Genomic DNA, 551471 nt, shown 5'->3' on the forward strand with positions numbered 1-551471 from the left:
ACTTTTTCTTTCCTAACAATATTTGTTTTTGCTCCTGCACAGCCGCTGGAACTAAAATGTATTAGTCCTGTAAACAAGGTCTCATTGTTCTTGCAATCATAGATTTCAAGGTCTTACTCTGAAAAGTTTTAGCACAACACATTGCTGGTGAAATTCCCTTGTACTGTGTTGCTACTTTTGATAACATTGCACAGTCCCATGCTACAGCTTTCATGTTAACATCCTCTAATAGACCATGATGTTAGGATTGAAGCTAACCCTGGAAATAGCTCCATGTTACTGAAGGGGCCAGCTTTGATCCTCCTGTGTGCATTAGCCATGCTCGAGCTGGTTCAGATGAGAGGCTGTAGGCTTGGTTACAGTATCACTCTCCTTCACACTGATATCTCTCACACTTCAGACACCGGGTGGAGTGATAATTACTGTAAACACGACTGTGTACAGAAAATATAAGTACTACCTTGAACAGTATTTCAAGAAAGAGTAGAAAAACATGGGCTGCCGTCATGTTTCGTAACTGTTGTTGTTGTGAATCAAGCATTAAATCCCATAGCAGCTTCCAGTAATGAAAAAATGGTGTCTTTATCAAATCAATTTGGATTTTGTTTTGTCCAAACACGTATGCATCAGGCTTGGACTGAAGCTTTCCACAGAAACCACAGCAATATAAGAAATCAATACCATGAAATGACAGGAGGGATGGAAAACAGACAGACTTTCCTCAGCGCTGTGTGCTTTCAAAGAGACAATGAATAAGACACTGTTGGAGAGAGAGATTGTTGTCTCTTTCTGGGACGCTGCCCCAACCAGGCTAAAAAGTGAGATGATTGTTTTGTTCCTGTTGTTTTTTGTGATGGCCAGAGATTGGTCTGTTTATGACAGTTTGTTATTTTCTAGAATCATAGTCAGGATGAGCTCCTCTCTCTGGATGAGACACAAAAGCAAGGTGAGCTCTTAGGGCTTAGGCTCTTTATAACCTCCGCCAAGGAGGTTATGTTATCGCCCAGTTTGTTTGTTTTTCATCAGGATTATGCAAAAACAACTGAAGAGATTTCCGCAAGACTTGGTGGAAGGATGGGACACGGGGCAAAAAAGGACTCAACCGATTTAGGTATGAATCTAAAGAGACAGATTTCCAAATTATTTTTTACCACTGACATCTGTGAATGTGTACAATTTAGTGTGGCTTGATTGAATTTAAGAGAACTGTTGGACCTTGACCCGTGCTCCATTTAAACAGCAGACAGGACACCATCTTCTCCAAACACCATGATGTCTCATAACCAATTCATACAGTTTATCATAGTTCATTATTGTCCAAGGAAACAGAGGCTGACAAACAAAATAAAAAAATAGGTTGAGTTGAGCTCACATTAGCCATTGTTACATGACAGTATAAAGAGCTGTCATATTAAAAAAGATATAAATGACAGGGATCAGGCTGATCATAAATAGAAATAAGTGTAGACACACTTCAAAAACCAAGTATGGACAAAAACCCATCGACCTCTTCACACACATTAACACAGATGTTGCCCACATATGTCATGCTGTGACACCCCATCATATGGTGATGGTGGTGCAGCCTGCGGCAGGGAGCAGAGAAGCCAAATGCTGAGAGGTGCTGCAAGTATTTCATGTCCGTCTTTAGGCTGTGACATTAACAACCCAGGGTGATTTAACTTCCTAATTCATCCACCTCGTTTATTTATGAGCCAGCAAGGCTTTTTAGCAACAGCTGATGGATCTCTCTTGCTCTTTATTGTCCGCCCCGGAGGACTTGGTAGAAGCATAAAAACCGAGATGGAGAGCGAGGGGAGGGGTAGAAAAGTGAGGAACAAAATAGTGTTGCAGAGGTGTGACACGGTCCTGCTTTGCTGCTAAGTCACCCAGGATAGTAAATTTCATTTCAGAGGAGGACTTTTTTTTCCTTGTTCCAAGCCTTTCCCCACATTTCTGTCATTCTCTGGCTGTGCTCATTCTCCAACATCCATTTTCTCATCATGAAGTGCCATTCTTATCTCAAAGTTATCATCCCCACAAGTAATCTGTCTCTCTACAAGACTTTTCTCAGGCTTGTACACACTACACCTCTGACACATGACATCGACTTACAGATTTACTCTACACTTTACCATAACTACTAAATGTATGATTTATGTTATTGGGATTTTTGTCCCTTAAAAGAACACAAGTCCCCATAATATGACTGTGACACACTTACAGACACAAACAGTGTCATCAGACAGGTGCAAATTCAAAAGACCAAACATCAGCTCCACTGCTCGGGGTCCCTGGGTGTCTGCCCATGGGACTGCTACTAACTGCCCACCACCGATATGGCTCAGTACCCCCCCTGCCAAATTTTCGTCCAGGAAAAACTCTGCATCTGATCCTATAAAAACAGGGTAAAACATCATGACTGACATCTATCCAACGGGACCTCACCACCATGGTTACATCCCCAGTCGTTAGCTCTCAGACTCAAGATTCAAATCCACAAGATAGTGGTGATGTATCTGTGGATTTGTGTCATTCATCTTTATATACTTAGGTTAAAACTGAGCAGAGTCAGAGCCACAGTTACATTAAATGTGCCACAAACTCTGTAAAAACAACTCTTTCTTCAAGCTCCTGTTCATTCAACCAAACCAAGTATAACTCATGATAATATCACGTTGAGAGTGATGCCAATTTTGTTGCACAGCTTTTCAGGTGACGTTTATGTGAATGGGCAGGTTCGTTATCAATATTTTTACAGATGAGTTCATGTTAAAAAAAAGTTCAGCAAAAACTGGAGGACTGGAGGATCTAGTTTTGTGTAAAGTTTTTTCAATGTTAACAAAACTCGCTCCAGGTCTTAAGACATGTGTGCAGATCGTGTATTTTGTAGGTAGATAAATGTGTGGCATTTTCTGCTTGGCCAGGTCGCTCATACCCTGTGGCAATTCTGAAAGAGAAGCTCTGTTCATGCCTTGGGCTTGACTACATTTCCCCAGGCAGACAGTACGGATACTCAGTTCAGTTTACTTTAGTTAAATCACTTTGGTTGGCTAACCTGTGGCACTTTTCAACCTAGACCTGGTTGCCAGTCTGGATAGACATTCCTCATACATCACTGTGAATCAGGATTTCTCTGGGGGTCTCTGTTTCAGCTGGTCATCATTATCCAGAAACTGTAGCTCATCTTCCACTCATGGTCTGTAATCCTGTAATCCAGATCTGCCTCCCTTTCACCGCTCTCTATTAATACACTTCAATTCTGTGTTGTGTCCTCTATTTAGTTTTTGTGCCAGTTTGACTCTCCTGTGCTCCTCTGGACTGGCTGTGATAACCGGGCACTGCCGACCATTTGTAATCCCCCCTTTGCACAACACATCAGACAATGAATTACAAACAAACCGCACAATTCTCCCATGCTCACACTTACAGAAAAGCCCAGATTAAAATAGCAGATCCAACAAGTCTTTAGAATAGTAATAGCCTTGTGGATGAAACCAGCAGTAACCTACAACCAGCAACTCTTAACTTGTGTCTCTCTGTTTACGTTTACATATGTTATGGTCAACCTTAACAACCACAACAGATGGTACATTTCAGAAATAAGGGTATGAAATAAATAGCAATAAATAATTCATTAAACATAATAAAGTGTCACAATGCTAACAAGCTAGCAAATATGAAATACCAAATGTTAATAATGTTAATATCTAAATATTACCTTTTTAAGTCATCAAGTCAGCATCCAAATTTCAGAATGTAAAGTATTAGTGAAATTGCTCAAGTATATACAGTAAATATATACAGTAAACAATAAGAAAACAGAGATAAAACATACTGTGAAATATTCTGTAACAAAAAATATACATACAAATTGTCAAAATTCAGTATATTGTGTTTCTTGACTTGAGTTATGGAACTGTTACTTTTGAGAGCCACGATCAAATTGACAGTGGGAAGTTTGCATTCCATTTCTTTGAATAGATTTTTGGCAATAACCAGGCGGACTGCTGTAAGCATGATGGAATGAATATGTGTAATATTAGATATCTAGAGGCTGCCAAAAGAGCATAGGATACGTTGATATAATAACTGGATAAAATATCATAGATCCCCTGCCAAAAACCATGTCGTTTACTACACTGCCAAGTGCAATGAAATAAAGTATCCGCTAATAGACCACATCTAAAAGAAAGTGCTGAGAGATTGGGATACAAACTGTGCAGCTTGGAAGGGGTAAAATAAATGTAATGCAAAAACATGTCTTAAATTAAGTGTAAATGGGAGATCTGTTACTTCAAAAAATGGTTTTGGCTCAATCCATCTGTCAGATTCTAAATCTGATGTTTAGGGGTAATGCTGGATCCATTAGCCATACAGCCAATGCCTGCTGGCATTGGGCAAGAGGCAGAGTAGACCCTGGACTGGGACAAATGAGCATTCACACCTATAAGCAATTTGGGGAAGCCAATCAACCTGCATTCCTTTGGACTTCAGGAGGATGCTGAAGTACCCAAAGGAAACCCATGAGGGAGAATATGTCAACTCCACTCAGATAAGCAGAAAACCTTGCCGAATTTGGATCCGAACCAGAATCCGAACCAGAATCCCTGTTGCTGTGAACTAGCAGAGCGGTTGACATATGGCAGGCAAGGATGCCAGCATTTTTCTAGCCCTTTTGTTGTGAGATTTGTTTTAGTCCCAATACACCATAGGGTAACTCTGTTTCTGTTGAACTCCTAGTTGTATTTTGTTTTTAATCCGTACATCAAACATTTGCACCTGAAACAAGTGAGAATCCTCTTGGACTATTTATGGAGTATTATGACTTTTAAAATGTGGGGGGATTTCTTGAGGTTTTTACAAGTGAAAATGTGCATACAAATTCAAAATGACCAGCATAAAGCAATGCATTTTCTACATAATGTAAATACATATTAGCTCATATTTAAAACAGAAATATACATGGAACTGGATATATACTTTGTTATGTGTGTGTGTGTGTGTGTGTGTCCGTGGAGGGAGATAAGGGGACAGGCAGCACTGAGGTCAACTTGACTCTATCTTGCAGACAGCCTGACTCGCCTGTGGGTGGTTTAGCCAGACATCTGCTGAAGTCACATCAGATCCTGTAGGGCATGTCTGCTACCATTTCCCTCAGCTGACCCTGGATCCAGAGCAAGTGAGGATTTGCATAGTGTGTGAGGGGGTGAGAGGTGTAGATTTGTGCCTGAGGCTGATATCAGATCAGGTCTTACAAGTTCAGTGTTAATGTTGTCTCATTCATCAGGGGCATGTCCCCTTAAACACAAATGGTGATTGGGGCTTGGGGAGTTTGAACAAGCAACAGCATATCAAACATGCCTGTGTGATGAGTTGCTGGAGGAGCTTTTATTCAGATTAGATCTGTGTAACATTTTGAGTCACACTGGAGTGTTTGGGTTTGAATAACTCTACCTAATTATAATTTTACTTAAATAAGCAAACACAAATAAACTAATACATTCATATTTAATGAAATACAACCTACTATCCATGGTATCAATCTATGGTCACTACTACTACTGACATACATGTGTGACTTACTGCTGCACAACATTTTCAACATGAAGAAACTATGAAGTTCAATTTAATTTATCCAATAAATAAAATACTGGTGTGCTCTCATATTACTTTTGAAAAATTCCAGTGCATTTAATAACCTTTGAAAGGAGCCCTTCAGTCTTTAAAATGAAGAAGCGACGGAGAAGCTAATATTTACTGCAGAACAGTGCACCCGATGGAAGAAAGGACTGGAGTCACTAGAGAACAATTTGAGAATACCAGTAATAACCAAAACTCTTTAATAAAATATGAATGCATGAAAACCCCTCACAGGAGATTCACACAGGCTTTGAGATACAGTCACACAACTTTACAGGTGAGTAGCTGAGATCACAATAAAGGCTGACTTTGAAGATGGGCATGGAGAACTGAGTACTCATGGGTCAGAACTCCTACATGTTAATGGGCATCATGGCTGCAGTGCTCCCCTTAAAATATGGTCTCCAGTTATCTGCTGGACTTAATATGTCAGAAATAATAGAAGGTTCTGGGGTGTACAAGCAGAAAGTTTGTGGAGGAAGAAAAATAAAGCCAGAGGCTAAAAAATGAGGAATTTGTTGCAGCAATGAAGCTGGAAACATTGAATGAACCGGGAGAGAAAAACGAGGGGTTGAAGACGGGAATAGAAATTACGGGAGAACAAAAGAAGAGGAACTATAATGAGGAAAAGAAAATGATGAGTGAGGCCACAGGCTTAATGTAGTGCCCTCTCTGCAACAAAGCCAACCAAACAGATAAGCTTTGTAACTAAGGTACTGCCTGTTTAATAAATGACCTGCCCTGAAAAGAATACTGTACAATGCCAACAACCCTGTTCACATTAACAGAACACTGGTGGGAGGGGGGAAAGGCAATTAAACCTACTGCACAAACGAGGCAGAGACAGATTCTTTAATAAAACAAGCACAGGGGAGCATGTAGAAAAACAGGTCCCCATTTATACCTGAGGTGTTCAAGGTACTATATTGTAAGAGGTAAGATCTTCAGCCGGCCCGAATCAACTGTCCAACATTTGTAAGATTTGGTTTCTCAGACTTTTTGTGTAAAACCTGCTCTCTATAAAGGACCAAGCGTTTTAGCATTTTGTAGTCAACCACCTTACCTTTAATCTTTTTGAAGCTATTCATATACTGATTGTTGAATAACTTATGTTGCTGTTCTAAGTTTCCCATTTATCAAATGCATTCATTTAGGAGTTACACTTGCTTACTCACACTTTAAGGTTAGGGTTTGCAAGTTGTTCCTGAAACATGTTTTATCTTATTTATTGAAATTCTCTCCACGTCCCGAAAGCCATCAATAAATAAAGTCGCCTGAAAAAAAAAGAAAGAAAAAAGGCGCCTTGCAGGACGGTAATAAACAAGACTCTCACGGCGCATGACCAGAGTCTTGACAAGCCAGAGAGATGGAGAGGAATTACACCACTGAAGAAGAGACAATAGTGACAGAAAGTCTGTGCGTTTTGAGGGCTTAGCTTTGGCAAGAGGGCCAATGGGAGAGGACGGGATGTATCTGTTGCACATTTTCAAAGTGAAGCCTGCTCTTGTTACCTTTTCCAGTCTTCCAAAATCTAGCTTTAAGGTATGGTATCCATCTTGTAGAATCAGAGCTCTGAAACAAGGATAAGTTGCATGTGTGGTGTCTGAAATGCTATGTGTTGTCCTCCCTATAAAATAAATGTATCTTTGGGTTTGAGGCCCACAGGTCCTGAGGAATTTGGAGAAAGTCTGAATATATGTTAGGGCATTAGGTCACAGATTTAAGGGTTACCCTAAATTTGAGCTAGTGCTTTTTCTCCCTGTCACCAGACAGATGAGAAGAGCTGGATGAAAGCCAGATGTGTTTTCTTTAGATTCCTGAAAACAACCCTCCTTTATAAACGAGGAGTTGAAGTTGCCCCCTTAGAAGAGATTCACATTGGCCCCGAATCTCTCTCCAAGCAGACTGCAGTGCTTGTATTGATGCTGAACTTTTATGTAATACACTTTTTATACAATCAAGACGGTGTCATCGGAGATTCCTTCATCATCTTCACATCATTGCAACCCCAATATACGACACTTGACGGCTGTGTCTCCGTATCTACAGCCCAGGCAAAGTATACTGTCGCCGTTATTTCTTTTAAATATGCCACAGCTGGCTCACTCCTTCCTCGCTGCCAGCATTTCTTCTGTAGATCCAATCAATCCCATTCAACATTCCACTGGGTCTGGCAGCAACAGAGAAGCAGACTGCTCCTTCTCTTGGTAATCCACTCAGCATTATTCTGCTCACTTCCATCCAAGCAGCCTGATCCCCCACCTCCCTGATGTCCCTGCAGCCCGCCCAATGCTCTCATGGAGGATAACACGTACAGCTCTTGTTCGGTAAATCACAAGTAAACTTTTGCACCTCATTAAGTTGAGGTAAAGCTCAGTGATATATAATTATTCTGACTGCATCTCAAAGCGACTACTTTTCTTTGTCTCATGGTACAATACAACCGGTCATTTTGAGAGACTTCAGGCAATTATATAAATGACAATTACGGCAATCATGGAGGTGTTGCACAGCAATCCAGAACTCACCCCCATTAAAGTGTGTGAGTGTGTACGAGAGGTCAAGAGAAGTTGGAGGAGCCATTATGTACTTGTAATTAACACAAAGGACCGTTGCCATAGTGAGCGGTTATTTCAAAACAAGCAAGCAAGATACTTCACCACACACACACACGCAGGGATTTTATACATAGCAGCTGGATGACGTTTTCACTTGTACAGATGTAAACAGAAGCAACGTGTCATTTCCAAGAACAGTTTAGTAAATGTAAGTGATTAGAGCACATGTGGCATGAAGACCCACTCAAAACTTTATATACTTTACAAATATTTTGTAGATAACTATAATTTATTTTTTTCTCTTCCTATTGATTTTAACGCTATTGTATTTTCAGGCTTGTTGTCTTTGATGTTTTGTTTTGTGTTTGTCTTCTTTGTGAGGCACTTTGTGAAGGCAGTTTTGAAAGGAACTATACTATACAATATTATTATTATATATATTATATATTATAATTATTAATGTCAACATCTTTCAACTTTACCAATGGATCAATGAACATTTCATTCACCTCTACACTTCAAAATGTATTTCTTGTAGCAAATTTGATACGTGTGAATATAATTTCTGAAGGGGAGCAACATGATCAACTTGTAGGAAGTAAAAGCATTAATACTTTTCTTTTAATGATCTGTTTCAGCACACACACAAACACACGCACAGCCTCGCTCAAAGTTCGGATGTTGGTCTCGCTTAAATATTGACAAAGTCAACACAGACATCAATCAGGAGGCAGAACTTGTTGACTCTTTAAAAGTGCAAACACATCTGCAGTCCATAACCTTAAACCATTCACACAGATTTGTCCTGTGTTTTCTTGGTGCACACCAGTTATACAAGGTAAGGAAATCTAAGGTGATTCTAACAGTGGTTTATGTAACACATTGAGACAAGTTGTAAAGTGGTTTCCCTGAAAGGAAATTAGCAGCAGTGATTTATTACACAAATAGTAATAAGTAGAGGATTCAGTCAGTTTCAGTAATTCATCTCAGCTTCACTCTAGAATCAAAATATCCACATCATTCACTGTGATGCATTGGATAAAAAAGGACTACAGACATCCAAGCATGCATTGAAAGATATGCCCACTATGGTACATTAGTCACATACTGAGAGCTCATATATAAGTAGTGTATAGTCTCATACACACGACCAAAATTACTTTCATTCCCTTTGAAAAGAAAAATCCAAACAATTCTCCGTCTGCACGTCCATTTCCTGCTTTTTCAGACATTTAATATTTCCTCTCTTGCTCTCATTATTAAACCAATCGGTCTCTTTCTGCCCTGTGCTTGCAGCTGTATTTTTCCTGAATAACATGAAAACTCCACCAAACAAATGCAGAGCACAAGGTCAGACAAGTAAAATTGATGCTCATCATGTCTTGCCTCCTTCAATCTCAAGTTTAGTAGGAGGGAACTTACTAACAGAGTGATTGACAGAGCCACAGAAACCGAGGTAAAGGGAAAGTTACAGTGACCTGGACGTCAAGCTTGACTGAGCAGAAACTTTTAACAAAATGGGTCATGAGAAGACAAAAATCCCTTATTTTATATCTTAAACACAAACACCAACCTCACCTCTTGCACTCTGGAAACAAAACTGTCTGACGAAAGGATCCCTGCCGGCGATAACCTCACCCGGTAACTTTCTGTCTTCTCATTGTATCTTCATCTCTGGGTTAAACTTTAATTTTCTCTCAGCTTCTCTCCATCTCATTTCCCTCCCCTCTGACTCAGTTAGACTTAATTAACCTTTATGAAAGTGGGGAGTACAATATTATGAAGATATTATAGTCTGATTCAATAATAGTTCCGCCTGACATGTCGCTAAAGTAAGTGCATTACGATTTGAGCAAGTGAAAGCCAATTAGAATATTTAAAACGTGTGGGAGTTGGTTAACTTTGTGAATTTGGCGCAGACAAATTTAATATGAGCTGCTTTATCTAAGATTATCATCATAATGCATAAATAAATGCATTTAAGTGAAGTTTTGGATATTAGCCTGTTTGAGACTTAAAAGGCTTTTGCTCACGTCAATGGAAACATTAATAAATGATATGATATAATAAAAACTGAATTTTGAAGCACTTGAGCAAATACATATACAACGATAAAAAAAAATCAGGAGATGGGTCCCCTGTGTCTTGATCCAATCTTCAATTCGGCTACATCACATCCAATGAAAGACAAAATCAACTTTGAGTTTGAAATACAAACATGAATATATTAAAACAAACGAATAAATGAACTTTATATCGGACTGGAAAGAGGAGGAACTTGTTCTTCTCTGGCTTTAAGATGTGACGTCGTCAACAACACACATTCTGATGTCAGGAGAGAAAAGCTTGCACTGAATGGATACAGGTTTGAAAAATATTTAAAAAGTGCAAATTAATCGCATGAAAAATATCATGTCGACAAAGGCCTAAAGATTTTGATATGTCTGTGGCTAGTACCTGGATCAAATGCATGTTCAGCCTTACATATTACTACTGTGGGCCTATTGGACAGCTGTCCCACTGATTGACGCTGACTCCACTGCTAAAACACATAATTACACTGAGTTTCACTGAACAAGAATATATTTATTATTTTTCCAATTAATAAAGTATGAATTTATTGGATAAATAAAACCATATATACATTAAATTCAAGTCTCCCTGCGCCCATGAGTGTGTATGTCTTCTCTCCGTTGCTCTCCTCATCACAAGATTAATGATTTCTATAGCTGATATTTTTGATTATACACAACAGAAAAAAAAAACAGTTTAATCAAATTATGTGTGGTCAGCTACCTCAGTGCATTTAAATCAGCTACAGCTCTGCAGCAATGCATGCATGATAACATCTCTGCTACGAGAGAAACCTTAGGTCTGGCAGGATCCTGCAGACAATTTTTAATATACTTATCACAGTATAACAGTGGATTAATAACTGCACTTGATTTAAATAATTGTCATGGACAAGGGGGAGATAGATGGAGGGTAATGAAGGGAGGAAAAGAGGGGAAGCTAATGGATAACAGCAGATGTGATGTACATCAGAGGTGATGATCCTCTACCTCAGACAAGAAATTCATTTGACAGCTCAAAGCTTGACCACTGTCTGACACATACAAGCAGAGGAACACACACATGCTCAGTCAGTCACCCCATCACATCATCACATCCGTCTGCTGCACAAGTGACAGATGCTTGTTCGACATGTATGACGTGACAGAGATAAATTCCCTGAAAGAAAAGAGAGAGAAGTGATGGGGAGGACAGCAATCCAGCTTTCTGCATCATTCGGTTTGTCGGTGCAGGAAAGGTTTCAGAGGACAGAAAGGGAGAATCTCCGGAAGAACCCAAAGCAATTATTGCACAAACAGGATATATTGACTCTAATGTTACTCATCCATCCATTATCTATACCAATCCCAGTTGACCCTGTGCAAGAGGCGGGGTACAACCCAAACAGGTTGCCAGCGTTTCACAGGACAAACATATAGAGACAAACAACCAGTCACACTCACATTCACACCATCAATCTGACCCTGATCTGCATGTCTTTGCACTGAGGAAAGAAGAATAGAAAACCCACTCAGACAAGGGGAGAATGCAGATTCCACACAGAAAGATTTGAACCAGGAACCTTCTTTGCTGTGAGGTAACACTGCTAACCACTGCACCACCTACAATATCCATTAAAAATATATAAAAGGTATGTTTGCTTTTTCAAGCTTAACCACATGTAAATGCATTTACTGCCTTCCAGTAAACAAAAATATAAGCTTTTATCCAGTTCAGTTCCTGGAGCAGTCAATCACATGGATTTCATTCAAATTATAGGATTAGAAAAAAATCTACATCAGAAAAAGAAACAAGAAAACCACCAATAAATATTTTTATCAACTTTTGTTTCCCACTGCTTGAAGCTGCATCAATTTAAAACAAACACATTTAAAAAGACTTATTTTCAGTTTTCAGTTCTCGTCCATGTGAAGGCAGCTTATTGAATAGTTGAGTAAGTTTATTAGCATCTCAATATATTTGTACCTGTTAGATGGGGTGGATAGATTTTTAAAATGATAACAGTGTTGTGGGTAGAGGTGATCTGAAACTTTGCAGTAACTTGTCAGTGCGATGGTGCCCCTGCAAAGCGAGTGCTGACCATTTAAAGCAATGGACAGCTTCCAGTGAGAGTCCATTAATCCAGTAAAGGAGCACATCAAACCCAAACAGCCTCAGTCAGCTGAGAGACGCTTAGTTTTTAAAATTTGAAGACATCAAAGTAAAATTACAAAGAAGAGATTCATGTCTTGATTAAAAGCAAACCCACTGGCAGACTCAAAGTCAGAACCTTATTTTGGGTTTAGCACATCTCAGACTTGCATCATGGCGCCTTACATCATGATGAAGTATCTTTGGAAAAGCCTTTTTTCCCAAACTTCCAGACTTACTTTGATTTAGGATTCAACTCTTCAAGATTATAATGATTGTTTGTGTGAATAATGTCTATTGAAGACTGAAGTGTAAAGGAACAAATCTGATGGAAATCTGAGTGATTCAAAGTCAGCAAGAGAGGGAGAATGAAATGGAAGAACAAGGACAGTGTGTAGAAGTTGGGGGAGGGATGGCTGGAGTAAGGGTGAGAAAGAGAAAGGAGAGTTTTAAAGACAGAGAGAGGAAAGAGAGAAGAGAGATGTAAGGTGGAAGTGAACTTGAAATGAAAAAAAACAAAAGAAGATGTGTCCTGTAGTGAAGCTCATCGTGGATTCTACAAAGTAATCTATCTGCAGAATTGGGGTGGACAGTATCTCATCATAGGAACAAACAGCACTAAATATCAGATGTAAATACATAAATGTAATGCAGAGATTAAACAACACAACCACATGAATTTCCATCTTGTCTCCATCTCACACAATACAACCACAAATTCAATATAAATAATCAACAGACATCAACGTGTATATGCACATAAACATATTTAGCTCATTATACAACAGTAGCATCATATTTTGTGAGAAATTAACCCACATTAGCTACATTAACAGTAACTGAATTGATTCATTTGCTCTGGTGAGCTGGAAGGAGGCACTAATGAAAAGAGATGAATGAAAACAGGAGGAAAAAAATCAGTAAATGGGAATCGAGATTTGCAGCAAATGTAATATTTTGACAACATATTACCTTTCTCCTTCTGAATCTATTCCATAGTTAAGCTGTGGTGATGGGACAAGTGTTAAACCAAGAAGGTGCAGACGCTGCGTTGTCTGTCTGCTCCTATTGTGGAAAAAAGTCTCAGGAGGAAGAGGATATATTCACTCTAAACTCTAACTGCATTACTGTACTTCATCACAGCATCATTTTCTCATTTGGACACTTTGTTTTATCCATCTGCTCCATCTCGTCCCCTCAGTTCCCCTCATTTATCCATCATGTACAATACTGTCTCACAACCTGACTTCATTCTCCTCAAATTTCCTTCATCTGTGAATCTATGTGACATTTTGCAGCCCACAAATGAAAAGTACAGAGACTACAGCAATGCTAGCAGCTCCGTACAGCTGCTAACATTCAAACACTGATGTACTGGGTAACTGGCAATTTGCACACGATGGTGGGGCAATGTGAAAAGTCGAGTCATCAAAGTGACAAAAATCCATTATCAACTTAATACCTGTACCAACTTTCAAGCTGTCCATTTAGCTGCCAAGACATTTTCACCAAAGTCTGAGAGCGTGATGACCACCACAGTCAGTAGGATTCATCATCTGGGGACCAAACAGTTTCTGTGCAGAATTTCATGACAATCCATTTCATAGTTGTTAAGACACGTCAGTCAGGACGTGACCATCGCACAGTGAAACAGGGCTAAACACCAACTATACGTACTGTATTATTATATATTGTACTTGTAGATAACAGAGGTACTTTGTTGCAAATTGCATCATTGTACTGTTCTGTAATGTTTCTGACATATAGTGAGAAACAAAGACTGGAAGATGATAATGTGCTTTTTTGTGTGGTCTAGAGAAATTCAATTAAAAATGTAATTAAAGTATACACACTAGTTAATGTACCTTTACATGGGGAATGGGCTCTGTGTGTGTGTGTGTGTGTGTGTGTGTGTGTGTGTGTGTGTGTGTGTGTGTGAATAGCCCTATTTGCTTTAAAGTTTTGGACCGTAGCAAACAAATCAAGGAATGAGGTCTTTTTCTTGTCCTGAGAAAACCCAAGAGAGAGTCTCACCACAGAGGAAGACACTTAAGGCAAGACAACAAAGAAACAAACAAACCGGGTCATGTTTACCATAGTGAATGATACAGGGCCTTGGGCCAAGTGCTAACCAGTTGCATCAGCTCTCCGTTACAGTTTCATCAAAGCTGGGCAACTAATTTTGTTCACTGCACTCAAGCACCAGACTATATAACATCCAGAGGACTTCATTTTTGGTGCCAAAAGAAATTAACTGTGGTAACTCGACACTTTCCATCATTACAAACGTTGGGTGAGATTAGAGTCATTCTCCAGATGGAAAACATTGGAGATGCAGTTTGTTGTCGACTGCATATTGTCTCAGCAGGGGAGTGAGCGCTGCAGCTCAAATTATCACTGATCAAAGAGGGAAGATTTCAAAGAGTAATTCCTCCTCACGAGCTCGGCTCTCAGACACATAACAGCTGTTGTAGAGTAAGTTTGGAACAAAGTTTGGATGGATGGATGGCTAGATGGATAGATGGATGGATAGACCATTGACTGTTGTAAACCTGCCTGTTTGGAGACATTAGTTTGTTTGGTTTGTGTTAATGCTGTTTGCAGCTGAAAACTGTAAAAGTGACCTGCAATGATTTGATGACAGAACCCTGAGCTGCACCACCACTGCCACGACAAACGCTGTTTAGCAACAACAGTCTTGCTTTGAATCCTGGTTTGGCTGAGGTCTCTCTGTGTGAGGTCTGTATTTTCACACCGTGTGTGAGTGGTTGATCAGGGTTAACCCCTCCTCACACCCAATGTCAGCTTTCACTGGCATTCATCCGTTGAACGGATGTATCAGCTTATCAACTATTCACATGTGCTCACAGTATTGGTGGAAAGGCCTTGGCCAAACATTTAAGCAAATAATCACACTTCATAGGATGTTTTACAAAATGATAACAGCATGATGTGATTCCACTGACAGTAATATTGAATTATTGCCGAGCACTAGCTATAAATAATATCTTTTTTTTCCCAAGGAGTGATGCAGCTGCCCCAAAAACCTTTCCAGTCACCCCAACAGCATATAACATCAAATCCAATGTCTCTCAACCAACACTACAAGAAATCTAATGAGCCCTCCTGGGAATCCCCCCGCCTCCTATCCGCAGGATTATCTGCAGTCTGATCGGCTGAGGGGGGCCTGGTCCCCCCTCACGTGTTTGAGGACCCAGAAAATGCCAGTAGTGAGCTGGATGTTGCTCTGTATCAGCTATCACATGGAGAAACCTTTGACTTATTGAAAATGACTTCACAGTCATTTTGAATCAGCAGTTGTTGATGGTGTAGCAAGTGAAAATGTATTTTCCTTTTCTCTGTGCAGATCTGAATCTGTGTCAGTCTCATTCAATTTTGCCTTTGAATCAGGCTCCGGAGAAGATTTATTTTTTCCTATCAACACACATAATCAAAGTGAGACTCCTTCAGAATATTCAACTCAGTCACTGGAGTCAGTTATTTGAGACGCTTGATTTCCATTTTCAATGTTGCATTTGACACCACTGAGGGGATGTCAGTTGAAAACCAAAGACTTAAACTATTCTACAGTGGCATTCCTATAAAATACACGCTTGAAGCTTTTTAATAAATCCCCAGAGTTGAAAAGTTGAGGGTCGCTGGAAGGACTTGCACACTTCACACATTTCTGCTGTACCTACAGGTCGGCAATCCTCTGGGGGCAACAGTGGAGCTTGATAACCTTTTACAAAAGTTGTGCTGTAAATGCTGATTTATCTGGAATGAAGCTCTGCGGGAGGAGCCGCCTGCAGCTGGTGGTTCACCGAAGCTTTAAAAAGCTGATGTGAATAACATCACGCACCAAACGCAGCCTCTGAGACGACAACCAGTGGGCGAATCAATTAATAAATGGCCCTTTCTGTTAAAGGCTGTCAAGTAGGAAATCAACAAGCATCTCAACCATCAACAGCTGTATGATATAACCACACTGCCCCGTGTACTGCAAATAGGACTTTCATTTGATTACATATTTTATATACTATTACCAACTGTTACACTGAACGTTGTGCTTCATTTTCAGTGTTTGCTTCTCTTTTTTCCGATGTGAATGCTGCAATGTCCTTCCTCCCAAATAAATCATTTCTCGAGCAGCAAATATAAATCAATTAATTAATTCAATTAATTATCTCTGTTGCAGCTGATTGATCTCCTGACAACCGACTAATCAGTTAATCAACCCGTCAGCGCTACTGAGCTGATTAAGTCACTGTTGTGTGATATACTTTGACAGCAGTCACGAAACAGGCCGTTACGTCCTTGAAATACAACAAAACTGTGACAGGATTTTCTATATAAACTGATGAGAGCAGCTAAACTGTATTTACTGACACTGTTGACAGTTAACACGATATTGTAAACAGACACACACACAAAAAGACTACACGGGGACAAGATGTAGATGTGATGCAGGGCTGTGTGTGTGCAGTGCAAAATATATTTCACACGTGCAACAATGGAAAAATGTCGAACAAATTTCCTGTTGTAGCACCTCTGCTGTAAAGTTTTTTGTGTGTGTGTTTGAAACACAGCCATATGTGTGTGTGTGTGTGTGTGTGTGTGTGTGTGTGTGTGTGTGGACTGATATGGGCTTTTGTGTACTTGCTTGTTTGTGAGGTGAATTGATGATGCATTGCTATTCTACTTAGTAGTTCTAGGCTGTCGTGCAAGTAAAAAACACATCCCCGTCTGCATAGACTCCAAAAATCAAACACCAAATCCCACAATTCCTGCCGAACTGTATCTTTTATTTCTCAGACAATGACGTTACAGCTTGGTAAATTAACTTTAATGATGGAAGAAGTGGTATTTTCACATTGTAAGTCAAACCACCAGCAAACAAGTCAGCGAGGTCGTTCTCCTAATGCACGCGCGCATGCACGCACGCACACACACACACGTCGTGATTTCCGTACATACTCAACGTATTCTAATCTATAGTTCCTACTTGCCTAACCCTCAACCTTAACCCAACCTTAAAATAACCTTGAAATATGTGTTCACCTTATAATTTACTGAAATGCGTCATGGAGATTTGCTTTTTGGCAAAGTCCTCATAATGTGATTGTTTGAACAAATTTAGCTTCCATAACACAAGAAATACATGGACTACACACACAAAACAAACATACACTCACATAAAAGTCACTTAAACAAGCACAGCGGATTTCTGTGTTCTGTGTGTGCATACTCTTGTATATAAATACACAGGAGATTTGACGCCATGGAAAACAGTGAAAATGCACGTGTCTTTCTTGCAGATTCGTATTTGCTCACTGCGTCATCTTGCAGATTATTGGCACCAGAAGAACCCGAGGATAAATAAAAGCACAGAGTGGTAAATAGGGAGAGAGAATGGGATGAGACAATGCAAACACACAGAGCAACCACTGACAAATATTAATGCGACCAAAACAAATGTGGGGTCGCGTTGCATTTTAATGATCACAAGAAGCTTTTCACGCAAAAAAAAAGAAAGACAAGAAAAAAAATCAATGCTCGCTTTAGCCATTTCTATTGTGCTCCGACTGAAGGCAGCAAGAGCATCTGTGGTATTTTACCCAGATCAATAATAAATAAATAATGCCAGTCACTTCTGTTCTTCAGATTAAGGCGAGGTGTGTGTAAAATACTGAATATGTATTGTCTGGGAGAGAACGCTGCTGGGAAAACAACCACTTCTCTTGAACCCTTATTTTTAAAGATGCTTGTTTTGATGCAACTTGCCCACATTCATACAGAGCAGAGAACATCAGGCTGATCTGTATCACTGATAAATGTAAATCAATGTTTGGGGCCTTTATTTTCAAAAGAGCTATTTTAGCATCTGTTGCAGCTTCGATTCAGCTCTGCCCATTGTCACACCTGCTGCCTCCAAACAGACTGAATAAAAGCCACACGCTGCTGTGTTCAATGAACGATTAGATCATGTAAATATCAGGCATTTAAACCTTTTCGACTGTTCACACATGTATGACACATGGGTTTTCCTCTGTCATGCATTCACAACAAAACTGAAAACAGAACGCTTTGGTGACAGAGCATAAAGATCAGTGACATGTCTCTGCTTCCTCCCATTCTACAAAAATGAAGTTCAAATATTCGGCATACAAGTTTACCGTCCTCTTTCACTTTTGTCGTCATTTGGAGTCTGTGCAGTAGTGATAGTGGTGTTGAGCTGCAGTATTGATTACCCATCAATTAGGAGTTAGTCTTAGCTGTCAATTGTGATGTTTCATGCGTTTTTATAGCATCAAACAACTAACAAAAACTAAACTTACCAAAAAGTTGACAGGATTCCTCTTTGAGAAAAGAATTATTTAACATGTAGGTGGACTTTTTAGTTTGGTCCATGTCCAATCTAATAACATGGAGCCTGCCAACAGGGGGTGATCAAGATGATTTGGTTTCACTTTTGGGACCTGCTGTCATCCATCTTTATATAGAGTCTATGTGACAGAGCCATGTCCAGGGAAATGTCTTGCTGGTAACCCTTCCCTGAAAGGTGCCACCAAGAAATACACACACCTAAGAGAGAGTTCATCACTTTGAAACTGCTTTTCTTTCGAAGAGTTATATGAAATGATTTTCTACTGCTCACATGTCTATAGGATCCTGGGTCACTTTCACTAACAGAAATGTAACATTGACAATTTGTGGTTGGAGGCAGCGTTCTGAGTTGTAATTAAGCATTTTTTACACATTTTGAACTATACAGGGCCAGGCTTTACCTCCGGCTCCAGACTTAATTAACGGACACAAGATTAGTATTGATCCTTTCATCCAACATTCAAGTGAAAGAGATTGAATATATTTTTTTCTGCCCTTAAGAATATATAATTAACATTACAAAGCCAATACCAATAAATTACAGACTGGAGATTATTATGGATCTTCATATCTCACCAAACAAATAAGCTTATTTCATAAAATGTTGATCTCTTACTTCGACTTGTGTCACAAATCTGAGCCAAACTCCAGCTACTCATTGATCTTTGCCTGCCTGTTTTGCATTCCAACACACGCACACACACATGCACACACACACACATATACACACACGCACATAGAAACGCACACACGCGCGCAAATGAGCAGTTTCAGTCAATAAACAGATTAATCAAAAGCTCAACCATCACAGCAGTTGTGATCGCCATAATTCTAGAGCTGACACAAGTGGTGACCAAAGTGCTGATGGAGGAGTTATTGAATTTGACAGGATTGTATTTTTTACTCAGATTCTTCCATTATTCATATTCATCAGTTTTGTGATATGCTGGCTGCATTTCATAGATCATGAAACTTCAGTGAATTAAATGTACCAGATACACCAGAGGCCATTACTGCTCAAACACCAGCTGTTGGTTGACAGCTGGATGACAGGTACAGAAGTACAGAGGTGTATGTAAACTTACTATTTATATAAAACTAGTGCAGTGCCTGTTCTACACCTGCCTGTGTGGAATGGGCTGAATATAATTAGTTGATGAATCGATTAATAGACTATATTGAAGTTAATTTACACTTGGTTATTTTATTTTAAGAAGAAAGATTCCAGCTTCATAACTGTGAATATTTGGTAGTGTTCTTGTCTTATGTGAAAGTATTCTGAATTGTCAGTCAGAAAAAAAATGTTGTTTAAAAAATTTAGAAAAGAAGCAAGAACATCTTTCATGTTCTATAATTTTTAAAGAGAGAAAAATTCATTAATCATTAATCACTTGTTTAACCAGTCATCAGATGAATAACTAAAATAATGGAGGCAGCCTGACATCAAAACTACTTATGAGACTGTTTTGGGGATTTTACTTTTTCTGCTCGGGATATTGTTTCTATTTGCACATATTTGCAAGCAGTTATGCAGCAAACGCTCAAACATGTTACAGCTTCCTGCATATCCCTGACGAGTTTGTAAATGACAATAGATGAAAACAGTCAGAGACCACAGTGCAAAAGATCAATTGTGCAAAACAGATTCAGGGATAAGTGAATGATTTTGACTGTTGCTATGGTGATCAGACAGTCACAGACAAACAGAATGGCATTGTGAATTATAATGAAAGTGAAGAGACGAGAAAAGAGAAGACAAAACAAAAGCTGCCCTCCCAGGAGAGCTCTTGTCAAAACGTAGATAAAACAATACAGACTGCTTTCCCTCTCTAGATGGCAGAGAATTGGTCCAGATTGCAGCGACCTGCAGGCAAACACAACCAGAGCGAGAGGACTGAATGAGAAGGAGGAAAATGACAAGTGATGAGGTTTGTGGCCGTGGAGGTTCAGGTTAATTATAAAAAAGGAAATAACAGGAGTCACGTGTTGGAAACCATCCCGTGTCCCCCCGGCTCTCTGATAACCGAGGATGTGGTTTCTGACCAGAGAGACAAAATCACCACTGACATTCAGGCTGCAGGCCAAAAAGCTAATAGGCTCTACCCTGCTTATCAGTACACTGCACTTTCTGCCAGCCCAGAGGACGCGCACACACGCACACACACACACACACACACATGTGTGGACAGAGCTGCTGTGGATTTTTTTACTGTGACAATTTCCATATTTCAAAACCAACGTCTGTTTGCATGGGGTCAATCTGCAGGTAAGGTTGGATTGTCAGTGTAATTAATATATATATTTAGTATATAAAGTATATCCTATAGTATATATAGAAGGGGGCAATCACACAAAGACGTTTCATAACAGGCACAGCCCCTTAAAACAACCTCGGAAAAGCCAGTGGGGGAAATCGTGGTGAGCGTTGTGCTGCTGTGGATCTGGCCTACGTGTGCAAGTGAGCCGCCAAATGTAGATAAAGGAGCAGACGTCAAGTTCTTGTCTTTGCTTTTTTTTTTTAGATGAGGAGGGGGGAGGCCCATAAAAAGCAGAGGTTTAGAGTTCATGACAGGAGGGTGAATTCCACCATCTCTTCAGCGAGTTGTGTCTGGTTGACCAGCGTTTCCAGGTGATGTGCTGTCGACTGGGAATCAAAGCAGAATGTGGTATTGTGGTAAAGCCCGCTTCCTGGTTGATTTGATTGGCTGCTTGGGCCGAGACTAAAATTGACGAGCGCTGTAACTCCATGTCTTCTGCTGAAAAGTTGATCATATCTAAACTGCACATCTAAAACCACTGGAAAACATGATGAAAGGAGTCAGGTCAGGGGAGGCATGCCATACGAAAACAATGTTTTGTCTGGCAACATATTTCCAGTGACCTCTTAAAAAGTCTAGATTATTGTTATTGAGCACAAAATGAGCCATCAATTCAATATGTCTCATTGTTTTTTTTATTAACTCTGCTAATTTTTGCTTTTCTGCTGATTTCAGCAAACACACACACACACACACACACACACACACACACACACACACCTGGGTGATGCTGTTATCGTCACAAATATTCCTCTAACACTGTTCTGCACGGTCAGTCAAATGCATTCCATTTTATTTCCTGTCACAGTTTCAATAAAGCTCAGTCAGTCAGTGAGAGAGTGAGAGAGGGGGGGAGAGAGATGACCTTAAGGAAGACATGGCTGTGAAACAAAAGAGAAGCAAAAGAATAATCAGGGGAAGATGAGAGGGAGTGTGATGAGCCACGACAGTAATGATGCGAGGAAGACAAGCACGGCGCTACAGACCTTCCCGCTCGTTTCTTCTTTCCTTTCCTTCACTCCATCATTCTCATTTACTCTTTGCTTAAAGCCACGCTTTGCAGCGGCTGCCTCACAGTCTCCACACTCTGCCTCATTATTATGAACAAGACAGGATTCATACATACACTGTGGGAATGACAACAGCAGCTAGATTCTATCAGCTCCTGCAATTAACCATGGAAATCATTCCTCTCCAAATTCATTACCTCTGGACAAGAGCATATAAAATGCACGTCGCAGTAAGTCAACTATTGAGTCAATTAAAGGAATGGTGTGAAGGCTTTAGTGGCATCTAGGGGTGAGTGAGTGTCCCTCCATCCTAAGCAGCTGAAGGAACATGGCGGTGAAGCATGGTGGTAATGGCAGCTTATTATAAAGCAATGAAAACATAATTATAAATATTCCATTCCGTTGCTGCTAACAGATACCACACACACTGGCCCTTCAATAGACTCAGAAAGAAGAGGCAATTGTTTACAAGATTACAATCATTTTTCGGTATTTTTATAAAAACTGTATGAAGTGACGGCATGTCAGTATCAATGGCTGGAAATCAGTATCAATGGCTGGAAATCAGTATGACGGGAAATCGTTTTTTTTCTCTTATGTACATGAGAACCTTTAAGAACAAACACTGCTCCTCGTCAAAATATATTTATGTATATTTACTGTCAATCATGTCCCAGTTTTATCTGGTGGGCCTTTCTAAAGTTAGAGCATTAGTGTTGATTAACTTTTAACTGTATTTCATCTTAAAAGATCATGGTGAATAGAGGTTTCACTTTTAAGACTAAATGTTTTGCAAAAATCCAACTATGTTCTTTCTCTTTTTCCAACCTTGCAGTTTTTCTTCAAGGCAAGAGAATTAAAAAACTGGGACATTTCAAAGTGTCTTTATCTTTGAATAACCGTCTTGCAAGGAGTGAGAGATATTGAGCTTATCCAAGTGCAGAGTCCTCTCTTATCGATTAGTCTTCCAGCTTCTTATCCATTACTGTGCGTCTAACATAATGTAATATGAACAGTCATATCCACAGTGCTAGAAGGAAATCACACACTTGCAAGACTCTCTCTTACACATTAGTCATTTTTGGGTGCATGAAAATCCTCATTATAATTTGCATTTCCAACCTGCGTATTCTCTATGTGAGACAGAGTAAAAAGGCTGTTATGATATGCACAGTGATCAGAAGTCAACAAGTGACTTTGGAAGAATAATGATGAATCGTAGGCCCTGTGACTCGGTGTTGCTTTGTTAGAAAACACTGTTGTGTGGTGCAGCTTTGATGTGACACTTTATTCGCTGGATAAGCACTGACATCAAAGTGCTAAACACTTGTATCTGATTCCGTTTAAAAGCACCATTATAACCTTTAAAAGGTTTTAGTATTCTGCACTATTCGGCCACTGAAATAATAAAAATTATGGTGAAATCAAACTTAACAAGTTCACGAGTAGAAACTTCAAAAGGGAAAAGGAGAGAGAATCTAATAGTCAACCAAACTTCTGAACATCAGTAGGAGCAAAGGTTCAGCCTGTAAACTTACTGATGTGAGAGTCCAGAGTAAAAACTGAAAGGAAGAATCAGCCGACATCAATAAACACACAACTCCAACACATACTCTGGAGCACAACCTTAAATGTGTGTTGCTTTCAGATACAGTACATTTTGAATATGGGGTGTAGGGCGCACAGATGCAGAATGTCAAATACAAACACACGAAAGTGAGGTCAATAAAATTATAGAAATAAATTGAATGCATACAGGCTCTAAAATCAGATCAGATCAAAACATGTTTTCGAGGGGAAAAAGAGTCTAACAAGAGGGAAACTGGTTGGGGGAAACAAACCTTTGGCAGAAGGTCGAGTTATTTTCCAAATTAAATGGAAACAGCACAGCAGAACTAGTCACTAAATTGACATGATGGAGGTTGGTGTTCCCCCTAACAGCAATAAGCCTGCAGCTCCTCATCTAATCAGCTCAGTGAGGCTACAGCTTACTTCACCATTCATCCATGAAATCCTAAAAACTGTACACGCAGTGAAGTCAACATTTTCACTAAGAGGTGACTGTACACACCGACAAGTTGGCAGTTACCGGTGTTGGTTTAGGAGTCTTCTGTGAGCCTCCTGTAGCCCCTTCACATGACAAGTCAAACAATATTAGGCTGGAGGAGACCTCTCATTAGGAGACATGGAAATTACCCAGTCATCAAAGGAGGGGAAGAGGGGAGGGGAGAAGGAGGGGAGGGGAGAAGGAGAGGAGGAGGGGAGGAGAGGAGGAGGGGAAGAGAATCACATCTTGATTTACAGCTTTAATTAGAGGCTGATCTGAGCAAGGGGGGGGGGGATTCTCTGCTGGACTATCACTGATGAAGAGATTCACGAGTCAGGTGCAATCTGAGGATGACTGACCACTGTGTCTGTGTGTGTGTGTGCATGTGCAAGAGAGAGGGAGAAACCCGTAGACCTCATGGGGAAAAAGGTTAGTCCTAATGGCAAACATCATATCTAAGCTTCTGGTTAAGATCAGACTTAAGACTAATTGTAGTTAGGTACATTTAAGGGTTAAGCATAAATCGGTCACTATTTGAGGTATAAGGTTTTGGTGAGGCTGTCCACAATGTATGAGAGTCAATGCAAAGGCCTAAAGCAGAATGAAAAATCAGAAAGCTATGCCCTGTGGACTTGGCACATACCTGTACATGTGCACGCACATGCATACACATCTTCTGTTTGCTGCAACCCACACCAAAGGGAGCTGGAGCAATTTACCTCTCACACAAATAGAGTTTGCAGACTCAGCAACCCACCCCTGCACACACCACCCAATGTTTACACCTCAAGTTCTCTGGCACACTTACAGAGGTAACCGGTACAAAGCAGGAGATATGAGCTCATAGAGGAACCCAATTAAGTTTAGCAACTACATCAGAAAGGAGAGGACACACACACACACACACACACACACACACACACACACACACACACACACACACACACACACCCACACACACCCACCCACCCACACACACACACAGAGAGAGAAAGCAAGAGAGTTTAAAATTATACAATTGAGAGCTGAATGAAAGTGAAATTACATCAAATATGTTTGTTGTTGTCTCATTGTAAAACGTATCAGGAGCCTCCTCATATCTTAAGTCTTCCAGATTAAACCTTATAATAATGAAGCCGATTAAACGTGTGCAGAGAAACATGAGGAGGTCAGAGCCAGGAAATGAAAAAAAAGGAGCTGTCCACGGTGCTGAACTCCAACAGCTTGAACATTACTTTACATTTGGATTACTCTGAGTGATGCTGGTGGTTTTGAAAAACAAAAATCCTGATTAGGATACAATATAATGGGCTTGGCAATTAACTAAAACATTTATCGAAACTGACATTTACATTACCTCTAACCGACTTAATTTTGCTCATGTCGAGTAATTTGGTCAACTTTCCCCAGAGTGTACCTTCACAAACTGTTGGTGGCCCATGCACCGTACTGTATTACCCTGTCGCATGTCCCCCCCCAATCAGAAGTTATCAGGACAGTAGTTTTTTGATTTGGTTTAGTTCATGAGACACAAAAGTGTCATTTTTTGTGCACGCAGTTCAAATGCCAGACGTCATAAAATAATTGCTCATTAATCGTAACCGTGGATAAGGTTTGAAATAATTGTGATATTGATTTGAAGTCATATCGCCCAGCCCTCATATAATGTGATATATAATTTGATAAAACATTTTTTACTGATTTTAATGCTTCGAGGTGTTTTGGAAATGCTGCATGTCATTTATTTTTAATATTTGAAAATAATAAAGTGCAACTGCTACGTGAAGCCAACTTTAGGACAATCCAGCCCTTTTACTCACTCGTTTTACTGCAGAGACCAATCAAGCTGCCAAACACGACGATTTAACCAAAACAATGCTCCCCTCTTTGGAATGTAACACAATAGAGAAACAGAGAGGCCATTAGACGACTGTTAAGGTTGTACTGCTAAAAATATAGTGTTGTTAAGTTACACTTTGCGCTACATAAAACCCAACTCAACAGTGATCTACTTTACAGTCCTGCACATTAGGGTAATCAGCACTGTGTTCACAGTGTCACTCCCAACCTTCTCTCTTTTTTTAACACTGCAGCAGCAAAGCTTAAGAAATTCAAGGACTACAATCGATCTGTCTGTCAATATCCTGTTTTCATCCAACTCTCTTTTTGCTTGCTGTAAGTCAGTCCCTTCTCTTATTCTTCTTTTTCAACACAAACAATAGCAGCCACTTTCCCCAACCTCAGTATCATAACTAAATGTCAAACCCTAACTCCAAAGCAAAATATCCTCACAATGTTTTCGAACCGAATGTTGTCAAAAGCATAGAAAGATATGCGCACACACGCGCGCTTCACCCATCCCATCAGCATAGTGGTGAGTAGATAATGTCAATTTGTCTGTGTACTATGCCTTTAAGACCTTATTCTTTGTGGTAGTGAAATAAATTATTTTATTTCACTGAAGAACTTCTGACTTCATTGAGCCACACAAATATAAAGTTAATACATTCTTCGAACATTGTATTCAACTGTGGTTCATCTCCAATTATAACACTCAGCTCTGACTTCACAGGCTATAAAACATAGATCAAAAGAAGATGGAGTCCACACTGGCATATGGAGAGGAACCAGGAAGCCAACAGGAAAGACATAAAGAAACACAACTCACAAACACAAGCACACAGATGCTGCCTACTTTTCAGCAACCACACACGGTTTCAAATTCATTCATTTGTGGATTAGCTTGTGTAGAAACTGGAGCCTATAAAGCTAACCGTGATGTGTACAATTATGCTTAATCAGTGATTGCAATTTTTTATAATGTGAAAATATCTGAATTTGGCAAGTGCATGTTGCAGAGAAAATGTTTTGAGGATGATCACATAGCAAAAGGTTAATCCTCATCTTAACCTTTTCCCAGAAAGCAAACACACAAACAAAAATCAACCAAGTCACGAGACCTTCATGTGTCACTGTAAACACAGAAAAAGCTTTATCATTGTATTGGTTGGCTGCACAGTCTAGTGGAAGTTGAATATGTTTCATAATCAGCGAGACAAAACCTGCTAGATGCCATCACATCAAGACAAAGCTTTGACAACAACAAGCATTACTTTATATCATGAAAAATTACTATTATTGATGCCAAAGGCAGGTAGAAGGGCACAATACATTACTATTTTTATTATTTATTAATATTCTTTGTGATTCATTTAGATGATAAAGTTAAAAAGGATCAAATTCACTGTTATCGGCTTGCTATTCATCAAAAAACCCAAAATATACTGTACTGTTAAACAGAGTAGAATACGAAGAAATCACTGTGTTATTTGAGGAGATGAAAACAGAGAACATTTAGAATTTTGACTAAATAAATAAGTGCAGCAGTCACTCTATCAAAACAGATGATCCCAGCAGCAGGACTCATCCCCCACCTTTTCTCTTTCATAGTTTAACACAATAATAGATATCTATATGACTCTAATTGGGAAATGACACAGTGTAGTGTATTGATTTTCTTGCCAGTTTTCCGTGTAGGCTACCCCCTTTACATCTGCCATGGTTTTTTACTCAGTGTAACCCTATAGGGGCTCACCGGGCTGCTGCCAATGTTGAATAAATACATGCTGTTAAGTCCATAAGATTTAAAGTGTGAAACCACCTCAGGGAAAGGTTATCTTCAAGATGAGTCAAAATCTGCTTCCAGATATAATCACTAAAAATACAAGAATGGGTGTAAATGTATATTAAAGCCTCTTGTGGCTACAGACACACACACACACAGGCAGGGAGAGAGAAATATGTTAAAGCAAATGGCAGCCCCTAAGAGACAGTAAGAGCTTGGCAAAGAAATGACGGCTGATAAAAGATGACAATATCAAATCCTTATTGAGGGACTCGGCTGGGACAGGCTCTGTTTCTTTTTTATGCACAGAGAGAGCAGACAGAAAGAGCTGTGGAGCCGGTGGGTGACACACAAGTCAGCATCCAGGCATATGAAGCCCTGAAAGAGAACATTATCACACACAGGTAGAGATGTCGATGTAGAAACATTCCTCCCAAACAAAAGGCACCCCCTTTCCTTGACAGCACTTAGGCAGTAAACAGCAGAACTCCTTGTCAGCAGAAAAAGGGGGCGGGGGGGCCAGGTGTCTCTTGTTGAAATACAGTGTCCGTCCAACCAGGCAATAATCCAGCCATTCATCTATAATATGCTGGTTTTCCAGTGAACAGAGCCAAGGTCCTACAGAGCTTCATCCAGTAGCTCCACCTGGGGATCCTACATGTGAGACACTTCCAGGACAGTTAGGACAGATAGATCCAGTCAAAAGCTGCTGATTGCCTATTTTCAACGGATGTAATTAATCAAATAATAACAGCTACACTAGCATGTTAAATAACCAATCCAACAAGAGAGCTATTTTATATAATCGCTATTGTACAAGTTGTAGTAGTCATGTGACCATATAGTGAACAGCCACCATGTACAGTATATAATGTTTTTAGTCTTCACCCATTCACACAGATACAGTATAAATGCAACAATTCTTTATGCAGCACTTTTTATACACGCACACCGTTCACATTAGTGTCTAGCAAAAGGACAGCATGCGAACTAGAGGCGCAGAGGATCTAGTGGATGACCCGCTCCGCTTCCTGAGTCACAGCCACCAAAAGGTCCACAGCTCAGTTCCTGGAGAGGCAGGAGAAGTAGAGGTGAGATCCAGGTGAGAAACGCTCTGCATTTTGAATCCACTGTGGTGCTCTTCACCGAGGCCCTTAACCCTCATCTGCTCCAGTAACATAGCTCTCAGTAAAACTCACTCTATTAAAAAAGGTTGAAAAAAAGTACGAGTGAAAGAAAAATGATGGCTTCATACAGAAGAATGACAAGATTCAAATAGGATCCTGGACGATAGTGAGATGCAGCAGAAGATTTACAACCTCCGTACTGAAATAGATTGAAAAGAGAACGTGCATTTGAAGACACAAGCGCATTAATAGCATAATTTATGATCTTATTGCAACAATTCATGATTGTAACACTTTAAAAGATTACATTAGAATAGGTGATGCAAAGTAGAAGTGTTTGTTTTGTATGGTTTTAAATTTTGGTGACATGTCACCAGCCGGATTCTGCACCGGTCTTTTCATTTCGGAAGAGAACTGACAGCCGTCAATATATCGCTGCATCCATTCTGCATTTGTCTGACACATCCTATCTCTTCATTTACCTGTGTGTGCCAGAGGACGCTGAAAATGTCTAGACATCATGTCGGAGTAGCCTCTCATGTCCTCCCATCTGAGTGATAAGTGACTCTAACAAACAGCATTCATGCTTTTGTTCTTTTTACAAAGGGGGAGCTTGTGAATATACTACTGAGGTAACCTACTTGTCCACAGTACATGGAAAAACATGAGTGCCACAGGAGATGATGCATCTGAATTTCTCAAATTCAAAACTGCACTGGAAATAACAGGAACTACTCGCAAGTGATTTCAAAGTCCATTTCAAAGTGTTCTTTGAATGACTGGATCACTATGTGTTTCACCACTGCAGTACCCATATTATGTTTTCTGAAATGGACGAAAAGAATGTAGTTGAGTCTGGGTACTGGATTCGATCACTTCTCGACAGAGAGAGAGACACAGCCTTGACTTGTGTTTCCACCTGCGACTTTCTCAGAGACCATGAGCATTAACGTCAGCCAAGTTACCACTGATCAATACTTGAAACGCAACGAAACTCAAATTGATGTAGATCTTTGATTTTTCTTGACTCCCCCCCATCACTTTGCCAGCGGGCTATCCCGGCCAACTGCTTGCACACATGGATTTTCTTTGAGAGGCGCCTCCTTGACTGCTGCTGGAGGCTTATTTGGCCGATGCACTTCACTGAATGCAGCTGTGAGGCAAGTTTACAAAAGATGCACAGACATGGACAGCGACAATTTCAGTAAATGTTTCCCCAAACTAACACTGAGTTTAATGATAATGGCGTCATTAAAGTTGTACAGTAAAAGTTCTAATCAACAATAAAAATGCTCACACTGAAAGTATCTCATTTAAAGAATAGTCAGTGGCTGTGACTATTCCTAACTAATGATTAGATGTCCAACAATGACATAATTGCACATTAGATGTCGTATTTTGTGAAGAGGCAGTAACTAATTAAGATTTTCAACACTTCTTGGCACAAAAAAAAAATATACATATATACTGTATATGAATATCACAAGAATCAAAATATGCGTTTTAAGTAGCATCTGCTCTGCATTTGACAAGACACTGAATTTCATCTCAGTATATAGTCCCACACACGCACGCACACACATACACACACATATATCAATATAATGAAGTCTAAGTTTACATGCACTTTAATGTTGAATACGAATTTGGTCTACAGGGAGACTAAGTCTTATTTTCATTATTTTGAATTAAAATTTACTTTTCACAAATTTCAAAAGCCTAAAATAAAAAAATAAAAAAGCTTCATGGTCAAGGATGTTTGTGTGCGTGTGTGTGTGTGTGTGTGTGTGTGTGTGTGTGTGTGTGTGTGTATGTGTGTTGGCAGTGCCTTTGTAACTGTTACAGTCTCAGGCTGGGAATGTGACAGCTGTAATTTTTAACTGTACTTGTCTCAGTTTGTTTAATCAGAGTTGCATATTTACTTGGCCAGTCACCAAAAAGCAAAACCATGGATACAACACTTTAAATCGAATGTGGAGTTCAAAAGGGATGATGATCCCAGAAACTTAAAAAACCTTAGTTGTTACCCAAAAGCTCCATCTGCTGAAATCACTGTATGGCTTTGCTTTGGTTTTATCACAAACAAATATACTGTACAGCAAGTTCCAGTGTTGTTTCCTAATATTGTAGCAGAGGAGCGCACTCCATATTCACACTGTATGAGCAGACACGAAGACTGTCTGACCAACAAGGGGTAGTTAAATCTGTCCTGCTTCGTTCTATCCCACTGTGGATTCCTCTTCCCTGCTCAGCTCTGTGTCTGAACAGTCATCCTGGGATTTATCCCTAGCGTCTGTGTAACAGACATACAGAAACCCAGACAAAGAGAAGCACAAATAGAAGTGGAAGCTGCCTGGGGTTGATATTATTTGTATAACAAACATTTGTGGGGCACATTGGTGCTTTCCCTTCACGTCTCATTACATTGCTGCCTGTGATGCTTGTCACAACGAGAGAATGGCTGTCACCCAGGTACAATGACGGCTGTTATGACAGGAGAGGAGAAGAAAAATACTCCTCCTGAGGCTTTCCAGATGGATGAGAAAAAGTCATCAACCTGGAGCCTGAAGGAAAGAAAAGCAGCGCTGCATCACTTGGTAGCGGCACAATAGGATTTCACTTAATTGCGGGTGCAGTTAATGTGGCCATGGTCACAGGGTGAGGAGATGGTGAATAGCCCACTTGAAATGGCAGATAAAAAGAAGTGCCTGACTAACTGATGGGCTGTCAGTCTAAATGTGCACTGCTGATGTTATTGATTATTCACAGCACCATGCTACACCTCCCAAGTTAAAACATCACAGAGGTGTGTTGCACAGAGGGCTGCAACCAAAACAAATCTGCATTTACAGCCTCTGGAAATGTTATCAGGCTCCTCTGTGACCCCCCATTGAATCACAGAGGAGGGTTTCCAACATCTGAATCAGATATTGTACAAAAAAAAAATCAGGAGAAGATTTTATCATGAGTGTAAAGGCCCCTTCAGTCCTCATCAGGAATTCACTGCTGCAGAAAGAGTTCAGGCTTCATTCTCTCAAAGGGCAGAGAAACACTGTATTTGTGCTGCAACTGCAATGAGCAAGCAAATAAAAAGTAAAGAGTGAGATTTTTAAATGGAAACACCAAAGCTAATCATGACTGAATACTAAAGAAAATGGATACAGGTGCACTCTGGTGTGTACAAGCGTTTTCTAGTTAAAATCTCCTGGGTGTCATTCTAAAGACAGCTGAGACAGTGGCTCACCTTAATTACAATGTTTGGTCTCTTTATGCGCCTACGTGTAATTCGGAGTTGTCCAAAGTAAAGTATCCACTCTAATGGCTTGATAGACGCTTGACTACTGTCACCAGCTTGTTGTTAAGTTTGTCTCTCTTCCATTTGATGCTCATTTTTAAAGAAATGTCTGTCTTCTCTTACTAAAGGGGTTATACTACAGGACATAAGGTATTAGCAACTCGGAAAACTTTGCCTATATGATTTGTCTGAATGTCGATACAGAAAATTTGGTTTCTTGCAGATTCAAAATCTGAAATCAACCGAATTCCTTTTGTTTTGGGTGGAGTCTTTTCCCAGAGAGGTCATTGGAGTTCCTTTGGTGTCGGAGTAATGGTCGGAGAAAAATTTCCTCGGACAAGATAACAGATGGTGAGGATCGTGGTGGAGAGAACATAGTGTTTGTTTTTACCTTGTTAGGTCAAACTGAGGTCTCTGTCTTATTTCGCTCCCATTTTATCTTGGTGCTCATGTGTCTAGTTAAATTTAATATGAATGTCTCAACTAAATGTCTGTGACCGTAACGCTGTGCAGGCACCATTGTGCATTTTCGACTGTGAGTGTGTTTACTGGGGCAGTGTGCTTCACCTGTGAGAGATTTAACAGTCTGCGGCTTTATGGATCCAATTCCAGCAGGCTGCTGTGATCCAGACCACTCTAACAACTACTTTTCACAGGAACAAACAGTCAGAGGGGAGGGCTTTGAAGGTGACACTGGAGGCAAGAAATGGGACCCCACACAGGGCTGAGCAGTAAAAGCCCAACGTGTGTCACCATTGTTTCTCTTTTTATCTATTTTCTACAGTGAAGCAGCAGCTGCTATTCTCCAGAGTTTGGGGCTGTGATCTCTGATAAGCTGCGAAGGCCAAACATCATTTTAGTTCAAATCTGAACCTTAAGGCTGTCTGGTATTTTGTCATCTGAGTTCCACTCCTATACGAGTTATTTTTTGAGAAATCCTTGCATTATGAATATCTGATATCTAGTTTTGCAATAAATGCAATAACTACATCGGTTTAATGAAAACTTGGCATTTAGGTATTCTGAATTATACAAACACTGGTTGAATGATTGTTGTTGCGTCCTTTTCTTCTCAACAAGTTATACATTGAACATCAGTAAAGATTTTCAAGTTGAATAATTCATTCATCAAGATCTGATGTGTGATTTAAGTTTTACCTTGATCTTTTTGAGCAGTGTCTCTTAAAAGCACCATAAGAAATCCGGTGTTATGCTGTTGTTGTTATAATTCTATTAAAAAAATAAAGCTGTAATTGAACAAGGGACTCCATCGGTCGTGACACGAGTGATGAATTTGTCATCTGGAGGGAGGAATCTTGATGATAAGGAGACTGGACCTGAAATGTGAAGTGTTTTTAGTAGTGATGTTTGTTTCTATTTAATAGGCTGGATATATTTGGATGTAAGCGGATGCAAGTTTTGTTATTTAAAAGGTTCATGAGATACAATGACCTTTATCTGTCCTCTGGTGGTTTGTGCGTTTCTTACACTCTCAGGCATTTATTGATTACATCAATGTTCCAATCAAGGCTGTCCGTCAGTACAGATTTAGTAATTGATCACTCTATGGATCGTGTGTGTGTACATGTGTGTGTGTAGCCTTGTATCTTGGGTGCATAATTTCTACAGTGACATTCCTCTCTCCCTCTTTGTTATGCAGCAGCTTCCCATTTTTTCTTAGTGCATATTACTGTTTTCATGAGGCTACAGTGATGTGCACAAACAGATGCACACTTAAACACATACACACACAGTGAGACATTGCTTCATGGGGAAATGTATATTAGCTTCTGTTTGTGCTTGAATTGATTTTCTGTTGTCCAATTTGCAGACCTAACAGAAGCCTAATCTTTCTCTGTCCCTCTTTGTATTAATGACCCTGTTTTCTTTCTCAGCAAGGGTGACAATTACGTGTGTGTGTGTGTGTGTGTGTGTTAGATTAGACAAGTAAATGGAGTGAGAAAAGACAGTCTGTGTAGGCTTTTCTTACCTTTAATGTGCTCACCCTTTTTCTATGAGCGGAGGAAATGTGCAGTTACACACCAACAAACCGACGCTGACGTCCTGGAATCAGCAGATACACACACTGACTGACACACCGGTGGGAATCAGCCGAAGGTCGTTTTAAATGATGACGAGTCAATGTCAGTGTGTTTGGATGTTTCAAGCTGTGGTCCTGGAGAGACATGTGGGGTGGGGGGGGAGACACTGATGAGGAAGATGTGCGATGCAATGAGAGATGAAAGATGTAATGAATCACTTTAATGAATTTAATGTCACCCTGTGAAGTATCTCTGCATCGGGCTATAGAAGCACATTTGTTGACAATACAGTGTGAGGAAAATATCGCCTTTCTGACTTTAAACCGGACTGTAAATATCGTCACTACAGACTCACAGTGAATTTAACATTTGCTGCACACTCCTCTCTGAAAAACACAACACCAGCTACGTAAGAACAAATACCTTCAACAGCATGAGACACCACCAGCACCACCTGCAATCTAACATACATAGCACATTATCTTTATTATCAAAATCTTTAAATAATAAGAAACTGGTTTGAGAAAAGAATAGAAAATAGCACTTGTAAGAATTTTTTGTTGCTGCTTTGTTTTGCTCTTGTTTACTCGCACTGAGTGAGGCTGGTGCATAATCAGCAGCTCATATGCATTTTCTTCCCATTGTTTTTCTTTAAATAAAAAGAGGCATTTTCTGAGCTGCAAGCACAATGTTGCAGTGAACTGTGTCCTCGGGGAACAAAGAACACAATAGCTTAAAATGCCAGGGACAGAGAAGTGGTTTCAATTCTGCCGCTTTTGAAAACTTTGGGTAAAAGTATATATATTCTTAGTTGGATGCACTCGGTCTTTACTGCAGCTCAACAATTAATTAAATGGACTAAATGTGTTGTTTCTGAGGAAATGTGCTTAAACCCAAATCAAGCAGAGGAAGATATTTTCTTGCTTTCTCTATAAACTGGCTGATGGTCCATGCATTTATTTATCGCTCCATAGTGAACCACCCACATAATTAATGCAAATGTATAGATTCAATCACCATTTTATTTCTAACTAGCTCTCCCCATTCAGTTAGCAACATCGCAAACGGATTGAACAGGTCTAGTTGAGTAAGAACATATAGAAAGGAGAGGACAGGAGAGACAAGAAGAAAAGAGAGGAGAGGAGAGGAGGAGAGGAGGACAGATGTGAGGCAGGCTTCTCCCGCAGTGGTTTTCTACTTATCCTAGCTTCTAAATTATTACTCACCCACTAACACACCCATAAAGCTACAGTATAGGGAAAGGTGGACAATTACCAGCTAATAACGTGAGCTCCATACAAAGATATCCTGCTCTGTGCTGACGGGATGAAGACAGAAAAACCGTGAGACACATGTATAAAGTAAAGCCCACAACACCAATGTTCTCCAACGCTCTGCTGCACTGTACGAGCTGATGCAGCAATCACTCAGCAGCTTTAACCCACTGATGCTTCTCCTCCGTGTTTTATTTTATTCCTCGCCTGCTTCCTTTCTGCACCTCTGCCACTTATCATCATGTTTTTCCTTCCTTATTGTCAATCCTCATATTATCCTGGCTCCCATTTGATAATCAGCATCTCTATATAAATTTATACAACCTTGTAACCAGCTCTATGGCCTTGGTAGATAATAAATGTGAGATGATGAATGTGAGTTGAAATTCTGTGGTTCTCGTTACTTTACCCCGACAAGGGACCTTTATCTTTAATTCTTTAATTCATATGTTCGCTTCATTTGCCAGTAACAAATTCACTGTTTCCACTCTTTCATTTACATGCTCCTCACCTCCCTCTCATTATTTCTGCCACTTACACTCGCTACCATCGCGCTCTTGTTCTCTCTCCATCCTTCCCCTTGTTTTTCCATCCAAGCAATGTCACACTGCTCAGCACCCTCTCTTCTTCGTATCACAGTCACTTTCAGCACAGATTTAACAACGACAATATGATTTGCCTGAAGGGAAGCTGCCTCCAATATTCATCATATTGTTGTTTTTTTTTATGGACTGGCAGTATGATCATGCCACGTTTCAGCAAGGCTAACACAGCTTCCTGATAACCACAAAGAAAACTCAAAGCGACAAAGAGACTGCTTAAAAATGTAAATGTTTTTTCTCAATATTATTTATATTCTATTTAGTTTTAGGTAAAGCTTTAATATTTTGGGAAATATGCCTAAGTAAGAGACATTTTAGTTTATATGTTATGTTGATTTTCTTCATTCATGACTGTAAAATGCCAAGCACAATTACATTTCTTTGTCATTCAGGTTGGATAACAACATCTTAGGAATCAGGAGTTTTTATTGGTCAAAATATCGGTGTTGACCTTTTTTTTTTTTATGCCCCAATACCTGTGTCGGCATTATACCCCATAAATCCACATCCTTTAGCAGGTGAGATGATAAAAATATTTTTATTCTGCACAGAGATTTGTCAAAGAAATTTAGTTGCCTACCTTCGCATAAAGACAGAAAACAGGACAAAGAGAATTACACTATTACAAATATCTGAGGTGTGGTAAGTTCAGAGTTACTGGTGTGTTGTGAGCAGCCACTGGAAACAGCTTGGCTCGTTTCCCCTTATCTTTGAGGTAAGATGAAAACACAAAGATAAAACGTATCAGCTCTTTTAATCTATGCTACAATTTTCTGCTTACAACAGCAAACAAAGGCAGTTACCAAAAGGTCAGTGTCTGCAGTTATATTTTTTTATATATTTTTTAATAGTGTACCTTGTTTCTATAACTCTTTTCTGAAACTGTTCTCTTCATCCCCTCTTCACTGTTTCTACATTTCAATCCTTTTATAAAAACTGTCTGACTCTTACATGATTTCTGTCTTACCTCGTCCTCTTTTCATTCTCTTGCTCATACCCCCCAACTCTAAGATTCCTTCCTCATTAACATTTGTTTCAGTGTTATCTGATATTTCCTTTCCTATCCACCTTTTACTTCTTATCCGTCTTGCATAGATTGGCTATTACTGAGACAAAGTGAAACAGGCGGAAGGAGCCTATGTGTCCAGTTAAGAAAGAAGAAAGTCCTCCCTAAGGCAGTGGAGTTAACTAATCTTAAAGACTGCCCAGGCCTTTTACCCTTTTAATACACTACAGAATTCTTGTCAGTATAGGCTACTGTGAACATATCCACATATTCATTCCAACAATAATTCTCCCGGTGTTACAACATGAAAAACGGGAAGAAAACAACCTTCTTGGATTATGATTAAACTTAACGGCTGGCTGAAAGCTAACCATTTGTCTTTTAAGCTGCCCTACCCTGTCTTCTCCTTTGTGGATTAAAGTGTGTTTGCATGTACACAAATTATTAGCATTAATATTAAAATTGGAAAAGTCCTGCTTGAAGTGCTAATGTCAGAGCCATGGGTCCAAATGTTATGGGTTAAACAGCGTTAAATATTTACTGCCTGCTTTACTCATTTTATTCATGGGCCTAGAGACTTGCCCGGCTACACACACAGCTCTGCTTCTAATAATAATGCAAATATTTGCTGTGCCCAATCGCACCTTTAATACAAACTCACTGGCAAAGTTAATTGAAATGAGCAAATTGAGGAATGGGTTTTCGTTACGTATCTCCCTCTGAGAATAACTGCTCAAACTTAAATGATTCCTACTTTAGTGCCAGTGGGAATCAATCTTATTCTGTCTGGCTGTGTCGTTGATTAATACACAGACTGAAATTACTTCTGTTCCATCGTTTAAAGGATGAATTCAGTGTATTCAACAATTGCATTTCTGTCTAATATCCCTGTTTAGTTTGTTGAACAGGAGATAATCTTTCCCAGAAAAGATATTATACAGTGAGGGAGGTGCACTGATTATGGTTGATATCCACAAAGAGTTAAGTAAACCAACAAACAAATCTGCTTTAAAGCTAAACTGTTAAAACTAATATTTGACTTTCATTAGTGTAAACTGGAAAAAAGTGATAGTAATACAGTATAATGAACTTGTTGACTATGTTCCAACCATTGTTTGGATCCAGGTGGCAGAGTGGTGCAGTCGTCCAACATACCAGGTCCCTCCCGCTCTGTTTTTCATGTGTGGCAGTTTGGATTATCGTCTGACAGGATGTCTTACAAAATAGTTCTGACAGACCATAAACCAGGCCTCAGAGTAAGCTGTTTTTTTACGCTGTGATTGACATTGAATGACTCTCAGTTCTAAATTTCAACAACTTTGATCATTTAACTTTTTCGAGCTCAAAATATAATTCTGTGTTTGCAGTGGTGAAGATGTTGTCGTGAAGCTCCTCATTTTAAGCCATGTCAATGACATTACACAAGTTAAATGGTAATAGGATAACATTACTCTGAATGCTTTTAGCTTCAATAGGATTTCACTTCAGCTTTGCAGTAAAAAGCACAAATCACATTTCATACATGCATTCCCATAAAAGTTCAATGGCTTTAGACACTGTATGGACGGACAGGAAGAGATACAAATACAATGGGAGAGGGTGATTGTAGCAAATGAAGATATGCACCTTCAGGGAGTATTTGGGTTTCATCATCCATGTCACACTAATGGATTAGTTAGCACTTTGCAGAGCAGGGACATCTGTTGGTTGTGGAGCTAAATTCTTTTTCCGTAAAGGCCAGAATACTGGCCACTCCAAATTTAGGGATGTCTGTATGTTTGATCATGATGAAGTGTAATAATAAATTGATATCTCTAACTGGTGGTGTGTAGGCTGTGCAGCACAATAATTCCACAGAGCCCCGTTTGCCTTTGCCACACAGCTTCTGTACTTCTTCACCCACATCAGTCCTCAGCAAGTCAAAGAAATCATATTTACTTCAAAAGGAGAATATCACACACTTGAACAAACAACACATATGTACACCATCACATATCATCGCTTCATCAAAAAATAAGGAAATATACAGAGAAATAAGTCTATGCATAGTGGGGAAGCTTATGATTTAATATCCTACTTTAATTGAAACAGATCCAAATGTGGATCCAAACTAAATGATAAAAATAACAACAACATTCATACCAAGTGCCACAGTGCTTAATTACAACGGAGAGAATTCACAGTATCTTTTTCCTAGAATTAGCAGCAACTGTGTATTATAAAAAACTGTTGGGCATGTTGTACTTGTACACAAGTTTTCTCAACATTACAGATCTGCCAACTCCCTCACTGCCATCTGTGCTCACACACTCAGCCATTACATCACCGCAGGGCTGTCAATCACCTAATCAACCTGCTGAAGGACAAGTCAAAAAGCTGATGGTGTGTGTGTGTGTGTGTGTGTGTGTGTGTGTGTGTGTGTGTGTCTGCGTACGTGCGTGGGTGTGTGTGTGCGTAAGCAGCAGACAGTCATACCATTTGACTTTCACACAGACACACACTTTTCAGCCCACATCATTGACACTGTGTTATTTCACCAAAGACTCATCATATTCATTACACATGAACAAATACACAAACATACTCCACTGTTCAATTAAACACCTTGATATCATAGTCGGGGCAACAACAACAGAGAAAACAAGGAGCTATGAAATCATTGGAAAGTAATGAAAATTGATTTTCATTTAGCTGAATAGTGTGTGATTTGAACAAATCATATGTAGGTTATTCTCAGATGTGACATTTGTACAATAGGACATTGTTTTTATCAGCTTGCACTTTAAATTCTACCAGACAAGCATTTATTGACCTTTTTTGAGCAAACTTGAAGAATAACTGTCATAGGTATAGTATAAAAAAAAGTAAAAATGAAAGTAGTTTTAAGAAATGTTCTGGTCATTTTTCTCTTTCAAATAACAATTCCAAAACCTGGACTTTGTGTACTGGCCAATATCAGGTACTGATGTGGTACCAGTGCATTTAAGAAAATAACAACTGATGTATTTTACAGCTGTACGCTACTAATCCTGTAAAGAAGTGGTTCTTCAAATGCTTAATGAGATTACTCGTGTTGTAATATGCAACACTAGTGCTACCCATTGAAACGTAACCTGTGCACATGGTGCATGTTGCTGCTCTACTTGTGAGGCTGCTCAGCACGAATCATTGCCTAACATGCTGACAATTTGTTGAGCTCTGGTGAACGCTGCACTACTGGAAATCACTTCCTGTGTGCTGATCTAAAAACAGTACTTGCCGGTCTTTGTGCAGCACATCTGCCGTTTTAGAGCAGTGAAGAAGAAGTGAATTGCTGCTCTATCTGGGAGAACACTTTAAAGACGTGATGTCAGATCAGTACATAGATTTGTATACTCGCTGATTCCAGACGCTGGGGTCAGTGTTGGAACGTCTCTTGAAGTTTTCACATAAACCAACTGATCAACTCTGATCTCACTGCATGACATTTAAGTCAATGTCACAGATGGTATTCAGTAAATTCCTTCATAACCGCTCTCTGTCAATTATTAAGTGATTAAAAAAATTGTTTAGGCATGACAGATTTTAATCTTCTCTTAATCATGAAAAATATTTAACTTTCATAAAGTTAAATAGTGAAAGTATATTTTCTGACTTAAACTGAAAGTCTAAACCCTAACTTTATATTTCCAACCATGCAGAAGAACTGGCACTTTTCTCTTATTTTAATCAATTTCTCTTGGAAGCTGTTATTATATATGGTGGAGGTCCGTATATGCAATACTTCTTCTTCTTTGTTCGCTTTATTGGCAGTAGGCAACAAACACATAGATGCATTACCGCCATCTACTGTAGCAGATTGCTTTTGTACCAGTATATAGAGGCATAATTAAATTTGACTTTGAGGTTGTTTTTAAACCTTTTATAATAAAGTGTTTAATCTGTGCATGCAGAAAAAAACTTGTTTCCTTCCTTCTCACACATGACTTAGCCCTTGAAAGTAATCCAGCATTCACCGCCTGATGTCTGCTTCATCTCCAGCTCCAATTCTTTTTCATGCTTATATCATCTGAACTAGAAGCTCTATTGTCTTACCCTTACTCTCGAGTTTGTGTTTTCAGCCTCTTGTGAAATGTCACAATGCTCAAAGTCAAAAAGCTGCTTTGAACTCGGTCTCTTTGGATACCTGCCAGTGCCGCGGAGAAAGTAAGTCATTAAGCTGTTCAGACTTAAAAACTGACATCCCCTCCTCTCAGATACTTGTTTCTATGCTCTTTATTGTGTGTGATCGACACAAAAAGTGAACTCTACCGGGAAAAACCAAGAACAATTGGCTTCATCTATAAGTGGAAGCTTATATGACATGTTTACCTTGTGAATGAGAGTAGATGGTCCCTCTCCTGCAGTGTGATATAATAAAGCCCTCCCCATCCTCAGTATTTCATTAAGTGTGACACCGTTTACATGAATGAGCATAGTGTTCAACATAAGGACAGAGAGTTAAGGGAGAAGATGTAAAGTTTTATGGTTGTAAGGACTGACGTTGTTTTTTAGCAGGATTAAGCAAAAAGATTTTAGGGCAGATCCAGGATTTCTATTTATAAACTTTATAAAATTGCGTTGTTTGACATTTTTACCGATTTCCAAAGGAATAATTCATTGGACTTAATGGAAATATGAAGTGATATCAAGAGGACATCTACGAGTGTGTGCAATTTGGTGCAGATCCAATTAAAAAGCTAGTGGATTTAAATGTGGTTTCATAGGAGGACTATTTGACCTTGGCAGATATATGGGCTCTACTGAGTGCAATTATATTTTATAATATCATTTGGGACAAAGACGTCATGATTATTGAGGAATTTTGTTTGTATGCTCTCATTCAGTTATTTGAGGACATTTTTCAGCTGACCGGGTTGCTTGAGCTTTTTAATTTCTTGCTTAGTCTTTTGTGTAATTACTTACAATCTTGTAAATGCATTGATTCAGAACAGATAATTAACATTTTAAATGTTTTTCTTTTGATAATTCAAGTCACAGCTTAATGACTTGTTTATTTTGACATTCATTTAAACTGAGATCTCTCACAAATAAATTATTCACTTGGAAACTTACTTTCCCACCTATATCGCGCAATGAGGCTGAGACTCATTCAGTGAACAATGATTCACTGAATGAGTCTCAGATGGAAGGTTTTATCTAATTAAGCAAATTAATGTAGTAGTATTTTTCTAACCTGATCTTTAAAAATAGTATTTAAAAAAATAGATGTGGGTCAAACAGTGAGTACAGGCTTCAAGTATGCACAACGGACTTACTTAAATACAAGGGTAAAGCCTGTTAAATAATTCTGTTAGAAGATTTCTTTGCTACGCAGTCGAAATAGCCCTTAAATAACCTTACTGTAATATCTGAAGGGACAGTGTGTAGAATTTAGGGGGATCTTTTGGCACAAATAGTATATATTAATAATTACGTTTTCATTCCTGTATAATCACATGAAACTAACAATCAGCCTTTCATATCCACATCATATGTGTACATCTAGAGAGGGACCTGTGATGTGTTTACATCACCTGAAGGCCACTGTAGTTTCTCAAACATATTTGGAAGGAGAGGGTGGGGGGAGGGGTATTCAGTTGGTTGCAATTTCCAACCTCAACACCAGAAGCCAATAAATCCTTCACACTGGTCCATTAATGACCGAGGTCATATCATCCCCGTAGATATGCCTCGCCAGCAACAGCCAGTAGCTGGAGGCATTTGTTGCATATTACTTTGTTTGATTGCTTAATTACAATATGTTTGAAGATCAGGTTCATGATTTTCAGGATCCATTGACACATGCTAAAAGCTGGTGCTCATGGGAAATTTAGGCCATTTTCTGCTCTAGCTAACACCCCCTCCTCATTTTGTCTCAGTGCACAAAGCTCCAACTGCCACTCCTCTGCTGCTGCCCACTAACTTTACCCTGGTGTCATTTTTATTATGATAAAATGGCAGAGGAATCTCAGTCCAACAGTAAAAGTGCCTCCTCTCTTACCAAGACAATTCCTCACATATCTTAACATGACCTCGTCCATTCTGAGAGGAGAGAGTAAAATGCAGTTAATTAAAAACCAATCAATGTCAAGTATAGGTGGTCGCACCCCGTGTAGGTGATGATGACAGAATGTGCGCAAGCCACAAATTCTTATTTGGTCCTTTACATAAATTGCAATGTGAAACCAAAACAGAATTAAATGTAACAAACAAATGAAGCACAGTTTAGACTTTCAGATGTGAAATAGTCTCTTCACTTGTGTTTCCTCATGCTTGTATCTTCTTTAACCTTGGTTTACCATGTCTCTTATCACTGTGGAATTACAGTATTCTCATGGAATCGTCAGTAGGCAAAAGCAGAAGAATAAATAGCACAAGAGGGGTCGAGAGTCTGCCAGTGATAACCAACAAGAAAAGCCTTAATCAATGCAAATCCAATGGAGGGGTTCAGATCCCCTGTATACTAATGAGTCCCTCTGGCCCAGACTAAAATCACTTGTGGACTCACTAGCAAGCTGTTCCTTATGAATTAGTCAAAGACGGACCAAGATTTATTTTAACATCTTTGATTATATACACACATGACCTTGACCCTTTCTGCTCCAGATCTTATTAGCATCAAAGTGCTCCCATCTCATGAGAGTTGATGGACTGGGTCCAGTGCCTTCCTCCTCCTTTTTAACCACCCTTCTCTCCCTCTCCAGTCCTCCTCCCCTTTGTCCTGAACAATTCTACTTTTTATTTGATGTTTTTCCAAACCATTTCGACCGGATCTCTCTCTGGTGCTTCCTCACAAAGTTTATTCTTCAGTCCCAGTCCCCCCCACCCCCATTCTTGCTGTTTCTATCTCTCACATCCTTGCCTCATATTTCATTCGTACTCTGTTTCTCATTAGGGCCTCTCTCTCTCTCTCTCTCTCTCTCTCTCTCTCCCCACCATCTCTTTTCTCCAACCCCCCTCCCCATTTTCTCACTCTCCTCTTCACCCCCTCCTGTTTTCACTGTTTATCCACTGCCTATCCCCAGTGCCCTCTCTCACCCCCCCCCCCCCCCCCCCTTTCACTCTTCCATTTTCATGCAGCATTAAGTCAGTGAGCAGTGCATAGAAACCATATTAACCAAGAAACGAGGGAGGGATGGGGAGAAAAAGATGAGGCAGGGGGACGTTAAGAGGTTGTAAGAAGTTTTCTGTGTGCTGACAGTGACGGGAGGAGGTCATCTATCTCTTGGGTTTTTTCTCTCTCGCCTCCTCCCTCTACAGACAGCTAATTCAATATGTTGAGAACAGGACAGAGCGCTGTTCCTTTGTCAACAAATTTCATTAAGCAACATTAGCAGTGCTATCAGTGAGGTGACAGGGAGGAAATGATGGATTTAGATTAGAATATGGAAAATGAAAGTGTTGGAGAAGCAAAATGGCTAATGTGCGTCTGCGTGCATGTGCACAGCCTCGTACTTGCCACACTTGTCCCCAGCCACTTAACAGGCAGAATTTACATAACCCATTTGAATTTTCATTATTTCTCTTGGAGGGACTTTGTAATTGGATTTTTTTCCAGCAGAATTTCTTAGCCCAAACCCACACACAAGCCATCAGAGAGGAGAGGAACACTATTAAATTACCGTACCTTTTGAAGTAGTTAAAGCTGGGTGTGGTTTTCAAATTCTCAGGCCTGATAGTGGTATTAAAATTTTGTGTGTAACCAATTTGGTAATACTTTCCTTACATTCACTTCTGTAAATTAATTAATCGGGGGGGGGGAAACGTGAAATTGAAATGATTTGCCGCCACATTTGTCTTATGAAAATGTGGATTTACAATCCATTAAACGATTGTTGGAAAAGGCGCGCAGAGGGATGGATATGATGCTGAGTAATGTTTAACATTTTTTATTCCGTATAGAGAAAATACGTTTCTGTCTGAGATGAGTAGTTCAGAATGAGCCATCTCAGCAGGAGATTAATTTTGTATGATTATGCTTGTTCTTTTTTGGGGAAGTGAGCTGACACAGAGGCTCAAAAAGGGAAGAAGCATCAGAAGAAGACGGTTGAGAGGAAACTTAAGAGGAGTTCATCTCAGAAATGGGTTCAATACTCAAAGGCATCATCACAGATTCAGTAAAAATGTCATGAAAGTGCCAACTCAAGAGGAAAACAGATCCACGAACTGTCACGTTGCTGATAATTGAGGACAAAGAGGCACAAACTATAAAAACATATTTTCATTATCTGATTAAATGCAGTCACTGTGAGAGGAGAAAAAAAACAGCAGAACTCATTAGAAGCAGCAACATCTGCTCACAGTTTTCCACCGACTTGGATTAATTATTTGAAACCAACCATTACGTTTATCTGAGTCCAATTTTATAGTCAAGTGGGTGAGGTTTGAATTTTCGAACATTTCTTAGAAATGGTGCTTTTAGACAATCACTCTCTGAATTGGAACCAGAGACTTAGACAATCTTACCGACTCAATTCAACTGTTTGAATAATGAAGGCAGAATAAAGCGTGAATTAAAACAATGCATCTGTTCTGCAACTAAATGCCACTAAATGCTGTATGCACACATTATTTCACAGGCGTAACTCAAACAGCATGTGCACCAAGCAGATGATTCATCTAGAAAGATATATCTCTAAATGCTTTTTGTCATCAGGCTTTATATTAACTTATTTGGACAGCGACTAGTGACAGCATCTATACCAAGTAAACAGTTTCTGTAACAGGCTTCTTCTGTCCATGTCAATCTGAAGGTGTGGGTCTGTTGGGAAACTATTCAACTTATTTCACCGATTCCCTCTCAGTGCATTCTGAGCTACATTTTTCATTCAAAAACCTTAAAGTTTCAGTGTGTAGAATTTAGTGACATGTAGAGGTGAAGTTGCATGTTGCAGCTGAATACCCCTCATCTCACCCTCCCCTCCCCAACATGAGAGAGGACCTGTGGTGAACTTCAGTTGTCATGAAAACTCAAAAGGTTTTCACTTTGTCCAGTTTGAACGACAGTAAAAAACATGGCGACCTCCACAGAGAGCACCCCCTCCATGTAAATATAAAGTTTTTAAATATAAAGGGCATATTCTATGGTAAAGAAAATAACAATTCATACAATTTAGATGAAACACACCAGTGAAAACATCACTAAGATTATTTTATATTCAATGTCTGACATAAATTCCTTTCACCTTAATCTTACACACAGAGGATATGTAACACTTATGAAATAACAACCAAACATGAGAAAATAAACAAGAGAGATTTAGCTGTTAATTATTGTTTATATAACCTCTTAGAATATTTATGAACTGACTTGAAATGTTTACCCCCGATATGCAGTTGTTTGCATACTTGATTAGAACTAATTGAAAGTATCCGCTAAACATGGAGCTCAAGTAAACTTGACCTTTAAAGAGCAGAAGTGTTGGCAGCCTGAGCCACAGGAGTGCTCTACTGCAGCCCTGCGTCTTCTGCTTAACTGTTTCCCAGCCATAGCAACAGAAAGGGACAACAAAAATATATCTGTCTCAATAAGGCTTAGGCCGACATTTTCTGCGGACATTCACCCGACCTGAACCCAACATCTGTTTTTGATTCCAAACTCGATTCAGCAATGTTCTCCTCCAATACAGGCAAACAAAAACAGCCAAGCCAAAATGACCAAACCCAACTATTATATCAGAATTTTAATCCAAGTGGGGCCAAACCTGTCCTGGCCAGTTTTCATTCAAACACAAATAGACAGAAACATATTGACAAAACACAGGAACAATGTGTCTTTGACACTTGCATGTGCACACACGAAGAGTTAGTTACATGGCGGTTTGGGGGATTCTGATCATTTCACCGAATGATCAAATACATTCCACTGTATCAGCAGTAGTAGTAGTAGTAGTAGTAGTAGTAGTTGCAGATCAACATTTGTCATTCAACAGGAGGGTTAGGGTTACACATTCACCACATTCACTCTCACATAAGATGTTCTCCAGGAAGTCTTAACAAGAAGGACACAGGTTTATACTTAGACCGACTAAGCTACTCATACTTGCAGTACCTCAAATTGTCTTGGGATTGAAATGGTGTCTTGTGATATGCAAAGGTTTCCCTCCCCCTCCCTCCTGTCTGAGCTGCAGCTGAGTGGTGATAGAGTGACTGTGCATGTCTCAATGTCCGTCATTAAAATAGAATTTCAGCAGATTCTGGAGGAGAAACACAATTTGAGAGAACGTATGCAAAGACAGAATGGATTGTTATGCTTCTCCTGTGTCTGTGTGTGTGTGTGTGTGTGCGTGTGTGTGTGTGTGTGTGTGTGTGTGTGTGTGTGTGTGTGAGATATGCACAATATGTCAGCAAATGTACTAATATAATCTGTTTGTGTGTGTGTGAGAGAGATTGGTGAAATTGGGTGACAGAATAAATTAATTCCTGTTTTGACAAAGAAAAATTTACCTTAATCTGATATTTGCAATCAAATGCACACTGCTCTGCCTAAACACTAATGCTAATAGGCTATACTTTTTAGTGGATGCAGAACTGATTTGCCTTTTATCGTCTGAATTCAAGATATATAAACTGACTTTCAGTGACAGGCAGAGAATAACAGAGTTTCTTATATTAATGTTCCTCTCCCCTGAGTGATGCAGAGATGACAAGCCAAAGTCCCCCCTGGGGATTATGAACAATTCATTGTATTTTATCTATATTCATATTATTTCATCTTTTCTTATTTTATTTTATGAGTCCATGCATATGGATGATGTTTTGATAGGGATGTTTTATATGAAAAAGGCAAAATCTTCTTTCTATTCGTCTGTACACCCATCCATCTACCTATGGTGGGGTGGACAGACGAATAAGGAGTTCCAGTAATTATTTGCAATAAAGCAAATTACCCAGAAGTTGTGGTGTCACATGTGAGAGATGGATGAGGATTACTTAATTCTGATGTGTCAATACTTATGTTTAGGGAAAGTGAAATTGATTCATAAACACAGCACTTGGGTTATTAAAACCTGTGAATGCTTGTGTGTTTATGTTGTGATGTAGTAATTATAATCCAACACCATGTTTGGCTCAGATTTGAAACACCATACTTATACAAATAATGGCAAACTGCCTACAAAGCTATTTTTCTAATAACTCTCTAAAAGAGTGTTTCTGTGGATCCTGAAGTTTGTCGGATATAGTTAATGCAAAATAAAAGCTTTACAAAAATGAATGAGTGTCTCTTGATCTAATCCACTCCTTCATTAGTTGGAGGCTGATGATGGAAAGTGTTTTACCAACTCGACTGTTGTCTAACAGATTTTCCTGAGCTTTGTTCTACAAAAACCATAATTATGTTTAATGAGAGTTTGACTGTGTGTTAGATAAGAGTAGATAAGTGTGTGTGAGGAAAAGCAAGATCCATTTCAATGCGGTTTCATTTGTAAAGAGACGAATCCCATTACCTCAGGGTTCTCTGTTTTCTATGCAGCCCAGTTCAAAACTACTTCATGAAAATTGGTAGTGTTCATCTTTAAACATTTCCTTTTTGAATCACACAAAGCATTTGATCAAGGAGCAATTTGTGAAACATATTCAAAGCCACAGATGCAGCAGCATTGGCCACAGATGAGACCTGCAGGAATGTGAGAATCAAAACAAACACACACACGAAAAGACAAACTCAAAAAGACACAGACACATGAGAAGTAGAAAGTTGGAGGCAACAGCAACAGAACAATAAAGGATCCACAAATATAATGAAGCTGTAACACGGACAGAGCAGGAAGTATAGAAGCAAGACGGACAACATGGCAGTAAAATGAAGTCAGTGGCTGCTTAGGCTTTGGCTGTCATGCCAGATTTACCCCTAAATGTGGAGTGATAGCTACCAGTATTTGATATGAGATTACAAATACAGCATATACAACCATTAAAGCATATTCAGTGCAGTACACTACCGTGCATGACAAGTTCTGCTGAATAAAAGTGAACTGTCTGAATTATTGCCCGAACTGTCACAAGAACAGCAAAAGAAGGAGAATAACTATAAAACACAACATAAGTCGCTGCCCTGCTGCAACTACGTCTCTATCAAACATCAACTGAACTGCCTGTACAGCCGTCAGGGGCCATTTGGGATTCAGCATCTTGCCCAAGGACACCTCGGTGCACCCTGAATGGAGAGAGTGGGATCGAACCGCCATCACTGTGGTCAGTGGACAACTCTCTCTAACTGAGTGACAGACGCCCCTTCACATCCAGAAGTATCTGTTAGTGGTGATTATTGTTATTTACCCCACAACAATAATTCATTCTCATTATTGTTTTACCAAGCCTTCTTTAAACAGGAACACTGTGAGAAAAGGTGCCCACCCCAAAAACACACAACTGCAGACACACAACTGCTGACACAGCTACAGACGCAGTTACAGACACACAGCTACAGGCACACAGCTACAGGCACACAACTGCTGACACAGCTACAGACACACAACTGCTGACACAGCTACAGACACACAACTGCTGACACAGCTACAGACACAGTTACAGACACACAGCTACAGGCACACAACTGCTGACACAGCTACAGACACAGTTACAGACACACAGCTACAGGCACACAACTGCTGACACAGCTACAGACACACAGCTACAGGCACACAACTGCTGGCACAGCTACAGACACACTTACAGACACACTTACAGACACACAGCTACAGGTACACAACTGATGACACAGCGCTACAGACACACTTACAGACACACAGCTACAGACACACAAACACGTGGATGAGGAGTGATCAGCTCTCACCACGTGTGTCACAGTCAGCCTGTCCGTGGGTAAGCGTCCTTCACCCTTCACACTCCAGCTGCGAGGAACAGACACGCGTCCAGCTGTTGAGGAGCTGAGGCGCTGAGGCGCTGAGGAGCTGGACTCGAACACTGACACCAGGAACCTGTGATGCTGCCACAGTGAACCACAGTCTGCTGTTTGCACTGCGAGGTACGAGTTTATAAACGAAATCCACACTTCGTTACCTCTTCTCCTGCTCGTGTTCTCTTGACTTGTTGACAAAGTAGTTTGTGCTGGATGTTGTGTTGTCTCGAAGTGTGTTTCCACCCGGTGGAGCCTCGTGTTTCTGCAGATGGTTTGTGTGAGTGGTTCGGTTTCCTTGTAGCTAGTTTGTGGACACATTCTGAAGCAGTGCGGCCCTGCAGGCACGGACAAAGTTGTCTGGATGAAGTTTGGATCAGTGAAGGCAACACTCGTCAGCTGCGTTTCCACGTGACTTTTTTATAAATTGCAAAAAATAAAAAGCAAATTATATGCATTTTCATGAAGTGGTGATGAAAAAAAACCTAAATAATAATTATCACCGTATCATTACTTGGAACAAGACAAAGAGATGCTGACAGTTGCATGATGCTATGATTGTCTGGAATTAAAAAAAAAAGCTGATATCTCAGGAGTTTAGGCAAGAAAATGATCCAGGAGCGTTGAATATGCTTCGGACACACTGACAACAGTCAGTTTACGTTGCTCTTAGGGAATGAGACAATTGAACCCAAATGAACTTGACCTCTTCCATCAAACCTCTGTTTTGTCCAATTTATCAGGGCCACAGCTGCACAACTGCTCTTTCCAAAAGGAAACAAAAGGTATCCCCCTAAAACATCTGATTTCAGCTGTTTCAATACGGTAGATTGGTAATATTTTAGATTCATGTACGATGTAATAACTCCTTGTTTGACACCCAGTCAACTATAAAAGTCTACTTTTTTTATGTACGTACAAGTGCACCAACAGTAACTGAAAAATGAATTCTGGGAAATTTTCCAACTTTGCAATGTGGACAACAGATCCAACATCATCTTTCATCCTTATCCTGCAGAGGAACCCTCTTTGAAAATGTAGTTTAAAACTTGAATTTATCTGTATGTTGTGTGCAGTCAGATTGCCTAACACGAGTTAATACAACATAATAGCATAATTGTTTTACCCGTATAACAACAGGTACAATACTCACAGCACAATAGAAATATACACAAAGTACTGTTGCTGTGGTCAAAAGTTGTTGTGCTCCAAGTCCACATAATAGTTAATTGTAATCCAAGGGTTGTTGAGCTGTAACAGTTGTCACATCCTCTCAGCAGAGTTTCCAGGTGACACAGTCTTCATTATTATTCTGTCTGAGAACAAAGCAACATGTCATAATAAATCTGAGTCATACCCAAGCATAATTAGATGCACATCACCTCTGTTGATATCATTATCTCTTCTGTCACTTCATTGTTTTCTGAGTTTCTCTGAAACACTGATGGCAATTTTGTTTTTTACTCTCCTGTCATTTTAAATTGATTTCAGTTAAACATGATCCAGTGTTTGATATTTGATCGATGGCTCGGATCAATAAAGTCTCTCCTGAGCTGTTCCTTGTGAGCACACACACAAAGATAATACACACACACACACACACACACACACACACACACACACACACAGATACGAAGACTTTAGATGTAATTTCGCAGCTTTGCGCTCTGTCTATCACATCAACGATAAAGAATTGACTGAAGAACATATTGTTTTTAAAGTCAGAATTCAACCTCAGCCCCAATCCATTTACACTGACTTGTTCAGTGCCAGCCAATAGATCCACTTTTAATGGTTTACCATGTATTAAAAGTTTGGCCTTGACTGGCTTAGGTGCACCGCCATGGCACATCTAATATTGGTTTAAAAAAGATCAGACTCTATTCTCTCTTGACAAGACCAGAAACAGTTTGATCAAGGATGTCTCAGTTGAAATCCTTCAAGGAGATTTCATCCACACACTGCGGTCTGGACTCCTGCTCAGTGAATTTGAACAGACTCCTGTCATTTTGTAGAACTCTGCTGCACTTTCCCCTGATGCTGCAGCTGGACCCTTTTCCGCAGCAGCAGCAGCCTCCCTGTGAGAAGCTTGTTTTTTGTCCTTGGTGCTAATTGCTTTTTATTACCCACTTTATGGCCACTGCCTCAATGGGTGAAAACAATATTTCACTTGAGTTACAGAAACACCCCCACTGCACGTTGCGATTTAGTTTTTCTTCTAACTTGCCAGTTACCCACTCATTTCTTCAGTTCTTCACATTTATGTTGGAACATCGATTATATTTTAAATTGCAGGTTATACGCTGTTTTACTGCAGTTTGAGCTCTAAAAGGGCGATAAACCCACCTTTAACTTGTGTTGTAACCACAGTGGTTGCAAAAGAGTTGTCATAAAATGACCGGACCCCACTGTGCAGATCATGTCTGAAAATGACTCATGTTAAACCTTGTATCACTCAAGAACTTTATATATTCCCTCTTTCTTGCTTGATGTTTTTTAAGGTTACTAGATTCTGATGAGCTCTCAACATGACACACCTACTGATGTTTCCTTTGTTTTCCAACTTTTTCCTCTTCTAATTCCTCCTTCCTTTGCCAGTGATTAATTTGTTTCTCTGCTGAAAGAGATGAGGACTAGAGGAAGGTGTCTTCGCAGGTGGCTGCTGTGACAGCAGAAGGTGTGGATTACATTTCACACTGTTTGTGTTTGTATGTGTACAGAAAGTTATTTCCAAGTGTGTGACAAGGGAATGAAGTCAGCACCCCAGTTATAGTTCATCACTGCCTGTAAATCTGTCCAGCGCTCTGGATATTCATAGAGCAGCGTCGCAGATTCTGCCAGACTCTGCTCCTCACCTGGTCAATTCTTTTTGTCACAAGCAGAGCAGCCGCGGGGGCAGTGGCTGCGATTACCTCAGGGGCCATGCTCGGTATAGGGGTTCTAATATATTCAGGGTGAAGTAGAGAAGTTGGGTTCGGTGTAGTTTGGAATGTCCTCCCTGCAAAAGATAGAGATGAAGCTGCAGTGTCAGTGGATGCATATGTGAAATCTGTGTACACCGTCAATGCAACCTGCTTTCTTTTTGTTGTTGTCTGACAAAATGGCTTCAGAGTCTTGTTTGGCTTAATAAGCGAAGGGTTGTGGTAAGGATCAGGTGTGCTAGCTATTTTACAGTTGTGATATTTATTTATTTAACCAGAAGGACCCCTCGAGAATCTCCAACTTTGAATAACATATTATACAGGATATTCTATGTTTCATGATCCCACAAGATCCTGTTGTTTTCTCATTTAAAAATAATGAGAAAACTAACACAACTTTTTTGTTATTATTCAGGGATGTTTCAAACACTGACAGCAGCAGGATCAGTGTTTCCCACAGACTGGGGATTTATTTGTGGTGGTGGGTGCCGCAGCGTGTGACGGATGTGCATGCAGGGACTCATGCAGTTAAGAGGGGGAGAGTGTAAACCAGGCTGTTTTTTGCAGCTACATTTCACAGATGTCGCCTCACATGCAGGCTATTGTTAGACACTTGGCAGCAGCCTGTTGTCCCCACGCTGCTGCAACACACACACGACCCAGACAGGTGTGGGGCCGAGGTGAAGTCATTTTACGTGGGTGGGTCTCACCGCTCTGGTTTGATATTAGCCATTGTGCTAGTGCTATCACACAGACCTGGCCACCCTGGGATAATGGGAATTCTTCTGTAACTGTGCAACACATTTAACCTCTCCACTTCCCATAGAAAGGCTTTGATGCTGTTTGTGTACCTGGGTCTAATGTATAAACATGCCTGCCCCTGTCTCAGAGCTCCAGGAGAGATGGTTAACGTCTACGTTGTCTCCTTGTGTTGTATACTCCTAGCTGCGTACTTCTCAGTGCATGACTGAAGCTTTCTGAATCATTGCCCAACAAAAGGACCTCTGGCACAGGGAGATAAGTTTTGTCTGTCCCAAAACAATTTGGAGTGGGGGCACGCTAACACTCATCTTGAGCCACGATGCAAAGTCCACAGAGAGTTGAGGGGCTGCGATTGAGAGACGGGGCAGCAGGGGCGACATAAAGTCAGAGGATGAAGAAGTGCAGGCTACGTTAAGCTGTAGGGGAAGAGAGGAGATTGATGAGAGAGGAAGTGTGCAGTCAGAACTGTTTTAGGTGGCGGGAGCAGGAAAAAAATGAGAAAGACTGACAAAGAGAGAAAAAGCCAAACAAAGTAAAAGAAAAGTGAGAGGGAGGATGACAAGATGGATGATGAGAGTTTCCAGAGAATTGAGTCCCAGTAAGACTGAGTGAGGAGTTTTTAGAAAAACTGATGTTTTCGTGGGAATAGTTCACAGTTATTGATGCTGCAGTCACAATAAACCCGAGACTATCGCTCCTCAATAGATCCACCATGACCCAATGGAGGTTTGAACAAAGAGAAACGACATCTTGTAGGGAATTTTAACCTCAATGCTGTGCATTGTGGGAAATGTATGCAAATAGGCTAACAGTGTTTCTAAATAACTAGAATTGATTGATCTATATGACACATTTGACATCTGAACTTGCTTGTAAGTGATGAACGAGATGAGTTAGCAACTTAAACTTGAAACTCAGTATCTTATCTTTAATATTAATATGGTTTCTTTAATATCTTTCTTTGATAAACCTTAATAAAACAAAAACACAGAGTAAAAATCTCCTGAACGAAAGAACAACATTTTAACTGTTTTCTTTTTGAAATGAATCACAAATTCATCAGTATTGGTTTAATTTGTGGGCAAAATTCTAACTAAACATTTTTTTTCCTCAAAAAAAGGAATGCTGGTAAACTCAGAAGTGAATTAGATCTTTTGTGTCAAATTAAAATACATAAATTCAGCATGTTATTCCGAAGGGCTCGTCTTGAGTTGTTGATGTAAATGGATAAAACATGGAAGATGAGCTTTTTAAACAGAAACTCTCTCTGCAGTTACTCCTGATACCAACCTGTACTAACATACACATTGAAAACAAGTGGAGGTTTACACACAACAGAGGTTGTTTTTCATTCTCATTATTACAAATAGAAATAACAGTGACGAAAGATAGAATATCTCTTATTTATTCATTCTTAAGTCTGAAATAAGAAAGTCCAAATGGAATTTACTTGAAATGAACAAAATAAATTCATATTCAAGTGAAACCAACAAGAAAAGACAAGTTGATTTCTCTAAATCTCCATATGATTTGTTTTTTTCAGTTTTAACAAATTTGAAGACAATCAGTGAAGTATGATAACAGAGTGATTGAGCTTAGCCTAAGTTTAATCATTACGATCCTTCTTTTCCTGCTTCCAACTTAATCAACTGACATTACATGGCTTTCCCATTGCCCTGTAACATGATTCATCAATCATCAAAGAATCCTAACATATCACAGTTCCGACTGTGAACGCGACGTCAGATGGAATAATTTAATTGCCCCCTCTTGGTGTATCCTAATTGATTGTACGGTGTGAAAACTCAAGCCCACAGACTAATTTTCCAGAATTATCTTCAATAAGAAGCTGCTGAGTCGGCAGCGGAGACAACTGAATATCCTGTGGTTAAGATTTATGCAGCAAAACTCAGACATTAATCAATAACGCTAACGCTAACAAGTTTTCTCCTCCCCTGCTCACTGTCTGCAAAATAAAAAAAGGAAGGAAAAGGTCTCTTATCCTTCATACAAAATAACTCATCAATAACGCTCTAATAATTTTATATTTTACAATTTTTACATGCTGAATTTACTGTGTGTGTTGTATTTAGTGTCACTTCTCATTTTATGACCTGGTCAACTACCAAAGGTTTTACAAAGGGATCAATCTTCTCTTTATTAATTCAATTAAATAACTTGCATACTGATTACCTCCCTCTTAGCTTCAGAGCCAATCATTCCTGTTCTGTCATTCTGTGAACATAAAAACCAGTGTGTTCTTTTATTTCCCACGTTTTGTCGATTGATTGATGTGTCAGGCTGCACTCGAACTTTAGGAAGCCGTCATTTGAATGTTAAAGGCCGTCTTGTGGAATGTTAATACATTTTCTATCAGGCGTGTCAAGAATCTCATCCTTGGTATGAGGCGGAACGCGCTCTTGGGGAATTAGTTTGACCTGCCTATGAGAAAATGAAGGAAACACACATGAAGACAGGTTGATAGACAGTGACGGAGAAAAGTCTTCTTAATTGGAAGTCAGATGCTGTCAGAGTCAAATGTTTTTGAAGTGACGAGTGATTTGTTCAGGGGCGAGAGAGATTGATTTGGACTGACAGGATCCACAAATATGAGACAGGTCTGAAGGAGTTGAGGGAGCCGTTTCCGAGCATTAATTTGATCATACAGTAGTAAAGCTGCTCTCTGCAGGGATAATGTGTGGACAAAACTGTCTCGTCACACACTGGGAGCCTCCTTCACCTCCTCATCTTCCTTCAGTCTCCATGGGTGGTAAGATCTCTGAATCCACAATAACACCCCTACATCTTTGGGCCTGTAGCAGAATTTGCAGGGAAGCCATAGTGTGTAGGCTGTCACACAATACAGTTACACAAAAAAAACATGGAACGCCAAGTAAGAATCTGTGCACAAATACCTCACAGCAAAGTTCAGAGATAATAAAATGTGAGGGATCAGTGGGCTTTATTATAGTTGTTCTCCGCGGATCCAGAGTGCAATTAGCTTTCACGGCTGCAACTTTCCTTGGAGAAAACCGTGATAAGGGTAATCTATTTCCTCCCACTCTGAGGCAGCTGCGGGCCCACCACCGTGGTCATTTACAGCATGTCCTTTCTGCTGCGGTGGGTATAGAAGGCCCTTTTTCTTTTCTACTTGGGAAGCAGGAAATTAACAGAGGACATGGTCACGACATTTTTTTCGAGCTCATCCCCTAGAACAAAACATGACATCATTTGTGTCCTCGTCTGTTTGCACAGTCTCATTAGAAAAGGAATGTTGACTCATATAGGCTGGAATTTATTCACGACTGGATGGTGTCAGTGACCCATCATCCTTCCTCATCAGCACCAAAAACTCAGCAGCAAAGACTATGCTTTTTCTTCTCAGACCGTCTGCAGAGTGAAAAAATAAATATTCAAGGCAAAATTTTCTTCCATCACAGACAAGGACAAATTTGAAGGTTCTCTATCACCTTTCATTTGAAGTTTTCACCATTTCTGTTAGAAAAATCAGACAAATTTTCCCAATTTAGTGCTGAACTCAAGTAGCTTGTGTCCCTGTGAAGAACCGGGCCACTGCTGGGTTAGCATCTGAGTATAAATAACATCATCCACAATACGGTTTAAGGACAAACAAAACTCGCCCGGTGAAGACATCCCTTATCTTAGCCCATATCTGGGGTTGTGCATCATTTGGGTTTTTGCTGATACCTGTGAGAAATTGAAATTTTTTAAATGGTACAGGTGCCTCAATAGTGCCAGAACATGTTTTTCTCAAAAACGATGGTCAATGATAAAAACTGCTTCTTTATTGCTAAGGCAAATTTGAAGTAGAAATTTCACACAAATGGACATATATAAGTTAGTGAAAACCATTTAACACTTTTAACAACTAAATCACATAATAGATTAAATCTAATCCAACTACAACAATTTAAAAACAGTTTCAGGGCTTAGTACAGCAAAACGCATGCAGCTCCAAACTCATCAAGCCCAAACAGCCGGCTGACGTGCTCAGCATGGGGTCTCACAAGCAGTCAAAAACAGAGCATCCTCCTGCTTTCAAATGAATCCTGTGCTATTGTTAAGATTGTCATGTCCCTCCCTTCCTCCCTCTTCTTCTCTCAGTTTATTGGCAGATCGCAAAATACAAGGTGCATTCAGCCACCAACGATACATTGAAGCAGCTGGTTCCCAGCTTTTGGCTCCCTGCTCTGAGCTATTGCTCAGACATTTGCTGCATGTCGCGGTGTCTTTTCACGTGAAATACAGCCACACTTTTCACCATTGAGTTTAAGGTAATTTGTTGTCATGTCGACTTGAAGTTGAGGTAACTACTAGGTAATTGTAGACGTTACCTGCTGCCAGACCCATGTAGAGAGTGTGTTGCCACCTGAATTATGTGTATTGTTAACTAGACACACGTGGTGATGTTTATGTTGCCTGTAAGCAGGGAAACTCTTTCAGTACAGAGCTCAGCCATTGAAATATGGAAAACTGCTAGGTACCAGCCGTGGAGGAACTGGAACCTGATTGGCCCTGGATTGTGGTACCCAACCCTACAATTAACCAAGTTTTGCTCATTTATCTCTTACTTTATACCTTCTCTTGTTGTTTCATCATCTGTGACACAAACCACAAACACACAGGAGTATAATCTTATGAAGTAAACTCAAATAGTGTAGTTAGTTATGATGGGAGAAAATAGCCCTCAAAGTTCTGGACATGAGACGCAGGTGAGGCGAAGGGACTCTGCTCTGCTTCATTGCAGATAATGACCCTGACATTGTGTCAAGCATCCCTCCCTGGGTTTCTGTTATTTCTGGTGGAAACTCTGCCTGAGAAAGCCTCTCCTATACCTGCATGAGTCGAGAAACCTCGGCGACCTTGTATGTTGCCTCTTCACTGCCAGCCAGGAGGGAGGCGCAGCAGCTTTCGTTGCTATATGCTGCATTGCAGTGCATTGCCCTTTTTTGTTGTGTGTTCTCTCTAACAGTGGGCTGCTGTAACAAGATAACCTCTCAGTGCTGTTGCTGGTTTATAACAGTGAACTGTTTTCTCCTCTTCTGTGTCCTCTGCTCTTCTTGAATATTGACTCTAACACTTGGGCAGCAGAGTGCAGAGCTGTCAGAGTTCCTGAAATGCTTTCCTGTATTGCTGATCTACACCATCGTGTAGGCTAACTCCTTTTTAAATATATCTATTAACAGCTGTCCTTGGCTGTAACCACGCTGTCTACCTTGCTGTGTCTGTGTCCCATCTATAAAGGAAGAGATTACATCAACTGTATGAAAATATATATTAAACTTAGTTTTACTGCTGACTTTACTTTGTATATTGCTTCCCTATCTTTGTCTTTATTTACAATATTTGTTTAAATGTCAGAGACTGGGCCCGACTGTCTCTTTTGCTTTCTGTACAAAGCTCATATTCTGAATAATGCTCCCTGTGTTTTTCCATCAGAGGTCCAATTTAATCCTGTGTGTTCAATTGCTGTGTTTTTCCCTAGAGCTTTTCAGAGTTTCAAGGTTTAGAGAAGAATGATTGTGCATTTTATACCTTAGATATTTGATGAATTAAAGTAGATGATATTCTAACATATCTGGAAAGTTTTGGTCCTCCCCATTTTTTTTTTCTGGGAGAGGGACGTGAAAGTGGTTTCCTGTTTTCGGGTATGAATGTTCTGTCTCCTCATTTCAAGTCAAAGGTCAGACAAAAGTCACTCTGTTTCTGAGTTGTTAGATTTCTGTTTTTCAGTTTGTGAAATGTGGCAAGTAGCAACACTTTCAGCTCCATGAATAGCTCCTGTGCCTGAAGTGTTTACTTGCTTCATTAAACCTTACAGGCTGCAGGAAAAAAGAAATCCTCATTTGTATATTTTTAAAGCTCAGACACCAAAATACTGACAAAGCTTCTGCTGTGATGCAGGTTAAGAGTAAAAAACAACACATCACTTTGCTGATATTCGAATAGTTTCATTCAAGTGAACACATCACCACTCAAATACACTCTATTAAATACAGCCATTGTGCAAAAGCATCATAGAAGTTTATGCAGCCTTTGTTGTCTTTCAACAGGAAGTATTCATGGCTGAGTAGATATAGCTCAGCTCAGTCAGCATTGAGAAGGTGAATTGCTAAAATCTAAAGATTCATTCAGAGACAATGGTGATTGGATGTACTTCAGGAGGCAGGATATAACATATAAATTACGCTGCAGAAATCACATGTTTTGGTTTTCACGACATTGACTCCGGCCTCAACCCTCAAAGCTCTCAAATCCTGTCTTTCCAAGTTGACATTTTGTCTGTGTTTTCTACATGTTCCTCTTTTTGATCCTGAGATGTTCTTTTTCTCCAGTTTGCCTTCGTCTTGTGTTAGAAATGTCATCAGCACGCCCACTCACATTGGCTCTCTCAGTTCAGTGCATGTCATGTAACATATATATCATTTAAAAATAAATATTGGGCTTATATATCATTTGCTGTTGTGGCTGTAACACCGTCACATACACCGATGATGTCTTGGTGGAAGGATAATCAAAACCTAGTTGACATACTTTGAAAGTAATAATTCATTCCCTTTATATAATTTTATTCATACTTTTGTTTTGTTTGTCTGTTTAATTTTTGATGTTAAAACTTTGTCTTTAGCTTAACAAAGACATGTTATGATGATTTCAAACTTTGACAAACCTGCTTTTTACATAAACATTGAGGAAATAACGGAAAAAATCACCTTCACAATGATAAATGAATGCTGTAATGCCCGAACCAGAGAGAAAACATCAAAACCGATTCGCGTTTGCTTTTAGAGTCAGTTGTGATTTAATGTGTTTACATGCTTAGCATCATCTTGTTATTATCTGGATGCTAAATTTGCCCCTTCTCAGATCGGGCATGTCAACAACATTCTGTTTCCTGCTGCTAAGTCCTTGATGAGGAACTGATTAGGATATGTATCCTGTGTATAAAGCCATCTGTTGGGATGCTGAGACATTTATACACTTTATCCCCTTTGCTGGTGGGTTTCATGCTCTATGACTTTTCTCTTTTCATCCTATGTGGAACGTCAGATGTGTGATTGGATTTGCAAATGCCCCCAAGAGCACCGAGCAGAAATGGGAATTGTTGGGTGATGGAAATGGTACATTTTGCATCATTTTGCAGGAGTGGGACAGCCCGGGCAGATATCATCTCAGATGCTGATGTGGTTTATGCTCATGGTCGGCTCTCAGACAGACTGAGTGAGCTGTTGGAGCTGCTCAAGAGGAACTGAAGTTCTTATGCACAAGTTAAATTGAAGATAAGCTCATTGGGAAACAGTCTAGCACACCCTCGCTGCTCACTTTTAAACATCTCCCTCACACTTCCCCCTTTCTTCCCTCTTTCACAACTGACTCACACACCTACGCGCACACACACACACACACACACACACACACACACAACCTTCATCAGGCTTCATTATTCCTTTTTTCACCTTTCTCTCCCACTTCCCTCTTTTTATTTCTCCATCTGCTCCTGTAATGTGGGGGATGCATGACTGTACATTTACTGCCAAGACACTTCTCCCCTTTGCTTTGTTTCACGTATTTTGATCTTTACTATCCAAAATGGGAGCTCCTGCAGATTTTCTAATACTCTATCTTCCAGAGCCCCCCTGGTGGTTGCTGGGATTAAGAAAGAAGAGGAAATACGGAGAAGAAGCGACTGCTGTATGCCTGGATTTTACCCTTTGAACTCTTGGAGTAGTGAGTCTCTGGCCCAGCTGCTTCAAAAACACAGAAACAATGATGTCTGAAAGCACAGGGGTTCAAAAACCTCTCAGCTGCTCACTGTTATACTCTCATACATCAAACCATGCTGTCTGTACAGTCTTCATTCTGTGACAGATGTGCTACATAATGTTACTGTCTACTCAATATGTTTGTCACATCTTTTTTATCATGGAGATATAACAAAATTAGAACCAGACCAGATTGTAATTCAAGTTCTATATATTTGGTTATAGTTATTTAACAAAAAAAACATTAAGCTTAAATCACATTTATTTATCATACGGTTTTGAAAACTATATCTTAAGAGTCACTGCCAATTTATATATAACTTATTGATTTATATATTTATTTTTTATTATTCCCCTATATCATATTGGTTGGTCTGTGAACAAATTACATAGCCTACAGATATTTGAATAGTCAGCCATAGTGAAAAATATTTTTTATTGAATTCTCCAGTTTGAGCTATTTGATTAATTCATTAACATTTAAAATAATGTTTTAAATTATACTTGAAAGGATATGTTGTTACATCCCACCAGCTGCTTAAAGAAATTAATTTATATAAAATATATATCAGCTGGTGTTTTCCTCATGGATCCCTGTTTAAATGTCATTTTAAATGTAAAGATGTCATTTGACAGCAGCTGAAGGACAAACGCTTGATCTCATTTTCAACTGTCCTAACCTTATCCTGGTTTACTGTAAATGTCAGGGGACCCATTCAACACAGGCTGCAAAACTATTTACATATGCTGCATATAAATGCCATGTCAGCGCTCCTAAATGTCAAAATCAAGTGTCTCATAATCACTCAGAGTATAAGCTGCTCATGAGCTTAATTCCACCACTTACCCAGCACTTACAAGATGGCACAGTGAGAAAAATCCTCATCAGGTCTCATCATCGATGTAAAGTTTTAAGTTGATGTGACCATTGTCTATTTCCAGGATACAACAAGAGAATTGTTCTTTGATTAAATATGTCATGTTGATAAAAACTGCAAACACACACTAAAGTCCAAATGAAACCTAAATCGTTGTCTCATTAAATGACAGATGGGGACATGCAAAGCCAATTCTTAAATAAAAATTAAATTTCAGCAAGTCTAAGTATAACTAAAACTACATCAAATAGCTTTTCATTGGCTTCATTTGTTTGACTCTGAGAAAGAAAATGGGTATTATATGAAAACATATACTATCATCACTGTCAGTGATCATTTCATCAAGTTTAGATGATGAAGGCAGAAAACTAATAATGTGCTTGCTGCAATACCCATAGTTTAAGTACAAGTACAAAGCTAATAATTCTTTTGTTTGGACCCAGTAGATACATTTTTAAAATGTCAGCCATCATGATACTGAAAAGAAAGTGGTGCCTTCTGGGAATCATCAGGAAGAAATTGAGATGTTTTTCACTTAATCTTATATTATTGTTATTTTTACTCAATAAAACCAGGACCTCACATTTTCCCCACTGAAAAAAAACACAGTTAAGAACTAGTGTGTATAACTTGTCTTGTGTTTACCCTGCTACATTATTAATGATATTTGACTCTGGCTTTAAATCTATAGGGTTTAATTTTCTTGCAAGAAATACCAATCAAAAAGCACTGAACTATGGGTGAAAGAAATAATTCAGGTTCATTAAATTATGAGGAAAATATAACTGTACAATAAAATGTTGGCAAAAACAAAAACCAACAGTGCTGAGGCAGTGCAAGCTGTTTTCATATCAGTCCTGGTGAAACTTGCAAAAAGTGTAATCGGTACTAAAGGGAATTGTCTTTATTAGAATAGGGAAGCTTTTTAATGAGAAACTGTGGGAGATGAGGAGCCGTATCGGTCTCCTGGCTGCTTTTGTGCCAAAACAGGTCAATAAAACCGACTTGAACTGTACCGCACAGGCACCAAAGCAGAAACTATCTTCACCACTCCACTCTCGTCCAGACACACACCCTGCAAAGAGAAGGGGGGAGAAAAAGACTGAGACGAGAGTGTTGCCAAAGTGAACAAAAAAAAAAAAAACTGTGAGAGTCAAAGCAGAGAGTCATAGATTAAATATTTAAACACACTGCAAAGTTATATCCCCCCCCCAAAAATGAACGGCCTACTTACAGAGCCCATGGAAATGTGTCTTCATATAAATACAAGAGCAACCTGCCTCTGTCCATGGTGCTGAAACAATCACACAACAGACCAACAACTCACCAGGCACCAAAACAAAGCAGCTCTCATTTCTTTAGAAATACAACTTCATGGTGTTCACTGTGATGGACACACAACTGCAGAGATGTGTGACTAAAATGATTTGTGTTGTGCACCCTGAACAACACGGCTTTCTCTGACACGGCTCCCCAGAGTGTGCACCCTGGTGTGAACGTAAAAAAAACATACATATCCCCACCCCCCCTGCTGAAAATCAATGACACGGTTAGCGCGTTGGTAAAAGAGAGAGAGAGGGAGGGGAAAGAGGGAAAGAGAGAGAGGCGGTGTCTGGTGACCGAGGAGGAGGAGGAGGAGGAGAAAACTCCCGGTCCGCTCTTCGTCCTCTCAGCTCCCTCTCGCCGTCAGTCCTATAAGCAGTCGGGTTCAACCGGACGGAGTGCCCGGGGCCGTGGGTTTATTTTCCCCCGGGAATCGGAACAGGACACCGACGAACTATCCCAGGTAGGTACATGCACTCTTATCAACCGTGCGCGTGCTTTGTCCGAAAAGGGGAAATATTTAGAAATTTGGAAATGAAAGTCAATATTCGACTCTCCCGGTGCTGGTGCTTTTGCTGGACGGGTGGATGGATGGAGAAGAAGCCAGAACAATGCTCCGTCTCACTGGGGGCTTAAATTAGTGCTGACGCCGCTAATTGCTTTTTAAATTGGCGAATGGGAAGCTCGTGAGCTGGTGGTTTCGCCTGCGCCCCATTTGCCGCGGTGACAACTCTCCAATGTTTATAATCCGATTAGAAGATGGATGAGCCGTTTGGTAAAGTGAGCGCGCTCCACACACTCCCAACACAAACAGCGTGTGTTTTGTTTTCGGCTCGTGTTCTGTGGTGACATCCTGACCCGCTCTGCGTCACAGCGCGCAGAGTTCTGTGTTTCTGCAAAGTGCTCACTTCAGCCAACACTTTGCAGCAGCAGCAGCAGCAGCAGCAGCAGCAGCAGCATCGTCCCCTCTGTCCACTCTCACACCCTCTCTCCGTCTTTACTTCCAGAAGATGTTCCTCTCTCTGCTCCTACCTGTCGTGGCTCTCTTGCTGAGCGGAGAAACGGCGGTCTCCGGTGACAGTAACGACAAATGGCTGAGCACCGTGGCTCAGTTCAACAAGGACAGATCCTGGAACAGATTCAGAGACGTGAGTTGCGCTGAGCGACACAACATCCACAGCCAAAAGGGACATTATAATTAGCTTCATAGTGTGTACGTGCGTGCGTGTGTGCGTGCGTGTGTGCGTGTGTGTGTGTGAGACGGTGCGGGAGCGCATTACGCACTTGCTACACCCTGTGAGTACTTGTGCACTTGCCAGCAGGCTTAATCCACCTTGTAGAAACTCAGCAGGTTCAAACCCTGCTAGAAACAAAGTCAGACTCAGAGAGTCAGATCTCTGCATAAGATGGAAAATGATTTTCCTACAATTCGACTGACTGAAGATTTTGCCTATTGTGCCTGTTTCTCTGAGTAGCCATAAAACATTAGGGAGCTTTTTTTCTCTGAGTATTGATTCTGTCTATTTGAGTCAGATTTTTGGTGTTTCTACTTTTAAGCCTGACACAGTGCCTTATCTTTTTGAAAGAATGTTCATCTTTATCTATTTATGAGATACTCTACCTCCTAAGTGTATAGTTCACTGTCAATCCAATGTCGAGATTGACTGAAGCTCATTTGGGCAGTTGACTGTAGACCAGCTGGCTCCATGTGCAGTCAGATGCAAACGATTGCATTTCTGTACGACTCTATATAAATTGTCTCGACTGATTGACCCAGATTTGGTTTATGCTTTGAAAGTCGGGCTTTGAAACTCAGCTTTCCAATGTTTTAACTATTGAATGCTTTTGTGAATCACTTCAAGCCTTGACCAAGGAATGACTTATAGAATAAAGTATGTGCTTTAGAGGATGAACCTCTAATTCAGAAACGCTGCAGTGGTACTGATACACAGAATCAGCCTGTTGCTGCAGCTTCATTGTTCAAACCACACACAGCTGTGAATTTTAGTCGAGATCTGCAGGTTTTCCAAGTCTCACGCTGGGTTTTTGAGGAAAGGTGTTCAAAATGCTGCACAGAGTATTTCTATTTGAAAGAACAGTGCATCGAAAAAAACATTCAGTCTCGGGTTGAATATTTCACTCTGTATAAACATCATAAAGCTTTAATAAAGAGCTGGGGGAACTTTGAGGTGCTGCTTGACGATGTGACCTACTTTAAGAGGTTCTACGGTGTGTCACTACATAAGCGATGTTAGCATTAGCTATTACCATTCTAGCAGAAATATTGCTAGTTCTGTGTCATTCTTGCTAAGAGATGTCTTCTGCCGAGGAAAACATCTGTTTGTTTGTCTGTTTTTCTTCTATTTCCATAATGTTTTGCCTTTACTGTAAACAGCATGCTAACCAGCTAGCTGCGAGTCTTCGTAGGGTCAGTTCCTTATGAAGTAGCATACAGAGGAGGCATAGTATAACCTCTTATAAAGGACAAGATGGAGAATATCCCTTGTATTTTCTGCTGCACTAATGCCTACCACCAGTTGATGTTAGCGGATGTTAGTGACATATCTTCATATAACACATAAAACAACATATTTAATCAACTTTGTGTGATCGTTCACTTCCAAAACTTCTCTCTCTCATCTTCGCAAAGGGAAACAGCCATCTGCTGTTGACTTGTAAATAGGTTAGAATACCTCAAGAGCTCTCTTAAGTATGTTGAGACAAAATGAGACCAAGTCTTGACACCCAAAAACTCTTCATATGTTGAGTATTCTCACCCAGATATCACTCCAGGAGCTATAGTAGCAGAGCTAACACACTTTCTAGCGTGACCAGTTGTTTACAGGCTGATGCTGACATTTGTGTAACCACTGGCATTGGGTTTGATATTGTTCTCCTCACAATATGACGTCTTTTCTTGCCTGCTAACTTATTCGCCAGGGATTTCAGTAGACAGCAGGCTAACGTCGGCCTAATTAGCCAAACTGGCCTTCCCTATACACTACTGAAGCCATGATGTGAGAGCTAGTATTAGTCATCACCCATACACTTGGCCAGGGTTTCAACTACCTGCAGTGTGTGTGTGTGTGTGTGTGTGTGTGTGTGTGTGTGTGTGTGTGTGTGTGTGTGTGTGTGCTGTCCACTCTTTACTCCTCTCAGTGGTCTGCTGTGCAAATGAAACTCATTAACAGGAAACTGTCAGTGGAGGATGGAAGACAGGAGTGGAGGGAGGTAATGGAGGTGAGAGGAGGAGCAATAGATAGAGGGAAAGGTGGTGACATTAATGTTTAATATTTCAAGCCATGCTACCGACCAAACGCAGGTGCTGCTGTTGTGTGTGTGTGTGTATGTGGTTTGCCCTATCACACAGGGAAACCTGCTGGTCATAATTTGTCTGCTGAGACATTTGCTGTCTTTTGTCCCACTGTGTCTTTTTTCCTATGCCACCCTTTCCCTGCTATTTCTTTCCTCATCTCTCTGGCACCACACAGTTTAATAACGCAGATAGCACAATCTTAGATTAGGAAAATGTGGCTCTGTGTCAATATCAAACAGGGAAACTGTTCTTGCAACCAGCTTAATTTGATGAGTCAGGGAAAGCATGATCTTGATGTACTGTCAGTTTGATCATGGTGTGTTCAAAGGCACATTTAAACTGGGCAGTATTTGGTTTTTTACAACTGAAAAAAACTGTGAGGAAGTCATCGGCCAACAGTGAAAAATGGTGGTGGGACCGTTTCAGACTCTTGACAATTTAAGACCCATAAGTTGACTGCTGCTATGATCCACATTAAGTAATTAAGTAGTAGTATCAGTGTCATCATTGCATATGTTGTCACGTAGGGATGAGCAGCATGAGCTGCTAGTGCTCTCTCCATAGCTCACGACTGTTAGCATCCATCGTTCGGTGAATTGCCTGCATTTGACAAACTGATATTTTGTCCTGACTCAAACATTTGGAGACATCAGCACTTAACGAGTTGTCAACCTTTCCTCCTCCGCTCTGCTGGTTTTGTGTTGTTATTTAATGTCTTTCAGCACCTGACATCAGATGTGTTGAAATGTGGTTATATTGTATACTCTGTTTTTATACACGTTTCATTTTATTATTTAAGGTTTAATTTAAACCTGCATCTCATTGTAAAGCAAAAAAGCTTCTTTGGCAAACTAAGGCCTCCCTTCTTCAATGTTAATGTTGCATATTTGATATGGTGCTGGTGCTATATTATTTTTATTGATAGTAAATATACTATTTAAATATACATTTAGTATAATGTGGTACAAAATTTACCCAATCTTTGATCTCTATCGTCAAGTAAATGATTTGATGTCATAGTTTGAATCCTTTATTATCCTTCACAAACGTGTGAAGTACAGTAGCACCATCCCAAAATCAGCCCCACCTCCTCCTGTGTTTCCTGACTGAGTCATGAACTCCACATTTTCCTCTCTCTTTTTTTCCTCTTTCTTATTTTGTTCCTCTGTTGCCGGAGCAGCGAATGACCCTGTGCTTCCTCAACCATGGCCCCTTTCTATCTCCTCCTCCCGCTCCCTCTGCCCTCACCCATGACTCCTCCTCTCTGCCACTCGCCTCTGCCTGCCATGTTTCACTCCGCATCCCTGCTGATGAGCCACTTGCTCCCTCCTGCATAATGTATGAGCTTCCGTATGTTGGCAGGGGAGTGGGTGCAATAGTTTAGCCATCAGAGTTCAGGTGGCCTCATCCAGAAAACATAAGGAAAAATGGGATGTGATTTATATGTTTACCCATATTTTGTACTAAGTGAGCTTTAATGTGTTGGGACATTAGTGCAATGCAGATTGATGCAGTTTCATTCTACTTTGACTGAGGAAGATCTGCAGCAGAACTTGAAACAATCCTCTCAGTTTAAAAAACACAAAGCCAATGTTTTTGTCTGTTCTTGCTTATATATTAACTGCAGCTTAATTCCAGCAGATTTGTGGACACATTTCTCATATTATATGACACAGTATATTGGAATATCACTGAAGTGCATAGACAGGTTTGTTGGCTGAGCTGGTCCAATTCTTTACACACCAGCCGCCGCTGTTTAAATGTCTGAGTATAATTAGCTGAGTTGTCTTTGCAGAAAAGAGGTTTATCTTGGTTTCTAGTGCAGTGCCTTTGTTTCAGTAATGCTTCGGAATGGCTTGGAGTCTGCTCAGCGTGTCTTAGAATATCCTAATGTTTACAACCAATTAAATTGTTTCTTAATCCTGAAAAATTTTGCTACACCACATTTGTATCTCATTTGCCAAATCACTTGTGATTTATGCCAGCTGTATTTCAGTTTTCCTTAGGATGCAATCACCACTTAAACTTTCATGAGCTTTCATGGAAGTAAAATGCAGCTGCAGACACACACACACACACACACACACACACACACACCCATACAGTACACACATTTGTATGCAGCAGTGAGTTTGACAGTGTTTTTGTTTCAAGCAGGGGTCAACTCTTGTTGTGAGCCCGCAGCTGCCTCGTGTTGTCAGCTACATCAACGTATTCTGGTCTGGACAGAAGTGAATATGAGGGCTCCTGCTGGAACAGTGATAGAACCAGCTTCAATGGGAAAATCTTAATAAGAGATTCTAATCTCACAGGGCCCCACACTAGCCCATGTAGCATGAAGGTATCCAGCTCCAGTTCATTGTCTCCAGTTCTCTGAAGACACCTTTTTTAAGTGTTCTTAATAAACACTTTCAGTGGATAATTACGGCCCTCCACTGTTTCTTAATGATGTAGAACGGTCTGTCAGATAGGCCGACCTCAATCCCATATGCCCTCTGCAGCCAGTAGAGGAAACACTATTATGGAACTAAACTATTTTTATCACTGCAGAGTTTAGGAAAGGTAAAGTCATAACATTTGAGGCATGTAACAGTACAACACCAGGATTTATAGTTTCATATCCTGAGTGTATAATTGTGGAAACGCTTTTTCCACTCTTCTTTTTTTTCCTTAAAAGGAGCTTCTCCCTGTTTTCATCCTCCTTCCCCTGCTCTCCCTCTCTTTTCCTTCTTAAATCCCGTCTTCCTTCCTGTTTTCATGCTGTAAATTGAACAAAATCGGATCGCTTCCTCGTGTGTTTTGTGGGAATGCATGTCATCACCAGGGTGTCTATTCATTAGCTGGTGATCCTGTTGGCAGGTCGCAAATCTTAGGAGGATAAAAACTGCCGTGTGTGTTTGTGTGTGTGCAGAGGCCTGTGTTAGCTCTGTCTCATGGTGAAAATTAAAACTTGTCATCTTTTATCAGATGTATTTTTCTTTCAACTGTCTCTCTGTGGCTGCCAGTCACACACACCCCAGATCTCTGAGTGTGAATAATAATAATTGTTTTAGAGGCTACTACTACGTCTTCGGCCAGGGAACCATCTGCAGTGACGCTGTTATTTCCAATTCAAAGTCGCTTGGTCGTTTTGCTTGTACCACATGTTTTCCCATCTATAAAGGAAAGGCTTTCGCTGACGGTGCAGTTCAGCTCGTCTCCACCTCATGTTGTAAGCGTTCACACCTGGGAGCTTCCAACTGCATCCAAATTAACTGGTCGTCTTTTGTTATATCTGTGTGTGTGTGTGTGTGTGTGTGTGTGTGTGTGTGTGTGTGTGTGTGTGTGTGTGTGCTGATTTCTGATTGGTTGGTTGTACAGCCAAGGGGGAAGGGTGGGGTGTGGTTTAGAGAAGCAGCTTAGACAAGATGAACCCCTTGAGTCACCTTCATCTACACACAGACACAGGAGACATACAGTGTACAGTTAAGACTTGGCTTTACAGCCATCAGTCTTACATATCATTCTACTCCTCCATTTCTCTTCTTCCTCTCAAACTCCCTCTATACCTCCTCTTCATCCCTTTTTTATCACCTCTCATTTTATACTTGACTTACACCGAATGAAAAAAGTGCCCTTCAAAATAAACCTCCTCTCTCATGCTTTCATCCCTTTTGTCTTTTGCATGTTCTCCTCCTGCCTGCACATTTCTCACTGGGCTATTGATTTCAAATGGGAAAATGCTGATTCTAATCTCTGTGCTGAAGGATTGTGGTTTTATGTGTGAAGAGGGACAAGTGAATTTTTCTGTGTCAGGTAGTTCTCTTTAAACTGTGTAGTGAAACATTTTCACATCTCTCCGTCTGTAACTGCTGTCTCCCCATGTGTTTATGTTCACACAAGTACACACACACACACACACACACACACACACAGACAGACACACACACAGACAGACACACAGCTGCACATCCACCCAGAGGCTCTTGCAGGGATCGATCGGTAAATTTACAGGCCATGGTAACCCTGATTGGAGCCTTGATATAATCAATGAGAGTGTGAAAAGGCAGGAAGACCCACACCAACACACACACACAAAGGACAATTTGGTTGCCGGGTAGACAAAGGTCAGTGTCTCCTATGGCCAGGATAAATACATTGTGTGTGTGTGCGTGTGTGCGTGTGTGTGTGTGTGTGTGTGTGTGTGTGTGTGTGTGTGTGTGTGTGTGTGTGTGTGTGTGTGTGTGTGTGTGTGTGTGTGTGTGTGTGTGTGTGTGTGTGTATGTGCGCGTGGCAGCCACAGAATTGTAATTTTGGCTGACGATAAGAAACAGTGAAGGGAAAAAAAGAGAGATGCAAGAGAATGGAGGAAGAGGGGGAGCTTTAAAGTGAAGTCCATACACACTGTGAGCAGAACAGACAGATGGAGAAATGTGGACTCCGTCATCAATATGTTTGTGTGTGTGTGTCAGTCAGCTTTGTCCTGGCAGCCCCTGCACACTCCCTGCTCTCTCTGTGGGGGGAGTCTGTCTATTAAATTGTCCTGTAAATAAATTGTCCTGCTAAGCTGTCGATTCTTTTGAAGAGATGCAGTTGGATTTTCTGCTTTTTTCTAAAGATTTGTCAAGACGCAGAAACCAACGATCGTGAGCTCAACACTGAAACTGAAGAATCCACATTTGAACACACAAATCACAAGCAAATTAAGAAAACGCACAGATTGTAATAGCATCAGCCACATTTAGCAAAAAATGCTGCAAAGTTAAACACAATTAAAGTTCATTCACAGAAAACAACTAAATATAGAAACACTAGCTACAGAATCACTGCAGCCTTAACGGCAGACATCAGGAATAACATCTGAATGGTGCAATCACAATGTTTAATCTTCAGGAATCACCATGGCAACAACAAGCATGTATTCTCCCCTGTATTTGGTTGTGTGTCCAGACATGTGCTGTCAAGTTAATGTGGAGTTTTTGTTTGTTTGCTTTTGTTTTGTCTATTTGCAAATTTTTTTCATTTGCAGTGAATATCCGCTCTCTGAGCCACTGTAGAAACAGCATCAGACCACTGGAAAATACTTGAAATACCTCGCCTACCTCTTTACTTATCACCATTTCTGTATTTGGACATCATTGCATTGCAGTAGTTAAACATATTCTTGAGAAAAATGCTTGACTACTATTAGTACTAAAGTGCAACATGACAAATTCTTGTTTGCCCATCATTAATGTCCCTCGCAGGAATAATTCCACTTAAAAGTTGAAGAATCACATGTTAACTTTCGAGTCTTTAATAGATCAAACATTTGTTTTGATTGAAACTTTGATTCATGACCTAACAACATTTCTATCAGACCTCACATGTTCTTTGCATTCCGTGCTAATTAGCAAATGTTAGCATGCTAATATGAAGAGTTACAGTGTGATGAAGGACCTCCTTGTCTATACCACTTACCATTTCCTATTCACAGTATTCTATGTTCATCTATTTAGATATTTTGTTAAAGATAAATCAACAAATACTAAATTCAACATATAATGTACCTACCATGGGACATCAACTTATAATTGATCCATTGTAAATTAAAATGATGACTTTTTTACCAGTAAATTGATTTCATCCACAAAATGTCAACAATAGTGATAAAGAGCTCAGGGTGACATGTGCAGGATTCTTTATTTGTCTCAACAACAGTCTCAAACCAAACATTCATTTTACAATGAAGTTAAACTAAATAAATCAGTACAGTTTAAATTGTGGAAGCTGCATCGAAAGCAAATGTCTGTCAATCATCTTTGATTAAACGACTAATCATTGCAGCAGAGTTGCTGTAAATTTAATTTGCAGGTTTGATGTGCCATTACACTGCACGTGGTTCTGATCCATATGGCTTCAAGCTGTCCTCGCTGTGTTTACACAATATTTCATCTTCATGGATGTCTGCCACCGTTGTTAGAAAATCTATTTATACTAATGACAGGCAGCCAGCTTTCTGCCAACATATGTCAATAATGTAGGATTTTTACTTGTGTCTGTAGCAGCTGGTTTCTCAAGGAAGGGGGAGGAAAATATGTGTGAAGAAAACCGCAAAGTATTCCATTATGCATAGCATGTTATGTGACTTAAAATATAGATGGATGTAATCATTTTGTATGTATTTGTTGTTTTGTATGTATCAGCCGTCCTCCCCACAGTGTGCAGGGTCTTGTGTGTGATCAGATGTTTCCTCTGGGGTTTTGGCTACTTCCACTTCTCTCCATATGCCAGTGCTGGATTTGTCTTCCCCTAATCAGGTTTCTAAGTTGAATCTATGAGTAGAGATGAGCCATAGCAGCCATATCCGCCTGCTTGTTATGCTGCCAAATGTAAAGTCCCTGTTGGCACACACAAAGTATTGTTGTGCTGGGAGTGTGTCTGCTCCCAGCACCCATCTGAAATTAAAGCACATATATTTATTCAGCAATGAAGATAAACTCTGTAACTGTAATATCAGGGGGAAAGAGTCCACGCCAAGTGCAGTATCTTTGGGATGTAGATGCCATGATGTATTTTTTACTGCAAGAAAGGAATGGTGAGTTAAGTGGGGCTTATAATTTAATGAACATAGAACTGGGGCATGTAAAACAATGTATCTTCTTTGTTTATTTTTATCACATTTCTTCCTTTGACGCTTTGAGCTAAATTTTAACATCAGCTTGCTAACATGCTCACAATGCGAACATGCTAATGTTTAGCAAGTATACTGTTAAATATGTTGACACCACCTTAGTTAAGTGTGCTAAATTTGCTAATTGGCACTAAACACAAAATACAGATAAGAATTGTGGGAAGGCCATTAGTTGTGTTGTTATTTCTTCATAAATACAGATGCTAGGTTAAAATGTGCCTACCTGGTAACGACACCAATGTCACAGATTATCTTGGATAGGTAAAACAATTGTTCACTTTAATCTTCATCTTTGGATTTCCTTCTTTGCAGCTGTACCCAAAGCTTTTCTTGAAGTTGTGTGTGTAGATTTACAAGTTTTACCTCCATATGTTTCCATCTTCCTCAGAGCAAGTTTGTGAACGCCTCATTAATGTCCACTGGTTCCTTACTCACCTCCCGTCATGTGTTAGACTCCACTTCTCTGTGATGTGACTTTGCTCTGCAGCAGCTCAGAGCAGACACTTCCTGCTTAGAATTATAGCGTTGGCTAGGTACTTACTAAGTGTTTCACAAATTGGGGTTTGTTATTCGATGAAGTTGGCTGCTTCTCCTGATGCACAAAAGATCAGGAGATCACCAACATATCCAGGATTTATCCATGATGATGACTGTGATGTCGAAGACTGGATATAAATCCATTCAGTGATTTTACTAAACGACAACATCCATGCACCTTTCATTCATCCATCCTCTCTTTGACTAAAGTTGAATGAAACTGATAATAAGTCAAGTCAGTTCTGTTGGTGTGTTAACCTAAACTGTTCTTTGAAAAACTAGTCATTGCTTGCTCTCTATTAATACAACTGAACACATAGGCACATCTATACACACACTGTAAAAAGTAATGGTCAGTCAATATAATTGAGAACATAAGATTTAATCAATGTTGCTCATTTTCTTTCGGTCACAATATGCATTCCATTCCCTTCCGTGTCTTGTAACATGATGCCTCCACACTCTGGACCTCCGTTTTTGCAGAGGATATATCTTTTGATGTATAAAGCTGCCTCGTGTTGTGATTGATTGCCTGTGTCTGCCTCTGCTTGTTCCCTGTAATCAAAGCAGTTGTTATTGAGATGATGGACGTGGTCATCGCTTCATTCCCATGGGGATAGCCCATGTCGATGATCAAACGAACAGCATTCAAATTACACATAGTTTTTTGTATTAAGTGACCTGACCATGCATTTTTTGTTGGAGGCACCTTAATCAATTATGTAATGCCACTGATTTTATTTACAAGCCGGTCCTCTTGCTCGCACCACATGGGGAAGTAGCCTCCCCAGCCTGGACTGTCACCATGTGAAATAAATCATGGGCAGTCTGTTTCTCTTTTTCACACCTCCCCAGCCCTCCTTTCCATCAGTGTCAGCATCTCTCCCCTCCCCCTTCTTTTTCTCTCCTTCTCAATCTGATGTTTATGGTCTCTAAAACCATGTCAGATTGAATTCGTCATTATCTCATTTTCCCCCTGAGGGCAGATATACAGTTACTGTTTGTGTGCGAGTGTGTGTGTGTGTGGGTTCGAGAGATGTCTTGTCGGCTTCAATAATTTAGGAGGTTTTTGCTGCTGCAGCTCATGTGATGCTCCTGGGAGAGACAGAGACAGAGATGGAGGGCGAGAGAGGGGGGAGAAGAGAAGAGGGGAGGGAGAGATTGACACAAAGATGTGTCAGATCTGTTCCTTGTAACTTTTAGTGCCTTTCCATATTCCTTGCTGCATCATTTTGCCATTATCTGCAGTTGAGTAACTCTCCTGTTGCACTCTTGTGTATGACATTCAAACATTTGGGAATTGTTGGTAATGGCAACGAATAGTTGAGCCCTTAGGGAATATGGCATATAGACAATATAGACACAGTCATAGACTTATTGATAACAGATGGCATGACGTGTCACGAAAACACAAATTATATCTAAATCCATCCAATATATATTAGTTTTGACCAAAGCAGTGGACCGACCCCTTGCCTCCGCTTTTCTGTCTCCTCATCTGTCCTTCTGAGCTCTATCCTCCCTAAACCATGTTTCCTCTCTGTAAACACGTAATAATGATATGAATTATTATCGGCCAGTTATTTTTTGGTGACAGTTATAACTGCATTGTATTCAATGTTCAGTTTACTCCTTTCTTGTTGCACTGTGGTGCCACTGCAGGGCTGCTAGGTGAGGTTTCAGGTATCACAACTGTGTTTCCTTGAGCCTATTTACTAAATGGCAGGATTTTGCCCTATGAAGCCATGCATCTTTAGGTCCTGCAATAACAATAAAAATCGTGTTGAATCAAATAAATGGATTCAGTAAACAGAAATGCTAGAGTGCTTTTACATTGAAACGGGCACAGGAATGTTTTCAAATATTCAGGTTGCGCTCAATCTGTTACTGGGAAGGAAGTATAAAAGCTAACCCCGCTTGGGCCTGAGAGAGCGCGGAAAGAGATGCATCAACTAAATGCCTTTTGGAGTAAGTCACCATGGTGTTGGAGTTGATAACCGATTGGTTGGATTGATTTTTTTATAGCAGGAACATTTATAAGATACTGGCAATGTGCTGCCACAGTTAGCTCATACTACAAGGTTTAGACAAAGTCCCTGGCACCAAAAAAGACGTCTTGTGTTGAGATATAGTGACAGGACCAATGGAGTAGTGAAATAGGTTTATTTCAGCAACTCACAAATTTGATTAAATATTTAATAAAAATGTGTAAATGTGCAAATGTCCTTCAGCTCTAATCCAGACTCATGATTTCAGCACCATGGTCAGCACCACAGTGTTGCGCTCCGTGTTGGTGTGTCTCTGCTGTCAGAGTGAGGGAGTGAGAGAATTCTGAGTGTTGAAGGTCAGAAAAGAAAAGTTCAAGTGGATAAAAACAGCATTGGACAGGTTGTTTTGCTTTAAGGACGGACTGCTGCGGAGCTGAATGATGGTGCTGGGTGATGTTAGATTTGGTTGTGGCCCATCATTGCCAACTTTGCACCTATATTCTCTGGCACTACAGACACTCTCCAATCAGATGCCACAGTGTTGTCAGGGAAACAGCTGGCTGGACTTCCTGTTTCAGGCTGACTTTCAAACACAGACAGACATGAGATTCAATCCAGATGGTGTTTTTATCCCTTTTATTCTGTTTAAAGTTTTTCTTTTCAAGGTTGAACAAACACAGGATGCAATAGTTGGAAGGAGAAACTCTAATTTAAAAGTCAAATTTTAATAGAATTTATATAGTAAATTAAACAGTTGAATAAATGCACAAAAGTAATATTCATAGATGGACTTAAAGCACAGTTTACCTGGGCTTCTGTCTTGTGTAGCTCAATAACCCATGGATAGTAAGTCACCAGCATCAGCTACTTCAGTATCCTCCACTGATACTAAGCCTGTATTTCCATTCTGCTGCAGAAGCTTTCATAAAACAGTCTGCAAGGCAAACATTCACAAATCTCAGAGGATTTGGAAACTGATGAGGTTTGTTTTATTCAGAGTCATAATCCCCATAAATGATATTACACACAAGGGGATTGGAGATGGTTTGTTCACAGGTAAATAACAAACAGGATGAGATTACCTGAATCATATGAAATGTGTAATAATAACATAACCTAATTATTCACTGTTACTGCTCCAAGTACCTGCCACTGTTTGTACTTGGCACACAACTCAACAAAGCCTGACATCAGATCAGATTGTGTGCATGTTATACAAAAGATTGTTTTTCCCTTTACATCTTTTTACGGCAACACACACAAGATGTAATGTATGTGCTTTTGAGATTTTAATGAATGATCATCTTGGAACATAGTGCTTGGAGCTGCTTGCAGGGCACCCACATGATTACTGTGGTCTGACTACTGTATATTTCGTGCTGCAAATGTGGTTCACTACAAATAAAGGTGGAATCTTTTATTGTTGAGTTAAAGCTATGGTTGGTAATCCTGGAAAGCCAGTGAAGACTCCCATTTGACCTTGCGTCACATTGCCTTACACTGCCTGAGAACTGCTAGAAGACGACTTTTCCGTGACTCTCTTGCCAACTTCTGACGCCTCTGCTCTAGCGGTGTATGTCTCTCCGGCTGAACACAGGAGCAGTGAGAGTGCGGGTGTGTGCGTGCAGACAGATCTGTTAGTGACAAACCAGTACACCAGCCAATCATTTCATCTGGTCTGAATAAAATGATTGGTCACGTTTATTACAGACCTACGAAGGCCAGAGACAGTGGCTTTCATTCCTTTTTTAGACAACTTATTTCTTGACGCTATCAGGATGAGAAGAGAATTTCAACAAATAAGATAAACCAAATTTCAGAAACACTGACCAACCTGACCTTCAAGGGCAAAACCTTGACACTGTACTCAGAATACAGTACTACACTGAGTTATATTCAAATAAGATCCTTTGTCAACATAAGGCCTAGAGAATACAAATTACAATTTGTATTATAATAACAGCTGTATATTAATATTATATGTTCCTGAATCAATAATACATAATACATCTATATAATCTATATATGTCTAGGAGGAATATATTTTATTTTTATGTCAAAGGTCTGGAGCTTAATGTCCTTGCAGCTCATGTCTGAAAATCCTCCCACTTAATAACATTCAGTGATGGACTCATCCTCCTCATTATCTCCGCTCTTCACGTTTCTGTGCGGTTGTAGCGATATGCGCACGTTTGCGTGTGTTGACAAGGCCAGTCAGGAGCAGTGGGTGGGGGGGGAAGGACACGCATTGAATAATGAAGCCAAATGGCCAGTCATGTCTTTGGGATGAATAAAGGGAAATTGGTTCTGTGAATGTTCCATTTTAATTGACGGTCAAGAGACGGAGGGAGATGGGAGTGGGTGTGGAAATGAATACATTTATGCATATGCATGTTGGAGGGTGACACAAGAATTGTTTGACAGCTTTAATTAAACTCCGCTGAGTCAGCCTCTGAGCTGCAGCTTCAATCACTTTTTAATGAGCTACACACCCAGCAGGCCACATGGAATAAAGTCTGTCTCTTTAAGCCTCTCTGATTCTTTCTGTCTGCCTCTGCTTCATGTGTGTCGGGGTCTCTCTCTCTCTCTCTCTCTCTGTGTAAATGCACCTCTAACCTTGAAAGAAAGCATCAGCCTTTGACACATTCCCAGTGACTTGCTCATGGTTGAGTCGGATAATAAGGTGAACTGGGATACTGCTGATCAATAGCAGAAGCTTCTTTTATCTGGAACTGACAGATAAAACTTTTCCTTCTCTGACAGATCTGGCTTAACTTTGGATTCGACCATTCCAAGGAGTCTACCAACATATTTTTTCTTCAGGTCAATACAGATAACGATTAATAGTAATCAAGGTGATTTTAAATTACTAAAAGTATGTAATGTATATATTAACAGCATGTGATAGCAGGACATTCAAAACTGGAGAAGTTAATTAATAGTGATGACTACTCACTGTTCAACTGTACAACTGTCTATGCAGTACATTGGGTGAAGACAGACCCTTAAATGCAGTAATAGTGTATCTACCACAGTGTCCTGCACCTCTCTGCCAGAAACAGTCAAAGACAGCCTCAGGACAGACTTCAGTAATGTTACTATCAGGGCTGCTGTGATAAGTGGCTTTAATCGAGTCCGTTTTTATGGCTGCAATCATTGGCTGTTGCATTTTTAGAAAATGGATGCTGCTGCAAAGGCCATCTTGGTCCAGTCTAAGACTTGGAAGGTTTGAAAGTTTTTCCAATTAGCTCAAAATGATCATTTTTTTAAACAGTGCAAGGTTTTTATGGCATCAGCAGCACTACTGGGGAGAGGAAAAACAAACAGTGCTATTGTTGATGGTGGAGAGGGCAAAACCACTCTTTTTACTTTTCTCTCTCCTTGTAGTTGCTAAATACACTCATAAAGTCTTAAAGTCATTTGCTACCTTAGAAAGTATTTGGGAAAATGTTGAGGCAGATTTCAGAAAGTCGAACTCGGCGTCTCCTCATCCAGTCCCATGGCCTGTTTGATAACAGATGCAACAAGTGTTGTTACGGAGCCATTCTACCTGTCATTCTATTAACAATGACTGCGAGCTCATAGAGTGTAGTTTGACTACAGCTCCACTTGAAGAGCGACACACTGCAATCAATATTGCATCATAAAGTAGTGCAGCACTCAAGTAGAGGAAAAATGTAATACATACTTTATTTTTTTACGTTATACAAACACACACAACTGAATAAGTTCATGACCCCTTGTATTAGCTCTGGCTTTTATTGCAGCAGGTTTTCATACTGAGCAGCAGATACCAACCAACTCTGACTGTCTCTGTCTGACTTCTCTGAAAGAGAGAGTGGGTGACAGTGTCTGCACATCACTTTACAGTGAAAGTATGTTCTATCATTGTGTGTGTGTGCGTTCCCATATAGCACCCAGCATGCTGATTGCCAGAGCTGAAATTCTGTTAGCTGAGCTTCAGTTGTATCACTTCGTGGGATAAGGAACCACTCTACCTTCCCATAATGATCACTGGAGAGAGTCATTTCGTTATAGGCTGTGAATCGTCCTGTCTGGGACCCTGCTTCCACTGAACCACCGTAACGTACGCCATGTTTGCTCCAGTCTGGCAGAATAATTAGCACTGTGTCACTGACACCAAGAAAGTTTCACTTGTTCAAACTCCACCCGATTGGGTTGATGAGAGTGGTGCGATAGATCTTAGAGCGACGCTTTTCTGTTCGCGGAAAGTTACGGCTTATTTTAAGGCAGTGTTTTTATACAGTACAGAGAGCTTCCCTATTTGTGTGTGTGTGCGTGTGTGTGCGTGTGCGTGTGTGCGCCCCTTATTGACATTTCTTACACTTCCTCCCCCTTCCTGGTTTAACAAGGACACGCAGCAAGGGAGTGAGAAAGGGTCAGAATATCCAGGCTGTGATATTCCTGACTCAGATTTTAAGACTGGCCTCATTTCATACTTTTGCAGCAAAGGTCAAAATAGAAGACAACATTTTGTGAAGTTGTGTGGGTGTGTGTACATTATACGTGTGAGAGTGGAATATACTCTTCACTGACTGACATTTTCAATAGAGCGTGTTCTGGGTGAATAGAATGAGGTGTGGTGTGGAATGCGAGCCCAACAAAGTCTTTTGGGACACACACACAGATAGAGAGAGACGTACACACAAACTGAACCCTTCCAGTTCAGTTTTAAGAGTTTTGAACAGGGCGTGAAAGTAAACATAACACTTTGGAATTTTTATTTATTCATGTTTTTATGTTTGAGCACTTTTTACAGCCACGTCTCAGCAGCACAATGCTTATCTCTGGAACATAATCTGAACCAGCAGCCTATAAAGTTTATTTCTGAAGTGGAGCCTCTTTATTTTGCTCCTGTAAAAACCTCATCTTTGTATCATGGACGGATGCTATCTGTGTAATAGAAAGCCGCTGCTGATGCTCTGGGTGACTCTGGGTGCATAAAGTTATACTTTTCATGCAGTCCTGCTGTAGAACAGAAAACATCTGCTGCTGCATTCTTGATGCAGAAATATAATAATATAGAACTAGTTTCCACCTTATTGTTATGATTATTTCTTTTACCATATTATTCCTGTTGCTGAGGACTTTAAATCTTAGTTCATTTTAAGGAACCAGAGATGTGAGCCCACAGAAACTTGCGTGAATCAAATGTGACTTAACAAAAACAAACATTGAGGTGAACTACCGGCATTGTGCTTGTTTGCGTAATGTTTTTCAACAACAACAGGACACAATAAACAAGTGCTCACATTGTTGGTAGTTCAATTCCATAAGTGTGTCCTCCTTTTCCACTGTCCAACTGGTGCAGGACACACAAGTTTTATTAACGCTGTAGGCAGCCATGTTTCAGTCTGATTGGCGACGCTTACTGGTCACCTCACTATCATTGGCAATTTTCTCTATCAAACTTCAGACAGGCTCTGATTCATTCTGTGGCGTTAAGATTGTGCCTTTAAACCCCTCACACCTCTCGTGTGCAGCAGGCGTTAGATACGCTACGTGGCTCAGTAATAGTAGCTAGTTTTTGGGTTTGCTCCACATCAGTTATGATAACTGACCTCCAAAGTTCTCCCAATGTAAATGGAAATATATATTTATTAAAACACAAGCTGTTTAGAGTGCGTGCCAGATAAATGGGTTGTAAACTGAAAGTGTCCTCATAGCTGTGCAACAACATTGTCCCCAGTGTTTCTCACTGATAATGCTCAATTAAATATGATTTGTTTACCTAACTGCTTGGAAACAGCTTTATATTTAGCTCTGACTAGGGTTAATATCTGTAGCAAATGGCTGGTGCACAAACAAACCCATGCACCTCATTATTTTTTTTACTTACTCCATCTTTTCAGTAGCTCGACTTTAGCAATAACACACATGTCAACACACGTCTTTGAATCAAACCTTCAAAGCTCGAGCACATACACAAAGGTTTGATGGAGATTTCCGAACCAAAAGCAAATATAGATGGTTGTCATGACGAAACCACAGTGTAAAGTTGCTGCCTCGTGGGTCTAATACACCACAGGAAGTCATTCTCTGTTTATGTGCTCTCGTGTTGTGTTTAAGATAGTGTCCGATACAGGAGAAGGCCCAGCTGTGTGAGTAAAGTAGCAAAGAACTATAGTGAAATATTGATGTGACCGTATTCATTACAGTGGACAAAGGAGCGAGAGGTACAGAAGTGAAGGGAACGGTAGAACTTGAAGAAGAGGAAGTGAGAGACGGAGCTAAACAGAAGAGTGTGAGTTTTGAAAGTGACAGCTCCATTACTACTATCATCCATTAATAACCTGCCAGATCATTAGTGTGAGAAATGAATCCGGGCGCGGGCGGAGACAAACAAACACAATGCTAATCTCTGCTCTCAAACAGAGTGTCAACAGCCTGACATGAACGAGGGGAATGGAAAGTGAGCGGAGAGGTCAGGGCGGCGGGGGAGGAGCGAAGGAGACGGCGAGGACGACGCGGAGAAGAGAGATTGCGGCAGACAAATGAAAAGCTGACGGGGGAGGTTGACAGTGTTTGGTAGATGTGATGAATGGAAATTGATCCTGGAGATATCAAAATGGGGTAATGAAAGTTAGAGGGATGAGGGAGGAAGAAAGATCTCTCTTGGACGACTCTCTCTCTCTTTAAGTTCTGGGCAATGACAGCTCCATTATTTCCATCATCTGTGGAGAGCCTGCGAAGTCATTAAGTGGCAGAAGTGAGCAGCGCCGAGGCAAATAACCACCACGCCGATCTCCAGCCTTCAACAGAATGCCAATCAACAGCCATTTGTGTTTGTAATGAATGGCAATTACAGTGTGAGAGGGCCAGAAAGAGAAAGAAGTGGTGTGTTCCACAAGTCTTATTGCTGCATCATTGCCACAGTGGAGTCAGCAAATTACATCTCAGGGAGAAAAGCCTGCTTCTTCTCTCTTCTTACTTTATAGCCTTTTGTTCAATTCTGCACCTGCTTTTTTTATATCCATTCCTCTTTTTATATATGTGCCTGTCACTACCTTTTCTATTATATTAGTCCCATTCTATATAATTCCTCTAGATTCAGCTCAGCCATGCTTTCCAAACACCCACAGGTCTGTCTTCCCTTTGAAAAGCAGCCTCATGGGATGGTTTTGATGTTTTTTTTTTAAGTACAATAACAGATTTCCCGCTGATGGGCGAGGACACCATCTACGAATATGTTGCGTGTGTGTTTGGGTGCGCGCCTGCAGACAAGCTATTTGGGTGTGTCGAGGTGTACATGCCAGAAGACGACAAAAATGGACAATAGCTCTGAGCTGAGTCCGCAGATGTCTCTTTATAAGACGAGATGAGACTAAATGAAACTTTATTGATCCTCATGGCGGCATTGCATCTTTGCGGTATCTAAAGTAATATACTGTGGGATTAGGATTTAACAACTCATAAAAAAACTATAAAGCAGTAAATGCAGTAATGTCATACATAAAGAAAATTAAAAATAAAAGTTCATGTGAGCATTGATGCAAATGAAACCAAGATATTCACCACATGTGAGTCAATTCTGTTTAGATTATATATTGTTGTTTGGGCGTGTTGCTTGTTTTGTTGCCCAGAAAAATCCCAAATTCTAAGCCTGTAAATATTCTGTGTATAAACCAAAAAATCCCTTTAATGTCCTGCCATGATGCAAATGCAGCATCACAATAGTTAGTGTGCAGATTTGTCTAAAAGACAAGATGAATGTTGCTCGCTGCTTCAGACTAATTAGAATCCCTGATTTGAGGATCTCCATTCGACGGGGAGTGTTTAGCTTTAAAATTATTTTTATCAGTTGTTGACAGAAAAGTTTGGAGAACAAATTAAAACGTCTGAAGATTTTGACCTTGGATTTTGCAGTTTAATGAGTTTTTAAAATATGATGTAAAAATGTCCTACATTTGTGATTGTTGACATAAGAAGGTATCAGTAGCCTACTACACATACAAACACACACACACACACACGCACACACACACGCACACACAGACAGGTGTTTCTCTGTGACTTCAGAGGACATTACATTGACTTATTCATAGATTTCCAGGAAACCTACTCAAACCTTAACAATAGTTACTACTTGCCTTCCCCTAACTGCAGCCTAAACCTAACCTTAAAACATGTCTTCACTTCAAAATTTAATGATTTACATTATTTGGACTTGCTCTTTATATCGATAAGGTGGTCAAGTCCCCATAATGTGACTGTGTAAACAGATTTAAGGACCACACACACACACACACACACACACACACACACAGATTACTTCTGTATTACTGAACTACTCCTACAGACACACAAACACAGCACAGACAAGCACAGAACTGCCTTGATATGATCAATTCTGCTTTGTGGTGCAGAGTAGGTATTGGATTTGTGTTTGGAGCCAGCCGACTGCCTTCTTACTGCATTGTCATCTCACACACACACACACACACACACAATTTTAATATTGGAGGCCAGAGTGAGCAGTGTCTGAAGTCCTGCAGGATTAACTCAGAAAAACTTGAGACTTAGTTGCAGTAAACTGTGTGGATTTTTATTTTGGGACTATAAAAATTCTCACATCCCTGATCAACGTCAAGATGCCTCCTGTGCTGCAAATGATTTAAATCTTTCACCTTCAATCTGCATGGAAGCACTTCCCAGTCTGTTGTGCAGACGTTATTGAACCTATTTCAATAGATGTAATTATCAGTTCGTTCATGCTTTTGACCCGTGTGCACTGTGAGTAGAAACTGCAGAGGGAAATGTCTCACTGCAGTATAATGGCGGCAGTATTCTACAGTACAGACGTATTATTTGTAAGAATAAATCATGAATCATCATCTGACCTCCCTTGCATTGAAAAATGTATTTCATATGAATTTCATGCATGGCAGTGATACAAAATTGAAATCATGTTATGTATATAAAGGAGCTCTATAAAGGAGTGATCTCTGTGTGTGCACCCACATCAACAGACATAACAATAGCTGCTCTTTGTACTTGTGTTTGTGATAAGAGGTGGTCTGAATACTCGGAAATATAACTGCAATTTCTTCCCAATTGCAATGCAGAAATTGTACCTTGCTGCCTACAGTTTTATATCAACTTTTAACAATGATAGAAGAAGCAAAAGTTGAATTTTAGAAAAATAAAAGTCTGCAAACTCTTACTTTCCATCATTACATCGGCCTGATCAACCAAGCGATGGCCACATGCTGTTGAGGGCGGAAACACAACCTCCATCCACATCACTGAAAACTGTCTTAATTGGAGCGGCTTATCTTTGTTGTCTCTGTTTTTCGTAGTTTGAACTGGATTGAACTGAACTGTGTTGGCCTTGTAAAGGAGACCGAAACATGTTATTTAGGGTTCTTCGCTCTATTGTTCCAAATGTTTTGGAATGCCTCTTCTTACGCACCCACAACTAAAAAATAAACCCCAAAATCCGAGGTAGGAACCGAAACCTGGCTAAAAAGCGAGGTCCGAACCGAACCGTGGATTCCACGTATCGTTACAGCCCTAAATCGGACACATGCACAAAAGAACTGACTTTCATCCAATGTAACTGCAGTGAGTCTGACCCGGCTTTAGCCACTGGTACTGTCCAGTCCCAGTCTGGAGCTGTTCCTCTTTGAATGAATCACAGAAGCACTTCAATCCGCTGCATTTGTTATCCTGCTGTATATCTATTAGACAGGTGTTATCTGGGTCTCCGCCTTCTTGCTGTGATGCTTCCAGATTGAACTGCAGTTTCACTGGGGAGCCTGAGGTCTTGATGAAAAAATTATTTAATCGTGTTCTTCACTATGTGGGAGTGTGTGTGTGCATACCATTGTCCTTTTCTGTCCTTTATTTTCAGTGGGAATGGGCATTGCTTCAATTTGAAATTCACAAATGGAAATAGATGGGTGTAAAATGGTGAAAAAAACCTACTGTGAATAAAAGAACCTTGAAATTACAGTATTACTCAGTAAGATTCCCCTTTCAGCCCACAGGCATTGTTCCTGCGATCTTTCACTGGGAGAACAGTTTTTACCGTTGCCTTGATCATTGACCTCATTCGACACTTGCCGTGAGCCTCACTTTGATTTGTTTACTGTTCGTCTCTCCATGTGATCTTTCACATGGAAAACTACAGCGCTGAAACACATCCACTCTGGTAGATCTGAGAAGGGAGGGAACATAAAGTCAAACATCTAAATTAGTGGATTTGAGGGATTGCAATCCTGCCTGTGTTATCAAATTGATGAATGTGATTTTTGTATTTTCTTATTTCTTATTATTCTCTAGATATGATTCTTCTTCGTATCAAACATCGTATCAGCCTTCTTGACATCTGGTGACCAATCAAAGTTACATATGAAAACCTGTGATCAGGACATTTCTGCGACAAGATGTCTGCACAGGCTGCATATTGAAAACAGCCCATTAGCAGCAGCGGCTTCAGTCCTCTGTCAGAGTCTAGACAGGATGTGTTCAGGCGCTTGAGTTGAGTGTCGGTCGCCTTTTGGCAGCAAAGCCCAACATGGAATCATTGTAATTATGTTACGCAGCCTCTGCAGACGGCAATATTGGATAAAATGGTAGATTATCTGTAAAATCAGCTACGCATGAGACGGACGAATGAAAAATGTGGCTTAAACGCCTCCTGTGGAGACAAGCTTTGAGTTACAATGAGCTGGGCTGTCTCAGCTGTAGAATTGCAAATGCACTTCAGGTACTGAAGCACATTGATGGAAAGAAACACACTCATCATGTCGGCCTACTGTAAGGTCTGATGTCACATCATATACATGAGTCTCAGATGAAAGGTTGCAGACATACCACCAAACATTTAGTGTAGACGTGACCAGCAGCACTGACTTTTGCTTTATAAATACGATGGTTCGATATCTATATGTGTGTGTGGACCACTAACATATATTTGAAACAGGAGAAGTTGTGAATGCTTGTTGTCTACCTGCATGGAACCATGTGGGAACTTAATATGTTGACAACCAGAGAGACAAAATAGAGCTCAGAGACTTATCTACACTTTTAACAAGTGCACTCCAGTGAAATTACAAGCTTCCTTTTCATTCCCACACTGTTATCTTTCTCTCTCTCACACACACACACACACAATACACACTTACTTGAAAAAAACTGACACTTTTTATTATTCTATATTTTAGTAGTGTCTTTACTTTGTAAAGCAGACTTCCTGTGTATCTTTAACCTCTGTTGTCAAGTCCTGTTTGCTGTTCTGATCCAAAGTCCTGTCTACGGTCAGATTCAGGCAACACAAGCCTTTTTGTTAAAGATAAATGAAAGTGTTCTGAAGTTATACTCCCCAAAGCAATCCCCACAGTGGATATTGACCTGCAAAACATATATTTTGGCAGAAACCAATTATGTTGAATGTGAACGTATTTGCAAATTGCCTAAAAAGTACAGACTTTAAAGTCTATATATACACCTATGACTGTGGCTGAAGTGAGGTTTGGCAGCAAGTGAAGAATTACATTAATTGGGACTGGACATGGTGCGAGCCTCCATATGTCAGCTGTAGGCTGTGTAACATCCCACCGATACACCTGGCAGTCTGGCCAGGACTCACCGTGGTGTTGTCAGCGGTGATGGAAAGGTCTTGAGGAATATGAGACCCACCTGAGAAAAGAGCGATACTCAGTTCTGGCAGTCCAGGCCAAGCCTCAGCCAGCGGGAAGCCGTCCAGCTCAGCTCAAAATGTCACCCTAAGAGAGTGAGTCTACCTCATGAGCCAGAGAGTCTGAAGCAAAAATTAAGAATAGACTTATATGTATGACCCATACTCACCTACCTGTCTTTGAAATGTTTTAAATGTGCTCTTTTACCTTGTGTAGAGAAATAGTTAGCTTTGAAAGGCCTTTCCAGGGGGTTATGTTTGGAAGGCTTGCACAGTAAAGTACAGTTTGTTAAAGAGTATTTGCCCAAAAGTTATTAAGATTAAATAGAATCACTGTGGCTACACAATTTATGGGAAACACACCAGGATTTTTGGGGTTTGTTTGTTTTGTTTGCTTACCTCTTCCAAGGCCTAACTGTCCCCTAACACTCATTCAAGCTGCTGCAAATTTCACACACAGTAGAAATCAGTTCCCAAAATGTGCCAGATTTTTTTTTCATCTAATCAATGCATTATCCCTCCGCCAAGAAGGTTGTGTTAGTGGTGAAAACATCAAAATGTTAAAGACTCAATCTATCAGTAGAAATTCAATCTGCAAAAAACTGATCATGGATTTATTGTAGTGAGTAAAATGATTTTATCAAAAAAGCCACAAAAAAACTGAAATCTTTCTGTGACGGTGTTAAGACTCATCAGTGTTATGATGATAATACCACCACAATCTTCACGCATCCCATCAATGCAGCAACACTTCTCCTCCCTCTCTCTTCCAACCTTTAACTTCCCTCTTCTCCTCACCTCTTTTTTCTCAGCTCAGTGTGATAATTGACTCCCCCTCCCTCCGCATATTATATCTCTCACTCCCATCCCCTGTGGAACCTTTCAGTCATAGCAATTTCCAACACACCCTCATGTTGTTGACAGCATTTCTCTCCCTGCTGCACTGACACATATACTCACACACACACATGCTCAGATGCACATTACAAATACAACAGGGCAGAGTCTCGCAGGTGCACAAAATGTAAAACAGGTTCTTCCCTCGCTTCAGTCATGATTGTCCTGATGTCGGAAAAAAAAAAAAAGCTTCCGGCTTTAAAATGGAGTTAATATCTACAAGTCCATTTCAATTACTTTTCCACTTTACCGTCAGCATTTTGATTAGCGCCCCTGTCAGCTTTATGACTACGATGCCGATTATGGTGATCATAACTGTTGTGATGATGGTGATGATGATTGTGTTTGTGATTACTCTGCTTATTGACTGTGGCCATGTTACCAACGCAATCTTTCATCCGCTCAACGTGTTCTCTGTGGAATTTTCTGTCTGGGGTAAAGAAGGATGAGCGTTAACTGATCCAGATTTGTCCCAAAGAGAGAGAGAGCAGATGACATCTCTGTGGGAGACTTAAAACCGAAGAAAAGATTGCATAAGCAGAGGATAGATACGGACAATTAAGCATAAACAGGATTTTTTTTAAATATTATAATAATTTAAAATCTACACTGTATATGAATAGGAAACTAAAATGATGTACATACATAAATCTTGAAAATCCTTATCGCTAATGAAATGTTTTCGATATATTAAAAGCAAAATACAATGTTCTTGTTATATTTGTATCATATAGAAGATTTTAAGTAACATCCTCAAAGTCATCACTTTTTGTCCTTAGTTTTCTGAAGAGGCATTGATTCATTTCTGCTCCGCTCAGAAAGTTTAGCTGCTATGAATCATTGTTATTTATATTTGAAAGTTGTCATGTCAACCCCCCCCACCCCACCACCATGTACATCTCTCAATGTGGGAACAGCCTCTTTTGAGAAAACAATTCAATTTTAATTTGTATAGCTCCAAATCATAACAAACACTGTCTTAAGGTTTTTTATATAGTCAAGTCGAGACTCTACAATATTACAGAGATAGATCAACAGTCATATTTAATCTTAGTCATGTTATTGTCAGAAGTTACTGTTTTCTTTTATAATCCTTGTACATAACACCTTGAAGCAAGACTATAGTTTATTGCTTTTTCTGAACTATAGCAAAGTCGATAATGTGATGCAATGTGCAAGTGGAGAAAAGTACAAGTCCATGCAGGTTTTAATTCTTCACCACACGTTCACCATCATGCATAGTGTTCGGTGTAGAGGGAGTGACTCAGAAATAACAAAAGGCAAAGACAGAAAGGAAAGAAGAAACAAAAAGAGAGAAGGAAACTGCTCTTCTATAGAAAATGTCCCTCTTGTTTCGCATATGATGCTTTGTGAATTGGCTGAGAATAGTTCTGAGTGCAAGAAAACACACACTTGCAGACACACAGAGGTTAAGACCTATAATCACGTCAGTAATTCGTGGAGGAAAAAGAGAGCGTGTTGAAGGAAAACAAAGAAGAACAAATCCATCCGTTTTTAAGTGTTGCATCTGTGTGCAGAAGCTCAAATCTCATTTAACAGCTCCTAGGAAGAAATGGAAAGAAAACAAAGGTTGAACGGAAGCAATGATGACAAGATAATTAGATACTCCTGTAGTTTTACTGGTCAACTGGTTTTCCAGAAGGCAAAAGAAAAGAAAAATCACTTTCAAATGGGGGAAAAATTGACAGTAATGACAACTATTAGCTGGAACGTGTCTCCAGCCATTTTCTTTTTTGTTGCTGAATGGCGTAATAATGGAAAATGATGAAAAACGGTCTGTATCGCATCATCCATCCATTCCGCAGTAGATTGTATTTGATGAAGAGTCTGTATGGCTGAATAATGGAGATCTCAGTTATTCACAGCAGCTCTGTGAGCACAGAGGAGGCGCTGACTTACGGAGCTTCAACCAACACAGATCTGCATTTACAACAGTCTTTCTAGAAATGTTATTAGAATCCTCCATCATCAGGGTTGGGTACCTTTCGTGTTTGAACTGATGCAGTAGAACCCGACACTGTCTGTAGCTGTAACATTTGCATTGTGTTGTTGTTGCCTCTTCTAGCTCAGTGCAAACTGTAATATATCCCTTTAAATAGGATCCAACATATTTATCATTGAAGGTCTTAGACATACTAAAATATTTAAATAGAATCTTCATGAGGATTTTTGGATGCTGCCCGTAGGTGAGGGATATCTGATGCTAGCAACAATGCTAATCCAATATCATTCAAGCCAGTGAAAAAGCAAAGTTATCTCCAATAACAACTTAACTCGGCAAGCTAATGAATCACCTTATCATCATAATAAAGTTCTCGATTAGGTCAAAATATCTTAAACGCCTTCATCTTGCATATTTAGAGCCAAGGTCTGTTCAGTAACTATCGTGGGATGGATCTGAGGATCCACATGTTCAAACCAATCAGAAGTCATTCCTAGCTGTCAATCATTATGTTTCAACCCATATTTATAACTTAATAGTTAAATAATATGGAACCGAAGTTGCTGTAAAAATTAGCATTTAGACATTAATCAGTGTGATCAAATGGTTCATGTCCCATCCATTATCATGGAGGAGGCAGGATATCTGACCTTTGCTATAGTCAGCCACCAGTTGGCATTGAGAAGCTTTGTTTTTTAGTTTTAGGGTTGTAGCTGTCATCCATCTTTATATATAGTGTATATATAGTGTATTGGTTAACAACACAAACATTGTTGTGATCATAGTTTACATTGACATTAAAAGTTGAATCACATTTGTAACTGCTTTAGATTCACCATCGCCCTCACTTACTGTGTAGTTTGGAGTTTATACTCTGTTACTGTCTCAGCAAAATTTGGCAGAATAGTTTTGTGTGGAATTTGATTTATTTTAAGATTAATCTGCGCTCTGTATATGCAGTTGGTACAGGTACCAATCTTACTTGTCACCCTGACTGAATTACTGTGTCCACGGGATGACAGGAGGTTTGTTTGAAGGACATGTGAGTCCTCCACGTCTCAGTCCAGGGACACGTATTAAAGCTTAAAGCACAGATGACTGGAGCTGCCCCCTCAGTGTTCCTCGTAAGAGTCATTGTTGTTTTAAGAGTGGATTTCTTTCAGCCTCCCATCTCCTCAGCATCTTAAGCATCACTCTCATGTTTTCAGTCTAATTAGACTGATCTCATAATTACACAGCGATCAAGAGGGATTTTAATAAAAAGACATTAGGGCTGGCCTGACTGATTTAAGTGGTGAGTAAACCACAGAACTCTGCTGCCGTCAAGTGTGGAAACACAAGGTTTTCCACTTAGCAGCTGGAGAAACTCAAATTGATAGTGCGTGTGAAAGTATGTCCTCTGGAGCATGGCTGAAAGACAAGTTAAGAGAGTTTAGAACTAAGTAGAGAGAGAGAGACAGTAATAAGAGCTTCTACAACTTCACTTTGCCTGTTTGAGAGCGCATGTAACATCCAGACTAATAATTATCATGAGTGACGGAATTAAAACAAGGATTTAGAGATGAGAGTGGTTTCACTGTTAAAATACCAGCGGGAGAAAGTGTGAAGGAGACTTCTGAGTTTGAAATCCATGTGAGACATCACTGTCTGACACCATTATCCAATAGAGCAGTCATGAGAAATCATAACAGAAGATGTGTTCTTCTGTACACCAACACGTTGGATTTTAAATGAGACTGAATGAATGCTGAATCAGAGCTATTGCTTAAGTAACCCTCTTGCACTATGCAAGGATAAGAAAGAAACCACATTACAGTTATTTACGATGAATACTGTATATACTGTCAATAGCCTGTCATTATCTGCAAAGAGCCAATCACCTGGGGATGCCTCCGGCCGAGGAACCAATCATCCCAGCAGTCAGTCAGTCTTCAGTTTGCAATATAACACACACTCACACTCCTGTCATACCATCTGTCTGCTGGAGCTCAAGACAGGATTTATAAAAATAATCCCACACCTAAGCCTTCTGTCTGTCTTTTCACCTCTGTGCATGTTTACAGACGATAACCAGCAGCTACATATTCAGTGTAAAGTGGGAACGTTTGTCGCTGGAAGGTCGGGTTGAAACAGGAAAACACTGTTGTCATAAAAATCCAGTGTTTAGTTGATCCATCCACCAAACCCGGCCTCTTTCCTCAGTGGATAATCAGTCACTCAATAATAAATCACCTCATTATTCTTTGCCTCTTTTTAGAGTGGAAGGTGCAAATTTAAAAACAGGATCCAACAATGACATTATAGTAGATACATAGTAGATGGTACTCGATGCGATGGATGAGGACATGGATGGACAGAGCTATGTGGACATGCAGTGAGCTCCATCAGGTTGCATTGACCAACAACAACAGAAACGCTGGTTTATCTTTTACTCTGTGATGTGTGATGTTTACCAGAAGTTGCTTTTTAAATGGGACATTGGTTTGTGAATGTAAATGTGCAGCGTCGTCGAACTGAATTTCCCAAGCCCTGGGACGATAAACTTACAAACTACTAAACTAACTAACACACGTGCCAGATATGAGTTGAACAGACTGTGCCTTGCTTGTGTGTTAGATATCTACAGAATTCTCTAATTCTCTGCTTGCAAGCAGATGTCCTGGTCACGGTTACTGGTTGAAATGCACAACAACATAAAACAGGAGGCGTTCAGTGGCCACTATGCATCCCGTACCATATTTTTAGATCAAAAAATTGTAGAATGTTTCTTTTATTCATATTTCTCCAGTTAAAGAGCGCAGGACACAATTAAACAAGAATATAATGGGACAACCATACATGCATCATTTTCAACATCATCACATTTATCGTTGAGTCGACTGACCCACACTTTCCTTTATGTCCTGCCTGTCTCAGGAGCTTTTTACCTTCACTTTGGTGTTGAGCTTAAAGTTGAGTTTATGGCATGTGAGTGATGTAGCCAGTCAAAACCATTCAACGGTTTGAATTGCTTTGCCTGTATTTTCAAGTTAATAATCCTGAAACGGAGGGGGACATGAATATAAAGAGTATGTTCTACCTTGGTCACCCACAGAACTGTAACCCCATACTAATTGTTTCATTTTGAATCCAATGTGCTGGAGTCAAACCAATACAATAAAAAACGTACGAGTTCCTTAATGCGTTCTGACTGCACTATACATCATCATAAGTGGGTAAAGAACAGAAATGGAGCTTGTATAAGATCAGAAAAAGTGGTAAATCCTTGTTTCACCTCTAAAGGGTAATATCAAGCTTGCATCAACCAGTGGAATCAGTGGGAGGCCGCTTCTCCCTGGAGGGCTCATTAAATTAGATTTTGTTGTTGGTTAACTCAAAATAAAGAGGAAAGACCTATTCTCTGTGTTATTTCAGACATGGCTCGGATTGTGGTAATAGTAATAGGAGGCTGCAGCATTGAGGTTCTCATAGAATATAATAATTGTACTAGATCATTCGATCAGTGCTGAAGAGTGAAAGAAACTATTTCAGCCAATCAGTGCAGTGTTTACCCAGCTGGAAAGAACATTCCCCATGTGGGGTTGTTAGAGACCTGGTGTTGTTTGTTTGTCTGCAGGAGAGGGGGAGAGTTAAGATAATAGCAGGTTAGAATGATAAGTGATGAGGAAAAATGTGTGTGTGTGTGTGTGTGTGTGTGTGTGTGTTTCCTTCTCTATCATGACATATGTGTAAGCACTTATACCACAATGCTACACTACCAGTACCTCACTCTGAGGACCAGAAGAAGCTGCGTTTGCACTTTAACTTAATAAAATCTATAGCTAATGATTCCAGAAACTTCTATCTGTGGATCTCATATCTCAAGAACCGTTCATCTTATCACCTTCAAACCTGACAGGTGTATTGTTAAGGGCCCAATGAGGAGCACTGTTGGCAGAATAGTTTCGTGTGGATTTGGTGTGATTTGGACATGTGACACTTTCAATATTAATACACTTTGACAGCTGACCAGCGCTCAGTAGCAGCAACAATGGCAACGACCTCTGATTGTCCAGTTCAGGGCTCTGTGGGCTGAGCTTCACAGAACTTTGAATAAGCAGGTGAACAGCTGTTTGTGCAGCAGCTGTGGTGCAGCTTCAGGGTTCTGAGGACTGAGTCTTTACTTGCTACAGCTCAATTACTGCAGATCACTTTTACAGTTTCATAAAGAAAGCTGCAACCAGCATCACCACAGGCAAGGTAAAATGTAAAATTGGCAAAAGGATCTATATGAATTATAAATGACAATGTGGACTTGACATATTCAGCACCAGCTTAGAGCAGATGCAATGCTCACAGAGCTCAATCTTAAGGTTTGATACCTAAATCTGAAACAGGATATTGTTCTTAATCGTGTGTGTGTGTGCTTGCAGCTCTGTTGTTGGTTAAGTGTGATGGGTAGGAAAGTGAAGAGTTAGGTGCACTCATCTTCAAAGTAGAGCTTGGAGCTATTATGATCCAGTGGAGACTGGTCCCTGGAGAGCGATGTGACCGGATTAAATGTTCAAACACCATCTGGACTCGTGTCCCACTGATCCTATAAAAAGCTTTGGTGTCTTTCTTCTTAATGAGTCTATAGACCATAATGTTGTCTTGGACATACATGGTTCACACTGTCAGACACTAATGTTGAGTCATCACTATATGAAATAAATGGTTAAATGTTTCTCTTTACAACAGTTAAACATCAACTAAGACAGGTCAAATAAAAGAAATACTTTCTACTAAGAGAGTCATTAATGTAAAATATTCTTGACTTTGCTTCATATTATTTTTCATGTTTGACAAGTAGGTGATTATAACTTCATTTTGGTTGGTTAATTGACAATGACAACGTGCAAATTCATCATCATTAGGGTTCTATTCATTAATCATTTACATATTCATTTTCATGCATAGTGGATCAATTTATGTTATAAGTCTTTAACTTGCAGTTTTTTGTAACAAAGGCAATATTTTGTGCAGCAACAGCTAGTGTCTTCATAAATTGTATGTTATGTTTTTATAGATCTCATAAATTGAATAGAGTAATTTACAAACCTGTATGCACGTGGAAAAGAAACCCTCGCTTTGACAAAAGATGAACTGAAGACATTTCTGGGAAATAGAATGGCCATGTCATATCTCAAATACCCAAGATTGCATATTACTTTAACATTACAAATACATTATTTTATAGTTTTTTTTTCAAACAGTGTTATGCTTTGTTGAAAACTCAAACAATGAAAAATACACGTTTAATTTTTTTTCCATCCCCAGGGAGGAATAAAATCCTGACTGAGGTTTTCATAAATCGAGCATGAAAGAAATATACATAATATTGCTTTTATTTCTTTTGTGAATTCCCAATGCTGGAATTCATGAGTCGAGTAATATTTGTTGTTCTTAAAGTCATGTATCAGTGGATATAGCAGATCAGCATATCTCACACCACTATCGTATTAAAAGCCTTAAAAAAAACTATTTTCACAAACTTAGTTGTAATGTGACCACACATTAACAGTATCTGTGCTATTGATCTCTAATTTAAAAAGGATCTAGTGCAGATAAAGACGTCTCTCAGCTGCAGCTAACCTTACATCATCAGCTAACCTTACATTAATCTTACATACTGTCTCCTTTTCTCCTTCTCTATGATTTTTATCCTACATTGACCTTTCCAATTCATTCGCCTCCTTATTTTCCTACATCAGCACCTTTCCCTCTTTTCTCTTTGTTTCCCTCACTGACTCTGTTCCTGAGTAAGCATTTTAAACTCCCTTGAGACTGTGTGAAATTAGCTGGCTGTTGTGGGTGGTAGATATGCGTGTGTGTGTGTGTGGTGGTGGCATCAGTGAGTGGTCTTGGTCATATTCAATATCGTCGACCAATATTTGAGTCTTGTTCCGCTTAAAATCCTCTTTCCTAAAGCAGCCGCAGTACTTTGTCAAAGACCATCCACATTTTGTGTGTGTGTGTGTGTGTGTGTGTGTGTGTGTGTGTGTGTGTGTGTGTGTGTGTGTGTGTGTGTGTGTGTGTGTGTGTGTGTGTGTGTGTGTGTGTGTGTCATTTTGGCCAAGTTCTCTTATTGTGGGTTATCGTGATCTCGGCTTTTGCCCTCTGAAGTGCTGTATCCTTAAACAACATGCACCCTTAGGAGTGCATTTTCGGACTCCAGTGTAGTATATAAAATACACTGTGATGCTGCTTTAACACACAGAAGCCCTTACACAGTTTTTGTCTAGCTTCTGTGTTTGCCTTCGAGAGATGAAACAGGAATCTAATTGGGTTTCTCAGCATAAAGGGGTCAGCACGCTGCAATAGAAATGCTTTTCAGGTTACCTAGCAGTGACATGTTTGTTGCAAAGTAAAAAAACAAACCTTAAGAAGGTGTATGTTTATTTAATTCAGTTCCACTGAGAGGGTCAGAGATAATCAACAAAGGATGTGAACAAACCTGCTTGTGCAAAAACCATCAGTTAATTACTCAATAATTAATCAACATCAATTCTGATTAATTGCTTAATGCTTTACATTTGAAGGTTTCAGATTCTCCATTTTGAGGATTTGCTGCTTTTCCACATCTTTCACTGAAGGAAAGTTAAGTGAACTTGTTTGATGATTTATTTCTATTCAATTACTTGGCAGGTGAGACAAGGCAGCTTTATTTAATTTGTTAAAGAGAGCTAAATAAAAACAAATTCAAAAGAAATGTAATAATTTAATAATACTATAATATAAGGACAAAATAGAAATAAAATAGATAGAAATTGGTAATACACATATTTATGATATATATATATATATTTATAAAATAAAACAAAATGATTTGTAGTTTAGTTAAATATTTGTTTTCACCCTGGATTTAAAAAAATGGATGGAGCATTCAGACCAAGGCAGCTCCAACACGGTGTCGTATATTAGGAACAGATTTTTGTTAGACATAACTATTCACGTATAACACATATTTAATGAAGCTCTGTATCTCTTTGATTCCCTAACATATATGGCGACATCTTATCTCACCAGGAACTTTAGATTGAAGATGAATACCCCCCCCACCACACACACACACACACACACACACACACACACACAGTGACTTGCAGTGATATCAGAGTTTCTGTTCATTTGACACACTGTACGCTCAGACAATAAATCACTGTCTGTGAAGTGAGGGATATATAAACATTTTAGATGAAAGCTGAGCTCAGCCTTTACTGTAAAGAATAGTTTGAGTGACGTCCAGGAAAAATACTTGGTGGAGAAAAAAAAAATGTAATTTTAACTCGGCAAAAAAACACATTTTTCATTCACATATCAAAACACTTCATGAAAAGTTTAGAATGAGAGCTTGTCTCGGGCCCGGTGCGGTGTGTGTTTTGTCTGCATTCATTTGACTTGCGTTTAGTTTGACAAAGCCTCGGAGACAGGTAGGTATCAGCACACAACCATAACGCACGCTAACAGTAAGATATGAGAGCCCACGGGCTTCCTTTCTGCTGGCATTTACTCTGCAAACAGACAGGCAAACAAGAAGAAAGACAGAAAGTACCAGAGAAGAATGAACGCCAACGAGGAAGGGGGGGCGGAGAAAATGGAAGTGAGGAGACGCTGCGGCGCAAGACTGCTCCGACTGTTTCAGGGACACTCGAGGAAGCCGTAAACCTCGCGAGGGGAACTGAGGTGAAGGAAAGAGAGGAGGTGGAGGAGTAAAAGGATTAAACCGAGCAGAGTAATGTACTTGGGGTAAAGAAAGGACATTTATCTTTCCGTCCTCCTGAGGTCTATCCTTGTTTCATCGGTGGAGGAGACAGATAAGAGAGCATGCGTATGATTGGCTTAACACATGGCCCGTCGCCACATACGCACTATCACCGTGGGATACAGACAGGAGCTGAGGGATTCTATCAGGTTTTTGTACAGGAAGTTTGTGACTGATATTAAATCATGCATTTGAATTCTGCTTGTGAATTGGACTAAAGCAAGAATACGCAGCTGTAATCCCACTATCATGGTCCTATTCACACTCTATTTGCATAAATTCCTCCGTTTGTCACTTATTTTAATGGTGAGACTCAATAGATCTCTGTTTAGGGCACTTTACTCATGCCGAGAGAAAAAACTCTGTTGCCAAATGAATATATTACACATGTCTTTTGTGAACTTTTGCATCCTTTCTGCGCTTTACTCATCTGCTCCTTCATTTATCTCCATGCTGGAGCTTTCTCGCTGCTCATCAATGCAAATATATGGATTCAGCTACAGCCAATGAGTGTTTTTCATCAGCATAGGTTCCCTGTAATGCGACAAATTGAAAAGTAGTCATAGGTTTAAAGCTGGAAGAGAGGAGCTCGGCCGCATTGTATTCCACCCTGTGATTTTCATTGTTTAATTCCAAATATCACCTGATGTGGCACTTTCATGTGAATTATTCCGCTCTGCATGTATGTAGGGCAGCACGAGCAGAATACAGCAGAAGCAGGTGGGCTGTTAACGCTTCACAGTTTTCACTCTGAAGCTCTTCTGTACATCCTGTGCCACGGTGACAGTGGAGCAGCATCTGTCAGCTGACGCAAAGAGGGAGAGAGAGTGAAAAGGAAACTGAAATGTTTAGAGCAAGCTGTTGGCTTTGCTTCCAGGAGCACAGGATATAAAAAAAAATAGACGACTTTGTTTTTCACACCAAGGAGAGGTTATGGAAGCATGGCAGCCACAGGAAAGCAATGTGTGAGAGCCGAGGCTGTGAGCAGCCAGGAGCGGCACAGTCTATTCATCATCATCGAGCTCATGGCTGCACACTCACTGCTGGAGCTCACCTCACAAATACAAATATTCAGAGAAGACCAGTACAGACAGACCTGAAGTAGGGCCGGGCTCTTCATCGATAAAGATAATTAACACAATATAATTAACTGTAATATATATATATATATATATATATATATATATATAATGCTCATACACTGTATAAGCATGGTGAGACAGTAACATATAATTATGCCCCTCTCAAACAGTCTCCTTATGAAACCACTTTTTAATTCACTTGAACCAGATTTTTGTTTGGATCTGCACCAGATTGCACACACTCGGGTATCAATCCCCTAAATATGCTTTTTTTTCCCATGAATTATTCTCTGAGAAATCACCAAAAATGTTTTTTTTTAAATCTCCTTTCTAAATTCTATTCTTGGATCTGCACCAAAGTTTTATGGGTTCTTTCCTGACCCATAATGCATCCTTCCACCAGGTTTCGTGGTAATTCATCCAGTTTTGCAAAATCCTGCTAACCAACATACAGACAAACACAGATGACAACATAACCTCCTCGGTGGATCTTATAATGATAATGTGATTATTGGGAATATTATCATGATTGACTGATTTTTACCTTGATAACATTTTAGCCGTATCACTCAGACCTGGCCTGTTGTCAGCTACACACAGAGACAACACATTTTGCTTCTTGTTGTCTGTGACGATCAAACAGCCAGAAGGCAGCAGACGTCACATGTCCAGCTAATCTAGTGACATCTTATCTGTTATTTATCAGTGTGTCCACCAGATTATGTCTGTGTTGACCTGGACATGCCTGTGAGCTACTGTCAGACATACAGAAACACTGATCTAAAGCCAAAAGTGACTCAGGCACAGTTTTGTAACATGAGACGTAGAAAATGTCTTATATTTGAAGTGTCTTTGTTTTGTTTGTTTTTTCATTCATCAGATTCGTCCTGCTTTCGCTTGGATCTCATTGTCCTCAGTTTTTTCTTTCTCTGTCGCTGTGTTTGGCACAAACAAATTTTTCTTCTCCCTATTTTTTCTTCCCTTAATCCTTATCACTAACAGACTCTGTCGCTTTTTCAGGCAGTCACTCAGGTGTTCAATCATTCGTTAACCACTATCCACATTTCTCACTGCGGGAGTGTACATGACATATCTATAAGTACTGGAAATACCTGACTGTGATCACTACGATGGTATCCATAGTAACAGTTTATCTCGTGCTGAAAATCATGAGGACATTTAACGATTATCACTTCCGTTATTTATCCAGCAAAAAGTAAATTTACTGTTTCTGAAATGACAATGAGTGAGAATATGCTGCCTTTCTTTGTTTTGTTTGATTATAATAAAATAACATCCTGATTTATTTTATCTTTGTGTTTTGAGCAGTGATCAAACAACCAAAATCATATTGAAGATGTCATTTGCTGGAAAATTGTGGTAGTTTTCACCATTTTCTGGCATTTCATAAACTCAACTGTTAATTGATTGATGCAAAAAAAAAACCTCATTGACAGTCAGTAACAAAATAGATTTTTTTTCAGCTTTCAGTTTATCCTCACATCATATTTTTCTCCGGGTTAATTTTAATGTTTGAATCCACAAACTGGCAGCAGAAGAAGATTTTTATATAATTAACAATGACGCTTTTTATTTCTCATTGTCCTCTTCTTTCTTTCATTAGCTGCTATCTGTCCATATACTATTACGTTTGTAATACAATTTTTATTAAACTGCATCAACATCTGGATGGCAATATAACCGCAGATGCTCTGACAACTGGTCCAAAGTCTTATTCATCTTCACCGAACACGCTGCACCCGTCCTTCCTCTCACTGGGAATGTGCAAAGATCGCTGTTTTCAAAACTCCATCATCACTCTCCTCCTTTGTCCCTTCTCTTTTCTTCACAGCTTCCCGTCTTAACTAACTAACTCCAAACCATTTCTCACCTCTTTCCGCTGCGCCTCTTCTCTTGTCATTGACTCATTTTCATGTGCAATATCCTCAAACCGAAAGGAAATAATAGGAAAAGCAAAGGAAGCCCGTTTGGAGAGGGTATTAAAAAGAGAAAGAATACAGAAGAGTGTGAAGATGGTGAGATATTTTGAATAACAGACTCCTCAGTGAAGGTTTTAACTTCATTAACATGAAAAGAAAGGAAAGAATGAAGAGGAAGCCGATTTTTAATGTTCAGCTTTTGAGCCACATTGTTCAGTTTCTGGATCAGTTGAGGGATGTTTTCAGCAGTGGGGGGGGTAAGGGGAAAAAAAGAAGAATAGAGAAGTGAGGAAGAGAGTTGATGAATGAGGGAGACTATAAAAATAGAAAGCAGAGGGGAGAAGGGGGAAGTTAGCAGAAAGAAGTCGTTTGTCTCAGTTTAGAGCAGCTGGATTGGCTGTGAATGCAAATGTTCTCGTTGGTTAGCTGGATCCTTATGTAACATTACAGTCTAGATGGAAATCAGTGTTGTAATGATCCGTCCATGTTTATTTTTAGCCTATTGTGTGTGTGTGTGTGTGTGTGTGTGTGTGTGTGTGTGTGTGTGTGACAGAGTGAAAGATAAAGCAGGAGAGAAAGTTTGATTACCTTCAAATTATTAATTTGAGTGCTGCTAGAAGTAGTTCCAATATCGTGTGTGTGTGTGTGTGTGTGTGTGTGTGTTTGTGGTAGCATGCTTCTTCATCATCTCAGCACCATATTTAATATTCACTGTTTCCTCTCTGTTCATATGAATGAGATGCTGCCTGTCAGTCTCACATATCTCTTTTCTTCTCTCTCTCTCTTTCTGACCCCCACCCCCTCTATGTCCTCTCATCATCTCCTCTTCTCTCACTTACTCCTCTCTTCTTTACATTCTCCCTCTGCTCTGTCTCTGCAAGACATCCCTCTGTTTCTGTCTTCTTTTCGGTTCCTTTGTTACTATCTTCTTTCTATCGAGTGCATTTCTTTTTCTCTACCCACTGTTACTCAATACTTTATTTCATAGTTGCATAGTTTGACAAATCAGGAGTGGAATGTGTAAGTAAATAAACCAGCATTACAGCACTGACATTTTACCTGTGAACATGCTGCAGTGACACTGTGACCCTCCAACCTCCAATACCATGTTGGAAATATAGCCATTGAAATGCCATTGAAATAAAGGTTAATATACAAAAAATATACTAAAGTTGTACAGATGCTGACACATCTAACCTTTTCATCAGTAAATCAACTAAACCAGACCCACTGTTCTGTGCAACTACAACTCTAATGAAAAACATATAAGGCGAAAAAAATAAGGCAGTAAAATCCACAGTCCTCTTCTCCACAAACTCAACTTATATCTCTGATCTGATTACTGGCTCAATGATTTTCAGATTCTCATTCATGCTGTGGAGGCCAGGCTAAAAAAAAAGATTCTCATTACGCTTAGCCGGTTAAGGCTAACCTGCATGACCTCATATTGCTGTGGGTTGAGCTCTGGTCATAACGTTAATAGCATGTAATGCCCTCGAAGTCACTTATAAAACTACTGGTCCAAGTCATTTGTCAAGCGTTTGACAGGTAATGAGTTTTCATATTAAACTCATCCAATTATGACAATGGAGGAAGTCTGCGTAAACCCTAATAATCCCGTTACCTCCATCAGTATAATGGCTGTAATTGTGCTTGTAAACTCTGTGTAAATTTCTAATAGAGGTTCATGTGACATTCATTTGAAAGGGAAAGTTTTTCTATGTAATACTTGACAAGTGACAGGCCAGAGCTATGGAATAGTTTGGTAGGTTTGGGGTCAAATTATTTTTAAGGTTTAATTTTGGGAACATGATGGGCTCGGTTGACTATATAGAAATGTGCAGTTCCCTACTAATGAGGAGACAGTTTCTTGGGAGAGCATGATCATCAGAGCTAAATCTCTCTCTCTCTGTGTGTGCGTGCGTGCGTGTCTTTCCTAAACAACTCAGTACTGGTGCCGAAGCTAAACTGCATCCACTTAGTATTCTTCACTTCTGCCGAGGCCTCACTGTAATCTGATGCAGTGTATCGCTGAGATCCACTCACTGCTCTGTTTTGCTATCTGCTCACAAAGCTCATATATCAGCTATGCAGGACGCCGATCAGGCCCCAGACTGGTGCTTTGCCTATAAGTAGGATGTAGCCTTAAGGTAGAACTTGGTGGAGAGGGAGGGAAGGAAGGAGGAAGGAGGAGGAGAGACGAATGAATTAGAGACTATGGGGTAAAAGATGAGGGTGTGAAGGAATTTGGCATGGTTCCAGTCCCATGAATAAAATGCATAAAGTACACAGTAAATTTTTAATACTGTTTAGTTTCCACCAAGAGGCCAGATTTGCATCCTCATCCCCTGATTATGACATCTGCAGTCAGCACTCCAGGCATGGTTTTAGTCACACAGACACACACGTTTTCAGCAGAGGTAACTTCTGCTGAGAGAGGCTAATCGAGCTGAAGCCATTCCCTCTTCCCGTTCCTTCTCTACTTCGTCCTGTCACACACTTCCTCAGGGATCTGCTATCAGAGGAAATCTCAGGACCGTCACTTTAAAGTTAAAAGCTGACCTGGTGGTCCTCGCACAGACTGTGAACACAGGTCACAGCAGAAGTGGAAGACGTTTTGAGACTGTTCTCAAGGTGAAACAAATGGTCTGTATTTATATAGAGCTCCTCTAGTCTTAACGACCTCTCAAAGTGCTTTACAGTTCACTTTTGCCATTCACCCATTCACACACACATTCATACAGCACATGTATGTACAGCACTTTCTGTAACACATCAATCATTTTAGCAGCACAGCCATCAGGCGTACTTTGGGGTTTAGTATCTTGCCCAAGGACACTTCAGCATGTGGAATGCGGGACTGGGATCGAACCATCAGCTATCTGGTTAGTGGACGACCCGATTGTACGGCTTTAACAACTTAATTATGTTTTTCAGAAGTGACTTTTTGCTTCTATAGGATCCACTTTTTTAAATCTTATTATGGTTGTAATCTTGTTGAGGATGTTCTGTCTGAAATCTGTAAGCTAAGATAAGATAACCCTGAATTAGTTCCACAACAAGGAGGTTTATCATCAAATGGGACGATAACAGCAAGAAGCACCAATTAAAAGTTACAAATGAGAAAAACATGCAATATACATGTAGGAAACAAAAAATAGCAATTAAGTAAACAGGATGGCGCATGGAGCGATGAGGAAATTGCACCGACGTTCTGAATTAAATTAGATACACCTTAATAAATTAGAAGTGCATTAGACTGAGCTGGCCCTTTTCATCATTCTCTCCAGTCTCTTCCTGTTGGCTGTGGAGATGCTGCTGCCAGTTTGCCTGTGCCCAGCAAACCACTCAAATGATGGATTACCTCCCCTTCTCCCATGTGGTGGGTGGGGATACTCACCCCTATCCTAATGAATGAGAGTTATAGCTAGAATTAATCTTTTTGTAAGCAACGTTAAGGTCCGAGAGCTCCTGGATTCTGCTTTTCTCTCAGATAAACAGTATTGGGAGATGAAAGCTATGATATTTAACATTAGGGAGTTTGTCGATACAGAATATCAATTTGATAACCATTCCAGCTTTTTTCCTTTTTCAAAATCTATAAACATCACTTTATGGAATCATTTACACAAGCACTGATTTCCACTGGCACTAAAAACAGTTCTGCGGCCCGACAGGATGGAATGAGTATAACCGAATTTTATATGGTCGACAAAGAAGCTCTATTTTAATGTGGATCCTCACATCTGGTGGTTACCCAGTCCAATTAACGGAGTCAATAACCGACTGTGATTCAGCCTATCAGACCACTGCACCCCTAATTATTACTATCAGACTTTTATCTCAGCACCATCGCTACATCATTTATCATCATTTACCACAGAAGTGGAGATGGGGAAGCACCTGCTCGTATGACAGAGAATAATTAGATATGGTGTTTACAAGCCACAGTGTCTTGGTTTTTCTAATAAGGTTCTCTAGCAAATATGTCAGCTTTCTGAAACTGGGATACTATGTTTGCATATGTTGATGCATAACTCAATATCTTCCCTCTTGAGAAAAACAAGATCTTTGCTTGATATAAAACACATTTATGTTGGTTTTTGCTGTTTATTTCAGCAAAAAACTGATTTCTGACTGTAAGATTGGCACTGAAATGGTTCACAATGAGCATAACATGGTCAAATGGCTATAAATATACAGAATATGCTGAGTAATAGTTCTAACCAAGTACTTTTACATTTTAAAATTAATTTCAAATTCACTCATTGAGGCGTCTGCCCCCTTTCTCCCTCTGGGGTGACTGTCTGAATACTGCAGCCCAGTTAAATGTTATCATTTATCTGCTAAAAAGCAACTTCTAATGCAGCATGACAGTGTTTACACATGCATGCAGTCAATTAACCATAATTAAACGAGGCACTGCTAAATAAACTGCATCATGTACAATTTTATAACAAAGGAGTCCCATTTTCACCGACAGCTGTTGTGTTACATTTAAAAGATATTTTAATTAAACCCCCTTAAAAAAAAGACTTAATTAATCCGTTGACATTTATGCCAGCAAGTCCCTGCGATACACAAATAAAGACGGTTGAGAAATTTCATTCACTGCGAGTCACCAGGCGACTGAAAATTCCGTCACCACCTCCAACAAAGATGATATAATAATAGCGACACACTTTTATCTCCTTGTAATCACTTTGAAGGGTTTGAATGACATTGGGGCAGTGTCGCAGTGAGCTAAACAGCCAGTTAATGCTTTTGAGATGAGCGCACTAAAATATTAATGGGGGTCCTGGGCAAGGAAAGGTCATCGCTGAGACATAGACGGAATAACAAGAGGGCTGGTGGTTACTGCTGCAAACCTTAAGCAACACCAGTAAAAGCAAAAAACAAAAAAAACCACAGCTGAAGTCTATCGCAGGCAGCAGATCCTCCGCCGCAGTCCTCGGGTGGACACAGCAAATGTTGATGAGGACAGATGAAACACTTTCTCTTGTACACACAACATGTTCGTAGCTGCAGGTCAAACTGAACTCAGCAGAAAATACCAACCAAGTGGCAAATTGTCCAGATGGTACAAACAAGACAACAAATTGTTTTTTTTAAATTTTATAACTGTTTTTTATTCACAGTTGATTCTAAAGGGGACCTCAAATCAGCTGTTTCACTACAGTACATTTCATAAGGATTCATATTTGTTTCGCCCGGTGTCTTTCAACCGTTGTTATACTTTTCACTATCTGTCGGACTCCACAGAGCTGCTGTTATAATAAAGCCGTGGAGGGCGGGAGTGCATTAAACTGGTTAAAGTTAACGCTGTCGTAAAGCAAACACACCCACAATGGGGGCAGGGCAGTTTTATTTCTCAACACTACACCTGGCAATCTTTTGGCTCATCGACCAAACTGTTTCTGTGTTTGAACTATCCTCCACTTTACCAGCACCCACTCGTCCGGATCAGAAAATCCTCCACCTCCACCCTCTCTCCTCTTTTCCATCATATTCAAGCACTAAAATTATAAGCCTGATTTCCTCCCGCCTCTACATTTGCACCACTCTCGTGCATCGCCCTCTCTCTTCCTTCCCTCTCTCTTCCTGCCCTCTCTCTCTCGCCTCCCTTTATGCTGGGCCTCTGCTCAAGCCTGTGGAGTTTGCCCTCACTGTGTTTCAAATTACATGTCACATCAAATAAGGCTTGTTGCTGTTATCGCAGGTGCGAGTGTGTGTATGTGTGACTGCTTTGGTATTCCAACTCCTTCAGATTCCTTTTAAATGAATCTCTAGTTGAGCTCAGTATTCTGAATGAGTAACACGGAGCTGTAATAGATCTGATTGACACAGCATACTGTGCCATTATCACTGACCTTTCTTTTCTTCTCTCTTCTTATCTCCTCTCTATTCCTCTGCCCGGCTCCTGTGCAAACATCTAAAGGAAGTGGAGGTGAGTAAATCCATTGTGCTTGTAACCTGATAATACTGCGAGGAAGCATACTGCAGAAATCCTATGTGTTTGTCTGACACTTGCTGCAAGGCATTGTTGCAGAGCTGGAGAGGTGTTGCTAATTTAAATGCACAGCAGGTTGGGTGGCTGGTCAGCTATAACGTGGCAGCATATTAAAATGCTGCAGCAGTGGTTTGATACTTTCCTCACTTTAAAGCAATTTCTGCAGGTTGCACAAGTTTTATCAGTCAGTGCACAGCAGCTTTCAGTAACAATTACCTGACAGAAGTGGCCTTTTAACTAGACCTGACCTAAAGTATATAGACATGGTAACATTACACTCATATTTGATTTTTAAACATTCATAGCCGAGGACCTGTAACACACCCTACTGTTCTGGGGAGACTTTCCACAAGGTTTTACAGCCTGACTATGACAAGAGCATGAGCAAGGTTGGACGATAAAGGTCTGACTCACTGTCTTCAACTTTTAGATTGGGTTATGCTCCGGGCAAAGTGCAAGCTAGTCAAGTTATTCTGCTCCAAAATTGGAGAATGGGGAAAAACCTGATATAATATGTCTAAAATTTTAAAGAATTCTATGCATTGTATTTCTATGAATTTAAAGACTAACGCCCAAACAAGAACAAAAGATTTTCTTTGGTAATGTGATATTTCCTATTTGATCTCTCTACAGTCTAATTATTTGCTACCCATATATTTTACTGACTACAAAGAAAAACTATATAAAACATGATTTGATCGACTATTACAACTAATATATAGGACAGTATATTTATATAAGAAAGGTGAGTGCGTAACGGTCATCATAACGGTCTCTCATTTCTCTTTACAGTACAGGTTGTAGGAGTCTACAGAAATGACTTCTGCGACAGTAACATCCTACTTTCCACTCTAACAGCCATAAAGTTAATTTATAATAGAGCCAGGGCTGGAGAGATGGACATAAAAGAAGAGAAAAAAGAAGTGAGGACATGAATGAAATAAGGACCTGAGGGAGAAGCTAATTAGGTTTTAGCCACTCATTTGAAACCTTTGTGTTGGCTCAATCGTTGGCAGTTGTCATTTATAGAACAAGGACTGCAGGAGTGGGTCAGCTGTCCACTTCCTGTGGACTGTTTCTGCCTCATGTAGCTTCTCTATCTATCTTTCCTTCTTTCCTTCTCCCTCTCTCTTTATCAAATAATGACGGAGGTAGAGATCCTGCTCTCTTACACAGCAGGTTTTCATTTAGTATCACCGACACAGGCTCACTCCCTGCTGGCACACATGTGGTTTGCTTTGGGTACAGCTTCAGATGCAGACTCCATCACTGTGTGTGCATGTGTGTGTGGTAACACCTTACCTCCCCATGTTTAACTTTTATAAGCATTATAAAACATTTTATAAAGCCTACAGAACAAACTTAAATGTTGTTATATAACTAGATATTAATAATTGTAAATGTATTTGTCAATGGCTGTAGAACTTATGTTCAGTTAATGAATCACAGTATATTTAAACACTGGTGCAATAATCTACGTACTTATATCTGCTTACAACTACATTATAGTATGTTATAAACCATGTATACTGCTTTTAGATGCTAAATACCGTGAAGCTGATAAAAACAGGGAAAGTAAAGGAGCAGAAAGAGTGGCCTATTGAAATGCACTGCTGCGTTTCCTGTTTCTTTTCTTACTAGTAGCTGCTGCTACACCGAAAAACAACAACTCTCCACTTGCACCACTCCTGCCTCCTTATATATCTTAGTTTTACAGGGTGATTTATGGATAAATAATCTTATTCTGACCTATATATTTAATTTAAATAGTATGAGCCTTGGTTTTTTTTACATAATGGGTTTTTAATTACTTTACACAATAGAAGATGTCTCTAGAATCTGCTCTGAATGGAGCCACTGAATCAAAGTGTATTTAACAAATCCAAATCTTCTCTCAACTGAGGAAGGCCAATTATTTTCAGTTTAAATATTTTAATTTTATGAGATTTTCTTCATGACTGTGGATTTTAGTGTATCTGAGCAGTAGGAATAATTTGCACTTCTTCAAATATGATTATGAACATAGCTTAACAGCTTAAAGACCTAATAGAAATTATTTATTAATACTGTTCTACACCATTCCTCCCCTCAGATAACCACCAGTGCACTGCATTCTGAATTATTTTTGGTGTTAAAGTCCATGTTGACCCGGACATCAAATATTTTGTCCAAGTTCAGCTCATCTTTAATAAAGCCTGCAACTTACTTCACTCCTCAGTGTGTCTCCTGCAGTTTTCTCTGTATATTTGTACTTTTTTTTAAATCCTCAAACAATCATTTACCTCTCATCTTTTATTTTTCTTCTACAATCCTCCACGAAATAAAAGTAAATAAAACATGGAGAGAAGAATGAGGACAAGGTTTCTCAGTTTAGGTCAATATTTGCACTGTTTCCTCTCTGGTCTACAAAATAATTCAAAGATATCCTCGGCAGTGCGCTATGGGTTTTTTATAACCCAGTTTCTTGTGTTGTGTTTCCATTCAGGATGACTACTTCAAGAGCTGGGCTCCTGCCAAGTCTGCAGACCAAGGTGAGTCCTGTTGTTTGTGTGACTCTAATGTTTATATTAATGCTCACCGTAGTATCTGAATCTGGGTGGTACTTTTGTGTATCAAACAAAACGTGTCTGGAGTATTCAAAAGGTGTGTACAGAAAAGACTGAAACCCTTTAGAGCCTGAAAAAGAAGAAGAAGTCTTCAGAAACTCTTTTAACCATCTTTATTGCTCATACCCTTACTTAAGCGAGAAGAGCAATTTGCACTAGAAAACCAGAGACAAATCAGGCCATAAGATAAGATGAACCTTTATTTATCCTCCTTAGAGGAAATTGACACAATAACACAGCAGTACAACAAAGTAGCAGCGCAAGGGGGGAAAATAGTACGAATAAAAGTATGTATACAAATAGAAATATTATACAAAAGTAGTGCCATATATATATATATATATATATATATATATATATACACACACACACAAGGCCATCATTACCATAAGTCCCCGAATGATTCTTTTTGCATTTTTTTAATTTAATTGTTGCAGCCTTTAAACATGTGATAAAAGTAAAGGCATAAATTAATTGACTTTGTAAAACACATCAGGCTGATTTGCATCCATTGAGCTTCAAACCACATTTATAACCATGTGTAATAAACCCTGTATCCTCTGTTGTCTCAGTCACAACCCAGCAAAGGCAAATACAAACTGAACTAACTAACTTTTCACATTCAAACTGCATCCTCTTGCATTAAAGAGAGCTAATCATATGTAGGCGGTATAATACCAATCAGTGTTATTTATCTCATGGTAGAGCGATGAGAGTGCTAAACCATTTACTGTGTTAATTAGGTTCATGTAGAAATACACAGAGACCTCAAATGAATTTTCAGCTAATATCTAATGAAACATGCTGAGTGTGTTGATGCATATAGTTATTTATTTAGCTGGCATTAATGGTACAGTTGTACTCGAGATAAACAAATTTTGCTCTTTCAACACGTAGTAATGTGTGTGTGTGTGTGTGTGTGTGTGTGTCTTTTTTCCAAGGCCAAATTGCTGCTACTTTTCACAGTATACTGCTTACAGACATTTGCAATCACTCAGAATCAGTCACACTCTGTCTCATAATCTCACACAAGGGCTCCATATTAACTTTCCTCACCAACATTAGCAGAAACAATTTCAGCTGCCCCAAAGTAAATTAAAATTGTGTTGGCCACTCAAAGAAGTACGTTTAAAACAAAGCTGTAAAGATTAGAGATGCTGCTCAGTAAACGTTTTCTTGAAGAACTGTGCCTTTGCATCAAAGCTTTATATTTATGTACTCTTTTTTTACGTTCTCCCAGTTGTGCTCATGATATACAGCTCCTTCCCACTGGTGCAGAACTGAGCAGACTGTGTGTTTATTCAAAGTTTATTAATACTACATGTGTTGCATGTCCAAATTAGGAAACAACAGTACTTCCTTTGGGAGAGAGATAAACAGCTAGAGATTCATACTTAAGTTGGATTAGATCAGATGGTAAAATGTATGCTGTCTCCTCAATTCTGCTCCTGATTATTCACCGTTAAGTTCATTGAGTTGTGAGTCGTGTCGGAGCAGCAGACCGCAGCTCTGCTCATATATTAGGGAAGGTAATTAATGTTTGCCTGATTAAAAATGTATAATTTCACCTCTCAGGACCCATCCACTATTAATCAGTGGTAATTCTTATGTCTTGACCTGCCTGATCAATGGATTAACTGTGGGGCCTGTGGATAAAACATCAGTCAGGCCTGTACGTGTGCATGCCATGTTTACTAAATGTCTAAGGCTCGGCTGATGAAGACAGAAGACCATAATAGTCATTTTTCACAGCACATTTTGATTATTTTTCACCAGTCATTGCTTGGCTCAGTTTGTCATTTGCTCTCTGAAGCCGTTCTGGGGAAGATCTCTGTTCATCTCAAACACATTTCCTATCATAGCCTCGGGAGGAGATGAGATGCCGTTAGTCATGAGCACGGTCTCTCACTCACTCTCTCTCTCAGGGGGTTTGATTGGTCTGCAGCTTTCTGAACAGCAAATCTCTCTACCGCCGAATTTGTTCTGCTCTGTTCTGGCTTGGTTTTGCATATCTAGTGCAGGAACTGTAAGTCTTCAGGGAAAGACTTGCTGAGCAGGTTTATCTGGGCCAGCTCCTCGTGGATACCGAACAAAAAACAGTTTCCCCTCAGCGCATCAAATTTGAGCTACTCAGAATTCTCAGAGACGACTGAAAGACAAAAAGTAAACAGAGCTTCATTCCCCTTTAACTAGGGACTAAATACATGAAACGTTATGGAGGAATCCTCTGTGCCAAAATCCAGGGGAAGTGCAAGTACATGACGGATTCAGATGCTGAAACAGTGTTGTAATACTGTACTACATCTGTGCTCTTCTTTGATTCCCATCAAAGGGGATTTCTGATATTCTACTTACAAACACTAGTGACATCTATCCAGTATATTACATCTGCCAGCAGACGCAACATTCCAAAAGTTTTTAGTACCATTCATTTACACACTCTTATTTATAAACATGTGGCCCAGGTTGAGAACTACTGAAATTCCCCTTTAAGACTGTTGTGTTCATTTTGAATGTACTGTATACTGTGGTTGTATATCAACGCCAGCTGTGGCCCAGACAGTGGAGCAGTTCTTCCACCGGTGGGTGGTTCGATTCCCAGTAGCTACAGCTAGGTATAACTAGAAAAGAGTGTATAAATGTGTGTGTAAATGTAAACTGTGATTTAAAGGACTTTGAAAGGTCTTGAAGACTAGAAAATGTGTCTAACTAATATTTCATTCAGTTATTTGTAGGTTGTCCTGTAAGGGACAACTTCACAATGCGTTTTTGTTGCTCTTTCATTCCGTCACTATGGCATGAGCCAGATTGTGCTTCCAAAGAGCTGGTGACTAATGACTAATGACTCGTGATGTGACGTCATGGTATCTGATCCGGTCAGATTACAAATAATCGTATTGAAAATGATAAGTGTGACCACAAAACTTGATTGGAGGTGAAAGGAGAGCAGCATCAATCACCACCTGCTGATCTCAGTTTGACTAATGATTCGCTGGTCGCCCTTGGAGACTAATCAGCAGCAGAAAGGTTGATGGGGGGGGGGGGGGGTATCCGGTCCCCTGATGAATCACTCTGTGGTTAATGTGTCTCCATCACCAATGAAGGAAATCAGCTGGATCGCAAATGACTTGTTGGTGAAACTGAAAGTTGGACGATCAAACCCCCAGTGGTAAAGCTGTTTTCCTCACGTCTTAAGGCATAATGAGGTCAGTTGTTGTGGAGCTGTCACATAAACTAATCCACCTGTCTGCTTCGCCTCATTAACACAAACATTTGGCCCACGGCATCCGTGTACTAGTATTTTAAACATGAGTGGATTTTGCTCTTAGTTTTACATGTAATACTGGTTTCCGTAGGGAAAAAAAAACGCAGTCTGTATAACATGACCATCACTACTATCTGACATCAGACAATTTGAAGTGAGGATGATATACAGTACATGTTCAATAATTGAGTTTTGTTCGCAATGATAAAAAGTGTTGTGGTCTGTTGATGCTTTGATACAATGCAGCCTGGAACCTAGTGCACCATCTTCTTTCTACTCCCTCTCTCTTTTCTTTTAATGTTACCCTCATTTTCTCAAAACTCTCATCAGTTTAATTTGTTTTTCATTCTTTCAGGTCATCTAACTCTCACCACCCCTTCACCTCACACACCCGTTGCTGCTGATTGTTTTCTATTGTTTCTGACATATTTAGTTCATCAGATGGAAATTACATAATTATGAACAATGGATGACTGTGAATCCACATACCACAATGACTTTATTACACACACACACACACACACACACACACACACACACACACACACACACACTCACACACACACACACACACACACACACACACTCACACACACTCACACACACAGAAAGCCTGTGAGGTTTTGTTGTTTTGTTATTACTGTCTCATTCCTGTCACATTGTGTATTTGTACTTCTCTCTTTGCTTTTAGCTGAAACACTCTTGGTGCATAAATATATACACATACTTCATGTTGGTATTTCTGCATCTTTAATGCATGAGATCATTTCTGCACTAGTCATAAACTTCCGTTGGACCATGTTTCAACATCTCAGTAGGGACGATGTCATATTGTGAATTCCCAGTTGTCATATTCACAGTACACACTATATCTAGCATCATTCAGATGTAAAGCTGACAGTTTGTATGCCTCAAGTAGGTTACAGTCAAACCTCTGTGGCTGTGATGTAAAGTTTGAGTGAAATTAATGTTTCATTGAAGTATTTTGCACAAATTTCTTTCTTTTCAAAATCTGTATTTTTAAAATGATCAATACATATTTTTAATCACTTGAGATGAGAAATGTAAACAGGAATCTGTATTCCAGATTTTAATTTAGTAAAAATGCACAGTGTGATTTTTAGTTGAGAAAAATATGTGGTTATTCTGAAAGAGTTGAGCTGAGAAAGCTCATGAAATCATATGTCACAACCCCTCTTGTCTCCATATACTTGTTTCTGTGGAGATGGCTCTCTTACCTGTCTATTTTCCAGTCATGGATGGTGAACCTGGTGGCCTCTGTACATGTAATACTTAAAATTCCAAAGCTGTGTGAGTAGGTATAGGTGTGTATGTGGGTGACACTGGCCTGCATCCCGGACAGCCCGGCTCCCCCTGTGAGTGGATTACACAGACATCTGCTGTACTCAGATCAGAGCTTCATGCTTTCATAGTGAGTGCCTGGGGGCCAGTGGGACTGACAGGGGACATCATTTGCAACAAAATACAAGATAAAAGCAGCATTTGAGGCTGATGTCACTAATACAATAGAAGCTATTTGATAAAAGTAATCTCAACACATGGTCCTCCAGATATGTTTTCCCACTTTAAACCGATGCAACAAATCTCTCTCTTCATTTTTGATTAATCTGCTGATTTTTTAAGGGAAATTATATCAGATTGATGTTTTATTAGTAGATAGTACAATTCAAAGATATTCTGTTTACTATGTCTTATAAAAATGCATCAATCCTTTAAAAGATATTTAAAACAAAAAAAATGAAGAATTACTTCAATTTAATTAGACTTTGGAGATTGCTCATTAATATTCAAGTGATAGGCTAATTTACATTTATATAAAATAATATATATAATTATCATTAATAATAGGATTATTTTTACAGGTAAAGACACTAAAGCTTTGCAACCTTCAGAGGCCACATTTGAAAACATTACAGTCTATCCCACTTCGATCAATGTGCACCGTGACAAAGTTAAAGACTTAGCCTAGCAGAGGATCTTTTTCAGGAGTGGCATAAGTGTGCAGGCCCCTCTTTGATATTGTTGAAGACTATATTTTCAAGCAGTGATTTCCTTTGTCAATAATGAAGTTTTACACTCAACAATAGCCACGTTTTTAAGAGTCAGGGAGAACTTTAAAAAAGTGATTTGAGTCTCATGAGGAGGATAAACATACCTGAAATGCATCTCCACAGTGACATCTCAGAAAACTGCCACTGGAAAACTTTCACATTTTACATAAGACCCAGTTTCTGCATTCATTTGCAACTTTAGTCCCATTGTTTAGGCAAAATCCAATATCTTGTGACTTTTTCCCATCATAAAAAGACCAAGGAATACGAGCGTACACACCCACATAAGTCTCTTTTCTTCACACTATATACACAATGGGCTTATACACTCAGCAGCACAGGCACGCTCTATGCTTGTTGCTTTTACTCTCCGCCCACCCGTGACTGACTGGAGCGATAGAGGCTGCCTTGTAGTCATTCAAATATCAGCCATGTTTTCAGTCTGAAAACTTTTCTCATTTACAAAAGAAAAACAGAATTACCTCCTGTTAAACAACCTCATACTTAAACACACAAAGCTGTCGACTTGAGCCATTACAGTGAGTGGATCACACATTCTGTAATTTAGGTTAAAAAATGGATTTTACTTTACTTTACTTTGCCACAACCAGTGGCCTGAGGCATTATGTTTTCGGGTTGTCTGTCCATCTTCCCATTCTTGTGAACACGTTATCTAAAGAACGCCTCAAGGGAGTTTCTTCAATTTTTAGTACAAATGTTCAGTTGGAATCAGGAATGAACCGATAGTATTTTAGTGGTCAAGGCTAGTGTGACCTCACAAAGCACTTATGTCCCTTGTGAACTCAATATCTCGAGAACGCCTTGAGGGAATTTCTTTTTCAGTTACACCAATAGAGAATTTTTGAATTTTTTGTAAAGGGTCAAAGATCCAGATCACAGTGGCCTCACTAAACATGGTTGGAGCCTCATGATATCTCAAGTCTGGTTTTAGGGAATTTCTGAAAATTTGGACCAGTTTGACTAAAAGATGAATTGATTGGATTTCAGTAGTCAAAGGTCATGTTGACCTCATAAGAGTCTGGAAATTTGTGTTGACTTGAAGAGCACTTTTTGTCTGAGGCATACATCCATGGGGCAGTAGTTCTAGTTTATTTGTTTTGTTTATATTGTTATAAAATTATAAAGCTCTGTTATCAAATGCAAAGTGATAGAGAAAAAGAAAGAAATTAATAATAATTAAGATGATAATTTACTATGTCATTACCTAAGTATCAATATATTAGAATAAACTGAAATGTTTCATTTATAGGATAAATTCTACCAATATAGAAATAGTCACTAGACATACAATAGTCTCCATGGTTTTTCTTAATTGTGATTGTGACTTAATTGTGATATAACAGCTGACATCTCTTCTTTCACCATGGTAACACACACTGTACATGCTACAACATCTCTTCTTTTATGGCCACACTGCGCAGCCAGTCTAGATTTCAGCATTCAGCTCAACCTAAAATCCATCATGTCCCCTCCAGGTCAGCTCAGTCTTCCTCCCAAAGTCAAACTAAATTCTTCTTTATTACTGCTTTTCTGCATCTGCATTATTTTTCCACTCGGTCCCATCTGAAAAGATTGGAGAGCTGCCCTGAAAAAAGGCCTTTGAGCCTGAGCAGAGAGAAACAGAGGCAGGAGGAGAGGAAGAGTCCTTGGCGGCTGTTGTGCTGTCAGCAAGACCAATGTCAGAAGCAGAATTCAGCCTATTTCACTCTGGGCTCTTGCATGTGAGCAGGCCCCGCAGATTTGTGAGGCTGTGATTGCAATGCATTATCCCGAGATGGGGAGTCAAAGGGAGGATTTACAAATGGCATGTGGTGCTTCTTTATCACAGCCAGTGCAGAGGAGCACAGGAGAGTCAAACTGGCAGCGAGACACAAGCAGAGAACACACAACACACAGAGAAAAAGACAATACAAGTTTACAAGTTTCAGGTGTTCAATACTCCTGCCTCTGCACCTAATTAGATTATACAGTGAATAAGTGGTTGCCATGGGAACTGTTTTGGCAGCAAAAAGAGAAGTCATTTGCGATGCTCTCTGGTTTGGCAGGAGCAGCCACAAACAAAGCCTCGAAAAATCTGGAACTTCCAAATTGCCAATCAGCCTGATTAGACGTGACATTGTGTTTTCCCACCAGAGTGCTGTTATATATTTCATCAGATTTTTCTTCAACTCACTAAGCCTCTGTCTTTGTGAAGATATGATTTCTGTCTGCTCCCATTCTTCATCGGTCCATCTTTAATCTCTCCCAACTCTGTCACCCGTGTCTCAATACATTCTCATGCAGCCATCTCTGATCTGTGCCTGGAGGCGCTGAAAGAATTAGAAAGAGAGAAACTGATAAGAGAAAAGACAGATAGGACAACAAACAATGGGTGGCACCTGAGCTCTGTGCATTAAATGGAGTGTGAGCCGTAGAAAGAACAAATATCTCATTTCAGTTTAATGTGCTAAGGGTTTGTAGCTCTCTCTCCAGGCGTTCTTTAAACATTGTTTACCGCTCAGATTTTAATGGCTTGTTGGCCACATCATAAAAAGTCACTCGCTATCCGCGACCCTCGGCTCGGCTCTTATCTCGCTCTTTCAGCGGGGTGAGCGCACGCAGTGTCGAGTCTTAACACATAAATGGGACTATCAGCCGAAACACACTCGTACATGCTACAGTGATTTCAGGCGTGTGCGGTAAATTAACCAGTCACACACACACCCACACACACTCGTACATACTGTGAGGTGGTAATCAATGATACCTGGAGCCTGCTGACACACAGAGGAAGGAGATATACACAGTCACGCCAAGGGTATTTGGTAATATAATGCACACATGAAGCAATCATATCAGCAGAGCAGTTACATTTCTGTTTAGGAAGGAAAAGAAGGGATGGTGTGAAAGAAGAGGTGCAGAGGAGCTTATGGCTATGAAGAGAAATGGTGATTAAGAAAGGCAGACACCGCCACAGCGAGTCCAGTGAATTGTTACTGCTCCTGCACTTCCAGTTAACAAAGGCAGAGCCAAAACCAACAACAAACTCAAAGCAAAATGAAGTTGTGAATCAATGGGCTGCAGTGTTCGAGCACTGCTGAACAGGCTGTTTTCAAGGGGAGATACACACAGCAGTAAATCACACAGAGGGAAGACGGTGTGTATGTTTGTGTGTGTGTGTTTTTGTGTGTTTTCATTTTGCCCTTTGTGCCCAGTAGGCAATAGAGCCTCCGATGATCATCATAAATTAGGATAAATAAACTTCAGAGGATGTGAGCAGGCTGTTGCTAGCGATCACAGCGGCAGCCCTCAGGCTAAATGCCAGCATGCGAAAGTGACAGTAGCATCGAGAGAGTCTCGAGGGAGGCAGACGGAGGGTGATACAAAGATATACAGACACGGGGCCTACAGAGAGCACTTGAGAGAGATTGCCTGCAGAGAGGATAAGTCAGAGATAAGAAAGGCATCTCGTAATGAGGAGAACAGGGCTCCGGCAAAGATGGGAGAAAGCGAAGTGTGGAGGAATAATGAGTACAGGGTGTATTGACTAAAAAAGTTGGGGTTTTGTCTCACATAGACTCATGTCACTACTTTCTCCTGGTCATTATGTTCATCCCTCCTTCAAAAGCGTCACTCGCCGATATACACAGGAGATGGATGAGTCTGGGAGTTAATCATCTCAGGGTGTTAACGTCACAGCCTACAGACAGACATGACAAACTCCTTGTACCTCAGTGTTTGGCTGCTCCGCTGCCTCCCCGAGGCTGCTCCATCACTGGCCTGCCTCCATATGGGACGCTTAACTGCAGTGCTGGTGTAGAAGAGAAGGCGGATCTGTTTAATCTAGATGGATAGATTGAGATGCAGTGTTTTGCTTTTCCAGTATTTACGTGATTTTATGTCTCAGTAATGATGTTATAATGCTAATTCCTTTCAGAATAGAAAAATTATGTTCACACTGCATGACTTTTAAAGTCATTGGATCCACTGCGCAGTTCACACTACACAACTTGCTGTCTTGTGATCGGGTGTCTAGCAGTCATTTTAACTTCACACTACACAACTGACTGGCAATGGATGGGGTCACACATTAGACATCACATCTTTCACCAGGAGAAACCCCTGACGTCTCCACAAACTTCACCGTCCTGCGCTCTGGTTGGCTTGAGTTTTCACTGAAATCTGACTCTACGAACCCAAGGAGATGTGTTGGAGCGCCTCTTCTAAGAATTCACAGCGATTACACATTTAACACCGATTAGGGGGGGCTTTTGTCTGCGACTTGCAGAACTCATCGAAAAGATAAGATTGTGTGGGACACCTAAAGTCCAAATAAGCTTATTTGTCACTTGCTTTTACATAACAATCACAGTTATAGAGTCTAGCATTTGACTGGCGCCTGCAGTATAACGTACTTTGGTAAATGTACACAGTTTGACCTCAATGGCGCTGTCCCTGTAGGTGAAACGGTTGTGGTTGTGGAGTGTTGGTTGTGTTGCCAGGCAACCAGCAGAGATGTTAAGTTGTATTTTAGTAGTTTAGCCAATATATTAAATAAAAGACAAGTAACTTGTTAATTAATGCTGGCATGTGTTTTTTTTGTACCTTGGATGGAGCCAGACCAGCTGTTTTTCCCTGCCTCTCAGCTCATTGACTTATATGATGTGCAAGTGATCTTCTCTTCCAACATAAAACAAGTACAGTGTATTTCACAAAACATTAAAAGTATGAACTACTCTCATCTTTCTTTTGCTTCGTCTTGGTTTTTGTAGAGCGAGAGGCCCGACCTGGTAGAAATGGAGACCCAGGAAGTAAAGCCCACCCTGGCTTGACCAAGAAGACAGTGAAGGATGGTGAGTTTCCAGTAACATCATTTTCATCAGGGTCGAGAGGTGACTGGCTGAAAAACTAGTTTCAGCCAACATGCAGCTAAAAGTCAGTTGAGACCATCGTGTTCTTGTCGTTACAGCCGATTTAGCTAATGCAGTGCATGTGATTTACTTCTCCTATAAATGTAAAATCTGTATAGTAAGCGTGATCATTCCAGATTATCAGGTTTAATGAGAAAAATATGCAGATTGTGTTGCGTTGAGCCGAAATTGTTCAGCTCCGCTGTCTCGGTTATAGTTCCCGGAGATAATGCAACAGCGTTTAACACAATTAGTTCTCCGCCCTGTCTCAGGTTGTGTGAAGAGATGTCGGTGCGGAGGAGAGAGATAACCAAGCTCACACTGAGCATTTCACACACAGGAAGATCAAAGTCACCCCCTTTAGATGGAGCTTTTTCCAGGGTTAGCTTCAGTTCTAACATATACAGTGCAGGCTAACATTGTAATTTAAAATTCTGTAAGTGGGTGGTAATGTACTGGGGTAAAGATTCCAGTGGCATGCTGCTCTAGTATTTGTGCTTGTGGCTTAACAAGCTAATGTGGGTGTAGTGCGCCGAAATGCTTTATAATGGTGTGTGTTTGAGATTTCCATGGGTAACATCCAATATTTTTAATATGATTATTTCTTCTAGCCGGAAAGTGAGACACAGTATTTAGGCCATTTGGAGAAAAATATTGAGATTTTGGGAACAATGCCGTGAGAATAAAAAAAGTCACAATATTGTGAGATTTTAGTCATAATTTATCTCACTGTCACTTTTTCTTAAGAAACTACAAAAGCCCTTTGAATATCGTGCAGATGTAACAAACGATCTCCTTGTAATCGACTACGACCAAACATTTCCTTCAAGTCCGTGAGCTTCCTTCTCCAGATGTCTCTTGCACAATCTTTTCCTCCTGATACTTATGTTAATGTGATGCTGATGACTGATAATTGTTTCATGAAACCTATACTAAAGTTTAATTTAACAATTACACCTTTTAACATTTAAATGATATTATGCCATTCATGAAAAATATCTCATGTCTATCTCCCCTGAAGCTGGAGACACAGTGCAACCACAAAACTTTAAAGATGGCTCAAGTGAGTAATTCAGTTCAAGAGCATACACAGCAAGTCAGTTGCTCCACTACATGGCAGATTAGTTTGGCTACAACAAGGCTCCAGAGAACAAAAGTTAGCAAATGGAAATCTGAATGGGGAACCAATTGGCAAATCAAAATGCAAATTGAAATGTGACTGATGCAGCGACACATTGAGCTGTGTTCGTTAGGTTATTAAAAAAACAATTACACATGTTTTGATTGAATTCACTGTGAGATAAGCTGCATGGTAACATATGTAATCCACGATATCTAACCCAAGATAAATCTTCAAAAAGAGCATCAGCCACATTCTTCTACTGATGTGAGAGCTTGGATAAATATATCTCTGTGTATTTGAGTCATTTAAATTACAGATGTTTGGGGGGGTGTGGTGAAATGTCTGGTTATTTTTACAGTTCTTTTCGCTTTTAATGTTGTCTCACTGATGTTGACCCTTTATGTTCTATATGATTAAACAAACCTACTTGTTTTTCCTTTAGTTGGAGCAAAGTGTGAGCGTTTGAATCACATGTCGTATCTTCTGACGCTCCATTTTTCTCTCGTCTAATGTTTGCTGTGAGTTACTGTGTAGTGTATAGTAATCTGGCTGGAGGCATATTGTGTTCAGTACAGCGCAGTCTTTGTCTTCTACATGGTGTTTAAAGAAAAGAGAGATCGAAGGGGGTTTTCAAACACAGACAAATTGAACTGTCTATTGCTGTTATTTTAGAACACATGCTTTACGTAACGGTGTGATGTTAGGTACTTCTGTTTTACATATTTTTATGCCTCCACGCTGGTGGCAGCCATGTGGCCGGAAGCATTATCAGTTTTCAGGTTGTTTATCCGCATCTGTTCGTCCCAGTCTTGTGAACACGATATCTCAAGAATGTCTTGAGGAAATGTTTTAAATTTTGTAGAAACCTTCACTTTGACACACTAGTGAATTGATTAGAATTTGGTGGTCAAAGATCAAAAGTCAAGGTCACAGTGGAAAAAAAATGTGCGCACACTGAAACTAGACTGGTTGATGGAGGCATGCAAACAGTGAGATATTTCTAGTTTAGAGTCAAATAGATAAAACGGTGAACATAAGTTGATAATAAGAGGAGAAAAGACAGATGGAGGTAGACGAGACAGAAGGCTCTAATTGTCACACACACATACACACAAACACACACAGGTTTCAGATTTAGATTAATAAATGCCTCAGTCTAGGACAGTGCAAAAACATTAATTATCCCTGACACTAAAGGTGAGGCAACAGGCCAGGTGTGTGTGTGTGTGTGTGTGTGTGTGTGTGTGTGTGTGTGTGTGTGTGTGTGTGTGTGTGTGTGTGTGTGTGTGTGTGTGTGTGTGTGTGTGTGTGTGTGTGTGTGTGCGTGCGTGCGTGCGTGCGTGCGTGCGTGCGTGCGTGCGTGCGTGCGTGCGTGCGTGCGTGCGTGCGTGCGTGCGTGCGTGCGTGCGTGCGTGCGTGCGTGCGTGCGTGCGTGTGTGTGTTTGTGACAGAGGAAGCCAAAGCGAGGACAGTGTGTCGATGAGAAACCAGGTAGAAGTCTTCATTGTGACCTCTCCTGACATCGACTATAGGTCAATCTGACACAAACTTCTGTCTGGCGGCAACATGTGTCCAGTTTAGAATCCAGGGGGGTTTTTTTTCTTGGAGCAAAGGAATAAAAGGCCAGCTGACATTGTACAAATTTCAGTGAAGTCAGTGAATAAAAGAAAAACCTTCCCTTCCTGCACAGCTGATGTGCACTTCTAACACTGCCACAATCAACGAAATAGATAAAAAGAGAAAATTGATATAATGAAATTCAGCCAAAGCAGATCCTCTCTTTTTTTTTTAACAAAAAGGTTGAAAAATATTGTTTGCAGAGAAAAAACATCATGTGATTTGCAGGCTGAGGTCAGAGTGACGTCCTCTGTGTCTAAACACACTGAGCAGACTTTCTTCTTAGGTGTTTAGAAGAAAAAGAACGACTGTATTATAGAGGTGCTCGTTCAGACCATTTATACTCTGCAGTGCAGGATCATAAGCCAGGGAAAACTGGCGAATGTGAAATATTATTTGGGGGCAGCGGTGAGTGACTGGGTTCAGACACTGAGGTTGGAGAGATAAACAGGTTCACTGAGCTGCAGTTCTAATAACCATCAGTAAATCATGGCAGGAATAATTCAGCTACAATTTCTTATAACATTGGAGTTTTCACAGCATTTTGTGACATCAACAAACCCTGTAGCACAGTAGCATCGTTCATTAAACTATTTCATGTTGGGGTTTTATAAATGACGCTCAGACGTAATGATGTGGAATTATCACAATCTGGCTATGCTCTAAATATTAGCAATTCATCACCATAATCAAAATAATAATAATAATATAAGAATAGTTGGAATAAAGGTGTCCGTCACTGTCAGAGGTGGCATCTCCCAACTGACCTTTCATTCATATCAAAGCAGAATTTCACATTTTAAACTATAGAATTTCTAACTATGATTTTCAGTATTTGGCTAAATAAGCTAATAAAATAATACAAGTGTGAGATGAACTAGTCTGCAGCTGTGTTAAAATAAAATAAAAATAAAAGTCTCATGAATGTCTCCTTGTGTCCTTGTATTGAGGTAAAAAACATTATTTGATACATTTTCATTACAGCTCTTAACTTCTTTATGCGCTCTTTAAAAAAAGTATAAACATCAAGCCCCGAGCTTGAACCAAGTATCTGTTTGTATTTCTCTGAGTGTGCCCATGTTCCCTCAAACCAAACACATTTCATGCATGTTTTATTTTCATCCTCTCAGTTCTCCTTGATGATGCCCAGGATCGTAAATGCACTTTTTAAATTCCACTTAAAATGAATAGCGTGTTCGTATGCTCCTTCACTTTGAAGCTGTCTTCAAAGACCAAAAGATTATTTGCTTCCATATTGTTCTTATAGAAATGTTTTTTAGCTGCAAGTTAAAAGACAGAGGTGTTTTTCCAATACAACCTGTAAGTTTGCGTTGTGAGTGAATATGTCACGGACCAGTGATGATTATTCATTTTGTAAGTGATAGTCCACAGCCTCCCTCGGTCTCCTGGTATATTGTGGTTTCTTCTCTGACATTCAAACTGAAGCGGCCTGTTTATCTTCTCCATTCCACAGCCACATCCGCAATAATATGATTTACCCATGTTTTCAATAATTAATTTTCTGGATGGTGAATCCATTCTATCGCCGTCTTCTCCCAAAGGCCCTCTCTGTGCTTTCATGCCTCCGTCATTCCTCTCTGTCATCCCTCGCTCTGACGCCTCTCGCAGCCAAAACAGTCGGACCCGGAGGAACGTTCACGAAGCAGAGACAGACGGAGATTTTATCTCCTCCTGATAGGTTTTCTCCCTCTCTCTCTCTCTTCTACTCTGCAGACCCCCCAGGTGAAAGAGAAGAAACACCTTTTTAATTAGTTTATCAGGGCCTGAAAGTGATGCTCATTTTTCTAATAACAGAAACATGTCCTTTGGGAATGGTTGTTGGAGCTCTTGTTTATTTAATTTTAAACTTGTTTATTTGCTATTAGAAACAGTAGCTGGGGAGAGCAAACAATGAGAGCAACGGAGCACACAGATGAAAAAGCAGAGCGCGCACCCGCACACAGATTAGAAAAAACACCCCATTGACCCATGTACAGCGCAGAAGCAATTCATTTAAGGTCACCCTCTAGTCTCTGACAGGGCTTGTTGGCAATGTGGCCTCTTCTATTGAACTATGACTATCTTTATTATCCAATCACTGCACTCTGTTCTGGCCACTGTCCAGTATTAGAGGACACGGGAACAGTGTTTTATCTCACCCCTCTCCTCGATAGTCACTTCTCCTGTCTCCTAAGAAACATTAGGCGGGGAAAAAAAGAGGATGGACAAAATCTTGTGGAGACAAAAAAGTGGACGAGAAGGGCAATTTACTGTCAACTTTAATTGTAATAAAATTTTACAGCTTCAAGTGTAATGTGCTTTTCTGCCAGGAACCCACTTGGAAGTGTTGCAGCAATTAAATAGCTGGAAGACATGTTTAGGGTTGAATCATCCAGGAGCCTTTTAAAGGAGGACTTCTTGCACAGTGTAGACAATAAATTGCCATATTTGTGGCATGCCTGCGTGAATAACAGCGACACTGTCAGGCTAATGCAGTTAACAATGATTCAGTGACTGGAGATCGATTCTACGTTTTCCCTGTAAAGGCTTGAATCAAAATCATGAGTATGTGTATAACAAAGTCTTGTACTCGTGTTAGAAACCACTGGTTGTGGTTAAATATATATATATATATATATATTAAATCAGTAAATCTTTAACCTTTCATGGAGAAGAATTTATATTTTCAATAAAAAGACTTTTTGCTGGAGTGTCTCTACCTGGAAATTCAAAAAACACCTTTTGGGGGAGGAGGGTACCTTTGTTATTTTATATAAATATATGAATATACACATATAAATGTCATGACATAAAGTTGTCCCAAACAGTTAACTCAAGCTCCAAGACTGTAACACTGGGAGACGTTAGTGCAGATGTCTTGTAATGCTGCCACACACACACACAAGAACACACACAGGAACAAAGCTGCAAACAATGATATGGGGAGTGCTCGAAAAATGACATGTAAGACGTTTGTTAAAACTCCAGTGTGGCTAAAAAGACAAAAACATAAAACCTCTCTTAGCGTTCACATATATCTTCACATGTTCATAGATTTAATACAGCGGCACACATACAGGCATAATCTTGACATGAGCTTATTGAAAATTTCAGCGATCTTCATGTTCACTAGTTTTTTTTTCCAGCAGGGATGGATTTTCTTTTATGTTCGTGCTGTGCTCTCTGAGCCTAAGCTACCAACCAAGGACTATATTGATCCACCCCACCCACCCCATTCCCCACCACCCCCTCAGCATATAACAGCAGATCTAACCAGATGGTAGCTGGGATGATTCTGAGTGTGCAGCAACAGCAGAGCGTTCAAAGCAAACAGAAACACAGCAATGAAACGTACAACAGCCACAAGGTGTCCACGAGAACAGATTTTTAAATTTAAGATTGCAAAGGTCTTAAAAATGTTGTTGCATTTAGTACAGGAGTATTCTGGTTCCAACAAATATCATTGAGCCACAACTTTATTTTTCTCCTATTAATTACAATATAATTATGTTTAAAACACAGAGATATGGGATCCCTTCAATTGTATACTCATTTTCTTAGAGATGGATTCATTTAAACTGAGAATTTCTGTCACAATGCAGAATACAGCTCTGGATTCACACTCCTGATAAGAATCAGCTTCTTCATTTACGCTTCACCAGATGAAGTAGACCAGCTGACTGGTGACATCCAGTCACATTCATGCACCCACCAATATCTGCATATACAGTCATGCCAACAATGGCTGCAGCGGCTCCCTTCACCAACCCAGCCTCTCCCTTATAGTCCCTTTGCACCGTACAATTTCTGTTCCGCACCAGAGCTGACTCTGAGAGGAACATGATGAAACCATTGGTCATCAGTAAAAAATTATAAAAACTGTGGTTTCTGCAGCAGATCAAACACTGTGGGACACATCCACTAGCGGCCAATATAGAGCTTTTGCAACAAAAGGACCAAAGGAAGAATCAAATTACTGACAGTGTCAGAAATAACGGAAAACATTTCACAATGTGGCGGCTGTTACAGCCTCTGTTTACAAGCAGAGGTATGAAAATACAACAGGAAATAAAACCACTGCTTCTTTAGAGCAGAAGTGAAAATGTTATGGACAGATATGTTTTATTCAGTATTTTTAAAACTTAAAAACAATGATGGACTAAACAGTGTTTCTGTTCTATGTACATTACAAGAGGAACCTCCATCTTCAGAACCTCCATTAACATTTAGCTATCGTGCTAACATGCCATGCTGGCTATCAATGCAATACAAAAGAGACGTGCATGAGAAATAACAACCAGATGAACACACACCAGGTTCACCAGCTGCTTCTGCATCCTCTTTCACATTGTGATTTGTTTGGCTAGTGCCTGCGTAGTTTCCTCTCTGATACATCTAATAAAGTTAAGTGGGTCTATTGTTACATGCACATGTTACTTGCAATTAATAGTTAAGATGATTAATGTGATAGTGTTTTTGCTATTGTTAATTTTGTTGTTGATGTAGGGTTATTAGCAGAATAATTATTGCTTCTTGCATGTATGCCAGATTATTGAGCCAAGCATTTTCTACCTAATGTAACAATGTGGCCATTTACCATAAATCATCTGGAGTATCTGACGGAAATACAAATTATTTAAAATATTTTTCAGCAGAATTTGGTGTTTGTACCCCAGCAATTATTTTGAAATATCAGTCAGGAGCACAGTATGTCTTTGTCCGGCCAACAGTGTATATGTGCCTGACTTTAATTCAAACTGAGGACGTTTTCTGGTCCTTTTTTTAAATCATCTGCCAGTGTCATTTGTCCTCTGCAAAACCTCTGCCAACTCCTCCATCTGTCTCACCCTTACAGTCTGGTAACTGGGCACCCGGGGGTCATCAGTCAACTTTACAAATGGCCAAGGACAATTGCTAGACAAATTGGTGGCCATGTCTGTGTGGGCAACTGTTGCTGTTGCTCAGAAACTGCATCTGTAACAGTGCAGTGAATAACACAGAAGACTTAACTTCTCTTGTGTTTCGTCCTCCCTTATCAGCCTCCAATTTCAAAACAATGTGTTTTCACAGTTTCTCCATTCATCGCTGTCTGATGAAGAATCATAATGATTACTTACACACACACAAATCCATTGCACTTGTTCATTTGGCAAATTCTTATCAGCAGCAGGCAACCTTGTTCATTTACATAAATCAATAACGTTTTCAAGGTAAAAATGTGGTTCAGAAGAGGAGGTTCACTTGGAATGAATGGATACTTAATAAGGCATTTCAAGTTATATTGCTCATGCAAATTAACTTATTCATGCACACGCACACACACAAGGATGAGAATAGAGTCATATCTAAGATTAGAGAGAAGAAAAAAGGAATAAAAGGAGCAGAGAGACACGTACTGAGGAAAGTGAAGGAGAGGTGGCAAGAGTGTGCTGCAGTGCTCCTGCATTACAATTGATTGGCTGGTTTAACTGCCAATGCTGCTCACTCAAGCTTTTAATAGATGGATAAAACTCTCTTTCACCCAACAATCCTCCTCCTCTTCGCTCTGTCATTTTCTCCTTTCTTTTGTCTCCTTTTCTTTCCACTTCCCCCTCCCTGTTTTTCCTGTGTCTTTGCCTTTGCTCTCTGTTTACAGTGCCCCTCCTTTCCTCTCTTCTCCTCTCATCTTTTCTTGTCTCCCCTCTCCTCCACCCTTCTTTTCTTTCTCCTCTCGTCTCTGCCCCTCTTGTCTCCTCTGTTATCCTCCCATCTCCTGTCTTTACATAGCATAAAAATTCAAATCACATGAGCTGAGAAAAACGATTCCACATTCAGAGCAGCGTTGTCTCTGCAAATTAACTGTTTTATTGTTGATGAGAACGTTTTATCAGCATAACGGTCTACATGTGATGCTTTGCATATTGGTGTGTGTGGGTGGATAAAGTGGCATTCGTGTGTGTCTTACTTCCAATTTGTCTGTGAGTGGAGGTCACACTTTAATCCTAAATTGTACTCCAATCCTCTGTTAACCAGAGAAAATCACCCATTTTTTCTTTTCCCCTCTCCTCGCTTCATCTCTCTTTTCGTACACTGTGATATAGTCATTATGAAGCAAAGTGAAATAAAACAGGTTTCCTGCAGCAATGCGAGATGGAGGTCTCATATAAGCAGGCAATAAAAATACGCTGTAGCATAGACAGCTATCTCTCTCTGCGTTGGAGATTATGACAGGGCATGCAGGCCTGTGAATGTGCTTTTGCATCTGTGTGTGTGTTTTACAGGTTGTAAAGAAATAAGTGTGTTGCTCATTAATGACAGATGTGTGCAGCGTACTATGAATCTCCTCCCCTGAGACTATCTCAGCTTCTCCGTTGTTATTTAGTGTGTTTGTTCTTACACCTCAAAGATAAAGAGAGCTCTTCAATATCCTCTGACAGAGTTAGGTATGTTTACAGTTGATATGCGTCACTGTTCATTCATTCTTATAGATGGTTCTGGAGATTATAGTGTTACTGCAAGCAGAGGAGTGAAAAACTGCCATGGTGCCTCAGTCTCTAGCTGATTTAACGCTGATAAACCAGCATGTAAACAGCAGCACAATGTACGATCGGGTCAGAAACTAGTTGATGTTCACATCAGACACCAGCTGTGGCTCAAACATAACCCATTAGGGTCCCTAATGGAGACATGGCTACTCTTGTTTTATGATGTTAGCAGCCACATGCTAATGACTTGTACATAACGCAGGGCTTTGATCTGTACACTCTGCACTCAGTCTTAATTAACTTGGGATTTGAAATCATTTTTAGTCCATTTACCATGGTGATGGCATGTGGTCTCCACATATGGTTAAAAACCCACTATGCCTTTGATCTCGTTATTGGCTTTGTCTTTCTACTTGGTTTTGTTCATTATAAAAAAAAGTGTTTTATCTTTCTTCAACCCACATCCAGCACAGCCTGTGTGACGGAGAGGGTCATCAGCCCAGAGTCTGCTGCCTGATGTGGGCTCGTCTCTCACTTCATTTTTACTAAAAGCTCTCCTCTCTCTCTTTTACCTCCTCCATCCTTGTTTTTCTATTTTCTTCTGTCTGTCGAATGAGACTGGCTGTGTGCTGTTAGCCTAGTGTGAAACGACAAAATGCTTGGAGTCAATGAGCTGCTGTGATCTTTTGTCACCTTGGACACCTGCCAGCTGTGCCTGGCCGCCACGGCGATAATGTCACTTTGGAGATTGATTTGGGAGAAGATGGGGTCGACGCTCTGAGAGAATAGTCCTCATTAAGAGCAGCTCACACCGCGGAAAACTCAACGTTTACTTTGTGGCTTTTTCCATTTTTTTGTCTCTGTGTTTTCCTCCAACTCATTATTTCTCTGCCGGCTTCATTTAGTTGAATGTAAGAATTTACCAGCTGGAAAACGAAAAGAACAGCTTGATGTTTTGCTGCATCAACTTTCAAATTCAGCTCTATATCAGCACTGATGCTCGCTCTGCGTGTTATTTATTTTTGCACTTCGGGAGATGAAGGTTTTCCTTGTCCTCTCTCTGTAGGCCCAGACGCCACCAAGGATCCCTGTCTGAAGGTGCAATGTCCTCCTCACAAGGTGTGTGTCAGCCGTGACTACCAGACAGCCATCTGCACCAATCACAAGCAGCCAGCTCACAGGTAAGCACCAGAAATACGACATTTATTCCTCAGCATCTTATCTACAAAAAGAAAACAACAAAACTGTCGAGTTGTGGTTGTTTTAATGCAAAATTCTCTTCCCCTCAAATATGAAATTAATGTTAAGTTAGGGTAAATGCCTGTTATCCAAAATTACTATGCAAAGTTGAACTTCAATACACTAAAGACCCTCAGGGAAGGTTAGACAAATTATAGTATTGCAGCAGAAGCATGAATTGAAGAAGCATTGTGTGTGCCAGCAATGTGCAAGAATCTGTATTATAGTGACATACAAATACACTCTGAACACAAACTTATCAGGATAAAATCTATTTGCCCTTTGGACTCTGTCAGGACACAATTTATGTGTGTTTCCAACCTTGTCATGTTGCCGGTTTAAAGGTTTTTCAATTTTTCAGTTGAAGAATCATCTCCCCCAAAAGACATCTGAATGTGCCTTTGTCTCCGTCTTGAGGTTTAATTGATTTCCTCAAGTCATTAGCTCCTAAGACACTCTGTTGTAATGCTTTTCCTTGTGTTGCATTTATTAAGCCCTATTTGCTGCTTAATATGTCAAACAATTCACCTGAAATCCACGTTTCCCTGACAGCATCACTCATCAACTCTTTGGACCGCGATATTGTTTATCTACGTGAGTTGAAGAAGCTGCAGTAATTCTCATAACGCAGATTCAGTGACCTCTCAGAGGACTAATTCAAATGTTGTCGCTCTCGAGATATTTGAAACCATATTGTGCAATGCAATTAATGTACGCTGTGGTGCAGCATGCATAGTTTATAGTTTATCAGGGAGATGAGTCAAGATCATTATTCACTACTGCTAACAAAATACTTTCTTGAAAATGCCCTGTACAGTCTTTGGTATCACTGCTGTTGTTTCCACAAGCAAATTAGTTTCTGTCTCCACTAGGCCGCTGTCAAGTGCAAAGCAAAGTTTCTTCTTCTTCTTGAAATTGATTTAGTTCTGCACAGACTTACCTTAAAGGTTGATGATAATGTTTGACTGCAGGGTTGGATGTCTACATTATCAGCAAAGTGTAATTCAGAACACTTTTTTAAATTATGGAGGCTCGCAGTGTTCATTTGTGAGCACCTCCATCCAGCTGTGTGGAGGCTGTAGCAACGTTAATTCAGAGCCTTTCCAGATTAGAGCAACATGGAATCTCAGTAGGCGGCTGAAGTACAGTAGTATAACAGGCAGAGAGAGATCGCTCTCGAGTTGTTTGAGGTTAATATGTCTAGAGATTGTCTTTCCTCTCCGCTCTCTGTAAATGTCCTAAACATTGAATATTCATCATGCATATAAACTAATTTTTCTAGCCAAGCTAATCCCGCCTTTCAAATCACACTATTAACATTCGCACGCTCTCATGCTACACAGCATTTATGCAGAGCGGTTGATCGCAGAGGAAGACGAGCACTGGATTTGACTGGGAGGAAGATGAGTGGAAGCATCTAAGACAATGTTTATCAACCTACAAATTCCATTTTACCTCTGTCTTGCCTTATCTGCCAGCACGGTTTTGTTTATCGGTGCCTTGTGCATGTCTAATCTGCTGTGGCAATCACTGAGGCTCGGTCGATGAGTGTGACACTTCTAAAGAGGCAAGAAAGTGGTTGATGCTCTGCCTGGAATTTGAGTGTTGTAGTTTTACAGAATGTTGATGTCCCTGGAGAGATTAAATAACGAGCTGTTACTTAATGTGATTTCAAGCTTTTTGACTTGGGATTAGTAGTTAAGCTTTATGATTTAAGGTGGAGGAAACTTCACCTTGACAATACTGTTAGTCCTGTCTTAGTTTGTTCTTAAATTAGTCTAAAGCAAATCAGACAGGTTTGCCCACAGAAACAGTGATTCATTAGAAAAAGCACTGAGCCTTGCCACAATAACAAGAATCTGAGCTCTGCTGCAGGTGTGCACTGTGCTGTGATTACATCATATCACAAAATGTATATATTGTTACATTATTAATTGTATTTCCATATGGAGAAAAATGTCCTTGCTTCTATTGAATTGTTCAAGAAAAACAAATCTTGTCCCTCGCCTGCATAATCCCAGTCCCCCATGCAGAATCTGTTTATGGTGATAAGTTAGTTCTCAGCCTAGCTTTATGATACAGGTCCTGCAATTACTTATATCTGTTTTATATGTTATATGTTGAATACCAGCTCTATTTTGGGGCAATCTGCAGTCAGGTGTGAAGAGAAAACTAGGTGAATTACTCAACTCTTGTTTTGCCATTTCAGTTATAGGATAGAAAAATATATCTGATTATTTTTAATAAATCCATATTTACCTTTCAACATTTTCTGACCTGGATGACTGTTTGCATTTGCTTCATGTCTTTCATTCATCTGGTCCTCTAAATGGATAATTCAGCCAGCATATTCAGTATGTATGTATATCTAGAACTCCTCTGCGATATACCTGATTAGGGTTAAGCAAATTTAAATGTTATGTAAATACTACAGCAGGAAACGGGAAAGAATCTATTATTTTTTGTTCACGGTGTGCTTTTCCCCAACGCTCCTGTCACATATTCACATGGCATTGATTTTCTGCCTGTGACAGAGGTTATATGTGAATACAAAATGTTACTGCGAATCTCCACCTGTTCATTCCGGTAGTTGATGTTCACTTTGCACCAATTGTTGTTGTCACTCACATTTCTCGGCGACGACTCGTTCTGCCTCTAATTCTGTCTCTGCTCAAAGGATCAGCAGGCTGTGGGTTGTTCAATGAGGGCACTTGGATAGAAAATTGCTGCGAAGTTAGGATCAAACGTAATTACAGTGGTTATTGAAAGGGCCTCCATGGACCAATCAGGATTTGCTCAGCTGACCCTGAAAACCAGAAGCGCTTCTAAAACTTTCTGCTCAGTGTGAAACAGATTCAGCTGGGTTTCCATAATATTCCTGACTGAAAAGTTATTGCTGTGCCTTAAATTTCCCTGAGACATAGATTTATGCAAGTAATGTTTGATTATGCAAGATACTGCCACCTGGGAAGGGTTTGGCTTCTTATATGCTGGATGATATGGTTTGTTTATGTCTAAATCTCAATTCATGACTTAATGAAATTAATTGTTTCTTATTGTTCTCTTCCTCAGTGTGAAACCAAGAAAAGGCAGCGCAGGCCACAAGCGCAGGCTTGAAGCTGGTGCTCATGGGAAATGTAGGCTCTGCTCGGCCCTGCAATCAACTCCAGTGTGTGGATCTGATGGACACACCTACTCTTCCAAGGTGAGTCTCATCAATAATTAAATTTTTATGTATAATATAGACCATGCACAATATTAAATATAAATGCTACCCTCCCCCACATATTAATCTCATCATTTTCTCGTAGTATGTTAGTCAAATGACTGAGAACAGGGTCAGCTATCAGCCCACCAATCAGCAGCTTAAACTCACCAATGGAAATCCATCTCTACCATCCCCCCTGACCCCTGTTCCATCTTTGCTCCCATCTCCATCAAATAACACAGAGCTCACAGTGGCAGGTTTGTCAAGGAAAGAAAGACAAGATTTAACCTTTAGTAATTAGTCAAGGAATAAATAAACAGACTGCGGAGCTGAAGAGTGAAACTAGGTGGAAAAGAAAGACATAAAGAATTGAAGTGCTCTGCTTCTGTCCTTGATAAAGCAGACTATGGCATCCTATTGACACTCACATTCATATTATCTCATTGTTGTTGTGTTCAACCTTTTGGTTGCCAGGGGTGAGGAAGAATCCAATACACAGGAACCTCATACAAATGGACAATAGAAGGCGTCTCTTGAGTGTCTCTCAGACAGGGATATTGGCAAAGTGGAGCAGCCTGTTGTCACTTGCTCTGTATTATTTATTAATTCCAGCGTTTCAGTCAGCGACATTACTTAAACATATAACAGTGTCTGAGGAGAAGGGGTCAATAAAAGCAAGGGGTCAATAAAAGCAAGATTTTTTAGAGGAAATCCATGTTTCAGCCTATTGCCAATGAAATGAAATCAGGGAACGTGTTAAAGTTTAATTCATGTCACACAGCAAATGCCAGCAAATAATCATGACATGTTAAGAGTGACCAAAGCAAAGTAGTGACTTTTTCCTTCGTCGTGTCGTTTTGCCCCAGAAGTTATAGAAGAGATGAGCAAGGCCCACAGGCAAAGTGGGTATGATGCAATTAAAATGCGATGAAAATAAAACTTCTCGTTATCTTGAATGAAAATTGATTTTTCCCAGTTTGAACATTGTTGGAGACATTTTGCATAATGTAAGTACACAAGTCAACATATGTCTAATTGTTTGTAGACATTTTAATAAAGAATAATAACATATTATTCTAAACCTTCATCGTCGCATTGTTTTCAAGTTGAAAACGTTTAAACCTAAGGCCAAGGAGTATGCCACAAGCTGAGATTGGGTTTCTCCTCATTGAGTATGAGGAAGTCTGTAGAATAGAATTTCTTAATAACCTGCCCCTGTGAGCTGAGTCTGTGCTTAGAGGAGGAACAAAAGGAGGAGGAGAGCTGGGGGAGTCCCTCTGGTCTCTGTGGTACTTTAGTTGGAGGGGTTCAGTTAGCTGGTGGAGTGATGGGTCCCTGTGGCCCAACTTAAATTCTGCTCACCAGTGAGCTGTGGTCTCAAGATTATTCATGTTTTATTATTACATTACATGCCTCTCTCATCCCAACCGCACACACACTCACTCACACATACACACACACTCAATATCCTATTAAGAGGACAGTGCTCTTATCTCCTTAGAGGCTTCCACCCACTGAGTTAAAACACTGGATAGCAAACAACTTTCTCCAACTAAACCTCCAAATCCCATGTAATTGTCTCTGGTCCCACCTCCAGCACGGATGAGATCACGGCAAACCTTGGTGAACTAGCGCCATTTACTGAGTCCTCAGCAAGAAACCTTGATGTGGTCTTTGAGTTCAAACCCCACATTAAGAAGGTTGTGCAATTGTGTTTTTATTATTTAAAGGTACAGTATGTAGAATGGTGTTTAGTTTGTCCACAATTTAGATGAAATAAACTAGTGAAAACAGTGAGAATCATTCTACATTCAATTTCTGCCAATAGTTCCCTTTCACCTAAATCTTACACACTGGACCTTTAAGAAACATAGCCAAGGTTAAATCTTTTATAACACATACAAACCTGGAAAAAAATCATTTACGCCCTTATTTCCTGTTGCCTACTGTAACATCCTTTATACTGGTCTTACTCAGCAATAAATCCACGGTTTACAGTTAGTTCAGAATGCTGCCATTTGACTTTTAACACACACATTCCAAGTTGTCCAATGTTTTGGCATCCTTGCACTGGATGTCTGTTATTTTAATCATTTTAAAGCCAGACATTGGCTGGCCCCTCCCTATATTTCTGACCTTTTATCTCCCTTTGAGCCAGGACGCAGTCTGACATCCTCCAGTAAGCTTTGCTAGCCATTCCAAAATCTAGGCTGAAAACCAAAGGACATAGAGCCCTTTCTGTATGGGCCCCAACACTTTGGAACAATCTGCCAGAAGAGATTAGACAACAGCACAGACAACATATCTGTTACCTGCTTTATCTCTCTTCTTAAGACAGTCAATAAAAAAGCTTGACTTGTATTACCTCTATCTTCATATTTACTATTTATTGTTCTGTTGGAGACTTTCATACTGTTTGTTGTAAAGCACTTTGTTACTTGTTTTGAAAAGTGCTATACAATTAAAGTTATTATTATTATTACTATTGTTGTTATTATTAAGTCCATTACTTCCCTCCTCTCTTTATTAATAATGATTATCCTCTCTTCTTTCCCCTCCTCCTCCCCTTTTCTTTTTCAACTTATAGCCAGGTGTTAAAGGACTATTTAATCAAAACCACATTAACCCCTGCTGAGAGACAAACATAAAGATTCATGGGGCCTCTCACTGTGCTGACAGTGAGTGGGGGAGGTCATCCATTTCCTGTGCTTTCTCCTCTTTTCGCTCCCTCCGTGTGTGTTTCCCTCGCTCTATCTCTCTCTCCGTCTCCCTCCCCAGACATCTAATTCAATATGCCGTGAAGCGGACAGAGCACTGTTCCTTTGTCAACAATTTTCATTAAGCAACATTAGCAGTGTTATCAAAGAGGTGGTGTGGAGGATTTTGAATTATAACGTGGGAAATGAAAGTGCTGGCAGGATAAGGCTAAGCCTGTGTGTGATATGATGTGTGTATAGATTTGTAAATGCACTTTCCTGGTCTCACCTTGACAAAACCTGTCGTCATCATCTCGCAAACACAATTTACATAACTCATCTCGGGTTTCATTATTCCTCTTGGAACGATCTTGTAATTGGATTTTTTACCCCCAACTAGTCCAAACGATTTCTTACCCCTCACTCACCTGAAAAGAGATTTATACTGTTAAATTACTTTCTCAAGTAGCCCATCTTGTTTTGTGCATTGCATTAGGTCTGTAGGTTGATGCTGAATCCTGCTGGGCATCTCTGTTTCTAATTGTGTGTCTGCATGGCAGCCTAAAGGACACTTCTGCATGTTAGTGGTCTGCAGTTGATGTTTACATATTCTAAAATGTAATGTCATATGATTTAAACCAAAAATTAATGGATTCTTCCCTGACCCATACCACATCAATTCACCAAGGTTTGGGTAATCCATCGCGTAGTTTTAACTTGATCATCCTCACAAACAAACCAACCAACGAAAAAACAGACAGGTGAAAACAGAACCTCCTTGTTGATGAGGAATCTACCTGATTGGGTTGTAATATCATCTTTGTCTGCTTCAGTTAAGAATTCAAAGTTATCAGCCCTTGAGTCTGTAGAAAAAAATCTCCATTACCCATGTTTTTTTGTCTTTTTTTAGTGTAAGTTGGAGTTCCAGAGCTGCCTCTCTGGGAAGACAATCTCAGTAAAATGTGATGGGCTGTGTCCATGTTTGCCGGGTCAGGAGCTCATAAATCCAACACACAAGAGTGAGAAGGCTGGTGAGTACAACACTAAAGTTCTCAGTTCAGGTAAATTAACTTGGTAAATGTTTGTAATGTCTGCGTTTTATAATTCAGGTCGAATAACTTTTACATACTTGGGGAATGGCATTTGTTGTTTTGATTGACAACCCCAGTCACTTCAAGTGCATCTCTCGTGAAAATCGAGTTTGTTTGCAATTTATATGATAAAAGACATTTTGAGGGAAACAAGCAATCAACACCATGGCCGAGGATTTCCACATGAACTGCAATTAAACAAATGCAAGTCTGAAAAGAAATGGATTTAGACAGGCAGGGTCTGTGACATCACAAAGCTACGCTACCAATCCTGCCAACGTGTGGGTGGGGTTCAGTGGATAGAAGGTTCCTTTTCTCAGTGCAGGTGAGCTGGGAGGGTGGAGAGACGAGGAGCAGGGACGGGGTCATATTAGCATTAGCACAAACTGAGGTAGTCAAGTTACGTGTAAGCCATTTTACGGCCAAGGGGGAATTTTTTCATGTGAAATCATTTGAATTTGTAATTTTGAGTTTTAGGGAGTGTGATAACAAACTAGAGTGTGACTTTAATATATTAGCTTAAGTATGTGTGTTCTGTATGGATGGGTATTTACATGTAGATGCTTGGATGGATAGATGGATGGAGGGATGAATGCGTTGACATTTTTTTGCCTTATCCAACTTAGTTCAGGTGGATGCCTCGGAAACGGACCAGGACCCTCCACACACACACACACACACGCAAAAACCCTTTCTCTGGTAGTCCCTCAAATTCTCTGGTGATTCACTACATTTCGATTCATCTCCTGTCACCTCTCCCCTTACTCATGTTGTTTTCTTCCCTTCCCCCTCCCAGCCCCCAAACTATTCTCTGACAGCTACAGGCAGCGGTGATGGAGTGACTGTGTGTGTCTCATTGTTTGTCATGGAAATAGGATTTCAGCAGATGGATGGAGAGATTCTGGAGGAGAAATGCAATCTAAAAGGAAAGTAGCACAGAAAAGGATGGATTGTTATCGGTACAGGCTTCCTCTGTCCCAAATGGGGGGGAGTAGTGAGATGGTTGTGCTTTTCGTTCCCATATACATCGGTCTTGTTGGAATATTGAATATTTAGATATGCTTATACCCTCCATACGTTCGTAAAGCACACACAAACCTGCACTCTCTGATTAGACAGTATTTATAAGGATGCCATGGTTCATCACACATATTTAATGCAAAAGAAACATACAAATTAATGATGGCTCTCTCTTTATCTCACACTTTCCTTTATTAGTTTAAGGCCAAATGATGGAGAGAATAGAGAGCGTAATGAAGAAGTATTTACCAGCTTGACTGCTGTCTAATTGATCCCCCTGCATCTCTTCTCAATAGAAACTATAATTATGTGTTTAGTCTGCAGAGCTTGGCTGTGGGAGTGAACATGTTGAATGAGAATATTTAAAGAGGAAAATCTATTTGAAGATCTTGGACAGTCTCAAAACGAGCAGTGTATGTCTTTTGAAAGCTTTTGGACGAAACTGAGCAGTACCACCAGATGTCCTGGGGGGGCAGCATAGCCAATAGCTCATGTGAGACAACAATAGGACACAAGGAAGTCATTTCAAGAAGACAGACTTTGTGAATTGAAACTATAAGATGTTACTTCACTCAGACACAGGGATAAGGACTATCTACCAACGTAAAGGACACCGAGGTACATGGGCAGTGACGGTTACATCATTTGAAATGTATGCATATGTTTTCGTACGTTAAGAAATCATAAATGAGCCTTTACACTTATTTCCACCGTCTGGCTCTCTGCTTTGAATATTTTCTCTTTTAACTTTCGATTTCTGGTTATTGTCCTCGTCTCCTTCTCTTAAACTTTTCAGCACAACTTCTCTGTGCATCTTGTCTTCAGACCATAACTGAGGTAGCGGCGTATTCAGATGTCGTAGGGATTAGCGAAGTGTGCATTTCCTCTCGATAGATCAGCAACACAAAATGGTAAACACTGTGTGTCAGATCGTGCTCCTATGGTAACAATCAAAAGATTTGCAGCAGTTCAGTGCATGCAATCACTCCTGCATGTTTACTGATAGCCACGGGTTCAAGCTGGGTTTGAACATTTGTATTACACTGATATAAATATATCTGCTCAAACAACACCTGCGTCTGCAACTGTGCCAATAGCATCACCTTTCCTGTGTTGTGTTTCCACACCTCGGTCGTGGTTTGAGGTGCTGGTGCTCTCACGTCACAGGCTCAGACTTTGGAGATGAAAAGATGGCTGGTGTGGACAATACTGTATGTAAATGCATCTGGATATAGAGGTGGATATAAATAACCGAGGCAAGATGCAGAAATATCCAGTGAAATGTTGTGTGTGTGTTTGTCTGTGTCCCATCTGTGCGGAGCAGGTCATGGTGATCAGGAGAATCTTGACAGGTGCAAAACTGAGCTCATTAAAGTGGTAATGAGCTTGACTGTTTAAATCAAGCATAAGTAATCATATAGAGGAAGTTCTGCAAGACATCCACATATATACAATACCACACTGACATATACTCGCAGCAATGTTAATGACTTTACTATTTTAATCAGGTGAGGGCCTTGAGCTCTTTAAGTAAGTTAACTCATATATAAAGTTGACTTTTATGAAAAAGAATAATTAAAGTAATGTTGGCCTGTTTCTTTTTTCCTTTATGAACTCCTGTGAACTGTGACACCCACCCCCTAATACTAAGTTAGGTTCACTTCATCTTTACAAAATAAGCACAGTGTAATCCACCAATTAACATACTGTAATAGGATTGATTTATCCCACAAACAATGACCTCCTACACTTATGTACTTATGTAGGAAATACCCAAGTAACTCTTGGGAAATAATCTTTTTTACCTACTTTACTTAGCTATTGAAACTCTACTCCTCCAAAATACCGGTGTTTGACTGAACAGTCACTGGAAAACAATTTGACGTTGTTAAGAGCTTGAAAAATAATTTAGGAAGAAGAAGAAAAGACAGAATAGTTGTAAAGGTATCAAGCACCACAAAGAGCAGCCATTTCTATTTCACTCACTCCCTCGATTTTGATTGATAACTGCAGATAAGGAGTGTGTGCTGCAGTGTAGGGGTGCAGAGCGAATATTGTTACTTTATCTTACAAGGCAGAGTAGAAGGCTTCAAATGCACTTTTTGAGCCTTTGCCTTGACCACACCATTAACCTTTATTTTTCTCTGAGTGCTGTGCATCTGTGTGTGTATGTCAGTCACATTTCTTCTTCCACAGTGAAACTCTCCCATCTGTCTGCTGCTCATTTATTTTATGTCTCGAGTCCGATCCAACATTCTGCAGAGTTAAACATTCACCTCCACTTTTTGTCTCCTTACTTTCATTTCATCCATCATGCAGAGGACTGAGAAAATCAGACATCCTTGCATATCACAAATAGATTTGGACATTTTTACTTTTCTTTTGGCATTGGGTCAAGTTAGTGTCTGTTTGGCACAAATGCCTCGCACACATTACAGAAACTGTCTGGAGCTGAAAAATTTGAAATAAAAATGTCTAGGCCACAGTAACAGGTTGTTTCAAAAAAAATTCTAAGTAAGTATCTAAATGAACAGCTAAACCTTATGTGCAGATATTTGTCTACAAAACGTAATACTTTCACCTGAAGCAGCACTGTCATGAAATTGAACTTCATGACTCTCATTTAAAATAATGTTTACTTTTACATGGTCACCAATATTCTGACAATTGACCTTATTCTGAATAAGACATTATTTAGATTATGGTGTTTACATTAGTTGCTCATAGAATATTCCATTCATATTCCAATTTACATGTTACAGAGTTTGATCTATACCATTTGTATGTGTTTTATGTCTGATGTTACAAAAGCTCCAACTCGGTCTTACTAATGTCAGAATAATCCATGTCTTATGATCATTATTGATTATTTAGAGTATATCCTTATTCAGGTATAGGTCATCAGAAAATGCTCTTTATATAGCAGTATCCAATTTGGATTATTGGCTCAAACGGGTTAATATATGAATATTAGTGTCCATGTAAACAGTCAGGTTTCAAGCTGATCTTGCTCGTGATAAAGGCATAAATCATTTGAGTGGTTATGGTCATTTATTTTAATGATAGTTAATTTCTCTCTCCGCTGCTGATGAATAAAGACATTGGCAAAACAAAAAGAGCCTTTCATGGATGGGTGGTGTAAATCATATAGCTTAATTGAATTTTCCTGGTGATTTTGTCTCACAGCTCCACAGAGAGCACGCAGGAGGACAGATTGTGTTCTCTCTCTTCTGCCTCCACACTTCCAATCCTCTCCAACCACATGCCAATAGCATGGGGGGGGTTTATCCCAGAGTGTTGTGTGTAGAGTGCCTGCAGAACATTTTATAGTAGATCCTATTCAGACTGTCCACACCAGAAGAAAAAAAAAAGCTGCATCGGCCATTTGTTCCAACACTGAAGACAAATTATGTTTACGGTTTTCTGACAAGCTACTCGTGTGACTAGGATCCTGTTATCGTGCAGCAAAGTCTCATGGGAAGGATCTTAAGTGGATATACACAACCAGTCAAAGGTTTTATCGCAGCACTGTTTTTCCTGCTTTTATTGACATTCAAGTTGTTAAAGTTTAGTGAATAACCTTAAATTGTACAAAGGTCCACTATAAACACCTAGAATTAGATGACCAAACATGAAAACATGTACATTTCATAGAAAACAGGTTTTCTTTCCTGGATCAAGATATTGGTCAACTTGCCGCTTTTCAGCAGCGATAAAAAGCTAATTTTATTCATGTGGTGGGATTTGCTGTCCTCAGAGGACTGCAAGAGTGGGGTAAACCTGAAGCAAATGATTTAGAAAATACTTACCTCCACCAAGGCTAAACAGTCTCCTTAAATTCCACACCAAATACACCATGTGTGCTCATAGATATTGGTCCCCTAAATGTGTTTTTTCTGTCAAGATCAGTGAATTCAAAATGATGATAACCCAGAACAGACTCTGTCTTGGCCCATGGTCCATCCTTCCATCACGATTCATAGAAATCTGTTAAGTAGTTTCTGTGTAATCCTGCTGACAAACAAACCATCAAACAGAAAACATTAAAAAAATATAGAATGTCTCTCTGTAGAGTGCATACCTCTGCCAAGGTCCAAGAGTCCCTTTATGAAAACATTTAAATTCACTAGATTTATATTAACATTGAAATCCATTCATTTTTTTTCCATAATCCTTCAGAGAAACAAACAAATGGACAGGGGTGTAAATCTCCTTGGCGAATGTAAAAAATAATCTCACTCTTCAGGTAGAAACTTGTGGTTCTCTTTCCTTCTCCGTCTTTGTACCTGTCTGTCTTCTATCTGTAATTGTCTTCCTGTCCGTGCAGACAGTGTATTACTGATCATTATCTGGTCTAACCTTAACTCACTGCCAGTGAGATTGTTCTGGAGAGCTGATAGCTGGGGGCAAAGAAAATCAAACAGACCCTTGTATCTTTTTAATGAATCTGACCTTCTATCTTCCTCATATCTCCTCTCCGACTGTCTCAGTCCATTTCTTCCTCCTTCTGTTACCTTGTTACGAAGTGTCACCTCACTCCGCTGCATCCCATTTCTTCTCCCTCTCTTCCCATCTGTCTTTCATCTTGATCCGATCTCACCACGCTCCTGTTGTCTCAAGGTGAGCACCACCCGCCATTCCTCTGTCTGGATTTAGTGTCACGCCTTCTCTTTTGTGTGACAAACTCAGCTAATTATTTAAGAATGATAAAGGAGACCTATGGGAGAATGCAAAGCCTAATGTCTCCTGATAGTTGCAGTTGTATATTGTATAAGAAGTCTGGAGGACACATTTATCACATTCATGTGACCTAAACCAACCGGGATGAATCAACACCATTTGTAATTTGGGAAAGTTGATGTCGATCACCTGCTAATGTGTTAACCACAGCATCTATGGCACAAGACTGTTGCATGTTTGCGTGAAGCTAAAAGGGAACAAAGAAGATGAATCTCAAGTACACAAAAAACATAACATAAGTTGTGTTTTTGTGCAATGCAAAGACATTTTTAGGTGAATATGCGCAGTGTTTCTTTTTTTTCATGCCTGTGTATTTTACTGTCCATACACCTGAATGATTTGGATTTTTAAACACTGGTAAAAAAGTTAATTTACTCAATTAATCAGTGCGGCTGACTGAACGAATATCCTCAGATCATAGTCTTAATGACTAGCCCACAGTGAAGCTTCCCTTCAGCTTTTCATAACATGTACCAAGAGAGGGGATCCATTAGTTTTCCAGAATTCAGCCAAAACTGTGATGAGGTGTGGAGGACATGGACTAAAGGCAAAGTAACAACATAGTTTTGTGACTTGAGCTGCTTCCACACACTGACAACAGCGTGTGTGTCACAGCTCAGGAAGGTAATAAAATTAATTTAAAACCCTGGTGCTTATCTCAAAGTCATAACTCAGTCGAATCAGAACACGCTGATGTTATAGCTGCACATATTTTTAGATTCTGAAGATATTAGTATCTCCAATGCTCATCACAATGCATGTCCATAAATTCAGCGAGAAATTAAACAAAATGATGGTACTTAAAACTTGAATCATCACATGCTTGAGCTTTTATCAGTACCATGATACAGTAATCCACTTGTCTCTGCATCTCTTGCTGCATATATTAAATGTAATTACTTTATGCGGCATTATATAAAAGGTTTTCATTTGCAAAACTGTAAACAAATGTTGACTCTTAAAAACACCTACAGCAAAACGCATTAAATCAATGGCAACGGTGTGACTCATTCTTTATTATCTCTTTTTGAGGTTCACTTTGGTGACTTTTTCCAACCTGCTTTCCAATAATAGCTTCTTCTACATGCCATATGTTCTATTAATCTCTGCTTTGTGTTTGTCTTTTAGAAGAAGTTCAGCAAATAGGAAACAGGTCTCTCGGGTATTAACGTTACAAAAAAAAAGTTTTATATTGTTGGTTTTTTGTCACAGAGGTCTAGAGGAAAGCTTGTTTCTTCATTATTTATTCTGTGCCAGATCACAGTGTAGCTGTGGTTAACCACATAACAACAGATGTCCAAGCTAGTCTGAAAAACTCATCTGAATTCACAGACATGTGAGACAGCAGAGACGAGGAAGTACTGGCTCAGAGGGGAGGGTGTAGGAAGGAAGCAGGATGAGAAGGTAACCCCCAGTCATGAATCAGTGTTTGATATTTGACCTGCCGCTCTGATCGATAGCTTCTACTAAAAGCCGCCTGTGTGTCTGGTGGTGGGCTGTCTACTGCCTCTTCATCCTGGGTAAAAATCCATTGTCATCCAGTCTGTGGTGGGTTGGAAGTGGCGTCATCTTTGGCAAACCCTGGCCTACAGTTTATCTCTGTCTCTGTGCACACAAGTGCCTCCTCTGTAATTGTTAGGAAGTAACTGTGTGGATTAACTGTTTAGCAACATTCTGATGGAGAAACTCTCTCTGCAGATGTGAAATGGGAACTTCTTACCCAAAGTCATCAAGCTTTTCTGGCTGCTGCCAACTTTATGTCACCATTTATTGTAACAGCTGTTACATAAATCACATTTTCTAAGACAATAATGTCCACTCCGTTTAAGAAGAGTAACAAGCTGAGAAAACCAAACTCTCTTGCTCTCTCTTCTGTCCTCAGAAACAGGACGCTGAGTCATGAGGAGCTACAGGTGGTTGCCATGGCAAATTGTTCTGTATGCAGACTTAGTTTCACACAGCAGTTGCACCTGTCAGAACTTCACAGGGACTGTTAACACATCACTTTGACATAGCCTGTTTTGCAGTAGGTTATCACATAAAGCACTCAGAGGGGCACTTAATGCTAACCCTGTATCCTGTTATGTTAAAGAAAGTGAATTGGATTCAGTAGTTATTGAGTAATCCTGCTGAGGGTCATAACCTTCTCAGCAGAGCTTCAATGGTGCATATATAACAAAAAGTTTCTTGACGTTGGAAACACATTTTGTCAAATGAATAGTGACAGGAGCTTTGTGCGATCGGCCAGACAAATTGTTAATTTAGTGCTGTGGTTCCCAACCCTTTGTCACATGACACCTTGAAACGAGGCACATTTATTAGAGGCCCAATGAAGTAAAATTACTTTGTGGGATGAAGGAAAGAAAATTGTTTCTCTACAGTTTACAGAAAAATGCTTACTCACAACTTGAGGAGTTAGACACTGCACTAGAGGAAAAGAACAAATCCTTATAACAAAATGTTGAAGAACTCGTCTTGCAAGTTTATTGGATTGAGCATAGAGGCAGGGGACTGGTGACCTAACAGGTTTTAAGATCAACATTTGTTCTTGAAGGGAAAGAAGGATTTCAAAAAAAGATATTTCTATATTTCTAAAATATCTGTTATACTACTAGAACTGATTTTTTTCTTTTTTTTAATACATCGCTGTACTTTGCTCATGTTGACCAAGATGAATAGCACTGAATTTGTGGCTGCACAGCTGTCTAAACTACTTTTAGTCTATTTTTAGGTGAGTAAAGGAAGCCTTGAGTCCAGCTCTGAGATAATCTACTGTCTGAGTCAAACTTCTTTCTGTGAAGTGACTGTGAGACAGAGACTGTGTTTTTCAACTGACAGCTGCAACATCGGGTTCCACATGATGTCTTGTTCTGTCATCACAGGGTAATCTCTGTACCTCCTGTGGAAAGCCATTGATGATGGTTGTGTGCGCGCCTGACCACAATGTGGCTTGGAAAGAAAGAAACGGTCAGCGGGCCATTTGATCTGTGCGCTGTGTCCTTCAGTGCGTGAATGTTTTCAGTCCAAGCTTTCTGACTCATTGCCCAACAAAAGGGTTCCTAACACAGGCAGCAGTGTCAGAGCTGTCCAGAACAATTTGGGTCACACTGAGAAGAAGCGATAAGAAGGGTCCTCTGAGACACATTGTGGGTCACAGTGTCCACACGGGGACTGGGGGGGAAAAAAATGGGGGCAGTGGAGTCAAAAGTAGAAAAAGATGGAAGAAGGGGTAGAGGGACAGATGGAGATTCGGGCAGGGGTGGGAAACTGTCGGCCTCCCACTAGACAGTTCTCTGTAATTAATGTAAATAATGTAATTCTGTGGACTCACGTGTTCCAAAGGCTGGTCCTGTGTGCCTGTCAGACCACATTCAGAATGAATACAACACACATCACTGACTTGAAGCACGATGATTGTCAAGGAAAGTTTTTGTGCAAGGTCTCACTTCAACGAGAAATAGGCAAACCATATAGGCATGCACGTATGTCCCTGGTTTACGGGACACAGTGATGGAAAAGGCAAATCTTTAGCATCATTACAGCTGAAAAGAAGCAGATAGTTTATTTGTGAAAAGTTTACATGTTTTACCTGCCTTGAATGTATTAAAGGTTCAAATCACAACACCAAACGAAGAAGGACAGAGACACAGAGGAAGTGCAAAATATAATATAATGTATGTTTTCAATAATTCAGTATAGCTCGCAAAGGAGGTTATAAAAATTTAACTGGCCCTTGATAGGAAAAAGGTTCTCCCGCACGTCTGCTGTAGGGGGATGTTTCAGGAGAGAAATGGGAAATGAAGCACTCAAAGCAATTTGAGTAAAGAGAAAGAAATAGGAGAGTGGGGCATTTCAAAGTAGTCTTCTCCATCTAAGAGAGAAAGGGAGTTAGGTAGAGTCAGGTGTGATGAGTCGCTTCAGCTGAAAGTCAGAAAACTGACGGAGTTAGAGCAGAGAGAGAGGAAATGAAGAGGTGATAACGGGAAATGAGCAAGAAGAGAAAGAATTGCTAATGCAGAGAGTGATCGAAAGGGCAATGTATGAGAAGAGAAAGGAGCAGAGGGATAAACCTTCCAGGGGTTTGTGTTCAGAAAAGTGTAACACGGCGCTGATCCACTTCTGCCTGTGGGAGTTTTATTTAGGAGGTGAAGACAGATAATGTTTAGCTGTTGGTATTTCGCTCCCTCTTTTCTTCTCTCCACACAGTGGGAATGAAGCAGGCTGAGTTATCTGTCTGGTCCTGGAGGGTTGTATCACACACACACACAAACGTGCACACCACAGTTAATATCATACAGATGCCCGGCCAGATTAATGTTATTTTGTCCTCTGCTCAGCTCCGGTATATTTACCTGGGGCGTCCACTGCTTTATAACAGCTGTGATAATGACACATACCCGCAAACTATAACTGTAGAATATAACCATTTTGCGTATATATGTGGCTGCAGGATAGGATTCAACAACCGCATGACAAGAGTGTGACTCAACAAACAACAAAAATCTTCTGACAAGAGAGATGCTGCAGATGTCTTTATCCACCGACAGCAAAGTGTGATCCAGACTTTCAAAGACTTTTAGAATAAACGAAAAGTGTGTCCCTCATTGTGTGTGACAGAGGAGACTGTAGATGAGATGAAGTTTCTCTGTGTCTGATGTGTATAACAGACTCGGTGCATATGCATGTAAGTGATAGTAGATTTTCTCTTTTTTGCAATCTTTGATGCTATATCCAAGAATTTGATGTTTTGAACACAGAATCTGTGATTTGTTTTTTTGTATACGCTCGAAACCTCTACCACGTTTCTCAGCAAACTGCCTCAATTTTGCATCGGGCGCTGGAGGGAATGTTAATAGCCTCCTCCTTGTGTTTTCCTTCCTGGAGCGTTTGCATTGGCAGGCTCGGTGCACAAGGTGAAGAATGGCTCTTGTCCTTGAGCAGCATCATCAAGCTCTCAGAAGAAAATGAATGGAAAAAAATATGTCAATCACATGCAGGAAAAAGGAATAGGAAGAAAGATGAAGATTGACAGAGAGGCAGGCGTAGGCAGGACACTGCTTGAATTGCAGAAAGACCCTGTCAGTTCTGCAGAAATGTGTTCGAGCAGCACCACAGGCTGGCTTATACTTTCAATTAGGGACGTCATTAAATATTTTGTTCAGTTTGTGCTGTCTTTGGGTAGCTGCATGGACAGCAGCGTTAAGATGCTTGACAGTGTTGGATCAGCTGTTGTTGTGGGTAAACACTGTGATTCTGCATAAAAACACAAACACAGATTCCACCATCACAAATTAAATGCAATGATCAAGTGGCCTGTCGGTGCGAGACATTCAGAAAATGTTTCCAAGCAAGACGACAATCAGGATTTTCAGCAGACCTTTGTTTTGTGTGTCTGTGAAGCGTGTGTGAGTGTGTAGTTTCCCACATAAAGATACAATCCTTCATTTGAACTGGAACACTAAATGTAAACAGAGAGATGACAGCAGACGAGGAAACTCAAACTAAACTCAGTCTACTGTATTTGCGTGTGAGTCTGTGAGCGTGTGTCAGATTGGGTTCCTATGGTAACTGACTAGAGATAGCAGCAGTTCAGTATGTGTTATCGCTCCTCTGTGTTTAGTCAAGAAGAAGAGTTGGATGAGAAAAAGAAAAGAGACCACAGAGAGAAAAAGTACAAGGCAGAAATGAAATGAAAGTTTGATAAGGAGCAAAGAAAAGAATAGTTTTTTTTTCTTTGATGACAGCAGGAGATTGACTGCTTCCCCTCTCCTCATTATTTTGTGTTGTTGTTGTGTGTGTGTGTGTGTGTGTGTGTGTGTGTGTGTGTGTGTGTGTATAGCCTGCACTGACACAGAGCTTCACAGTCTGGCTGCCAGACTGAAGGACTGGTTCGGAGTTCTCCACCTCGATGCCAACAGAGATCTCAAATCCTCTGACAGCTTCGATTCTGCCACTGGACGTGAGTACATCCCCCCCGCAATATCTATGTGTGTGTGTGTGTATGAGTGTCTGCGCCTGTGTGTGAGTTCAGCCCTTTCCCGTTGAACGGTCCTGCTTCTCAGCTGTCATGTAGGCTGGCAGTGATGTCGACAGCGACCCCGCTCTGTTCTCTGTAATGTCAACATGCCTGAACACATCTCAGTGTGACATGGACGTGTTCCTTAGTTTCAAAACTGTTCACATCAATGAGGTTTTTTCTGTCTCTGTTTTTCTATTTATTCTTCTTTCGTCCTCTAGACTTTGACACCAGCATCTTGCCGATCTGTAAGGACTCACTGGGCTGGATGTTCAACAAGCTGGACATGAACTTCGACCTCCTGCTGGACCAATCAGAGCTGAGCGCTATCTACCTGGACAAGTATGAGCTGTGCATGAAGCCCCTCTTCAACTCGTGCGACTCCTTCAAGGACGGCAAGCTGTCAAACAACGAGTGGTGTTACTGCTTCCAGAAACCTGAGGGTGAGGGAGGGGAGGCAGGGGATGAGGGTTAAAAACTGTTTTTTGTTACTTAACTGCTAATTTAACCTGAATGTTATATCGCACTAAAACAGGTAAGAAATCTTTTCTTTGATGCAGGTTTTCAATCATTGATGAAGTGACTGAAAACAAGCTGATAACTGAAAAATGTGACATTTTAATATAATATTTTGGTGTTTGGTTGGTCGAAAGACTGACGGGTATGTGGTCGGTATATGAGGGTTTTATATTTTTTAATGCAATTAACTCTTTTTCCATTTCCAGGAGAGGAGCTAGCCAATCTGTTTTTTCCCCTGATTAGTCATGTTCAATGTCACTAAACCCACGTGTCGGGAACCAATGAGTTCAGTGCATGTCATAAAAGCACAAAAGAAAAGGTGCAGCACCAAGGTCTATACTGCCAAAATAAAGAAATTAGCACAATCACCCAGGTTTAATGTTTGTGTCAATGCTGATTGGACCGGAGCCGATAAAAACCTGTTTTTGTGTCCCCTGTAGAGTGATTAGATCATGGAGTGATTGGCGATTGTATCCATTCCCAGTGGAGACAAAAGCCAGATTTTAGTAGGGGTTTTTTTGACCAGTTGAATAGGAAACTAAAAAAAGCACTTTTTATTAAAATATTTTGTATGTTACCCTGTTGCAGGTCTGCCTTGCCAAACTGAAAAGAGCAGGATCCAGAATCAGAGTCGAAGGAAGAGCCTCATAGGTCAGTTAATGGCATTTAATGCTAACAATAACACACACACACACACACACAAGCGACAAATTGTGTCCCTTTTCACTTGACTCACACAGGCAAAAAAACACACATACAATAAAACACATCCTGACATTTTGTACACGTGTCGTTTCGTCCCTACGGGCAGAACATTCAGTGATCCAGCTCACAACAACAGCAGGAAAAAAAGCTTGAAAAATGAGCTCAGACTGGGTCAAATGAAGGTAACACAAAATTGGTGTGTGTGTGTGCGTGTGTGTGTGCGTGTGCGTGTGCCTGTGCCTGTACGTGTTCTATTGAAAGTGACTGCTTAACCTTAAACAGGATGTATGGTTTTGCCTTTCAAGCTTCGAAGCAGTAATTGATTGTTGATCTCCCTCTGTGAACACGCAAATTTGGTTGCAACCACAGGACTCATACAGTACATGTCACCTCTGCTGACCTGGCATCAGATTTTACCAATTTAACTATGTCGGTTTGATCTTCCCAGAGCTTTCTGTCTCATCTCATCACTGCCTCCTTTTCATTCCCTTTCTCCCTTTGATTCTAGGCTCTTATATTCCTCGCTGTACCGAGGAGGGCTACTTCAAACCAACCCAGTGCCATGGCAGCACCGGCCAGTGTTGGTGTGTGGACAAATATGGCAACGAGATCGCTGGCTCCAGAAAACAGGGCAACCCCAACTGCGGTATAAAACCACAACACACACACACAAAGGGAGCACAACAATACGTGCAAACACCCACGAATAATTCATTTCAGCAACACTGAGGTTTGGCTGTGTTGTGTTTGCCCAAATTGGATCCCAATAACTGTCTTTCAGAGTCAGAGCTCTGATTCTTTTCTCTCGCTTTGTTATCTGTGGAAGACGAGAATCAAGTTTGCTCTACTGCTTCGCTCGGTATCTCTCCCCGTCTTTATCTGTGCTGGCTTCTATGCAACAGTGATCATTTAAGAAATAGATAACATTAGGCCTGCCTCTGGAAAGAGTCTGGCTGGTTCACCATCAGTCATATGTCTGATTCTATCTGCCTCAGATATTTAGCACGTGTAGCTTTGATAAAAGACCAGCGTCTTACAAGTAGGAGAATCTGTCATGCTTGTCAGCAGAGAGCAGTGTCAGAAGATTTGTAATAAATATGAATTTGGAGCAGTGTCTGAGTTGCACCTTGTGGAAGAGAATAAACAGTTGAACTGCTGTTGATGTTGCATTCAGACTAAACCCTTGTCAACGCTACTGCAGGAAGTTTTTTGAACTGATATTTTCTCATGCATTGAAATTTATAATCTTCATCCACATGCCTTCATTAACAAAATATCTCTGTCCAGAGGAGGATGCAAAAACTACTAGAAACACATAAATAAGCATGCCGGGCCAGTAGATGGCTATAAATTCTCCATCAAAGATCTGTCAAATGCCACATGGAACATGACAATGCTCAGTGAGATTATTCTCCTGTCAACTGTCACGTTTCCACCATGGCTAGTCTTGTTTCTGGCGAATGCTCATTACGAAAAGCAAAAACTGGCGAGTGACATCCTTGTTTCCTTAAGGCTGAATGGTGACATGTGCGCACGGACACAGAGAGCATTGGAAAAAATCTCTGTTTTAGTGACTTAAAACACTGAGGGAAAAGTTTGTTTTGCAAAATATCTGCATTAGTGTGGACAGGGCAACAAGAGTGTCATGTTAAAGTTCACCAGAAAACAGTGGAACTTCAGTGGGAATGTTCAAAAAGTCAATGATGGGATTTAATAGTTGGAAAAAAAGGAACAATAATTAGCAAGAATGAATCCAGGGAGACATACTGATTACCAATCAAACAGCCGACTCAAAGTCATAGATTACGCCCTGCTCGAATGCCAGTCTAGTCCAAAGCCAGTAATTGCAGCTTCCAGTATTGATGAGGTGTCTCTCTGGCCATCACACACACACACACACACACAAACACACACACACACACTGTCTGACAGCAGCAGCTCTTTGTCTCCGGTCTAACAAGCTCATGTGTAACTCTGAGTGGCCTCCGGCTGCAGCGGGTTGGACGTCTCCCATTTGGCCCTGCACAGAGCAAACAGGTAGCAATGCACTGCGCTCTCCACTGACTTGTCCATAAGACATCAAACTGATTTTAACACTGTGAGTGCCACTCAACCAGAGCACACTTACACCCAGGTGTAAACAGGTTATTTTGAACAGAAGGATTTCAGGGTCCAGGTTTCAGAAAATGCTGGATGCAGCAGCAGAGTAAACGACTCCTGTTTGGTCAGGAGCTGCACCAGATTCAAGATTAATGCAAGAAAAAAAAACAGATTTATTTATTACCATGTATAACTTAATGAATCTGGGCTGAGCCAGACACCACTAAGACAGCTACTTAATCAACCACTTGAATCTGTGTTATGTTGTGTGAGGTTTGAGAGACAGGAGTTTTGCCAACCACAGGTCATCATAATTAAATATGTATTTACGCATGACATGGGCAATTCAGCTGAGAATCTGCGTGTGTTTTGCAACCTAGCAACCTAAAATAAAATATGCCTTAAATAAACAAGAAATAATTATCGCCATTCCATTTATCCTGCCAATTAGAGGTATGGAAGCTCCCCAGGAAGTGGGCTCGTGTTCTGTGCATGTTGCAGCAACTGCGCTCTCCTCCCCACACCTCTCTGGTGTGATTGTATAACATGTCAAAATCCCTAGGCCGTTAATATTAAACATGACGTGTGTGAAGCTGATAAGATGAACGGTTCTCGAGCTATGCGAGCCACATACAGACAGAAAAAGACATCTGGAATTAGTAGATAGATTTGTCCAGTATTGAGCTTAAAATTCAGACATACAGAAACTCTCATGATCAACCAAACTAGCAGCATAGAGTGCAACCACAAGCTGCCGTACACTACCTGTTTTTATGGGATGGAATCACACACTGTACAAGCTGTAATACTCAGAGATCTTTTTTTCTATGATTTTGCAAACTTCCCCACAGACGAGGACCAGGAGACATCAGGGGATTTTGGCAGTGGCGGAGCAGTCATCCTCCTCGACGACCAGGAGGAGGAGCCATCACCAAGTGCCCGGAGCCGGCAGAAGAAGAGACGGGGCCGCATCCACCCCAGAGGCGCCATCTGGGACGACGAGGACGAGGAAGACGACAAGGATGACGAGGTTGGCTACGTTTGGTAGCTCCGCTTCATTTTACTCTGCCATCAGCCCGACCAGGAAACTCCGTTAACTCAGCACAGATCTGAAGCCATTCCAATGTCTCCTCCTCCTCCTCCTGTTACCTTGGCAGCAGTCCATCGTTTGGCTCCTGAACTTGCTCCTTTAATGCCCATCCCTTATTCAAATCTCTCTCTTGGGTGAAACTCATCCAACCTCTTCCTTTTCAAGTGTTTCCTCAGACAGAAAACAGAGAGCCTATTAGATTTCATCAACAACTGTCAAGCCCCGTGTTAGATTCTGTCCACGTTCTGCTTCTACCTTCCCCCAAACCCGTCATCTTTAACCTCTTCTAACAAGGACTCTTCTCTGTTCTCTCTATTACTCTCTCTATCTCCTTTAACCTCTTCTATCGCTCCTCCTTCTATCTCTGTATGCCCATGTCAGGGCCTCTGGTCAGTCTGTGAGGCCACATATATCAGCTGATGTATTGGATGTAAATATGTTTCCTCCAGGAAAGGCCAGAAGGGGGATTTCTTTCCCTGCTCCCCCAACAGCAGTCCATTCTTCTCGAGTGTTCATTAATGTTTCCACAATTCAATGCCCCCCCCCCATCTCTCCCCCTCTGTTATTTCATGGAGGATTGTAAATTATTTAATCGTTGATCCTGAATGTCCAAGAAAGCCCGGGAAGCAATGAGATTAATGATGTATTGTCGTTGTTGTTGCATGTTCCTCATCGTGTTTCTGTAAAAGAGAGATTCCCTGGCCAGGTCTAGCTCTATGCATCTCAAACAGAAAGTGATGCCTCTTTGGCTGCTACAATACTTTGTTGCTATGTTGATGCTGTCTAGTGTCTCTTTGGTTCTTCTCCCAATCTCAGGAGGTAGGAAGTTGCATTGCAGAGGGATAGCGGCGTAGAAAAAGCGAACTGCAAGGCCTACAGTCCAAAATCTGCAGCATCTCAGCCATCTATACTTTTACTGAGCGGTCAGTTGGGGCTGCTGAGGCTGTTTGACTGTGCATGGACACTAGAGGAAAAAAAAAGCTGCTCCTGAGCTGGGAGGACACATGAAGTCGGGCGAGCAGAGGAGAGGCTCTGTTCTGCCTCCCAACATCGGATATGTTCAGTAATTTGAAATTGAAATCTCCACCATGTCAACTAAGTGAACTTTTATTTGTAACTTTGAAAATTTAAGTAAAGTGGCACTTTGGGTGTCTTTTGAACCTTACAGCTCTGTGTCCATGTGTCTGCTGTTCCACTGTTCCACCACCTCTCGTATTTCATATTATTTTGCCAAACCATGATTTAATGAAAACACGTCTTTTCCTCACTTCTAAACCACAAACACATTTATATGAGTTTCCAGTGCTTTGGGTTTTATTTTTTCTGTAGCTCAGATGTCTCTGCAATAGAGCAGTCAAAGCCCTCCATCAATTCTGACCTTTTCCAACCTTGAGAACGCAGCCTCCCCAGTCAAAAGCAGATTTAAATGGTCGCTGCAAAAACTTCCCTTATCATTTGCCTTTGAGAGAGCAGACTCACAAAGCAAGCAGGGCAAGCAAAAGAACATGAAAAGCTTAATGAGTGTTTTTGTAAAATCTCTGGCTAATGGGACAGCTGACCCCATTGGCTTGAAACGGCGCGCTCAGCACTTTGAAAACACACTGTAACAACAACCAGACGTGAGGACAGCTAAATCCTCTGGTTGGAAACAGCCTAATAAGCAGGACACAGCACCCTCTGTCAGACACAATAGACGACGGGTTTAACTATGTGCATTAAATTAGGCCAAAATGTGGAGGGAGATGTATAATCACCCAATTCTGCAGCGTCTTCTGCTGTCCTCAGGCTTCATGACAAAAGCTGTAAAGAAAATGCCTCATTTGTTCGTCTCAATTCTGCTGCTCTTTCCTGCATCTACATTATTCTTAGTCCCATAATGCCTTGTGTGAATTATGGGTGTGACTTTTGCTTATTTCACTGCATCTTCAAGGTTTAGCATAATCCTACAGGTGTCATTCCTTTTATTATTTTCCCATTTTCTCTTCTCTTCCATGAGAAATGACTTCAAAAGTGCAAAATGGCTGCAACCGAATGTGGGATATTTAGGCTTCATTTTTGTACAACAGAAGGAAGTGGAGATGCATATACCGGTTGACAGATGTAGATTTTATCACCACCTATGGGCCGGCTTTCCTAGCATTTATAGTGGGGTTTTTTCTCATCTGGACAAAGATAGTTTGTAAAACAAAGGTGATGTGAGGAACAGAGGGGAAAATATCGTGCAGTTTGGTTCATGTCCCATCTGCTAACATGGAGTAGGCAGAGTTTATGACCTATGCTAAAGCCAGCCGTCAGGTGCCAGTCAAGATTATTTTTCTTAACTTTTGGTTAGCTGTCATGTCATCCATCTTTATTTACAATCTTTTTGGTTTGTAGCTACAAAATAAGTAAATTGGAACAATGTGCTACTGTATGTTATTTCAAGGACACTTCTTCAGGTCGTCCTCTCATCCTTCAACAGTAGGAGGCAGAGGTGTAACTGGCTGTGTTCCCACATTATTTACCTCCCCAAAATCTCTTTTCTTTCTTACTTTCTTACTTAGCATACTCCCAACTTAAAGCAATAACCAGAAGTCACGTTCATTTTACACACAAGGCTATCATGGGCAAGTAATGAGGATATATTCAAATAATCACAAGCCCAAAATATTCACATTTTTAATCACATGGCAGTTCATTTCGCCTCCTAACCACAAAACACATTTATCACACACCAGCGCTCATTTTCAACCCTCACTGGCTTCACAAACACACACACACACACAGTCTCATTATTGTTAATCCTGGAGTGAGTTCTATCTTTATCTCAGTAAGGAAGTTGTGTGGTTGTGTTATATCCTCGGGGCACTTTATTCCTCTCTTTCATGTCTTTATTGGCTGCATTTTCACTGTCTACAGACTGATTCTCTGTCATGTAAATCCCTCCACTGCTCTGAGAGGGGGGTCTTTAAGCAGTTGGTTATTTTGATGGGGAGAATAAATAAATGGTTTTATATAGTTTGTCAATTACCATCATATGATGATGTTTCAGTTATTATGTAGTTATAAGGTCTCAGTTGTTAGTACTCTAATTTCCTCTACAGAGGAGGTTGGTGTTTCATCTGCGTTTGTTTGTTAGTTATCAGGATTACTTTAAAACTGCTCTGCCCATTTCCATGAAATTGTGCGGAGGGTTGGGGCATGACCTCCAGAAGAATCAGGAATACAATTTTGGAGCGAATCTGGATAAACCTTTTCAAGCATCCTTCTTGTGTTAATTTAGATCACTGGCAAATCACCCAATCATACAACCTCTCACTTTGACAACACACACACGGTGAGGCACAGAACTGTGTGGTACACTCTAGGCAGGTCGCAAGCATATCACAGGGCACCAGCTTCCTATTCACCATATAAACATTAAAGTGATGTCAACCCCCTCATGTAATTCTGTGTTTGCCAAGCTACTCTGTAAATAAACCTTGTGTCTATGGTGATTGTCAATCACATGACTGATCAATGGCCTGAGAATAAGCAAACAAGAAACATTGGAGACACTACCATAATTTCACATCCTATATACTATAAACGGTTAACTTGCACTGCATCATCTTGATATCAAGTTTAGACCACAGGACAGGTTGCACATGGAGTCGGCTCATAGCCTCATTCCGCACACCCACCATGTATCTGGGCCATGTTCCATGATTGCCACTTTAGTGGGTGAAAAGTCCAAGTGACTCTCCATAGTCCTCAGGGTCTAGAGCACTGCTGTTTTTTTAGATAGTTTTCATTCTAGCTGTGTGATCAAGGACCGACTTAGACCTGCTGCCACAAGGGAGTGCAATTAACTACCTGACAGAATAAAAAATCCAGTGCTGCACCAAAGCCCGAGGACCAGATTTTGAGGATCATGGCTCTAAACCCTGCCTTTGTAATTAGGAGAGACATTGTAATAAATAGGGATCATCTCTCCCTAATCTGTCACAGCCCACCACTTCCACTCACGCTCTCGTTCATGCGTGGCTGCCACTGTACCAGCCTGCAGCTTCTGAAGCATCTGAGCAGATCAGACCCCTCGTGCCCCCAGTTGGAGGTTTTACGGATCAGTCGCTCTCGATGTGGTAACACACAAATTTAGAGCGAGATCAAACTGCTGTCGTCAACTCTCTGCCAGTGAAGTCCCTCCGATAGCACACAATTGCTGGGTGTAGCCCTCTGCTACATAAATGAAACAGGAAACAATTCATAAGCAGTTCCAGTGGATTCACTCCTGGCGACAGCGATAAAATAAATTGGAACTTTCAGGTGAGCAGTCAGGCGAGACCAACCTCATTAGAAGGAGTGTCACATTACCTTCACTCAACAAATGTATTTACATATTAAGGTCTTTGAATGACTTTTGTTATTAACTGATTGCTGTGACTGTATATTTTAATTCTTTAATGCTATTGTGTCCCCCTGAGACAAATCCATTCATTTTCATGCAACGCAGCTGAATCTGTAAACACAGTGCTTGACACCAGTGCCCTCTGCTGGAGTGATATCGGCTCTGAGTTGATGAAACTACGGCTGCTTCCCTGGGATTTCAAATGACAAACATTGTCTTCGGGGACGCCCAGGTGCCTCATGGGTTTAAGACGCTTATCGTGATTTTGCAAATTGTCATTTTTATTTTTTTGCTTATTTTAACCCAAATAAAAAAACACATTCCAAAACCACCAAAGTTTTCATGGATAAATCTTAAAAGCTAAACTTTATTTATCATCACTATCATATTACAATACATAACAATATTACGAGTGATTTTTGGTAGATATCTATGTACAGTTGCATAAATGTAGTGGTTGCAAAGATACATTTGCATAATAAAGGCAAAACAACAGAGATTCCACAAAAGAAAAAAATGATCTTCATTGTCAAATATTTGTTTCTTGTAGAGTCAGAGGACTGAAAGGAAAGACCTCCTTGTCTTAATTTTGTTTTTAAAAAAAGCTTTGGGATATGGCTGTAGGTGAAAGGCACTGGATTTAAATGTTTATATAATGGTTGCTCATTTAATCATTCATAGAAAATGAGAAGCAGATGAGACTTTTCTTCTGACAACAGCATCCCTGCACACTTTCAGATAATAAACAGCTTCGGGCTGGTCAGATACAGCTCAGAACGACGTCTCCTATCACCAGCGGTTACTCTGAGCAGCAACTTCTAGATCCATGATTCGTGGCAGTCGACCACTCGCACCGCCCTCCAGGTATCCAGGTTTCACAGCAGGTGTGTCGGAGAGCCTCCTCTTGCTCTTGGTGAGATCTCGATTGATGGATAAACAAGTGAATTACTCTCACAAGATGAGGAAAGTGAAAAAAAGATGGAGAAGCAGGTCGGAATTAAAAACTATAGAACATGAGATTCTCACCTGAGATGGCCAATAACATCTTGCGCCTGGCTCCAAAGGTGGAGACACCCACTTCCTTCAGATCCTCATCAGACAGAGTGAGGAAGGTCTGGTAGTCAATCTGGATGAGTACAGAGAGTATATGTATCATGATGCTTGTACATAATACGTAACTGTAACATGCCAAACCAGTCACGAGTCAGGCTTGGCTGCCAATCATGATGTTTCACCCCATTTTTATGGTATTGAATATCTAGACTACAACTCTCCACCAGGGGCAATCAAGATGATTTGGTTCCACTTTTAGTCGAGTCTATGCTCTGTATGTGTTTACCTCTTGTTGTTCAAACACATCAATGTACTTGATCAGGCCGAGTTGGACGAGCAGCTCAGGTAGGTCGTCTGTGATTTGGGGGGAGGGGCTCCGCTGACTGCAGGTCGAAGCCCTCCTCGATGAACACACGCCTTCAAAGTAGCTGCCGCTGCTGCTCGGGTAGCTCTCCGCTAGAGGTCAAAGGTCAAAGATCAGAGGGGAAGGCCACCATTTTAAATGAGCATTTGTTTTGTCAGCTCAAAATCCCAAAGCAGAAATATAAAACTCACAAGGTTTCTCATTTCTGCCTCTTTTCATTGACGACACAAAATCAGGGAAGGAGGAGGTAGACGAGGAGAGAGTGGAGGCAGGTGATGAGGGGGAGGAGGAAGAAGAGGAGGAGGAAGAAGAGGAAGAGATAGGCAGGTAGGAAGATGCAGATCCACGTCTGTCCCTCCAGTTCACCGAGTTGCTCCCATTACACATCTTCCCTGTCTGAGCAGCCCATGACTACAAAGAGAGAGAAATAGTGTTTTTTTCAGTGTACAGATCATTTATCATGTTTTCTTTCATCCTCAAACATTTTACACATACAGCAGCACCTTGTTCTTCTGTTGTAATCTCCGTCTTTCATCCATCTTCCGTGCTCGAGGTCACGAGACAAATGTCTTCAAGTGATTACAAATTCTCTCGTGTGCCGAAGGTTTGAGTGGACATAATATCAATTGCTCCAAAGACTCAATCAGAGAAGCTATTAATCATGTCTGTGATCTAGTTCATTTACCCCTGGTGGCTGACCTGTGATCATAGCACTCTTTCAAATTATCAATGCTGGTGGCATGGAGAGTGCTACCTCAGAGCTCCCTGTGTCTGCCAGTGAAGGATACCTCTTGCTCTTATTAACCTAAGTGAGTCAGCTTCTCCATCACTCGATAGCGAGCGGTGAGAGAACGCCTGTTCAGGAGGATTTTAAAGAGCTGCGGAGAGGTAAACAGGTTGCAGAGGAGTAGTTGTGTTGACCAAGGCGATGGTATCAGACCCCAGGAAATTGAGTGGACAAATTGGCTGTGCTTACCACACAGTGAGATAAATGCTTCACACTGTCGGAGGGCAATGACAATAAATGAGACCGTGTTAGCCGGCCACCACAGGGGTCCTAGTTTCCCCACATTGCAACAAAAGACAGCTTAAGCGGCTCAAAAGAATCTGGCAAGTTCAGCAAAGTTATATAACCCAAGGCAGCTCAAAGATAAAATCAACAATCAAAGAAAGCCAAAGGTCCATTTCCTTTTGTCGCAGACTTGAATTCAGCATTAAAGTCTGTGTACCTGTTGCTGGCTGCTGCTGGTGCTCAGGTAGGGCTTGTAGCTGCGGCGGCCGATGTTGCGGAGCTCTTTGACGGCCTCGGCTGGCATCGACTTGGAGAATCCAAGGCCACTCCAAGTGTCTGTGGGCGTCTGGACCTCAGTGACCACAGGTTTCCTCTGCATGGCTGATGTAAGATATGCAGCAGACATATCGAGGAAAAATGCAGAATTCATCCTGTCTTAATGGGTTTATTAGGCCAATCAGGGAAGTAAAGGCACGTTGTGTCCGTAACTGATATGCATCAACATATTTAGGCTATGTTTAAAAATGATGCAATGAACAGTGGCCGCTGGGTGCTTACGCATTTAGCTCTTAGATCATGAGGCATGTTTCAGGGCACCCAACAAATGTAGGTCTGATATCCTTTTCCTTTTAACGCTGTTTTGTTCTCCACCGATTCCTGGGGTAAATATCTGGGTCTTTAGCTGCACAAACGAGCCACATGCTGCAAACAATGCTCATGACAGTAGTAAAAGAAATGTAAAAATAAAACCAAACAATAATCTAAAAGAAGCTGAAAAGCTCGATAGAACTGAGGGGAACTGGAGAGTTTGTGAAAATCTGTGGCATCATCATTACCAATGTTATTTGTTCCATTGCTATTGTGAAACCATTGATCGTGGCAGCACCGAGGTAAAGATTTGAGCGTGCACACTTGTAGAAAACCTTCAGCTGCACAGATATATACACTTTCACTGCACATCACTGTCATATTCTCATTGATACTATCTGTAGCATGCAAATATGCTCCTATCTGCAGTCGGTCCATCGTGAAAATGCATCGCATGTTTTCCACGTCTTCTCTGATATTCTGAATCAAACAAGCTGCACTTCTGCTGATAAATAATGAATCTCAAACAGAGCTTCTTCTTCTTCTTGCCAACATGGGGCAAGAAAATTAATAATACTCAGTTTGTGGTGAGTGAGAATGATGCACACACTCATGACAAACAAGAGACCCTGGGCCTCCTCTGCCACCAAAACAGGATCCACGTGTGCATGTGTGATATGTGTGAGTGTGTGCGTGCATGCTTGTGTGTGTGTGTGTGTGTGTGTGTGTGTGTGTGTGTGTGTGTGTGTGTGTGTGTGTGTGTGTGTGTTTTGAGTAAATGTCCCGTTCATACACTGGCATATGGGTGTCTTAATGACAGCCAGGCAGATGGCCCATTCAAACTGCTAATTCATATTCCCATAAAGCAACACTGAGGGAGTTTAGTACCATTTGGCTGCAGATCTTCCCAGTGGCTCTCATTCTTCATGATGGATGAGCTGGTATTCTGTGTGTGTGTGTGTGTTTGTGTTCCCACACATGTATGGACTCACTCACACATCTGTCGGCATACATGTGTGTGCTGTCTGCATTGTGTTCTGCCCTGTGTGAATTCAGTCGGGGAGCCAATGCTACTCTATTATAACTTTGGCAGAGTGCAGCCCATAAACAGGTCCCTTTAATCAGTTGTCTTGGCAGTGAGCAGCAATGAACCACCCCCCCCCGATCAGAACCCCTGCCTCTTGCCTGCATAACACACTCAAACTAAAAAGGCTACTTCAACCTGCCTAATTATTTGACATGAAGTCACTATTAACATCAATATTACCCAAACTTGAACTAACTTCTGTTGATGGTTTCTAAGGAGTGCTGTACGAAGTTTTCCAATCTTAAACTCTAAAAGCAACAGCTTGCTTGTGTAAGGATTGATTTTTGATGAGCAAAACAGCAACGTGTGGTGGTTTACAATACAATCATCTGTACCTAGATCAATGATAAAGAAATACTTGTTCAGCAGTCCGCTAATTGTTGCTGCAGAAACCTGTGCAGAGCTCCTGTAGAGATAGAAAGACATGAAACATTTAGCAGCACTAACCTCTGGTTGCCAGTAGTTTCTTCTTCTCATAGTCATAATCCTACAAAGCACAAACAAGAAATAGAGTGGGTAAATAATGCATGAAATTGGTTGTTGAGGAGACGCAGGGAACAATCACTTGCATACAACAACATTTCCTGCTGCTGTGGCAGTAAACTTGTTAATCCACCATGCAGTAACCTTTGAGAGGGTGAGATGACAGATTAGAGGCGAAGCAAACACAAAAATCCATTCTCAGAATCAAATCTGAGCAGAGGGTTACATAAGACAACAAATAAAAAATGTTCCCCCTCTTTTCAATCTGTCTTCTCGTCCCTTACCTCTACAACAGGGTCACAGAAATTAATAAAAAATGTGTTACTTGGAATAAGTCGTAGTCATATAAGGTTGCCCAGACCTTATGTACAGTCTATGATTTATACATGACATCAGTTTGTGAGAGTACAGAGGACCTTCAGTTCCTGTTTTTCCTCACCTCAGCCTTTGATGAGTCAGTGCGAACATCCGGAGCCAGCATCATGTCTCTCCTCAGGCTGTTCCTCCATTCACTCCTCCCTCCCTCCGTCTCTATGTTCAGCAATCTGGCACATTCAGGACACAAACACACACACACATAGGGTTAAACTATGATGGCCATGTGCAATGTTTAAGTGAAGACCAGCAACAGCATTATTACAGGAGAAATTCAGTGTGGAAAATACGTAGTGCGTTAGCTGCTCCATTAAAACTGCACTGCACTGCAAACTTTGCAGAGGAACAGAATAAGTGACTCAGCGAAAAACTAAATATAGATGAGGTCAACAAGCATTACTCTGTCCACATCGGCCTTCTGTGTTAACAAAATTTATAGGATCTTGGATTCTCGACAGATGTAGTGCACGCAGGTGTGTGTGCTTTTGTGCTTCTGTGTGCATGAGCATGTGTGTGTGTGTGTGTGTGTGTGTGTGTGTGTGTGTAGACCACCTGAGCTATTACCGTACACTCCCCTCTTTTTTTCTCTCTACCACAACAAGGAACTCTTCTCTTCACAGACACATTATTGGGTTAATCATATATATTTGCGTTTGGTTCTCAGATGAATATTAGGAGTATTAGGAGTCAGGGAGTTGATGTAAAGTGAAAGAGGCAGGTCCATGAGTGCTCACCTGTAGGTTAACGCCTGTCCTGTTGAATGGCGTCGGCCCTGGCCAAAACTCTTGACAATTTCGGGGCCCTGGAGACTCCCCCTCCGAGCCATCAGTCCCAACCTGCTGATGCTGCTGTTAATTGCATCACGCACCTCAGATGATGACATTATAACTTCAGAGCTCTCATCCTCGGATTGACCAGACTGGTCCTCATTTTCCAGGATCTGAGGAAAACAAGAGAATAAGAAAATAAAATTCTCACAGAGGATTATCTGATGTTCTATATATATATGATTATAAACAGTGACAGACCTTCTCCAGTGGCCGGCTGTCTGCTCCCTTCAGTCCTGTCCTCCCCTCGTCAGCATGAGAGCTAAGGCCCGGTGGAGGTGAGGGGCGGGCCTTGGTACCAGTCAGCACCTCTGGAGTGGGAGCAGGAACAGAACCTAACGACGGGCACATCATGACAGACAGTAGGAAAATTACAATAGTAAGAAGTAAATTAGACAGAAAAAAAACACAAGTGTCTATAACCCCTGCACATTTTGAATGTGTGCATAAAAGATTGCTTAAATAGAAATAACCAAAAATTTAAATTGTATGAAAAGGTTAAACGATAAGCTGAGAAATATTGATAAACGTAGAGTGCACCAAAGTAAGAGAAACAGAATCTATAATTATTATGTTACCAGCCTGATTCAGACGAAATGTTTTCTTTCAGCCTACATCTCATTCACCTTAAAACCCAACATCCCAAATGGTTTTGGGTCAAAACACCACACAATACTTGTGGACAAAGAAATCCATTATGAAAATAGAACCGTATAATGTGGACTGGAAAGCAGAAGTAAAATCCCACTATGGGCCTTTACTTACAGAAGATATAACGTCGTTTTTTTTTTTCTATTTGTTGCAGGAAGCTCAAATTACAGAAGATGAAGTTCTTTGCATTCTCCTTTTCCCTAAAGCAGCTGTGTGTCAGTTGTTAGCATGAATCTTTCACGTGTTTATCTTGGCATAAGGAGAAAAAATACAAACTAGAAAGATTGTATCATTTTTTTCCAGACTAACCTGAGGTCTCTGTGACCTTTGGTCTTTCATCACTGAAATCTAATCAATACATTTTAGAGTCTAAGTGACAATTGCTCTTTTTTGGTTGAAGAAATCAAACCCGCCCAAATCCAATGAGTTAATCTGTGAGTTTGACTGAAAGTTTGTACCAAATTTGAAGGAACTCCCCAAATGCATTCTCTGGATATCGTGGTCACAATGGGATAGACAACCAGAAAACTTTATGCCTCTGGCCACTGGCTCTAACCAGCCCAGGGGCAAAGTAAGAATTGCTGCAGTCTGTTTTCAGACTGCTGGTTTCAGCTCATTTGTCTCAGTGTCGACCAGGTTAGATATGTGGGAGGGAAGGGCAGGTTAACATTTGCACTGCTGTCTGTTGTGATGTCTTTTTTAGCCACATTTTAAAAAATCTAAACATTCTTTTTGATCAAACATAGTATGTGAATGAATCCTCACCTTGCTCAGACAGTCGAAGCTGCTGCAACAACGTGTTAAGCCAGTAGTTGGTCAGCCCGCTGTCGGATAGCATGGGGTCAGGGGTCACCTCAATTAGCTTGGCAGTCTCACAGGAATCCAGCCCCAGGAGCAGACGACGGGCCTCATACAGACAGGAGATGTTCCGTTCCAGCCCTTTGACCACCACTGACTGATAAATATACACCAGCACCAGAGGTTTACATCGTTATTCAACTCACCGCAGCGTTTACATTCATCATCAAACTACACATCTCTTATTTAATGGCATGTACATGAAATAAGCAAAGGATGGGGACTGGCAGCCTACAAAACTAAAAAGAAAATTTCCATTTTTTCAGATGGTGACTAAAACAAGAAAGCAGCAAAGCTACGTGGGTAAAACTGCACCTTGCTGGTCTGTTTTACTTTGGGCTTGACACTGATAAAGACTCCCAGGTCTTGCATCATCTGAGCCAGCTTACAGGGATCTACCTCTCCATCTTCACGCATGTCAAACATCAGACACACAGGTAAACAGTCCTGGACGAGCACAAAGAACATTTGTTATATTACAGCAGCAAAAACATCCCGTTCTACAGCTCAGCAATGTTCTCACAGCGTAATTCTGCCTGAACAAAACACCCCACTGTACCATGAGCTGCTGCCGTGCCAGACACACTCCATCAGGGCTGCCCTGGATGAGCAACGAGGGGGGGCTCTGCGGAGCACTGAGGTCTGGTAAGATGATCTGGGTCTGGGTCTGGTGCATGACGCTCAGGAAGTGAGCTCCGTTCTGACCCAACAGGAACAGGTGCTGCTGAGAGGTGACATCCAGCTGGCTGCTCACTATACCTGTGACCTCTGACCCCAGCAGCAGGTCCATCAGGATGCAAGTCGCCTTCTGCCAGTTGATGATTTTATGATATTAATGTAATTATCTTATTTTAAAATGCTATCATCTGTGGAGAGGATTCAGTTTCTCTTTACTAACCTTGACAGCAGCTGCGTTGCCCTGCAGGCCCCAGACGGTGCAGCAGCTTCCATAGAAGGGGGGCTGGGCCTGAGGCTGGGGGGGCATGGCCCTGAAGCTCACACTGACCCCCAAAGTCTGCATTACCTGCTGGATGAGTGGTGAGCCCGCGTCTGGCAGAGACTGGGGCACCAGACTGACTGGGAGGTCAAAGGTCAAGGACAGCGGCTGCAGGTCCTGGGACAGAGAAAGATGAGATAGAGAGGAAGAAGAATTAACAAAGATGGGAGAGAGAAATGAAGAGAGACAAAGACAGAAAACTGCTTTTTGACTTTAAGATATCTGTCTTCTTTGTGACAGCCATGCTATTAATCTCTATCGATCCTTGCGTCTGACATGAGTGAGGAAATTGTGTTTTGGGACAAACAAAAATCTATCCTGTGCAGCCTCTTCAAATTACACATTGACCACTCACTCTTATCTTCGTCCTGGCTTCCTCCACTCCCTCTATGGGCCCGGCGATGGAGACCTGGAGGACGTTGTAATAAAAATAAATGGCATTAAATGACATTTATATTCTTCTCAAAGCAGCCGTTGGAAGCTCATTAAAAAGCCACCTCAAAGACTGTTAACCTGATTGCTTTTCTCTCCCGTAGCATTGTGGCGGTTGGAGTCAGGGAAGTGGATGTGACAGGATGTGACCTCCATCACTTTTTTTATGTTTCCACCACCTTTCCCGATGACGTGGGAGTGCTCGGTGTAGGCCACGTCCATCTTCAGAGTCACCTTGTTCACCTGGATTTTATATAAACCATGTGTCATTTGCGCAGATTATAAGATACTTCTACAAAAGTGCAAAGGTTTTCAATATAAAATATTTTGGGGTGAAACAAGTACCAGCCTCACCCTGGTTTCCAGCACTTCTAGGATCTTCTTTTTTGCTTCCAATACATTGGGTCTTTTCCCTTCCACCTTCACATGTGGATCTAGATGAAAATAAAAGTTTGGTTTTAAAGTCCCACAGGGTTCATGAACTGTGGTTACAGCGTAAAAGACAAATGAGTCCAATTTTGCAAAGAGTAAAACAAGACTAGAAACATAGAGAACCACGTGACCGTCACCTTTCTTTGACTTGGCTCCAATCTTCAGCTTGGACGGCCATTTCACCTGAGTGTTGGTTTCTCTCATCACCTGAGAAGCAGAAACAATGAGAGAGAGTGACAAAGAAAGACGGGGCGGTCATTGTATGCGCCCTGGACACACACACACACACACACACACAAATCACAGCACGTTCAATCGAAACCGACTGATGCAGACACGCAGCAGATCTCGTCGCTCTAAGCATACAAAGCCTCATTTGCATTTCAAAGACTGCAATTACCACCTCCATAAAACCAGTCATCACTGGATGCAGAGTATGAAACAAATGTTAAAACTGTTGGCTGGGATGCTCTTGTTGATCTCTAGGCTGCATTTAGGTGGGAGGTTTCATGTTTGGACGATTACTGAGGAACAAAGATGAATTTTCTCTCTGTGCTATTTCATCCTTTAGTTCATGAATAAAATACATGTGGAGATTTACTTACTCTCTCAAAAAACTTCTCGCCCGTCTCAGCATCTCCGTGCTTTGGAGCTGAAAGACACAAGGAGAGAAAACATGAAGAACATACATAGGTACTTTAAAGTTCCTGCACCATATTCTCCTGTTAACTGCACAATAATGTTCAAAATCAAACATGTGTGCAAAGTCAACATTTAAATGTTTACTCGGCCAAGTGATTGGAACAAAAGGCCATCGTTCCAGGGTGACATTTACAGGGTACGGGGGGGGGGGGGAGCCAAAGGAACGCCCTCACCCCTCATCATCGCTCTGGGTTACGCTGGCCGGAGCTGAGGAATGGTAAGAGAACAGTGTGGGGTGGAGAGAGACGTTGGTGGATGGGGGGGGCGACCACAAATTAGTCAGAGACATTGATGGCATTTGGTGACGCAAAGACCTCCCACTCGCCCCAAAAACATTACAGAGCGACTGCAATATCTTGAAGGATTGTGAGACCCAAAAAAAAGCAGCTCTGCAGCCCATCAGACTGACATCTCAAGTGCAGTGTTACAGATTATCACCTGAAAGAGTGAGCTGTGCAATAATCACCTACAAAAGCACAGCCCCAGCTGCACACACACATTAAAGCAGCCACACAGTGATCACAGCTCAACCGGCTCGAGCGCCTTCCCATCGAGAGGCCTTGCAAGGACAGACAGACAAACATCGGCCCTTATCTGCAGCAGTGGCGCACTGTCAGAAAGATTTTCCCCCCTAACACAGGGGAGGCATTTGTCATAAACCTGCCGAGCAGTGATAACTAACAGAGGCAGTTACCCCTGCTTCAGAGACAGGAATAATAATAGGGGGAAAAGACTCCTGAATGCATAAACAATTACAGGTCATAAATCATGGTGATACAGCAACAGGAGTTTAGTGGATGACAGGTAAAATGATGGTGACAACCAGGGAGCAGCCAGCTGGAGGCGCTGACAGACACACAAGGTCAGGCAGATAACAAGGACGGGTAGGGAGGAGCACGCAGGGAGGCCTTCATAGGCGTCAGAAACAGAGAAAGTTTCAGAGGATGAAAACAATCGTATGTGACAACCAGGTGTAGGATTGTACCATCTTTTAACATTTCATCTCACCATACAACATGTTCTCCAGCTTCTTCCTGTCGATCCTGAACCTCTCCTCCAGCCACTCCGGGTCAGGACTCTGCCCTCTTGCACTCTCCTGCCCTGGCACAGAGCTTCTTCCTCCCGCGTCCTCCTCATCTTCTCTTCCCTCTCTGTCACATTGGGCCTCGCTGGGCTCAGGCTTCACCGCTGAGCCGGGTTCTACGCTAGTTTCCAAGTCAGGCTGCTGGGGTGCTACGGAGGCCGGGACCGGAGAACTCTCCTCTGTGGTGGTGGTGGCCATAGCAGGACTGAGCCCTCGTCAATGTTGGTGTGTGTGCGAGTGGTATGTGTGCATGTGTGACCAAGGAGACCGGCAGGGGAGAGAAAAAGGGGGAGAGAGGGGCAAGAAACACCCCCCCAGTGCCTTTTCTTTAAATCCCCCGCCCCCTTCACTTAATTTAGTACTCAAATCTAAGTCTTTCTCTCTCTCTCTCTCCCTCCAAGCTGTTTGAAGCTTGAAGGATTTGCTGCCGTGGCCTTGCATTGTCGGAAAGCCACTTCTTTACTTCCACACCGGCCATGTCCTCTCTGTTTGAATGGCCCCAAAATCTACAACTTCAACTCAGGCTCACTCTGCACTGAACAAATCCTCTGTAATCCCCAGTTCAACATCCACAGATTATTTAGACAGATAGCCAAAACCTTGGAGAAGACAAAAAACACACACACACACACACACACACACACACATCCTGCAAACCATCCTCACACCGGCCCACACAGCTAACAAAATAAAGGGGTCATCCAGTTGGGTTCCACTGCACGTCCGTCTATAGCTGCCCTCCCTCCCCTTCCTCTGACTGAGACCTATGTGGGCTTGGGATTCCAGAGGTCGGGGTGAAGAGGATTGTTTCACAGCGGTGAGTGTGCGGTGTTTGTTTGGAAGGGCAGCCTGCAAAAATGTTCGAGAAAAAAAAAAAAGAAGAAATGCTCCAAAAAGTCCAAACTTTACTTAGGTGCTAATACGACAATGTAAACTACAAAGTTGTGATATTATCAATTAGGTTGAAAAAATGACAAAGACACACAGCGCTTGGGCTTGCACAACAATAAATGTTGGGAACTGCTGTTTTAACTTTGACCAATAAACTGTGTTGTACGAGTTTATCATGTGTGTAAAATCATAATCTGTAATTGTCACTGTCATGTATATGTATAATGTAGAAATTATTTGTATTTCCCTAAAATGTTCCTGAGTTATAATACTAGCCCCTTAAAACTGTACTTAAGTAAAGAAGTTACACACTTATACACTTAAGTAAAGTACTTGCACATACAACATGGTGTATTACTATGTTGATGAAGATTTTTCTTCTTGGAATGAGTAAAGGTATAAGAGAATGTGTGTGTTGTGTTGTTTTTTTAAAATAGTTGTTGGATTACAGTGAAATCAACAAAATACACAAATAAGTGTTGGCACCTATAGGCTACTGCCTTTAAACCCACATGTCTGTAATCACTCAGGCAGCCTGAGAGTAATAAACTTCAGTGGCAAAAAAGGAGCAATTTCAGAAATTGCTTAGGAATTGCAAACTCCCATCTTTTCTCAATTTTTCAAACATAAAACCTTGAGAACAAACTGAAACATGGGTAAAAACAAACTGCTCAATTAGTCAGGTCCAGCGGGACGCTGTTTCCAGCTCAACTCTGTGTTTTCCATATTGCACAGACAAATTTTGCCCCGGGCGAGTCAGCAAACATTATTTTGCCCTGCAAAGATCTCTCTAACATTACAAATTACTGCAGGCTAGACTTATTTGCTCGGGGGGGATGCTAAGCGAGAGTCACCAGAGTCATGATGACTGTGTCACCATGGAAACCAGTCAAGATGTGACTTATTCCAAGTTAAATCTCACTTCACGACTGCAGAGCTCCTCCCTTCAGCCCCCTGTTTTGGACCCGTCTGACTGGAAGAGTGCATGTTTCCAGTAAAAGTGTCTTGGCGTGCGTCACTGTTTGACCCACGGCCACCGCAGATAAAAGCCAAACTGTCCTGCTGAGTGACTGATGATTTCTGGACGGTTTACTGAATCAACCCCTGAACCTGCGAGTGAATCCTTTATTCATGTGGACTGATAAATACAGAGAAAGAGTGCACATACATAGTGAGAAATCATTTACCAGAGTCTTTCATCTTGGATGAAACACAGTCTACTAATTCTCTCCACCACCTCTCTGCACATTACACATTTACAGTAAGACGAGAGCTGAAATACCTTCACAAATATGTACGTGTCCTCAGAGAAACTGTGGATGAGAGAAATACTACAAATGCCAGAAGTCAAAGAATTAATGGCAGAAATGTGGTTAATTTTGCATTAGACAGCTTCATAAATACTGGAGGTCCCCATGTGTAATTCATGACTATGCAGAAACTTTATTTGAAAATAAAATACATGCCTTCCTTAGGTGAGCTGAATCTCCACAATTTATTGATTTTAGAAATGATGGACTTTTTCAGAAATTCAGAACGTATTCCTTCAGGTATTCCTTTTTTAGATTTAATTTCTAACACGGAGATACCAAATTGCAAAGTGTGTCCTCGATGTAAAATGGCATTTTCAAAATACAATTTCATATTAATGCAGAAGTCTATCTCCAATGGAACAGGGTAGTGTGGTGTGGAACTCCATTAGTGAGTTAATACTGTTACATTTACTTGTTTTTTTTTGTAATGTAACATAACAGAAAATGTGCCTTCTCTTAACGTTGTTGATGATATTTAAAGTCTGACAGTCCCATAGCACAAATCAGGAGAATGTCCTGGTAAGGCTTTTGTCTGAGGTCACAGGGAGAAAAACACAGATTCAGCATCATATTTTCATAGTTAACATCCTTTCAGACATGCCTTTAATTCATAAAGGTCATGTGTGATTAACACCCAAGTCATTAGAAGTGTAAATACTACAAGCGAAAATGACTGAATTCCATTGTACAGTGCTGGTTCACTGTCACATGGTTTATACTGCAACACTTGGATATAATCAAGTCATTGTTAATGTTATTAGTAAAACATGTGAGAGGACATTTGTGTGTGACTTTGAGAAACACTTAACTAAAGTGTTCTAAACCATGTTTATTGTCAAAGGAAAACATTTTAATACACTGCTGGAGCTTATTTTTTCATGGAGAACAATATATATTTTTTAACTTGTTTTGGTTTGTCTAAATGGAGCCATTATTCAAAATATATATTCTGGATTAATTATTAATAATTCATATTCTGTAAATATAAATTCTACATTTCACCCACTATATTTATTAAATGAATGACTAACCCTATCCCTTCTTGAGCAATTCATATATTAATCCACAATAAACTAACATACTGTACATAACACATAACTATACAGCCTAGATATAAATGCTCAAGAGATATCCAACAAAGAAACTATATGAATAAGCTAAATACGTTCACACAGCCTGAGATGAAAACAAATATATACATTATAAAACAATAAGAGAATTTGTGGGAAAGTATTATTTTATAATCCTGCTGACAAGCCAACAGAAAACCAACGCAGACGAAAACCTCCATGCTAGAGGAACATATAAACAGATCAAACATAACAGACACTACAATTTTCTACACATAGTATATTATCTATAAAACCTTCATCAAATACAAGAAGATACAACATAGTATTTTATTCCTACATCATCTTTTGAGTAGTAATTGAGTTGTAATACCCCCACGTGCCGCACAGTGGCGCTGTGAGTTTGTGCACCACCTTCTCAAACCGTCTCGGTTGCATCACTTCCGGTTCTGTTCGGACACAAACCCGTGACTGGGTTCATGTTTCTGAATCAGGAGAAGCTCCGGGACCGGCCGCTGGGGCCTCGAACGGGCCGCGGACAGCCGTCAGATCAACCCGAACATGTGTCGTCGTCCTCGGACGTAAGTCGCTAGTTACACCCGCTGTGGAAGAGGAACCATGTGGAGGGTCCAGGGGTTTGTTGGCAGAGGTGAGAGAAGAGTTGTTGTAGAGTTGTACAGGGGCCATGTTGTTTCTGGTGGTACACACACACACACACACACAAACACGCACGCACACACACACACACTATAATTGCAACACATATTTTATATAATATATCATTAGGGATTGTTTGCTTTAGTGAGTAAATACCATTTATTTTGGTCCGTTTGTCTTTAACTACTGGTTTTACATCATACTTTCACTGTGGCTGGTGTTGTGGTGAAACAGGTGGTAAATGACTTTATTACTTGTTTATTGTAAAAAAAAAAAGAAATAAAGAAATAAATAAACCTTCAGAAACTCTGGCAGTGACGTGTGTAGAGAGAGTTGGACAATAAACCATTTTAAATAATCTGCCAGAAGAGATCAGAATCAGTTTCCTGTTTTATCTCTCTTCTTAAGGCACATATTTATTTAAAAAAAAAAAAAAACCTTAAGCTGTGACATCTTACAGAAAAGAATATGTCATGATTTATGAAGTGAGTGCATTATATACAGGTGAATATTGAAGACATTATAATTACCAACAAATAATTGCCAAACATACAGCATATCTTTTAAACTGCTCTTTATTTACATCAATGTTCCAACACCAGACAGATTTTATTGTGAAGTAAGAAAAGTTCATTATGTGAATTTTCAAAGAAGAATGTTGGACATGATAGATGATGATACATGAGGTTTTAATAATACAAATATTAATATCAGTACTTGCAAGACATTGTATTGGTAGTATTTGGGATCGGTCTGTCAGCTCATAGTATTTGGTTCAAATCAATTTATCATCGACCTATTCTTATACTGTCCGAATGTATTTTATTACTTACTGGCTTGGATTTAATTATCAATATAGTTTGGAAAACAAATTTAATTAATTAACTCTTACCATCTCTGCAAATGCAAGTTTGCATAAGGTAAAAATATCATGTGCTTCACTTTTACAAAAAAAAATGCTCGATTTAAATACTTTAATAGAAGTATGGCTACACATGTTCCTCCGCACTGTGTTCACGTCTAAAAGGGACTTATTGTTATTTGTATGGGGGGGGTTTCTGGGGTCATATAGCTCTATATCTGTCAAATTTCAACAGTGGCCATTCAGTTCTAATTTCGCCAGTGTCTATCGTCCCACCACTTCTCTGTTCAGTTCTGCATCGATGCCATGGCAGCACCTCCCTGCGACTCCCACAGAACCACCACGTGGAGGATGAGGTCTTCAACAGCTCCACTGTCCTCTCCACCTCTCGACAATCCTCTGACAGCAGGTGACTTCATCTTTTTCCTTTATTCTTCACTGTTCAGATAATGCCCAGGTCTGAAAACAAAGGTCTTTGAGCGTCACTGTGATCTTTTGCCTTCTCTGCCGTTAAACCACGAGCCATAGAGTCTGTCGATGAAAAGAGACCCTTAGAATTAAGGTTAAACCTCAAACACTGTCCTCATCTCTGTGCTTTCTTGTTCCTTTACCCCTTCTTTGAACCCTCGCTCTCCTTGTATCACACTCAGCAACCGTTTCAGCTGGTTGCATCATCCAGCAGCATCTGCAGTGTGTATGAACAGGGTTCGTCGAAAGAAGGGAAACAAAGACATCTGCCTTAAAACAGACTTTCTTTGATGCTTTCATACAAGAGACTGGAGATGGGAACAGAAATCACATTGTTAGATGTCATTTATGCTGTTTTTCTCTCAGCTCTCAGAAAGAGCAGGATGGAGAGAGGAGGAAGAAACAGAGGACCTTCCAGTTTGGCTACGCTGAGCTTCCACATTACACTGTGCTGGATGCTGTGGGATGGGTAAGTCTGTTCTAGTTAAATCTAATATACACAACCATCATACTTACTGGTATGTTCAGTGGGGGGGGGGATTCGCTGATATATGTGAACTTGTGTGATCTCTGTTAAGCACTAAGATGTGAAAACAGACCGAACATCTGTCAGACACAGATATTGAAAAAGAGCCTGATGGGGTCAGATGAAGGACGCCTCCGCTTGAAGCTTCCAAATAAACAAACAGATGGCGATAATATATGTTATTAAATGATTCGACTGCACAAGCACACACAGATTTCAGTCTTATTGCTTTTAAGTACAAATCAGACTGGAACCACAAAAGACGACTTCATTGTCAATTAGTCACCGCTCTGTTCTGGGCTGGGACTGTGCAAAGCTACAAAACAATCATTAGACATCTTTGTTATTTTGAGAAATGTGAAAATATTTTCAGTTCATTACACAGTCGAGGTAATTAATCTGAGAAACTGGAATGAACAACGTCATGTTGGTTTGTCGACTGTGCCTAATGACATCTGTGCTCGTGCCAGCAGCCGTCTTCCCATGCTGGTTACCATCCACCTGCCTGTGCTGAGTGTGGCTACACATTGCTCGGTTGAATGGTTATATGCCAGTTTACAAGTCTCTTCTTCTAAACCAGGAGCTGCTGAACAATATTGTTTGTCCACAGCCGAGATCACATGGCACAGTTTCCTGTGATGACTCAGAATGAGCCTGAGCAGAGGTCACGTTGCTAATCATACTAGCATGAATGCCTGAGAAAGGTTATTTTCAGCATCATTCTGGCTCAGTTATCACAGTTTTCAACATATTGGGAAGTTCTCTCTTTTAACAGTCCAGACTGATTAAATAAACATGTTGAACTTGCGTACAGTCACCATTTGAAAGCTATTTCTATTAAATAGATAAACAAAAACTGAAAACCCTCATAGATAAAAAACAAAACATTGAAACTGCCATTCAGCACCAGTAGACTGCTCTTATTTCCCCTGCAGCAATTTAATACTCTTTACTCTAAGACTTGTTTGATTTCCTTTGTGTCTATGTTAACACTATAAACCGATGATAACCTGTTGGTTCACTGGAGTACTGATGCACATCCTTATTGCCGCGATTAGATGTTGAAACTGATGTTTCTGTGTAGGGTGCAGCAGCGGCTCTGTTTATGCAGATCTGCAGGAGGATCCACTCTAAGTTCTCTTCAGGAACAGAACCCAGTCCAGCGCCTGGCGCCCTGAAAGCCGCCTCCTCGCTGAATAAGTGTGGCTACCGCATCCTTTTGGAGATCTGTGAGTGCTGATGGTGTCCTTGTTACAAAAGTGTGAACTCTCCGATGCATTTACCCACTGAATAAACCAACAAATAATCTATCACTATTATTTTTCTTTTTAATCGGATCTTGTGATCTGAATCCTGACTCTGTTTTGTTGCTTGTCTCTGGGTTACACAGTATCCCGGCGAGATGTCCTGCCCAGGGGGAGCAATAGTTTGTTGTGCCTGGAGGTCGTGCCAGAGAGACAGAGCCAAGATCAGGCTGCAACTCAGAGCAGCAGCAGTTCAGGTGACGACAGACTTCACAGCAGCAGTGACGATCTGACTGATCACAGCTCCACCTCTGACCACCAGAGGGCAGTCCTCAACCACGATTCACCCATACCTGGTTTGTTGTCTTTGCTTGGTTTAGTTAAAAGATAATTTAAGAAGTTGTATTTTTCTTGTTATCTTACAATATATAATATGTTTTTCATTCCAGATTTAGAGGAATCACATCTGTCAGCATCCTATCCACTGCAGAATGATGCCAGCCAAGACAACACAGAGACTAAAGATGCTAATGAGAAGGTGAGAGTCTGCGTCCTTCAGCTAGTGCAGATTTTATTTCAAAAAAATTAGACAGAAAAAAATTTCAAATAAACATTTAGTTTTTCTGCCAGTGATTGACATGGTTGTCATGTAATCTTTACTGTTGTTTTTTTTATCTCCTGTGTTTGCAGGACGTGTTGTCAGACGAGGAGAGGCTGGCAGGAGCAACACAGAACCTCAGACATGTTGGAAACAGCAGCGTCTCTGTCATCCTCAACATCATAGGTCATTATTTACCGACACAGTCAAACACCGAATCATTTTTACACATTGATTCCTACCCAAGATAAACTATTTTAAACTAACCACATGTCCCATTAACTCTGTTGTTACTAATATCTTAACCTCTGCATTTCTATCAGGTCTGGAAAGTGCCAAAAGTGAGACCTTGGACCAAGCTTTCAGCTGTTTTCTAGCTGCAGCTGAGCAGGGTTACAACAAAGCCCAGTTTAACGTTGGTGTGTGTTACGAGAAAGGCAGAGGAGTCGGCACGGACAGAGAGAAGGTGAGGATCCAGACAGCTCACATTGTTTTTTTAGTGTTTAATCATCATAGTTTCTCTTCTCCTTCTTTTCTGAGACGATTTTTTCTTTTTTCCAGGCTCTGTATTATTACAGACAGGCAGCAGCTGGCGGTCACACACAAGCTCAGTACCGCTATGCAAAGCTGCTCCTGACCAGCAGGGGGCATCAGAGTCTAAAGGAGTTGAACACAGCCATTGAGCTGCTGGAACAAGCTGCTGTAGCTGGACTCACTAAGGTAGAAGTCATGAAAGGAAACTTCTTATTCAGTGTTGTGTGTCATTTATACACATTGGGATATATTTTTAAAAAAGACTCAAATAATTCATTAAGTGTGCTGAGTTATTGTCATTATCCATCCTGTGTTGCTCTTAGTGTAAATAAGGAATCCAGAGGTAAGAAAATATGTTAACAGGATTTTTATTGATGTAAAACCACCTCCCTCCTTTTTCTTTTTCTGTCCCTCTTCAGGCTCAGCTCTGCCTCGCATCAGTCTACTGTCAGGAGCCAGTGAGAAACGAGAGCAAGTCCGTCCAATACCTGCAGATGGCAGCAGAGAAGGGGGTGAGTTCCCTTCTAGATCCTTCTAGGGTTTTATCAATGGCTTTATCTCTGACACTAAGCACCTGCCTATGTTATATATCAGTCATCCTCACTCTTGAAGATCAAATGGCTTAAATCCTTTGTGTTGTTTTGTGCTCAGGATGACACCGCCCTGCTGTTCCTGGGTCAGTGTTATGAGAGCGGCTTCGGGGTGCAGCAGAACCTGAAGGCAGCGATGGAATTCTACAAACGAGCCGCTCAGGCAGGCAACAAGCAGGCTCAGAGCTTACTGACGCCTCCTAAAGACAGAGACATAAGATGTAAGCACACATGTTCTGTTGGAAAGAAAAGTATTTGCATTAATCACTGACACTGAAGCTTCTAATGAGTTCTAATATCTGTGAGACTGAGCAATTGATTTCCCCCGTGTCTCCCTCCTCTTCAGCTGAAGATGCAGTGCTGCGCTCCATCCGTTCAGCTCCTGTCTTCTCTGTGGCCGATAGTCGGCTCCAGCAGCAGCTCTCCACTCTGGCCACTGGTGTCCCTCCCGCCACCAGTCACTACGCCACCCTCCCCCTCCTGCCTCACTCCTGGAGCACCGGGAGCCTGTGTGTCCCGCAACTACTGTCGTCCACACCTCTTCACTTCCATCCCCACAGCACAGAGGGAGGAATCTGCCAGTGGACTGTGGGGATTGGATAGTTGCCCCTGGGCCAGCCCCGGCCAGGAATGAACTCTTACTTCACAGAGGTGAAAGGTCAAAGTGTTTAGATTGTACATAACATGAAGTCTGGATTTGAGTGAAAATATTTTATACCTTTTTAAGTGTGTAAGTGTTGGCATGTTAATACATTTGTATGTAATTTTTTCAGGGAGAAAGAGATATGTGTGACAACATGTGTGTCCAATGATAATGAATAAGCTTCCCTGTAATATAAGTTCTGCAGTGGGTCATATGTGCTCTTGGTGCCTTCAGGTGGATTCTTGTTTCTCAACACTAATTACGTGAAAAACTATCGTTATCTGGCCCCCTGCTTAATGTTTCTGTGCGTTTACACCACTGTAACAGAATAAGTGCTTTACATTAATGTCATATTTTAACCTTCAGTGATAGTTTGTGGGTCAGTGCTGTCAAAGCCAGAGATAAGGACCTGAAAAAGAAATGTTTTAAATGTGTCCAACCTGTAAACCAAATACACTGTGAGGAAGATGCTCTGCTGTTAAACGCACATGTTGAGTTTAAAAAAACAACTGAAATGACTGTTTAATGAATATTAAAATTCATTAATGAACAGTAGCTGAAATGATTTTTATTGTTTATTACTTCTGTTCACAACAACAATCATTCTAATTAGTAGAAGACTATAAAGGTTACCTATTCAAATATTTCCAGAAATGACGACACATCAACATAACAAATATAAAGATTTCATCAAGTTTTTATTTGTCGTGTGCAGTTTACACAGGGTCAGCAGTACAATGAAACCGGTCAGCTCAGCCGTGCAATGGTTACATTTCAACAAAAGCAAGGTAAAAATGTGTATTACTGTTAAAACAAGGACAACTAAGACTACATACATTCAAAAGGTGCTTAAACTTTATAGATTGTTTGTGAATGCAGTAGTTATTGCACATGTCATTTAGTGCAAACAGGCAGGGAAAAGAAAGATGTACCTTTAGATTGATGGAGCTGGATATTTGACCTCATGTTTAAAAGTTCTCGATATAAAATGTTAAAAAGAGCCACACCTGTCTTTGTGTCAGTGCGCGCGCACACACACACGTATCACTGCAAACCATTCATGTTTCTGCAGACCCCCCTGCATGACGTAAGACCCCGATGATGTGTGACTTCATTACCTGAGTTTGGAAAATAACACCGGCAGATTTATTATGGTTGCGTCTTCTTCGTGCGCCGAGCGTGCTGCGTCCGCGCCTCTGATTGGCTGAGCGGGCTGGAGGAGAGGAGCTCCGGGATCCTGTGGCGCAGAGAGGACGCGCAGCTTACCCGCCAGCGAGCACCGAGCCGGGGCGTCGTGCTGTGATGTGATCGGATGCGGGTTGGCCAGGCTGCACCTACGGGCGGACTGCCTCTTAAAAAGCGGCTGTCGACGTCGCTGCTGATCACTAGCGTGCGTGCGGGTGTGTTCGCCGTCGCGGAGGCGCAGAAGCCCGGAGGCTGAGCGAAGCGGTGAGTGGATGTAAATAGATGGAGCTCCCCTCCCAGTGCCGCGGTGCTGATGGAGCCGGAGATGTGACCGGATGCTGCCGCTCACACATCCACAGCACTGCCCCAGTCTACGGAGGAGGCAGCTGGGCGTCACGGTAGAAATGTAAAAGATGATCTAACGCCAGATGCACCGGGGATGGAGTTCAGCTCAGTCAGGAGGCAGCAGGAGACGAGGGGGCTGCTCCACCCATGACATCATCCACTTCTTTCAAGTTCATCTTCCTGCTCTGCCTGAGCTTCCATCTGTTGCATTTCATCCTGGTGAAGCAGTGGGTCAGAGTGGTGTGTAGATGAAGGGTGGCTTCCTCTGGACAGGCCTTAGACCTCAGACTGTCAATACCTGGAAGTGATGGTGATGATTTCTGTGTGGAAGCTGTGAAGTGACAAGAATCTCTCTTTCCTTTTAGGCGACCTTCCGGTGAAAGCGGCCTCATCTGTGAACCCTGAAAACAAGGTGAGATGAGGATCATGTTTTGACACGTTTGCGTCCAGAAATAGAGAATGAACCACAAGTTTCATCCTTTATCATCATGCAAGTACTTCTGGGGTATTATAAGAGATATATAACGCAGCATGTACTTCAACATTAACACTAACTGTTTGTGTATGTCGCTGTCGTCCTGTGGCCATGCTGCTAAAATCTGCATCTCGTGAATGACCTCTGCTATTCGAGCACAAAAGATCTATTGTAGTATTGAGGACAGTCGTTTAATCGCGTGGCGACTGTCCTGCAAACTGCTGTGTCATTCTCTCCTCTTTCTCCCATCGAATGACCATCCTTCCTCCTCCCCTCTCTCCCTCACATCGCCCCCCCACTTTAACCATGCTGAGAGGGGGGGGGAAGAAAGAAAAGGCCGCCGTGTCCACCGAAGTAAATAGAAGATGGAGACAATGGAGAGATGAGATGAAGTGCTGTTTGTTTATCACTGGTTGTCAGATTTTCCGGGTTGTACCAGGACGTGTAATTCATCCTCGAGTCATGAAGCGTATTTGCTGTGTTGTTCAGATTCAGGCACAGTTTGTTGATGACAACCTTGTGTCAGTTTTTGGGTATTTTAGCTTTGTGCATTTTTTTTGCCATGATCACACTTCTAATGCAACTATCGGTTTGCCGCTGCGGAGTAAAGTGAAGGCCGATGAAAAACATGACAAAAGTGACATTGAGGCCTTGAGGAGGGCTGGAGTCCTGACGACAGCGTGGTTCAGTGCAGGTGTAGTGTGCACCTGTTGACACCGTGTTTGTGTGCGAGTCGCAGGCCTGGAGAGCGTGAGTGCAGATTCAGCACAAACAGGTTGTTGTGGTTATCTGGCTCAGTGACAGAGGGACAACACGACTGCCACCCGGGGGAGCGGAGGGCGGATAGGGGCCCCGCACAGGCAAAGTGCACTGCCCAGGGATTCTGCTCTTGCCACAAATCCCGCCACCGTCTGTTCCCAAGATCTTGTCGTGCTTTAAAATCTGCTGTGTCTGTGTTTTCCATATTCCTGAGAAAAGGAGCTTATGATGACTGCAGAATTGTTTGAGGTGTGTGTGACTGGGTGAAAGGATGTTTATACATTATATGCATGTGTCCTGGGCGTGTTTTTCTACCTGCATTTGTGGTCTGCCAGCTTTCCACAGGGTCGTAGCCTTAATTAAATCAGTCCCAAACAGAAGATCATGCAACCCTAACATGTGCCTGCATATTCTTACAATCAAATGAGTCTCTGCCACTGTTTGAGTTTCTCTTCCTCTGTTTGTGTTCAACATCATAAAACTGATCCACCGAGAGATAAAAGAGATGCGGTGCAGCTACAGTCAGCAGGAGCAGGCTGCCACCTCTCCTCCCCACAGACCAGGCTGTGCTGCTCAGCCCCAGTTGTGAGCGTCAGTCCTGGATGAATAGATTGAGGCTCTGACTCACAATATCATGCAAATGCATTCCAGCTCCAGGACCCCGATGGAGTGTTTTTATTTGAACACTTCAACACTGACACCTTATGTATGCAAGAGGGTGAGAGGCTGGAAAAGAATCTGCATCAACACTGCGAGGTGTTTCATCAGCTTCATGTGTGGTTGTAAAACCAGAGGAATGCAAAAAGCAACACAACGACACTGTATTATGTTATATTGTGTGATATACAATATACTGCCAGAGTGTGCTAACCAACAGGGACCAACCATTAGCCTGCTCCAGATAAGTGCGCTTAAAAGAGGCTCAACCACAAGGAGGAAGAGTTTGATTGAACTCTGACTGACTCAGCAAAATAGACAGTGAAGAACTGGACCAGTGAATTTTTCCAGGCAGCTCAGGCTACAAAACTTATTTAATTTAAGGTTTTCATAAATGTAAATTAATTTTACTAAAATGAATGATAGTGATTATAAAAATATTCAAAGATAGCCCCAAATATTGTTTGTCAAACTCTGAAGTATTTACATCACAATATACTTCTTTATACATTTTAAATTAGAGGAACAACAGAATTTTAAGAGCATATACTAAGATTATCACAACACTATCACAGAAAGATTGTGGTTGATCTATAACAAACATTAGTCTTACATTTTTGTAGTATATAATCCTTATTTATTTTGTGTGTGGGACGTATGTTACTGGCTGAACCCACCATTACAAACTGCTGCAGGTCTGAAGCTCTTTAGATGTCTCACGTGGTGTCTTTCATCTGCACCAACATTTGCAGACATCTCTTAGTTTCTTCTCTGCCTCACGTCATAGAAGAGTCATAACTTCATTGTGAACATTCTTAATAACTTTACCAACTGTTATATAAGAAAGATCTTTGGCGATTGCTTTGCAGCCTTTGGTATTCTTATGTATTTCGTTAATAGCTTTTTTGTCTGACAGCTCTCTTGTCTTCACCCTTTTATGCAGTGAAACCATCATTCATTCGTAAATAGTTTTCGTTTAACACATTTGAATGAATCAAACAGGGCCAATAATTGTGTCTATATATATTCTGTGTTTTATTATACAACTCTTTTATCTTTTGTTCCATTTTCTTTCCATTTGTTCACCATGGACGTTTCATTACACAGTTTTGTTTTTACATTAATTGGTTAATTTGCATGATTTCAGAAGCTATACTGAAGAATGTAGTTGAAATTCAATGGACTAATATAAAATAGGGTCTGGATATAATGTGTTGCAGGCTACATCAGGTTAAACACGGTGACATGATTTCTGATGTTGCGTCTCTTCTCCCTTCAGCTCCATCACAGCAGTGTGTTCCCAATCGGCCATGATGTCCGTACAAACCCCTCCGCTCTCCCGCTCCGGCTCCTCCCCTTCAAACGTGGGTCTGGCCAATCGTTCGTCGTACAACCAGTTGCATGGGCATGATGTCATCAAGGAGTCCATGGAGACTGGAAGTTCGTCCACTTTGCCAAAGAGCCGTCAGAGGTACGCAATGACCAGCGGGCGGAGCGCCATGGGGATCAGTGACAACTTGTCGTCTAAAAACCAACCTGTGACCAGAGGGAGGGGCCTCCCCACCAAATCCTCCTCCAGCTCAGCCCTCTATTCCTCCTCCTCCTCCTCCTCACTGTTTAATGCAACCAACCCCAAGCTGGCCAAGAACGGAGCCAACATGCAGAGACGAGCTGAGAGCCAGCAGCTAGAACTTAGCCGGGCTACTACAGAAGGCAAAATACACAATGATCTCATTAATAACCCAACTTCTGATTGGCTAGAACTCGGGAAAGAGAACTCACAGCAGCCAACGATCCGTAGACGCACCAAGAGCTTCTTGGAGTACCATGGGAAGGGCTTGGATCTAGACTTCAACTGGGGAAACAAGGAGGAGAAGGAGGAGGAGAAGAAGCAACAGTCGTCTTCAGAGAAAGAGCAGGCTAGTCCTGCCAAAGAGAGGGAGAGTCAGAAGGAGGAGAAGCCGAGCAGCAAGCAGACCTGCCCGGAAGAGAGGGAAGAAGTGCAACCAGTGGTGGAGGAGGAGGAAGAGGAAGATGACCCCACACCTATGCTGAGACAGCCCCTGCTACCAGTGGTGGTGGAGGCCCCGCTTTCCTCCACCTCCTCCTCTTCCACCAGCAGCCCAGAGTGGATCCCAGGCAACCTCAACCCCCTCCAGAGCCCGGTTCCAGTCCAGGTCATAGGGGAGCTCTGTGGTCAGGTTCAGACTGTCGCACGCAGTCCTGCGAAACCCCCACGCAGCTCCCAGCCCCGGGTGATCAAAGTGGAGCTGCACCCCAACAATGAGAACCAGTTCCTGCAACAGTACCCGCCTTCCTCCCCTAAACTGGCCCGAGCTGCAGAGAGGAGCCCTCCTACCAGGAGCCGAGCGCCCCCTCCTCTGCCAGATCCTGAACATGAGACTGGGCTCCCCAAAGTGGGCTTAAGAATGGACCTGACTCCTGATACTCCATCAGGGGACGAAGACTCCAGCTGGACCACCCTGTCCCAGGAGACGCCGTCTCCTCAGACTCCCAAGGAGACAGGTTGGATAAGAGAGTGTTTGTCTTTTCATCTGCTCGACGGCCTTTAATCATCCTTTATCGCACACCCCCTTTCATTCCCCTCTTTCTCTCTCCCCCTCTCTACCGCCTACACACTGTCTGATCTGGAAATTTACCAAAAGCCTTTTCTTAAGCAAGCAAGTCCAGTACCACTGCAGGAACCTTTAAAGCCCCCTTATGATGCAGGGAGTGAGAAGAAGGGACAGAGGGATAGCATACTGCAGAACGAAGGGTGTGGAAAAGGAGGGGAAAGTGGAAAGAGAAAATAAGCAGAGCTGGAATTGGTAAGTTGATTTGACATTTGAGGCCCCCTGAAAGCCTCAACAACAAAATTCTGGGGGGGATTATTTATCCACCTGGATACTGATACTTTCACCACGCAAGCCTCAGTGCATTGATGTGGAGAGTATCAAAATAATCTAAACACAATAATCACTATTGATGTTATTTTATTTGTTTATTTTTAGGGGAGGGGTCAGATTATGATGCAGGGAGGGTACTTCAGCATAACACTAGAGAACTAGGTAGGAGGGGGACAAAGCATTAGTTAGAGATAATTTGGGTTTGGAGACAAAATATTAGAAATCAAAAAGGGAACAAATAAACCAGCAGAGAGAAGAGGGGGGTCTGATGCCCACTGGAGGATGAGCCCCAGAGTTGCTATTAACAGACACTAGGTAGGGACAGACTGACCATCTCTGTAGAGCCTTTTGTATGTGCATATGTTATGGTTAAATGTGTCACGCCGCCTGTGCACAGTCATACATATGTATGTGTTTGTGTGAAAGACTCAGGCGCAACATGTGTTTGTGTACCGCTGTCATCCATCAGCAGATTTATGGAGCGAGGGCGACCTGCCCCCAGGCTGGCGGGAGATCTCAGACTCATCAGAAGTCTATTTCTGGCACATCCCCACCGGCACCACGCAGTACCACCGACCCGTTGCCTCCGGCAACCAACATACCGGTCCTGACAACGAGACTGACACTGAGAGCGACCCACAACCAGAATCACAGGACTCCCTGAAGCAACCCAACGAGGTGAGCAGACACACAGATCTAACACAACACAAGGCCTCATAGGTTCAGCCAGTGTGAGTGTTTTTTTTAGCTGAAGCTTGTTTTGTCACATGCAACATTGATGGAGATAAAGTTACTTGGTCAGCAAACACTTTAAATACAGGAACTTTAAGAGAAGCTGCACATGTGTTTTTGATCAGGCAGAGGTCTATTATTTATTGAAGACTTAATGCTCCATGTTAGAGAGTAGAATTCCTACACACTTCAGCTCACCAGCCTGTGAGGAGACACACTGAGGACATGTTCTTTAATGTCCTCAGATCTGCTCCACACATTGTTGGTATAAAACACGAGTGACTGATCTGTAACATGTTTCTTGCACATCTGCTTCCACTCTTCTGTCAAATGATAACCAGGGGAATCTTCCATGTCCTGCTCCCTCTGTAGATACAACAATAACTGTATATAATGATGGACAACATGACAGGTCCCCAGAAGTGAAGCCAAAGGAACCTCCCTCATTTCAAATCTCTCTGCTCCTCTAAATTTATGCCTCCTTCTCTCCCACAGCGCCCCAGCAGTCTGATATCTGACAGCTCGGTGGAGCCCGTCCCCTCCCCCTCTGGCTCCTGCCCCTCCTCCTCCTCCACCCCCTCATATGATGTCACCTCTTCAGGACCGAATCTCAACGCTGCCGCCGCTGCCTGCACAGCCAACGTACGTCATACTCAGCCAAATGTATCCACTTGTTGAAATAGTCTTAAAGGTTAAATGCATTTAGTTTATGTTGTCCTTCATTGTGATGGTGACATTTTTATCATGATGTCATCTACAAAATCTTTGAGCTTTGATTTCACTCTCCATTCCTCTCTAACAGCTTGATGGTGATCTTGATCTATCTCTGCTTTCACCGCTGCACTTATGAAATTGAAATTAGCTCACCACTGTGTCTCTGCACAGTCTCCGCCGCATATTCAACATAGATGAATATCTCACATATGAGCTGTCCCCTCTGTGGTTATAACAATGCAGATGAGATCGGATACGTTGGTAAAATCATGATCAGGATCTGACATTTTTCACATGTCTCTCTGAACATCTGTCTGTTTTGCTCCAGGAGCTTAAGGACTATCCAGTCTATCCTGATCCCAGTCTGAAGGCGTTCGAGGGAGCCACCCTCCGCTATGCTTCACTTAAACTCAAGTAATACACACAGACACACACACACACTCTACAGCAGAGTGTCATTCTAGTTTTAATCCTCTGTGCAGCAAGGCCTGAGCCGTGATGCTTTTTCCTAGACTAGTTTGTGAAATATGACTCTACAGTAACTATTTATGTCTGATGTTTCCCTGCAGCCCTCCAGCCCAATTAGAGACAGTGGACCTCAACAATACTTTCTCCAATGAAGAGGCAATGGTAAGATCAATACAACAATAAAAAGATTAGATTAAATTAAACTTTATTGTCATTGCACATGTCACAAGTACAAAGCAACGAAATGCAGGAACACGGTCATACACACAAACATTATTGTTAATTGACCATGATGGTACCATGTTAAACTTTGCTCATTTGTTTACAGTACTGAAGCAGACAGGCAGCCTTATCGTACTGTTTCATGCCGCTACATGTCGACCATGTAGAATAAAGTTAGAGGCAGCTGCAATCACAGACAAGGCCCATGATTGTACATTGTGAAGGAAATCCTGCAGGAAATCCTGAAGGAATAGTGTTTTTTCTGGAGACGGATATCATCTTAAGCAGAAGTATTTACTCTCTGTACTCAGCATCATGGAGCCCAGGCTGATGGACCACACAGAGAGTGGCAAAAAGGAGTATTATAATCTCTAATTACTCTTCATGTGGGGCTTCTTTATTGGCAGATGTATGTAAACCTTTGTTGTTGTTGTTGTCTTTGTTGTATGAGATAATTATGTACCTTCCTCCAGTCATCTATCAAGCTTCATGGCTCAGTCTTGACACCCACACATACTGCAATAGGGAAAAGGGGACTCTGTTGTAGAGCACAAATAGACAGAAATCAGACAATGCAGTGAGAAAGAATAACTACCACTTACCACTTCAGAGTTACGTGGGTGTGATTGCAAACTGTGCATATCAGTAACATGGTATACTACCAATAAATGACACCTTTTGTTGCTATGTATAACATCTGATGTGTGTTAGATTATGTTTATGTTAAAGAAAGGAGGTCACCAGGCTTTATTTATATTTATATGCATTGACATAATGAACCTGCTCACTAGCATCTGCTCCTCCCCCCTTTTCTCTCCATTCATTGCAGTGCCGCTCAGTGGTGACTGTGTGAGACGACTTGTGGTGAATGTGGCAAACTATTTTTTGCTGCCCCCATGTGGAAGGCATAGAAATGCTTGACCCCAGTTGAAGTCTTTCACAGTGAAAGTCAAAGTGGAGAGATGTGAGGAAGAGAAAGAGAAAAATGCATCTTTTGTTAGATTCAGCTTAAAAATGAAAGGAGTAATATTTTGATCTGACAATAATACGCATATACTTCATTTATAGTATTTAGGAATTCAGTGGAAATGGTATTTTGGACCCTTTAGAAGATAAACAAGTTCCACCATGTTTTGCAAATAACTTTTGTTATCTTTCATTAATTCACTAAAAGTACAACATACAGTTTTACTGTTAAACCCAATCTTTATCTAAAATGAGTAAAACTAACTGAAATCTCACAGGACACGAAAAGAGACTTGGAGGTTTTTTACTGTAAAATATTTAATTCAAGTGGAAGAAAATCTTGAGGAATTGCAAAGCCTCAGCGGAACGAAGAAACACGAGGGAGACGTGTGAGATTTCAGCACTGATCTGAGCACGTGTGAAAGTTTAATGAGGAAGAAACACAAACAGAATATTATGGTCAGTGGAAGACAGAGGGAGGTGGAGAAGTGTGTGATTGTGTGTTGGAGTTGTGTGTTTGACACTGTTATAGAGCTGGAGGAGTTTATAGTTTCCTCAGGAGAGAGAGAGAGAAAGAGAGAGAAAGTGCAGAGAGTGCAGAGAGTGTGGTTAAAGCTGCCGGCTAGAGGCACACACAGACCCACACACACACACACACACACACACACACACACACACACACACACTCACTCAGTTATTGCTGTGGTAGTGAGCTTGTGGTGGTCCAGTCACTGTCACTCACAATACAATGAGCATTAGAATTTAAGAGGAACTTTGTGTGACTCGCTGTGTGTACGTTAGTAAGTATGTGTGGCTTCATATACATATATAATATATAAATGGAGGTTTAAATGAAAATGGATATATAATAACATACATCAGTTTGGATCTGGTTTTTTGTTAGTTTTGTTTATTGTAACTGCTGAGTGACAGACAATCAGTTTAACCAAACTAATAATGAAGTCAAACTGTAAAATTACCACCCAAGCAATTTCTACACTGGTCTTCTGTGCAACTCAGGCTTTTCTGCTCTAAAATGAATATGAATATTTAAAATGTGTTTATTTGTATGAGTTTGTCTGTTAGTCAGCAGCATTCTGCCAAAACGTCTGGGCAGGGGGTATGGGTTAGGAAAGACCCAATTATATTGTTACCATAGATTCAGATCAGAAGGCAGATCCAGGATCATTTTTAATTGTTTCCTTAACATTGAGAGTTAAGGAGTTTTTCTGCATTTTAGTGAATTCCTCTAGGAATAATCAGGCATGTGTAAAGTTCTGATATCTATGAACAGGTGACGTTTGGTGCAGAAGTGGATCCAGACTTTTGGATCAGAATAGTTTTTTTTTTTATGGGTTTGATCTTCATTCAGTTACTGCACAGTCACAAAAATTCCTTTCAGCTCTATCAGAGACTGAATATCTTTCCTGAGTTAAATCTGAGCAGTTGGAAGAAAACTGTAGGTGGAATATGTATCTGATGGATGTGCAATATGGTTATAAAGAGGCTGATCAGCCTTGGCAGGGGGTTGCACTCTCTGAATTCCCTCCAGTTCATTTTCAAGGTTTTTCTATTTATTACCAAGTCTGTTTCGGATAATCTGATTTATTCACAATCTGTCTGATCATCCAACTGCTTGAATTATTTACCCTGTCAGAGTTCGTTGGAGCCTCTATTTTGTAAATTTCCGCAATTATTTAAGCAAAGTCAGTGTTTTCATGAACAATAAATTGACAAAACTACAAAATGAAGACCTCAGTTGGAATTAAAAGTAAAGCAACTTCTTGAATTCTCAAAAAGAAACAAATCTGTGTCTCCCTCGCAGTCGTTTCCAGTGCGATCTCTGGGCTGGGTGGAGATGGCTGAGCGGGACCTGGGCGAGGGGAGAAGCAGTGTGGCCGTGCACCACTGTATCAGACAGCTGTCGTACTGCAGGAGGGACATACGAGACTCAGCCGGGGTCTGGGGAGAGGTCAGTGCGTCAACAAAGACACTTCGAAATACATTATCAGGTGCAAGAAAAAGATTGATTTGGCCTCTGGGTGTGTGTAAGTGGAGTGTAGCTTATGGTTTAATGAAAAAGAAAATCACAAGAGCAAAGTTGTTTTATTCTTATATGTAAATTTAATGGAATTCTGCTCCTGGCTGGCAGCAACCTAATGAATTTTTTATTTCTTTTCTTTGGCTTGTTGTTTTTACAGGCCTGAAAAGTTAAATTTATTATGTCACATAAAAATTCAAAAGTAAAATCTGAAAAAGTCATTATAATTAGCGTCGTACTAAATGACTAGTAGTAGTGTCGTTTTTTTCTAATTTCCTGTTTTTAATCACCTTCTGGTTCCTCGCGTGGTCCTGCCCCACCAGCTTTAGTGTATGTTTGTGGTGCTGCAGGGTAAAGGGATGCTGCTGGTGCTTCAGGACCGCATGTTGACCCTGGTCGACCCTGATGATCACAGCCTGCTTCACTCTCAGCCAATCAGCAGCATCCGCGTGTGGGGCGTCGGCCGTGACCACGACAGGTAGGCGGAGATTGCGAGCATCTGTATTCTTTCACGATACCATTTTTGCGGTTTATGGGAGGATCCAACTGTTTTATCAACTCCAAATGTCTTTTCTTGGATTTGACTGAGATGCAAAAAAGGGAGGCATCATACTACAAACATTTATGTACTGACACACAACATATATGGTAACTAACTGTAAACTGCACATGTGGAACAATGTTGCTGTAGCTGAATCAGGAGTTTTAACGAATCATCAGAGAATAGATTCAGCCTCATTATTATTTGATGCATATTTGCACAAACTGCATTCAGAGCAGGATAATTACGCTCAATGCTCGGCGTTTCCATTCCACACAGAGGTCCTGCGGGGCTTCAAGTCATTTGGCAGACGCCCGTGATCGTAACCTTTTCGGGATGTGAGCTGACAGTGTGCTGAGGCTAGCACGGCTGCTAATGGAGGGGACAAGCTAAGCCCTCACTGACATGGACCCCTCTGGGTTTTCATTAACATGTGGAGCGAGCACCTCAGGCACACGCAACTAGCACATCTGGAAAGAAGTGCTGATGCTAAATTTTACATGTGTGCATGTTTGCATGTATGCATATGTTTAAAATACAAAGAAAGAGAGATGTGGAGATGTGTCACATGATGCAAAGATACAAATGAGACAAGGTTTGCAGTTGTCTGGTTGACTGAGTGAAAATGGATTTTAAAATAGCATCTGTGCAAAAAGCTTGATCTCACTTCACTTGCTCGACAAGTCTTATTTCTCTCTTTCTGTCTCCGTGTCTTTTTTCAATCTCTTTCTCTTTATCTCCTCAGTGCTGATATAGTCTCCCTCACACCCTCTTACTCTCCATCTCTCCCTCCCTTCCATCAACAGTGTGTGTGTTTGTGTGTGTGTGACAAATAGAGGGAGAGAAAGACAAAGAGCCCCCCCCACCCTCGTCCATCTCAGAGGTTTGAGAAACTTTCAGCGGATGTCTCTCTCTATCTCTCTCTCTCTCAGCGATAATGCATAAAGTGTGTAGTGGAAAGACGAGGGGAGGGTCGGCCCAGGATAACTCCCTTCCACTTATCCCTTTTTCTTTCCCTCTGTCTCCCTCTCTCTCTTTTACGACATCCTCTCCTCCCACCAGCACTTTAAAATCTGCAGCCTGCTGTCTTATCTCCTGTTTGGTTGCAGGCTCATGACTCTTTATGTGCGGCGATATTACCCAGTGATCCAGAGGATGTTTTGGTGCTCTGGGATCACAATGCACTTTTCATGAATGCAGCAAATTGTTTCACAGTAGCCCATGTCCAGGATTGTGCGTGTGTGTGTATTCGAGATAAGAGGTTGGAATTTTGCAGTCCTGCCACTAGAGTGCACTATAATCAAATCTGTGCATCCAAAAGAGCTGATACAATGCAACTGGGTACCAGAAGGTGGTGTATACATTCTTAAGTGTACTTTTGGTCCTGAGCAGTTTCATGGTTTGGCCTCTGGATTTTGATAAAAGATAAAATTTTATAGCATTAAAGGGGTTTCATTCAAGATAGTGATGTTTCTGACAACAGTGCACTTCCAGCTTTGTGGCAACAATTGGGGGAAGCTCTCCTCTGGGGACACTGGTGAGATGGTGCAGTGATCTTAGTTGGTCTGTGTTGACAGTTTATTCTGATTATGTGTCTTTAGATTTTTGAGTCTTTATTTTGAAGCAACTGTTAAGCTTCTTGAATGACGCGGATAAATTTGGAAAAACAAGGCAAACAGGGAAAAGGAAACAGGGAGCGCAGGATTTGAAATAGTAAGCTAATGCATGCATGAATGCTCATATGTAAGATACTGCAAAGTAAATCTTCCTTTGGTATCTCCATCCCTGTCTCTATCTTTCTCTCTCAATTCCTCTCTCTCTCTCTCTCTCACCCCCTCTCCGTCTGCTGCCTCTTTCTCTCGCCATCTATCTGAGGAATATTCCCCATCCCCTTGTCCTGAATGTTCTCTCTCTCTCTTCAGCTTGATTCAATATGAATGAGCCCCTCCGTCCTTCCAGCAGGTACAGCTGAGGGGGCTGGGGGGGGGTTGCTCCCCCGATGAAGTCATGAAGCTATATCTGGAGCACTCAGCAAGTCTGTCTACGTGAACGCCCGTTGGTTTCACGTGCACGTTTTCCTGAGAGTGTGTGTGTGTGTGTGTGTGCGTGTCTGCACGTGGGTTTGAATTGATGAAGTCATAGGTCTAAATCTGGAGCACTCTGTTGTACTTGTGTGGGGGTGAATGAGTGGGTTGGGGGGGGTTGCGTGTGCATTTCCCCTCACTTCTCCATCTCCTCTTTCTTGTCTGCAGTGCTCTCTCTTTGTCTCCGGCGCTGCTTTTCTGCCTCCCTCTCGTTCCATTGGCTGCACAGCTTTGCCTCCTCTTCTTCTTCCTCCTCTTCTTCTTGTTCTTGTTCTTCTTCGTCTTGCTTCCATCCTTTTGTTGGTCCCACTGTTGCACTTCAGCAGAGTGTAAGCCTTCCCCAGGTTTTTTTCCCCAGCTTCAGTGAGACATGAGGGGGAGAGACAAAGATAGCAGCAACTGAGGAAGAGGAGAAGATAGTGAAGAGAAACAGGAAGAGTGCATGGGGAGAGAGCGAGAGTGGGTGTAAACAGACCGCTGGAGAGCAAGTGAGAGAGGATGAGAGAGGAGGAGAGAGGCGTGCTTGTCTGTGTGCGCTGAGAAGGACGCGGCAGGACCTTACAGGAGACTCCCTGGACCGGGACAAGCAAAGCAGAGGAGGACGATAAGGGAGAGGAAAGGGGAAGCAGAGGAAGAGGGAGAAGCAAAAGGGGGGAGGGGAAGGAAAGAGGCAGAGGTGGAGGAAAGAAGCCCAAGAGGAATTGAAAAAAAAGAAGAGGAAGAAGAAAAAGAGTGGAGGCAGACGGGTAGAGATTCGACCCCCTCGAGTACCATGGACAAGGGGCTGTAGTAATGTCACCGTGGCGGAGGAGCTAACGAGGCAGGGAGGTAGTCGTTGGTAACAGGGCGAGGATGTCTGCCTGTGTGAGTACACCTGCCTCTCATTCATTCACTCCTCTAGCTCTGCCCATCCATCCCTCCCTCCATCCCTCTATCCATCCATCCACCCATCATTCTGTGTCCCAGCACCCCTGTCTCTCTCCTATGTCTGACTTCTAATTGCTCTGTTTGTGCAGTCGACACAACACAAGGCTCCGAGCCATGTTTTAATTTATTAGCTTTCCCTTTATAATCTTCTCTCTTTTACTTCTCAGCCTGAGTGTTTGACTTCAAGCTGTGTACTTTCTCTGCCTCCCCCTCTCTCTCTTTCTCTCCCTTTCTCTCTCTCCCTCTTGATAGCCATCAGGAGTAGAGGTGCAGGCTGTCAGCAGCGGGGTTCGCAGCCAGAGTCACTGGGACATGAGCAAGACGTTCAGGGAGCTCAGATTAGAAAGAGAAAGAAAAGGAAAGAAAAGAAAGAGAGATGAAGTAAGAAAAGTGGGGATTGAGGAAGACAGGATTAAAGAGTCTGGATGTGCTGCAGGGAGAGAGTGTGTGTGTGTGTCTGTGTGTGTGTGTGTCTGTGTGTGTGTGTGTGTGTGTGTGTGTGTGTGTGTGTGTGTGTCACGGCTAATTGGAGCAGCTCAATACTGCTTTTGGTTTATTTATGTGTGTTTATTCTTCTTCAAAGCCAAAATATTACTATTTTTGACATATGCATCTTGCGCTCCCTTATGTATTTCTTTAATTGTGTGTGTGTGTGTGTGTGTGTGTGTGTGTGTGTGTGTGTGTGTGTGTGTGTGTGTGTAAACATGATATGTGGGGTTTCCCTCTCTCGCTTAATTCAAGCAGAGGAGGAGTGGGTGATGAGACATGTGACACTGTTAAGGATGCTGTTGAACATTTCTGTGTGTGTGTTTTATTAAAGTGAACTATTTTCTTAGCTAATGACATCATCAGCGGACGTGCAGCACATGTGCAACAAACACAACTCGTGTCCCACACTTCATTCATATTCATTAGTGGGCATCGCTGGGGTGCTGCTTTCTTATTCCCTCCAGCTCTCACTTATTTCTCCCCACTGCTGACCTTCTGTGGACAGCTGTGGCATGTTGAGAAGAAAGAGAGGAGAGGGAGGAAGAGGAGAGGAGAGGAAGTGGAGGGGAAGGAAGAGGAGGGGAGGAGAAAGGAGAGGAGGGAACACGCAAGCCTTCAGCATTATTAATATTTTAATGCTGAACACACTCCAGCGATCACCTCCATTTATGTCAATGAAGTGAGTTTGCATGTGCATGTTTGGGTTGTGGCAGCTGCTCCTCGACCCCTTCCAGTCACGATGTCCCACACGAACCGCCGCTTATTTGCTGATGTCAAGGCCCCTGTCCCCTTAATTAACATGCGAGGGCCCTCCGATGGCCCGCCGGGACCGAACCCGAACACCTAGATCCACTCGATAGACGCCAGGGTGATTGATGGCCTCCTCTCCCTGCTCCTCCTGCTCCGATTTGAGCCCTATACCAACCTCTCTCTTTCCTCGCGGAGTCATCGCTCCTCCACGTCAGCTCCCCCCTCATCTACCCACAATCCATCACTCCCACTTCTCCGCACACATACACGCACACGTCTTGACAGGTCAGGATATGTCCACCCAGCCTCGCAGAAAACCTCATCCTCTGCAGGGTCATTATTGAAGGAGCTGTGTCTCCGTTCAGAGTCATATGTCAGACACACACAGAGAATTACACACAATAGTATAAAGAAACCTAAAAAAAACTCTTCCCTCTTTCTTGCATTTCATCTCTTTTTTACATTAGCATTGTTAGGCACACCTGCTGTAATCCCTGCCCTCCTGACGGATTACTCCTCCTGTTCCCCCTATAGATCGCCTCCCTTTCCCCAACCAGCCAATAAATCTCCTCCCGATATAAACCACTCTGGTCCTCGGCCGTGGCGATGCTGATGTTCGCTGATCATACAGGGCTGAACACAGCAGGACGCAGGGACAGTCGGTGTCTGCCTGAAGCTCGTCTATCCGCAGTATTCAGCCTGCAGACAGCAGAAGTGACCGCACACAGATTTTAAATTGAATACATTTGAATACTCAACGTGTTTGATGTTGTTTTTTTTTATTGTTTTCCTTTGGGCCGGCTGTCAGCGTGTCGAGCAGAATAAATGATTCAGGTGGTGAATTAATCTGGTCTTTGTTATCCCAGGATCAATATCACGTATATTCAAATAATGTACATTGACAGAGTGTAATTAAAGGAACTCATCTATCACTTTTCTTGATTATGATTTTAATAATCCCGTACATGAGCAGAATATTTTTTCTCATAAAATCGAGAGTTTGCAAATGTGCTGACTTTAACCAGTGAATGCATCTGAGACCCAGACAGTAGCTGATACCCTGATTGGCAAACAACACCAACCTCCACCCCCCTACCATTCAGTTGAGTTTTATTTGTATAGTGCCAAATCATAATATACATTATCTCAAGGCACTTTACACAGAAGGTCAAGACCTTAAAATCTTATTAATATAGAGAAACCCAACAGTTCCCACAATGAGCAAACACTTTGGTGACTGTGGAGAGGAAAAACTCCCTCATCCCCTTCCAACCATCCACCCACCCATCCATCCATCCATCAACCCACCCACCCATTTATCCATCCGACTATCCGTCCATCCATCCATTGATTTTTGGTTAATCTACTGGGTATTTTTATCATTTCATTTGTAAAAAGCAGAAAAAAAAGGTCAAAAAATCACCTGTCTTCCCTCAGATTGCTTGTTTTTTACAATAACGCAGATATTCATGTTGTTAGCACAAGACAAAAACAAGGATATATTGATGATATTACTTATAATCAGATAATCTATATGGTCAAGTAACGGAATCAGGCCTCTGCGTACGGAGGCTTGAGTTTAGGTTCGGTTCCGACCCGGCCCTTTGCTGCATGTCTTTCCCATTTCACATTTGTACTGTCCCGTCAGTATAGGTGAAATGCCCCAAAGATATCTTCATGAAAAGTAACAGAATCATAGTTTAATCCCTTTAGCTTTAAATGTAACTTTAAAATGCTTTAAAGTTTTGATAGTTTAGATATTTGCCTTGTCTCTGAGATTTCTGCCTGCAGCCAAAGACTCTAGGACGACACTCCTCTCTAGAAATAATATTTAATTATTTTTCAAATAAATATTGAAAATAAAAGATTAACTGTTTATTTTACAATGACTGTACTTCACTGTACTGTACGAAACATTGATTTATGCACATGCACCTAATGAAGTTACACTCACAGTATGATCCAAACTGTACTGTGAGTGTATACAGCTTAAACTGTGTTATAACAATAATTAATAATCGACACCAAATCCCTGCACTATCCCACAATCTCTCTCTCTCTCTCTCTCTCTCTCTCTCTCTCTCTCTCTCTCTCTCTCTCTCTCTCTCTCTCTCTTTCTCTCTTTCACACACACACACACATAGTAAGTTACATGAATGGGAGCATCACACTGCAGTGACATCTCACTGAAGCTTTGATTCAGTAGAGAATATTTGTACTCGTGTGCAAAAACACACACATGCTCAGCCACACACACACACAGACTCTCGCTCTCTCCATCCCTCTCTCTTTCCCGAGCAGTGTGATGTATAAATGATCAAGAGCAGAGAGAACAGCAGGACATCATCTCCCCCCCTCACCCACCCAGACTCCCTCTTTCTCCCCCTCACACACACACGCACACTGTCGTTCCATCTCGCCCACCCACCGCTCCATGCTTTTTAATATGTAATGAAATAAAACGAGTGTTGACACATGGGTGCTGTGTGTGTGTCTCTCCTCGGCTTGTTGCCCCTCCCTTTTCCCATTTGCCTGTGTGCCACACGTAGAGCTCGGAGCTCAGTCACAACCCTGTGTGTAGACAGGCCGGGGTAAAGTGCCTTTTTCTCCCACCTTTTAAGTAAAACACCATTTTCACTATCAGCGTTGTAAATCGTTGCGTTTTCGCAGAAATGAAGCACAAGTACTGAGCATGAATCAGACCGAGGCAGAGCTGCGGCTGTAAACAACATCAAATGTCTGCTCAGATCACACAGACAGCGCCCTGTGAGCGTACGCTGCTTAATACATTGTAGACAACAGTTTTACTTTTATTTTCAGCTTGATTTGTCCTACTTCTTTGCTGCCTCTGGCAATATTTGTGATTGTGTGTGGTTCTGCTAGTCTGCCTGCGAGTGAGTGAGTGAGTGTGTGTGTGTGTGTGTGTGTGTGTGTACAGAGGAGGGGAGTATGTGTCATGTGGTACCTCCGCTGCACCCTCTGGCCCTGGGTGCTCATTTTGCTGCTCATCTTGGTGCAGTAAACAAGTTTACGATGTCGAGAGGTAATTACGCTCAGACATTCTCTATTAGGTCTAATGGCTGTGGGCCATGACTAATTCACCAGGTCGCAGAGGGGTTTACCCTGTTCTGTTGTCACACAGCCTGGAAGTGCTCAGTGTCACTGAGGCTGGAAGAGCTTGGCCTGATGTTTCCTTTAGTTCGTTACAAATTAGCCCCAAACATCCTGTTTGTCAGATACACTTTTGTCAGTTCAAAGACATTAAAATGAATAGTTCAACATTTTGGAAAATATGCTCATTTTTGCTGAGAGTTTGACGAGAAGATCAATATCACTCACATCTCTGTGTTAAAATGCAGCCAGGGACTGATTGGCTTAGCTTAGCTTAGCTTAGCAAGACTGGGTGCAGCTACTCTTTGTGTTATTGTTTCTCAGTGAACACAACTGCTCAAACTAAAACCATAAACATTTTTACACACCATAAATTGGATTCATCAGTCAAATTAGTTTGTGATACAGATCAATGACGACCGACTCATAGATCTATAGTTCACTGTGTTGTTGCTGCCTCTGTACAGTGTCATCATTACATACTGTAGTTTATCTCCCAGAGAGCCAAGTCAAGTCAGTTCAGTTGTTTCTCAAAGTCACGAATCATAAATCTACTCCAGAGGGGAATTATGATCTATGAAATATTAAATATATTATCTACTGTATCTCACTCTTAATCCTCCGACCTAGAAATATTCTTCACACAAAATGGGAGAAACTTCAGGGACAGTTTTTAGACAGAGACAAAAGAATGAAGTCAAAATATTATGAGAATAAAGCGGTAATACTACGAGTAAAAAATTCTTAATATGACAAGAATAGAGTACCTAGTTTTTTATTTTATTTATCTTTATTCATGACCTTCTGGAGGGGGAATATTAGATCAGCTTGTTGCCTGTGCTGATATATTATATATATGTTTGACTTTTTCTCTCATTAAATTACCACAATTTGTTTTTAAGTATGTCTTTATTTGCATAATATTAAGATTTTATTCTTGTAACATTGTTCTCTCCTCTCATTATTCTTTCCTAATACACTTGTTTTTAGATGTAAACATAACTTATAATAATAACACATATTAACAATATACCAGTTTTTAACTCTCAAATATCAATAACAACATACAGCTAAAACATCAGTTTTGGTCAGGCTCTAATTTAGATTATGATCATATAAACAGGTAGTGGAGACTCACACAGCGTCAACACAGCTGTAAAACTAAAACCATTTCTGTCAGCAGCCCTACAGTAGTGTGGTTTCTGCTCTCTGATTTTATCTGTGTGTTTTATAACCTTTTTTATTACCATATTCTACTTCCCATTACAATAAATTACAATTAACTTCAGTCAGGAGCAACACTCACGGTTTTCTACAAACACAACTATCAGCAGGGGTCCAATAAAAAAAAACTGTATTTTTGCCGCAGTGGATTGCAAAGTTTATCATTAGGACCAATTGAAATGGAGAGTTTTTCAACAGAAGAATTTTTTTTTTAAAGGTGTATTTGTTGCGTTTTAGGGTGGATTTATCTTTTTCTGTAAGATCATATTAATCTGATGAGCCTAGATGATATTCATTACATTATTAAACAAGTACTGATGCTAACCTCATATTCACTAGCTTGAATGGAAATATATGTATTGGATGTTGAGAAAGAATGAAGGATGAAGGGATGACGAAAGGAGGACACAGGAATGAGGTAAGAAAGATGAAGGGACAAGCGCAGGGATGATGGAAGGAGGATGAAGGAATGAAGGGAGGAGCGCAAGGATGAGTGAACGAAGATGAAGGGAAGAGGGAAGGAGGATGAGCCTAGGAGGGTAGGGATGAGTGGAATAGGATGAAGGGATGAGGGAAGGAGGATGAAGGGATGAGGGTAGGGCTCTTTTCCTTTTCTTTGGGAAATGGGTTAAAGAATCTGAGACAGACTGAGCATGATGTGTTGACTGGTGATTAGATGGGAGGCGATTAGAGGTGTGGTTGAGGCGTGGCCCTGCCCCCACATTAGTAAACCTTACACTGTCTGATTATCTAACTTCAAGCAATCCCAGCGTTTTGCCTTCTGGTGATAATTTCATGCTGCAGCAAACTTTTAAGTTAAGCTTCTAAAACACAGTCTCCACACAAATGCTGTGCAAAAAAAGCAGATGGAACAGCTGGTAAACATGAATATACCTGTCAGTTGTTTTGTTATTCTCTTTGCAGTCTGATGAAAGGGCTTTCCTCTAAATCACCATCAAGCGGCTGTCTCCGCTCTCACACGTTGCCATGGAACTGGATCAGATCCACTTTGGACTGAAGCCAGAGTCTCGAGTCCAGCAGCGATCAATACGTTCAACACACTTTCTGCTGACAGGAGAGTCTCCAGCTACTTCCTCCTCAGACATTTCTAAAAACAGCATTGGGCTGTGCAATTAGCATATGTAAGAGGATTAGCATATAGCGTCCGACGCTACCCAGATTGTCTCTGAGCTGCTCGATAATTGAAGTCTATGTCAAGTGTGTGTTTGCATGTACGTGTGACAGATGGTTTGGAGAAGACACGAGTCTCTGCTGAGTGATGGAGGCTGCACTGCAGAAGAACGCACTGCAGTGCAGGTTGTTTTCTCTGCCTCTAAATCTTTCTCATTGCACACTTTGATTTATTACAGCATTTTAGTGCCTGAAGATGCACGTTGAAGTTATTGTCTACAAGGTTTTTTGAAACTTCTTGAATTTAAATAATGAAGTATTATCAGTGAAAGTGGTGTTTTGTCTGAAATATTGAGAGTTACATTTGCAAACTCTGGCAGAAAACCGTAACACTTAAAATCAGTTGTTGCTTAAGTACTTCCATTCCTAGCTTGACAATATATATAAACAATTTAACATCATGTAAGTGGAGCTACTATATGTATTTGTTTGTTTCACAAAAGTTTGGTTTACCTCCACCAAGGACGTTGTTGTTTTTGTCTCCATGTTTCTTTGCAATTTGCAGGATTACGCAAAAACTACCCAACGGCTTTCCAGACCTTTTGTGTATGGTGGGGAGGCTCCATGCTCCACTAAGCACCATTCTTGTTTGCATTTGTATTTTATTTTTTGAATCAAAGCAAAACTAGTTTTTACCTTAAAATAGCAGCTTCAAAATGAGTTTGATGTTTCACTGACTTGGAATATGGACGATATTGACTTCTTCATTCCCACTGCTCGCCCTGAACATCTGTTCTTGCTCAATGTAACTATGGAGAGATCTCCTGTGAGAAATGTGGAATTGAATCAGCCAGAATCAGGTCCAGGAGCCATTAAGAAACATTTAAAAAAGCGTTTATCTCCCATACTGAGTGAAAACCTTTAAAATCAAGAATCTAACAGAGTTTGGTGTTTTTGTTACAGGGGCAGCTTTTTTTGGTTCAGGAAGCCGGGGATCATGGGTAATATTTAGTCAGTCAATTCCATTTTACTCCCCCCAAAAAATTGTGGACCTCAGAGGTGAGATTATTTGATTTCCTTCAGGTACAGTTGTGTTTAAGTTTGATCACCAGAGCCGAGCTGCGCTGCTCTTATTATTAAAAACACTGTTCCTCCTGCAAATAGTTCCGAGTCGAACTTAACAGGTTTGCAAGTGCGTAGAGTTGTAATTTTCCCACAGCGCTACATACTGTATGCTAATGTTACCGCTACTACGCACTAGGCTGTTTGTAGCACTGACGCTTGGTGACTGATGTCAGAGCTGCAGATGATGATGGTTCTGTGCGGCGTTCTCAAACCCAGCTCACCATCCATCTGCAGCCGTGACCTCATTTAATCTCCCAGTTTACGCATCCTCTCCAGTCGAGCCTTCTTCACAGCCGCGGGATCAAAGAGAGATTGGTAGTTGTGACTCAGTCATCCTTTATTCAGCCGTGGAAATATGTGAAGCACAGAGAGAGAGAGAGAGAACACATGAGTGTTGGGAGTCTTTGCTTCTACTCATCTCTCTGCTTTGCTGCATTCATTTCTTGCTGTCTCCTGTCTTCTTTTCCATCTCTTCCTCTGCTACCGGGACCTCAGTTGGTCTCACACCTCACTCCCATTCCTCTCTTTACACCCTTCCACCTCTTCATTTTGGCTTTCTAGCCTCCTGCCTATCTCCCTCAACATTTTATCTATCCATCCTTTCTTCCCACCTTCCAGCCAAAAGCTCTTCCTGCATCTGTGAGGTCTACATGTCATTCATCCTCAGTTGTTTGTTGATACGCTGCCTGTTTCTCTCTACAATATGTCACCTGCTCCATTATCTGCCATCAGGAATGACTGATCGTAAAAGCCTTAGTAAGCCAGCAACTCTCTCGGTTCTCTGTCGGCACTGTCTGACTCCACACGGAGCTGCCATTTACATTCTGCAACATGTGACACATATAAAGTGCCTGACAGTTGGTAATTCTTATTGTTTCCTATTTCATTGGCAAAAAAGCTAAATTAAAAGTTCAGGTCTGAATGCACCTTAATGTGTCTTCAATGTGTCCTGAGATCTGATCACTCAGACCACATTTGGAGGTGGTCTGGCACATTGTTTTAGCTGTGTGAACATAAACATGTCTCTGGGTATGGGGTCTCTCAGGACAGATGTCAATACCAGGTCTTTATAGGCTTTATACCTATTTTACACTAAATGTGTTTTATTTTAAACGCGGATAAATCTGCTAAAAAACAGGATGGAGTCCTTCCCTATTTCCATTAGAGTAGTTTTCCCTCATGCTTTTCCCCGCTGCGTCACGTTTGACTTCATGAACTCACCATAAACGTAGTCGTGCTCTGAATCTCACTGTCTTGCCAAATTAGCACGTTCACCCGGGTGTCACGTTTCCGTCCCTGCTGATAGAGTCAGATTAAAACCTGTGTCCACCGCAGAGTCATTTGACCCTGGAGTGAATGTCGACTGTATCCATTCCCTGAGCCAGATGTTAGTGGGTATTATTGGGTTTTTTGGCCAGTGGCTTTAGTCTCAGTCCTGTTGTGCCAAAGTTAAATGAGGTGAGATGATGTGATGATGATAACACTGTCATTTCTTTAGGATCTGTTCTGGGTTGATTTACCTGTGTTGTGGTCACCATCAACGATAAAGGATTTGCAGCACTGTCACTCTGACAAATGAAAATTGATTGTATCGAGAACAACGCTTTGCAATGTTTGAGAAAGAGGAGAGCAGCTTTTTGAGACTGTAATCCAATTCTACCAAAGTGACTTGGCTGTAAAAGAGTTGAGCTGAAATTGGAAACGGAGCAGAGGGAAGTAGAATAAAAAGTAAATGAAGTCAGAGCACAAAGAATTCATGAAAGAAATTCAAATATAGAGAAACCTAGGAAGAGAGGAATTCCAACACAGCATGTGTTGACACACACATACATGGCAAGTGACAGCTTAAAGTCAGTATTATATACATGTGTTGATTCAAGTGTGTGTGTTTGTGTGTGTGTGGGCGACCACTGGCTGCTTGGAGCGAGCACGTCCAAGCAGTAGTTATGATGCTCTGACTCAAAAGATTCCCCATACTTGAAATAATCTGCCAGCTACTACAACACACACACACACACACACACACACACACACACTGCTTCACACTAAGTGGCTAATTAGAGAATCAAAGCGAACAATGTTTGAATCAGCCCTCTGATCTTTATTCAACCTGTGCGTCCTTTGTAGCTCTCCTCGAAGAGTGCGCCAGTGATGAGGTGCACTGTTGATTTGAATTGTTCATCACATCGTGCTGCATTCTTTTCTGTGTGTGTGTGTGTGTGTGTGTGTGTGTGTGTGTGTGTGTGTGTTCTTGTGTTGAGGAGAAAAAAGGGTGAGTTGAGGAGTGAGAGAACTAGAAAGCTGGGGAGCAAAAAGGAAGATTAAAGAGCGAAAGCAAAGAGGAGGATGAAAGAGACTGGGAAGTAGAAAAGGGTAAAGAAATAAGGAGTAGGGGGCAGGTAGTACCAGGAAGAGGTGTGTGTGTGTGTGTGTGTGTGTGTGTGTGTGTGTGTGTGTGTGTGTGTGTGTGTGTGTGTGTGTGTGTGTGTGTGTGTGTGTGTGTGTGTGTGTGTGTGTGTGTGTGTCCTAATGGGAAAGGTGTGTTGTGTCATAATGTAGTGGAATGTAAGCCACTGAATTGAAAAGTACGCAGGGAATGGAGGACATGGAATGAGGTGACAGAGTTTTGTGACTCTGTCTGTATTAATGTTCCTCTTTTTTTCTATCTCACCCTCTGATCTCGTTTTTCTTCTCCCTTTTCACCTTTTTGCTGTAATACAATTTTCTAATCTCTCCATTTTTCCCTGTCTCTTAATTTCCCATCATTTATCTGTTTCCTTTTGTCTTTACCTCCCTGCTCTCATGCTCCTCGCTTCCCTGGCCCTGCTTTCTGGGACCCAGAGAAAGGTAACTGCTCTTTGAGTGTCAAGCCCACCTACTCACACACCCATACAGTGTAATCACTTCCAGGCATCAAACCAGTGGCTTTGCTTCGCCTCGAGTCACTGTTGCTCTTTGCAGGAGTCCATCAGCAACCATTGAAGGTCTAAATTGCAAGTGTTAAATCATCAATGATGCCAGACTGGCCACGGGCTATTTCCTATTCAGAGTTGCGTGCGGTTTTATAGCATTTTGATCCCCCAGAGAGGGAGCACGAGTCATAAAAGACCCATTTGTAGTGTGCGAGGCAAGGCCACTCATGCTGCTTTGGTGACACACTGCTAAAACGTCCCTGAACAAAGTGGATGCATATACACGCACATCTTACGACACACACACACACATTGCATCGTACTTTCCTACCTGGCCACAGGCGATGAGCATTATCGACCCAAAGTGTGTGAGCACACAGTTAAGCAGAGGAGACAGGCCGGATGGTCTCATAAACACGAAGAGCCTGTTGTGATAAATGCTGGCTGTGTTTGGCATATTTCTGTTTGTGTCTGTGGTTAATGTGAAGCATGCACTGTATATGTGTGTGTGTGTGCACTGAAGCTGTTGCATCTGGTGATGCTGGCGTCCAGCTGGCGTCTCTGAACGTCCCCCTCCCAATCTTTCGCTCTGCGTTGTCTGTTTACTCAATCATTTCAGTCCATGCTGGAAAACACCTCCTCCTACCTTTTGTTCTGCAGCTTGTCTCACCTGTTAATGAGGAAGAAACGGCTATTTTTCATCGTGTGTGTGTGTGTGTGTGTGTGAGTTTGTGTGTGTGTGCGTGGTATCACCCACTTGTCGCTGTGTTTCATCTCCCGCCCACTCGCTTCATAAACTTTCATATCTCGGTGGAGCTTCCTCTCTCAGTCATACCCTCATCCTCCTCATTGTTCTCTGCCATGTGGCACCATTGTGGAGCTTGCAGCACGTAGTTTCCTCAGGCTCTGGGGCACACATCTGTCAGTGTGTGTGTGTGTGTGTGTGTGTGTGTGTGTGTGTGTGTGTGTGTGTGTGTGTGTGTGTGTGTGTAACTGAGAGAAACATGCTGTTAAAGGGGCTTTAAGTAATCAATGTGTCAAATATATATACACGTGCAGAGCAAGTTGATTTGTCCTGATGATATTTATTGTTTTCATTCAGGTTTCTTTTCAACTCCTGCATGGGATATTTTGCAACATGAGTTTATTTTTTCCCATATTTGCAGAGATTACAATGCAATGTGCAGGGAGAGGATTGGATTTAGTTTTTGTATTTCAGAGCAGAGTTCTGCCAAACTTTTTTTTTATGTCTGCAATCAGTCACCTCCTGACAACACACAGAGACGAGATGCAACACTCACTGTGATAAAACGGTTACTGCTGTAGTAGATGAAAATAAAATGAAAAGGCTAAAAACACTGGGAGAGATTTCAGATGGCAATACCCCGACTCTGCTGATGAAGCCAAACATGAACCAAAGAAACTCCAGTAAAAAATACAAATTGGCAATCAAATCCAGATATTGGCCCCTAAGTTGCACTCTGGGAAGAGACATTTTAGGCCTGTTAAGAAGTGTTGCACCATAATATTCCCGAAAGGTGTCTCTCCAAAGAGGGGGAAGTCAGTGCACTGGAATTAGGTGGATAAAAGTTAATTCTCCCACATAAAATATATAGAATGAAGACGTTTTATGAGATGGAACAAACTGCCTCTTGTTATGGCAAAAACGCTCATTTATGAAAAGTTCAAATTAATTTTTATACGTATTTTCTAAAACGTTTAACAACCCACCATCATTCTGTCCTGTCCCTCTTACACATATACACCATAGACTATGAGAAAGGATGGACCAAAAGTGAAGCCAAAGAGTCTCAACTGCCACCTGGTGGCTCTCTGCAGTATGGGTCCTCCATGTTAATGGATGGGAGATGGACCAAACCAAAAAGTCATAACACATGTTGAATAAAATTTTCTTTAAGATGGTTTCTGGGAAAATTCAAGTGTACAGGCCGATCAGATTAAATCTTTTGTGTCATGAGACAACAGAGGTTGTTTACTGCCCCTTTAACAAAGCAAACATCTGCTGTTGATGTGCGTCCAGGTCAATGTTTGTCTCTTACATTTCACTAGAGATTCATGTGTGGTGATACCTGTGTGTCCTCTCTCCACGCTTCAGGGACTTTGCCTACGTGGCGAGAGACAAGAACACACGGGTGCTGAAGTGCCACGTGTTCAGATGTGATACTCCTGCCGCAGCAATCGCCACAAGTCTCCACGAAATCTGCTCCAAGGTGGGTGTCGCCACCGTCACTTCCTCGGACAAGCTCTTTTGAAACAAGCCATCAGGCTTTAATTGATAGAGGAGGGAGAAATCCATCTTTTTCTGCTGATGCAGTCAACTAGAGTTACATTTCTGAGACTGTAACTTAGCCGACACTCTGACATGCATGTTTTATAAAACTAATACCTGAGAGTGCAATCCAGTGACAGTGCCCTGACAAGATTTCTGTTATCTTTTACTAGAGAGAGCTCAGGGGAGAGAGGGTTTAAGATCCTGTACAGTGAGACAAGACTGAAAGGAGATAAAATTCAGGTTAGAGCACATGCAGCATTTCTTGTAAAGAGTTTTCAATGTGTGCATACGTGATAGAGAGAGAGAGAGAGAGAGAGAGAGAGGGTTAAGAGGCTGTCACCACAATCTCTCTCTCACACACACACTAATCAGTGGTACCCTCCCCTCCTCACTCTGTTGACTGTTGAGATTACAGCAGGTCTGAATCTCCTCACACTCAGCTACGTGCTGGATGCATCCTGAATGAGCCTCATGTAGAGAAAAGTAGAGATTCACTAAACTAAAGATTTAAATGACAAGGAAACAAAGCTGCTGTCACTGACTTGATCATTCTGTTAAAAGTTAGTGAACATTTAAAAACAATTAGTAAAAGCATATTTTATTTAGAATTGTTGCAAAAGGTAAAAACGATTTTTACATGTTAATAGTTGAAGCAGGTCAATTTACTGATCAGCATTTGCACACATGTGATTTATTTGTGTGTGAGGCTCTTCTTCACACGGCCTATTTTAAACACACTCGTAGTTTTCTCTATCACTGCAGCAGAGAAACTTGGTGACCTGAGTCTTGCAGCTGCACAGCACGCTGAGCGACTTTCCCTCGTGTGTGTGTGTGTGCGTGCGTCCTCTTACATGTTCCCTTGTGAGTGGAGTTGCAGAATCACCACAGACTCTGATTAATGACACCGGCAATTAATCAAGTATCTGTAGAAGAGAGAGCAGCGGCTCAGTGCAGGGGCCGTGCAAACTATTCAACACACTTTGAAGAAGTGTGCTCTGCAGCAGGAGACTTTTTCGATAGTTGGAGATATAATATGTATTAAAATGTCTTAAATCGACAAAACCTAGGTTATATAGTTGTTGTCTTTTAGACGTACGTCATGCAAAATGTTTCCATCAATGTTCCAGTGCAGAGAAATCCCTAATTTTGCTCAAAGTAACAGGACGTTTCACATTGGTCACATTTTAATTGCATCATATCAGCTTCACATGCTTTGTCTCTGCTGTAACTTGCAGGATAAATGACAGAGGAAGGAAAAACACAGCTAACCGGTTAGCCTCTTAGCTGCTTTTTTCTTCCACTGTTTGTATTGGTCACTCGTACCAGATCCCGATCATTTGCTGCGTAACATGAATAACACTTTAATATATCACCTCCTCTGTGAACATGATTTGTGCCAAGTACCGTTATCAACAGCTCCCATGATCCTACGCTGCTTCACTACACCAGTTACATATTGTACATTTAAACCATTTGACACAAGGTTTTAAAGGACGAAGTTGGTAATCATCCATATTTTTATTATTGAAAACACCAAAACTGCACCAGTGAACTAATACGACCAACAAGTCTGTGTGAAGTCACTACTGCACCAAATCCATGGCTTAAAATAATCCCCCAAATATAAACTCTTTACTCCTGTTTGAGTAGAATCTCCTTTAAAAACATGTATTTGTGACTAATTTTCAAAAATAATTAGATTGTGTTGAGAAGCTCATTATCACAATGTGGTTTATTTTATGTGTTATTAACCAAAGCAAACATTATAGGATGTCACAGTCAGTCATTTAAATGATGTTATTATTTGTGTGCTACATTTTTTTACTGCTCACTTGAAAGACACGTCAAAGACAAGGTCAAAGTCGACTTTATCTTCTCTGATCCTTTTCCTCTTGTTCTCCCCTCTTTTGCCCTTTATCTGTTTCTCTCCTTCACTTTGTCCCATGCTTCATTCCTCTGTGGTTTATCTTCCTGTCTCTTCTTTTTTTTTTCCCTTTCTCCTTGTTTAGATTATGGCTGAAAGGAAAAGTGCCAAGGCTGCAGCGGGCAGCTCCTCCCAGACCAGCTCTGATGTGCCGCTACAAGGTACACACACACACACACACACACACACACACACACACACACACACACACACACACACACACACACACACACACACACACACACACACACACACACACACACACACACACACACACACACACACACGCACACTCACACACATTCCCTTTTTACTTGAGTCGTGTTCTTTTGTAGTTCCCCTTTGAGAGATTTAGATTTGTCAGCCGTGTGCTGTCTTCCCTGCTGTGGTTCCTTGTCTCACATTACAGCTCTCCTCCATATCTGAAACCATGTATATTTAAAAAAATATTACCTTATCGCCTCAGGAGCAACCTTGAAATTTTTTTAGAAACGATAGCAGCATTTTGGTTCAATTACACACAAGATAACGCTGACTGTCCAACAACTCCTCACTCCACGGTCACTGAGCTTTATCCTCCCCGTGCTAATTCTATTCACCAGTTTCGATTTGACTAAACCCCTCCGCTTGTTCCTCTCAGTCTCAAGTAGTTATCAGAAGACTAAGGGAAAAAGTGCCAGTGCAATGCATCCACTGTGACCTTGGCGTGTGCGTGTATCTGCTGTGGGCGGTGGAGAGGAGCTCCAGCATCAGAATGTAAAAGAACTGTATCGGCTCTTCACTTCCAGAGGCACTGGACCCCATTAAAACCAGATTAGTGTTTCTTTGAGGCGAGGCCTGCTGCTCCACAGCGTCCATCCCAACCCCAGCATCAAAAGCCCATTGGTGAAACATCCCTCATATCTGTTAAAGCTATAATTTGAATAGACAGTGTTGGAATCCAGTGGGAGATTTTCTTCCAGTTTGCACTGACTTGAAAACAGTTCTTTCTCTCACCTGGATTAGATTTTCGACAGGAGTGCTGGGAGCGCACAGTCCCATGTTGGGACACGTTTGAGTGAGATTGGCACCAAATGATTTGGGATGAGGACCAACACCAGGATTCTGTCCTCCTCAAATCTGGCCTTCTCTGAACTTAAATATAGAGTTCATGTGTGAAACCCCCTCACTGCTCATCATTCATGTTACTACTCTTTAAAGACTCTGAGCTGTATGTTCGGAATGTGAGAGACATTATGAACATTTTTAATGGAACAGTTTTTATGTGTGGAGTTTGCATGTTTGCATGTTCCCCCCAGGAATATCGGAACAATTTGTTTGAAACTGAGGACATTTACGTGAGCACCCCTATGAGTCGGGAACAATAACTCGGAAAGTCTGGGAAATTGTTGAAACCTAAGCTGCGAGTTGTTGACGTCATCACTTCCAAAACCAATTGTCCTTATTTTACATTTTAAGTTGTCAAATGTTATATTTTTTGACCATTTTATATTATTTATTTACCAGTCACAACTGATCCTATTTGGAAAGAGATGTCAAGGTGTTTCAATGCTTTCAATACATAAATACAACACAGTTTGTTCACAGTTCATATTTTTTTCTTCACAACTCGGGGAATGGAAGTGATGAGGAAGCTCGGGTGATGTGACCTCTCACCTTGCTGCAGTGATGTACAGGTGTGCTCCAGGACGCTGTGACATCACTGCTGGGTGTGGTTACAACCCACTTCTTACTTCTGCCGCCCACTCAGAAAAAGGCTCGATATTTTCAAGTTAGGGCAACAAAACACAACTTTTCCACCTATTATCAAGTTACTCTTCAAATTATTAAACCGTCATGTCAAATGATTCTGATACCAGGTTTTTGTTTAAAGAAAAATGGAGATAATATGTGTATGTTTTATTATGTGGCTGTTCATTTAATGAATGAACCGACAGCAGAGAGATGACAGGGAACAAAGGTCTCAGTCCAGACACAAACTGAGGAGGTTAGGATTCATGCTCTGTACCATTAACTCCTTTCAGTAAACAATTCTAAATCACAGTTTACTCATATAATCTGTTTCTCACTGAACCAGACGGCTCTTCTGACCGCTTCAGTATTTACCACTAATTTCATGTTTCACATGGCCCAATTTTGAAATTTATGAAGATAAGTGATTGAGCAGTTAATAATTTATCAGGCTTTGGTTAAGGATTTATTCCAGTTTCTTTTAAGCACTTTCAGAGATTTACATTCTTTAATTGCATAGTTAAACATTGCATTGGTGTTTTGCATTTTACCTTGACAGAAGTTGTCAAGTGTTGAATGTCTGGCGTGTTAATAGCGAGGTCCTGAGGGTAAAAGATGTTTACTGATTGAGATGCAGGTGAATTCAACCTCTTTAACTGTTCTCATTTACTGCGTGTGGAAATCTTCTCTGCCCACGGGGCATTTTGTTAAAAAAAGAGGGGTTTTCATGCTGAAAATAACCAGCTCTCTGAAATCCTGCATGCTTGTGCGAAAACTAATTTTTTCATGCACTAATCATGTCAACAGCAACATAAAGTATTAAAATATTCACCAGGGTTTGTTTATTTCTGTAGTTTAAGCCAATTATCGTGTTTAGAAATGTGCGATAGATGTTGCCGTGTGATAAAATTATAGATCTGTGTGCGTTTGTGTGTGTTTTTCCTCTGCAGAGTTTCCTATGCCAAAGACTGAGTTGGTGCAGAAGTTTCATGTTCTGTATCTGGGTATGACATCTGTGTCTCGACCTATAGGTAAAACTCAACCCACACGCTCCTGTTTAGACGTGCAGCATCCTTTAGTGATCACACCGCCACACCTTGTCTCACATTTCACATTCTGTTTTTCATTCTCAGGTATGGACATCATAAACGGGGCCATAGAGGGCCTCCTGTCGTCCTCAGGCAAAGAGGACTGGACCCCTGTCATACTGAGTATCGCGGACACCACTGTGGCTGTGATCAAAGAGAAGGCACAAGGCTTTTTCATGCGTTCCTCATGAATAAATAAAAGATGTGAATTTGCCCTTTAGTTGGAGAGATCTAATTGAGTTCCGATTCTTCTCTCTGACGGCTGTGCAGGAGGAGGACGAAGAGGTGCTGGTGGAGTGTCGCGTCCGTTTCTTGTCCTTCATGGGCGTGGGGCGGGACGTGCATACGTTTGCCTTCATCATGGACACGGGGAGCCAGCACTTCCAGTGTCACATTTTCTGGTGCGACCCCAATGCAGGCTGTGTGTCTGAGGCCGTGCAGGCAGCTTGTGTGGTAAGCTCATATTTAATTATTTAACACAAAAGAATAAATAGACAAGAGGCTCAAAGGCGACTTTGTATTTCAGTTCTTCATTTTGGAAAATACACTTTTTGTGTTTGCTTGCCAAGTGAGATGTGACTGTTCGTACTCTCTTTAAAGTGTATAGGAAGCTCGCACTGTGGAAACTGGATGACAGATACGTTTAGAGGACGAAAAGAGGATCTGTCCTGTTCGCTCTCTAAATGATGTCGAGAACGGGTCTCATTTTGTTTTCTGCTGCTTTTATAGTAAAACAGCTTCATACTCTGTTGTGTGAGATAAAAAAAATATGTTTTTTATTTCGTCTTTGTAAATCCGCCGGTTATCTGGAGAAAGAGCCTCGGAGAAGAGTTAAAAAAGCTCTTTATCAAGTCACTTCATAGATATGTATTAGTATGTGATCATCTCATTCTTGGATTTTTTTTGATGTCTTCTCTTTTTTTAACATTTAATAAATGTAATACTGGAGGATGGACTTGTTTGTAAATGATGGGTGTTCTTTCCTAAAAAGGGATGGGCCAGTGGGGTTAATCTCACATGATAAACTCTACTAACCACCTCATCTTCTTCTTCAGCTGCGGTATCAGAAGTGTCTGGTGGCACGGCCGCCCTCCCAACGCGCTGGTTCGTCCTCCTCGCCCTCCGCAGATTCTGTGTCCCGGCGGGTGACCACCAGTGTGAAACGCGGCGTCCAGTCTCTCATAGACACTCTGAAAACCAAGAAACAGCCGTCAGAACTCCCCTAGCAACGACCGCCACCAGTGACCACAGCACCACCCAGCCGACGTCTGGTTGTCACTCACACTATCGCCACGATAACACCTTATCAGTACCAGCCATGGTAACCAATGATGTACATACATGTTAAAAAACACCACCGCAGAGGAAGGAAAGAAGAGCAATCCTCAAGAATGCCTGATGATTTAAAAAAAAAAAAAGAAATGTTTCATGAGGAGGAAAAGCTGCAGTGTGTTTGCTGCTGTCACTCGGTGTCACTGGTTGAACTTTGACCTTTGAACGCTACTGTGCACAAGTGGAAACCGGCTGCAGGCCATTACTGGATGTGGATTTCTGGGCTGGATGGATTACACCACCACGCAGACAGGACACAGGATTATCCAGAAGAAAGAAGATCACATTTCTATTTACAGACCGGTTTGTGTAACTTCTTATGGGTTAGGTCAAGTTTTCTTTTGTGCCCTGAGCCCCTTCTGTAAAAATATATTCATCAGCACAGTGAGAGCAGCTGGACTAGATGGCGGAGATGCTAAGCTACGGAAGCCTTCCAGGACAGAAACAGGTGTAGTCTTGCTGTCGAGGGAATCTGAGAGGTGAACGAGAAAAGCCAAGAAAACCACGAGCCTCCAGCTGCCCACCAAATGGCATCTAAATGTTGTGTGCAACAAAGTGAAACAGAAAAAAGCGTAACATCTCATCCGAGGATGAATGAAGTGATTGTGATAATGACGTGTATGTAAATGATTGTATTTAGGACGAGAGGAATTCAGGGCTCTGATCTTGTAGATATGAAGGAGAGACGTGCTGTTGGTGACAGAAATGTGATCGATGTGGGTTTTTGATTTTGCATGTTTTCTCGGTAGAAAATGATTTTTTTTTTTTTATGTCGATGAGTGATTAAGGGTCTCGGTATAAAGAGTGTTGAACACACGAGAAACAGATGCTCTCAGCACAAGTCGTTGTGACCGTATATAAATCAGGCCTCTTTCTAAAATACTCCTAAATAAAAGGTTAGTATCTGCCCATGTTAACAGATATACGACAAGGAAATTTCATTTTCTCCTTTTTATTTGCTGTTCCTTGATAAATTACTTGTTCAGCAATGAAAATCTATTGGTTTTTGATGTATTTTGAAGCTTCAAGTCAGTTCTGATTGTTGGTTTTTGCATACATGAGAAAAAAAAGGTTGAAAAACTCAAGAATGTTACATTGCTTTGTTCAAACCTAACAATATCCTCAGGAATCTTTATCCACACACACAAGATATATGCGATTGCAATGAATTCCACAGGTTTTTGACTTGGGGCAGATGTGATTGTGGCGATATGAACAGTGGTTTGAAATAGTTTTTAGCCCTGCTTGGATAGCACGGAAAAGATTTTAAAAAATCTGTGCCGTACAGTAAAGATTAACTAGCTCCTCCTCATTCTACTCCCATTCACAAACACACAGCCACAAATATGCACATACGGTAGAGGGGGAAAGAAAAAACGTCTAGTGTCACTGCTGTCGAAACCTTCACACTGCTCCTCCGGCTCGGAGCCACCACCTGCACTCCACGTGAACTCTGTGAATGCAGTCTAATCAAAACACACAAAACAAAAGAGAGATGCTGTAAATCATTTCCGTTCTGTTCTTCACTCAGCTCTACACCATGTAAATGTCATCTGTTGTGACAATAAATGCATAACCAAAAGAAAAAGGAGCAGCTTCTTCAATACGTCTTTTAATTTTTCAGGTCACTGGAAGCCAATGGTACAGCGATTCATCATGAGGTGACATTGAAATGACATTGGCTCAGCCCCATGGCTTGTTTCATCTTCCGTGAACGACAGACGCTAATAATGACTTTGTAACAATGGCTCTGGCTTTAAGGTGAACGTTCACCCTCTAGATGAAATGTTGCAGTTGAATTACACTGTATGCATTTAGTGTTATATTTAAACACTTCTGATTTTTTTGAAGGAGGCACTTGGCACTAACTTTAATTTTTTTTTTACTTTGTAAGCTTAAAGCGAAGGTCGCGATTTGGCCATTGTGTCCTTTGAGAAGCCACCACTAGAGCGGGAGAGGGGCAGAATTTGAGCCGGCGTCCTCCACCGGTTGTAGCTGAAGCTGGGGCTGTTCCTGTTCGGCTGCTGGAGAAAGTTGGGAAAGTGAACAGGTGGCAGAACGAACACCACAGGCTTCAGTACCTCCTGATGAGGCCTGCGAGGACGGACGACGGGGGTAGAGGGAGGAGGGGCGGGATGCAGGGTGATGGTTGTAGTGTTGAATGCAGAGTTGGTGATTTTAGGGGGGGTCCTGTCTTCTGGTTTGCAGGAGGACGAGCTGGAGCTGTCTTGTTTTGAGGAAGAGAACGGGCTGGACACGGTGTTCTTCACGGTTTGCAGGTGCACAGTTTTGGCTTTTCCTGAAAGACGAAACAATGGGACAGAGGTTAGAGGGATGGGACTGGATTTTTTTTTTTTTTAAATACAGAAAACACTGAAGAGAGAATGAGATTGATGATCATGCAGGACTTAACATGCTGGACTAATTGAAACCAAACTATTACTTGCTACTCCTCCTTGCCAAAATCGTAAAGGCATCGTTTGACATTTAGAAGATATATGCTTATTACCTTTCTTGCATTGGAGGAAGATGAAGGGATACAATCTACTGTGTGAATATGAATAAGTAATAAGAAGCTGCAGCCAGGAGACAGTTTGCACAAAGACTGTAAACAGCTAAACCTGTCTCTGTCCAAAGGTAAACCACAATCCGGTTTTTGTGCATGTTTAACAAACAAAAACTTGTCAATCAGTGAGCTTGAGAAGTGTTGATGGCAATTTGTAGAACCAGACAAGATGATTTGCCTGTTTCTATGCTAAGCTCACTGGCTTAAGCATAGACTGTAGCTTCACGTTTAAGGAACACATGACAGTTGTGTCAATCTGTTCGTCAAAGTCAAGAGAGCAAGTTTGCATATTTACCAAAATGTCAAACTGCTCCTTTAATAAGCGTCATGTACCTGTCACTACATACAGTGACTTATACCCACCTTGTGATGACTGCCGTCTGTTTGTAAGTTCCTGATGTCCACTCAGTGCGGTGCGGTTGATTCCCTTGGTCTCCTGGTTTTTGGACTGAACACTGACAGAAAGGGGGTGGGGCGGACAGGTGGGTGCATGAGCTGCTTTTGTCGTCCTGCTGGTGTTTCTGTGATGCTCTTTTCTGGTCGACTGGTTGGAGCCGATCCCGTCCAGTATGCCTTTGGCTTTTGCCCTGGCCAGCACTTCCTGCGGGGCCTCTTTGACCATCGGCTCGGGCTGTTGAGAAGTGACAAAGTTATGGTCAAATAACTGGTACATGGTCGAATCAGTGGTAGGGTTATGACTTTAAATATTGTACTGAAGCATGTGGCGGCCCTCCAGCTGCCAGACACAGAACTCAGGTGTGAGAAAATGCAAAAATTATTCCAGTATTATTATTACAATGTGGTACATAAACATACATTATTTGTTTGATAAGGAAAACCATATTATTAATATTTAATAGATATACCAACATGGGAGAGGGGAGGAGGGGAGAGGGGAGGGGAGGAGAGGAGAGGAGAGGAGAGGAGAGCCACCATGTCCTTGCTGCTGGCTGCAGGGTCACCTGCTGTCTCAGCATCAGCCACCACAGCAGCCAACTGCTCCCCTCAATGTCTGAATTATTCAAAAGTGCAGTGTACACAACAGGGACAAGCAGCTTGTGTGGATTTATGTGTCTTTTGTGTTTTTTGCACTTTTTATGGTAAACAACTTATATGTTTGTATCGGCAATCTGTAATTCTGTTTACACAGGTACATCTACATACATGAAGTGTGTATTTTGCATATGCGTGTGCACTTAGGTTTGTCGGTACACTCTGGAACACACAGGTAAACATGTTTTAGAAGCACCACTGTAATGCAGTCTTTGGTGGATGCCTTGAACTTCATTGATGCTTACTCATACAGACAGGGGACACTGAATTATTCAACAGGCGCACTCCTTTTCCTCCCTCTCTATCTTGCTCCCTCTCCATCTCCACTAACCAACGATGCCATACTTTGTAAATCTTTCATTTCCTACGCCACTCTGCCAAACTAATCCGTCACACCTTACCCTGCCGCAAACCAATTCTTGTTTCAGTTTGTCTGAAGTCATTATGCCCGATATATCTTGGCAACTTTATTCAAATTTCTGAAAATATGCTTAACCAATGAAAAAATGACTTGAACGCCACTCGAGCGTCTTTATTGTGCCCAGCTGTTCGCGTGTGGAAGGCTCATAAAGACGCGTTCCGCTACGACAGTCGATGGAAGCCAGACAGCATTCATACACTTATATAATTGCTATTTTTATGGCACCTTTCACAGTGCCACAATAACTTTTGATTAGCTTAGTTTATTGGAGGTAAGGAGAAAAAAAAATCCTGTTTGAGGAGCCATTACAGCAGTTTGATTATCTTTTCATTCCTGTCTGTGGAGGTATAAAATGTGATGAATGGCCAGAGACAAACAGACACATACAGTGAGAGGGAGCACCGTCACACCCAGTGAGGGTGGAATGGCTTAATAACCCTGTACAGATTTCGTAATGGGAGGGAGAACGTCATAGACATGGCTACATTGTGGATTATGGAGGACGTGGGGAAGCCAGTCACACGGACTCGATGATGATTAGATTTGCTGAAACACACTGAGAAATGAAAGCCTTTAACTTTGACAACACAGTGGAGTCAAAGACAGCGTGCGTCCCAATTATCAGAGTTTGATCTGAAGGCTCCTCTCAGACACTGACATTTCTGAATTTGCTGCAACAAATCCCTCCAGGGGCGACAAGACTTTCTGCTGTGTCTAATATTCACGTGTAATTCCTAAACATCTCCATGACATGAACACAAACAAGAGGAGGACATCTAGATCTTTAACAGGATACGTTCAATCTCTCTCTTTCCCATCCCCTCATCCATTCTGACTTAGCTTCTCTCTATTTCTAAATTTGACCCATAACGTTCTCCTCAGATTTCAGTTTTCATTCACTCTCATCCCACCACCTTCTTCTCAGCTAGAACACCTGAGTCTATGACCCAACATTTACGTGTCCTCTAAACCTCTTTCCTCCTCTCATTTCTTTCTCAAGGGTTTGACCAAGTTCCTGTCACAGTCTGTGATGCTCACTTTCACCTGATTACGTCAGTCATCTGGTTCCCTGCATATTATTCACTGCCTCCGCACTTAAAAAAACATGTTTCCCTTTCCCACTGGATACTTGCTTTTTGACCGATAGCATATCTGCCTCATAAAAATTGCCTCACAGTTCACCAATTAAACTTAACCCACCGTGTATCTGTTTGTGTAAGAGCCAACTCTTTGATGGTTTTTCAGGACTCAGAAGCGAGTGTGAGAAGGACATGAGGGTTTATGTCCCAGCAGACATAAATAAATGATCAGTCAGTATTTGAACTAAGAGTATATTGTGTGAGTGTAAGAAACTATATTCACATTCACTATCTTCTCTCTGCACACAGCACTTTGTAAGCTTAACATTCAACAGTGAATTAAATAACACCCTGGTATCACACTGGTTAAGCCCTCAGCTGGGTCCAATGCTAGTGTCAGAACTTTGCTGTCACTGGAGAGCAGACAGCTTGCCGGATGCTAAATGAGCTAAATGTGTCCCTGCTCTTCTCTTTGGCTGCACCGACTGAAAGCAGCAGCAGCTGTAATGGACTGATGGTGTTACATTTTTGAGGATTTCAACAACAAATTCTGTTTAAAAAGGAAAAACATCTCTTAGACCTCTACCATGATGTAGATTAATAATAATTTGATTTTTAGGTATAAAACCTGGAGGCCAATGGAGAAACAGCATTTTTAAAAGGCTCAGTGATTTGAAGTATTCTTACATACGTGTTAGACGTGTTTACCTCTCTGGTGAGAAGAGCCAGGAAGCAGCCATTACTCTGATCTGAGTCCTCCAGCATGAAGAAGGGGTCGTTTTTCTCTGGACTGTTGGGATTGTCAGGAGAGCTGAACGGGGTTGGACTGAGTCTGGATGAAAAACACACACACATACAGAAAAACGCATTCAACTGTATAAAAAACACAAACCAAAACAATGCTGTACAGCTGAAATTAATAATTATTTTCATTACTGAAACATTTGAATTATTATTTTACTTAGTGTAAGCACTGAATAATTTATTCTATAGCGTCATGGCCATGTCTATAAATGTTTTTTTGATCCAACAAAAATCTGAGAAAAGCATCAAACTGTCACATTGAAGAAGATAGACCCTGCAATATTTGACACCTTTGCTTTATAAATGAGTTACAGATAATCTTGTGTCGAAACTAATAAATTGATTTTTTTTAGTTGCAAAATGCACACAAGCACTGTTTTTCTATTTATAGTCACTGAAGTTCATGGCAGCAACATTACTTGTGTGTTATTAATGCTCGCCTGAGGCGGCACACAAGGCCGGCTCACTGCAGAGAGCAGTCAGTATATTCAAGTCTACAGGAACGGTTGACTTCAACAGGTCTGAAGTTTTTTTTCAACCACACAAACACCCACAGAAAAAATAGTGAAAAACAAGAAAGTATGTCTGTGTGAAGGCAAGCTGTCAGCGAAAAAAAAGTCTGCCCTTTTCACAGCATTTACAGAAATAAAGTGGCACCTTTGATTATATTTTCACAGAATCTCCTTCAGCGCCTGTCTAAGGTGTGCTGAGACTTCGACAGAAGCTTGTCTAAAAGGAGACAGACAAACAATTCAGCAGGCTGACTGACAGTGAGGCAAACAGACTGAGAAAGACAAAGAAAGAGACGGATACACAGAGTGCACCAGGGTGCAGGGGTGCAGAGACTGAGGCTGACCTGAAGTTTACTTGTTTTGCTTTCCCCGTCTGCTCAGAGTGGGCCTTGGCTTTTTCAAGGGCTCCACTCACCACCTCCTCATTTTCCGCTGGGTACGAAGAACAGGTAGAGTATACCACTGCTAAAACCTTGGGGACTGTATACAAGCATATTGCACTGTAACATTTGAATCAGAAAATACATAGCATGATATAATACATACAAATAGAGCTGTCACCACACATTGAAACATCAAACTCATTTCATTTTTAATTAAACCATGAGGAGCAAATGAGCTCACACACAATCAGTTATAATGTTTCTTCCTCTAATTTCATGACAATTAACTTTGAATATTCAAACTGAGCTCATTCCCTTTGAAGGAATGGGAATAATGAGGATATTCATTTCTTCATGCTGTTTCCGTCTGCACACTGCTCATTTTATCCAACTGCTGCTAGCTTGTTGATTTGCGAAACTGTCGGCCGTTTGATTTCCTTTATTTGATTTCTCCCTTGCTCAGTAATTATAGTCAGACAGAAACATTAAGAACCAAGCTGATAACCAATAAAACCAGCTCAAATGTGGCAGATCAGCTCCAATCAAATGTGAAATATTGCTTGTAAGGAGGCGGGACTGAGTCGATTAGACAAAGGGATGCAGGCATGAGACAGAAACATTTGTCAATCAGGTGTCCTGCTCTACCACACACCCACCTCACAGCTGGGACATTAAGGGCTACAGAGGCGTCTGTGTGTGTGTGTGTGTGTGTGTGTGTGTGTGTGTGTGTGTGTGTGTGTGTACGTGTGCGTGTGCGTGTGTGCATGCTGAAGCGTGTGCCTATGTAGAGACAATGAAATAAGACCATTGACTAAACCGAGCCAAAGCACTCGATACACAACCGTCATTAATTACCAGTCCTATTGGAAAGTATCTACACAAGCAAAAATGTAACGAGGGCCAATCGATGACCGTGCAATTTGAAGGTGCTGGATTTCATTGCTCTGAACAGAAATACTCCACATGCTTGATGAACATGAACCAGACAAACACAGTGAGAGAAGCACAGAACAACAAAAGACTGACTGAAGCTAATGATTGTAGCTCATGGACTCTGATTAACAAGCTACTGACTGGAATGAAATAAAATATGTAGAATACAAATGAGCTAAAAGAAAAGAAAAGCGGTTCAGTAAAGCTCTGAACTGTAACATCTGTAATGCAATAGAATTGCTCTACACGTCAGGTGACCTAACAAACTAGCTCCTTCTGCCAAGTTCCATTCAACATGATAAATGTAGTACAAAACAGAAATACTAATCAGATGTTTAAAATATGCAAGGAATGCTGCAGTAGACTGTAGCACAGAGCAACATTAGCATCCCTAATTAAGACTCAGGCGATCTCCCAGGAATACTAAAGGCTTCAGTCTGATGGCATACAAGATAAGATAATTAGGAAGGATAAACTAAATTGTGTCACAGAGGTTAGGGGAAGCTACATGCATCAAGACATCATATGATGCGTGTGTCTGAGTACATGTGTGTGTGTAGGTGGTTCAACACCCACACTTCAGGGCATGACCAATATCCTCCCTCTGCTGTGCAACCAGAGCTTTCAGTCTGCTTGGGGCAATGGAGCCGTGGGACAGGTCCTGCAGCAGGTCCGTGCCTGAGAAAGCAGAGATGCATTTCAAAAGGTTTAGATGTATTAAATGTTCCGAGTGTGCTGCATGTAAATATGGATTTAATGCATTGATCACTCTATACCTTTATTCTCTTGTAGTATGATTTCAATCGGGTTGTTGACTGCAGACACAGAACACTTGGGAGTCAACAGGATGACGCGCACCTTCTGCAGTTGCTTGTCGGCACCGTCCAAAGACTGGAAGACCACTGGTATCAGCTTCACATCTGAGTAACATGCAGATACAGTGTAATGATAACCACATAACCAATAACACACGTTTACTCAACGCTTAAATTCAATTCACAATGTCCAATTAACCCCTTTAGTAGAAAGATAATACATTTTCAAGCAATCTCCATCCAGACAAGCAAATAGGTCCATATCAGAAGCAAGTAGTGTGGACGTCAGGTGTAAACATAGTCAGAGTGATGCAATTTAAAACTAAAATGTATTAGAGAGGATGGAGCCCGTGCCTACTTTTGCAGCCCATGGCGGAGACGGTCTGCTGCAGATTCTCCCTCTGAGCGTCGGTGCAATTGCTGACACAAACATAAACAGTGGGCTGGTTGTTGCTGTTGGCTTTGTGTTTCTCAGCAATAAGGGAAACAGTGTGGGAGACAGTGAGGCCCGAGAAGCAGCCGACCATGAGAACATCCCCTTCCTCTGGTAACACGGAGCACGCTACATATGGGCCCAGGCAGCAAGACTTATCCTTCAGACACATTAAGTAAAAGCATTAGAATGGAAGAAGAGACCAACAGATTTTAACCTAAGACTTCAAGATCCAGGTTTTCAGCGACACTCTGCAAACTAATGAGAAACAAACTGAGATACGAGGAGGTAGGAAGAAGAGTTCCACTGTATGATAGTGGTAAATAGAACTGAGGTGGAAATAGATGAGAGCAGAGCAGCTGTTTAAAAGCAGGTACTGATGGGAGGCAAGAGGAGATGGGGCAACAGAGATATGTAGAAAGCAAATGAGAGAAAGAGTGCAGTCACAATACAACCCAGATGCCTTTTAATCAGATGCCCTCTAGAAATAGTACTGAACGTGTCCCTGTGGAGCCACTGGGTCGGGTTGAGTTTCTGTAGTTATCGTCCAGATCACAAGGTTTGTCAGGAAAGACAAACCAGGGAAAATAGAGAGAAGAACAATGACATTTAGAAGAGCAGGAGAGAGATAGTGTGATGGAACCCCATAAAATGTAGAGAGAAGAGCAGTAGAGAAAAAGGGAGGTGATGAATTAGGCCATGGTTCTGAATATTTGATTGAATTTGGCTGAAAAATCGGATTTAATTGTGTTGCGGTGCTGTGTGCCGCCTACGATTTGTATGGCAGCTTGACTTTAACGGAGTAGAAATTAAATGATTAAACCTATCACCCGCTCCTACGCTGGAGAATTCTTTATGGCTCAAGGTGAAGTATGGCCAGATGAGGGGAAGTGATGTGAAATATTTGTATCTCAGCAAACTAATCTTAGTTGGCATAAAGGACAAAAGTCTTATAAGCAATTTGAGCAAGTCTATTACTGCAGTGAAATCGTAAATATCAACGACGGGGGTGGATGGGGCTAAACAGATTATCCACAGCCAAATTTAAGTTTACAGAGAGGAGACAGGCCTTGTCAGACAGCTCCTCACTCCGTGCAGCTTGTACCTGGATGACAAGTTTGTGGTCAAGAAGCAGCTTGGTGGAATACAGCTGAGGCTTCAGCTGAGCAGGAAATACCAGCACATCGCCACCGTGGGGATCCTTGCAGTAGGTCTGGCCCTCCAGCTGTCCGATCGATTTCACCTGCGAGAAGCCCAAACTCTCCAGCTCAGTTTGGACCTCGTCAAGACTAGAAGTGAAGGAGAAGAAGTGAGAAGAGATCCAATTATTTGGAGAGAGAAATGATGAATGAATAAGAAAAAAGGGTTGGAGTTGGGAGGAAGAAGATGACAATAATCATAGATAATAACTGTGTAGAATTGCTATGTGGCCTTTTAAAAAACTTTAATAGTAATATTGCAGTAAAAACCATTAAGATGCACACTTCTACTCTATCTCTCTTTCTCTCTTTCTCTCTCTCACACACACACACACACACACACACACACACACACACACACACACACACACACACACACACACACACACACACACACACACACACACACACACACACACACACACACACACACACACACACACACACACACACACACACACACACACACACACACGGCACTCATCCCAATAGGTGACCTTTACAGTCCCAGAGCTCGCTGAGGGTTGTTGCTGATTGAATCTGTCCACAGCAGCAGGATTTACACCTAACTGAATCAGCCTGTGCAAGAACTCACATTAGCACACAAACACAGCGACATAGAGAGAGACACACACACACACACACACACACACACACACACACACACACACACAGTATAGTCTGGTGGTTTAATTGAATGTCAGTTGGGCACCTACCCCATAAAACATTGGGGTGCACCCCAAGTTTAAGGTCTGAGTGTGAATATAGGTGTAGGTCTGCTTCCACTGCAGCACATTCCTGTGTTAATGTATGTACCTGTACCTGTGTGTACAGGTATACACATGTATTTCAGTGTGTGTTCTCAGCTGACCTGCTCTTCAGCGTGTTGACCCATGTATAAAGTGGAAGGCTGCTTGATCTCTGCTGCTTTATCTTCACGCTCTCCGGAAGGAAACACTCAATGGACAAGAGATTGTGTTTGATTCTGCAGCGGGCCAGAGAGGCAGCCAGTTTGGTTTTCAACCTATGTACAACACAGACAAAAAACTTATTTTCTAAGTTCAGTTCTTTCTTTTTTCATCTTGTGCTTCTAGTTTTTTTTCTTTCCTCACCTGAGGAGGTAGTTCTCCACATCTCTTACTTCCTGTAAGACCTCCTCCTCCCTCTGTTGTTCCCGTGGGAGGAACTTCCTGTCCTGGAAGTCGTACAGCATGACAGCAACGAGGCCCATCTGATCATCTGGCTGGAGCACGGGAACAAAAGTTACAGTTAATTAGTGACTTCTGTTTTAGGAAGACAACATTGGAAAAATGAGGAACAAGGACGGAGACTGCACGCCTATTGGACAAATATCTAATTTTCTATAACAAGGCTGAAGATCAAGCTTTTATTTATTCAGCGGTTACATCTGCAGAGTCAGCTGCATATGATGCTGAAATTTAAATATGCATAAATCCAACACACACTGATAATTGATAATAGTGTGCAGGAGAGAGTGTTTTGGTTACCTAATGAGGAGTACAGTGCAGGGATTGTATTTATTGTATTGACTTAGAGACTAAATTATTCATTTTTCATGAACTAATGTATACACACATTCAAGCTCAAGGGTGTCCTGTCATGACCCCACCCCTGCAACCTAATTAAACATAGGAGGAGTTATGTCTCTACCTCTCCTCCGTTAAAATTATTTCTCTCCTTCAGCTCTCGACCTCTCTCTCTCCTTCTTTCCAAGTTCACCTCTCTGTCCCTCAGGGTGGGAGGGCACCAGCTGAATTTGTGGCAGATGGTGTTCCACAGCAGCAACAGCTTGCCACATCCTCACGTCCAGGCTAATGGGCCGAGAGGCAAGAGCACTAGGGTTGAAGTCGCAGCTCAGGAATTAGCCAGCGCTAATTATTCATTCCAGAGGCTCTGAATTTTCATTTTGGAAAGGGCTGGTTTCTGAAACAGGTTGTGGCACTCCCCTTCCCCTCTCGCTCAAGTTCTGTTTGCCCTTTACCATGGTTAAACCCTTGGCTGTGAGAAAATTCCCACTCAGAGATTTGCCTGGCAACAGCGTCTCATTGTGGGGAAACTGTCCCACAATAAACACTGCAGCTCTGATGTAATTTCAGATTCACATCCACAACAAGAAAGATGAATTTGGATGCACTGGCACACATTTTTCACTTTTATAACATGACCATAAGGGTTTTAAAATAAAGTTTGATTAATCACTGCGGTTTCATGAAACCTAATTAAATTCAATTAGGTTTTATGAAAAAGATGAGTTTTATGGATAAAGCTAGGCAACTGGAGTTCATATATATGGAGGACATATAGAGATTAAACAGTTAAGATTATAGTGACCAAAATCATTACAGTAATCTTTATTAGCACAGTATTGTTAAAATGTGCTGTTCTATAAGTTTTATATTGAAATAATACATTGGCTATCAATACAAATTATAATATTTTGATAATTAATCATGGTGGAGGAGAGAAGGTTGACTCATGACGTTAAGTTTAGATGTTGATCCCAAAGGTCAGAGTCTATCAGAGTTATTAAACACGTAATTTGGCTGCAGTGGATGTTGTGATGCATTTTCTCACCCTGGTTGGAGAATTAGTTCTCCTGATGTTAAAGTCCCCTCCTGCCTCTTACTCCTTCTACCATGTTTTTACAACACACAAAAAAATGTGTCATTTGCTGCCTGCATCTTGAACACTTGCTAACTCGACGCTATCAACCAAATCATCAAGGAAATTACAGTAATTGAAGTTTAAATGGTACAACTGACCATCAGGAATTTTCAAGAGGAGTCTGGATGTAAATTTCTGCATTAGATGAGATCTATTTCATGTTAAATGTGCCACTGAACCTCATATGTCTGCCTCTTCAGATACCACATTGTCCCTCCATTTCCATCCTCCACAGAATTTAGACTTAATTTTCTCTCTCCACGATTGTGATCAAATGTGCCTCAGGCATCTTCATTTTTCATTCCCCCCATTTTTTTCCCCCAGTCCCCTCATGTATGGCCCTTTTTCCAGCCCTCCTCTTCCTCCTTGCTCTATCAAGGTTGAACTTTATAGGAGCCAGCAGTGTAAAACACGGTGAGCGCAGGTTCTAAAGACTGTCTCATTGTATCTGGGCTTTATTGTCTCACTAGAGGGATGCAGAGTAACGACCTGCCACCAACACATAGGGAGACACATTCATTTTACCCAGGGTCATATTTCATGAGGCTACACAGAACGTGCAAATATGGAGGTTTGCTTTACAAACACGTGTGTATTAACGGGTCTGTATATGTTCACGTCCTCACTGAAGGAGACATTGGTTGTCTACAATCTTTCCACTCTGTGACTGCTCTGTTTTCTGTTTACACATTCACCACCTCATGCTTTCATCACTCTTCTCCTCCACCAGCTGCACACAGACCAGCTCTGTGCTCTTTGCATGTTTTATCACCACCCAGGATGCTAGAGACGCAGCAACAGCAGCCCACAGATTTTTTTTATTAGGAATGCTAAAAGTAGGGCGGGTACGTGCCGATCTCCTCCAGAGGATACCTCTTCGTTTAAAGTAGCTGGGCTTTCTTCTGCTGTCTAACAGCTGTGTTGGGAATCATCCATTTACAACTTTAGTACAGCATAGCCTTAGTATCATTTATAACAACAAGCACACTGGTTCTAGGACAGATGTTGGGTAGACACCGTGGAGATGCCATCTCCAAACACAATGCCCCTGGCTTGGCATTTTGATTTCATCACTAATTGATGGGATGTTTTGTTTGAGGAAAGCAATAACGGAAAAGCCAGAGCCCGACACATTCTGCCACACAGCACCCGTGTGTTACTCCAAAAGGAGTGATTGCCATTGATTAGTTTGAGGAATATAAAAGCCACAAGGTGCTGTGAGAGTTGATGATAGGAGTGTATCAGTGTAATGTGTCAAAGACATGCACATGTGCTGATAGAGGTCTTGAGAACAGAGGAAACAGCAGGACATCGATACAGAAGACAACTGAGTGAGGCACCACCAAATCATCAGGAATGGAAGAATTTAGAAAAGCAGCATGAAAGTATAGTAGTATGTAAATATATATATATGCAAGGAAACTGCCTAACAAACTTACATGTCACCTTTCTCAGAATCAAAAGAACTTGGATCTTTGGCAAAAGATGGAAATGTACATGTCACATGCCTCTGTCACATACACCAAATGATCAAACATGATCAAACACGTTCCCTCTTAATTTACATAGACTATATCTGAAGATGGACAACGTGTCTCCATTCCTCTCACTACCCCCAAACATTAAGCCACAATATCTCGGATACAGACGCTGCCATCTTGCACATTTGGAGCCAGAGTCTGCACAGAAGCAATCTGGGAATTTTGAGTCTTATGTGATAAGAATATTGACATGCACTTTGACTTTTTAGTTTGGTCCATGTCCAATTCACGAACATGATGGGTTCTTGTATTATGACCTTAACTGCAGCCAGCCACCAGGTGGCGATCAAGGAACTTTGGCTTCACTTTTGGGAAGCAGTCATCCATCTTTCATTTCATCTTTATCTGCAGTCTATGTTTTAAAGGTACTGCTCCTATGGAACTCACGTACAATTAGCTGAGTGAGGTGAAAGCAGCTGTCAATCATGATGTCCTCCAGCAGTTCTTGATCTGTGCAGAGACAAAGTAAAGCAAGATTAGAAGGATGGCAACAAGGATTACCATTACTAATTATGCATCTGAGTAATCAAGATGCATATTAGTTCCATCTTTTAAATCAGTGTCTAATTATCCCCAGAAACTAATCCCTACTCCTTCATTTGGAGCAGTAGATAGAGGCACAGTAAATTACTTACTATCCATTAACTGGTAGAATATATGCTACAAAGGACAAATCCACATCTAATGATGAGAACGTGTCGAGAAAAAAAGGGAGAAAAGAGATTAAGAGAGGCTCTTAGAGGCCCCCCAAATGATCATAATTTAATTTGAAAAGATAATTCAATTAGATGGGGGGGTTAATTTCCCATGATTAAATGCTTATTTGGTGCTTAATTAGACTTAATCTGATTTTTCATTGGCTTCATTTCTTTCATTTATTGTGTCTGTGGAGAGTGGCTGTGTGCAATCCACTTATCTGACTTATGAATTAATGACATCTGAAATAATAGACAGGTTACATCTAAATAGGATCTATAAATTTTTTTTAAAAAGAATGCATTTAGTTCACACCAGACTAGAGTTTGTATGACTTTCATTATTGACTGAACCCTGAATTCTCTGTGCATGATGTGTGTGATAGAAAAGCACGACATATAGAGGTACCATATAAATGTGTGTATGAACGGTGATGTGAAGAAATCAGAGTGGTCGTTAAGGCTATAAATGCAGCCCTTTTACAAAATGCTTTCCATCAATAAAAGAATAGACTATAAAAACAGAGTATGTGAGTGAGGTGTGACTGATGTTAGAGTGGCCAGAGCTGTGCTGATCAGTGCACTGCTGGGTGAGCAGGATAAACTGTGAATGGAGCTGAACACGTTTATTTTGATTAACATTTTGGTTCTTGCTGATGCTGAAGTCATGTTTACCGTAGCCTCCCACCAAATCTGGTTTGGTTAGATGATATGAAGCTAAGCTAAAGTTCGGTCATGCACACTTCCCACTATCTCCAGGCTCCATCATCTCATCCAATCACAACCTGACTCATCATCACCACCACCAGTGTCTAAGCTCTGGGGGGAAGTCTCCTTCATATCCAAAGCACCCAGTTAAAACAACTGCTTCCATGTTGTTCTACTTCCCACTGCAGTGTGCCAAAGTTTATTTCTCTGTTCACAATAAATTATATTTCATTCTAATTCACTCATTTTCATTTGTTTCTTTTAAGTCTCTCCTGATTGAACTGTGTTCAGCCAAACACAGTGTTTACTGGTAAACAGTTGGCGTTACTTTTACCCTCAGAAAACCAGGGGTAAAATCACATCACCACTATCACTGTACAGCCCACTATCAGGCAATTAAACTTAGCTTGACCTTCTTTATCTGCAGTCTGAAAAAAGCTAAACTGTAAACTGGTGAGAGCTGCCTATACAAGATAGCTATGTGTGGGTTGATGGTGTTGTTTCTTTCCCCTGGTTGTCATATCATGAAAGCACCAACTGTCTCACTATAGCCAACAGGAAGCTTTCTCCATGAAACATACACAAAAACACAAACAGACTTATCACGCGCACCCCCCCCATCTGTCAACAGCGGGACCATTCCAATGTGAGGGAGATGGAGAGACAGTCACACTATCCAGGTTATCGTGTTAGGATTAAAGAACAGCTGCTTCCAAAACCACTCTGCAGGCACAGAGTTTGCTCTTTACATAGTGGAAATGTGAAAAAGGGATTAACCCGGAATGTGGAGTGAGGCTGGAATTCACCTCTTTATGTCTGTAGAAGAATGAATACAAGGTGGAAATGAGATGCGTGTTTGTAAAAGCGTAACAACCATAGTTTTGACGTAAATGTGTGCAGTGTGCACACTCATACTTGGCACACACCTCCTGAGCTGCAAATAGGAGGTAAACCCAGGTCAGAAACCATTCACTGAGACGCCATGGAAACCACAGACGATGCTGTTAACTTTTAACAATGTCGCAAATCACGCTACACTGTATTGTGGGTCTCGGTCACTTGCACACCGGCTATATTGCGTGTAGAGAAACACATACACACACATCTGGATCCAGGTATGTGCACAAATACACACAAGCAGCCAGTTAGACAAATGAAGGTTTACGTAATAGAGCTTATCTTTAATTGCAGACACAATGGCATATCATCAGCAGTGCTCCAATTTATAGCTGATGTAGGTCAATGAGGTTTCCAATAGTGACCATTACTGCAGAGGGTCTTAAAGATAAGCCCCACAGAGATAACCACTCAGTGCACACAATGCAGAAAAGACCCCAGTGGGGGCCTTGATGGTTGGGTCTATAGAGGTCAGTCTTCCGCATGCTATAAATCACACACAGCAGGTTGAGTAAAACTCAGACAAAATTCAGCAATACATCACATACAGTAGACGTCTTTACAGCGCAGACACAGTCGGATTTTACTTGTGGGACAAGACATATTCTCTTATCGGAGCTCCCGATTTTACAAGTTGACATGAATCAATCGAACATGAAATTAGTTCCACGCAAGCAGGAGGCTCCAGTTATCACAGGGCTTGAGTCGAGGTTGTGTGTTCTGTGGCTTCAGTCCAGGTGTTAGGCAACAGTGACTGATGGTGACTGTGGTCAACAAATCCTTGGTGAAAGAGCCAGACCTGAATGCACGTCTTTGTCCCACCATGTTTCACATCAGTGCACCAGACTGCACATTAATCTCACAGAGGAACCAGTTAAAAAAAGGGAAGTTACACAACTGGACTAAATAGCAAAGTTATCTTACATATGTTGCAGCTTCACTGGTTAATATCTACTCTGACTGTGATCAAGGACAAAAAAGACAATCTTTCTCTCTGTGTGCTGCACACACAGAGAATTCAGCAGCCACAGTCATCTGACAAGGGCGTCTAACAGCCCAGTTGGACAGTACAGACAACGAGGCAGAAATACTCAGAGGGGCAGCCAGTGGAAAAGAAAGAGGGGAAGCTGGAGAGGAGGAGGGGAAAAGGAGGGGGAGGCTCTCATGGCTACAGCGACAAGGTCAACTATTTTCTACCAGTTAAAATTCACACCAAAATGACTTTACATATCTGAACATGCTGAAGCAGAGAGAACAGTGAGAATATGGTATGACCAGTTAAAAAGAAATGAAACCTTGACAACCCACTGAAACGGTCTCTGGTTCAGCGATCGAGCAGAAAGCAATTCAGATGAAAAAAAGGATTTTTTTTTTAAGAGATAACAGAGGTCAAAGAAACAGAAAAGCCCTGAAGAAAGAAGAGAAGGAGTGAGAATAAAGTTTAAGAAAAGACAAAGAAGTGAAAAGAAGGCAGACAGCACTTGACTGCTGATATTCATCATTTAACATTTTAACATTTTTCAGCCTCATCTTTGTTTATCAAATGTCAAATCTGCGCCACAGTAAACATCCTCAGCAACTCTCAATCCATATTTATTTAAGCGACTGACAATCACAGCAACAGACAAGTCTGTGTCCTCAGCCACCGATACGGAGCTTATACTGAGGGACTTTTTTGTTTTGGGCAGATAAGAGCTATAATCACAAGATCAATACCAGAACTCATTGGCATTTTGCTCTGTGCATTTTTTTGCTGCTGAAGCATTTTCTGCTTCAGGTTGCAACTGACCTCAGCTCAATTTTGGATCAGTCACTGCAAAGGCAGTGCACGGACGATACGTCTTGGGGTGTGTGTGTGTGTGTGAGCGTGTGGGAGTGTGTGCGTGTGTGTGTGCGTAGCTGCCAGCACGGGTGCATGTCACTAGCAAATCAATTTCTGCACCAAAAGTCACACTGCTCGTAGGAGGAGGAAGAGGAGCGATTAACTTTGGCTTCCAGGCTGTGCCATTTCATCTGTACCCAAAGTCACCACACATTGTGAACACTACAGAATCTAACATGTGACCAAAATACTTACTGCACGTGAGCAATGGTAGTTTCAGGAGACATCAGCACATGCTGCTCTACTAGTTCTATGCCAACATTGATGTACTCAGATATTTACCTCCACCAGGGAGGTCATGTCTTCATCTGCGCTTCTCAGTGAGTTCACAGGATAACATTAATCCTGGTGATGATCCGGATAAGGGGGCAGATCCAGGAGTTTTTCGTCACTTATAACATAGCGAGATAGTGAGTTTTCTAACATTTCCTTTGATTTGTCACAGAATAGTTCATGGATCTTGATGAAACAAATCAGGCATTTTTAGGGTTCTGATATCTATGTGTACTTTGGTGCAGATCAAAATAAAAGCCATGAAATAGTGAATTTAAATGTGGTTTCATAAGGGGGCTGTTGGGGTATTCACTCTACTGAGAGCCATTCTAGTTTTGTACTGTATCACTGATTCCCCCTCAAATAAACAGGGCAAATAGCATTTAATTAATCCATCCTCTGTGCATACCATGGTCTATATCATAAACCACTAAAGAAAGAGAAAGAATCCTTAATTTGGTTTTTATCCCGAAAAATACTCAGTGGCTTCTAACTTCCTCCTTCCCTTAAATTATCTTAAACGTATAATCCTAACTCTACAAAGGAACTAACTCCACAAATATCAGACATGAGGGAGGGAGAAGCAGAGGAACTAAACTAACAGCACTGATAAAACGCAGGAATATTTGTCTCTGAAATAAACTCTGAACAAAAGAAGGGGATTAAAGTTAACAAGTATAATTATTCAAAGCTCATGGAGGCCATTTTTCCCTTTAAGTAGAGCTCAAGCTCACGCTCTTGCACAAATTAATTTGTTTTCAAGTGCCACAGTCAAAGCTAATTCTTCATCCTGGTGAGAGCATACTGACATCCTCTTGTAGGAAGAAATAAAAGGTGATGGATGATGACAATGTCCGGGTAATAAGATCTCTCTGTGTTCTCTTGATATCCTCAGAAATCTAGTTGATTTGAGCTGGTGATGTAAAGCACTATGACCTACAGCTGTAAAACTAATATAAGCTTTAAAGATTAAATTGTGAGACATGCAGGCCCAGGGCTTATCCAGGTTCGGATGGATGGTGAGAATGAACAAAATCATTCATGGCTACGAGGGCCTTTCTGCTTCCTGACCTCTCCATCCACTAAGAACGCTTCAAATCGATTACAAGAAGCTTCCTGCACTGACAGTCGGCTCACCTCTCCTCCCTTATCACCATGGTGATTACACACCCCTGTGACTTCAGCCACCCGAGCCTCACCCAAGTCCCAGATAAGAGATTATGGGCCAAATTGATTTGTAGCATCACACAGAATTTTCCCTGGTCATTCAAGCATTTTTTTCCTCCTTCTCTCTATTTGGCCTTCATCAGTCTACTGTATCTATATCCAAGTCCATCCGTCAATTAACTTCAGCGGGGCTATCAGTTCAGATTTCAAATGGCGGCGTGCTTACCTGGATACAAATATCTTACTTGTTTGAAAAAAGAGAAGCAAGAAAGAAAAGAGGGAGAAGTCATAACGACACAACTGGTTCAACAAACCGAAACAACCTCAAGTAATCAGGGACAAACTTACATTTGAGCGTATTGAAGGCAAGTTCATAAGCAGTATGTTGCATCTCCCCATCTTTGACTTCAGGTAGAGGGATCCCTCTCTCTTTGCCATAACTCACCAGGCGGTGAGCTGCAGGCTTGCTCAGGTGGTGATTCTGGAAGATGGCTGACGCCAGCAGGTAGACTCTGTCTGAGAATCCCAGCTGAACTCGGCCAGGGGTCTGGAGCTCCGGAGGAACGGCAGGAGTGTCACAGTGGGCCGGGGCATCCAGAGGAGTCAGGTCTTTGCTGCTTGCGATCTGGGAGTCAACTTTTTTTGTCTTGCATGTGGAAGAGCGACTGGAACGCCCTCTGGTATTTTTAGTTTTCCCCATCTTTTCAGAGATGTGTTTTCTCTGTGACACCTGGAAAACAGACCATAAAATCTTTACTATGAGGATTAAATAAATGCAGAAACCACCCCGACACTAGATAGACAGTAAGACAAATGTGTGATTTGGGGCAATGTAAGTAAAACCGACTTTGGGAGATCATTTAAAGACTTAAATCTAAAATTAAATTAGGTCTGGGCAACAAAACAATAACAATAATCATCACAATAAAATCAATAGCAACAAAACAAGTCTGATAAATATCAATATATTGCGTATAATGTGCACGAAGAGAGGATATAACACATTAAAGTGTTCTCTGCTCATAAAGGAGAATTTCAAACCACAACCTTCACTCAGGAGCTTTAAACTTAAAGGAAATAATGATGTGACATTTATGGTGATTATTATCCCCATAATAAAATGTTTATGATGATATCATTTGGGGCAATATCTTCCAACCCCAATTTGAACTTGTGGATAAATGTCATTATATATATAATATATCATTTTACAGATAAAGTAACTGAATATTATCTTCTGATACAAGTAACGTGAGCTAAGCTAAGCTAGCAACGCTGCGTTTTCAAAAGGGAAATAAAAAGAAAACTAACTAAACAAAGGTTCCACGTTAGTGTCCGTGAGAATATTTCAGAGAAACAAATCTTACCTTGTTAGAAGAGTGTGAACTTTTCTCTCCCAGTAACTCTGAACTGTTATCTGACAGTTTGTTCATCTGTTCTAACCTTTATATACAGTCTATGGTTCTAACCAATGATTCTAACACGAGCCGCTGGTTTGAACAGAAGTGACCGTAAAACACGCTCCGTGGTAAATCTCAGCGGGTCCGTCAGAAAAGCGGAGCTCGTCTCCACGGAGGTTCCTCTCTGAAACTCTCTCTGTCGGTTTCACACACGTGCTCTCACACTTTTCAGAAACATCCATGACTGCGGAGCCGCTTCCGAACAAACTTTGTGGATGAGTTTCTGATCTGACTCTGGGTCAGCGTGCTGCGGTCACCATGGCAACCGCATGGCAACATCAGGGTCCTGCTGTTCATTATATAATACACACATATATATATTTCAACTATACAAGGATTATAAGGAATTGTATTTGTTTTACTGAGGTAACATGTTAACAGCATGTCAGTAGATGATTTTTAAATGATGATGTTTTGTGAGTAGAATCTTAAAATGCAAAGACACTGTCAGAAGAAGTGGATCAACACAGAGGACAATATTTAAATATTAAATGTTGTAGATTACAAACTTAAATTGGAGTGAAATGGAATCAGTTGTGTAATTAACTCAATATAACCAAGGTTAACGTTGTAGATGGTTGAGGTGGGTATTTTAAAATTATGTTTTTTTTAAGTGAAATCTTAAAATGCAAAGAATCTAGAATCTACAACTATGAGAAAGAAGTGGTTATAGGCCTCAAGAACGATATTTCAGTTTAAAAGTCGTGGGTTACAAACTTAAATGTCCTGAAACTCAATGACTTGTGCAAAATGTGTGGAATTGTGTGGAAATTGCGTGATCTTTCTTACTTGAGCATATTAGTTAAATGCAAAGTAGATAGGGAGACAGAGAGGATTCTTGGTCCACTGTATGTGCACAGTCAAACTAAAAATCCCGAAACAGAAACATCAGAGGATTATACTAAATGACTGGATCCTGACAGTCTGCATCACAGAAAGTCATGTCAAGAATGGACACTGTCTCACAGCACAACTTTTCAATCAAATATTAATATAAAGCCCCTATTCACAAAACGCAATTTGCCTCAGGGTTTAAAAAGGTATCAACATCCTGTCCCTCGTGAAGAGGGAGGAAAAACTATGAAAACAAAAAAAACCTTGTAACAGGAAAAAAAAGCAGTAACCTCTGAGAGGGACATAACTGATGGATCCCTCTTTCAAGACGGACAGAAATTCAATAGATAGAACAAAATAACAACATTAAAGGCCTCTGATAATCAATAAGTCACAAATTCCCTATTGTGAAGAGGAACTTGGCTCTTAACCACTAGTCAGTCACTGATTAATACATTATATCATCACAGTGATTTCCCCCCTTGTGTGTGTCAATCTAAGTGAAGACAGATAACACTTCTCCAAGTGAAATTTTCCAAAGCAGTTGGTTATTTTCCCAGCAGTCTTTTCCCTCAGTGGCTGAGCTGCAGCGCCTGTTCCCATTACACGGTGTGCACTCCTGCTAGTCTCCCATGGTGATTATAGGCTGCTGTGGCCCCTGCGGCTCGCTGAGCACTAATAGAACACAATGGCTGCCCTCAAAAGGAAATGTGAGATATTCTCACTTAATGTCAGACGCCATGACCATCACTATGAAGAGGAGGATTTTAAAATAAAAAGATTCCTCTGCACATTTGATTTTCTGCTCAATGCTGCAACTATAGTTTCACTCACTCACTTTGTTCAATAGCCTCCACAGAATAATTGATTGGCAGCAAACAAGATATACAGGCTCTTGCCATATAATAACTTGACTTGAAAAATAGCCTGCAAATCTGCAATAGTGAAATTTGTAAGTGGATCACTGAAGATGATCAAAATGACAGCAGTAAGAACTTTGTGGTGCAAAGCTACAACCCTGTGTTGCCACATGGAGCCTAAACTCTGAACTTTGGGGCAGCCGTCACCAGAATGTGGGAAATCAACGCCCTCTACTGTCAGATGAAGGTGTTGTAATGAAAGCTCTGGGAGAGACATCTGTTTTGTTTACTTTACTTTTCTGCAGGGGTCGTGATGAAAGCTGTTCAGGAAATACAGAATGGAGTGCATACCTTCACCAAGGCTCAACAGCCCCCCTGCAAATCCATATTCTAATTCACCAGATCCAGATTTTTATCTTGATACGAATTGAACTCATAAATATCAGTTCTCTAGACATGGCTGATTTTTTTTCATCAAAGAATAATTCTCTGATAAATCATTAAAATGTAACAATATTGAAAGAAGTTAAACTAAATCCTGGATATGCACCAAAATTGAATGGGTCCCTCCAAGTTTTTTGGTAACACGTCCCATAGTTCCTATGTGATCTTGCTTAAAAACAAATGCAAAGTGGAGACTGTTTCGCCCATTTACAACAAATGTAAGTGCTGCAAACTGCAAGTGTTAAAATCAGCCTTTTTTTAATGAACATATTTTAATGTTGTTGGTTCAGGAGATATTAAATCTATTTAGTTTACATCGAGTCAGTTTGATAAATCTAGAATGATTAAAATGCATCATATATGATGAAAGTTGCACTTAAGTGAAGCTCAATCACTTCTGTTAACATTGACTTTTCTTTCCTTTCGTATTATTTTTTATTCCTCCCTTTTCCTCCCACACACAAACACGTTCACTTGACTTTCCAAGTTCAAGGTATAGTGGTTTTAAGAGGAGGTGGGTGTCAGAGTGTGCACTTTGTGTTACATAATTCATGCTCCATATTACCTTACATCCACCCTGGCTGCCCTACAAACAAAGCTCGCTCATGAACTATTCACAATGTGATTTTTAAGAGAAAAAATGATTCTGCGGATCGATTTGGATTCAGAATACTTTATTAATCCCAAAAGGGCAATTCATTTCTACAGTCTATCCAATCTGACGATCACGGGCCTCTGATTTCACGGTGGTGAAGGAGTGTTTTCTCCACTGGTCATATTTTAAGTTGACAGCAGATCCCCTTCATTCAGTGGGACATATATGAAAAAGTACCTTCAAATGATGGCAATGATTGATGGGGATAAGGTTACATTCTGTCAATGGAGATGGTTTGTATTGTTCAGGTAGCGAAGTAGGCAAAATAGATGCTACAACAACAATTCAGAAAACTGAAAACAGAGATATATGAATATATTCATTGTAGGTTCTTGGCATTCCCTGCATATTCGATATAGTCTGGCACATTTTGCTTTGTTTTTTGATGAAGAGCAAAAATATAATGTTGGACTCAAAATAACTGTTTTTAAAATGATGGGTTTTAATTTTTTGTTATTATTAAGGAATGCAGGATGTGCACTGGGAAAAAAGTCAATTCAATTTATTTCCATATCACCATAATATATATATATATATAATTGTTTTATTAATAAAGATTTGTTTTTCTACATAAATCTTTTTATGAAAAATAACATTGCTTGGTCATGGTGCCTTGCCGATGATAAGGATGCTCATGAGGAAAACCATAATGAAGAAGATCCACATGAAGAATCTGTCCATCACCTTAGCGATCTTCTTCCATTCTGCCCCCTTGGCACATGTGGCCCTCTGCTCTCGGAAACAGTTGGCGATATATTCAACGTTCCGCACCAGCTTGGTGTCCACACCAGGGATGCCGCTGCCATGGCTGCAGAACACGCAGGGGCCAAAAGTTACAGTGGGGCCTTGAGGCAGAGGCTTTTTGTCTTCGGGGCAGCAGGGCACAGTCTGGTCGTCTTTACAGCAGTCTCCTGTGGGGATTCTACCATTGGAGCCATCATACTTTCCAGGTACAAAGGCAGAGAGTTTGCTCCTCTCGCTCCTCTCGTCTCTAGTGATGTGGTGCTGAGCTTTCACTCTGGGGTGGTGTTGTGGTTTCGGGGTCTGGGGCCTAGGGTATTTCTGATTCTGTCGGTCCTCTCTGTGACTGTGGCTCCCCGGTTTTCCGTTTGCATGACTGTTGGAGCTGAGGTGCTGGTGACGGATGTCATCCTGCGGCGAGTGAAAAGACGAAGAGGAAGAGGAGGTGGAGGCGGAGGCACAGTTCTCACCCACCTCGTAAACACAGAAAATCTTGGACATGTAGTCAATGATGAGGACTTTTGCCCAGTGGGGGACTGGTTTGGCCTCTGCACCACAGAAGTGTATGTTCATGATGAAGATGGTGAGAGCTGTGGAGGCTGTGACCATGGTCATTGTGGCAATATAGTACTTCCCTGTGTAACAGACAGGAGGCTTTCTGTTAGAACTTCACTGAACAACTGAGATTTCATTTTCAATCCAAGCTTGCAGCTCTTTGAAGCTTGTTCACATCATAATGACAACGCTGATGTTTAGCATGTCTAACGTTTACCAAGTTAAACATTCGCTAATTAAAATGGAACACAGATATACAGAGGCTGATGGGGATGATTTTTGATTTTATCAAGGAGGTTATATTTTTATTGTTTGTTGGTTGTATTTGTGTTTGTAAGCAAGATTACACAAAAAACCCTGAATCAATTTGCATGAACAAGGGGTGGGGCCATTGAGCCTTGACAGAGGTATGCACTGAGGGCCAGTCTAGTTTGGATTTGAATTCGGTTTGGTTAACTGGGGACTCTAAATTGTCTGAAGGTGTGAATGGTTGTTTGTCTTTGTATGTCGGCACTGCGATACACTGGCCACTCCAAGGTGTACCCAGCCTCTCGCCCTGAGTGGATGGATGGATGGATGGATGGATGGATGGATTTGGACATAAGTGCTCAACAAATTATTAATTTGACCTGATTATGATGAGATAAGGAAAGCTAATAATAACCAAAGATGATGGTGATGGAGGAAATGTCAGGAGATCATTCCGAGTACATCCCCTGAATGAATGTCGAGTCTGTGCATCAGTTCATCGCAAGATGTCAGTCTGGACACCGTCCAACCAACTGACGCTGGCATTTCTAAAGCTAAGTATCTAGCACAGTTTTCAAGCCACAATAATTATTATAAAGATCTTACAGTTACATAAAAATCAACACAGTGGTTTCGACAAACACATTCTTACCTATGAGCGGCACACTCTCTGATGGAGGCATGCTCTCGGCCACCATCAGCTGAAACACAGTGAGAGCCAAGAGAACCGTCACTCCGAGGGAAACCTTCTCCCCAGAGTCTGCGGGCAGGTAGAACCCCAGAGGAGCCAAGAAGGAGATGAGGAAGCAGGGGAGGAGGAGATTGAAGATGTAGAAGGAGGAGCGGCGCTGCAGCAGCACGGTGTACGTGATGTCCGGATATGGGTCGGAGCAGCAGCCGTACATGATGACACTCTTGGTGGCCGGCATCCCGTGGCATTCCCATTCCACGTTTTCCACAAAGTCCGACAGGTCACCGCTGTCCATGCCCATAATGATGTCTACCTGGAATTAGCACAAGGGCTGAGTGGGCGTAAAGGAGGCAATGAGATTCAAGGCAGGTGCATATGTGGCTGATGCGTTTATCTAGCCAGGTGTGTCACAGAGGTCATGGCCTCACCACCCAGACCTGAGTGAGTCTTGTGTTGTTTAAATAAATCAATCGACTGGTGGGTTTGTCCTCTGCAGAATCCCATGGTTGTGAGTGAGTGACTTTCTCTGTACCTGGTTACCGTTGTACGTCCAGGAGCCGAAAGTCAGGTTACATTCCTGGCTATCGAAGGGGAAGTAGGAGACGTCCACCACACAGGAGCTCTTGGTGATGGCGGGAGCATCCCAGGTTATCTCTCCATTGTAGCGCAGTCTCACGTTGGTGTCCATCGGCCCTGAGAAGTCATCGTCAGCTCTGGAGGAGGAGAGACTTCAGTTCGAGACAAACAATCAAAAGAGCTGGTCGTGTCTTGTCGTGTGTGCCTTTTTAGGTAAGATCCAAAATTGACTTAATGTTTTATGCTTTGTGTCATTCTTTGCTGTATGTTGTAAAGTATTAGATACATGTAAACATTAAAATACAAACCAGTCCTGCAATAAAAATGAACTTTCTGAAGGTTTTATTCAAATTACAGGCTTAAATATTATTGAGAGTTGATGCAACTCCTCCAGATATATTTAAAAAAATAAATCATAAATGTATCCTTGTCTGTAACATTGATAGCTGTGTGATAGCATCTGTGATCACGTGAGGCCATTTTTGGAAAAGTATGCATGTGAAAAAAGCATATGAATGTACCACATATTATTCTATAGATTTTTTATTTTAACCTTTTTTTAAATTATTATTACTAATTTAATTTTTGTTTAAATATATTGAAACCGCCACAGTTTTTGTAACTGTGCAGTCATGTTATTATTATAAAGATATAATTATAATCTTTAAATTATAGAGAATATTAGTGAAACACCTGAGAAATGGTAGTCTGTGAAAGTTGCTCTCCCAGGAGTGAATGTGTCTTATCCTGCCTCTTGTCTTTTAATGCAAAGACAGCTGCAATACGAAAATTGCATGTGTGCATGTGTGCGACGTACGGGCGTACTTGTTATAGAGGACGAGGTCAGGCCTCCACACCAGGCTGCTGGGGATGTGGATGACTTCCAGTCCATCGTAGTCCTCTTTGTTCCATCTCAGATAAGCATCATACCACGTCTGCCTAATCCACAGGTAGGCAATCAGCACCTGGTTCCTCTCATCCTACACACACACACACACACACACACACACACACACAAACACACACACACACACACACACACACACACACACACACACACACACACACACACACACACACACACACACACAAATGAGAAAATGCACTTGCAAATACACACACCTACCTTCAGACAATGGATGCATAGTAAAGAGATCCTTCTCATATCTCTGTTGCTCATTAACTCTCTATGAGCATTAGGGGGACAGATACGCCTCAGATTATCACTACAGCTGAAATCCAGACCTGTCCGTCAATATCAAATGGATGAGCAGAGCGACTGCAGGATGGGGGTGAATGGCGGAGGAGGCCTTGGTCTGCCAGAGCGAACTGAAGAAAGCATAACTGCTTTGGGTAATGGGACACCCCAACAAACGCACACGAACATACACACACATCATTATTCTCGCCTGGCTCTTCACTCTTGTCCTCTCCAACATGACAGACCAACAACAACAGATGACCTGGTCCCCCAGAGAAATGATAAATTCAATGGGAAAGCTGATTTTCTCTCTACGACCACACAAAGCCAATCCATGCTGCTGCTGACACAGCACTGAACCTGATCAGAAACCCAAGACGGCTAAGTAACAGTAGGTCCAGCCTGTACAGTAGGAGGTCTGCCTGAAAGGTCTGCCTGATGAAATCCCAGTTTAAATTTAACACAAGACACATCTTCCATCTCATCTCTCATTTGTGAGTATGAAGGATTCATCTGCAGAGGAACTTAGTTTTTCAGTTGAGGACAGTCCTGCACTTTATTATGAAGAAATGTCATTAATTTTGATAAGTGAAACCTTATAACAATTTACAGTTCATATAACAAGGACCTCAGAGTTTAGTGAACAGGTGAACTACATCACTCACCATGTCTTTGATCTGAGACAGGGTGATCTGTAAGGTGACGTTGAGGGCTCTGTCCGTGTCCTCCACAGGCCGCAGGGCGCTGGAGTAATTCTCCATCAGATCATTCAGAAGCTTGTGGGCGTAGTGACCCTGAGCTGAGTGAACCACTGCAGAGAGAAACATGGTCATCAGACATTTTCAAGATCATACTGTTGACTTGCAGTGTCACATACATGAAGGCTCCAAGCTCACACCATGTATTTGCTGGTTCATAACTTTAATTGTGCCTTTCAAAAAATAAAAAATAAAAACAGAAAGAAAATGTTATTATATTATGGGTTGTTACACTAGTTGAATTTAGGCAACACATGTTATACAATAACTTTTTTTTTCTATCAACATTCTCACTGATTTCTCAGAGAATCATTTATTGAGCTTGATTTTAAAAAGCAAAAAACGGACAGACCGATAACAGATGACCTGCTCCACCACAGATGATACATTCAGTGGGAAAGCCGATTTTGTCTCTTTGACCACACAAAGCCAATCCATGCTGCTGCTGACACCTGATCGGAAACCTAAGACGGCCAAGTAACAGTAGGCCCGGGCTGTACAGTAGGAGGTCTGCCTGTAATTCATACACGAGTGTGTACAAGTTGGTGCAGATATAAATACAAGTCTGGATCTCGTGAATTTAAATGTGGTTTCATGAGGGGAATGTGTGCGCTCCACTGATTGTCATTCTAGTTACTTAGTTACTTTGTAAATGCAACTTTTAAATATTTTTTAAGCCAATAATGTTATAAAATAACTTTTTTAAATTAGCTATACGTAAGGTTTGAATATATATGTGTGAATATAAATATATACACATACATATATTCTCACACACACACATATTTATATATATTATATTACTTATTTTAAACCTTGAGAAGTATGTATTTTAAACACCACACTCTTTTCCACTGATCAACATCAACACAGGCTTTTCTTCTTTTTTTTTGCAGACAAGACCTTGAGTCTGACTCACCTTCAGGAAGCAGCATTGCCAGCCACATTATTGGGATCATCCTGAGCATTTCTGAACACTTCAGAGAAGAAACGAGGAATGATTCGGACCAGAAATCCAACAGTCCTGCCCTGGATCTCATCCCCTCACACACCTACATGATGCCCGTTCAACCCCAATTGAACTCTGTAGCAGATAGCAGGGGACGTTTCATCTGGACGTGAACATGGCAGGGCCAGCTCCAGCTGCTTGGCAGGGGAGGAAGCATGTCTGCCGACTGAGACATGGAATAAAACTCTGGCTATCAAATAGCAGCAACCGACCTGGAGTAACAGGATGCCCACTAATCACCGTCTCACCTCACACTGGGCTATTCACCTGTCAGTCAAAGGCCGGCTGCCAGGCGGGCTGCATGTAAGGCCAATAACAGAAGGGTATAGGAGAGACGATGGGGACTTTACGATCAGTTACTCACTTAATCAAATCCTAACATTATAGGTATAATTGTAGTAATAAATAGTGATATCACAAGTTACAGAGTTCAACCTTAGCCAACTTGAAACCACTCAGCATGTTGAAAGTATCAAAGTTGCAAATTAACATCTGAGGATCGGGTTTTTGTTCCATATAATAATGAATTGAAGACTGTAAGGGTTGATCAAGGCCAGGCAAAGAGAAGACGGAGTTATTCAGCTATAATCAACAGTAAAGTGACATTAATTCAGATTATAACATGAAAATGCCAGGGCCTTGGAAATGTTAATATTGATCTGAGATAGTCATTTTTTTAACTTGTGACAGAAACATTATATTTTGCATTTTGGTTTGGATGTTGATATAAGGGCAGATGCAGGGGGGAAACCCCTTTCTTTAAAGCAAACGAATTAAACGTTTACTGAGCAACAGCGCCCTCTACAGGCATATGTGGTGATTAATTCTGTTGGGCTCCCTGTCCCAGTGATCAAGAGGTTTTGACATAGAAAAAAAAAACAAGCCTATCAGTCTACAACAGTCTTACTCACTGAACTGAAACACAACTGTGATGTTGGATATTACCCATGATCCCTGGCTTTTTGAACCTGCAGAACTGCTACTGTAACAAATACACCAATCTCTATTCAGACTTCTTGATATTTGAAGTTTCCTTGCTGAATATTAGGGATAAACGCTGGTTAGAATGACTTCTAATTTTTTTAACTCATATACACTTCGGCATTGCTCTGGACGTTCAGGGTGAAGAGTGGGAATGAAAGACGAGAGTTCTCCCTATTCCAAGTCAGTCAAACATCAAACTCATTTTGACGCTGCTATTTTAAGATTAAAAAAGTTGCATAGTGTAGCAAAAACTACAATCACTGTTCGGCCCTAGCGAAGGTTTGTGCTTCACTAAGTGCCATTCTTCAGGATGAGTTAGAATTCGTCACTGTGACCACGGCCATGTAAAATGTTACCGGTAATAAAAATGCTAAGAGCTCACTAGGCTCCCCAGAGAAGTTGTATACATAAGCCATTAAGAAAAAGCCCCTCCCATCCCTTAAACAAGGTCCTGCTGCCTGCAAACTCAAATACAACCTCTTTAGTAAAATCCTAGACAGCAATGAAGAAGAAAAACAAATATGATGAGAGAAAAATCAGAACTACACAGAAATTACTGTTTTATACTATAAATAATAAACACCTTAAAGCTATAAAAATGTTAATCTAAACTTATGCAAGCACACAAAAGTGAAATTCCTTTAAGAACCTTACAGTTGTGCCATTATATATATATATTAAAAGACCAGTCCTTAGTTTTTATGTGCCTGGGCATAAACATTAATTTATTATAGCATGGCAGGGAACAAACTGTAGCCAAGGAGGTGAGCTAAGGGGACATCAGTCCTATGGAAGCTTCAACACTGTAATAATGCAACAAGTTTATTTATTTTGAGTGCATTTTAATAGCACAGTGATTGTCTCAGGCACAATGCTCTTCTTTTCTCCCCCTAAATCTCATATATTCAGCTCTGTGGTACAGTCCTCTGCTCTGGGATGCTTGGAGGAGTTCCAGCTGGTGGATACACGAGAGACATATGCCAAAGGATAGAAAATGAGAGTTTGTCATTAGGGAACTTTGGTAAACCTGAGGCTGGATTGGTTGTGCAGCAGGTGCAGCGCAGCACACTCACGGATCTACACGACACGCTGTTGTTGATTAGCAGACACAAACACGTCCATGTGGCAGCTTCTCTCCTGTGAGGCTCAAGCCTGCACGCTCAGATTTCTGCCAGGGTATCCTGGAGAGATTCAGCATAACACAACATGTCACCAAGCAGGCCATCTGTTACTGTGCTCATCCTCAGTATACCTCAGCAAGGTTATCCGAACATTACGAGTAGAGGCCACATCGCTTTCTTTCAAAGCACTGAAAAAAAAAATAGTTTTCCACAACCAGGATCCTTAGGACACAGCAGTGCACCACTGTAAAAGTCCAAATTACTTATAAAGAAAGGCATATTCCAATATGAATAATCCATTCTCCAGTTCTTCTGCATGCTCATTCTTCATCTAAATTGGCTTCCTTGCTCCATTTTCACTAGCGAAATAATTCCCTGCAGGTTCAATTTCCGATGGTCTTGTAAATTTAGCGCCTTGCACTACTTTTTATTCAAATGTATGCACAGCCAAACAAGCTCATAAACAAATGCTGGATCCAGAACAACATCGTGCACTAAAGGTTCTTCGATATATCATGATGTGGCTGAAATACAACTGAGATTGACCATCAAATACTGACTGTTCTGAAGGCTGTTGCCAAGTAGTTTTTACATGTGTTGATTTGTTGTATTTCCTTGAGGTGGGGGTGGATAATCCATCTGTCAACTGTCACACAACAAAGATGCGTCTTTGAGAGGGAAACAGACAGGAAAGCGTGTGGATTTAATTTACACAGACTTTAATATCTTTATTTACAGATGAATCATTTTTGACATATTTATCTGTTGCCGTAGTTTACATGATGCAATATTTTTCAAACTCGTTTGGAACAATTTAAATCCAGACAGGTTGTGTTGCTGCTGAACATGTTTTTCTCTGTTTGTTTAGTTTTCTCTTGGTTTAAAAACAAGAATCCAAATGAATTTTTGTAGGAGGCCAAAACCAAATCATTTCTTTTTTTAAAAATTGTGGGGAAAGGGATAGGTGGTGGTGGTGGTGGGGGCTCTGGGTTCATCAGACGGCTGAAGTGGGGGAAAACGTGGCATGAATATGAGCATGTCTACACCTCAGTACCACTTTATGATCTGGTTTACAGAACAGGGAACAAGCTTCGTCCAACTGGGTCATTATGTCGTATTTCATATTTGCCTATAGGTGCGCTAGATTTACTTTACCACACATTTTTGTTGAATGTCCAAATGTTATGAGAAAAAAAATGTTATACTTCCCCCTGAATCTTCATGATCTATGCCACTTATCCTTCTGGTTCACGGGTGGAGCAGGCTCCAATCCCAGCTGACAGTGGGTGAGAGTGATGGTAGCTCTGGTACCAGTTTCAAAGTCTTGGACTCAGCTAATCCCCTGTTTAGAAAGCAAGACCAAAGTGTGTTATAATCAGGACCAGGTCCAGAAGAGCCTCCCTGAATGGCTTGACTTTCTCCTACAAAAGGTTTGCACAAATGAAAATAAAATGCACTGCATAGGCAAAGATAAGCTGCTGACAGCCGCTTCTTGGACTCAGCCAGAAAAGCCGGGAGTGGGTGGGGTCTCAAGTCTGGCATTTAATTCAAAGGGGGTGGAGATGTAGTTGGACTTTTGATTGTGGTGCTGAGTGGAATGTTGAATGGACTTAAAGAAACCAGAGATAAGAGCTCACAGAGCAACTGACTGGAGTGTGTGAGTTACAGCAGAGGTGATGAGCAGGGAGGAGGGAGGCCACACAGAAGGAGAGAGAGAGCGAGAGAGAGAGAGGGATGGAGGAGAGGGGGAATGGTGAACAAGGTGCCTTCAGACAGCTGGAATTTGGAGGAGAGAGGGTGTGTATGTGTGAAGTGGGGACGAGAGGGATCAAGAGGAACATGGGGGGGGTGTTGAGATTTAGTTACTGAGCAGTAGCTCTGTCGCTGTCTCCACATCCCAGGATTTCGACGACAACGCCACTATTACTGCTTTCTACAGAGGAAGACAAAAACTAGTCAGATTGATTCAGCAGTGCAATGCAACATAGAGAGAGAGAAGAAGGTTTAAAGATACTTACTTTATCAAAGCCCATGGCACAGAGTTTGTCTATTTTGCGTGTGTACTCCGGACTAGAGACGGGAGCTCCTGCATAGACATGAGACCACAGCCTCGCTGTCTGTTTGAACATCTCTGGGTTCTGCTTGTACTGCGTGAACAAATGATAAAAACATCAGTAGGGTTGTGGCAAAGGTTTTCTTTATTTGCAGTTTAGATCAAGATGGAGAGAGTGGTTTTCACCAGGGATGTTCATCATTAACCGTTTAACCATTCATTTTGATCAATTCATTCTATTGTGTAATCTTTTAAAATAAATCCTTGGACATTGTTATAATCTGAGCAGGTATTCTCCACTGTGGATCTCACAGAGACTGCACCAGACTGACAGCACAGCATGTTGACATTCAAAATACTAGATTGAGTAGGCCAACTGAACATATACTGTATGCAGATCACTCAGTGCGTCGCAGTTGCTTTCTACCCATCGCAGCCATAGGAAGGCATTCACTAAAAATGTTGGACCATGAACCCTCATTTTGTACCATATATGCAGCAGTGTGCACATGTAAAAATCAAACCCTTGTTAAAAGGTTTTTTTTTTTAAAGCATCAGACACTCGTCCATTATTATTTTTCAAGCGAAAATGGCAAAAGCTTCTTTTACTTTTTACGGTATAACAAACTGAATATTTTTACGTGTCATTTGAGGAAAGCATCTTGCACTCTTGGACATATATATGGATATTGCATTTTCAATATGTTGGCTTGTTGATTAAATAAATGACTGATCAGTTAATCAAGAAATAAGAATAATAAAGAACGAAAACACTCTTCTCTACAGTTATTCAGTGTTCTGAAACTATATAACATGTAAAAGTATGGGGTATATGCTACTGCTTTGAATATCCCTCAATATATACATGACTGGGAGCAGAAGAGTGGAGCAATTATGGTCCATCTATAAGGTCCTGTATATGTGGCTCAACAGCAGGTTGCAATTAAAATAATTCTCTGCAAGATTTTAAGGCTGCTCAGCTCGCCGGAGCCAGAAGAAGTGGCAGCGCTGCAATCACTTCAGCCCTGCACCCGCCAGCTTTGTATAGTTGGAATGTAATGCAGGTGTAGATTTCTCATCATCATTAAATATTAGTACTTAGACTATCTACATAAAACAAATGATTTACAGCTTCATATTCAGTTTTGGACTCCTCACACTATATTTCAAATGCCCATTATCTAATACAGTAATGTACTAAATATTATTAATGCCAAACATTCAAGCAGCATTTCTACTGCAGCTTCAAGAAAATGTAAGATATTCTAAAGCAGCTGAACAGCAGTTTGCTCAGACTACAGGAACTTTCAAATCCTGACTGATTCTGAAATCATGTTGCATCACCCACTCGAGGAGAGTCAGATATTCTTCTCTCTGATCTCAAACATGCTAGCACACACTATGAGATTTAAAAATAATGGCACATCACACACTGCAGGTTGTTATTAAGATTATCACTCCACAGGCAGTGATATATCATCTCAGGTCACCTCGTAAAAATCATCTCATGAAGAAGAAGGTGCAAACGACAACTTGCTCCATTTGTGATAATGATGTGCAGTGTAATAAAACGAAAGTTAAAAAAACGCGACTCCAGTTTGAACATGGTACAGGAGCTGTGTCAACAACGCCTGTCTAATCTTCAGTAAGAACCGGTGGTGAGATTTTAATTGTCAGTTTATGTGTCAACAGTTATCTTTCCTCCAACAACAGTAGCTTGTTTCGCCGTAGCTTTTTTAAACACTCAGCTCGTCTCTCTCATTGGTTCCACTGCTAAAGTATTGATGGATCATCCCAATTTTAAATCCTGAATATCAAACATATTTGATAATTATTGGGGTGATGACTCTGCAGGCAGTTTGAGAGGTCAAACTATGAATCAGGGATAATTCAGCCCAACATTCCTGTAGGGTGAGTCCTACTTTAGGTTTCTACTCCATACTGGACCTCTGACCAAATGTCTAACATTCAGTATTGAAATCTGGGTTTAAAAACATTAATGTCGCTTAAAAAAAACAAATTCTATACAATGCTTTTCTTATTTTATTCATTTGTGCATGTTTCATTGGAATATAGGCTGGTAAGTGACAGATGTCTGTTGCTCTACACAGGATTGGTGATTGTATGTAGGAGTTATGGTTTCAGTAAAAATCTTTTTAATAAGAAGAGCAGATAATGGGCAAACATGTCACTGCCTATATTTGATATTTCACAGCAGTTTGGCACTGGAATGAATAGTGATTAATACGTCACTGTGTGCAGCACAAAAATGAACAAAGCATCAATTCACACTGTGTGAAAGCTAAAGGAAACAATCCAGGGCCATTGAACTGAAGGAAACTGAATAAAACAAATTAACTTGACATAAACATTTAGATCAGTGGTGCATTCCACAAGGGCAAAACCTGGGAGGTGTCAGAAATGTATCTTGTTAACAGAATAATCATTTTGTGACACTACCTGCCCCGCTCTCCCCAGTGATGTTATGTTAAGAAGAAAGAGCCTGAGGGTGTAACTATTAAATATGATATCTTCAAGAACTCCTCCATATTTTACTGAGCTAATGTCATATTTATATTCATAGTTAAGGCTTTGAAATGTATAAAGTGTAGTACATGTGTACAGTAGATGATAGGATCTGCAAAGACGTTGGGGAAAACACACCACACAATAAAAGGGATGCTGCAGTGTGGTCATTTTCTCACTGGGTAATAAACTCATGACTACATCACTGATTACATTGAAAGCTTTACAAGAAAAGAGTGTGTTAGATTTCGCTAAAGGCAGCTTTACTCTTCTGCTGCTCTTGGAGTTGTGTCGAGTGTTTAATTACCCAGACTAAGGTTAACCCTAACCCACAGTAAAGATCTGTCAAATGTTTACAAAGTGGTTTCATTGAGGAGCACAGAGCTCTCTGCACCAATGTCTCTAACTGAATCCTTCTCTCTCTAAAACGTTAAGCTGTCTGTTGGTGAGCCTTGTCGGAGGTCAACTCTCCTCTCATCTGGTGATAAGACTTTGTTACTCTGTGATGTGACTCTGCAGAGGTGACCCTTTAGAACTGCAGCATTAGACTGAGTATTGATAACAAAAAAAAATTATAACAAAAAAACAAAAAGGTTTTGTTTCTAGATAGAAATGGCTGGTGGGCAAGTTGCGTAATCGGTATGTTTCGAAACACGATGTAACACCAGAAACGCAGACTACCACAGCAACTCTAACCAGTACATTACAATTAAAGGACAGCTCTCTAAAAGCTAAAGCAATGAGGTATTGTATATGTTTACAGTTATAATGAGTCGGGAAACCTCTTCATTAATCTGAATCATCCATCTCCAACTGACGCCTTTACAACCAGAAAACTAATGAGCATTCTGTTTATACAGGCTACTGCATTAATGGGATAATACAATATTAGTAATCTATTATGTCATGACTTAATACTACATACAAAAGTCAAATCTTAAATGCATGCACACCCACCTGATTGGCTACTACTGCGTCCTGTGGGTCATCTGGTTCTGCAGCTGCCAATAAGGCTTGTAGTGACAAGAGAACTGTCCTCAGAGTCATAGCTGCTGCCCTACAAAGGACATACAGTACAATAGAGTACATGTCACTGTTCAGTACAATGACAATACAAGGTGATCTCCGCTCACTGCCTCTGACTCCAAATATTCAACATGATTGTTGAAAAAACTAGTTCAGGTTCACTGATCTGTGTACCCAAATACTTGGAACACTATACATTAAACTTCAGGCACATTAGGCTCATTCACTTTTTTAACTCTGTTGTGCCCCTATTATTTATTGTATCAATACATTACAATAAGTGGGAGCTCGGTTCAATTCATATTGGAGCTACATCATTCTCAAGCTTTAGTTGTTGACAAAAGGCTTGTGTTCTCCAGCTGTTACAGGGCACTGATTTACGAGTAACTTGGATACGACTTACGGACTTCGGTAGGAAAAATACTGTCTGACGTGACAAGAGAAGCATTTCACGATGGATGTATGTGTGATGAAGAATGTAAAGAATGCTGGCACACACTCACCACTGGTCTTTGAGAATGTCCAGACATATTGCACCTGTGACCGAGCTGATGTTTGGATGCCAGATATTTGTGATAAACCGCACCTGAGAGATGACATGAGAGCGTGACGGAGAAAAACATTACTATCAGCACATTTCCAAAGCTAGCGTACACAAAGAAAGAGATTACAATCAGCAACAACAACAGCAAAGAATTCCTACCTTGGGTGGATTGAATGGATACGTCTCTGGAATTTTAATTTCTAGTTGATATCTACCCCCTGGAAGAAATGGCAGGTATCACTGTTGTTTAAGAATCATGACAAGACTGCTTCAAGCTTGCAATAAACAACATTATGACTATTTTAGATACATAACTATGGATTAAACAACCTCTACACATAGTAGGCGAGGCCCTCAAAAACAGACAGGTTGTCAGTATAGCATTGTGCAACCATGCATACAGGTGAGCTAGCAGTGTGTCTGAATGAGCCCCTCACCTTCATATGGTGTGTCAGGTGGTCCTGCTATCTCCCCTTTGAGTTCTGTGAAGTTCTCATCCACCAGATCCACCTTTATCTGGTTTTTGCTCGTCTGGGAGAAAAGGGTGAAGAGACGTTTAACTTCCGCGGACAGGAGTTAGCCTAGCTCCCTGTCAAAACTTCAAACCTGCCTTGGCAGCACAAGTTAACCCCCCACACCCCCTCGACGCAACATCGTCCAAAGTGGACCCCAACTTGTTGCACGCATCTTCAACTTTAACACGTCGCAGGCGTGAGGATGGAGGTTGTCAACACCGGGAGGACACATGTGAGGGCGCACACCTTCAGCGCTACAGGCGGACCACACCAAACTATCTTAGCTAGGGCTAACACAGCTAGCTCGGTGGACACACAAGGATGGCATGGTGAGCTAGCCCCGCACTTAGCGACACGAATTCGAGGCTTTGCTTGAATTTCGACACCTGCCCAAGTGCTTTCGAGCAGCGGTGGCTTTGTATTTTATCTGTAATCCACCGCAGAGGCACGTCGGCGGCTCGCTGTTTGTGTAGCCGTGTCGGACACAGTTAGCTAAAGCTAGCCGCGGCTCGGCGCTTAGCAAGCTGACAGCTGAGCCAGCGACGCGTCACTCGCACTCGGCTCGTTGTCACGGAGAGAAACGGGGGAAAACAACAGCTTCTTCTCACCTCTTCGCTTTTGAGGACCTCCTTGAATTCCCGTTTTATCCTCTGAACCGCGATGTTGGCCATGGTTCCCCCTGCGCTCCCGTCCCGGTTGGGGCCTCGCCGCCGTCCGACCTGACTGAAACGTTAGCTGGCGTCTCTTGCCCACCGGAGCGCTGCACTTTTTTTGGGGGGGGTGGGGGGGGGGACACAACCTGGACAATAACAGCTGAGAGGAGGTAAACCGTCTGTGGCGTCAGTCCAGGTGATCGACGGGAGGTTACAGCCGCTTCCAACAGCTCAACGCGGATCTGTCATCTGAAATGTGTAACAACACAATGGTTGGAGCTGCTGGAAACATTTTAATACCAAACTGCATGCAGTCTGGATGAGAGGGGTCATGTGATCTGTATTGCCATCCTGAGCGCCTCCTGCCATTGGCTGCTCGCTTCGTGATGAATAATGGATTGTTAGAATATTAATAAGAAGAAGAAGAAGAATCATTATTATTATCATCATCATCCCAGTTATATTTTTATGTAAAAAAAAAAAAGAATTGTACTTATTGCACATGTCTGTACTGCCGGAACAAAAGAATTTCCCCTCAGGGATGAATAAAGTATGTCTATCTATCTATCTATTTATCTATCTAATAAGAATTAAATATTTGATGTCCATAAGGATGCTACATAAAAACTAGATTCTAGATCACTTATCCACAGTAGTGGGATGTAACTAAGTACATTTACTGTACTTAAGCACATTTTTCATGTACTTCTACTGTACTTAAAGGGATAGTTAAAGTGCATTTCACTAATTATCTACTCACCACTATGCCGATGGAGGGTGCTTAAAGTGTTTGAGTCCACAAAACACTTTTGGGAGTTTTAAAACAGCGTTGCAGGCAATTCCAATACAACTTAAGGAAATGTGACCACTTCTTCAAACGTAAAAAACCAAAAGAGAAATAACGCCTCCATACTGCTCCTGTGGTGTCAAACAAGTGTCCGTCGACGCGGCTCCAGAGGAGGATAACAGAGAACATTCAGGCTAAAAACATGGTGTAAATGACCTGGGTGAATTATCCCCACTCTTTCTGCACTTCACATATCAGTTCATATCTTCTACTGTATTTTTTTACAATGGATTTTGTTAGTAAGATTGTTTTATATACATTTCATTATAATAATATACAGAAGTAATCAATAACGAGTTAGATAGTGAAACTCATACAATGGGTTTGAAGGTTTGAAAGAGGCCACCACTGAGACTCAGCCATTCATTTATTTAAAATGACAATGCAAGAGTTTTCAGTAATATCATCTACAGCATAATTTATTAATATGGTATTAATAAAGTATTTGTTTAGTATATTAATAAAGGTAGTTGGTAGTACTCTTGTATCTTGTAACAACAATCACAATATAATAGATGTTTTATATATATAAACATTGCTTATGCATTGTACAAGCATGGTGAGGTGGTTTTAAACTTAATTTCTTTAATTGTTTGACTTCAGATTTATAAAATGTTTTATTGTTAAGCAAATATTTGTTCTTTTCAGGAACAAAAATCCAAGTTTATAAAGTTGAAAGAAATATGATTGTGGCATTTATTGGGATTATTATGGATACTGACTGAGTTTTTGTGTTGGTAACATTTTTGGCCACATTTGTCCAGCCCTATGATTTTCTTTGGTCAGAAATGCCTTGCATGGAAATTGAGGGGGGTCTAAAGTAGGTTCTCAGTATGCAGCTTTTTTGTCTGATGATTGGAGCTAAATCAGTGCGTCTGTCTCTCATACAAATCTAAGATGGAATTTATTTATGAAGACAGATATGGAAACTGATTAATTTAAAAGAAAATACTTTTAAGTGAGCAGAAAATCCCCAGTGAAGCACACCACAACTGAAGAACAGTTCAAGAGACTTGAGATAATTATTCAAGGGTGCATCCAAATGTGTTGCCACACTCATGACATCTTTTAAAACGCAAATGTGTCCCCAACTTTTGTAGCCATGATGCTTCATCTTTGGAAACAAGAGCATTTCATGTACTTTTGGTATTCTTCTACTTCTGTTAAGAAAGGACAGACTTGCATTTTACAGGAAAAAAGCAACACTAGGGGGCATCATTGTGCCATGGAAATAGACACTATTTGCTGTGGGGCCACATCACTTCTGATAGAATGGCGTGGACACTATGTTGTCTTTCTTACAAAATGAATACAATACGTGATTAAATCTGGGTTTAACTAATTTTATATGATGTCAAATACAATATTAAAGTCACATTTAGTCTGACATATACAATATAATCTTCACATACTACCTTTTTTACAATATTAAAATATTAGAATCATTGACATCGGCATATTTTCTCCACCCAGTGAAGGTCAAAAATAGGGTCAATATTTGTGAAAAGTAATTCTTCTGAACTATACAGCTCACATAATGGCTGTTTCCATCCCAGGGTCTCTTAATACATAAATAAATGAACTTATACAATTCCCCTAACTCATTGCCCTCCATTTAATAACTCATTATTACAGCAAAATGGATGAAGACAGTGATTGTGGGTAAACTGATCACACAAATATTAATGGCACAATAACAGATCATAGGTCTTCTCTGTCAGTGAGTTGCACACAGTTTGTACAAAGTCCACCTCTTCTACCGTTTGCACTTAACAACAGGCGGACATGAGCATACAGGAACTCCTTCCCTCCTCCTCCTGTGCATCCTCCTCCCTCTAGCCCTCGTTTGGTTTCTCTTGGCGACGATGACAAAGATGAAGAGCGCTGCCAACATCACAGCTGTTATCAGGAGGCAGCCTCCGAAAACCAACATGGTTTTGTTCTTGAGCATCCATGCACACACAGAGCACTGTTCATGCAGCTCGCTGAACCTGCAGGTGGGAGCAGTGTCGTCCTCTGGGAAACCGCTGTGAGTGATGATTTCTCTGTAGACGGCGACAGAGGCCTTGGCTTTGGATTGGTGTTGGGTCGAAGTGAAAAGGCCGAACTGTGGGACGTGTCGATCTTGCAGTTTCCACATGTAGAAGCCCTGCAGGTTGACCCCATCTAACTGCCGAGCTGCAGAGAAAGTGATAAGGATTAGAATCATTCCTCTACTTTCTCCTCGTCTTCAATGAGTAACCCAAATAAGTTGTTTTCAATCAGATCTTATGAAAACATGCACAACGGTTAACCTATGAGAAAACAAGACAAGTTTGTGCAAGAGAGCCATAAAGGGCAAAGTATGAACTCAACATTGATACGCGTTGCTGCTGAACAGTGTTTTTCTTCCTTCTCTGTTTTTATGGTATTTATGGTTCCTCATCAAGTTTGAGTTTTATTATAGAAAGCAATGTGGCCATAAAATCCCTTATGCCAGTGGAGCTGTATCTATGTCTCCTGAATGCTGCAAATCTCCATTTTGTTCCCTTCACCAAAGAGGTTATGTTTTTATTTTTATCCCTTTGTTAGTTTGTTTGGGAGCAAAATTCCACAAAAACAACTGAATGGATTCATATGAAAATTGGTGAAAAGATGTGAATTGGATCAGAGAAGAATTTATTGTATTTTGGTGCAGATCCAGATCTAGTTCTTTTCAACTTTACCATTGCAAAATTGAGCTTTTTTTGAACATTTTCAATATTTTGCCAGAGAATAATTTGTACATTTAGGGAACTGATATCTATGAGTGTTTGTACTTTGGTTCAGTTTGACTAAATTTAAAGGGATTGTTGGCCTTTGGCCGAGGTATGTGCTCTACTGACAGCCATTTTAGTGAAACATGATTTAACTACACATTCTGGATCAGACAACAATAACATGACATATTGGAAGACGGGTAGAGATGAAATCCATGTCCCACCTTTGAGACCCTCTTGCAGGTAGCTCCTGAGGTAGTGTTGCCGAAGTTTGTCCTCTACGGGAGCCTGATCATCAACCCCACTGGCTGTCACAATGATCGGTAGAGCGCTTCCATATCTGTGGCTCACCCAGTTCAGGATACTCCTCAGGCCCCAGGGTACGAGAGCCTGCCCCAGACTGGATGAAGGCCAGGTGGGATCAGAGAGGGTCAGACAGTCATGATCAGGGGGTTGTTTTTTCTGCTGAGAACTGGCCTGTGCATGAGGATAGGGGGACACCAAACGGGTGGTAAAATGGTTCAGTGCGATAAAATTCAAAGCCCCTCTTAGCTCCTCCTTCTCCAAGTCAGTAAAACTAGGTAGAGGAGATCCAGGGAGGCCCATCACTCGAGCTCTCTCCTCCAGGTATGCCTTCATTTCTCGTGGGTACTCGCCTTCGTTATGCTTCTTCTCATTTCTTGTTCCCAGCAACGGGTCTAAGAAGCGACCGAGTTCAAACAACAGGAATCTCTGTGCTGCTGCCGTATGCGAGTCCAGGAAAGGGTTGGCTGGTTCAGCCCAGTCCGCATGTAGTGCGAGTGATACCATTCCTCTCTGTGCTTTGTATTGTCCCCTCTCATATGACCTCCATGCTTTCGCATGAGCCAGAAGAAGATTGTGAGCTGCTCGATGTTTCTCTTTCCCATCAGAATAAAGATCTATGAGTCTGTTCGGCTCATTGATGGTGATCCAGTATCGAACCCAGGACCCCAGCTGCTGGTAGCACAGAGCTGCATATTTCTGAAAAGCTTCTACTGTGCTGTAGTTGAGCCAACCCCCAGAGGCATGGATTGGAACTGGCAAGCCAAGATTTGGAGCTCTGTGTGTAGGGTAGTAGAGGATCACCACAGCCTCCAGGTTTAGCTTCTTGAGCTCGGTCAGGACACAGCGGTAGTACCTTTCAGATGTAATAACAATGTGAAACAAAATCTACAATTAAAGACTGACTCAAATAACAGACATTGGGATTCATCTTTAAATCCCTATTAGTGCTGGATGTTGGGGTGACCGACACTGTGACAGATCATGTTACGTGCATGTATTTATTATCTACCTCAAAGCCTCAGAGTTCACCTCAGAGAGGTCTCCATGGGGTAAAATCAGAGACCAGTTTAGGGCGAAGCGGTAGTGAGATGCCCCAGTGGATGCGAACAAGCGAAGGTGACCATGGATCGCCAAATAGTCAGTGCACTGGGCTGGTCTAATGCTGAGCTTCACCCCTGGGACGGGACGCAATGATCCATCTCCCGTCACATTCCAGCTGTACAGATGTGGGTCAGTAAACTGTGGTGAGAAAGGGTTGAAGTGGACCTGCCACAACAAAAAAGAAATAAGAATAGTAAAGTGAATGGAGCCATTATTTAGGATTTTCTTCCGCAAAATCACTCTCTTGTCTTCTCACCTGTAAAGTGGAGTCAGCAATACCCCAGTGAAAGTCACAAGGGAAGCGACCCTTGACCTCTTTGGAGGTTTCACCTATGAGGAAGCCGTTGTCAGCGACAACACGTCTGTAGTACAGAGCAGAGGTCTTGGGGTTCCTGGTTGGGTTTGATTGGCTGAAGTCAATGTAAAAAAGGCCTCTTCTGACAGTGTAGCCATAATTCCACTCAAATCCATCCACCAATGACCAGGCGACGTAGCCAAACACCTGCACACCATCGAACTTAATCGCTGTAACAGAAAAGACAATTATAATAGAAAAAAAGGTGTTTAACATATTTGTTTTATGATTTCATTAAATTATTTTGATCATTCCAGTTCTTCTCTTACCTTGCAGGACCTGGTTGATAAAATTCTTCATCAGATAAATGGCCACTGTGTCCTCCTTTCCCACCCCTGCTTCAGAGAACCAGCCTCCCTCAGCCACCAACACCCTCGGGTCCCCATACTCCAGCTTTATCCAGCTCAACATGCGCCTCAGGTCTGGGGTGACAGTTTGCCCATACTGGACCAGGGTCCGGCCCAGACGGAGATTGTAAGGCCCGAAGGACAGAGCAAAAAAGTCGGCTGTTTTCTGCACCCAGAGCTTCTCCTCAGGGGTGAACGTGGGCAGGAGGGCCCCGTGCTTGGTCCTGAAAGATACAGGATAGTCCCCGTCTCCAAAGATGGGGTTGGCAAACCAGCCGAGCACAGCCTCTATTGACTCCTGGCACAGCTTAACATTGGCAGCTGTGGCCTGGCCTCTCTGAGGTTCGATCCAATGGGATCCCAGAACAATGGATATTTTACCCTTCTGAGTTGGGCGGAAGTGGGTGTTGTAGGTGTGCCATGCTTTGGCGTGTGCCTGGAAATTACAGTAGACATGTTATGATGCACTGCAATCTACAACAAAATCACTATTATACAATAGTACATTTTAACTGACAACATGGTAATAAGAATACTGTTGGCTGAATTATTTAGTTGCTTCAGCTTGAGAGTACTGGTATTGTTCATGCTGACTCATCATGGTTTATAGTCATTTCTTAAAGATGTTTTTGGGGTATTCTGCTTTTTTTTTTTATTCAAGCAGAGAGAATGGGGGAGGAGGACATGCACGAAAGGTGCAGGTTCAGAACCGAACCCACAGTTGCTGCAGGAGGACTCAAGCCTCCATATGCTCGCTAGCTGACACCCAAGCTTTTAGTAATTTTAAGAGTAATACCTGTGCTTCTGTTATGATGAAAAGTGCTTTGAAAAAGACCAATGAAGCTTTTTAAACACTTCAGAATTTTAAAAAGTGCACAAACGCATCAAAGGCTGCACAATCTTCAATCTTCTAAATTGAATAATTTGGGAAAAAACCCAAATCTGGATCCAGCACAGTATCATTTAAGCTCTGCAAATGATTTATTCTTGAATACACCTATTGTCACTTTGGATAAAGAGTCATCAAAATGATATGTAATGTAATGTATTCCTCTTGCAAGAACTGACCTAACTTTTTACCTTCATTCTTGAGATGTCATGCAAACCAACAGCTTCAACAAACAAGTGGAAGTAACAGAGTAATTATGAAAACAAATCTATTGGACTCAGACGATTATCAAAAGCTATCTCCTGTGCTCCACTCTCGGCTGCATAATCACAAGTGATTATTAATGAAGCATATCTCCATGACTTCCTGTCACACGCCGCTTCTCACCAGCACAGACGTGCTGATGTGGTGGACTTTGTCCCCAATGAATCTTTGAGTATCCTGTTTACTGATCACAAAACTGTTAAAACGAAATATGACCAGCTGATTTTTTTTAAAGTTGTATTAGAGGTAAGCATTGAGGCTTTGCACCAGTAACAATGTATGTTACAATGCAATACATTTTGTCCTTATTGATTAAAGTCTATTGCTTGAACAAGATATAAGAGCAATGGTTCAGTCTGCTTTTGACTCAATGTCTTATGACCTCAAAATCATTTGGATGATGCAAATATTCAATGTCATAAACTGATAAAAGTTGCACAAGTTCAAAGTTTGCAGACGGCCTGCATTATGAGATAACTCTTCTTAAACAGCCCAGCAGCAGAACAGGCTCCTCATCTGAGCCTGTCTAACTCACCCTGATCAGGTTGTGGGCCACAATAAGTGAAGCAGAGGGACCCCCTGTCTCTCCAGGAGCATGCACACCTGTCCCGTACCCCTGCACAGCCACCAGGTACGGGTTGTGCATTGTGAGCCAGTACCTAACACGACTCCCAAACGTGTGGAAGCAAAAAGCAGCATATTCCTCAAACAGTCCCACCAGTGTGTCGTTCCTCCAGCCTCCATATTGCTCCTGCAGGGCCTGTGGCAGGTCCCAGTGATGCAGAGTGATGACAGGCTCGATTTTCTTCTTCAGGAGCCTTTCTATGAGGCGGCTGTAATGCTCCACAGCGGCCATGTTGGGCTGGCTCCTGGCGTTTCCATCAGTAAACAACCTGGGCCACGAGAGAGAGAAGGAGTACGATCTCACACCCAGCAACTCCAGAGCCTTGACATCTTCTTCCCAGTGAGCGTAGCCATCACTGGCCACACTGGGAGCCTCGGTTGCCAAATCACCACTGACAGAAGAGTGGGTGAAATGGTCCCAAATGGAGGCACCCTTCCCCTCCTGGTCCCAGGCTCCTTCTGTCTGGAAGGCAGACGTCCCTGAGCCCCAGAGGAATCCTGAGGGGAAGGTGTCATGAATGAAAGACTGGGTTTTGATGGGGTCCAGGTTGGGCAGCTGCCAAATCTTCTTGCCCTCTCCAGGAGAACAGGCGGCCTTGTTCCAGCCACACACCCACAGCAGGGCGCACAGTGAGAGCCACTGAAGTGTGGGAGGAGGATGGTCCAGCATGCTGAGGGAGTCCACCTTGTTTCAGAGTTCCACTTGAAGGAGATAACTGGTGACATCTAGAGCAGCTGCTCTGTTCAAAAATCCTCCTGTGATTGACAGAAGATCCATAGTGGCGGCGAAGGAAGGGAGAGGAATGATCACAGCGAGGAGAGAGGGACAAGTGAGGCTCTGAGGTGCTGCAGTGTCCATCTGACAACCTGGTCACACTTCCTTATCTCTCCCTCAGCCCCTCCCTACCACATCATGTTCACACATACAGTGGCTGACTCACAAGACACACACAAGCTCTTACTACTACACCTCTGAGTGGGTTTCAGGGGAATTACTTCCACCTGTAATTCACCCCAAAAATCCCTCGATTATATCATCAAATCAAAATAATCTTTAAAGAGAGGAATCACACTTGTGAAGACACACACACACACACACACACACACACACACACACACACACACACACACACTCTCTCTCTATCTCTAAATATGCTGTTGATTGCTGTAACGAAGGCTCTTGAGTCAATAATTACCTTGTACTCTGATCTTAGCCCTATAACAGAAGGAGTTCACATTTCGGTCCTTTTCCCACGAACACATACAGATTTCTTTCTGCCCGCATTTCATTCGAGGGATACCTTTTTTTAAATACAACTTCACGTTCACACTTGTATTGAGCACTTACCTACACCAAGGCCCAGAAGTCCCTGTATGAAACCACATTTAAATTCACTAGATACAGATTTTAATTTGGTTCTGCACCAAATCGTGCACTCTCGTAAATATCAATCTCCTAAATATGTGTGTTTTTATTCTCTGAGAAATCAACCAATAATTGAATGCTAAATGTTGAAAAACAGATCTGGTTCTTTCCTGACATATACCACATCAGTCCAGCAATCCAACCTGTAGTTTTTTGTGTTATCCTGCTGACAGACAGTCAAATGCAGATAGGAACACAACCTCCTTGGTGGAGATGACAGTTTAAACAAGAGCAGCCTGATAAAAAACACACAGATGTACACACAGGCTATTCTCTTGTTGTCTTATATGGCCTGGAGAAGTGAAGCATGTCTGCAGGGTTCTTCCAAGATTTGATCAAACCTCGCCAGGTGAGAACCAGCTCATATGACCTTATTCAATTTAGCTCCACTTATGTGAGTAACTGGGCCAAGGAAAAAGCAGAGCGGCCAGACGGAAAACATTGATGGGAAGTAAGCGTGTGAGTGTGTGAGTGTGTCCCTCCATCTGTCTGTACACACTCTGTGATTAAGCCTCCAAGCCACGACAGAACAGCATCACAAAGCCTCTCTCCTTGTGCTCGTTCATCAGGGCAGTGTGTACAGCTGTCCAGAGTAAACAGCGTAGTTACCCAGGTTACACTCTGCAACGAGGCATCATAGGATAAATCTATTGTGTTAGGAAATAGTCATTTCCCACCCAGGCTGACATTAGTGTGATCACTGTGATTCAGAGAATATGCTCCTGAGCAGCATTGTGCCTGTATACCAGTATGTATGTATTGTTTTACAAAAGAAAAAGAAAAAAAAAAAAAACGTGTTTTGCAATATAGTGAAATTATTCAGATTTTAATTACATTCACTCATAATTCTTCAGTATCCATTCAGAGCATTTGAACCAGAGTTGATTCTCTCACTGTCTGAACATATTGGTATAGTGTCATGCAACATGTATCTTATCATGAAGACAGTAAAATGATTTAGGGAAGTAAAATAAGGATGTATGTGACGAGAATTACTTTCGCTTCTGTGTTTGCCTCAGCAATGATATGCACTGTAGCATCAGCAGAAAAAAACGAGATGAGCCGAGGAACATCCTCTTTCTACCCTCTGAGATTTTGAATAGCTGCAACTGACATTTCTATGGACTTGAAAACATGAGCACAGATTTGCCATGCGGACTCTATTCAAATATAATTGACTGCAACTAATTTAACTCTCAACAAACTATAAACACTGCCGGAGAATCCATCTGACCTCAGTACAGGTTAGTGCCCTTTTGGTTGGTCTGTCTCTATGTCAAATTGTTGTTAAATGTAGTTTTTGATTTGATGATGATTTTATAATAATTATAGAAGCAATTTCATTTTACTAGCATATAGTCTCAAATACAAAGCAAGTCAACATGAAGACAACAGGAGAGGTTTTTAAATCATAACTATGCATTGAAAACAAATGACTGTGACTGTTTGTTTGAAAAGATTGAAAACAAGTGAGCAAGGGGCCAGAATAGTAATAAACACAGTGATGTTTCCTGTTGTTCATATTTAAAAACAGCAGCAATTCTTCCTTTTACAGAACAGAGCCATAGTAACAATAACACGTACTTTTACATCTATCAAATGCAGATGCTGCTGCAAAGGTGTGTCCTATTTGTCTAGGGTGGCCATAATACCCAAATTATTGAATATATATACAATATAATAAATATAATTTGGAGTCAGTTATCAACAACAACACCCTCCTATTCAAACAGGAATTTATTGATGGTCCCTAAATGAAAGAGCTGTGATGGCAGAATTGACAGGTTATCAAAGGGGATCAATTATTGGTAAGTTTTTAGGAGTCGGAATGCCTTTTCATCCACCTACAAATCACCTTCCGACTATATGTATCTATATTAAATAATACCCATAGCCTACTTCCGATACCTACATTTGTTAAATGTGTTTGACGTGGGGGTGCATAATATTAACTTTATGACTGAGAGAAAAGAAAACCCTTCCTGTTATGTCCAAGAAGACGCAGAAGGTCACACGATGGAAGTATAGACAATAACTTTACATAAAGTATTAAGTCTATTAAGGCACAATGATAACACTGATTTATCTCCTTACTGTTATGCAGGAAAACAATGAGGCCTACGACTGAGGCCCTCTGGGCAGCACTCATGTTGGCAGGACTCCTGCAGCTCGCCTCACTTGCCTCATCACTTGACAGCAGTGTGGACCTCTCGTCCCGGAACCTCTCCTCTGTCCCCAGAGACCTGCCACATGGGGTTGAGTTTTTAGATCTGTCACACAACCACATACAGCAGCTTCACCAAGGGGACTTTCAAAACACCACTCTCCTGAGGGGTCTGAACATGTCAGGGAACATTTTGGAGGGGATAGATCCAGGGACTTTCCTCGACACGCCATTCCTGGAGGATCTGGACCTGTCCCACAACAGGCTGAGGAACCTGTCGGGTCAGCAGTACCTGCTGCACACAGGGAATCTCCTGTTGTTGAATCTGACCCGGAACTCGTTCGTCACGATGACACTGGGGGGGTCTTTCAGTTCCCTGGTGAGACTGGAGAGATTGGCACTTGAGGCAGAAAACATCAGTGTGGGTGATTTCAAGAACATCACTGAAGTGAAACTACAAACACTGACAATTTGTCTGGGGGAAGAGTTGGATTATGAGGCAGGCAGCCTGGAGGACGTTCACGCTCAAAGGCTTCAGATAGCCTCCACCAGTAGTAAGATTGTGGACCTTCTCCTGTACACTGATGCTCTGTCACTCTTTGACGAAGTGGAGTTGATGAATTTGACAGGCAGCTACAGGGAACTTAGTAAGCAGCTTAGCCAGATAGCAGAAATCCGCACTTCTCATCTTTATCTCACCAACATATTAATCAAATGGGCAGACTTAACTCACTATGTCAATGTGATTCTGCAAACATCTATCACTCATCTAGAAAGCTCTGATGTGGTCATGTACAATTTGCCCTATAAAGACACTTATGTGACCCAGAAGTCTAAAATGAAATCCTTTTCAAGCAGAAGGGCTGTGGTGAAATCTTTCTTTTTCTCACAGGAGGCTGTGTACAACTTCTTCATCAATATGCCGGTGGAGAGTCTCTCAATCAGACATACTGCAATCATTCACATGACCTGCCCAAAGTCACAGAGTCCAATCCTCCAGCTGGACTTCTCCCACTGTGCTTTATCGGACACCATCTTCTCCATGGTGGAGGAACAGCAAATTCTTGAGTGTGAGACTCTCATTAATTTGAGAAAATTGATTCTGGTCAACAACAATCTCAAGAGTTTCCAGCTGCTGAGCCAACGCATGCAACACATGAAATCCCTGCAGCATCTTGACCTAAGTCTCAACTCCCTCTATTACAATGGAATAGATGAGTGCTTGTGGCCACCGAACATCACCAATATGACTCTGTCCTCTAACCGTCTCGCAGACTCTGTTTTTAAATGTCTACCAGAAGGAGTAGAGACGCTGGACCTCCAGAACAACCAGGTTTCCGTGGTGTTGTCACCCATCTTAAAACTGGAAAACCTCACATCTCTGAATCTGATCGCCAACAGGCTGCGGGACCTGCCTGTGTGTGAAGGTTTCCCCAAACTGAACCTGCTTCTGCTCGGGTCAAATTCCCTCCACGCCCCATCTGTGAACAGGCTGGAGACCTGCCCCAAACTGAGAACCCTGGACGTCAGCTACAACCCCTTCACCTGCACCTGCGCTCTGAGGAGTTTCATACGTCTTGGCATCAACTCTGAAAGGAAGACCAGTCACACAGGAATTGAATTATTGAGCTGGCCAGTGGAGTATTACTGCACCTACCCAGAGGATGTTAGAGACACCATCTTGAAAGACATCTGGATCCCAGAGGTCACCTGCAATGTTGGCATCCTAGCAGCCACCATCTTGTGCCCAGCAGTGGTAGCGCTTTTGGCAATTGCGATGCTGTGCCACCATTTAGACATTCCCTGGTACGGGAAGATGATCTGGCAGTGGACCAGGGCCAAACATCGTGCCAGAACAAGACAAGTCCAACCGGAGGACCTGATTGGTGTCGAGTTTCATGCTTTTGTGTCTTACAGCCAGCACGACACCGACTGGGTGCACGACTCCCTCCTTCCCAACCTTGAAGGTCCTGCAGGAGGCCTCCGACTCTGCCTTCATGAGAAACACTTTGTGCCGGGAAAGAGTGTTGTAGAGAACATCATCAACTGCGTGGAGAAAAGCAGGCGTTCTGTGTTTGTGCTCTCGGCTCACTTTGTAAAGAGTGACTGGTGTCACTATGAGCTGTACTTTGCCAGCCACCAACGCCTTTCCCGGGGATCCGACAGCATCGTGCTGGTGTTGCTTAAGCCTCTGCCTCAATACACGATCCCATCCAAGTACTATCAGCTGAAGTCTATGATGGGCCGGCACACCTACTTGGAGTGGCCACAGGACCAGGCCAAGCACAGGCTGTTCTGGGCAAACCTGAGAGCTGCTCTACAGGCAGACCTGCCCAATGCACCGGTCGTAGAGATAGAGGAGTGACTGCACAGTTAGGGGGCTTTAAAGAGTTAAAGGATGTGGGAAAAAGAAATGTGAAAGTGGCAGAGGAAGTTTGCAAGAGGGAACATATGAGGAGTAAAGTCGTAGGAGCACAGGGGACACTGAGTGAAAAATAAGTGTATTGTTTTTTTGTATTCCTTTAACACGAGTCTACTTAGGAGCTGAAGACAAACTGTTGTTTTAAGTTTGTAAGATTTAAATCATATAGTCACATAACATACCAACTTCTTGAAACAATTCAAATGATATTTAATGTTGACATTTACATAAACTAACAAGTTGATCAGGTTTGTAACAAAAACAATAAACATTACCAGAGAATATCAAAAACGCACTTGATTCTATTATCAACACTGACGTCCATATCACAATGTGATTAAACCACTTCAAATGTGGTTAAAAGCACATAATGTGGTGTAAAGGAAACCGATGCACACACTGCGAAAACTGCATGAGCATTGTATGTTTGCAAAACCAGTGTTTTCTCCAACTTCCTTAAAAGACAGATCCACTTGTATGGCAAGAAAGCTTTTCTTATAAGTACAATTAAAGATGAAAAAGAGACAAGAGCTAAAAATGATGTGTCCTGCTGTTGAGACAGCAACCGCAGCTAATCAGGTCACGAGGTCAGTCCAGCTGCATTAAATCTGTGTCTTGAATATCTGTTATAAACAGATTCAAAAGTCACATTCCAGGTATCAGGGAAGAGACTGGATGATGATGATTTTTTCATTGATGCAGAATCGGTGAAGCACGCTCAGGAGGTTCTCCCCACAACGCGACACCTGCCTCTCCATTGCCAGACGAAAATCCTCTTTCACTCCTTTGGTGATTCCTCGAGTCACTGTGTGGTGTCTGTAAAAGTTAAAATGATGAAAAGAAAAAAGGTGAACACAATCATACACATGGTCAGAAATGTATTATCATGAGCCTATTTGTCACAGACAGAGAAATGTGACCTATGCAGTACAGACAAAGTCATGAAGACAAAATGTTAATTTTTTTCTTTCGCACTCATCAGCCAGTCAAGATTATTATACAACTAAGCTTTCATGGTCATAAATAAAAACCACATAAAACATGTCCACAAATGAAATGATATCAAGGGTCATGAAAAGCAAAAAAAAGGAAATCAGCTGTACAAGACCAACATAATCCTCGAATAACAACTACAACAAGAGTAATGACCACAGAAAGACGAGCAATGGCTCAAATAAACAGACGCCGACAGGAAATCAAAGAACGTCTAACTCTTGATGTAAAATGACAGGCCCAAACCAAAACTGGGGGGATGACAAGCCTTGAGGTTGGGAAATGAAGGAAGGGTGACTGGTGTGGGGGAGGAATGGGGGGACTCTGGGAGGAGGGGCCTGGGGTACCTGTCCATCGCCTGCACCCCTTGTAGTAGTAGGGTGTTTAACTCCACCCCCAAGGCGGGACTAGGGTTCCTGAGGGAGAGCAACATTCAACAACTCTCAGTCAGTGAGGGTGCATTCAAGAGTCTTAACTTTCTACAGCATTGAATGAAGGAGTTTGAAAGAAGCTTTATTAACTGTAAACCCCTTCTTGTTAAAATGCCCGCTCCGTTACCAACAGTTTAATTTCAAAGTTAAAGTTTCCCCACAGGCCATGTTAGACTACTTAGATCATCAGTCAAGCACTGTTTTCTATAAAACACAACAGAACGGGAGTGTGCAGAGTCACGATGCCAGCTGGAATGTTTCTGCGAGGCGCTTACTTGATCAGCATTCCCTGATTGGGCAGCAGCTCCAGCTGAATTCTACCTCCCTCTGGAGTACGCAGGTATGCAAACTCCTCCAGCATGTCAATATCTGGCAAGAGTCATGAGCTCATGGAAACTAACATCCAAGAGGAGACCAGAGATGAATTAGTCTATATGCAGGATTTATAAATCCATTCTAGAAGTTGTAGAGTAGTAACAAATAAAGGATACTGGTGACATAGTTGAAGAAATTCTCATACTGGAAACTGCCTTGCTGACAGATTTTATCCACCGCCTTTAAAAACAGCATTTCCCCGTGTGGCCAGTCTTGCTGCAGAAGCACCACCACATGACCGAGGGACAGGTCGTCACGATTGTCTGTGAAGGCACGGAGCTGATTGGCCGAAAAGAGACAAAGACAAAGATTTAAATGTACATAGTATCAAAAACTACACGAGAGCAAATTGTTATCACAGTAAAACTTAAAAAATCAGAGACAAACATTTCCACAGACGTAGAGTCGGTACCTTAAAGCAGGCAAGCATGAGCTGGAGACAGAAAGGTAACACAGCTTTGCTGGTGCAGGGAAGCAATCGCAGGTCGTTACCTAGTTATGAGAAAAATAGAAGATTATTACCTGACAACTATGTCACTCAATAATCAGTGTCACTACTTTGACTTCTGTATGTGATTAATAGCGGTCAGCCAAAAACAAAATTATCTGACAGCATTGTATTATAGTATTGAACCACAAAAATGTATTATCATATGAACACAAAATATAAAAATAAGGAAATATGTATCCATTTTGCACTCAATACATCAACATCAGTTTTTAAAAGCTGATTTAGAATTGTCACATGGCTGTTTTACAAAACCAGTAAGTGTTTACCTTTCCTCATTTTGGCCTTGACTCTTCCCTGATCTTCTGGGGTCTTTGTTGGTTCTTGGTTTGGAGGAACCAGGCCACTTACAACATCGAGCAGCTTCTCACAGGCCATCTGATCAACAGATATGGTACAAAATCTACATCACGACTGAAAACAGGGCAGGAATGTCACATAAACATTCATATTAAATCTTGTTAAAACTGTCTGCGATTATTATTTTTACTCTTAATTACTTTTGTAAGCAAGTTCTATGTATTGTCTGTATGTTATGGTATTATTTTACAGGACCAAAAACCTCTCTGAAAATCTTTGATGACCACGTATGTGCACATTTCTAAATCAGACATTTTTAAAGACTTCATAATTGCACCTATGTTCAAAATCTGGTAAACAGTAAATGAATGCAGAAGATATTGGGTAGAATAATGAAATATCAGTTTTTCACAATGTTTACAATGAATAAATATCGTGACTATAAGGCCACCTGCAGGCCAGTTAGTGTTATGCATCCATTTTTCAGGCATTGGCCTGAAGAGTATCATGTTTCTGTGAAGTATTCAGCAGATGTTAGAAAATACTGGACTTAAAATACCTCCCCGAATATACACATAACAATAAAGTATGAGTATATACATTATTAGAACAACAGCTCTCTGATGAAGTGGAAACTGGATTTAAATAATTTTCATTGCGATGCTATATAATCAGAATTGTGTAATATAATGTATTTAGGGTAAGCTGGGCATTTTACGGATATAAAAATCAACAAAGAAACAAAAATTATGTAATCCTTCAAACCATATGTGTGTGTGTGTGTGTGTGTGTGTGTGTGTGTGTGTGTGTGTTTACCCTGTACTCTCCCAGTGCGTAGTGGCAGGAGGCCTGCTGTATGAGGGCCCTGTGTTGCTCCAGACTGACCTGACCTGAGGGGCTCTGCTGCCCTGGCTGAGGCTGCAGCACTGCAGCCATCTGGTGCAGGCTAGAGAGAGCCTTACGGTACTGTCCCTGAAGAGGGAGGGAGAGCGAAATCATTTTTAGACAAATATTATAATAAATACATGTATTACTTTTGCTGCATTTCCCCACAGTGATAAATAAAGTGATTTAATTCAATGTAAAATTGAAATATATTAAAGATGCAGCAGGTGGATGATTTTCTTGCCTGGTATATGATAGTGTCAGTGAGGAATATTCTGAACCATAGCCAGCTGTCTGTCTTCCAAGAGGCACAGATCTTCTTGAACTCTGTCAAAATGCAAAATTACACAAAACAGTTTATTCAAATGTTTCATTTTGTTGTCATGAATGTTCTGCTGCTCTTCATTTTATGATATTACATTACAACCCTGCAAAGTATTTGTGTTTTGTGCTGATTTGTGTGTGTTTTCCGGGTTTTTGTTTGAGTTTTATGCATTTTAAAAGGGGCAGCTGGGTAAAGAGACATTTTAGAGAGAGAATCGAAGAGAGATAATATATCAGAGAATTATAAAAAAAAGTTGTGAAAAACAGATCAAAACAGAGGGAAAACATGTGCTGTTGTTGTATTGGTTGTGGTTGCCACCTTATGATATTATGACCCTGCCTGGATGTGTAAACACAAACACACATTAGAGGCGTTTACCAGTTTCCAGGCCATCATGGGAGTGAAGCAGATCCCAGCTCTCCCTCGCTGTGCGGAAGCTCTCCAGAGTCTCTGACCAGCTGGGCATCTCAGTCTTGTTGACTATGATGTGTCGACCGCGGCCTTTTCCCAACCCTTCCTCATCATCTGAGCTCTACAATGACACACAAACATATGCATGGTAACAAAATGCAAATGCAACGGACACAAAAATAGTTAGATGCTATAACCTCTTTGGGAACACACAACGTGAAATTATCCGTCTTTGGCTTTTCACAAAAACACATCCCTGTGATCTCTGATCTAATCTCACCATAGTCTTCTCTCTCCCATCAGCCAGTTTGCGTTTCTTGTGTGCATGTTTCACAGCTCCCCTCTCCAGCTCCACATCATTATACACCGAACTCAAATCCTCTACAAGGATCCAAGGCCCCGAACTCAGCGCATTCACGGCTGCCAAACATAAACGCATCATTTGATTATTGAACCTTCGATAGAAAACAAAACAGAGGGGCATATCCAGAGGAACTAGAGGGAAATTAACAAACAGGGAAATGTGTGTGCTTGCAGAGACAGATGCTGACCCTGGAACAGTGCAGGCTGTACAGATGAGACATAGAGAAAGGCGCTGCGGAAGAGGACGAGTGCAGCACAGATGACCACTTGGCTGCAGCAGCGGGACCGAGTCTCTCCTTCCAGACCAGGGAGGTAGCGACACAGCTCCTTTACCCTCAGCAGCATGTCCACATAACTCCTAGTACACACACATACACAAAAAAACACACAAGTACTGTAATTATTTGCCGCCAAAGCATACTAGTGTTATTTTTACCATGAGGTTTGGTGTGTGATGAAGGGAAAATTTCATCCTGGAGACAGCTACTGTGGGGGGGGTGAGGCAGTTTGAAGTTCTTCTAGTAAGTGTGTGTACTTGTTTGTGTGTCTGTAGACAGATTCTGTCAACTACACGAAAGAGTTCAACAGGATTACAGACTTCAGCCGTTAAGTTATATCAACACCTCTTTAAAACAAAAACTGATTATTATACCAGTTGTAAATATAGAATGAATTCCAGAGCTGCTGTTATTAGGCTGCATTAATTTTTGCTACGCAACCCTAAAGTACAGAAGTGACAGACAGGCAGAGTGAAAGAGCACCTCTGTCCCTTGTCTCCCTGCCACTCGCAGCGAGCTCCAACCACAGCGAGGATGTCCAACAGCCTCTCCCAAGGCTCTGCTACCACTGAAGACTTTTCAGACAGGCCGTCAATCACATAGCGCTGGGAGCCACGGGACATGTTGGGTGACTTCAGTGAACCAGCTTCCTGAGAGCCTGAAACAAAAGAACAGAGAACAAAAGAATGAACAAAACTGCCAGGCACTTGGTGAAGAGAAAAATGTGGCGTTAGACACGAATATAGTTGATGTTTTCAAAAATGATCACACTGGGTTATCACAAAGAAAAAGTCTAGGTGCAGCCTTACCCTGTATCTGTACGTCAGGTGAGGGTCCACGGGTAACATAACCAATATAGAATTCAGCAGCTTTCAGCATGTATTTCTGCATCAGGCTGGCCGGCAAGCGCATGTCCATGTTGTTAATGACCAAAGGAAGGACATCACACACTGTAATAGTAAAAAAAAATTGCATATAGCATGAGCTTTTTTCAAATGCATCAAACACAACAGGTTTTAAACATGTGTTTCACTGACCAAACAGTTTTCTGAAGCAGTTGACGGGAGTCTCCACATTCTCTGACACCTCTGCTTCCAACAGCGTCTCTCCTAAATTGACCTAAAATAGAGCAGATTGTTAGCATTGACTGTTCTATGGTGATGTAATCTTAGTTCAAACATCATAATGAAGGAGTTGCCATATTTATATCTACCCCGTGTTGGACCACAGACTCAGGAAAGCGCTTCAGAAGAAGCAGCAGCATTTCTGCCTTCTCCAAAGTGTTGAAACACTGCTCAGTGGCTTTCAGAAGCATTTCACACTGCACACGGCCCGGAAGTGTCTCAAAAAGTCCTGGGACAACACACATATGAATAGAGACAAAAAATGGACGATCTTAGGATTTCCAAAGCAAACACTGCTTCAACCGAAACAGCCTCCCACACTTCATTGACCCTGTTAGCACCTGGTTAAAATGCTTCCTGAACGTGTCTCCTGGGACTACTGTGATCGGATCTCACTTCCCTGCTATTTATGCAAATATACATGTAAGGCAGTTGTGTCCAAATGAGTTTACAGATGTGTCAGATCTCATTTGTGTGTTGGCACGAGTGAGGAGGGAGTAAGGAGACCGGAGGGGCTGAATGAATCTTGTGCAGCTCTGCTATGAAGACTAATTATACCAATTTAACAAATGTTCTGATCAATGTGACGTTCAGTGTTGATTCTGAGACGGTGGCCTTAAACAAATCAACTTGTGGATACTGAGAAGCATGACAAAACTTTTCATTCATTGTGAAACTGCAGCAGGTCCGAGGCTGTCAGCTGAGTTAGCGGTCCTTCATATCATTCACACCTGTACTTGGCGCTGGCCAGTTGTGATCGGATCACTCAGGACGATTATTAATACTGGGAGTGAACAGGGTCATTATCACACTCCTCACAGTGAGGATATACACTGTATTCATACAGAGTTCAACTCCACTCACCTCGTAGAAACTGTGCATGCTTGTCCTGAGAGTCACCGCGCAGGGCAGCTGTGATGACACTGATCTCCCGCCATACAGTGGGTTGATCTGGAAAGTTAATGAACCTGAAGGATGGAGAAGTCATTGGCCACTGAGCACAGGCATGAAAGGGGCACTTACGTAGAGAAAGCACAGTGTAACTCACATGTCATACAGCAGTCTCCCTGCGGAGGCTGTCCTCTCTGCATTGCGTTCAATGTTGTACATTTCATACTGTGAAAACACGTCAACCAAACAGAGGATCCTCATAATCTGAACATGTGACAGTGCAGAGACGGTTACAGGAACACTGGCAGCTGAGCTGATCAGTGAATAAAGCAGATGTGTTACCTGGATGTTGAAGTCTGCAGGGTACAGGGTCCTGGCTGTGATGAGCCAGGCTTTGGCCGCACAGGGATCATCAGACACCAGCTCCCGGGCTCTTCTCACCAGAAACTCGCAGTCTTTTTGCGCTGACATGTTTACATGAATCAAACCTCCACGACTTCAGAGACGAACCTCACACACGCAGCTCAGGCTGAAGTTTAATACATACAGCTGTGTAGTTTAATCAGGGTGGGTGTGTTTTTAGTTAAGCTCAAGGGTAACAATACGGCTAACTAGCAGAAGCTAGCTAGTTAGCTCTGGATATATCTGTGTCTATTGACATCTTCGCTATAAACGTTGACCAGCCTGCGATCTTTTTCTCAATTGTCTCATTCACGTATAACAAAGACATAGAAACAACCAGAGAGGCGAAAATACCCGATGATGTGGTTATTCCAACAAAAACCTTCATTTACCGACACATTTCCCAGCGTTGTGATAATGTCACACCGGAGTCGTAAAATCTACCACGTCCTGCTTTACGGCTAGTGTTTAGCTAGTAGCATCAAAACAACGCGGAATTGTTCGTCTCTGGTCTTTGGACTTGATCCACACTGTCTCTCTACAACCTCTGATGGGATTTAGTAACTCGAACAATCCACTGCTCGCCTCGTAATCTACAGCTGCCTGAGTATTTACATGTGGAATAACCTCCCGTGAACCAGGCGGGCGTCCTCATCCATGTACTGAGCTCTGCAGCAGTGCGCAGGCGCCAAAGCTTCACTTACTGCGGTCACCTGCAGTTGGATCAACAGACACGACCTACAGACGGTTGTGGTTCGATCCCCTCACGACAACACGCTTCCGGGGCCAGGACAGCGACAGGTGCACCCGGCAGGTAAACACCACTTTATGAGTCTGTCGCTCGTTCGACCTGAAAACACCGCGAGACGCTGTTTGGCTGTCAGAGGCGTCTTCGATCACTGATCGACAACCAGGGCTCGTCCTGTTTCGGTTGCTAGCCACTTAGCATGCTAATGCATTTTTCTCTCTATCGTGCTGGCATCACGTCTCACGTTATGTCTCATTCATTCACCTTAAATCGGACTCGAGTGGTGCTATCACAACCTAGCAGGCCCTAGCACTGTCGTGCTAGCTATGTTGGCTAACTAACCCAGCATTTTTTGGGGTGTAGCTACTGAGCTAAAGACGCTAGCCTCAGGTGCTATGCTCGATGTTTAACTTCTCATACATCCAAAGTGACTCTTTGTGTAGCTTCGTGTCCTTGTTGGAAGAGAGATCAGGGTGAACCCACCGACTGACAGCATGTCTGTTACGACATGCCCCAGGGACCAGGAAGCAGCGCACAGGGCGTGCACTGTCAAATATTTATTTATATTATCTTCTGATTTCATAATGAAGAAGTTGTCCTCTGCTCTAACCGTTTATGTAAATTGTCAATATCATAATGTGCTCATTATCCATAATGGTAAAACACTTAATTCATTCAAACTGTGGTGGAATCATTATCTAGACTTAAAGTAAAAGTAACACCACATTCGAACCAGCAGCACTACACACTCTGTTATCTAGGAACACGCCCAGTAAACATGTAACGTTTGTATGAACCTGTAAGTTTCAATAAAGCAAGTGATGGGATTACTCATGTACTGAGGAGTTCTATCAGTTAAGTAATATTTTATTGACTTCTGTGTTCTCTTAAAACACTTATTCTGCAAAGTAACAGTTCTTGGTCGTACTCACTTGAAACGTTTTGTAAGAATTCATGAAGGGACATTTTGGTTGACATCCTGCAACTCTGAATGACCTCACAGCACCCCTGTCTTCTCCTCGCTCTATATTTAGACAACTCCTCGAGAACTTGCGTTGTTGACTCTTTTTACACACTTGTTTGATTTCATAATGGTCTTGCTTTAATCTGAGCAAAGCAGCAGATTAATTATTAATCTTTTATGTGATAGTCTTTTTGTTATGAACATTTTCATTAAACACCGTCAAACTCAATTTACTTTGTATAGTAACATACATTAAATGCTTAAAGCAGTTGTCTTCGGTCACTTGTAGCTGTACACTGCCACCTCATGACAGAGCTGACACCAGCACTCTGAGTTGTGCAACAACTCTTATCTGTTGCCAGTTGGGCAAGTCTGGTTGTAAGTTTAAGATAGTTAAACAGTGTGCAAGATATTAAATCTGGACTGCAGCCAATATATTGCATATTATAAAGTAATTTCACAACTACATTTATGGTCATTTTTCCAGTGAAGTCAATGTTTCAGTGTGTAAGATATAGGTGAAAGGGATCTATTGGTAGAAATGATTATAAAATAATCTTAGCGATGTTTTCACTAGTGTGTTTCATCTAAATTGTACGAATGTTCTTTAATCTATGAATGGGTGCTTTATATTTAAATAATTTACATTTACATCAACATTGGGTCCTGTCTTCGGAGGCCTCCATGTTTTTTGCAGTAGCTCTGGACAAACTAAGGCCTGACAGTCCCCTAATGAATCCACATTTAAATCCTGTAGATCTGGAATCTAATCAAGATCCAAAAAGTATTCTCAGAGCATCCTATGAAAATGTTGAAAATTACATTGTTAAAGAAAGCGAAACAAAAAAATCCTGGATTCGGCCCTTGATCCAGATCTGCACCAAAATTAAATGTGTTCTTTCCTGACCCATGCTGCATCTTTTCACCAAGGTTCGTGGTCCGTTTTTTCATAATTCTGCTGAGAATCAAACAGAAATGAAAACATAACTACCTTGGTAGAAGTAAAATAAATTGATAAAGCCAATGAAAATGGGTCTCAGTATGTATCTGATGTTTTCTCTCTCTCACACACACAGGGAGCATATTTTACAGAGTGTGATGCTGGAGGATCAGGCTGTGGTGCACTGAGCCTCCCATGGCTGTTAGCACCATGGACTCGGAGTCAGCCCGGACACCTCAGCCCCAGGCGACCCTTTCTAAAGGAGGCCACTCCCTCCTGTCTCCTGGGGCTCTGAGTGCTACGCTGGGCCATCAAGGGAAGCACTATGTCTGTGGCTCCATTGCAGCTTTTACCAATATCATGGTAACTTTCCCCATCCAGAAGGTGCTGTTCCGCCAGCAGCTGCACGGTGTGTTGGCCACGGAGGCAGTGCGGCAGCTCCAGAGGGATGGGCTGAGGAATCTTTACCGGGGCCTGTTGCCCCCACTGCTCCAGAAGAGCACCACAGTGGCCATCATGTTTGGCCTGTACGAGGACTTCTCTCGAGTCTTATTGGACCGGGCTGATAGCAGTGGTGTGCCGGAGCTGGCCACACGAAGCTTTGCTGCAGCATTGGCAGGAACTGCAGAGGCCTTCCTGACGCCATTTGAGCGTGTGCAGACTCTCCTACAAGACCATCGGCACCACGGCCGCTTCAACAACACAGCCCACACCTTCCGGATACTTATAACTGAGTATGGTGTCAGAGAGTGCTACCGTGGCCTCGTGCCCATACTCCTACGTAACAGCCCTAGCAATGTGCTCTTCTTTGGTCTCCGGGGGCCCATTAAAGAGCAGCTCCCAGAAGCCACTAGCCGAGTAGGTCACTTGGTGAATGATTTTGTGTGTGGAGGGGTGTTGGGGGCCGCTCTGGGCATTATGTTCTATCCATTAAATGTGGTGAAGTCCCGGGCTCAGTCTCAGGTTGGTGGAGCCTTCCAGCCTTGCATTAAGGTGCTGCTGACCGTGTGGAGAGAGAGGGGTGGTAGCGTGGCCATGCTCTACAGAGGGGCTCACCTCAATTACCACCGATCCCTCCTCTCCTGGGGGATCATCAACGCCACCTATGAGCTAATGCTGAAGCTCATATGAGAGGGGGAATGGAGATGACAAAAGAAAAGAAAGAGAACGTGTTTAAAGGGAAATGCGTGTATGGAGTAAAAGATCCAGTTTGTCAAGAAGAAAAAAAAAAAAAAAGAAGAAAAAGCCTATGCACTAGCTGTCCAGCAGTTTTTGTGAGACACTGGAGTTTCTACAACTAAAAGACAGCAATGATGTTGCACTTCTGACCGGGGGCCAACAGTCAGCGTGAGATAACCACCTGCCATTGTGACTATTCACTGATTTCAGAGTATAACAGTAAAAACACTCTGTCGCCTATAACAAAACTTGTGCCAGGGTCCAATTAATGTGCCCTTGTTTGCTCTGAAACTCTCTCTCAAACTTTGATTTGAGCAAACTGAACTCCTGTGCTTTTTGCTTTTTCCCACAGTTTCACGCAAATGTTCCTTCACTGGATATTGTGTTTGTAAGAGAAGCTGCTTTCTTTCTATGTGCTGTGTGCTGTGGTGTCATGTTGACAATTCCTTCCACCAAGAGCACTTTGTCTATAAAACTGAATTCTGCCTCTCAACTCAAACACGTTTGTGCTTCTGACTATTATAAAACCTAAGAATTTTTTCAAGGAATTGTGATACTGTGCTGTGTCAGCTGTTGATGACCTCTTGTGGCTAGTGCGTATCAGATGTACATGTTCTTGGAAACACTTTCCAGGCTGGTCATTTAAAACGGTTTGTTCTTTGTCACATTATTCATCTATGGGAAATGTTTGTCTGGATGATGTATACATCAGTAAAATATACAGTTACACGCAAATCCTTTTTTTTTTTATTCTTTGGCAGAGAGAAAAATAATATTCACACTATATTCACCTACTGCAACAAATAATCCCAGTTTAAATAAGCTTAACATCTTTTAAACAAAACAAAATTGTGGGCTCAATATTTTTGTGTGACAGCTTTTATACATGTGGCTTTTCACTCCCTCTGCTCACCTCTTTATGTTTCCTCCTCTCACGCTTGCTCTCCTCTCTGTCAGTAACATCTGTTGACATAATGGGCTCAGATTTCAAGCTCGAGTAGACTCACTGTCCCCACGTGGCAGCTCTCCCTGGATATGACAGCCCGAAGAAGAAAGGCATGCTGCTAGGACACTGAGAGAGACTGAGCAGTAATGGTGCAAAGAGAAGACCGGGACAGAGGGCAATGCTCAGTGGCACAAAAAGCACAAGCTGGACCACTTGGCCTATTTCTTCAATTCTTTTTTTATTTCGTCCAACAATCAACCGCGTTTTGTTAGAGCTTTTCAGGATTTTCCAGGATTTCCTCTTCCAAAGTAACAGCCTCGTGTTCTTCTACGTTTTTGAAAGCGGGACGGCCTCGCCAGTACTTAGTAACTCTGTTTACCACTTTCCGTGAAACACATAACTCACTCATTAAAATGTCAAAATTAATAACTGCAACCAAATGAACTGTTCCAATAATCAACCTATTAAAATGTTGGGAGTGAATGTTTGTGTGGAGAAATGTGTCACCTTTCACATTTTCTTTAAGAAGTCAAAAAAAAGTGACAAATGATGTTTTAAGTAACAGGCTTCATCCATCATGAAACTGAATGGCTTCTGTGACTGTGAGTCATACATATGACATCATGTCTCATCTGTCACCCTTGCCCAAATATGCAGCGTAAACCCTTCTTAGAAATCGATAACAAAAGCAGCATCACCGTCACAATGATGTATTGAAGTCAAGCTAAACAGTGAACAAACACTCCACTGGGCTCAGTGTCGTAACACTGTCAAGACTGTTTTCTACGTGTGCGACAGTGCGTTGTGCGACTTTCTAGATTACTATGTCAAGAAGTCAGGCTGCAGATGATGATCAGATTAAGGACAATCTGACATTGGTACTTTGGATCAGGGTCAGGGCTGTGGTTACCAAGCCTCTCCACGCTCTCTTTCCACTTAAACAAAACGTCTCTCTGTGATGATCATCTTAAAAATTTTGAATTCCAAATCCATTATTTAAGGATGAATTTTAATAATATGAGTAGAAACGTCGCTCTGACTCTGCCGGCTCTGTGTAAATATTTCAAAGGCACTCTCTGTACCAAATGAGGGCGAGGGGGAAGAAAGCAGGCTGCAGTGATACATGCACAGATAAACACTGTATTTGGGAAGTGCAGCAACTCAAGGCTGAGACAGAAATCCAACAGTAATGCTCATTAACTAATTAGCGGTAAAGAGGGTACAAAGTGATGCAGATTATGGTGCGACATGACACAAGGACGAACTCATTAAATTTTGGTGCAGATCTGGATCGGGGGGGCGCCTCCAGTTTATTTTTTTTCGTTTTCTTTAAAATGCAAGATTTTTTGACATCTAATATTTATGAATGTGTGCTATTTGGTGCAGATCCAAATAAAATCCAGATCTAGTGAATTTAAATGTGATTTCATAAGGAGACTGTTGGAGGTATGCACTCCTTCTGAGAGCCATTTGACCAAATTTAACGTCTTCTAATCTAATCTAATCTGACACACGATGTGTGTACTTGAATTTAAGGTGGCACAACACAAGATGACAAAACCCAAACACATCATTAAGGTCAGTGTGTAGTTTATTTCCGGACAATACAATTCTTGGTACATCGACTTCATTGAATGTGGGTACGAAAAAAGTGTAGAAACACAATGTCCTCTTTGAATATGAAATGCTGTTGACACCGTTGTAGCATACGGCAACAAAACACACAGGTGACACAGGCACTGTTCACTGTCGGGGCCTGTTTGTTGAACTGCTAGAGATGCTCCTGAGACATACAGTATGTCTTGATATTAGTGCGACGATGGACACTTCTACTGGTCAATACCTCCATGGCAACTGGAAGCTCCTCTTAATTCTTTCAGTCAGAGCCACCTAGACATAATTTCACTCGCACTTGTATTTGGAAGATTAAATATGCTACCTATCTCCTCACCAGCTGCCTCCGAAAATTTAAGCAGTCTTAATTTCTGCTAATCCCCTAATCACACTTGTAGAAGCCACTGCTGGCTGATTTGGCGTAATTACCTTCCTGTTGTCGTAGGTGGCTCGGGTAAATCCCTCAGATCGGATGCCTCATCAAATGATCGGGCTTCATGTGATGTGGACGAGCTGATTAGTGAACACTGCACATCAGAAAACTGATCGAGCAAAAGAATCCTTTTTTACTGACAATTCACAGACATCAGTATAGACAGGAGTCCTAATATTGACAAACCATGCAACTTTGCACAACGGTTGCAATCCATAATGTAGTAAGTTCTCCTGAAACAAGACAAAAAGCCAACATTCCCAACAAAGAAAGCACCCATTATATTCATACAAACATAATGTAGCTAATATTGTTCTTCGTGTTAGCACATAAAGAAATGAATATACAGTATATGGTGGGGGTTTTATGTTTGCATAGCCATAAACTAAGGTAGAAACCAAACAGGACACAGAGATATAAATGTATATGTGAAGTTCTGACCCCAGCACACAGCAGTCAGTCCATCTGTCAGTGTGTTATTAATAATGTGGCGCACCCAAAGAGGAACGTGCAGTGGGGAACAGTTGTGGCTCAGTGTTGTAAGACTTTGGATCTTTGCTACATCTGGACAGAGTTTAACAGTCACACTTGTGCCAAGTCAAAAACTAAACTAAAGAACAGAGGTCCCCTGGGCCCAATCCGCACATTCCCAGAAAATATATATGTAGTGTTCTTTGGATGAGAACTAGATTACTGTTATAATACTGCATACGTCTGGGTAGCTGGAGTATTTCCAAGAAGCATTCACTCAAGAGTCAGTCAGGAGAGTCAGGGAAAAAGGGGGTAGAAAAAACACTTTACACAAGGGTACGTGTCTCATAAAAAGGTGCAATCTGTAACAGTCAAAAGTGCTCTCCCTGCTTTGTAATGGTATAGTTTTGTATCCAATTTATATGCGACTGTAATGTTGAAAAACTAAATCCTTTAAAAAGGTGCGATCCCTGCACATACAAAACAAATCGGTCCGTTTCTGTATTTCGCAGGAGCGCTAAAGTATATTATCTGCTTTTTGTCAGTAAAACGTACTGTTAGTAATAAACTTGAAAAATGACAATTTACAGATTACACCTTGTGGAGTGGAGAAATCTTTAAAGCAGCCAAAGATAACATAACACTGTCTCAAAGAGAAGGAAAAATAAAAATTCCAGTGACATCCATAGTTTTTTTTTTGCACGCCACAGATCATGGTGCAAATATTGTAAAAATAAATACATAAATACATACATGGGTAATCCATCCTTCAATACATACACATATTGTATCATAAAATAAGATAATTATAATATAATTATAAAATTCATATGTACAAATGCATAGTCCATATGCGTCCAACAAGAGTCCAAGCAATGAAGTTTCCTCTCTTTTGTTTGGTGTGTGTGTGTGTTTGTTTCCATGTGGGTGTGTGTAATATGTTTGTGTGCTGTGGTGTGTGCATGGCACTTACTGTACAAGAACACAGGGGTTACACACCAGTTCACTCTGTGCTGTCTCGTCTCATCTCCAGTCAGTTGGTTATTATTGGGTAAAAGTTCACAGGTCAAAAGTTGAGAGGTACGTGGCCAGGCGTCTCCGAAGAGTCTAGTGTGCGTGTCCTGAAGAGCTGTGTGAGTGCAAATACGGAGGAGATGAGCACGGTGCAGCGTTTGGCCAGCAGCCTCACCCCGTCACTCTCCCCCTGACCCAGTCCCACCCCACTGAGGCCTACACTCTTACCCCCAGCCCCAGTGCCTGCAGTCTCAACAGCCCCGACAAACTCCCTGTAGAGACCCACTATCTCCTTTAGCTTTTCCATGGCCTCCTGACTGTCGTCGTCCTCATCGCCGTGGACCAGACTCGCATTATGGCAAATGTCACAGCCAGAGCAGGGGTTTGTTCGCAGGCAGGCTAAAGACAACTGTACCAGAGCACTGAAGCTGTTGGATAATGAACGTAAGGCTTCATCAGGAGCCCAGCCGACACGCGTGGCCCGCTGACACCCAGATGCCAGTCGTCGAGCTTCTGCCTGGAGGAGAGTCCTTTCAGCCTCCGTCATGGTGAAAGAGCTTGTCCCAGTACATTTTGAGACTGCTGCCGTGGTAGTGCTGTCTTCAGTCCCATTATGATTTAGGTCAGGCCCTACTTTTATATCCTGCTTTGAGTCTTGAGATAATGTTTGTTGTGGTTGCTCAAGTGCTCCGCTCTCTAGGACCAGCAGAAGTTGATCTATATCTTGACGGAGGGAGGCAAACCCCCCCTTCAGCCCACCGTAATTCTTGTTGGTGAGCGATCGAAGAGGACCACCAAAAGAGGTTGTGGGGGAAACTGGTCGTGACACTAAGGGACTGAGTTCAGAGGAGGCAGTGGAAAAAGTAGAGAGTGGGCGTGGGTTGTCTTTCAGCAGAGACAAAATGTTTGGGTTGGGAGAAGGTGTTGGAGGAGAAGGGACAGGTCCTTGCTGGGTAGGTTTGGGCCGAGTGCGGCGGGAGAATTCGTAAACGGTAAGCTCCTCATCAAAACTAACACCATCCTCAGTGTCTCCACTGAAACAGTTGGCGTAAACAGTGCGGCAGCCACAAGCCTCCCGGTGCTGCTCCGGTGGAGTGCTGTCTGCGAGCGAGGAGGTTGGTGAGTCTCCCCCAATCTGCATGCTGGACACACCTCCCAAACCTACAGCTGAGTGGGACCGTGACTGAGGCTGCTCTGATGAGACACTGCCACTGTGCGTAATATGATCTTTAATAGTCAGATTAGGGTGTGAGCCATTTGTCCCATTGGTCCTTTTCATATGTGATGCCACATCCTGGGCCTCTTTGATGGTGGCGATGACAACCTCAGCTCCGTCCTCTAAGATGTTCCCTTTCCCTCCTGATTTCAAGGCCACAGTCTCTTTTTGCTTGACAGGGGTTTTGTTTAAATCTGATAAACCACTGGCGACAGACAGACCAGAGCCAAATCCAGATGTGTCTCCATTGATGGAGCTAGTGGAGGGATAGTCCAGAGTTCCCAAGATCTCCTGGGAACGGGTCATGTACCAAGGCAGAGACTGGATTCTCCCTCTCAGGGCAGATGCTGGCAGCCTGCCCCCTAGGCTAGAGGAGCTGGTCCTCAGATCTGATCCTGATCCAGATCTTCCATGTTCTCTGCTTTCTAGGCTCCCAACATCTTTAGAGTTAGTTGAGGTGAGGGACGTGGTGAGGGTGAGTGGTGCATCTGTATTTTTGGGTGAAAGGCTCTCATGGCTCAGAGAGACCCTCCGGGGTCCTGACTGGATGGTGCCATTGCGGCTGCTCCAGGGCAGGATTCCATTTGGCGGACTTATGCTATCCTTGAAGATCCCTTTGCTTGGATCAGTTGGGGAGACAGGAGAGCTAGCAGGTAGTGATAAAGGGTGGAGATTAGTGGGAGACGTGGGTTTTGGGGGCACAGGAGGGGGGATAGCTAGCTTTGGGCCTGAATTAGAGAGAAGGATAGGGGGTAAGTTTGGTGGTTTCTTTGAGGATAGGGAAGTCCCATTGGTTTGACTCTCAACTTTTGCCGTTTCCTTTTTATCAGGAATGTTTGCTTTGTTTTTAGAGATGACATGAGCACCATTATCATGTGTCAGATCTTTATTCTGTTTTAAGCAGTTTTCTTGCCACTTTGTCTTTTCCTCCGTGTGTAATGTCGTGATTGGTAGAGGTTGCTTGCTGCACCTCACTGCTGTGATTAAAGGTGATGACAGAGGCAGTCCGCCTGCCCCATATGTAACAGACTTGAATTCCATGGTGTCTGGCTCCATTTCCAGGAGTTCAGAGGACAGACGTCCAGAGGCATCCCCGTTGCAGTGGGCATATGATCTCCCATGCTGGGGGGACTTGGGAGGAATGATCTGAGGTTTAGGAGGCAGCTGGGGCTTAGGTGCCAAAGGTGGTTTGACTTTAACTTCAGGTTTCTGTGATGACTTTGGTGGACTGGGATGTTGGTTGGTAAGCTGATTAGTAGGCCTTTTAGGTGGCTCCACTTCCTTCTTTATTTTAGAGGATTGGGCTTTATTGGTAAGGGGGGAAGAAGGCTCTTTCCCTGAAGCAGTTGGAACACGATTCCAGGTTCCACTCAACCGATTAGCATTTTGCCGGTCGGCCAGTTCAGCATCTGTAAAATAGAGAGACAAATGAAATGAAGCACAGAAACACTTCCTTTAATCACAATGATGTCTCAGGATTGTCACATGTTTCCAGAGGAGCTTCTCTTGTACTTCCTCCCAGCTGATTTGTAGTTCCACAGCATAAGACGTTACAGTTTGAATCTCTGCTACTTAAGAGCTCCACCTTGATTCATTCAGACTCGTAGAATTTCCTATACTATATTTAATGTATGCTCATATGTGACACAGATAAACCATCTTATTTTCAAATCATAACAAACCCTGCATTGTCCTTTCTTAAATAAAATAAACATAAACCTGCTGTGAACAAACCTGATAGATCAGGAACTGGGGGAGTAAATCGCTCCTGTGCATCAAAAAACTCATCCTCAGATTCTGAGACAGTGTCTTTGACAAAAAGAGCTGGTTTGGGGTTCGGTGAAGGTGTCAGGAACAGACTGTCTTCGTCCTTGGAGAGACGCTGCTCAGCGTGTCCTGCTTTGTGCCCGGGAATTGAACTTGTCCTTAGTGGGACTTTCGGCGGTATCTTTTTCTTTCGTCTAATAGGGGATCTTTCAAAGGGTATACTGTCAATCATTCTCAAATCTCTCGAGCTAGGAATCTTGGAGATGCGTCTGAGTTCCTCCACTCCCTGCTCTTCCTCCTCCTCATCGTCATCATCGTCATCGTCGCTGGTAGCCTCAGGCGGGCTAGGCAGGAAATCGGCCTTGGAGAGCTCAGCGAAGCAAAGGCAAGAGTTGTCATTGCCCCGATAATTGAGGTTGGTGGGTCGCAGAGGGCCCTGGTGGCGTTTTGGCTCTAGGAGGAAGGGGTGGTGAACGTCCATGCTGGGTAGGTCCTCGACTGTGTGTTGTCCACGAAGTGCATCTGTGCGAGATGGGGCTTTAGCCGCGGTGCTGCTCTCCTCTAGTGCGGCGCTCAAGGAGCCGCTGGACAAGCTGGAGAAACTGCTGGTGACCCGTGGGTCAGTGTGGTACCAGGTGGTCTCCAGGTTCATTTCCTCATCCATAATACTAAATTTACGCAGTGCATTTCCCGTTGCTCCTTCCTCTTCACCCTCATTTTCTTTACCTTCTGTTGTCACTATTATCTTCACTTCCTGTTTACCTTTGTACTCCTCTCTCTCTTTCCTTTCTTCTTCTCTCCTCTTTTCTTCCTCCTCCCTCCTCCTTTCTTCCCAGTCCTGACTTGCAGGGTCTGGACGTTTGTAGTTCTGTGAATCCATCGGGTCGTCGTCATCTGTCGAGTCATCCGAGTCACTACAGCAGCGAGACACGTAACCTAATAACACCAGACAAACACCACAACACAATTCATTAGCACATTAGTCGAATATAGTAATGTTTCAATTTTGATGGTATGACTTGCTTTTCTATCCGTACCCGTACTGGCTGGTGACATACATCAACATGTGATGTTAAAAATGTCTATCAAAAGGCCAAAGCCATTAAGTGATTATTTTAAGTGAAACAGTTTTTGCTCACTTGATAGGGATTCATAGCACACGCCCTCTACTACGGCGAACTTCCCACACACACCTTCTTCAGCAGGAATCCGGTGCACCCTCACTTTTGGGCGCCCCAGACGGAAGACATTGACACTGGGATCCACCAGGAGTTTGCAGTAGCCTCCCAGCAGACACCCTAAGTCTTTGGCTGCCAGAGAGTCCATCAGTAAGGCAAATGGCTGTGAGGGGGAGGGCATTGCACAAGATAAGGTAAGGCGGCAACGGTTAAAGTCAAAGGGTAAAGGGAGAAAAGATGTAGGAGCGGGAGAGAGAGGGAGAGAGAGTCACCTTTGAGATAATTGTATTAGATTTATATAGCTACCACACACTCCCTTAGGGTTCATAGTGCTTGTGTGTTGAAGGAGAAATGCCTGACCTATATTTACTCTCACATGAGCTTTGGCGCAATTCTAATGTGGTGAGTGAATATCCATTTTTCACATCTGTGTCAGTGTATAAGTGCCTGCACATTAATGAATAATAGAGCCTGGCGTTTCCATACATGTTAGTCACGTCTTCTTTACCTTCATGTCGTGCAGCGAGATGCGCAGCAGGCTGACTTTGTCCGACTCCGACAGCAACTCCACTCGGCTGATGCTGCTGAACTCGACCAGCGTGGAGATCACGTTGAGCTTGTGGTTGATGACCTGACTCATCCCGTACTTGGCTCCGACCAGCAGGCTGACCAGCACCTCCCTGTCCTGAAGCTGAGAGTCAGAGGGGGTACAGCAGAAAAGAAAAAGAAATAGGTGAGGGAGTGCACATAAAAGGACGAGGAGACAATCATTTTTATTTTATATTTTGTTGCTTATTTTATTTTTACAATACGTTAATATGTTCACTTCATTCTATCTGCTGCTGCAACAAGTTCAGTTCCTAGTTTGGGATAATTTAAGTTTATTTTATCGTATTGTATCTTATCTTTAGTTGGTTGAGTGGGTATAGACTACACACTGTAAAACAAACTGTAAAAAGTCTGGCACTTACCATCAAATCATGGAAAAAAATGTTGGTTATTCTACAGAGATTTACTGATAAAAACTTTAATTTTCTGATTATTATTTATAAAAAAAGGGTTTTTTTGCATTCACTCTAATTATAAAAAACTGTAAAATGTGACTGTGAATTTCTGTGAAATTACTTTTTTTTTTTAATAAATAGAAACGCTGCAACCATACCATCATCGTAGCTGTGTATGATCGCCCTCCGTATGAAATCAGCTCTCCCAGCTGAGTGAGGTAGGCCACTCGAGCCTGAGTAGCAGATATGACCTACAACAACACAGAGGATGTCGAAGAAGAGGATGAAGGTTGGTGAGAAGACAGGATGAGAGAAAACCAGGGGAAATACTATGGTTGACTTACTGAACAAAACAAGGCAAACATAGAGAAATATGCTTCTTTCCCCCAGAATTCCGACGCTAATGGCTATGCTACTATGGTCTTTTTAATTACCCTCCCACCCAACCACCATCTATCGCTCTCCCAAGCTGTTATATCACTTAAAACTGCAAAGAGATTAGCAGTGACTGTAAGAGTCGACTAAAAAGTAGCCTAAAGCCTCGTCTAAACTCTCACTATCTATCTCTTTACGCCTCTCTGTGCCTCCTCCCACTCATCCGTCAGTGTGTTTTGTACCTTGTGCCGTGGCTCTAGCAGGGACTGGATCTTTTTGAGGTGGTAGCTGATGGCTTTCCTCAGGTCTTTCTCCCTCATGTTGCTCAGCAGCGTGGGAGAGATGAAGCTGTCCAGGCCGAACTCCTTCCTGTCGCCACACACACACACACAGAAATCTAACTGATACATAATGGAGAACTGTGAAGTTATGCATGAGTATTTTTAATTGAATTGTTTATATTCTAATTATGATAAAGCATTTGAAGGCAATAGGGAGCTTGGGACTGAGACAAAGATAAAGCCATCTTGGAATTGTTGAAAAAGACAGTATAGGACATATTGATTTTATAACATTGATAATGTATTCTCCTAGTTCTGATCTTACCGTCTATTTTAATCATTTCATGTTTTACCATATTGTGTTTTTCCTCCTTTGTACAACGTTTGTAGTTTTTTGTTGGGTTGACATCTGCTAATATTTAATTTTTCTCACAGCTGCCACTAGATGTTACTAAACATCTATAATTTAACAGAATGTCCCTTTAATTGTAAAGAGTAGAGGATCTGAGCTTTGAAATGTGAAAGACTGAGACAGAATGCGGAACAATTGTGATCCACACACCGGAGATAGAACAAATACACACTCCTACACACACAAACCATTTCACATCACATTAATAGATTAGCCATGAAGCAATCCGAGACAAATTACAGTGACTGCGACAGTCGAGCAGGAGGAAACACTGATCCTAAACTGGCAGGGACAAAAACAACATATGACTCACGTAATACTCTTGATAGAGGTCCTGGTCTGTCCACAGCTGTCCAGTCTCTCGTGCATGTGCAGCGCTGCCAGGCGAAGTGCAGTGTTACACTTCATCTCCACTGCAAAACGCTCCTGCAACACGTCCCCGACACTCTGAAAGAGACAGTCACAGAGTGATGCATACAGATATTACAAATACACATATACATTACACTAAAAATACTAATTAACAGCTTAAAAGCACCAGATTTTTAGATTGAGTTATGTAATATGGCAAACATGTACTTCATGTCAGCATATTTGTAAGTAAACCAACTCTGGGATACCTAAGCTGTGATTTATACAGCAAAAACAAACACAGCAAGCACAATAGCGCACTACAATAATAAATCAATGTGACATAAGTGGTGCTGCCAGTGCTTTACTGTGCACTAACAATATGCAGAGACAACTTCTGGCTCAGAGGTTTTTCATCCACGGTTTAATTATGTAAATATAGTGTCAGAGCTGTGTTGTGTCTCAGAGAGAATCCGTGTACAGGAGAAGACCGAGTTCTTTGTTAATTCATAAAATGTTTACACAGTGATGCAAAGCCACAGTCAAACATTTTGCAATATGAGATTTAGATGGTTTCGATGGCGTTGTTTGACATTTCCATTGAGAATAATTCATGGATCTTGAAGAAAAAAATTATCAAAAATGTTTAGGGGGACTATTTACGAATGTGTGAAATTTGGTTCGGATCCAAATAAAACCTGGATCTCTTGAATATAAATGTGGTTTCATGAGGGGACGGTCGGGCCTTGGTGGAGGTATACACTCAACTGTGTGAGATTCTAGTTTTGAAAGTGAAATAGCTGAGATGTTTCTCAGATGGACAGAGAAGGAGAGAGAGACACAGTAATATATAATAATAATAATAACTATAACTTCTCTGACCTGTAAAAAGAAGTACTCAAAGGTAGAGGGGTCGTCCTGCAGCATGTCCATGGGGTCTTTGGGGATGAAACACACCCTGAATAAGCATCGGTAATCATGGGAGTCTTTTTTCTGCACCACCTGGTGAAGACAAAACACAGAGGTGTGAGGATGAATACAATCTCTAACAGTAAAGGCAACTATTCATATCAGCTGTAAGGATTTAGTATGGCTGTAACCGGTATTCTTGAAAGTGACGTAGTCAAGTAAATGACACCCACTATAAGCTTTATGTTTGTGTGTGGGTCTATGTGCGTTCGTTGTGTCCTTCACCTTCTGTATGAGCTCGTCTTCGTGCAGCAGCAGCAGTTTGGTGATGCTGTACTGTTGCTCTAGCACCAGGGCGAAGTACTCGATGGCCCGGATGGACAGTTTATCCTTCAGCGTCATAACAATGTCCTGGAATGGTAGAAAACCAACAGTTCAGACCCCCTTAGAAAAACATGTTTCACCCCGATCTGCTGGTGGCAGATGGTCAAGTCTGCCCCCCCACCTCACTTTCCCTTTGGCTGGGAACATAAACAGAAATACAAATTCTAAACCGGCTGTAGCAATAACAATGTGCTCATAAAGGCAGTCACCCAAAACAGACTCTTTGGTCAAATGAACTATCGTATGAGGTTTTCTATCTTATTATATTAAATTTAAATTTAAATTGAATATATTTTTCCTATTATTCAACAATGAATACAAGTTATAAAAGCAACAGTCTAAACACACTCTGTCACCCTTGGCGAATTCAAACCATAACTTCTAGAGTGCTTTATTTACGAAAGGCACCCACTTGTTCCGAGAGTCTTTTTACAACTATATCCCCTCATGTCTGGTGTCATGATGTTACTGAGAAAACTGAGGGGGCTTCCCATCTAATTATCCATAGTCCATTCAAGATTGATTTATTCTTTATCAGGCGTAGCTGCTGGAGCCTTGTTGACCTCTCATAACAGGGACTGTGACCCCATTCAGACCTGGTTTTAAAATTTCATTCTGAGAGATCTGATCACAAGTGGTCGGCTCAGCATGCTCAGGTCTGAATGCACCCAAATGTGTCCTCAACGCGTCCTGAGATCCGGTCACTCAGACCACATTGAGAGGTGGTCTGGGACACACATAACCACAAGACTTTCGCTGTGTGAATGTAAATGCGTCCTCGGCCACGGATGGAGGACCGTCTACTCGGCTGATGTCCTCTCACCTGCTACAGTTTCACAATGAATGAAACTTGTTTTTATGTTCCTCAGAGCCTTTAGGTTGATTTGGTAGAGGCCAGTTATCAACACCAAAATCTTAATACGTTCATTCATTCAGCCCCTCCTGGCTCCTCTCCCTCTCTAAATCTCTGTCACTTACTCGCTCACTCGTGCCGACACACAAACACATTTGTAAACTCGAGTGGGTAAAACCAGAAAAGACATACGTGATTATACGATCTTAATGCTGACCACTTGTGATGGCAACTCTCAGGACAGATGTTAATACCAGGTCTTAACAGGGCCTCAGTCACAAATCACAGTACTCCAAATACTGCCATGGAGCACTGAGATTCTCTGTAGTACTTACCTTGACACTGGTGGTATTATCAAACTTGAAGGCCTTGGTCTGTCCGTTCTCTAAATAGACTTTCAGGACATTGGGCAGGAAGAGAAGAGAGTTTCCCTGGTGAAGAGAAGTGAGAGATTTCAGCAAGGGTTGACAGCTTAGAACATAAGACCAAATAAAGACGAATCAAAGGTACGAAACATGCAGAAATGAGGATCCATCATTTGTGGTTCATGACAGAGATCATTCTGAGCGGAATGAGGTTTCCCCACCTGAGTGTGCCCGTTGACCACCACCTCCTCTGCAAAGCGCACTTTAACTGGATTACTCCTCAGACGAGCTCTCTTCTCTGCTGACATGATTGATGACTTGGGATTCTGCAACACACAGACATGTACCGGTGCCATTATGTGAGGGCTGGACCACGGAGTCAGACATGCACACACGCACATACTGTACACACACGCGTGTAATATTCAAAGCAGTGTTGTGACACAATTAGTTCTACGGGTCAAAAGACTTTAAGATAAAAACAACCACAGCCTTAATCAAAGGGTCAACACAAATATTTACATCAACACGTCAGAAGTCATAAGCTTATAGTCACATGCTTGGAAACACACACAGCTTATGTTTGAATGAGGAGCGGTGTAACAACTCCGTGTGTGTGTGTGTGTGTGTGTATGAGGTGATGTCATCAATGTCTTCTTTGTACTCACCGTCATGTACCGCAGGATAGTAACATTGATACAATCCTCCAAGTCCCTATACAGAAAAAAACACAAACACACAAACACATGCAGAAACATGTGAAAACAAACATGTGATACACATGCACACGAGAAGTCAATATCCTTCTGACCAGCTGTCAAGTAACCACTTCCTCTTCTGACCTTTTAACCAGAAGATCCTAAGCCATTCTCAAACACACACACACACACACACACACACACACGGTTAGGAATGCGCTCAAGCAAACAACTATGACACAAGTGCATTTAGTCACTGAAAGACAGGTAGTCAGACACACACACACACACACACACACACAGACAAAGAAGTACCTCTGCAGTTGTTCTCACCTTAAGATGTTTTCCACCTGCTCTGTGCTCAGATCATCCAGCACTGTATCATTAATCTGCAGCACCTGGTCCCCAGGGAACAGTATCCCATCTGCAGGACTCCCTACACACAAACACACACACACACACATACACACAATGAAAGGAGTGAGCGCTTGAATAAAACAAAACACCAGCTGCATGTGTGGGCTAGCACTTTATGTCCAGATAAGACGGAGATGTACACAGAGATTTAAATCAGACGAATGTTAAAAATCCACACACACACACACACACACACACACACACAGACATGTTTAACATGGCTGACTCAACAAAGTTCAGCTGAGCTCTCCAGGATGTGAGGGGTTACAGTTATTCTGGGTCTTATCCAGCTCTGCTCCGCTCTGCTTTCCCTGGCTATTTATATTCATTTGTCTTCGGGCGAGAGAGCACGACTGAGGTGCACACTTTCAGCTTACTCTAACACACACACACACACACACACACACACACACACACACACACACGCTTAGTGTATGTATGTGTAAACATTCACAGTACGCCCATGCACACATATTTTCACACACCCAGTGCCTGGCAAAGCCCCGTCTGTCCCTGATTTTGACCCCACTGACGGCATTACCACACTGCTCTGCTAGCTTACACACACGCACACACGCACGCACACACGCATGCACACTCACAAACACACAAACTCACAAACGCTTGCTGCAGTTTCACACATTCACATTCTTCTTGCCCCTCTCCTCCTCCTGTCAAGCTTATCATATTCACCTCCTCACCACCAGGACCTCACTCTGTCCTCCTTCATCCAAAGATGTTAACCAGCCTCCCTCCCTCCCTCCCTCCCCTCTGCACACTTTCACACTCTCTCCGGTCACATTTGCACTTTGGTCATAGCATATTCCCCACTGAGTCTCCCTGCTTGCATCACTATTAAATGTTGTTCTCAGTTTCTCTTTGGCATCATTTAAAGCAATTACAGAGCTACTAGCAGGGTGGGACCCTCCTCAGGGCCTTTATCAGCTTAATTCTAAGAGTGGATGTAAAAGCAATGGATCAGCACCTCTCTCTCTCTCTCTTTGTCGCTTTCTCTCGATCCCCACTATCAAAGTTGCCTAAATGAAAAGTGATTGAATCAAGGAAGGCTGAGCAGGTGGCTCTGTTCTCTGGCACTGTGCCTTGCAGTTCGAATGCCAGGAGAGAGTCGATGTATTAGTGCATGCACGCGTGTGTGTGCGTGTGTGAGAGAGAGAATGAGAGAGAGAGAGAGAGTTTGTAAATCTGTCTTGCTGCAGGCGATGCTCTGTTGCATAAAGCAGGTGGCCATTTGGAGAGGAAGCAGGGAAACAAAGTGCAGTCATCCACATAGACAAACACCTCTCTCTCTCTCTCTCTCTCTCTCACACACACACACACACACACACACACACACACGGATGCCACCTCACATGTCACGTACCTGTGGCGATGTCCCTGACCAGCAGGGGAGCGTTTGTGGTGAGGGTGAAGCCATGTCCAGTGCTGCTGTCCAGGACCGGGTCCCTTGTGATCTGCAGCGTCAGCTTGGCCAGAAAGTTCTGATTGGACAGACTGTTGGAGCGCTGCGACCTTCCGTCACCTAGCAACCGCTCTCTGGGAAGGTCAAACAGGGTGAAAGGTCACCAACGTGGAGAATACAACACTATCATCAATAAATAAATTCAGGCAGATTGTTTACGTGTTCTGTAAAACTGTGAACACTCATCACTTTCTTTTACAGATTAAGCCACATATTAACATTTTTATCTGATGATTTTAAAAACGTTTTTTAACTTGAATGTCTGAACTAAATGTGTATTTCCATTCAGTAGTTGTTGAGGCATATATAATAGGATAGGATATTATAGCATTCATCCTCTGAGAACCATTAATATGCTACATTTCATGGTTTATATTAGCTTGGCTTCTAACATTAATTAGCAGACCAAATAGCCTTTGCTGATCTTTTCCTCAGAGATCAGGAGCCAGAGAAAAAGTAACATTCACAGAAATATCAATCATCAACTCAAATGCACTCTGGGAATATACAGTCTACATATCTGTATTGTTTTCTGTTTTTTTTTTTACCAGAGATTGACTAACAGGGAGTTTAGTGGCTCTGCACCACCTCCTCTGAGGAGAATGAGAGACCACTTAGCGGACAGCGAGCGAACGACACACTCTTGAAAGCATATTTGTGGTTCACTGTGGGGTGCGTTTGTGTGTGTGAGAGGGAAAGTCAGGTTTGAATATGTACTCAACTATGTGTTATGTGTCTGAATGTGTGAGCGTGGGGAGGCAATCCAGTGTGCGTGTATAATGAAGAGAGAGTGTATATCATTTTTGTTCAGTTTTGTTCACAGCATTTTCTTTTGATTTTTAAGGATATTTACTCCCTTTTATTTATGTATTTTTACAGTCATTTACTTCTAAAATGACATTTTACATTTTGGCCAATTACATCTTTTGCTCTAAATGATTTATATCACAACAACCCACACTCTTTCCCCACAGCAGGATCTGGGCAGCAGGCCGAGGAGTGGATGTTGCAGTTTGCTCCACCCTCGAGCACCACGCTCTATCCCAAACCTGATTGTTCTGTTTTTCTCTGCAATAAGTTCTTGACGCAGGTTTGGCCTCTTCTGCTACTGATGCGACTGGTTGTGCGCTGCCATCACATTGTACTGCAGACTCAGTTGTTTTTTCCATCAAAATCAAATCTATTTTCTCCCTCAGAGGACATTGGCTCTCTTGAATCAGCGTGTCAGGCGTCATATTAAGATAAGATAAGATAAACCTTCATTAGTTCCCACAATGGGGAAATTTGCAAAGTCCATTCTGTACCTGCTAAGCGACTCCCGGGTGCGTCGTATTATTGTTCCCACCACCTGCTGCACCCGACTGGCCCTCCGAGCCGGAGACCTGCTCCTACATCGCTCCTTCTCCTCCATTTATCTAAACAGACAGACGGGAGGATGTGAGACAAATTCACAAAGATGCAAAAAAGAAGAGAGAAAAAGATAGAGACAGATAGGACTTGAAGGGAAAATGGATTAAAAACTGTTCAAAAGGATGTTTAGCTCTTTCTTAATAGGCTTTACAGTCAGTGCCAGAATTGTGCTCCAGCATTTCATCTGCTCTGTTTTTACATGCAGAACATGTCGCTGGCATTGACTACAGAGAATAAGATATGTGAACAGAGAACAAGAAAGGCTGTGAGAGAGCAAGAGAGCGGTGACGTTTAATCAGCATGTCATGACTCATATTTTTCTCCCGAATGACCTGATTCTCAACAACAACTGCACCATCATAAATAAGCAGAAGAATTCAACATACAAATGCTGCAATCTGTCTGTTAACTACATCTCTGCAGCTGTGCCTTTTCTGCTTAGCCTGCCCTTTAAACTGGGGAGTGGTGGGGATATAATGAGGTAAGGTCCAGGCTGGTCAGCAATGGATCACGACCAAATCACAAGATTTTCTTATAACTTTCTCCCCATCAACTTTTTTCTTTTTGAGCAAATCACTAAACTAGATTTGAACTTGCAGTGACTACAAGATGCTACAGTTCCATAAGTGTTCCTTGTTTTTTTAAATCAAAATCCATGAGTGATTCCCCTGGAAATCTGTAAAAATGTCAAAAAACATCTCAAGAAAGTTTAAAGATCCTGGATACAGATCCGCATCAAAATTTAATTGGTGCTTGTGTGATACCGCTAATTTACAGACAAAAAACCCCAGAAACATAACATCATGGTGGAGGTAACAGAGATTTTAAGATATCAAGGTTTGAATAATTTGTATGCCATATCTTTGTTTCCAACAGATACTATTTTACTGTTGTCTTGATATCCTTAATGTGCTGTTGCACTGCTCTATTGAACATTTTGACCCCATTTTGATGAGGCAGAGAAAACGAGGGGGAAAAGTTGGGTTGGAATGGGAAAAGTAGTGACTCAGACCTGATCAATACAGCTAACGATGATGGATGTGCTCCTGAAACCTACTGATCCATTCCTTGGCCTCGGCAGCCAGCACGCTGAGAGCTACAGTCTGAAATATGGAGGAAACCTCTGCAAGCCAAGACTTGAGTCCAGATCTTAAATTAAGCAAAACATTTTTCAGGCAATCTGCCACGATTAACTGGGACACCTGAAACATCTTTTTGTCCAATAAACGAGGAGATAAAGTCATTACAGTGCTATTCCCTTACTGTACTTTCATTTCTGATTTATGTGGAAACAATACACGCTGCATTGCAATCAATACAGGATGTTAGGCAACATTGCTGTGAGTTAAGTCGTATTCATAAAATCAATTTGTCTTGTTTTTAAGAAACAATCAGCAGTGAAAACAGCAGGAGTTCAGCTCGTCTCTGTGGAAGAAGCTTGTTGGCCTATAGGGATGACTGGCCTGGTTCCATAGTAGTACACTATACAGTGTGTGGGTCTGTCCTTTAAGAGGATTAGCGGCCTTCGTTTTGCACAGGCCTACGCTGGTCAGGGTGTCACATTAGCACCTCCCGCTGATCCGGATTGAGGAAGATTGATGTGGATGAGGAGGGATGAGTGAGGCTAGGTAGCCGTCAGCCGAACGCTGAGGAACCGATTGTGATTATTGACACATCCACACGCTGTTCAATCACAGAGAAAACAGAAACTGACTCATCATTCAGCTTCACAGACACATGTTTGGACTGCTAATAGACTTCTCAGGCTGGACATTGTGTTGTTTGGAGATTTGTGCTTTTATGTGTGTAGTGCTGCAATCAATGCAGAGTCAGGTGACATTTTTTTTTGCAGTCCTTCTCCCTCTTTCTTCTCTTTCACTTTCTCCCTCCCTCTCTCACCCTCTCTGTCCTTGCCGAGTCAGGGAGTCGTCTCCAATGACAGTTTCTCCGGGCAGCAGCAGCAGCCGGTCCTTTCTTTGCACACATGCACAACCTAAAGCAGGGGTTTACTATCCTCACTAGCCGCAGTAACAATCTTTATCGCGTAAATAAAGCAGGTGTAAGGGAGAACATGCTGAGTGTGTATTGGCATAGAAGGCGCAACCCCTGAATATTATACCTGAAAATGAGCTTTTGCACATTAAGCTTTTGGGAAAGGCAGGAAAAACATTTGACATTCATCTCATGCACAGGAAATCAAAACCAGCCCTCAAATCAGAGGCTCAAATCCTGCCCTCACATTTTTAAGACAGCAGCAAAATGTCTGGCATTTTAACTCGAGAGCGTGACTCACCGTGATGTGGCTTGTCTCTTCAGGACTCCAGAACACAAATACCCTCTCGCCCTCTGAGACATCAGCTCTGCGACCCCTCCAGGATTGGCTGAAAAGGGGTGGAGGAGGGGTCCTTGTGATCATCAGGGCCAATCCAAATCTGGTGCGGCCACCTGTGCCGAACAGAGAAACGTCAAAAAGCTGTCAAGCCCCATAAACAAGATGCACATCCCAACAAGACGACTTTATAATTGCAGCAGAGCCTGAAAGGACCAGTTATCAAATCTGATTAGGCCGGATCTGCGTTGGGATTTTTAACCTATTTATAAGCAGCGGAGCGACATATTCTAGTTATTGATAGTTTCAGAGTGAACACGAAAGCATGTCAAGCAAAGCAGATGTGAGTCCAAAGCAGCTATGTGGTTGTGGTTTTCCAAGAGGCCCCTCCTCTGGTCCCCAAGGCACTCTCTCTCTCTCCACTCCTCCGCAGCCTCAAAAGCACATGGCAATGTGGAGACGAGGCACTCCATCTCCGTCTGGTTGTACTAAATTAAAATTTCATACCGCCCAGTTCAGTTAACATTTCTTACTGGGCACAGCCAGAGAATCCTGATGTGGCGGAGGGAGAAAGCGATGCCAGGCAGACGTAGTTCTTTCATGTGAACGTCGGGGCAGATATGGCTGAAACCTAAGACGGCCTCTGGTTTTGGGGAGAAAAAAAAACACACTGGGGGGAAAGGCTTTGTTGTGAAAGGCCTGGCTGTTGAGTTAGGAGAGACACTGAATAAACATTCTTCTTCTTGTCTTAGGAAACCGCCTCATTTTGCACTTGAATGTTGATCTGTGAAGTAAACGCTCACTTCCCGAGGCTTTCATCGAGGAGAGGGAGCAGAAATTGGGGGGGAATTGATAGTTCCATCTGTGCAGCTCGTCCGTCAGGCCCTGTGTTCCACACACAGAGCTCTCTCTTGAGGCCCGTGCGTCCCAGTGAAAAGCCAGCATGAAGACCTAGACCCACACACAGACTGCAGGGCACATGAATAATGCATGGGGCTAATGCAGCTAGCTCGGCCTCCACCGCCTCCTTCTGCCACTTTGCCAACACATTCAACAAGAAGAGTGGAGAGGAGAGTGAAAAGACACACAGGAAACATGTATGGGGGGGGGTTCAGAGGTAGGGAGAGGGGCTGGGAAAAAGGGGAAGAGACATAGAAAAAGAGAATTGGTCGAGGCAAAGAAAGGAGAGAAAGGACAGGATATTGGAGGGGGGCGAGGGAAGGGGGAGAATTTTAAAGAGGGTGAAGAGGGCAGAGGCACAGAAATGAGGGAGTGAAGCTGCAGGGCAAGAAAAGAAAGAACAAAAGTGTCTACAGTGAGACGTAAAAGAGTGCGTTCAGCAGGAGGAGTGAAAGGAAAACTGATTAATGCAGCAAACAAAGAGAAGTCCAGCAGCCGACAGTGATGTATGAACAGTCTTTTAATAAATAAATCAAAAAGAAACCTTTGGCACTGCTACCATTTCTCCCACTGCTTTGCTTTGCTTTAAACGAGAGCGACTGTTCCCTCTTTCTAATGATGTGACGGCATTCTCCAATCTGATCTCAGTGTTAAATCCAAGACAGCAAAGCCTGTGTGTGTCCGGGCGGGTGATGAGTCTGCTCCTAATCTGGTTCTGAATCAATAGTAATCGCGAATCCTGCCGTCCACTGCCGTGTCTTTAAGTCCTCAATCCGCACCACACACACAGCTCATCAGCGAGCCTCGTCGTCTGTCCGGCCTTGCACTCATCCTCCCTCTGTTTTCCATCCCTTCACCTTCTCACCCCTCGACAAATCATCGCTGTACAAGGAGCATATTTGTGTGAAGTGCTGTTAGGTAATAATGAAGGAACGTCTCAAGCCTTGTGAGCCTTGTGTTTCAGTGTCTCTGAGACAAACCGACCCCACGCCACCCCACCCACCTTTGCTCATTTTCCCACATGCACAATGTCTCTCTGTCTCAGACAACACAGCCAGTTATTCAATCCTGTCGCCTGGTATGAGTACGCATGCAGTTCATAGACAGACTCCACACACTCTCTCCTCGGAGTTGGAGAGGTGGCACTGAAGTGGCAGTTGCTGTGCAGCCAGCTGGACAGAAAACAGCCAAATGAATGCTGCTCAGGCCAGACGGGGGGGGGGGGGGGGGGGGGGGGGGGGGGGGGGGGGGGCGACTGGAGGTCAGACAAACCAGGACGGGGCCACGGAGAAGCTGCGTTCAGGACATGAAATGGGAAAAACACGTCCAGCTGATATCCTGCTAAATATCCTAATCCAGCCTGATGGATATGACAATCTGATCTGATCTGTGTCTAAATGAAGACTGGACTCAGCACTTGAGACAATCCGTTAACAAAGTTACAAACACTCGAGCACACAAGACACAGACACACACACATATTATATTTCCAACCCATAATGTTTTAATATGATTTGTAAGTGGGGTGTCACCATATTGGTAACCAGACTCCTGCAGAAGCTTTGCTGACTGACAGCACAGACACTCCCACTCCCACACACACACACACACACACACACACACACACACTCACAGGCACACCGGATACAGCTGTGCCACATGAGTTAACAGCAGCAGGGGAAGGGTCAGCAACTCAACAATATATTTTGGCTCCGAGTCTCTGCCAGCCAAGTTGGACACAGACCTCAGCGATGGTTCAGTCTCACAGCAGCCGACTTGGCACACAACTGAGTGCGTGTGAATATGTGGACGACCTGAAGCGAGAGGGATCTATGTTTATGAGAAGCATCTGGATGTCTTCCAATTTCATAATTTAGAATATAGGACAAGATGGTGAATATCCCTTGTACGCTTGAATGTCAGAGACATAACTTCAGTTGTGCACCTTAGCGTGATCAAGTGTTTTGTCCCACTTATAGATGTTACAGGCCAAACTTGAGGGCAAGTGAGGTTAATGGAAAATCTGACTGGCGGCTGGAGTAGATGGAATATTACACTGAGTATAAATAAAAGCAAACCAAGCATGTTTTGGAAGATAACTAGAAGGTCACTGGGACAGCAAGGCCTCTTTATCAGCATATTGAAATCAGATACACACAGCATGTACATACATGTGCACAAAAATGTTCTCCAAACTTTTTACATTAAAAGCAGGCAAAATATCCATTATCTGAAATAAGATCACCCCATGAAAAATACTTCTTGGTCACAAGCAGCTTCTAGAACAAGTATTGACACATGAGCGTGAAGATAAATCATAATAACTTTCATGATTCATCACATTTCGTCACTAACAGTTTGAAATGTGTCTTTTTTTCTCTGTTGGGTGAATTGTCATGAAATTTGGTACAAACATCATCAGATACAATGGAATCACTCATCTGACTGCAACAGATAAAAACTCCTCTTTGTCCACTACTCTGATTTATGGATAAATAACTGGAGAAGTAATTGTTTGCCTCTCAGCTGTAAATATGGATTTATAGATATTTTATGATATTCGTCATGGGACGGTTCCTAAATGAGGGAAATGACCCAGTTGTATCGAAGCAGCAGCCACATGATAAGAGACGGTTGAATTTCTTAAATTCTTAAGACGCTTCAATGCTTCCTTTCTTATTTTCTTTAGCAAAGGACACCCTGAGCCATTCTTCACAAATAGACGACCTTGTGAGAACTCTTCGAATCCACCGCTCCAAAAATGACAAGACAAAGAAAATGCTTGCTGTTTTGTCTGACATTCCAAAACATTTTAATTTTACAGTCAAAGAAAAACTCAGGATAACAAATAATAAAATATTATTATTTGAAATACTGGGAACTATTTTGCATTTTTCTTGAAAATAAAATGACTCAACTATTAATCACAGATTATGCTGACTGAATTTCTGCTAAATGTGTAACCAATCAAATTGTTGCAGCTAAATCGTGTGCACTGTGTTATGTGGTTATGCTATGGACTTGTCCCCGTCCATTCTTTTCTTTTGAGGGCGGCGGGAGGGCAAGAGCAAATCCCAGCTGACAAATAATAATTCATGCTCAAATTAAGTGTCGCCAATTAATGGTGGGAGGAAACCCACACAGGCAAGAGGAGAATATGCAAACTCCACCAGGTCAAACAAGGGTCTGAACCCAGAACTCAGATTTCAACTGTTGCTGGTTATTTTTCCTGCCGTCATACCTGTCTGTCTTCCACACAAAATCAAATGTCCCGTTCTTAATTCAGTCTGTCAGCTAATTCCATTAGCATTAGGTGGACAGGGCTCACTGTGCGCCACTCATTTCATTTTCCCTTTTATCAGCGACCTGGTGAGGCTTGAGTTCCCCTGCGTGCTATTAAATAATGGGTCCTTTCAAAGATTAATAGTGCGCTGCATTGTGTTACCGATCTCTATCAATAGTTCGGACGGTTCGGGAAAGAGACAGTGAAACAGACACAGAGAGAGAGATCTTGATGTCTGAGGGAGGTTTTTGGATGTTAGTGGATGATGGATGTTGCAGGTCTGGAAAACTGTCTGCCTCGCTTCTTCTTCTGCTGTTGTCTGGACCAATTTCCTTCAACTCAGGGATCCTTCAAATACTGCACAATAGAGGTCTTATCTTTAAGTCCAAGTAATATGAGTGCAGCCAGCAAGTCTGCAGCAACAAAGGCCCCTGGGCTCTGGAGTAATACTTACATATAGCAACAGCAAGACTTTAATATTTCATATTACAGCAAAGAATAGAAGAGGAGAAAACCTAGTTATAAGAGGCTGATGACTTACAGAACGTAAGCCCTATGATTCTTTTTAGGCTAGTGCTTTTCATTCTCTTTATTTTTTATTACAGTGTCAAAATAAATTACACCACCACTGCCAGTCAATTGTGCCATCACTATAGCGCTGTCACATCAATGAGGTCATGCCTCCTTTGTCCTGTGCTGAGGTACTACTGGTAGAAACAAATACACAGACAGACTATCCCAAATCTGTTTGAATATCCATCAACGTGCCCATTAATAAATCCATCCATTCAATCATTTTCTGTCATTATCATTCGCCGATGAAACCCCTGACCCCTAAATTCCGTTAGTGAGGAACGGCAATATTGAACAATCAGCAGTCGCCCTTAAGTGCCACAAAATGAATTTAATTCTTGGATGTAATGATCTATTGGTTGAGGCATTGGACTGGAGATGCAAACACCAGCCCAGCAACAGCGGTCTGCCCTGAAGACATGAAGCTATAAGACCATGGAGGAAGGGAGAGGGAGAGGATGGCTGCCTGACTGGCTGCAGTATCTGGGACAGGGCAGCATTCAGCAGAGCAGATCCAGGCTAATGCAGCCAGGCATCAAGTCTTTCCTGATGTGCGAGTTCTGCCCGTTGTGTCTCTCCTCTGGCAGAATGACCTCGGAGCTGCAACTGCCATCACATATTGTGGCATACATCCCTGAGTCATAGCACAATGCCCGAAGCAGTTGCACAGCGCACACACACAAACGCTCGGTGCACTCGAGAGTGAAAAGTAAAACACTGAGCATCCACAGCTGTAGACTTCATAGGGCTGAAACAGCATTCGTTCATTCATTCATTAGGTGTTATTCTGTGTGTGTGTCTGTGTGTAGTCCAGGTATTACTCCAGGTATAGACCTAAGTCTATTTACACAGTCACATTATGGGGTTTTGTCTTCCTTAAAAGCAAGTCGCCATTATGTAAATCATTCTATTTTAGGTTAAGGGTTGGGGTTTAAACGTAGGTTAATGCAAGTCAATGTAAGTCATGGAGACACAGTGTGTGTGTGTGTACTTCTATCTATCTCTGTGAGGACCATTTTGAGCCGAGACCACACACTATGAGGACACTTTGGCCGGTCCTCACGTTCTGACCCTCTTTCAATGAGCTGTTTGGGGGTTAAGACTTGGTTTTAGGGTTAGAACAAGGTTTAGGTTCGGCATTTAGTTTGGATGGTCCAGGTTAGGGTAAGGGGCTAGGTCATGTATTATGCCAATGAGTGTCCTCACTAGGATGGAAGTAAAAACGTGTGTGAGTGTGATCAGCTGTAAACTACATGCAGCAGCATTGTGATGCAGTTAAAAACACTCCCAGTGATGTGTGTGTGTGCACAGTGATCGTCTACAGTCTCACACGTGTCTAAACGAGGGATCGCGATCAGCGGTCATATTAAATCATGTCATGCGTTAACCGAAGGCCCCAGAACAGCAAAACGCATTGTTCCGGTCTAGTTGTGTCGCGCTTGTCATGCACGGCACGGCACGAAGGAAGGAGGCTGCTGCGAGCCGCAAGGGTACGAGGAGGAGAGATGAGTGTCACGTCGCCTACGCCCATTCATAATGTTGCGTGTTCTACGAGCCACATTCCCGGCATCCCCCCTGATCCACCAGGATCTAGCCCGTTCCTGTCCAATCTGTAGCGTTCATTGCGCATTCAGCAGCATGGATGCGCGCTATCACTACATGTACATGTGGCACAACCACAGATTTTTTGACTGTGATCGCCTCTTATATCTGTGTGTATCCCCTGATAACCTCAATTCAGGCTTAAGTGAATGTAACCAACCGCACGTCGGACGTGTCTGCTGCTCATTAAAGCGTCACAGACGCATTTAAAACAATCAATGTTCCCATTACACTGGTCTCACAGCAAGTTTGATCGGCGGCCGCGGCCATGCCAGTCAAACCACGGGGCTAAACAAAGAGAGAGGGGGAAAAAGGTCAGTCTTTTGTTGCTTCCTTTATAATCTTAATCGGATTTAAATCTCTCCATCGCCTTCCTCCGCGCACACGGGTGCAGCCCGGTGGACTCCACCACCAGCATCAGCCCGGCGAGTCATTTTCGCTGTGCTAAAGATTACGAGGAGGGGGGAGGTAAGGTGCAGCTCCTCCATCAGACAATAACACCGGGGAACACCGAGAGGACTCACCTCGTGGAGTGAGGAGGAGACGGGCGGACCGGGAGTCAGAGGGGGGGTGCTGGCCACCCTCCTCCCCGAAAAACACGATGAGTCTCGCAGATCAGTCCAGGGTGATGTTTGTCTCTCACGGATGTGTCCGCGGCGTCCTCCCGGGCCGGATGGTGGTGCTGATGTGTGATGTTGTGTATGTGTGTGTGTGTGTGTGAGGGAGGAGGGGGCTTGGCTATGTGCTGGATGCTGTCATCGCGCTGGGACTATTCTCTAATCCTCGGCCCTGAGCTCAGAAATAACCCCCTCCTCCCTCCTCCCTCCGTCCGTCTCTACTCCTCCTCCTCCTCCTCCACTGTCTACCCGGAGGAACCTCCTCCACAAGGTCAATGAGTCACTAATCATAAAAATTCAAATATAATAATAAAAATAAAGAATTATTATTATTCTATTGCTACTACTTCTACTAATAATAATAATAATAATAAAAACAATAATTATAAATTACTATTATTATTCTATTACTACTACAACCTCCACTTATAATAATGATAATAAATAATTGCTTTATTCTATGAATACTACTACTAATAGTAGTAATAATGATAATACATGTTATGGTTTACGATGCAGTTTTCCAGTTTATAACCTGCTTCCTTTTGTAATATTTAACAATTATGGGCACTGTTTTAAATGAATGCACATTCATCATTTTAATTCTGAAGTCTGACATGTTGTGTTTCATTAATATTTTACAATGTTGGGTGCAAATTGATAAACCAAATTATTATTTGCCAGAATTCTTCTTCTACTACTGCTATGCCTACTACTACTATCACCAGTAAATAGTAAAATAGTAATTTGGTAATTTAATAAATTGCACTTTTTTCAGGAGTCTTGAATGACGGTGGCTCCTGCACTGGGGCCTCTCTTGCTGAGGGGCCCGATGTTAAAATCCATAAACAGAAAGTTAATGTGGACTCAGTGCTGATTTTTGCCCACAGCCAAAAGCCTAAAAAGAATTGTATTATTTAGGTTATTTAAGTAGCCATTTTTTCTAAACATTAAAATAGTTTAGTCTTCAGAAGTATAACACAGACATCTTTAAATGTGTTAAAATAACAACTAAATATCGTTGCTAGAAATGGGCAGTAAATGAATGAGCCACAAAATAAATAAACCTGCTCACACAAGGGATACAACTACAAACATGTACCATGCAACACCTACACAGTAATAAAACAATGAAAAGATATTAAATATATTATAGGACAACACTTACGACATTTTATGTTTCGCCTCTCTAACCTGTTCGTGTGGTTTGTCCCTCGGTGCGCGCCGTCGTCGTTCAACCTACTTCCGGTTATTGCGTCTTTCCGGTCTCTCGGTTATTGCATCCATGCTCCAGAGACGGTGGATTTCCTCTCAACACGTTCGGAGGATTGAAAAACAGAAGCGATCATGTTCAAGCTGGAAGGACTCGGACCTAAAATGGACCCGGAAGAGATGAAGAAGAAAATGCGTCAGGACGTCATGTCGTCTTTGAGAAACTTCCTTATTTACGTCGCCCTCCTCAGAGCCAGTGAGTTCAGACCTGTGACATTGACATGAAGCCCCATACTGACGATAGTAACACTCGCAGAAAGGTCTCCAGCTGGATTCTCTTCATGTGGTTGATAATCAGCACATGTGCTAGAAGAAGCAGACATGTTGGTCTCGTGCTGTGTTTTGGTCAGCAGTACAAAATAAAACCATTAAGGTCACTACATTCACATAATGTTTCACACACGCGATGCTTCACTTCTGTGTCACTGATGCAAGACAGTTTGATTTATAAAGCACATTTAAATATACAGGGGTGAACATTAAAAGAAAACTATTTAGAATCATACAGTTTCAAAAGAAAGCCAGCCATGTGGTTGGGGGGGGGGAGGGGGTTGGACAGTGTCACAGTGGTGATGGAGAGGAGAACTTTGTCCAAAGTAAGGACAGTATTGGACTTTCCGTCACACCCTCTCATAATGTCTTGATTAGTCTCTGCAGCTCTTTCAGTGACAGACTCATCCACCCACACTGTCCCACAGGAAATCATTCCTGCCTGTGGCTGTCAAATTGTATAATGACAACTGTAATTTCTAAAGCTTAATACTGTATACTGTGTATACTTTAACTTACATTCATGTACAAATGTAAATCTATACATACGCGGTTCATCTTTTATTTCCTTTTTTACTCTTAGTTGATTTTTATATTGCTATGTTTACACCTGCTTTTGCTCGTTCACCTCTTTCTCAGGAGCTCGGTGACATTTGAATTTCCCTACAGGCATTAATAAAGTATTTCTGATTCTGATTCTGAAAACAAGATTAAAGCAAAATAAAACAGCAGAATACACGAGGTAAAGAGATATAAAGACATATTGGTATTAAAAAGGATATATCTCTAAAATGTAATAATAAGTCAAAATGGATGTTAAGTCAAGTAGATGGACCTGTGTAAAATGATAAACTAAAAAGAAGAAAATACAATGATGGTGTGACATTGTTTAATAGTTTAGTTTTACTGACCATCAGGTAGCTGGTTTCAGCGCGATGCTGCATAGCGATGGAAAGCTGCTTCTCCTTGTTTGGACTTTAACAGTCTAATAATCTGTGTTCCCTTCACACACAGCTCCGTATGTGCTAAAGAAGCTGGACAGCATATGAATGGAGCTGCTGACCTCTTCTCTCCTCCACCCACTGAGGTCCCTGAGACAGAGCACAGACCATCCTCATCATGAGCAGACAGCTGGGGCCACGGCAGCATCACTCCCCCGTGACATGACCTGCGTCAGTCCATCACTGTGAAGCAGAAAACAAATCTGTTCTCGTTTCTAGTCATGTTGTAAACATTAGTCTGCCCCATTATTTTTGTTTGTGTGTTTTTTGTTAAATAAATTGTGATCATTGTTAAATGCAGCGTGTGACGATGTGCAGGGTTGCTGCGTCATGCAATAAAGAGAAATAATGTTCAATCTGCTGGTTTAAATATGTGTAGCTGTTATGTTACGTTATGGAAACTGTCAGTACTACAGGAATTTCACCACACTACTCTGTCAGGCCCTGATTATCATTTTTGTTTTACTCTCAGACACAAACTTAGGGTGGCAGGGTGAAGCACTGTTACCTCACAGCAAGAAGGTTCAAATCCAGGATCGGCTGGGGGGGTCCTCTATTTGGAGTTTGCATGCTCTCTCTTTGTATGAGTGGGCTTCCTCCCACAGTCCAGAGACATGTGCACTGGGGTTCGGTTTTATTGGACCATAATTTAATAACTATAGGAAATGGGTGGATGAATAAACAAACTGAGAGATCGGTTGTCTTCCCTACGCAATGGTGACAAATATTGTTAATCTCTCTATCAATAATATCACAAGGAAATGTCAAATTGAAGCTTCCTTTAAAAAATACGTCTGGTAATTTTAACATCTTGTATAATATTGTCAACAAGGGCAAATAACCCCCTCGATATTTTCCAATGATGTAAAATAAAAAATTGTTTCATGATGTAAAGATTTTTAGTTTCCTCTCAAATACTCTCAAAAATAAAAAATTGAAGGCTGACATAAAAAATGTTACAGATAGAGAAAAGAGTAAAAAAAACATTTTAAAAATGATTAAGATAGACGGAATGATCAAAACTAGGAGAAAGCAAAGCTATTAAAATGTGTCTCGAAGAGATTTTAAAGAGGATAAGGAGTTAAGCAGACAGATCTCAGTGAGGTGTGGAGGTAAAATAAACTGAACTGAGAAATAGACTATAATGCGCACTTTCATGAGATCTCCACCTGGGGGCGATGTTTTATTGCAAGAATTGTTGGTGGTGCCGTCGACAAAGGACGCAGGATGCAACATGGCTGTGAGAGCGCGATGAATAATTCACATCGGTATCTATGGGGATAGATACAGTTACAGTCTGAACGTTGCAGCAGTGAGAGAGGACCAGCTGCGCGGACAGAGAGCGGCTGCTGCTGGAGGACAAAGCCCGAGTCTGAGTCGCATCTCTCGGCGTCATTGTTGGAGCGAGCCCGCCCAGACTCAGCTGACAGATGCTCGTCAGCCTGCAGGGAGGCTGCTGTCCGCCCCGATGCCGAGTTCAGCACATGAGTCGTCGATGAGGACAAGCGTCTCCTCGTGCTGTTTCTGTCAGTGACCTTCACTGTGTCCGGACACCATGGACTTCCCAGGTCATTTCCAGCACATCTTCCAGCAGCTCAACCACCAGCGCCTGCACGCTCAGCTGTGTGACTGTGTGGTGCTGGTGGGAGGCCAGAGCTTCCAGGCTCACCGCTCCATCCTGGCAGCATGCAGCTCTCACTTCAGAGCCCTCCTGAGCTCCAGCGACGCTGCCGATGAGGTTGGCGGAGCCGGGGTCGACAGAGGCGAAGGGAGAGGCCCCAGTGTGATGGAGCTGGATCCAGAGGTGGTGACCCCTGAGGCCTTCTCCACCCTGCTGGACATGATTTATACCTCCACCCTCTCCCTGGGAGCCTCTAATGTCATGGACGTGCTGCTGGCCGCCTCGCACCTCCATCTGAACACTGTGGTGAAGGCGTGCAAGCTCCACCTGTCCAGGAAAAACTTCCCTGCCTCGCCACCTAAAGGATGGAGGTCAGTGCAACAGCAGCAGCAGTGTCCCCCCTCACAGGCCGAGAGGTCGTCCTCCCTTCAGCTGGTCTCGTCTGCTATGGAGGAGGACTCAGATGAAGAGGGAGCGGTAGTGGAGGTGAGCCAGTCAATGGGGGAGGTCAGGGGAGTCAATGGCGAGACAAGCGCAGGCGCACCGTCCTCGAGGTTTAAAAGGAAGTCACACGAGGACAGGCTCAGCTGCAGGAAGAGAAGCTGCAGAATGCCAGAGGGAAACTACAAGGAGTGTTCTCCCACTGTGACAAGCCTAAGCACCGTCAGTGCAGAGGAAGGAAGGGATGATCTGCTGTCCCCAGACCGCCTGAGGACAGCTGATGGACTTTTGGAGAACCAAGGGGATGAGGAGGTGGAGGAGAAATATGAAGCAACCAAGGGAGAGTCAGAGGAGATCCAGCTTCCGAGCCAGTCGGACAGCAGCACAGGGGGCGCGGGTGGGTGGAAGAAGGATGGAGATACAGATGGAGACACGGTGGTGAAAGTAAAGGTGGGAGAAGAAGGGGAGGAAGAGGGAGAGGAGACAAAGATGGTGATGATGGAGGTGAAAAAGGAAAATCTAAGCACAACCTCCCCAGATTTAGATTCTCCTCCATCTCCACCACTAGACCGCACAGACAATTTAAACGCACAAGTAAATGATGACAACATGGCCACAGCAGCCGACCCAGCAGGAGGGGGTGTTGGCTCTTTACAATCTCAGCTGTGCACAGATCTTCAGACTGACGCACACAGGGACCACGGGGATTTGTGTGATGACGGTGAAGGCCTGGACAGCCTGTCAGAGCTGGCCTTCTCCTGCTTCCTCAATCCCAGTGCTGACAGTGTAATGGGAGCCCTGGAAGAAGAAGACAGCCTTGCTAGTCTCACAGCTGCTGCCACTGCAGCCGCCGCCGCCGCCAGCGATGCTCCTGCGGCAGCTGGAAATGTAGGTGAACCGTGTCAAAACTCAGAAGAGGCAAACACCTCTTTTCCTCAGTCCTCTGATTCCTCCTCCTCTCTTGTTTTCCCCCTGCAGCAGCTCCTTCCGACTCAGAGCTCTGGTTTTAGTGACACGCTCATCCTGCAGCCCTCTCAGAACTCTTTAGCTGGGTTTCTAAGCGGCATCAGACCGGGACTCAGTCTGGAAGCCTCCCTCGTCCCACCCTCACCCTCTAGGGTCGGGACAGGCTCAGGTGTAACAACCTTTCGTCGCATTGCTCCCAAAGTGCCGCCTGGGTCAGAGGCCGGCACAGATCCTTCCTCCTCCTCTTCTGGGTCAGCGGGGGATGCCGCTGCTGATCGGCCGCCTCTAACCAGAGCTTCAGAGGATGTTCTGTCCAAGTGCAAGAAAGCGGCTGCTGAGGACCATGTGCTGTTAGTAGAAGGGGAGAAGAAGTACGCCTGCAACATCTGCTGCAAAACCTTCATGAACCTGACTGACTGTAAGAAGCACATTCGTGTCCACACGGGAGAAAAGCCCTATCCCTGTCCGAAGTGCGGCAAGCGCTTCAGCCAGTCGTCCCACCTTTACAAGCACTCTAAGAACACGTGTGTAAACTGGAAAGACGATCAGTCGTTCCCAGAACCGCTGCTCTGACCTCTTTTTCTAGAGGAAGAAAAAAGATTCACACTCAAACACTTTCTAAATTATTGTTTTTGTGTTACATGAAATCAAAAATCAATTTGGTAATGTAAGTTTTTTGATGTTTTATTATGTTATCAACCAAGCTAAACCAATGTGAATGCTCTGAAACTATTCTCAAAGAATAACATGGTTGATGTCACTAAAATTAAGAGTAATGAGAAAATAAAAAAATGTACTCAGTGATTTTTATTGATCTATTATAAGCATGAGGCATATTTAAGTAAGCCACTAAATGTTACATTTCCAATGAAAGATATCTTTTTATTCTTAAGAAAGATCAGAGCAGGACGTCATCTCCGCTTCAGACTCTAGAGGACGAGTTCTTTGGGCATCTCTGTGCCCCGTAATCCACCCAGCAGGTTCTGCACCGTCAGCACTGCCATGACACCTCTTGTGGCGTAGGTGGCACTGCCGATGTGCGGCAACACCACTTCACAAGAAGGAAGAGGATAATGGGTACCATTAAAAAGGAGAATCAAAGCAAATCAGATTTTGTCACATCAGGAGGCGAATTTCTACTCACCACAGTTTTTGAGTGTGAGAAGGGGATGGTTTGTTGGGAGTGGCTCAGGTGTTGTGACGTCCAGTCCAGCGGCAGCTATCTGTCCACTGCTCAGAGCCTCGTATAGATCGTCCTGGTTCACCACAGTCCCCCTAAAACCAATAATTCACCATGTTGTCATCCTCATGTCTTGTACAAACAGAGATGTGAGAAGAATCTACAGTACAGAGAATATCAAAACACAGATCTTACTGACATTGTTTATGCTGATGTAGTCACATGAGACACATGAGATTAAGTGAGACAATTAAGTGCGATATGGGCTAATGAAGTTTGAACTCTTTGGGGTGAGTGGGGCTTTGACTGGATATATCTCTTTTAATAAGGGTTAAAGAGGAATAGCTCTTTTCCAGCTCCATATCTACATAAACACAGTACAATGTAAAAGAAATAAACGCATTATTAGTGATCATAACAGCTAAATTGCATAAAAACTATATTTCAAAATGTGTCAAATTTTCACCAATGTGAGCTCATAATGTCATCAAGGCCTCCTGAAAGCTTGGTCTTACTCATCTGACGTGGCATCACATTAATAACTCCTTACAACGGGAGGAAACCTTAATCAGAACCAGACTCGGCCATCTACCGCGACCGGTTGGGTTGAGGAAACATAAATAGGGGACAGTGGAGATGGAAGGGAGACAAGAGACAGAGACCAGGAACAGATGTGTCATGTCCAAAATCTGTGTTCCTGTGCAGCCATCAATGATCTGAATATCTTTAAGTTATTTATGGATAAAAACCTCAGAAATATGTTGTTAACTGACTGGAAACTACTCTTAAAGTCTACCTGCTTGAGTTGATGAGGACGGCTGTGTTCTTCATCTTGCTGAAGAAGGCCTTGTCACATAGCCCCAGGCTTTCTGGAGTCAGGGAGCAGGTGATAACTATGAAGTCGCTCTCAGGCACAAGTGTGTCCAGAGGAACTGTTCCACAGAGAGAAGGAAGATTATTATCTCAAAACTATTCTTATTATACAGTTTTAGATTGGATTAGATTCTTACCAAATTCTCCTTTCACCTCTGCAGCCTGGGCATTAGCTGTTGTCCCAGAGTAGAGCAGCCGCTTCACTCCGAAGGACATGAGTCTCTGAGCAACCGCCATACCTGAATAACACATGTTCCTAGTTAGTTGAGGTTACAGTTAGTTACAGGATGTAGCCATATACCAAAGTAAAAGAAGAAAATCATCATCCTTACCAATGCGTCCGAGTCCAATGATTCCGACTGTGCTGCCAGAGAGACCATATCCACACAGCCAGAGAGGGTCTGACGAGCTCCAGCCACCACTGAGAGCAACACAAACATAGTTTGACCATTGTGCCACTCAGTTTAAGTAATTACTTGTTCTTTTAGGTTAAAAAATAACACAATCAAAAGAAAACACTGCTGATATGAGTCAATGTGTAACTTTTTGAGACTGACTTCTTGACCTCCTCCATTCCCTCTGGTAATCTGCGAGCAGTGGCCAGCAGCAGAGCCACAGTCAGTTCAGCCGTGGCATCGGTCAGCACATCCGGAGTGTATCCAACACGTATACCTCTGGTGAACCCACAGTGTTAGAACTTCAGAGGTCATGTGGCACTTTAGTCTATTAGTCAAAGCTTGGTTTTGACAGCATAAGCTGCAGTTTGTTAATGTAACCTACCTTTTTTTAATTTCATCCAGAGCCAAGTGGTCAAGCCCTGCAGACATGGTGCTGATCACTTTGAGGTTTGGTCCTGTAATCAGAGACAGATCTCGACACTAGTTCATTTGATCAGACGGCTACTGGTTTGACAAGTTATTTAATTTAAGCTGAAATAGTGAATGGATATTGAACTAGGACGACAATCAGCAGAGCTCATACATCCAACAGGGCCCATGGGTCCCTTTAAATTCTATCAAGCTGCACCAAATTTCACACCTGCAGCATCCAGGACCTCAGCATCGATCTTGTCTGTCAGCATACACAGGAGACCATCAGCCTTTTGAACGCCTTTGAGAAGCTCTGCTCTCGGCAACGGTTCACTCGAGTCCCACAGAGACACCTCACACCTGTTTGCATGCACACAATAATGGTGGTAAATAAACATGAAGCCTGTGAGAAACATGGCTGATGGAGGTACGGCCTGCAGAGGCTCCCTTCAGATGATGGGGCTGTAACTTGAGAACGTCCTCTGCCATCGACCATATTGTCCATCAACATTCACTCACCCACTTATTTCATACCATCACATGAGTGGCAGTGCTGTAACTATTCAATCTATAACAACAATAACATTATTTATAATATAAGTTAGAGGAATGACTCCTTGTACCACTTGACAAAAAGTGCTCAACAATTGGTCCATGGCTGTTTTCATTTGCCTGAAGCAGACTCACAATCACAGGCGTCTTTAAATGAGCTCTGTCACATATTTGTATAAAGGATAAAAAACAGAGGAGAGAGCACACACAGCAAACTGTATCTGATAAAAATCCATTCACTCTGACTAATTGTGTCCTGTTTGTTTAAAAAAATCTAAAAATCCAGCCCACGAGATTCAAACTTAGGTTTAAATGCTCTAAAAGCCTCCAGGTTAAAATGTAAGGTTGTATTGTGTTCAAAGCAGATGGAAAATCAAGAAATAAAAGCCGAGCATGACAACCCTTTTCCTCTCAGTGTTTAAAAAGCAGGTGAGTGAGGTGTCCCGCACTCCTCTGTGAGGCCTGCAGGCAATCTGAAGCGGGTCATGCATGGCCATGCTGAGTCAAGGTTGTTAGCTGCAATTTTCCTCTCCAGGTCTGATTTAGAATTTTGTTTTGCTCTTAAAAGGTACAGTGTGTAGAATCTAGTGTTGAAATTTCATGTTGCTGCTAAACGCCCCTCACCCTCTCCTTCCAGACATGAAAAAGAACCTGCGGCAGCCTCCAGTTGTCATAAAACTCTCAAAAGGTGTTTAGTTTGTCCAGTCTGGACTAATGTAAAGAAAACATGGCGACCTACGTAGAGAGGACGCCCTCGATGTAAATATAAAGTGTTTAAATATAAAGGGCCTTTTCTGGGGTAAGGAAAACTACAATTCATATAATTTAGATGAAACGAACTAGTGAAAACATCATGAGGATTATTCTACATTAAATATCTGCCAACAATTCCCTTTCACCTAAATCTTACACACTGGACCTCTAAGCTCTTTGGTAGCGATATGCAGGTCAGACGTGTCCCTCATTTTAAAATCACAGTTTAGCTGCAGCAGTGCGTCTCTTGAGTGGGACTGAGAGCTCCAGTGACATCGCCACTAAGTAAAAGACAATACAAAATCCCACACAAGAAAAGATAAAAAGGATCCATTTTAAAAAGTGTGTAGCAGCACAAGAGCACTGAGTCATGGATAAAACGACCAACAAACATTTAAAACGGACATAAAACACACTGACAAGGACACCAAACTCTCACTGCTGCGTGCGCATGCTTCCTTAAGACTAGTTGGAGCAGCAAAAAAATTGTATATCTTAGTTAGTCTCTCATTTGATATACATTTCTCTTCATAATGTTTCTGACTATGCTCATATCAACTTTCATGACTTTTTACTGCACAGTGATTGAGAGAATTCAAGGGAAAGTCTGTGAAAATTGCCCAATGCATTCATACCTAAACAAACATAAAGCAACACGTCTTACTCTTCGGCCGCTGAGAGGATCTTCATCCCCTCCGGAAGGATCCCCCTCGTCACAAACACCTTCAGGAGTTTTTCACTTGGCTGGACAGACTTTGTCAAATCGTCACCAGACCGAAGAGCAGAGTCTGACAGTTTGTCAATGTACATGCATTCCTTCTCTTCCATGTGTAGTTTTTGTTCTTCAATTGCAGTCTGTGCGTGTCCTTTCTCGTGTTGTGTGGCTGGTTTAAACATAAACCCTGGAGCTGATCAAACAAACACAAAGCAAACTTCATTCCAGTACCTGTCAAACAACTTGAGATCAGTGATGGGTTGTGAATGTGTAATGTGAGCGCAGGTCAGAGGAGGAATCAGACTCAATTTCTCCCTTGATGCACTGTGATCTGTGATTATGGTCTCATTCGCTAGATACCCTCCTTCTTATCAGAGATCTGGTGGTCCATCTGAAAATAATATCGTAATTAATTAGATATTCGATCTTAAAAAGCTGTAGATTTTGGGGTGTGTCTGTTTGATTGTCAGGCAGGGAACTGAAGGGTGTTGGCTGGCAACGACTGGGCTGTGAATCATCAGGTGATGGCAGAGGAAAGTGGATCAGGAAGTGAGATGAAGTCAATGGAGGGAGATGTGATGATTGGTGCAGCTCCGAAGACCAAAGGTCAAATACACGAAAAAGTCAGTGAAAGGCAGTGATCCAGATTATAGTGTAGAATATAAAGTGTTTATCAAACTGTCTCTGAAGAGGGAGCGTCGTTTGGTGAGTGGAACCTGATTCAACTAACGAAATCTCTAAATAAACTGCTGAATGAGACTAAAGGAGCCAGGATATTGAGAAATGGTGCATTGCTTGTCTCATATAGAGAGAGAGTACACAACAAGGGAAAGATATGTGATTGACAAAGATGGAACACATAAAAGTGCAGTGTCAGAGGAGTCATGTCAGGAAAACCAACAGAAGTGCCAGTTGACCTAATAAAAAAAAATCCTGGAGGGAGCTAGTTGATGTAAAACGTCTCAAAACAACTGGAGAAAAATGTGAGAGCCTGACTGTTATGATCAAATGTGAGGAGACCAGACTGCCAGACAAAGTGGTTCTGGGTTTATGAGTTATGAGGTCAAGAACTATATTCCTCCCCCACTGCGATGTTTTATATGCCAACAATTTTGCCACAGCAGTAAACTGCAAAGGCAAAAAGAGATGTGGAAGATGTGCAGGTGATCATGAGCACGGAAAATGTGAGAGAGGAGCAAAGATAAAATGTAACTGCGGAGGAGAACACAGCTCAGCCTATCGAGGGCGCAAAGTCAACAAGAAAACAGCAGAGGTACAAAGAGTTAAAATGTCACTGGGGATCTCAGATGCTGAGGCAGTGACAGATGTCTCTGAAACAGAGGTGACAAGCAACAGCTCAACAACTGCAGGGGAAGTGAAATACCTGCTGCGAAGAAAGATACACTCATTGTGGGCAAAAATGACTTTGTCCTGTTTATGCTAGAAGTGATAAATTGCTCATGGCAGACAGATAAGAAAACAGAGGATAGCAAGATCATTATAAAGGCTGCAGAGAAATAACTTGAAATCAAAGAACTAAATAGGATTTCGTTATACAACATTCAGGAATAACAGGAAAAATGGAGAAGGTCACAACTTTGGTGAGTAATGGCATGAGGTGTTGTGCAAGATAGGACAAGAACATTCAAAAGCATGCAGGCACTGGTGAGAGGAGCAGAGGATATTAAATCATTACCAGTCTGAAAAGTGGTCATACAGGAATATATGAGACTTCATAAAATAGGCGAACACTGCAAACAACCGGACACTGTCATTCCTGTATTGATAGAATGTAACAAATATAATGAACAAAGAAAGAAATTAATATCAGGATTAAAAGACGAAAAGCAGAATATCACATTTGTTAGGAAGGACATCAAAGAATAAACATTAAATTCTAATTAACTCTTTAAGAGAAACAGGATTTAAAAAAAATAATTTAATTCATATTTTAGTTTTGTTTGTTGCCAATCTACTGTTCCACACTCCAGTCCAGAAGGTGGCGGTAATGCCCCTATAAGCTGGTTTGCCAACCGCCCATAAACACCAGAACTGAAACATAAGCTGTGAGCCAAACTAATGTGAATGCTCTGGAACTAGTGTTAAAGAATAACATGGTTGATGTCACTAAAATTAAGACAGATGAGAAAATAAATTATGCACTCAGTGATTTTTATTAATCTATTTCAGGTTTGAGGATTTCTTAAGACATCCACAAAATATTACAGTTCTACTGAAATATATGTTTTTATTCTTCAGAATAATCAGAGCAGGAGTGTTGTACTGTTCACTAACAGCTGACATGGAGCGTCATCATCAGATTAAAGTGCAGACCAACAAGTGTATTTCTAATCTTCATGGCAACAACTTTAGAATGAGAAAGAAAACATTCTTTTTACTATAAAAACTAAGGAGTGCTGCTAGCTGAAAGGACTAAACTTTGCACTAAGCATTTTCTTCCAAAAAAAAATGCACAGTAAAAGTAAAAGTGCAATTCAGTGTTACTGTGACAGAATAAAAACTTTTATCACATCTGTAAGTTTTTGTTTCCGGACATCTGCACAGCATCAGAGGAGGCACCAGGCACAGCGGCTCCGCTTCAGACTCTAGAGGACGAGTTCTTTGGGCATCTCTGTGCCCCGTAATCCACCCAGCAGGTTCTGCACCGTCAGCACTGCCATGACACCTCTTGTGGCGTAGGTGGCACTGCCGATGTGCGGCAACACCACTTCACAAGAAGGAAGAGGATAATGGGTACCATTAAAAAGGAGAATCAAAGCAAATCAGATTTTGTCACATCAGGAGGCGAATTTCTACTCACCACAGTTTTTGAGTGTGAGAAGGGGATGGTTTGTTGGGAGTGGCTCAGGTGTTGTGACGTCCAGTCCAGCGGCAGCTATCTGTCCACTGCTCAGAGCCTCGTATAGATCGTCCTGGTTCACCACAGTCCCCCTAAAACCAATAATTCACCATGTTGTCATCCTCATGTCTTGTACAAACAGAGATGTGAGAAGAATCTACAGTACAGAGAATATCAAAACACAGATCTTACTGACATTGTTTATGCTGATGTGGTCACATGAGAAACATGAAACTGAAATTTCATATTCTTGGATCCCAATTAAGTGAGATATGGGCTAATATACCACTGCAATACCACGGTGATTATCATCATCACCGTCAAACCTCGGAAATATGTTGTTAACTGACTGGAAACTACTCTTAAAGTCTACCTGCTTGAGTTGATGAGGATGGCTGTGTTCTTCATCTTGCTGAAGAAGGCCTTGTCACATAGCCCCAGGGTTTCTGGAGTCAGGGAGCAGGTGATAACTATGAAGTCGCTCTCAGGCACAAGTGTGTCCAGAGGAACTGTTCCACAAAGAGAAGGAAGATTATTATCTCAAAACTATTCTTATTATACAGTTTTAGATTGGATTAGATTCTTACCAAATTCTCCTTTCACCTCTGCAGCCTGGGCCTTAGCTGTTGTCCCAGAGTAGAGCAGCCGCTTCACTCCGAAGGACATGAGTCTCTGAGCAACCGCCATACCTGAATAACACATGTTCCTAGTTAGTTGAGGTTACAGTTAGTTACAGGATGTAGCCATATACCAAAGTAAAAGAAGAAAATCATCATCCTTACCAATGCGTCCGAGTCCAATGATTCCGACTGTGCTACCAGAGAGACCATATCCACGCAGCCAGAGCGGGTCCCACGAGCTCCAGCCACCACTGAGAGCAACACAAACATAGTTTGACCATTGTGCCACTCAGTTGAAGTAATTACTTGTTCTTTTAGGTTAAAAAATAACACAATCAAAAGAAAACACTGCTGATATGAGTCAATGTGTAACTTTTTGAGACTGACTTCTTGACCTCCTCCATTCCCTCTGGTAATCTGCGAGCAGTGGCCAGCAGCAGAGCCACAGTCAGTTCAGCCGTGGCATCGGTCAGCACATCCGGAGTGTATCCAACACGTATACCTCTGGTGAACCCACAGTGTTAGAACTTCAGAGGTCATGTGGCACTTTAGTCTATTAGTCAAAGCTTGGTTTTGACAGCATAAACTGCAGTTTGTTAATGTAACCTACCTTTTTTTAATTTCATCCAGAGCCAAGTGGTCAAACCCTGCAGACATGGTGCTGATCACTTTGAGGTTTGGTCCTGTAATCAGAGAAAGATCTCGACACTAGTTCATTTGATCAGACGGCTACTGGTTTGACAAGTTATTTAATTTAAGCTGAAATAGTGAATGGATATTGAACTAGGACGACAATCAGCAGAGCTCATACATCCAACAGGGCCCATGGGTCCCTTTAAATTCTATCAAGCTGCACCAAATTTCACACCTGCAGCATCCAGGACCTCAGCATCGATCTTGTCTGTCAGCATACACAGGAGACCATCAGCCTTTTGAACGCCTTTGAGAAGCTCTGCTCTCGGCACCGGTTCACTCGAGTCCCACAGAGACACCTCACACCTGTTTGCATGCACACAACAATGGTGGTAAATAAACATGAGGCCTGTGAGAAACATGGCTGATGGAGGTACGGCCTGCAGAGGCTCCCTTCAGATGATGGGGCTGTAACTTGAGAACGTCCTCTGCCATCGACCATATTGTCCATCAGTTTGCATAATCTATTCTACTAAACTACTCACTCACCCACTTATTTCATTTCTCTGCCTCTTCATCTGTACCCTGTATCATCTCATTTAGTGTCTGCCCCCCTCACAATGCTTCGTGACCCTCATCCCCATGCATTTGTGCACCATCACACGAGTGGCAGTGTTGTAACATGAGAAAAAACTGTCAACGTACAAAAGAACATACATAAGTAGATAAAAGATAAAAGAGGCTGCACCCAAAATCAAAAATAGGCCAAAATATGTTGCGATAATTTGTTATTGGTTATTCTGTCCAGCCTCAAATGAATGGATCATGTAATAATATTGAGTGCCAAGTCACTGATTGATTGATGGATGATTAGTAGAATTACATTGTGTAGATACAAACAAACACACACACACACATACACATACACACAGATAGAACTTCACACAAATGGCAGCTATTGTGAACTATATTCCTACCTCTCCTAGTAAACGATGTTTCCACTGAGGGGGTTTGTTGATGATGTAACTACAAATTCCTAATAAATCTGGAAAAACCATGAAAACGTGGCAGAGGTGTTTGGATGTTTGTGGCCCGAGGGGAGGAGAGGCCACAGGGTTCGATCTGAGGAGGTGCACCGTGAATAAGTCACACTAATGTCAGACACACAGCAGTGAGGGACACATGGACAGTCTCTGCTGATGCTACACAAGCTGCTGCTAAAGTCAAACAGAGACACTTCTTACTCTGCGGCCGCTGACAGGATCTTCAGCCCCTCCTGAGGGATCCTCCTCGTCACGAACACCTTCATGAGTTTTCCAGCTGCCTGCATCACACTTTGATTAATCGTGTCCGGACAGAAGATTAGAGTTTGACAGGAAAGTTCACAGTTTGTCCAGATTCATACTTCACTGATACGTCTTCTGCTTCTTCTTCTTCCCAGCACCGGGCGGGCTAGACGCCTCAATGTCACATTGCTGCCCCCTACTGTTTGTTGTTAAAGAAGTGTGTATGTATATATATATATATATACAGTATGTGTATGTATATATATATATATATACAGTATGTGTATGTATATATATATACAGTATGTGTATGTATATATATATATACAGTATATATATATATATATATACAGCATGTATGTGTGTATATATATATATATACAGTATATGGATGTATTTATATATTTGAAACTTAACATACAGACAGTGGAGGTCACCATGAACAAGAGTGAGGTGGAATATCTGTGTCACCTCTAAAGGAATTTCTTAAATAATATTTAATAGGAGCAAAGTATGAAAATTGATTTGAAGTTGATATTAATATTAGTAAAAAAGTCAAATCTTATGAAACTTTACACCATGAACAAAAGGACTATTTTAAAATAATATTCAATAGGAGCAATATATACTTTATATCATCCATAAAGTGAAATTAAACTTTCAACGTTTGTCTTTTCTTCTCTCCGCTCCATGCACCCGGACCGTAACACCCAGAGTAGACGCGCATTAAATGTTCACGCTTGACCGGGTTTCGATGGTTCAACTCGATCGCGCCTTTCTGTTTTTCCTCTGCCTCGGGAGGACGTCGATGTTCCCGTGTGATTTCAGTGCGTGTGACGCCTCCGGCCGCTCCTCCTCCTCCTCCTCTTCCTCCTCCTCCTCCTCCTCTGGGGAAGCCGCTGCACTCGGTGGATTCTACACCCTGGACCCGAGGCGAGGGAGGAACAAACCGGGAGCCGACGGTGCTAACAAGCAGGAGCCAAAGGAGGAAACGGAGAGAGGGGGAGCGTGGAAGAGGTGACGAGTTTGTCTTTTTTCAGCTCATGTGTTCATTATTGATCCTGTTCACAGATCAACACGTCAGCTGTTCGCTCCGAGTTTGCTGCAGCAGCCTGTTGTTGTTTCACTGAAGCTCAGTCATATATATATGTTTATAATATATATATGTCTATATATATATGTAATATATATAAAGACAGTCCTCGGTCTCGTGTAGTCGTTCCAACACTTCACCTCTTCATGGATTCATAACATACAGTCCCTGTTTACATCGAGCTGCAGCCTGATCACACATCTGCTGCTGTAATGGAGGCGTCCCCAGCTGAGCTCATGTGCTGGTGACTGTCAGCAGTCAACAGCAGTGGTGAGTTGAGCTCAGATCCGCGTTCAGACACTTTGATTTTATTTATAATGGTCGACTTCACTGCACTGAACAACCTGAGACCGTAGCCCGAGGCACATCCTTCAATTCAAGACAACTTTATCAGTAAAACAGTAAAGACACGTCCACTCCAAACACAACAAGGAACTGCATTATCAGCATTTGATCTCATTCAAATAAGTTATTTTAATTGTTTTGTGGTTTTATTACATAATAATGACGCACATTGACAAAGCAGTTTCATCTCTGTTTGTGTAAAGAATATTAAATGCTACCTTCTGAGTCAAGATATGGATGAAATTGTAGATTACAATCTTTGTAATGTTGGTATGTGTTACACAAATATTGTGACACGTTTGATTTCTAGACTCTTCTTCTTTAAAGATTACATTTTCTAGGATTTACATTACAGACAGTACTTCATGGTATTGAAGAAAAGATTCTGTTAACGCATAAATGGAATGAAGTGATCTGGGCCTAATAGGACCTGAGTCAATGTGCTGTGGGGAGGCAGTGGGAGCTGCTTGGTGTTTGTTCTTGAGGATCGACGGGGGAGTCCCAGGTATTTCACCTCTCGCGGCTTCGCTAACGTCTTGAAAAGCTTTGAGGTCGAATGTGAGTCCTTGACCCAGCCGCCCATCATGTGAGTCATGGGGGGGGGTCACATGAGCTATAGTAGGAATGGGTGTCAAGCTGCCTGGGGTCGGATCTTAAGACTACATTGGACATGGTTGAAAAATGACATCAGAGATAATTTCCTTCCAGTGTTTGTAGACAGCTTTGTTCTCTCCTCTTTTAAACCATATCTGCTCAAAACCACACACCCGGTGTCCTCACACTCTTTTTTTTCTTTCCCCGATGCAATGCTTGTTTTGCTGGATGTAATAAAACCCAAATATCCATTTTATTTTCAGAAAAACACACCCCAAGTGTTCACCCCATCCACCGCACACATTAGGCTGAGGAACCTGCAGAGCCTGTCTCAGCTTGCCAGCCACAGTGGGTTTAGTGCAATGGCTCTGTTGACCCTGCACAGGATTCCATCCCTCTCCACCGCTCCAGTGAGTCCACCCTTCTCCACGCCTTGTTTTACCCAAACAGGCTGGACAATTTGCATCATGTCCTCACACATGAAGGTTACCTTTCGCTTCAGTAACCATCCAGGACTATATGAGCTGCTCGTGCTGAACTCTGTTGTTCATGAATGTGTCCTTTGTGGGTATCTTCACTGTACTTGCCTGAATGATAAAGAGGCTGTTGTTGCTGGGGATGTGATTGCACTGATAAGCTTTATTTGCCACAGATTTGCGGTCAACAAAATAGACTTTTTTAGCTCCCATTCACATTCATTACAGCAGTTTCAGAGAGTGATTGAATCAGTCTGTCCAAATCTATTGAATGCATTCAAATAATCCTTCACTGCATCATCAGGCTCTGTCAGTAACTTTAACTCTTCTCATTCTCTCATTCTTCTGTTGAGCTGATTTAACTTTACGTCAAAAGCTTGTTCTTGTTTATCATTGCCAACTAAATCATACATGACCTGACTGTGGGTCCAAGTCTCCTTTTATTTGCATATTTTGTCACTGAATCGAATCACTCTACTATCTTAACTTGTGCTCTCTCTTTTTTTTGTTATCTTCTCCAACACCTCATCGTTCCTCTCCTGGCTCCTGCCCACTTCTCCTCTTTTCAAATTTCAGTTTTTTTTTCTTGACTCTGTCTGGACTTGTCAGTTGCGTAACAGGTAAAGTTGCTGTCTCCATAAACCCTTACTACTGCTGCTACTTCTCTCTTGTTTCTTTCCCCCTCCCGGCATTGCATTTTTTATTCTTACCTTCTATAGTTTCACTGCTAATCTCTTTTTTTTTCTCTCACCCCTCAGTATCCTCTTCCTTCTACTCACATGTCACTCTTTGTATCTGTCTTCCACTGCACCATATCTGTGTTGCACCACATTTCACCCCAGTAAATGACAGTTTTTCCGGCCATATGTGTCAGCACTTTCAGCAGGAACAACATCTGATGCGCTGCCACTGGTGCTCCCAGAAAGCTTGTCATAGTGTTTGAACAGTGTGAGCCTGTGGGAGCATTAGAAACAGTGATCAGCATGTTCTCATAGTTATTACCTTATTACAGCAGCCCAAGCATCTGCCTCCAACTTTCATGTGCAAGCTCGACAGAATCTTCAGTCTGCTGGAGTGAAAAGAAAATATCAATTGACGTTTTTAAATTAAAAATTAAATAAAATATAGAAATCATCAAGAATTAGAAAATTGATTTAACATTGATTAGGTTAGTTGAACACATCAGAGATTAAATATTGATATTTTTCTTCTTGGTGTAACTTTGTTGTGGTTTATTTTATTTCCTAAGGATGAAAGCCTCCAAAAAAGAGGGAGACTGCAGAAAAGGTAGATGTGGTCCCTCGTCCTCTCAGAATAATGATAACCTGCTGCTTGACGTTAAACTAACTGTGTGTATGCGTCTCAGGGAGAGCTTTGCCCTTGTAAAAGGGGCGGTGCTTCTGCTGGAAGAGGGCGAGGGCGTGGACCCTCACGATGAGACAACTCACTCACCAACATCTCCCACAAAGCAAGGCGGCAGAACGTCAGACAAACAGCACAGACACCTCCACGCCATGATTGAGCAGCTCAGGCCAGAGGACACCATCCAGCTGGTGAGGCCTTGTCTTCTCACACACGATAGAAATCGGATCAGATCTCAGGTTAAAGGGGCCAAATGCAAACTTTACTGTTATACAGCCATTAACAGCTGTGTGCTGACCAGTTTAGTTAACATTTTTCTCCTCAAACCACAAACAGAGGAGAAGAAAACAGATATGTTCATTTAAGTGGACCGCAGCCAGTGTCTGGGTTTCTCTGGAAACATAACACAGACTTCCTTGACTTTTAATTTTCCCTAGAAGGCCAAAGAAAATAGAAAGCACAGGATATTTTCCCTGTGTGTAATCAGCCAGGTTTTTTTAGATTAATGGGGGTCTCCCGACTTCAGAAGAAACTTTTACAGAGCATCAGACCTTTACCTCTTGTCTCCTTTCTGTCTCACACATCCTCCGTCTCTCTGCTGCTCTTGTTCTCTGCCATGCAGGCGGTGCAGCTGGAGTCCTTTAACCCCAGCAGAGTCAGGTATCTGATCGTGGTTTCCACCCTCGGCAACAAACAGGAGAGCATCCTGCTGGGCATGGATTTCCCCAACTCTGACAGGTGTGTGTCACCAGCATGCTGCACTGCTTCACCGAGAGCAAGCATCCATTCGGTTAACAACTTCTGATTCAGCTTTGACCTTGAGTCTCTGTGTATCTACTGGCTCATTGCAGTGACCAGTGCACCATCGGCCTGGTTCTGCCGATATGGAGCGACATGCAGGTGTATCTGGATGGAGACGGGTAAGAAACATTTTAATTACACATTTAGCAAAAGGGGAAAGGAAGATTAAATTATTAAAATTTCAAAGTAGAAGCAATGATTTTGGGAGGCTGCAGCACAGATGGTGCAGCTCGATGCCTGGGATTCTGGCCAGAGATAATGAGAATGAGTAATGACTCTATTTATGGAGTTGAATCATGCTCTATAAAATACGACTGTTCCTATCACTCGCTCAGACCCTGGGATAATTATCGAGCTCATGTCTTTTTGAAAGTGAAGTATGTTTGGCTTCGGTCTATGGCTGAGAGTGTAGCTGAAGAAAGGTCTGGTAAATAAACTCCCTGTTTTTGCTGTAGTGCATCCAGAACCCCTAAATATCCACTCCAGCTTTAATGTCATTACAGTTTACGGTCTAAAAGCAGTCAGCATGACTCGGTGCAGTGGCTCTGCTGTCTACTAACTAATCCACCATCACACGCTGAATGTTAGCGATACAAAGCCATTTTGATTGGCTGCCATGTTCGCCCTCGTCAGGCTGGATCGCACCTCCAACTGTGCGCATTTCTTTCTCTCTCACTGTCCTCACATTTCCTTTCCTCACGAGAACAACCACTCATTGACACTGAATAACCCGAACAGAATTAAATTCTAAAAATAATTGTGCCTGTTTGTCAGCCTGCAGTGTAGCAACGCTCACAATGCTTCTTATTAGTGAGACTTCCTCTTCTCACTTTCTTCTCTTTCACTTTCTGATCCTCTGACTTAATTATCAGAGCTCATGTTTTCTCACTTTTTTCCTCAGTGGCTTCAGTGTGACATCAGCAGAAGAGACCAGGATTTTTAAGCCTGTCTCCATGCAGACCATGTGGTGAGTGAAATACTGATACTCAGGTGTTCACACCAAGCATGAAAGTACTTTTACTTTTAATGGCATCCAGCACGACACATCTAATGTACCTAGTAACATCATCTCCTTCTACCCCCTCCCCACCAACATAAGGTCAGTGCTGCAGGCGTTGCACGGCTGCTGTGAGCGGGCGGTCAAGGCAGTGTTGATCCCAGGCTCTGGCCTGGAGTGGGCCCAGCACTACCTCAAGCACATCGAGTCAGACCGCTTCTGCCTCAATGAGTGGGAGGCCATGGACGATCTGGAGTCAGTCCGCAAGGACATTGGTGGACAGAGGTAAAGAGGCGTTCTCTTTAAAAGACAGCGCAGCCCAGTGGTGGATCAAGTACTGAGATATTTTACAACATGAACACAAAAGTATTCGGCAAAATATAATTGCAAAGTAAAGTAAAAGTGCTTACTGAATAGGCCCATGTGAGTGTTATGTTGAATATATTCTAAAAGTTGATACCACCACATTCGTGTACTCTTGATCTGCAAAATAAGCAGTAACTACTGCTCTCAGATAAATAAAGTTAAGTTACGTACCTCCTAACTGTGTATGAAGCATTGTACTTGAACAAATGTCCTCAGCTACTTTCATCTGCCTGTAGTGATAAATGTGTAAATAAAATGAAAGTTGTCATCTGTTCTTATTTCTCATGCACACCTGACAGTCTTACTAAAAGTTTGACTTTTCTTTGTTTGGGAAGTTCTGCAGACAGATTCTCGAACGAGATGCTGATCAAAGAGAACCTGAGAGACATTATGAGGACTGAAGACCTGGACAACCTCACGTCTAAAATGGTGAGACGTGGGCAGAGGAGGAAGTAGGAACTTCTGGACCAGGGCTGCGGAAGAGAATCTGTCAAATATTAACAAGAGGATGTTTGCAAACCTGTGTTGATCTTTGCTTTGCTCTGCTGTAGGTGCACACTAACCTAAAGTCGAGGATCGGCTTCGATATGGAACCTTACAAGCAATACATTGACAATGAGATCCTGGTCACCATGGCTCAGATGGATAAACCCTCTAAAATGTTAGACTATCTCTATCTGGTGAGTGGTAGCTCAGATCCGCAGAAGTATTATCGTAAGTTTTATTTTACCAGCTTTGTTTTTATTTGGTGTATTTGGTATTTGCTTTCATCAGGATGGTGTAAGTGACTGTAACTTCCTCTTTGTGGCAGACGTGTGATGACAGTGATGGGGAAGACGTTTGTGTCGGCCCTTTGCTTTTCCTCCTCTGTGCCCTCAGTTGAACGTCTCCTTCTTTGTCTGGTTTCAGGGCTCTGAGTGGAACGCTGCTAACTTTGAGGAGCTGCAGAAAAACAAGTCAGTGCCACAAACTCCAAAGCTCTTTGTATCCTTGTTTTCCTGAGTCACTGCCACTGCTCTGACTTTGCGTCTATATGTTTTTCAGTGTTGGCTACATTCTGAATGTGACGAGAGAGATTGACAACTTTTTCCCAGAGTCCTTCACGTACATGAACATCAGAGTGTACGATGTCGAAGCCACCGACCTGCTCCCCCACTGGACAGACACATACAACTTTATCAACACTGCAAGGTAGTCCTGAAACCCTGCACACATTAGAAGACTCTTAAAATCCAAACTTGTGTAAAAGCATTGCCCTGACAAACATGCTGCTATCATGGCATCAACCATATCAAATGGAGGTACTGTATGCTACATCATCAGACAAACATGTTTATATGTTTGTGACTGTTCAAAAAGGGAAATAGGTCTTTTGTAGTGACTAGGGGTGCATCAGTCATGGATCAGATCTGTTTTCAGATCTGCAAAAAAATGGAGACAAATGTAACTTTGCTTTTAATTAATCAAAAAACATTAACTATAACAATGAACCTTTGCAACGTTCCAGGTGTTCAATGTTGTATCAAAATTTAAGGTAAAGTATTTAATATTTCCTTGTTAAACGGAAGTGAATTAAAAAAGCCTTTGTAGTTGTGTCTTCAAGTAAAAGCTTTACCTTACACAACACTTTCACTAAAGTCTGTGTAACTGTCATTTAGAATCTGTCGGCTGTGAGAGTAAACCGTGTGCACTGTGTTTTGTTTTCCTCTCATCTTAAGCTGTGAGAATCTACAATTGTCAAAAATGTACACTGAAGTGTTCTGTACCAGAAAAGTGCTTTTTACCTGTGGTCTGTCAGAGCTGCCACCATTTCTCCAGCTCATAGCAGAAGCTGGTAAACTCCAGTGTCAAGTAAAACCCTAAACCACTGATGGAGCTTTTCTCTTGATCTCTGTGTTGCAGGAAGAGGGGACAGGCGGTGTTGGTGCACTGTAAGATGGGCGTTTCTCGCTCTTCATCCACGGTGATAGCCTATCTCATGAAGCAGTATCGCTGGACGTTGGATACGGCGTTGGCCTACGTCCGGGATCGCAGGCCTATCATTCAGCCCAATGAAGGCTTCCTAAAGCAGCTGCAGACCTACAATGGTATCCTCAACGCAAGGTCAGACACAGTGTTGGGTCTATTAATGTACAAAGATCTATATTCCATCTATATTTTTCGTTTTAGAATTCGTTTTCTGCTGTTTGGGACCGTTTTTTGACGTTGATTCATTTGCTTGTGGATTGTGTCGTCTGTTCTCTCATCATTGCAGCCAGCAGCGTCACAGCGCGCTCTGGAGGAGAAAGTCGAGAGACCAAAGACAGAAGTCACTTCGCAAAGAGGAAGGAGACGAGGAAGGAAAAGCAGAAGAGGAGGAGGAAGAAGAAGAGGACGAGGAGGATGAGGACGAGGAGGAGGATGTAGAGAGTTCAGATGAAAAAGATTCCGGTTGCTCAGAAGAAAAAGATGAGTCAGAGGATGAAGGAGAGGTAAGTAGTCACGACAATAACATGTTATTATCATTTGAAATCGTGAAGATACTTATTTTATCTTCATGGCTTTAATCTTCTCAATCACACCCAGGTGTTTGTAGAACCCGTCCCCTCGTCTGACACCAATAAGGAACCTGGGCAGATGGGACCAGCGGGTGTCGGCCCCACAATAACGATTAACGAACCAGAAAAGGTGCGAGAAGCTGCCTGACACCATGAATATGTATCTTCCCATGGCACTACAGCAGTCACTCATGTTCTTAGATATTCTTGTTCTCTCTGTCTCTCCTGCAGGTCGCTTCGAGCATTAATCGCAGCGGCAGGATGAACCTCTTCTCCCTCATGCAGTCCATCAGTGAACTGGATGCTGAGGATAAGGGACGTGAGCAGGTAAATGAAGCAAAGAGCAGAGAAGAATGAGCAAACGTAAAATCTGTTTGTCTGTCGAAATTACTTGGACTAAAGGAAGAGTTCTTTGTGACGGTGCCGGGAAATTGTAGATATAGAAAATATGGGTGTGGAGTTGAGTAAGACTTCCTGAGACTCTAATGTGTTCAAATCTGTTACAGCTTCATTTCTCCGGCCTTAAATTAAATAAAACTCTGGACATTTATAGCAGCACCTGTTGCCTGATTGAAATAATCGGACTTCGTCTTTACTGCGTGTTTATTAAAACTGTCAAAAATATAAAATTTACTTTCAAATATGAGAAAGAAAATTCACGAATTGTCACATTTAAGAAAATGGAAAAATAAAACTATAATTGGATTATCAATAAAGCTAACGCTAAGCAAATCGATTAACCTACTATTCGTTGCAGCTCTAGAGCCAATATTCATTTCCATCTCTGTATGTAACAAATCTGCTCCTCGTTTATTTATTCCGAAGCTTCCTGGCAGCCCGAGGCGGTCTCCAGGACAACGGAGGAGAAGCCACGCACGACGAGGTCTGACTCACCAGAGCGCGTGTGTGGACGTTTCACCTGAACCACGCAGCCTGCCGGACGCCGGACCGAGTCAACCCTAGAGTGGCAGAGCAGGGAAGGATAGAGGAGGAGGAGGAGGAGACTGAAGGAACGAGCTCCAGTAACAAGCCAAGGTTGTTTTTTTTTACACTGTTCATATTATTTAGATGTTGAGAGTTTAAGATTCATGGTTTGAAGGTCATGTCATTGCATTTCTCTGTTCATAATCATTAGAACTGATGGGCCACTCTCTGTAAAAGGATTTTGCTGCAGTCTTGATGTACCAGTAAAAGCTAGGATGACAGATTATTGTATTATTATGGTTTATAGTTTTTAATTTGAGAACATATCCTACCACATAGAGACGCTACGGTTTTTCCTCCATGTAACGTCCTCTTTCTCAAGCTCCATTCGTTACCCCTTCCCTTCTTCTTCTCTTGCGTCAGCCCTCTCGACATTATCTCTATGCAATTACTGTCCTCTGTAAATTAGGCTGTATGCTGCCAATCCTCTCTCTCTCTCATCAGAAGTCTTTTGCGTTCGCTGCTCACTGATGTGAGGGTTCTTCTGTGTCTAAGCTGTGCATTACGGACCAAGTCAGGGCCAGTTTCATGGCACAAACCTATTTGCCAAACAATGTATTCCAATGTGCCAATGAATATAGTGTATTTAATTGAGAATATGTATCATGTCACCCATTTTATTTTTATTTTCTTAAACACCAGGACTGTGTGAGTGCCTTCAACCTGGGAAAGAAATTCAACTCTGTGACCGGTGTTTTTAATGTTTTCACTATGAGTGGTGGCTGAATATTGGTTTTACCTTGTACTATTTCTCACTTGGTGTGATTGCAGTATAAATGTGACTTTTAAAGGTTTTGCATGTGTGCATAAAGCATATATATATATATATCCACAGATAATTTGTTTGAAGAACTGGGTGCATGTTGTGTTTTTCTACCAGCCTACGAGAGAAAAGCTTTCACGTATTTATATGAACATTTAATGGATACGTTTGTCAGCATATTGTTCTCAGATTTACTAGATGCTGATATCGAACACGATCTCATCATGCTGGTGTTAACTTTATCCAGAGAAACCAAGCTACATCTTACTTTACATTTAATCTGCATGCTAGGTAAAACACCATGCACTTTATATCCCACAACACTGTTCCCACTGCCTGAGCCAACATCAAGCTATGCTGTACTCGCTCCTTTTTTGAAGACTTATAAGTCTTTGTCTGTTTAAGCCCACCTCTCTATGCCTTGTTGATTTGATCTCTCCACTGTCTACACTGTCTCACTCTTGTTTACAAGAAGCACTATGAGTGAAAAATAAATAATCATCCTCCAACAAACCTGATTTGTTTCTTGATTGAATTACACACCAGAGGACAAAAATGCACGTGTCCACAAACATTTTATCCACAAGAGACAAAGCACAAGCAACTGTACTTTCAGCACTCAGTTCACTCATGATATTGTCATTTACTCATTCAATTTCTGTACAGTTATTCTCAGCAGAGCAGACACAAGAGATGTGATTGATGAAAACTAAACTCATGTTCCGATGTATTTCCTCCTGGGTTCACTGAGCGTGACTCCTCCTTCTTTCATTGCTGCTCTGAAAGCCTGAACCTGTGAAAGAGAAAAATCCAGAGGAGGTACATGAAGCAGGTGATGAAAGAGATCAACATGAAATGAATCACTGAATATTGTTTTTGCAATTCATGCTTTATGTTCTCACAGCGTCCGAGCGGTACGTCCAGGGAATGGCCCTGTACACCATCCTTGTGATGCCGGCCTGTTGACACCGTTGCGCCAGAACCTCTCCCACAGCTTGACAGGCTGCCACACACCTGGTGGAGGCCAGCTCCTTCCTCAGAGACCACTCTGTGGTTGAACAGGTCAGCACAGGGACCGGCGAGCTGCTGGAGAACACTTGTGCCGTCACATGATGCTGGCTGCGAGAAAACACCAACCTGAAACGTGACAAAACCTAATACGTTAGGAAACAGATGCAGGAAAATCCAAAAGCTTAAAGAATGTGTGAAATCAAAATGATGACTGTTGCAGAAAGCTTCGCAAAAGCTTCAGGATGGATTAACACAAAACTTGTTGGAAGGATGTGGCATGGGTCAGGAAAGAAGCCATACAACTTTGGTGTGGATCAAGGGGGATGTGGGGAATTATATATTTGAGTATGTGTTATCTGGTGCAGCTTGATTGAATATAAGGGAACTGCAGGGTCATGGCAGAAGTACGCGCTGTGCTAAGTGCCGTTCTAGTCTGTTGGCCCTTGGCTGAAGTATTTACTCTACTGGGACATTCTTTTTCTTAATGTGGTCTTTATACGTGAAGTCACCAATCATTCAATCAAAATAAAGTGCAATGCCAAAATCTGTTTTGTTGTTCAAACTAAAATTCAACTGGGTAACTGGATATTAAAAACATTATCAGCTATATCTTGATGAATCCCTGTGGGGAAATTAAAAGTCTTACATATTGACTGGCAGTTTTTTCCCCAAAACATAAACAAATAATAAAATACCCCTGTAATTTTTTATTTTTGTTATATTCTTTACATATTGTGAAGACATACAAACTTTTGGTGCCAACAAAGGTGCATCTGACTTCTCTCAAGACTGAAAACTAAACCTAAAAAAACACTGGAGCTCAATAACATTATTACACAAGTAAATAAGAAAGAAAAGAGTGAAACACAGACACACACAAAGTCTAGATATCTCTCTCTCTCTCTCTCTCAATTTTTTCAATTCAATAAGCTTTATTGGCATGACTGTGTATTACAATATTGCCAAAGCGTTATAATATAATAATAAAACAATGTATTATTTTAGCAAAATAATAAATTATACATCAATAAAACTATACTTTATATCAATATTTAAAAAGGTGTGTATCATACAGAGGTAATTATTACAGAACAATATCTATCTAATGATCAGTATGTACATCAGTGTGCAGGTTGTTGTGCAGCTCTCTCTCTCAAACACACACACCTGTGGTAGAACTCCCGTTGGGGCCAGCTCGTGCTCCAGCCCCGGTCCTTCACAGCCAGGGCCATCTGCTCCAGGTTCCGCGGGTTTCTGTTCACGAAGGTCGGGTTCACAGCTTGATTTTCATCCGCGCTGGGCTCCGGCTGAGGGGCCGCCTGGCTCAGAGCCCGCGCTGAGACACGGACAACACGTGAAGGGAGAAAACAATGGCTGCAGAGTCAGTAACTGTTCTCTGTGACGAAACAGCCTTTAAATAACACGAACAGTGAATGGAGCCGGAGGACCAACCTGTGTGACTCGTAGCGACACGACACGGTTGAATTTGACCGAACAACCGCCGCAGGCTGCGGTTGAATCCGCTCAGAGCCATGTCCTCCCCTCGGGTGTTCAGCCAAAGCTTGTGTGTGGTGGTGATCCCCCGCTGAGGCCTCGTGTCGTCAGAAACACGGATTCTGCTGCAGTTTGTCACCAACTCACCGTGACACGTCCAGCGCCATCTTTGACTTTCAGACAACATCCGGTTCACTGTGTGTCACTCCACCGGAAGCACTCACAGAAACAACCGGCAACAAACCTCAACAGTTTAAAGTTCCGCTTCACCAAGAACAGTGGCATTTGTTTTCGATTTCATTAAAAATAAGTTATTGACATTACATTATTTACTATTTACAGATAATTCTCTAGAATATTTCTGTTTATTGTTTCTTAGTAAAGGGGCCACTCTTTCTCTACATGGGTGGAAAAAAGTTAGTTTCTGCAGATTAGGATTTTTAAACCAATGTATAGTATAATCCTAAAATCATCAATTAATCAATTAATCTTTAGGTCCATGTGACAGCTGGTGAAAATGTGAAGACATTCTTTAGAGAGATATCATGTTCAAGAGGCCAAACTCTCTGTGACCTCAATCTTTAACCACCAATATCTAATCAGTTCATCCTTGAGTCCAAGTGAATATTTGTATGAAAATTTGAAGAAATTCCCTCAAGACGTTCTTGAGTTGTTGTGTTCACAAAACTGGGAATCATGTCCAGACAGATGGACAACTTGAAAACATAAATCTCTGGCCACTGTCACCCGGTGCGGAGGCAGAGATATTTTGTTCAGTTCACATCTTCATACTAATCTGCTGACAACACATGAGAATATTTTCTTGAATGCAAGATTTCTCATAATGAACCATTATTAATGATTAGAAACTGTTTGAGTGTTCACTTGTATGCACTTAAATGTAAAGTTCTTAGTTTATCTATACTTCAATGTTGCACATAGATAAAACTGACTTGTCTTTACTTCTTATACCAATAATCAAATGTTAAGATTTAAGGACTTCTTCCAATGCTGGCAACTTCAGTGATGAGTCTTAAATACACAAAATAATGACTTCCCATGTTAAGATAAAGCGAGAAAAAATGTTTTAATTTCAGTTGAGATTTTACAGTGTAAACCTGCAGAAAACAAGAGACATGTCCATGATGTTTATGAAAACAGATGATTTAATTTATCCAAAAGTCTTCATGAATAACAAGCACTCAATCCCAGTAAGGCACCTGAAAAACTGTAACTACCAATAAATACCTCTTGTGTGTTTATGCTTGGAAGACATGACAATGAGTGGAAAGTACCTTTGGCTCATGAACATCATAGATATATTTGTGATGTAATGGTAGTTGATCATTATTATTATTATTCATTTCCCACAGGCTGTAGAATAGCACAGTTAAGACAGAGACATCCTTTAAGTGTTGCAGTCCAAGTGCTCAATACACAGGTTAATGTAACCGTTTGGCAATAGTGAGTAATCATTGGGCTGATCATATTGGAGCTGATGCACTGATCATAGAGGAGAAAGAGAAAGGGCTCAGCTTGTATCCTGTTCCACTGTAGAACTTGTTCTGGAACTCCACCCTGCAAGAGACAGAAGCAGCGTCAACGCACACAGCAAAGTAGAATGACACTAAGTAGAGCACAAACCTCCACCAAGGCCCAACATCCTCCACATGAAAACACATTTAATTTCACTAGATCCAGATTTTCATTGCACGACATTGCACATAAATATCTGTTCCCCAAAGGTTGCAAGGTTTTTTCCCCCCTGCCTACCTATAAAATAGTATTTATATGTCATGTGTCGATCTGAAAATGGATCCAGATCTTTTTTTGAACTGGACCGGGCCTTTTAGGCAAATGTCTTCTTTGTCCTCTCATCCTTACCAGTGCAGACGGAGAGCGTGGAGGAAAGCTGAGAGGCCCTCCATAACCAGTAGAATGCAAACAGTCAAAATGGCAAAGAAGGCAAAAATCACAAAAAGGACCACAGATCCCACATAGCCCTGCCACCTCAGGGCAAGACGCATCACCATCACCCACAACACTTCAGACAGCTCTGTGGAGACACAAATAACCCACAGTCATGTAGCCACAATCACATGGAAAAATGCTATCATGTCTATAAATAACGGAGCATAAACAGGAAGTCTGTCTGATTCTATGCATCATGTGAGAATGAAAATACACGTGTGTGTGTGTGTGTGTGTGTGTGTGTGTGTGTGTGTGTGTGTGTGTCAGTATATGTGCCACTCACGTGCATGTGCCAAGCTGAGAGCCCAGAGTCGGAGGTAAGAGGCAGTGTTGGAGATGCAGCCCAGGCAGTACTCTATGGTGTGGATGGCCTGATGCATGAACACGTCTGCAACATCAAACTAATGCAGACAGCACAATCAAGAACAGATTGACAAGAAACAAAAGAATACGATCTCTGAATGAACGTAATCTATTTAGTGAATGAAGTCACTTGTTCTTCTCTCTTACCTCCTCTTCTCCAGCTCCTCCATCCACCTCCCCCTCATAAGTATTGATGGAGCCTTCATCATCCGCCAGCAGACGTCTGTCTTCCTCCCGATGCTGGGGGGATTCAAATTGTGTCCAAAGTAAATGTACTGTTCTGTGGTTGTATGTCTCCACTAACCAGTGCAGTTTCATCCTAAATACTTTTCATTTCCAGACTCATGAGGCCACTGTGACCACCTAAATCTCATGAATTCACCTTAAAGTGACAGCTGCTCAAAATTTGAAGAAGTTCCCGACAGGCAGACTTGAGATATATGTTCAAGAGGCAAAAACATGTTTTGTGTCTTCACAGTGACCTTCACTTTTGACCACCAAAATCTAATCAGTTCATTCTGAGGTCCAAGTTAACTTTTCTACCAAATTTGAAGAAATTCCATCAAGGTATTCTTAAAATATGGGGCGGATGGATGCACAGCCTGAAAACATTAATACCTCTGGCCACTCGCTGTTGCCGATGCGGAGACATAAAAATATATCTCATTGTTGCTAAAGAGTTTAAGTTCAGTAAGACACACACTCACCGAATGATTTCGTCTCATCAAGAAAGTGATGTATTCGCACGTTGGCTTTCCAAAAAGAAGGACCGGGACTGAGCACAGAGCCAGAACCACCAGGATCACCTGCACCAAGAACTGCACACAAGGAGTGAAGGGAGACCAGCTGCTCACTTTATACATGTTTGTCCCCCCCCCCCATTTACAACACAAGGTATGCAAAATAAACACTTTGATTTCTGAAAACCATATTTTGAAGCATGCCATGTTTTTCTGTCAACATAACTGGTATTCGCTGGTTTCACTTCATCTTGCAGAGACTAAAGCGTAGCTCGAGATTAATATTCCTCATAGTGAGCGTTTGTCTTTTACTAAAAAGTGAAATGACTGCTATCTAGAAACTGAGCAACAGTTAAACTATTCTTATCTGTTTGATTGTTTTAGGAAATCTGCTGCTGCTGTGTTTGTAGAAAGACTTCAACATGTCTAAGAGGGATCGTTTACAAGATGTATTATCAGAAATAGAAAAACAGAACAAGCCAACAGAAGTGAAATAAGGAAGCTTCTTGCATGAAAACTGTTACTGACATATCTTAGACAATCTAAGCACCAATTTTAGATCTATTTTCTACAACAAATTCATCTCATGTCCAATTTCTCAGAGCCTATCAGCATACGGCTGACGACAAATTAGCCTCTGAGGTCAATGGACAATATTTTAGGGTGTCTGGTGTAGACTGCATCTTCCCTTCAAGTTTAATGTCCGACTAGTTTCTTCTATCACATGGCATCTTTAATGTGATTCTATTTGACTGTGTTAACAAAATACAATAAAGCAAAAGCTTCTTGAAATGGAGAATACATGGATTCACACAACAAGTCTGATTATGCTCCTTTAGAGGAAGTGAACCAACCACACACCTGCTTTTCGTAGAGTGGTGGGTTTTCAGCGTTGTCTGTGAAGAGGAACATGTCTATGAAGTGGATGAGTATACTGGGAGCCAATTTGGAATCAGCGGGAGAATAGGCAATCCACTTGAAGACAACCATGAAGATAAGGTAACCGAACAGAAACACCATGAAGAACAGCTCTGGGATCAGCACAAGGAACACACTGCTGATCTTGCCAAAGTGCCTGGAGAAAGAGAGAGGGAAGTAGGAACAGAGGAACAGGGGTGTGTCAAGACGAGACAGAAAAGAAATGAAATGAAGAAGTTCGGACCTGGTATTAAAATCTGTCCTGAGGGAACTGATCATAAGTGGTCAGCCCTACATTCAGGTCAGAATGCATCCTGAGATCCAATCACTCAGACACATTCAGGACGTATTTAAATACCAGGTATGAAGGCTCCAAAACACATACCAAAGAAGGGAAACATGACCACTTACAGGTAATTGAAGAATGACAAGCAGACTCCGAACGTCATGTGAATGACGCCGATTATGACTGACATCTTCATCTTGTACGAGTTCAGGAAAGTCAGCTTGTTGTTGGACAGGCCCCAAATCTGAAGATGACACAGACACAAGAGAACCGGCACGAATAAATTGAGGGAGCTGATGACATGATTGAAAAAACAGTGAAGCTGAGAGGGAAGCGGCGAAGAGTTTAATGGACGAACCGGGTCAATGCCAAATGGATAAGGGCTGGTGAAAACACCGGGCACAACCGGATCCAAGGACAAATACTCGCTTCCTGCCAGGACAGATGCACTGAAAGAGACGCCACAGAGTTTAGACGGACGGGAACCTGAACCTGTGAGAACGTCACATTGAAGCTTTGCACGTTTGAAATGTCCTCACTTCCATATGTTTTTCTCAAACATGGGGCCGACGTGCCACGCTGAGTTGAAGGTGCTGAGGCCTCTGCTGAAGCACTCGTTGTAAATGGCCCCCGTGTAGACAGAGAACAGTCCCATCAGCAGAATCAGATACCTGCCTCCAAACATCATCCTCCATATCTAGAACACACACAGAGGGAAATCACACAGGAGGATTCATTTCAGTTTGTACTGTGCAAGAAAGACGTGTTGGAGCACTTTTAGCTTCAGTCTGAATTAAATAGTGTTGCAGATGTCCTCGCTACTTATTAATCCACATACAGAGAAAATACAAAACATTTAATACGATTGCCTGCAAACTAAAACTGACTGAATCCCAATTGCATTCAAATTAATTTATGTAGCCTGACGTTGAAATTTAACATTTTTGAAATGTTATAATATGTAATTAAGTACGACAGTGATTCTTTACTACTGCCAGTTTTATTTCATGAAGATTTAAAATGAGTAAAAAATTAATTGAGCTTTTGAGAAAAATACTTCATGTCTTAAATGTAAAATCATTAAGAAGTCATCCACCTAACAGCAAACCAATCATCTACTTATCAAAACACAAGCTTTAGTGTAATGTCTTTTCACCTTTGGTTCTTTATAAATATAAATATGATTAGTTTTTATTTACTTTCTAACCCTAAGTAGTTGAATCTTAAAATAAAGTCAGTGAGAATTAGTTGAATGAAAATCTTATCCTTGCATTGAGCAGTGAGTGTGTTTTGTATGAGCGGATATCCTCTGAATTACCTCGTTGTTGTTATTCCTGAGTTTGGGGTCCTTCTCCTCAAGAACCATCCAGAGTGCGGCCAGAGTCATGAGTAAACCGTGACCCACGTCCCCAAACATCACAGCAAACAGGAAGGGGAATGTAATTATTGTGAACACCGCTGTAGAGATGTAGAGAGAAAAGACGTGATTCAATTAAAAGAAACAAGACAAGGTCAAAAACTAATATATGGATGGACTGTGTGTGGTCCATGTGCAAAACTGAGAATGTAGTTGAAAACTCATGTTAAAGAAAAATACTATAATTAACATATTTATGATGTCACTGAATGTTTAGTTTAAGCAGATTTCAACTCTTTCTGTTTCACGTCGTGTCAGTAAATTAAATGTCCAGTTCAACTGATTTGAACATTTGTGTTCACACACACACAGGATGTGTGAAAGCAGCTTCTGCCTCCGAAACAGCCTCAATGTCCTGTTACGCTGGGCAGTACTGACAACTGTCTTCTACGGAAAGCAGTTTATGTTTCTCCAAAAAGTTGCTAAATAAAAAGGTCTCCAAAGGGGTTTGATAATGGAATCTTCTTAGAACTTGTTTAGTTGTATGATGATGTACCTGGATTGACTTCACGGTAGCTGGCCACTCCATACGCATCAACAATGTTCTGGAAACCAGCTGTGAAAGAGTTGATGGGAAACAGGGTGGGTGGAGGGGTGGAGGACGGCAGGCGGTTGTAGAAAGAGTCGACCCCACTTCCACTCTTCCTCTGAGGATGGAGAAGAAGTTCAGTTAAAGTGAAAGATTAGACACTTCACTTTGTTTGTGTTAATTGTTCTTGTCTGTGACGTTGTCCTACCCCTCCCTCTCTGAGAGCGCTCTGCAGTTCAGGCAGCTTGGAAACGGGGCACCAGGCCTCAGCGATCAGACATTTGTCAGTAACAGAGGGGCTGCAGAGATTCAGTACCATCTGGACAGCCTTGCTCTTCTGAACCCGCACCTTCCACTGAGGCAGCACGGCCACCGCCCGCATCAGTAGCTGCTGCAGGAAGGCCTCAGTCTGTGCTAACACCTTAAGTACAGAGGAGTGAGAGGATGACGAGTGGAGGGAAGTGGAAACAGCCTTTTAAAGAAAACCCAAATTACTGCTACTCTTGACTGATCAACGCAGAAACAAAAGGTCAACTGTACTTTTACCAAATGAAACAACACTTACTGATTTGATGTCTTCAATTCTGCCTTGAAGTCCCTGAAGGATCTCCTCTCTCTCAGTCGTGCTCTCAGGGTATGCAAATGTCTGTGTGCGGAAACTGTGGGGAAATCAAAAGATTTTCAGCAGGTTCAACAGACACGACAGTGTAGAAATCTTCCAGGTGCAGAGATTCACCCACCAGTCACATATCTTCTTGACTTTCTGTCCGATCTGATCTCCCCAGTAGGAAATAAGGAACACTGTCCATTGCACCATTTCCCCCTGCAAAAGCAGACAATAGAAAACAGCTGATGAGACAACACCTTACAGACAACTCTCTCAACTACCATCGTCTCATTTCTCACCGTGTCTGGGTGCTCCAGTCGATCCTCCATTTCTCGGAAATCCACGATAATGTAACCGCGACACGCCCGCCATAGCAACCGTTCAAACGAGGGGACCTTCCATGGATGGACTACCCCTGCCACAAAACTGGAGACACAGACAAAGACGTGTCAAACAAAGAGAATAGGTAACAAGGAGGGAGTTTGAATACATTTTTAGGAATTGAATCCACCTGAGGTGGACGTCTTGGCGGTTATCGAACAGGCCCTGGCTCTCCAGCACAGGCGGTGGTGCCTATAAGAAGAAAAAAAAGTTTTTTGTAAATTTAGTCAGTTTACTCATATGTACAATTATCAAAAAAATTTAATAAATGATAAAGAAATAAGGTCACATCTATATGATGATGTTTTTATTTGATTTGATTTCATTTCATTTTCAAACTAATATGATCTTTGTCCACAGGAGGCTTTTGGCTCCATATCGGTTTTTTTCGCTCACATTCACTGGCATGTGCGTGCTGGTTTACACAGGAAGCATTTGGTCGTTAGTAGCAGAATTGTCGCAGATTGCTCGAATAAAAGCTCATCTCCTGCACATGTAAGCAGTTGTATCATTGTACAATGAAAAGTTTAACTGCACAACAGCTGTTCTCCAAGACAACAGGGTCAGCATCACACATCATCAAATTCATGATCCATGTTATGTTCTACCCAGGCGGCTGGGTTATGTCTGGTGAGTCAGATAAGGTGACATCCTGACAGGAAAGACCCAATCAGCAAGAGGTTGTGAGTTTCTTCATCATCATTTCCAAACATCTGTGTTTCTGCCCGTCGGAATAAAAAGCAGCGCCAGAATTTTCCAACTAAAACAGGAGCAGCAGCGTTTCCAAATGTTCTAAAACTCCAGGGCAGTGTGGCAGTGGCGTAAGTTTCAAATAAAAATATAGTAGTATGGATGCAGCCTAAGTCATTACCCACCTGAGAGGCTGTTAGAGAGTGTGTTCTGGTCAGGACACCTCGGTACTGAGAAAGCTGGGTCAGCTGAGCCCGAAGGCTGTCTCTGTTCCTGGACACCTGGACACACACACAGACACACACACACACACACACAGACACACACACAGACACACACACACACACAGGAGACAATCAGTTCAAACCGTTTTCTATAGAGCTATAAAGAGAAAATAAAATGTCCTTCCTCTTCTTCGTTTTAAGCCCTCACCTCTTTGAGCTCTCTGGCCAGCCTCTCGCTCTCCTCCTCTATGGTGATAAGTTCGCGGGGCTGAGGGGCAAGAGGGGTCGGACACGGAGGAGGGAGGGGACCATGCAGGGGTGGGGACAGGGAGCGTTTGATCTCCTGCTCCAGGAAGGCTGAAGAGTAAATAACAGACGTTCAGAGAGGACAGATAGAGAATCTAAACAGCTAATCAAGAACATGCATGGAACTATGGGCGGGGAGCAATGAGTCAATACCACTTACTAAAGGTTTTCTCAAGTTCTTCACATCGTCTGACTTCGCCAACGAACTTCCTCTGAAAGGAGTTCACATTGGGATTCAACTGGAACAGAGGGAAAAGGGGAAGAGGGGAGATGAAGAGGGTAACATGGTTACGCATTGTCTGGAAAATGTCTAGACAACGGGGTCCGGACTTCGTCTTTCACATATGAACAACACAGCAGCAGATTCTCCGGATCAGATGCAAACAAACTCTGAGTAGAGACATGAAATTTAAATTCCATTGCAGAAATCTGTGATTGTTTACGACATATAGACACAGGCTTCAGTTATTCTGACTGAAAGTTCTGAACTCTTGATGCGTTTCCAAGTTGACATCTTCTTGCAGCACCTACGTGTATGCTCTTTTTCATCCTGAGATATTTGAATTCTTTTTGTTTCAGTTTTGTGTGTGTCACATGATGTTAGAAATGTCATAAACACGCCCACTCGATTGCAGTGAATTTTCAGTCTGTATTGTCACATGGACTCACTCAGACTCTGGACATTCTAATAAGGCGCTACCATCTCACCTGAGGTCAGATTCAGAAATGCAGCAACCTGCAAAGTGACATGCTGGAGTAGTAAATCCGACAAGTTCAAGAACAAGAGTGACTCACGTCTCTGAACTCCACCAGACCCAGCTCTCCCAGCTCACTGACACAATTATAAGCCGAGCCGGACTGAAGGAAGAGCTGCACCAGGCACACCTCCTCGCTGCGAAACATGGAGCCCATAGTTGCCTGAAGGACAGCATGGAAGTTCAAATTAATATTTTCATCTGGCAAAAAAAACAGCCGACATACGTTATGTATGTCAGCAGTTCCTAGTGGAACGGGAGATAACAATGAAAGAGTGGTGTGACGCAGTATACAGTTAAAAAACACAGAGAGCGTATCATTTCAGTTACACAGTAAATCAGTTAAAGCCTCTCTGTGACAATGCAAATGCTCATGAGTTGAAACTGAAGAAAGAGGAAGTTTCAAGTCATCCTGACTGTGATGATCAGGTAGAATTTCCAGTATTGCGCAGGCATCTGTCTGCCAATATGAGAAGTTCACAGTTTTATCAGTTGAGCGTAAGCTCCCTTCACGATCAAACTAATTTAACAAGAAGTAAATCATGAGCACAAGACCTCTGCAACAAGTCTGACCGACATATGAAGGTTAAACAGGTCAGGGGGCGGGTCCAGGAGTTTTTTTCTTCCACTTCTGTTTCAATTGCCAGATGTTTTTCAACATTTTCACCATTTCCCCAGAGAATAATTCATGAAATATATCAGGCACAGTTAGGAGACTGACATCTAGTGTGTGAAATCTGGTGCAGCATGATTGAATTTAAGGGGACTGCTGGTGGAGGGATCTCAACTGAGAGTCAGTCAAGTGGAAACTGTTTTAGAGAAGTAGTGATTTGTTTTTTTTTAGACTGTAGCTTCAGGTGCTTATGAGCTCTATCACAATATATTTTAACTGTATTGGTAAAAACTTCTTTAACATCAGCATCAAAGGCCAAACTCTGAAATCTGTAAATAAAACTGAACCGATGCCTCAGGGACACTATGTGAAATCAAGAACATTATGATTCTTTTAAAAGCAGAAATGCTGGGTCAGATCGCATCATATTGTTCTGCTGAGGTGTACCTAATAAACTGACAGCTGAGTTTTATAGCAGGTAATAACATTTCTGATCAGTGTTTAACCTGAAACAAAGAAGAGAACAAGACTTCAATCTATAAACATTCAAAGTGAGCATCAATAGGGAAACTTAAAAAAAATAAGGTTTTACATTATTTTGATTTAATAATTACCTACATAATGTCTGCCTACTCTTCTTCTGCTCACCAGAGTAACTGAGACAGTTTCCTCTTGTAAAGCACAAAGGTTTCCAGCTCGAAACTAAAGAATTTCACAGCAAATGAAAAACAACTCTTCGTCAATTAAGACAGAGGAAATGAAATGAAAGGAGAGCTCTGACTGGTGCAGATCTGTGGATACAACTGAACTGTTGACATAGAAAAGCACAGGACGAAGCTGATTCATATAAATATCTCACCGGTTTGACTCCGAAAATCCTCTGGACTCTGACCCGCTGGACTCCCACCCTATCCCGGCCTCGAAGGGACGGACACGCCGGTGACTGATCGACCGAGCTCCGATGAGAAGCGAAGCTGTTTGTGAGAAGTTTTCCTCCTGACTCCAACTTCCTGTTTGAGTCACGTTACTCTGGTCTCACGTGACAGCTGCTATTTTTGCATTCAATCAACTTTATTAACATCACAATACTTTACAATACAGGAGGAAAGACGAGCGTTGGCGAACATGTTTAAATAAATAAAGAACGATAACATACATTCTAAGAAACATGAGTCAGATATTAAAAAGAGGAAACAAACCGAAAATTAGCTTTTATTCAATCAGATCAGAATCGGGTTTTATTGCCGGACAGATTTACAAATTGTGATGAGGTGTGAGTATAAACCATATAAACCATAGACTGTATATAAAGATAGTATAAACATATATAATATGAAAACTAGGAGACACAAATTAAATGTAAAAAAAAAGACTGTAAGCGTCAGGAGAGGGATTGTGCAATATGTTGCAAGTAAACACTAGAGGCTGGATTGTGCAAAGTTATAAGATTTTCTAAATTTTAAACACGGTTATGAATGAAGGCCCTTCAATTAGTTCAAAGTATTCAAGTTAAATGAATCAAACGTGCAATAGAAAGTATTAAATACCTCCATTATCGATCATAAAATTGTTTATGCCTTTTTTTGGAAGACAAACACTTATTCACTTGTTTATTACACACAATTCAATGTCAGTTGTACACAAGACTCCAAATGGATATATTCAAAATGCTTGTTTTGTTCAACCTACAGTGCAAACTTTTAAAAATACTAAAATGATCAAAAATGCAGCTCACCTCAAACTTGGATCTGTGAAATCTTTGTCATGTTTAAATAAATGTAAAAAACTCAACCTCAATGTTGTCAAATTTGTACAAAGTAAAAATATTAAATGCATGTTCATTAACTCTTGGCATCAGATTGTGGTAATATTACAGATCCCCTTCACTAAAAAAAAAGTTCCCTCGCCAATAATGTGTTTTTCAGTTGAGAGGAAATATTGTTTCGGAATTCCACAATAAGTGAGCTGACAGTTTTCATCTGTTCTTTCACCATCATTGGAAAATTCAAACTACAGAATCAACTAAATCAGTCAAAGATTAGCTACTGGACAAGATGTCTCCTACTGCACTAAAATGTTCATTCTATTTTCATCATCACGTCCTATTTCCATTCATATTACGCTCTTCAGTTGGATGTGGAATCAGTAACTTGCCAACGAGTGCAAGAACAAGATACCAAGTAGAAAAACATGTTTTTGAAGTGGAGCCCCCTTAAAGTACATTCACCAAGATTTGCAGTTTAAATTTGTCATGAGAAACAGACAGCAACTGTGTAACCTGATAAAATGTCTAAAAATGAAGGCAAAGTAAAATCATTTTATTTCCTTTGGAGGATGGAACAATTCCTCTTAATCTGACAAACACAAGTATGGCAATACAAAAGATATTTTATTTTACTGTAAAAGGGCAGCAACTGGTAAAATAGCAAGTAATGAGAAATATACAATTGGAAGAGAAAGACAAAAGTAGAAATGGAACAAATGAAATAGGAAATGAAAATGGGGGGAGGTCAAACAAGACTACATTTGTCAGAGGAAAATGATTCTCATACTCGTGATCATCTTCTGCTTGGTTGAACTGATGATTTTAACCTAAACATACTGTAATAAAGCTCGACTACATTAAAGTAAGCAGGTTTTTGTCACACCACATATCGTCCAATAGCGTACAACAACTATGGAGTTGTATCACAAGTGATTTCAGAGTCCACCCCACCCCCCCAACCCCACACAAAAAGAAAATACTACAGTAAAATCATAACTGCTGCCAAATCACACTTGAACATGACACTGGCTTCTGCATCTTATTTAACATCATTTATATTTCAATGCCAACAAACATGTTGTTATCTTAGCCATTGTGCTGTGGGTTCAATCAGCAGTTTGTTTCATGTTCTTTCCTGGACATGACAACTAACACACTACAGAAGCAAAGTTAGCACTGATTTAGTTTTGTTTTTTTATTCTTGTCCTAAAAATGACAGGTCTATAATAAGTCTGTGTCCAGGAAAGTGACACAGACGTTGCTATCCTGCCCTCACACCTGCTCCCATCACGGTTGTATGTTTCTCTACAAACTGTAGAATTTCAGACTTCTGTCCATTCCCGCAGAGGTCAGGAACTGAGCGTTCTCTCCAAAGGCCACTCCAGTCACCAAGCCTGTATGGTCTAAAGTTAGAAAGGAAACAGCAATGTCACAAATCTGCTATCTCTGCTAACACCATATGACATGTGAACATTTTGACATTTCTCTTCCTCACCTGTGAAGTTGAGGACCTCGGACCACTGCTTGCAGATGTAGACACGGATGTCAGACCCTCCTACAGCCAGGTAAGTACCACTCTGGTCGAACACAAGGGACTTCACCTGAAACAGAAAAAAACAAAAATGATTATTTCTCACACGCTGTTGTGGATCTGTGTTAACTCTGTGTTTGTAAAGCTCCCATTAACATTCTGTCTTATTAGACTCTGAGTCACTTCAAGAAGTACATCCCATTAAATACAGGGTTTCTGCAGGTTGCAATAAGTTAAATTTAAGATTTCAAAAAAAAGGTATGATCATAATGAATGAAAATGAAAAACCCTAACCCTAACCCATAATTGAGGATATGGTGAAGAAGCCCAGTGCAGAAAAATCTTCAAAATGCCACAATACTTCATCTTAAGTTGCATGTTAATCTTGTTTGTAGTTTGATGACAGCAGGTGACTATCCAATTGAGCTCAAACTAAAATACAACAAAAAGTCAACCAAATTTGGACCTATCTAAACATATTGTACGTAATATTTGAGTGTATTTAAGACCTTTTAAGGCCTAAAATTCTGATAGCTATTTTTCTCATTTATCCCTCTGGTCTTACCTCGTAGTTGTTGTCAAGAGTGATGGTCTTGAAGTTCTTCAGTTTTCTCAGATCCCACAGTTTCAGAGAGCTATCCTGGGCACCTGAAGGAAACAACCAGAAAAGGTTAGTTAAGTTCCAATTCCAGTTAAGTGCCAATACAAAGGCTGAAGATGCTTCAGTTAACAAGGTTTATATATTAAATGTTGTACTTTTTCTGTTCTTTGGTTTCTCAAGAGGATTTTAGATCCTTGTACTTGAAAATCACCCTGCAACTTTACACTTTGTTACCTGTGGCCAGATAGTATCCATTCTCAGAGAAAGCAATGGAGGTGACAGGACCAGAGTGGCCGGGGAAGTTGGCCACATTGGTGCGCTCCTTCAGATCCCAAATCTTGATTTGAGAGTCAGCCGTACCAGTGCCAAAAATGAGACCATCAGGGTGGAACTGAGCACAGGTGAGAGCTGTGGAGAGCAAACAGAAACATTACCACCTGAAAGATGACTCATTCAGACTGTGAAATTCACGTTTTAATAAAGAGGCACTTACCGCAGCCAGCACTTTCATCAGTAACTTTGGTGAGGACTCTACCAGTCTGAATATCTGAGAAGGCCCAGTACTGAGGGACAAAAACAACAGTGAAGTTAGTGTGGTAACGCACTTTTACTATTAACTTTGTAATTTATTGAAGCGTGAGGTTTGCATATGTTTTCTTCAAGATGCAAACGTACCTGATCCTCTGAGGAGCTGAGCAAGTAGTCTCCAGTAGCATGTAGGGAGAGTCCAGTGACTCCTCCCTCATGGGCACGAACCACCTGGACACAGTTGCCTCCAGTGACAGACCACACACGGATGGTGGTGTCTGGTGATGCAGAGAAGACCACCGACTAGAATGGAAAGTTAAGAACAGAAGGTCAAGCTGAGCATGTGTTTGAATCTGCTTTTTTATTTAGTTACCTGAAGATACATTATTTTGCCAGGTTGATGTTTCACAAAAATGAAAAGTTACCTGGGATGGATGGTAGATGACCGAGGTGACCTTCTTTGTGTGACCCTTAAGTGTCGCCACAATCTGCTCCTCATTCTTGTCAAAGACCACCACGTTCTTATCAGCTCCACCTAGGAGAACACAGGTGGGGTTAGTGTCAAATAACAAGATGTTTCAAATGATGAGTAGAAAGCTAACAAATTAAAAGCTTTTAAAAAGGAATCTTTATTCAATGTACCAGTGAGCACTTTGTTGGTGTCTGAAGGACACAGATCCAAAGCCAGAATACCAGGCACACTGGCACTATGAAGACCCTGAAGGCAAAAAAAAAAGTGTTGACAGTTTGCAGGTTTAATTACCTGAAGAATCTGTTGCAGCCTCCTGATCAAAAAGATGAATGAGTAATTTAAACTCAACAGACAGGTGCATAAACTTACGGCATGAGTGGCCACTTGGCGGTATTTGCTGAGGTCCTCAGCTCTAACCAGCTCCTCTGGCACAGTCTTTCCTCTCTGGAGAAATATAGAACAGTCGTTACAGGAGTATAAAGGCATAAAACCTAGCACCTCAATGTTTGCTTAACAATTTACATATTAATGCAGAATTTGGCAATGAAATACAACAAAGAACAATATAATACCTTCTTTCTCTCTGTGGTAAGGATAGTAGCTTTGTCTTGGAGCTGCAAACAGAAAAAAAACATTGAAATACATCTTAGAGCTGCTACGAAAATACAAAGCTTGATTCCAAATAATGATTGATGAAAGTTAAAGAAGGTCTTACCTTCTGGATGATCTCTGGGGTCATTCCGACCTGTTCACTAATCTCCATAGGCTCTCCACCAACACCCTGTGAGGGGGAGGAACAGATACAGTTGTCAGCAACAATGGCAGAAGATGACGGTGAGCATCAGCAGCTTATCGGTTGAAATAAAAGTCAATCACTCACTGCTGCAGTCGGCTGAGAGGTGGGAACTGCCTGAGGGGCAACCAATCCAGCTTGGGGTTTGAGTGTGGCAAGAGCTGTAAGGAGAAAATAGATCACATGAGAAAAACAGGCTCTCACATTATCATGCGCTTTCCAACTTTAATCACGCACTACGGCAGAGGACACACAAACTGTAGTTATCTCACCTTCTCTCGCAGCAGTGACCTCTTTGGTGAGGCGAGCAATGACTCTGCAGGCGGCATCGTGTTGGTAGAGGGCGTGTGACAGTTCTTGGCGAGTAGTCTGCAGCTGCTGCCGCAAGGTGAAGCTGTGAAGCATAACGGCATCCTGCAACAGAAAAGACACGATGACGGAAATCTTCTACCTTTCCTAAAATTTAAGAGAAATATATCCTGCAAATCTAAAAAAGTGCATAATGATTATTAACGTGGCTCATAATTACTAGAGAAGCTCTCAAAGAGAACCAGGGAGCATGTTAGAGCATTGTAGTCTAAGAAAGCCATGATCATTCAAAAGAAAGGTACATTAAGTTCCTCCCAAGGTTTTTTGACATTGAGAATATTAGTAAAAATGGTCTAGAAAGAAAAAGTCACCTCTGTATCCCAGTAGCGACTCATCAAAGTTAAGAATACTTACCCACTCATCTTGAAGGGATTTTAGAATGGCCGGAATGCTTGTTGCTGATGGCGCCTTTGGTCTAATAGGATGGGACACTAGAAAAAGGACAAGTTGCACATGTTCAGAACAAGCAGCCTTGTCAATAATTTGGTTTCAGGGACACTTGCTGGGGAATAATGGAAGAGTAAAACAGTATCAAAATAAGAAATATATCAAACAAGTTTTTTCCAAGCACAATTTACAAACATTCTCCACTTCCAGCTGCCCAGTAGTGGGAATCGTTTTTACAAAATAATCCTGTTAAAGAGAAATCTCAGATGAGGGTAAATTAGCTACAACACTAATATTACAACATGCAATCAACCATCTCTTCCTGGATGTTGAGCTATTGATGATACTGATGTGTTCAGTTTGAATTAGTTGATATGTTCTAGTGTTTACTCGGTGTTTTATGTGATTAATCTGAATATGATTCTTACTGAGGTGGATACAACATTAGAAGTACCGTCCTGTATAGCAACTTACACACCAGCCTCCAAACTGAACATACACATCTATCCACACATGTGGAATGGGAGCAGGGCTGATCCACGGAGCTGCATTAGTTTGACTTCGGTCAGGGAGTTGAGGATTTCACCTTTGATATCTACGAGCTGCTCCTCAGACAGCGGTTGTCCATTCATCGGGTCCGTCCCATTCTCCGCGATGTACTTCTCGATGAGCCGGCGCTCGAACACCTGGTTGGACACGGGGGAGACACACGGGTGCTCCGGCACCTCGTTGGAGACTGGGTGAGAAAGACAAGATGTGGTTACAGCCTCTAAAAGCAGGCGAGGCCGACGGTCAAACCAGCACAAACTACCAAGACCTGAGAGCTCCCGCAAGTCAAAGGCGGCACTGCATGGCCGCTAGCGTTAGCTCCGTTAGCTATTAGCATTAGCGCGCTTGCTAGCTAACCTGCACAGCCTCCGTCATTTCAATGAATTCAGCTTCACTTACTTGCACAAACCAAAGACATCCTCCCGACGCAGTCCTGTGACTTTCTGAAAAATATATGAATAACGCTCAAACTGCTGGTGGTTACTTTTCGCCGCTAGTTCACACTAAACTTATGTTTTGCTCAAATTGGAAGTAGCACGCTGTTCTTTCATTGCCGCTACAACCGTGGCCTTTTCTTCCTCTACGCTTCCCTCCAGGCTGAGCGTCAAAGCATCACAGGTGCGCCACTGCCCCCTACCGCCGGAACCACACCACTGCTCCGATCTAATACACGTCAGTCTCTGTTTTCACTTGTGTTTCATCGAAATTGTACAAATTGTTTTTTCTCTACCTTAGAATTGATCCTCTATATTGTAATGCCTTTGACATTGGAAGTGGGTCCTCCCTACACAGCCCGACATGTTTTTTGTAGAAGTCCAAACTGGACAAACTAAACACTTTGGAGTTTTTCTGACATCTGAAGGTTACCACAGGTTCTCTCTCACACGGGGTGCAGGGTGAGGTGAGGGGTGTTCAGCTGCAACCTGAAACTTCACCACTAAATTCTACACACTGAACCTTTAAACCTCCTCAAATCTGAGTAAAGGCTGTTTTCTTTATTTAAAGTATGCTGAATTTCTGTGTATGTTGTATCATGATGCAGACACATGTGACAACAACTCACATTTAAAATTGATAAAAAAGAAACTCAGAACTACAATGGCACTCAGGGGAGCGCATGCCCCAGCCAAGGCACAACTGTCCCCATATGAAACTACATTTAATTTCACTATATCTGGATTTTTAATCCTAAACTTGTCTCATATTGTTGATCAAGATCATTGTGCTATTCTCCCCCAAAAATTGTGAAAATGTTCCCTATCACACAATGTTAATGAGAGTTAGAAAAATCCCTGGATCCGTCCCCTGACACAGATTCACACCAACATGTGATGGATTCTTCTTTGGGATGTACCACACCCCTCTACAAAATTTTAGGATAATTGATTGGGTAGTTTTTGTGTGGTCCTGCAAAAAAAACAACATAACCTCCTTTTGCAAATATTCATCAAAATCCACAGCAAATTAAGATAATAACTAACGTACAAAATAATTATGAGTCAAAACACATAGCATATTTGATTAAAATAATCTAAAATATGTGGGTTAAAGACAGGCTACATTTTATTGTTTTACACTTTTATATTGCAAAAGTATCACAAGCAGAAGTTCAACCTCTTCAGTCACTAAAAAGATGTTGATGATATTTTATCCTGTTCACAATGTTCACAGATCAACTATTGAACTATATGGTGGAATATGTTACATTTCACACAACCACTACTACTGTTACCTTGAGGGTTAATGCATTACATCATTAGAGAAACCATCCAAGTGCAGCACAGATATTTAACATTAAAACTTTTCAAGAGTGAGGAATACTCACTCTTATATTACTGTACAGTACTGAAGAATTCCCTTTTGCTAACCTGTGTATCATAACTTTAATGCCTGCATAGCCCTAGAGATCACGTTACACAAACATACCGCATGTGTACACACTCTCAGAAAATACAGTGCAGGTAATAATGGTCCTGAGGGTCTGGAGGTAGGTAGCAGCTGGAGATTTCAGGAGCACCAGCGACAAGATTTGGGTTAGATGAGACAGGAAGGCTAATGTTCCACTCGTGCTTCATTAAAATTACGTGACAAAACCACAGTGAGTTTTTAATTTACATGCAACATTGAAACCAAACTGTGAAAACTGGGCTAAGATGCAAAAGGCACATGTGAGATCTTTCTGTCCCACCAGAAAACTATTGGTTGTCAATGTTTCTTCCTCCCTCAGTTCAGCTCCAATGCTCTGTTTTATGAGAAGTTCAGTTTATCTGAGGTGTAAACGCTGCAGGACTCTGAGGTATTCGTGTCCAGCGGCATTGTGGGAAAGCTTTGTTGTGATTTGCTCCGCCTTTCTTTATCTCCACCTGTCTTGATCTCAAACTGAACACAGTCCTCGGACGAGTGGAGGCAATCTGAAGCCCCGGCCACTGCGAAGGAAATCCTGCTCTCTTCTTCATTAGATGTGTTCTGCTAGGAAGGAATGAAGACATATATTAGGAACCCATTTTTAATCTGTGACAATAGTCTGTATGTAAAGATGAAGCTAAGCCAAAGTGTCATGATCGCCACCTACTGGCTGGCTGCAGTAAATGTCATAAATCCTGTCTCTTCCAAGTTATTGGATGGGACGTGGACCAAACTATAAAGTCTGCATCAAATACATTTTCCTAAAAGATGGTTTCTGTCATTTTAGCTAGTTCTTATCATATTGATGTAAGTTTCATTATTTTCCATTATGTGTGCTGCTGTGACTGACTCAAGTTAGGTTGAGCATGTGTATTGACCATAGACTGTATATACCTATACAGTATATATACTGCTACCACAGCTCCATCCCCCAATCTAAATTGCACAGACTGGCTCCAAATGCACAAGCGTTTGTATATTGTATAGTTTAGCTTTATTCTGGATAGTGGGAGTAAGTAGAGACACGTTGTCTATGTCTGTGACCTACAAATATTCACAACTGAGAAGTTTAGAGCTGTATTACCTCAGTGGTTGAAATACAACTTGGGGAGCTCTCAGCTGCTACTCTGGGTGTTCCCTGGTTCTCAACTCTGGGAGTTTCTGATCTGACCGAAGTGTAACCCTGGAAGTAAAAACACCAGCACACATATATCACGTTCACACAAAATTAACAGTTTGAAAGGAAGGGAAAACTGAACAACTCATTTACTTCAGTTTATCGTCTTACAATGTGAGTAGGACTCGCTCTTGGGGTCCATTTTCTTGGTGTTCCAGGCTGCTGAGAGGGACTGTAGTAGCCTGAGGGCTCAGAGATAGGCTGGCTGTAGTCCTGCATACACACACACACACACGATTCAACTACATAGTCATTTTTACATAATAACAATTACAGTGAAGGAACAATAAACCGCTGGAGTAGAAACAGCAAGAAGTCTAACATGCAAAATATATCAAAAGTACAGTACCACTGAATGGGACTGTGATATGTTATTGCCTTAACTACAAGGCAAGAGAGACCACACTACCATTTGTTTCATTGTTTTCTTGTCAAATGGAACAATAAACAACACATTTACCTGGATTCTACATCCCACTCCCTGTGTAACATTCTTTTCCTGGTTGCCTACGTGGCTGTTTGAGTTTTACATTTTTTGGAGTTTTTCTTTTGAGGACAAATAGCAAATCAATGCAGTATTTAATAGAGTTCAAGCAATTAGTCTCCTGATTCCCTCACCTGGATGTTAACTCTTGGCGGGTTGGCTGGCGGCATGTGGTTCACTCTGAGGCCAGCGATGATCTGTGACAGGCTGCAGTTTGGAAAGCGCTTCATGAACAGGATGAAACCAGCCAGTGATACAAACATCCCAGAAGGGACAGTGATGGACTTGAGGAGTGCTCGCCATTTGGCTCCCTTTTCTGGAATGATTAGAGACACAGAGATGGAGCAGATAATAAGACCAAAAGACTTTTGATAAGCAAACACATCTAGATAAAAAGAGAGACTCATTGTTACTCACCAATCACCTGTAATAAGGTGGCGGACACCAGGTTTCCATCTCCATCTCTAATTTCATACAACCCATCATGCCTTGAGGTCAGCCTTGCTATGACAACCTCATTGATGGTACCATTTCTCCCCAGGGAGATGAGGCCCCTGTAGCGCATGTCGTAGTTAGTTATTTGGCCCTCACGGATCAGCTGCACGGGTCCGCGGGGGGGCTTGGGGTCGAAAGGGCCCAGGGAGGATTCATCAGGGTGTCGGGTGGGGGTGAAAATGAGGTGGGCATGATTAACAGGGAGAAAGAGGGGCAGGTTTAGAGTCTCCTTGCTGAAGCGGGTGACATTGGATGAGTGGCCTGAATCCATTTGCAGGATGATGAAATGAAAGAAATGAGAGGGTATGATCAGGTGTCAGATGGAAAAGGAAAATATAAAACATCACTATTATCACTGACAGTAACACAAAGGAAATCATCAGTCAGCTTCTTAAAACACTCTTGAGTTTTGTCTCCTCTCACCACGGACAGTGAGGGTGCTACGGGACAGCACCCTGCCCTGCAGGTCTCTCACGGTGTAGTTGCCTTGGTCCACTTGCGTCACTTTCTCGGCCACCCAGACCTTCCCGCCTCGCAGCAGTCGACCACGGCCCTGATTGCCGGTCCTGAGGTCTGTGCGGTTCCAGAGCACAACTGGCATTGCCTCAGGTGGAGCACCCCGGGGAGAAAACTCCAGGAGGGTGCCATTCTCAGGGATGTTGTGCTCAAAGTTCTCGCCGTAGTTTCGGCGGTAGGACTTAATGCATTCTGCAACAGGGTTAAAAAGTTAGAAGATGTTCAGAAGTGGATTAAAACAAGTGACGTTTCTGAAGTACTTGTACCTGTTATACTAGTTCATCCTTCTACCTCACAACAAAGAGGTAAGTATTTAACTTTTTGCCTTTCTACATATATTTGGCAGCTGTAGTTTCAAGCTGCTTTTGATATAAGTTATAAAATTATCTGTTTCACAAGCTAGAGCACATACCTCTCACATACCCAACAGTCAACTTGATTTAAAAAAGCTGCACCAACTTTCACACACTCAGATATCAATCCCCTAAATGCTTTTTTTCCTCCAGATCTGAGAAATCTGTGAAAATGCAAAAAAAATGGACCTTTCTTACCATTCTAAAGAAAGTAATACAAAAATGTTCCAAAATTTGATAGGTTCTTCTCTGACTCATACCACATCCTGATAAGTTTTGTGGTAATCCATCCAGTAGTTTTTGCATAATCTTGCTTACAAACAGACCAACCAAGCAGCAAAAGGACATGCTTGAGGTTTTAAATTAAGTTTATTTTCTTCTACACCCTAGATCAGGGCTCACCAACACAGTGCCCGCGGGCACCAGGTAGCCCCCAAGGACCACATGAGTAGAAAATAACACAACTCACCAGTGACCACCTCAGTTTCAAAAAGGTTGGTGACCACTGCCCTAGATGAAACCCACATAGCATGCATTACATTAGAAGCTGCAACTATCTCAACCTCAACCACCTACTATCGTAAAACACTGCTTACACACTGATGTATGAGCAACACCAGCACAATCATGTAAACTATAACACGAGTTCCAACAACGGATGTTTCTCTGCAGCACCCTTAGTTTCTCCTTTAAGTATATTTTGCTAGATGTACAAATGAATTAAAAGTCTCGAACCTGAAACAATCAGATGAACGGTCTCGTAGGTGAATCCAGAGGATAATTTGATGGCATACAGTCCCTGATCACTGTGAGTCACTTCTTTCAGTACCAACATCTTATCTCTGGTCCATTGAAACCGAGGGTCTTTCACCTGCAGTTTGTCAAAAGGTTAAGACAGTCTCTATGCATGAAAAAAATACAATCATGAGCACTGACACACGTTCACTCACTGTGATTTTTTCAAGCAGGACACGTCTCGGCCCCTCAGGGTTTGGTGTAAAAGTCACCGTCCGGGATGTTGAGTACACCGGCAGGCGAAATTCTTTCCCGGCACAAACCATCTGGACTTCTTTTTCAGCTGTGACAATGGAAAAGACAGTCAGGAAGCTCTGAAGAGAAAATGTTCTGTGGATGAAGAATATTTAATGAACTGTGACTCACCTGGTGCGACCCAACCTGTGGGAAGAGTAGAATTCATATGAATATTATTGATCTTCTCCAGAAACAAGCAGAGACCTCACCCGCTCTGATATCACTTCAGAAATCAGGAAACCACTTTGCGCTATATTTATAGTGTACTTGTGTATAAGCTGTTCAGGAACTAGACTTTGTTGATGTTAAATAATATGTTTCTGTTTTTATATATATTTTTATGATAGATAGAGATAGAACTTACCCACAGCGAGGTGAATGGTAAAGAGGGCCGTGAGTAAGACACAGGGGGACATCTTCTCCTGTGTAGAAGGACCAGTTCGAGTTTTGATCTACGAACACAGGACAGAGATGCACGCGCACACACACACACACACACACACACACACACACACACACACACACACACACACACACACACACACACACACACACACACTGTCATCCCTGCTCCTCTGAGAACATGCAGCAGCAGTCATGCGACCAGCTACACAAGGGGGAGCCCACACACAACAGTGTTGAAGATGTCTCTGCAGAGCGATCCCTTCTGCGCGCATCCACAGAAAGCATCCGTGCTCTCTCAGCCTGAGTCCATGACGCACACTGAAGTCGTGTCCACTCAGGTGTCAAACATGTTCCTCCAGCCGCTGCACATCGTCTGACGCAGAGGATCATTAGGCCTTGATGACAGTGGTCGCACATACACACACGCACACACACACACACACACGATCACACAGTGTGTGACACACCCCACTCACCTGCAGGACGCGTGAAAACAGACTCCAGCGCAGAGAATCGATGAGTGCTTTTGTGAGTGAGGATAACAAGAGCACAACAACGTCCTCTGCGCACCGCGCATGTGCACTAGCCCCTTCTTTTATCTATGGCGATGGCTTAGTTGTATTCTCAGCAGCTCATACGCAAAATCCATGTCACGTTGCGTTAGTTTTCGCCAACAATACGTCATTGGCGTAAAAGACTGCACGGTTATACAGTGGGATCTGAGAGAAGAGATTAAACATGTCTACTCAGGAATATACAACTACAGTACTGTAGTATCTGCAATGATTATACTCCAATACATTTCACAGAAATACTGTACTTTAGACTTCATTACATCTCTAAGAACTTCTTAACATTATACTTACATCTCACACAGTAACACTTACACTCCATTACATTTCACAGAGAAATATTGTACTCAACTAAATTAATTAACTCAATCTAACCAAAACAAAATTAATTTTAACGTACGAAATTGAACAACAACAACAATAACAAAAAAGAGTCATACACATAGAAGAGACTGACAAAGATAACTGAATTTATCTTATAAATGCTTTTAAAATTCCCATTCAAGATATTTTGCACTTTAAGGTCAGGCTTATTTCACTCATTAAACTTGTGGACACTTTTTCTTGCAGGTTACAGACCTCGGAGGTGAGGGAGCTGCTCCCACATTCAGCTCTGATTGGCTCGCCCTGGAACCCGCACCAAAGTTTGATCTGAAGGGAGTGACCTTTCCATCTGCCTCAGACTCAACAGTCAGTGATGTTTCTAACTCAGATAAACTCAGCTTTCTGTAACGAGCTCACTGATAATTCGTTAAGACACAGGGCATCCTCTAGCTGTGTATTTTGAAAATAGCTGGAACAATGGAAGCCATTTGAGCCACATGAGATAGACGTCTATCATTCCCACTATGTAGACACATGACCAGACTTATCATAAGCAAGTGTCCTTTGATCAAACAACTATGAAGCCAGTATAATATTCATATTGTCAGCAGTAAAATCTTAATATGTGTTATGCTTTGTGGTAAAACTGGTGTGAATCAAAGCAGACCAAGAGATTAATCCATTTAAATCAATTCATTTGATTGATACAGATATATGAATATATTTTATAAGTGAACTGTCAAATACGGGCTATGTGTGTATTATAGAATATACATTTGTGTGCCATGAATGTAGGTTATATTTAGAATGTATGATATTCACATATTCATTTTTATTAACCTTTTTTCTGCTTGTACAAGACCAAATACAGCGGAGAGGATGTTACAATGACAAGGACTGAAAGTCAGGATCAAAATACAACGTTTAACAATTTAAACAATTAACCTTTCCTGTGTTGATATTTCTTATGTTGATATATGTTTCAATATTTTTGTACCTCAAGCTGCACAATGTGCCACTGCAGCTTTATACCTCGAGAAATTGTGAAGGATATTTTTGACAAGTGCTATGTTTTATAACAGACAATGTAAGTCCTTCCGTAGATCTTGTGTAAGCCGGTGCTTTCTCTTTCCACCAACTTCTCTTGAGCCTTGGTCATCAGGAAATTCCGGAGACCTTGAACAAGAACCCCAAATGTCAAAAACCAAAATGATGTAACAAGAACTAAACTCACCCAAATTCAAGGATCATTACCTAAACCTGTAACTGAAGCTACTCATCCCCTGCGTGTCTCTCTCAATGCAAACACTGCATCGCTGATTACGTCCATGCTTCTCAGTCAGGCCCTTGAACCGTGAACAACGAGTTTTTCCGACAGTCCTCAAACGCACCTCGGGTGTCTCTATGGCCACGCCCTTGTTGGGTGGGTAGGGCCCAGAAAACAAGCCCGCGGACGAACAGCGTCTGTAACAACAGCAGCGCGAGGAATGTGTCTGTGATCGTCCGTAACTGACGCGTGTGTGTGTGTGAGACATGAATATATGAGAAATCCAGGCTGGAGAAAACACTGACCGAGTGTTGCACACGTTGGGTCGTGATCGGGACTCGGGATGTTGGTGTCTCTGCTGCTGCTGCTGCTGGCGGCGGCCGCTGTTCACGCGGGTGAGTAACACTAACACCATCAGGGGATCGAACACACTCACTTTTGTTTTACTTTTTTAACTTCACTTTTCAACGAAGTGGTGTCGTGGTTTGATTCCAGACTCTAACACGTGACCGTCCGTGTGGTGTTCTGGAGGAGCTGGTCTAAACCTACACCCCCCCTCCATTTAGTTTAGACCCTGACTGCTGTCACGTGATGTAGGGGTCCTGTGACATCATATACCGTTGCCTAGAGTTTGTGAACAGAAACCATTTTCTCCATCAGGCCACTCTTTGTGTAGAAAATCCCAAAGTGGACATATTCTCCTCATAATCAGGTTTATCATTTTAATTTGATTTATAGAAGCATCACTTTCCTCTACTGTCCATTGTCACAGCTCCTCTCATCAGCCTCTGTCCGAAACACTGTCATTAAAGATGGACGACGCGTCTCCACCTCCTCCCACTGTCCAGAGATGAAGCCAGAACGTCTTGGATACAGACGCCATCTTGCATCAATGGTTTTGCAGCAGTATTGACTGACACTAGAACTATAATGACCTGCACTTCAGTCAGCCACCAGGGGGCGATCAAGACGTTTTGGTTTCAATTTTGAAGCGTCATTATGTCGTACCTCTTTGTAGCCAAGCGAGATGACCAAAAGACAGAAGGAGGAAATTTCAACCATGGTGGAACTTTTTGAGGACAGACTTAAAGAGACGGTTCATCGTTATCTACTCACCACTATGCCGATGGAGGGGTACACTTCCGGAGGAAACAGTGTTGCTGCTGAATCCAATACAATTGAAGTAAATTGTAAAACATCCAAAAAAACTCAACTTGCCTCCATACTGCTCCTATGGTGTCATCCAAGTGTCTGCAAGCCCCGACATTCATATTTGACTACAAACGGCGTCATTTAGCCTAAATGTCCTCTGATAGCCTAAATGTCCTCTGATAGCCTAAATGTCCTCTGATAGCCTAAATGTCCTCTGATAGCCTAAATGTCCTCTGATAGCCTCCTTGGAAGCGCATTCATGTACGCACGGGGACTCGAACACCACACACACACTATCGCCAAAGGGCATGCGAAGGGTACACTGTCATGTGGCCACGCCCGTTTGATTTGCCACTTTCTGTAATGGACTTTCAGGCTTAAAAAAATGGTGTAAATGACGCTGTTTCGAATCAAATATTAATGTCGTGGCTTGCGGGACACTTGGATGACACCACACAAGCAGTATGGAGGCATGTTGTTTTTTTTCTGTTGTTTTATTGCGTCTGAAGAAGAAGTCACTTTGACTGCAACACTGTTTACCCCTGAAACTCCAAACGTGTTTTGTGGACTCAAACACTTCACCCAACCCTCCACTGGCATAGTGGTGTGTGAATTTAGATTTTTCAGTGAACTACCCCCTTAAGGAGTTGTTAAGAAACTACGTGCATCTATATGAAGCTTTTGCCTCTTTCCTATGAAGTACATCATCTCATCCTCTTCCACCATTGCCTTATGTGTTACTGTCTGACACTCTTGACTCTGTGCTGCCGTCCAGTGGATGCACTGTTGCATTAACAACCATGCCAACGTAAAGGACGTTTGGAAGTATGTGGGCGGTGACGGTTATATCATTTGAAACGGACATATGTGTTCAAGGAGCAGTGGACTTGGGATTTGCAGAACTTTTACATACACGAAAAAGCTATATAAAGTACTTGAGGAAGAAAAAACTGAAAAAGTATAGTATGTCTCCTTTAACTAGTAATGAAAGGAAGTGTAACTTGAGAAAGAATGCAAAGAAATCTATGCTTGTATTAATGTAAGGTCATGAATCTGTGACTTTTCCTGCAACAAAACAAAAGAAGTCTTGTGTCATTATATATATATATATTATGCTGCACAAGATTAAAATGTATTCTGAATACTTATATTTAGGGTCATATGGAAGGGGTATATTTATGTAATGAACACTTTACTTGTAATGCTTTAAGTACATGCAGATAAAGCATATTTTGTTACTGGTTACAATAAATCTGACTCCACCCTCCATCACAGAACTCATTCATGATAAGCATCTGCATCTGTGTAAATGTATGAATAGTAGAAATGAAAGTGAGGTGGTGTGCTGTGATTTAATAGTTTTATTCTCAGTGTTTTTTTTAATCCACCGGGCTTCCTCTCTCTACTTCTCTTTAGGCGATTTCTATGAGGAGCAGTACGGGAGCACAATCAGGATCAGGATGAGAGGGAGTGCTCATTCCCTCATATTTGTCCCCAGGGACGGCTCAGAATCAGTGATCCTTTGGAAACTCAACGACCCTTCGTTCAGCACGTACAGGCGGGGTGTCATTAATGGCTACTTGGTGATCAATAATCTAACCCAACGTGACAATGGCGAATACAGAATGATGGGCAGAAATGATAAACTCCTGTTGTCACATAAAATCGCGGTTGTAGGTGAGAAACCCTCGTTTTTGAAGTGTTTGAAGTTGTGGGTCAAGTTCTGGTTTTATGGGGACTGTGTGCTGGACCTAGTGCTTACTGTTTGAGTTTGGAACCTTTGGACAAAGTTTGTTCAGAAGTTTATTGGTTTTCTGCCAAGCAAAGCTAACAAGAAAGCAACTGAATGTATTTCCCAAGATGCCATCTATTCAAATATTAAATATTCAAATCTGTTCCTGTAAGCTGCCATGCCGTGTAGGGGTGGGCATTCGATGAGATTTTCTTAATCGATCGTCGGGAGAATTAACAATCAATTATCAATTTGTCGATTAATCATGCCCATCCCTAATGCCGTGTGAATGATAAAAGTAGAACCTTACAAAAAGGACTACATGGTAATAATCTGCTAAGATTTAGGCTGGAAGTAGCTTTTAATGTCCTCTGTCTTTGTGTGTCCTCTTTTCTAGCACAGTATAAGAACTTTGATCTGAACGGTCAGGAACTACTCAGATTCACATTTCCTCTGGAATCAAAAAACTGCAACATTCACTTCCTCCCAGATAAACAAGAATATACGAAGTATGACACAGAGCTAGTTAGAAGCGGCAGGAAGGTGAACACCTGGTCATCCTGCACAGACTTTGAATTTGTAGAGCCATGCGGGTTGGAGATGGAGATGCATGAGTTGTGCCACGGACACTTTGAGGTCAGAGATCAATATGATGGAGTTGCTTTGTCGGTGCAGGTGAATTGGATGGGTGAGTAGCCTGTGTGTTTTGGAATTAGTGAATTATTGTTACTACTGAGTTACATCTTGACACTTTGTAATGAATGATTATTCACATTATCATTTATTTCACACTCTTGTGGTCATACAACTGTGATCAAATACTTTTGCAAGTTCTCAAATCCCAACATAAGCAAATATTTCATGTTCTTGCAACTTACACAATCAATCAAATACAGACATTGTTGGTGACAACGTTTCTGCCCTTATTGTTTCAGGCGAACCTTTCAATTTAGGGCACATTGGAACTTCCATTGGCGCTTTCTTGGCCTCAATTTTCTTCTGTTGCTGTGTGAGACGCTGCTGCTGCGGCAAAAGCTCCAAGAAAAAGGACTCAGACTCTGCTGCCACTGAACCAGCGGTGACATACAACGAGGTGAACACATCCGTATTTTTTTACAATGTGTGTGTGTGTGTGTGTGTGTGTTGAAAAGTAGGGTGGCCCTGAAGCATAAATCATATCGACAAAACAAAATGGCATGAACTTTTAATTTAGAAGATAAGTGTATGTAGACAGGGTATTGTCACTGGATGCACCCTGCACGGATTTGTTGTGTTTTCTTATTTGTTGTGTTTTCTTAGTTGATGTTTTGTTTTCATATTTGTTTTCTGTTTTGTTGGTGTTTTCATATTTGTATTGTGTTTTGTGATTTGTTGTTGTGTTTTGTATCTTGTTGTATTTTGTAACTTGTGTTTTCTTATTCGCTGTCGTGTTTCGTGATTTGCACTTCAGGGCTACTTTAGAAAAGTCGTGCTGTCGAAATCATGTCATGCTCATTGTGTTTCATGTTTCATACAAATTGCAGTACCGAAATGAGCCTGTTGCACTGAGGTCAGTACAAATGTTATCGCCCTCTGAGACGCTCTACCCCGCTCAGCCTTCCTGCGCTCCGACTGGCCCTCTGGTCAGTGTATGTTATATCTCATGAAGAGAAGGTTGTCTCTCTCTTGTCGTCTCAACACTTAGAGTACTCCTGTCTTCACCGCTAATATATTGTGTCTCTTTGATCAGCAGATACACAATCCTCCTACTGTGAATGTGCCACCTGCTTATTCTGAGGTTTGACCTGAATACACACACACACACACACACACACACTGTATTTGATACATTAGTGCTCACCAAGATCAGCTGATAACTTTAGTCCACAGCATCAACAGTTTTGTATGAACCCCCTTGATTGTCTGTATACAGGAGATTACAGTGAAACCTAGTGGAAGCCCTCTAATGAGGCCCCATGCCAAATGCTCTCTTGACAAAAACTACATTTTAGAAGTTTTGTTGAAGACTACGACCTTTTAAATGTGTGTGTATGAATCTCTGTGTCAATTATTTGGCAGTAATATTCTTCAAGTAGCACCTGTGTAAAACCAGCTGGTAACATCTGCATAATAGACTGAACTAAGGCAGGCTACTTGTGATGCTCTGATCCAGTGACATTCACTGTATGTGTCTCTTTCTCTGCAGGTTTCAGCTCCAGCAGAGCAGGAACACACTCCCTCTTTCTCTCTTTCTTCTGACTCTGATCTGCGGTTTGAACTGAAGGGAATGAACATATCCTCGGCTCCCCCTCTCAGCTCAGATCCAACTTACAACAGCGTTTATACCTCCAACAAACTCAACTTCCTGTGAAAGCCTTGAACTGGAACGCTGCAGTCACTAAATGAATAGTTTGACATTTTGGCAAATATGCCGCGTCTGGTTATCTGGGAAGTGGCTCCAGCCACGAAATAGTCCAGCACGCAGCCTTGTCCATAAGAACAGAATTAAACAAGAAAAACATGTCTGTGATTTTTAGAAACACCGATGAGTGCATTCAGATACCTCAACACAAAGCAGCACTTCCTATTCCTATTGTCAATTCCAAGCTAACCAACTGCTGGCTGTAGTCAATCAGCAGTTATACTGGTTAAAGGGGACAGACACTCTGCCAAATATGACCACACTGGGTAAACGTTTAAGGAGAAAGGGAACACCATAGTTTGTTTCTGTGTTAGTCCCATTTATTTGAGATAACTGATCTTCAAAAGCCATGTGTGACGAGCAGTGAGTTTAAAGCCATAGGTTAAAAAAACATCTACTCTTAATAGCAAGTCCCTCAACAGTTCAGTCAGGAATACCTCATCTGTTACAGTCCAGCTCAACTGTGAAAAACTTGCATCAGGGAAGCTGTAGATGTTTACTCTCATTTGTATAGATACAAAACCACTAACTGACTCAATGTTTCAGGTCCGTCACGCACAGACTCAAGTGGTTTATTTTGAATTTGATCAAAAAGACTGTTTAACAACTTTTAAGATACCACAAACCGCAGTCGCTTTTTTTCATTATACTTTCAAATAAAACTTTAACACACCGCTGTGCTGTGCTGCACCGACATCAGCACTGTGCCTTGAACACACAACTAATTTAGACACACACACGCTCACACTTAACCTTTATGCATGTGTCCTCCTTCTCATATGTACTTAATACAACAGTAGATACGTATTTAGTTTTTATGACCCATGTTATAGCTATTCAATTACTTGCTCCTTTATGAATGTCATACTCTGCATGTCGTAGTGGTTTAAAAACTGAAGACGGGTTGACCTTTGTTAAAACTGGTTGTAATGCATGTTTAAACATGTTTGATTCCTGTCTTTGTATCAATGTGTATTTTATAACATCAGGTGTATTAAACCTAACAATACTGAATGATTTGTGTCTGTGCTTTGCTTCCATATCGTCACGTACACTATAATTTGCTTGAAATTCGGGGGGGGACACCACCTCCACTACAAGCACCCAACCAACACGTCAGCCGGCAGCCAGAAGCTCATCGGAGCGCATAAATTCCTGCCAGCATACCAACTGGTTCACAAAGGAAACAGCCGAGTTCAAATACGACTGAGGCTGTTGTGTGTCGTGAAGAAGCACAACTCATTCTTTGTAGGCACATTTGTTACACTCACTGATCCTGAAACCCCCTTCAGGTTTTTAATCCCTGCTTTGTATAGGGATGTAAACACAGGCACTGCCAAATGCATTTGAACTCTATTCAGAAACGACATGGACACATCAATAGAAACCCATAAACTTAACTCTTCACTCTAACTCTTACTGAATCCTTCTGATCTTTTAAAATTATTTCAATAACCACTTCTACACCTCCACCAAGACCCATTAAACTCAATCAAGAAACACCAAACTTCACACATTCAGATATCAGTCGCATAAACATGCCGGATTGTAAAATGAAAAAAAAAAAGTTCTGGATCCGCCCTCTGATCTCGATCTGCTCTTCTTCCCTGACACACGCTCCTCATCCTTCCACCAAGGTTTGTGGAAATCTGTCAAGTGGTTTTTTGAATGAAATCTTGCTTAAAAAACAAACAATGTGTGAAAACATTGTTTTCAGTGGCGCTAATAATCATGAGTGACCAGGAGGAATTAATCCTATCATTTCAGCTGCTTTGTAATTCGGACAATGTCATTTTAGATACTTGCTTTTGTGAACCATATATAGCACCACATCATCACCACTGGCTCTCTTTGCCTCTATTGTGATGCAGAGTGGTGGTGACACTGTTATCTCACTGTCAGTTGAACTGTGGATTCATATCTGGTGCACTTGTGTGTGTGTGTGTGTGTGTGTGTGTGTGTGTGTGGTGGTGGGGGGGTGAACGAGCAGGAATGGTCATTCTGGCACTGAGGTCAGGCTTTTCCTTTGGGGGTGTGCAACAGTGGGGAGGGGGGGGGGCATTGTTGGTGTGAACCCAAGCATCTAAAAAAGCTCCCAGCTGACTGGGCAGTGAAGAGGCCGTCGACGGGCCACAGGTCAGCCTGGGGTCAAGGTGCCATGTTATGGTGAGTTCAAACGGAGACATGGATTAGTGCTGATGAAGTAATAATATCCTAATAATATCCATGCTACTGGCATGACACTTACGTTCAGATTAAACTGTGTATAACCCTGCCAAGGCCCAACAGTCCCCTTATAAACCACATGTAACTTCACTTATAAATAAATATCAGGCCCCTTCTCTGACAAGTCCAGAGAAATATTGCTCCACAATCAATCTCAACATATCCACTAAGTGAGAATTCAAATTACATACTGTAGACGCTTTGATATTTATGATCAGCTGCATTATTATTATTATTATTACAGTGTTCACTGTTTGTCCGACAGTAGTTTAAACTTCCTTGTGTCTTGTCCCACCCCAACAGTTCATGGAAATCATTTCAGCTGTTTTTCATAATCCTGCTTACATACAAACCAACAAACAGGCAGACACACGGAGAGGGTTGAAAACATAACCTCTGTGGTGGATGTTTTAATTGTTGCCATGAAACCTGGCACAGATCAATGATCCCCAGAGGATGAATTCAATGACTTTAGTGAACCATTCATTTTTCATCTCACGTTTAGAGCAGGACAAAGTTTCTTGTGGAATATTTCAACATATACTCGATGGATTGTGATGAAATTTTGCTGTGGCTCTGAGAGAATGTCGTCCGACTTTTCATCCAGCACCACTGCAAGGTCAATAATTACACTGGTGTCCGATGATCAAATACTGCAAAACTAATGACTGAATCTGAGATGTTGGCAGTCAACGTGAGAAGCTCCCAGCTTAAACATCGGCATCTTCATTTAGCAAAAGAAAACACAAAGAGTGTTCCTGATTAAAAACCCCAGAGATTACTTTATTTGCAATAATAATTTGACACAGACAGAAACCATCAAAGTTATCATTCTCCACAGCACCATCACCTTTGCTCATCTTTACTCCGCTGCAGCCTCTTTCCCATCACTAGTCCCCTTTCCTCTTCTCTACCGCCCTCAGCCGGCCCTCCAGGACACTCAGCCGCTGCTCCACTGCACACGACTTCTCAGACGCAGAAGAGAGCAGAGTCAACAGGGCGCACACCAGCACTAGGCCGGCCAGTCGGACCGCCGTGGTGTCCGCGGTGGCAGTCTTGTCAGTCACCATCAGTCCGAAAAGCCAGAGCGCCAAGACGGTTTTCACCACCCAGAACACCCGCCTCATCACGGCGATGAGCAGGCGGAGAACGATGGTCAGCACCCAGTAGCCAATGAGAGCCAGGAGACCCCACTGGGCGAAGGCGGTCACGCCCTCTGGGGTAAATCGGGGCAGTGCAGCTGTGGAGGGAGGAAACCCAGCTTAGTTGTTCTTCTCATAAGAATAAACTCCTGTATTTTACACAAGAAGTAACAAGAGCAAACAAAAGGAGTGGCAGACAGGTTCCCCTGAGGGAGAGGCAAGACTGCATACTTTCATTGCACTCAACAACTAAATCACTTACTCCAACTATGTACACTGTGTTAAACATCAACAGCATCGGTTACATGAAGAAGAAAAAAACCTGACACAGAAGTCGCCCTTGTACCCACCGTCGAATCCTGTGACCCTGAGGATCTCTGTGACGTAGACAGCGATGACGTTCAGGCCGCTGGCAGCTCCCTCCGCCACGCATTTGAGCACCATCTCGAAAAACTGTGGCAAAGTGGAAGGAGGGTGGGGACATGTTTTACTTTGTTGCTGTGCTCGGCAGCATTCTGATGGTGAATAATCATGCACACAGGAGACAGATGTGTTTACACAGACAGTGTGATTTAAAAGGATTGGGTAGGAAACAGTGTGTGTAATGTTGACCTGCACAAACAGCTGTGCATGATAATGACAGCTGGACAGTGCCCCTCTCTATTCCTGTACAACCTCTAGTCACACCACACACACACACACACACACACACACACACACACACACACACACACACACACACACACACACACACACACACACACACACACACACACACACACACACACTTCGACAAGCAAGGTCAATGGTAGCCCAGGAAGTTGGTCTGGTATCTTATCTGCACCTGTTGCGCTACACATTTGCACATATGTGCCTGTCCAGTGTGTCTATCGCCACACTTCACTTTAAAAACACACTCAACTGCTCTGTTTCATTGAGTCAGAGGCAGGAATATATAAAGGCCAATGAAATGTTGTTATGTGTAGAATGTTGTTTGGCTGCCTGTGGCCTGTCTGCCGCCCATGCCTCCAAGGTGAATTGAGGATTTTGGAGACAAACAAGTGGAGAGCGAGCAAAACCAAAAAATACAACATTAAAAAATACAAACTTCTACAGGTGCATGAGCATAAAAACAAAATGAAGACAAAAGATCTGCACATGCACAGACAGGCTAAATGCAACAAAGTACAGGGAGCAGGGGATGCCTGCCAGGGATCTGGAAGAAACGCTGCCCTGTGACTTTTTATCACATTTTATTTATCTCTTGCCTCAAGGACAAAATAACTTGTTTTTCTTCTTCGTGTGGCCACATTCTGGTCTGGAGACTTGTTAAAAGTCAATTTAAAATCCTAGAATCATGTCCAAACCTTATATTTGGCCACATTTCGAACTATTTCATCTTACTTCTCAGCTTACCAGCACATATACACAGCATGATCACCACAGGTATTTGGGCCTTGCATGCAAATATCCACTTGCAGTCAAATAAATATGGCATGTTCTCCACTACAGCCATGCTCCTATACTCTCTACACTAACTAGAGTCACATACAGGAGCCAAACAGAGCCACGGGAGGTGGTTCTGTTTGAGGGAGACACTCTACATGGAGACACTCAGGAGGTTTCTTACCATGGCCAATGTATAGACGCGCTCCTGGCCAAGCAATGACTCAAGAAACAACACAGCACTCTGAGGGAAGAGGAGCCACAGCAGAGAAGAAGCAGGTAGGAAGAAAAAGAGAGAAAGAGAGAGTGTGTGTGTGTGTGGGTGAGAGATGGATGTAAGAATGAGGGCAGAGGAGAGGAGGGGATCAGGAGGGAGATTAACAAGTTGGGGGCCATGGAGGGGGTGGAAAATAAATTAGTGACCAGTTAATTGAGCATTGATCAATAACAGTGAGAAGCGGTGAAGTTAGAAGTTTGAAGAGAAGAGGTGAGTGTGGAGCCACTTCCTGGTGGAAGTGGAAGCATCTCCTCTCTGTACCTCAGCGGCTGACCGCACCACGCCGGTTCCCAGCACAGACTCCGCGTACCCGTGGATCTCCTGGCAGGTTCCCGCGATCAGGGTGCGGAGGGTGACCGCCGGTGGCCTCTCCCCGACTTGCTCGGCTTCAGCTCCCTGCCAGCCGAGCAGCATGGCGCACACGGTGAGGAAAAAGCGAGCCATGGCACATCCGGAGCGAGACGCACAAAAGAAGTCGGTGATTCGGGGGAAAAAAGAGATGCGTAAAAAAGGCTAAAGCTGCAAAACCAGAGCAGGTTGAGCAGCTCGTGTCCAAGTGAGTCAAAGACTTAAAAATGGCCCCTGTTGGCAACGAATCACAGAAGAACCTTGTTACCTTCTAGAACATCCACTTATCCCGGAGACAAAGCTGCAAGTCAGGCGTGTTGGTACTGAAAGAAAGAGTGTGTCTCAAAATGATCCGAGCATTTAATTATAAACTTTGGCAACGCGGCAAAAATTCTGTCTGCTCCGCGAAGGACGCTCCAGCAGCATTTACACAGGCTATATTTGGTAAGAATGAATTAAAGAGAGCCGAGACACGTGATGATTCCACCAAGACGCAGAAAGTTTTAAAAATAGAAATCTGTCTTAAGTTTTTTTTTTTATTTCTCGCTTTTACGCGTTAGAGAAAAACGCGGTGACGCGGATCTGACCACGAGTCTCCTAAATCCTCTTATTCCTGCTCTGAGCTCCGCACCAGTCAACTTTGGTTCCCCTTTGTCTCTAAAGGCGAGCATCCAGAGTTCTGCAGCGAAGGATTATGTTGCTCAACCTTAATAACAGTCCCCTGTCGCCGTGTGGCACTCCTTTCCTTCAAGCGTTTCTAACGAATGTTCCCAGTGCAAATGCGTCGGGAGGAGGAGGAAGAGAAAGGCGCTGCGCACAAGCATAAACACTGGTCTGCTCACTGGGATTTGTAGTTTAATATTCCAGATCCCGATAAAACATCTCAGATTGAAAAAGAGTGAAATGGAAGCAGAGGTCAGGAAACTTTTTGATGGCAATTTATTAACCAGCCAACAGCAAATTACACAGAATCAAGTCTGGAGATTTTAGATAAAACAGTTTGGAGCAAGAAGAGGCAGATAAAAAAAGAAAAAAAAAAGAAACATTAAGGACACAGTATATACATACACAACATGTTACAAACATCCACTACACTGGAAGGAATGCTGTTTTTGCATTGTACTACTCATTTCTTTCCAAACCTCAGCATGTGACTCAAACTCAAACCTCATTTCTCTACTCTCTTCTCACTCCAGTATCTGAAAACCCACAGTACAGTAGTGGATACTGGAGCTGAATTCACTCATTCAAAACTAAACAAAAATTGAAAAAGCGTTCAGATCAGAGCATCAAACGCGGCCCAGTGAGCCTGGAATCATCGAGAGGAGAGGATTTCACACTGAGTATCCTGCAGATGCACAGATATGTGTAAGTACGTAGTCAGAGGAGGAGCCCCTTGAGTGCAGTGATGCTCCTGGCAGTGCTTGTACTACTGCTGAAATCGTTGATCCTTTTCCTTGCAAGTCGTTGCAGAGGTGGTAGGGAGGGGGGGCCGCAGCTTTAGCCGATGTAAATGCGATGGAAGTCGTTCGCTCCGAAGGCGGCGTTGCATTTTGGGCACTTTCTCTGGCGTGTGTCGTAGCGTGTTTTGACGCACTCGAAGCAGAAGACGTGGAAGCACTTTGTCAGTACAGCGTCCTTCACCCGGGAGTTGCAGCACGGACATGTTAGACGTGCCTGGAGGTGGGAGAGAGAGAGGCAGGGAGGGAGGAAATGGTTTGAACAATAAACGGAGAAGCCAGTTTTGTCCTCAGATGAATGGTTTGTGATGAGCGGACAGAAATATCTAGGGCAGCAGTGAGGCCACTTGATTATAGAGGCACGACTTCAAGCTCTACTGTCCTACTCATGTCAGCAACCCACCGATATGATATGAAGGCTGATTATAAACCCTTGTGATTCAATCTCAAGAAAAATCTGACCATGATCCTGCAGGTGAAGCTACAGAAAATTGAATGTAGACGACTACAATTATATCATATAGTGTGTGATGTTTAATCTTCTTCAGTTGGTTCAAAGTGTTTTACCGTGTCCCTCCGAGCCATAAAAGTGAGACCACAGTGACAGTGTGGTCCTATTTAATGGAAACCACAGTGATAACGATAACTATGTCCAGTCTCTGTGACATTTATCAGCTACAACTGGACATTACTGCTGCAATTTCCCAACTCGGGTGTTGTTCAAGTGTTGATCTGGATTAGCCTCAGATCTTTGTTTAGTGCTTGTATCCAAAGCACGAGGAACTGCTGGTCGTCAAAGGAAATTCTAGACACTAGTTTGACGCTGGTTAAATGAGATGATTAATGAAGTCTTAAATTACAAGAAGCAACTGGTGATCTTATCTTAGCACAAAGACTGGAAACATGGAGAAAGAACTTACCTCTCTGGAGCAGGATCATCATCGAGTAATATGAAGGAGATGTCTCACTATGGGATCTTACAGGAATTTGTGTCATCACGACAATGCTGATTGGTGTACATTTCTACACCAGGCAGTGCAACCTACTATTAAAACTAAATGTGTACAACTTCCAGCCCACCCAAGAAAAAAAGGTTGTGCTGTCAGATATCTCACTCGTTTTTCCTCAAACACCCAAGATTATGTCTAGAACCTCAAATCCCCAAAATATCTGTGCTACAGCAGGGGAGTCTGCACCTGTGATATAAACTCCCCCAAATAAGGCCATGACTGTGGCCATGTGTCAAACTTGTAGGAAGCTGCAGACCTTGACTTGTACTACCCAATGGGAGAAGTGTGACAGGTTTCTGCCGTATGAGGATTACTCAGGAAATGAAGCCAATCTGCACTGAATAAGAGCGTGATCACTGCTTTCCATCAGCAAAACAATATGAACCAACCACTTGAGGCACAAAGGCTGGACTTTAATGTCATCTGTACATGCCCCAGGGCAAACTGGGCCAACAAGGGGTACACCAAGAGCGTCTGGATATCATCAAGCTGTTTAGATGAAGCCAGAGGTAGTAACAAGACTGTCTTCAGAGCCCCGTTTCAAGTCTGCTTCCTCCAGTGGGTCAAAAAGAGGAACATTCAGCACCTCCTGAACCACAGAAAAATCCCACAGGGACACCAGCAGTTTGGAGACAGACATGGTTTCACTTTCCATTGATAAATATGTCACACCAGTAGGGGGCTGGCTCTTCATTTTACCTCCAAGTCCCAAACAAAAAGAGGCAAAAATCACTCCCACCAAACGCTGATATGGAATGCGTCCCTCTTTGTGACACTATTTCATGACTGCTCTCCAACTATAGATGTATAGAGACCTTAGGAGGAGCCTCTAGCATTTTGGAAAGTGGCAATTATCAGCAGTGGGAGACCCAGAGTGGTCAGATCAAGCCATTCATGAACCAAACCCACAGTGCCAGGAGCTCTGCTTGAGGTGGGAACACCCTACATCTTGGCTTCACACCACTGCTGCATGGAAACCGACAAAGAGCCAAAAATACTCTCTGTGACAATGGGTGTGTCGAGGATGTAGCAAGGGAATTAACTTCCTCTTCCAACATGAGGATATCTGAGGTTCCATCTCCTTCTTGATCAAGTTCCAAGTGGAGCTAGCTCCGACTGGAGGGGCCAGTCTCTCTGTTGTCTCCTCCCCCTCTGCAAGCGCAATAGCGTGGTGGTTGGGAGGGAGATAAGGGTCATGTTCAGACAAGCTAGCTTGGTGCGCTTAAGAGTGAACTGAAAGTGTGAGAAGAAGCTGGGAACATCTATCCTCTGCTGGTAACATTCCACCAAAAGCAGCTTAAACTGACCTTGTATCATTTTCACAGTGACAGGGATGGGAAGCATCACAGTGTGACTTGCTCCCATAGTGAGACATCGAACTGAGCTGTTCCTCTGGAAAAAAAATACAAAATTCTATATTCTTTTGTATCATCAAAACCTACCTTGTAATCATTAATTTCTTCATTTAGGATGTCGTCTCCATTGCTTATTTTCTCAGCTGGTTTCTTGGCCTTTTCAATCTTTCTCCTAAGTTTGGAGATGTCCTCCTGAAAGACATTTAGAGTTAACAGCTGTAAGAAAAATGAGCGCTCACAAACAATGAGGAGGAATCAAAGGGTTCCTCATTTCACTAATCTAATTTGCGATTAGACAATGAGGAGCATATTTTATTCCTCCCACAAGTCTTATGACACTGCTTTTCCTATATTAAATGCAATCTACTTTGAGGCTAATTTTCCATCTGATATTTTTACTGTTTTACACAGCAATGGATCATAAGTGACTCATACTCATTACATTTGTGTTGTTACCTGTGCTCGTCGAGCATTAAAGGACTCTTTCTCCCTGGAGATACTGTTCTCAACCACCTCCTCTCTGACCAAACCAAGCCTCTGCTGAACCTGCTCCAGCTGAGTTCGCACCTCCTCCGACAGCAATGCAGATTCCTGAGCCTGGAGGACAACAGAGAGGTCCTTTAGTCTCAAAGGGAATATCATTTTTCCTTATACTGTACAACTCGATATATTTTCTTTAGTAACAACTAGCCGCTATCATAACTGAATAATGTGTTACCTTGCGTTTGTTCATGTCCAAGGCTTGTGTCCTAAGTGCCAACTCTCTCTCAGCAGTGCTGATGGTGCCCTGCAGGAGGCGTTCCTTCTCCTCAAGCTTCCTCACCACCTGCAGCTGAGCATCGACCTGTCCATGGGCACAGTCCCCCCCCCAAAAAAGTGAAATAAAGATAAAATAACATGCTAGTGGACAAACATTAAAAGGATTGTGAGAAATGACTAACTGAAAACTGGGCAAACAATTTGGTTTTACAAAAAAACAACAACAATTAACTAAGGCACGGAAGCTGTATTTAACAGTGAAGGGGTGATTATTAATAATCTTAACATTTTTAATATTTTTTGTTGATAAATAAAACTCACAGCTCAAAGATAGTAGGAAATAACTGCAGGTAGTTATCACTGCAATTTAACTATGTGTATGTCAAAACACCAGTGTGTTCATGCCCCTATCCTTTTACCCCTCCTCTTGAAGGCTGACCTGAGTTTTTAAGGTGAGCAGTTGATCTGCCAGCTCCTCCTTCTCCTCTTTCAGCAGCTTGTGGATCTGGTTGGACTTGATCCGCTCGCTCATCAGCTTAAAGTTGGCATCGTCTTTTTCTCTGAGCTGCTGCATCAGCCGGATGTTTTGTTCCTGCATGTCCTCGAAGGCCTGGCCTGTCACGTCCATCTCACTCAGCAGTGCGTCCTCCTCCTGCAGACGGAGCACGGGCATGTTAGGTGTTAGAGAACGAAAGGAGAAACCGGTAGCAGGTTTGTGCAAGGAAACACAATTACAACCAAACACACCTGTTTGGCTATCGAGAGCTTCTTGTTGAGGATGTCGATCTGCTCCTCCACAGATCGGATCTTCCGCAGAGCCTCTTCATCTGCCATCTTCTTGCCCTCCCTCCTCTCCCGCTCCTCAAGCTCCCTTAGCCTCTGCCGCAGCTCCTCTCCCTGGAATCAGCATATTACTATTATCGTTATGGGAAGGTTACAAGTAATTAACTTAAGTATAACATTATGTCTGACCACGTGAAGAAATCCAAACATCCACACATGTAAAAAAATAATCAACTGGAATGAACAGGCCAACATCTAAAACTTAATAAACCTTTAACTATATCAGCAGGTAGGTGACTGTGTTGTGTAGCATTCATCACCTCGGACTTGGACTTTTTCTCTGCAGCCATGAGCTGGACTTTGTCCCTCTGCTCTTTGGGTGCTGATCGGTACATGTCCAGCAGCAGCTTCATCTCCCTCTGCGACTCCTGGGCTTTCCTGCACATGCAAAATCACTTTTATTTAAAGTTTTTTGATTAAAGCCCATTATGTTTTCGATTAATACACTAAATAAAATGAATGGAGGAAAAACATCCCCCAAACCCACTGGAGGGGCCTGAATAATTTCTGCATGTGCTATGTGACAATAATATTCAGCTTTTATACTTTCTTTGTGGTGTGCAGTTATAGTTTATGCATTTAAAGAGCTTTTTGTGACCATTTATGGTAATCAATTAAGTTACCCAGCATTGATTAATACTGACACGTGAATGACAGTTTCTCCTTGTCTATCTGTTAATTCTTTAAAAAAGAGCATCATCTCAAATAGAAACCAACCCCCAAACATGTGACTTACTTGAGTTCTGCTCTGACAATCTTCAGCTGTTCCATCTCCTTCCTCTTTGACCCTCCGACCACAGACAGACGCTCCCCAGCCGACTCTTCTGGTTGGCTACTGCTCCCGGGCTTCTCCTTCTCTTCCTTCATCCCACTGCTGCTGCTCCCACTGCTGCGGGTCGGCCTATCTCTCTCCTTTTCCTTCTCTTTCTCCCGCTCTCTGTCTTTCTCTTCTTTCTTTATAATGTCCTTGTCTTTCTTTTCTTCCCTCTCTTTCTTTTCTTCTTTCTCCTCTTCTTTTACTGCTGCCTCTGGTTCCACACCAGGCTCTGTTTTCACTGAGGCACCTACAGAGTGTCAAACAGGAATGATCAAATATCTCTCAACGTGGGTTAATAACAATGATGTTTTTTATGTTGTTTAGAACTTAATAAAATATATAGTTTTTGTCCTGTTAACTAGGTGTTGGTTACCGGTGCTGCTGGGTGTCGAGGAGCCGTTGTCAGGTTCAGTCTTGACTACAGGTTCTCCAGAGATGGCTGGGGTCGAAGGCGAGGTCGTATCATCCTTAACGTCGATCTCTGAGCTTGACTGTGACTGGAGGATGGCGCTGCCCTTTGAGGCACGGACCTACAGAGGCAACAGATACATATGACTTACAGTAATGTTCTGCCATTTTCACTGTTTCCAACAGTTTATAATAACACGTACTATAAGTGTGTTTCTACATCAATTCTTGTTGTGGTTACAGCATGAGTTTATTTCTGTCTCCTTCTGACACACCTGGTTGAGTTCAGTTTGTGTCTCTCTCAGTCTTATCTTGTATTTCACCACCTCTCCCTTCATCTGCTGGTTGTGGGTTTGCAGTGTGCTGATCAAGTGCCGCATTTCCCTGTTAATAGGACCTGAGTTGTGGAGGCAGTCAGAGGCACCAAAAAAAGCAAGAGAAAAAATACACATTAGCACAGCAGCAGAAATCTAACGACAATCTAAGATCTGCTGTATTTTCAGGAACCTCAGTCTCTTTATAAGTTAGAACCTGTTAGTTACCTGCTTGCTCGTTGGCAGCAAGAGTCTGTTCAAATTCTATTCGCAACATCTCGTACTCCTTCCTGACCTGAGCCAGAGTGTCCTCCAGCTGAAACACCTCTGTACGAACCTTCCTCTGCAGAGCCACTTCATCATTCTGCACACATAGGGGGAAGTAAGAGTATGTGGGGAAGGAAACTGAGAAACTGACGCGGATGCAAACACACACACAACTCACCTCCATGTGCTCCAGCTGTCGCAAGCGTGCCGTCCTGGTAGTGTTGAGACGAGCGCGTGTCTCATCTAATTGAGACTTGAGGATTAGAGACTCGTTGTAGAGTACAGAAAACTGCGACTGCAGACAGCGATACTCTGAAGTCTCTTTCACCATGCCCTCTGCTCGACTCATCAGCTCCGCCTGAGAATAGACAGAAAGTTAAGAGAGGCAGAGATAGTAGCCAAAAAGAAAAAAAACATTACAAACTAGGAAAAAATGTATCAAGAAAGGACCTCAATTACGTTTATAATAATGTTTTCTTTTCACCAGAGAAGTTTCAACAACACATTTTTTGCCTTTTCATTTGCAGACATTTAAATCTACATTTTTATCAGGGTGGTAGAAGTCCTTTGGTTTAGTGGTAACCGTAATTCTTCATGCAATCTACTTCTGAAGAATGACATTTTCAATTTCCAAACACCTGGATCAAAACACTTGAGAAATGCCATATAAGTACCTTCATGTTGTTGTTCTCCTGGTGAACAGTTTGCAGGTCTTGCTGGAGCTTCTGCAGCTCAGTGAGGCGGTTGTCTGCCAGCTCACGGTTCTCTTCCAACTCACTGTTCATTTCTTCAAACTGGTGTCAGAAGAGAAAAAAACAAGTATAAGATAAGGTATCGAATTAAACTATATTGTTTCTTTTTCAAAATTATGAGGGGAAAAAAAGAACTCTTACCTTTCTCTTGTTAATAGTAATGGTCCCACATACGCTACTGGCCTCTCCACATACCTTATAGCCTTTGCTGTTCACCTGGGGTGGCACAGGGTGCAATAGTTATTACATACTTAAACATAAACGTACATTTTGCACAACGCTGTAATCGACATTAAGTCCAACACAAGTCCTCACCCTCTCCAGTATCTCACTCAGGTGTGCATTCAGTCGGTTTTCCCGGCGGCGGATCTTCTCCATGTCCCACTGGAGCTCCTCAATCAGAACCTGCAGCTCACTCACACGTTGGTCCGCTTTGTTCGCTGCACGACCCAGAGAGCGGGACTGGAAAAAATGGGAGAACAAAGCAAGTGTCATAAGAGGATTAGTAAAGCGGTATGGTTTCTCTTGCAAGCAGATTTACTTATTATGTTTCCTAGCATTTTTGTAACTGTTAATGTGTGCTTGACCTGAGAGGAAACTTTTTTTGGCAGAGGATAAGGAGGACATATTATTAGTACCTCGCTCGTCATGTGACTGTGCTTTTGCTTGAGGTCCTCAGTCAGCTGTTGTAGCCGCTCATTTTCACTAGACAGGAGCGAGTTCAGTTTTGACGCTGCCTTCCACAAACTGCCCTCTAGAAAGAAAAGCAACAATAATGATGATGTGCATACATGTAAAATGAATTCTTCCAAAAACATTTTATCCTCAGCTATACTCCATTACAACCAAGTCTTCCTCTGCAAATCTTCCCTCCTTATATCTCACCAGCTCCAGGGTCCACCTCGCCCTTCAGTTGGTCCACGGTGCGCTTCAGACACTCGTAGATCTCCACCACACGATTGGCCTGTTTCTGGCTGGACTCCACTCTCACCTGAAGCTCAGCTTCCATCTCCTCGCTGGTGCTGCTCGCCAGGGTGGCCAAGAAGGAGTTGGATGTCTCTCCCTGGTGGCCTGGGAGACAACAGAAAGAAAGATGGCTTTGGGTTTTATTTCTGTTCTTCTATTTATGTCTGGTGCTGGTTTGAAGTTGGTTCAACTTGGAAACATTTGAAAAACCTGTTTTCTTTTCCATGTTGTTTGTGAAGCTTCCTCTGGTGTGTTCTACAATTCAGCTGACAACCACAGAACAAGGAGGCAGTTTGTCCACAGACCACTGCTGCTTCTCTTTAGCATTCACAGTTTAAACTATTCAATCTCCTTTGCAGACTACACAACCTGTTTTTTACTTTGTAGTCGCAAAATTATGGTTGGTCACTGTAAATCCTGCCCCTTGCCCCTAACATAAGCAGTTCTTTCTTGTAGCCCAGCAAAGTGTTGGTGTTCTTTGGCTGTAGAAACACAAATAACTAATTCAAGAATCCAGCTATTGAACTGCCTTGGTGGAAAAGGGGTACAAGTCATGATTTTGTGTACAATATGTCTTCACCTCTGTCCTTAACCCTCTCCTGGTTAGAGTCACCATCAGGTTCTGGAGTCTCTGGCTTCAGACTCCGGCCCTCAGCCCCCGGAGATTTCTCAGGTTCGATGCTTGCTTGGTCATAACGCCTGGTGATCAGTTGGACGTTTTCATCAAACTGAAAGCAGAGAATAAAATAACACTTTGACTTATTTACCTTCATTGGCATGGATACCAATAGTAATGCTTTGCTCTTAAGTCTGGACCAGTGAGTGTTTACCTGGTTCCAGTATCTATTGAGGATCAGCAGACTGGCATCATCGGTGGCCTGCCGGGTCTCCAGCCTCTCGATTCTCTCTCGCAACTCGTCCTCAATCACCTGCAAATCAACAAGCAATGAGTCTAACCTCAAAACAAGAGGTGATGCTAGTTCAGCTTCCTGTACAAGCTGTAAGAAATAGTAGGACTTTTTTTTTTACCTGTCTTTGATCAAGGGCTTCTCCCAACTTTCGGTTCTTAGCCTGGAGAGCTCTGATGTCTTGTTCTTCCTGTAAAACAAATGATTCAAACATGAGAATCAAAAAATGGGAGCAGACAAACACAGAGACACCCCTGGTGTTAGTATCGTATTGACAGTGTGGGGGGTGAGAGAGCAGCTCACAGAGTTTGACACCCCTCCCAGTTTGATGACCGTCTCCACCGCGGTGCTCCCCCCGGCAGCGGCGCTGACACCGGGACCTCCGTCCTCTCCTTCCCTCTCCCTCCGCTTCTCTGAGGGCGCACCGGAGGACGAGGGGCCGCTCGGGTCACCAGGACGTTTCTGTCCCGACATCCTCAGACACCTGAAACAAACGGAGAGACGTTTGAAACCACAAGCAGCAGACAGTTAACGGCTAGCATCTCATCCAGGTGGTTTGGACGACAACGCCAGGGAGTGCTGGATGTATAAGACGCAAAGTGGCCGGAGACACCGTCATTCGTGTTTGCTACGAAGCCTTGTCTCCTCACGTAAGGACTGTTGATAGAAACAAACCAACATTCAAGCGCTGTAACGTTTTAAAAGCACAAACAAGCTGATTAAACGAGCCAATGAAGCGGCATGCTAACGTTAGCCGTCTGCTAACACCAGATGTAAATGCTTTTAACGTCCAGAAAACACGATTCTGAACCGACGCGTCGATGTATTTACTCTTTCATGTTGTCAAAAAAACCAACTCATCACACCGAAAACTCACCTTTGTTTAATTTCAACAGTTTTCTGTTATTTCGGTGAATGTGTCTGTGGATGTTGATGTTGCGGCTTCTCGCCTCTCGGAAACGGAATCGTTAGCGGTGTAGAGTGGGACTACCCTCTCCGCGGTTCTGCGCCCCCTGCTGGCCGGGAGGGTAACAACATGACCTGTGTTGCCTCCAGGTTCAAGTTTAATCATTATTCAAGAGTGGTGTCTTTCAGTTGGAGAGTAAGACTAGATGATTTCGTTATGTTCTCACTCAAAACCCTGTGCTTGCACCTCTTTTATATACGGTCTATGGCTTGCACTCAAATATAACCTGCTTGTGCCTAACAAATGAGTAGGTGATAATAATGTGATTCCTTCTACAAGATAGAATCATGTGATAATACTGGAAGAATTAAGATAAGATAAGATAAGTCTTTATTGTCATTGTCACTGTAAGTGACCACTCAACATTGTACTTGAGTGTACGAACTCTTTTTGATGAAATCAAAGCACCAAAAAGAAACTTATATCTGAATCACTGATAAGATCCCAAATCAAGGCCCCTCTGCCTGCTGCTTGTCTGCTTTGTGCTGTAGGTAATCCTGCCCTGTAGTATACAGTGCAGTTCAACAAAAGCACTAATTCTCAAACATCATGTAATAACTAAAGAAAGTGCAAAGTGTGCAGCTAAATTAATTTTTTTTAATGCACATGGAGGATTTCCTTTTTTTTATGAAACAACGAATATGCCCTGATCTCAGAAACATGGATGAAACACTTTTGTACATTGCCCTCACACTGATCCATGGATTCATATGAGCCTTCCTGCTGTGCAATCTTTTTAATGCAGTTCAAATACTTTGGGGTAAGTTAACTTGTCTAGACAAGATCTTGCACTGTTCTGACTCCCGGTCCTTATGTAAACGGAAACTCAAGGACAGGGACTGAACTCTGATCAGCGGCATTGTAAGGTAGATTGCACTGGGTGCAGAGTCCAGGTTGTGTAAAATCACGCTTGTCATTATTTGTGTGATCCAGCCCTGCACATGTGTTCAAATATCCCTGTCTGCTGAGGTCAGTCACGGACTCATGTTTTTTTGGTTCATTTTCAGCGATCGATGTGAGAGCTGTTTCTACATGACAAGCAATGTGACGCATGAGGCTGGTAAACAAAACAGCGTGAAAAAACAGTTTTTAGCCATATACTGTATAACTAGTTAGCGGCATGAATAGAGTACTTCAAATGAATGGGAACATGTTCCTGTAATTGTTTAATGAAACTACATAGAGAATATCTCCCGTTATAAAGAATAAAAATCAGTCACAAGGGCCCAGCATTTAACTGGAGATTGCACTGACAAAAAAGGAATATTGCACAGTTATAAAAGTTGAACCTGAGTTTAAAATCTGGATAATAATCCGGATGTGAACGTAAAGTGGCACATCTAATCTAATAGCACAAAACAGATTTGGGCCACCTTTGGTTTGACATGGCATATTGCTGTGGCACACTTGTGGCGCAGATCTGGGCCAATCACTCCATGTGGTACGTGGGCCAGATGACAGTGTGGCAGTGGGGGCCAAATCTGGGCCATAACAAACTGAATCAACTCCATTCTCTGACTTTGTTGAGAGCACTGGAAAGTACAAACTGTTATGATACATGCTGCTGCGATCCACACTTTGAGCAGCACAAAAGAAACCTGACTTGCAGCATTTTGCAACAGGCCTCTCACATTACATGGTTCCTCTTAGAGCCACAACAATTTGCAGAGAATATAAAAACCAGGAGGTGTGTCAGATCTGAGTGATGCAAACCTCCACTCTCTCTCCAGACGAACGAAACATCATGTTCCTTCCTGCTCTCAACACACACACACACACACACACACACACACACACACACACACACACACACACACACACACACACACTGTCTTTCTCTTTCTCCCTGTATGACACCCCCCCCCCCCCCCCCCCCCCCCCCCCCCCCCCAAAAAAAAAACAAAAAACGTCCACACACACAAAAAAACACAAAAGCGCACATTGATGCCACACCACCACAGGAACCACCCGCCCCTCTCTGTCTCCTCTGACCGGGCCAATTGCGTTACGCAGCGGCCCCACGCCCCCGCCACATCACGAGCGCCTCCTCCCCAGGACGCAGCCACCGAGCAGCCGATAAATAGAGCCCCGGGTCCCGTGTTCGGCCTTCTCATTCACCGGGAGGCTGCCGAAGCGATTTCTGTTGTTGCCGTTCGATCATAACTCTCAGGTAAGAAAATGTTATTCTCTTGCACTTTTAAAAGTTTCAGATTGACGTGGCCTCTCCACACTCCTGCAGGAGTGACGTGCATCTCTCCAGTTTCCTCATGTTTGCGCAGCAGAGGAGCCGCACGGTGTAAATATTGATCCAAGCTGCACAAGTTTACAGAACTGGACGAACAGCTCTTTAAGATCGTGTGATTGAGTTACACTGACCGATCGGGCTGATCGATTATTTCTTTTGCAGCACGGGTTGGTGGTGGTATCACAGGAGTGTTCAGATCATTTACTTCAGTTAAAGTACTATTTCCACACGTTTAAAACGTTCCTTTACAAAGTAGAAGTCCTGCATTCAAAGCCTTACAAAGAAAAAAAACATTTTCAGCAAAATGTACTTAAAGTATGTAAAAGTAAAGTTATTAAGTGCAGTAAAATGTTATATGTAATATTCCTGCTCCATTTATTTGTATGTGGCATTTTTCTGATGTAGATGTTTGAGCTAATTTGAAGTACTTTATATCCCTGGTAGTTCAACCTACAGCAATGCACCATCTCATATATAAATATTTCTACTTTTATTGTATATAATATTTCTGTTGCTGCGTAAATTGTGAATTTCCTCTAAATAGTAAACTTTTGCTCAGAAAACATTCTGTGTTCAGCTTTGTGAGGACGGATTTTCCAGCTGATCCAAGTGGCTTTTGAAAGCATTGATTTATGATTTTCTTTTTTGCGTAAAAACAGTTCATCGCAAACGTTCAATAGTAACACATCTGGAGATACATGGTTTAGACTGACATCTTCCAAGTAGCTAAAGCTGTTAGACCAATGTAGTGGAGTAAAAGGTATAATACTTTATTTAAATGCATGCTTGAGTACAGAACTTCAAGAACTGTACTTAGTTACTGTTCACCTCTGGTTGTACGTCTATTGTCACAGCGTGTTCTCCACTGACTCTTGCAGCAGCACGACTTTGCTTTGTGCAAATACACCGAGTGAAACAAACATCCGCTTGTGTCAACCTCCTCCACACAATCACTTATTGAATAGTGCTGCTCATAATCTTCAGTTTTAAACCTCGCTGTGGCCATATTACTGCTTTCATCTGCAGAAAACATTGTGGGGGGGGGGGCATGTAGTCAACAACTTGAAGTGAACTGTGAACTTCTTTTGCACATCAAGCTGCAGAACTTATCTGTATAAAGGCCAAAGTTCAACCACGCAGGCCAAATATTTACAGAGGTGACGCAAGAGAGGTGTGATGTCACAGGCCTTTGTGTTTGATAGTGGAAGAAAAAGATCAGATCTTCCTCATACTCACTTGCAGCTCTCAGGAGTTTCTGCACCTGTCAGTGAAGTAACTTGTCTGTCTTTTCCAGGATGACTCATCAGTTCCCATCCCTCTCTCCGGAGCAGAAGAAGGAGCTCTCTGACATTGCTCAGAGGATCGTGGCTCCAGGAAAGGGAATCCTGGCAGCAGATGAATCGACGGGTGAGCCTCAAGTGATTTTATTTTTCATTGTTTTTTCTTAGAGGTGACTGCAGAGCTAACATTTGAAAAAACGTTTTCGTCCTCTTCTCCCAAGGAACCATGGGAAAGCGCCTCGAGAAAATCAAAGTGGAGAACAACGAGGAGAACCGCCGCTACTTCCGCGACCTCCTCTTCTCCACCGACCCATCCCTCTCCAACTGCATAGGTGGGGTCATCTTCTTCCACGAGACGCTCTACCAGAAGGCGGACAGCGGCAAGCTCTTCCCCCAAGTCATCAAGGACAAGGGCATCGTTGTCGGCATCAAGGTCACAATGCAGCTGATGGCACATATTTCTGTGTTTTTCAATAAGTGGAGCTCTAGAGACTAACGAATGTCTTTTGATTGTATTTCTTCAGGTTGACAAAGGCACAGCTGGTCTGAATGGAACAGATGGAGAGACCAACACACAAGGTAACATAGACGAGAGATGCAAAACCTGGAGTGAAAACCTTTTCTTTCTTTATCAAGATTTCAATTCTTTATCAAATTTCTGCAAATGATGCACCTATTAGCACTGGGATTAAAAGCTCTTTAGTGAAAATGATTGCAATAGAATATTCAATCATGAACAACTTGGATTAACCTGTACTGCTTTTTAAAGTGATGTGAAAAACCAGACGCTATAGACACCTATGTGAACCCACCAACATTCAGTGATGGAGTATTTCTTCCAGGTCTTGACGGCCTCTCGGAGCGCTGCGCCCAGTACAAGAAGGACGGTTGCGACTTCGCCAAGTGGAGGTGCGTGCTGAAGATCTCTGATGGCTGCCCATCAGCTCTCGCCATCGCAGAGAACGCCAATGTCCTGGCCAGATATGCCAGCATCTGCCAACAGGTTTGTGTTTTGCATGGAGCAAGAGGAATTCATCTTCAGTGTTATTTGTTTGTGATGCACTCATTCTAACGTGACTGTATGTACTCTATCAGAATGGCCTGGTGCCCATTGTGGAGCCAGAGATTCTTCCCGACGGAGACCATGACCTGCAGCGCTGCCAGTATGTCTCAGAAAAGGTCGGACCATCATCTCTGCCTAAGTTTTCCAAATTACAAGATCAACAGCATAAAATATATTTCGTTTCCCAGCAGATGATGGTTTAAATCATGTCTCATATTGAATCTGACTCCTCAGGTGCTGGCTGCTGTTTACAAGGCTCTGTCTGATCACCATGTGTACCTGGAGGGCACTCTGCTGAAGCCCAACATGGTCACTGCTGGACATTCCTGCACCATTAAGTACACCCCTCAGCAGGTTGCCATGGCTACAGTGACTGCTCTGAGGCGCACTGTCCCTGCTGCTGTGCCAGGTGAGAGTCCAGCTCTACCTTTTAGTTTATGAACAGGTTCAGAACTGGTGTTAACTTCTTCAATAAGTGATCGGGCTTAAACGCACCTAAGTGAGAACCAGTCGCCCAGCCCACATTCGGAGGTGGCCTGGGGACGCATGACCGTATCCTTTCTGATGTGTCCTGGGCAACATAGGAAGGACCAACTACTCAGCTGATGACCTCTGACCTGCTGCAGTTTCACAGTGAAGCAAAAAACTTGAACTATAGGCAAAAACCAGTCTGATGGTTAATTCCCGGGTCTGAAATGTGTGGACAACCAGGTTTTCAGTAAAATAAATTCTTGTAACATGTCTTTTGTGTCTTCAGGCATCTGCTTCCTGTCTGGAGGCCAGAGTGAGGAGGAGGCCTCTCTCAACCTAAATGCCATCAATCAGGTGCCCCTACACCGCCCCTGGAAGCTGACCTTCTCTTACGGCCGTGCACTCCAGGCCTCTGCTCTTGCAGCCTGGCAGGGCAAAACTGCCAATAAGGCAGCCGCACAGGAAGCTTTCTGCACCAGGGCCAAGGTAAGTCTCAAAGGGCATGGGTGGCTGTTAATGCTGACCAATTAACCTCAATAAATAATTCTCACTTATCAATTTGTAGTGGTGGACTGTGCACAGAACTGGCTGCTAAATAAACCTTATCTTGCATTACACAACTTAACACTGAGTGGTCAATGATTGTTGTCTGAAAAAAGGTTTTTGTCTCTTCAGGTGCTCTAATGTGGCACCGCTAACTTGGCTGATTATTAACGCACTGATTTGACTTTGCCCTAACTTCCTTCCTCTGTTGCTCTCTGCAGATCAATGGCCTGGCTGCCAAAGGAGAGTACAAACCCACCGGCTCAGCTGACTCAGCCTCCATGCAATCTCTGCACACGGCCAGCTATGTCTATTAAATACTGTGAACATTAAACCTCCTCATAAAAATGCACATGGACCAAACGCGTCTCCCCTGTTCTACCAACACCAGGGGAAGATTTGTGATGTTGCACGGTTCTTCTGAAATGACTGGAAATAAATTAAGTGACCAAATCATGGTGGTTTGTGTGGTTTTTGGGATTTGGAGCATTTCACAACCTCAATCATAAGGATGGCTGAGGTGAAAGGTTTTAGCACCACCATGTGATTATCTCGGTGATTAAATTCACTGTTGATGCATCCAGTGAACATCCTTACTCCCAACATGCGCGGCTGTGCAGTTCTTCCAAATTGACCTCAACTGTGTGCCTAGCTTGCAGCAGGAGCCAAGCAAATATGAACCAAGTGTGCAGGGTTTCTGCAGGGTCCAAAAAATTCAGTAATCTCAATTTTAGGCTTTTAAAAGTCTTAAACATGTTAAACTATTACAAACTATGTATATTACTTGTGTATTATAATGTTTAGGGGGTAGGACTTGATAGGTATTTATTTTACTGGTTTGCTGTTCCTTAAATTACTTGGATAATATCTATTTCCATTTTAAACAAAAAGTAGAACAGGAACCAGAGGTAGGTCTTAAACTTTCATTCAATGCTACTTCTGTTTTCAAGAGAACCATTTTGGCAACATGCACAGTTTGTGATGTCTGTGTGTTGTAACTCTTTCTCAATGATACTAGCAAGCTGTAATAAAACTAAGGAACTGATAACTGATAGTCCATTATCACACTGGTCAGAATTGATCACAGTACACTCTTCACCTTATCTTCAATTATAGTTTAAGTAATTCTGGAACTCTGATATTTCCTCTGTCTTACTTGACATACAGTAGGTCTTAAATATCATTAATTATGAAAGCTTGACTTCTAACTTTTTGACACCTGTAGAAACCATAAATGTGTTTGCACTGTGCTTGTGGAGTAAAGTCGTGTTGGCTGAGTGAAATGGAGAAGGTGAGTCTGAAAAGGAAAAAGATCTGATGCCAACATGCTTACACAATAACCGTGGAGAAATAACGAAAGCATTCAGAGACTTCAACCACGTCTAGAGCCTGAATTGCACAAATCTGGTCTTTGAAAAACACAAGCAATGCTTCTGCTTATCAGCTGTTTTTAAATCAAACTATTCAAATATATAAATGCACACACTCACATACCTGCGTGTGTGAGGTCATTATCAATGATTAATCATTTTTAAGTGTTCTTGTGCGTAAAAACTGGAGTCCATCCTCCATTTAGTAAGCTACAGTGCACTGTATGCACCAGTGCTGTCTATGCATAAAGATTTATATGTGAGTAATTCTATTATCATCAATCTGAGCATCATTTTATCTTTTATTCTTTGTTAACAAACATCATACATCACATTGATTGCATCAAAAATAGCTAAGAACAAAAGCTACTTTAAAAGTGACCCCCGCCCAAATCTGTTCTTCACACATTCACAGGCAAAAGATGGCCACGGGTTCCAGCTTCTTATATCACAGTCAGGTCGATGAACATGTTTAACTATAGAAACATATACATCAAATGCTAAGCTAGGAATATGCTAACAATGATCATGAACAATCTGCAACCAGATTCCAATCCAAATTAATTCCAATATACCAAATGCTGTTTTGATTATGATTGTATTCGGGTAAATGGACAGTGGAGGATCACACAGACAATCAAAAGCTGCAGTTTAAATCACAGTCACTAAACATTCTGTAAAAAATATGCAGCTGGTCAGAAATATCCAAAAGTGTCTACAATTTATGACTGAAATTCTTAAGGAGTGGATATGTTTAGATTAGATTAAAAACCTTCATGGTTGGACTTCATGTGATTGTGGAGCAAACACAAAAGGTACTAACATCTATTTACTCTAATTTAAATATCTTTCTTCCCTTTAACTTTATCACTATAAGATCATGTGATATAAGATTGTGTGAGAGTGTTAGCTTTCAGGCTTTGATTCAAAGTCTAATGTGCAGTGTGATTACTATAATAACGTTGTGTTTTAAGTGTTTAAACACTAAGTACACTTAAGTCTTCCTGGATATATTAGTGGTTACTGTGTTCCCTTAATAAGTGCATTCAAACATAGATTTACAAAAAGCAAATGTGGTTCAGTTATGCATTTCTTTCTTGCAGACAACTGTACACATACTGTCGAGTTGTAATGTACATAACAATAAAAGCCACTAGGTGGCGTAAGATTCGAGAATTGTGACATGTTTACGTGAACTGCAGGAAAACTACATGAAATATTAGTAGAGTAATGATTGGAAAAGACTGATCTTAGTTCGGTGTTGCGTCGCTCTGTGCTGGTGCCGGGATGCACTGGACAATAACCTGTTGGAGATATTGAAGTGGAGGCCGGTTAGGGAGCAGGGAAACAAGAAGATGATCAAATGATGACTGACACAAAGCTGGTATCGGATATAGTTGTGATAAATGACATCTGGCTTCCTCTGGCTGCTAATGTCTCTGGTTATTTCATAGTTTTATGTGTGAGACTCTTGAAGTTATTGGTTTTGCTTGAGCTGCTCTTGAGCTGGTTTCAGGTCCAAATTAGTTTGTTTTAATGATGAAATATTATACATGATCATATTAGAAATTATATTCATTCTTTTAAATAAGCATTAGTACTTAATTCTGACCTATGTATTTTGGTTTCTGTCATATGTTGTTGATCTGGACGTAAATGTTTTTGCTGCCAATCGAGGCCAAAATACTAAGATTCTAGTTATCATATGAAGGACCTTCTATTACTGTGATACATCTCAAGAGCCTGTAATTTCACACTATCAACCACATCTGGGGATCATATTTACAGCATGTAAAAAAAATATGTTTATGGCACCAAGAAGTAGCAAGAAGGTTCTGGTTTGAATCCTGGTTCCACCTGAGTCTTTATTTATATTCTCCCTGTGTCTGTGTGGGCTTTCTCCAGGTACTCAGGCTTCCTCCCACAGTCCAAAGACATGCAGATTGGGGTTAGGTTAATTGGAGACTGTTAATTGACCATACGTGTAAATGTGAGAGTGAATGGTTGTTTGACTCTGACTTCTGTGCTGGTTCAGAAAAATATCTCCCTCCAAAGGGTTTAATTAAATTCTAATCTCAGTGAGCATCGCATAATTTAAATAAAATGTCAGGAAAAAAAAGAAAAGTTATTACCTGCGTGTGTGTGGATTTTAGTGCTAAACGTGCGACAGAAGACAAGAAGATGAGGATCCCTGCCACACACAGAGAGGACGTGAACAGTAAGCCTTCAATACTATACAGCTGATCCTAAAGTGAAAGAAAGTGAGAGGGGGAATTATTCATACACTGTGAACATGTCAATGTCATCTATTTAGTCGAAACAACCAACCAACCATGCTTTAACTCACAATTCTGTTTTGGGCCCATTCCTGGTTTCTTGCCCTGTATTGAAGGTAGCCAAAATAGGATAAGCAGTAAATCCTGAAACCAACGGAGACTACTGTTCCCAAGAGGGAAACCACGTACATAGCCAAACACACAGTCACCTGGGGAAGATGAGTTCAACAAAATTAAATGGGTCATTGAGAAAAAAAGAAAGACTGATGGGACATTAAATACGACATTATTAGAACATAAAAGTACTGGTATGCCTACCATCTTCTTGGATGGATGTATCTCAGTGTAGATAGACAGTTTTCCACAGACAAGAAACTTGAAAAACACAACCACAACCAACATGAAATATAAGATCGGTATCAAACATTGCATCTCAGTCTTAACAAATAAAGATCACCCAGTTTTCAGGGGATTTTAGGTGCTTCTCTTAACTATGCATTGAAATAGTGATTAAGTGAATGTCATTAGTGAATATTCAACCATTTGAATGCATGTCACTGGTAAACACTTGAGTGATAGGTACCAGAGCTCCCTGCCAAAAGGGGATGTAGATTGCACAAGAGGTTTGCACACTTTCAGAGGCCAGAATAAATCCCATCATGAGCTCTCCGCAGCCAAAGATCAGAATGGCAATCTAGGAAGGAGAAGAGGAAGGAGACGTTGACTGTACCTACAGTAGAGCGACACTTGTGCCGTTGCTCTGTGTAAATCTACTGATGCATAAGACGGAGAGCATGAGTGACTATAACTGTCCATGATCTCATCTCTGTGTGGCCCTGCGATGTTTGATGTCCTACCCCAAGACACCTGGGCTCCCTCTGGATAAATCGATGCAGGGGTTTGCTGGTCATCAGCAGCTTCTGGTCCACCTCCTGGTTTCCATCTCGTCCTGTTGCTGTTGCTCTAGTTGTTGGTCCAGTGCCCTCCATTGCCAGTAAAACTATATAGGCTACGTCTGGCCGTGGGAGGAGAGAGCAAGAGTAAATAACACCAGATGAATACTGAGACAGAAAAAGCTGTGGGGAAGCAGAATGGCTGCAGACAGGCAAAAAGTAGTGTCCAGAGGAATGCAGGGGTTTGAGCAAAAACATGAAGTGACCCACCTTGTTTTAGTTTTTCATGCAGAGGAGGAGTGTGAAAGATAACGGGAAGAGAATCCTGAGGGTGGAAAGAGGAAGTGAGGAAATCTGAGACTTTTTCTTTTTTTTTTTCAATAAGGGGGAGGAGCTGGGCACTTTGGGAGGTTGCAGGCCAGGCTGCACTGCTCTCCAGACACTAACTCACAGTCCAATCCTACAAAGACCTGTGTGAATATCCAGGAACAACAATACATTCTTTCAATGTCAGCAGATATCAAAACTGCACAACCACATTTCAATTCACATCAGGGTTTTTATTTGGATCTGCACCAAAATTTCACAAACTCATAAAATCAATCTCTTAAACATGCTTGATTGTTTTTAATCAAGATCCATGAAATGATCTGAGAAATCAATAAAATAAATGTAAAAAAACTAAAATGTTTTACTGCAGACATACATCTACCAGTATAATACTGATATTATAATTATATCAATAATAGTCCAATTGTCTTGTAAATTTAGTGTTTGCAGAAATGAGTGTGAAAAAAGTGTTAACCTTTACACAAATATAATCTGTGTTTTTTCCAGATTAAAATGACAACATCCCAATTTTACAATTTTACTTGAGATGGTTTTACAATCATGTCCTACTGAAGTTACAAACCTGGTTGAAACCATCATTTGCTGGGGTCTCTGGAGACTCTGTCAGGATGAGCACACCTGGGGAAGAACGGATCATCATGAGTGATGGACATTCTGGACGTGGTTGACGTTTCACAACCTTCTCTGGTCCAGAAGTGGCTGTCAGGTGAATTAGATTTTGGATGTGGAGCAACCATGTCTGCACCACCAGACACTCATTATTTTTAGCCACTGCTTACAGCTTCTGACAATATAAATGTTTTTAGAACAAAAACCAGAAGATACAAAACTACAAATATTTTAGTTACAGTCTGATATGAAAATAAAACTCAACAAAAACTAGATATAAAAAACAAATCTGCTCCTGTGGTGTCAAGTGTTTGTAAGCCTTATCCTCCTCTGGAGCTGCATTCACATGGATCACAGCGGACATTTTGGCTAAAAACATGGATTAAATGGCGCCGTTTCGATTGAGATTTGAATGTTGAGATTTACGGATACTGAGATGACACCACAGGAGCAGCATGGAGGCATTTTTTACATTTGAAGAATCGGTCACCATTTACTTTGACTGCAACGCTGTTTACCCCTGAAACTCCAGAAGTGTTTTGTGGGCTCAAACACTTCACCCACCCCTCCATAGGCATACAAACTAGGTCCTCTTAACCTGAGATTAAAAACTAAAACACCAATCTTCACCCTCAGAAATGATCACAAAAGTACATTTTCATGTTTGTCCTAATTACGTTTATTAGTATATTTGATTAATGTAAAATTGCATTGGATTTTTTGGCTCATAATATCTAAAATCCATCATCATAATCATCATCACTACAAAAAGGTAGTTTTTTTTTTATCTCCCTCATTCCAGATATTTAGAGTCAGTTATCATTTCAACAAGTCCTCTACAGTTATACATAGTTACATGATTCTGCATAAATAATCGGTCTTCTTTCTCTCTCATTCAATTTTATGTTTGTGAATGAGTGTAAATCTAGAGGCATTAAAAAACTCCACTTCATTGTTACAGTTATTAAAATACTATTAGTAACAACACTGATACCCAATGGTAAAACATCTTCCTTACATCATAATTAAATATAAAAATATCATCTGTTCCTCAGCATACACAAGTGAAAATATAAACAAGTTGTCCTGTGTCCTCAGGTGTGTCCACATGGTCACACTGTATCCTGTGTGTGTGTGTGTGTGTGTGTGTGTGTGTGTGTGAGAATCAGCATCACGGGACGTTGTCCACCTGCAACACAACAGATCAAATTAGTCATTATTAAATTTTGAAGTAGTCTAAATTCAACAATCAGAAAACTAAAAGTCTTTACTGTGAGGTCTGATGAGTGAGTCAGTAGGTGGTGCTCCAGGAGATATGCTGCTCTTCGCCTCATCTCTCCTTCACTGTTGTACTGAATGGCTTCTAACAGTGAAACCCCACCAAGCCTCACAAACTCGTCCGCCACCTAAAAAGAAAGAGCAACCAGCATCTATGAGATTACAGTGGTAAAAGATGTTACAAATACAGGTGCTGAATAATGTTCCTGCTGTATTCTTAAATTTTTTCACTCAGATACTTTTACTAAGGGACCGGCAGGTACATGTCCAGAGCAACTGACTCAGACATTTTCTTTTCTCACTCAACATGTGTAAGCTTTCTTACCTGCTGTCTGCTGAGGACCAGCATGAAGAGGACCTCCAGACTGAGGGTCACCATTTCTTGGTCAGCCATCTTAAGTGTTGCACAGAGCATAGACAGCAATCCGAGCTGGGCCAGCTGGACACAGAACTCCTTATTCTTGTGGGCAATGTTTGCTAGAACCCTGAGGACCTGATAAGACGACAGAGGCCAGTGAGATTAAGTGCAACATTTTGCAAGAGTGTGAGAAAGACAGGGCTCAAATGAAAACAACGTGACCATCATCTGCCACTGTTACTGTGGAGAAATACTACAAAAGCAAAGTTTGGCTTTTTCTTGCACTGACCATTGTATTGATGCCTCGAGACAAAGGCAGAAGCTGGATAAGTCCAGGGACCAAGTTGAGAGAGAGCAGAGCAGAGCAGAAACCACTGGAGTGAGCTGGAACAGAGATTGATGGAAAAGGCATTGTAACAAATCATGTTAAAAACAGTCACAATCCTGATAAATACAGGGATCCCCAGGTGGGTAAAGAAAGAAACTCTCCCCGTAAATTCTGAAAAACAGACGTTCTGCACGAAACAGCGACAGAGCAGTCTTACCTGTGAGGTTATTGAGGACCCAGGCGCTCTCCCTGGCCAAGGCTGGCTGGGTGTGCGGGTAGGCCTGAAGAAGTACACACACAGCAGCCGCAAGTCGGACGTCGCCTACTTGAGTGCTCAGGCTGTCCACTGGGCAGAGGGACAGGAGGTTTCCCACGCACCGCAGCAGAGGACAGACAAGCTGAAGACGCATAAAAACCATATACAGGTTTTCTTATTTTTAATAAGGTTTTAATAATGTATACCACACACTGCCTTTAAAATGATTAAGATTGATCATTTTGTTTCTAAACAAACTGACACTCTGACAAACTGACACTCTCCTTGTAATTGCATTCAACTGCTTTGTGGTGAAAAACAAACAGCTAAATAACACAGTGTGTAATGTAAGAAACAACCAAGCATTTGACTTTTTAAATAAAAAGCTGTTATCAATAACTAATCTCAAGTATTTCATGTGGACACTTTCTTAAATGCACCAATCAGGAAGGTCATGCCACAACATTAATGCATAAAGACAACAATGTTTCAAGTTTGAAGTTTCTGCAAGCTGATTCTCATACCATGCTGACGTGATAAGATATACTTGTGCTGCGAAAAGTGCTGATACACATTATATGATTCAAGTTTTCAGACAAAACCAAACAAACAACAACAAAACAAGGGTGTTAAAACCGAACAAACCCCCAATGAAATGCTGTATTTGATCCATAAACTTCCTTACCAACTCCATTCCTTCTTCTTTCTTTCCTTCAGCGACAGCATCACCTAGTGACAATAACAAAGAACTGCACTGCAGCAGGGCACCATGAGCCAACAGCTCTCTGTTGTCCTCACTGCTTCAAATAGGATAAGAAGAGAAGAGAGGCAGATCATTGTTACTATGATCAGTTGTCTGTAAATATAAAGAGATTGTTGACACTTGCTGAGAATATCCTACCTGCATGCCAGGTAGTGGAGACACCATGCACACTCAATAGCAGGTGCAAGGCTAAAGTTTGTGTCAGGAGTCAGGACTGATAGCAACTGTGAAGGTAAACTGGAGGCCAAGACCTGCCTGCAGACACAGAGGAAGATCACTGCACAACTGAGGACAGCATCTAATGACAGAAAGTAAATTAAAGCCTGACAAAATAAAGTGATTTTAACAATTTGTAATAGAACATTAGAAACCGAGTGCTTACGGGATTATTTTCTCTGCTGCATCCTTGGCCTGGAGAAGCTGAGAGAGGGTGAACCCCACCGCCTCCACCACTGATAGATTATGTCTCTGGTTCTGGACACAGAAAAATCTCCAGTTTAGGTGATAATCACAATCAGATTTCGATTTATTTCTTTGACCTTCACTGACATATTACCAAAGACACAGTGAAGAAGAGTCCTGCACTGGGTTGAGTACAACACAATTTTCACATCTAAACATCTAATGTCAAAACTAATCAGCCGCAACGATTTATTTTATTGTGAAAGTTGATAACACCAGTTTTGACCACTTCACTTCTGCTCAATTAAGTGTCACTGCAGACACAAAAGTAGCTGGTACATCCAAATCAATCACGTAAAGAAAAGGTATTCAGCAATGAATACGTTCTTAGTGGCTTTGCTGCTTGTATACATTAGCTTTTGATAAGCACGTCACTGATGAGAAAACACATTGACAGCTGCAGGTACAGATACTTTTCCAAGAACATAACTCAACCACAAAAACAGAAGGACAAGGACTCCTCAATTCCAGCTGAGGGGCTATTACTATGTTGAGGGCCAATAAATGTTGTTCGGTTACCTCCAAGCAGTTGGTCAGAGCTGGTATGATTCCCTGGGCCAGGAGTTTCTCTTTCACAATATCACTGTCCGGGAATAAATTACCCAGCGTGTAGAGACACAGCTCCTGTGTACACGAGAATATAAACACACAGAAAGTAAACAGATAAACCTTTATGATAGAGTGATAACACTACACACTGTCTGCTACGCATAGCTACTCACAGTGAACTTGGTGCTCTGGCCAGACAGGTAGGTGAGCAGGTAAGGGGTGGCAGGCAGACAGGCTGGGGCCACATTGGTGTGGGGAGAGTGAGACAGCTCATGAAGACAGCGGACAGCATGGAGACGGCACTGAGCATTAGAGCCAGTGAGGAGACTGACCAGCAGATGCATACTATTCTCCTGCCTTGAAAGTAGACAGATACACAGACATGTTACACGATAGAGATAAAAAAAAGCAAACAATAGTATCACTTTAGCTAATTACAGCTGCTTTCAGACGTGCACTGAAGTCCAGACTCCAAAATGTGTGATTTCCGCAGTGATGTTACGTCTTGTCCCCTGCATGCTTTACCCAGGAGCCGCCTCTTGCCTGAATGTTGTTGTGAATGTATGTGACCCAGACGATCTCCTGCTACGTTCTTCATATGTGAAAGGCAAAATGTCTGGACGCAGATTTCCACGTCTGAAAACAACTTTCCCGAGCCACTGTACTTGATGAAGCTGAGCTGTGCTGATGGGCCACGGAGAGCGTTACTCAGGGCTCTCAGGTGGCTCTCCCTCTCAGGCCCGCTGTGTTGAAGTTTGTAGAGCAGGCTGACCACATCCTGGGGAAATGAGCACAAGAGTCAAAACTCAATCAGTCCTTTATTTTAAAAAAATAATGAAAATACAAACAAATAATCTATTGTCTCTGTCACCTGTTCTCCTGACGTGGTGTCCATGGTGACCTCCGGCTGTTCCTCATCCTCATTCAGCAGGAGCCTCTTGCTCACCAGCTGTCTGTCTCTGCGGGCCTGTCTCAGGGCTACAGCAGCAAACATGGACAAACGTCACATCACATTAGGTTTCAGTGAAATTAAAGCAACTTGTACTTCATTGTTGAGATGTTCTACAAACCATCAAGTTCATGGAGGAGGCTGGGTTTATTATTTACTACAAGAATGTCACAGTCGCTGTAAGATGCATCAGCTTAGTGTTAAAAAAAACATGAACAAATATGAATGTATATTTAATTAAAGTCTTATCTACTGCTGTATATAGATGATGTGTTGTCTTCTTGTATTGAAGACTGTGGGGGACTGTTTAATCTTCATTTGACCTAATACTGTGAAACAAATGCTAGTTTACCATTAGCATGTACATATATCACGTACATTGCTACGGTTAGTTTAAAGAAGACGTTAACTGTTTATTAGCTTGTTTCCCTTTCTTGTAAATAAACGTCGAACTGTAACAGAACCATGAATTGGGCTTTAGCTTCCTTTGTATTGGAACCATCACCACGGACGGTCAAACAAACCTTTCTCGTGCTCCCTCCTCTTTAGCCGGTGCTCCTCCGAGCTGCCGCCCTGTCGACCCGCTTTGTGACGGACTCTGTTCAGCCTCCACATCCTGACTTCTGCTCGACCCAGCCTGGATGTAAACACTGCTCAGGTCGCCATGTTGTGATCAGCGCTGACGCTTTTCACCGTGATGATGATTGGCTCTTACACTCTTCTTCTGTTTCTGCTCTGCCCCTTTACAGCTGCTGCAGCGCCACCCAGCGGATTCTTACGGGAGACTAACAGTACTGTATATAGAGATGTTTTCTATCTACCTACTTATCAGTCTATCATCCGTCCGTCTATCTATCTATCCAACCACCTACCCACCCATCTATTTCATCTATCTATCCATCTATCTATCATCAACCTACCTACCCATCTATTTTATCTATCCATCCAACTACCCGTCTACCTATCAATCAATCTATCTATGCATCCACCTACCGACCGATCTATTTTATCTATCTATCCATCCATCTAACTACGCTTCTACCTATCAATCTATCTATGCATCCATCCACCTACATACATATGCATCCACTCATCCATCTATCTATCCATCTACTTATCGTAACACTTCAGACATGGTTACAAAAACTATAGCGTTTACTTTGTATTAAAAGCAAAATTTACAGATTACATATGAAAGCTTTATCAAACAGTTAAAAAATTCTTTAAAAAAACATGCAACTTTCATTTAAAATACACTTTTAACACAATTTCCATTGAATTTTGTAATAATTTCCCTCTAGTTCAGATAAGTTTATCATGGCAGACTGAAGGAGGATGAGATTCTGTTCAATGTGAATCAGTTTCACAAATATCCAATCAATTAAACAGTTACAACCCCTTCTACATATGTAAGCCATTAAAATGGGCATCACAATAAAAAAAACACAGTAAAAAAAAGACAGCTATGGCACAAAATCTTCAAAACAAATAAAAGAAAGTACCCAAATAAAAATTAAATTTTGAAGTGATCATTGAAACCATTAAAACATGAATAGTAACTGGGTGGTAAGGTTGTGTTGACTTTGTCCTTGTGCACTGATGAAGACTGAACGTGTTCATGACTCTGTGTTCTTGGAGGATTTCTTTTTCTGTGGAAAAATTACAGACAAGGAGAAAATGAATGGAACGGAAGAATCATCCTCTCACAGCTCGTTTATTCCCCCCCCCCAAGAGTGACATCAATTTAGCTGCTGGCTGACATGCACTGAACTTCAGAACTTATCCAGGGAGCTGTACGTGAGTCCACGTCAGTTGCTGCAGACATTCTCCAGCCCCCTATTAAAAACTCTGGATAACTCAGCGTGAGCCCATGTGAGAATAAATACTCGACAAGAGAGTGGGTGACAGGACAGGTCAGGACAATCTCCTGCTGCGTTCTTTAGTTTATGTCTACACAATGGGTTTTCTAACAGTATTGTGATACCTTTCTGCGGGGGTCACTGGAGGGTGTTTCTGTTGCGGTCGTGTCTTGGTCAGTACCCACAGGCGTCTCGGGGACCTCGGCTGATTTCAACTTGTTTTTCTCTGAGAGGACGACAAATGATTGAGTAAACAGAAATTTACAAACAGAAAGTCTGCATTTTGTTTCGACTGGTGTGATTTATCTACGTACTTTTCTTCTTCTCTGTTGGAGGACTGGGTGTCTCAAAGACGGGCTGAGGTAGTGGATCTGTGTCAGTAGAGTTATTTTCCAATGATGAGTCCCTTTTCTTCTTCTTCTTCTTCTTCATTGTAGTCGTCTGCTCTGGCGTTTCTCCTCCGTCACAGCTCTCGCTTTTCGTTATTGTTATATCTTCTTCAGCGATCTGCTCCAAAACCTCACTATGATCAGCTTTGTCCTTTTTCTTCTCTTCAACTATCTGTTCTGGATTTTCTGCATCTGGATTTTCCCTTTTCTTCTTTCTCTCTTTCTTTTTGTTAACTATTTGCTCTGAATTGTCTTCACCATTAGCAGCCACATCTTTCTTCTTCTTCGCCTTTTTTTCTTCTGTGATCTGCTCCGTAGTTTCTTTGTTTTCTTCCACTTTCTCCAACTGTTCCTCACTGTCCACTGTCTTCTTCTTCTTCTTCCTCTCTTTCTTCTCTTCAACACTGTGCTCTGTATTTTCTTGTACTTCTTCAGCTGCCAACTCTGGATTTTCCTCCGTTGTCTTTTTCTTCTTCTTCACCTTCTTGTTTTCATCTGTTAGATCTGAATGTTCCTCATAATCAGTTTTCTCCTTTTTCTTTTTCTTATGTTTCTTTACTTGTTCTGCTGGCTCCGAGATGTCCTCTTTAACAGCATCTCCATTTAGATTTTTCTCAATTGATTCCTCTTCATTCTTCTTCCTTTTCTTATCCCCCTCTTTCCCCTTTGTCTTCTTCTCCTCCACAGATTCACCAACACATTCCTCCTTTGTGGCATCATTCCTTTTTTCCTTCTCTTCTTCACTCTCTTTTTCTTGGCCATCTCCTCCATTGTCAATTTCATTCCCTTCCACCTTCTCCTCTGTCATCTCTTTCTTCTTCTTCTTTCTCTTCTTCCTGGGCTCAGACGCTGTCTCATCATTTTCGATGGCTTTCCGTTTCTCTTTAGTTGGTGTCTGTTTTGAAGGAGGGACGGTGGATGGAGTCAGTGTATCCTCTGCAGCGTTGAGGATTTGCTCTTGGCTCGGGGCGGCAGAGGAGGCGACAGGTGCAGTCTTTTTCTTTGGACTGCTCTTCTTGTTATTTGTTGGCGTATCTATTTCTTTCTTTTCAACTGCCGCGTCATTCTGTGTGAGAGTGGGAGTGTTGCTCTTTGTGGGAGGCTTCGCCGGGGGTTTCCTGACTCTCTTTTTCTTGGGTTGGGGTTCAGAGGAATCCAGAGCATTGATGGTGTCCATCTTGGCAATGTCAGCCTCTGTGGACAGGGTAAACACTGTGAATACATTGAACAAACACGGCGTTGTGGCACCATCGTTTAAATGAAAACATGTATTTTCTTAATTAGTTAATGTGTGGTTCTGTTCCGACTGCTTGTCTTTCTCCTTTTAAGTGTGACGTCTTTTCATCTGCCACCATTCCCTGGATTTTCCAAACCACCGCTTCTCCATAAACCAGTATGTCTCTTTTAACAAAAAAACATTAGCTGTAAATAACTGCATTGAAGTAGTACTTGAATAGAACGGTGTTCATCTGAATCATTCCCCACCGTCAAAGATCTTAATGAACATTTGGCGTGCTGATTAGAAACATGTCAAACCAGTGGAACTAAAATGTCTGGTTTCTCCGATCAACATTAGAGTAGATGTCGGCTGAGGGTAGTCTCTTCAACACCCACCCCAGCCACCAGTTATTAACATATGCAACCTAAAACCTTTGCATATTCTCCCTCACTCACTCACTCACACACAGACCTACCTGTCAACTGCTGCACCAGTTTCTTCCATTTATCTACATCCAGGCTGCTGTCAGAGTCTGAATCGTCTCCACCAGCAGACACGACTTTGTCCTTGGGTTGTGTCTTTGATTTCTTTGCCTTGGCATCATTTGCAACAGATTTTCCATCACTTTTTTTTCTTTTACCTGGCACGGCCTTAGAGACAAAGAAGAACACTGTCTGCTTATTGTACATAAAGAACACATACGATTTAAAAACAGAAAACTCACCTTCTTTTTGCTTGTCTCTGTTTTCATCCCCAGTTTCTCTCTCTTTTTCTTTGCTACAAATACATGTAAAATGTGCATAATGGGTTACAAATGTATTCAAATGCCCAAACCTGATTCTTTCAGATGTACCAACAGGTTGGATGAAAAAAAAAAAACAACCTCTGAAAGTTTTAAAAGCCTCCTCAAGTGAAAAAACACAAACCAAACACGACTGTGCGTATTTACCCTGGTTTCATCCCAGACATTTTCAATCATTAAAAAAATGAAATGATTATTTATTGTGACTACTCAAAACGTTTCTACCTCAGAATCCAATGTGTGAAATGTGTGAGTCAGACCTTTGGCAGGAGTCCCTCCTTGTTCTTGAGACCTGGAGCGCTTGGCTGAGTCAGACCTCTTTTTCTTTTTTGAGTCACTGTCAGGAAAACAAAACTTAGTGTAAATCTCCTCGCAGCTCCAGACTTCCTGAAGGAGGAGAGAAATCACACTCACTTGTACCACGAACTGTAGATGTCCAGTAACGACGCAGATATGTCTGTCTTCCCCTGCAGACAATTCATAGACATCTGAAAGTAAAACACACACTGATGAGACGGTTTATTGGGAACAGTAGATCTGACAACATGGGACACAAGTCATTGGTGTTTATCTCAGGAGACAGTTATTAAAAGAGGGCCAGACTAACCTGTCAGTGTGTGTGAGAGTGTGTGTGTCAGAATGAGAGTGTGCTTGTATTTGTGTGTGCTTGTGTGTGTGTGACAGAGTGATTGTGCGTGTGTGATTATGTGTGTGTGTGTGTGTGACCTGTGGGTTGTGCCTCTCCAGCTCCTCTGCAGCTGAGTGGAAACCATGATCCTTCAGGTGTCGGTGGATCAGCCGGTTCAACTCGTGCTGTGATGCGTTCACGGACATATCCGACACACGTGGACGATGACAAATACACGCGCAAATGTAACGACTGGGATGATTTTCATATTAACACTGGGAACATGCTTCCAATCGATACATCTCCGTAACTAAAACCCGCATGTTTCCGTGTTGCACTCTGAACCGAGGAAGTACTTCCGTTGGCCGCTGCAATGCACTATGGGAACTGTAGTATTCCGGTGACGCAACAAGGCGACAAACACCCCCATCAGGCCTGGCGCCAGGATGAGGCGCGAGTGTGTTTTTCCTTCATCAAATTGTCATTTACCTCTGAAGTTATAGCAGCCTGCAAAACCACTGGTAAAGTGAAAAGAATATTAATATGTTTGAAAAATGTTTGATTTCTCTTGGTTTAAACATTGGACACATTATTGATTATGTTCGTACACAAGTCGACAAAATATATAATAAAATAGGTCTAGTCATTTAAAAAAAAATGAATGAAGAATTGGTCCAGATTATATGTTCAATGTATTCTTTAAAAATAAATCACTATCCTGTCAACACAGGACATGTCACTAAGTTTGAAGTGTTGGAAGACTTTCTTAGTCCTCCACAGTTTCAGATCAGTATATTAGCTGTTTCAACTGTATCACATTGGCCATAGGATTATATTGATCCATTCATACCAACCAACAAAGAGCCTTTTCTCTGCTCATCTGCCTGTTACTTTCTGATGATATTTTCTGTTTCTGATCAACTGTTGCCTGTGTAAGTTCAGTTTCACATCCTGCACCAGGAAGGAAATATTTGTGCAAAGGCAGGTTACTCCCTTCAGTTAGGCAAGGCTTTTATGATTTGGATCAGTCCTGTCAGTAAGATCAACTGGACAGGACCGGGCTATTACCTCTACTGCAAATTAGTGATCTGATCTGTCTACCTCAAGGTTGCTTCTTCAGGACTTTCTGGTTTCAAGGTTTTTATGGTTTCTGTCAGTTCTACATCAGTAAGAGTGAATGACACCCTCTGGCTTTAGAGACAATTCAGGCAATAAAGTAAAATAAAACAGCAACTCATTCAATTATTATGAGAATGTGCATAAAGAGGTGGAGCCATGACTTTTTTTAACTTTCTCTAACAGGGTGATTTCCCGGTAGAGGTTTGTACTCTATTGAGTGCCATTCTAGTTTAATTTAGGTTGGTGACAAAGGTGACAAATGAATAGCGAGAGCCAAAACAGACCACTGACTCATACTGAACACCACTATTATCCGGTAAGTATTGAAATAAACCACCTTTTCTTGTCCCTTGTGGCTACTGTTTTAACATTCTTTCTTGTGGCTATTGGTTTCTGGACTGAGCTCTAGCCTTTACATCTCATCATGTTGGCAAAACATCCACCAACCACAGAGCCGGACGATCCACAAAGTATCCAATCAAAGGGACAACTTCTCAGAAGCTGCCAGGAAGGTCAGCCTCCTGTCGATCTCAGTTATTTGCACACCCCCTTCTTTTCGTCTGGTTGGTCTGGGAGGAAGGTGAAGGTGTCTGGGCTCAACAGGCTGCCAGGGAGTAGATGTGAGGGAGTTGCTGGTGAGACCTTAGGTCACACTAGAGGAGACTTTGGGTAAGAGCAGAGTCAGCAGGAGCAGAACGGCTGAAAGAGACCCATTCATCAGGCAAGACCAGGAAAGCAGTGTGTATTCCAAAATTCGACGTCAGTGCTCGGTGGGTCTTACCAAACTCGATTTTACATGAATACACACACACACACACACACACACACACACACACACACACACTCACACACACACACACACACACACACACACAGACACACACATATGCCATTTGCCTATGGAGCTGGTTATAAGGCTGTCTCAGCCTCCCTATATCAGAGGTGATGCAAACCATAAGACCACCAAGGTTTTATGGGTAAAATTAACTTTAAAAAAAAAGAAATGTCATATTTTCTCAGCTCACTTATCCTCTAAAAATCACAATACGCTGAATTAAATTGAAATAGGATTTTACAGAGAGAAGCAGCATAGGAGAGGGCTGACTGTACATCCTTGAGAAAAAAGCAGTATTTCCCTTGGCTTTGATGACATGTTATAGTAACGTTGATGGGGATATTTGTACAGGTCACCCTTGTAAATGGTCGTCTGTTTCACAGGAAATAAATCTACTTCACCTTCCACACATTTAGCTTCTCACATCTGTGCTCACTCTGCAGGTAATTATCTTCAGCTACAGCCACTGAGATTTGTTATTGCTGGGGTCAGTTTAATGTATCACTACCTGTCAGTACTGCCAAGTTGGTGCAGTTGTAAAACCATTTTGGCTAAAACTTTTGAAGAAGTATTAACATCTCATTATTTGAATGAATTAATAATTATCAACACAAATAAACCATAACATTAAAGTTGGCTGATTAGTGTACATAAATGCCAAACTCACTTACACACAGGGACCCATGGTGACAACTCACTAAGTCCCATGCAGATGTTCGTTCAGGTGGCTTTGCTGGAGAGTTGTAATGAAGTGTTAGTTGTGCCTGGCCTTCCTGCCCAGGTGCTGCTGCAGCCACACGAGCCAAATCAAACATCCCCGGGCCGAAACCAGTACTGGAGTCCGAGACTGTCGCCTCACCTGTGAGGTCCCAACTGATATACCACAGGATGTGCTGCCACAAAAGCTAAATCCTACTAATGCATTTTAGTAACTTAAATGATCACCATCCATATGAGTGTTTCAGCTCTGTAATAATCCACATCCATACAAGCACACCAGAAAATGCATATCATGTGAGTATTCATGTACACTTGGTTCGTGCCAGTGTAAACCGGAAGCACATCATCTATTCTGCAGTTCTTGGTTAAAAAAAATACTATGAAGGAGAAACAACAATGGTGAAAAGTAAACCAGTATATGTTTAGTATACCAACGATGAGGTGGAAGTGTTAGCGGAAGTCAGCGTTAGCAACGTTTTGGCTTCACGCTGGTAGTCGAGTCATGGGAAGAACCAATCAGGTGACTGCGTCATGGTTTACAAAAGGGACCAACAGCATTTTCAATCTTCTCCGTTTTAGGAGCTTGCAATCTCTGCAGTAACGTGGATGGCAGTCGGTTCTATGGCTATTGTTATTGTGTAAAATCATCATTCTCAAAACTCATAAAATTAGGGGACAAGAAAAGTCATATTGTAAAAAATTAATTTGGGCGTTAATATTGAAGCCTTTAAACAGCTGATGCAAGAGAGAAAATGAGAGCTTGCCCTAAAATGACCCCTGATCTGATGAGCTGATGTTGAAAAGATGATAACATGTTGAACAAACTCTGAAACAAAGGTTCTTTTGTACATAGCAGAGGGGCGACTAGCTGTTATTGCAGTAAAGGTTTTGGCTCAGGGTCATAACACAGGAAGAAAGAAAACCTCCCTCCAGTCTTTCTCAGATTAGAAAATTGGGGTAAGAGGGGGAGTAATGTGCAGCTTTACTGGCAGGGCGGCGTTGATTAGAAAGGGGTTAGTGTTCATGGTGAAGGGGAGCAGCCGTATTCAGTAACAGCACCTCTTCCTTTGGCCAAAACCAACATCTGGTGCCAACCAACACAGAGTAAGAGCTGCGGCGGCGGCACCCAGAGTCTCTGCTTCCCTTTCAACTCATAATAGCATTTCTTGGTTTGTCAGGAGGAACCAGGCTGGAAGAGATGTAAAAATGAGAAGCTGTCGTCAGTGTGAATATCTGTGTTTCTATCTGTTTAATGATTAACTTGAATTGTGTTTTTATACGTCTACTTTTAATTAGGCAATGGAGAAAAAAAAGGAAGCGCTGTTAAATTTACAATGTTCCATGACACTGCAGACAAACTGGATGAATCAAGAGGCTGATGAACAACCGACAAACACACCACAGATGTTCCCTGCACTAATACACACAACTCTGAGACTTTCCATCTGACTTCAAAGCCGATATCCCAGATATGGAAAAATGTTCTGAAAGCATTCGTCATTGAAACACTTACATTTGCGGGAGGTAGGAGAGAGTGATCAAAGAGGTGAAAAGATGAAAGAAGCAGTGGAGCAAGAGTCCAAGTATGTGAACTGTATGTGAACAGGCCTTCATTTCCACTCAATCACATCTGAGTCAACAGCAACTCAAGGGCCGTGGCTCATTAAAGCCCAGTAACTTACTTTAAGTCTAGATAAACATGTCATGAATATTGACAGCTGCTGTTTATGATGACGCTCATGAGTTAGCATATCGTTTATTTTATGGAAGCTATTTTTGACATTTAGCAGCAGCCCAACTTTGCCCAAGTTTCGACAAACAAGTGGAACTGAAAATAAGATCCCGAAACCAAACACAGTGTTTGTACAATATTTGGGGAGTATTGTAAAGTAACAAAAATACTGTCCTGAAACCATTTTTAAACACAAAATCTGTGGTATCAATCTATAAACACGAGTACGTGGTCACATGCTTAGGTTGCTTTAGGTGTTATTGACTGTGGAGCCACTTACTTTCATGGCAAAACACACACACACACACAGACACACACACACAGACACACAGACACACACACACACACACACACACACACATACAAACACGCTCAATAATACCAAGTCATTCTTCTCACCAAGCCACCAACAGTTTTCTGGTTTTCTGTGTTTTTTCTTCATGAACACTGTCAGCTTCTCCATCGAGGAAAACCTTAAAAATATAAATAAACAAGAGGGTGTAAAACTTCAGGTGCACCTCAGTCTTTTTTTCCTTCTCTCACTTTCCTGCCTTGACCTGGCCTAAACTCAGAAACCTTGCTCCATAGATGCCTCTGCTGCTGCTGCTGCTGCTGGGCAAACATCCCGGCCACAGCTCTGCGCTCTTTACGGGAGGCTCGCTCCTCCTCTGGCTGCTCCGTGACCTCCATGCCCACAAGTCCCAATGTCAACAGTTTCATGGTGCGATGTTTTGCCTTCAACAAAACTAATTTTTGTGTTTCACCTCAATGACCTTGAGCTATTCAACAGTTTTTAAAGCAACAAGCATTCTGACACATTCAAAAATAAATAGCTCATGAAAATATTAGAGTGTCACACATTTAAAACAGAATTTAATATCTTTCAATAAATCTTTTTTTATACATTTTTAATCAAAAATACATTGAGTACAACAGTTTGATGTTACATATCATAGTGATATGAAGCACAATTCACTCAATGGAAATACTTGTATTTTATTTTGTGTTTTCTTTGACAGACTCCATGATGCTGTGTTGGTTGACATTTCTCATATTGTACGTCTTTTATGTGGGCCTGAACATCGTATCAAGTCATGCAGGCTGTGAAATTGTCATATAGCTGAAAATGTCTTGTCTCTTGTGAGCTCCTTCACTAAACATCTTTGAGCGATCGGTGCAGGTTCTCTTGGCCGAGTCACAACATGAATTCAAGGAATAATCTCAAAGGTCATAGGGATGATGGGATATGCCATTTCACTACAATCATGACTAAAAATGTCAGCATCAACTGTTGTTCTGACTATAACAGTGTGGTGAAGATCCAGCATTGAGATAAGATGGCCGAATCTTAATAACTGAGAAGTTCCAACCTGGCTCGCTTCTCACTTTCACACACCTGATCAGTCACTCTATGTAGTTATATAAATGTTGGAGCGCTGTGGGGAAAGTTTCCAAATCGTTTTTTTAAGAAGTATCTTGGACCCTTAACTGTTGTGATGTCCTCCTTGGCAATTTAGAAAGATTTCAATCATCAGTGTCCTTTATGTTCACTACCTTCCATAATGAGACCTTCACTGATTCGACAGACGAGATGCTGTGGAGCTGTGGCTGAGGCTGTGCAGTCCCGCTGCTTTCTGGTGACCAGTCCTATGATTTGTAAAGTGGCTCTTTGACGCCCGGTCGGAGATATCATCAAAACCTGGGAAGTCTGCTCCGTCTCACTCCTCAGGTCTGCGATACTCATAAAACATCAGGAAAAATAATATAGTGTTTGTGTGTGCAGTGGAGTGGAGCGAGAACAGGGACCGTGATTGTGTGAGGCCCCACAGCTGCCCGACGCTCATATCTCCCCCACACGTCTTGGTTTTTCTGAGTGAGGGTCTTTCTGTAGAGCCTCTGTCATTCACAGCTAAACACGATCAAATGGGCATGATTTTTTTCTTGCTATTGAATAGTTTGCAAAGTTAGCAGTGGGCTTCACTGAAATCAAATGACTGTGATGTGAATGAAGAGGAGGGTGCACGCTGTGATCCTGTTAAAAGCTGCCTTTACACTGAATGGAGAAAAAAAACGAAATTAGCAATCGAACCACATTCATCACATGAAGGATTTTATAGAACATTATCCAGTTTTAGTTTTATTTAAAACATTGGCATCTACTTAGGTGAGATGTGAACTAACCATTAACACCTGGATGTAGTAGAAACATTTCTGTGTGTTTGGGTGGTGGTGGGGGGCTGATATTTCAGTGAGGCAGCAAGGCAAATGGGCGGGGTTAATGGGACCACAAGTGAAATGCTTTCCAGGGAGGCTGAAACAGTTTGGAGAGTCAGCAAGCACGGATGTGTAGTGCTCTGTAGTAGGGTTTAGAGAGGAAAGAGGATATTTTTCATCCTGAGCCCTGCACACTGATGATTTTTATCTTTAATACAAACCTTGACTGATACAAAGTGTCACAGAAACCATGGCAACGACAGCTCTGACGGGTTTCTCCATGATGAGCCTGCTCAGCCTCGGGTACCTGACCTGGGACCTGATGAGTCCAAACCAGGTGGAGAACGAGGCCGACCTAACCTTTGGAGAAAAGTCTCCTACCACGCCGCAGCCTCCTCACATCATTTTCATCATGACGGATGATCAAGGGTTCAATGACATTGGCTACCACAGCTCTGACATCAGGACCCCGGCGCTGGATAAACTGGCTGCGGACGGAGTGAAGCTGGAGAATTATTACATCCAACCCATCTGCACCCCGTCCCGAAGTCAGCTCATCACCGGCAGGTCAAGTATACAGTTTTAGTAAACTTTTCAAGCTATTCAGATGAATAAGGGATGTACAGAGCCAAAAACTATATACAATAAAGTGTGTATTCTAATATAGATGGAGGTGGGATATCATTATTTATGTGCCAGACATTAAAATGATATAACAATAAATTCCACAAACCTAGGCTTGTCTTTCAGACTGTGCTGTTTCTGAAAAACTAATTTTATTTGAGGAAACATGTAAATTAATTTACCCTTGAAAACTATATATATCGAAAACTGAACCATATATTAATATACTTAAACTTATTGTCATATGTTTTCATTTCAGACAAACTATTTCACTGAGATATGCCATGAAATTCTGTTGACTGAAAAAGAAGAATTAATTTAACTTCGAATGGAATTCAATGTTTCAAAATGTTTCAAGCCTCAATCTGAAAAATAAGATTTGAAGATTATATGATAGCTCCAGCCTTTGACAGCATGCTGCCAAAAACGATGATTACAAGTCTAGGGTAAATCGAAACAGCCCACCCACCCATTCTCTGTCATTTCCGTTTCTCTCCTACCCTCTTACTCACTTAACTATCTGTCAGACTGACTTATTGATAACACATTTGTCCCTCTGACTTAATCATTAACAGATACCAAATTCACACTGGCCTGCAGCACTCCATCATCCGACCCCGCCAGCCCAACTGCCTGCCTTTCGACCAGGTCACCCTCCCCCAGAGGCTACAGGAGCTTGGCTACTCCACGCACATGGTTGGCAAGTGGCACCTGGGCTTTTACAAGAAGGAGTGTTTGCCAACTCGCCGTGGCTTCGACACCTACTTCGGCTCCTTAACAGGCAGTGTCAACTACTACACCTACGACTCCTGTGATGGCCCCGGGCTGTGTGGCTTTGACCTCCACGAGGGGGAGTCGGTTGCCTGGGGCCAGAGGGGAAAATACTCCACGCATTTGTACACGCAGAGAGTCCGCAAGCTCCTAGCAACCCACGATCCTCAGTCCCAGCCACTGTTTATCTTCCTCTCTTTCCAAGCTGTTCACACACCCCTGCAGTCTCCTCGAGAGTACATCTACCCTTACCGCGGGATGGGAAACGTGGCACGCAGGAAGTATGCTGCTATGGTCTCAGTTGTAGATGAGGCAGTTCGTAATATAACATACGCTCTCCGCAAATACGGTTACTACCAGAATAGTGTCATCATCTTCTCTACTGACAACGGTGGCCAGCCTTTATCTGGTGGCAGTAACTGGCCGCTCAGAGGACGTAAAGGCGGCTACTGGGAGGGTGGTGTCCGGGGTCTGGGGTTTGTCCACAGTCCACTGCTGAGGAGGAAGAGGAGGGTGAGTAAAGCCTTGGTGCACATTACTGACTGGTACCCAACACTGGTGGGACTAGCAGGTGGTAATGAATCATTGACTGAGGGGCTGGATGGGTATAATGTTTGGGAAGCCATCAGTGAGGGTAAAGAGTCACCCAGATTGGAGATCCTCCACAACATTGACCCTCTGTACAACCATGCACGCAGTGGCTCCCTGCAGAAAGGATACGGGATTTGGAATACAGCCATTCAGGCTTCCATTCGAGCTGGAGACTGGAAACTCCTTACAGGAGACCCTGGTTATGGAGACTGGACCCCAGTACAGATTCTTCCAGGTTTTCCCAATGGTTGGTGGAACCTCGAGCGCCACACTGAGCCCCGCAAATCAGTGTGGCTTTTCAACATCTCTGGAGACCCCTATGAACGTTTTGACCTTTCTGAGCAGAGGCCAGATGTTGTCAAGCAGCTTTTAGCCAGGCTGGTGTACTACAATCGCACTGCGGTGCCAGTGAGGTATCCAAAGGAGGACCCACGAGCTGATCCCCACATGAATGGAGGTGCTTGGGTCCCATGGGTGGGAGACGAGGAGGAGGACACCTGGGACAGCGTTTACCAGAGGAAAAACAAGGACTGGAAAACGAAACTTAAACTGTCCAAAAGCAGGTCATTTTTCAAGAGACTCAACACTAGGATCATGTCCAACAGGATATAGAGAGGACATGACGGAATGAGGTGACACTGAAAAACACCGTATATTGTATGTACCAAGGATGTTTTGAACTCTACAAGAGTTGTAGATGGTGGTTTATCTTCAGCCTCTCAAGAAGAATTGATTATCCAGTGAACGTATCTGTTATTCAATTAGTTTGTATCCATTGTATGAAATGAAAATGAAAATTACAAGCAGAAAAATGTGAGTTGTTTCCAGTATGTAAGAAAATGTTTTTCATTACCCTGAGAGGAGACTCTTCTCCCACTTGTGACAGACATACAGGATAAACTTGTTTTAAAACTTAATTGCTGTATTCGATAAGGACGACAAAGTGTCAACAAGAAATCATTTGCAACAACTTGTACCTATGACATTATTTATATAAATGACAACTACCTCTATGTCAATGCGACATTATTGCACGATTTGTTTCTTTAATTCAAACTCGTTCTCAGCTTCTCCTATTTATTGATTAACACACTTAATAATAAAAGAATAATATAAAAACATGATTTATTTTTGTACTTATTAGAAACACAACATCTAAATAAAAGTAATTAATGGGTTAATTTACAACTCTTACTCTATTTTTACCAATCAGCCTTTTTGTGTATATTATATATGAACAACTCTGTATTAAGCCTAAAGCTCCGCTGGAAGTGGCTAAGCCAGTGTCCAGGGCCTGTGAATGCTCCTCGTAAGAAGATAGCTTTTAACTTTTACGCTAAAAATATGACCTCGTTTCGAGTAAAATATGAATGTCGAAGCTCGTGGACACTTATACACCACAAGAGCAGTATGGAGGTTATGTTTTTTCAGTTGTTTTTCTGAAATGTACGTTGCCATTTACTTAAATTTTATTGGATTCGGCTGCAACAAAGTTTACCCTGTTTCCAACCGTCCCGTAAAATATAAAATCGTTCCGTATTTTCCCACGGGTGTCTTGTGGGACCTGGATGTGGGAAACCCCCCAGACCTAACCTCGAATCGAGCATTATACTCTGCCCACCGACTGGTTAGCTTTATTCTGTGCCATGTGCATCTGCCAATCACATTTATTTAATTCATCTTGTCCCTCTCACACACACTAGTTGTGAGGACACTCGGTGACATAATGCTTTCCTTAGCCCCTTACCCTAACCTAATTCTAACTCTTACAATAAAACCAAGTCTCAACCATCAAAAAGCCAATTTACTTTGTATGGACCAACCAAAATGTCCTCACAATGATGGTATTGAATCGAAATTGGCCCTCATAACTATAGATAGACATGCACGCACACACGTTTTTTAGTGATGCCTTCAAGTGATGTCGAAAAGCAAAACACTACACAGAGGAAAACTCAGCCAAAGTTTGTCCATTTACTAAAGCTACTTTTCTAAACACATTTTAATTAAATTAATGACACCTGTATCATTGAAAGCAATTTTCAGTGTTGTGTTGAATTTCCATGTCATTTTCACAGCTTCCTTACTGGAACACATCACCAGCATGGGTACTTCTGTGCAGACATAAAAAGGTTTGGTGGCACTAGTTTATCACAATCATTTCTGGTACAACATACTGTGACAGGCCTACATTGATATTTTTATTAATGCTAGGTTGGAGGTTTCCTTGCACAGTTCACAGTTTACTGGTTCTCTGAGAATTTTTTTCATATCCAAGAAAATTGGTATTGTACAATAAAATATCCTTAACTGAATCAATTGTGTGCGTGTGTCAGTGTTCCTCATTTCTATAGACCCAAGAAGCGTTTTGTGAAATTACTCTCAATTCACTTTCAGTAGGCCAACAGTATTTTTCGTTTTTGCAACTCAAGTCAGAATGAAATCTCATTTACTTGTATCAATAACTGTAAAGATATTGGTTCCGTAAATGTGCCTGGAATGAAAAACACAGAACAAGTGAGCAGATGTATTTTCTGTAGCAAACAAAAAAGCCACTAAACTTCAGATGCACTTAATAGAAGTAGTGAGGCTATAATGAATCCTGCCATTGACAGACCTCTGGCATCTTAAAGGTTCGATCAGAAGATTCAAATTGTTGTTTTCTTTACCCTAGAATGGGCCCTTTCTATTTGAATACGTCCTCTCTACAGAGGCCACCATATTTTTTACAGTCGTCCAAACTGGGCAAACAATTTTCATAACGATTGACGGCTACAAAGGGAGAGACCACCACCTGGGACACCAACACTACCACCTTCAGCTCTCAGCAACTGAAAAGAATAAGGGAGCACAGTCAGTAGGGTAACAGGTAAAAGAAATGATCCAACTTACAAATAAACACAATATACCAAAGACCTATGGGGTTGGCCGCCAAAATGACTCAACCAAAATCAGCCATGGGAATGGGGCGGACACTAGACACAGCTAAACTAGGTTCGATAATATAAATCAGATCTCAAAAATAGAACATAAAACATAATACAACTAATTAAAAGAATATCAAATGAAAATAAGTTAATATTAATTTAAATGAAATAAACGGATCAAAAGCTAAATAAATGGAACAAACAATTTAAAGAATAAGAAACTCAAACAATTCTGGACAAAAGGAGGAAAACACACACGTACATACCGATCAGACTGCGTCCATGTGGAGACATCAGGGAGAGGAGAGAACCACACTCACACTCCAACACTGGCCAGCGATCATCACAAGCTGGTCACACCACACGTACAGTACATATGGGCAAGACGACCGATATAACTGCTAGTGTCGGGAGATAGTATCAGTCTTGCCAAGCCCCAGGGGGTGATTGGCTAACAAGTGCTGAGCACTATGACTGACTCCTTCACCTGCTACATTTATGTTATAACTTTTGTGTTGTGTCTCTTGCAGTGGGCCGCACATGTGTGGGTATGACTTCAGTTTTTGGGCAGATGAAGAAGTAAAGAAAAGAAATATCAAAACTGTCTTGGCATGCGTTGATGTTGAAACATGCATCTGGTCACGAGATGTTTAGTGGTGCATTCTCGAGATTCAGTTTCATATGTGTGGTTTCAACAGAGAAGGAGGAGAAGTGAGACGGTTCACCTCATTTCCTGACACCCTCAACCGACATCCACCACTGACAACATTTCCTGTTTGTGTATAGCACAGCTATTCAGCTGCTCATTGATTTATTTGTGTTGAGTTCATAATTCCTTTTTTTACAGATACAGTCTTATTCTGGATGAAAGAGGACAACATGGAGCAAACTCTAACTCTACTTGTGATGTTGGCAGGTGTATCTCATGGTAAGATCATCATTCAAGAAACAAGATTCAAACTTTACCTACTAAAAATAGTGCATAAAAGATGATTCCTTCATGCTTATTTACATATACTTTTGAAAACATCCATCCCACCTCTCTTTCCAGCTGCTGAGACTAAATCTAATACCCAGACGTCTCTGTACTCTTTAACTCCTGGAGGATCTGTGTCCATCCAAGTGATCAACAATGCAAGTGGCCATCAGGTGTTTTGCAAGAAACAGCTTCCCACTGGACTTGTGAACGTGTTCACCCTGAGGAAAGAAAAGCTGACGATATCTGAAGACTTTAAAAACAGGATGCAGTTCTTCATCAACAACGGGACGTTAGAGATCACAAGCGCGGTGAGGAACGACTCAGGCCAGTACAGCGTAGAGGCTTTTGATTCGGAAGGGCGCCACGTGAGAAACTTTAATTTTCAACTGGATGTTCGAGGCAAGTGTTAAAACATTTCATCATCAGGTGGGAGTGAAAATATAAATAATATATGTTAAAATGTAATTCAAATAAGAAGAGAATAGATTTCTCTACAGAAAAGAACAAGTTAAATTTAAAAATATATATTTATATTTATAGACTGAAACAAAGAAATGTTTTAAGATTTCAGATACATGAAAAGTGGAATTAATTACAGTAGCAAACATCCCAACTCTGGCTATAAAAAGTCAATATATTGACATGTCTCTGATTGTCTCTTCTCATGTCTCTTCTCTGTAGAGCACATGTTGTCCTCCATCCTGATGCTGACCTTCATTGGGGTTGGTGCTCTGATACTGCTTGCGGTTGTTTGTTTCTGTGTGTTCAAGTGTAAGAAGACGTCTGGTAAGATACAGCAGGATTGCTGTAATACCGTGATACATTTTTTAAAATCCTGCTTGAGTGCTAAATACCTTTGCTTTATGCTGTTCTTTCTGCAGGATCGAGTATATAACTGGAAATAAACATCTTCATTATGAGTTGGACTTCTATCATCATCACTGATCTTTAGTCTCCGAGAACCAACAGCAAACAGGAATTTAAGGAGCTGGAAAAGAAGATTTTCTTTTATACTTATACGTTCATGTCATTTTAGTGCGACAGCTCTGTAACCATATTCGTGAGGTCAGAGATCATAATAAAGTATTAATGTTTATAGTTTTGATCTCTATCGGTTTACTCTATCGGTTAACAAATCTCCAAAGATTGTACTTTAACAAGTTCTAAACACTTTTTTATACATTTATTGAAAGTGTCATTTACTTTATTATCCTTCACCCATGTTAACCTCATGAACAATCACACACATCTATTATTAATGTTTTAATTACGGTACTGAGATAAGTATAGGTAAGATAATAAGGTAATAATATGCAGTGTAAACAGTGTTAGCAGAATATATAAACTTATGACTGAACGTTTTACTTAATTGGACTTCACTGAATATGATTTAGTTTTAGCGCTTGTACTGAAAATCATATAAATGAATGACTTGAAAGACTGAGAAACTAAAGTGAAGCCCTTTATTTCTGTCCTGCTGGTATCCGTCCATACTGAAGGTGATAAATCATGTAGTGTTGTGGCGACATATAACAGGCTGTTTGGATTTCACTCACATTATGTCATGGTAAAGTATAGTTTAATCTTCACTTTCATCTGAAACTTTTTGTTTGGTTTTCAGTGGATGAAAGAAATGAGCATGGTGATGTATTTCTTAGCTCCAGAGACAGTTGTTTTCAACGCTTTGTCATTTTCTGTGTATATAGTGGGGAGTTAATCACTGTAGAACTAAAATGAGATTTTAAAACTCTTGCATAGGATTACATATATTCATATAAACTCTGTAGAAATACTTTAGGTGTTGGACTCAATGTCTATTAAACTAAAATTGGATGAAATGCAGCAGACGGACAGTTGTGGAATCAAAGCAAATCCGTTTGTGGTTGGTTTTACAGTTTGTCTTAATCTTTAACATTTCACTTCTTCCATATTTCTGAGTACAATAACATGCAGTCATGTCTTGTTACAGTGTGATAAAAAGTGATTATCACACGAACAGAACTTCTGCTAAAAGTCTGGTTTTAGGCAACTGCTGAAAGCTGTTGCCTCAGTTTTCTATTTGCACAATTTAACTGTGCATAAAGCTTAACAGAACGCTTCACAGGTCACCATCAGATAATGTCTTTAATCTGAGTTGAGGACAATCATTTGCACATCTAGTGTTAGTGCTCCCAATGTAAATGTCTGGTTCTGGATGCTACTTTAGTTGTGGATGCCACAGAATATGTATGGACTGGTGATAAACCAGAGACCTGACTATATAAACTTCACTAAATATATGTGGACAGTTTTGCATAAGTGCATATTTATGGGTATAAAGACTATGGACTTCATATATAAGGCCTGTGGTTCATATACAAGCTGTGGTGCATGCATACATTTTGTGCATGAAAAAAGATGACGAACAAAATGGAACATATTTCAACATCAGTAATATTTAGACCACTGCCGCTGCTTCCTCTTTAATGTGTCAGAACAAAAATAGTTTCCCCAGCTTCTTATCTTAAAGCTGATCACTACCGGAAAACATTTCAGACTGCTCAGCAGGACGTATGTGTTTTCTGTTGAGTGAAGAAGAGGAGTTTGTCCCAAAGCTGAAGGCTGAACACTGACCAGTCATGGAAGCTGTGGTTGCACTGTTGGTGATGCTACTTGGAGTCTCTCATGGTGAGGTTTTTCATTGAGATATTAGTATTGGAGTTGAATTTGTCTGAATAATACAGGATTCAATGATTTCATGAAGACCCAAGATCAGTTATAGTCAATAGCTGCGCTCAGACAGGCTGTAAAATGACTTGGACCAAAGACATAGATAAATTAAATTCAAAAACATGAAGCGGTTTGGAACAAGGCTTTTGTGTCACCTTTGTGGATAATATGTAGGGGGGGAAGTGCCAAAAGAAAAAACAGATAAATAAATAAACAACTCAATAGATAGAAAAATAATTAAATTCACATAAATAATGAAATTACAGGTTGTCATTTTTAAAATGCCACAATTGTTTATTTCTGTATTCATACATTTCCACATTTATTTTTTTCTGTAGTTTTACAATTCTAAATGTATTTATTTTTATATTTTGATGTGTAAATGAATAAGTTAATAAATACATGTAGAAATAAATACCCTTTACCCTCACCAAACTGCACATACTATTTTATTTATTTACTGCATTCATCTATTTGTGTATGTATAACTGACTAATTTATATATCTATATCTATATCTATATAGATATAGATATATATAGGGGCCCATGGATTTAAAACTGAGAAAGACTGTGTTTACTGTATTTTTGCTGGTAATTGTAATCGTAAAGATGGATTTTTAATTTAATTTTTTTTCCTTAAATACATCCTTTAAATTGTATTTTTGAAAATGAATCTGATTTCAATGACTTTGATTCTGTTACTGAAATCCAAAAACATGTTGCTGATTCTTTTTGTCATAAAAACTTGGAATGCTGTATTTTAAAAGAATGGATCTTTATCTTGCTCATTGAATCCTCCTAGACTCATTTGAGTTTGACGAAAATATTTTATTTTGCTCAACCCTCCCTGAGTAAAATATTAATCTGGCTGTTGCATTTTCTATTCAAAATGTAAATATTCCAGATAATGTGTTTATCACTGTATCTGCATTTCGAAACACAATCTCTTATGTAACGAGAACTTAACGAGCATTGTTGTGTGAACTGTTTTCTGAGTTTTACTTCTCATTGTCACTGTCATACATCATTTTGTTAAAAATGAAAAGATGACAGTTGCTAACAATCTATTTTTCAAAACCTCTGCAGGTGTGGAAATCATCTGTGATGTCCAACAGGAGGGTGGAGCTCAGTGTTATGGAGCTTTGGGAGGAACTGTGATCCTGAAGATGAAGGATCGATCACCAGCAAGATTTGAAATCCGAAAAAACCACAGAGCTATATTCCGCTGGGCGAATAATAACGTTTCATTGAATACAATAGAAAACAGATCCTTGTTTACTCCTAGTGCTGGAACGTTTAGGATCAATAACCTGATAAAATCTGACTCAGATGAATATAAATTAAAAATATCTGATTCAGGTGGAATGACATTACTGGATCAGACTCTACGGTTGTCTATTCAAGGTAATGAACTTTTTATTCTGCAGTGTCTGCCCTGTTCTGTATTAGAAACTGTGAAGGACGACCATGACTCAGTCAACATGTCAAACATCATCTTTGTTCCTCCAGCTCCTGTGTCGTCTGTCCAGCTGGTCTCTAAGTGTCTGTCCCAGGGAGAGATGAGGGTGTCCTGCGTCTCTGAGGGAGGGGACAGTCTTCAGTACAGATGGACTCTGAATGGACGCACGCTGACTGAAGACAAGCTCCTCAGTGGAACTCATGAGACTGACAACATCACTCTGAAACAGGACGTCTCTGGAAGTCTGGGCTGCTCGGTCAAGAACCACGTCAGTGATAGAGAGACAGTAGAGATAATATCTACCTGTGGTGAGTGAGAGAGTGAGGGACAATGCTCAGATGATGCTGAAGATCATGATCATGCTGAACATCAGTTAGAGCTCATCTGTTTCTTTCCATTCAGGCTTCATCTTCATTGACTGCATAGACTCTAATGAGACACACATATCACAGTGGGTGTTTGCAGCCAATAACACACTGTGTGTTGATCCGACCACTAAGGCCCCAGACACGACTGTGGGTAAGAAGACTGACTTTACAGTGTCACTTAAACCCACCATTAATATCACATCCTCCAATCACACTGTGACCTCCTTCAGCAGAGAGGACTCCTGGGTCATTAGTAAATGAAAACTGCCTCTGCTGCAGTGGATCCAGTAGTTTCATCTTGTTATTTATCAATGTGAGTGAAAACTTTGTCAACATGTGATCTTTGTGTCTCTTCACTGAAACAGATCCCTCCCTCATATGTGGCGTGCAAACAGCTGTGGCAGCTCTTTTGTTCATTGGGATCGCCGCCTATTTTGCTTGGAGGAAAAATAAATCCCAGAGAGCTGAGGGCTCTGCCATCCCACGAGCGAGGGAGTATCCAGAGACCTCTGTGGAGATGGTTTAAAAGAAAAGTTCTGCACCTGAACCTTAAACTTCTTGAAAGCGACATTTTGTTTCGTCTCTCTTGCTGTAATGGTTCATGTTTCTTTGTGGGTGTGAAAATAACTTTTGTCGTGTCAACAGCTGCTCACCACTCGTCCATTTTCAGAGTGAGAAAGTATCAGCAGCAGAGATCACAGAACAAAAAACATATTCATGGTGAATGTGCAAAGACATTTTTTTTTATGTTTTCAGGGTTTTCAGGTGTAAAAGTCTTTTTATTCTAAAGTAAAAAAAAGGTGTCAGTGTATATAGGGCTTCATATTAGCTGTGCAACTGAGTGTGATGCCATTTGAAAGCGACTCTTTACCATATTATTGCTGTAAATTAAAAGCAGTGCATATCTAGATCAGGCCGTGTGATTTGATTTGGATTTTTCACCTAAATTAAATGTCTTGCTTTTAGGGTTGATAATGGTAAAATTATAAAATGTATCCAAAGATTCACCAAATCTTTAAGTGTTTAGCTGAGAAAACGTGGATGTACATAAAACATTTTTGTTTTTCTTGTGTGATCATAATTACGGTTACAGAAATGATTAAAACATCAGAGAGAAAGAAGTGGTTTCGTTTCGTTGCTTGATCTGCGTTCACGTCACACATTCATCAGTTTCCTCATTGAGTTGAGGAAAGTTATCCTGTTGTTGACATGTTGATCAGACACTTTGTTTAATGACTGAATGACTCCAGACTCATTGTCAGTGTTTGTATAAGTTTGAGGTTTCTCTCTACTGGTTTACAGAGGCAGCACTGTTGCTCATGCAATTCTGTGTTCAGTGAATTGGGAACACACAAACAGTAAAAAAAAACCAATATAATAAATATATAAATAATTATATTAAATAAAATTAATCACCAAAATAGTGTTTAATTACTATATACTACAAGCAGCAATGAGTCGGGGCCAGGCACTTTGAGGAAGTAAAGGAGGAAGATGAAAAAAAAGAGGAAGAAGAGGAAAATGTGCTTTTCACGATGCATTTTGCTTGAATAGACATTAGCAGAATTATTGAACTTACACCAGGGTTTGAATTCACAATCTGAGACACTGAAATCAAGTCATGATCTTGATGAGCAACCTGCCAGGGGAGATCACTTCAGTCAGGATGTAACTTGACACGATGCCTGAAGGCAGTCTGCAGGGCTGCTGACTATTGCTACTGTAAAAAATTCAGTGATCAAGATAGAATGATTCATCTAGACAGTAAAGAGATGTCTGTGATTTATTTTCACAAAGTTTTATTGATGAACACAGCGGCCTGGCGCCTAAATAACCATCCCATCATACAGGTGGTTCTACTTTAAGAGGCTTTTCAGAAAGTGTCTCTCTACTGTGTGTGAACGATTTGTCTTTATCATTGTAAATACAGTATCACAAATCTGGCGCCGCACTTTGAACCAAATGAAAATTGCCATTGCTGTGGATTATGGAATCAGGAGTTCTTAATCCGGGCCCCTCTCTATCAGCTCAGGTCCCCGGGGATTGGCCTGCATTGTTTATCTTGTTGCTATGCCCCAGGTTTCCAATGGAGGGCGACATCACATCATGACATGATAAAGGGAGGGAGAGCGAGAGGGTGAGAGACCAGAGGATGACATGATCAGTTTAACGGTTGAGCTTCAAAGCTGTAACGTTAAGTGACTTTTTAGATGAAACAGATCAGTGTGAAGATACAGAGTGGAGATCCTTCAGTGTGTGTTTCCATGGCAACTGTGGAGGAGACGTTACAGGTCGAGGTGAACTCGTGCATCTGTTCTAAACTTGCCTGTTTGAAAGGGTTTGTTCTCTTGTCCTGTGTTAATGCTATGGACTCATTCTTTGTCCTTAGTGAGTCCTCATCACACAGTTCTGCAATATTCTGTCACTTGTTATTGTTTGTGTGCTGAGCTTTTTATAAAAAGTCTATGATGCAGAGTGAAGGGAGAAATCTGTGTGTTCATCCTACCTGGTTTATTTGCCGTCATTTCTTATCAACAAATTCTTCTGACAATTGACAAAACTATAATTATCCGACAATAGGTTGGTTTTGTCAAAGAAATACTGAATTTGAAAATGTCCGTTGGACTAACTTTGGAAAAAATGGCAACTGTAGCAGAAGTACAGTAAAAACCGAACAAAATAAAAGCATCAACTCACCTGTTAATAAAGTATGAAGTTGTATAATGCTTTTTTAACTGAAATTGATCATGCTCAAATTTATTCAGATGTTTGAATTGTGTTCAAGTGTATCATAAAACTTGATTTCTGGACAAAATGTTTTCAAGAATGTAAAGCTTTTTTATTTACACAACACAATTCTCCATTATGGAAATCCAGTGCACAAATTATACATGATATATTTTTATTGGAATTTAAATTCATTTAAAAAAAAGCTATTCCATGACTTAATTGTTTAAACCAATATTTAAAAATCTGATCTCTGCTTAAAGATTATCTATTTACTCCTCCTGCTGGTTGGTTGCAGTGTCACCTTTGCATTTGTTATTTTGTTGAAACATGGACATTTTAGAAATGTTATTAAATCCTCTTTCAGTATAAAGAAGGAACATTTTTGTCTTTCCACTCAGTCCATCACACACACACACACACACACATACTCACACACACACACACACACACACACGTCAAGGCCCTCTTTTTATAGGCTAAAGGGGAAGTGAAATTAATTTGACTTCCTGTTCTCCTCTCTGCCTACAAAAAGATCAAATAGAAAAACTCTGCTGTGCTTGACCAAAGTTTTCACAGGTTCTCCTCTGAGGTCGGCCTCTAACAGGACACATTGTTGGCAGGACACACATGTTTGCATTCGGGTGAAGTAAAGAGGTTTGTGTGAAAGCTGCAGAGGCCGAGCGGAGACGAGACATGGAGGCTGTGTTTGGACTGTTGCTGATGCTGCTCGGAGTCTCTCATGGTGAGCTGTTCACCTTTTTAATACTGAATTTGTACTTGATTTATAATCACAAGATTTTTTGCAGAAATGGGATCATGCATGGCATTTTTATTTTTTGTCATTTACAGTTTAATAAAACATCCGTTATGCCACTTTGGGAGAAAAACAAAAAGAACTAAAATATTAACATTTTCATTTTTTCCAATTTCCTATAATTTGAAAAAAATCAATAGGCCTTATCATATCTAATATTCCACTATACGTGTTTGGGTGGGTGCTGTTTAAGAGCCCCCCCAAATCATGATGTGTGACAGTGAGTCACAATACAGGCCCCAGAATATGAAAATGGACATCAGCAATTATTCATCTAATTGTTTACCACTGTGATTTTCCTACTGTAACATATCACTAACACTGTACACTGAGCCCGTGTGTTCAGATGTGCAAAAAAAAGAACGTAATGCACAAGGAGGTCTGAGAGAAACCCAGCAACAAAAAAACACTGTTTCTGTTTTTCTGTCAGTATTTCTGTGTATGTCTTAAACCATGACTTTGTTAGTCTGGTAAATCAACTGCTCAAAACTTTTCTTTTAAAACCTCTTTTTTTTTTTCAAAACCTCTGCAGGTGTGGAAATCATCTGTGATGTCCAACAGGAGGGTGGAGCTCAGTGTTATGGAGCTTTGGGAGGAACTGTGATCCTGAAGATGAAGGATCGATCACCAGCAAGATTTGAAATACGAAAAAACGCCACAGCTATATTCCGCTGGGCGAATAATAACATTTCATTGAATACATTAGAAAACAGATCCTTGTTTACTCCTAGTGCTGGAACGTTTAGGATCAATAACCTGATAAAATCTGACTCAGATGAATATAAATTAAAAATATCTGATTCAGGTGGAAAGACAGTACTGGATCAGACTCTACGGTTGTCTATTCAAGGTAATGAACTTTTTATTCTGCAGTGTCTGCCCTGTTCTGTATTAGAAACTGTGAAGGACGACCATGACTCAGTCAACATGTCAAACATCATCTTTGTTCCTCTAGCTCCTGTGTTGTCTGTCCGGCTGGTCTCTAAGTGTCTGTCCCAGGGAGAGATGAGGGTGTCCTGCGTCTCTGAGGGAGGGGACAGTCTTCAGTACAGATGGACTCTGAATGGACGCACGCTGAGTGAAGACAGGCTCCTCAATGGAACTCATGAGACTGACAACATCACTCTGAAACAGGACGTCTCTGGAAGTCTGGGCTGCTCGGTCAAGAACCACGTCAGTGATAGAGAGAGAGTAGAGATAATATCTACCTGTGGTGAGTGAGAGAGTGAGGGACAATGCTCAGATGATGCTGAAGATCATGATCATGCTGAACATCAGTTAGAGCTCATCTGTTTCTTTCCATTCAGGCTTCATCTTCATTGACTGCATAGACTCTAATGAGACACACATATCACAGTGGGTGTTTGCAGCCAATAACACACTGTGTGTTGATCCGACCACTAAGGCCCCAGACACGACTGTGGGTAAGAAGATTGATGTTACAGTGTCACTTAAACCCACCATTAATATCACATCCTCCAATCACACTGTGACTTCCTTCAGCAGAAAGGACTCCTGGTTCATTAGTAAGTGAAAACTGCCTCTGCTGCAGAGGGTCCATTAGTTTTTATGCTTTTTCTCTCAGGTTGTCTGCATGATAACACCTGTTATGTGTATGTTTTAACTTCATCTATGTGTCTCACGAAACAACCAATTTGCCAGCAATGGCTGGTGTGCTCGCTGCACTGGCTGTCCTCTTACTGGTCGGGGGAGCCGTCATCTATGCTTTGAAGAAAAAGAAAAACCACCAACCTGAAGGTGCAAAAGAAAATGTGGCTTTATTCAGACCTCTTTCATTTATGCTGCTTATCTATAGATCAAAATAATAGAACTAGTTTTCACTCATGCCACATTACATTTGATGTGTTTGTGCTCGTCTTCCTTCCGTTTTGCAGAAGACGGAGATGAGAAGGAATTGACCTACTCAGAAGTGAGGATTGTGCAGAGAGGGCGGGTGCAGCAGAGGGTGGACCCGGACGTGGAGGTGGAGTATGGCCAAATCAAGTTTTCAAAGCGACCTCGGCGGACTGTTGAACTAACAGAAGATGACTGCGTGTACGCCAAGGTCCGTTAAGTCAGTGCTTTTACCAAGATGGCGATGATAGAGGAAGAAACGGCTTGTCAGGATGCCAGGAGGACTTTCACCTTAATTTAATGTGTTCTCAGTAGGAAAACACAGCCTGTGAAAGCTGATACATGTTGTGATTTTCTTTACTTTTACTTTACGCCTGGGTTGCGACTGGCTATCAGATCATCTAGTCTTATAAAAGGAAACCTTTCAGCTTAACATTACCACGCAGGCCCCTGGAAGTTACATGGCCAAATCAATTCTGTCATTTGAATCACGCTGTGACTATTTAAAAAAAGAAAGACATTTATTTAACATTTTCTTACATTTCTGTCTCATTTTCATTCTCCCTTATTTATAAGCATTTTATATCATTGTTAGAACTGTGTAAAGTTGCAACAACGCTGATGCAAATTTAATAGAATAAAAATGTAAAAATCTATCAAATATAAAAATACAAAAATATTATGTATATATAATATTATTACATTTAGTTTCATTGCTTTACAGTGTGTGGCAGACATATAATCACAGAAGATATTTCATCAGTGCGTTTATGTCGGTAAATCATTTGTGTATATAAACTGGCAACTGTAACCTTTAACCACTGAATTATAAGAAATTGCAGTTACTTAAATTAGAATGTGTCAAACACTCAGTTGAGGAGAGTGTGTGTAAGTGTGTGTGTTTGTGCGGGGGAGTTTAGGTCAAACTCCAGCAGCGTCTCTATCCTTCGCAGTTCAGCTTGCGGAGAAATGTCATGTCTCTGGAATTTTGTATAGGCAACATTTTCCGTGAAGTCAGAGCTTCTGCTTTTCGGTAGACAAGCAGTCGGTCTTACACAATGCTTGAGCTGGATGTGAAATTCTAAAAGACCTTATTAGGGTGTGAAAATGATTTGTGACAGTTAATGGTGACATATCCCTCAAAATACATCTGAGTGAATTGTGTGTAGTCACAATAATACTCCTTCTAAAAAGTGAAGTTGAAGTTTGTATTTTCAAATTTCTTATGACTTAAAACAGTGAGTTAGTAACAGGAGATACATATCAGAAATACTTTATTAATCCCAATAGGAAAATTCAAATATCTTAAAAGCAAGTGTTCATTTCACAATGTAGACTGGGTGAAACCTTTGATTTGATTCATTCATTTAATTCTTGTCGTCTAATCATCTCTGAGGTCCATGACCTGCAAAAACTGTTTAAGCACTTTTTTTTAGCCACTTTTATTATTTAAAAGGGAAGTGATATAGGTCATAGCTCAAAGTGATGGCAGAGTGCCCTCGAAGAAACTAAAAGAATTCAGTTGGTTTTATGGTAAAAGCTTATTTAGCACCAGTTTAACTAATTATCAAGGTGATTCAACTTAAAATCTTAAGTTCAACTGCTGCCATAAAAACACAAGTCAACTCGATCCCAATATGTACTAATTCATTAATTAAAGATTTTTTTATCGTCTATCAAAGTTAGGTTATACAAGTTGTTTCATTAATGATCTGTTATTGTTTGAACTTGTTAATCTGAGTTAGAACAACCAATGTAAAATTTTTCACTCATGAAAAACGTTTTCGTAGATAACTAACTATATTCATACCACATTTCCTTCTCAAGTAGAAATGTAATTAAAGTTTTCAAATAAAGGTGAAAAGGTTTTTTGTTTTTTTTAAGAGTGGCAAATTTGCCAGTTTCCTTAAACATCAATAAAGCTTCACAGCTCAGTTTTTCGCCGTAAAACTATTTTTGCACTTGTTAGAGAATGACTTTCATTTCATGTTAGACTAAATTAGCTTGGTGCATTAGCAACTTCTGCTCTAAGTACTTAAATAGATATGTAGATATGTACTAAAACTAAAACCCTTGATATTTAATTAGGCATAATTTTGGCGGTAACTCTCTTTTCCCCTGTGAAGGTAAACACGTCTGTGCTTTTAGTTCTCTGCTGTGGATTTAATTAAAGACAGAGCTTACGTGTTTGGTTTGGTTTGATAGCGCAGAGTTAAAGGTCGACAACCATTCCGCTGATTCATAGTGTCATAAAGTTGGTGATTATGGTCCGTGATAGTTGTAGCGTCCTTAAACAACCACCTGTGATCCCTTTGACTTGAGCCCTCTTGTTGAAACACAGTTGAACTTCTGACTGACTGAGCAAATAATTAACAACACAGAAGAAGTGTCATAAACCTGCTGCAACAACCCACTATCGTTTTTGCCATGTGATCAGTCAGGCACTCTTAACCTTTCAATATGTTCTTGACACAGGAGAGATCAGCCTGTTAAACCTGAACTCTTGATAGGTTTGGTTGAATCACAATCAAACATTCAAGTATTCTCCTCGTAAAAACCAGATGATTATCTCAGTGTCGTGACACTTTCATGTGATCTCACCTCTGCATGTAAAAAACCAACGATAAACTATGAAATCAAGACTTTTGAGTGGTGCCAACGGTTCACTTTTAGATCGAATGTGTCTTTGAGGTGATGTGTTATTTTGCATTAAAGGAATTTGACAAAAAACTTAATCCATTTTTGGGATTCAGTAGTTCTTGTTTTTGTGTAATTTCATTAAATTATAAGTAAAGTTATTTTGTCAGCAGGTAGAGTTTCGGGCCATTTCTTTCACTCACAGCTGGTGACTTTTGTGCTACTGAACATCAAATACAAACTAATCAACAAAATCTTATGTGTTGAGTTGTTTTTTAATAAAATGTGCAACAAACTTATTTTTAAAAACATCTGAACCAACATCAACACACGATCAACAAGTTTTCTCACAGCTCAAACTGACCCCAGAATTGCACAAATTTGGTGGCACGGTGTTTTGTTTTGAAAACTGATTTCTGCAACCCTGGTTGGGACTAGATCTACAGTTACTACATTTGCCACTTTTTTCTGCCACCTCTTTTGACGCGACGTAGAAGTATGTACAACTGTGTAAGCATTTCTTGCATGTATAGTAAATACGTAGTTTTCATACATCCCCAAATCAAAAAGGATAGAGAAGCATTGCATTTTTTTCACATGTAATATAGATAATGCGTCATGTGGCTATTTACAGCTATTTTAAAGTTTTGGCTGAACCCTGCCGTGTGAATTACTCACTCCACGGTTATTTCTAAACACATGTTTTGTCCTTTATCACAGTGTTTCATCAAAAGCAAGGGAAAGAAATTAAATTTTAACATAAAACAGATAAAAAATAATTGTTTAAGAACAAATGGCACCTTTACTTTTTATACTAGAATCTCACCGTTTTTACTTCCTTTTTTTTAACATTTCTTCACACTTCATCACCTCCATTTCTCTAGCTGCCTTCCTTCCCTACTGACCGAAACATACTATTTTTTACTTCCATTCAACCATTCCAATCAACATTTCAACTGGCAAAATCTTTCTTTCATTAGTGTTAACAAACAACATTCTCTCTCTCTTTCTCAAACATAAAAACTAATTTTTTTTTGGATCTCTTTGATAGCCATCTTTTTAGGTGCTTTGACTTCAAGACTTATTTCCTCATGCGGTTAGAGAAAAAGGAAAGAGAGAAGAAAAACAGTCACACCAATCGTCTTCTCTATTCTGGTGGCACATACGTGACTTTGCAGCACATTTCTCAATAACCATTAACATTAAATACAGGAACTTCCAGCAAGATCAGCATCACTTTCACCGCCAGTTCTGCTAAACATGATTTGATAAAAGTCCTGTTGTCAGCGAACGCAGACACAATTGGTACAAAAGAAAAAACACAGTGCTTGTTATTGTGAGAGGCAGAAGGTGCAGCATTACAACATCATGCTGATGTTAATCATCTTCATTCAATCTGTGGTAAACTTACAAAAAAACTTTATGTACACTCCTCCATCAGTCATGTGAAATCGACCTAGTATTCCTCTGATATTGCATCGGACAGGATGTTGCTGCTGGGGCTGGTGGTGATGTGGATGTCGGCTGGGCCACAGAGTGCCGGTGGGGTGGGTGTAGTGGTGGAGGCCTGCTGAGAATGCTGCAGCTTCTTCCTGTTCATTTTCCTCTCTTTGGCACGTCGGTTCTGAAACCAGATCTTCACCTGGAACACACAAACACAAAAGTGTCAAAATCACATCTGTATTTATTAAGTAGGTGAATGAGCAGAACTTTGAAAGATTGTGCAACAAACTGTCTAATCCAGAGAAAGAGGCACACAGAAATGTCTTCATTTTATTTCTTTATCATGAAATATCAGGACTTTTCTCTCATTAAAATCACAACTCTATTATAGCTTTCTTCTCAATTAAGACAGTGGCTTGTGAAACTCACGCACTCACTCACTCTTTTCGGTCTAACTACATAAACTGTATAGTTTGTAGAAAATAATTGTATGTAATAATAATGCATGTATTATTATGTATATGTATTATTTGTTAATATGTTTTATAAGTGATACAGTTAATTATTATCATTATTATCATTTGTTCAGATATGAAACAGGGGATTCTGTCTGTCTCTAATACGCATCTGATTTTATAAACAAATGGTTTTGGTGCCACAGACTTTCTTGGATTGATATGAGCAGTAGTAAGTAGCAAGTGCTGTGTTTCCTGTAATTTCTGTCACATGCAACAGTTAAATTCACATATTCAACAACTGCCTCTTTCGGTCACGCCCCATTGATTTGATTGAGTTATTTTTTACATCTGCTTTGTTTAGCTGTGTTTCAGACATGAACTCTGGAGGATGTGGGCTCCAGACTTTCTCCATCTTGTCTTTCACACAGTGCAGAAGGAGATTAAACACTCAGGTGCATTCACAATGTCAGAAATCTCTGGAGCGTTCAGGTGAGGGGTGGTGCAGCAGGCAGGAGGCAGGACATAACATTAATTCCACTGCAGAGATCAGGTGTTTTTGTTAACAGCTAGTACATCGCATCAGTCTTTATCACCAACAGCTCCCTTGACATCTTCATTGTCTTTTATGGCACAAATTAAATTTTCATCCTAAGACGTTTGTATTCTCTTTTCTTTTTTGCATCTGTCTTCTTCTGTTTTCTCTCTCTCTCTGTTTTCATCTCATTTGGATTTTCTCCACAGTTTTTACAAGGGGGCTGGCAGGAGGAACTCTGGAAACTTCGAGCTGCTTTTGTGTGTAAATTAGCAGGATTATAGAAATAATCACTGGCTAAATTATCATCAAACCTGGTGGAAGGATGTGGTATGGGTCAAGGAAGAATATTTTCAATTTTGGTGCAGATCCGGATCAGGGGACTGATTCAGGAATATCTCCTTAATTTCTTTAACAATGACAGATAGCCACATTTGCCGATCACTGAATCTAGTGAATTTAAATGTGGTTTCATAGGGGGATTGTTGGGCCTAGGTGGAGGTACTATGTGCTCTGCTGAGTGACAGTGTTAATTCACTTCCTCTCACCTGTCTCTCAGAGAGGCCCAGTGCCATTGACAGCTCCGTCTTTCTCTTCATGGTGATGTAGCGGTTGGACTGAAACTCCTTCTCCAGCTCCAGACGCTGTTGATCAGTGTACACCACCCTGTACTTGTCCTTTGTGCGGGTCTTCCCTCCTGAATCACACACACACACAAAACAACAACCCTGAATAATTAAAACAGTCGACTGGTTTGTATGATTTCCTGACTGAGAGAACGTAGGTAAATGGTGTGTTATCCGCTCCTGTACATTAGTTTTGTCTTCAGTCCTGCCGATGATGAATGATTGAGTCGAGTGTAATGTGAGTTGCGGTCAAAACAGTCGATTAATGTGAGGACGTCTGGTGCCACGTTCAAGTTCAGGCGCCACTTAAAGTCTCATCAATTCTATTAATCACGCTGACTAAAAAGACTCCCACTCCTCAGTGCATTGCATCAGTGGTTCTCCTTATCACCATAAGTGATGTTTACATAGGTGTTTTCACAGGCGGTTATTCAATGACATGCTAACTCTAACACACACACACACACGCATACAAAGGGTGAGTCAGTGTTATTGACCATCTTGACCATGTGACAGTATTGATTGAGGCAGACCAAGACACACACGCACACACACACACACACACACACACACACACACCAGAGGCCCACAGAGGAGGTTTGACTTGTGCTGACTTCCTGCAGTGCCAGCGTTATCTAGCCAGCCTGTCAACCTCTTGCACCCACCCAGTGGACAGAGAGGGTGGGGAGCGACACGTCTGCAGACTCCAATATTAGCTTTGCATTGACATCTTAACGAAGCGTAAGGCGGAAGGGAGAGGAGAGAAGAATGTGTGTGCAGTCTGCTTTGACTGTGCATATGCTGCCACCCCACCGACAGCAGGGGCCATATCTAAAGACTAATCAGTACATTTTTTTGAGCGCCCTTAACCATACGCTGTTATTTATATGAAACCTCCTGTTAGTGTGTGGAAGCTGATTTGTGATCAGCAACAAGATAACAACCTTGTTTTCAACAGAAGTTTACTGAGGTTTCTCTTGTGCTGAAATGTCAAATGTAAGCCTAAAGCAGTATTTCATTTTATTAAATTGAAGTGTCAATTATCTACAACTTATTAAAAATGTAAACAGTTTTCCTACAGGCCATAACAATAGTGTCACATCCTAGGATGAGGAAAAACATCCAAGAAATGACCCTTTTAATAGAAACCTCAAGGAGTCACTTGAATGCATGGTCACAAACAAATAGGTGTAGGAATAGTGTTTTTAAAATCCAAATATCATTTTCATTTAATTACGGAACTTCATTTCAGTTTCACTTTATTAAGTATTTTGATGTTTTAGCTCTCGGGAATTTTTTTATGGAGAACAGAGACTCCCATAGAAAAGGGAATCACACATTAGAATTCCATATAAATGTGTTCCAACACGTGTCAACAAGTCCGAGTTACAAATACTAGAATATGATCAGATTAGTAGCACACTGAATATTATTGATTTTTAAATTACAAGAACAACACGTTGACCTGTGTAAGTGTGTGGCCGGATAAAGTCCCACCTGGAGCGGACGGTCTGAGGGGCTCCTGCGGCCTCCCCCTGCAGTTGAACGGGTCCTGTCCGGAGATGAAGTTGTACGGGGTGAACGACCCCACTCCAGCGGTGGTGGGCGTGCCGCTCAGCTCCACGGGGGTGAAGCTGCTCACCTGCCCGGCGCTGGGGCTCGATCCCGGGTAGCTGTACGCGTATTCCTCCCGCGGCGCGTAAATGGAGCTCCAGGCGCTCGTCGTCGACGGGTCACCGGCTCCCGGGGCGTGATGGTGATGGTAGAAGTCATACGGAGGCGGGATGTACTGACTGCTCATTGACAGAGCCTGGGCCGGGTGTCTGGTAGACTGAGAGCTGGGGTACATGCCGGTATCCTGGTCCCACGGGGGGGGGAGGTGATTCTCAGGTAGACCTCGGTGAGTCAGACCTCCTGGTGCATGTTAGGCCTCCTGTGTTTTACTCCTGTGTCTCCTCTCCAGTCTAAGGTCCAGGACACATGAGCTCCAACACTACACACCTTTATAGATTTACCTGTGCTGTGACGTCACGCCGTACCTGCGCCTGCTAGTCTTGGCGACGTGAGGCCATTAACCCTAATTTTTTACCTGCATGGTCCACAGGCCATCATGTGAGGTGTGTCTACACCCAGAACAACATTTTACTGCTCATGGAAACTAAATCATCTTATTTGAACTAAATGATAACAATAAGGAGATACATCTGAAACAAATGAGCCTGTTCTGCTCATTAGCTTCTTGGTGTTTTCTCTCGACTGTGTAGGTGCAAGTCAGTCAAGTTTCCTTCTGGATCTTAAGTCTATATGAAGAAACTTGTTCAGTCATATCTTATCATGCCAGTGCCGTATCCATTCTAGGGCAGTGTTGTTTATCTTCTTCAGGTCATGGAGGATGTGGTCCGTGTACTGGGACAGTGTTCGTTGGTGTTGATTCTATACTTCTGAACATTGTCCTCGCTTCCGCTTCTGGTCTGTTTAGTGTTACAAAGTCCTTTCTGCTCAGAGTTGTCCCACATTCATTTGGGCTTGGCAGGGCCTTGTTGTGCAGGCAGCTGTCGATGGCCCTCCACATCTGCCTGTGTTGAATGCAGGCTCTCCACTGTTATGATTTGAGATGATTACATATTAGTAGAGGGAGACAGGAAAAGGAGCATTTTAAGATCTTTATTAAGGATCAGGCTGAGACCAGAGGAGGGAGCTACATTTATTCCAGTAAGATAAAATAGTCTGAATCTCATATCAGACCCTATTTTGAATTTTCCTTTCCTCTGGCTTGTGAGACTCTAGACCAGACTAGAAAGTCTAGTCTAAATCAAAATGTCTGTTAGTTCCGTGGTGAAAGAAGTTTATTAAATCCAATACCTATGCAAAAATAAAATAAAAATCTAATATGTGTTATTAATTTAGACATATTTCTTGCTTTGAACCGTGTTGTTTTATTTGCAGTGAAGTTCGCTTTGAGAAGTGAAAGCTTGCAATCTATTATGATGATAATTACTGCGGCTGTTGTTTTATTGTATGTTAAACATGTTTGATTTTTTGTGGCTCATTTTCAGTTTTCATCCTGAACGACATCGTCTGAATCAGATCCTTCCTTGTAACAACTGGAAATGGAGTTTATGGCTTTATCCATCTTCATCTGTCTATCTATCTTGAGTAACTGTAATCAGTTACTATCAACCATGAGTAATAACTCAGAAATTGATCATTCAGACTAAGTCATGGTCAAGGTAAGTAGGTCCATTGTCCACTACTTCACAGCTAAAAACAAGCACAAGAGGGCAGCAAAAACCTAAATACTGGCAGGTAATGTCCCTTACTGTTGTCAAACATACTGTAGAATCAATCGTTTATTCTAAATCCACCTTGCTGCTGGTTTCACACATTTTCCACCTTCAGTTGATGTTCATGTGTAGTGAGCTGTGTTTTCCTACTGGTCAAGCGCGTGCGTATCAGTTTGCTCAAACAGTCATAAAAGATTCATGCCAGTATGTTGGTCAGAACAGTCATTATCAGTTCTAAGAGCTGCCAGTGGCCGGGCAGCTCGAAGGAGGCTTATGTTAATGGAGAGGAAAGAGCCACAGGCCTGAACGATGAAACCAGTGCAACATAAGCAATGAGCCCTCATATATCTGATGAACAGCTTCAAGTACAGTAGATCATGTAAAATGGCCAAAAATAAAAAGGAATGTGGTTTTAAGGATATAAATGAAAGTACAAACTGTACTGTTCCATCTCTCTGAACATTACATTACACTCAAATAGTAATGAAATGTCCCCGTACACCCCAGAAAAGACCCTTGTACTTTAAATTTAGGCCACTTGTTTGCTGCTCTTTGCCAAAAATAAAAACCTGCACCCTTTTTTCCAGGCTATAAAAATCTTTAATATTTATCTTAATGAGGGGTTGCTGCAGGGTAGGATCCATGAATAGTGATTCAGTCCAAACAGTGAAACATAAACATTGTTCCTGTCGGTCTCCATGTAGCTGTGCAGATGTTCAAGTTCATCGAGGGGGAACTTATAAAGACTTTTATCCTTTTTTTTTTTTTTTACTGATTCTAAAAGCTCACATATGTTGGAGGAGAGCAGTTGTAGGTGCCCAGACACACCCAGAGCTTTCATCTTCCAAAGTCAGGATCCACTTAAACCTATTACAGTCCACAAAAAACCCTGCAAACAGTACTAATCAAGTGCTAAACCCTTAGAGCACGTCTGTTAAGTTCTGCTTCACCATGATTGCCAAACGAAGAAAAGGGTTTAAAATAATTTACAATGTTGTACAACAAGGATTATTAAGCAAGCCTTTGGCATTGGGTTGTGATAAAGAACAATGGAAGTTAAGTAGTTTACTCAGCATAAAATTAGTCAAATTTCAGTTCTTTGATTTGATCACAGTAAGGTGGTCACCTACCATATCTGTGTTTAGACTAATTAAAGATGAAACCATTTTTAAATTTGACGCAAGTAACATATTCAGTGATGCAGGATGGACGACATCGAGTTACTGTTTTTTGATGCACAAAAATGCCATTTTTCTTTTTGGATTTTTTCAGAGAATCTTTAAAACTATAGACTGTATTTAAAGATGGACAACATGGCTGCTCCGCCCCTAAAAGTGAAGCCAAAGTGTCTCAATGAACCCCTGGTGGCTCGCTGCAGTGTAGATGGGACATGATCAAATGAAAAAAAAGTGTAAGTACACGTCAAATACATTTTTCCTAAAGGTGTTTCTGTCTTCTTACTCCAAATGGTGCAAGATGTCAGTGTTGGTATTTGGGATATTTTGCCATAATTTCTGGATAGTGGGAGGAAGTCGTCGCCCATCTTTATGTACAGTCTATGCTTAAAACCAGATGAAAGTGATCACAACTTAATTAAGTTTCTGTTTAGTCTGAACTCAATGCAGCCACACTCACCAAACAACAAACTCGAACAGAGGACAGAGTGAAAAACAAGAAACAAGTGGAAATTTAACCCTTTCCTTATCTGTTGTTTGTTGACCTTTTCTGTCATTGAATGCATTTATCTGACACTATCCACATGGAGCTGACACTTGAAAGCTCAAACTTAGGTCACCAGAGCACCCTTAGTTTCTCATGTTGGACTTTTTGTTGTTTTTATGATGATCTGAATGTAAATGAATCTAATCTGCCACTTATTGATTAATAGAATGACCATGAATTTCTTATTTGAGGACGTAACCTAAAAACAAAACGAAGAAAAGTACGAAATCTTCATATTGGAGAAGAACAAATTAATGTCTCTGCTTAAAAAAACAGAACCAATCAATTATCAAAGTAGTTGCCTATTCATTTGCTGCTGATTTTCTATTAATGAAAGTGTATGTTTTGCTTTGAATTGTGTTGCTCTATTTGAAGTGTCATTATTTCTTAGAAGTGATATCTTATGAGCAATGGAGATGATTAGTTCTAATGTTGTTGGACTGTATGTTAAACATTTTCTTATTTCTGTGGCTCATTTTCAGTTTCGAGGAGCGTCTGACTCACATCACATTCTTTATCTGAACACCCTGAAATTGATTTGACTCCAGATCAAACAGTTTATGACTTCATCCATCTTCATCTTTCAGAGTTGAGTTGGGTTCAACTCCAGTTCCAGGCTTCAACCCCTGGTGCTTCCTGCCTCTACCTCCCTCCCTCAAGGGGCCCAGAGAGATAACTTCCAAACGAATCCAAAACACAGCGAAGCAAAACTTGTGACCAGCATACAGGGTAGGAGCACTGGTAGCACTCCGGCTGTGGCAATGATCCAGATGAGCATTGAGAGAAACGACTCTGGAGCTGCCAACATATGCTGGGTTTTCCTGCAGCGGAAGGATTTGGCATCTAGTTTGTCAAATGTTTGTGAAGATAGACAAATAAACAAGGTAAAATTTAAAGGCATAGATGCCCCCTCGTGCTGACTCTTCATGCTAGAATTATAGATGACTATAAAATGCATCATTGGCGTTAGAAGTGTCAGTCTTTGCTCTCTTAAAAACCTCCACCTAGTGTGTCCTGTTGGAGCTGTGGTTTGCTGCCGGATGTTTAAACAGAGTGTGTCTTATCTCCAGCTGACAAAGGATTGAGTGTGAGAGAGTATATTGGCATACGTGTTATTACTTGTGATCTCGTGTGGCTACATTTAAATTGGCATGGCACTAAAAATGTGTCGTTTAATGGGGGGTAAATTAATGGATTAAGAGCAGATTTACTGCAGAGAGGTGTTAATTACACAGGCACGATTAGAAAGAAGTTTAGGTGGGACAGCCCTGTGTGGTGTAGCCCCCCCTCTCCTATCTAAAACCTGGGGCTCTGTAATCACTGCTTGCAGATTTTACCCTGCACAATTAGAGGAGAAAATGATTACTGTCCCATTCAGTCCTGGTTCCATCCAACCCCCTGTCTGCCTGGAGAGAAAAAGACCTTCGTCAGCTGCAGGGTTGTGTTATGAATTTCAAGCCATCCACTCATATCCTGGGAAAGGAGGAAATTAGGAAGAGAGCCAATGTGGGGAAAGTATTTGCATGGTGTGTGTGTGTGTGTGTGTGTGTGTGTGTGTGTGTGTGTGTGTGTGTGTGTGTGTGTGTGTGTGTGTGTGTGTGCACGTGTTTAAAAGAGAAGAGAAAAGAGGCAGAGGCGGGTAAGGACAGAGGGAGGTGTTGAGTTATTCAATCTGGGTACAAATAAAGAAAAGGGAAACAAATAAGAAGCAGAAAAAGAGAAGCACCACATGTGAAAACTCAACTTAAAACTATAAAGTATGAAACGAAACTGTTTTTCCACTTGATTGTTGCAGTGTGATTATATAAGTGAAGCGATTTTTCCTGAGAAGCTTTCATGTTTTGTTTTCAAAGCAGGCCACCACAAGCTCTGCCAAAAGCTTTTCTTTCTTCTTTTTTTTTTGCCAGGACCTCTCACTCACTCTCTCACTCTTTCTCCTCCTTTTCATTGTGTTTGTTGTTTCATGGAGGGGTTAGATGCCGTCCAGATTGCCTGTTGCCAATAGAGACTGTCTCAGTTCACCTCCAGTGGCTCACCCCGCCATTCATAAACAAATCACTCCAGCCCTGGACCTTTGAGCTGCTACCTAAAGAACAACAAGCAGGACCCCATCTGTATTTGGAGGTTTTCTCCCTCGGCTTTTCACCTCTTTCTCAGCTAACTCTGTTTTAAATTTCCCTCTCTTATGTATTCAACTCCCATCCACTGTTCCCTCCCTCCTCTCCTTGCCCTCTCTGCTCTCTCTCTCTCTCTCTGCTCCAGACAGGCCGCACTGCTAAAACTCCCCTCGGTGTGAATCTGTCAGGCACGGAGTGTGCACGTCTCCATTGGGAACACTTTTTCATGTTTGGGAGCAGTGGGCAGGCTTTCTAAAAGTGTGAGAGTGGAGAGAGAGAGAGAGAGGAGACCCCCGCCGGGCTGTGATTTTACTAAAACAAACAGCCGGACTCAAAGTGGTACCTCCTTCAGCGGACTGCCAGGACAGGACGGCAGCGATTAACCTCAGACTCTAAACATCTGAGGGGATCTGTACATCTGAGGCAGCCACCCCTGTAGAGACGACCAGCTGGAGATCTCTCCTCCGGTTTCAGAAGGGGGAGACCGACTGCTGGCCTGGCAAACCTCCTCGGACAGAGACTTGTCTGTGTGTCCCGGGTCACTCTGAAGGTAAGAACTCTTAATTCTTCATCACTGTCAAGGATTTATTTGGGCAGCTGCTGGCAGACGAGAAGATGTGCTGTACCAAATGTGGAGAATTCACTTATCCTACATGGGAAACCCACTGTGACAGAGTGGATTTCATAGCTGTCTGTCTCAGAGAGGAAGCACCTCATCCTTCCATCCTTCACACTGTTGCTTCATATCGAGCCTCTGATCAAACAATCTGATTTAATACCTGAAAACAAGCTCAGAAGTCTGTCGCTAAAGTCTCTTTGGTTGTGTGATGTTGTTACTGGTTAATATTAATGTTTCTGTGTTGGTGGTATTTGTCACCCGCATACTTGAATGTGTACACAACAGGAATTACAATGTGAAAGAGTGCAGAGCAACCTGTTCAAACACGAGCTGGGTGATGGCTTGCATCTCTGCACATAGACACCTTTTCACACTTAGCATAGTGAAACTCTAACAATGTTTATCTTCTCGCTAAGAGAATGTGTTTGACAAGGTATCCCAGGGTCCTACACACACACACACACACACACACACACACACACACACACAGACACACAGACACTGGGCTTTATGGCACGAGCTGTTTGTATGTGTGTGTGCTTCGCTGCTAAAGGACTTGTTTATACAGCCCTCCTCAGTCACCCTGAGTGAACTGACGGTCCTTAACACCAAACCCATCAGTCTCTTCCCTCCTCGGTGTGTCCCCCCTACATGGAGAATCTTTCTGGAACGCCATGATGGTGCAGTGAAATCAGGACCCAGCATCAGTCACTGTCCCCAGCATCCTCTTTAACTCTTGATGAATGTCCTCTTAGTGATAACAGACAGTCCTGATGTCATATCTTAATGCCGTTGTCACAAATCTGGCTTGAACCAGTGACCTGGCCTGAGCCGTAAATACAATCTGTTGAATCATCTCCTCGCATTCATCACATGAGAAGGTTTTACTACCTGGAATGAGCTACATTATGGCAATGTGAGCTGTTTCACGGATGAGACACATGTGGCACGCATGTCTCCTCACACTAATCCGCCATATGTTTTGCACCTGAAAGCGTCGCCACTTCCCGGCTGTGTACGGCTGCTGTGTGGTTAAGTTGTTGGTTCAGTTAGTTGTGTTTAGTCTGGATAACTGCACTATGGTCCTCTGTTTACACATTGCTAAAATGGGAGAATCTGAATTAGCATCAGTTGTGATAATAACAGCAGTCAACACCCTCGTCTCTGGCTCGGTGGATATTTTTGGTCCAGGCATTGTCCAGTGCTGTTGTTTCAGATGAGCTGCTGGAACACTGCATGCATATCATACTTTTGCCATCAATAGTATTAGCCTGTACTACACTCATACCATAATTCTACCATCCGCAGGATGCCTGCTGCAAAAGAAAACAGAAACCTTTAAATGTGATATTTACTCTCATGGATCTTTATTGAACAGGCTTGTGAAGTTTCATTTGTCTCCTGTGCGGTGGGGATTTTTCTGCCTGTGCGTCAGACTGCTGGTATGTACTACAGCAGAGCTCTTCTCCCTGGGCCCCGACGCAGCACTACCCATTCGGCTCCATTCCCCTGGCCCAGACCTAATCCTCCGTCATCAGCTGTTTCCTGGTTCCTCGGGCTCCCTGCATGCCAGTCTCGCTGAGAAAATCTGCTTCGCATTATGACCATGCAAAAAACATGCCAGGAGTCTGATTCGGCTCCCATGTGCTCCGATATGTAACAGTTTGAGCTCAGTTTTGAAACAAAACCAAACGTTGTTTATATCCGGTTGAAGAATGATGGTTTAGAAACCTGTGAGCTCCCAGACATCATGCCACATGGTTATCATTACATATCTTAATGAGTGTGTGTATCTTATATTTAACTTTATCCATCTCTGACTCATTTACTGGTGATCCCTTGTTGTGATTCACGATTCCTCACTCATACTTCTGAACTGAGTAGTTGTTACTTTGTGAGCCCATCAGCCTCTGCTTCTTTAGTGATGTACTCAGACACTGAACTTAAGTCATATAGCTTTAATAATGAAGAGCACTAAGTGGTGCGGTGCTACAGCATCCTGTATGGCTGCCCGGTCCATCTGGCCTCCCACCCTCTCTCCCCCCTTCTTTCCCTCCCTCCCACCCACTCACACAGAGCTGACAGGCAGCTGCATCTCATCTTCAGCGGGAGAGCACAGCCACTCCTGCAGGTCCACTCCTGGAGGAACTGTTTCTTTTTTACAAGCTGTCATACCAAACCTTCGGAAAGAAAATCTGCCTACAAATGCAAAGATTGGTGTCATTTTCACACGTAACAGAGACGTCCAAAAATATGTGCGAAGGCTGGAGCTAACTAAGTAGGTTTACATGTCAGTTTACACATCTGCTCCATAGACTCTATATAAAGATGGTAGTCATGACTGCTCCCCAAAAGTGAAGCCAAAGCACCTCCATCGCCTCCTGTTGGCGACAGGTCATCCCCGCCTCCTCCGTGTTAGCAGATGGGGGTTGGACCAAACTAAAATGATGAGCAGTTGCGTCCTACATTACTACACAGTTTTCTTACCACACATTTATTTGTATTTTTTTCTTTCTGTGCTGTATTAAAGTGGGTGGAGCTCTTCTGGAAATGGGGGATGTTATGTCACATCTGTGCACCTATCAGATCGGAGTTTGGCAACATTTGAATGAAACTGTGGTGACAGTTGTGTGGTTGTGTGTTATGTTTCCTGGCCACTGCCATTCAAACCACACCCACAGAGAGTATGATGACGTTTCTGAGACTGAATTTATGTTTCTTATTGAGCCATAACTGTGAGGAAGAAATATTCAAGGAATTGATAACAGATAATATGCTAATTAGTTTTCTTGCTGCAAGTGTAATAAAAAGAGCAATACTGCTCCCATGGTGAATATTAGACAACAGCCAGCAACCACTGAATTTAGCAGGAAACAGATTGACTCTGTCTGGTTTCACACATCTATAGTTGGCATATTCAAAACCAAAGAGCCCTTTGCTAAATTAGGATCCTGATTAAGTCATTACAGTCATATGTGTCTTATTTAACTGAATGCAAAAAAGTATTTCCTAAAGTGATGACCCAAAATTTTTAAATAAATTAAAAAACGTGTAGCTTAAGTATTACGATCGCCTCTCTGAATTTACTACATAAGGAAAAATAAAGATATATTTTTTTTTTAGCAGGAAGTTTTGGTCTCCAACAGATCCTGTTAAAGCAACACACTTTCTCGCTCCAACTAAAACAAGCTGGAATTAGTGATACAGTGCAGTGAGACAGGAGGACAGAAGGACGAAGACAAACAGTCTGTTGCTTTTACAAGATAAGAATATTCCACACAATGGAAAAGAGAGAGAGAATTTGGATGTCTCTCAGTTTGTCTTGAAGTTACAAGCTGCTTTCGTTTGAGATTTAATAATATTTAGCATTGGCACTCCTTCTGATTTGTCGATACCTATGCATAGGAAACAACACCCAAAGAGCTTGTTGTAAATGTCAACATAAGCTTAACTGCACAGATAGTATGACTAATCACCCAGATTTGTGCTTCTCTTATTCCCACAGCCTTTATTCCTGTGTTTAAGGAAACAGTCCTAATTGTATTCAGCTGTTTCTGGATCTGTCTTATTGGGGGTGTGTAAAGAGCAGAGGTACTGGAAGTGTGTGTAGGCGTCCTCCATTTCTCACGAGGCTGGTTGGGGGTCTTTTACCCTCTAGTGTTAGTGGGACGGGAGAAAGATTTGAAGAGTTGGGGTTCAACACTCTGCACACGGGTGGGTGAGGTCCTAGAAGAAAGCGTGGGATGATGAATATGCCAGTAAAATATATTTGATATTCGTGTATTCCCACAGAGCAGAAACTGTTTGCATTGGCTGGGACTGGGACAAAGCACATGCATAATTATAGCCTTAAGTGGTTGCAAACAACTCCAGGATTCACTGCTCAAGAAAACAGGGGAAATTTTACTTCAGTGACAACCGCCTCTTTAATTTTTGGTGTTTTAATTCTTTTTTCTTTAATGTATGATCTCAAACGAGGAGAAAATGAGATTGTTAAACTGATATCAAACACTAGCCACATCTAAGGATGTCATTCTACAACCATCAGTTTTACCCTAAGGCCCCTTATGTCCCCCCACTGCCACTACAAACAGTATTTACAGCTCTGTTTGAAAGAGAGCAAACCAAAATCCACAGGTTTCCAAACACGTGTTTGCTCAGCATGAGCACAGTCACTTTGGTTTGCTGAGGAACGATGACTAGACTGAGATTTATGAAGAGCAATAACAGAGGAGGATTTTTTTAATGCTCCGAAATCTGATAAGACAAACTTGAGATGGATTCAGTGCAGCTTCAAGCTCTGAAATTACAGGAAACAAGCTGTTTTTTGCTGAGACAGAACTTTTTAAAGTCCTGCAGTCCAGCTGTGCAACTGCGAATTCCAGTTGTGCGTCAGTGTAAGAGCCAAAAGTCTTGAAAATCTTTCTGCCAGTCAGATGTCAGGATAAGAAATGAAGACCTGTACAAATGTACAATATTTAACTTTGGTCGTAGATGCCTCTTAATGAAAACAACAACAAAATACCTAGTTTAATGGGGTGGCGAAGTAACATGGGATCATGGGAGTTGTTTTCTTCTGGCGCAAATCATGTGATGAGGTGATGTGTTAAAGTCTTAATGAATAATCGTGCTATGTTACAAGTGACTGAAACACAACAATGGAAGGATAATGCTACGGATCAAGCAAATATGACCCAATTAAAAGACAAAATGGAAGTTCCTGTTACCATGATACTGTAAGTCCAAAAGTCAACAAGATATATAACATATATTTGTCGTGTTTAGACTCAGACCCCTTAAAGCTTGTTCCTGCAGCCTCCAAGTGGTCAAAAATAGTTCAAGTATCTGTAGCTTTAGATATATGAGGCGCACACACACACACATATTTAAACAAATCAAATGTGTGTTAGGGTGTTAGTTATCTTTTACAAAAAGAAAGATGGATGACTACAGACATACACAAGCTTATGAGGCATTTCCTGCTTACAGCAACTCACATATTCTGACAGCATGTTGGCGACACATGTGCCGTCCCAGCTGAAACTGCCTTTTACCCATAAGCCTGCAGATCCGTCGTTTTTTCACGTTGGAAGACAGTGAGAGCTGTCTGAGGTGGGTGCTCTGCATTGTGGGTCTGCTGCTGAGGGACCAGAGGGTTCTCCTCAGGGGAGGGGGGGGCGTGTTGGCTGGTCTGTCCAAGACTGGTGATAAAAATGGAGGTTTGTTGTAACAAAGTCACACCAGGTCATTTTTTTCCCACAGAGCTCACCAGGGCCTTGCTGCTCGGAGATCTGTCGAGAAAACCGGACATCCTTCTGATAAAATACAAAGACAAGCATGACGTGTGTTCATTGAGTGTAATTTATTCAGTCCTATGATTTGAACGTTTCTTAATAAAGTGCCAATGACTGTGATATATCATATTCTGTCCTATAGGAGCTGCTAATTGTTTGCATTGGAGAGAAGTGGTTGCTAAATTGGAGATGTTTGTTTTGCACAGCTTCCTGTCCTCTGGAGACTGCGTGTGTGCTCCCTCTGCTGTCCCACTCGTGCTTTCATGTGGTGTTTCCCATAAACTGTGCCCTGTATGTCTGCATGCTCACGTCGCTGTTCTTCCCCTCTGTCTGCTGCTGTGTGCACTATTCTTGTGGTGTGTTGGTCATGCTTTGTCACTGGTCAGATAGGTCTGTTGATTTTCTTTTCCTTGTAGGTTTTCTTTTTCTTCTCTCTTGTAATGGTTTTTCTCATTTCTTAAGGTGATTTTAGATTTGTTGTGCAGCTTCTTTTCTCCCCCAGTGACATGAGGTCAGGTTTTCACTTGTGTTAATTTGAAGGATTAGGCAAAAACTATTTGACCAATTGCCATGAAATTTTATAGAGTTGGGGCATGACCCAAGGAAGAACCCATTCCATTTTGGTTTGGATCCAGGAATTTGGAACTTTCTTCAACTTTGCGAGAGAAGTTGTTTTTTCACCAATTTAACCATTTTCACCAATTTCCAAGGGAGTAATTACCCAATTACATCTATCTATCTATCTATCTATCTATCTATCTATCTATCTATCTATCTATCCATCCATCCATCCATCCATCCATCCATCTATCCATGTATGTATGTATGTATGTATCTATCTATCTATCTATCTATCTATCTATCTATCTATCTATCTATCTATCTATCTATCTATCTATCTATCTATCTATCTATCTATCTATCCATCCACCCACCCATCCTCCCTCCCTCCCTCTTCTGAGTGTTTTTCTATTTTAAAGCTGTTTTTCTCAGTAAAGGAGTTTCATGATGTGCTGCATGATCCTCTACTCATTGTGGCATCTCTTGTTGTCTCTGTGTGTATTTGGTTAGTGGTTGTGGTGGTCTGCTGTGTCACTGATGCATCACTGGATTACACCCACACAATTCCAGAAAATGTCCTCATACAGGAAGTCAGAACTCTCCAGCTGCATGTTTGGACATCTTTCTCCCTTTTGTGATAGATTACTCCTTTTTTTTACTCCTTTTTTCCCCGATTGTAACCCCCCCCCCCTTGGGACACACTTAAGCAAACAGTTGGCTGCAATCGTGGTTTCCCAACTCATTGAGGACTGCTTCATCACTGCCAGATGTTTAAATAAAACATGCACATATAGCATACATAGATAATCCCACAAGTGGGATTACAGGATGCAGAGGGACCAGGGTTTACACACTCGAGCTGTATCCTGAGGCTGCGCGTGGGCTGTGTGCACCCAGCTGAGGTCGATTTTAGCATTCCTCTTCATTAGCCGGCGACACGTTGAGTGTAGCTCGCTTGTTTATGAAAAACTGGGAAGGGTCAATCAGCCACCAAATTCCCAGCATCTGTGGGAAAACTTGGTACGGCACTAAAACAGTTTAGTCCTCTCGGTGATTACTGTGCCATCACTCGCATAAACGCTGTTTGTTTTTCTCAGACCTCCGTGATCATTGTGAGACTGAAGTATCCAGTTTCAAAGATTAAAAAGATGACAATAAACATCTGGGTTAGAAAAATGTTTTGCTGATTCTGCACAAGCCACCCTCCTCAGACCGAGAACCACTTGACTCGACTGGACTTGATTTGTGGATATTGTGGAGGTTTCTTACTGTAAATTGTCTCAAACACAGGCTGCCCGATCATCTCTTTGGTTCAAACTAAGTGCAGCTTTGGGTTTTAGGGGGTCAAACTGCTGCTAAGTGTTTTTATTAAGTGGGAAACAGCGTCACTGAAATGCTGCCAAACCTTGTTGGCAGACAAAACCGTTGTTCTCTTCTCGTCCTCACCAGGATAGAGCATGAAAAGAGCCATGATTCCAATACAGTTTGAAACTACTTTGCACATCACCTCACACTTAAATCTTTCATAGTCTTCAATCTTAAAGTCTTTTTGAAGCTCCTGACTCTCCTTTGGCTCTGTGATCCCAGTCAGCACATCCCATTTTGAGGGTCAGATTCCTCCTCTGAAACCCCCACTACCCACTGGTCAACATAAAACCGCATCATGTTGCAGTAACCAAACATTATCTTTCCGTTCCTTTCAAAGACCCCAAACGGATACTTGAACACACCAAGATTCCTGTTCAGCAAAGAGTGTTTTTACTTTTTTTATTTCAGATGTAATTTCACATCCTGCAACACAGCAGCAGTCTGGCTTGTTTCAGCAAATATAACATGAGCACACAGGCACAATAACATTTGTTTCTTCTCACGCTGCCAAGTGACACATGCCTTTGGCGTCACTGCGTTTGGCTGTTGTCGCTCAAAGTCATCATCGCTGACACTGAGGTTGACCACTACTTGTATAAGCACTGATGCATGGCTTCCGCAGTGGACGGTCCCTCATCGCTGCTTGCTGCATGGGGCCCCCCCCCGGGACGAGGTGACCCCTCCGCTCTCCGCCGTCATCACCAGCAGGGTCCCAAGGGTATCAGCGATCCTGGGAAAGTTTCAGAGGAATACTGTGGGAACGTGAACTGTACAGAGACCGCAGTGACAAAAGGGGGAATAGAGGGAGAGGTCTGTGTGTGTGTGTGTGTGTGTGTGCGCGCGTGTGTGTCTCCAGAGATTGAGTAGGGTGGGTGGGGGTTGGGATGCAACCCAGCGCATGTCTCTGTGTACAGTGTGAGTTTTAGCATTATGCTGGCACACATCAGAAAGCCATGTGTTTCTGTGCCCGCGAACAACCGGAGAAAACCTCTCTCTCTTTCTCTCTGTCTCTCTCTTTCTGTCTGTTGCTCACTCACCCCTTTTTATTAGAACCAGGAGTCTGCAGGGGAGGAAATGGACCAGTCATGTTTTTGGAGCAACTCAAGAGCTTTTGGGAGCGGAAGTGCCAAAGGCAGTTAATTTACGGAGGCAACGTGTGTCTGCTTTGAGTCACTTGGGTTATGAGTCTTCTATCTCATCACTTCTGCCAGACTGATCAGATCTTTTTTCCCTGTTTTATACTTGGAGCTAAATCAATTGGGAAAACAAATCTGCCAACTTGGTCAACTGTTATGGATACAAAGGTGATGCTGCCAGACATGTTCAAATAAATAAACTCCTCTTAGTCTCAGATAAACTTCACAATCTGTTTTGGATTACACAATGTATTTTGCCCAAGTTCTTAAAATAGAGATCGTAAAATGTATTACATTATCCTGCAAATGTAGGCGAGATTTCACAAGATTTATTTCACAATTTTTCCACCGCCTCCTCTCGTCCACTTCCTCCTCCACCCTCGCTCTTCCCAAGGCTCCCTCTTCCGCCCTCTCTCTCGTTCCCACCCTCTTGTGTACAGGCCTGTGATCCATCCTTAACTGTTTCCAGACGCCTGTGCACTGCAGGCCCTAACCCCTGTTCCAAACATAACAACAAACCACCCTTACCCTCTACAGTTTTTTCCCCCTCTGGAGTGAAATTACTATCAGAGCATTTTGAAGGTCTTGGGAAATGGTGGTTGATGTGAGGATGGTAAGTATCAGGAACCTCTGGCCTGAAAATCTGCTGAATTCATTCTAGGATGTTGATATCTCTTTTGGTGTACAACATGATATCTTATTAGTATTAAAAAACCATAGCAACCTTTCAAATCTCAGTACACTCCTGTGTCAGCAGCTTGGGTGAATGGCCTCATTTTCACTTTTTGTTTACACAGAAAACCAATTAATGGCTCAGCACGGCTCTTGAATAGCCTGGACGCAGCATTGTTGCCAGTGAGCGTGTTGCAAAGGCTGCACACAGTGACCTGCTTGTTATTGGTCAGAATGCTGGTGAACCGGGAACAAAAAGAGCCAGACATTGTCGCTCTGTCCCGGTGCAGCGAGGCATCAAATACCTTCAGAGTGAGCTGCATCTGGACCTCAGACCATGTGTGCCGGCCAGAAACCATTAAAGACGGCAGCCTGACAGTAAACTGGATGCTTTGTGTTTGTTTCCTCTCGGTATGAGTGGAGCATAGTTTCGTGTCATTTCCTCTGATTGGAAGCAGATTTTTCTGACATGCGATGTGATTTATCTCCTAAACTCTTCTAAACTTAACCCATCCTGCTTGATGTCATGAAGATGGGAATCAATCCATTACCAGTCAATCCTTTTGAGATGGAGTTGTGTGTTAACTGGGGTGAACACTCCTGACAGAGTTTTATTGAATTTTTTTGTGGACAGAATGATCCGTGATCTGGTTTGAGGTTTGACCAGGACTTCTTTCTCATCTGCTTGTTTCCAGAACAAACTGTCTGAAGACGTCCAACATGACGAGGGCGACGGCGTCCATTCTCCATCTGACAGTTACAAGTGAGAACTAACTTTTTTGTGAAAAATTTGAAACAGGACCACAGGTTGAGAAGAATGTGATGCCAACCATAATGTCAAGATTGGATACTTGAATGTATTTTGATAGATTTCTGGCCTGTAACTGAGACGACTGATGGATTCAAGCTGACCTCCATCATTTTAAATATATCTGTCACTGACGAGGCGTCATTATCCTCCCCCTTATTGCTCCAGACAGCTCACATCCTTCATCATTTAGAGATAGAGCAGGATCCGCCTTGTATTGTTGATTTAACCTTTGACCTCATGCTGCTGTCTCTTTGACCTCCATCCTGACCCTTTTTCCCTTGTTGTGTTGTGTCAACTCCAGCTCTCCTGTGCCTCTGCACGCAGCTGTTTTGCCTGGAGATAACACCCAATGACAAAGAGCTAGTCCTGGCCAAAGGCTCCTCCCTTAGTTTTACCTGCTCCGGCTTAAGGGAGACGACTTGGGAGTTCAAGAGGGACGATGTGCCGTATTTCCAAGTGGAGCAAGTTCAAAATGTTGGCCAGAGCTATGAAATCATGCCAAACGGCGCCACATCTAGTGTTCTGACCCTGCTGAATGTGAGCTGGAAGCACACAGGGGTGTACCTGTGTGTTGATCAACACACTGGAGAAACTAAGGAGGTTGTTGTGTTTGTCCCAGGTGAGATCTAATTTAAGCACCAACACAGTTTTTAAAAGATGTTTCATTGTGGAAAGTTACAATATCTCCCTCATAAAAAAGGGGAATAAAAATGATGTCCTTGTTTCAAAGTATAATTCTCTGCAGGTTAAGTGTGTTCACATTGGAAAAATAAGAAACACTAAGAACACATTTTAAAATACTGCTGAAAACATAGTGATTGTTGAGTATGCTGTTTGCACAATTTGCATCTACGTTAAAATTATTTCCCTCCAAGAAGAATTCAGAAAATAGAAGAATTGATAGAAAAATAATGGTAATGAGAGAAAATAGTCAAAACATTTTACTGCTTTCTCTTTGTAAAAGTCACAAATCAATCAGCTCTTATTATATGAGCATATAAACAGCTTTTTTTTGGTTCAAAAACTGTAACTGAACACGATACTTTAAAGATTATTCACTATGTATGGAAATAAGATTCATCAATCGTTTGATCGACAATTTAAATAATGAGAGTTGTGATGCTCCTGTCCATAGACCCTGATGTGTGGTTCATAGAGAGATCCCATGGCATGGTTACTAAGACCAGTCAGGAGAGCACTGTCCCCTGCTTGGTCACCAACCCAAACATCAATGTCACCCTCTACCAGAGGGACACCGACATGCCCATCAGAGGACATTATGATCCCAGTGAGGGGTACAAGGCGCCGCTGGAGGACAGGACCTATGTGTGTCGAGGAGAGCTGAATGGGAAGGCGGAGGAGTCTCAGGAATTCAACGTTTTAAGCATCACTGGTAGGTGTTCAGGTTCCTCGAGAAAAAGCCTCTTCCCAAAATAAAAATGGTGATTATCGACTCAACCCCCTCCATGTGTGCTGAAACCCACAAACACATGCACAGAGTTTGGCCCCTTTAATTCAGTTGCAGCATACACCCAAACTACGAAAGTTAACGAGTCGGTCTTTTTAAAGCACCATAAAGGATCATATAAAAATAAAATAATAATTCCTGGTCCCAACCCCCAGATCTGGAGCCACATCAAAAAATGTTGGGCTCTTCCTCAGGTCATGCTCCAATTTCAAGGAAATCGGTTGAGTAGTTTTTACGTAATCCTACTAACTAACAAACAAACGTGGACGAAAAACATAACCTCCTTGGCGTTTTTTCTTTGTTTTTTTCCTGACACTTACGGCATCCTTCCACCAAGTATACTGGTAATCTTGCTAATTGCTCTAACTAACAAACAAAAATCCAGATGAAAACATAATCTGTGTTATATAGGAGTGGTATAGGAGTTAATGGAGTTGTAAAATTATTTTTCTTTTTTCCCTGAGATGCAAACATAGGAGCCAGCAATCAACTTTTGACCATTAGAAGATAAATATGAATTCAGATTTTTTTTGACAAGATTAGTGGCTCATTACAACTGAAGGAGACTTTTCCACATATTGTTTTGATTAATCCTCTTCCTCCTCTCCCCCACACTCTCTCTTCCCGTCCCAGTCCCCGAGGCCATCGACGCCTACATCAATGTGTCAAAGATGGTCCTGAAACAAGGCGAACCACTGACAGTCAACTGCACGGTGCACGGAGTGGAGCTGGTGTTATTTTCCTGGGATATCCCCAACAGAGAGGTGAGTAGGAGTGAAGCAGAACAGGCGCTTTTGTTCAGCTTTTTCCTTTGTGATCGCTCTCCAAGCTATGGCTGAGCCTAAATTGCATCAAGATGTAGAGACACACCTCGATTTTCATCCCCCTGTGAAATTGTACTCATAGCACATGGTGTTGGTTCTGAACATTCTATTCTATTATTAAAGATGATCTACTGGATAGTTATAAAAACACATGGAGGCAGCATCACCATGTTTCATGGGTGAATCTGTCATGTGACCTTTGCTACAGATCAGACAATATTTCCCAACACCCAGTCGTATCCAGGGGATTATACGTTTCCTGTCGAAAACAAAAAGCTCCACCGTGCAGATGTTAGACCATTAAAATGTAGAACCGATTCAACCTGATAATAAAATGCCACACCAACAGATTCATGTTTTCTATCTCTTCAAGCTGATTGAGGTTGAGCCGCACACAGACATCCTGTCGGCCACCAACATGCGCTCCTGCCTCATCTTCTCTCGAGCCACAGTGGCCCACAGCGGAAACTACGTCTGCCATGCCCACGACACCATCCAAGACCAGAGGGACTCTGCCAGCATCAACATCACTGTGCTCGGTTAGACACACACACACACACACACAAAACTCAAACAAGCCGATGCTGCACAGATTATTATTGGGTTTGACAGAGAGGAGACTGCTTATTATCTAAACCTAAGTCAAGGTGAGGGAGTTGCTTCTTCTAAGGGAAATAAAGATCACTTCTGTTTATTTCTGTTCCAACCTTCGACATGGTGTGGATGCCCTGAGTGATACCTTGAAAAACCACGAGGGTGCAGCAACTCTGTATTTAGACTTTTGGAAATAAACTCCAAGTTCACAAGCGCGTTTGTGTAACCAAGGTCTGACTTCGAACATTAATATACAGTAAGTCAGCATCTAAGTAGCTCGATCATCTTACGAGCAGCAGACTGAGAGGAGGGGGGGGAAAGCAGCGTTCCTCATGCTGAGCTTTTCTTCATTTCTGTCTCCTGACGTCCTCTGAATGTGTTTGGGTCTGTGAATGCTTACTCTGTTTGCAGCGAGGTGTGTGATGTTTATGAATAGTGTGAACTGCCATGCTTCATTGAGACTGGGACAGTGTAGTGCTGCAGCCTGGACATCTCAGTGGAAAAGACAGAAGCTTACAAACAGGGCCAGTACACTGTCTATAGCCCACTGTCCAATGAAGTAAATTAACAAAGAATTATCACTCAATCAATCAATTACCTTTATTTTTTACAGAGCAAGACTTTCTTTTTTCACAAATCATAATTTGCCTATAGGGCTGAACAACCTCTGCCCTCGAGAGTGAGGAAATACAACAAAAACAAAAGGAACCAAAAACTAAATGTAGAAACCTCAGAGAGGTCCTCTCTCTCTCAATAAATGTTGCATGCAACTGAGCACATAAACAAAAAATACAGTGTCTAACATAAAGGGAGAGGTGTATCAATGTCAAACAGAAAAGAAGAATAAAATACGTGAGCAGGAAGAGATGCATTTAGTTTTTTTGTCCATAAAATCAATTAGTTTCACATGTACACTATGTTTCTGATGGTATGTGTTTTTTTTTCCTTCAGAGCGAGGCTTCGTGGACTTGAAGGCTGCCAAGCAACAAAACATTTCGGCCAAGTTTCAGGAGAACGTGGAGCTGAGAGTTGAGATTGAGGCCTACCCTCCCCCTGAGGTCCGCTGGAGCAAAGACGGTGCCACCATCAAGGGAGACAAGACCATCCCAACCAGACAAGAGCATGAGAACAGGTCAGACATCCAACCAGACTCCTCAGCTGACCTTTGACCTTAAAAATACCTTGAATACCAGAATGCAATTAAACACCTCATAGGCCTTGATGCATTTTAACAATTAGCACTGGTGCTCTGTAAGAGTGACGGCCTCCAGAGGCATCCAGCTCCTGTCAGTCATCACCAGATAAGGCCTCCGCAGAGAGAAACACTATCCTCTCTGGAGGGCAGGACTCCGTCATTCATTACACAGGAACCTTAAACACAACATACCTGTCACAACTCACTAATGTCTTACAGAAAAACACAGATGTAGTAGGACCATGTTTTTCACAGTTTTGCCAAAAACACTAAAAAAGACAAAATAAATAATAAATAAAGAGATAATAATTGTTAAAAAGATAATAGATTTACTAATAATGGACAGTGTCCATTCAGTTCACTATATTTTCAGTGAAATTTCCTTAATTTCCTGTCTAAAACATATTCTTTCAGGAGATTGTACAAAAATGTCATAATGTGTAAATAAATAAATATAGAAATTTGTAAAAATATGAAACAATACATGTAGAATTACAAAAATAAGAATAATATGTGTAGAAATTACGTGTAAGAAAGTAAATGTCGGAATACGAAATAGTGTTTTCATCACCAAATCATATTTATTATCTATTTGTATTATTTATTATATATTTATTTATTGTATGTGTATATTTATATCTATTCATGTACTTAACTATTTGTTCAATATGATTTCTGTAATCTGTGCAAAAAAAGCTTTAACAAGCAGTTAAGAGGAGCTTATCAAGAAGTGTTTCTCAATTTTCTTCAATATTCCCAGAAGATAATGTCTGGATGTAGAAATTAGGTTAAAGCATCTCCATATCTGACAAAGAGCATGATTCATTTTGTGCAACATAACAGATCTGTGGAGAATCTTGTTGCATGAAGTAGATCAAGTCGAATGTCCCCGGAGAAATATCCGGCAGCTCGTACACATTGAAGCAAAAGACAAGTGAATGGCCAGATATTTATTTAGTCTTTCTGTCTTAGGTACGTCACTATTCTCACCTTGGTGAGGGTGAGGACGGAGCAGAAGGGACTCTACACCGTCCTCGTCACCAACGGAGACGACACAAAGGAATTGACCTTTGACCTGGAGGTTCGAGGTGAGAGGTTTATTACAGCATAAAGGTGTTTTATTCATTATTTTCATTACAATTGTTGATCCTGAAATACATTCTTAGAAATCATCATGTACATGTTGTTACTCACACCAGTAATGATTGATGAGTGCTGCACCCCCTGTGTGTGTAGTTCCATCTCAGATTAAAGACCTGACCGACCTCCACCTCCCAGGGAAGAGGCATCTGGTGACCTGTGTAGCTGAGGGGGTCCCAACCCCGACCATACAGTGGTACAGCTGTGACAGCATGCTCAAGTACGCCTCCACCCGTCATCACTTAACTGTCACACAGTGAACACCAGGGGGCTGACCTTACACACAAATCTCTTTTTACTTTCAAATCATGTGCATGTGCTGCTTTGACTTCACGCTATGCTGCTGCCACTTAAGTGAATCCACCCGCTCATCTCATGCCCCTCTGCAGGTGTAGCAACCAGACAGCGGTTTGGCAGCTGCTGACACCAGAGCCGGAGGAAATGAGCATCCAAACCAACGTGAGCTACAGCGAGACTCGGAAAACCAGTCAGGTCCTCAGCCAGGTGACCTTCCACAAGCCCCAGCAGGTCACGGTCCGCTGTGAGACCAGCAACCAAGCAGGCCTCGTCGACAGGAGAGACATCAAACTGGTGTCCGGCAGTAAGTGTCACATGAATATTATAATGCATGTTATTTTTATGTGTTTTTATCTCTCTTTTAAATTGTATGTAAAATGTCTTTTATTTTATTATTATATTATTTATTATTATTATATGATTGTAAAAAAAGTATTTATGTTAAATATAGGTTAAACTGAATAAACTCAATCAAAATGACATGAATGTGAGCTATAAAAATAAGTTTTCTTTCAAAAAAATCAACAGAAAGTGTAGTTTTATTTGAATTTGAGACGACTTCAATGAAACGATCTCTGCCTCATCCTGACTAATGCTGAGTGTCCTCTCCCCTGTAGCAGCGCTGTTCTCCCAGGTGACAGTGTTGGCTGCTGTTCTCGCCCTGTTGGTCATCTTCATCATGGCCTTTATCATCCTCATCGCCGTGTGGAGGAAGGTAAGATGGAACTCGCCTGTCACATGTAAACAGGAATGATAGCGAAGGAAAATAACGGAATCCTTTGGTTTTGGTGTGTCATGTTTTTTCTCTTGTGTGTTTCCTCTGTGCTCCTCAGAAACCTCGTTACGAGATCAGGTGGAAGGTGATAGAGTCTGTGAGTCAGGACGGACATGAGTACATCTACGTGGACCCCATCCACCTGCCTTACGACCTGGCCTGGGAAATGTCACGAGACAACCTGGTGCTGGGTGAGTCTTCGGTCGGACGGGCACCAGATTGTAGAGACACACCTCGATTGATTGAACCTGTGAAACTTATCAGTAATCATACTTTGAATTATTAATTCAAATTAATAGACATTTATAGGTATAATTAAAATTACACTGTAGCTCTCGTAGCTGTAACTTCTCACATTTTATACATCAAACTGTGGGAAACATTGTAATTACTTTAATAATAGGACTTGTGGATTTGAAATGATGAGCCCTAGAGCAACAGGAGGAGCGCACAACTATCCCATAGACTCTAATGTTAAATCAACTGAAGCACCGCTCCATTTTTAACCAGAAAATTCAGAGGAAAACAGAGAGAGAGCTATTTTTGTTTTTTAATCGCTGTATCTCCCAAATGTTTGACACCACAGACAGAAACTTTATGTCACTGTGTTTAGCACAGTCTCCTCTCTCACACAGTGTGAAGCTGTAGGCAACAAGAGTCACACTCTGAGAGGTGTCTGTCAACCTCACAAAGATAGCTGTACAAGAGCACACACACACACACACACACACCCACACACCCACACACACCCACACACCCACACACCCACACACCCACACCCACAAGCAGCTTAGCATTGGCATAACAACCAAACAGCACTGGGGTGGCCGCATCCAGCCTGCCAACAGTCAGCAGGGCGCCAAGTGTCAGACTGGACAGAATATTTTAAAACAATAACATGACCCTGAAATACAATGTTGATTCTGAAATGAAATTAGCTTCTACGTTAATTATCTAACGTCAGTCTTAAAAAAGCCTAAATGCGTCTTTGTATTGAGGTCTATGAGGACATGACCTTACTTCTTCACCCAATCCAACTTAAAACAGTGTCTTTGTTTTTCAGTTGCTGAAGGTTAGAGGGGACCTTAATGTCTTCCTATAATGCTGCAGGCTATAGACTGTTCAACTCACATTGGGCTCACGTCTTTGATTTTCATGATTCTTTTTACACTCTATAGTTTTTAAATGTCACAACTTTTCTTATTCGTCAGCTATATAAATAAAAACATTCATATCAGACTTCTATTCAGTACTACTTGTTCAGATGAGCACAGACAGATTCTCCTGCTCCTCTCAGCAGGGGACTTCAGTGCTGAGGGTTGTATGGGCACAGTCGAGGTTAGAATAATAAACTACGTTCCGTGTTAAGCTTTTCTTCTTGGCCTTAGTCCCTTAAAGCTCCTTTGAAACATTTCCCCTCTATTGCTGTATTGTTGTTTGTCAGCTGCTCCCAACAAAGAGCTTCCCAAGCCAACTGAGTCAGACGTCTACTCAATACATCGTCTGTACCACCTTTAATAAGCTACAGTTTCTAATCTCACTTTATTAGAAACATATGTACAATAACAATCGTCATGAAGAGAATGTTGTTTTTTAGCTCTGATGTGCTCTGTTCACACTCCTGGGTCCTTCTTTGTGTTGCAGGTCGCACTCTTGGATCAGGAGCCTTTGGCAGGGTGGTCGAGGCAACTGCGTACGGGCTCGCTCATTCCCAGTCCAGCACAAAGGTGGCAGTGAAAATGCTGAAGTGTAAGAAGCACACAATGTTAAAAACCCAGTAGCGAGCCATATGTGTGTTTGTGTGGACAATGCAGAGACCACAGTGGAGTCCTCCTGCGTGGCCGTCAAACACAGTGACCAGGGTGGTGTGCTCCTCTGAGCTCGGAGAGCAGCACCATGCAGAGCTTTAGTGTGGCAGCCACCCTCTCAGCCAAAGGGTCATTCAGCAGTTTGGCAGGGACGCAGTGTGTCCTGGTCTCAGCATATTTAGCTCTCTTTTTCTCATAACACCCACCCCCCACGCACAGCTCTAGTCTTACATGTGGTTGTCTCTCTGTTCATCCAGCCACAGCCAGGAGGAGTGAGACCCAGGCCCTGATGTCCGAGCTGAAGATCATGAGTCACCTGGGACCTCACCTCAACATTGTGAACCTGCTTGGAGCTTGCACTAAACATGGTGAGCGTCATTGTCTTAACAGGAACAACATTTGATGAAAAACGATTCTCATTTAACCAACCCCTTTATTATTAAGACTATTTCTGTGAAGTTCCTAAATATGGATTGCTCTTTTTCCACCAATCAGGGCCTCTGTACCTGGTGACTGAGTACTGTCGCTATGGCGACCTGGTGGACTACCTGCACCGGAACAAGCACACGTTCCTGCAGTACTACGCTGAAAAGAACCAAGACGACGGCTGCCTCATCTCGGGAGGAAGCACTCCGCTTAGCCAGAGGAAAGGGTGAGAAGGACGAGTTGTACAAAAATCTCCATTCAGAGCCGCACAAAGGGGCGTTCTGTAAGATTTATACGGGGGAGGTTGGGGGGTGTCGGGGGATTCCTGAATTAAATATCTGGGTTGTCTCACATCAAGTTATAGGCACAGACAACCTCCTTATATAAAGTTTCTATATGATGTGTGACCATGAATAAATGTGGATTCAGTTCAGTTTCGTTCAGTGCATTTTATCGTATCCCTCCAGCTATGTGTCTTCTGGAAGTGAAAGCGATGGAGGATACATGGACATGAGTAAAGATGAGCCCTCGATCTACATGCCCATGCAGGAGCAGATAGACACCATCAAGTACGCAGACATCCAGCCTTCTCCATACGAGTCACCCTACCAGCAAGACATTTACCAGGAACAAGGTTTGATTTGAGCCACACGTGTCTCAGTTCATGTAACCCTCATCAGCATTGGTGATAAGTGTGAAGTGTTAAGAATTGGGCCCAGTGATCACAGGAATACTTCAATGATATGAGGCCAACCAGTAACTATCTGTGTCCCTGTCACAGTCACTGGTGCTGGCAAGGGAGAACCTAAAAGCACGACGATAGGCAGGCAAATTTTAAGAGAAGATCCGTTTATTCAGTCCAAGAAACAGGCAGAGTCAAAACCATGAGATCAAAATCAGGCAAACAAATCTATCAAAGGGCAGACAGGTATCTGAAGTCTCAGAAGGCAAAACAGGGTCACAACAAGATGGCAAAAGTGAAAATACTGGAGAGCTTGGCAAAATACAAGACAATGTGGCAGGGATCAAGTGAAAATGACTGGAATATATACTGAGGAACTAATGAGCAAATGGACTGCAGGTGAGGAGGTGGGCGGGGAAAACCAGGTGAGGGAAATGAGATGATTGCATGGCAGAGAAGAAAGGCAGACTCTGAAATGACAGGAGAGTTAGTGATGAGACATGGAACCAAAATAAACATAAAGACAAACTAAGAGTTAGTGTAACTACGTTACAGTCACACTCACAGCAAGAAAATTAGCTGTGTTTTGTGAAAAGCTTTATTTTTAAATGAGTGAAGTTGATATAGGAATGACCAGATTAAAGCTGCAAGCAGCGTTGAACGTCCGGGCTACAGGCAGGATGCTGTTTGACGCAGCTGTCACTGCCATGGAACACTGTGCGAATACGTTTTATTTCGCTCGTGTGCATGGTGAATTGCTGTGTCCACTTTGTGGCACTAGAGAGCATGCACCGAACATACTTTTTGTTGCCGTCTATATCATGTATAACAGACCATGAAAATTCCAGTGGGTGGCGCTATGACTGAATCTTGGCATGTAGAAGACTTTATATTAACTCTGAGTCCGATTGGACAAGTAACAACAACGATAAAGCCAGGGCAACACCATTTCACGATATAGGATCATCAAGATTGAGGCTTTTCTGACAAAATACATGGTGGATTTGGTTGACTGACTAGGAGACGTGAACAAGAATATGAAAACATGCTATTACTTGTTGTCACAAGGTGGCGCTATTCTGTAAATTAATAAAGGCACGTAGATGTCTTCAGGCCGGGACTCAGGATATAACACATGCAAATACAAGGAAATGGACAATGTATAAATGAGTTAAATTGGTAAACTTGAAATAGTGAAATTCAGTAATTGTTCTAGCTTCATATATGAAGGAATACAGTTGTTTTTTTATTTAAATACAGGAGATTACGTACAGATAAATATATTTAACAACAACAGCTCCATTTGAGCCCATTAAACTGTCAAACAAAACAGCCAGAGTTCATTCATGAGATTCTCATCCCGCTGTCTTCCTGTTGTGTTTGTGTCTCTTCCTGTTATCGAGGTCAGGTGACAGCAGATTGGACCTGGCCATCAGTGACTCTTCCATCCTCACCTACGATGATCTTCTGAGCTTCAGCTACCAAGTCGCGAAGGGGATGGAGTTCCTCGCCTCCAAGAATGTAGGTTATTGAAAGTCAAGTTCATAGAATTAAGCTGGTGACTAATCCTCAAAAAGCCGGACAGTTTGAGAAATCATTTACGACTTGTTACGACGCTACACGTGTGTACAAACAAGTGTAAAAACAACAATGTCGTTTTATTTTATTCCACCACAGTGTGTCCACCGTGACCTCGCCGCCAGGAACGTGTTGATCTGTGAGGGCAAACTGGTGAAGATCTGTGACTTCGGCCTGGCCAGAGACATCATGCATGACTCCAACTACATCTCTAAAGGCAGCGTAAGTAGCAAAATAACTGCATAGACACACGCATGCACGTTTGTTCGACCGCCACATGGGGTCATTCATCAACATTATTAATTACAAACCTTAACCATCACCAAACTAACCTCAACTATTCCAAAAGAAAGCCTGAACTTAACTGGAACCCTCAATGTAACCTGAACAATCAAAAAGACGTCACTTCATGTGGGAACGTCAAATTTTGATGCATCAACATTAGTTAGTGTGTATTCAGGTTAAAGTGACACAAACGCACACACACACAAGCTACGCCTCTGCAAGTGATAACCAAAGTGCATGAATGTTTGTATGTGTAAAATGTGTCTTAAATCTAAAGCACCTTTCTACACAGAACAATACACAGTATAAACACACACACACGATCCACAATGACCTCAAACATCTGTGAACTGAACTCTTGTTGACTGTGTAGAGTTTCAAAATAGATTTTCTTCTGACATGGAATGTTTTTTTGTTTGTTTTGGTTTTCCATACAGACCTTCCTGCCCCTGAAGTGGATGGCACCAGAAAGTATTTTCCATAATTTGTACACAACCCTGAGCGATGTGTGGTCGTATGGTATACTTCTTTGGGAGATCTTCACACTGGGTTTGTTCAAACACACACACACACACACACACACACACACACACACACACACACACACACACACACACACACCCACCCACACACACACACACACACACACACACACACACACACACACACACACACACACACACACACACACACACACACACACAGAGAAAGCAGGTTTACACATTCGAGGGATTCATCTTCTTTAAATGTTCAGTAAGATTTAGGGGTGAATCTATCGGCAGAAATTTAATATCATGTTTTAATAAACGGCTTTGTTTTGCTTTGTGTATAATCACTTGAAACTATGGACCTTTGTGTTTTCATCATCTTTTTTAATCTATATTGGGAGCGGGTGTTCTTCTACATAGTCGGCCATGTTAACATGTTTTGACGTTACCTGATTGCCCCCATAAAGGGGAGGATAAGGCGAGGATGTGAGGGAGGGGAGGGGGTTTCAGTTGGTTGTAATATGAAAACTCACCACAAGATGCCGGTAGATCCTTCAAACTGAACCCTTAAAGTCTCACAATATACATGGGTCACACATAAGTGTTTAAAATGAGAGCAGCACAAGTCTATAGCAAATTTGAATGTCTGATCCGTGCTCACCAGGCTGTTGGTATGTGCTTCAGCTTGAAGACTCATAGGAGGTCTAAATCGTATTAGGCACAGTCAAGCTCATGAACTCATTTTCTTTCTCACAACATTATGAGCTTTTTTATTTTTTTATTTTTTTAAAAAACCCTCTTCCCACGATATTTTGAAACTAGCATGAAAACAAAGGGGGCAGTTTATAGTATATGCAGTGTAAGCCTGAGTGAAGAGAAAACAAACTGACAATCCAGCTTCTGTGAGTGAAAACCAAAAGTTCTCTGTGCTTCGCTGCTTCACTCTGACCTTCAGTGAACTGTTCAGATCCATTCCTCTTTCAGATCAGGGTTAGAACAAATACTCTCAGTACACAACAGATGTGAGTCAGATAATCAATCTGTGTCTTTGCTCTTTTGGACAAAGTGATATTTACTAATATTAAAAGTTTCTTCTACGTACATGACTTCAAAATATTATCGGTTTCATCATCACAGAATTCCATTTAGATTACTAGCCAGTGCAAGACTTGTGATTTCCAGCAGCTGAATTATTTGAAATGCCGTCTGCAGGAGGAACCCCCTACCCAGATCTGCCCATGAATGAGTTATTCTATAGCGCTTTGAAGAGAGGCTACCGAATGACCAAGCCTGCCCACGCCTCTGATGAAGTGTGAGTCTCACTGTCCCTTATTGTTGCATCTCCAATAAGTCTTCTTAGTGGATATAAAAACAAGAAATAAACTCGTTTTTATTCTGTTTATGTTGTAGCTATGATATCATGAGGAAGTGCTGGGACGAGAAGTTCGAGACGAGGCCTGAGTTCTCCTTCTTGGTGCACAGTATGGGGAATATGCTGGCAGACAGCTATAAAAAGGTACGTTATTTATACATAATGTGCACAAAGGCCTTTGAGCTGCCTTATTGATGCTAAACTGTGAATTAGCAGGATTATGCCAAAACTACTGGATTGATTACCACAAAACTTGATGTTCTTTGGGTCAGAGAAGAACCTTTTAAATGTTGATGCAGATCTTTCTCTTGAACATTTGCGTTAATAAATTCATGGATATTAATAAGAAGGTCAGGCATGTTTGGGGGACTGATATTTATGAGTTTGTCAATTGATACAGTTTCAAATAAAAAAATGGATCTAGTAAATTTAACTGTGGTTTCAGAAGAGGACTGTTGGGCCTTGGTGGAGATATGAGCTCTACTGAGCACCATTTAGTTTAGTTTTTGTTCTTTCATGGTACTGCAGGGTATTACTGAATCGAAGTATTGAGAGATACCCGGCCAGTTAATACATGCAGTCATATCTGGAGAATGTTGTGTTTGAACTCTACTCCAACTCAACTCAAGGCAGAAGGAAAAAGTCAAACTGTGCAGGTCTGTACTGGTCAGAAGAAAGTCCAGATGTACAACACTGGTGAACTGAAGCTACTGATCACGTGTTTGATTCCTGACTGATTCTTGAAGTACATATACCTGTGAGATCCAACCCCAGTGTCAGCAAACACCACTCAAATGATCGAACTACCTTCTCCTGTAACTACAGAGATACAACCAAGTCAATGACAACTTCATGAAGAGCGACCACCCGGCTGTCGCCCGCACCAAGCCCCGGCTCTCCTCACCCTTTCCCATCGCCAATCCATCATTTGGCTCCCCCACTTCCCCCGCAACCCTCTCCTTCCCCCCGGATCCCTACAGCCAGAGCCTGAGTTCAGGAAACTTCAGACAGGAGGCCGACACGCAGGACGTCATAACTTCATACAACGAGTACATCATTCCCATCCCAGACCCCAAACCGGAGGAAGCTTTCACTGACGTGCCGTCGGAGAGCCCTGCCAGGTACAGCTGCTGAGAACAGGCCACAGATGTGCGCCAAATGCTGAGGCTGCAAGAGAGAGGAAGATGTATTTATTTAACTAGAGCATTTATTTTCCAACCACACACCCACTCATCCAGATGTTGAGCTGGGACAATAGCTGAACTATGACGGCACACAGAGAAAAGAGTTTTTTATTGCACATATATAAATACACAGCCAAGCAAAGTTGGCTTTTAAGACCAAATAAATGTCTGAACTTAGACAGTTTGGGTATATTCACATATAAAATAATTAATGATTTCATAAATTATTATTAACTTGGATTTAATTTCTGTTCTCTGAGTTATAAGAGCTGTTGTTATGTTTCAAAGTGATGGCAAGTTCCATTTCTGTGTTTTGAATTTAGCAGAACTTTAAAAATGCTCACTTATAATTTGATCAATTTGGGAGCTGAGGACTTTACCTCCACCTGAGAAAAAACTGAAAAACTGCACAAAAACTGTGTAGATAATCCCAGAACTGAGACAGTTTGTACATTAATCAATTATCAGATGACCAGAAAATTATTTTGCATCGGTGACTGTTTTGTCACAATTCAATGGACCAAACCTCCTTTAGATAATCGACTATTTAATACGAAAATTCAAGTAAAAACAACGCATTTGTTTCAGCTGCTTTATGACCTTTCAAAGTTAAAACATTTTAATTTGAGTTGTATAATTACAATTAACCCAAGTAAAGTCAAGTCAGATTTATTTAAAAAACGCGTATAAAACAGCAAGAGTTGAGCCAAAGTGCCCAACTCAGGAAAATACTACAAGTATGGATAAAAAGAAAGTGATAACAGTGTGAGAGATGGTGCAATAAAAGACTCACAAGATAAAAGTAAATGACATTAGCAGAATCATAACACAGAATCAGACTGAATTCAAATCAAGATTAAAACAAATATTTTCAATACACAATGCTTTACAAGTACAAAAAATAATTGAAGGCTGACATACAGGAATAAGTGTGTGTTTATTATGTGGGTTTTTAAAATTTAGTTTAGACGAGATTTAAAATGATCGATTGACTTAAGTCAACTCACACATCTATTTTTATTTGCAATATTAGACAGATGCTGCTCTTGTATTAATGATTGGCCAATCATTTTGTGCAAGCGAAAATTCTTCCACACAAGAGATCATATTGAAAATTATTTCTGAAAACACAAATGCTCGCAGCATTCAAAGCAAAACATGATTAAAGCAGATCTGTAGAATCAACAGAGAACAGAGAGACAACAGAAATTACACTTAAAGGTTCCGGAAAGATTTTACCAGGGACAATAGATATAATGTAATGTAATAAATGTAATATAATGTAAGTCAATAAACAGCGTCAGTTCCCTGCAAAACAAGATATAGGAGTGAACCTGGGTTTGCTGAAGATAAGATGAACAAAACGCCAAGAGACAGTAATGGAGAGTGACCCTGATGACTGAGTGCACAGAGTAAAGTTGTGTTTTGTCTTTTCTGTCTTTCCGCTCTCAGCTCTGAGGTCCCGGAGGAGGAGAGCGACTCCATGTCTCAGAACACGGCGGACACTCTGCCAGAGGAGGACAGGCTGGAGGAGACCAGCGAGAGAGACGCTCTGCTGGGCTCATCCGGGACGCCTGAGGTAGAAGACAGCTTCCTGTAGCCACACCAGCCTGAACCCTGAGAGAGCACAGCCCTTTTATGGGAATTTTTAATTTTGCTCTTTTTTTTTTTAACATGCCTGAAAAAGGGAACGTGACTAAACTAGAATGTAGCAAAATGGAGACTGAGAAGGCAATCTCTGTATTTCCACTAAGCACTCTAAAGGTTTTGTCCTTCTTTGAGTTTTTGTTTCACACTTAATACCTCTGAGATTACAAACGGTAAGAAATAGCGAGCGTGATGTTATCAACCAGACATTTATTGAGAGTCGAATGCGGTACACTCCTCACACTCCTATAGAATCAGTTTACAGTGAGTACAGAGGTGTTCACTGTATCCTCCAGTTTAGATTTATGAGGCCTTATGAAACTTTATTATTCAGACACATTTAGCATTATGCCCTTTGTTGGCTCTTATCATTATATCCATCCCACCTTCTCAACCGATGTAGATTTTAATGAACAATTTTCGTAATAATACAAAATGATTAACACAACAATAAATAATGAACACAAATTAAAATCTGAGTAACAACAGTTCAGTATTAAATGGAATCATCAACATTAATTGGACTTTCAGTGAACAACCACCATTAGACATTGAATTTGGATAGTAAAATGAATTAAACCTATTTTTTCCTCCACAGCTGTTGTAAAGTATTTTTGTAAAATCTTATTCCCGTTATATGAAATGCAGACAAAATCTACATGCACTGTTTTACTATCAGATTAGCTTTTTTATTGTTTAGTTTTATATGCCTTAGAGCCTGAATTTTCCATTTCTCTTTCTTTTTCAGAGATTTTTGAGATGATATGAAATGTATATGTCTTGTGAACTTTGAAAAATTGTTTCTGTGTAGGCTTTAATTCATAGTCCTGTGCCAGATTTGCACTTTATTTAGAAAAGAAAATGTGGATCTTCGCTATAAAGAAATATAAATTTACACTATGTTAGAAAGACACAGCTTAAAATCATTGCGGGAGTTTGATTTTGGCTTTTCAACGTGTGGCTATGAGGGATAGATAATGACTCCCAGTGTCTTGAATAACAGGCGATTGTCAAGTGAAAATAATAAACCCAGCGTATTACTGCCTTAGCACATGGACGCCTTTGTAGAGACTGAGATATTTGTTCCTGCAACTGAAACCGCGCGCTGATATGAAGGGCTATACTGTACTCAAGGAACCTAGATAGCTATATGTGCACATGTAGAGATGACGCTTCTGTTGCATTGTTAAACATCCACTTACACAATGTCCACTTTCATGACATAATCCACCATTTAAAACAACACTAGTTTTATTTCCTGTAGCATTTGTTACACAGTATTAAATGCACAAAACATCACAGTATCACAAGCTACGGTACCAAAGCTCTTCTTAACGTTTACAAATGTATTTTTATATATGTGTCATTTTATATGTTGTAAATGTGAAAATAAATGTGTATTATCATAGTATTGCTGTTGGAAGTCTTTTTTTTAACCCACTCGTTTAACTGCAGAAAAATACTAAATCACTAAAAGTCTGAATTCTGGTCAAAATGAATCCCTGCTTCTCTTAATTATACAAAGCTTTAGATAACAGCCGTCCACTGTCACTGATTTACGGCTGAATCTTTTTGAAAAATCCTCCTATAACTTACTGAGAAGATGCTTCTTTCATGATGTGAAGTGCTACTCAGAACAGATCCCATCTTTCCACAATGACTTTTTCTCACTCCACACTCTCTCTGCGCCTCTCTCCGATTCCTGGGTCAGATTTCTGAGAGCCCTTTGACTGTCCTCCCCTCTCGAAAAAAACACACATTATTTCCGCCAAGAAAAGCCTGGCAGCCATGGTTCCACAGTGATGGAGGTGATTAGTCTCATCTCCATGGGTTTCTCAGGAGAATTGTGCCTTTCTGTGGCAAATTGGCACTAGCTCATTAATTAGTTGAGCGTGATATGTTGATCCGCCTCCGCCCACACACACACAGAGGGATCCCTCCACCCTCCACCACTTGCCGTCTGAAAGATTGCATGTTTGCTGTGTGACTCCGGTGGTGGAGACACTGTAAACAAACAAGAGGGAAGAAGAGGAGCAGAGGAGCAGAGGAGAAGAGACGAGAGGGGAGAAGGGATTATTATGCTCCTCTGCTGAGCTGCAACACATCTGCAGGTGAGTACATTTGGAATAAATGAGTGATGCTGTACTGGAAACTACATCAGTGTCATATTCCACATACTAGTCTGCTTTCTTATTCTGCACCAATGAGAATAAACATCACGGTGGATTGTGGCTCAGCATAGGTTCATCTTTACAAGGCACTTCTGCTCTGACCAGTCAGAGAAGAGGAAGTTAATTAGGGGGATGACAGCTTCTGTGGTGGTGTTGTCATTTCTCTCCCTCCAACACCACAGATCATCACTGGAAGAGCATTTTTTTGCAGCAAACATCAACCTTCAAGCTGAAGGTTTGGAGCTGATCCAGGATGCAGCCCTACCTCGCTCTGCTGCTGGGGTTCGTGGCCTCAGCAGCTTCAGGTAAGGCCCAGAGAACACTGACTGTTAATTCTATGGCTAGAGTGACTTTCATTGTTCTATCCTTTCATTTGAAAGCTACTAAACGAGTGATTCAAATATAATGAAATTTAATGAAACAAAAAGAGAGGCACAATCTTAAAAGAAAGACGGCACAGCATGAAAAGTGAATTTTTAACGTGATGATTTCAAAGCTGTAAAGTATCACGTGTGTCAACGATGGAACAAGCTCTAAAAGTTTTTCTAAATGTTAAAACCAACTTGAAATTAAATCCAGTTGCATTAAGATGTTTTTGTTTCCATGACGTGTTTATCTGTGCCAACACAGGCCAGTGATTTATGTCCTGCTCCAAAAATGTCCTGTTAAAATTCTTTGTGAATAAAGCTCTCATGAGTTTTTCATACATTTCATGGCATAAACTCGTGGTCAGTGCAGAGGAGTGGGGAAACAGTGTGCGCTTCTCCATCTCACATCTGATACGCTGTTGTGTCTAATGAGCAGAACAAGTGCAGCATCATGAGTTGTTTCGTGGTTATTGTTGAGCTTTGTTTCTTACTCTCTTTGTTTGGTTCATGTACACCACAAACACGTATATATGGGTCTCGGCCGTCGGGCATCAAATTGCAATTTCATGTATTTGCATTTGAGCACATAGAGGCATCTGTTATGGGTTTAATTATGGCTGAATGAATCCGCCATGGCTTCACTGCTTTGCTTCTGGTGTGTTACTGTGTGAGGTGTAATCGGGGTCATTTTGAGGTTGGATGAATAGTTCATTTAGTCGAGCGACTTTGGGTGAAAGGTGACTGTTTACTCTGGCAGGAGTCAGGATGTTTGGAAAAAAAACAAGAATAAAATGCCGATTCCTGTTTTCAGACCACATATCGTTCCTTGTCTCTTGACTTTATCTTGTGTGCGGTGGCGAATAAAAAAAATGCTGAACATTGAATCTCAGTTCTGCTTCAAGCTCCAAAGAGAGACCGAGAGAATAAATGGAACCCTTATCAAAAGTGTTGTTTCGATACTAAATGATGGGAAAACTGCACATTAACAACTGCGTCAACAATTTTCAGTTTCAATCCCTTCATGTTGAGTTTTACTGAAATGTATGACCTCTTTTTCCACTTTAATATTTTCTTAATTGGTGTTAAATATTAGGGCCTACGTTAAAATTCAACCAAAATAAGATTTGAAGCTTTCCATACTTTTCTCTTTTTTCATTTTTCAGCTTTTCAGTTTTTAAACCACTAATGTTGAGATAGCAACATGGTGAAAAGCAGAAGTGAGACGGATGGAGGGATGTTATTCTGGTCCAAGTCTTCAGTCTGTTTCCTGAATTCATAAGATTACGCTTCCAAAATAAATCTGAATCCTGGAGCAGACGAGATGTCTCTGAGCTCTCGGTTATTTTAAAATGACCGAAATCAGAAATAATTAAGGAGCGGCAATACAATGGAGCAAAAATACTGTCAAGGAAACGTGTGCTCTTCGTCTGTTTAGATTAATTTGTTGTCATACTTTTCTTTCTGTGTTGCCGTCCCCTAAAAAGTCAATAAATGTCATATTTGCACTCCTCCTCCTCAGCAGTATGGAGGCGCCCAGTGATTAAGTTCAACTCAAAGGTGGTGGGGAGTCCTGAGGTGGTGGTGACACCTGGGAACCCTCTGGATCTGAGGTGTGAGGGCGACGGGTACGTCAACTGGCAGACCAGGCTCACCAAACACAAACGCTTTGTGTCCAAGGGCAACGGGAACGTCCGCACCTTGAAAGTGGAGCGTCCCTCGGCAGAATTCACTGGAACGTACAAGTGTTTTTACACGGGTGGGTCTCAGCATCGTGGCCTGACCTCCTCAGTGCATGTGTACGTACAAGGTGAGCTCAGATTAATGAATGTCTCACTGTCCCATGCTTTCTCTTGTTGCTGTGCTTGGATTATTGTCCTCTCTTCTTATACCTTTCTGTGATTATTATTCCTTTCTGCAAATGTCACATTATTATTTGTTTTGCAGTCTAATAAACCCTCACCATTTCTCTCCTCTAGATCCAAGCCGTGTGTTCTGGACCAGCAGCACATCCCTGCGAGTGGTGAAGAAGGAGGGTGAGGACTACCTGCTGCCCTGCCTACTCACCAACCCGGCCGCCACAGACCTGGGCCTCCGCATGGACAACGGCACCATAGTACCACCAGGCATGAACTTCACCGTGGACCGGCACCGTGGTATTCTCATCCACAACCTGCACCCTAGCTTCAACGCTGACTATGTCTGCACGGCCAGGGTCAATGGAGTGGAGAGGACTTCCAAGGCCTTCTCCATCAACGTCATTCAGAGTGAGACATATCTGCCTGTCAGGAGTGTTGTGGTTATCTGAAGGGGATGGGGGTATTCAATTTAACCCATGTTTATTGTTCCAGGGCTTCGTTTCCCTCCTTACGTCTTCTTGGAGACTGATGAGTATGTGCGCATCGTTGGGGAGGAACTCAAGATTCGCTGCTCCACACACAACCCCAATTTCAACTACAACGTCACCTGGAAATCCACAACTAAGTCGGTCAGTAGCAAGCACTTTGGTAGCTTTCTTGAATGTGGCAGTAATCATGATTTTAACTTATTATTTCTTTTTGTCTTCAGAAACCAACCATCGAGGAACAGGCTCGCTCCAGTGGAGAAAACCGCCTGGACATAAAAAGCATACTGACCATCTCCTCTGTGGACCTCGCAGACACAGGAAACATTTCCTGCATCGGTACCAATGAAGCAGGGGTGAACAGTTCGACCACGTACCTGCTGGTTGTGGGTAAGAAACAACCACACTTGCAGCGACTGATACTGAAACACTTGCACGTGTCCAGCACTGATGAATAACAACAAACTGACAGTACGTCCCTGGATTCTTCTGAACAGACAAACCTTACATCAGGCTGCTGCCCCAGCTGTCCCCTAAACTGGCCCGCCAGGGTCTTCTGGTGGAGGTGAACGAAGGAGAAGATCTGGAGCTCGCCGTGCTCATCGAAGCGTATCCTCACATCATAGAGCACAGGTGGCACACGCCAACGTCTCCCAACACGTCCACACAGGAGCACAGGTTCATCCGATACAACAACAGGTACGACACCGCAGCCTGAGCTGGTGTAGTGCAAACAAATGTGTGAAAGCTGCTGTCTTACATGTTTACACATCGTGACTTTAAGAATCCAGTGTACTACAGGAAGGAGAAGCTACTCTGAAAAAGTGCTGTCGGTGCATTTTGGGTTAATTTGACAGGGAACGCTAAGGTCATTGTATTTCCTCAGCTAATGAAACTGTTTGCAGAGGGAAGAGTTGTGTTCTCCTTTTAGAATATTGACGAACTCTGAGATGATACATTGGAAATGTCTGAATTCAAACCTCAGAATTACTCACTTCTGATTCTGCAGACATTCCTCTTTTTCTCAGTTAATCTATTTTCTTTTTTTTCTTTCGGATAGATACCATGCAACTCTGCAGCTGAAGAGAATGAATGCACAAGAGCAGGGCCAGTACACCTTTTATGCCAGGAGCGCCTTGGCCAATGCATCCATCACGTTCCAAGTCCAAATGTATCGTAAGTGATGGAAGAAGTAAAAACACATTTTTACTGTTTGTTGAAAGACCATTAAAAATGTCATCATCTGATGGATGATTCACCCAATTTGGCAAAACTGAACATTAACTTTTCCCTCATTTTTCTTCGCTGGCAGAGAGGCCTGTTGCTGTGGTGAGATGGGAAAATGTAACCACCCTCACTTGCACTTCATTTGGATACCCCGCGCCCAGAATCATCTGGTACCAATGTTTTGGGATACGGCCTACGTAAGTATCCCTGCACAGGGAACGACAGTAAGTTTGGTGTGTTGTCTGTAGTGTCTGTCGGCTCTGTCTGACTGAATATGTCTTGCAATGAGGCAGGTGCAATGAAAACACCTCGGGGCTGCAGTTGGCGATCCCTCTCCAGGCTCCCACCGTGGAGGTTCAGAGGGAGGAGTACGGCGCCGTGGAGGTGGAGAGCGTCCTCACCGTGGGGCCGTCCAGTCAGAGGATGACAGTGGAGTGCGTGGCCTTCAACCTCGTCGGCGTCAGCAGCGACACTTTCGCCATGGAGGTCTCTGGTGGGTATTTGGAAGATGTGAAGCCAGTCTTTGTACTGTGTTAATCATACTGTCACATGCACCAGAGTCAAATGCAAATCTAATTTCTCCATTGAGAAATTGCTTGCTAATGGTCAGCTGCTCCCTTTCTTTGTAGCCGGATGCCTAATTAAACTGAAAAAATCTATTCTAATCTAATCTGATCTATTTTTGAAAATCATCATTGCAAATAGCATAAAAATTCCATAAAGGATAAATCGGCTTGCATGACACAGCATCAGCTCATACAAGTTCAATTGTGTATCAATGTTGATCTTTCTTTTAACGGACAGATAAGCTCTTCACTTCCACTCTGACTGGAGCCGCAGGAATCCTGGCAATCCTCCTGCTGCTCCTGGTTTTCCTCTTTTACAAATACAAGCAAGTAAGATAAACCTATATATTTTATCTTATAAACTTATACAAAATACTGGAACAGTATGTAGATATTCAAATATTCCAGTTTTTTTTTTCCTGACCATCTCTTCACATTTTTTTTCAGAAACCCAGGTACGAGATCCGCTGGAAGATCATTGAGGCCAGAGATGGAAACAACTACACTTTCATTGACCCCACCCAGCTGCCGTACAACGAGAAGTGGGAGTTCCCAAGAGACAAGCTGAAGCTAGGTTTGCAGCATTTTCTCTTAAACGAGAGACTCATTCTTAAAATGAAAACATTTAAAATCCTGGATCTTCCCCCTGAACTGGGTCAGTGACAAAATTTAAGGAGTTCTACCCACGCAGCTTCCTTCCATTTCCATCCGTTTCATCCAGTTTCATGGTAATCTGTCCATTAGTTCCTGTGTAATAAGAGACACTAATGAAGACATAACTTCCTTGGCAGTGGTCATGTTGAATTTATTAAACAATTAGGTAAATATTACATGAGCTCTATGGAATAATCATAATAATGATACCATATTATTTTGAATATTTGATTGCACATGACTCATCGTCATATTTCCTGTCTGACCAGGAAAGATCCTGGGCGCTGGAGCTTTCGGGAAGGTTGTCGAGGCCACAGCTTACGGTCTGGGAAAGGAAGACAACATTTTGCGTGTGGCTGTGAAAATGCTGAAAGGTGAGCCCATGTTCGGAACCAGGACCGAACAGATGATCAGATGCAATAATGTGACTTTACGATGACAGTCGGTTTCACGCTTATGCAGCCAGTGCCCATTCAGATGAGAGGGAGGCCCTGATGTCTGAGCTGAAGATCCTGAGTCACCTGGGACACCACAAGAACATCGTCAATCTGCTGGGAGCCTGCACCTATGGGGGTGAGACATGTTTGCGAAAATATTCCTCAGAAGTTATTGGAAAATCCAGCTCAACAAAGAATCTTTGTTGGAAGTGTCATAACGTGTGTGTTTCCTCATCAGGACCAGTGCTTGTGATCACAGAGTACTGCAGCCTCGGCGACCTCCTGAACTTCCTTCGCCAGAAGGCAGAGACGTTTGTGAATTTTGTCATGAACATGCCCGACGTCATGGAGAGCTCCAACGACTACAAGAACATCTGCAATCAGAAGCATTTCATCAGGAGGTACACCCCCAATCATCTGCATTTCCAAAAAATGGATGCTTGGTGAAAAATGTTCAACTGTTCCTCACGATGTTTCTTTCACCTGACAGTGACAGTGGGATCTCCAGCGAGTCATCGAGCAGCTACATGGAGATGAGGCCCAGCCAGCCGCAAAATACAGAGCCAACTCAGGGTAAAAATGAAAATACGGGCACTCAGCATTAGTATGTTTGCTTCCTCTTTCTGGATGTTACTAATATTATACCTGTGATTCATGCTTGTAGACACTGTGTGTGAGGAGACGGGCGACTGGCCCCTGAACATCGACGACTTGCTGAGGTTTTCTTTTCAAGTGGCTCAGGGGCTCGACTTTCTAGCTGCCAAAAATGTGAGTGATTCAGTCAATGGAAGGATGTGAATGTAATAATAATTAATATCTGCATTTGCTGTGTCGTCCAAAGAAAGCCACAGATGACAGACGAAGTGAAGAATTTGTATGAAAAAGTGTGAATTGTTATAGAATATGATAAATGAAGGGGGTGAAATCCTCTGTTCAGTGCTGTGAGAGCTATTTCATCAAACTATTACTTTATCATAATAGTTTGAACATTTGTTTCATCATAAGTCTTAATGCTACACGTTTCCCTCCACTGATCCCATTGTTGTGTGTGTGTGTGTGTGTGTGTGTGTGTGTGTGTGTGTGTGTGTGCGTGCGTCCAGTGTATTCACAGAGACGTGGCTGCCAGAAACGTCCTCTTGACCAACCGCAGAGAGGCCAAGATTTGTGACTTCGGCCTGGCTCGTGACATCATGAACGACTCCAACTACGTGGTGAAGGGCAACGTAAGCACTTGACTTCATTAGACCCAACATTTACGGACAATATGAGATGAGCCTGTTTAAGAAAATCAACACTCTCTGTCTGCAGGCCCGTCTGCCCGTCAAGTGGATGGCACCCGAGAGTATTTTCGACTGTGTGTACACGGTGCAGAGCGATGTGTGGTCCTATGGCATCCTCCTGTGGGAAATCTTCTCTTTAGGTCAGAACACAAACACATACGCCACATAAACATACACACACAAACACTTTGCGATTTTTTCACAAAAATTAGTGCGTCTTCTCTATTAGGCCAGAGCCCGTACCCCAGCATGGCAGTGGACTCCAGGTTCTACAAGATGGTGAAGCGTGGCTACCAGATGTGCCAACCAGACTTTGCCCCACCTGAAATGTGAGTTCAACGCTTCAGCAACACGAAGCCAGTCAACGTTAATGTCTTATCTTATAAAGCTTCTCGTCATATCAAATCAGGTGAATCCATTTGAAAAGATTTTATCAGATTGAGAGGAAACATGAAGTTGGAATAAGCACCAACAAAGACTGATTCATAAAAATAAATTATTCATCCTAAGTTGGCTCCACAGCTCAAACAGCATGATTCCCAAACATTCATTATAACGGAACAAAGACCCTCTTCTCTTTTTGTCTGCCTCCCTCATCCAACATCTCAAATAAATGACAAATGAGGTAAAGTCATGAAGTGCCTCCATTATACCTGATCTAAAAACCAAAACTCCAAATTTAACAAGCCTCAGACTCCGAACTTATCAAGTGGCCGAGATGAGAAAATAAAGGGAGTGTTTTTCCCAGTATCAGAGGGCCCTCACATCTGTGTGCGCTGATTTGGCATGTCTGTCACACCACCCGGAATAACTGGTGCAGTGGAAACCGAGGGGACTGAATCTGAGTCAGGGTCTAATCATCTGTTGTTCTCCTGTGAGTCAGGCCTCAGTTCTGCCTGTTAGCCACATGATCTCGAAGCTAGGGAGCCATGTAACTGCTATTTCACGGCAGCAAAATGAGACTGGAGGGGCAGGGGCTCTTATGAACGAGGCTCTCTTATAAAACTGCGTCACCGCCTCCATGAGCCCCCCCCTTATTTATTTGTCTAATTCTGCTTCATGCTGTTGCTCAATTTCACTGCAAAAGCTGAGCAGTTTGCCGTGGAAATCAAGTGCATCATGGCCTCGGCAATAAAACGTGTATCGTATAACATCACAGTGTTTTGTGCTGTGAATTTGCCTCTTAAAGTCGGTTCTGCTTGTGTTTCAGCTACGTGATCATGAAGATGTGCTGGCACCTGGAGCCCACAGAGCGCCCCACATTCAGCAAGATCAGTCAGATGATAGAGAGGCTACTTGGGGACCAGCCTGAGCAGGAGCAGGTGAGTGAGTGAGAGTTTGGTTTGTCCTCAGGAAACCCAGCTTCTTAAAACTTAACTCTCCCCAAAAGGCGACAGTTTTAGCCACATTAAATGAATTGGATTTTTTTGGGATTAAACATGTTTGGGTGTTAATAAACACAAAAAAGCTGCTGGTGCAGTTTGAATGCAGGACTTTGTAAACTTGTAACACCATCATATTTAGATGATGACAATATTTGGCCTTTTCCTTATCGACTCTCACCGTCTTAATGATGCCTCTCCACAGCTAATCTACCAGAATGTTCAGCAGCAGGTCACAGAGGGTGAAGTGTGTGACGAGTCCAAGTGCTGTAACGGCCCCTGTGACCAGTCTTGTGACCATGAGGAAGAGGAGCAGCCTCTGATGAAGACCAACAACTACCAGTTCTGTTGAGCCCGGCCCCGGACCACCACCAAGCACTCACCCGAATCAATCGCTCATCGACGACAAGCCTTCAGGAGAATGGAATAAGCTGTAGTCTGTGGCCCCAGCACCACAGCTTGTTCCAGCTGCTGGACGGTTGCACAAAGTCGCCTCCACAGCTATTTTCTGCTGTTTGTGCCTGTGCGCCAGACAGACAAGCAGCTGCAGCGAGCATGTGACTTGCTTCTTTGCAGACCATGACTAGAAATTGCCACGTCTCACACCGACTGCAGACAGGAAAGCAGGAAACATGTCAACAAAACCACACAAGCATCCCCAGCAGTGCCTTACCCAAAATGCTACGCCCTCACAGACTGTTTATTATTCCCTCTGCGATGTATTTTCAGCATAATCAAGGAGACAATTTGTGCTTTCTTCTGTATTCTTAATTCAACATTGTACACCATGTTTATCACTATTTGTTTACTACTGCCCTTGAGAGTACATGAGTTGTTCCAGTACAGTCACTTTAGTCAGCAGCTTCACTTCCTTTTCATCGTTTTATCGCATGTACGGTTTCTCAGTGGAAGCAGCTAGACAGTCGCGAACACTGGAGCCATTGAACAGAAAAGAGGTGGTAGAAGCTGAGGCACCACGTTTTCATGTGGTGCAGACGAACCAGATTTTATTCCCCAATCACCTTAATTGAACATCTGAACAGTGCAAGTGTTTCTCCCTCCCCTGGTTGAAGCGTGCCAAATCAGCCATGGAGAAGGCAAAGAATGGCCATGTTGTTTTCCTCTTTACGCTTTGATCAGAGCTGTATTTCTTGTGACACACTTACAGTAGCTGTCAGTTGGTGGCAACATGTGATTGTTCCACTTCAGTCTAATTAATTAACCAGTGTTAAGACTGAACTGAGCAGGGAAATCTGTGGATCCACGATGGATCAGATGAACTATGTTTCATGTCTGAAAATGTGAACGTTATAATTATTATTATGATCATTATCATTATTATTATTATGTGTGTGGCACAACTTAATCTTCTCATTTCCTGTAAGGTTAGAAGAGTGTTAAGCTTCACTGATGTCTATGTGTAGCGGTCAGCCTTCACTGCCATCTGTATGAAAGTTTTGAGAGTAGTATATAAGCTATGTGAGAGATACAGACATTTCAAATGTGCTCGCACCTGAATGCAGCACGAGTGACTCGCCTGATAATGTATATATCTCATGATGTAAATCAAGAGTTGTCTTTATTTTCACCGAGACATTGTGGAGTAGATAGTAGTGCGTCAATATTTCATATGCTGTATGTGTTGTGTGTGTTTTGTGTGTTTTAAAATAACCGAAAAACTGCAGAGGTGTTGAATAAAGCTTTACCATTGAAGTTTACTGCAACAGTATGTCCTGTATGTCAAACGCTTATTGTAGTTTTCTTTGTGTTACACAAATGTGCCGATAGACGCGGAGTGACCTTCTCTCCTCACTTCCTATTTTCATTGGATAATGTCCAAACTGCATTTCATCTGGGACATTTCCCACACTATCTGTCAGCATTGCACAACTCTGAAATCTTTCAGGGGAAGTGTTTGACCCATCAAGTCAAAATGCTTCTCCTCCTCATGTCTGGTTCAGCTTTCCACTCACAGAACTCTTATTCTTTATTCTTTTCTGAGGTAAATTGTCTTCAATGTGTCTTTTCACAGATATTACTGAGTCTTTGTCGCTCTTTGTCCCTCTATACTCCTTGTGAAAGACCCCCTATCTAAAAATCTCATCACTGTTTGTCCCAAAATCATCAGGTCATTTTAATTTGAGCAACAGCACAAACATTCAGGACTTAGTCTCTATGCTTCTCCTTAATGAGACTTTTGATACGACTTTTATTCCACTGTACAATAAATGAAAAGTTTAACAGTGTTTTATAGTTGTATAAACTGTTAAACGGATGGAGTCAATTCAAGCCATGGTTCATTCTTATGTTGAGTAAATATAAAGACTTATTAGCTGTGAATAAACAAACAAACCAAGACTGAGGTCATGTGATGCTTCATATTGCAAACAAAACAAGTATCAAAAACTGTTTCTCTTTGAAACTTAACCGAGTCAATGTCGTCTGAGTCAGTTTAGGCCAATAAAACAATATAACTAGGGTGTCAATCAATAGAGCACATACCTCCACCTAGGCCCAACAACCCCCGCATGAAACCACATTTAAATTCACTAGATCTGGACATTTATTTGGATCTGCACCAAATTGCACACACTCGTAAATATGATTCCCCTAAACATGCATGTTTTAAATCAAGATCCATGAACTATTCTCTGAGAGATCAACAAAAAGTGTTGAGAAACACCTTTTCTCACAGAGTGTATTAAAATTTAGCAAATTGAGCAAACGCATAACTGATTTCGCTCAGGTTTGCGAAATGTTTCGCTGCTTATCAAGCATTTGTCTTTCTCTGCTCATAAAGAAGAGTTTAAACCACAAGCTTCACCCAGGAGCAGAGATCAGTCTTTAAACTTCAAAGAAATAATAATATGACATTTATTGTGATAAATATCCTCCAGCCAGTCTGTTAATCCACAACGACTTTGCAATTAACGGCAATTTGGTGCTTAGAATCTTATAGAAGAAACATAAGATCATAAAATATAAAAGGACCTGGTTTTAAATGTGTATCTCTACATGTACAATCTCATTAGCCTGAAGAAGATAAAGGTAATTAATGATGCAAGTTACTATTTGATTCAACAGAAACATTTTCTATAAGATGGAGGGCACAAGCGACAAGCGTCTCCGTCAATGTAGAAAACCTTGTGTGTGTCAGAGGTTTCTCTGTCTCAAGTTAACATCAGGGGTTAAGAGAAGCAGCCTAATCTCCTCTTTACACAATCTGCAGCTTTTTCCGCTCTGCGACGCTCGAGACAACCATGACATGTGTGACATTTGAAGCCTCTCATCATACGACTGATGCTGGAACTATAGTGATTGTGGCGAAGTAAAAAACACGCTTATAGCTGTTAGGCTTGTGGCCCACATGACATTGTGTCTCGGACTAGTTATAGAAGTGTGTTTGTATCTTAAAGTTTTAAAACCCTTCATTGTTTTATCAAAGGAATGTTACTCACCCTATTTTCAAATGCTACTCGAAGCTTCAAGTGTAAGTTACAGTAAATAAGACAATGATTTGTATGAAATTAGATTGGACGCCATTCATTTCTTTATTTGTAGCATCTGCAGCTTTCAATGGTGCAGCCATTTCAGTCTTTTCTTTATCGTCACAAAAAGTTGTGCTGTGGTTTCTTTGAAGCCAGGTGTGTCTCTATTAAACACCTGAGGCCTTGAATGATTTATTCAGTAGAAAAATCATCAAAACTGACCGAGCAGCATCAATGCTCTGATAAAACCTCGTTAGCAAAGCATTAGTGACCAATTCCAACAAAAAGACTAATGAATTTCATTTCTAAAGCATTTCACGATGACAGGTCCACTACACGTCTTCAGTCTATTCTCCAACTGTCCTTGAATGGATCTACACCAGTGGTCACCAACCTCTTGAAGGCCAAGATCAATTTTTAATTCCACACTTAAGCCGATCTCAACTTACGAGCATAAAAAAACACAAAGAAAGGCAGTCATGTAACTTTATCTATTCAATGCACAATATTCACATTCATATCGATTCATATTTACAGCATCTGTTCCATGCACAATATTTAGCTTCTCAGTTCAACAGTATGTTCTGCAGAGGAGCTGCTACTGCAGCACGATGTTTTTTCAGAGGCTTTGACTAACACTGTCATAAATATGTTTATTTCATAGACTGTATATAAAGAGGTTTATTTCCTTGTATAAAAGTCTCGTGGAATCAACTTTAAAACTCAGGTGATAGTGGTTTTGCTGTGAACCACGAGGTTTCTTTGTCTGCGTCACGAACGAATTTACAACATTGCCTGAACAAGTTTCAAAGTAAAAGCACTCCTGCGTTTCACTTTCTGAATCCACTCATCTGTTCTGACCGAGGCTCCGGTTGTTATCAACAGACTGGAAGCCGCAGGTCTTCATACAGAAGAGTCCTGGTGTTGAGCTTCGTGCATGATCCGACTTTTATGGAAGGAAATGCAGCAGATCAACCAGCGCGTGAACATCAGCACACAGCCAGTGAGTCCAGAGAGCTACTGTCGAGATCGACCACCGATCTACACTGAACAGATGATCGGAAATAAAGCAAGAGACCACGAGGTCCATCCTCACATTCTGATACAATACAATAAACAGGAACATACATGTTTAATAAAAACCTTTCAAAAGCAAACATCCCTCCCAAAGGCAACAAGTGGCAGGTGAGAGGTCAGAGTGTAAAATACCAAGCAGAAATGTCTCTGGACATTTTTATTAAATTAAATTAAAACACACTGCTCCTGATTAAATATTTTTACATTTAGACTCACATGGCTGAGTTAATAAAATCCTGTTTCAATTCTCAGTCACAGAAAATCTTTGATTCAGGACTGAAATAACCATCACTTTCCCTTCATGTAACCCTTGGTACCATCCTGCTGATGAATCTCACTGTCCTTCGATCTTCTCAACCTTCACTCTTGGTGAGCGTTCATCCATTATCTATAATGTTAATACTTTGAGGGTCGTGGGAGGAGCTGGAGCCAATCCCAGCTGACGTTGCAGCGAGAGGCGGGGTAAGGCGTGGACACTAAGACAAACAACCATTCAATCAAAGTACCACCGTCGTTTCAGAGTCACTGATCAACCTGACCCCAATCTGTATGTGTGGGAGGAAGCAGGAGAAACCCCACACAGATACGGGGAGAACATGCTAACGTCACACAGAAAGTCTCCAGCCAGTATCTGGCCCAGCAACCTTCCTGCTGTGAGCTGAGGGTGTATTTGTGTTCATAAATTTCAGTATTTCTTGTTTTGTACATTCAGTCTTCAGTATATTAACACATTCTCACACATGCTGTAACAGTGGTTAAAACATGATTGTAATCTGTAATCTGAGAGTGCATGTCTTAATCTTCACAGCTAACACCTCTGACCACTCGACAGGCTGCTCGTTCCTCACATCAGTTAAAGTGTAACTGATGAAGTGAACTGTTCCACAGGTTAAAAAAATACTCTCTCTCTCTGGGTTTGCGCTGTCTCGCTCCTTATTGCACCTCCTTTTCCTTCATGGCTGTTTCTCCCTTTCTCTGCACTCAACTCTTTTACATGCAGCCATCTTTACATTCATTCCAGGATGAATTGAGGATTCCTCAACATATTTATTCGGGCAGAACAACCTCATATTTCTCTATCCCTCCCTCTTGTGTCTGCGCTTCAGTTCCATATCCTTCTTCTTCGTCTTCTTTCTCCGTGTTGATCTGTGCTACTCCCAGTCGGTACAGAGCATCCCTGATCACCACCTCTCCAGGCTGACAGGCCTTCACCACTTGGTTGATCTGCTGGCTCACGATGTCCCTACTGGTGAGGAAATCGACCAGACGGTTGTACAGGTAGTAGTAGGCTGTGTTGCTGAAAACCACGGGTGGCCACCGCCCACGGCTTGTAGTGGAACAGTCCTCTGATTTCTCTATGAAGTCTTTCTCCACTTTCTCTGTGTGTTCCTTCTCTTCTGAATCTTCATCCTCCTCCTCTTCCTTCTCTTTCTCCAGCTCAGCCACCACGCTGACATAAGGCTCCAGGTCTCTGCAGAGGGACATGGCGTGGTGCTCTGGAGAAGGAGGGTCTGTGGGCTGCTCTGCTCCAGGAGGGTGAACCAGCCAGCAAGAGGAAGATTTGGTGATGGGGTGGACTTGCTGGTTCTCCTCGACCAAGGACAGGTCAGCACTATAGGGCTGATCCTGTAGCTCAGCACATGACACAAACTGAGAAAGAAGATGGAGATCGACACTAAGAGTTTACTGAAAAACAGTCCTTCAAAATTCAAAATAGATGGATGCAATAAAAACAAAGTCTTTGATCTAAATGTAGCAGAAATACTAGAATGATTTTCCACACATGGACTTAAAAATGTTTTATCATTATAATTTTAACACAAGATGACAACTAGAATTACCACCCTGGGGGTGTATGTCTGCCAACCACTGCAGTTTCAGTCTAAATGCATTTTTTCACAGACTCATTTGAGGTCACATGACGAAACTGTTCATCTTCGATTCAAAGTGACAACTGGTAAAAATGTTAAGAAATTCCCTGAAGGCAGACTTGCAATATGATATTCAAGAGGCCAAAAACATTTTTAGTGAGCCCACCTTGACCTTCTACTACCCACATCCAGTTAATCCATGAGTCTGAATGAACCTTTATGACAAATTGAATGAATTATTTCAAGACTTTCTTCAGAACGTGTTCATGATGCAAAAAGGTTTGTGAGGTTGACCTCTGACCAAAAATATATCAAATCAATTGATCCTAATGTATATAGGGTTAGGAATATATATATATATATATATTCTCACATATATATACAAATATATACATATGTATATATGGGTTAGGGTTAAAATTACTGATTGAGCCGTTTTCTCAGCATAAATTAAAGACACTTCACAGATAAGCGGATTACAGTGATGTCACCCACCTCTGGCTTTTCAAAGGGGTCACAGAAGCAGCCTTGGTTCCTGCCCCACATCTGTGTTGCCAGTTCTGGATACTGCATGTCTGTACAGAGCGCCACCTGGCGGGCACAGTCACTTACATAGACTGGGGGCCAGTAGCGGGAGGACAGCAGCAGGTCGACGTGATCTCGAGCTGTCTCTCCTCTCACCAAGTACTTAGAGCCGGACACCACCTGGAAACAGGGATATGAGAGAAGAGGATGATATACACAGAGGAATCTCTGATTTTTAGGATTAAATAACTAAGACCAGTGGCTCTCCAATAGGATCCATGGCTCACTCTGTAAAAAGTTTCTACTATCATCCATTAAAATGATGATGTTATGTGGCCATTCTGTTTTGACATCGTGGAAATATTTGTATACATGTTTATAGCTTTCAAGACATTTCTCTTGTGTTGTTCTTTCACATAACTAAATATCATCTGACTTAGACAACTTTTGTTTTAGTTTTTGACACCTTACATAACTGCAGAATCTGAGCTTTGACATAGAGAGGTTGTTGGTTTGGACTAAATGAACAGGTGAATGAGTTTTTAATATGGTTGTACCTTGTGGGGGCAGACCTTTGACAGCTTGCCAGCGGTGAGGTGTGGGGGGGGCTGCGGGGCAGTGGAGAGACCACTATGAACAAGTGTGTACAAGGAGACCAGAGATGCCAGCAGCTCATTCTGTCAAAGACGGAGAAAGAGAGGAGGCTTTTATTTAAACAAACTCACACACAGATACGTCGGCCATTAGACCATCTTTCAGACATGCTCTGAACTCTGAAAGGGCTGCATGTGAGAACACAAATGTCAGAGTCAGTTGCTCCAGACATTTTCCAGAATATTACCAGTATAATATTGGAATGTCTGAGTGAGCCCATGTGAGAATACAACAGGAAGTCACAGCGAGCAATTTAGCGCGTTGATGACTACAAGTTTTTAAACAGAGGTGCTATACATGTAGAAGATGCTGACAAAGAAGTGCCAAAGATTTTGGTGTTAAGGACACCGGTCTTGATGTGTTGTAAACAAAAACATGTCATGTTCTTCTTTCTGCATGCTCTAATTTCTCAGAACAATGCCACCCCTCGACTGAATGTTCGGAACATTTTCCAATGAATGTGCCCGGGACTAACTCCTGCTGCATTCTTCATATGTGAAAGGCAAACTACTGGAAATGTCTGGGCCCAATTCTCTAGAGTTGATTTCTGAAAACAGATTCAAAGAAAAGGATGAGGAAAACATATTTTAGCCAAACTCAGTAAACCGACTTGCTGAAATACCTTTGAGACAATTGAGCAACGCCCAAAGCCTTATCAAAGATGCGGAGGACGGGAGCGGGATTTCTTCTTCTTTCAACCAACACCTTAGCACATGATCAGTATCTGTGGTCCAACAGGAACACTGCTAGTCTACCTATCATTCGACAGTTTTCACTCTCACTTCAAATTGTTAACATACAAAAGCAAAAACAAGAAAGCTTAATAAGCGCAAAAGCACATGCTTGTCACACACACACATACCTTAGTGGAGCCTGGGGTGACGCTCGCCCCGCAGCCACTCAGTATTGTTCTTAGCTCGTCCTCGCTGAGTTCCTCAATCTTGTCAAGTCGCAGCTGACCGTCATGAATGAGACGCACCAAAACTGATGGATCTCCTGAAACACATGATGGAAACTGTCACTAAAAAGAGGATCCACTGCAACCAAAACAAAGCTTTAATAGTGATGCATAAAAAAGTGACGCACATACTAATACCAAAGCTGAACAATTCTACACATGATTGTCTAGTTCTTATAATTGATATAAAAAAGAAAAAAGGAAACTTTTCTGAGAACCTAAGTGATTTGTTTTGTCATAAATCATATTTAAAAAGTGTGAAAAAAACATCCTGATTCTGCCCCATAATCCACATCCTGTCCAAGATTTAATGAGATTCTCTCAAGCCCTATCCTCTAATCAATCTAATTCTTCTAAAACAGGGTTCATGCAAGTTTCAACAAGTTAAATGAATGAAATTCAAGACCTATGTTAAGCTGAGAACTACTGACACATCCCTATAATTGAAGATAAGGTGATGTAGCCTATAGAATAACCCTGGAAATGCCATGTGATCTCATAAACTACAGACAGTTAACAGTTCAATGTTGGCCTTGTTTGTAGTTTTATAACAGCTTGTCAATGTCTGTATTGTTCTGAAAATCCTCCAACACACAGAAACAGACCTTCCTAAATGTATTTAAAACCTCGAACATTGTACTTCAATGTATTTACGACTTCAAAATTAAACTTTAGACGTTTTAAGACTCTGTGGCACCCTGATGAGACAAACAAACAAATGGGTGAAAACATAACAACCTTAGTGTAGGTAAAAAGTTCATTCGCTCAACAGTGACAGGATGATTCAGCAGTAGCTTTAAGATGCTGTACCTGAGGGCTGCTGTGTGTCTGACGAGGCCTTGTCTTTCTCTGTGTTGATGACAGTGGGACTCCTCATCAGAGGGGGGATGAAGGGGGCGATGATGGAGGCATCCACACGTGTGATGGGGATGTCGGTGGGGAAGGCAGCCTGCTCAATAGCCTCGCTCTCCATGGTCAGCCAGAAGTCATCCATGTGCACCTCATCGGAGACTGAATACTCTGGCCAGGTAAACTGTGGAGACAGAACAGTTCAGGGGAAATGTAAGACGCTATCGCTGCTGAATATGCCAAAGTAAGAATTGGGTTTAATTTTTGCACTAATGTTGCAGTAAATCTGTCACCTCCACATTCTTGAGCTCCAGCACATTGTTTGTGTGTCGTTGTGCGATCTCCAGCTTGGGAGCCACACCACAAATGCCGCAGATCATATCGTTGTAGTCTCGCACTGTCAGACACTCAAAGGCCCAGTAGCCGGTCAGGAAAAGCTCTTGGATTTGAGATGACTCCTCTGGACTCAGTGCATGGACTGATGCAAAAGAAGAAAGTCACAGTGAGATTCATAGAAAACCCACTGTAAAATACAGACATTTGGAGAATTCATGTGTGTGCAGTGTAATCCAGAATTTACTGGGGTGGTTGGGAGAGTGGTCTAGTAAAGTCCTGGCTGCCTGAGAGGGGGCGTGGCCAAGTTTGATATTTGCCCTCATCTTCAAGAACAGGTCGATGCTCACCAGGACTTTGTTCCCAATGTTGAACAAACCTGTCGAAAACCAACAAATAAATAAATAACTAGAAGGACACATACCTCCCAACAACCAATAGTCCCTTTAAATTCTATTAAGCTGCAACAAATTTCATATTCAGAAATATCAGTTCCAAAAATGAGATTTTTCATCAAGATCCATGAATCATTCCCTGGGAAAACTGTTGAAAATGCCCTATAACGAAATGTTAAAGAAAGCTTTCCTGACCCAAACCACATCCTCCAAAGTTTTGTGGTAATTCGTTCTGGTGTTTTTCTGTAATCATGCTTACAAACAAGCAAAAAAACATAGAGGGTGAAAACATGTCCTCGTTGACGGAAATAAAAACTGTTCTGTGATCTTTTGTTTCAGTGTCGCCCTGAAAAGCAAAGCACACAAAAAAGAGAAAGTGCTAATATTATGGAGAACGTTCTACTAACACCAAAACACATACCAATAAATAAAACAAGCATTGTTCAGTCTGGAAGCTAATAAAGCAAATTATATATATATATATATATATACACACACACACAACGCTGCCTCTATCCAATTTTGTTTATGTCATCTATATTTATTTTTTAAAGAAATAAATATATCTGTGCATATGAGAACCCCAAAGTCCACAGAGGCAGCGCTGTTGTTCAGTGATTGGCGCCAACTCAGGCTTTTAGCGTGAGACCACTGTCAGGCTTTGTCTCATGCTCTCACGCTGCCTGAACAAATCTCACGCCAAATAATTTGAAGCCTTAAAGCCACTGGTTCTTGAAGGAAATACTGCGTCATTATAAATAGACTTTATGAACAGACATTTTTTTTTTTCCACATTTTGTCACCAATATTGGTAGATAAAGATTACAGAGTGTAAAAAAACAAACAAAAACCAAATAAAAACAGGCCTCTGATTGTGTCACTGTGGCTAATGGAGACTCAAGTGTAAAGTTTTGCTAAAAATACAGATTTTAGCTGAATTTGCAGAGTGAGTGTGGGTTAGATGAGGCTCATCAACCATGTCTCCTTGTGTCTCTGATTTTAATCGTTCATGCAAATACAAAACCATATGTTACTGTGTTTAGATGACACATGCTTTAAAGTTATTCTGATACCATTTGTCCCTTCCTGATACCGATTCTGATACCTGGACTTGGCATTTTCGTCTAATACCGAGTACAGATACAAAACCAATTTATTAAAAAAAATTACAACTGAGCCTTTTTAATGTATTTTAACAGTTGTATGCTACTAACCTTGTATGAAGGTGATGACTGTTATTGTTGTTAACTAGTGGGACTTTCCAACATGAAATATTGCCAGATTTGCTGATATTTTAGCTAGCTCTAGCTGATGCTACACCACCAGAAATCATCTCTTCTTTCTCGCTTCTAAAAACTTACAGCACAAATTCTCGTAGCTTAGTTTTAGCTATGTGAACGTGATATACTTCAAAAGACGTGGTACTGGATCAGTACACAGATTTGCATACTTGCCGATCCGTGAACCTGATGTTTTTTGCATTTCTGAGGCTGGTATCGGTATTTGAACCTCTCTAGTTTTAAAATTTAAAAATAAACTACATACTCTGCAGAGAGCATCCCTCCATCAAGGCCCAACCGTTCCATTATGAAAACACTCATACGTACCAGTCCCTTAAATATGCCTGATTTTTTTTTCATCAAAATCAACTATTTGTTCTCTGAGATATTGTGAATAAAGCTGCCCTATCTCACAATGTTAAAGAAAATGAAAATAATGACACCAAAGGTTAATGGGTTATTCCATGGTTGTTATATTGAGGATTGGACGATAACGTTTCCTTTCTTATCTCAGGCTCCTCAGAATCAGTGACCAATATAGTGGAACTGAACAGATAATCCACAAAATTTTCCATCTAAAACTTCCATGGTAATATTTTCTACTTATGAAACATTAAAGGTTCAGTCAGTTCAGAAGAATTCTCAGCTTTCAGCCGAGCTAAACCTGTTAAACTGTCCTATAGAACATGTGGCCTATTGATTGGCTACAGAACATATTCAGACTCACCCCCAGGACACACTGACTAATATAATATAACGTATTTAAATGTATTTTAATCCTCCAAAAGTAAAATATTAAAATTGCTCAAACATCAAACAGACATTATTTAAATAAACTGATCATGTATTCAAAAAATAAACGGTCACTTTGTCACCTGAAAAACGATTGAAACTTAATAAAGGTTTAAACGTGGTTGAATAAAGCTGTTGCTGTTAATCCAAACATCAATCTGTCCCAGAGCACTTGTGGTTCAGGAATATTCTTTTTGCATGTGCTTTATGTATTTGTATGTGTTTCATTATTTGTAGTTTTTCTGTATTCCCTTATATTTGCACTTACTCCTTCTTGTGTGCTTTGCTATCAGGGGCCACTGTATTCTGCCCACAAACCATGATGATGCCAAAACACTGTAGATAAATTATGATAATAATATTAAATTATAATGATGTAATAGCAGCAGTTTTGTCCTAATAATGACAGTATTTACTTGGCACACGGATCAGCTAAATATTAGAAAAGACTCATCATTTTCCAAATGAGTAAGTCTTAGTCTCAAGAAAATTGTAGTTGTTACCTAAAAGATGTTGTCTTCTGTGGGCACACAATTCATGGTTTTAGTGCCTCCCTGTGGTCAGTCAGGAAAATTGATGTACTTCAGGAAAGTCTCAACAGAAACAGTTTTATAAATTGTCCCTGGTTTGCAAACAACCAACCTAAATGAATGCAGGGTACCACTACAAATGGTGTATACATACATATATATATATACATATATATGATTTCTAGATGTGTACCCACAATCTAATATCCTGTTTTCAAGGATCTCTTTGGGACCAAACTCTGCAGAGTCACGTCTGGCTAGACAACGAACGACAGTGAAAACATATAAATAAAATGTACAGGTTGTTGTAGGTGCTGATAAGTGTTTACCTGGATGCAGGTCAGTGAAGCTGTGCAGAGCCAGACACTGAACGTTCAGACACACCTTGAGCTGGAGAGAAGCCGTCTGCATCAGTGTCTCAGTCAGCAGCCAACAGTCCTCCTGTCCCGCTACAGTACTAAGTATTAGAGTAGTAGAAATAAGAAAAAAGTCAACATATAAAAGTCACAGCAAACTAGACACTGGCCTCTCTGCCAGATGGATCAAAATCCCTCCTTGTTTTTATCCCATTTCCTCACCTCTGACCTCCTTTGAACAGAGGGTAGTGACACAGACCACAGTGAGTAGCTGCTGATTCATAGAACTGAGGCCACCCAGTCTCAACCAGTGTCTCCGTCCCGACGCCGTCTTCATGTTCCTGCTGAGCTGGTTGAACCAAGATGATCTGGAGACTGTTGAGCTCCTGGATGAGGTTTAATGTTTCCTGAAGCTCTGTGTCGCTTTCAGGAATCTGCAGGGAACGGCGCAGGAGCTGCAGTGTGTTTTGCCGCTGGATATCCCTCTGGGCAGGACTCAGGGCCTGGTATGGATCCAGAAGAGTCCCAGACTGAGAAAAGGCAAAAGGAGAAAAGAAAAATTTTAAAATAATATTTGTAATATTTGATTGATGTCAGGATTAATATAATTATATTCACTATTGCAAAACTAAATATAATACTTTACAAAACTAAATATTATACACAAAGAAAGAAGACACCGTGTGTTTCTAATGTAAAAGCGGCTGTGCTTTCTTCAAAGCCTCAGGGGAAAAAAAGCAAAGATTTATGACTCTACACCAAAGGCCTGATGTCACTGGTCTTACATCTAGATTTATGAATGCCAAGAGGAAACTGCTCTGGGATCCAAGGTTGTGCTGAGGCTCATAAACGGGGTCAGGAGGTCGGAGATAGAGCTGGAAACTAATCTTACAGTAACTGCACTTCAGAAAAACCTGGCAGACGTAAGCTTTCACCTTTGCTCCCTTGGTGTTTTTCTGTGTCAGCTCACAGCCACATTTAGGGCACATCGCAGGTTTGTGTCTGTTCTTGTACATGTAATCACAGGAGGGGTTTTTACAGCGGCCCCTGCCTCGCGCCGTGGACAGTCCCAGGTCCTACGAGAATAAAGACGAGAAGACAAAACATCAACAAACGAGACAAAATAGCAACTTCCTAAAGAACATTGATAAAAAAAGAAGACTACACAAATAATAGCTGTGTACTGACAAAGCTGGAGACAGTGTGCTGTTTGAACGGCACAACTGACAGAATGTTCCCTCTCCCATCAGTCAGAGCAGAAACAGGCTGTCTTCCGTCTGCTGATGCAGGAGAATCCTGTGGAAAGACACGCAGAGAGTGAGGAGACCAGAATAGATCTGCATCTTCACTGTTTTCTCTCTGAGTTGGTGTGTTGACGTGTTTTTGTGTGTGTGTGTGTGTGTGTGTGTGTGTGTGTGTGTTAACCTGCTTGGCTGTGGTTTTTGGGACCGTCTGGCCGAGCTGCTTTAAAGTGCTGGGTTTGAGACCTGAGAAACTCTCTCTGGGAGCTGCGCTTAGAAAAACAACCTCATCAGCTGAATGAAGAAACACTCCACTTCCTCCATGTATTCACAAACGCCAACAATAAGCACTGAACATAATGAAGATAAAACTTAAATCAAATGAAAGATAAAATTGAGAAATTAGGATGAAAGATGAGTGATGCACAGTACCAGGTGATGATTTGTTGTTGTTTGTAGTCTGGGGTTTTCCTTTGTCAGGTGGGACAGTTAGGATCTGAAACAAAGCACGCCCTACAACCACAAACACAAGTCAATATCTAAATCCATATGCTAACAATTTATTTTGACACCAACTGTTTGTTTTATCTGACCTGTGCTGTAATAGGCAGGGAGGATGGGTCTCACAGGCTTCTTCGGAACACTGGCTGTGCTTCTGTCTTGACCTTGGACTGTGGCACGTTTGGGACTTTCATTCAGTTGTCTACTAATAAACAGAAGGGAAGTATGTCAAGCTTAAATACAAGCTATGACAACAGCTGCTATAACAACACAGCGAGGTGTCAGCATAGCCTGATTATCCAATTCATTTTCTACACTTTTATACATTCCAGCTTTTTAAATAAACAGAACAAGGTCTGCAGAGAGATAGAAAAAAAGTGTAGATTTATCATATGAATTATCTAGACACACGGAAACTGATTTACTTAACCCCTGCTTCAGTCTGCAAATGCTGTCCTGGCATATTGTGAATAATCTCTGTTTACAAGTCACGATTCATGACAAAAGCTTTTATATAGACTCAAAGCTTAAATCTTAATGGACACTTACTTTGTTTGTTCCTGTGGCTTGGTACTGCTGCCCTCTGGTGGCTTTCCAGGGGGAACTGCACGCTGCTTTCTGGAGCAACCTTGAGCTCTTCCGTCTTTTTTGCCCCCACCAGTGTTCGTTTTACTGGCATCAGCATTCCCATCTTGAGCAGCGAGCTGTGTGGGCTGACAGCCCTCATTAGACTTGGTTTCAGCTTTCTGTGGAAACTGCTTCGATGCTGCTTCTTTCTCTTGTGTCTTCTTTGCCTGTTTGATATGTTTAAGTTGAGTTACATAGACAGCAGGTCAAAGCCTGGGGCAAATCACTGTACTAATACTAAAAGATTTGGCTCAACACTCACTGCAGGTATCCATTTTCCACCTAAGCGGCTCCCACATTCAGGGCATGTTGGTGGCTTGTGGCGGGTGACGTACACATATGAACATCCAGGATTCAGACACCTCCCTCGACCTCTCCTGGTGTAGGTCTTCACAGACTAGAGAGAGGAGGGAAACAACTTCATGTCTCTTACAACAACACACACTAACAAGACTGGCATTTAATAGAGTGCACACACCTGCCTGGCTCTGATAGAACTAGAATTACTGCCCTCTGCCAATCAGTGCACGTTTTTTTCCAGACTTGAATGAGGTCACCTTGATCTTTGACCACTAAAATCTAATCAGTTCATTTTTGAGTCCCAGTGACAACTGATTAAAATGTGAAGACATTTCCTAAAGGAAAACATGTTTTGTGAAGCCACCCTGACCTTGACCTTTGAACTTTGACGTCCAAAGTGTAATCAGTTTATCTTCCAGTCAGTCTAATTGATCATTTGTGACACATTTGAGGAGATTCTGTCAAGAAATGTCCTAAAGGAAAACATGTGTAAGGTCACAGTGATCTTGACCGCTGACCTCCAACCATCAAAGTCAAATCAGTTCTTCCATTAGTCCAAGTGAGCATTTGTCCAAAATTTGAAAAAATACCATCATATTGTGTTCAAGGAAGTGGGGGGACAGACAACCTGAAAATGTTTCAGGAAACTGGCTGTTGCGGTGAAATAGTAATTAAGTAGTTTGATCATTTTTACAAGATTAATGAATTCTTCATTTTTGAAAATCTCTAAAAAAATTATCTTTCAAAGCTAAGTTTGGTGCAAATCAGTTCAGCACTTTTTGCGTAATCCTGCTGACAAGAAACCAAACAGACTCATGGGGTGAAAACATAACATCCTGGTCCAGGGTTATCAGATTTTTCAGACATAATCACATAGATATTGATGTTCTTACTTTTCTTTTTTCAAACTGTGATTGCCGACCTGTGCTGACATTACTAAAATGCATGAATACCACAGGCTCTTACCATTTTATATGAAGGTTTGTCACTTTGTTCCACTTTGGCTCCAACAGAGACCATCATCACAGGGCCCACAGAGCCGACACCTGCCTTGGTCTCCAGTAGATTCTGAAAAATCATTTAATTCTTTTAATTGCAGTGTTTTGTGTATTAAATGGTGAGATATGTCCACTTCATATGTTTTAGTCTCACCTGGGAGGGAATAATAGCAACCACCTGCGTAGTTTCCCCCTGTATTTGTTGCACCATGGCCCAGCCATAACCACTGCTGGCAGCTCTCGTCTCATTTCCTTTCAGTGTGACCCCATTTGCCGTGAGGTCAGCGGAGACCCGGGCATCTGCAGAGGAAGGGGCTGTGGATGAGACAGAGGAAGAGGAAGGAGGTGGGACTCCTTGGGCTGTTGGGTGAGACACTGTTGTCGTTTTCTCTGATATGTCATCAACAGCGATGGGCAGCTCCGAGAGTTCCACCTCACCGGCAAAACTTAGAGTTGTTAACTGGGGCTCTTGGGCGAGGGAGACGGAGGGCAAGCCTCCTTCACCTGGAGGGTCCAGAGACTCCACAGTCCCCTCTGACTGAGAGCCTCCAAGCTGCTGATTTGAGGGGCAGCCTTTGGACAAGAGGAAGTAGCTGGCTCTGGGGAGGATCTTGCGGAAGCCTGGCAGATCTTTCGAGGAGCTGAGCGAGGACTGAGGAGGATAAAATGTCAGCAAGGTTGGTCATAACTATTGATATTTAATGGTGTTGGCATTAAAGTGCACACCAGTGAATCAGGCTGGTGCAGAGATGCAGCAGGAAGACTTATCTATGCTGTGATAATTAGGGAAATGGGTCACTTCATTCTGACTTTATCTGTAGTTGCATGAGCCAAATGTATTCAAAACAAATAAAATCCTTTTTATTGTCTACACGAGTGCACTGAAGTGGTTGATCATTGAGAAGAACTCAGCAGCAAAAACTAAAACCAGCCCTCCATCATCCACAGACCTTTCTGAAGAAGATTGGCTTGGGTTGACTGCTCAGCACGGACATTAACGTACCACTATATGATCTACATGTTTGAAACAAAGAGAAAGTCTTTATTAATCCAGGCTTCATACAGCTTTTTTTATTATAATTGATTTTATTTAATCATTAATGATTGATCTAAAAAATGTATTTTGTTGATATGCTCTGTTACACACAACATCTGTTGCACTTCTGCCCGTCCTGGGAGAGAGATCCCTCACTGTTCACTTTCACCGAGGTTTCTTTATTTTTCACCCTGTTTTTTTCCCATGTTCCCCTGTGTTGCCATATTTTTGTCGTTTTTTCCTCCCTTTAGTCGAGGGTTAAAGACAGAGGATGACACTTCTTGTACAGATTGTTAAGCCAAGTGAGGTTAATTGTGATTTGTGAAAATAGGCTAAGCAAATACAATCTGAATGATTGATATGTATGACATTCATGGGTGGATGTGTACGCACCATGGATCGTTGTCCATGTCTATTCTAGAATTTGTGCTCTACAGGGACGTTTTATTCTGAGGATTAGTGACAAAAGAGGCTGCACAGGTACAACACTGAGTCAGTAAATATGTATTAAACAAGTCAGTGCAGCTTACTGTATCCAGCCCCTCCTTCTCAGACTTGGCCTTCTCCAGGTAATACGCTTTTTCAGCCACACTGAGTCTTTTCCAGCTCTCGCTGATTCGCTTGTTGATCTCCGACTGTGGCAGATTAGGTACTTCCTGTTGCATAAGCTGGTGAACATCAAAGTAGTAGAGCAGGTAGGCAGACCTAAGACACACAGATCCCACGTGTACTGTCAGTGCATGACAATGAGAGAGATGCTTTGGACTTTCGGAGGCTCAAACCCTCCAGACTTTCACACAGCGCTGTGAAAATCATCACAGCGCTGTGTGAAAGTCCTACAGGCGATGTAATTACCTGGGCTTCTTGGCTCTTTCCACATTGTCTTCTTGAGCTTTGCTTTTCCTCTTTTTTGGGGTGGACACCTCCGCTGGGTTGTAGCAGCTTTCCACCTCGTACACCTCCACTTTCTCCATGACTTCCAAAGATCTGGGGACAACAGCATGGGATCGTGTTTGTTGGTCATGTTTCACGGAGGCAGAATCTCAAAAGGTGTTGTATTGAAGTGCATTAAATAAAACCATGCAGTGAACAGCCTGAGGTTGAGTTGCCTCTGCTTCAATGGCAGCATCAGTTTATTACAGGAGCCACACAGACATACAGAACATATGGGCTGCTGAAAGCTGCTGAAAGTAGGACAGAGTGACAGAAAACAGCTCAGCAACATCAGATAAACTGGAAACTCTTCAGGAGACCTAACATGTCAAACACACTGGTCCTTCCCTGCTTTCAGAGTAGGTGTAATGGCGTGTGTTTATACTGCCTGTTCGCTCCCCTGTTGTCCAATGAAAAGCCTTCTTGTTGAAGCCTTACCCACGACGGCCCGAGGCTCGTGAACTGCCGTCAACGACCTTTACGAGTCGCAGAAAACCTCGGACATGATCCCGCCGGCAGCTGCAGCTGAACAGTGTCCATACTTCATGTTGTGAGGAAGCTTTGAGGAGAATTTCAGTCTGTTAACAAGCTGCGTTTCTCTTCGGCTTCAGCAAAACATGGCGGCTTCGTTGCTATGGCCCTCAACCAATCAGAGGCAGGAATGAACAAGTGCGGGCCAATCACAGAAGACGTTTTAGACACGTGGAAGTACGGCGTGCGTCCCGTAATACGGACAGTCCAGATCGGGGGCACAAGGTGGCGCTGTTTTTATTTCTTTTCTTAAATCAATGAAACAAACATCACAGAGACAAGTGAAGTCAGTTTGTTTTTTAACCCAGTCCGTAAAAATAGAAATTAAATTCTAAACAAGTTTTACACATTAAATTTTCATTTTTACTTACAAGACACCTTTTTATTTTCATTGTAATCCTGGAGACAGCTTTGTTAATAATGTCAATCTTATCTTATCTTAACTTGACTTTATTTATTGAATAAACACAATGACAAGGCAGGCTGGAATAACCGGTGCAGTACAGGGAGGATTGAAACAACAGCATATTGCAAACGATCTTTTACCATATATAAGTAAAAGCGCTCTCCAGGTCAAAGGCATTGCTTTATAAATACAGATACTTTTCAGTGGTATTATTATTATTATTATTTTAAATCTCCAACTTTTCCATCGGTCTCCGATTCTTCCTACAAGACAAAACTGCGGGCAGGGTATTATGTAGACTAAACTAATCGAGCACAGGCAGCATTTCAGGCCGAATGATCCGAACACAGATCGCCCCACGGAGCAAACATGGCGGGTGACAAGGTGAGTGGTTGCCCATGCTCCGGCTTGAAACGTCTTCACCTCACTTAATCGCTCGACAGCAATTTCTGGAAGAGGCCCGAAAACAGACGGTTCATCCCAGAAACAGTTGGTTCTGTGCCGGGGACAAATAATCAGGACGAGGCCGAGTCGCTCCTGAAAGAATCGGGTCGATCCCTGAGCAGGCTAAAGTTTTGCTGCTGTTAGCTAACGAGGAAACTTAGGAGAAATCCACTCTGCTGCTCCTCGTGTTCATTAACGTTAGCTGTAGGCTGTGGTGTACGTGTATGTGGTTCTGCAGCAGCGTTAGCTACCCCTCGGTCACAGTGTTGTTCCACTGCTGCTCTGCACACACGTGACACCCCGTGTCTTCTGTTTTCTAGGATCCTCTGAAACAGTTGAGAGATCTGACACAGCTCAAATCTCAGCTGGAGGAGATCCAGAGGCGAGTGGAGAGCGAGGTTTCTGTAGGAATTCCTCAGGTGAGTTGTCTTCAGTTTTGACTGGGAGACCCCTAACGACTGAACTTACATATTCTATGCCAAACCATGTTTATATTTGCCTTGTTTGTTTTATTACTTTGCCAATATAATGTTCTGTCCCATACATGCACTGTCCATGTGTCCAGTTTTATACTTCTGCATTTCCTGTCCTGTGCAGGGACACTGTTAAAAATCCTGTAGTTACCGTTTGTCTTCTCTCTCGTAGGGAGGCTCGTTATTGGGATCTCCATTTCTGAAGGGCTTTCTGGCCGGCTATGTGGTTGCCAAGCTACGCTCCTCTGCCATCCTAGGAGTGCTGCTGGGAACTGTAACTGGCATATACGCGGCACAGAACTATCAAGTGCCCAACATCGAAAGGACTGTAAAAGATTATATGAGCATCTTGAAAAAAGGACCAAAGTAATTTGCTGCTCGTCCTCATCGTGGCAAAACAGACACAAGAGGAAATAGTGTTGCAGCTGCTGACCTGTCAGTGGCTTGTGACAGATCATCTTCAAGATTTCTTGATAACTGGATCTTCATTCGGGACTCAAAGTTAAAGACTGGGGTGTTTTTCTTTCTAGTATTTTTGTTTCATATTTCAGTTAAATACAGCTCTGTTCCTTTTTCACTTGCAACTGTTTGATCCAAAGACAAAATGTAATACTTTGTGCCTACAAGGTTTCAAGGTTTGGTCCAGCAAATTTCATAAATCGTCTTGGTTTTGTTGCCTGGAGCAACTGTCATTAGACCATTAGATTCAGAATCAGTCATTTCAAAATATGTAGTAATGTTTCCTAAGCTTTTTATTGTTCAGCTGAAGTGATATATACAGAGAATGATACGTCTAAAGTATATTATAATTTCTATTTAAATAGTTTAGAGTTAGAGTTGTCCATTTTTTTAAAAGATGGTCTGAAGTGTGGGGTTTTGCACTAGAAAGTATTTATTTTGCATCGCTGAGGATGATCGTGATCCAGAATGTGGGGATGAGTTCCCCGGCGAGGATCAGGAGACTTTGGGTGAAAAGGTTTCAGTGGGGTCTTCTCTTGGGGCTGATGGTCGTCATCTATGGCTCCCACGCGCCACTCATCACTCTCACCAAAGTAGACGGTCGAGTTCCTTTCAATCCTTCGTCATGTGTCGTCATGATTGAGTTAACTAAGCTCCTCATCTCTCTGGCAACTCTTGTTCTAACCAGGGGTACATCCGCCTTACGTGCTCCTCCTCCTCTAGTCCTCGTGGCTCCCTATGCAGTCCCTGCCATATTGTACGCCCTCAACAACAACCTGATAGTCGTCATGCAGGCCTACATGGACCCAAGCTCCTACCAAGTTCTCTCTAATCTTAAAATAGCCTCCACTGCTCTGCTCTACTCAGTCTGCCTAGGTAAGAGGCTCCGGGCTGCTCAGTGGTTAGCCCTGGGGCTCCTCATGGGTGCTGGGGTGTGTCACAGCTACAGCAGCTTGGATACAGGGTACCCTGAGAGGACTGAAGCCGAGGAAGGTCCCAGGCTTCATATCACAGCTTGGGGGCTTTTCCTCGTGCTGGTGTACTGCTGCGTGTCAGGGATGGCAGCCGTTTACACAGAGCAGGTGCTGAAGAGCCAGAAGCTGCCGCTCAGCCTGCAGAATCTCTACCTCTATGTATTCGGTGTGGCCATCAACGGGCTATCCTCACTCTCCTCTGTAGCGAGTGATAAGAGCTTTCTGGAGGGATACTCGGGGGCAGTCTGGCTCATTATAGCCGGGCAGGCAGCTAACGGACTGCTGATGTCTGTAGTGCTCAAGCACGGCAGTGGGATCACTAGACTGTTTGTCATTTCCTGCTCCATGCTGGTTAATGCTCTGTTGTCTTGGGCGACCCTAGGACTGCAGCTCACTCCCTTTTTCCTCCTCCCTGTTTCTATGGTTGCACTGGCAGCTTACCTTTACTACATGTAGATGACGCCAAATGAAGCTAGAGGACCGTTCAGCTGAAAAACTCATCACAATCTACATTTCATTTTTCTTTCTCTCTCTGCCTTCTGAGTCTTGGACTGAACTGGAGTCAAGAATCCAACACAAGAGAATTTGCATCATGTTTTAGAGTTTAATTTATGATTATGTCAAACAATGCAAGTAAAGATCATATTTTCTTCAGTAAAACTTTTCTAAAGAGTGCTGCTATTGTCATGTTTTTCTGTTTTGTGTCACATTCTCCTCCAACAAGAAAGATAGTTTTACACGATGTACAATAAATTTCTTCGGAAACAGTTTTATATTTCACGATGTGCAGTAAGCATGCTCTTTGAATACTCTTCATTGTTGTTGTGAAAAAGGTTCAACCTTAGGATCAGCTCTCACAGCCAGAGCATCCTTTAACTCTCCCAGTGCTGCAGAAAAGAAACCATTTTTATGATCATCTCTGAACATTTCTTTAATATTTTACATCAGTATCTGTAATTTTACAGCCACTGGTGGAGGTTAAACGCACACCGACCTTTGTGGAGTTGTCTGTTGTCGGCCTGCAGCTGCTGGTTCTGTGCAGAGAGGTAGACAGCATCCTGCACGGCCTCCAGCAGCACACATCTGTATCTGCCCTCTGACATCTTCCTGTGCTCCTCGCTCACCTGACGAAACGCCCTGAACACCTGGAGATCAGTGAAATGAGAGGCAGATAAACATTGGTTAAGTGTGAGAGTGATAACAGCCCAAGGCTTCTTTTTCAAATCTGTCACAGCTGTCTTCTTGCTTTACAAGCTTTTTTGTATCAGACAACAATGAAAAATCTGATATTTTCCACAATTTATGGGATTCACTGAAGGAAAAAATTAACAAATAAAATAAAAAACTGAAATTCTGTTTGAATCAGCATATGATCCAACACCCCCACCTGCAGACTCTCCTCCCTCAGACAACACAGCTCCTGCTGGTGTCTGTGATACTGATCCTGCAGATCTCTCTCTGCCTGCAGGGCCTCAGTGCGTAGGGCCTCCATCTGCATCACCAGGACCTGCCTCTCTCTGGTCAGCACCAGCAGCTCTCGCTGGGGCCCCTCATTCTAGCAGGGGAATGGATAAAATCAAAAAAAAAAAAAATGCAAGCAAATAACAGAATTAAGTTGCAAATGCAGTTACTTCCTCTTTCCGCCATAAATCTAAGCCTGCATTCATTTAAACTGACTCAGCATCCTCAGCTGTAATAGATCACAAACTGAATAATCTTGAACAAGGGCATCTCATTATCTCACCGGTAGCTGCTCCTGTGCCAAGTCTCTCTCCATCTTCTCCACCTCCTCCTGGATTAATCTCCCATGATCCTCTTTAAGTAGTCTCCTCCGCTCCTTTGCTTTATTGTATTCCAATTGAGACTGGTCATTAAATCGGCAAAACAAATGTCTTAGCGTGCGTTGCCCACTCAAGCACACACAAATCTCATTTATATGTTTAATAGGATATTCACACAGCATGGCATGATTTCCAGTCAGCTGTAAAGGTTTACAATATCATATTTAAAATGGCAGAAATTACACTTTACTTGTTGACAGAGGTCAGATTTCTCTGTAACAGCCCCGTTCTTCAGTGTCTCCTCTCTGAGAGCCTTCTTCAGCTCCTGGATTCTAGCTACTCTCTCCTGGACTTTCTCCACTTTCCCTTTACCCTCTGTGGGATATAAGAAACACACAATATCATTAATGTCTCCGTGTTTTTCATTTACCGCAGCATATTACCTCTGATATGTTCTTCCATCTCTAGTTTCAGTTGTTCTTGTAAATTCCTCTCTGTGTCAGTTGTCTCTCTGTGATCACTGCTGTGCCAGTTGCAGTTCGGGGTCGGACCGTGCTCCTGAATCAGTGAGAAACATAGAGCTGATTTAATCAGGCTGGGAACACATGTCATTTCTTATGGTTTTTTTAAACTCGTGTGAGTGGAAAAGTGACCTGTCTATTGTTTTTTATTTCCTTCGACTCGTCCCTCCTCCTCTCCCATGACTGATTCTTCACAATCTGTTGGACAGACCACAGACTGTGTTTCAGGTGTTAACTCATTATACAGGTATAGATATAGGTATATGTAGAGGTGTAGGTAGAGATATACAGTAGGTACAGGTATTGTTATAAGTATAGATATAGGAATTGTTATAAGTATAGATATAGGTGTTGGTATTGTTAGAAGTATATATATTTGTATAGGCTGTGGTGTAGGTATTGTTACATGTAGTTACCTGTAGGTTTTGAGTCAGCTCTGCCAGCCTGTGAGTGTTCTGAAATTCACCTCCACCCTGTGACATCATCAGGGTTTGCAGTTCCATGATTTTATCACGGATCTCCCGTTCGGTCGCTCTTGGACTCCAGCGACCAACAGTGGCTTTATTCACCAAGCCCCTCACCTTCTGGGCCAAAGCTAAGGCAGAGGGGGTCTCATAATCCAGAAGGCCTGGTTGGTAAGAGAGTTTCACTGAAACACTCATGTCCATCATAGTGAATTAGTGAAAATTAGGATTACTCACCTTGCAGGTTAATGCAGTAAATCAGGACCGCTCTACTGTTTCCTGTTAAGGCGTCATATAGAAGGAGAGGGAGGAGCTGGTCAGCTGTTGTAGCTCCACAGGAGATTTGGTCCAAAACCTTCACCAGGGGACTGACTCTGGAGAAAATTCAGCTGTTGCCATTGAGTCCAACACATTCTTATGATGAGCTCATCATGTTCCTCTGTGCATGAATGGCACATTCAGAAATGAAGGCTGTTTTATTTGTATTGTAGCTGTTTTCAGTATATTTAGGAACACACACATTCAAACAGTGCTTACAATTAGTATGCAGTATGGGTTTGCTACACAGGGAGGGTTGTAAAGTGAGAATGAGTTTTTTCATTTCAATGCTGCATGAAATTGCAAGGCTCATTTATGCAGATGAATAAATTGATTTGATTGAATGTCAGAAGATGTTTCAACACTGTGAGGTTAACTTTGTCTGTGAAGTAATTAATGTGTCCTTGTTGCTGCTTTCAATTAATTTTGACTTGACATGAAAAGCACAGGTGCTCTTCAACAATGGCTCTGTTGTTTTGTTGTGTTTTGTTGCTGACTTTTTCATTAGCTAGAACTGTGTCTTTCCGACTGCAAAAAGTCTTCCATGAAAAGGGTCTGTTGGAGTTTTTTGTTAATAGACTGGTATATATCCTCCTCTAGCATCACTTGTTTTGTAAGGATCTGTGAATATTTATCTGAAAGACTCCAGTTGGACAGTCTATAAAGCAACTCAACTGTGAATGTCAAAAACTTGTTACTGACAAATTACTGCATAAGGTGCTCTGACCAATATGGATTTTTAGGGGCCAATGCCAATATTTTACATAAACATTCTTATAAATGACTGTTAATAAAATGTTCTGCATTATTCATTCTGTAAAATAAAATATCTATATCGGCACATATTTGCAAACACAAACGCAGATACCAATATGTTTATAAAAGGTAAAAATCTTTCCAATTATTACGTGAAGAGGATCCTACAAAATTCTTGAATGATGCAAATGTGCAAATGAATCCTTAACACACTAAATGATAAAATGTTACCAGTGCACGGAATGGAGCCAAGCAAGTGAATCTGGTATGAATCCAGATATTAGGTATCGCAGTATGCAACAGACTGTGTGTGAGAGAGTCTCAAACTGACCCTCTGAGGTCAGTCCTGCTGGCTCCTCCTGCCAGGCTGAACAGCTGCAGCCGGCTGCGGCAGACCTCCGACTCCTCCTCTTCTGGATGAAGTTTCCATTCAACAGCCACTGAGAACAGGAAACTACATCTGAGGGAGAAACACAAGTTCACACATTTTAGGCGAGAGCAACATGACGACGATCAGAAAACTCTTCGCTCTGTTGTGATCAACCAGTTGAAGGATTACATGGACAGAGTTTATTTGAACTACCTGTTGGACATGGAGTCTGCTCTGGCCTTCAGTGTCTCCCTGCAGGTTTCATACAGAGCGTAGGCCTCCTCTTCTGAACACACACACACCTCACACAAACCTCCTACAAGACTGGGATGATATACATACTTGGGTTATGTTTTATACACTTAAATTCTATGTAGGGAAAGTGTAACATAATCCATCTCAATATGTATTTGTTACTCTCGGAAGAGTCCAGTAGTTTTGGTGTAATCCTGGTTCCAAACAAATGGACAGAAAACACATTTTCCTTGGTGGATGAAAATACAGCTTCACCCTTCTGATGCTATTGATTGTTTATTGTATCTTTATTGATATATTGGTGGCCATCATATGGACTCACCTTCCAAGGACAGGGTGTGTGACAAGTTTTAAAGTCTGTCTGTCGGGGCTGAGAACATCTACTGCACTGCCATCTGGATAAAACTGACAGTGAGAAACACCAGAAGTTATCCCACACCACATTGTGTTCAGTATCAATTTATGTCAACGCTGTGTCACGCAAGGACAAACCTGAAGGAACGACACAGAGATGAGCAACTCCTCTTTCTCTTGTGACAAGATGCGACTGAACAGCTCAGCCAGGAGCTGAGAGGAAGTCAGGAGGAAGATTAATGGACAGAAAGTATCTCATCTGTCGACATGAAGTGCAGTTTGGATTTTGGGGCTCACTTGTTTGATGATGCTTTGGTCAATCAGAGAGCAAATCCTCTCTGTCGGGACTCCACATACCAGCAGAGCTCCATTATAACCAGCAGATATGGAGTCAGTGAGAGGCTGCAGGAGCTCAGCATGGACGCTCTGCAGATTTCACCAACAACACAGTACTTAGAGGTGATGTAGAGATGGAGAGAAGTTTGGTGAACTGACATAAATCAGGTTTGGTACCTGTATGTTGTCAACATTCACAACTTGGTCAAATGAAAAGGATGTTTCTTCCTGAATAAAAAATACAGCAGTGAGAGTTTACAGAGAAAAGCAAATGGCTGAATGATGATTGGTGACTGTGAGCAAATGTCCTACCTTATTTCTTCCTGACGTGTAGCTCAGTCCATGTCCGTCTTCACTAATAACTAAACCGTCTTCACACTCTAACAGCACAAATAAGAGCTTAAAGTCAAATCTCCAGCAAAGGCATATAATACATTCACATAGCTTTACATGTTTGTTCTCAGTTTACCTGAGATTCCACTAAGTACGATTCCCACTCGTGCTGTTTCAGCTCCCTCCTGCTTGAGGATCACGTCAGAGCGATTAACGAGAGACCCATGAGAAAACATGACACACTTCATCTCCTTATATTCTACAGTTCATTCACCAACACACACTTTGTCAGTTGTAAAAATAATAGAGTACTCACAAGTGCAGTCATGTTCACAGTGACATCCAGAGCTTATGACTGCAAGCTGCAGGGTCACCTGGATTTCATTACACAAGAACTGAATTATTAATGAGCCTGAATCCACTTTCACTGGTCTGAGTGATCAGGGTTCAGTTACCAAGATGGACTGAAAACTCTCAACTGGCTTTTTCTTTCAGCAGAATCTTACCAAATTATTATTATTAATTCATTTAATTCAACCAACATCAGATCTGATTTCAGTTTATACTTTACTAACTGAATTATTTGATCACGATTTATTGTAATTCATGTTGCAAACCTTTACAATATTACTCAAACAGCACCCAGAGAGTAAATGGTCTGTGCTTTTCTAGTCAGGATGACCACTGGGATCAAACTGTCAACTTTCTGGTTAGAGGACGACCGCTCTGACCCCTATGCCAAAGCCTCCCCTACACACTGTAGACATACATATTGTTAAGGTTCGCTGCAGGGGTTTTATTGCAACATCTACCATCAGGTCGCTGTAAAGGAATCCACACACTGCACAAGATCATAAGAAACAAAGAACTACCAAACGCTGCAGCCGTCGGCTCTGGATCAGGAGGAGAGAACCCAACTGGGCCCCAAGATGTTGGGGACACACACCCAGGTCTGATCAGCCTGTGCAGAAGGTGTCTCCTGAGTAAAAGGCTGAAACACCTGATGGTATGTCCCCAACACCTGCTGGTGATCACTATCAGCTGGTGATCCCTGACATCTGCTGGTGTTTGACAACTTACTATTCGGCTCGTGTGGAAGACCTTCATGCATACAAGGGATATTCACCTCCTTGTTCTGAAATGTTTGCATTTATTGAGCTCAGATCCATCATCAGATATATAGGCTCCAAACATTTTCTGAGATTTACGCAGGAAAGAAAAGAACTGCCCAGAAAACAGTGAAAATGCCCAAACTTCCAGCAGTTTTTGAGTCATCCTACTGACAGACAGACTATGATTTCATTACTGGTCAATATGTTGTATGTAATTCTCTATAGATCAGTTTGAAGTCATTAATAAGAGTACATTTTCAGATGTCAGATTGTCAAACAGTCCAATTTGCTAACATTTTTCACAACTGGTGTTCTTCAAGGTTGTACCTTTAAATGTTAATGGATAATTAATAAAATGTAAAGCCTTATAAGTATAGCCTTATATTATGTTTTCAATCTCTGTACAAACATATATATTGCAATTTGATGGTCAGAGGTCAAAGGTCATTGTGATGTCAACAATCTTAATTTGATCATAACTCAAAAATGAATCTGCTAGTTTAGATTTAACTAGCAGATTCAAATGTATAATAGGATAAAATAATAAAGAGATGATATTTTATATCCAAAGGTCACCCACACTGTGACATAGTGTTCAGCCAAAACTCTTTTCAGACAATTTTCCAACGTCACAACTCAAACAGATGAGATTCTGACCATATTTTGTATGACTTGACTGGTTGGTGGCAGCAAACAACTGCAGGGCAATAATTCTGGTTCAGACATTAGTTACACCTCATAAAGTCTTGATAAAGGCTGCCTTGTTAGAAAGAGAGGTGGAGAGGTGAACATTAGCAAAAATAAATCAGGAACGACAGTGAGCCAATAAATTGCATCAAACGAAGAGGAGAGCAAGGTTGTAGTGTTCCAGTGTGGAGCTTCACACCGAATCTCCACACACACTTCCTAGAGACATACTACTTACCTTAACCTAAGACAATAAAAATCGTCATTATTATCCGTATTCACTTTTGCTGTTTATGACCATGTGTTGTACTTTCTACATGCATGACTGAATATTTCCTCGAAATAACTCTTCCAGTCAGATCTTTGTATGACATCGCCAACATAACACTCCATTAACGTAAACTCAGCTGGCAGATGTATCCCTAAAGAACATGAGCAACAAGCTCCCACCAGAGGAGGGGTCAACATTTTGTTTGAAGACAGTGTTGTTTGGAAAACTTTATTCAGCAAATCTTAACACAAACATCTTTATATTAAAGTAACTTTCTGTATGTACACTAGAGTGAGGCTCGAGTTGCCCAACCCGACAGGCATTCGATTTCTTTTTTGTCCAAACCCAAGGTGACCCAAATATCAATCAAATGTTTTTTTGTCCTCGACCTGTCCCATCGGGTCAGGTATCCACACTCTAATGGGAACATCATTAAATTGGTTGAATATGAGGTTGAAAGATAATCAGAGCAACAGTGGACATAGTTTCTAAAGAGCCTTATTTGTTAAATGCAAATTTTTATTACTGTATGCACCAATAAACAAAAATAATGTTTAAATGGTTAGAAGCAGAAATCTCAGAGATAACATGTTAAACCAGAGCGACCTCAGTGAATGGATGATGGTGTAGGACGTTGAGAGAAGGTGTTTTTTTTAAACATTTTTCAAAACGCATGCAGTTTAATTTGCTATAGATTATATGAACATCTACCTTAAATTGTCAGAGAGAGAAAACTCTAAATAAATCTCATGAAATCAACAAAGTTTAAAATCTTGACACTGTAACAGGCCTTTGGTTTAATTTCAAGCAGAAGGAGAAGCAGTGAAAATCCAGAGATTACATGAAAGTAAATGACTCGCGTAGTAGAGCCGCCTCCAGCTTTAAATGACTGAGTCTTCATGTCTGATATGATTGCTTGAAGAGAAGAAACACTCTGCTGCAGACTTTGTTTCATTTGGTTCACTGACCTGGGGATATTAGAAACACAACAAATGACGTGTAGCAACCAACAGATCACTGAGAATAAACATACAACACTGATCCCATCAAACTACCAAACTGTTCCATATGTATGAATTAAACTCTGAGGCCCTCACCATCAGTGCCAATCAGCCTGGAAGTGACCATACTCTTGCGAACACCTTAAGAGACAAAAGATTGGGCAATTAAGTGGCTTTCATGAGCCTCACATGAAAAGCAACAGATGGAGTCTTGAATCAAAAGCCCTTTAATCGGTGTCTTCTACCTTTGGGACAGTCAGGGTGTCCGCGAACGTTGGTGCCCGGGATTGGGGTGCCCTCCTCGTCCACGCACCAGCAGAAGCCAATGGAGGGCCAGCACTGGGCGGGCAAGTAGCGGCCCTGCTCGTCACATTGTGGCTGGTAGGCACCGAACCTCCCGGGAATAGGTTTAGCTTGTGTCTGGCATTTGGTCATGGCTGAGAGGGAAAGCGAAGTGGAGATTAAGAAATGGAATTAAAGCAATAGATTGACTGTGTCCATGTTTGCAGTGAGATCATTGAATGGAAAATGTAAGACAGGGGTTGGTTACTAGTATTCACACATGACTCTGTGACAGAATAAGCATATTTGCTAAAAGGCCAAACTATTGCTTTGAGGCTAAGAAAGGTGGATTTACTACAGCTGTTTATTTGTCCAGTGGCAAACTATGTTATATCTACAGCCAGAAACCTCAGTATCACATTTGACTCACAGCTGAATTTTGAAGGTTGTGTTAATAACTGTATTAAATCTTTAAACTGAAAAACGGAGCCAAACTCACACCAGCTCTGTCTTTAACTGACATAGAAAAGCTTATTCACATCTTCTCACGCCAGGACTAAAGGAGCAGGAAGACTTTCTCTATGTCTCATTCATTCACAATTCTCCTTCACTCTCTCTTCTGATCAGCTGACTGTTGGATGTTTACGGTAATCCAATCACATGTGGCCATGATCTCTATCAGCCAATCATGTTGTTGCCGTCCAACTTTAATTGTGTTCTTGTTCCCATTGCTGTAAGCTGACATTTCAGTGATTCACTGTCACCTCTAGTCTTCATATCCATGGTCCAGTCATCTCATCAGATCCTCATCAGAACCTTCTTAGCTCCAAGCCGTAGAGTAGATTCTACATCAAGAGTGGTAACTAAGGTTGACCTTAAATCCCTTGTATGAGGAGACTATACTCACTAGCACTTTCCCTTTTTTTCAAATTATTGCTTAAAACACAATATTATAGGAAAGCCTTTTAATGCCTGATTTTAATAGATGTGTATTGTTTCTTATTTTAAATTTGTCTCATTTTGTTCTGTGCTTTTTTGATTCCCATATATTTTATAAAGCACTTATTAACCAGCAGCAGAAATAATATGTGGTTCACCTTTTTGCACCAAACGAACGAAAACAATTGTAAGAATTATCCATCTTGTTAACGCACTCAGCATTTCTATATAACATTAATATTGTCCCAGTAATTCATCACATCCTGTGCTGCTGTATGATGGAAATGTAATGTGTACCATCACAGCACCAGTGGACAAGAACATGAGTGAAGTTGCATTTACCTGGCAGAGACGTGGAGGATTCAGACTTGTCCTCAAGATTCTGATAAGAGATAAGAGAGGACAGAGGAGTCAGATAATTCAGTTTACGTTCATCGTGCACCAGCCAGGACAACCATCTATTCTTCAACATGTCTGTGAGCACCTGGATACAATTGTGTTGAAATTATTCTTGTCCTCTGTTACACACAACATCTATTGCACTTCTGTCCATCCTGGGATTCCTCACCCCTCTTTTTTTCCATTTCAGTCAAATTATGATTTATGAATATTTGCTGTATAAATAAAATTGGTTTTAAATGATTGATTAACTTAACTAAATATAAAAAGGTCCCAGTAAGCAGTTAAAAAAAACTCACGAATGTCTTCGCTGTCGTGTCTTTGCTGTCATCCAAAGTGAAATCCATCAGCAGAGGCATGCTGTTCATGGGAATCCTCACTCGACTCATAGCTTAAAAAAAAAAAAAATTTAAAACAAATTATTATTTGATTACAAAACGCAAACAAAAAAGACAGTAAATGGGACAATTGAGAATTTTTGAGAATCATGGAAAATGCATATAACATTTGAGAAGAAGAAGAAACCAATGGATGTGTTGAATGCTGGATAATTAACAGATACACACATAAAAGATGTATAAGGGGGGACTACATATGACACAAACTGAATTCTTATAATTAAAAGATCAAGTTAATGCAGTAAACACATGACTTCTCCCCTGTATGAATCATCAGTAAAACTTTCATTTCTCTGTCGGTCATTCAGATCAAGTTCCTCAAATCAAAGTCTCACTTCTGTCTCCACGTCATTCCAACATCCCCCTTCTCCTGTTCCCCTGTTCTGAGGAAAACTGTCTGATAATGACGCATCGCATTTGTGTCATTAACTACAGTGTGTTGGGTCATTTGATGACGTCCTTTACCTGGGGAGGATCGAGTCAACTGCTTGGACATCTTCTCCGAGTCCCTCTGCAGAGAGTTGATCTGCTGCTTCTGGCCGTACACCATGTAGGCAGTGAAGACCTGGCTGGCCACCAGCAGACACACCAGTGTCGTCAGGCCTGCCACCTTCAACGCACGACTGTTGGAGGTCCTGATGAAGTGAGGGAAAAATACAAATATGTGACCAAAAGAGGATGACGCAGTCAGGGGGGGATAGCAGGACAAAGATGAAAGATACTTAAGTTGGGTTTGACCATTTAGGAAACATTCCAAGGTTTAAAAGTGATGCTGAGGGGATTTCTGTATGGTGTGTAAAGCATGAATGGTTGGTTTTGGTTTTACACAGTCCGGCATACACAAAAGAGGCCCTTGTATGAATATTAAAACAAATAGAGAAGTTTCATAATGGTTCCTAAAATAAGGCCTGACCCATGAATACAATATATTTTATGCTGTTGATAATCAACCAATAGGATGTTGAAGTGTCACTAGTTACCTGGCAGATGATCCTGGTTTTATAGAGGAGAGAACACATCCAGGTGATTTGCTGAGCCTCTTTAAAGTATGTGAACAATTGTAAATTTATTTTTTTGCTCATAAAAGGGAAGAGGTCACAACATTAATTTATATAGTAGCAGTAAAATTAAAAATGAAACTTCAACCCGGAAATACAATACATCTTCTATGCATTGTCCATTCACTATGTATTAGGACGTTTGTGAGTTAGTTCTGTTTTTCTCTCATTGTCGTGAGGAAATACGCAACGCAGAATCTTTAAACCTCTTCAAAAAGCTCCTCAAGCACCTCCTCTTCACTAAGGCCTAGGGCCTCAGTTAAAGCTCCACCCTGCTGATTATTTCCATCTTGTTTTGTACGATTACTTTTTTCCTTTCTCTTCTGTTTTGTTCTCACAGACATAAGCAAAGGCACTTTATAAATGCAAGCCATTATTATTATTATTATTAACATTGATCAGGATTGATACTGAAACGACAGTTTTTCTCTGCAGTTAATTATGAACCAATAGGATTACAGCAGCATCATGAGTTACTAGGTAGACAACTTCCCCTGGTGCGAAGGAGTTCTCAAGTAGGGAAATAAAGATGCCTTAAGGTAAATGTGTCAACCAATAAAAAGTAGTAACAGAATAACAAGTCTGTCCTAAAACATAAGATAATATCTGGGTGCAAAACTTAAGAGTTAATTTGATTTTATTGTTCTATTTCTTTTATTTCAATTTGATGTATTATTATTGCAGTAATTGTTTTTCAATGGTACTATCAAACAAGCAGCACTTGTTATGGGAATATTTACATTACAGGTTCCTCTCACCTCCTGGTTGCATGAGGTGTTATGAGGGCATCCTCACTGCCTGCCAGACTCCCTCTGGCCTGGGGACGCTCTTCATTGTCAGCCTGGTCCATCTGAATCTCTGAAGCTTCTTCACAGCAACAAACTGGAGCAAAATCCAACGGGTCAGACTAATAAACTGTCTGTAAAATGAGGAAGGAGCAGTGGACAGGTTCTTCAGAAAGGTGAAGGATGTGGAAAGTCCCTCTGTTATAAAGTTCTGTTGTGGGATGGCTCTGTGGAGCTGTGACAGGGTGAGCTCTGATTGGTCAGATCGAAACAGCATCACTTGTTGATAGAGGCAGACAACAGGCAGAGGAGCCGAGGTTTATTTACAACCTGTATTTCAGACTTTTATCATATAGTGTCTGTGCTGATTCTATGATCCTATGGTCTATTTGATGAAATAATAAATGTAAGTTTAATAATTTTATAATTAAATACTGTTACAAGATAAGATTAACACCTTGAAAGTGTATTACTATATATATATATATATATATATGTATATATATATAAAATACACACATATATAATATAAATACTAGAAATAGATGTATTTGGCAAAGTTACAAAGACATTTTAGGGAATAAAAATAAACCATCAAGGCCAGTCACATGACTAAAATACACATCAGTAGTAAGTAACCATAATGTGAATTACTTCTATTTTTCTATATTCATAATCATAGTAATCCAGGCCTACAACAGGAGGATTGCTTGTTTGGCTGATTGATTTGTTTCGCCCTCACTATGATGAACAAACACGGCCTAGCCTTCTTCTGAATTTGTTATTTTCTTCCCAGAACTACCTCGTCAGGAAGTGAAACCAAAACACAAGAATCTATCAAGCAAAGCAGCAGAAAAGAGAGAAGTTTCTACAAATCACATCGCTAGTGGCAGCCTGTTGCAGCAGCTCTTGCTCGTTTCTTTCCTAACATAGTCATGGTCAATCAATTCAATATCAATCAACTAGAATGACACAGGGAGCGCAAACCTAATAGTCTCCTTAAATTCAATCAATGAATCATCTATGAATTATTCCCTGAGTAAATAATGAAAAGATTGAAAAACTGAAAAAAGAAAGTAAAAAAATATATCCTGGATCCGGCCCCTGACTCGCCTCAAGACCAAAAATGAATGGTTCCTTCCCTGACTAACATCACATCCTTCCTCCAAGTTCCATGGTAATCTTTTCAGTTGTCTTTGTAAAGATCTTGCTCACAAACAAATAGGATGAAGACATTAAGCCAAATAAAGATTGGGTTGAATTCAACTTAGATGACAAAGACGAACTACTGAAAAATACAGTGGTGTTTTATTTGCAAATTAAAAAGCACCGACAATATTAGTTACACTGTAAAAATTATTGACAACAATTACAAATCTTTATCATACAGTCCAGGAGATTAGTACCATCATTGCTGTTATGTGTTATCACTTAATACTTTATATGGAGAGACTCAGTACCTCTGTACAATAGTTGGCAGTGAGAGGACATGAGAGGAAACAATCTTATCGACACACGAAACGATCCAGACTCCCCTCAGCACAGCACTGACGCTTCACACTAGAGGAATGGGCCGATGGAAAGCGTAAACCCAAACACATTCAATAATTTAGGTCTACCCAGGGGGTTTGCGTAATATGTACATTACAAAGTCAGGAAATAAAAAGGACCGACATGTGCATTTGTTATCACATCAGAACATTGTACAAAACTATTGCAGTAAGAGCAGCTTCTTGTTATCTATGCTTGACATCTAGTTGCAGTGGTAACACCTTGACCGACAACCTAACATCCGAACGGGGACATTGTTGGTTTGCCTGGCAACTTTACATGTTTTTCCCAGAGACAGCCCCCCCTCCTCTAAAAAAACAAAACAAAAAAAACTCATCTAGTAAAAGAAATAAAATATAAGACAAAATATACAGTTTTTGACAAAAACCCAAATGCTGCAAAGGGATTTTGAGAAGCATAATCTTGTTCTGTACACTGTCTGAATCTGTTGAACCAGAGGGCTTGGATTAAACATACAGTAGCTAGCTTATGATCTTCTTCACAGATTATAGTTGGAGCCGGTTTTGTTAGTTAGTGTGCTTTCCCGTAACCTGTATATGCTCAGAGTCCATTTTCACTTAAATATTGTGCTTTCGACGTCCATCCTGCTGCTCCGGCTTCAGCCAATTCAGTTGGAAGTGACCTAAGAGACGGCTGAGGTGAACAGTTGAACTAACTGTACAGTACATGTGGCCTATAGGGAGAAAACGGAACTAAGATGTTTAGTTGTGGTACATTCTACAATAACGCATTGCTGTCTGAATTAAAAATGAAATCAGAGAAAAGAAAAGAAAAAAAAAAAAAAATCCAAAAAAAACCAACAACCCCTCAGACCTCCATGTGGTAATAGTTAAATAAAGACTCTGTCCTGGCACTTGTAAATGTGATAACTAGATTCTACCAAGGCCTATCAAGTAAGGCTACAACATGCAGCCTGAGTCAAGACGCCAGATCTCCCATTCTCCGCTCATAAAAACATATATCAAAGGCATTTGCAACCAATGTCTCTCTAGTAAACCAGGCTCTCTTACATTTAGTCACTGTTACTTAGCGTGTTCTCATGAGCTCCAAACAACGCAACTCATAGCCAGAGACAATGGCGATTCTCTTTCGTCGCCCTGTTTTTCCAGAGGTGACGTCTCCTGACTGCTCAAGCTTCAGACATTTTAATCCCTCACTCTGATTTTCAGGAGGAAGTTCATGCGAAGAAAAGAAGAGCAGGGAAGTGATTATCAAACACTGAAGGTCCCTCCTCCTTCAGGACACAGTGGAGGCCGCCATGATCACCACCGGGTACCAATGGCTTCTCAAGGCGCGAGCTGTCAGCCGCTGAAAGCAGCTGCGCTCTCCTCTAGCTCAGCCTCCACTGTTTGCTAGTTTCATTTGGGAAGATCACAGTAAAAGTGTTGAGTTCTCGTGTGGAGTCCCATCCTCAACTGTCGAATTATTTCCATTTCTTTCAAAACTGTTTGGAATCTTCAACATTTCAGGACTCCCTGGCCCGTGTCCGTCAGCAGGGAGAAGCAGTGGTTCAGTGTGTTGAGCTGATGGCTGCCCCTTACGTGGTGCTGCTACCTGGTGTGGACCAGCTCCTCTCTGAGCCAGCTGGGCAGCGGCTGACCCATCCTGTAGAGCAGCTTTGACAGCTCAATATTGTGATCCCTATAGTATTCCCTGAGGAACCCCTGGGACTGAAGGAGAAAAAAAGCAAGATGAAATCAAAGAATTCTGCCAAAGAAATAACATTTAGGCAAAATATCAAGACATAAGATATATCTCTTGTTAAGGATCCTACCTCAGCGTCCATGTCAGGGTACCTGCGCCCTTTACTCTTCCCCAAACACTTGGTCTTCCCTCCCTCCAGCAGCTGACACCAGAAACCTTTCTTAGGATCGAACCTGTACACAAAAGAGAAATAATGAAGTCAAGAAATAGTTCAGTATTGCCTCTTAAGTCACATGAACAGTTCCCACCATCTTAGGCTCCCAGCTCATTCGCCCTTTTTATCCAATCACAGCCTGACGTGTAAGCTGTCACATTTGAAATTGTTCTCTCTCCATCCTGTCATTCAGCTGTCAGCTCAGTACTGTGGTCACTTTTACCTCTTTGACACCAAAATGAACAGGTATATTCAGGCTTTATAAATGTCCTTTTACTCCTTTCCAATTACCTGTAGAGGGGTTTTCCACATTTCACGTCACAAACTCACCAAAAACTGAGATGCTCTCTCACCTCGTTGTCTTGTCAAATTAGTGGGTTCACCCGGGTGTCACATTTCCATCACTGCTGATCTTTGCAGATTAAAATCTGCGTCTACTACAGAGTCATTTTACCCGAGAGTGAATGTTGATTGTATCCATTCCCGTTGCAAACGAAGGCAGATGTTAGCAGGTGTTTGGTGTTTTTTTTGACCCAGTGGAAAAGGGGCTTGAGTGACCCACCTCGACCTCAACTCTTGATACTCAGTCATCTTATCAGAAGCCGTCATAAGACGTGCTCCATCCCTCATCACCACCACCACCCCAGAAAACCTAATTTAACTGCGTCCATGCTGTTCTACTTCCTGCTGGAGTCTGAACACTAAAGTCTATTCCTTTGTTCACAATAAATTCAATTTCATTCTAATTCACAAATTTTCATCTGTAAGTGACTCCTGATTTAAATCACATACATGATTACTTCATATATAACCATCGTGTATTTCCTTCACAAAACAAAGACAGGGAGCACACTGTGGCACACTGATGGTTTTATAATTTATACCATGGGCCTAGGAAAACACTCCAGTGATTAGGATCTTACAGATCTAAACAACAGCTAATTTAACCCATAGAGCCTAAAGTTATAAATTACTCTGTAAATGAATTTGTAAATCTGCCAGTTGAAGACTTTAAACTGTGAGGGATTGAGAGCGGAGGAGGATACTCACGCTAAGATCTTGTGGTAGTTGATGATGTTGGCGAGGCCTAAAAACTTCTGGATTTTATCCATGATTGAGGCAGGCTCCGTCTTCAGCATCTGCCCATCTAAGACCAACAGCTGAGCGAGACACAAACAGAATCAAATATTAGAACAGAAACAGGAGCTGAGCAGGTAAAACTAAAGAGTTTCCCTCGATGGCAGGTCATTTTCCTCATGTTCAATAGGATTTAAAGCACTGCTGGTAAGGATGGCACAAGCCTCACCACAATGTGCATGGAAACACACAGTACCTGGCTGGAGTGGTAGTAGTTGAGCCAGCGCTCCAGGTGGATGGCGTACCAGCCTGGCACCAGACAGCGATTCTGGAGGACCCGTAGTTTGAGTGGAGCGTCATGGCCTGCAGTGATGACGTCATGGAAGGAGTATTTCAACGCCACCGGATCATCGTGGGCTCTTTGGTGCTGAAGGTGGACGGGATGTTATTTAAAACAGCACATGCAGAGACATTTAATCTGGGTTAGCGTTGCCAGTGACTGACCTGGTACCAAGAGTATGCTCTGTCTGCGGGGTTGATGAGGATGGTGACGATCTTGGCTTTGGGCAGGAGAGCTGCGGCTCGCTGAGCGGCCACGTCAGAGTCAAAGTAGTTGGCACTCTTCTCGAAGTAGTAATCTGAACTGGTGTTGGAGGGCAGAGGGAAGTACTCCATGTACCTAATGTGCAAAAAACACAAGTGTTGCAAGCAGTTCATCTGGTAAATTTTGCTCTCCATAGATCAGCATAATTTCTCCACTGCCTGTGTGGGTGATCGACCATGTGCAGCATCTCGCATACAAAAATACATCTAGCAACACCACACAGTTTTAATATTTGGGAGCAGCCCACCCACAGAAATGTGCAGCCTGCCAAGTGAATTTAGCTTTTGACTCTTCAGTTTCTTACAGATGCATCTTTAAAAATCAATTCAACCTCCGGGAAACTCAAAATAGTGGATTTCTAATTAAATCAATGTTAATTGTTTTACTACTCTCGCTCTTAGGAACGTCACTGAAGAGCAGATTTGTTGTTGTGTGGGGTCCTAGCATCATTTGCATTTTGATACTTGATTTTATCTCCTTTAAACAGAAACATGCCATCTGTTGAATGAGAAAGTCAGATTAAACTATAAGGTTTGTAATCGTTATTTCAAGTTTATTCAACTTCAAAGGATTTTCACAATTCCAGCATATGGATTTTGACAAAAAACTGTATTCTGAACATTTAAATTATACTGCAACAAAATGCATGTCCTTTATTTATAGCACCTAAACACCATCTCTGTCCTCTATGACTCAATGTATTTGTTCTCATACAATATTTACACATTTTATTTTACAGTATTACAGGTGATACTTTTCTGAACTCATCAAATAAAAAGCAGGATTCAACAACAAAAAAACACTAAAAACAAACATTTAAATGTATAATGTGGACATTTCTAAAAATGGAGCTCAGTAAGTGCAGTTGATTGCTTAGTGCTGCCTCAGCACAGCTACACTACAAAATGCTAAGGTGCCTGCGGGGTTTCTTACCAGTCTATGCCTCTGTGGTAGTTGTGTCCATTGAAAAACTGGATCTCCTCAAAGGTCTCCTTGCTGGGGTAGTTACTGGTCAGGTCGGGGTGCATGCCAAGAAACAGGTAGAGTGCTGTTGTCCCTGAGAGGGCAAAGAAAGAACGAGGGTGTAGATGAGAGGGAGAAAGTAAAGGAATAAAAGAGCAAGAGGTTTGAGGCAGTGCATATTCTGTCATCTATAACCATCAGATCTTAACAGCAAATCATTCTTCTCTGTCTACACTCAAACTAATTCAAAATGCTGAAACCCTGTCAGACGACTTCCACATTGAACTCAATGAGAAACCTTGTTTTAATATCCAACTCCGGCCTGTAGGGGGTGCTGAAGTACCACGCCTCACCTGTCTTTTGAGGGCCGATGACGAGCAGTTTGGGGAAGCGGTCACATGTTTTCTCTTTGGACCAGATGTCCTTGTGCCTTTTGTCCTCACAGGGATCCTGTAGCCACAGAAAGATAAACAATCCTTTGTTTTACGTCTGGTTTTTAGCAAAAGTGCAACAAATATGTACATTTATAAAACACAAAAGAAACCTTGTTAACCTCAGTTTACTCAAATGATCTCCAGGCACAACAACAAAGGAAATACCTTTGAAGAAAACAGGATAGGATGGTTAATGGCATATCCACGCCGAGCAACAATGCAATGTATTGTTCATGACCAAAGCCGTACACACTGTGTCTGGATATGATCTGTATGCAAAGGATTCAAGCTATTTCTGTATCATGTCCTATTTTAAAGGCGTACAACATGTTCTTTAACAGACACATAATCAGCTATATTTTATTTTATTGCAGCAGTCCGTTACTAAAATGGAGGCTTTCCACCTAACATAAACTTTGACGTTAGTGAAAATAAAAATGTGTTGATTAGATTATGTCATCGTCAGCCTCTTCTGCTCACCTGCCAGAGGGGATCCCTCTCAGAGGGGAACAGGCTGAAGTACTTCTGAGCCAGTTGAACAGGCGGCAGCGTCTGCATCTTTAAATTGGTCCACGTCTGCACGAACATCACCAGGCTTTTAAAGGTGTACAGGCCGAGGCGATCGTTCCCATAGTTGGACAGATGGGTCATGAAGATACTGATCTGTGGATGGAAGGAACAAGTAGAGAATGTTTAATTCAAAGAGATGAAGATGTTCACTGATACACGCTGTGTGCTATCACACATGTTGTGTGTGATTGATTTTTATTATTTGCCTCCTTCACATTATGTGCCCGACAAGACACCAATATTTAGAAAAAGTACTAACAAAATAAAGAAACCAGAGCAGCAGCATCAATAACAAAAAAAACAAAGAAATAAAGCATCCTGAAGTTTCTTCTCCCAAGATTTAGAAACAAAGGTAGCCACCTTATAAGCATTAAAATTAAACAACCATTCCCTACTGTCATCTGTACACCAAAACATTTCTGGATTTTGACATTTCATGCAATATAGATTTTCTTAACTCCCCCTCTCCCCTAGCTCTCTCTCTTCTGTCCCCTCTTTTCAACCTATCTCTCTTCTCCTCCCCATTTTTCTCTGCTCACTCCAACTGGTTACATGGAGTCTGGTTCTGTTAGAGGTTTCATCCAGTTAATGTGGGAGTTTTTTTCCTTCTCCACCGTCGCCAAACTGCAGCTCATTGTGGGAACTGTTGAGTTTCTCTCTATTTTAAACCTTCTATGAAAAGTGCCTTGAGATAATGTCTATTATGATTTGGCACAAAACAAATAAAATTGAATATAATTAAATAATAAGGGCAACAAAGAATTAAGTGATAAATAGAACAACAAAGTGCTGAACATTTGATGGTTCCAGATTCTCAAATAAGAGAAACTGATACTTTTATTGGTCCTATATCACAGCACATTTAGTATCTCATCTTGTCTTTACAAGGATCGGCTGATTATGCAGAGGGGGTTGATGTTTGTTGCACATATGGTTATAATAAAAGCTATCTTTTTTATCATCCAACAACAAAACATGTTGATGAATAACACTAATTTTTGCAGAATGTATTTCTGACTTTAATAAAATGAGCTTTGTCCCTGGGGAAAAATGATAAAGTATGACATCGGCGTCACTGCATGAGGCACTGATGAGTCACTGTTCTCTTGCTCATTTAATTTTCACTTCAGACCACCAGTTAAATGGGTTTTCTAAGTGCACGAGACAAAAGCTTTTGTCGTGCGTTTGTGTTATTTCACTCACTGGGTTCAACAGAACGGTGAGGAACAGTTCTCCTCCGTTGATGAGTTTGTCTAGTTCATTGGGACTGCCGGGGTAGTCTTTGTAGAAGATAGTGTGTGTGAAAAGGCCGCATGTCTGCCTCGGCAGCACCTGTGATACAAACAAATGCAAAGTCACCAAAGCAAAACGGCAAAAAAAGAACAAATAAAAAAAATCACAAAGAAATGAATTCAGCATTAAACACACAGAGCATCGGGCCTCTGCTGAGAGCGGAGCGGGGCTGTCACTACTCCAGGCAGTTACTCCACACATTGTTTGCTTTCAATAACATTCACATTATGCAGTTCATCTTGCCAAAGCAAACCTCTTATTCACTGAATCTATATGAAAATTCATGGAAAGGATTGTGCAGTTTAAAGTGTCTGGGGAACTGAATATCAATCATCAGTGAGCAGTGGAGACTGTCCATTCATACAGCACTATCTCAAGGACGAGCACGGAGCACAGAGACCACACAGGCCGACTGAATGCCAACGCTACAAAGGAGCTGGACTGAGGCTGCACTGTTTCCTATCAGTGCTGAAGGTCAACCTGGGAAAAATAGATAAGGATTTTTTCCTTCTTTTGCGCCTCTTGAATATAATATTCCACTTCAATTTTGTTCTCATAACTGTATTATTCAGCACCAGCTACTGCAGTGAAGCTAAATAAAGTGCAGGTTTTTTTTCTGACATTTCACTGTTGACATTTCGGTGAGTTGTTGTGTGCACGCTCCACCTATGCTGTTGCCAGAGATGTCAGTCTCTGTTATGGCGCTGAGGCCTGCTAGGCAGCGCGACTCAGACAGGTGCCTCATGCAAGACTGGTTCACTTGACTACATTACGTCTCCTGCTCCGTGGGAGAATACAACAACGCAGCCAGACTAATGAGATGATTGGCTTCTTTCGGGACTTCTGTTGCCTCATTGATATGTGGTAAAAGAAAACAAGATTCCGCTGTGCGTCTTTGGGGACAAGACGCAGTCAAAGAGGAATCGAGGATGATGGACAAATGCAGGATAAAGAACAACTGCTGGCCTTGGGACCGGAATAAATACACAAGAATTGGTGGAGATGGAGTCATAATTAATGAATGATGGCACATGTAGATGGTAAAAAAGAACCCTGAAGGGGATTACTGGCTGAAAAGAAATGGGTGTTGAGAAGCAAAGTGGAGGAAAAGCAACAGGCTGGAGGTAACAAGATAATGAGAACTTACAGAAGAAGGGGTGTATGAGTGGTGGTCTTACGCTAATGCCGCTGTGGATGAAACCTCGCCGGAAACGAGCAGGCTTCAGGTGCGGGTACTCCTCCGTGCTCGTCACCTTGATGCCCCACACCTTCTTCCAGGCATCGTACAGCTGAATGTGGACAGGGTAGACGCCTGAGTGGTGCGGCGCTACCGCGTAGCCCATGTTAGTGGGGATCCCGTGCTCCTGGAGGACGAAAATACACAAGTGACGGTTAAAGAGACAAGATGAGAAGAGAATGGAAAGGTGCCATAGGCGAGACTCACTAAAACCATGATATTCACGGGTGAGAAGGTCAAAATTCTTAAGATGTTCAAGGTATCAGACCCCTTTTTGATACAATATATGATCAGCATTTTCTTCAACTATTGCAGTGGCCACTCTAAACTTGCCTGTTTGAAATGGGTGATGCTGGTTGCAGCTTTGTTTATGAAACTGTAAAAGTGACCTGCAGTAATTGAGCCACGACAAATAAAGACTCAGTCCACAGAACCCTCAAGCTGCACCACAGCCGCTGCACAAAGAGCTCCTTGACTGTTTACGCAAAGTTCAATGAAGCTTGACTCAGTCGGAAAAACCCTGAACTGGAGAATCAGTTGTCGTGAACACGCTGTTGTTGTGATCTTCAATGTCACTCACAGTGATGAGTCCCAGCCACCGCTGCTACAGAGCGCAGGTCCTCTTTTATCAACATTGAACGAATCATGTGTCCAAATTGCACCAATTTCAACGCTGCACTTCCTCAGGGCCGTAACTATACACACGTCATGCCCTTGCCAGATTCACACTACTGACGTAAGTATGAGGGAATTAGATAGAAAATGAAACAGGATGTAATCCTATGTTATTTTATTTTGTTGATATAAACCTGTTTGCTGCCTTTATGCTGCGTCAGAGCCATTTCACAGCATCAGCTGGCCTTTATTGTGAATCTGGTTTGCACACTGATCGTCAATCAAAAATAATTTAAAGTAATAAAGTCATTTTCCGCAGTGTTTTTTCTTTGAGGATCATTTTTAAACGGTGCAAGAGAGTAATTGAACAGAAAAGGAGCAGCCACAGTGATAAAGAGCTGCAGGCGACAGAAAACACACCTCCACAGCAAAGTAATCAGTTCCATTGTGCTGCCTGGCTAAGACTGAATAATGGCTTAAAAAATGCTCACTGTGCTCCCCCAAAGATGTGATCTGACCCCTCACGCCCCTGACTCACCATGGCAAATTTCTTGTTGAGCAACATCTGCTCAGCAAGCACCGACTGGTTGTGGAATAGATGTGGCTGCATGTGGCTCCACATGTGAGGAAACCACCAAAACTCCTTCACGTAGGAAAGCAGCAGGTCGTCTCCCAGGTCCTCCTCATCAGAGCCTAGAGGGTGGACAGCCACACGGGAAAGGAGATGGAAAGAGACGAGGGAGTGAAGAGAAACAAATGGACAGATGAAGGGAGAATCAAAAGGTGAAAGTGAGTCAGTGATGATGAAAGGGATGTAATGAAAGTCAAAGAAAAAGTTCAGATGTTGAAGTGAGGAATGTGGGGGATGAGCCACAAGAGGAAAAAGTAGAGACATGAAGTAGAAGAAAAGGAGTAGAGATATTAATATATCTTGAATCCAAACTCTGCAGTGTCAGAAGTGTTATCACTTTCAGTTTAGTGCACACTCTTATTTATCTCTGCTTGAGTTAACTGCAGCAAAACCATATCTTACCAGCGTGAAAGAATTTCCCTGAGAATCCCAGATTGAAGGTGAAGTTGGGCACATGGGTGCGCAGCTCCCTCTGTGTCTCCAGCAGGGCCTAAAACAGTGGGAGAAAAGAGCAGTGGGTCAATCCATGGTTTGCACTCGCACTGGTGCACTAGTGCATTAATGAAGAGGCGAGAACACACAGGCACACGCATGCCCACATACATATTTCATCCTGCAAGTTTCTTTCAGTAAACATCCAACATCCACTCCCAGTTGCCTAACTCCGCTCCTCCATTCTGTTTGATATTTTGCTCTCTTCTGATTTGGGTGTTTGTTTCATTTGATCTCTGCGCTGGATAATACTCCCAGCACACACCCTCTCTCACTCTGAGATTTTTGCGTCTTGTCAGGGTGTGATTTGTTCCTAAAAGCTGTTGCTGTTGCAAGTGGAGGCCTTGATGCTTATTCCATAAGTATTTCTTATACCCTCTGCCGCCACATGCGAGGGGGGTCTGTTTTGCTCTGAGGGGACACAAGCAAGGAACTTTTCAACATTCTTTGTATGTGTCAGAGCCCCTGAAATATTCATTGCTCTGGAGCTTCTGTGACAGTGTGAGCAGTGGGGCCTGTCAGCTTTGAGTGGCCTACTGGGACGAACGCATTCAAAAGGAGAAGAGAAGCGAGAAGAAGGGCGTTTCTTTATGACTGGCAGAGGATAGCACATACAATGTGTGAGGCACTTCTTATATTTCTGCTAAGGGCTGTTGAAAACACTGGTTGATGAATACATAAGTGGGTTCACTTTCTATTCAGATAACTTTCTTAACAATTCAAAACAGTTGCAGCTCACTCACAAACTCACCTTTACATCAGGCACTTTCATGCGTGTGCCCTCTTTACCCACAAAGATGTCATCTATATCCACCAGCAAGTAGCGCTCCAGGGACAGCGAGAGCCTCTTCCCTGTCAGAAAGGCCACAGCATCCACAAACACCAGCTTGTGCAGCCAGAAGACCAAGTTGTTGCCGAACAGGACCCTCTGGATGCCATCGTGGAGCCCCAGGTCCTGCACCACAGATGGGAGCAGGGCTGCGTTCTGCCCCATCGATGCAATGCTCTCGGCCGATTGGGTCTTTGCCAGGAGCACAGGCTCGTATGTCGAGTGGTTGGACTGGAAAACTGTCCAGTCATCCCCTGGGAGAGGACCTGGCAGGGGCTGTCCAGATCGAGTTATAAAGAGCAGAGGGGACTTGGGGTTGACCGTGCAGTCCTTCAGACCCAAGTTAGAGTGCAGGAAGAGGGGGAAGCCTTTCAGCTGTGCACTGAGCAGACTGTTTTCATTGGCCTGATCAGAAGAGAGACAGAAACAAGAGAGAGAAATCAAACAAATTCATCATACACCAGAGTGATGAAGACAGAAACGTATAAGATATAATTCCCCCAATTTCTCCAATCATGTGTGAAATAAGGAATGTCAGGCCTACTCAGATGTGAACGCATGAGGCAGCTTCTACCTGCTAAGCTCAATCTGCTATGCTCCGAGATTGCAGTCAAAATGAATCACCTCCTGCCGTGTCCTCTAAGATTCAACGGCGGTGGGTTCGGTGATTATTCATTGAAATTTTCCCTCTCACATTTGTCATTCTCTCCGTCTCTCTCGCACCACTACAACCGAGGATATACAATTCCCACCTTCTCTTGCTCTTTCACTTCTGTATCACTTAAAATTTACCACTGTGTGTGTGGGCGTTGGTGACAGCATCATTAAGTTAACACTGACATGTACTGGGTGGTGTCCACACTGTGGCGGCTAATTTTTGTGCATTGCAGAGACCAACCATACTCGATTTCTCAAAAAAACAACATTGATATAGTAAAAGATTACATTCTTTTTTTTTAACATTAACTTTCTTTCCTTATTACTTTAGGTCCCACATTGTTGTATTTGTTGTGAAAATCCAATATGTAGAAATATTATATAGTATAGAGGTAATTTGATAAAAGGTGATAAAATGACAATTAATTTCCACCGAATAAGAAAATAAATAATGCTCTATATGTTCTCTGCATGTTGTGCCATTAGTGTGTTTCTTTTAATACATATATACATTATGTTTTCGCCCCTGTCTGTCATTCTGTTTGTGAGCATGATTACACAAAACTACTAAATGGATTTCCATCAAACTTGGGTTGATGACTAGATGACTTGTTGACTAGAGTTGAATCCTGGAATTTGTTTCACTTGATGAGAATAATCAGGCATATTGAGGGAACTGATATTTATATATTATATATTTTCAAAAGGGGACTGTTGGGCTTGGTGGAGGTATGTGCTCTAGTGCCATTCTAGTTTAACCCAATTTTATATAAAAAACACAAATACATAAAATATACAGAATTGTAACTGTCAGTACCACAGAATAAATGACTGTACAGTTTATTCAGCATCTCTCCTAAACTGTTTCAATGAAACTAAATGTAATAATCTTCAAAATGGTTGACTGCATTTTTATTAGGTGGGTGTACCTAATAAACTGAACACTATACTGCGCCAGCTCCACTGCAAACAGTTTTGTTCAGAGAGCAGAGTTCTGTGGTGTGTCCAGGTTATTGGGATGTACGACCTCGCTCCGCTTCCTCCTCTCCCAATAGATGGTATATCCCACCAGGCTTTCCTGACCTTCACCTACACTGCCTAACATTTCTGCACCACCATCTATGCCTCCATATCTCGCTCTATATTCTTTCCATGGCTCAGAGATGGTGATTAAAACCATGAGACCTGAAAAGTGGCCTTGGGCAAACAGGCTCAGCAAAGGATTACTGGCAGAGAAAGAGAGAGTAGGAGAGATATAGAAGGAGAGAGGAGTGAATATCCAGAGCAAATCAAATAAAAGGAGAGAAAACAAGGAAAGGGTAACAAGAGACTTGCCGAAAAGAGTGAGGGAGGCCAGACTAGAGAAAATAGAAAAACAAGAGAGATTGAAAATAAGAAAAAACAGTGAAGTGAGATTGAGGCAGGTCCTGTGAATCCTTAGAGACTGTGCAGCCAGATGGACAGGGCAGAAGGTGTGAGTGAGAGGAGGGAGAGGAGGGAGGGGAGGGAGGGGAGGGGAGGGAGGGAGGGAGTATGCTGTTGTCCTAACCTTGAAGAAGCCAATGATGCCCACTCCATATTCCACACAGTATTTGTCCAGCAGCTCTCGGTTCCAGGCATCCAAGTTGACATACTTGAGGATGTTCTCATAAATCACCAGTGTGAAACGCCCCCGCTCTTTGTCTGTCAACGTGGGCATGTCCCCTTTACCGGGAGAGATCTCAGTCCGGTATCTGAACCGGCCGGACTCCAGAATGGCCACAATCTCCTGACCCAGTTGAGAATACTGGCTTTCCACAAACACCAGAACCACAGGATCTGTCCTGGCCCCTCCGGGATCCACCCCGGGGCCCCCCGAGACGCCCCGGAGAGGCAGCAGTCTGGACGGCGTGACCCTTGGGTCATCTGTGTCGGCAGACGCACCTTCGGCTCCAGACACGCCCCCTCCCGATGGCTCCAGCTCCCGCTTGACGCCATAGAGGAAGTAGGCAGAGATGCAGACGCTGACGGTGCAGAAGAGGAAGAGGAGGAGGAGGGAGGTCTGCAGGGGGAGGAGACGGACCAGCCGACGGAGGCGTGTCACGCATCCCAGCATCGTCTCGTGCCCACACCGTTCCGCCCCACCGGCCCAGCAACACGCCTTGGGGGCAGTCTCTCTCGGTGTGTGTAGACAACAGCGAGCAGTGATTATTCACAACAAAGTTAGTCTTGTTATGGAGCGAAGTAGAAAAGGCGTTAAGGTAGCAGCTGCAACAGCTACTGGAGAAAGAAATGAGACGGTCTCACTTTGGCTCTCCCTCATATTGCAGCGCTTCTTATGTCACCATGGCAGAGGAATGTGGGGCCTTGGACCACTGGTACACACTGATGCCTCAGAGGGAGGTTTGGCAGGACGAGTCACTGGTGCAGAAAGATGATGGAAGACTCCATCACCTGTCCATCATGCGAACCTGCCAACCATGTGTCGACTAGATTTTTCTGCAGTCTTTTGATTGGAGAATGATCTCGGGAGGAAAGCGAGGTCACGCAGGTCATCTCAGCAGCACAATTCCCTCAGGTTCGAAGCTCCTGACCTAGAAAAACAACGAGAGGGAGGAAAATATTGTTAAAATATGAAATCGCGGCATCAGCTTCGATAGAACAAATGACATATTGCTTTCTTTTGTTTTGTAGGTTTAGCAGCGTGTGGGAGATGTGTGCATACTGCCAATGCTCCAAAAGTTCGCTCCAAAAGTTCACTCCAAAGTAGTCCTTGCTTTCACCTACACAAAGTAAGAGCTGTCAATATCCCCCCTACATGCAAACACCTAACCCTTGCACACACACACACACACACACACACACACACACACACACACACACACACACACACACACACACACACACACACACACACACACACACACACACACACACACACACACACACACACACACACACACACACACACACACACACACACACACACACACCACTCATGCAGCCTCCACACAATCAATAAGCAGAATGTGAGTGACAACAAAGCCTTGGGGCAAACCAATTCCCAATTCAGTCCAGTTGTGAAGCCATCACCCACGGGTACAAATCTTCTATTTCCCTAAAATCCTCACAGCATCAAGACTGAAATGGAAGGCAAGGAGACGGGAGAAAAACAAGCTGATGGGAGGGAAATGATCCATGAGCAGAGGAGTGGGTGACAGTGACAGACAGACCTGGCAACAATAAGGGTCCTTCACTCCGGCAGAATACCCCCCCCCCCCCCCCACCACCACCACACTCAATATAGACTCCTAAACCCCTCTCTGCAGACCTGTGGTAATATACAGACCCTTTAGTCAGTCTTCATCAAGCAGAGTGTGAAAAGTACAAGATGCAGCTTTAGACAGTGCGAGCTAGTCACTTACAAAAACATCATTTCTCCATTTAGAGGCCTGGTGGAGAAAATGAGGCCGAGCATCACACTACTGTTGCATGGAAATACTCTGCCTACACAGACACACACCCCTTTATAAAACCCTAGATACCACATTAGAGCAGAGTCGCAACCCTCTCAACCCAGAGACATTAAACAGTGACCACCAAGCCCATAAAGACTCTTCAGACACAAATCTGACATAAAATGGATTTGATAATGTCATCAAAGGGTTTATTAGTTTCACTATAAACCAGGGTTTGATTAAAGGTGAGTAACATTAAAAATACAAGAGTGGCCATACTGTGTTCAGCACAGCGAATCCTATGAGCAATGATCATCCATCTGACGACATTACAATCAATACATTATTGATTTTACACAGCTTGATAGGAGATCATTATTTCTAAGAGAATTCCATAAAGATAATCCCTGATCGTTGAAGTTATCATTCATGTGCACACAGTGCTACACAGACCAAAAATCAAACTCCCATAGTGTCCCTTTAATATGATCGAGGTCAGCGTTCTGCCGAACATCTCTGCCCCCTCTTGGCCTTCCAGCCAAGCTTAACAGGACGCCTTAAATCTCCTTGCGAGTGCAGCAGAAGAAAATCTCACTTCTTTCTCTCTGAGTCGTGTCCAAGTCTCCTCTTCCCAGAGAGGCAGAGTCTAATGTAAAGCGAGGCCGTGAAAGAAACGGTGGGCGTTCAGAGAATGTATTGCAGTGGAGCCGACGAAAACCAACAGCTCTGGTCGCTTAAACATCCCTCGGTACCTTGTTTGTTCATTTCAGAGGAAGCTGAGGTTCGTGCCACAGCATATCAACGTATGATTAGCCACAGGAAGTGACTGCTGCTCTAAACAGTGAAGCAAAAAAGAAGACAGGGGAATAAACTTTCACCATTACAGGCTCAACTGTTATTTCAGGTCACCTGGGCAAAGAAACAATTTCTAGTTATAAGTCTGAGGCAATAACTAATTAGTTCTGCCAATCAATGACTTTAGCACAATCTATAGATGCAACTTATTATTTTCATCACCGACTAATCTCCTCGCTATTTAATTGAATAATTATTCATTTGTTCAGTTTGTAATATGTATAAACAACTAGCCAGCATGTTAGAAAAGTGACTCGGGGTTATTTACCTTTACCAGCATGTGCTTCCATTTGATTTTGCATACATAATTACATTTCCATGTCATACTGATGACTGTATTAATAATGCAATAATGATTTAATAGTAATTTCTTCTTAATGATTAATCAGAATAAAGTTATGGCCGACGTCTGCAGAAAGACAGAATTGAGCTCCTCTTTGACTTTTAACAACACTGCTGACATGGCTTGGGAGCAGATTAAATGGTGACACAACACAAACACAGCAGGGCCACAAAAAGGCTTTCTTGCCCAACTTGCAGCAGTGATGACGGCCTCCCAATGTTGACCTTCAGTCTGTGATGCAGAGAGCGACAACTGAAGTAACAAGGGTGGAGGGGGAGATGTGTGATGCTGGCCAGAGTGAGGGGAGCAAGAGAGGAGCTGGCAGTGAGAGCTAAAGGCCTAAAGGTTGAAGCAGGGAGATCAGGCTGGCTGAATAGAGAGTATGATACATTAGACTATAATGGAGATGAGGATATAGCACGGACTGCACAGAATAATGGCTAATGGATCTCAAATACCTGCTCTTCTATCCAACCTAATTCGTCTTCCACTTTATGTGCCATGTATATACCTTAGACGTCAAGATACAACCACAAATGCTCCTCCGTCCTCCTCCTCCCCAAAATAATAGATGCAAAAATGCAGGGAGGAAGAAATGGGAACATGAATATTTCATGTTTAGCAGAAGCTCATACGAGGTATATCCAGCAGACAGTCATAATGTAAAGAGCAGCCAAAAGGTGTACAGAGCCTGAGACCCACGTTTCAATCTGCCAACGAGAATCAGTGTCTTAAGTCATGCATAAAGGAGAGGCAGATGGAGACTAATATGTATCTGATAGCCAACCTTTTCATTCTCAATGATGGAAGGAGCACAGACTGAATATGAGTGCTGTAATTGCACACGTGGATTATAAGAACACCTAAATGGAGCTGGCAGATCGGCCGATAAGAGGCGAAAATAGCTAATGCAAAGCCAAAAAAGGGAGATATTCAAAAATATTAAGTGGAAAGGGAGACAAAGGAAGAAGAAAAGGATGAGATGATGCAAACAGAAAAAAGTGATTGGTGGGAGAAATGAGCGAGAAATTCAGCCCCAAGGGCAATAATTAATCTTGCGGCTTTGAAAACATCAATTAAAATATATACCTCCTGATTTTATAGCAGCTGAATGACGGTGACAGAATGAAGCGGCGGAGTAAACAATAGCAGGTGATGGCCGAGAGGACGGACAAATGCATTTCCTCAGGGTGGGTGGTCACTCTAAACCTGCTCGCGCTACATCATGGGAAGCAGGCCAGGACCATACTGCTAGATTAATGAGAGGCGATGAGGAACAGGAGGACGGAGCCTGGTCCTCAGCTGTAACAACTCTCTGGATAAACACCACTAAGGTTGGCCATATGTAGCCTCGCACGTCCCGTCTCCTCGTTCCCCCTCCCTCCAAGACACTTCTTTCAAAGTGTGAATAAGACTAAGTGCCCCAGGGCTTTTGAGGAGAGTCAGTACATTAACACTGTCAAGCCAGAGTCTGACTAGCTGTAGATGATCCCTTCGACAAATAAACTTGTAAAGTAGAGCTGGACCCTCTGAGCCCCTCGGCTCCGGGTCCCGGCTCTTCCCCCTTCTCACCCCCACTGCCCTGCTGCCCGATCTGTCCCCTCGCCGCTGACTGACAAAAATAAAACGACCCTCTGTGTTTAATCACCACAGGCCTTGGCAACCGCACGTTCTCCATGGAAACGCTGAAGTTGCCTCGTGTTCAGAGGCATGGAGAACATGCAGAAGGAAATAGAGGGAGAATGGGTAATCCACTCATCAAAAGGCTACTGTTGTTACTGCTACTGTCACTTTTCTGCCTTTGTCTGTGTATTGATGTGCATGCAACAAAATGGCTTGATCACAGCGGACACAGACCTGAGAGACTCATTAGAAGATCTGCAATCCAAATGATCTCACTACAAAAAAAAGCACACAGGCTCTATTTGTTTTTGTTCCTGAACAAATATGACTTGAGCTTTTGTGCAAACACTCAGGTCTCACAAAAACAGGTTCAGGCTGACCGTTTGAATTGTTCCAGCGGGGGGGCATGGGTCAAGGTTAAATGGGTAGGAATGACGCCAGTGTAATCCCTAATCTGTAATCCTGTTAATCTCGACACTGCAAACAGTACCAAATGTGCTTATGCCAGCTCTGTTACAGTGTGCGATGCCTTGAGGGGATTAAGAAACAAGACACAATAGAATGAGAGGAGGCGAGGACCGAACATTATTTTAAGAGAGAGGTGTCAAATGCTATGAATCTTCACTCCTACTCTTATTTTTATGGTGCATGTGTTGTTCATTTAGAGGCCTCACTAAAACCCAAGGCGACAAACTCCATAGTTTGAGGGGTTGAGGCTGCTGTCGACAGCTACAAGAGCCACTGTGTTAGAATTCTCCACCATAAGCAGTAAGAAGCAATGCTAAGGCAAATTTCTGCATTTGCATTCAGCCTCCTACCCTCTCTTGTGAGAGATTAAACTTCAAAAAGCAAATTTTTCATATTTCTTTTGAAGCACATTTAAAGCAACAAACAGGCACATAAGAGAAGCAAGAACTCGGCTTCTTTAAGAAGTTGCTTTTTTTTTTTTTATTTAATTTTTTTTTTTGCTTAAGCTAGCCCTGGCAGTCATCAATATAAAATCAATCTGAAATTTAAATTCCATTTCATGTGTTTATTGTGCTTGTTGTGATTAAAGGCTCAGGCCGTGAAATAGTGTGGAACGTGTGGCAGCGTATCCTCACTACGGCTCCTGCCTCTTACCCTTCAGCAAATCTGAATGCTCAAGCAGGCAGTTTCATTTTAGCTGCAAACATTTACACCGACACTTCCCTCTCCCTCTGTCTCATCAATTCATTTCATGCCACTGCATGAAGGACAGAGGACTCGGGAGGAGAATATAGTTTTGCCTTCTAATTCTCTAGAAAGTGACTTTCAGACCATTTCCCCTACCAAACCATGCGGCTGAATTATCACATCATTTTTCAGTACCTCAATTTACTGTCCCCAAGACTGAGGCAATTTCACAGAAGAAAAATGCCTTTCCTCAGTACGCCCGTGCCCCTCCAATTACATCTCAAGGCCCTACTTGAAGACCTCGATCCCAGCGCTGTCATAATTAAAATGATTGCAATGTTATTCGTCGAGATGCTAATGGGACAAGAGGCAAAATCATCTTCAAATCCAGACAAAGGAGTGCAATCTTTTCCCAAAGAGCAATTATCAATAGAACGGAAGACAGCAAAAGTCTGTTCAATGACAATTCGGAGAGAAGCAGGGCATCTCTGTACATTCTTCAGCAGACAGAGCAAGATCCCACCTTCAGACTTCCATTAGAGGTATCACACCAGATCCCATCTTCACAGATATCATCCTCCATGAGGATAAGCTGAACAGGCACAGGCATAATGGCACAATCACTCATTCATATCATGTGGGGATGATTAAGACCAAGATGAATAAAAACAGAGGGCAGAGAATAAAATATACATGGCACTCTCCGAGTCTTTTTCATCTTAGATAAGACTCCCAAACCTCCCGTCCTCTTCAGATCTGGGCTCTAGAGCAGAAGCTATAGGGAGAGGATGGATCCGAGAGCGTAAGGTAGTGTAAAATGGATTACCTCACAGTGGGAGAAGCTGAGTGGATGAGCTGTGGGGGCCACTGGGAAAAATGTGGATGTGGCAGGGCGGAGACTAAGCAAGGACAGGTCATTAGGGAATGGTAGAGAGCTAAGAAGTGAAATGGAGACTTCCCTCACTGGTATTACCCCCCTGGGCTGAAGAGAAGAGTGGAACCATCATCAATAGCCTTGGCCACCTCCATACAGTACATATAAAAAACTGCGCACACACACACATACATATATATATATACACACACACACACACACACACATAAACCCCTCCTGCTGATAACAACCAGCAGCTCACTTCCACAGTATATCTATTTATAGACACTGTGCCCCATTTACAGGCATGGGGACACTGGATCTGTACAATAAAAAAAACAGTTGAGAACATAGAAAACATAATTTGTAAACTGCAGCCATTTATTAGCAGTTGTGAGGGAGTCAAGGAGATACAGATAGAAACATTGCAGTGAGCTGAAACTCCATGAGGATGAGTCATTATTCATACGTGACGACAGATCCAAACAGTCGAGGTGCCACGTACGAATCTATCTCGGAGTCATCGGCTATCATCAGATCATGAGTTAGCATCTGTGGGGGGGTACTGCCAATATTTTGGGGCTTCCGGTGTTAATAGTGGGTATCAAGGCCAAGACTCTATCTTACAATCGCTGTAAACCGTTAACGGTTGGTTGAGTCCATGAGTCGTCTGTTTCCAGATGACATTTTGGCTAATCTCCATCAACAGCTATCTGCATATGAATGCAGATAAATTAAAAAGATGATAGCTGATACATTTCAATTTGTTGTGTTCTGCCTCTTTTGCTGTCCACACTGAGCGATTACCTGCGGGCAACCAAAGTTTGCTCAGACGTGACTGGTCAAACTAGAAATGGAAACCAGAAGGCTTCCGGCCCCTAAAGGTTGTCCACCACGCACAGATTCTGCATATTCACATGTAGCATCTGTTTAAACTTCAATTCAATTCATGTGGTTCCACGCAGGACAGAGTAATCACACACATACGGAGAGAATGGACTGATTAGGCCGAGGACAAAAAGAAACAATTGACCCCACTTTGATGCCTGTGCATATGATTTCCTCTGAGTGACAATGCAGACTATTAGCCAGCAGCCACCCCAGTGAATGTGTCACTGAAATAAATAATTATTGCCTTCATTCGTCTTTTTGATGGTTTGACATCATGCATATGGATGTCCTGTGGTGTTGAAATTACACCAGTGACATGTTTATGTGTGGAAATTATAGGACGGACCTAAAAGCAATGAATTACTCCAGCCCCCACCCCTCTGCACTCTACTTCCTCCCTGCTAAAAATTAAATCATACACTTGCGTGAAAAAGTGTGAGCTCACTCTATTGGGTTTGTGAAAGGAGGAATAGGCTTGTAGTGTCTTGGACAGCCAACGCAGGGCGCAGGGAGGTGGTGGCAGAGGGAGGAAGGGGTTGGTCATTTATCACTTTTGTCAGTCCTGGTGGAGAGGGGAGGTGGGGCAGAGGGGGCTTTCATATAAATTGAGTGTAGGTGGAATCAATGTGGCGTTGTTGGCTAGGGCAGGGAGGGGTGAGGGAGCCAGATCAATGCTGCGGGGAGTGACTGTTTGTTCCCTTTGTTTATCTACCGTCATCTCAGGATGCTGCTGAAGGACAAGGGAGCATGGCGGGCAGCACAATGTCTCCGATGGGACCGAGAATTCGTAATGGGTCTCCACTTCTGCAGACAACAGACATCAGTCAGGCGTGAAAGCCGTACTCTTCGTGTCTGTGAGAGTGAACGTGAATGTTCGGGGAGGGGGTTCTAAGGGGGAGAGGCAAGTAGAGATAACAGCAGTTGTCAGTGTGGTTTCATTTCACGCTGCGGGGTCTGCCGATCACATCAACTGCCTATTCAGCACAGAGAACCAATCCACGGAAACTCTGACTTAAGCACAACAGTTTTATTAAGATTGTTACACCTGCGGCGGGGCAGCAATAACAGATTTGCTGACCTGACGTGAACCAGAGATGCTATCAAACGACAATAATGCTCACGACGACCGCAGATGAATAAAAGGAGACGATCAAACGAATGATAAAACCCCAGGCATGCTGTAACATGGGCTGTAGCACAAACATAAACAATTCAACTGTCTAATTTACTCAATCGGTCTGTGAGAGGCTGAGGGAAAACAGCCGAGCAGAGGATGTAACATGGGTCGTAATAGGGATAAGTACAATTCCTGCTCATGGAATGATGATGAACTAGATTCAAGAGGCCGCCCAGTGAATTACAGGTATTATTATTGCCAGAGGAGCCCCTACCTCTCTTCCTCAGCCCCCTCCTCCCTTCCTCACTTACACCTCCCTCCTCCATCTTCCCTTCTTTCATGTCCAGATAAGAAGCGGCCCACACTGATCCGACTGTGATTCGCGCAGCAGAAATGCGTCCCCATGGGAAAATCACGGTGCGGAAGAATAGCTGACACAAGAGATGAGATTCTGTTTTGCTGCCCATATTTTTGCCTGCAAGATCAAACAGATAGGATTTTTCCTCCTGCATGAAAACGCACTCATGATCATCAGCTCGCTTTTCAAAGCACAACTAGGAATAACAGATAAATGGGTGGAAGTGGAAATTTGTTTAGAGGGCTGTATACAGTATGTTTTATATAAACAAACAGTACACACTTGACACATGCCCCCATCGAGGTAATTGCAGGCACTAAATGCGTGAAAACTCCCAACTGCAGAGAAATACCCAGTCTCATGATTGTCTCGTTGCAATAACAATAATTACATTCCCAACTGCAGCTCCAGTCATGAATCCTATTACAACTCCTGTGGATTTTTGGTTGTTTTTTTTAAAACTGAGGCTGAGCTCCAATCTTTCTTTGCTCTCTTGTACCTTCTGCTTTCAGTCAACACTACCAGTCAACTTGCATTAAAAACAGTTTTTCCCAAATGACAGCATATAGCCACCTCTGTCCCCCCCCCCCCCCCCATGTTATTGCATTAGTTCAACGAGAGAAAGAAAATCCACAAATTCATCAACAACTGGAATGGCAGTCACTAAGGACAGTACCTTTAAATTGAATCAAGCTGCACCAAATTGCACACACTCATGGATATCAGTCCTCTGAAGGTGCCTTTAAGATCAATGATTATTCCCTGGGAAATCTCACAATGTTAAAGAAAGAGAAAAAATTAACTGGATGCACCGCTTTGTCGAGATCCAGCCTACAATTTTCTTTCTTGGCACATGCCCCATCTTTCCAATAAGTTTCACTGAAAACTGTTCAGTTATTTTTGAGTAATCCTGCTGACAAACGAACTAACAAACCAAAGGACAGAAGCACAAACATAGTGTCCATGCATAATCATATGATTAATTGATTAAGTGTTTGGATGACACATAACCAGTGCATCCAGTTTTGAGAAGTTGCATAATAAACGAAATGGGCTGTAAGTGTGTCATTATAATGTGAAACTAATCATTAAGAACACACCTATTATTTAATGTGTTTTAAAACACACCCATATCTGGATGATATAACAACCCTATCATAGGAAGGAAAAGGTAACTAAATTATGCCTTGTTGTGAAGTCGGCCTTTATGAATTTCTAAAAAGCTGTGAAAAAGCCGTCTTCAAAAACTGACCATCTCTGCTCTGAGGACACCACTGTGAAGGGGTCTGTTGTAGTTCTTGAGACTCCGTGGGGTTTTATGGCTGAGAGATTGGAAGACAGGGTGTTCAACAACAGTTGCCTTGGTGATTAACAAGTCACTCTTACCGGCAAAGAAAAAGCCACAGTTTAAAAAAAAAACAAAAAAAAAACACAGACATGACATCTCAGCTAGTGTTTGTCTAGAGGCATGTGGCAGAATCTGAAACAAGGCTGATTTTATTGGGAGGAGACCAAAATATTGGGTTTTTGGTACGACGAGGTAGATTGTAAAATGAATGCAGCAAAAATGATGAGAAAACCTGCAGCAGTTTGACGGAAAAACTGGGACTTTAAAGACTAAGTGATACCTTGAGTCCACAGATAGGATGAAAGCTGCACAGGAATGCCCCAAACACAACAATGAATTAGCACAAGGACTTTAAACCTGCAGTTTATGAGGCTTCAAACCGCCTGTGCACTTTTGTAATAGGTCTATATGTGCCATTACAGACCTGCAACCATATGCATAAGCTCTTTTTTCACTGCCAGGCTCTAGCTACAACTAAATATTAACTTAAAGTTGATGATTACTTCAATCAAATCTTTGGTCCAATATTTGCACAGCGTAGCTTTTGGTTTGTTACAGAGGTAATCTAGGGATACGAAGAGTTGTGAGATAGTGACAGCTTATGTGCTCGTCCTAACACTCAACCTTTGTAATGTGGATAGATGCTGCGTTCACAAACCAACAGATTGATTGTCTTTTACATGGCTGTATTTATTGGAAAAATTACATCATGTGTCTCTTTAATAGTTACATTTGAAAAATATTCAGTGACAGCTATAGTAGCAGATCAGGAGCTGGTGCCAAGAAAAGGCTCGCTGTCAGTTGTGTAGCTATGGTTCGGCTACGGAGTCAGATCACACAAAATGCAAAATATATAAAAACAAAACAAATAAACAAAACAGAGTTACAGTTGTAAATAATATAATGTACGTCAAGGTGTACTTCAATTCATAAAAGGCACAAGGCCAAATATTGTCTCAACTCCCAAACTGATCATCTCTGAAAAAGTTCTCCAAGCAAGAAAATAATGGCAGCCATAGCTCTTCAAAAACATGTCCACAATCGTATTGTAAGAGTTTATCACTCTAGAGAGTCTTTTGATATTTGGTCCAAAGAACATCATAAAAGTTGGAGCAAGGGAGTCAGAGCATTCTTAAGGGTTCAGTGTGTAAGATTTAGGTGAAAGAGAAGGTGTCAGGAATTGAATATAAAATAATCCTAGTGATTATTTCACTAGTGTGCAAACATTAATTAATTGTTATTTTCTTTACCCTAAAATGAGCCCTTAATATTTAAATACTTTGTATTTACATCGGTAGCGGGTACCTTCTATGGAGGCCACCATGTTTTTTACGGTAGTCCAAACTGGACAAACTAATCAACTTTTGAGTTTTTATGACAACTGAAGGCTGCTACAGGTTCTCTCTCATGTTTGGGGAAAATCACTCACCTTTATTTTGAGATACGGGCGTCGTTATCGAATGATTTGGATTCAAACTACTTTATTCAATCCAAACATTGTTGTTTAAATTGCTTATAAAATTCAACAAAGGAATGGTGTATACTTTTTTAGGGTTTGTAATGCTACCTGCTGCTTAGTCACCTCATGTTCTCTAGAATAAACACGGCTCTGCCATAGCTTACCGTTATCCCTTTCTCAGCTTTAGTCTTTTCTCTGCCATTGCTCCAGACTCAGTCTATTTCAGCCCTCTTGCCTACAAGCGCTCAAACTTTTCCTATATCCGAGCTGCTTTCCCCTCCTCTGTTGTCATCCTGGACCAGAGGGTGAGGCATGTGCAGGTGTCATGGAGCTGACAGGTCTATCAGGCTTCTGTCTACTGTGCTGGCTCTTCCCATTTCCCCTCTTCACTGCAGACTCTACAGCTGCTGTGCATCTTACCGTGACACCACACACACACTCACATTATTTTACAGAAGGGGGTAGCTGAATATTGTCCACAGGGTCAAACCTTCATTGTGCTGCATGCATTCCACAATGCAGCATCATACACACAAACCTCAATTTCTCATGTATATTTGTGGATATGCGTGTCACGGACTCTGAGACGTGGTGTGTTATACCCACGTAAAATCTAAAATCTGCTTCCTGCCACCCATCCATAACCGGCCAGCAGCTGCCAAAGCCAGTGCAGTTCAGGCACACGCCGTCACCATAAACCCTATGCAACACATTTTTCATTTGATACGCCTCACAGCCATTTGCTCAGTCACAAGCACTCATGTTCGCTCTCTCTCTCACACGCACGCACACACACGCTGGTGCTGGTAGTGTGTTTTATCTCCTGCTAGCTGTAACAGGTGTGCTGAAGGAAGTGGGGGGGGGGTAGTAAGCTGATCCAGCCATGAAGAACCACTCCTTCTCCACTCATACCAAAACATCCCCAGCAGCTCCAGCTTCCAATCAGTGTGGCAGATCAATACACCCTGGCCTCAGGATATGAGTCTCTAAAGGTAACTAGAGGCACCCAGGGAGAGGCGAGCCTGCATTGATCACAAAGGGTTAATGAGACCTGCTGGATATGCTTTTTTGGTCACTGGAAATGCCTGAATCAGTCTGTTAATTGATACAAATTGGTAGCGCACACACATGCAACTTGACTGCTGCTGAGGATTTAATATGACTATTCCACAGATCATGGCCTTGTGTTTTGTCAGTATACGCAGAGGTGAGGTATGACTATAGCTCCTCAGTCAGAGGAGAACACGGTGCAACAATACACCAGCGAAGGCTGAACGAGACAACTAAAAAGAAAGCAAACTGATGAATCTTTAATTTGAAAATACTGCGTACGATAAGGTTCAGGATGCCATGACATCTTTGCTCAAGTATCAATTATTCAGCATCGCCTTTTCTAACCCTTTAATTATACATCAATGTTAGAATAACAAAGACCAGGGACACTCACTATGTTTCCTGCTGACAAAAGCCATGACAATGAAACCGGATGGGAGAACTTTAGCCTTTGGCTGAGGGTTGAAAGAAGGCAGAAGCAAAAAAATAAAGGCCTTCAGGCTGCTTTCCTCTGCTGTCGAGCTGTCATTTATGATGTGTCCGCCTCACCCACTATGTGATCAGAGATCAGAGGGTTAACTGAAACTCTGGCCTATAGCCCTGTGCTTACATTATTCAACAGCTTGTTACAACAGCCTGCTCCCTGATCTCACACACTGGGAGACAGAGCTGGAAACTCCAGGGAGGGAATGCTGGGGACGAAAAGCCAGATTAGGGAAAAGGGGGATGACAGAGAGGCAGCGAGGCCGGAGAGAAGAAAAACAGCAGAGAATGAGGGGTGGACCTGAGAGATGTGGGAAAAAAGGTAACATGAGGGGAAAAAAAGGGAGGGGGGACTCTGGGATGAAAAGAGGTATTGAGAAAAGAGAAGGATGAGAAAGTGGTGAAAGACAGTGAGAGAGCAGTTGACATCAGTGGAGGGCTGCCCATCCAAATCTGCCAGTTGCCAGGGGAGACCGATCAGAACCACTAAATGTGGACGTTTAACCCTACATACATAATTTGTGAGCTCACCTCCACATTTTGTCTGAGGGGAGCAGAGGTTTTCAAACAATATCTGAAACGTTTTATATCTGGGCTTTTCACGGCACAGTGCAGAAAATGCCATTGTCCATTTATCTCCATTATGATGAAACATAATAGTGACAGAAGGAGTTTTGTGCTTTTCTATCAAAAAAGTTCCAAATCCATTCCTTTCTTACACTCCTCGTTGTCACTCAGAGAGACGCATGCATATATATATTGACGGGTTGAGAGCTCCAACAGGTAACATCTGTATCCAGCAGCTTTGTACTCTTCTGAAACAGTGTTAAAATAAACACATGTGCACGATAACAAAGCAAAACAACATCCATCAGATGAGCACTCAACTGACAGCGACCATGTTTTTGTGGGCACCCTGTTTATAGTCCTAGACTCACGCCGCCGCTCAGTGAGCGGGCTCCTTTGTTCATTAATTGATTGGCCTTGCCTGCTGGGCCTCAGTAACTAGGTTACACAGATCCATGAAAAGAAGAGGATTGCCCCCCCTCCGGTGAAAGGCGGATGGATAGACGACTCCAGGGGAGAAATCCGACTGTTAATATAACTAATGGAGTGAGGACGAGAGTAACTTTATTGAAATCACCCTCATCTAATTTGAGCAAGCAGCTGATGAGAGCAATAGAGGAAGGCTGGATGCCATTATGTAAGGGGTGATGTCACCGTTGCATCAAGTCAATGGGTGAGACTGCTGAAAGGTGAAGTGATGGCTGAGAGAGAGAGAGAGAATGATGCTCATTATCCAGGTGTCACAGTTAAGATTTCTGTTGCAGTCACATCGACATCAGCAACAAAGGAAGGAGTGTTTTCCTAAAATAATGGAGGCATGTTAGAGAGGGTGCTGGGGTTGTTGAGAACATCACTCTCAGGTCACAGAGACGTTTGCTTCTTGTACCATGTCACTGCCTTCAGATGTGAAATATGTCTGGAAAATTTGTTCTTGACATTCTCCAGGGTTCCTTTTTTCCATATAAGAAGAATACAGCGGGAGAACCTCCAGGTCAGAAGCGGGACCAACAACACGAGAGTCTCCGGAAGATTCAGGCGAAGGTTTGCAGGACATGATTCCACAGTGGAAATCATGTCTTTTTGCCTATAGCCCATTGAAACCAGTGTTGGCCCTTAAAGTCAAAATCTCCTGAATCTTTGTCTTTCCAAGTTGACATCTTCTTCGCCATCTTCTACGTATATGGAACCTCTATTCCATCTGGTTTTTGTTCACATCCAACAAAAACGAAACCATGACCACCAACGAGCATCTTCTTAAAACAAGAGGTTGAAGTTGGGACCGTTTAGCGGAGGCCCATGTTAAAATGGACTGGATGTTTATTTACCAATAAGCAATGCATATGGATTCAAACAAGGTTAAATAAAATTGCCCCAGCTAAAGGACCACCATGATTCTGACTTAAGATTTACAGAGGCATTACAAGCTCCTTGCAAAGAGTAAACATCTTGCCCAGCTTTATGACTCCTCCAATAACAGAGACGGAGACATGCTGTGCCCACCCTGTCTACACAGGCCACAACAGCTGAACCAACGGATCTGTATCTGCCCCGCATAACTCAAGTTTCGAGCACACAGCGTATCCCTCAGGTGACAGCAATGAGCCCTCTTTACAAACAGAGATGGACGCAGGCAGGCAGGGTGGTGGGCAATGTGTGCTTTTGCCGGTCAATAAGGGGGAGGAGCACTGTGTTGGTATCTTTGGCAATAGGTCAGAATCCAACACAAAATCAAACATGGCCTCAGGCAGCCTTTTAAAAAAAACTTCCAGAGTGTGACTCTGCAGAAATTTCTGCTGGCATAGTACTTCTTAACCCAAGTGGTGTGTGACAGCTCGCAACATAATCTTAATATATTATTTGATCTACCCGCCCCTGAGCGATGGAGGAGTCATAATGCATTACGAGCTCCAGTGGGGCTCGAGACCCTGAGTGGCAGAACAGTTTGACCACTCCTCACAAGAGACGACTCTGCAGGTCACACGAGGATACCGCCGTGGAGATGAGGTTAATATTTCTGTCACCAGTAGCTGGAGGGAGCGAGACAAGAGGAAGAGGAGTAAAGGAGCAAAAATGAAAAGGAAATCAAAAGCATTACACTTGTATTCCTTTAGACTTTTAATTACTCAGCAAACTGCAATGTAAAAGCAGTCCACCTCCTCCCGTCCGCCCCCTCCCTCTAATGGTGTTGTCTTTAAAACCTTTATCACTAATTCATTACTTCTGATTTTCCAGCAGCAAGGGCTGAAGCTTTGTCTACAGTCTAATTGAGAGCCAGTGGCTTCAGGCTCTAATCAGTCAAACCTACTAACAGCTTTCCTCAGGGGAGGATGAAGTCAAAAACAGCATTATTGTATCAGTAGGCCATTTGTGATGTTTGCAACTTCAAATTACTTTAATTTCAGACTCTCCCAGATGGTGATTTGTGAGAGCGTAAAATGTCAGGCAGTAATGAAGGTTGAGGTTCCCCCCACTTGTCTCTTGCAAGGAAGTGGATGTTGTCATTATGCAGCGCGACATTCAAAAAATAGGCTGTGTATTGATGTTTTTGAAGTAACTTTCACAATCCGTTCACTCAATTAGAGAAAGCAATTTTCTTTCTTTTTTTTTGCACATTATGTCCCGCTCCCTCTCGCTTCGCCCCCAGCGCTCCCCTCACACGAGGAATCATACACAAGTCTAATTAGCTGTGTCGTGTCCCTTGATGACGCCGCCATTTCCTTGCGCTGGGAAGATTAAACACTGCAACACTAATATCAACCTCCACATCACCACAATTAGGTGAAGAGTGAAATGTGAGGAATGTCGTGACTTGTCACCCCGGCTTCACTGGGGCACACAGACAGACAGACAGACTTCAGCATTTGCAGGTTGGGGAGGCATTCAGCAGGTGTACATGGCAACCTAGAGTGTCGCCATGGTTAGACGTTGTTCTAGATAATACAATATGGCTGGGTTTATTGTTGGGTGTGGACTTTATAAAAAAGAGCCCAAAGGCCATGCTCAATCAAAGTCAGACTCCTGTTTTCTTCACTTGGCTTGTACCAGGTCAAGATGACTATCAATTATTAAAAAACTACTCTAAGGTTTTAAATAAAATGGCAGGTTTGTGGGCCCACGGTAATAATAGCTCATCCATACTGAGATGTTTCATTCAATTTTGCAAAGTACTGATAACCTTTGTTGAGGTGTATGAATGTTTTAGACCTTTGCACTGAACCTAAGTGATTAGATTAGCCATTCAGTGAAAACCCAGCATCATAAGGTGAAAGCTACCCATAGCTGATACCAGTGGAATGAGAATATGTGAGGTTTATGAAATAAACCTTGCTTTTGACCTAGGCTACTTCAGACATGAACGTTGTTTTTTATGTGTGAACACAGCAGGATTGTACACGTAACATCATCACGCCTCACGAAATTCTCTGGACATTTTTCTGACATTTTACTAGGGGGCTGTTATAACTGACACAGACATCTGCGTTATCACATACGACCTCCGACAAACTTCAGGAAAATGAAGACAGTTCAGAGCATGTCTGAAAGCAGCCTGAGAGTCAGAAGTGAGTTTTTAGGTGGATATCAAATCAAAGAATGCCATGTTGATCCTTCTATGTCAACAAAGTTCTCCACAAGTCATCTCAAGAGGCAAATGCTTAAGAAAGTCAGGAGAGAGAGCATCCATACAGTTTAACATGGAGCCTGCTGAAGACAACCCATTGTTTCAAATTGTTTCCAGATGCTCTGTGCTTTAAACCGTTGCATTTTCTGGCCACGATTTGTCATTCTTTCAGTCAATCTTGGGGCTTTCTATTAGTTCCCATCAGCCAAGACACCACCCAGTGCAGTGTCAGTGAGCAAGTGAACTTCTGCGACCTTACAGTGACTATTTTCTCTTTTGTTACAAGAAATCATTTGACAACTTCTCTTTATTTTAATCAGTGAACACAACTAAGCTCTGACACACAAACTAAGACAAACCCACAATCCCCCATGGTCCTCATGCTGTTTAATAAACAGCTTGTTTGTGCCAAGAATACATTTCTTGAAGAACAGTGAGTGTTTGTCATTCCATGGAATATTTTTTTGGGCAGGTTAATCTTCAAAAATTACATATGAGGCTCAGAATCGAAAATCTACTAAACAGATGGACAATGTTCCACCATGATCAACATGATATATTACAAAACATGGCCAGTTGCACTAATGACGTCATTAATTAAAAAGGCACAATTTCTCATGTAAATCTAAACTGGAGAACAGCAGCCTCATCATTAAAACTCAAACACTGAAGTGGAACCTGCCATAACTCATTCATTAACGAGACATACACTGAACAGCAACACAGCCTGACCTGTTAATATTCAGTGATGGTGTTTTGTTTGCATCAGTGTATTAGCAGCTTGAGTAATGAGTTGATTGATTATTTAATTTCAAAGCATTTTTCAATGAAAATTGTCAAACTTGCAGATTTGCTATATCCAGCCTTTTAATTGTGAAACTTTTCTGTGTCTCTGAGAGTAGTATATTCAAGATCAGCTTACTAATGTGGCGAAAAATGTCACACCTTCATTTGCTCCAGTTCGCGTTCACATTGTACTTTTTAAAGTGGACCAAACCACCTGGACAACATCACACAGTTACAACAGCTGCTCGTTTGGGGCGGTATTGCCCGAAACCACCACTGACCAGGAAGAAAAAAAAGCATGAGGAAGAAGAAAACCCTGCTCATCGATTGGCCAGGACCTCTCTTTGGTTCACATCCTCTCTTGATCGCTGTATAGTCCGTTTGCGGTTCCCACTGTTCCGCACCAGGATTCACTTGCAAGTGGACCAAGACCCCAATTTTCAAGCGGACCAGGGATCGAATGAGGGTTCACACCACTCCAAACGAACCGAGCCATCTGTGGAAGTGGACCAGGATTAGTTTAAAGCGGACTAAGTAGCGCCAGTGTGAAAGCACCCTTAATATAAAGTTTGTTTCTTCAAGCACCAAATATGTAAGCAACAGAACGCTACATCAGCAACATGAAGTCCTGCCATGTACTGTGATTGTGTTGAAAATAACTGTATCAACCTTCAAAAATTGTTGTTGCTTGCTCCCAGTGTGATGTTTTCATTTATACCTTCAGACCACCTTAAAAAGGTTCCCTTACAGAAAAAAACTCTTCTTCACTGCACGAAGAATTGACAGGGACAGGGAGACAAGGATATCCTTAAGATCGGATATGCTGTCAACTGACATTAGAGCACACAGCAGATATTTACAGCTTTCTGGAAACATCTGTAGGCTCGTAAAGGACTGTCAGGCAGGCAGGGTAAACAACATGCTTACTAGCATCTCACACCCCCATGCTAACCAGGCCTGTCAATCACATGAATCAAGCAAGAGGCTGCGATTCAGATGTGGATGAAAGAAGCTGGTACAACAGCCTGGCATGCAGCTCCGCCGCATGACAGAAACTGCGGCAATTAATTGCAAAAGAAAAAAGTAGAGATTTTAAGACTGAAAGACACAAAGAAAAACACAACAAATGTTCGGCTAATTGAGATGTTTTGCTCAAAGAACTTCAACTGATCATTTGCTGATCGCTCAACTAGCAAGTTCAAAAGTATGTAAGACAAGAAGGAGAAAAACAGAGAGATGAGAAATCTGCCACTAAATAGACACATAAAGAGCAGAGAAGAAAGCACGCAAAGTGGGAAACAAGAGAGCAGAAACAGAGAAAGCCAAACAAAAGACAACAGAACATAGACGGTACACTGTGGAGTCGAGCACAACACACTGGAACAGGCTGTAATTGTGTTGTGCGGGACTGACCCCAGCGCATCCCAGCAGGCATTGCATGATGAATGGGCCTGGCGATGACTACATCCCACATCCCTCCACCTCCTCCTCACATGCTCTTTTCTCTCCCTCTCCTCTCTGTCGCCACTATTAGCCCTCCTTCTGTCCCTCCCTTCGCTCCCCTCCTTTCCCCAAAACCCCACTCTTTTCAGCTGCTGCAATCCCACAAGATTAATTTGCATTCAGTGCACTTAGTCCACGTATTGTGTTCTGACACAATGACATATTACAGTGCACAGCACACCTATTAAACATATAGTCTAGCTTGAGGGACAATGCTTTTTTTTCTAAGATGGTTATAATCAAGTACAAATGTAGAGCAAGAAGCATGATAGAAGCAGACGCAGGGTAGGTCTTGATCAGTTCTGAACACAGAGAGGCACTGACACACGAGTCACAGCGGAATCATTACAGGAACAGTTAGATAACCTTGATTAATGATTCACTAGACCCAAACTAATAAACTGGGTCAGACTGTGTTAGCAGTGGTAGAAAGAGCAAGGAGACCTTCAGGTTAGACTGCTTGAGAAGGAATAGCAGCAGTGAGAGCGATATGGGGGGAAGAGGGCGAGAAAAAGAAAATTAAAAAGAGGAGGGGAAAAAAGCGATAGAGGTGTTGGTGTTATTCCGCGATAGACCCTGAGGAGAGAGACAGTAATGCATGGGAAATGGGCTTTTTCCTCCAGCTTTCTTTGCTCCTGTCGTCTTTCTCTGTCGTGCCCATGTCCAAGGGGTGCAAAAGAAGGAGACCAAATTTAATTTGCTACACCGTCTCTAGCCATCACCCTTTGTGCCTGGGGGCAAAAGAAATGGATTCTGGAATTTTAAAAGCTCAGTGAAATAAAGAAATAAAACAGGGCACTCATGGAAAGGCATCAGAGACAATAGCACAGGGGGTGGTGGAAAGAAATGAGAGCAGAGTTGGAGGAGAGCAGTATGTGGGGAGGGAGGGGAGCGTTATGTATGCCAGATATTAACTGTATGCTGATCATAAACCAGCTCAGAGGCTGGGCCATCTGGGGAGGCCACAGGGTTACTAAAACAATCAGATTAAGGTGCTGATAGCAGCCACTGCTGCCAGTACGACGTCCAAACATGGAGGTGGCTGAGGGGTTAACAACCCATTACCTCACTCGGCTGAGATCCCTAGGGAGACACAGTATGGGGTTGTGGTAGCGGAGTGCGAGTCTTCCTCAGAGCCCAAAGCGCACCTTCGGGCTGTTAGTCAACAAAGCAGAGCTCAGCAGAGTGACATCAGCACAGAGCTGAGGCCTGTGTGCCGGAGGAGAGTGGGAAACCAGGGTGTAGAGGATGAAGACTGAGGAGGCAGTGGACTATGTGGGAGTCACATTACCCCCCTCCAGCTCTTCTCTACCTGTCACATAAGCACTTTGAGGACTCAACAGTGAAGCCAGAGACTTGACAACTTCAAACGCCTGCTTTGCTGAGGAAGATCAGAGGCAGCAGAGGGATAAAGGAAGAAAGAGGAATCTAAAAAAGCATCAGACTTGCTCAATGTGTAGCCTCAACATTGTGTTGTGGGATTTCTTGAATTCCATTATCAGATTTTGTCAAAACGAACTCAAATTCACCCACTGTAGAAGAAAAAAAGAGGGGGCCTCTGACCAGTTCCATTGAGAACCAATGAGCTCTGGGCGGACTAAAGCAGAGAGTTGGGGGGCCATTACGGAGAGAAAACAAACACAGACTTCTGGCCAGCCACACACAGTGCGGCCCAGACACCTGTGTCCCATTCACCAAACACATCCGGCCACTTAACACTGCACCGAGGGGGTAGGGTGTTGTTTGTGTTTGCAGGCTTGCACATCCCACTATGGTTTCTTTAGTTTTGCTTCTTTACCCAAACAACCTCTGAGTGTCTCTGCATGGACCAAATGCTTGCGGCTGTGGCAAGTCCCACTGAGAGCAGCCAGCCGTTACACCACCTGACCACCACAACTGACCCCTTTTGAAGCGGCACCCACCCTCTGAATAAAACTGTTCAAGAACTGGCAAAATAAAGCTCATTCGTCCTGCTATCATTTGCAGTCTCCAGCCCACCTCCTGTCTAGGTGCCCCAGCTGCATTTGGACTGACCTCCAGGTTGCCAACACCTGTCCTGCACAGCCAGCCGCGCGCGCACACACACACTCACCTCTCTACCACCCAGGATAGATGAGAGACAGCAGGCTGGGCAGACACTGCACCGCCTCGGATCAGTGGAGGGGGATACACTTGGAGCTGCCAGCAGCTAAAACTCGGGTCAGCACCATTACAGTTCTTTCCACCTCAGCAATCCAAAATGGAGAAGTATGCCATCAGCTGTGGTCAGTTTGCTACGGTGGATTCACAACGCCTCCATGCAATTTAATGAATTGAAATAGAGATGACCCAGAACCCTGGAGATGCATTCATAGTTTCCACCCAAAGATTAAGTTAGAAAGGCAGGCAGAGCTGTTTAGATGTTGAGGATGTTCACATGCCACAATGCTTTGTTTGCAGTGAAGCCAAATGCACTCACAGATGGGAGCAGAGTGGGCACCAGATGACTTTCTGTGTTGTGCTGGCCTGGTCTACTTTGGGGCTAAGAGACAGGGGAGAGAGGGTAGAGCGCAGGGGCACTGGACACCAGATGCCCTGCTAAAGTTTACTCAGCTCTGTTGTCCTGGTGGAATGCCATAACAGCCCAGCTCTGCTCTCCAGCATCAGGACAGAGAACAGGAGGAGCGTGTCACAGACGGGTTTCTTTTTTGTAATGTATCGTCGTCCTGGATAACAACAGCCTCTGTGATCATGAGCTAAAGAAAACCTGGAACGTCTATGTGACCTTATGTATGCGCTCACTCGCCAATCATGACATGTACTGCAAACACAACCTTTAGCCGGTAAACACTGAACATGGGTTTCCTGACAGCATCAGGTTCACAGCTGTGATCTTGTTTAAGCATCGGGAGGAAAAGTCACACACTGCAAGCAAAGGCCACTGTTGCTAAGAGAAGGAAGGACACAACCATACAGTTAGTAGTTACATTCAACTAATATAAATGTAATAGAACACCTCGAGGTGAATGTAACATCATTATGTATTACATTATACAACTAAGTGTAGTCCTCATGTACCATCATCATTATACAAGAATCAAATCTTTCAGGTTCAGAAATATATGATATTTTACTCAGTAAAACTAGTATCAGCCCCTAAAAATCCACATCAGTCTGGCTTTAAAGAGCAAAATATCCACTGTTGTTATTCTTGTTATTCAGATTTATGTGCAAAATTGAGGAATTTGTTTTCTTGAATAGAATGTGTTACTAAGATATAAACATGCAAACAATTTACATTTCCACTTAAGTCTGCTGTATACTACAACACTGTATACAACTTGAGGCATGTGTGAGTGAAGGTGTACACGCAACAGTTCTACAGAAGTTATCTGTGGTGTAGTCAGACCAAGTGGCAGCCGCCAGACAACTGGGTAAACATACTGATCCCCCCCCCTCTCCGCTCACCACCTGTCTGCCCTCAATGCTCATACGGAGCTTTTAGCACCATGCCATAGGTCCAGGGATGTTCGGCTAATGTCCAACAGTTCAACAGATGGACAGTAACTTACACTGGCAGAACAGCCTTCATCACAGATTTCCTTTTTCAAGTGATAATTCAAAACTCTGACACCAATGCAACATGCTCAGAGTTTCTCAGTAGAAATACAGTGCATGTCTCAAAGCAACACTGAGGCAGCAAACACACGTATTACTACCTGGAGTCTGGAAAAGAGGCCTCTGAATCACTAAATGGACAGAGGGGATTAAAAAAAATCTACATATCAGATGACTGATAGCACTTATGATGAGGATGGGGTTAGAATATCCTGCAGTGAAGTGGTGCGTTCCCATTATTGCATCTCTCCATCTCTGAAAATGGCTTCATTAACAGACCAGTGCTGAGAGCTCCCTCGCCGAGCGTATGAGCGTGCCGTACCCCGAGGGTCCGCCGGAATGGCTGAGGTGAAGTCCATTAACACCCGACAGCTTGTTTTTTGACCACTAAATAAAACAGGGTATTTTTTTCCTGTGGCAGCAGCAGCAGTATAAATAGCTTTTAGCTCATGGGTTAGGGAGGACATATTTCTAGGGTTGGAAAATCCACGAGGAAAATTGGACCCACAGATTTGGCTGCTGATACTGTTTCGTCGCAGGTGTTGGTCTAGAAACGGGCAAATCTGTAAAATCTCAGGGCCGATGAAGGATCATGCCCCAAGAAAACAGCTTCATGTCTCAACTTGTCTAGAGCCAAGCCCAGCAGGATCTAATGACTTTTTTTGGTTATTCATCATCAGCAGGCATTTAAGTGTCTTAGATTGTATTATTCAGTAAAATATATGGGCCTAATCAGAGCACAACAGATAATAATGACAAAAAAGGGTTTTCCTACTGCATCATTCATTACAACTTGTTAATGATCAGAGTTTTTACTTCAGTGTTTAAAACGATGTAAATCTTTGTTTCTAAATGGTAGTAAGGGGAGAGTGGGTTGTCTTCTACAAGGGATAAATCCATATCACACATAACCCGTCCTGCTCCTCTGATATACTTCCCGATCCCTCCAGGCAACCAGAGTGGGCTACCTCTGAGCCTATGACATAGCTCTTACTTTCCCAGCACTTATGCTCCAATCATGTGTCACCTGATGAAACACTACACCCTAGTCACCATTATTCGTCTGGATACAGGAGCCTCTGGAATGTATCAGATTCCTGCCTCAGGGGGTGAGCACCTTGGAAACATGGTCCTACCTCCACCAGTGGCTAGCCTCAGCAGCTACCCCCTCTCTCTCTCTCTTCGTCCACCTTTCCATTCGGCAGAATTCCACTAGAGGCCTGCTTGATTTACGCCGCCTCATTGCCCATCTAACATGTGCTCACATTTTTGATGTACATCTCACAATAGCAGGACATTTGAGGGACATTTTGGAGCTCAGTGACTGTTTTGCAGCAGCCTGCTGGTCCCAGCTAAAGCAAAGATCACATTAAACGCTACCCTTTTGCCCCTAACCACTGTTGATGCTGTGTCATACCTCTATCAATGCTTGAGAGTAAGCACCAGAGCTCAACCAGAAATTTAAATTGAAAAGTATTTTGTCCTATCTCCCCTCGCCAGAGAGCAACAGTTATGGTACACAGTACTCAGGGCTGTAGTATTGAGTATCTGTGAGTCACTGGCCTGCGTAATTCAGTCTTGGGAATTATGACAGTGGAAAATCATTTCCCTGGGCTGGGGATAGGAGGCCATGGCTAATCGTTCAGTAATCTGATCTGCCTGCATACTGTAGCATTCAGCCGAGCCGCTAGCCTAGCCAGCCAGTCACACATGTGGACACCCCCGGAGCCTGCCAACTATCTGATGGAGGCTAGTACTATTCAAAAACAACTCTCCAGGTTTTCCTGAGGATTACAGATGCTATCTGATAATTTGCTAATACTCAGCTGTGCTGTGCTGTATAGAATGTATTTACTATGCTGCTGCGCTCCAATATCCCTCACGATAGCACAGCCTAAGCCAAAAAATGCCACAGCCACATTCCAGGCAGAAAACGGTACCTCAGTACAAACTTAATACTTTTACATGCCGCAATGGTACAATCTGCCTCTTGCCTTCTGGCATATTAATCCCAAAAATTTGACTTAATCAGGAAACAACAGAGTTTGCTGGTTAAACAGCAGGTTATTTTGGGTCCACATGCCATTGTAGATTCCAGTGTCTAGTGGAACCAGTGTTTTTTGTCGTAGTGTAAGAAAGAGAAGAACCATAGGGAGCAGAACTGTGTCACAAAGCAGTGCTTATACCCAACAGAGAGGGTACGGGGAGGGGATGCTGAGTTTTGGAAAGATGCCTGGTTTCAGCCCCACTCCAGAGTGAGGTCTAACACCCCCCTACACACACACACACACGCGCACGCACGCGCGCTACAAGGGGCACTGACATGGAAAAATAAAAGAGCCGACATGTGTTGGCCACTGCAGTTTCCCAACAGTTGTCTTGTTTGGCATTAAATGTGACGGTATAGTTGCTGCAGTACAGTTAAATGAGAAAGGAGATACGAAGCAGTAAAGCAGTTGAAGCTATTGCTGACAACCAACCACCTTCCCTCTTACTCCCCCTCCATTCAAACCTAAAACCTAAAATGATGAATTGTCTGTGATCATGTCTCATTCTGATAAATGGCCAAACACCGCTCAGTGACATGATCTGTCATACACAGCATTTTATCTACCTCTATGTGTAGGCATTGTAACCCAGTAGCAGCATTTAACAGGCATATCTAAGTGTTGAGATGCTGATATACGATCAAATGGCTGCGGCAGCAGTGGCAGCCTTCGTCAACTGGAAGCGCTACATCACAGCGTGTTTGGCAGCCAGTGGGAGCAGTCAGATGGAGGGTTAGAACAACCAGACAAACAGTTGGCACGGATAAATAAAACTCTTAAGGTTCAGCTCTCCGCAAATTTGACAAACACATGACAGCACGGCGGACACTCTTAATTTTAAATCAAATCTGCAAATGGAATAAGCCCTGCATTTTTCTGCGTGTGAATACAGGATGGAACATGTGATAAACAACACATGGCTTGGGAGCAGCAAAAAAATGTGAAGCACTGGTGAAATTAATCTCATGATACAAAAGCAGAGGGACAGCATTTTTCACTTACAAGAATGTGTTGTGCAGCCGAGGCGAAATGCAGGGAAAGTCCTTACGACTTTGCCAAACACATTCTGAGCGTGAGTCATTCTCCTTGAGTAATCTCTTACTCACATAGGTGCACGCTTGCACCATGTACACCCCGAGGCAACAGATTTCAGGCAGGTCTGGACTGTCCCCCCCCCCCCCCCCCCTTCTTTTTTTCCTTCAGACCAAGTCAAGTGTTTATAACATTTAATAGACTCAGCTGTGGTAGTGGGGGCAGACGTTGCTCTGTTTTAGACCACAAAGCAGTCTCATACAGTAAAGAATAGACGCTGTGTGACTGGTGCATTGTGCAACAGCCACCAATACACACAGAAAACTATTAGAACTGAAGCATCTTTTCAGACAGCGCCTCCCAATCTGTGAATGAAAATCTAAATTGAACAACATTGTTAAGTCGGCATTATCTTTTTGTTTTTCTTTATATGGCTTGAGAAAGATTGTTATGAAATCCTATGAGCAGTATCAGTAATAATCAGTGTGCAGAGGATCCCTACACATAGTAATCTGATGAACCATGTGTCATAACACAGCTTGTCATCATCACCGCTGATAATTAACCCAAGTTCCCAGAAGTGATTTGGACAAAGTAATGTCAGGGGCAGTGCACGGAGCATTCCCGTGGGGATCTTTTGTCCAGCTCTGTCAAGTGCACTGCTGTTGGATCGGGTGGCAGACAGTCCCATCGACCTTTCATTACAATCTGACCAGAAAAAATCGTTTGGCCTCATCATCGCTGGTAGAAAAACATTTGGAGGGTAGATTGCTTCATGGCTGCAGAATAGTCGAAGCTAACTTGAGGCGAGGATTTCTCCACATAGCAGCCGCTGCTCCGAAGTTACACAAACAAGTTAGTCCCTGGTACCGGGGCTGCTACACGGGATCCGGCCGGATCAAGGAATTCAGATATTAACCCACAGAGCCGAGCCGCCGGACATGGCTCTATCCTGGGTACAAACTTCGACATGATAACGCTAGCCCCCTCTACCTCTCCCTCCGTGCTGCCTTAATGGAGCCGGGAGCCGCAGCGAGCCTCCGCCACACACCGTCTGGGCTTTATGCTTCCAGCCAGGGGCAGAGTCAGGCCGAGAAACTGGCCTCTTTCGTCTGCGCTAGACAGCGCTCACTAGCCGGGCCTGGGAGAGCGAGCGAGCGGCGGGGCTCTCGGTGTTGGGTCGTGTATCGAGCGTTGCTTGGGGGGAAAAAAACCAAGCGGACCACACTCGTGTTGTGTTCGGTGTAACTCACCTTGTCCGGGCCGAGGAGTGTTCGGGACAACGCGGGCCGCTTGTGCAGGACGCGGGGCTGGAGCTCACCGAGCGCATGTCGTCGTCTCGGTTCGCTGTCGGCCGTGATGTGGAAGCGGCGCAGCGGAGTCGACTGGGAGAAGCAGGGAAATCTGAGAGTGCCCCTCTCTTTCTGCAGCTCCTGGCACCGGCAGTGGCCCATAACTGTCGACAGGAGGCGCCAGCACAGCGCATTTATGACTGATACGCGCACACATGCGAGCGTGCACCACACACACAACTCCACAAAGAAACGTGTGGTGGGTCTGTGCAGGGTTTTAATGCTCTGAAGCTTATCAGTTTACCTTGCGAGTTATTTCTGTACATGCAGAATTCAATTGTGCTGTGATTACAGAGAAAGTTTATTATTCCTGTCTCTTATAGGAACAGCAACTCACCACATCACACAGACTGCACAGTTTGATCCCTTCCAAAATGTTGTTGTCACATTTTTGTTTATCTTTATTGTATTTTAAATTTAAAAAATGATATCTTTAGTTTTATATGTTACATTTCATTTTTGCTCTGTTTTTACTTTTTTCAAATACACTTACATCTGCTGTTCCATAAGTTTACACACTATGTTAATCTAATGCAAAACATTGTATAGCTTCACTTATTTATCTTTCAGTACAGTTACTTGTGTCTTTCAATCACCTTATACTTAGAGTGTATTGTCAGTATCATATTAGCACACATTTCTTTACAGTGACTCATATTGACCTTTTATTATTCTTATGCCCTTGTGTTTGACTGTTTTATGTGCTGCTGGATGCCTAAATTTCCCTTGGGATCAATAAAATATCTATCTATTTATCTATCTATCTATCTCTCTCAATATTTATCTATCTCTCTGGACTATTTGTAGGCTTTAACCAGTTGTGGACACATTGTCTAATATCAAAATCACCCTAATATTCCCTTAGGAAATGTTATATCTCTTTGTATTCTATAATTGTGGTCTTATAATACTCACGGACTGCTACTTTTCCTCCGGAGAAATTAAATTTTCCTCTGATACAGTTTTACTGAATATTTTAATCATCTTTAGAGGTTAATACACAATATTGAATATGTCAAAATATAACAATATTTATGATGATTATTATTGCCACAAAAAACGAACAACAAACATAGTTATATAGTGACAGAGTATTGATGAATGAGAAATGTTGTGTAACCTATGTAAACTATGGTGAGTTTCTGGTGTAAACATCACAACCCTTGACGCCAGTTTGTTTTGACTGAGGTCTAAAACATGGTGCAGCTACAATGTAGTGGGACACCTCCATGTCCCCTGACCCTGTAACTCATGACGTTGGTGATTTTGATTATGGAGCGGCTAAATCCAAGACAAAGCCGTCCTTTAAAACAGCTTTGGCTGTCTCATCCGCATCACATGATAGAGGAGACAGGGTCACACGACTCATTAAGACAAAGGAGGCGATGCCCACAAAGTTTACTTTAGTGTCCCAGGAAACACAGGGCAAAACGCAGACTAGAGAAATTGAAGGAGGACATTCAAGTTCAACCTTTAGTTCAGGAAATATGATCACAGAAGCAACTGTTGATCAATGCGCATGTGAGCTGATGATCATGATGCAGCTGATTATAGCTTGAAATCACTGCATCTGAATCAGACATCAAAAGCAACAGAGGAGAATAGTGATGTTTCTTTTCATTTACATATGATGCTATTCACAGTAGACTTTCCATTATGACCTCTTGGATGGCAGCTGCAGTATAAAAGAGTTGCCAGCTCTTCAGGCCTGCATCTGATCCCTGTCTTTTGACTCCACAACCTTGGCCTGACCTTAAATAAACATTAGAGGCTCAATGCCCATCCGTAATCTCAAAGATCCGTCGCTCTGCTAATTGGAGTTTCACACAGTAAAGACACCCTGACCTGATTTGGAACAGGTGGGTAGATAAACTGTAAGTGGACCACACAATTGGCTTACACGGACTCATACACACCAGCCCATCAGTCAGTCTAGTAGTAGTTGCACCACCACAGATTAGTAGGCTGCTTTGTTACATGTTGAATTAAAATTTTATTTTGAATTCAGCTGGGTCAAACATACATGTAGTAATAATGTAAAACTCTATATGCAGAACTCCTCTTAACAGCTTACTGTATAAAATTAGGGCAGGGCAATAAAATGAATGAATAATTATCTCATTGCAATTTTCATCAATAGCAAAATAAAAGATTTTCAATATTTATCAATATATCGCTTTTACATTGTGCACAGTGAGGAGGTATAACACATAATTGATCTACCTCAGATTTGTAAAATTTTAAGGATTTTAAAACCACTCAAAAATCAGTCTTTAAACTCAGAAGAAATAATAATGTGATAATTATAATTACGATTAATATACACCATCACTGAAACGTTTGTTGTGATATAATTTTTGACCAGATTGTCCATTATTTTAATATTGATAACTGAGTTGATTATTCAGGAAAATTAATCACATTTATGATGGTTTGAACATACTCAAAAACTCACCAAAT

The 551471-nt window shown here is 41.8% G+C and overlaps 40 protein-coding genes and 3 long non-coding RNA genes across 83 annotated transcripts; 17 read left to right on the forward strand and 26 right to left on the reverse strand.

Moving 5' to 3' along the window:
• The first annotated feature begins 63834 nt into the window (after positions 1 to 63834).
• Positions 63835 to 155161, forward strand: spock1 (SPARC (osteonectin), cwcv and kazal like domains proteoglycan 1). 2 transcript variants are annotated; one of them, XM_069531567.1, is made up of 12 exons: positions 63835 to 64148; positions 64693 to 64833; positions 110001 to 110046; positions 120231 to 120311; positions 130639 to 130753; positions 133884 to 134016; positions 137626 to 137746; positions 149406 to 149525; positions 149804 to 150025; positions 150690 to 150752; positions 151315 to 151452; positions 153758 to 155161. In XM_069531567.1, exons 2-12 carry the CDS (start codon positions 64696 to 64698, stop codon positions 153952 to 153954), a joined length of 1374 nt encoding a protein of 457 aa, XP_069387668.1. In that variant the 5' UTR covers positions 63835 to 64148; positions 64693 to 64695; the 3' UTR covers positions 153955 to 155161. The 2 variants fall into 2 exon arrangements, with proteins under 2 accessions (XP_069387668.1, XP_069387669.1); XM_069531568.1 differs by having other exon boundaries at positions 64696 to 64833.
• Positions 155162 to 158712: 3551 nt separating this feature from the next.
• bicc2 (bicaudal C homolog 2) lies at positions 158713 to 169592 on the reverse strand. The gene is made up of 19 exons (XM_020086742.2): positions 169235 to 169592; positions 168130 to 168176; positions 167662 to 167731; positions 167447 to 167526; positions 167174 to 167335; positions 167016 to 167069; positions 166562 to 166777; positions 166223 to 166471; positions 165979 to 166110; positions 165571 to 165760; positions 164356 to 164489; positions 164062 to 164267; positions 163392 to 163497; positions 162917 to 162956; positions 161012 to 161175; positions 159974 to 160193; positions 159705 to 159874; positions 159392 to 159491; positions 158713 to 159285 (listed from the first exon to the last, which is right to left on the reverse strand). The coding sequence occupies exons 1-19, from the start codon at positions 169506 to 169508 to the stop codon at positions 159155 to 159157; spliced, it is 2745 nt and encodes a 914-aa protein (XP_019942301.2). The 5' UTR covers positions 169509 to 169592; the 3' UTR covers positions 158713 to 159154.
• A 2708-nt stretch (positions 169593 to 172300) lies between these two features.
• LOC138411395 (uncharacterized) lies at positions 172301 to 174931 on the reverse strand. Its single transcript, XR_011244031.1, has 2 exons — positions 174715 to 174931; positions 172301 to 174634 (listed from the first exon to the last, which is right to left on the reverse strand). It is a non-coding gene; the product is annotated as an uncharacterized lncRNA (long non-coding RNA).
• Positions 173025 to 179261, forward strand: dele1 (DAP3 binding cell death enhancer 1). Its single transcript, XM_020086437.2, has 12 exons — positions 173025 to 173233; positions 174395 to 174512; positions 174938 to 175040; positions 176182 to 176326; positions 176488 to 176697; positions 176791 to 176879; positions 177032 to 177125; positions 177263 to 177405; positions 177501 to 177659; positions 177893 to 177985; positions 178125 to 178284; positions 178410 to 179261. Exons 1-12 carry the CDS (start codon positions 173203 to 173205, stop codon positions 178664 to 178666), a joined length of 1602 nt encoding a protein of 533 aa, XP_019941996.2. The 5' UTR covers positions 173025 to 173202; the 3' UTR covers positions 178667 to 179261.
• A 522-nt stretch (positions 179262 to 179783) lies between these two features.
• LOC109625892 (amyloid beta precursor protein binding family B member 2) lies at positions 179784 to 214429 on the forward strand. 6 transcript variants are annotated; one of them, XM_020081822.2, is made up of 15 exons: positions 179784 to 180155; positions 180602 to 180648; positions 183407 to 184653; positions 185503 to 185711; positions 186261 to 186407; positions 186808 to 186893; positions 187049 to 187109; positions 189961 to 190107; positions 190527 to 190654; positions 206587 to 206701; positions 208773 to 208848; positions 211369 to 211449; positions 211552 to 211667; positions 211777 to 211959; positions 212562 to 214429. In XM_020081822.2, the coding sequence occupies exons 3-15, from the start codon at positions 183438 to 183440 to the stop codon at positions 212730 to 212732; spliced, it is 2736 nt and encodes a 911-aa protein (XP_019937381.2). In that variant the 5' UTR covers positions 179784 to 180155; positions 180602 to 180648; positions 183407 to 183437; the 3' UTR covers positions 212733 to 214429. The 6 variants fall into 6 exon arrangements, with proteins under 6 accessions (XP_019937381.2, XP_069387598.1, XP_069387596.1 ...); XM_069531497.1 differs by having other exon boundaries at positions 179920 to 180155; positions 185506 to 185711; XM_069531495.1 differs by lacking the exon at positions 179784 to 180155 and adding an exon at positions 180168 to 180339 and having other exon boundaries at positions 180600 to 180648.
• LOC109624585 (putative methyltransferase NSUN7) lies at positions 213560 to 234595 on the reverse strand. 2 transcript variants are annotated; one of them, XM_069531500.1, is made up of 13 exons: positions 234252 to 234595; positions 233233 to 233614; positions 227654 to 227712; positions 224149 to 224279; positions 223908 to 224060; positions 222943 to 223126; positions 221763 to 221997; positions 221366 to 221509; positions 221166 to 221267; positions 219618 to 219705; positions 218666 to 218789; positions 215768 to 216035; positions 213560 to 215137 (listed from the first exon to the last, which is right to left on the reverse strand). In XM_069531500.1, the coding sequence occupies exons 1-13, from the start codon at positions 234315 to 234317 to the stop codon at positions 214734 to 214736; spliced, it is 2340 nt and encodes a 779-aa protein (XP_069387601.1). In that variant the 5' UTR covers positions 234318 to 234595; the 3' UTR covers positions 213560 to 214733. The 2 variants fall into 2 exon arrangements, with proteins under 2 accessions (XP_069387601.1, XP_019934940.2); XM_020079381.2 differs by having other exon boundaries at positions 219618 to 219753.
• A 2544-nt stretch (positions 234596 to 237139) lies between these two features.
• Positions 237140 to 243089, reverse strand: LOC109634755 (neuronal acetylcholine receptor subunit alpha-9-II). Its single transcript, XM_069531505.1, has 6 exons — positions 242828 to 243089; positions 241816 to 241961; positions 240775 to 240929; positions 239906 to 240086; positions 239335 to 239686; positions 237140 to 238513 (listed from the first exon to the last, which is right to left on the reverse strand). Exons 1-6 carry the CDS (start codon positions 242946 to 242948, stop codon positions 237741 to 237743), a joined length of 1728 nt encoding a protein of 575 aa, XP_069387606.1. The 5' UTR covers positions 242949 to 243089; the 3' UTR covers positions 237140 to 237740.
• A 2635-nt stretch (positions 243090 to 245724) lies between these two features.
• ube2ka (ubiquitin-conjugating enzyme E2Ka (UBC1 homolog, yeast)) lies at positions 245725 to 252674 on the reverse strand. Its single transcript, XM_020084686.2, has 7 exons — positions 252295 to 252674; positions 251609 to 251702; positions 251331 to 251389; positions 251131 to 251213; positions 250559 to 250658; positions 247041 to 247169; positions 245725 to 246955 (listed from the first exon to the last, which is right to left on the reverse strand). Exons 1-7 carry the CDS (start codon positions 252355 to 252357, stop codon positions 246881 to 246883), a joined length of 603 nt encoding a protein of 200 aa, XP_019940245.1. The 5' UTR covers positions 252358 to 252674; the 3' UTR covers positions 245725 to 246880.
• An 841-nt stretch (positions 252675 to 253515) lies between these two features.
• Positions 253516 to 260964, reverse strand: klb (klotho beta). The gene is made up of 6 exons (XM_020079121.2): positions 259722 to 260964; positions 257956 to 258469; positions 257588 to 257856; positions 257240 to 257496; positions 256149 to 257083; positions 253516 to 255364 (listed from the first exon to the last, which is right to left on the reverse strand). The coding sequence occupies exons 1-6, from the start codon at positions 260478 to 260480 to the stop codon at positions 254943 to 254945; spliced, it is 3156 nt and encodes a 1051-aa protein (XP_019934680.2). The 5' UTR covers positions 260481 to 260964; the 3' UTR covers positions 253516 to 254942.
• Positions 260965 to 262277: 1313 nt separating this feature from the next.
• Positions 262278 to 266113, forward strand: tlr1 (toll-like receptor 1). The gene is made up of 2 exons (XM_020081823.2): positions 262278 to 262480; positions 263341 to 266113. The coding sequence occupies exon 2, from the start codon at positions 263348 to 263350 to the stop codon at positions 265763 to 265765; it is 2418 nt and encodes an 805-aa protein (XP_019937382.2). The 5' UTR covers positions 262278 to 262480; positions 263341 to 263347; the 3' UTR covers positions 265766 to 266113.
• Positions 266009 to 273808, reverse strand: ints10 (integrator complex subunit 10). Of its 2 annotated transcripts, XM_069531503.1 has the most exons (18): positions 273049 to 273784; positions 272864 to 272931; positions 272680 to 272783; positions 271905 to 272044; positions 271729 to 271810; positions 271501 to 271641; positions 271175 to 271349; positions 270602 to 270771; positions 270331 to 270470; positions 270018 to 270171; positions 269559 to 269641; positions 269246 to 269401; positions 268399 to 268507; positions 268034 to 268113; positions 267738 to 267900; positions 267522 to 267615; positions 267163 to 267231; positions 266009 to 266638 (listed from the first exon to the last, which is right to left on the reverse strand). In XM_069531503.1, the coding sequence occupies exons 1-18, from the start codon at positions 273175 to 273177 to the stop codon at positions 266482 to 266484; spliced, it is 2214 nt and encodes a 737-aa protein (XP_069387604.1). In that variant the 5' UTR covers positions 273178 to 273784; the 3' UTR covers positions 266009 to 266481. The 2 variants fall into 2 exon arrangements, with proteins under 2 accessions (XP_069387604.1, XP_019937427.1); XM_020081868.2 differs by lacking the exon at positions 267163 to 267231 and having other exon boundaries at positions 273049 to 273808.
• Positions 273783 to 278368, forward strand: slc25a51b (solute carrier family 25 member 51b). Its single transcript, XM_020081880.2, has 2 exons — positions 273783 to 273922; positions 275897 to 278368. The coding sequence occupies exon 2, from the start codon at positions 275956 to 275958 to the stop codon at positions 276889 to 276891; it is 936 nt and encodes a 311-aa protein (XP_019937439.1). The 5' UTR covers positions 273783 to 273922; positions 275897 to 275955; the 3' UTR covers positions 276892 to 278368.
• A 1090-nt stretch (positions 278369 to 279458) lies between these two features.
• frmpd1b (FERM and PDZ domain containing 1b) lies at positions 279459 to 304037 on the reverse strand. Of its 2 annotated transcripts, XM_020085375.2 has the most exons (17): positions 303729 to 304037; positions 296811 to 296962; positions 294412 to 294522; positions 293009 to 293181; positions 291544 to 291646; positions 291181 to 291226; positions 290734 to 290838; positions 290483 to 290578; positions 289196 to 289321; positions 288884 to 289003; positions 287964 to 288097; positions 287200 to 287326; positions 286741 to 286833; positions 286087 to 286269; positions 285594 to 285741; positions 284368 to 285336; positions 279459 to 284042 (listed from the first exon to the last, which is right to left on the reverse strand). In XM_020085375.2, exons 3-17 carry the CDS (start codon positions 294516 to 294518, stop codon positions 281470 to 281472), a joined length of 5103 nt encoding a protein of 1700 aa, XP_019940934.2. In that variant the 5' UTR covers positions 294519 to 294522; positions 296811 to 296962; positions 303729 to 304037; the 3' UTR covers positions 279459 to 281469. The 2 variants fall into 2 exon arrangements, with proteins under 2 accessions (XP_019940934.2, XP_019940925.2); XM_020085366.2 differs by lacking the exon at positions 303729 to 304037 and having other exon boundaries at positions 285540 to 285741; positions 296811 to 296950.
• Positions 304038 to 305061: 1024 nt separating this feature from the next.
• tomm5 (translocase of outer mitochondrial membrane 5 homolog (yeast)) lies at positions 305062 to 306720 on the forward strand. The gene is made up of 2 exons (XM_020078531.2): positions 305062 to 305289; positions 306378 to 306720. The coding sequence occupies exons 1-2, from the start codon at positions 305169 to 305171 to the stop codon at positions 306410 to 306412; spliced, it is 156 nt and encodes a 51-aa protein (XP_019934090.1). The 5' UTR covers positions 305062 to 305168; the 3' UTR covers positions 306413 to 306720.
• An 868-nt stretch (positions 306721 to 307588) lies between these two features.
• Positions 307589 to 310192, forward strand: LOC109625160 (zinc finger and BTB domain-containing protein 5-like). Its single transcript, XM_020080280.2, has one exon. The coding sequence runs from the start codon at positions 307920 to 307922 to the stop codon at positions 309963 to 309965; it is 2046 nt and encodes a 681-aa protein (XP_019935839.2). The 5' UTR covers positions 307589 to 307919; the 3' UTR covers positions 309966 to 310192.
• On the reverse strand, positions 310182 to 316004 carry LOC138411396 (glyoxylate reductase/hydroxypyruvate reductase-like). Its single transcript, XM_069531506.1, has 10 exons — positions 315971 to 316004; positions 314224 to 314467; positions 312484 to 312614; positions 312226 to 312298; positions 312003 to 312119; positions 311778 to 311866; positions 311583 to 311684; positions 311369 to 311504; positions 310537 to 310667; positions 310182 to 310443 (listed from the first exon to the last, which is right to left on the reverse strand). Exons 1-10 carry the CDS (start codon positions 315987 to 315989, stop codon positions 310322 to 310324), a joined length of 1164 nt encoding a protein of 387 aa, XP_069387607.1. The 5' UTR covers positions 315990 to 316004; the 3' UTR covers positions 310182 to 310321.
• Positions 316005 to 316429: 425 nt separating this feature from the next.
• Positions 316430 to 319848, reverse strand: LOC109625181 (glyoxylate reductase/hydroxypyruvate reductase-like). 3 transcript variants are annotated; one of them, XM_020080330.2, is made up of 10 exons: positions 319793 to 319848; positions 319632 to 319711; positions 318623 to 318753; positions 318365 to 318437; positions 318142 to 318258; positions 317917 to 318005; positions 317722 to 317823; positions 317508 to 317643; positions 317096 to 317226; positions 316430 to 317002 (listed from the first exon to the last, which is right to left on the reverse strand). In XM_020080330.2, the coding sequence occupies exons 2-10, from the start codon at positions 319694 to 319696 to the stop codon at positions 316881 to 316883; spliced, it is 966 nt and encodes a 321-aa protein (XP_019935889.2). In that variant the 5' UTR covers positions 319697 to 319711; positions 319793 to 319848; the 3' UTR covers positions 316430 to 316880. The 3 variants fall into 3 exon arrangements, with proteins under 3 accessions (XP_019935889.2, XP_019935872.2, XP_019935898.2); XM_020080313.2 differs by having other exon boundaries at positions 319632 to 319841; XM_020080339.2 differs by lacking the exons at positions 319632 to 319711; positions 319793 to 319848 and adding an exon at positions 319365 to 319502.
• A 567-nt stretch (positions 319849 to 320415) lies between these two features.
• On the forward strand, positions 320416 to 330504 carry ssh3 (slingshot protein phosphatase 3). Of its 3 annotated transcripts, none has more exons than XM_020080294.2 (17): positions 320416 to 320690; positions 321969 to 322115; positions 323431 to 323468; positions 323548 to 323734; positions 324166 to 324281; positions 324395 to 324463; positions 325246 to 325311; positions 325444 to 325626; positions 326043 to 326136; positions 326259 to 326387; positions 326617 to 326663; positions 326752 to 326898; positions 327610 to 327810; positions 327962 to 328178; positions 328273 to 328374; positions 328476 to 328571; positions 329070 to 330504. In XM_020080294.2, the coding sequence occupies exons 2-17, from the start codon at positions 322068 to 322070 to the stop codon at positions 329205 to 329207; spliced, it is 1878 nt and encodes a 625-aa protein (XP_019935853.2). In that variant the 5' UTR covers positions 320416 to 320690; positions 321969 to 322067; the 3' UTR covers positions 329208 to 330504. The 3 variants fall into 3 exon arrangements, with proteins under 3 accessions (XP_019935853.2, XP_019935861.2, XP_069387605.1); XM_020080302.2 differs by lacking the exon at positions 320416 to 320690 and adding an exon at positions 320922 to 321036; XM_069531504.1 differs by lacking the exon at positions 320416 to 320690 and adding an exon at positions 322758 to 322801 and having other exon boundaries at positions 321986 to 322115.
• A 45-nt stretch (positions 330505 to 330549) lies between these two features.
• On the reverse strand, positions 330550 to 332764 carry mrpl18 (mitochondrial ribosomal protein L18). The gene is made up of 4 exons (XM_020080350.2): positions 332455 to 332764; positions 332170 to 332338; positions 330894 to 331128; positions 330550 to 330784 (listed from the first exon to the last, which is right to left on the reverse strand). Exons 1-4 carry the CDS (start codon positions 332681 to 332683, stop codon positions 330707 to 330709), a joined length of 711 nt encoding a protein of 236 aa, XP_019935909.2. The 5' UTR covers positions 332684 to 332764; the 3' UTR covers positions 330550 to 330706.
• Positions 332765 to 333558: 794 nt separating this feature from the next.
• LOC109625151 (V-type proton ATPase 116 kDa subunit a 3-like) lies at positions 333559 to 343352 on the reverse strand. The gene is made up of 21 exons (XM_020080269.2): positions 343156 to 343352; positions 341724 to 341846; positions 341089 to 341167; positions 340831 to 340979; positions 340584 to 340679; positions 339839 to 339900; positions 339627 to 339753; positions 339461 to 339543; positions 339286 to 339379; positions 338929 to 339141; positions 338688 to 338838; positions 338093 to 338232; positions 337314 to 337471; positions 337133 to 337223; positions 336900 to 337018; positions 336432 to 336645; positions 335538 to 335648; positions 334978 to 335070; positions 334751 to 334868; positions 334381 to 334552; positions 333559 to 334074 (listed from the first exon to the last, which is right to left on the reverse strand). The coding sequence occupies exons 2-21, from the start codon at positions 341838 to 341840 to the stop codon at positions 333981 to 333983; spliced, it is 2481 nt and encodes an 826-aa protein (XP_019935828.2). The 5' UTR covers positions 341841 to 341846; positions 343156 to 343352; the 3' UTR covers positions 333559 to 333980.
• A 1241-nt stretch (positions 343353 to 344593) lies between these two features.
• On the reverse strand, positions 344594 to 349905 carry prpf19 (pre-mRNA processing factor 19). Its single transcript, XM_020085659.2, has 16 exons — positions 349691 to 349905; positions 349329 to 349478; positions 348710 to 348786; positions 348259 to 348400; positions 348074 to 348147; positions 347909 to 347974; positions 347766 to 347807; positions 347563 to 347637; positions 347364 to 347439; positions 347147 to 347256; positions 346869 to 347024; positions 346687 to 346756; positions 346428 to 346601; positions 346158 to 346240; positions 345557 to 345662; positions 344594 to 345464 (listed from the first exon to the last, which is right to left on the reverse strand). The coding sequence occupies exons 1-16, from the start codon at positions 349707 to 349709 to the stop codon at positions 345367 to 345369; spliced, it is 1518 nt and encodes a 505-aa protein (XP_019941218.1). The 5' UTR covers positions 349710 to 349905; the 3' UTR covers positions 344594 to 345366.
• Positions 349906 to 350832: 927 nt separating this feature from the next.
• Positions 350833 to 356238, reverse strand: LOC109631217 (uncharacterized). Its single transcript, XM_020089880.2, has 11 exons — positions 356135 to 356238; positions 355618 to 355675; positions 355383 to 355397; positions 355172 to 355299; positions 354957 to 355092; positions 353776 to 354060; positions 353275 to 353613; positions 352992 to 353173; positions 352485 to 352586; positions 352281 to 352379; positions 350833 to 351760 (listed from the first exon to the last, which is right to left on the reverse strand). Exons 2-11 carry the CDS (start codon positions 355667 to 355669, stop codon positions 351539 to 351541), a joined length of 1560 nt encoding a protein of 519 aa, XP_019945439.2. The 5' UTR covers positions 355670 to 355675; positions 356135 to 356238; the 3' UTR covers positions 350833 to 351538.
• Positions 356239 to 357366: 1128 nt separating this feature from the next.
• LOC138411397 (uncharacterized) lies at positions 357367 to 357948 on the reverse strand. The gene is made up of 2 exons (XR_011244032.1): positions 357809 to 357948; positions 357367 to 357730 (listed from the first exon to the last, which is right to left on the reverse strand). It is a non-coding gene; the product is annotated as an uncharacterized lncRNA (long non-coding RNA).
• Positions 357731 to 364120, forward strand: LOC109627973 (uncharacterized). 9 transcript variants are annotated; one of them, XM_020084816.2, is made up of 7 exons: positions 357731 to 358216; positions 360390 to 360650; positions 361103 to 361393; positions 361641 to 361798; positions 362229 to 362333; positions 362435 to 362482; positions 362891 to 364120. In XM_020084816.2, exons 1-7 carry the CDS (start codon positions 358165 to 358167, stop codon positions 363053 to 363055), a joined length of 1080 nt encoding a protein of 359 aa, XP_019940375.2. In that variant the 5' UTR covers positions 357731 to 358164; the 3' UTR covers positions 363056 to 364120. The 9 variants fall into 9 exon arrangements, with proteins under 9 accessions (XP_019940375.2, XP_069387610.1, XP_019940383.2 ...); XM_069531509.1 differs by having other exon boundaries at positions 362435 to 362461; XM_020084824.2 differs by having other exon boundaries at positions 362438 to 362482.
• A 1967-nt stretch (positions 364121 to 366087) lies between these two features.
• LOC109626245 (voltage-gated monoatomic cation channel TMEM109-like) lies at positions 366088 to 369344 on the reverse strand. 2 transcript variants are annotated; one of them, XM_020082004.2, is made up of 4 exons: positions 368459 to 368791; positions 368105 to 368164; positions 366825 to 366927; positions 366088 to 366572 (listed from the first exon to the last, which is right to left on the reverse strand). In XM_020082004.2, exons 1-4 carry the CDS (start codon positions 368639 to 368641, stop codon positions 366223 to 366225), a joined length of 696 nt encoding a protein of 231 aa, XP_019937563.1. In that variant the 5' UTR covers positions 368642 to 368791; the 3' UTR covers positions 366088 to 366222. The 2 variants fall into 2 exon arrangements, with proteins under 2 accessions (XP_019937563.1, XP_019937572.1); XM_020082013.2 differs by lacking the exon at positions 368105 to 368164 and having other exon boundaries at positions 368459 to 369344.
• Positions 369345 to 369467: 123 nt separating this feature from the next.
• Positions 369468 to 379418, reverse strand: rnf20 (ring finger protein 20, E3 ubiquitin protein ligase). Its single transcript, XM_020081990.2, has 22 exons — positions 379282 to 379418; positions 378708 to 378888; positions 378526 to 378594; positions 378327 to 378425; positions 378077 to 378224; positions 377416 to 377601; positions 377169 to 377284; positions 376846 to 376992; positions 376672 to 376746; positions 376453 to 376572; positions 375957 to 376136; positions 375740 to 375875; positions 375473 to 375594; positions 375163 to 375319; positions 374709 to 375036; positions 374233 to 374350; positions 373877 to 374026; positions 373569 to 373781; positions 373089 to 373214; positions 372827 to 372967; positions 372458 to 372562; positions 369468 to 370222 (listed from the first exon to the last, which is right to left on the reverse strand). The coding sequence occupies exons 2-22, from the start codon at positions 378876 to 378878 to the stop codon at positions 370046 to 370048; spliced, it is 3084 nt and encodes a 1027-aa protein (XP_019937549.2). The 5' UTR covers positions 378879 to 378888; positions 379282 to 379418; the 3' UTR covers positions 369468 to 370045.
• Positions 379419 to 381172: 1754 nt separating this feature from the next.
• On the forward strand, positions 381173 to 385426 carry aldob (aldolase b, fructose-bisphosphate). Its single transcript, XM_020085444.2, has 9 exons — positions 381173 to 381541; positions 382911 to 383023; positions 383118 to 383329; positions 383421 to 383475; positions 383739 to 383899; positions 383992 to 384075; positions 384194 to 384368; positions 384717 to 384916; positions 385195 to 385426. The coding sequence occupies exons 2-9, from the start codon at positions 382912 to 382914 to the stop codon at positions 385288 to 385290; spliced, it is 1095 nt and encodes a 364-aa protein (XP_019941003.1). The 5' UTR covers positions 381173 to 381541; position 382911; the 3' UTR covers positions 385291 to 385426.
• Positions 385427 to 386632: 1206 nt separating this feature from the next.
• On the reverse strand, positions 386633 to 389982 carry LOC109624254 (uncharacterized). Its single transcript, XM_020078805.2, has 7 exons — positions 389783 to 389982; positions 389477 to 389634; positions 389203 to 389313; positions 388938 to 388994; positions 388691 to 388828; positions 388476 to 388589; positions 386633 to 387647 (listed from the first exon to the last, which is right to left on the reverse strand). Exons 2-7 carry the CDS (start codon positions 389606 to 389608, stop codon positions 387594 to 387596), a joined length of 606 nt encoding a protein of 201 aa, XP_019934364.1. The 5' UTR covers positions 389609 to 389634; positions 389783 to 389982; the 3' UTR covers positions 386633 to 387593.
• A 1145-nt stretch (positions 389983 to 391127) lies between these two features.
• Positions 391128 to 396553, reverse strand: tmco6 (transmembrane and coiled-coil domains 6). Of its 2 annotated transcripts, none has more exons than XM_020088020.2 (13): positions 395940 to 396553; positions 395338 to 395444; positions 395132 to 395244; positions 394640 to 394823; positions 394437 to 394541; positions 393838 to 393929; positions 393594 to 393710; positions 393378 to 393489; positions 392654 to 392834; positions 392398 to 392492; positions 392076 to 392243; positions 391744 to 391878; positions 391128 to 391661 (listed from the first exon to the last, which is right to left on the reverse strand). In XM_020088020.2, exons 1-13 carry the CDS (start codon positions 396028 to 396030, stop codon positions 391644 to 391646), a joined length of 1518 nt encoding a protein of 505 aa, XP_019943579.2. In that variant the 5' UTR covers positions 396031 to 396553; the 3' UTR covers positions 391128 to 391643. The 2 variants fall into 2 exon arrangements, with proteins under 2 accessions (XP_019943579.2, XP_019943497.2); XM_020087938.2 differs by having other exon boundaries at positions 393378 to 393492.
• LOC109628826 (uncharacterized protein DDB_G0286299-like) lies at positions 396553 to 400703 on the reverse strand. The gene is made up of 8 exons (XM_020086240.2): positions 400411 to 400703; positions 400099 to 400172; positions 399945 to 400021; positions 399607 to 399659; positions 399358 to 399532; positions 397589 to 398857; positions 397400 to 397500; positions 396553 to 397064 (listed from the first exon to the last, which is right to left on the reverse strand). Exons 1-8 carry the CDS (start codon positions 400516 to 400518, stop codon positions 397032 to 397034), a joined length of 1890 nt encoding a protein of 629 aa, XP_019941799.2. The 5' UTR covers positions 400519 to 400703; the 3' UTR covers positions 396553 to 397031.
• A 940-nt stretch (positions 400704 to 401643) lies between these two features.
• On the forward strand, positions 401644 to 411233 carry arsia (arylsulfatase family, member Ia). 2 transcript variants are annotated; one of them, XM_069531514.1, is made up of 3 exons: positions 405307 to 405439; positions 406305 to 407499; positions 408132 to 411233. In XM_069531514.1, the coding sequence occupies exons 2-3, from the start codon at positions 407183 to 407185 to the stop codon at positions 409528 to 409530; spliced, it is 1716 nt and encodes a 571-aa protein (XP_069387615.1). In that variant the 5' UTR covers positions 405307 to 405439; positions 406305 to 407182; the 3' UTR covers positions 409531 to 411233. The 2 variants fall into 2 exon arrangements, with proteins under 2 accessions (XP_019935285.1, XP_069387615.1); XM_020079726.2 differs by having other exon boundaries at positions 401644 to 407499.
• On the reverse strand, positions 410873 to 412509 carry LOC138411399 (uncharacterized). Its single transcript, XR_011244033.1, has 2 exons — positions 412112 to 412509; positions 410873 to 411749 (listed from the first exon to the last, which is right to left on the reverse strand). It is a non-coding gene; the product is annotated as an uncharacterized lncRNA (long non-coding RNA).
• Positions 412510 to 415268: 2759 nt separating this feature from the next.
• LOC138411398 (HEPACAM family member 2-like) lies at positions 415269 to 418479 on the forward strand. Of its 2 annotated transcripts, none has more exons than XM_069531517.1 (5): positions 415269 to 415491; positions 416621 to 416938; positions 417044 to 417301; positions 417396 to 417512; positions 417727 to 418479. In XM_069531517.1, the coding sequence occupies exons 1-5, from the start codon at positions 415443 to 415445 to the stop codon at positions 417885 to 417887; spliced, it is 903 nt and encodes a 300-aa protein (XP_069387618.1). In that variant the 5' UTR covers positions 415269 to 415442; the 3' UTR covers positions 417888 to 418479. The 2 variants fall into 2 exon arrangements, with proteins under 2 accessions (XP_069387618.1, XP_069387617.1); XM_069531516.1 differs by having other exon boundaries at positions 415299 to 415491; positions 417396 to 417614.
• Positions 418480 to 419488: 1009 nt separating this feature from the next.
• On the forward strand, positions 419489 to 425650 carry LOC109631751 (uncharacterized). 5 transcript variants are annotated; one of them, XM_069531521.1, is made up of 7 exons: positions 419489 to 419658; positions 420659 to 420833; positions 421438 to 421755; positions 421861 to 422118; positions 422213 to 422329; positions 422568 to 422663; positions 422801 to 425650. In XM_069531521.1, exons 2-7 carry the CDS (start codon positions 420785 to 420787, stop codon positions 422977 to 422979), a joined length of 1017 nt encoding a protein of 338 aa, XP_069387622.1. In that variant the 5' UTR covers positions 419489 to 419658; positions 420659 to 420784; the 3' UTR covers positions 422980 to 425650. The 5 variants fall into 5 exon arrangements, with proteins under 5 accessions (XP_069387622.1, XP_069387619.1, XP_069387620.1 ...); XM_069531518.1 differs by having other exon boundaries at positions 419521 to 419658; positions 422213 to 422431; XM_069531519.1 differs by having other exon boundaries at positions 419541 to 419652; positions 422213 to 422431.
• cdx1a (caudal type homeobox 1a) lies at positions 425032 to 430438 on the reverse strand. The gene is made up of 3 exons (XM_020079464.2): positions 429953 to 430438; positions 428378 to 428526; positions 425032 to 427038 (listed from the first exon to the last, which is right to left on the reverse strand). Exons 1-3 carry the CDS (start codon positions 430302 to 430304, stop codon positions 426853 to 426855), a joined length of 687 nt encoding a protein of 228 aa, XP_019935023.1. The 5' UTR covers positions 430305 to 430438; the 3' UTR covers positions 425032 to 426852.
• Positions 430439 to 435714: 5276 nt separating this feature from the next.
• On the forward strand, positions 435715 to 463210 carry pdgfrb (platelet-derived growth factor receptor, beta polypeptide). The gene is made up of 23 exons (XM_020082398.2): positions 435715 to 436128; positions 445924 to 445991; positions 446341 to 446658; positions 447175 to 447432; positions 448141 to 448271; positions 448705 to 448870; positions 449877 to 450057; positions 451093 to 451208; positions 451357 to 451480; positions 451650 to 451861; positions 452175 to 452272; positions 452391 to 452523; positions 453977 to 454081; positions 454398 to 454508; positions 454636 to 454792; positions 455034 to 455200; positions 456657 to 456769; positions 456926 to 457048; positions 457549 to 457660; positions 458812 to 458911; positions 459010 to 459115; positions 459797 to 460092; positions 461608 to 463210. The coding sequence occupies exons 2-23, from the start codon at positions 445949 to 445951 to the stop codon at positions 461753 to 461755; spliced, it is 3318 nt and encodes a 1105-aa protein (XP_019937957.2). The 5' UTR covers positions 435715 to 436128; positions 445924 to 445948; the 3' UTR covers positions 461756 to 463210.
• A 563-nt stretch (positions 463211 to 463773) lies between these two features.
• On the forward strand, positions 463774 to 473946 carry csf1ra (colony stimulating factor 1 receptor, a). 4 transcript variants are annotated; one of them, XM_020082410.2, is made up of 22 exons: positions 463774 to 463913; positions 464156 to 464278; positions 465861 to 466148; positions 466318 to 466605; positions 466690 to 466826; positions 466907 to 467072; positions 467180 to 467381; positions 467743 to 467858; positions 467995 to 468106; positions 468203 to 468402; positions 468714 to 468805; positions 468923 to 469049; positions 469399 to 469503; positions 469592 to 469702; positions 469805 to 469967; positions 470057 to 470139; positions 470231 to 470334; positions 470667 to 470789; positions 470875 to 470986; positions 471076 to 471175; positions 472057 to 472168; positions 472434 to 473946. In XM_020082410.2, exons 2-22 carry the CDS (start codon positions 464227 to 464229, stop codon positions 472578 to 472580), a joined length of 2940 nt encoding a protein of 979 aa, XP_019937969.1. In that variant the 5' UTR covers positions 463774 to 463913; positions 464156 to 464226; the 3' UTR covers positions 472581 to 473946. The 4 variants fall into 4 exon arrangements, with proteins under 4 accessions (XP_019937969.1, XP_019937989.1, XP_069387627.1 ...); XM_020082430.2 differs by having other exon boundaries at positions 465864 to 466148; XM_069531526.1 differs by having other exon boundaries at positions 463885 to 463913; positions 464185 to 464278.
• Positions 473947 to 475755: 1809 nt separating this feature from the next.
• hmgxb3 (HMG box domain containing 3) lies at positions 475756 to 491619 on the reverse strand. 6 transcript variants are annotated; one of them, XM_020082152.2, is made up of 22 exons: positions 491411 to 491584; positions 490895 to 491026; positions 490570 to 490744; positions 489442 to 489655; positions 489158 to 489318; positions 488972 to 489073; positions 487968 to 488102; positions 487628 to 487872; positions 487171 to 487283; positions 487010 to 487090; positions 486762 to 486844; positions 486525 to 486632; positions 486272 to 486412; positions 485559 to 485866; positions 485310 to 485437; positions 482231 to 482362; positions 481944 to 482128; positions 481612 to 481834; positions 480706 to 480839; positions 479747 to 479866; positions 479160 to 479369; positions 475756 to 478443 (listed from the first exon to the last, which is right to left on the reverse strand). In XM_020082152.2, the coding sequence occupies exons 2-22, from the start codon at positions 491011 to 491013 to the stop codon at positions 477841 to 477843; spliced, it is 3720 nt and encodes a 1239-aa protein (XP_019937711.2). In that variant the 5' UTR covers positions 491014 to 491026; positions 491411 to 491584; the 3' UTR covers positions 475756 to 477840. The 6 variants fall into 6 exon arrangements, with proteins under 6 accessions (XP_019937711.2, XP_019937672.2, XP_069387626.1 ...); XM_020082113.2 differs by having other exon boundaries at positions 476189 to 478443; positions 489158 to 489655; positions 491411 to 491619; XM_069531525.1 differs by having other exon boundaries at positions 476189 to 478443; positions 486525 to 486844; positions 491411 to 491545.
• A 541-nt stretch (positions 491620 to 492160) lies between these two features.
• Positions 492161 to 495039, forward strand: LOC138411400 (SLC35A4 upstream open reading frame protein-like). The gene is made up of 3 exons (XM_069531529.1): positions 492161 to 492293; positions 492674 to 492772; positions 492999 to 495039. The coding sequence occupies exons 1-3, from the start codon at positions 492279 to 492281 to the stop codon at positions 493194 to 493196; spliced, it is 312 nt and encodes a 103-aa protein (XP_069387630.1). The 5' UTR covers positions 492161 to 492278; the 3' UTR covers positions 493197 to 495039.
• LOC109626337 (probable UDP-sugar transporter protein SLC35A4) lies at positions 493738 to 495039 on the forward strand. The gene has a single exon (XM_020082199.2). The coding sequence runs from the start codon at positions 493738 to 493740 to the stop codon at positions 494713 to 494715; it is 978 nt and encodes a 325-aa protein (XP_019937758.2). The 3' UTR covers positions 494716 to 495039.
• golga6l9 (golgin A6 family like 9) lies at positions 494844 to 500741 on the reverse strand. 3 transcript variants are annotated; one of them, XM_020082176.2, is made up of 19 exons: positions 500620 to 500741; positions 500064 to 500121; positions 499884 to 499932; positions 499727 to 499794; positions 499592 to 499642; positions 499376 to 499504; positions 499217 to 499291; positions 499047 to 499129; positions 498683 to 498793; positions 498431 to 498559; positions 497263 to 497399; positions 496978 to 497189; positions 496694 to 496759; positions 496484 to 496598; positions 496291 to 496415; positions 496004 to 496123; positions 495647 to 495814; positions 495254 to 495404; positions 494844 to 495146 (listed from the first exon to the last, which is right to left on the reverse strand). In XM_020082176.2, the coding sequence occupies exons 2-19, from the start codon at positions 500073 to 500075 to the stop codon at positions 495073 to 495075; spliced, it is 1875 nt and encodes a 624-aa protein (XP_019937735.2). In that variant the 5' UTR covers positions 500076 to 500121; positions 500620 to 500741; the 3' UTR covers positions 494844 to 495072. The 3 variants fall into 3 exon arrangements, with proteins under 3 accessions (XP_019937735.2, XP_019937725.2, XP_019937744.2); XM_020082166.2 differs by having other exon boundaries at positions 499884 to 499935; XM_020082185.2 differs by having other exon boundaries at positions 496004 to 496101; positions 496284 to 496415; positions 499884 to 499935.
• Positions 500742 to 502031: 1290 nt separating this feature from the next.
• cd74a (CD74 molecule, major histocompatibility complex, class II invariant chain a) lies at positions 502032 to 507811 on the reverse strand. The gene is made up of 7 exons (XM_020081381.2): positions 506653 to 507811; positions 505302 to 505471; positions 504738 to 504829; positions 504382 to 504421; positions 503064 to 503255; positions 502915 to 502959; positions 502032 to 502785 (listed from the first exon to the last, which is right to left on the reverse strand). The coding sequence occupies exons 1-7, from the start codon at positions 506742 to 506744 to the stop codon at positions 502778 to 502780; spliced, it is 639 nt and encodes a 212-aa protein (XP_019936940.2). The 5' UTR covers positions 506745 to 507811; the 3' UTR covers positions 502032 to 502777.
• Positions 507812 to 507968: 157 nt separating this feature from the next.
• On the reverse strand, positions 507969 to 549120 carry ndst1a (N-deacetylase/N-sulfotransferase (heparan glucosaminyl) 1a). Of its 2 annotated transcripts, XM_069531531.1 has the most exons (16): positions 548913 to 549085; positions 539818 to 539975; positions 521061 to 522084; positions 518777 to 519259; positions 517936 to 518023; positions 517441 to 517595; positions 516229 to 516414; positions 514961 to 515089; positions 513668 to 513850; positions 513107 to 513203; positions 512724 to 512847; positions 511691 to 511865; positions 511443 to 511613; positions 511160 to 511269; positions 510026 to 510128; positions 507969 to 509921 (listed from the first exon to the last, which is right to left on the reverse strand). In XM_069531531.1, the coding sequence occupies exons 3-16, from the start codon at positions 521604 to 521606 to the stop codon at positions 509802 to 509804; spliced, it is 2670 nt and encodes an 889-aa protein (XP_069387632.1). In that variant the 5' UTR covers positions 521607 to 522084; positions 539818 to 539975; positions 548913 to 549085; the 3' UTR covers positions 507969 to 509801. The 2 variants fall into 2 exon arrangements, with proteins under 2 accessions (XP_069387632.1, XP_019936675.1); XM_020081116.2 differs by lacking the exon at positions 539818 to 539975 and having other exon boundaries at positions 548913 to 549120.
• Positions 549121 to 551471: the final 2351 nt, after the last annotated feature.

Source organism: Paralichthys olivaceus, chromosome 9, assembly GCF_024713975.1.
Source record: "Paralichthys olivaceus isolate ysfri-2021 chromosome 9, ASM2471397v2, whole genome shotgun sequence".
NCBI classification, from domain to species: Eukaryota; Metazoa; Chordata; class Actinopteri; order Pleuronectiformes; family Paralichthyidae; genus Paralichthys; species Paralichthys olivaceus.

What these genes read in the sequence shown, in the direction of transcription:
- csf1ra (XM_020082410.2), top strand. Translation starts at nt 464,227, where the DNA reads ATGCAGCCCTACCTCGCTCTGCTGCTGGGGTTCGTGGCCTCAGCAGCT. An exon ending in CGTGGCCTCAGCAGCTTCAG is followed by an intron (nt 464,279 to 465,860) that starts GTAAGGCCCAGA and finishes CCTCCTCCTCAG; the next exon opens with CAGTATGGAGGCGCCCAGTG. An exon ending in CTCCATCAACGTCATTCAGA is followed by an intron (nt 466,606 to 466,689) that starts GTGAGACATATC and finishes TTATTGTTCCAG; the next exon opens with GGCTTCGTTTCCCTCCTTAC.
- LOC109631751 (XM_069531518.1), top strand. Translation starts at nt 420,785, where the DNA reads ATGGAGGCTGTGTTTGGACTGTTGCTGATGCTGCTCGGAGTCTCTCAT. An exon ending in AGAGATAATATCTACCTGTG is followed by an intron (nt 422,119 to 422,212) that starts GTGAGTGAGAGA and finishes CTTTCCATTCAG; the next exon opens with GCTTCATCTTCATTGACTGC. An exon ending in GAAAAACCACCAACCTGAAG is followed by an intron (nt 422,664 to 422,800) that starts GTGCAAAAGAAA and finishes TCCGTTTTGCAG; the next exon opens with AAGACGGAGATGAGAAGGAA.
- ssh3 (XM_020080294.2), top strand. Translation starts at nt 322,068, where the DNA reads ATGGCTCTGTTGACCCTGCACAGGATTCCATCCCTCTCCACCGCTCCA. An exon ending in AGAGGGAGACTGCAGAAAAG is followed by an intron (nt 323,469 to 323,547) that starts GTAGATGTGGTC and finishes TATGCGTCTCAG; the next exon opens with GGAGAGCTTTGCCCTTGTAA. An exon ending in GAGGAGCTGCAGAAAAACAA is followed by an intron (nt 326,664 to 326,751) that starts GTCAGTGCCACA and finishes TATGTTTTTCAG; the next exon opens with TGTTGGCTACATTCTGAATG.
- LOC109626245 (XM_020082004.2), bottom strand. Translation starts at nt 368,641, where the DNA reads ATGGCTCGCTTTTTCCTCACCGTGTGCGCCATGCTGCTCGGCTGGCAG. An exon ending in TGGTGCGGTCAGCCGCTGAG is followed by an intron (nt 368,165 to 368,458) that starts GTACAGAGAGGA and finishes CTCTTCCCTCAG; the next exon opens with AGTGCTGTGTTGTTTCTTGA. An exon ending in GCGTCTATACATTGGCCATG is followed by an intron (nt 366,928 to 368,104) that starts GTAAGAAACCTC and finishes ACTTTGCCACAG; the next exon opens with TTTTTCGAGATGGTGCTCAA.
- LOC109624585 (XM_020079381.2), bottom strand. Translation starts at nt 234,317, where the DNA reads ATGAACAAACTGTCAGATAACAGTTCAGAGTTACTGGGAGAGAAAAGT. An exon ending in GTTCACACTCTTCTAACAAG is followed by an intron (nt 233,615 to 234,251) that starts GTAAGATTTGTT and finishes TCTGTTTTCCAG; the next exon opens with GTGTCACAGAGAAAACACAT. An exon ending in GTGGAGAACTACCTCCTCAG is followed by an intron (nt 224,061 to 224,148) that starts GTGAGGAAAGAA and finishes TGTTGTACATAG; the next exon opens with GTTGAAAACCAAACTGGCTG.
- LOC109625181 (XM_020080313.2), bottom strand. Translation starts at nt 319,717, where the DNA reads ATGCAGGCAGCTGGAAAACTCATGAAGGTGTTCGTGACGAGGAGGATC. An exon ending in AGAGGTGAAAGGAGAATTTG is followed by an intron (nt 317,644 to 317,721) that starts GTAAGAATCTAA and finishes TTTGTGGAACAG; the next exon opens with TTCCTCTGGACACACTTGTG. An exon ending in ATCCTCATCAACTCAAGCAG is followed by an intron (nt 317,227 to 317,507) that starts GTAGACTTTAAG and finishes TATTGGTTTTAG; the next exon opens with GGGGACTGTGGTGAACCAGG.
- golga6l9 (XM_020082166.2), bottom strand. An exon ending in TTACTGCATTAACCTGCAAG is followed by an intron (nt 497,190 to 497,262) that starts GTGAGTAATCCT and finishes CTTACCAACCAG; the next exon opens with GCCTTCTGGATTATGAGACC. An exon ending in AATCTGACCTCTGTCAACAA is followed by an intron (nt 496,124 to 496,290) that starts GTAAAGTGTAAT and finishes TTTAATGACCAG; the next exon opens with TCTCAATTGGAATACAATAA.
- LOC138411400 (XM_069531529.1), top strand. An exon ending in TTTCTGTAGGAATTCCTCAG is followed by an intron (nt 492,773 to 492,998) that starts GTGAGTTGTCTT and finishes TCTCTCTCGTAG; the next exon opens with GGAGGCTCGTTATTGGGATC.
- arsia (XM_020079726.2), top strand. Translation starts at nt 407,183, where the DNA reads ATGGCAACGACAGCTCTGACGGGTTTCTCCATGATGAGCCTGCTCAGC. An exon ending in AGTCAGCTCATCACCGGCAG is followed by an intron (nt 407,500 to 408,131) that starts GTCAAGTATACA and finishes AATCATTAACAG; the next exon opens with ATACCAAATTCACACTGGCC.
- LOC109631217 (XM_020089880.2), bottom strand. Translation starts at nt 355,669, where the DNA reads ATGTCCCCCTGTGTCTTACTCACGGCCCTCTTTACCATTCACCTCGCT. An exon ending in TCCTGCTTGAAAAAATCACA is followed by an intron (nt 355,093 to 355,171) that starts GTGAGTGAACGT and finishes GACAAACTGCAG; the next exon opens with GTGAAAGACCCTCGGTTTCA. An exon ending in CACCTTATTACAGGTGATTG is followed by an intron (nt 353,174 to 353,274) that starts GTGAGTAACAAT and finishes TAATCATTCCAG; the next exon opens with AAAAGGGAGCCAAATGGCGA.
- klb (XM_020079121.2), bottom strand. Translation starts at nt 260,480, where the DNA reads ATGCTGGACCATCCTCCTCCCACACTTCAGTGGCTCTCACTGTGCGCC. An exon ending in TGGCCCACAACCTGATCAGG is followed by an intron (nt 258,470 to 259,721) that starts GTGAGTTAGACA and finishes TGTAATTTCCAG; the next exon opens with GCACACGCCAAAGCATGGCA. An exon ending in GTGAACTCTGAGGCTTTGAG is followed by an intron (nt 257,084 to 257,239) that starts GTAGATAATAAA and finishes TACATCTGAAAG; the next exon opens with GTACTACCGCTGTGTCCTGA.
- LOC109625160 (XM_020080280.2), top strand. Translation starts at nt 307,920, where the DNA reads ATGGACTTCCCAGGTCATTTCCAGCACATCTTCCAGCAGCTCAACCAC.
- LOC109625151 (XM_020080269.2), bottom strand. Translation starts at nt 341,840, where the DNA reads ATGGGCTCCATGTTTCGCAGCGAGGAGGTGTGCCTGGTGCAGCTCTTC. An exon ending in ATCCATTTGGCATTGACCCG is followed by an intron (nt 337,019 to 337,132) that starts GTTCGTCCATTA and finishes TGTCATCTTCAG; the next exon opens with ATTTGGGGCCTGTCCAACAA. An exon ending in CACCACTCTACGAAAAGCAG is followed by an intron (nt 335,649 to 336,431) that starts GTGTGTGGTTGG and finishes CCTTGTGTGCAG; the next exon opens with TTCTTGGTGCAGGTGATCCT.
- bicc2 (XM_020086742.2), bottom strand. Translation starts at nt 169,508, where the DNA reads ATGGCCACCACCACCACAGAGGAGAGTTCTCCGGTCCCGGCCTCCGTA. An exon ending in TGGAGCCAAGTCAAAGAAAG is followed by an intron (nt 167,527 to 167,661) that starts GTGACGGTCACG and finishes ATTTTCATCTAG; the next exon opens with ATCCACATGTGAAGGTGGAA. An exon ending in AAGCCAGGACGAAGATAAGA is followed by an intron (nt 166,778 to 167,015) that starts GTGAGTGGTCAA and finishes TCTCTGTCCCAG; the next exon opens with GACCTGCAGCCGCTGTCCTT.
- spock1 (XM_069531567.1), top strand. Translation starts at nt 64,696, where the DNA reads ATGTTCCTCTCTCTGCTCCTACCTGTCGTGGCTCTCTTGCTGAGCGGA. An exon ending in CCTGGAACAGATTCAGAGAC is followed by an intron (nt 64,834 to 110,000) that starts GTGAGTTGCGCT and finishes GTTTCCATTCAG; the next exon opens with GATGACTACTTCAAGAGCTG. An exon ending in GACACACCTACTCTTCCAAG is followed by an intron (nt 134,017 to 137,625) that starts GTGAGTCTCATC and finishes GTCTTTTTTTAG; the next exon opens with TGTAAGTTGGAGTTCCAGAG.
- tmco6 (XM_020087938.2), bottom strand. Translation starts at nt 396,030, where the DNA reads ATGTGGAGGCTGAACAGAGTCCGTCACAAAGCGGGTCGACAGGGCGGC. An exon ending in GCAGCAGAGAAAATAATCCC is followed by an intron (nt 393,711 to 393,837) that starts GTAAGCACTCGG and finishes CTGTGTCTGCAG; the next exon opens with GCAGGTCTTGGCCTCCAGTT. An exon ending in CTCCACTACCTGGCATGCAG is followed by an intron (nt 393,493 to 393,593) that starts GTAGGATATTCT and finishes TCCTATTTGAAG; the next exon opens with CAGTGAGGACAACAGAGAGC.
- LOC109627973 (XM_069531513.1), top strand. Translation starts at nt 360,188, where the DNA reads ATGCAGATAAAGCATATTTTGTTACTGGTTACAATAAATCTGACTCCA. An exon ending in GCGCTCCGACTGGCCCTCTG is followed by an intron (nt 362,328 to 362,434) that starts GTCAGTGTATGT and finishes CTCTTTGATCAG; the next exon opens with CAGATACACAATCCTCCTAC. An exon ending in TGCCACCTGCTTATTCTGAG is followed by an intron (nt 362,483 to 362,890) that starts GTTTGACCTGAA and finishes CTTTCTCTGCAG; the next exon opens with GTTTCAGCTCCAGCAGAGCA.
- dele1 (XM_020086437.2), top strand. Translation starts at nt 173,203, where the DNA reads ATGTGGAGGGTCCAGGGGTTTGTTGGCAGAG. An exon ending in TGCTGGATGCTGTGGGATGG is followed by an intron (nt 175,041 to 176,181) that starts GTAAGTCTGTTC and finishes GTTTCTGTGTAG; the next exon opens with GGTGCAGCAGCGGCTCTGTT. An exon ending in TAAAGACAGAGACATAAGAT is followed by an intron (nt 178,285 to 178,409) that starts GTAAGCACACAT and finishes CCTCCTCTTCAG; the next exon opens with CTGAAGATGCAGTGCTGCGC.
- cd74a (XM_020081381.2), bottom strand. Translation starts at nt 506,744, where the DNA reads ATGGACCAGGCTGACAATGAAGAGCGTCCCCAGGCCAGAGGGAGTCTG. An exon ending in GTTGACTCGATCCTCCCCAG is followed by an intron (nt 504,830 to 505,301) that starts GTAAAGGACGTC and finishes TTTTTTTTTAAG; the next exon opens with CTATGAGTCGAGTGAGGATT. An exon ending in ATCCTCCACGTCTCTGCCAG is followed by an intron (nt 503,256 to 504,381) that starts GTAAATGCAACT and finishes TTTCCCTCTCAG; the next exon opens with CCATGACCAAATGCCAGACA.
- cdx1a (XM_020079464.2), bottom strand. Translation starts at nt 430,304, where the DNA reads ATGTACCCCAGCTCTCAGTCTACCAGACACCCGGCCCAGGCTCTGTCA. An exon ending in CCTCAGACCGTCCGCTCCAG is followed by an intron (nt 428,527 to 429,952) that starts GTGGGACTTTAT and finishes TGTGTGATTCAG; the next exon opens with GAGGGAAGACCCGCACAAAG. An exon ending in TGGGCCTCTCTGAGAGACAG is followed by an intron (nt 427,039 to 428,377) that starts GTGAGAGGAAGT and finishes TGTGTGTTCCAG; the next exon opens with GTGAAGATCTGGTTTCAGAA.
- pdgfrb (XM_020082398.2), top strand. Translation starts at nt 445,949, where the DNA reads ATGACGAGGGCGACGGCGTCCATTCTCCATCTGACAGTTACAA. An exon ending in CAACGTTTTAAGCATCACTG is followed by an intron (nt 447,433 to 448,140) that starts GTAGGTGTTCAG and finishes TTCCCGTCCCAG; the next exon opens with TCCCCGAGGCCATCGACGCC. An exon ending in CATCAACATCACTGTGCTCG is followed by an intron (nt 448,871 to 449,876) that starts GTTAGACACACA and finishes TTTTTCCTTCAG; the next exon opens with AGCGAGGCTTCGTGGACTTG.
- LOC109628826 (XM_020086240.2), bottom strand. Translation starts at nt 400,518, where the DNA reads ATGTCCGTGAACGCATCACAGCACGAGTTGAACCGGCTGATCCACCGA. An exon ending in ACTGGTGCAGCAGTTGACAG is followed by an intron (nt 398,858 to 399,357) that starts GTAGGTCTGTGT and finishes CCCTGTCCACAG; the next exon opens with AGGCTGACATTGCCAAGATG. An exon ending in CCAGTGACCCCCGCAGAAAG is followed by an intron (nt 397,065 to 397,399) that starts GTATCACAATAC and finishes ATTTTTCCACAG; the next exon opens with AAAAAGAAATCCTCCAAGAA.
- ints10 (XM_069531503.1), bottom strand. Translation starts at nt 273,177, where the DNA reads ATGTCAGCGCAAAAAGACTGCGAGTTTCTGGTGAGAAGAGCCCGGGAG. An exon ending in GGGAGACTGCTGTATGACAT is followed by an intron (nt 272,784 to 272,863) that starts GTGAGTTACACT and finishes TCCATCCTTCAG; the next exon opens with GTTCATTAACTTTCCAGATC. An exon ending in CAAGGCCAAAATGAGGAAAG is followed by an intron (nt 268,114 to 268,398) that starts GTAAACACTTAC and finishes TCTCATAACTAG; the next exon opens with GTAACGACCTGCGATTGCTT.
- mrpl18 (XM_020080350.2), bottom strand. Translation starts at nt 332,683, where the DNA reads ATGTTGTCTGAAAGTCAAAGATGGCGCTGGACGTGTCACGGTGAGTTG. An exon ending in CAACGGGAGTTCTACCACAG is followed by an intron (nt 331,129 to 332,169) that starts GTGTGTGTGTTT and finishes GTCACGTTTCAG; the next exon opens with GTTGGTGTTTTCTCGCAGCC. An exon ending in GGACGTACCGCTCGGACGCT is followed by an intron (nt 330,785 to 330,893) that starts GTGAGAACATAA and finishes TCTCTTTCACAG; the next exon opens with GTTCAGGCTTTCAGAGCAGC.
- tomm5 (XM_020078531.2), top strand. Translation starts at nt 305,169, where the DNA reads ATGTTCAAGCTGGAAGGACTCGGACCTAAAATGGACCCGGAAGAGATG. An exon ending in CGTCGCCCTCCTCAGAGCCA is followed by an intron (nt 305,290 to 306,377) that starts GTGAGTTCAGAC and finishes CTTCACACACAG; the next exon opens with CTCCGTATGTGCTAAAGAAG.
- ube2ka (XM_020084686.2), bottom strand. Translation starts at nt 252,357, where the DNA reads ATGGCCAACATCGCGGTTCAGAGGATAAAACGGGAATTCAAGGAGGTC. An exon ending in ATCCATTCAATCCACCCAAG is followed by an intron (nt 251,214 to 251,330) that starts GTAGGAATTCTT and finishes GTCATCTCTCAG; the next exon opens with GTGCGGTTTATCACAAATAT. An exon ending in GACATTCTCAAAGACCAGTG is followed by an intron (nt 250,659 to 251,130) that starts GTGAGTGTGTGC and finishes TGTCCTTTGTAG; the next exon opens with GGCAGCAGCTATGACTCTGA.
- LOC109625892 (XM_020081822.2), top strand. Translation starts at nt 183,438, where the DNA reads ATGATGTCCGTACAAACCCCTCCGCTCTCCCGCTCCGGCTCCTCCCCT. An exon ending in TCAGACTCCCAAGGAGACAG is followed by an intron (nt 184,654 to 185,502) that starts GTTGGATAAGAG and finishes GTCATCCATCAG; the next exon opens with CAGATTTATGGAGCGAGGGC. An exon ending in GTCGGCCGTGACCACGACAG is followed by an intron (nt 190,655 to 206,586) that starts GTAGGCGGAGAT and finishes TCCACGCTTCAG; the next exon opens with GGACTTTGCCTACGTGGCGA.
- rnf20 (XM_020081990.2), bottom strand. Translation starts at nt 378,878, where the DNA reads ATGTCGGGACAGAAACGTCCTGGTGACCCGAGCGGCCCCTCGTCCTCC. An exon ending in TGGGAGGGGTGTCAAACTCT is followed by an intron (nt 378,595 to 378,707) that starts GTGAGCTGCTCT and finishes TTTGTTTTACAG; the next exon opens with GAAGAACAAGACATCAGAGC. An exon ending in GGAGAGGGTTAAGGACAGAG is followed by an intron (nt 377,602 to 378,076) that starts GTGAAGACATAT and finishes GTTGTCTCCCAG; the next exon opens with GCCACCAGGGAGAGACATCC.
- LOC109624254 (XM_020078805.2), bottom strand. Translation starts at nt 389,608, where the DNA reads ATGGAGGGCACTGGACCAACAACTAGAGCAACAGCAACAGGACGAGAT. An exon ending in GGGAGCCCAGGTGTCTTGGG is followed by an intron (nt 389,314 to 389,476) that starts GTAGGACATCAA and finishes TCTCCTTCCTAG; the next exon opens with ATTGCCATTCTGATCTTTGG. An exon ending in TACATCCATCCAAGAAGATG is followed by an intron (nt 388,829 to 388,937) that starts GTAGGCATACCA and finishes CATCTTCCCCAG; the next exon opens with GTGACTGTGTGTTTGGCTAT.
- prpf19 (XM_020085659.2), bottom strand. An exon ending in TCATCTACCATCCATCCCAG is followed by an intron (nt 347,025 to 347,146) that starts GTAACTTTTCAT and finishes TTTCCATTCTAG; the next exon opens with TCGGTGGTCTTCTCTGCATC. An exon ending in TGGATACTATCTGGCCACAG is followed by an intron (nt 346,241 to 346,427) that starts GTAACAAAGTGT and finishes TGTTTCCTTCAG; the next exon opens with GTGCCCAGGATAGCTCTCTG.
- tlr1 (XM_020081823.2), top strand. Translation starts at nt 263,348, where the DNA reads ATGAGGCCTACGACTGAGGCCCTCTGGGCAGCACTCATGTTGGCAGGA.
- aldob (XM_020085444.2), top strand. Translation starts at nt 382,912, where the DNA reads ATGACTCATCAGTTCCCATCCCTCTCTCCGGAGCAGAAGAAGGAGCTC. An exon ending in TGGAGAGACCAACACACAAG is followed by an intron (nt 383,476 to 383,738) that starts GTAACATAGACG and finishes TATTTCTTCCAG; the next exon opens with GTCTTGACGGCCTCTCGGAG. An exon ending in GCCAGTATGTCTCAGAAAAG is followed by an intron (nt 384,076 to 384,193) that starts GTCGGACCATCA and finishes CTGACTCCTCAG; the next exon opens with GTGCTGGCTGCTGTTTACAA.
- LOC109626337 (XM_020082199.2), top strand. Translation starts at nt 493,738, where the DNA reads ATGATCGTGATCCAGAATGTGGGGATGAGTTCCCCGGCGAGGATCAGG.
- frmpd1b (XM_020085366.2), bottom strand. Translation starts at nt 294,518, where the DNA reads ATGGAGGAGAAGGAGCGATGTAGGAGCAGGTCTCCGGCTCGGAGGGCC. An exon ending in GGTCAGGGACATCGCCACAG is followed by an intron (nt 291,647 to 293,008) that starts GTACGTGACATG and finishes GTTTGTGTGTAG; the next exon opens with GGAGTCCTGCAGATGGGATA. An exon ending in TTGAGTACTTCTTTTTACAG is followed by an intron (nt 288,098 to 288,883) that starts GTCAGAGAAGTT and finishes TGTCTCTTTCAG; the next exon opens with AGTGTCGGGGACGTGTTGCA.
- ndst1a (XM_020081116.2), bottom strand. Translation starts at nt 521,606, where the DNA reads ATGCTGGGATGCGTGACACGCCTCCGTCGGCTGGTCCGTCTCCTCCCC. An exon ending in TGAAAGTGCCTGATGTAAAG is followed by an intron (nt 518,024 to 518,776) that starts GTGAGTTTGTGA and finishes CCACTGTTTTAG; the next exon opens with GCCCTGCTGGAGACACAGAG. An exon ending in AACTACCACAAGATCTTAGC is followed by an intron (nt 510,129 to 511,159) that starts GTGAGTATCCTC and finishes TTTTGTGTACAG; the next exon opens with GTTCGATCCTAAGAAAGGTT.
- LOC138411398 (XM_069531516.1), top strand. Translation starts at nt 415,443, where the DNA reads ATGGAAGCTGTGGTTGCACTGTTGGTGATGCTACTTGGAGTCTCTCAT. An exon ending in TCTACGGTTGTCTATTCAAG is followed by an intron (nt 416,939 to 417,043) that starts GTAATGAACTTT and finishes TTGTTCCTCCAG; the next exon opens with CTCCTGTGTCGTCTGTCCAG. An exon ending in AGAGGACTCCTGGGTCATTA is followed by an intron (nt 417,615 to 417,726) that starts GTAAATGAAAAC and finishes TCACTGAAACAG; the next exon opens with ATCCCTCCCTCATATGTGGC.
- LOC109634755 (XM_069531505.1), bottom strand. Translation starts at nt 242,948, where the DNA reads ATGAGATCCAGGGCAGGACTGTTGGATTTCTGGTCCGAATCATTCCTC. An exon ending in TGTCTCAGATCAAAGACATG is followed by an intron (nt 240,930 to 241,815) that starts GTGAGTGATGTA and finishes GTGTGTGTGTAG; the next exon opens with GATGAGAGGAACCAGGTGCT. An exon ending in GGACGTACAACGGTAACCAG is followed by an intron (nt 239,687 to 239,905) that starts GTACAGAGAAAG and finishes TGCTAATTCCAG; the next exon opens with GTAGACATCATTATGGGCAT.
- hmgxb3 (XM_069531522.1), bottom strand. Translation starts at nt 491,013, where the DNA reads ATGGAGAAAGTGGAGGTGTACGAGGTGGAAAGCTGCTACAACCCAGCG. An exon ending in GTGGAAAATGGATACCTGCA is followed by an intron (nt 487,873 to 487,967) that starts GTGAGTGTTGAG and finishes CATATCAAACAG; the next exon opens with GCAAAGAAGACACAAGAGAA. An exon ending in TCACCCCAGGCTCCACTAAG is followed by an intron (nt 479,867 to 480,705) that starts GTATGTGTGTGT and finishes CGTCTTTGACAG; the next exon opens with AATGAGCTGCTGGCATCTCT.
- LOC138411396 (XM_069531506.1), bottom strand. An exon ending in ATCCTCTCAGCGGCCGAAGA is followed by an intron (nt 312,615 to 314,223) that starts GTAAGACGTGTT and finishes GCATGCAAACAG; the next exon opens with GTGTGAGGTGTCTCTGTGGG. An exon ending in CTGGATGAAATTAAAAAAAG is followed by an intron (nt 312,120 to 312,225) that starts GTAGGTTACATT and finishes TGGGTTCACCAG; the next exon opens with AGGTATACGTGTTGGATACA.
- slc25a51b (XM_020081880.2), top strand. Translation starts at nt 275,956, where the DNA reads ATGGCTGTTAGCACCATGGACTCGGAGTCAGCCCGGACACCTCAGCCC.